A 576,716-nucleotide genomic window follows, 5' to 3' on the forward strand; every position below is an offset into this window, starting at 1 on the left:
AGTGATGGAAATATTCTGTATCTTGAGTAGGTGGGAGCTACACAGGTGTGTACATGTCCAAACACATGGAGCCTAAAGTGGTACATTTTACTGTAGGTAGATTATACCTCAATACACTTGAATTTAAAAGATGAAAAGAATGCACATTGAGATATTGACACACACCTGCTGGAATGGCTAAAATTAAATTTTAAAAAGCACTGACAATGCTAACTGCCAATAAGTATGGGAACAAGTGAACTCTCATCCATTGCTGATAAGTATGTAAATTGGTAAAATCATCCTGGATAACTACTTTGTATTGATCATATATGTAACCTTTGACACAGAAATTCCTTTTTAAATACATCTGACAGAAATGTGCACATATATGCTGCAAAAGAATGCTCATAGCAGTCATATCTTAAAACTGGAAACAATCTAATTGTCCATAAGTCATAGAATGGACTAAAAACTGGTGGTATATTCACGATAGAATACTATCCAGTAATGGAAATGATTGAGTTGCGTATCCACGCAAGAAACATGGGCGAATCTCATAAACCTTGTATTGAGAGAAAGAAGCCAGACACAAAAGACTGCATACTGTAAATTTTCATTTTTATAAAATTTTTTAATATGTAAAATTAATCCAGGATGTTGAAAGTCAAAAGAGTGATTTCCTTTGGCAAAAAAAGAAGGGAATATGAGACGAGCTTCTGAGAAAGTGGAAAGCTGTTTCATGAATCAGGTGATTCCTGGAGTGTATTTACTTTATGATGACTCACTGAATTATACACTGGTGATGTGTGTCCTTTTCATTGTGTATGTCATATGCATTTATACACAAAGCTTTTTAAAAGGGACTTATAAGTGAATGAGAACCAAGCAAGCAGAAGAAGAAATACAGACTTTGTCATTAAGTTCATAGTAATGAAAGGATGCAAAAAGGAAGAAGCTTGGGGTGCAGTACTATTGTGCTAAAAGGTGTTTTTTGGATTCGAAAAGAGTTGCTCATGCCTATATTCTGGTTTTTTTAAGCCAGTGAAAGGGAAGAATTAATGCTATAGGAAATAAATGATGAAGCATTGTTTTAAAACCTTTATGAAGCAGAAGTTCATGAGAAACAGTGGTTATATATAGAAGTGCAAATCTTGTACTTATAAATCTTGTAAAAGAGTGATTATTTTCCCTCCAAGTCTTAAAATAAAATAATTTAAATTAAAATGAAAAGATGGAGCCACACAGGGAACCCATAAAAGAGTGATGGGAAAATTGGGAAGCTGTTGGAACAAGGCTGAGGAAGTTTATATCTGACACAAGGCACACCACACGCTGAGAGGTTGGGGATCAGGGTCTGCATCCTAAGGAAACAGTGATGAAAGTGGGTACCTCCACTGCAGGAAAAGTGAAGAGTAACTGCTTAAGGATAAATGAAACCAAAACTGAGCTATATGGAGGGGTCAGCTTAATTTGGAAATTACACATTTCTTGTTGTTTAGTTGGTACACTTGTTCTCTTGGGTACTCAGGCAGGAAACCTTGACGTAACTGATTTATGACATTGTCTTCTCTTCCTTCGTTTCACAGTCATTTTACAATCCAGCACTCTTTCCCTTTCAGTTCAGTTCAGTCGATCAGTCGTGTCTGACTCTTTGTGACCCCATGAATCGCAGCACGCCAGGCCTCCCTATCCATCACCAACTCCCGGAGTTCACTCAAACTCAAGTCCATCAAGTCGGTGATGCCATCTAACCATCTCATCCTCTGTCATCCCCTTCTCCTCCTGCCCTCAATCCCTCCCAGCATCCGAGTCTTTTCCAATGAGTCAACTCTTTGCATGAGGTGGCCAAAGTACTGGAGTTTCAGCTTCAGCATCAGTCTTTCCAGTGAACGCCCAGGACTGATCTCCTTTAGGATGGACTGGTTGGATCTCCTTGCAGTCCAAGGGGCTCTCAAGAGTCTTCTCCAACACCACAGTTCAAAAGCATCAATTCTTCAGCACTCAGCTTTCTTCACAGTCCAACTCTCACATCCATACATGACTACTGGAAAAACCAGAGCTTTGGCTAGATGGGCCTTTGTTGGCAAAGTAATGTCTCTGCCTTTTATTTATTTATTTATGTATTTATTTATGTATTTATTTATGTATTTATTTATTTATTTATTTTCAGGTTTTTTTTTTCTTTTTCTCTCTTTTTTTTCCTTTCTTTTTTATTTTTATTTTTTTTTTATTTTTTTTTTTTAGTTTTTTATTTTTTAAATTTTAAAATCTTTAATTCTTACATGCATTCCCAAACATGAACCCCCCTCCCACCTCCCTCCCCACAACATCTTTCTGGGTCATCCCCATGCACCAGCCCCAAGCATGCTGTATCCTGCGTCAGACATAGACTGGCAATTCAATTCTTACATGATAGTATACATGTTAGAATTCCCATTCTCCCAAATCATCCCACCCTCTCCCTCTCCCTCGGAGTCCAAAAGTCCGTTATACACATCTGTGTCTTTTTTCCTGTCTTGCATACAGGGTCATCATTGCCATCTTCCTAAATTCCATATATATGTGTTAGTATACTGTATTGGTGTTTTTCTTTCTGGCTTACTTCACTCTGTATAATTGGCTCCAGTTTCATCCATCTCATCAGAACTGATTCAAATGAATTCTTCTGCCTTTTAATATGCTATCTAGATTGGTCATAACTTTCCTTCCAAGGAGTAAGCGTCTTTTAATTTCATGGCTGCAGTCACCATCTGCAGTGATTTTAGAGCCCCCCAAAATAAAGTCTGACACTGTTTCCACTGTTCCCCCAGCTATTTCCCATGAAGTGATGAGACCAGATGCCATGATCTTCGTTTTCTGAACGTTAAGCTTTAAGGCGACCTTTTCACTCTCCTCTTTCACTTTCTTCACTTCCCCTTTCAGTCTTTGGCAATCCACACCCAGCAGGGAAAACCTAAACCACTGTAACCTTTTCCCAGCAGAGTTTCTGCCTCCAGTCTCTCCCTTCAATACTTATTTTCCTAGTACAAATATTTAGATGTCTGCATGCCCAGAGAGATGGTTTCTAGCATTGGATGTCAGTTAAACTAAAAACTTAGCTGAATCCCAATTACATTTCAGACCGTGATAGAATCTGGGGCGCATGGCCCATCATGGACTGGACATTAGCCCAGCACAGCCAGCCCAGCACACAGTCAAGCCTTCACCCGGGTAAGTATAAACTAATGAGTACTGACATTTATTGAGTACGTATGATGTGGAAGATATGTTCAAAACTCCTAGCATAGACTAGTCTGTTTCATTCTCATAACAACTTCTGGGGGTGGTGATAGTTTTCTCATTTAATAGGCAGAGAACTGAAACATGGGAGGCCAAGTAAATTGCTCCACTTAGAGTTAGTAAATTTAAAGCCAGTTAGTTGGATCCAAAATTGTACATTTAATCCTTGCACTAAAAACAGGCATTTGTTTGGCTTCTAACACTGCTGTCTTTGGGTCTGCTGGGCCAAGTCAAAAATCTTGGTTCTGAGACCCACCTTCAGCATGGCCCTAGAGATTGTTGGTTTTCCTTCTGGTTTCAGGAGCCCCTACTCAGTAGTGAGAAATGGTCACTAATTTTTAAATGCTGGAAATAAATGTTAAAAAGTTTTAAAAGAAAGAAAAAGGAAAAGGATTGGAGGGTGAATTCCTATCCTTGTAGTAAGTAAGTGGTCCTCTTAAAAAAGATTATTTTCTGTAAATCAATTACATGCCAATAAAAATTAATTTAAAAAAAGAAACAAGCTACATAATAAACTTAGTTCAGAACCTGGCCAAAAAAAAAAAGTAATTTAAAAATAAACTATTTTTCATACAGAAATAAAAAGATTTCTTTCATCTCTCCCTTTGCCCCACCACCATGCACTGTCATAAGAATTTCAATGTAAAATTATCTTTAGCTATTTTAAGAACAGTTTACCCTATTCTGTTGGATTGATTCTTATAAGCAAAAAGACTCTTTTATTCCATGCTTTTCTTAATGAAATCATCATTTGAACAAAGAAATATTTCAAGAATTGGTTCACCTTCCCCCTCAAAGTTTGCTTCCACTTTCCAAACTAAATAGTAACCCCATTTTTCCTCAACCCAGAACATTTTTTTTCCAGGCTTCTTTAAGCAAGTTCGAGGTTAGGACAATCTTTGCTGAGACACTCTTAAGATTCCATTGTAGATATAATCCTTATCAGTTTGACTGTGATTACCAAGTCGCCTAGTTCTTATACAGAGTCAAAGATAAAGGCTTTATTCTACAGACTAAAATGCTGCAGGCTTTGCAAGTTAAGTTTTCCAGGCATAGCTTTGCCACTTAATGTACTTCTTTCTAACCACTCAAGACAGAGCGCAGGTTCTCTTCCTGAATAGCGGGAAACCTCTACCTTCCCACGCTCGCGTGTGAAAGCTCTACCGTAAAAACACGTTACATTATCCTTGAAAGAAATTTCTCTCTGACTTCAGTGACACTAAAATGCACTGCAAACAATGGTTCTGGCACAGTTCCAGTGTTTCTGGACACTGCTTCTTAACATGAAATGAGTTCGCAAAGGCTGGAGTTTCATTTCTGAGGATATCAGATACTTTAAATACTGTACACTTTTGTATTCACACATACAAAGTAAAGTAGTGAATCGGGGCAATTATCCTTGTAATTCAAATGCACTCTTTCCTCCCCACATACATATTTTGACTTTAATCATCTGAATGTTTCAAATGAACAGTGCCTTTTCCCCCCATGGATAATGGCTTCATATCTCTATTTTGTACATGTAATTTTAAAGTATTCTCTATTCTGTGTAGAGAGATGAGAGAAAGGTTAGCAAAGAAATCATTTCTGAAGCAATACTTTTCCTTTTTCTAATGGAGAGCCACATGCATACTCCTTCATGTCTAACTCTGCAACCCCTTGGACTGTAGCCTGCCAGGCTCCTCTGTCCATGGGATTTCCCAGGCAAGAATACTGGAGTGGGTTGCCATTTCCTTCTCCAGAGGATCTTCTCGATCAGTAGTGTCTCCTGCATTGGCAGGCGTACTCTTTACCACGGAGCCACCCGGGAAGTCTCAACTATGGTTCAACAGGCAATAGATAGTTGACCTGCGAAGTCAGAATCCCACCCAGGCAGGGACATCCTGTCCCTATCCTTTAGTCCCGAGGAGCAGAGAGGATAGTAGAGGCCCTGCCACCAGGGAGGTGACAGAAGCTGTCATCTAAGAGGCAGGAACACAGTTCACCTGTGGCCTGAGAATTATCATCAGACGTGTTGACAGGCATGGGGGCTAGAGAGGGGGGCGAGGTCTGTGCCAGCAGCTGGAAGGAAGGCCTGTCCCCCTCTTCTCTTCCAGCAGGTGTGAGATACTGCAGCCAGCATCACTGATGGTCTGAACCTTCTAAGGCATGGACGTAACATTCCTAGACACTTTGTGGAGATCCTGGTGGGGCCTGAGGGCAGGGGTAAGAGATCTGAAGGATGGGTTTGGAGCTTGTGCAGCATCTTCTATGCTGAAGCACACATATTGTGTGACTCGCTGGTGCCCCAAGGGCCCGGATGAATCACCCATCCTAATGCACTCACATTAATTTAAGGACAAAAACGCTGAGGTTCGGCAGGTGAGCCAAGTAGTCCTTGACTGCTGTTGTTTGTCCTTTTCACTCAGCTGTGAAGGGAATGTGTCACCTTCTTTCCAGATTGTGTAGACAGAGATCAGGACTTTGTCTCAGGAAACCTTAAGGGACTACAATTGAGTAAAAGGAACATACACTTTAAAATACATATTAAATTCATCCTCAGAATATTTAGAATAGGCCAAGATCTCTGAAAATGATGGATTTTTAGTATCATGAGACAGGGGGAGAGCCACCCTAAAAGACCTCGCATAACAGAAGGAGAAACTGTATGGTTTTTATTGTCTCATGGCTATGATTCCAAGAGACTCTAAAATGTTCTTGGTATTGAGCAAGAAATTTTGTGGATTTCAAATAAATGCAGAGTGAGTGAGCATGGGTGTGTTCTGCTCGGAAGTCAGTGCCTTTGTACAGCAGCAGATAATGGAAACAAGATGCTTTCTGGAAAGGGGGACCTATGAAGCCAGATAACCAGGAGACATCAAGAAGCTTGATTCATGAACATTGTGAGGGATGAGGTGACTGACTGGAGTCATTTAAGATGAATGGCCCAGAAAATGGTCAGTTTGCAAGTCAACCATTGATGAGATGTGGCCACAAGGATGAAGGCAAGATAATTTCCTAATACCATGATTTTCATTTTCTGGTCATAAATCAATATTTGTTCATGTCTGCTTACCTTAAAAGCAATGTCTTTAGCCTGGCCCTCAAGGTAGGTGGCTTCTCAGGTGGTACTAGTGGTAAAGAACCTGCCTGCCAGTGCAGGAGAAGTAAGAGACATGGCTTCAGCCTGGGTTGAGAAGATCCTCTGGAAGAGGAAATGGCAACCCACTCCGGTATTCTTGCCTGGAAAACCCGATGGACAGAGGAGGCTGGCGGGCTACAGTCCACAGAGTCACAGAGTCGGATACGACTGAAACGACTTAGCAGTCAAGGTAGAATCCCGTCCCCAGGTGGTCTGATTCCAACTACGTACTTCTCAACTCATGAGAGTCCCTTGTACAGCAAGGAGATCAAACCAGTTATTCCTTAAGGAAATCAACCTTGAATGTTCACTGGGAGGACTAATGCTGAAGCTGAAGCTCCAATACTTTGGCCATCTGATGCAAAGAGCCAACTCCTTGGAAAAGACCCTGATGCTGGGAAAGGTTGGGGGGAGAAGGGGGCAACAGAGGATGAGATGGTTGGAAGGCATCACTGACTCAATGGACATGATTTTGAGCAAACTCCAGGAGACAGTGAAGGACAGGGAAGCCTGGAGTGCTGCAGTCCATGGGGTCGCAAAGCGTCAGACACGACCTAATGACTAAACCACTACCATGCGGCACTAGGAAAGAACAGGCCTGCCGGTGCAGGAGACATAAGAGACCCAGGCTCCACCCCTAGGTCAGGAAGATCCCCTGGAGGAAGGCCTGGCAACCCACTCCAGTATTCTTGCCTGCAGAATCCCATGCACAGAGGAGCCAGGCAGGCTACAGTCCGTAGGGTCGCAAAGAATCAGATATGACAGAGGTGACTTAGCACGCACCGGGTTCATTCCCTGGAGGAATAAACTAATTTCTTAGGTACAATATCTGCACACCATACTCCAGAAAAAGGCACCCAATACAACTGTGAGCCCATCTCCCAACTCTGAAATCCACATAGCGGCCTCCTGCACTTCCAGCAGGTTTTTGTCAGAAAAGCTTTCTTAGTTGCCCTCTTTAAAATAACACTGCTCCCTTGTCCTGCTTTAATTTTTTTCTGGGGCTTCACACCACCTGGTATGTTATAGCTTCATTCTCTGTCCCTCCTGCACCTAGAATGCAAGATCAGTGAGAGCAAGGACTTTGTGTGTTTAATATACTCTTGGATCCCCAGCACCTAGAACTGTGGCTATGCACAGTGGACACTCAGTGACCATCTTTCATTTCAATCAATCAGTCATAATGAGGTTTCTTGTCATTTACCGCCTCCGCATTCTTATCCAGGCAGCTCTTTCTACCTGGAATTTGTGGAGTGTCCATTTTCCACCTGACCCTGCAAAAGAATCCAAAGTCACTCCACCTCAGTCCCACCCAATTCCTGGGCCAACTCTCGTCCTTCTTGCATGTCCCCAATCTCTCCATCTGCAACTGGGCTCACTGTCATCCACACCCCAATAGCAACATCCTTATGTCTCTTTTATACCACTCATTGCATCTTATCTGTGGATTGGATATTTGTGTGCGTGTCCCCATTGTCCATCCAGGCCAGGCCACATTCTTCCAAAAGCAGAGACTTTGTATCTATACCAGTTCCGGGTACTCACTTAGACACATATTATTTCTGTAAGTAGAATAGTATTTATAAATATTATATATTATGAAGGCTTCCCGTGTGGCTCAGACAGTACAGATTCCACCTGCAATGCGAGAGACCCAGGTTCCATCCTTGGGTCAGGAAGATCCCCTGGAGAAGGGAATGGCAACCCACTCCAACGTTCTTGCCTGGAGAATTCCATGGACAGAGGAGACAGAGGGGTTACAGTCTAGGGAGTCACAAAGAGTCAGACACAACTGAGAGACTAACATTTTCACTTTCACTTCATATGAGGGTATGATGGCATATTCAATTATATATATATATACATAAAAAAGTAAACATACATGAAAGATGATAGACAGGGTGTAAGATTATAAGTCACAGAGGGAAGAGAAAAATAGAGGGGGAGAAGATCAAGAGCAGCATACATTTGTGATTCTTCCCCAAAGTGTAAACGGTTTTTTGGGTTCAACCCTATGCTTGAGAAAATGATCTGAGGATGCGACTGGTTAATTTAAGATGCCTTTATATCTGGAAAAAAGTATAATTAAACACATGCACTCCTATATTCATAGCGGGAACCAAGACTTGGAAGCAACCTAAATGTTCAACAGTGTAATGGATGAAGAAGATGTAATACATGTATACAATGGAGTGCTCAGTTCAGTTCAGGCGCTCAGTCGTGTCCAACTCTGTGTGACCCCATGAACCGCAGCACACCAGGCTTCCCTGTCCATCACTACCTCCCGAAGTCCACCCAAACTCATGTCCATTGAGTTGGTGATGCCCTCCAACCATCTCACCCTCTGTTGTCCCCTTCTCCTCCTGCCCTTAATCTTTCCCAGCATCAGGGTCTTTTCCAATTAGTCATTTCTTTGCATCAGGTGGCCCAAGTATTGGAGTTTCAGCTTCAACATTCTAGTGAACACCCAAGACTGATCTCCTTTAGGATGGACTGTTTGGATCTCCTTGCAGTCCAGGGGACTCTCAGGAGTCTTCTCCAACACCACATTCTAAAGCATCAATTCTTCAGGGCTCAGCTTTCTTTCTAGTCCAACTCTCATATCCATACATGACCACGGGAAAAACCATTGCCTTGACTAGATGGACCATTGTTGGCAAAGTAATGTCTCTGCTTTTTAATATGCTGTCTAGGTTGGCATAACTTTCCTTCCAATGGAGTACTACTCAGCCATAAAAAGAATAGTGAAATATATGATACACTTACATGTGGAATCTAAAATACGGCACATAGGAACCTATCTGTGAAACAGAAAGAGACTCACAGACACAAAGAACAGACTTGTGGTTACCAAGGGGGAGGGGAAATGGGAGGAGGAGGGACAGGGAGTTAGGGGTTAGTAGATGCTTCCAAGGTGGTGCTAGTGGTAAAGAATCGCCTGCCAATGCAGGAGACATAAGAGATGCAGATTTGATCCCTGGGTCAGGAAGATCCCCTGGAGGAGGGTATGGCAACCCATTCCAGTATTCTTGCCTGGAGAATCCTATGGACAGAGAAGCCTAGCAGGCTGCTGTCCATAGGGTTGCAAAGAGTTGGACACAATTGAGATGACTTAGCACAGCACAGATGCAAACTACTACACACAGAATGGGTAATCAAAAGGTCCTACTGCATATAGCCCACGGAACTGTGTTCAATGTCTTAGGGAGGACCATAATGGAAAACAATATAAAAAAGAATGTATATATGCGTGTAATTGAGTCACTTTGCTATATAGCAGAAATTAATCCAACACTGTAAATCAACTATACTCCAATAAAAATTCCTCTTTTAAAAAAAGATACCTCAGCTTCAATTTGCTCATTCAAAGTCAATAGCCATCATGGAAGCTGAGATGTGGACAGATAGCCATCAGTCTCCCAGGCGAGGAACCTGCTTTGCCGATGCTCACAATTGTCAGCACTTCCCCACTGGCCTGTGGCATTGTTCTGACAACCTAGTCACGCCAGAAAGGTCACTGACCCTCAACAAGCTGAGACCCTGGGTCTGCTTCCCAGTGTCACCGGGGATCACTCCAGGCTGTGCACTGACCCAGCTCAGAGACCCGGGTCAGCGAGATCAGCCGGCAAGGGGAGGGCAGGGGACAGTCACCCAACCAGCATCTGGCACCTTCACTGCAGAGTCCTGCCTCAGAGGTGAAAAATCGGAGGCCTGAGGTGGGAGCAGCGGTGGAACATCTCCAAGTACTTAGGTAACAGCAGTTCTGGGCAGATGGGCTCGGAGGTAGGACCCATTGCGGGGAGCCGGCTGGAGCCTGGGCTGAAGGTGAACCGCGGGCGCTCAGGCAGGCCTGTCCAGGAGGCCTGTGGTAGTTGCGCCGGCTGTGCTGGCAGCCAGTCAGCACCTGTCCCGGCCTTGTCCCCTGCTGGCCCAATGCAGAAGTGAACCTTCTGCGTTCACTTCAAGCTCATCTGAAGCCTTCTTCTGTTCATCTTTACCCCTCCCTCCTTCCCATGAGAAGCAGAACCAGTGTGTGTGGCATCTGTAAAAATCCAAGGAGAGCCAGATTATATTCCCAGACCATCTGCAAAATGGGTAGGGTGTTGCATGGCTGCTCCACGTCTCGAATAAAATGCTTATGAACAATCACCTGGTAAACTCTTGTGGTTATGAGAGTTTCTCAAGTTTTAAGGGTGTGTAGATAGGTGCTGCAGAGGGGGCAGTGGCACCCTACTCCAGTACTCTTGCCTGGAAACTCCCATGGACGGAGGAGCCTGGTAGGCTGCAGTCCATGGGGTCGCTGAGAGTTGGACACGACTCAGTGACTTCACTTTCACTTTTCACTTTCATGCCTTGGAGAAGGAAATGGCAACCCACTCCATTGTTCTTGCCTGGAGAATCCCAGGGAAGGCGGAGCCTGGTGGGCAGCCGTCTATGGGGTCGCACAGAGTTGGACACGACTGAAGTGACTTAGCAGCAGCAGCAGCAGCAGCAGCAGCAGATAGGTGGTGTAATCAGGCTTTGTCTGGTGTGGACATCTTTAGATGGGGACCCAGGAGCAGGACTTACCTGATCAGTCGAGCAGACTACAGAGGGGCCTGGACACTCCAGACTGGTGAGATGCGGCTTCAGCTCAGAGAGGAAAAAGCACCACCAAGTCAGGGGGCATGCCACCTTGTCAGCGGCTGAATTTGAACAAACTAGATTAGAGGAAGGCAATTCGATAGCGTATTTATCATGTCCCACTCTCATAAAGACAGCCACCATTTTTTTTTTAATACTGACTCTGTGCCAAGTGCTTCTTTGCATGTAATCCTTTTTAGCAACTCTACTTACAGTTCCCATTTTACAGATGGAGAAACTGAAGACCAGAGCTGTTAAATCATCCACCGCAGGTCTCCCAGGCAGTAGGTGACAGAACCGGGCTTTGAATCTTGGCCCTTGGGCTCCAGGGAGTGCTCTCTCAGTCCATTGCCTGCCTACCCTGTACAAAAGCGTTTACCTGAGGCCAGTGGGAGCTTTCCCTCTCCTCAGGATGTGGACATGGCCAGAACTCCATCCATCCCATTCTTGCCCTCACCTGCCAGCTCCCTGGGGCACAACAGAGCTCCAGCTCTTTGCCCTTGCTTTCTTCTGGAGGCTCAATGTGTTTTCCAGAGTGCCAAACACAAGGAGATGGTCAGGGGAGGCTGCCTTCTCCATCTTGCCTCCATCCTAAGCTGGGGGCCAGTCCTTCAAGCCACAGGTAGGCAAGGACCCACAGGACCCAGAAGAGTCCTGTTTCTGTGGGCAGAGCCAGGTTCCTTCAGCCTTTCTAGCAAGGAAAGTGGGGAGAGGACCCAACAGCTATTGCTCCTTACACATGGACACCTGTGCATGCTGGGAGCAGCATATTTGTTGTGTTTAACCCTCTTCCCAGAGATGATACAGGTAGGTTACTGATTTCTGTCTGCATGGTCGAATTGTTCATCTCGGTGTTAACTTTCATTGCCTCTTCCCTCTCCAATGGAAAGGCAGACTCCCCTCTGGGGTTCTAGCCTGGCCCATAGGTCCTGTGCAGAGTGACTCTCCCTCCCAGCTTTGAGACACAGAGTTTGCAAAGAAGTCAGGCTCTCATGTTCCCAGAGCAGCTTAGTGCATGGAGACAGTCAGTATGGAAGCTGGATAATTACCAAACTTGTCAGGTAAAGACAATGGGCCCCAGGCTTCCACACCAACTGTCTCCACATGCTGAGCAGCTCTGGGAACACGAGAGCCTGACTTCTTTGCAAACTTTCAAATGATGGTGCTGGAGAAGACTCTTGAGAGTCCCTTGGACAATAAGGAAAAGACACTGAAGTTGGGAAAGATTGAGTGCAAGAGGGAAAAGGGGAGACAGAGGATGAAATGGTCAGATGGCATCATCAACTCAATGGACATGAGTTTGAGCAAACTCTGGGAGATAGTGAAGGATTGGGAAGCCTGGCGTGCTGCATATCACAGGTCACAAAGAGTTGGACACAATTGAGCAACTGAACAAGTAAATTATGAATTCCAGGAGCATAGGAACAAATCCTTGACCATTTTAATGTCTCCAGATTCTAGAATAAGGCCTAGCATGTGGGAAGAAAGGAGAGAAGACTTGTGTAACACACACCAGTTGCCTTCGAGGGCTCACACCTTCTCAGGGAGGATGCTAAATCTGTGTTTCTAACTAGACTTAGGGAGCCTTCAAACGATGGCAGGGGTCGGGGAAGGAAGAGATGGCATCTGGTTGGGTGAATTCAGCAAGACTAGATGAAGGCCCTGGCCTTGGAGTCGGGCCATGGAGGAGCGATAGGAGGCAGAGGAATCGGCGTGAACAAGGCAGGCTCCCGGAAAGCACGGGAATATTCAGGAAGCAAGGTGGTTTCCTTTGGCTGAAGCATGAGGTACATGGAACAGGGTGGTAGGAGCCAGAGGGAGGCTGGGGGATGGCCAGGCTGGGGAGGCCTGGGCACCGGCAGCAGCTCAGGCTGCTTCGGGAAGCAGGAAGGCCAAGGTGAAAGGGGCTGGCTGCCTTCCATGTTGTCCCGCCTCTATTTCTCATCTGGTTCCGAGAATCAATTGTTCAGCGTTAAGTGGATGAAGGGACTTTCCTAGCCTCCTATCTGTGTTCGTAACTAGACTCAGTGGAGCCTGTGACAATGGCTTTCTATTTAGAACCAGAAGTCGGGCTTTGTGATGGCCTTCTCCAAAGAGGCGGGAGAACGGACTGTGCTCTCCTTGCGGAGCGACCGCAGGGAGGATGCAACATTTCTATCAAACGCTGATAGGCCACATTCTTTTATTAACCACATAATCCGTTGGTCTAAAAGCACATCCTCAATGCCCCAAACCTGAGTTATTCAACTGGGCTCTTAAGTGGAAAATGCTGAAGTGTAAGCCTGCAGAGGGTTCTAGCAATAAGGCAAATGAACAAATAATATTCTCCCTGCTCATGTGCTCATTTGCTTCAGTCATGTCTTACTCTTTGAGACCCCATGGACTCTAGCCCTTCGGGCTCCTCTGTCCATGGGGATTCTCTAGGAAAGAATACTGGATCGGGTTGCCATGCCCTCCTCCAAGGGATCTTCCCAACCCAGGGATCGAACCTGTGCCTCTGAAGTCTCCTGCATTGGCAGGTGGGTTCTTACCACTAGCACCACCTGGGAAGCCCATGTGAAATATTAAAATGTTAGAACAAATTCGGCTAATATCTCCTTTAACCAGCCATTGCTCCAGTCTTGTCTATCACCTTTCCCATTCCCTCTCCTGAGTCAGCCATTACTATCATTCTGTTGAATACATTTTCAGAACTTTTTTGTATGTGTTTACATATTTAGAAAATGTATTCTTGTGTTTTGTGTCCCCCTACCTAGATGCATGACTTCGTGTGGCTTTGAGATTAGTTTTCTGAAAGCCCGAAGTAGCAAGTGACCAGAACTCTGAGTACATGCTGCAGCCTAAATAGGAAGCTCTTCATAGTCTCTAAATAAAGCGATTGTCCACTTGACTTTGGATTTTCCTTCCGTGTTCAGGAAGATGTGAAAGGACAAAGTTGATACTGCAATTCCCTGCTTGGATTCCTTACCTGCTTCTGAAAATCTCTGCTAGATTCCCCACCCCACACAATCCTTAGCACCTCTGACAGGGGTAAGCAGAGTAAGAAAGCCAAGGATGAACAGGGCTGTCATCCATTCCGCCCAAACAGAGGTGGAGAACCCTTCCCCAATAACTGCCAGAGAGATACTGGCTTCCAGAGTCTCTGGACACTTTTACTTACCATTTATTTCAATAAGGAAACTCCATCTCAGCCCAAGGATGTGAGAGCTGTCTCTGTGGTTTTCTTAGATCCCCCAGTTTAATAGTGAGATTGTACAAGTTCTCTTGCTTTAAAAAAAAAAAAAAAAACTCAAAATCCCCTTCTTACGCCAGGAAACACAGGATTTAAAAGCCTTGCAGATGGAGGCTTTCGTCGAGAAGGACAAGCAGGTTAGTTGGATAACTCATAGACTGGCAACATTTCGGTGAATTACTTATAAATTTAATAGTAAAGAAGATTTCTTTACTGAGAAGATAAAGCTCACTGCTGGAGCACTTTTGAGTTCTCTTGCACTTCCTGTGACCCTTAAGAGTGTTAACACTCATAACATAAAGCGTGGAAAGTCAGAATGCATTCTCACATCACCTTTGCCAAGGATCGGCTCTCCCTCTGGCTGAATTAACCACTGATTCTTAGTTTGCTCTCCTAAAGTCACAAGCTAATTTATCCTGTGATCATTTCATTAGAGGGCAACCTAAGGGCACATCACCCTCCTGCCTTTATTTCCACGTAATGCACAGGGTCCATGTTGGTTATTGTCAAATATAACAGCAGTTTCTCCTGCTCTCATTGCAAAGGCAAATGACAAATTGCTCTGGGGTCAGGTTTTATGAAGAAGATAAAATCCTCTAATGGGTTTCAGGTGCATCTTGAAGTCACTGTATGGACATTATCAGAGCTCAGTTATGTTGAGCCTGATGTTTTGCTTGTACATATCTTTTTTAGGATCTCCATTAAAATTTGCCAACAAAGGTCCGTATAGTCAAAGCTATGGTTTTTCCAGTAGTCGTGAATGGATGTCAGAGTTGGACCATAAAGAAAGCTGAGCACCAAAGAATTGAAGCTTTTGAGCTGTGGTGTTGGAAAAGACTCTTGAGAGTTCCTTGGACTACAAGAAGATCAAACCAGTTAATCCTAAAGGAAATCAGTCCTGAATTTTCATTTGGAAGGACTGATGCTAAAGCTGAAACTCCAATACTTTGGCCACCTGATGTGAAGAACCGACTCATTGGAAAAGACTTTGATGCTGGGAAAGATTGAAGGCAGGAGGAGAAAGGGACAACAGAGGATGAGATGGTTGGATGGCATCACTGACTCAATGGACATGAGTTTGAGCAAGATCCAGGTGTTGGTGATGGACAGGGAAGCCTGGAGAGCTGCAGTCCATGAAGTCACAGAGTCAGACACAACTGAGTGATTGAACTGAACTCATTGAAATTTGGAGGTCATTAGATGCTGAGACTTGCTGTACAAAGGGAAACTGACTTTACCTTCCTAACTTCCTCAAAGATTCCATTTCTGATGTGACCCTATCACCCTTAAGAGCAAATTTCTCCACCACCTCTCTTGTGCTATGAAGTGATGCTTCTCTGCTTAGCACCAAGCATGGTTCCTCATCAAAACCTGGATGATGCCTGATGACAGTATCCCAGTGGCCTGACAAAGGCAGCCTCGGCTTTGGGTACCAGACAGTCCTTTGAGCCCCTGGAGCCTCTCTCTGGCACATGAATGAGTTTTGAGACAAACTGCAGATTCTGGAATCTGAGGTCCAATCCAATATGACAACATCGGAAACCATATTTTAAAAGAGAGAGGAGTGTGCTATTCTGAAATAGCATTTTCCATGTGCCAGCTTTGTAAATGACAGTGTGTCCATTACATTCAGCAGTAACTTTTGCTTAATTTTTAAAGCTTCATACTAAAATGTTCAAGATTTATACTCAAATAGTTAATATCCAGGGGGATATAAGCCCAAAGAGTGAAGGAAACAGGCTCAGTGTTCACTTTATCATGCCTCAAGGTGACAACACACCCAAGGGATGCCTCACAAACATCTCAGAGACTGAAATGGTAGAACTCTACTAATCCTGGCATCACGCTCAGAGGACCGAGAAGGGGCGGTGTTGCAGTGCTCCTGGAAATCAGCCTGGGATTCTCCAACTCCTTCTGGGCAAAACCTTACTCTCATCCCCCATGCTAGCCCCCCTCCCACCCCACCTCCTGCCCAGGAGACTGAGCACCCTGTTCCCAGCAGCTTCCCCTACGTGGTTGCCTGGCAGCCCCCTCTGTGGCCTCTACAGCCAGAAAGGACAGGCCCCAGGTCACACCTCATCAAGAGCTGGGTCTCAAGCAAGCACAGCCAAAGGGTCTCCGGATAACGTCACTAGTCCGTCTGGTGTGGTTTCCTCTTCTGAAGAAAAGGCCTTTCAGTCTGTTTAGCCTGCCTTTAAACCACAATTTCCCCTCTATCAGAAGGCTATGACATGCCCTACATGTTATGTTATATACATCGCCTGAGTCACATCACCACAGCATCAGTGTCAAGTAGAACTGCTGTCAGCTGTGGCCCCAGGAAAATTCCGAACCTCTCTGGTGCTCCATTGCTTTATCAGCAAGAAGGTGATGGTGATAATAATAATGATGATGATGATGATGAGGTGATATGTTTCTTAAGGCTCTTTGTTGAGCTTCCCTGGTGGCTCAGATGGTAAAGAATCTGCCTGCAATGCAGGAGACCTGGGTTTGATCCCTCAGTCAGGAAGATCCCCTGGAGAAGGAAACGGCAACCCACTCCAGTATTCTTGCCTGGGTAATCCCATGGACAGAGGAGCCTGATGGGCTACAGTCCATGGAGTTGCGAAGAGTTGGACAACACAGAGCACCTGGGCACAATAGAGAGCTAATATATCTCTCAGTGTTCTCCACATATTGTTGCATTAAACGAAATAAAATAAGCACTTAGCAATACCTAGCAGTACAGACGGAGAAGGCAATGGCACCCCACTCCAGTACTCTTGCCTGGAAAATCCCATGGGCAGAGGAGCCTGGTAGGCTACAGTCCATGGGGTCGTGAAGAGTCTGACACGACTGAGTGACTTCACTTTCACTTTTCACTTTCATGCATTGGAGAAGGAAAAGGCAACCCACTCCAGTGTTCTTGCCTGGAGAATCCCAGGGACGGGGCAGCCTGGTAGGCTGCCATCTATGGGGTGACACAGAGTTGGATACGACTGAAGTGACTTAGCAGCAGCAGCAGCAGCAGTACAGAAACTCTCAGTACATAGTAACAGCTGTTAAACTTTCTTTTCCAACTCTTATGTTCTTTCATATAATACATAAGGAATATTTTTGCTCTTTTAAAAAAATTATTTTAAAAAAGACAACAGGACGATAGACCATTTATTCATCATCTAATATTAAATAAACCTGAGTTGGGCAGATTAATTGTAGGTGTTTTGTGAATGGAGAAAGCAGCAAACTAAGAGAAAATTGGAAAAGACCCTGATGCTGGGAAAGATTGAGGGCAGGAGGAGAAGGGGACGACAGAGGATGAGATGGCTGGATGGCATCACTGACTCAACGGACATGAGTCTGAGCAAACTCCTGGAGATGGTGAAGGACAGGGAAGCCTGGCGTGCTGCAGTCTGTGGAGTCACAAAGAGTAGGATAAGACTGAGGAACTGAACAACGAAAGAAAATATCCTGTCAGAGATGCAGGATATATTTCAATATAACTTCTATGATGAGGCCTGAGTATCGGTGCAGGCTCTTCTCAGCATGATCATCCTCAGTATCACACAATGAGAATTAACATTCAGAAAGGTAACCCTGCACTGGGCTTCCCAGATGGCTCATGGCAAAGAATCCTCTTGCCAATACAAGAGTCACAGAAGATGCCGGTTGGATCCCTGGGTAGGGAAGACTCCCTGGAGGAGGAAATGGCAACCCATTCCAGTTTTTTTGCCTGGTGAATCCCACAGACAGAGGAGCTTGGTGGGCTACAGTGCATGGGGTCACAAGAAGTCAGACACGGCTGAGCGACTGAGCATGCACACACACAACCCTGCACTACAAGGCGTGTGTCAGTGAGGAAAAGAGCCAATTATTTGAAGATGCTATTTTAAGACATCAATATCTGCAGATATCCTACATTATGTATTGCAAAGAAAAGGAGTTCTAGTGACCTCCAGATTCAATAAGGCATAGCACTCCATTTCCCAAGGTTTTATTTAATCCAGACTTTACTGAACTGAGTGAGTGGAAGACGTCTGTGGGTTGGAAGATTTCTGGCTGCATGTGGTTGAACGAGTGCACACCAAGACCATGTCATCAGTGATTATCTCTGGCTTAGGCCTTGGCGTAGGGCAGAAAATGCATAATCACTAGATAAGATTCCACTTAAAGCTTTTTCATGCTACCATATGAACCCTGCAAATACTCTCATGAGTATGCAGAAATTACTAATTAATGTGCAGAAATTACTAATTCTATTGCTGGAGAAATGAAGGATGGTAAGCAGTTGAAAGTCCACTTGAAATTCAAACTAGGAGCTCCTCTTCTCAAGCTATTTAATACCAGTATTTAGGCCTATAGATCCTCCCATCACCTACCACATTGCCTCTGAAGATTTGTGGACACTTGCAGCTCTGACTGCCCCTTAACCTCAATTTTGCTGATTTAGGGGAGACTGGCCATTTGGGGAGGGTCACACTCTGTCTCCTGGTTGGAAGCACAGTAGCCCATTCACTGTGCGGATCTTCGAGTGACTCATAAGGCAGCTGCCTAGATTTATGGTCAGTTGATTGATTTAAAGGCTGTTGGCTCTTTTGTTGAAATTCATATTAATAAAAAAGAGGGCTCTATAAATACTTACTGTTGCATGGAGGGAATGCAGGAAGCATCAGGAGCAAGGATTATGATGTCTTTACAACTCAAGAAGTAGGGTAGAACCATGCTTCCTTTCATCAGGTTTTGCAGTCTTAAAAGCAAGTAGGCTCTGAGGGAATTTACCATAAAATTGGCAGGAGAAACTAAACTCTAGCAATTATATATAAACTCCTATTTTCCTCTTACCACCAAGAAGTTACTTTTACTGCCAAGACATAACATGTTTTCTTCTTCTTCTTCTTCTTTTTTTTTTTTAATATCAGACATAAACACTCAAAGGTTGAATTCTGGCAAGTTAGTCTCTTGTCCAAGTTCTTAATTTACGCCAACATGTAGCATATACATCAGTTTTCAGCTACTTAAGAGAAAACAAAGGTTGGTTATGTAATATAATAGCATAAAACTCATCCAAACTTATAAAGGAGAGGACCTATTCCTCCCCTCCCCCAGGCGACCCACTGTTCCCCAGGCATGTCCTGGAAGCCTAATGGACCTTCTTCCCAGTGGCCACCCCTTCCTTCCTACCCCTTTGTACTGGCTGCACACTTTCCCTCTGCTGGGAACACTCTTTCTGCTTTGTCCTTTCTCCTTTGACATGTTAACTCCTACTCATTCTGATCTCAAAGGACAATTTTAAGGACATCACCCCTGAATTTCTAGAGTAGGTTATGGAAGGCTGTATATCCATCCTCAGATCCTTTACTTTCCACAGTGGGCAATTGATACTGATTTGGGCATTGAGTCATTGCCATGGATTCTCCCCATTATATGGCCATGAGAACTAGAGTGGCATCTCTTTTGCTCCTTTTTGCCCAGAATGGTCCTGGCACATACATGGGGCTCAGCAAATATCAGATGAGTTACTGAAGACACTTATGCATTTATGTATGAATGAAGTAATGTAGCTACCTTTCAGGTAGGCTGGCCATTCCATTAAGTCCCTCCAAGAGGTCAGCGAGTGAAGGGACTTTGACATTTTTAGACTACATCTTTCTATCTACAGTCTTCTCATGACAAGCCCAAGAAGTGAGTATAGGGCCTTTCCAATTAAACAACAAAAAATTACACTCCCACCTCTTAAAAATTAAATCCTTCTCAGTCCTCACTGGAAAGTACCCTGTACCCCCTGAGCATTTCCTCCTTTTCATGGGCTGTTGTGGATGGTATTTCTCATCTCCTCACAATGACAGTTTTACTGACAGATCCTCTGAGAAACAGCCATGCTCCCCTCCCCCAGGCGCCCCATTGCGCCGCAGGCACACCCCCCGGAAGCCGCTGTCTAGACCAGGAGTCTTATTTGACTGGTGCTATCTCTTCACGTGGCAGAATTCAGTTATAAAAACTACCCCGCACATTTAGTCATTCACACATAAATTGGCATTTTTATTTTATTTTCCTGACACGAGCTATTTGGGAAATGGATTAAAAGTCTGCACTAGGCTGCTCCTTTCCAGTTCTGAAGAAGCCTTTCAGTCTATGATTCACTAGTTTCACAATTCAGATGTAGCAGCCGTAGATTCACAGCATCATCTTATTCATTGACCAGGGCTTTCCGATTCCAGAAAGTTCTATGGGGATGTGGAGAATGCCTTGTTCTATGAAGAGGGGCATGAGTAACGGACTAAAGTTACTCCTCGCCTAGTGTGAGCTACTTAACTCCCATGTATCTACCAAATAGCTGTCTAGTAAAAAATATTTTAGTAGAGAGGTTCTGATCTTAAAGAACCCATCAGAGAATGATTTTATTAGATGAATAACTACCTTCAATTATATCAGTTTTGTTTGTCGAGGTTTTTTTTTTTAAATGCATGCATGCAAACCTGACCATTATGAAATCAACTGTCTCACCTGTCTTATCCTATCATTGTCAATAATCACATGTTGAGGACACACCCAAGAAAGTAACTTGGTCCTTGCTGCAGTTCAGGAGGAAGCAGGTGTAGGTAATGCATGGCTTGTATATTCTGAGTGGGGAACTTATCCCTGGGGTGTTTAGGAAAACCCAGTACAAAATGTGGAACTAAAACTTCTCCCGGAAGGAAGATCATGTCTCCTCAAAGAACACAAGAAAGCACATCCCATCCACAAACACAGAAACTTATGTGACATCATATAATATAGATATACTACTTATTGGTAGATTCGGTTAATTGAAAAATTGTGGTGGCATAAGAAGTAGAAGACAAGGACATCAAACAGGGGCTAGATTAATAGGTCTTAAATATTGGACTAAGAAATTTGAACTTGAGTCGAAACTAGGGAGGTATTGAAGGTTGGTTAAGGGGTGGCTGATGTGCGCATGAATATGTAAACAAACTGCAAATAGTATGCAGACATCCCAGTAAAATGTTTGAGCCTTTCTTACTAAGAAATTTGTAAAGCAAATAAGACTGATGTTGTGAGGCTTCATACCCATCATCATCTTTTCAGACAAATATCTTTGTCCTCGGACTGTCAAGCTCTTCTTTCTTCATTTTCCTGATTTAGGATAATTTGGTGATCTTGGTAGATACCTAACTGGGACACGTTCCATGATAATCCTCAATAGATTGATTATCTCCTTGCATGGGAGATAAAACTGAATATAATTCAGAGATCAATTCCCAGTTAAGTTTGCATCTTCTCCAAGTTAAATGTGTAAGCAGAGTCACTTCCTCAACTGTAAGCCTAAACTCCTTTTTTCCCCGCTTTACCCCTGTGCAAGCCTGGACAACGCTGACATTTAATGAGGCATGTTCTCCTTCAAAGTGAGCTCTTCAAAACCACTTCTCCCAGCTTTGAGTGACAGCTCAGGGAGTAACTTCCATTCTGGACAAAAATGCAGCATTTGGAAGGGGGCGAGTCTTAGATGCCTCATGACTTGGAAAGAGTGGTGATCAGGGGCTGGTGGGGCAGGGGAATGGTTAGTGCAGAGAGAGAAACACAGGTTGCAGCCTGTTGGGAAAGTCTCCCTGCTATTCAGAAGACTCTAGTCTTTGACTGCTGTCTGGGTCAACACTCAAAGTCCTTCCCAGTCACACAGCTTGGCTTTGCTTTTCACCCTTTGTGGGCCCTTTCTGTGTTGTTAGCTATGCAAACAGTGACCCTTTGAAAGCAGGCTTGGAACCTGCACTGTGCAGGGGGCATGCAAGCCTGTAAGTGGACTTGTCCCCATCAGGAAAGCACATGATGAGGACTCGAACTAAAACCAGAGGAAGAGGACTGGAAAGAAGAAATAGATGATGATATATGATATATACTATATATATATACACATAAACTTAAATTAAAATAAATTTTATTTTATTTTAATTTTTATTTATATTGGAGTATACTTGACTTACAATGTTGTATTACTTTCAAATGTAATGATGTATGGTATTTTTAATTATAAGATTACAAGAGTAGATGTTCATTAATTGAATTAGTCCACATCAAGGTTGTCTTTTTTTTTTTTACTTGCTGAATAGCTTTTAAAGACCCCTTCTGTTCTTGAAAGGTGAAAGGATACATTTCCTAAAAGAAATAGGAGCTCAAAACATCTTGCTAGGAATGTGGGAGTCAGCTCTCAGGAAACTATTCGGTTGCTGGAAAGTGATCATGAAACTGAGTTCTTCATAAACAAAGTCTTTCTGTAATTACAGAAAAACTTACTTTGAAGCCAGTATCCTAAACGTGCCTGGAGTTAATTGTATTACAAAGGACTCCGATCTACACTGGCAACCGCATCCATGTATGGTGAATGAGTTGAGGAAAATTATAAAAATGAAGAAACCAATTTTTAAAAGAATGATTTTTCAGATAACAAATTCAGACAAAGCATGCTGCTGCTTTGGCTTCTGGTTTAATTTGTTTCATCACAAAATTCTGAAGAAGAGTGCAACATCTCAGAATTCATAGGCAATATGTTGACACTATTTAATCAGATTTTGCTGAATCAAGCTGGAAAGAAAATGCTAATGGGAATAAGGATTTTGATAATATAAATAAAGTTGACTTTTTGAGGAAAAGGGGACTCAGAAATGAAAAGAAGAGAGAAAAATGAAGTCTAGAAGAACAGATCAGTACAAAGAGTAAGAAATAGACTTGCAAGTGTAATTTTGGTGGGAAGGTAGATTTCATTTCTGTTCTGAACAGAGTAATTCAGATAAACAGGAAATATCACCAGTCTTTAATGATACAACACATGATTCTAAATATTCAAGGTATGTGTGTGGGGGGGTGCTTAGTCACTCAGTTATTGTGCAACTGTTTGCGACTGCATGGACTATAACCCGCCAGGCTCCTCTGTCCATGGGGATTCTCCAGACAAGAGTACTAGAGTGGATTGTCATGCCCTCCTCCAAGGGATCTTCCCAACCCAGGTCTCCTGCATTGCAGGTGGATTCTCTACCAGCTGAGCTACCCGGGAAGCCCTATTCAGTGTACACTCACTGACAAGCATAAAGGCACTAAGGAAGGTGTTCCCAGAGATAAAAAATCTTTATCTTTCTCCAGCCACTGCTTAATTCACCTTTGTTCCCCTTATCATCACACTTTCTTCAAAGACTGCATTTTATAAGCCTGCTGATAACTGCTTCCTCCAGTATTCAACTCTGTTTAAATTTCAGGTGTTTGTATTTTCAAATATCAGTGTTCCCCATTCAAAATGAATTTTCCTTCTTTTGAGAATTTCATGGGGTTTAATTTTTAATATAAGTACTATTTAATTTATTCCTTTTCCATAAAGCATTTATCATTTAAAAGACCTGACTAGTTCATTACCAGTAATTTCAAGACAATACCCTCCAAAAGTCAAAACTTTGATGTTAAAATAAGTCAAGTCATAATACTTATACTCAGAGAACAGCATATACTACACGGAAAAAAATTTTAAAAAGAAGCCACTTGAACATAGAGTTCTGAAGAAGGGGCGCATACTTGGCTTGGGTTACTTTGGGCCCAGAATGTTGTCTATAAAGCAAGCTCAGCAAGTCCAGGCATGCGCGTGCAAACACACACACACACACATATAATATTTACATGTCCTTTTAATTAGGAACTTTATGAGAATGACTAAAGGATTGATTCATGACTAAACCCATATTCTATAACAATAGGTATTTATGTTTCTAATTTGTACTTCTATATAAACTAGTTATATAATATTTAGCATTCTGACATTTGTCTCCAGTTTCTCCTCACTGATAATCCTTATCTAGCGAAGGTCCAAAACTAGTCCTTGCCCCCTCCAGATCATCTTTTGAATGTCTTGTGTTGTTTTTAATTTTGCAGTTGTCTTACAGGATTGAGCTATTTTTAAAAGTTCATATTTTAAGACATTCACTATTTAATATGAAAATTCAATGCCAGATCATTTTATTCCTATTCCAAAACATTTTAAACAACATTTTGCAGGTGATACAAGGACAGTCGTGAAAGTTTGATTTCGTTGGGACTTTTCCTTCTATAATTTTTGCTTGAAATAGGGTATTTTTTTATTCTTTGAGAATCAGCCTGATACCATTTAAAATGAAAATTAAAAAAAAAAAAAAGAAGTACATTGTATTGAATAGCCAAAGTCTCCAAATTTGCCAACAGCTTCTAAAGAGTTGTTATAAACCTCAATACTGGCCCTGGATAATTATTTCTACGATGATGTGTCTGAAAGAGAATTGCCAATTTACAGTCTCAGCGACCATTTTTTGGCATTAATGAATAAGAATAATTATGGGGTTTCCCCCCTTTTCCGCTGATCATTTTGTTCTCTATAATTAGTTGCCGGGTTATTCCTTTCTACAGCATGTGCACTCAGATCTTGACTGTAAAATTCCTTTTCTTACCGGTAGTAGGGTTAAATATGAAGTTGTGTGGAAGAAATGAAAACTAGATAATCACTAAAGTCTATCTCAAGGCAGTATAGCACAGGATGTGGGTTTCAGTGGGCTAAAAATCTCCTACTCCCTAATCTGTGTTAGCTCATGTACTAACTGAGCCTCCCATGTGCTCTTCCTTTAATCCATGCACTCCGACTGGGAAATAAGGTCTAAACCACCTGCCCGGTTGGGTGAGAAGAGGGATGGGACCTGGAAATCCCTGGGGCCAGCACCACCCCAGGGGGTGCCAATCACTGGTCCTTTTTTCTGCCTCTGCCTAATGTTCTAGAGTCCCTGGGTTTCCAGTGGCCTTCAGTGAAACATCATTGCATGATAAAACCTTAACCTTACTATATCCCATGTCTTCCTTTAAGCCCTGAAAGAGCTTAAATTTGAGGTGCCCAGTCTGAAGGGACTCCTCCCAGTGCTCTTCAGGAAATGCTGTTGGTATTCAGGATGGAACTAACTTTTGTGGTGTAGGACTGTCCCAGATTGTAGAAAGTTTAGCCACCCTGGCGTCCAACACCAGCAGACTCCCCATTCCAAGGTGACACCCACACACTCCTCCCATTTCCAAACAATTATTCCTGCGGTGACCTCCTAAGCATAATTATTTTGAGAAATAAAGTTGAAAGTAATTCTTTCCTCTAACACACCTGACATAGAGAAAACAGCTCAAAGGATATACTGAATTTCAAGAACTTCCAAACATACGAATTTGAAAATAAAGCTAATCCTAAAGCAGAAACATAAATTGTCCAGTGTTGCTTTATTTAGATCTAACACGACCGAGAATGATCTCTGCTATGCAAATATTCAGGCCATCTGCATAAAATAATATTGGCTTTGGTTAACTTTTCTCTGCAAATATCAATATTTACAAAACATGTACACACACATCTTACTTTACTATGTTGATCAAAACTGAGAATGTTTAGGCAATGGGCTCCAAAATCCCTGCAGATGGTGATGGCAGCCATGAAATTAAAAGACGCTTACTCCTTGGAAGAAAAGCTATGACCAACCTAGACAGCATATTAAAAAGCAGAGATATTACTTTGCCAACAAAGGTCCATCTAGTCAAGGCTATGGTTTGTCCAGTAGTCATGTATGGATGTGAGAGTTAAACTATAAAGAAAGCTGAGCCCTGAAGAACTGATACTTTTGAACTGTGTTGTTGAAGAAGACTCTTCAGAGTCCCTTGGACTGCAAGGAAATCCAACCAGTCCATCCTAAAGGAGATCAGTCCTGGGTGTTCATTGTAAGGACTGATGCTGAAGCTGAAACTCCAATCCTTTGGCCACCTGATGCAAAGAGCTGAATCATTTGAAAAGACCCTGATGCTGGGAAAGATTGAAGGTGGGAGGAGAAGGGGATGACCAAGGATGAGATGGTTAGATGGCATCACTGACTCAATGGACATGAAAGTGAAAGTGAAGGTCACTAAGTCATGTTCGACTCTTTGCGACCCCATGGACCATACAGTCCATGGAATTTTCCAGGCAAGAATACTGGAGTGGGTAACCTTTCCCTTCTCCAGGGGAATTTCCCCAGCCCAGGGACTGAACCCAGGTCTCCCGCCTTGCAGGCAGATTCTTTACCAACTGAACTATAAGGGAAGCCCCAGTGGACATGAGTTTGAGTGAACTCTGGGAGTTGGTGATGGACAGGGAGGCCCAGGATGCTGCAATCCGTAGGGTCACAAAGAGTCAGACACGACTGAGCGACTGAACTGAACTGAACTGAGGCAATTGAAGGAACAGATAAAATTGTGACGGTGGCTGTGAGCTATTTACAGTTCTTATTATCACATGTGTCTGTTATCCTGGCACATTTCTGTCATGTTTTTTGCATCACTTGATGCTTCTTTGCTGTCTTCTTGCCATCGCTGATATCTGAGGTCTTCTTGCTCTCCAGGGGCCTCTTTAGCAGCAGGCAATCATGTTTAAGGAATCCAATGAGCTCACTATGCTAGTCCAATAGTGGGTGGGATAATTATACACTATATTTATTATTCCTAATAAGTAATGAATTTACACTTACCTCCTAGACACCAGATCTTAACCTGCTAGGCTACTAGTAAAGGGAAATTTGGGGCTTTTCTGGTGGTTCAGTGGTAAAGAATCTGCCTACAATACAGGAAATGCAGGTTTGATACCTGGGTCAGGAAGATTCCCCTGAGGAAAAAAAAAATGGCAACCCACTCCAGGATTCTTGCCTGGGAAATCCCATGGACAGAGGAGCCTGGAGGCTACAGTCCTCAGGGTTGCAAAAGAGTAGAATATGACTTAGCAACTAAGTAATCACAAGGGGAAATTTAGGCACTCTGTTGCAAACCAGCAATGGAGATATTCTGACATATCAGAATTTCTAGGGAATCTCAAATTCCTCTACCTACTTTTAAGCCCAACTGATGGCACCCCACACCAGTACTCTTGCCTGGAAAATCCCATGGACAGAGGAGCCTGGTAGGCTGCGGTCCATGGGGTCACTAAGAGTCAGACACGACTGAGCAACTTCACTTTCACTTTTCACTTTCATGCATTGGAGAAGGAAATGGCAACCCACTCCAGTGTTCTTGCCTGGAGAATCTCAGGGACGGGGGAGCCTGGTGGGCTGCCATCTATGGGGTCACACAGAGTCAGACACGACTGAATCGACTTAGCAGCAGCAGCAGCAAGCTAGGTACTAATGATTGTGAACATTTCTGATTTTCTCTTTCACTCTTTGAAGTCAGGATAGCACTTTGACTTTTAAGTTAGCTGATTGGAGGCTTGAGACAGGAGTGGCGGAACTGACTCCGATCGACACTCCTGGCTGGAGAGAACTTGAGGCACGTGTCACCCTGTGACACACTTGCTGATCTTCTTGGTTTGCTGTCTTCCCTACATGAGACTCTGCCATAAGTCCCTTCTCTTACCTCAAATGCTTTAACACTCTCAAAATGTTCTAGATCCTTTTCAAACCACATTTGAAATAGGAACAGCTTTAAAATTCAAAAAGAGTAAATGTTACCTGTGTTTGTTCCTGAGGTGCTCCTGCAACCCAGTGGATAGGATATTTCTGGTCTTGGGTGATCATAAATCCAGTGCAGCCATCATAAGCACCATAAAAGTTGTCACTCTAAGTCATAAAATGAAAGTGAGGCGTGATCCTGCCTTTTAACTCTATAAGCTTTGCAAACATTAACTCCCACATGTGTATGAATCAGTGACTCTGAAATGTGATTCTATAGGAGACTCTGGTCACACAGGTTTTCATTAGAAACAGCTGAGTTAGTGGGACAAATGGAGAACCAGAATGCAGAGCCCTGCCCATGTTTGTAAGCCGATCCACCATGTACAGTGCGTGGCCTTGAGCGAGTCACTGAAACTTCCTGAATGGCTGTGACCTTGTATATAATTTAGGGGTTATAGGGTTTATGGCCCTAGGTTTGTATGAGGGATGAATGAAATGCCATAAGAGACACTCAATGATCTGAAAAAGCAAAAACATTTCTTCTAGACTCGATCTTATTGGAGTGAGAAAAGGGTATGACTTGAGGGATCTACTAGGTCTCGGTTGGTTGCCTTCAGATTTTTCTTACCCTTTTCCTGCTCAATGTCACAGGGCTGCAGGGGTGGCCTTGGGAAAGTCCCTGCAAACTGATTGTCCCAAGTTGACAGTCAGTTGGATTCATCCAATGCAAGGTATTGGACTGGAGGGTGAAGGAAGGGAGAAGCCAGATATTTCCCCCCTCCCTGCCAGTGTGTAAGACAGTGGCTATTTCTCAGGCTCCCACAAAAAGTTTCCATCTGTAGAATATCCCCTCCCTGACCCTCCTGCCAGGGGTGATAGTGGCTTTTGGCTCTTGTGAATTTCTGGACTACCTCATGGTCTCCTGTTGAATTCTTGGTTCTTCCATCACTTATGGAGACAATCCCCTGCATAAAAGTCTCTCTTTATAAATACTTTAAGTGGTTTCTGTTTCCCTTCTTTGACCTAGACTGTTAGAAATAACGTTAGGAAGACCTTTCACAAAAAAAATTTTCCTAATACCGAATACATCATTAGAAAGCCATTCTTTGGATTCCATTGGATTCTTTTCCTCAAAGGGGGAGAATAGTATATTACAACATGGAATGTTACATTGTATAACAGCATTTTCACAACTCTTATGTTATCATTTCATCCATCCATCCACCCACTGAACATTTCATATCTACTGTGAATTAGGAACTAAGCTTAAGTGCTGGGCACATATGATAAACTAGATACACGAAATGTCAGACCAGGTGATTTCAAGGCCACTTGCTAATGACCTGAAGGGCAGAGTGTACTTACTTGGGAATCAGGCGTGATAATGTGGGTTAGGTGCCTAATGCTACGCTTGGCACTCAGTATCAACAAAAGAGATTTCACAATCCTGTTTCCAGGAGCCACCTCCCACCTCATTAATAAACTGAGGTGAAATGAAGAGGTCTGGACAGGAAATATAATAACCATTACGCAGATAAGGAACCAAAGTTCAAAATTGTTATCTGCAGCTAGCAGGTGGCAAAGTCTGCAGCTGATGGTCACGCCGCTTCACTAATAGCTTTGTTCAAAGTCATCTATGCTAAGAAAGCACGTGACTCTGTGGGCCAGGGAGAAGGTAGCAGAGAAAGCATTTGCAAGAACCAGGAAAACTTGCTTCTCCTTCCCTTCTTCTCCAAGCTGTCCCCAAACCCCATCTGTCAGGCACTAACATGGTCATCAGTCATGCTCTTTGAACCTAAGGTTGTTGAATGAAGGCCAGGACTAACTCAGAGGATTGATAGAGACCATGAGTGAGGTCCATGCTGTATGGTAAGGTGTTCCTGCTCACTTCATGGGAAGTAACAGCATAGAGAGACTGGCGAACAGGTGGGGTTTTGTGTGAGCTCCTGGTGCTAGAGAAGGTCGGATTCAGGCTGCCGAGTCTCCATATCCTGTGAAAGAACACTAGCCCCTGTCCTGACGACATCACAAGGGTACTGCAAGAGCAACTGAAACAGTGCTTTGAAGATGGCAAAAATCTGTTTGAGCTGCACTGCAAATCTTCCGTGGTAAATGCACCCGGAGCATAACCCAGCCTCATGGCTTGAGATAATACAAGTCAGTTGTGAAGACAAAATAAATTGTAAAACAGAATATAAAGTGCACGTTGTAGGGAGAGAACTGTGACACTGTGTGGCTCTGCTGCTCAAAACCTTATTTCATTTCAAATCTTTATGATAATTTCTATACATGCATCAGAGCAGATAAAAGGGGGATATCAACAATAATAGCTAACATTTATCCAACAAGTGTGCCAGGAACCTCCTAAACCTTTCCTGGAAATTGCCTTATTGAAATCACAGGAAACAACTCTGTGAAGTAGGCACTATCCTCATTACCCCCATTTTACAGATGAGGAGACTGAGGCACAGAGCGGTCACATGATTTTCTTAAGGCCACACAGCTCCTAACTGCTAAAACTGAAACTCTGTGAACAAATCATGTAAGAATGTATTCTTACAAATCTAATGGACTCAACAGGCAAATACATATGGGTGCCTTGGAAAGGAAATGAGTGTTGGAAAATCACTGCTTGCCTTTGACCGTCACCTTAGGCACCTTCAACTCATCATCACACTACACACACAGCCGGGGCCTTTTAACACCTCTCTCGATATTTCAAAGGGTAGTCTTGGCCTCCTTTTTTCACTTTTACTTTCTCGAAGCAAAGGTTAGTTGGTACATTAACTGAGGTGATTAGATTAATGACACCTGAAAAACAGCGAGCTTCCTCCCTCAGTCCATAAGATTACCCCAGAGCTTCTGTGTTAATACCAAAACGTCTAACTAAAAGAATTATTTAGGGTACTCTTTTTACAAAATCATATGCAAAGTATCACGTTCAAGAAAGCTAAACCTGAGGATCCCGGGAAATGAAGAAAAGTGATGTGTCTGCGAAAACAGTAGCAGGGATTTTTTTTTTTTTTTTTTTTGGTAATTTTTTCCCCCCAGGGGCTGTAATTTGACTGCTCTGTTTGGCAACCCTCCAGAGACAAGTCCAAGTGCTTAATCTCTTTCTCTTTCTCTCTCCCGCTGCTCCCCACCGTGCTCGCCCGGGCAGAGGGGAGGAGGGACCCAAGATCCGCTGCTCGCGGCGACGAGGCCCGCAACCCTGCGCCGGGAGGGGCGGGTCGGGGCGCGGCCGGCAAGCGGGGAGCGCGGCCGAGCGGCGGGGCCGAGCGCGAGGAAGAGGAAGTCCGAGCCTGGCGGCGGTGCAGGGCGCTCGGCTGGCGCCGCAGCCGGCGCAGCGCAGCCGCACCTTCCCCCGGCCGACCTGCGAGCGCGGCCCGCGCCGGGAGCCGGCCCTCCCCGGGTAAGTGTCCCCTTCGCTGGACACCGGGTCCTCTTCCAGGAATGGGAGAGGACGGGAACGCCGGGATGGGGGGGGGGGGGGGACGGGAACGCCGGGATGCGGGGGACGGGAAGGGGATCCCGAGGGGCGCCCCAGATCCGCAGGTGGAGGCGAGCGGACCGGGGTGCCGGGTTCCTGTTCCCCGCGCGCTCCCTCCCGGGTGGGGGCCAACGGGGCTGGGGGAGCGTCCTGTCGCCGCGACCCCGGCCCGCCGCTGCCCACCGCCGCCTGGAGGGGGCGACCCACGGCCGCCACCGCCCGGCTCCGGGGGCCCGGCCCCGAGTCTCCGTGCTCCCGGCCCTCCACCCGCAGCCGCGGGGTCCGGAGCGTTCGCTCCTCGGAGAAAGGATTCCTCAGTGCGCTCGGGACTGTTACCAAGTCAACCCTGCAACTCAAACGGGACAGTCCGAGATCGGGACCCGAGCGCCCGCCGCCCTCGGTCCGCTCCCGCCGCGGATCCCCGCTCCTGGCCCCGCAGACGGCGGACCGCGGCGGGAGTCGGAGGCCCCGGCTCTGAGACGCGTTTGGTTTGGAGGGTCCCAGCCTTTGTAGATGGAGCCTCGGTGTCCCAGCTCTGCAGATATTTCCTGGGGCTGGAGTCGGGGGAGGGGACGTGCCGGGGGGCTTGGGGTCGAAGCCGGTGGCCGGCCCGTCACGGCGATCAATGTAACCGTTGGTCCACGGGGACTTTGTCGACGGTCCTCGCCTCGGAGGACCGCCGGGGTTTGCGGTGATGCCCGCAGCCGGCTCTCCCAGCCTTTGTGTCCTCTAGTGAGAGTGTGGCTGTTAAACCAGAAGCCTAAGGAGGTTCTAATTGGGAAAAGTCGTTAAGCTGTGGCATTTCATTGCGTTTGGGAAACAATGAGGTGGATGACTTTTTTAACGCTCCAGTGGAGTCTTGCTTGTAGGGCCGGTATTTCATTAAGTTCTGGTCCTTAACCCTCCCTTTGTACCACCCTCAGGTGGCCACGGCTACTGCACATATTTTTGAAATTGTAGAGGGTGAGTCTGGGGGAAGGCTGTTTGCAGTCAGCATCACCCAAGACAAGGTCAGTCACAGAGCGAGAGTGGTTTGGGGGTTTTCCGAGGACTGGGTACAGAACTTCCTTGTGTTTCGTATTTAAACCAGGAGACCAGCATGTTGACTCTGGGTCAGATTCGCCTTCGAACAGAATCCCAGGCCTAGATAGATTGTGTAATGCCATAAAAACAGTTATCAAGTGTTAAAATCAGCGTCTTCGGGCTGCTCAGTTTCTGTGGCTGGCATACCTTTAAAGAATTTACAGGCTTTGGATTTCGATTAAACACTATTAAAACATTTCCAGGCCCGTCGTGTCTGGGAGTAAGAAACTCCATCCTAATTTCGTCTTTGCCAAGTCAGACCGGAGCAAGCGGCTCCACCTCGGGTGGCCTTGGCTTCCTCCCTTAAGAAATGATTTAGAGAAACCAGACAGTTTCTGAAATTTCAAGCTCACTCCTTGCTGCCCCTCCCCAGTAAGCAGTACTTATTTGGTCTACTATATTTAAGATTTAGATGCAAAAGGAATGATTTGGTATTATGGTCCTTTACCATCCTTGAGTCTGACTTTCCAGTTCCTCATGTTGCTCTTAGTCCTATTTGAAGCTTTGTGTCTGAGCCGCCAAGCCACCTGAAGAAACATTTCCCCAGAGTTCTCTCTCCTCTTTGGTCCCATCCTCACTAGGTCATCAACAGCTGTCACCTCGTGACCTTCCTTTTCCCTGGTGTAGCTGCTCCCTGAAGCTTTCTGCTGAAGGGCAAAGCACAGTGAGAAAGTTACCTGGCAGGCAGATCCATGATCCTGCTTCCCTTGATGGTTTTCTCCTGTTTATCTCCATCTTCACAATGGGCACCAGCTTCCTTCAGTGACTTTAATATGGATGATGGTACCAAATACAAACAAATATTTCCCTGGGAGACTCAGTCTGTGCTTCAAAAAGGTTAAATGGTCACCTTTTAACAAATCAAGAGGAAGTGGCAGTGTTAAGTTTTCAAAAGCAAGAATAACCAGTACTCTTTTGTTCTCCTCCTTTGAGGCTATGATTTTTTTTAAGTGACGTAATTAAGATTTAATGATTTGTAGTCTGACACATAAATGTGGGAAATGCTTGAGCAGCACTAAATCTTTAGAGCCTTTAGTAAACTGGAAGCAATTCCTGGATCTACACTCTGATTCTTCAAGGCTGCAGTCCACTTTTCACAGATTTCTCTTCCCTCCCACCTTTCCTTGTGGATAGCTGATCTTTCACACAGTTGCCATCCTTGAATCCTCCTGCAGGCAAATTATCTCCATGGAATAGTAAAACTAAAATGGCTCTTGGAAGATCTAGCCCAGCCCCTACATCTTAAAGATTTGGGGAAGCACTGGTGATTAAGAACAAGTGCTCAGAAACTAAGCTGACCTGTGTATCATTTGCTCAATAGCACTTTGACCTTGATTCCTCTAAGGAAATTCTATAGACATAGATTCTTTTATAGTTGAGAAAATGTAACAGTCATAGTTGATCATTCTCTCTGGATTGTCTCACCTTTGCTCATTCCTTCCTCTGTCAATTTAGGAAATGGTAAGCCTTCTTCCTTTTTAAGTGGTACTATAGTAAGTGTTGGACACATTGTACGCTTCCAAGATGACTGCTTTTGATAAACCAAGTCCCGCGAGTGAGTGATTTCCCTGGTGATTACACAACTCTCAACTGGAAGACCTGTGATTTAACTCATGTTCATGTCTCTTAGTTTGGAACAGTACTACCTAGAAATGGTGGTGGCATGGAGGCATATTTTAAATTAAATGTAATGATTCTTTGTTTCAGAAAAAAGAAAAAAGTCCCTTGCCTCTTTTGACCTACAAAGAACATGGATTCCAAATCAAAATATTCATTTTTTAAGTAGGAATGGGAATAGAAATATTTTCTAGACAAAGACCCTAAGCAAGCCAGTACTCATGTGTGGCAGGCTTCTCAAATATTAGTGTTTCATCACAATGTACATCAATCTTGCTTTATAAAATGAAGAGCTGACTCCAAACCATTTGGGCATTCAGGGCCATGGGCATCTGTGCCAAGGAGAACTTACTGACTGCAGGGCCCGGTTTCAAGTAATTATGAGAGGACTACAGGCTCTGCTTCGTGTTGCTTGTGCTGATGAAAAGCAACAGATGCTTTAGCAGAAATGATAGAAATATAGGCTGGCCATCCCAGTGAGGGGGCCTGGGTTTGCTGTCAGAGTAACTAGGCCCCAGATCATCCAGATGCTGTGGAACAACTTCATGGATGCCTGAGTGACCCCCATCCCAGGGATAAGGAGGTGCTGGGTGATCTAGCATAGTTTCCATATTCGAGTCATATCGGAGTATCTTTTCAATCTGTATGCACAAGAGTACCCAAAAATATTTCTCTGCTGAGATGCAAGGCTTGTAAAAATTTCCAACCCTAAACATCTCCTTTTGGTAAATATTGAATTACTGTTTGACGGAAAGCAAAAGTAGGCTGGATTCGTGGATACAAAATGTCCCTAATTCTTGTCTGCTGTTCCCCCTCCCATATAATCCCAGAGGAAGGGCAACTTGAGGAGTGTTAATGTTAGGCTAAGTTTTACAAAGGTTCCAGCTACGCCCACTGGATGTACTAAACCGATGTCTTTAATTAAGAAAGCTGTTTGGGTGAGCTTTAATGACCAGGGTGCTGCCGAGCCTGTAGAAACCGCTTATCACCAGCATTAGGAAGATCAAACCATTGCAGCATTTGGCCGAAAGCTAGCAAGCCCTTAAGTGTGAGAAGGACATCTTTTTAAAATATCAAAGTTGAAATGGGTGTGAGTGTAATAATAATTGAGAACATAGACAAAACACTCTCTGACATAAATCACAGCAGGATCCTCTATGACCCACCTCCCAGAATACTGGAAATAAAAGAAAAAAATAAACAAATGGGACTTAACTAAAATTAAAAGCTTTGCACAACAAAGAAAACTATAAGCAAGATGAAAAGACAGCCTTCAGAATGGAATAAAATAACAGAAAATGAAGCAACTGACAAACAACTAATCTGAAAAATATACAAGCAACACCTGCAGCTCAATTCCAGAAAAATAAACGACCCAATCAAAAAATGGGCCAAAGAACTAAACAGACATTTCTCCAAAGAAGACATACAGATGGCTAACAAACACATGAAAAGATGCTCAACATCACTCATTATCAGAGAAATGCAAATCAAAACCACAATGAGGTACCATTTCACGCCAGTCAGAATGGCTGCGATCCAAAAGTTTACAAGCAATAAATGCTGGAGAGGGTGTGGAGAAAAGGGAACCCTCTTACAGTGTTGGTGGGAATGCAAACTAGTACAGCCACTATGGAGAACAGTGTGGGCATTCCTTAAAAAACTGGAAATAGAACTGCCTTATGACCCAGCAATCCCACTGCTGGGCATACATACCAAGGAAACCAGAATTGAAAGAAACACGTGTACCCCAGTGTTCAATGCAGCACTGTTTATAATAGCCAGGACATGGAAGCAACCTAGATGTCCATCAGCAGATGAATGGATAAGAAAGCTGTGGTACATATATACAATGGAGTATTACTCAGCCATTAAAAAGAATACATTTGAATCAGTTCTAATGAGGTGGATGAAACTGGAGCCTATTATACAGAATGAAGTAAGACAGAAAGAAAAACACCAATACAGTATACTAATGCATATATATGGAATTTAGAAAGATGGTAACGATAACTGTATGCGAGACAGCAAAAGAGACACAGATGTATAGAACAGTCTTTTGGACTCTGTGGGAGAGGGAGAGGGTGGGATGATTTGGGAGAATGGCATTGAAACATGTGTAATATCATATATGAAACAAATCACCAGTCCAGGTTCAATGCATGATACTGGATGCTTGGGGCTGGTACACTGGGATGACCCAGAGGGATGGTACAGGGAGGGAGGAGGGAGGGGGGTTCAGGACAGGGAACACGTGTATACCTGTGGCAGATTCATGTTGATATATGGCAAAACCAATACCATATTGTAAAGTAATTAGCCTCCAATTAAAATAAATAAATTTAAAATTTAAAAACAATAAAAAATCAAAGTTGAAATGGATGTGAGTGTAATAATGATTTAGATTTAGAATTCTCATAAAAGGAATCAGTAAATCAATGTCATTACACCATTCAGCTGGCTCTAGTGTTTGAAGTGGCAAATAGATCTTACCACTGTCCACTCTGTGTCCAGTCACATTAAACACTGACTTAAATGACTTGAGTCTGAATAAAGAGGGATGAGGAAGAGGAAGAGGAGAAGTTCTAGATCATGAGGTGGTGGACCTTTTCTTGTAAAGAGCCAGATAGTGAGTGTTTCAGGCTTAGTGGTCCCTGTATATCCCCATTGTGTATTCTTTGATTTGTAGAAGGGGGACTGGTTGTTTACATAAGCCTTGTTGTTTAAATATGTAAAAACCAGCCATTGCTTGAAAGCCATACAGGGTAGGCTTTTTCACTGGGAACCTAAATAAATGTTAGTAAACCAAAAAAGGGGGGGAAAAAAAAAAAACCTATGGCAGCCATTGTTTTCCAGTTCTGTTCTAAGTGAAATATTCTGTTTGAACTATCATTCCCAAAATGACAAATCCCGTAGGCTCTGTCTAAGCTGTCTGGCTGTAGACTGGCTTATAATCAAATCTCCTATGTTAATTTTTTTTTTCCCAGTCACCCTTCTTTATTTGCTCTTTTCACTCGGCTTAGAAGTCTCTGTTAGACAGTGATCAGTCGACAGGATTCTCAGCACCAGATTTCAACATTCAGTCTTGAGTGAGGTACGGAACAGGCAGAGAAGTTCAGCTGGGATGTAATAAATTCCACAAAGAAACAGGTCATTGATGAAGCTCACTGATAACATGAAATAAAGTTCACACCCACTAGGATGGCAACCAAGGCCCTGGTGTTCTCTTTTCTGCTAGTACCTTCCCATGTACACTCTATGGCCCTCTCATCCAAGATGACTCACAGAGCCCTAGATGGGCTGTGCTGTCTCTCACCAAAGGTGGGATCCTTCCATACAAAGTTTAACTATATATCTCTTTCTGATCTTACTGGGGAGAAGCATGGGCTCCTGAATCTCTGTGCTAACACAGGACTTTATATGTGACTCAAGTAGGACAGAGAAATGTAGTGATCCCGAATGGACACACATTACCTTTCAAGGTTGCGGGGACCATTTTATTCCTCTCTGTAGCTTTGGAGATCTTGTCTTATGTCTGTGGACCAGTCACTGAATCAGAACTGTTTCCAGGCTTTATATGTGATACCGAGTATAGCAGGGCGCTGATGTGTCTGGATTTGAAGTCAGGCTGAGCTGACATCTAGTCCTGGTTTCCCTACTTCACCTGCTGCGCCATCTTTCAAGTCGAGAATAAGACCTCTCAACTGCTAGGAATACAGAGTCTGACATGTAGTAGTGGCTTAGTAAATGGCAACTTTTGTTCAATCCATAATCATTTATTGAGAACCTGCTGTACCTGGAATGATGTTCAGTCCTGCTCTAGGCATAGCAGGGAATACAAGAGCCATGGTTTGCACAGAGATGTGATCAGGAAGTGGGGAGAAGTCGGGGTGAGGGATGGGTCACCTTAGATTGGTGTTTCAGGAAGCCGGTCAGAGAAGGCAAGGTTTGAACGGCAACCTTAGTGATATTGGTGAGTCCCTGTTTCATCTAATCTAAGATACTTTTGAAAATACTTTTTTAATACACCATTAAGAAAAAATTCTGTCAATAAAATTGACAGTCTCCTATAAGATACATCCCTAAGTTGTGAAAAATGTGCATCTTAGCACCAATAAGAGGCATGAATATTAGTGCTCTATAAGTACCCACTGAATGTGGATGTGTGTGCTAAGTTGCTTTAGTCATGTCTGACTCTTTGTGACCCTATGGACTGTAGCCTGCCAGGCTCCTCTGTCCATGGGGTTCTCCAGGCGAGAATACTGGAGTGGGTTGCCGTGCCCTCCTGCAGGGGGTTTTCCCCACCCAGGGATCGAACCCACATCTCCTGTGTTGTAGGTGGATTCTTTGCCGCTGAGCCACCAGGGAAGCCCACCCATTGAATAAGTTAGTGTTCCTCCATGCTTGCATACAAGGTTCAGCTCTGATGGTTTACATTGTGAGTTTGTCTCTTCTGTTTCTTAGTTCTGAAAAGTTGGGTTGGAGTTAGCAAAGAGTAAAATATGGTAATTTATTGTGAGATATTCATGATCCACTGCACTTTAAAAATAGTTTAAAATATTTGCTCTGGTCATCTCAATGAGCAAAGTGTGTTGGTGATTCCTGCTGAAGTGAAATTGGTCTGCACATAACTTGAGGAGGAGCAAAGTTGAGCAGCTCCTGCAGCCGATAATATTTGGCAGCTATCCATAGAGTTGTGTGAATCCTTAATGCATAGCAATGCCATCCTAAGGGCTGTGAAGGCATTAGCTGGAGCTTGCTTCCTTCTGTTTCCCAGATTTAATTGAACATTAATACTCCCCTCCTCTGTATCCCAAGGGACCGATCATTCCTCTAACCAAGCAGGTCCTCTGTGATAATGAAATGGGGGGAAGGCTCCCTTTAGAGCCACCACCCTCCCCTCCTCTGGCAAGTCCCTGCACTTTCAAAGTCCGGGCAGTGTTCTCTTCTCTCCCTACTCCCTCCTTCCTGCTCAGAGCAAAAAGTACTGCTGAAGTCTTTGCTTCTGACCATCCTCTACACTCTGGTCCCCATCCAGATCTTTTTCTGAACCCAGTCCGGAGCCTGCCCTAGCTCTCCCCTGCTGTCCAAGGTCTCAGCTTCTGCACGGATGACTCAATGGGAGCTTTGACAATACTCGGCTATTTCTAGCTGTAATGAAGTGTGCTTTCATGCTGTTTTGATTTTAATTTCGACATGTCACTCAAGGCCTGCGTGCATGTCGCATGCAGGTCCCCCACATGTGGGGAGCGTGCCTTTCCTTCTGTCTGCCTGGAGTCTGTCAGCAACTTCCACCCTCTCCCTGCCCGGTGGGGAGGGGTCTGTCAGCCCTGGCCTGGGAGGAAGCAAGTGCAGACCTTACTCCCTTCCAGCCACGTCCTCCTCCATCTTCTCCTGGGACTGAAGCCCTCGTGCTCTAGGAGTTCTTCAGGACCCACCGCATCTCCAGCTGCAACAGGAGTCCTTGGAAACAAGCAGATGCAAAGGAAAGACCGTTTGGTTTGTAGGCGTTCCAGGGATGCATATTAACCACCATCTGGCCTCAGGGTGATTTCAGGCTGTCTCCAACCTGTGACTAGAAAGCTGGTTGAGGTGGGAGGGGTGTGTGAAGGTGTGAGGCCACGAGAAAGCAGGTGGGCACTGATCCGAGGCCATCACCGAGTTCCCCTTACTTCCCAGGGCCGTGTGATTACAGGCAGTCCTCAAACACTGACATCTGTGCTTCTCTGATGTGCTGGGAGAGAGGAAAAAACTGTAATCTGGGGCATAAATATACGATCCTGTGTTTGTTCCTTTTAGCCAAGTAAACCTGTTATTAGGTTAAGCATCTGTGTTGCACTAAAATATTATAGCTGCTTCAAAGGAGGATATGGTTGCTCGTCTGATATAGCTTACAGTTTAAACATTCAGCTGTCTCACACTGTTAAAAATTTGAATCAACTAAGAATATGAATTATGAAGCATAAGAATCAAAATCCAGAATATAGGATTACTGAGTAGGGGGCAGAGGAGGAAATTAGAGGAGACATAGACTTAATATTTTTTACTTTTTATCTTGTATTAGAGTCTAGCCAATTAACAATGTTGTGATAGTTTCAGGTGGACAGCGAAGGGACTCTGCCATGCAGATACATGTATCCTTTCTCCCCCAAACTGACTTAGACTTTAAAAGTGAATTTTTTTTTAAAGAAAACTCTTTGAACATTCGGGATTGACATGTACGCACTACTATATTTGAAATAGAAAACAAACAAGGACCTACTGCATAGTACAGGGAACTCTGATCAATATTTTGTAATAACCTAAATGGGAAAAGAATTTGAAAAAGAATAGATACACGTATATGCATAACTGAATCACTTTGCTGTACTCCTGAAACTAAGACAGCATTGTAAATCAACTGTGTAATCATACTCCAATATAAAATACAAATTAAAAGCAAAAAAAGAGGAGAATCCTTCCATCCCCTTATGCCCTTCCCATCGTAGATCAGTTTTAAGAGAATGACTTGCTAAGAATTAATGAGGGTGAGGCTGGAAGGGTGATGAGATGAGCAGGGAACAGGATGGGAAATGGGCGCCCAGATGGGCGGATGAGGATTGGCCGTGTCTAGGAAAGTGCTTTGAGAGATATTTGCAAGCTTTTGCAATATAGTTATGGAACAAAATCTTGGTGGTCTTGGCCTTTTTCCACTTTTCTTCAATGTCTATATGAGATAAATGCTTCTTTCCCCTTCTTTCCTTTAACAGTTGTTAAAACTCCAAGGAATTGGTGCTTAATCACAATATTTAATGGTATCTGATCTTGACACTAAAATGGCAAGGAAAACAACGTGCAAATTATGTTTTGCGGCCTGTGGACCCCCTTTGGCCCATGGGTGTACTAAGCACAAGGATGAATTACCTCGAGCAAGTTGGAATCCCTATGACTTCTTCAAACTGTCATTATTTGGAAACTCTGTTTCTTCCTTCCTCCTTTCTTTCTTCTTATCCTGTTAGGAAAGCAAATACTGAGAAGTTCTAAAAATTGAGTTGTGATGAGTGCTATAATAGCCATACCTCTCAGAATCCAGAATCTCCCTGAAGAGCAAAAAGAGACTTATTTCACTGAATGATCTAACACGTCAAGACATGAGACTAAATTTCCACATAGGAAGTTAACAGATGTTTGTTTTTACCTTCTTACCGGATGAAGAAGAGAGCACATCTCTGTACTAGCTAAAGACAGAATAGCTAGCAGCCACTATTCTAAAAAAAAAAAATGCCTTTGGCTTTGGTTACAAATATGAGCAGAAAACATACTTTACAAATGTTCAGAAATAAAACACTATGCTCTTAAGAGAGAAAATTCTTACTTGATGCTTCTATATGCATAACAGACATAGCAGTCAAATCTAATACTCTTCTGCTTTCTTTGCATGTGTGTGTGTGTGTGTGTGTGTGTGTGTGTGTGTGCACGCGCGCAAGCACGCGCTCAGTTGCTTAGTCATGTCAGATCCTTTGCGACCCCATGGACTGTGGCCCACCAGGCTCCTCTATCCATGGCATTTTCCAGGCAAGAATACTGGAGTGGGTTGACATTTCCTCCTCCAGAGGTTCTTCCCCGCTCAGGGTTTGAACCCGAGTCTCTTGTGTCTCCTGCATTAGCAGGTGGGTCCTTTACTACTGTACTACCTGGGAAGCCCGTTTCTTTGCTTACTTATTGTAATGCCAGTTCAAACACTGTTTCTGTGCCATTCATTATGGGAAAAATGGTGTGTAGAGGAGAGATAAGTTTGTTTTTCTAAGGTCTGAATATTGAGTTGAAATGTGGGAATAGTCTGAAATTAGGCAGTCTGTGTATGTCATTTGAATGTTATTTGAAAATGCCTGCTAACCTAGGGGTAAAACCATGCAATAAAGATACTGTGCGGCTTGAATGCGTAATGTATATATAGCACCCCATACATAATAAACCCTTGATAAATAGTGGCTCTTTTACTGTGTTTACTGGGTGTCACACTTCAGTTTTATTCCCTGCTACTAGACGTCTGGAACAATAAACCAACATGAAAATAACTGAGAAAAAACATCTCAGTGGTAGAAGACAGCCTTTGTCCTGAGGCAGGGGTAAGAGAGAGGGCTGAGGAACACTTTGTTCTGTTGGTTTTTACTATAGTAGAGATAGTACACATTGCACTTGGAAATTCAGATTAGAATGAGCATATCAACAAATATGGTTTCCTAAATTCTGGGGATACAGTGATAAACAGAACAGACCAAATCTGGAGTGAAGGGAAAAATACTATGTGACAAGCACGTTAAAGAAGAAAGGGAAATACGTGGCGGAGAGGGGAGGGCTAGTGGCTTGCCATTTGCTGGATGATCAGAAAGGCCTATCTGAGCTGGTCCTTGAAAAGTGGACCTTAAGATACGAGGGAAGAACATTCTAGGCAAACGGAGCGGGGGCGGGGGGAGGGGTGGGGAATAAGTATGGAGGCCCTAGGAGAGAAGTAAACTCTGTGAGCTCTTAGAAAAGAAAAGCAGGCTGTGTATATGCAGGGGGTGGGGGCAGAAGAAAGTGAGAAGTGAAGGTAAAGAGGGAGACGGAGCCCAGATCTCATAGCTCTTTATAACATTAAAGGTCTTTCAGTTCAGTTCAGTTCAGTTCAGTTGCTCAGTTGTGTCCAGCTCTTTGTGACACCATAAACTGCAGCATGCCAGGCCTCCCTGTCCATCACCAACTCCCGGAGTTCCCCCAAACTCACGTCCATCGAGTCCGTGATGCCATCCAGCCATCTCATCCTCTGTTGTCCCCTTCTCCTCCTGCCCCCAATCCCTCCCAGCATCAGGGTCTTTTCCAATGAGTCAGCTCTTTGCATGAGGTGGCCAAAGTACTAGAGTTTCAGCTTCAGCATCAGTCCAATGAATACCCAGGACTGATCTCCTTTAGGATGAACTGGTTGGATCTCCTTGCAGTCCAAGGGACTCTCAAGAGTCTTCTCCAACACCATAGTTTAAAAGCATCAATTCTTCGGCGCTCAGCTTTCAGTGGATACATGTATATCAGCTATAATCAACTATATGCATTTGTGTTAAGTCGCTTCAGTCATATTCGACTCCCTGCAACCCTGTGAACTGTAGCCTGCCAGGCTCTTCTGTCTATGGGAATTCTCTAGGCAAGAATACTGGAGTGGGTTGCCATGCCTTCCTCCAGGGGATCCTCCTGACCCAGGGATCAAACTGGAGTCTCTTATGACCCCTGCACTGGCAGGTGGGTTCCTTCTAGTGTTTGTTAACTGACTAGACCCCAATACAAAATAAAAAGGTGGGTTTTTGGTTTTTTTTTTTTTTGAAAGCATGATGCAAAGCCAGTGGAGGGCGTGGTGGAAGGGAGTGACAGAATCTGATTACTGATCATTCAGTTGGGAGCAGTGGTACCGAGAGGATGGTACAGAGGTGGGGGCGGGAGCTGCGGGTTGATTCAGAACTGGAACCTCGGCTAAGACGGTGCAGCTGAAGGAGAAGGAATTTATGGGACTCAGGGAGCAGCATGGCCTCTGTTATTTGTTTCACCCTACCTGCTTACCAGCCAGTCTCCGTCTCCTACCTCCACTGCCCTCTCTCCTTCGGCTCCCGTAAATAAAGTAACTAAAGTAGCACGTGGCCGTGAGGAATGCTTTCCCTGAAGCCATGACAGACCAGCTCATCTCCCCACAGCCCCCTCCCTTCTAGAACTCGGTGTTGCTGGTAACCATTAGTTGTCTGCATTTCCTCCACTGGCTCCTTGAAGGCAAGTGTCTGAACAAAACAAATTTCCCTTTTACTAGTTGAGATGAGCTTTTAAGAAGTCTAGACAAAAATCTCTATTTTTCACAGATGAGTTGAAGAAAAGAAATTTTGAGTAGGTGACTAAATAGTTGGAGAAGGACCAGGAAGAAGAGGAAGAGGAGGGAAGGAAAGAAGAGAACAAGAGAAGAAAAGGAAAGAAGAGAAAAGGCTAAGAGAAAGAGGAGGAGACCCATTGGGAAGATCCAGAGGAGCTCTCATGAACACTTCCAAAAGGTTTCTGCAGAAAGATGTTTTTGTTCCAAGGATTTTCTGTAAGAGGATTCTAGTAGCTACTGGTGTAAAACCTGTAGGGCCTGGGGTACGTGTGGTGCTTTATGAATATGTAGGCCCATGGTCTGCCTTGCCCTGGTTTGCAGGGCACTTGGAAACTCAGTGATGCTTATTCTGAAATAGAAACAACCGTAGAGAAATTGAGGTGCTCAGAATTCTTTCTGATGTTCCAAGTTGGGTGAGTGACTGATAATGCATTTCTAGACTGACTGACTCAGCCCTACTCCAACCCTATACCTATGCCTTCTTATGCATGGGGAGTGGGGTCACCCCAGACCCTTTGGTAGGTTTTGAGTCTCTAGGGGCATAGTTCAGTTCAGTTCAGTCACTCAGTCGTGTCTGACTTTTTGTGACCCCATGGACTGCAGCACGCCAGGCTTTCCCTGTCCATCACCAACTTCCGGAGCCTATTCAAACTCGTGTCCGTTGAGTTGGTGATGCCATCCAACCATCTCATCGTCTGTCATCCTCTTCTCCTCCTGCCTTCAGTCTTTCACAGCATCAGAGTCTTTTCAAATGAGTTAGTTCTTTGCATCAGGCGGCCAAAGTGTTGGCCACTTCAGTTTTGTGTTCCAGATGGGGAGCTTGGTCACTGACACACCCAACTATTTGACCTGAAATTGGGTCCAACTGTCTGTTTCCACTGCAAAATGCACATGAGAGGTTTGATGTTCAGTGCTAGTGTGGGGGTTTTGGAGGAAAACCTTAACTCTAGTTTACCATCTTAAAGCTTAGAAATGTAAAAACAAATTTGAGAAGTCTATATTTACTATTCTCATATTCTGAATTTAGCATTCTTACTGGAAAAAAAAAACAGATGAATATAGCTAAACCACATTGTTTACTGTTATTTTTAAATGGTACAGTAATTGCTCTGTTCTTTGTAAATTTAGTTGATTAAGACCAGTCTTTCACATCGCTTGGTATCAAAAGGAAATGGATTCTGGTAGCCTAGTTTTAGTTACTACTCTTATTAGAAAATAATCAAATGAAAAAGCTCTCAGAATATTCTGATTTAAATTTCCTAGCTCAGATAGTGAGGCCATATTGTGTTCCCAAATAAATTCAGAAAAAAATCTTGCAGCAGCCGTCTGAGCCTCCCACTCTTACTCACACTCCTTCTGGGATTTATCTATTGGCTTTTGCACAATTGATTCCAAGTCACCCACCCAGAGCTGGGCTCATAATCTCTATTTCCAGACCCACCTCTAACTTCCTGGGGTTGTTTTTCTTTTCCCTCCTTTTCCAGTTCTTAGTTAATAGTCCCACAATACTTTGGTCAGAATAAGTCATTTTCCTTCCTTTCGTGCCTTGTCCAATCTGTTAGCAGTGACTTCCTAAATAGTTCTCCATCCATGTTTACCTCTTCATGCCCCCTTTCCATCCTATGAGACACTTCTCTCTTATCTAGCCCATGAGCATGGCTGCTGAGCCAGCATGGATGGATGTATCTAGAAGACAAATCTGACCACTGAATACATTGTCACAGAGGCATCTCCTAATGGCTTAACCCAACAGAAAGGTTGAAGGTAGAGCTTTGAGGGGAGATAAAAGTCTCCGGAAGAGGGACTTCCCTGATGGTCTAGTGGTTAAGACCCCATACGTCCTCTGCAGGGAGCACAGGTTCCCTGGTAGGGGAACTAAGACCCTGCATGCTGTGTTGTGAAGCTAAAAGGTAAGAAATAAAGGGGAGGGGCTTCAGGTAGAGATCCTTTGGTGTTTCTGTGGTCACATTCCTCCTCTCATATCTCAGGTCCAATCCAGAGGCAGACTGGGCTCTTCCTCCAAAATATCCAGAATCCTAGGACTTGTCATGGTCTTCTCCACACTCACCTGGTCCAGCCCCTCTCCTCTGTCTCCCTGGTGCAGTAGGTTCCTAACTGGTCTCCTGGCTCAGCCTTGTTGCCCCCTACTCTAGCTTTCCCACACACCAGTCCAAAGGATCTGAATTCAAACATCTCCAATGATCCCCTGTTCCATTCAGAGTCAAAAGCCAATCCGTGGAACAGCCTCCAAGCCCCTCCCCAGTGGGGTCCCTGCCCATCCCCACGTAGTCACCCGGACCCAGCTCGCTGGCCTCTCCATTGGCCGCAGATACACCCAACAGGCCCCAGCCTTAGACTGTTATGCCCTCTGCCTGGAACGTTCCTGCCTGGGAATCAAAGCTTTACTGACTCACTTCTCTTTGTCCCCAACTCAAGTGTGCCCTTATCAAAGTCTTCCTGATGGTACTCCAGAAGACAGGAAGCCCGCACCTTGGAGGTTGTAGCCTTCATATCCCACTTCGTTCGTATGCCTAGCATTCATGAACACTTAACCAAGGATATATTTGTTTCTTGTCTATTCATCATGAGAAGAGAGGCCTTGTGCTGTTTACGCTGCATTTCCAGTGTTTTAGAACAGTGCCCAGTGTAGAGAGAAGCTTTATTTTTCAAACAGATCAGTATCACCTTGGCAGCTGCCATCTCTTGCCTCTGAGTCAGGTAAATTCTGATTGTCTGATATTGTACTATGTTCTAGAATGAGATCAGCACTTAAGGTGTTGAATGTGGACATGGATGCGAGGGTATGCGGGAATAGAAGTGGCGGAAAACCTGTCTTATGACTCCACCTCCCCCCTCCCTCCGTGCTCCATCACTGCCCTCATTCTCCTGGGCTTCAGAAGAAGCTTCCTTTGGAAGTTCATGTGGGCCTCTTACCTGCAGTGGTGTCTGCGCCATAGCACCATCCAGCCCGGAAAACCTGACTCTTGGCTGTTCTCTCGCATCTGCCTTATTCTTGCACAGTACCCACAGCATCACTCAGAAAATATCAAGGCAGTACTGGATATTCACCTTTCCTTTATCCAGATGCTACTTATCCATCAAGATAGCCAATGTCGGATGACACTTAAACATGCAAACTCTGGTCCTGGGCTACCTGGATTCAAACTGGGTAGTTTTCATGACCTTGGACAGACTTTTCACCTCCCTAAGCTTGGGGGCAGCTTCTTACAGATGAAGGAAACAGTACCAACTTCTGGGGTTGTAATGAGGATCAAAGCCAATCATTCTTTAATATGTTTGGAGAATCTAGTTCTAACATAGAGAGAAGTCATATTCATCATTGTTTTCATTAACATTTCTTTGAAATGGGCATCTTTCAGAAAACTCAAATTGCTCTTATCTTTCTCGGAAATTATCTTTAATTATCATTGTATTCAACTTCATGTGAACTTCATGTGTATGAAGGTCTTATCCTTATGTACTTATCAACTCATCCAAGTTTTATTAAATTATGTGTATAAAATAAATATTGCCTGTGTGTAGAAACACTATATTCATCCACCTTCCTCTTAGCATCTCCCTTCCCTGCTTTATTTTCCTGATTAGCACATGTATCTGCCTGATGGATGCACCATAAATTATTGTTTATCTTTAAAGCTCCATGGAGGGAGGAATGCATCTTCTAATTAAGAAAATTTCCAAATAAACACAAATAGAGAGAATAGCATAATGAACCCCCATGTACTCATCTTCCAAGTTCAAGAATTATAAACATTTTGCCAATCTTGTTTCACCTATTTCCCCATGTGTCCCCTCCCCCGCCTTGTTGTTCGGTCGCTTAGTTGTGTCCGACTCTTTGCAATCTCATGGATTGCAGCATGCCAGGCCCCTCTGTCCTTCACCATCTCCTGGAGTTTGCTCAGACTCATGTCCATTGAATCGGTGATGCTGTCCAACCATCTCATCTTTTGTCGCCCCCTTCTCCTCCTGCCTTCAATCTTTCCCAGCATCAGGGTCTTTTCTAACGAGTCAGTTCGCATCGGGTAGACAAAGTGTTGGAGCTTCAGCCCCAGTCCTTCTAATTAATATTTAGGATTGATTTCCTTTAGGATTGACTGGTTTGATCTCCTTGCTATAGAAGGGAATCTAAGGAGTCTTCTCCAACACCGCAGTTCAAAAGCATCAGTTCTTCAGCACTCAGATTTCTTTATGGCCCAGCTCTCACATACATACATGACTACTGGGAAAACCATAGCTTTAACTAGATGGACTTTTGTTGGCAAGGTAATGTTTCTGCTCTTTAATATGCTGTCTAGGTTGGTCATAACTTTTCTTCCAAGGAGCAAACGCCTTTTAATTTCAAGGCTGCTGTCACCATCTGCAGTGATTTTGGAGCCCAAGAAAATAAAATCTGTCACAGTTTCCATGTTTCCCCATCTATTTCCCATGAAGTGATGGGACTGGATGCCATGATCTTCATTTTTTGAATACTGAGTTTTAAGCCAGCCTTTTCACTCTTCGCTTTCACCTTCATCAAGATGTTCTTTAGTTCCTCTTCACTTTCTGCCATAAGGGTGGTGTCATCTGTATATCTGAGGTTATTGATATTTCTCCTGGCAGTCTTGTTTCCAGCTTGTGCTTCATCCAGCCTGGCAATTCGCATGATGTACTGAGCATATAAGTGAAATAAGCAGGGTGACAATATTCAACCTTGATGTATTCCTTTCCCAATATGATGCTCTTGACAACAGGTGACCAAAATATTGGAGCTTCAGCTTCAGCATCCAGTGAATATTCAGCTTCAGCTTCTAGTAAATATTCAGATTTGAGTTCCTTTAGGATTGACTGGTTTGATCTCCTTGCAGTCCAAGGGACTATTATTAGAAGTTGAAGCTCTTTAAATTGGCCCTCAAAAGGGCAGTAGGATTGTTCAGAAGTAAAACCAAAATACTGCTTTCCCACTGCACAGTGGACAAGAACAACAGTGAGAAAACCCAAAGCACCATCTGGACAGGAAGAGGGAGAGTATGGACACAAGGGCAGGGAGGCCTGGGGAGGGCTGACATCCACTTGGTAAGCCCTTGCCTCCATGCAACCTTTGAGGGTCTTCTAATGGTGACACAGACTCAATGGACATGAGTTTGAGCAAACTCAGGGAGATGGTAAAGGACAAGGGAGCCTGGTATGCTACAGTTCATGGGGTCGCAGAGAATTGGATGCGACTTAGCAACTGAACAACTTCTAATAAGGCCAAAAAAAACCAAACGCCCTCAAGTTCTACCTTCTCTTCTGAGTAAACACTAGACAAAAACAGTTCCATAAAAATCAGGTTTTGTGCCCTCCTGGCACTGTAGATGGTTGTGTCACATTTCCAGAATTAGATCTCTGTTTCTACCAACCTCTGAAAGAATGATGGGGTAACACTTTAGATGCCTGTCCCATTAAGATTACTGTCAGGCACATGGGGCACCCTCATACATTCTGAAGTAACAACCGGTCTTATCAGTAACACATTGGTAAATCACTTCTCATAGTAGTTTTAGTTGCAAGATTGGTCTTCCTCTCCATCATTGGTCTGACATATGGAAGCACCATCTCGACTTTATGATTTGAAGTAATTGCCTGTTTCCAAGGCCGCACCTTGCTCTGAGGCAGATTAGCCTGGAATTTGAGGTGAATAAAGCTTTGGATAACCTATAACCTCAAGCAAAGTTCAGTGCCTCTCCACAGCACGGAGGGTTCCAAAGTGTTAGCTCTAAATCTGATAGCTTTGTACCTGAACATACACCCTTGAGCCCTTTTCTCTGTGACATGTCTGGGTCCCCACCTGTCCAGCCAGCCCCCAAGTCCCTGCAGAGTTCTGTTTGCTCTGGCTTGGCCTCCTTCGCCCCTCTAAAAGCCGTCATCTGCTTTAAGCGTCCCCTCCTTCTTCTTTCCAGATCTCCTCACTGGAAGTCTGGTCATATGCACGTCCTTGCATGTATGCTCAGTCGCTTCAGTCGTGTCCAACTCTTTGTGACCTTATGGACGGTAGCCCTCCAGGCTCCTCTGTCCATGGAATTCTCCAGGCAAGAACGCTGGAGTGGGTTGCCATCTCCTATTCCAGGGGGATCTTCCCGACCCAGGGATCTAACCCCCATCTCTTATGTCTCCTGCATTGGCAGGTGGGTTCTTACCACTAGCACCACCTGGGAAGCCCTCTATTTGCATGCTCAAATTCTCACAATAGGAAAAATTATATAAATAGAAATTTATAGAGGCTAGAATTTTTTTTGTGAGAGGAAACAGATTGAAGAGGGGTTGCAGGGAGCAGTCTGCTATATGACTAGAGGGGAATTCTAAATAAGGACCAAGGAGACTGGAAGGGGCAGGGTATCTGGGATCAAGTATGGAGAGAATGAGAAGGCAAGGGTAATGGTTTTGAGGCTTTACCTCTGGTTCCCATTTGCCTCCTGTCTTATAGTTCCCTGTTGTATCAAGGAGTCCTGACTAGTTCAGGCAATGTTCTGGAGGCTTTGCATGTATTTATTCATTTTGTGCTCACAAGCACTTTGAATACATGCGGTCATTCCCGTTTCATAAATGAGGAAATGGCTGCACATTCACTCGTGTCTGACTCTTTGCAACCCTGTGGACTGTAGCCCACCAGGCTCCTCTGTCCGTGGGACTTCCCAGGCAAGAATACTGGAGTGGGTAGCCCTTTCCTCCTCCAGGGAATCTTCCTGACCCAGGGATCAAACCTGCATCTCCTGAGTCTTCGGCATTGGCAGGTAGAATCTTACCACTGAGTCAGCTGGGAAGCCCATAAAGAAGCTGAGGTGTAAAAACAGGTAAGGTGTCCAAAGACATTCAGCAGATCAATGGCAGCATTGGATCAGTGCCCAACAGACTGGCTTCAGATCTCATGCTCATAGTATACTTGGTGTATGAGTTAGGACTGGATTCCACTGCAAGTGAGGGGGAGAGGGGCACATGGGACTCACAGGTCTGAGGAGGTCCGAGGCTAGTAGGTATCTCTCTGCTCGTGGGTACCCAAGCTCCTTCTATCTCATTGCCCTGAGAAATGTCATCTTTATTATGGCTTCTGTATCCCCAGGTGTTGTATCTGCGGATCCACCCAACCAAGGATCGAGGTTGGCTGGTTAAATCTGAGGATGCAAAACCTATGGATTCAAAACATATGGATAGGGAGGAATGACAATATTAAATGTACTGCACTGTTTTATACAAGGGACTTGAGCATCTGGGAATTTGGGCATCTACAGGGACCTCCTGAAACCAGCCCTCCGAAGTTACTGAGGGACAAGTGTATCTAGTTAAGACTGAGGATTGCATTATTGAAGAAGACTCTTTTCTCCTAGTGGCTAGTTGGGGTGCAACTTTCTTGATAGGAGAAAAGGAAAATGGCAGAGGAAAGGAAAGTCAACAGCTGGGGTCTCTGAACTCTACTGCTTGAGTACCTTGCAAATCTTGGCCCATGACAGCCACCCAAGCATTCAAGCAACTATTGGGGCATCTTCTCTAAAGGGGAAAAAAGACAATGTTTAACATCTGGCGGGATGCTCCACTTCATTACAGATAAATTAGATGCTGGTGTTTGATTAACAACTGGGCATTTCCATCAAACAGTTCATCCTGGCAAGGGCTGTTTACTAACTTAAAGTCAGAAGCGGTCTCTTGTGAAGAGGAAACTGCTAAAGATGTTAATCGTCATGGGATGTCAGTCATTCGTGGTGATGTCAGGAAGCAGCTGAAAACTGATCTGGTCGACTTGCCTCCTTCAGCTTAGTGTCTTGTAAGAACTTGCATTTCTGTCAAAGAGGTGTCCTAGTCAGAGAATTGCTTGAAGGACTCCATATTTGCACTGAATTAAAATCCAAGAGATGATTGAAGTTGCAATATTCTCAAGCTACTATGATAGGAAAAAAAATGGTCAATGCAAAGTTCTAGAAGTAAGACCTAAATTGAGGGAGGAATGATTGAAACCTCAGTGAGAGGATTAGAAGGAAAATCAAGACATTGGATAACATTTTTTTTTTAACCAAGATTAAAAATTTGAAGAAGTGTAATTGGGTTAAATTATATATTTTTCAGAAATTTAGATTGAGTGAGTTTTCCTCTATTGCATGTTCCCAGAGAATTACAGGAAATCCTTTCTAACAGGGTATCCTGAGTCGGAGGGTTTGTTAAGTTTAAAAAAAACACGCATTTGGTGGTATGCTACTGGTGAAGATTATAGAATCCCTTATGCTTCACTGAGTTTGAAGAACTACAATCACTTTAATCACACTTGTTTTCACGGTGGCCCAGGGAAGAATTAAGAGACTTCCTTTTCAAAAAGTTTTTGCTAAGACAGCGCTTTTATTCTCCAGTTGAGTCAACGGAATTGTCTTCTATTGGAATTCCAAAATCAGACTTGATGTCGTAGTGAGGTTTAAAAGTAAATTGTTGAGAAGTAATTAACCAGTTAATTACTAGTGCGGCAATATAAGCTTGTGCTTCAGAAGTGTTTTAACTACTTAGATTGCTGGGGAATTTCAGAAGAAGCCTGTTGGTTAATAGGAAGCCTTGGTAATACAGAACTCTAAGTCTCCCTGGCAGCATTTCCCAAAGAACTCAGTTTGGGTCTAACTGGAGCTGCCCAAGAAAATTAAGAACGGTGATGCTGATGGTGAGTGGAGAATAAAGCTGCCAACTGGTGAGAGAGCCCTTGTGAGGCCAAGCAGCAGACCGCTCACCAGGGTTTATAAATGCAAAGGATTTCCTTCCATTCTCTGAGGACATTTGACAGACAAATGATTGCAGTTTATTGATGGGCATATCAGCAAGCATTGTTTTGAGAAGGGCCTGGGGTGTGGGAACAGGTTTGAAAGGGTGATAGAAAGTGAATATGGTGTGAGTTGGTGAATGTTTAACGACCTTTGAGGTTTGGTGGCTCTGTGTGGGTGTGTGTGTGTTCACACAGGAGACATACATATACACATACATGCATATAATTTAGATAAATTGTACTGTCATAAGGGATGTATAGCACACAATTTGCAAATAACAATAAAAACTGATTCTCATAGAATGTTTTTATTGATGTTTGCTGAGCCTCTTATATTCATAACCAACCTATTAATAAGTGAATTTAGCCTCAACATGAATATTGTTAGATATTTTCTTTGACATTAATATGACAAAAGTGAAACCATGAAGATGTATGTCAGAGCTTCTTGCTGTTTGTCAATGACATAATACTCCTCTGCTGAACTGAATGCTGGATGAATATTTCCTCACTTTTGGTGCCTTTTTTTTTTTTTTTTTTTAACGGTATAACAGCTCCAGATGTAACTCCCTTCTATGTTCTAGAGTATTTGCATTTTCTCCATCACTTTCTTAGACATAAAGAGAACAAATAAAAGCCCAGATTTGTAGTGTTTGCCAGCTTCCATGGTGTAAATATTCCTGCTGTGACTACTTTCAGAGTTGGAGAGAAATGTTTAATACCATGACATTTTTAGTCATTAATATGCTATTTCGATCATATAGGGAAAACAGATGTCAACAGCCTCAAGAGCATAGATGACAGTAAAATAAGAAGTGAAGAGTTTGAGCAATGTCTATTTTTGTTTCTAAGGCATTTTGTTTAATTTTGATTACATTATTTACATTTTAATGATGACTTTAACAACTGGCTCACGAAATTCCTGAAATTTAATAGCTGGCTCTTGTGAGATGCTAAGGAACGGAGCATTGAGTAGGAGAGCGTCAGGCCTCGCGATGCACAGAAGCATTGGGAGTGACCTGAGAGCGCACATCTGAGAGGTTTTTACCTGATGAAACATATTTTGAAAAGCAGTGGCGATTTCCCTCCATATATGGGCCAAATGCATTTAGGTACTGAGTACAGGGGGTCTCCAAGTTACTAAGGATAATTTCAGTCCAAAAGGTGGAGTAGCCCCTGCCCAGCCATTGCTGGAGATCTCTCTCTGGTTACCCCCTGGCTTTTTATGTACTTGGGGTGACGGGAGTAGCAGCAGAAAATGAGGAAAGAGGGGACTTCTCTGGTGGTTCAGTGGTTAAGACTCTGTGCTTTCACCGCTGAGGGTGTGGGTTCGATCCCTGGTCAGGGAACTAAAATCCCACAAGGCCTGGGGCATGGCCACAAAAAGAAAAAAAGGAAAGAAAAACAAGGGAAAAAACTGTGGAGAGTGAAAATAGTTTAGACTTGTTTTGGGGACAGAGCCTGGACCTTTTGACTCAAATGATGATTTCTCTCAAAATTCTATCTATTGAGAGATCCATGTTGGTTAAAGATATGATGGGAGGTGGTTCAAAGGTCATCTCTACTCTGTGCTCAGGGTCCCTCTGCATAGCCTTAGCACTTCTGTTCAGTGGTCTATCCCACCTGTCCTCTAACCCTGTTATTGTTCAGTAGCTAACTCAGACTCTTTGCAACCCCATGGACTGCAGCATGCCAGGCTTCCCTCTCCTTCACTATCTCCAACAGTTTGCTCATACTCACGTCCATTGAGCTGGTGATGCCAACCAACCATCTCATCCCCTGTTGCCCCCTTCTCCTCCTTCCCTCAATCTTTCCCAGCATCAGGGTCTTTCCCAATAAGTCAGCTCTTCGCATCAGGAAGAATGTGAAAGATTGGAGTTCCTTCAGAGCCAAAGGATTGGAGCTTCAGCTTCAGCTTCAGCATCAGTCCTTCCACTGAATATTCAGGGTTGGTTTCCTTTAGGATGGACTGGTTTGATCTCCTTGCAATCCATGGGACTCTCAAGAGTCTTCGCCATCAAGTGTGGTCATGTTCTTTCCCAGTCTCCCCTCTTCTGCCCTCACCAAGAGTTTTCCAGCTTTCTCCACCTTTGTACTTGCTCAGAGCCATCACACAGCTTAGCAAGCAGAAGACCTCAGAACCCATGCTCCCTGAGAGACTCATGGAGGATTGTAATGGTAGACCTATTCTTCCGACACATTTTCATTTGAATTAACTCAGTGTTAATTAATATTCATTACTATTAAACTAGTTCAGCTTTATTCCCAATATCCACCGAGACCCTCTCTACTAAGGGAGTGGATGATGAAGTAGAAAGGAAGTCAATTTGGGACAGGGAGCCTTTGAGGACCCAAGGGTGGCTTGTATGGAGCAGTGTTGTGTTAGTCGCTCAGTCATGTCCAACTCCTTGGAACCCTGTGGACTGTGGCCCACCAGGCTCCTCTGTCCATGGAGTTCTCCAGGGAAGAGTACTGGAGTGGGTTGCCATTTCCTTCTCCATGTATGGAGCAGGCAGAGAGGTAAAATACTTGCTTCTAGATGCTTTGTTGCATCAGACATGAAGGAAGAAATGTTCTTTTTTTTTCCTCCCTCCCACTTCACACTGCCCACAGCTCCAGAGACCCAAGGCTCAGAAAAACACCCATTTGCTGCTTGGACTGCTTGTAGTGTTTGGCGTAAATTGATTTCTTTTTCGAAAGATGTGTTTTGAGTTAAGGGGGTATTTCTGTTGTGTTAACACATGTAGACTGTCGTATTGAGATTAACACTGACATTTAGGCTGCTGAGTCTTCTGTATAAATTCCATGTTTATTTGGTCACAGTCACACAACCATCTTTATATTTTTAGTGTATTTATTTTTGCCTTTGTGTTTATTCTTGCTGTTTATTTTATTGTGTATATTTTGATCATTTTATTGCCTTTTTAAAAGGGATGTTCGCATGCATGAAGAGAAAGAAAAAGATAAATTCCAGTTGGTTCATTAGAAAGAGTTCTAAACCCGGACTCCTTAAAGCTGTAGCCTGGCCATGGAGAGGAAGCCCCAAATGCTAGGCAGCCTGTTCGTGTTCCTGCCGCAGGAAGACACCTTGACTCAGTGGCCTGCCCAGCTCTGCCTGTTCCCGGCCACACCTAGGCCAGATCTGGCAGGTCCCCATCCCTCAAGAGATTGCTGCAGCCTCCTGGCCTGTCCTTTGTCCCCCCAGACCCCTGCAGTATTTATGCAAGCGGGGCAGGGCTCTGTATAAACACTGTCACTCCCTCTCTGACCATCGGGCACTCCACACCCTCTTAATCCAAGTGAGGGTGAAAAGGGCCAATTGTGTGTTCTGTTTTGCTTATCTTTTAAATTGCCAGATCTTTTTGACTGACTAAGCTTTTTTTTTTTTTAAGTTGTCTAGACTTCTGCTGTAATGAGGAGTATGTGTGTGTGTGTGTGTGTGTGTGTGTTCATTCAGTAAATGTCTGTGCCTGCCTGTTCTATGCCAGGCATCCTTTATTTGCCATGTCGGCACTTAGGATACAAGGGTGAACAAAACAGAGGACCTGCCCTCCTTCAGTCTGCATTCTCTGCAGGCAATAGATATCAACAAGTAAAGTGAAATGTTATCAAGAATGACCAGTGCAATGAAGAAGAGTCAGGCCAGGGTTACAGGGTAGAGAAGGAACTTGGATTGGAAGGGTGGTCACTTTCTCTTACTGTTGCCCAGGCCCATCTCATCTGTGGATGTTAAAAGTGAGAGCCAGAAGGAGAAAATAAAACTCTGCTGTTTATTCTGTTCTCTGTAAGGAAGAAAAAATCCAGCTTCTCTTTCTTGGAATGAATCTCCAATGTCCCTGACTTCAGTTTCTGGGCTTTAGTTTGCCAATGTTAAGATGCATTTAATAATAGTAACTGGCTCCTAGAGTTGTTTCAAAGGGTGATGGAGTTAGTGCTTGTAATGGGCTTAGAACAATGCCTGGCAAATATGAGTCCTCAAATGGCAGCTCTAGTATGTACAGTAATGATATAAGTATCTAGCTTATATCTAGTAAGTATCTAGCAGTTATGCCAGGAGACTGTGTTCCAGAATGTCAGGACAGAGAGCTGCTCCTCTTCTGACCGCCCCCCTCCCCGCCCCCGCCCCAGGCCACAGTAAGAGAAGGACCTCAGCTTCCCCCTTTGTCAAATGAAATCCTCTTAGTACGCTAGCCTCACAGGGTTTTGTTGTGCAAATCAGTTTAAACAACATGAGATCCCAGTTTGAAAACTGGGAAATGCTGTTGGAAATACCACTACACAGGGTGGTATTGAGCACTAATAGGGCCCATAATAACCTACTTAAAGTCTCTAAATATGAGTGCTATCAAAATACACGTTGTAATCATTCATGCTGCACATCTTGTCCTCCTTCCCTTATGGTGGGTTCCCTCTGGCTGACATCTCACCCCTGGTACAACCTCCCATTCACTACGTGGTTGTGGGGGTGATGCCTTATCACCTTGCGCTTGAATCCAGTTGTGCCGTTAGTGCGGTTGATCTTGACTTTGAATGCAACTCATGTTTGAGCCTTTCTTTCCCTTACTGGTGCCTCACATGATTCTTTCCCCTGAGAACTCTGTCCATCTCTGGATCTGCTTGGTTGTGCCAGCCTGCACTTCACGTTATACCAGGTGGAAGGAAGCCAAAAGCCAGATGAGAATGGCATACTGTGACGCTGTCAGACGTGTATGTATATGTTGTGTGCACCTGCTCAGCCGCTCAGCTGTGTCTGACTCTGAGACCTCCCTGGACTATAGCCCACCAAGCTCCTCTGTCCATGGAATTTTCCAGGCAAGAAACTTCTGTCAAATGAATGAATCTCTTTAAAAGCAAAACTGTTATATGAACATTTATTATCTGTATATAAAGCACTATTCCATATGCTGAATGATGACTGGCTTTAGCCCCAAGACAGAGAATAATAGTTTGTTATTCTGTGTTCAGGGGCTTTCCAGGCGGCTTTAGTAGGAAAGAACACACCAGCCAAGGCAGAGGACGTGAGAGAGGCAGGTTCGCTCCCTGGGCTGGGAAGATCCCCTGGAAAAGGACGTGGCAATCCACTCCAGTATTCTTGCCTGGAGAATCCCATAGACAGAGGAGCCCAGCAGCCTACAGTCCATGGGGTCGCAAAGAGTCGAACACGACTGACGCGACTTAGCACAGCACAGCATTCTATGTACAGAGACAAACAGGAAGCATGCCCAGTGACAGACTTCTTTGGAAATGGCAAAACTTGAAGGAACTGAAGCCAGTTCTGCTGTGGGGGCAGCATGGTGGGGCAGCCATCCTGTGTCCTGTCGCCTCAGCTCACCCCACCTCCGTGGGGCAGTCTTTGGTACCAGAACATCTTAATTTCTCAGAAAGCATTGAGCTGTTTCAAGAATTCTTCCCCGACCCTGACCCTCCATCCCAGGCTTCTCTGGACCGCTGTTTTTGAACCAGGTAACTCAGTTGGACCCACCACAGAGACACTTGCCCCTCACTAGCTCGCCTCTCCCTGGAGTAGAGTCCACGAGACTCTCCCCTCTCACCCCGTCCGGACAGGTTTGTTACAGGAAGATGTGTCCAAAGGCTATGTTAGTGAAGCTTCACTGTCACAGACCTGCACATGGGGTTTTACCACCACAGGAAGTCAGAAGCTTTTCCCTTGAATTGAAAAAAGAAATCAACAATTGTTTGCTTCAGTCCCTCCGAAGTGCCTAAAAACCAGCGAATTGTATCGTAGCACCCTCCCCCTCCTAAGGATGAAGACCTTGTCAGCTGCATTGTTTCAGCCTCTCAACAAAGAGGAGGTGGCACTTCCTCTTGTGGCCAATAGATACGGAGTCTTAATTAGCATCTTTTGTTGTTTTTCTGTAGGAAATGAGTGATTCAGCTTGCTGAGGCCACTTCTGTCATTTGTTAGGTATCCTGTATGTCAGGGACATGTTCTTGAAGTTTCGCTTCTCTTTTCCTTGGCCTCGCCCTACCTAGTGTAATTCATCAAGTAGCCCTGAAGTCACATTTGATGTTATCATGCCTTAAACCACACAGGTGCAGCTGCAAAGAGGAAAACAGATGGGCAGGGTTTTTTTTTATTTTTTTTGCCTTTTTCCCCACTTTGCAAGTTAAATAACCTTGCAAGGGGGGAGAGCATTACATAGTTTTGTGAGAGCTCCTGCCCATGGGCCAACATCAATACCATCTTTGGTAGTACTCTGGGAGGATATAGGCACCAATTTAAACATTCTTCAGTAAAAAGAATGAGCAGGACTCATGGGGTTTCAGTCTTAGCTACATTTCCCCTATCCCCCTCTCTTTAAAAATTAGGATGGGGCTTCCCTGATGGCTCAGTGGTAAAGAATCCACCAGTGCAGGAGATGTGGGTTGAATCCCCGATCCAGGAAGATTCCCACATGCTGTGGAGCAGCTAAGACCATGCACCACATTAGCCTGTGCTATAAAGCCCGTGCTCCTCAACAAGAGAAGCCACCACAATGAGAAGCCCACGCACCGCAGCTAGAGAGTAACCCCTGCTCTCTGCATCTAGAGAAAAGCTCACACAGCAGCGAAGACCCAGCACAGTCAAAAATAAATACCCGAATAAAATTATAGCATCTTTCCCTGGAGTAGGAAAGGGCAACCTACTCCAGTATTCTTGCCTAGAGAATCCCATGGCCAGAGGAGTCTGGTGGATTACGACCCATGGGATGGCAAAGAGTTGGACATGACTGAGCGACTAAGCATAGCTTCCTTAGACTCTAGCACTCTTTCAAGTATGGTCCAGAGTGCCAGTATGGGTCCCGAAGACCCTTTCATGGGTCCATGAGGCCAAAACTATTTTTATAGGAATACTAAGACCCTGTTTGCCTTTTCCCTCACTTCTCTCCTGAGGCTGCAGCAGTGTTTTCCAAAGATGCCACGGCATATGAGAGCGCAAGAGACAGAGTGCAGAGGGAGATGTGAGAACCCAGCTGTCTTCAGTAAAGCCAGACATTCAAGAGACTTCAGTTCAGTTCAGTTCAGTCGCTCAGTCGTGTCTGACTCTTTGCGACCCCATGAATTGCAGCATGCCAGGCCTCCCTGTTCATCACCATCTCCCGGAGTTCACTCAGACTCATGTCCATCGAGTCTGTGATGCCATCCAGCCATCTCATCCTCGGTCGTCCCTTTCTCCTACTGCCCCCAATCCCTCCCAGCATCAGAGTCTTTTCCAATGAGTCAACTCTTTGCATGAGGTGGCCAAAGTACTGGACTTTCAGCTTCAGCATCATTCCCTCCAAAGAAATCACAGGGCTGATCTCCTTCACAATGGCCTGGTTGGATCTCCTTGCAGTCCAAGGGACTCTCAAGAGTCTTCTCCAACACCACAGTTCAAAAGCATCAATTCTTCAGCGCTCAGCCTTCTTCACAGTCCAACTCTCACATCCATACATGACCACAGGAAAAACCATAGCCTTGACTAAACGGACATTAGTCGGCAAAGTAATGTCCCTGCTTTTGAATATGCTATCTAGGTTGGTCATAACTTTTCTTCCAAGGAGTAAGCGTCTTTTAATTTCATGGCTGCAATCACCATCTGCAGTGATTTTGGAGCCCAAAAAAATAAAGTCTGACACTGTTTCCACTGTTTCCCCGTCTATTTCCCATGAAGTGATGGGACCGGAAGCCATGATCTTCGTTTTCTGAATGTTGAGCTTTAAGCCAACTTTTTCCCTCTCCTCTTTCACTTTCATCAAGAGGCTTTCTAGCTCCTCTTCACTTTCTGCCATAAGGGTGGTGTCATCTGCATATCTGAGGTTATTGATATTTCTCCCGGCAATCTTGATTCCAGCTTGTGTTTCTTATTTTTCATTAAAATGTGACATATGAACTTGCCATGGGTTTACAGTGTCTCTTTTATAATTACTACATATTTTGAACTTTTTAAAGTTTTAGTTTCTAATATGTTCAATATTAGAATTTATAACCATAAACTGAGGCATTTGGGGAGCCTCAGTCACGTTGAAGAAAGTAAAAGTAGCTTGAGAAGCACTGATGTCCCACGAGAGCCCTCTGTGGAGGAGTAGGAAGGTCTGGGTTTCCTTCCTCTTTAGGGAGGCAGCAGGCATTGCCCCAGAGAGTATGTCCCATGTGGAAACCCCAAGAAATTGCCCATGCTTAGAGAATTTACTGCAGATTCTCACTTGGCCCCTATGAGAAAACCCCAGCTTCTTCTTCCCACTCTTTCCCCCATTACTGTCCTGTTTGAAGTCCTATGTTGTGGTGCCTGGGACTTGGGACCATCCTGCTCCTTGTCTTTGGGGTCCTGTCCCCCACCCCATCCCAAGGGTCCCCTGCTCAAAACCCTGCCTCCCTCCCCATCCCCTGAATTTTACTCTTTGCTATGTTCTGTCAGGAGAAAACAGTCCCCACCTCACAGAGCTACTGTGGTGAATAAGTTCATCTCCAAAGTGCTCAGATGTTGCCTTCCATTGTGAATCAAATGATTTAATTCACTTCCATTTGGATTGCAACTCTCCATGGGTAAAGGTCTTCCATACTATGTAGGGCCTGGTGACATGACTACTGAGAGACAGTCTCTTTGAAAAAATTCAGCCAGGACAATTTTAGTTTGTGCAAAAAAAGCCAGAAGGTCTGTTATCATCCTCATCATTCTAACAGGTGTAGTCATCAGGGCTTCATCCTTACTTCACACAGAAATTGGGGAATTGGGAGGGACATTTACTGAAAGCTTTCTGTGCCCAGTCACTCTTCATAGTTTTGTTTTCTTTTTTGGCCATCACCACAAGCAGCCTAACTTCAACAGCATCAGACAAGGTTAGCTGTAGTCTCCATCCAGGAAATGGAAGCCCAGAAATAAGGAACTTGCTTACACCAAGGAGGAAATGCCTATATGAAATCAAGTTTGTCTGAAATAAAAGCCCATAATTTTTCCATAACAACCAAATATAGTGAGTGAGCCTTGACTGAGTTATATATCCCAAAAATGTAGCATAATCTTAGGAGAGTGTATCAGTTTGCTTGGGCTGCTATAGCAAAGCATCACAGACTAAGCGCCCTTAAACACAAGAAATTAATCTTCTCATGGAAGTCCAAGATCAAGATGTTGTTGGCGCCAGTTTCATCCTGAGGCCTTTCTCCTTGGTTTGTAGATGGTCATCTTTCCCCTGTAACTTCACATGCTGTTTCATCTGTGTATGTCTCTCCAAATTTCCTTATCTTACAAGGACAAGAGTCATATTGGATTAGGACCCACCCTAATGACCTCATTTTAATCTACTTGCCTCTTGAAAGCCCCTATCTCCAAATACAGTCCCCTTAGGTTTTTGGGGGTTCAGATTTCAACATATAAATTTGGGGGAGATATGATTGAGTCCATAAAAGACAACTAGTTAACTTTGAACTTGGACTGGGTATGAGATGGTGTTATGGAACTCTTAATTTTCATGGATTGTGAATGTATAGAAAGTGCCACTTTGGGCGGATGCATGATGAAACCCAGAGGGATGGGGAGAGATATCTGTGTCTTACTTTCAAACAATTCAACAACCACAAAAAAAGTTGCAAGAGTGATTTAAAACACTGCAAAAGATACCATGAAAGGGACAGATTGAGAGAAAGTACCTGCAGCATAAACCGTACATGGGTTTTATTGTCTAAAATATATATGAAAACGCTTGCAGTTCATTAAATAAAGACCAAAAAAAAGGCCCACATTGTATTTCCAGGAAGGAAGGGTGTATAGAAACACTGCACATTTTCCCAGAGACAGGGTGTTATCCTCTGCAGAGGTCTTCAGGCAAAGGTTCACGGTTCCATATCCTGGCTAAGTTTCAGTGTGGTCTTTCCTGAAGGCTAAGGCTTGAACATGCTGGCCTTGAAAGATCCGTCCAAGTCCTTGTGATCAGAAGTCGGTTTTGATCTCCCGTGTGTTTCCGTCTGTGAAGGACACTGGGAGGTCAGTTCTGTTCATTGCCTGGTGCTCTTGAGTGAAGGGAAAGCTCCCATAGCTGCTGTTCCTTCCTGGGTTACCTAACACCGCTTCAGACCTCCCGGGGCTCAGACATACTCTGTGGGCAAGTTTTTTTTTTTTTTTCGGAAGGGAAGCTATTTGTTTCTACGTTATTAAGATTCACCTATGACACCAGCCATGTATTATGGTATATATCTAAGGTAAATAAACCTTTGAATAGGTCGTTAAAAATTCCATTTCAAAAAGCTCAAAGGCACAACATCAAAGAAGTCAAGCCCTTTGGATAGTATGCTTGAGGAACAATATCCCATAAGTATTAGGAATAGTTCAAGTTTTATCCTGAAATCCTCTGTGTGTGTGTGTGTGTGTGTGTGTGTGTGTGTGTGGCATGTTTATCCTCAATTTACATCACAGCTATAAAAAATTATTTAAAGTTAAATGTCTTTGCCCTCAACTGTGAAACTCAGGAAAGCTTATGAATGAAAAGAAGCAAATAAGCCATGCTTTGTAGTGAATGGACACTTTGAGAGGCAGGGAAGATGGAAAACCACTGACTAGCCTCTGCAGTTCTCTCATCATAGATCAAGGAAAGAGTTTATCCGAAATCTTGTTTCCAGAGGTGTGACTATTGTTGTTCAGTCACTAAGTCAAATCTGACTCTGTGATCCCATGGACTGTAGCACGCCAGGCTTCTCTGTCTTTTACCATCTTCTGGAGCTTGCTCAAACTCATGTCCATTGAGTTGGTGATGCCATCCAGCCATCTCATCCTCTGTTGCCCCCTTCTCCTTCTGCCTTCAGTCTTTCCCAGCATCAAGGTCTTTTCCATCAAATCAGTTCTTGGAATCAGGTGGCCAAAGTGTTGGAGCTTCAGCTTCGGCATCAGTCCTTCCAGTCAATATTCAGAACTGATTTCCATTAGGATTGATGATTTGATCTCCTTGCTGTTCAAGGGATTCTCAAGAGTCTTCTCCAACATCACAGTTTGAAAGCAGAGATGTGATAGCACAAGTTAAATCAGGAAGTCCATGGACAGAAATGTTTGTTTATACCATGTCAAATTCTGGACAAAATATTTGTTTGAAGAATGAAAAACACATGTCTTGAAAGGCGTTGTTGAGACGGACAGTGATAGAAAGAAAATTTTTAATCATTTTTCTCCCTGAGCTGTATTAGAAGCTACAAAATTGGCTTTGAAATGACTCTCACTTATGAGAGAATGAAGGACATAGTTCTCACTACCCCTGAATCTTGCTAATGTGGCAACAATCTCTGATCCAAATTGAAATTTTTTCTTTGTTCAAAAGTAAGTTTACCATGATTTCTTCCATTAAGAAGAGTGAACATTTCAACAGATTATTGTGGTGCAAATTTCAGGAGTGAAGAGAAAGAAACTTGAACTTAAAAATAACGATAGTCTTAAAAAAAAAAAAAAAACCACTAACATCATTTTTGAGAAGAAAACTTAAACATCTGGTTTCCTTCTGGGAAACTGCACTTTTTTTCTTTTGGGGGGATCTTCATCTTTAAAAGGAAAAATCCCTACTAGTCTAGTCTGCAAGTATAAAGTTAAGAAAATTACTACATACCTGAAAAATCCAACATTGGCACATTGATTTTGTTTATTAGGATTACAGGGTTAACAAAATTGGATATACATGTGTCCTGCCTGGCAAACTGAATATAAATATCTGTGTCAACATACGCTTGCCACAGTCAGAGAAGATTTCATCGGCACTGTTGCCTTGAGCATTGCTGGAGAAATTTATAACCATCTGCCATCATCAGGAACTTAAATCCTAGATTACACAGATAATGACAAACAATCGCTGCTTTTTTGCCTTCCAGACATGTTGCTCTGCACCGTGCAGGGAGTTTAACGGAATGCAGGCTTTATTCCATGTTTTACGAACAGATATAGGCCTCCATTAATATTTATTTTAATGATATCCTTGTAACTACATGGTAAAGGGATTTTTAAATAGAACCTGTTCTGGTGTAGGATCACTCTTGCACATTTAACTAGTCTTATGTCCACCATATGGGAAACAGAGTGAACCCAAAGTAAATGTTTTCAAGATTTGGTAATATTGGAATGATTGTCTGAAGGGATGCTGTTTCTGTAGTATAGCTGAGTGATGAAGCCATGATTTAGGCATTTGAACTCCCACTTTCAGAGGTTTGAAATGTAATATGTTTCAGGTTGTTTTCTTCTCTGAGCAGGATTTTCTGTTTTACTGTAAATTGCCACTGCCATTTAATTTGTGTATATTTTTCTTGGTGTAAACTTCAAAAGGCATGTTGACCTAGCAGAAAACCCTTTGCCTGAAGAATAGCATAAAAGTAGCAGCTTTCACACATAGCACTTCAGTCCTGGTTTCTCTTTAGATTCCTTTGAGATCAACTTTCAAAGAGTCCTTAGCAAATGGACATTTGTTTTAGGGATGGTATGTAAGTAGGAAAACACACACACACACATACCTGTCCCTGCCCTGCTATGTTATACCCTCTCTACCTAGATTAGGTATTAACTTGATTCAGTCAGAGAGACTTGGGCTTGAATTCATCTAGATCGACAGAGTTGGTTAATATTCTGCCCCTACTACTCATGGCCCTATAATCTAGCAGAGAGGACAGGATGATTGTGTAACCATTGTATTATTCTGTAGAATAGCAGTCTTCGCTGTAACAATATCCCCGGTTGATTCACAGGCACATACAGTGAAGAAGTTCTGTCCAGTGGTGACAAGTGGTGATGGAACCACCACCCGTGTGCAGGTGATGAGGCCTCAGAGGGGCTGGAAAGCAATGGAAATGGAGAAGCCCCCCCAAGAGAAAGCGCATGTGTATGTGTGTGCACACGTGCATGTGCCCACATGCTGGGGGTGCAGGGAGACCTGCTGAGAGATTGATAGAGAGGGAAAAACTGAGGTTTCTAGCCTGGGAAACTGGACTGATGTGGGTCATGGTGGAGGAACTGGCCAGGGCGCTGGCTTGGACACAAGGGTAGGATTCCTCAGACCCGTTCCTGGCTTGTGACAATGTTAGTACATCCAGGTAGTACGAACTTGGCATAACTGGAGATAAAGGTTGAGCTCAGGGACATATTGCTGCTTGGAATGTAATGTGTGTTCCTGCCATTTGACCATGTGTATCAGGCCTCAAATGTTCATACCCTTTTACCTAGTAATTCTATTTTCAAGATTATACCCTAAAGAAATAAACCTTTCTGTACACCAGATTATGTGCAAGCTTTTATATTGCTGCAATAAACAACCTAAATTTGCAACAATGAAGAACTGAGTAATTGATGATATATTCATCCAAGGGACTACTGTATATAATTAAAATTTCCCAAGATATTATTGATGATAAATGTTTAAGACATGTAAGAAAGAGGAAGATCAAATCAGCATAGAATAATCTACTTTTTGAAAAATGTCGATACAGCATAGAATAGAAAGGCAGGAAATTAGATCAAAATAGTAATGCTAATAATAGTTATCTTTTGGCTCTTTGACACTTTGATTTTTATTGTATTTATACTTTCCTGGTTTTTTTTTTTTTTTCAGGATCTTTTGAGATGTCTGCAATCATAAAAAAAAATAATTTTATATAAGTAAAAATGAAGGATACTTATTCAGATAGCCTCTCCCCAGCCACAGTGGCTGGGGACATTGGAGAGGTTCCAGGCGAGACCATTCTTTATGTGAGACCAGTACTGCCCACTGGGTTGTCTTCAAAGCAGTCTCTCCCTTGTTCAGCTGGGAGGTGAATGGAGGAAAGGACCTCAGGACATAGGTCCCAATTAGGACCTTGGCTTTGCTCTGCATGTGATGGAAAGCCACTGGAGGGGTTTGAAGCTGGGAGTGCCATGATTTGCACAGGAACAGAACTGCTCTGGCTTCTGTTTGTAGAATCAGCACTGGAGAAGCATGGTTATGGGCAGAGAGATCAGTGAGTAGGAGGTTTGTCCAGATGAGAGATGATAGGGTGGGAGGTGCAGAATTGGTGGACCACAGTTGGATGTCTGCCGAGCGTGGGCCCACTGAGGTTTATGGACAGCTTACTTGTGGGGCATCGGAAAGAAAAGGGTAAATGATGGAGTCAAGAATATTAGCCTGAACATCCTAGTGCATTTGGCATTAAGGGAGAGAAGCAGATTAGCAAGGATGAGAAGTTAGGAGTCCATGGTCAGGCTGGATCTTGAAAAGGCATCGCAGCTTTCAGTGGTGATGCCAGGAACACATTGGGCATGTGAATCTAGTGTTTGGGACAGAGTTCTGGGGAGGAGCTGAACACCTGGAAACTCTCAGCAAGCCTGTGGCGTTTGCAATCTTGGGGCTAGGTAAGACTGCTTACAGAGAAAGTGTGGACAGAGAAAAGGCAGGAAGGTAGATCCTGGGGCATCCCAGCTTAAAGAATGGATGTGGGAAAGACCCAGCCCAGGATACTGGGAAGGAGCAGCCCATGGGGGGAGAAAAGCCAGGAGTCCTCTCTCTCAGCAGCCAAGTGGAGAAGGTGTACCACAATGGCTGGAAGGTCATTTGCACGTGAGCTACCATATACACCAAGAGTTACAGGGCATTATAAGCTCTAAGTGTGTATCTGAGAATACTTCTTGCCCTGCTTCAGTGGATTCAGGGCCTCCCTTTTCTCTTACCAGCAATCACTCCCCGCTTGGCTAGCAGGAAGATTACAGAAGCTTCTGAGCATGGCTGGAGGCTCCTGAAGGTGGGCATGCAGGGTTGAGCCAGGTTAGTCAGAAGAACAGGATCTGGGCTGGTGGAGGAGGTGTAATGGGGAACAGGGCTTCATAGGGGTCAGCTTCCTGCCAGAGTGAGCCTAGGGGCTGTCTGCTACTTTCTCTGCCACTGCCACCAGGCTGTCCACCGTGGTTCCCTGCTCTCTGCCCTACTTAGAATGGAAACAGTCTCCTAAGTATGCAACCTTTCTGACATTTTCTGAAGAGTTTTTGCTGCAAATAACAAACCATCCACAGTTTAAAGTTCTCTCCTAAGAAATGTCATTGTTATAATGCTTGGAGCAGGCGGGGAAGGTCAGAATACACTAAATTGTTTACCCTCCATTCTCTATTGTAAACAAATAAACTGGCCAGACTAGAAGGAAAGAACTACTGTTTCTGTACCATGGTTCTTTCTGAGTTACAGGAGATGCTTTTTTCTTGCTTTCCTTTATTTACTCTCTAGGTTTTTTTTACAATGGGCATCTATTATATTTATAATATAAAATAAATATAATAACTAAAAATATATATATTTAAGCATTTCTTCCAAAGTTCAGTACGTTTTAACGTCTGCCTTGGTGAGTTGGGTACCCAGAGGGCTGTGGTCAGTCTGGGGTACTGCAGTGGATGGTCAGACCTGCGGAAGGGGAGCCATAGACATACGAGGGTTAAGGTTCTACAACGTGTTTGGACATCCAGCCCGGCTTCCTTCCGCCAGCTCAGCAGGACAGGATTTATCTTTATGCCCCCACCACCCCTTCCCCCTGACTTGTCATTGGTCACAACTGTCCTCCCCACTCAACCACCAGCATCGTGTGTCTGGAATCTCAAGTGGGAGGCTGTGTTTGTGTGTGTGTCTATGCACACTTCGACTGTGGGCATCCTTGACACCATCTAATCTATTTTTATTGAGCTCCCAATGTGTGCTGAACCCTTTGCCTGTTCCAGCTTACTAAAGTGATCAGTCTTTAAACTCTCAAGTGACTCTGTGGCTCCCTGGCCTGTTTTCAGCAGAAAGTCCCCCCAGACACCCCATCTGTGAAGCGCCCAGCATGTTAATCATTGCCAGTGCTTTGGCCTAAGGCTGTATTAGCTGCTATGATCCCTAGTCTTGACGGTAGCCTCTCATGTCGAGCTCACTGCTGCTGCCTGGGTTCCCACAGGAGAGAGAACCCAACAGGCCTGCCAAAGGCCAAGTCCCTGGGGACCTCAGAGCCTGGGAGCCCAAGGGAGGAGGTCCAGGGCTGGGGCTGAGGCTGTGGGTGTCATACCTGCTGAGGAAGAAGGGAAAGCATCAGTGGACTTCCAGGAGCAGCTCTACAGAGAGTGCAAGGGAGGAGAGCTCCATGGCAGGCAGCGTGAAGGAGACAACTCTGGATTTCTAGAGAAGAGAGTAGATATTTGGGTGCACATGGCGGGATGCAGGTCTGCAAAGAAGGTTTGTTGGAGAATCTGCTTTGTCTCTAGAGGTCACAGATGATGCCCCGTCCTGTGTGGTAAAGTCTGGAGTAGCTTCTCTATTCTTCTCTGGGTAGGAATCACTTGCGGAGAAGGCAACGGCAACCCACTCCAGCACTCTTGCCTGGAAAATCCCATGGACAGAGGAGCCTGGTAGGCTGCAGTCCATGGGGTCGCGAAGAGTCGGACACGACTGAGCGACTTCACTTTCACTTTTCACTTTCATGCATTGGAGAAGGAAATGGCAACCCGCTCCAGTGTTCTTGCCTGGAGAATCCCAGGGACTGGGGACCCTGGTGGGCTGCCGTCTATGGGGTTGCACAGAGTCAGACGCAACTGAAGCGACTTAGCAGCAGTAGCAGTAGGAATCACTTGAGGCTCCGACAGCCTTTCCAGCAGTAGATGTCCTGCCTGGTGTCACACATTGAGTAGCAAGGCTGTGAGGGTGACCCAGGGTGAAGCTGAGGCCAGGGAGACCCTCAATCAGGCATATTTTAAGGTTCTCAGTAAGCCAGCTGGAGCTGTCAGGAGTGATGGCTGAAACGGAAGTAAAGAAAGACAGAAACCCGGATGCGGAAGATGGGTGGTGCCACTGAGAGCCCCTCAGTGGGGACACACATTCTGAACTGACCTGAGCACTGTGGGAACTCTTTAATGTTTGCGTTCTTCATCTTAGTCGTGATCCTTTCTTGACCAAGAGTCTCCCAGCAGAGTGTGTATGGCGCTGTATTATTTTAGGGACTAGCAATGCTTTGCTCAGAAGAGAGTCCGTTTGTGAGTATAAAGAACTTGTGATTTGCTAGAGAACAACTCATGCATACTGGCTATCAAATGTCCTGAATTTTAGATGGACCACTTGGCTGTGTGTCTGTACCATAGGCTTTGACTTCCAGAGCAATTATATATTTTTATACTTTATATGTGTATTTATACACTTAAATATATGTAATCTACGTAATTGTTATGCATATGTATACATAAAAATCAAAGTAATTAAATCCTAGAATCCTGGTGCCAAACGGTAAAGATTAGTTCAATCCTCTTCTTTTTTTATATGAATAATGACGATATAAGAAGAATAATTAATAAGTTGGGCATGTTCATGCAGTCCATGGGGTCACGAAGAGTAGGACACAACTGAGTGACTTCACTTTCATGCATTGGAGAAGGAAATGGCAACCCACTCCAGTGTTCTTGCCTGGAGAATCCTGGTGGGCTGCAGTCTATAGGGTCACACAGAGTCGGACACGACTGAAGTGACTTAGCAGCAGCAGTTCATGTTTAGAAGTCTTATTGGTTCTTTTGAAATTTAAAGTACTAAGCTAGACCACATTATCACATTCTATTCTGAATAGGATGAAGAGGGCTCCTTTCCTTTTGGGAAAAGAAAAGTGGCTTTGGGCTTAATAGTAAGGTCACATTTTGCATTTCATAGTCACCACCTGTCGATGGTATAGGCATCCAGTCTTTGGGAACAGTCATCCTTTGCATAAATAGTGTACTCAGGCTATGATATTGTAATTTTTAATATTAAAAAACTAACTATTCAGTCGTGTAAATACTTTTTCATAAAACCTCCCTTAAGTATTACAAAACAAAATCGTCCTTTACTTGTGTGCAGAATGGACATTTGAAAGCTATGAGGGTTCTGCTGGCCCTGGCTACTCTGAGGTTAGTGTCCACTCATGAGGGTCAGCTGCCTGGGGGACATGACTCAGAGAACAAGGTCTGTCTTTTGAATCATTTGCCTCTATTTACTTGCCTTTCAGTGATGGCAACAAAGCTTTTCATGTTTGCAAACACAATGTAAACTTGTTCTGATAAATACATGCAGTTCACTAAGTGAATAGTGAGAACCTCTGACTGTTTAGCTAGTGGAGATAAGGGGGGAGGTAAGGAAGGAGACCTCTCTAACAATAGATCTGCTAATACCAAGGTCCGGAGACCCGTGCAGGTCAATTCACTAAACCCTTAACAGGCAGCACAGGACTTATCATAGGAAAGCAGGAGTGATAGCCACCAGAGGCAGTACTTGCTCAGGTACTAAGCACCCCTTGACCCAGATGAGCCTGAAGTTGCATCCTTGACTAGAAAAATCACCCTGTCCACTGTTCTGTGCCCCACAGCTCCAGCACAGTTCTGTGTCTTCCATGTTAGGTGAGATTCTTGACAGACGTGAATCAATCCAACATGTTTGAGTACTACCCTATGGATGGCACTATGGAACTGCCCAGAATTAAAGTTATAGCACTGTTCTCTATGCTAGGATAAAGAACATAGCCTCATATCCATCTACAAAATAACATAAAGTTATGCAGGGTGCCATACACAATTTATTGTCAATATAGAAAGGGATCATTTACTTAACAGTAGGTGAAATCACTGTTGATCTGAACAGGAAAGATATATTCTTCCTCCCAGGGCCTCGATCTAAGAGGGACAAAGACAGAATAATGATAGTAAAGCTAGTGGAAGAGTTAGGCCAAGTGGGGAGAGTGGGGAAGTTTAGAGAGATGTGTGATCTTTGTCTAAACATACCATGTTTTTCCTGCCCCTGCCCTTGATCTCAGTGTTCCCCTTCTGAAAGTCTTGTCTTCTTTTTTTCTCTCAAAGTTCTGCATGAACTTCAACTTACAACTTCCTGCTGCCTTCTCTAGGCTATCCCTGTCTAACTAAAAGGCTTCTAGACATTTTTCAGGCCAGTTCATTGAATATTCTGTCCCCACTGCTTCTGGGAAGGCAGGATACTGAATGTACATCATGCAAAGCTGAGCACCTGATGTACCTGGGATGGAGCAGAGTACTCTCTATGGGTGGATTAATTCATTCTGTTGATGGTTGCTGAATGTCTGTTGCCTCGTCAGGCACTGTTCTCTTGCTACAGGTGATAAGCAAAGAAGGAAAGTGGCCACCCACTTGGAGCACAGAGTCCAGCTGGGAATACAGACAGGAAGATAGTATTACAATGCAGGGGAGAGGATGCAGAAGTGATAGACATGTGCAGAGTTCAAGAACAAATAGGAAGGCTTATAATCGAGTCTAAGTTTCTACTACTCAGTGAACAACAGGCCAATAAATCAAGAGGCAAGGTGTTGGAGCAAGAAATAGCCACTTTATTTGGAAAGCCAGCAGGCAGAAAAGATGGTGGACTGGTGCCCCAAAGAAGCATTTTACCCAAGCTAGAATTCTGGCTTCTTTTAAAAGGGGAGAGGGTATGGTTGACTGTTGCAAACTTCTTGATGCCAGAATCCTTTGTTCATGCTGGTCATTGTTCCTATAAACTTCCAACAAGACAATCACTGTATTCTGTTTTGCATCTTGTTATCTCTATATGAATAGTAAAGATCAGAGCTTCGAGAGTGGGCTATCATGTATATTTCAGGATATAGGAAACTCCTTTACAAAAGGTGCAGAGTCAGCGTGGCTAAGCATAGACAAGAGAGCACAAGGGTTAGAGCTAAAGGAATAGACCCAACATGGAGTCAGGTTATTCTTCTATTACAGGACCTCAGCCCAAATCATACCGATCAGGGAAGGATTCTCAGATGAGGTTACATATGAACAGAGTTCTGGAAGAATTGGGCACTAAGTATAGATGAGAAAAGAGGCCAAAATGCAGTACTTGGGTGCAATCTCAAAAAAACCAGAATGATCTCTGTTCATTTCCAAGGCAAACCATTCAATATCACAGTAATCCAAGTCTATGCCCTGACCACTAACGCTGAAGAAGCTGAAGTTGAACAGTTTTATGAAGACCTACAAGACCTCCTAGAACTAACACCAAAAAAGATGCCCTTTTCATCATAGGGGACTGGAATGCAAAAGTAGAAAGTCAAGAGATACCTGAAGTAACAGGCAAGTTTGGCCTTGAGGTACAAAATGAAGCAGGGCAAAGGCTAACAGAATTTTGCCAAGAGAACACACTAGTCATAGCAAACACCCTTTCCAACAACACAAGAGATGACTCTACACATGGACATCACCAGATGGTCAATACCAAAATCAGACTGATTATATTCTTTGTAGCCGAAGATGGAGAAGCTCTATACAGTCAGCAAAAACAAGACTGGGAACGGACTGTGGCTCAGTCATGGCTCAGATCATGAACTCCTTATTACAAAATTCAGACTTAAATTGAAGAAAGTAGGGAAAAACACTAAACCATTAAGGTATGATCTAAATCAAATCCCTTACAGTCATACAGTGGAAGTGATAAATAGATTCAAGAGATTAGATCTGATAGCGTGCCTGAAGAATTATGGACGGAGGTTCATAATATTGTACAGGAGGCTGTGATCAAAACCATCCCCAAGAAAAAGAAATGCAAAAAGGTGAAATGGCTGTCTGAGGAGGCTTTACAAATAGCTGAGAAAAGAAAAGAAGTGAAAGGCAAAGGAGAAAAAGAAAGACATATCCATCTGAATGCAGAGTTCCAGAGAATAGCAAGCAGAGATAAGAAAGCCTTCCTCAGTGATCAATGCAAAGAAATAGAGGAAAACAATAGAATGGGAAAGACTAGAGATCTCTTCAAGAAAATTAGAGATACCAAGGGAACATTTCATACAAAGATGGACTCAATAAAGGGCAAAAATGGTATGGACCTAAGAGAAGCAGAAGATACTAAGAAGAGGTGGCAAGAATACACAGAAGACCTGTACAAAAAAGACCTTCACGACCCAGATAACCACGATGGTGTAATCACTCACCTAGAGCCAGACATCCTGGAGTGCAAAGTCAAGTGGGCCTTAGGAAGCATCACTATGATCAAAGCTAGTGGAGGTGATGGAATTCCAGTTGAGCTGTTTCAAATCCTGAAAGATGATGCTGTGAAAGTGCTGCACTCAATATGCCAGCAAATTTGGAAAACTCAGCAGTGGCCACAGGACTGGAAAAGGTCAGTTTTCATTCGAATCCCAAAGAAAGGCAATGCCAAAGAATGTTCAAACTACCACACAAGTGCACTCATCTCACACACTAGCAAAGTAATGCTCAAAATTCTCCATGCCATGCTTCAACAGTATATGAACCAAGAACTTCCAGATGTTCAAGCTGGATTTATAAAAGGCAAAGGAACCAGAGATCAAATTGCCAACATCCATTGGATCATAGAAAAATCAAGGGAGTTCCAGAAAGACATCTACTTCTGCTTCATTGACTACGCTAAAGCTTTTGACTGTGTGGATCACAACAAACTGTGGAAAATTCTGAAAGAGATAGGAATACCAGACCACCTGACCTGCCTCCTGAGAAATCTGTATGCAGGTCTAGAACTGGACCTGGAACAATGGACTGGTTCAAAATTGAGAAAGGAATATGTCAAGGCCAAATATCATCACCCTGCTTATTTAACTTATATGCAGAGTACATTATGTGAAATGCTGGGCTGGATGAAGCATATGATTGCTGGGAGAAATATCAGTAACCTCAGATATGCAGATGACACCACCCTTATGGGATAAAGTGAAAAGGAACTAAAGAACCTCTTGATGAAAGTGAAAGAGGAGAGTGAAAAAGCTGACTTAAAAGTCAATGTTCAAAAAACAAAGATCATGGCATCCAATCCCATCACTTAGTGGCAAATAGATGGTGAAACAATGGAAACAGTGAGAGACTTTATTTTCTTGGGCTCCAAAATCACAGCACAGGAAGTGGCAAGCCATCCAGTATCCTTGGCTGGAGAATTTCATGGACAGAGAAGCCAGGCGAGCTGCAGTCCATGGGGTTGCAAACAGTCAGACACGACTGAGTGACTAACAAACAAAATCCCTGCAGATGGTGACTGCAGCCTTGAAATTAAAAGACGCTTGCTCCTTGGAAGAAAAGCTATGACCAACCTAGATAGCATATTAAAAAGCAGAGACATTACTTTGCCAATAAATGTCCATCTAGTCAAAGCTCTGGTTTTTCCAGTAGTCATGCATGGATGTAAGAGTTTGACCTTAAAGAAAGCTGAGTGCCAAAGAATGGATGCTTTTGATCTGTAGTGTTGGAGAACGCTCTTGAGAGTCCCTTGGACTACAAGGAGATCCAACCAGTCCTCAAGGAAATCCATTCAGAGTATTCATTAAAAGGGATTAATACTGAAGCTGAATCTCCAACACTTTGGCCACCTGATGTGAAGAACTGACTCATTAGAAAAGACCCTAATGCTTGGAAAAATTGAAGGCAGGAGGAGAAAGGGACTTCAGAGGATGAGATGGTTGGATGGCATGACCGACTTGATGGATGTGAGTTTGAGCAAGCTCCAGGGGTTGGTGATGGACAGGCAGGCCTGGGGTGTTGCAGTCCATGGGGCTGCAAAGAGTCAGACAGGACTGAGTGCTGAACTGAACTGAACTGAAAGAAGAAAAAGGCCTTTCCAGGTGGCTCAGTGGGTAAAGAATCCATCTGCAATGCGTGAGAGCAGGAGATGTGGGTTCAGTCCCTGGGTGAGGAAAATACCCTGGAGGAAGGCATGGCACTCCACTCCAGTATTCCTGCCTGGAAAATCCCATGGACAGAGGAGCCTGGCAGGCTGCAGTCTATAGGGTGGCACAGAGTCAAACATGACTGAAGCAACTAAGCATACACGTACACACACAGATGAAAAATATTCATTGAACATGTAAAATGCATTTAGAAAATCTTGTCAGGCACAAAAATGCAAATACCTGAGTTTCAGCACCTTTTCTGCATGATTATGTTAAGCCATCAGGCTCTCAGCAGCATTATCTTTGTTTTCTTAAGGATCTGGTTGGTCTCAGGGCTGAGCTCAGAGCTCAAGATGATGTCTCTGTGGTAAACAGTGTGAAGAAGACTTAGAGGGTATCACTGAGGTCTCTGACATGCTTCTCAGTTATTTATTATTTAAAGAGCTTTTTACAATAGGGTATGTAAGTGATACATGATAATTGGGGATGGGAAGAAAAATTAAAACTTCATAGACTTAAATTCTACCAGCCAGAGTGGCTACCACTTGTAACATTTTTATTTTACATCCTTCCAGATGTTTTCTTGACAGCTTGTCTTTTTTTATTCCTTCAAAAATAGGATCCTACTATCCTATACATCCTGGTTTACAGCCTACCATTTGCAGCCAATATTTTGTGACGATATTGAACGTTTACTGAAGTATAAGCTTTGGAGCAAAGTGATTCCAAGTGTCTCAAAATACCTACAGTTTGCTTTGTGAGTCCAATAGAGATACAGAAAATCAGGTCTCAAGTTTTTTATTCTTACCTAGCTGGTATTGGTTGTAAGGATACTGGTGATTAAAAGACAAGGAAGAGGGGAATGAAGAGGAGCTCTACCTCAAAGCGGTATTTTAAAGAACATTTTCTAAGACATTTTGCCATGAGATGGTACGTGTCACTAACCATTGGTTTTATTTACTAGAAAGTTCCTGGAGAAACTAGCTGACTTCAAGTTAGAGAATATCAAAGATTCAAATTTTCACGCCCTTCTAGGATGACTTCATTTGAATTTCCCTTTCTAACTTAGTTGATATTTTGCCAATGATGTAATTATTTATTTAGGCTTTTAAACTATTCTGTGCAAATACCTTATGCAATGCTTTCTTCTTTTCAAGCACCTTTTATTTATTTTTACTAAGCCAAAAAGCACACTTCACATCTGGGAACAACTAACGAATGGACTTGTTTTCCTTTGAAGACTCATAATTCACTTTCACATTTTTAACAAGTGACTCTGGGCCCGAGGTCCCATGGATGAGACAGGGTTGCTGCCCTTGAGGTCACAAGGGCATCTTCTAATGAAGAATCCAGGCCAGGGCATCACCTGGAAAAGCACTGTTCAGGGGCACCCTCCTGAAGGAGGTCATTGGCATTGGAGCTTGACCAGGTGACAAAGGGTGGGAGTGATGCACCAGGCAGCGGCGAGAACAGGATGGAATCCCAGGAGGCAGGAAGACGTGTATCCAGCAGAGGTGGTACAGGCGGGCAGCACCAGCCTGCCAGCGTGTGGAGTGCTCTGTGAGGCTCACAGGAGTTGGGGTAGAGCTGGTAGTGATAGCTTACAGTGAGCGATGTCAGATCCGTGATCTCCAAAGAGGAAGATATAGCTTTGGGACCAGGGACTAGGCTTGATCACTCAAGAGCTTTTGTGTAGCAGAGTTTATTAAAGTATAAAAATGTACAGAGAAAGCTTCTGACATAGACATCAGAAGGGGGATGGAGAGTGCCCCCCCTTGCTAGCTTTAGCAAGGCCTTATATACTTTTGTCAGATCCACTCCCACAACATACATCTTAAGATAACAGGGTTAGAACTAACAATAGAAAGATCTTAGCAGACACACTGCCACAGTATACAAGTTTTAAGATAACAAGATTAGTCAGAATGTTCTTGTTAAGAAGAAACATATCCTCAGGCGAGATACATTGTTATACTAAGACAAAGTAATGTAGGAAAAAAAAAAAAAAAAGAGTTTGTCCTTTTTTCCTCCTTGAGAGCCTCGGACCCCCTTTCTCCTTCTCAGGGACCCTGGACTTCTTTCTCCTTCTCGGGGACCCTGGACTTCTTATCAACCTTCCTAGGAATTGACTCTCTCAGTAGGATGAGAAATTAACCAAGAGACTATTCTGAGGTGTTCTCCAGGCAGTTGAAGATAAAGGTCTTAAAGGGAAAGGAAAGGAAAGTGAAGTCGTTCAGCCATGTCCGACTCTTTGCGACCCCATGGACTGTAGCCTACCAAACTCCTTTGTCCATGGGATTTTCCAGGCAATAGCACTGGGATGGATTGCCGTTTCCTTCTCCAGGGGATTTTCCCGACCCAGGGATCGAACCCAGGTCTCCCGCATTGTGGACAGATGCTTTACCGTCTGAGCCACCAGGGAAGTCTAAAGGTCTGAAGACTTTGCTTAAAGCTGTAAATAATGAATGATTCAGGAGCCTCTGAAGACCTGTGCCCTAGTCATCTCAGTGGCAGAACCAAAGAAGCACAGATGGAGTCAATGAGAGATGAGGAAATGAGTGGATCATAAACAATTACAGTGAAAAATATGGTCAAGTAAGGAAGCTGGGGAGGAGGGGGAGGCACAGAGTCCAAAGGGGAGGTTTAGCATGGTTGAGGACCGTCACAGGTCTAGGCGGAGAGAAAACAGCCAGTGGAGGGGGGAGCGTTCGGACATATGGGGGAGAGTGATGTATGGATGCTGTCAAGAATGGTGGTGATGAGATGTCCCTCCTCACTTCTGACCATCCTCTCCTCTGAACCTGCAGGAAGACAGCAAAGAAGAGAAGCCAGACATGGATTCAAAATGCAGGACTTAGGAAGTGGAGAGAGACGGAGAGTTCTGATGGCCTCGTTTTCCTTAACATAGCAGACTGCTTTCTGAGAACAGGGGTTGGGGTGAGTTAGAAGGTTTGTGGGGCAAAGTGAATGATAAACCTGCTGCAGAGAGGAACTATAGAAGGAGCGGATAAGGGTGAATGCAGGAACAGCTATCCCAGGACAGTCCCTGGCACACAGTAGGTGTTCAGGTAACATTCAATTAAAAACATCATGTCAAAAGATGGTTGAATAGCATCAAGAACCCAACTGAGGCTGGCAAACCACAGAATTGTTGTATCATGACGCGTATTGTGGTTTTTGCCTCACAGATATAGTAGAAAGATGGAAAGGAGAAAGATGGACACTAACCTTGTGTTGTTCTTTTCCTGGGCATCTGCAGAGTTCAAGAGTGGAAGAGAATGAAGGGTATCGTTAAGAGAGTGGTTAGTGGGTGAGCCAGGAGGATCTGATCTACTCCACCCCTCAGTTTGAGGGCTGAGGAGTGGAGGCAGTAGGGGTTACGAAAGTGAGACTTTCACTTTTTATTATGTGTCCATAATAAATGCCATATGTACAAAAGTTTGCTCATTTTTAAATGATGATATTCATATATCATTAAAGTTTTCTAAAATTTAAATGATGATATTCATGTTATTAATTGTAAGTTTTTCTAAAAATAAGAAGCCATCTAAACTTCCAATAACAAAATATACTTAGATATTCAAGGTGGTAATGAGAGAAACCCATGCATAATGTTCCCGGGAATTTGTATGAAATATCACATTTCAGTGGGGTAAATGTGGCTGTGAGAAGTCTCAATGTCCAACACAATATTAAAAATCCGATCTGGTCCTTTCTCCCCTCTGAGAATATAAAGGGCCATGCTGAATTCATACTGATAGTTACTACACACATTCACCCATTCAGGGACTAGCATCGTTCCTGTGTGGGTACCGCTTATGCACTGAGTGCCGTGAATAACTAGGAGACATGGAAGAGACTGCCTGATCATCAGACTGGTTTTCCCTTTCGTTTAGGAGGAAAGGTCAACTAACCTACATGCCTTTGGAAACAAAGTATGCCATCAAGTAGCTGCATGAATAGTAGAGAGTAGTAAATGTGAAAATGATTTTGCAGTGTAGGAAAAACACATGGCCTAGGGTAATCTAAGAGAGCTTGATGATCTGGTGAAATTGTAAACAGTAGTTGGAGAGAAAAAGTATGAAAAGCTCAAAAGGCAAATGGAATAAGTTCAAAAGGTTACCCGCTGCTGTCTTGACTTCTGCAATTGAACCACATTCAAGGCTAACCTGAAAACTGCAAAGAGGCCTGAAACATAGCTTTGGGGATACAGCTTTAATAAATAAATGGAGTAAATAGGTATAAATGTTTAAGATATTTTAGCTAAAGAGTAAATCAATTTCTCCAGGACTGGGTCAACTGGTTGACATTCAGACATATGGAGAAATTTAACTTTTAATTCCAGACTCTAAGCTTAATTCTGGGAGAAAATCCATTAAAGTAATGAAGTAAGGAAACAACTGAGCAATGATTCTTCATTTTGTAGAGAACCCAGTGAAGGATGGGAGGTACATCACCATTTTCGTGCATTTGGCTTATTATAAAAACCAACATCTTTGACCAAGAGTTGCCAGGTTGTGGTTTGTCACTGACTTCAGGGTAGGAGTGGGTAGGAATTTATAGGATGTTCTCCTTCCAAGAAGAGCTAGGAGAATTGTTTTTTGGATGCAGAAACTTAAAACTACCCAGGTTTTAAAATAATTGAGTGACTTTTCCTCTGGAAAAATAATTAGTACTCTATCCTTTTTAACTTGAATAGTCAATAGAGCTGTCATTGCGATCCAAAAGAAATGAAAATATAGGTGGATATGGTTCCTTCCCATAAAGGGCTTATAACAACAGAATATTTTGAATTTTCACAAATGTTTTGCATTATTTCGTTAAGCTTACTCCAGTACATTTCAATTAGTTTCCTGGAGTGCAAGCAAATTGCAGTTTTCACTGCTTTTTGAAAAAAACAATTGGGGTGATGGGGTGGGATTGTGGAGATTTACCTATGGCAAATTTCACTTTTAATAAGTGACTTCAAAATGTTTTCAATGCCCTGGAATAACTGAATGACAATTTGAAGAATCTTATAACTAAAATAAAAAATAGGGAAGCTATGGATGGACATTAGAGGAATCACAGTCCTGTTGTTTTTTTTTCTTTTGAAATTTGTGGATCCACTATGTCATTCGTTGTTCCAAAGAATTAAGAAATGTGTCTGTTTAGGTCTAATTTTGTCCTTTTAAATATTTCTAATCTCAGTTGTCTTCACTCAGAGGACAAACATCTCAGCTTATCTGGTGCTACATTTTTTTATATTCCTTTCAAACATGTTAGTCATCATTACACACATTTCCAGTGAGTTACGAATATGATATCTTTGGATTTCCTTAGTTTCTAGACTCTGGATTTTGAAGATACTCAATCGATTTAACATTTTTACAAGGAACCTAAATAAACAAGTTGTGTTAAATGTTCATGTTAATTGTCAGCTACATCCTGATTTCAGGTATGTTTGTATGTGTATCTTAAAATAAGGAAACTTGATAAGTATGCAGTAATTTGACAGCACCAATTAAAGCTGTCAGGCATATCAAGGGCCCTAGTTCCATGCACTGCACAGCACTCATGATGGATTTTGATTATGTGCCTTGCAGAAGGCAGCACTATGGGCTTTTCCTATTTAAAATTTTAAATTATATCATCATCTCTGGGGTGTTAACAGAGGGCGTTTTTAACTCAAAGGAAATAAAGCAATTATTATCTTTCACACTTGTGTTATCATTAGTAGATAAGTTAGTGGCTTCCTGTGCAAATAATTGAGGATTAGTATATCTAAGATTTGGGTTCTCTTGAAGACAAAAAAAAAAAATTATCTATAGATATGAATCCCTCTTCAGGGTCATTAGATAAATGTCAGAGTGTTAAAGTGCATGAAAATATGCCCTGTTTTGAGTTTTTATACATTGTGTGAATAATAATTTGGCATAAAACTCCTGGATCATGGTATGTCATTTATGGATTTGTTTTGAAAAGTTAAGGTGATATATAATATAGTACTCATAAATGTCATGCTGACAGACAGTGAGGGAACAGGGTCTTTTGAATGTCCATTACATGGAGAGAGCAGGGCCATCTGGTTTACCCGGCAGCAGCTGTGGGGACAGTATAGCATCTGTTATGTCAGGGGTCCCCAACTTCCGGGATCTAATTACTGATGATCTGATGGAACTGATGTAATAATAATAGAAATAAAGTATACAATAAATGTAATGTGCGTGAATCATCCCAAAGCCATCCCGCCCAGTCCATGGAAAAATTGTCTTCTATGAAACTGGTCCCTGGTGCCAAAAAGGTTGGGGCTTGCTGTGTTAAGTGATTAACTCTGTTCAGTTAGTCCCTTTTTTTGGTTCACTAAGGACTTCCTCCTGTTCCTTTCCTGTGACTATCCATTCTTCACAGACACTGCCTCCAGACAAGGGAACAGATCTTCCTGTCCTTGGTTTTGTTTATACTCTTGCTTTCAAAGCAGCATGTAGATAAAAATCCTTTGTTTAATCATTTTCAGTTAGCTTGCCGTGTCTGGAGCCCTAGGTTTTTCACACTTTGAAACATGCTCTTTGTTAGCAGTTAGATGCCTCCTGAATAAGACTTGGCTTATTCTACTCTAAATGGGTGTATTGTTTCAGAAATGTAAATCATTCGGAAGGGGCTGAACATAGAAACATAGAAACGTCATTCCTTAAGCGGCAGCCACTGCTAAGAGTTGCTGTGTTAGTGTTGGTGGTCACCAACTTATTCTTTTCTAAAGCATCTATCAAACTTCTGCTCCGCAAAGTGAGCACGTGAGCATCTCTTAGCCATCTCTTCTCCTCATGACTAATGTGACAAACTAGTTCTGGTTTACCCAGGACTTTCCCAGTTTTTTAGTACTGAAAGCTCCACATCCAAGAACACCCCTCGCTTCCGGGAGGGTCAGCCCTTACCTATTAGCTCCCAATGTGTTAGACCACAGTTGTTACAGGATCATGTTAATACTTGTTGTTAGAGCATAGCTATGAATACTTGTTTTGTTTATGTGCTTAGTCGCTTGGTTGTGTCCCACTCTTTGCGAACCCATGGACTGTAGCCAGCCAGGTTCTTCTGTCCATGGGATTCTCCAGGCAAGAATACTGGAATGGGTAGCCATTCCCTTCTCCAGGGTACCTTCCCAACCCAGGGATTAAACTCGGATCAACTGCATTGTGGACAGATACTTTATTGTCTGAGCCACCAGGATTGTTCCTAAAAATCAAAAGCTAATATGCAAACAGTATTCACTCCGAGGCCACAGAATACAATAAGATCCATAGAGAAAGAAATTCCATACTGAATCACTGAGTTTCGCTGCGTGAAGGAGTTTGTTCCAATGGTTTCTGTTCTTTATAGACACTCTTCTGTTTGGGGGTTATATTTGGCTCCTATTGTTTTTCTGCATCTGTGTTGGTCCCTTCCTTAGATTCCTGTTTTGTTTTCATTTGGTAGACTATTGCCTCTGAGTAACTTTTTATATATAATATGTATGGTTGGTGAGCTCTGTTACTGCATGTTTGAAAATGTCTGATTTTGCCTGCACACTTGATTGATAATTTCAGTCTAGATTCAAAATGATAGTTCCTCAACTTTGAAGGCATTGCCCTTCTGATACCTACAATCTAGTGTAGCCAGTACGTCTGCTGTTAGACTGATACTTCTTAGTTGACTGTGTATGTGTGTGTTTTTCTTCTTACCTCTTTGAAGCTTTGGGAAATTTTACTTTATTCTTAGTTCTGATGTTTTACCAGTGATCTTTTTTTCCCATTAATCCTTCTTTTTTTTTTTTTTTTTTTGCCTTTATGATCTGAAGTCTCCTATAGCTCTGAATATTTTCTCCCTGGTGGCTCAGATGGTAAAGCGTCTGCCTACAATATGGGAGACCTGGGTTTGACCCCTGGGTTGGGAAGATCTCCTAGAGAAGGAAATGGCAACCCACTCCAGTACTCTTGCCTGGAAAATCCTATGGACAGAGGAGCCTGGTAGGCTACCATCCATGGGGTCACAAAGAGTCGGACACGACTGAGTGACTTCACTCAATCCTTCTGCGCTCTTCACCTAGAACTCTGGGGGATGAACCAATCCCTCCTGGAATTGGTTCTCCCTATCTTTCAGATTTTTCTTTGTTTTTGCTGTATGTTCTGGAGATTTTCTTGGCTGCAATTTTCCCACCTGCTGGATGAGCCTTAAGCTATATAAATTCTATTATTTAGTCCATTGAGTTTTCTGTTTTGGCATTTATTTGTTTAATAATCTGAGGATATTCCCATTCTTGCTCTTTTTTTTTCCATGAGAGGAATGTGAATATCTATGAACATTGTGAGCCCATCACTTCATGGCAAATAGATGGGAAAACAGTTCAAACAGTGACAGACTTTATTTCTGGGGGCTCCAAAATCACTGCAGATGGCGACTGCAGCCATGAAATTAAAAGATGCTTGCTCCTTGGAAGAAAAGTTATGACCAACCTAGAAAGCGTATTAAAAAGCAGAGACATTACTTTGCCAACAAACGTCCATCTAGTCAAGGCTATGGTTTTTTCAGGCATGTATGGATGTGAGAGTTGGACTATAAAGAAAGCTGAGTGCCGAAGAATTGACACTTTGGAACTGTGCTGTTGGAGAAGACTCCTGAGAGTCCCTTGGACTGCAAGGAGATCCAACTAGTCCATCCTAAAGGAAATCTGTCCTGAATATTCACCGGAAGGACTGATGTTGAAGCTGAAACTCCAATACTTTGGCCACCTGATGTGAAGAACTGACTCACTGGAAAAGACCCTGATGCTGGGAAAGATTGAAGGCGGGAAGAGAAGGGGATGACAGAGGATGAGATGGTTGGATGGCATCACCAACTCAATGGACATGAGTTTGAGTAAACTCCAGGAGTTGGCGATGGACAGGGAGGCCTGGCATGCTGTGGTCCATGGAGTCACAAAGAGTTGGACATGACTGAGCAACTGAACTGAACTGAACTGATGAACATTGTTCTAGCCCTTAAGAAAGTGTTATTCTTGACAATGGTGATCTTGACAGATGATCTTCTTGGATTGCTTAAACGTTTTCTTTTCCAGCATCAAACTTTTCTTTAATTTGTTTATTTGTAGATAGAATGCATCGCTGTTTTCCACCAAAACTCCTGCTCCGACTAAGTTACCCATCTTAGTTCCTTGGAATAATTTAGGCTTTCTAGTTTCCTGTGCTGCTCTCCCATTGTTTTGGAACGGCTTTCCTTCCATCTCCTAACTCTTCTCCAAACGATATTGTGATTGCCCGCTTTGCACCTCATTTACGCAGAAGGTCTGAGACCTCCCCCTCCCACCACCCTCAACCAGAAGCAGTCTCTCCTTTCTCTTAACATTCATTGAGACTTGAGACTTCCCTGGTGGTCGAATGGTTAAGACTCCATGCTTCTACTGCAGGGGCCATTCAATCTCTGGCCAGGGAACTAAGACCCCACATGCCACGTGGTGTGGCCAAACCCTATCTGCAGGGAGGGAGTGGACACATACGGAGAGAATGCACTTGATGACATGGTGAGGGAAGCAGAGAATGGGGCAAGTGGAGAAAGTATTGTTGACATATCCTCACTATCATGTATAAAATAGATATCTGGGGAGAAGTTGCGGTGGAACACAGGGAGCCCAGCCTGGCACGCTGTGATGACCTAAAGGGTGGGATAGGGGGAGGCTCTAGAGGGAGGGGATATACATATAATTATGGCCAATCCACATTGTTGTACTGCAGAAACCAACACAATATTGTAAAGCAATTTTCCTCCATTTAAAGTCTTTTGGACTCTGTGGGAGAGGGCGAGGGTGGGATGATTTGGGAGAATGGCTTTGAAACATGTATAATATCATATATGAAATGAATCGCCAGTCCAGGTTCGATGCATGATACTGGATGCTTGGGGCTGGTACACTGAGACTACCCAGAGGGATGGTACGGGGAGGGAGAAGGGAGGGGGGTTCAGGATGGGGAACACGGGTATACCTGTGGCGGATTCATGTTGATGTATGGCAAAACCAATACAATATTGTAAAGTAATTAACCTCCAATTAAAATAAATAGATTTATATTTTTTAAAAAACTAAAAAAGATAAAAAAATTTTTTAAAAAGTAACTTAAAAACAAAAAAACATTCATGAGCTTTGATTAAAACTTTAAATCATTGCCCCTCTCTCACTCTTGTTGAGGGTCACTACTGCTAGAGCAGGATTCCTGAAATGAAGACAAATAAGAAGATAAGACAATTCCCAGACATGGAAGGGAGAACAGGGAGTTCTAGAGAGCAGGTGTAGGCTGCCCCTGCCAGGTACCTCATGTGAAAACCAGCTAGTCAGTGGCTAGGGGCACACGTGCCTACCTCTCAAGGTAGCTTGATTGAATGAAAACTTAATTTTTAAAATTACTTTTATGTTCCAAAAGTCTTTTAAGTAACAATTAGTTGATAGATGACCAAAATAGAAGCTGTTAAAATTCTCTTTCTGTAGCAGGAAATAGAATTACAGGACCTGGATGCATTCCTAAAATTTCTTTGTGGTTTGGCTGCAGTAAATTACTACTTTACATATAGCTTTTAAAATATATTTAGACTTAAGTTTAAAGGGTGAGAACCACTTGTATAAACATAGTTGAATACCATTCTTTTAATGAATGGAGTAATGTTATTTATATTCTTTCTTTACTTCCTCTGGAAAGCCCATGTCTTTAGGGGAGGGCTTTAACTTATATTCCCCCTGAAAAGTGAAAGGCATTCACCTTAATGTATTTTAATTCAGCCACAGAATTCTCACTATTGTTACTGAAAACTGCTTGGCCCAAATCTCTTAGTGTGATGATTTTTAATTGGACTGTCATAAAATAGTACATGACAGTGCATATATCCTAAAGTAGTAAATTTATATGCTTAAATAAATTTATATGTTTAAATTTATATAGAATAACTCTTACTTTATGTGTGCTTTTATATTGAAAATCCTCCCTTTCTCTCTCTCTCTTTTTTCTTTTTTTGAGAAATTTTGTAGTTAGTATTTCAGTGAAGCAGTGAAATGAGGCAGGAACTAGTGATGGAGGGCATGCTGGGGGGAAGTGAGGAGCCTGGGTTCATCAGTTAGCAGGGAGTGGGTGGGCTTTTGAAGGATTGAAGCAAGGAAGCCACGTGATCACATTTATCATATAGATGACCAGATGAAAGCAGGATTGGAGGCAGCCCAGAAGGAGGTCATAGTATAACCCATTTCAGAGAGCAATGAAGCCACGGACCACGACAAGAAAAGCGTTTCTGTCCCACTCTAAAATTTTGCACTATGTTAATTGTGCTGCCATTAGACTAATTTCCTGGTTATTTTGTTAAGATTTGGCCCTTTTAGAGCTAGAAGGGATCTTGGAGATTCTTATGCAGTCCTTTTATTTTAGAAATGTAAAACCTGAGGCCTGAAGAAATGAAGTGATTCCTCCAGGTCAGGCAACTCATTACGTGCAAAGCTTGGGCTCAGGCCCACGTCTTCTGATTCCAAAACCAAAGCTTTTTGGTAATGCTTCCCACCTGTCCTACCTGCTCTCGGCTAGGCACTTGCCCAAGCCAGCGTCCCACCGAAACATCTATCACCTGGTGCTTGATGACACAGTGCGCTATTGACAACTATCTTTCTCTAGTTAGCTCATACCCCGACTCTTCTAAATGACTTACTTCTAATCTTTCTCACTCTTCCCAAGTGCTCATTCTTGCCCATCACATTCAGAGGATGGTCTGTCTCCTATTTTCCAGAGGAAATAGAAGTTACCCAAGAACACACTGGGCTACTGCCTACCATCAAATCTACTCACCTCCATCTGCCTGCCCTTTGTTGTAACAGCAAAATTGTCCCGCCTTATTTAATGCCGGATCCTGGGTCCCAGGTTCTCCTATCTTTTCAAGGATATTTTTGATAATTTTCCCTGTTCTAGTGTTTTCAACCGTTTCTTCCCTAAAAGATGTATCCTGTCATCATTTACGTATCAAACTGGATTTTTTATTTTAAAATGCTGTATGAATACCCGTCCAGTGAGCACATCTCACTCAGTTTTTAGTAACTACTCATGAGTGACCTCTATGTGCTTGATGTTGGGTATCCTGTCATGCACAGAAGAAGTGGGGTCTCATGGTCTCATGGGAGAAACAGGTGCTAAACAAGTATCTGTACTTGCTGAACATTCAGATTGGACGGTGCAAGTCTAACCAATTTTATGGTAGTGGGCGCTATATTGCAGTTTTGCCATAAGCTGTTTCAGTTTCATAGTAAAATTTGCGGTCGTGAGTTCACTCTAGCACATCGTGCATTACCAGAGCCCTGGCCTTTGCTCTGGGTTTAATTTTAATATCACATGACCAAATGCCCATGCTGTTACAAGCTCATGCACACACCCAAATACGTTACCTGAATCTAACGAAATATTAATCTGCTCATGGAGTTGGAAACTTAAAAGCCACATATTTATCCTGAATAAAACTTATTCTCAAATAAATAAAAATACTTAATACAACCTAAACCTGAACGATAGGTTGAAAAAGATCTTAAAGGCTTTCCTTTTAAAATTAGCGAAATAACTGTGTAAGCACACACTAGGTATGCTAATGACAAGTTTAATCGAAAGAAAAAGACTTCTCAAGTACAGATGTAAAATGACATGGTTTCTTTCCATGTGTCAGTTACTACCCTCCAAGTTTCCTCAAGGGCTACATAACTCAGCTTTAGCATTTCCCCTCTTTTTAGAAGTAAAAGCAGTCCACACTAGCAAAACCAAAGATTTCCAGGAAGTACTAGTTGCTGTAATGGTGGGGAATGTGTAGATGAATAAATCACTGTTTGTTAGGAACTATAAAATATTTTATTGGAAGTCTGCCTTCTATATTCAGATTTCCTTGAACCTGAAAGCCTATTGAGATATCCTCAAGATAAATGTTAAATAAAAACGCCACGATATATTTGGTAGTTCATTTTTTTAAAAAACTGGTATGTCAAAGACTATTTTTCTTGACTGATGTGGAAAGGTTGGGGGAAAAAAAGGCCTTCAGTGAAAGGAAATTACCTTTCTAAATATAACATTCTAAAGTGATGTAACAGTTTTTTCCATATGTTGCTTGAATAAAAGTAGTGTTTTTACAGAAGTGTTTTATAGTACTCACCATTAAATAAACCGGCAACCACAAATTCAAATTTATAAAGCTATCTCCCAAAATATTAGTTTATTAAATAGCTAGTATAAAAAAGAAACATGATATCTTTGGTCTCCCTGTACCAAAATCTATTTTACTTTTGAGCCAGTCCAACTTTGAAAACCACAGCCATATGAATTCTATTCATTTTCGGGGATTATCCTGTGTAAACTAACATTGTGTATTTTTGTTCCTTGCTAACACATTCTGAATCACGTAAAGTTATTGGTCTAGGTTGAAAGAAGCTCTTGGACTAAAATCTATATTCCTCTAATCTATAAAAGGTGTTGCTTATAGAATGTTTCTGCTTAGAAATGCTTGTCAATTTCTACAGTTTCCTCCATTTTATTAAGTATAGAATCTGCCAAAACATTATTAACTTTCATAGTCACCTTCCATCTTTCTGTCTAGACTTGAGGATCTTTGGAAAGTCTTATCTTACTCATAATAATATTCCTCCACTCAGTTCAGTTCAGTTCAGTCGCTCAGTCGTGTCTGACTCTTTGCGACCCCATGAATCGCAGCACGCCAGGCCTCCCTGTCCATCACCAACTCCCGGAGTTCACTCAGACTCACGTCTATCGAGTCCGTGATGCCATCCAGCCATCTCATCCTCTGTCGTCCCCTTCTCCTCCTGCCCCCAATCCCTCCTAGCATCAGAGTCTTTTCCAATGAGTCAACTCTTCGCATTAGGTGGCCAAAGTACTGGAGTTTCAGCTTTAGCATCATTCCTTCCAAAGAAATCCCAGGGCTGATCTCTTTCAGAATGGACTGGTTGGATCTCCTTGCAGTCCAAGGGACTCTCAAGAGTCTCCTCCAACACTACAGTTCAAAAGCATCAATTCTTCGGCGCTCAGCCTTCTTCACAGTCCAACTCTCACATCCATACATGACCATGGAAAAACCATAGCTTTGACTAGACGGACCTTAGTCGGCAAAGTAATGTCTCTGCTTTTGAATATGCTATCTAGGTTGGTCATAACTTTTCTTCCAAGGAGTAAGCATCTTTTAATTTCATGGCTGCAATCACCATCTGCAGTGATTTTGGAGCCCCAAAAAATAAAGTCTGACACTGTTTCCACTCTTTCCCCATCTATTTCCCATGAAGTGATGGGACCGGATGCCATGATCTTCGTTTTCTGAATGTTGAGCTTTAGGCCAAATTTTTCACTCTCCTCTTTTACTTTCATCAAGAGGCTTTTTAGTTCCTCTTCACTTTCTGCCATAAGGGTGGTGCCATCTGCATATCTGAGGTTATTGATATTTCTCCCAGCAATCTTGATTCCAGCTTGTGTTTCTTCCAGCCCAGCATTTCTTGTGATGTACACTGCATAGAAGTTAAATAAGCAGGGTGACAATATACAGCCTTGACATACTCCTTTTCCTATTTGGAACCAGTCTATTGTTCCATGTCCAGTTCTAACTGCTGCTTCCTGACCTGCATACAGATTTCTCAAGAGGCAGGTCAGGTGGTCTGTATTCCCATCTCTTTCAGAATTTTCCACAGTTTATTATGATCCACACAGTCAAAGGCTTTGGCATAGTCAATAAAGCAGAAATAGATGTTTTTCTGGAACTCTCTTGCCTTTTCCATGATCCAGTGGATGTTGGCAATTTGATCTCTGGTTCCTCTGCCTTTTCTAAAACCAGCTTGAACATCAGGAAGTTCACGGTTCACATATTGCTGAAGCCTGGCTTGGAGAATTTTGAGCATTACTTTACTAGCATGTGAGATGAGTGCAATTGTGCAGTAGTTTGAGCATTCTTTTGCATTGCCTTTCTTTGGAATTGGAATGAAAACTGACCTTTTCCAGTCCTGTGGCCACTGCTGAGTTTTCCAAAGTTGCTGGCATATTGAGTGCAGCACTTTCACAGCATCATCTTTCAGGATTTGAAAGAGCTCAACTGGAATTCCATCACCTCCACTAGCTTTGTTCGTAGCGATTCCTCCACTAGGTACTACTAAGCCCCATATTTTAATATTAGAATTGTATTCTTTTTATGCTCTCAGGAACACACCAGGTAGCATGCTGCCCCTGGGCATCACTGCTAGCTAACTCTGACAGCCTATCCCACTGGCTGGAGATTCCCTGAGGGTAAGAAAGAGGTCTGTCCTAGTCCGGGCTGGGTTCCCTGACTAGGGGGTGCATCCTCGGTATTCAGATGTTGGGTGCCTGCGGGTCATTTAAAGTGTAACACAGAGGACTTCCCTGGTGGTCCAGTGGTTAAGAATCTGTCTTGCAAAGCAGGAGACTCAGGTTCAATCCCTGGTCGAGGCACTAAGATCCCACATGGCACAGAGCAACTGAAGCCCATGCAGCACAACGAGAGCGCTCGCGTGCCACAGAAAATCTGCACGAGGCAACAAAGATCTTGCGTGCGGCAACTGAGACTCACGGCTGAGACTCGACACAGCCAAAGAACAAATAAAGAGGAACACGGGTTGCCTGGGTGAGCAGCAAGTGAATTAGAAAAGTGTGGATAACTGTATTACAGCCCTTGGAGTATAGCCACCATGCAATCTGTTGACTTCAAAGCCTGCTTTCTTGGGTAGAGGCTCAGTAATTTCCTTTGTAATCTTGGTACCTTTAGTACCACTTGAATGAAGCTCATTCATTTAAAAAACATTCCTCCATTTTACCTTCTGGTCCAATATCCCCTCCAACACTGAAAAGTAAAGGAAAATAGTGTTGTAATCTCCAGTTCTGTTTGGCCAGCTTTTTTAATGAAGAGGTCCACTTTGCCCCAGGAATGATAAACAGAGGGACATAAGGGGAATGTAAGGAAGGAATCATCGAACTCCTAATCTCCAAATCAGTGTTAAAATTAAGGATTCTTTGTCAAGTCATTAAGCCAGCTCCTAGTCTGTTTGTATAAACAGGAAATGACAGAATCTGACCTCTGGGTCATCAGAATCTGGTGTGCAGAGTTTGTTGTCTAGCTTTTTTTTTTGTTTGTTGCTTTAAGCTTCCTTTCTAAAACATTCATAGCCAACTTACGTTAAATAAAGCCTAGCATTTCTTAATAATGTATGTGAAAGTGAAGTCGCTCAGTCGTGTCCGACTCTTTGCAACCCCGTGGACTGTAGACCACCAGGCTTCTCCACCCATGGGATTCTCCAGGCAAGAGTACTGGAGTGAGTTGCCGTTTCCTTCTGCAGGGGATCTTCCCCACCCAGGGATCGAACCCAGGTCTCCCGCATTGCGGGCAGACGCTTTAACCTCTGAGCCTCCAGGGAAGATCCCCTGGAGAAGGAAATGGCAACCCACTCCAATACTCTTGCCTGGAAAATTCCATGGACAGAGGATCCTGGTAGGATATAGTCCATGGGGTCGCGAAGAGTCGCACACGACTGAGCGACTTCACTTTCTCTTAATAATGTATAAAGAGCTTTTATCACACAACTGGTGTGTGATCTTTTGGAACCCAGGAATTGATACAAACTGAAGACTGAACTTGTCCTTTCATCATCTTCTTTCTGTGCAGTAGGTAGTGCCTGATGAGTCATGCAAACCTGATGTATAGCTTCAGAATTGAGTGGGTAGAACCTTCCCTTTGACAGTTGCATTTCAACGTATCTATTAAAGTGCCACTGAAAGCAATTCAGCTTATTAAGAACTGCTTTATGTATGTAGTGTTCCCAAGGATACACCCATTTTGTAATATGAGATGTTTGGAGACTTTGCTTTACTCAGTTTATAACCTCTGTGCCTGGCACACATCAGACGTTTACTATAGAATTTAATCCGACTTGGTTAAAATGAATATATTTACTGGCTAAGAAACCAAAAACAAATAGTTATCAAAAGACGTGCAACTATTCTCCGTAGATTCTACTTCCAAATTCAAGGGTATTGTTGCTTTTTAAGTGGTTGAGACCCACTGGACCTCTTAAGAAACGTGAAGGGGCCGATTGGAGATATCAAATTAGAAATAGAAATTGACTTGAGTTTGCAAGGAAAGCTACAGAGTGTCTGTCTTTGGAGGTCTCTATGAGAACAGAAGTGTGTGTCTCTGCATAATAGATCCTGAATACTTGTTGAATGGATAAATAAAAATTGAGTCTGAGGTATTTAAATAATTATCTGCTTGGATGAAACATTTCTGTGATTGCTTAACACTCTTATTCTAAAACATTTAAATAAGACATTTCTCACCCATTGGAATAACTGTAATTAAAATTTTATAGTATCAGATGTTGGCCATAGATAGTATGGAGTGAAAGGAACTCATATAAAGACACATGTCAGAGATGTTGCAGCTTCCCTTCCAGAGCATGGCAATAACGTTAGTATCACAATAAATCAAGTCACACAAATTGTTTGGTGTCCCAGTGCATGTTAGAGTTATGCTTATACTACACTGTAGCCTATTGAGCACATAGATAGCATTATGCCTAAAAAACAATGTATCTACCTTATATTAAAAATACCATAGTGCTAAAAAATGCTAACCATTATCTGACAACACAAAACTGCTAACCATTATTTGACCATTTGATACCACAAACCTTCAATTGGAAAAAAAAGGAAAATGCCATATGTCCAAGGTGCAATGAAGCAGAGCACAGTAAAATGAGGTATGCCTGTCCTGTGGGTGGAGTTTAAATTGGTACAATTTCTCTTGAAAAAAAAAATTTGGCATCACTCAGTAAAGCTCAACATGTGTCTGATGAATAACCCAACAGTTCAGATTCAGGTAAATACAATCCAGAACATGAATACAGAGCTATGTACAACACTGCTTGTAATAGAGAAGAAAAATAGAAATAGCTTAAAGGTGCGACAGTAGAGCATATAAATACACCATGAAGTATCCAGTGATATTCAAAGAAATACTGTCTCTCAGCACAGACAATAACACTGCAAAGCCACATGCAGGAGTCTCACATACTGTTGAGCTGGAAAAAGAAAGTCACCTTGGAGCATGTATAAGTCTGTTTTATAGTTCAAAAGCACACAGAATTGATCAGAATGGGATGTTGGCTCATTTTCAGCCCTTACATGTTTGCAGGATGGCTACATCACCTTGGGCCTCTAAATCCTGTCTTGTTCATGTCTAGCAGGAGCAAGAACAGTTCTGCTTCACTAGTAATTTTAACAAAATACCCCCAGTTAGGTCTCATTGGTCCTGATTGGCGTGACTTGGGCCACATGCCCATCTCTGCACCAATTACAGTAATCCAGGAGAGGCGATACTCTGAATGTTTAGCCTAATTGATATCATTCAGAGCACCTGGGCTGAGAGTAGGACAAAGGAGAGGAAAATATTGATGATTGCCAGAAGGAGGATAGATGGATGTTGAGCTTCTAAAACTATAGATGGTATTATTTCTCCCCCTTTCAGCAGCCAATTTAAGGTTTATATGTCAGTAACTATTGTGACTTGCTTATTCTCTACAAAGGAAATGAGGTGGCTCAAAGAAGGGCAAGTGGAAGGGAGAAAGTGGCTTTTATGTGGTGGTGGAGCTGAATCCCAGGTTACCTGCCTTTTGAAATCAGAATGTATGGATGTGAAGTGGCCCCCCATCATGGCAGGTGTGGGGCAGAGGCTGGACTCCGGTCTGAATACAGAGATTCTTTTTGGATTTACAAGATCAAACTGTATTCCCTCAAAACTACTTGCTTTGGTTTTTATCAACTTTATCAGTTTTGTCTGTGTTTCTTATCTAAGCAATACTTTCTAGATATTTAGGGCAGGAAAGTTGTCCTTTTTTGGCCTGATTACTTCTAAGTAGGTTAGTTGCACTGGCCTAAAGTTTTATGATTTCTGGGAGCCTCGTAAGTGGATTTTCACCCTCTGTTTCTGTGAAGTTTGTGTGTTTAACTCCAGAAATAAAGATTTCATGCTTATCAGCAGGGGCTTCCCTGGTGGCTCAGCTCGTAAGGAATCCGTCTGCAATGTGGGAGACCTGGGTTTGATCTTGGATTGGGAAGATCCCTTGGAGAAGAGAACACCTACCCACTCCAGCATTCAGGCCTAGGGAATTCCATGAACTGTATAGTCCATGCGGTTGCAAAGAGTCAGACTTGACAAGCAACTTTCGCTTATGAGCAGATCTTTGGGGCTCCTGTATCTCAAATGGGCTTCCCTGGTGGCTCAGACGGTAAAGCGTCTGCCTGCAATGCGGGAGACCTGGGTTCAATCCCTGGGTTGGGAAGATCCCCTGGAGAAGGAAATGGCAACCCACTCCAGTACTCTTGCCTGGAAAATTCCACGGACCAAATAGTTGACATTTTAGGGAAAATATGCTTTGGATATTTGCACAGTCATTATCATAAGGAGAAGTGTTTTTATTGGACATGACTTTAAATCATTTCTTGTTTAAACTATGCCTAACTTAGATCATTAAATCTGCTTTTACCTGTTACCTCAATATTCTCCTCCGAAGCTAACAGGCCTTTAACTTTGTCCTAATATAAAAAGTAAGTGTGGTCCCTTTTGTGGATAATTTTTATTAACATTCATTCTAAAATAACTAAAACTGATCCCCTAGTTTTTGTCAGAAACACCTGGCTTTCAGTTTCTCTCCTCGCCTGTTGTCTAAAATGAAAGGTAAGCTTATTTTAGACACTGCTAAAATGATATGGTGACATATTGGACTTCTGTCTCCTTTTTATGAAACCAACCCTGACATTTTATTTATTTTTAGTCTCAAACTCACATTAGTTGTGGCTTGCATATAGAACTTATTTTAAACATCACCTTGCATGTACTCCTGACTATAAACCAAGTTTCACATTGTTCTTTGGCCAAAAGCAATAAAATATGGCCTGTTTTATCACAGTGAAATGCAATTGGGATTTTCTTTTCAAAAATACAACATCAATGGCTATTTATAACATTGCTCCAACTTTTAAAAGCCTGGCAAAGTGTTGAGATGTCTTTATATGAAATTCTATTTGTATTTAATGCCATGGGTACAATCTATCAGTGCATTTTGCATTTAAGGCCGGATAATCAAATATTCTTAATGTGTTTCTTTTTTCTAAAAGTTCTATTGTGAGTTTATAGAACAGCCTCTGAGATCCCTAAGTATTCACCTATAAATAAGCCTCACTGATTGTTGAAGCCTCTTGCCATTCTCATATTCCATAATGGTACTTCAGTTTCTACAGACCAAAGATAGAAACTCATTAGTTTACCTCATGTTGAATTTCATGCCTTTTATTCTTTTTCTAAAAAAGTACATTTATACTACTCAACTTTTCTCATGAGGAAACCGTTGTCCTGAAGATTTCCTTAGACATTTTCTATATAGGTTCTTTAAGCATAATTTTTTTGAATATGATCTGTTTTTAAATCATCTCTGTTTTCATTTGTTTGTGACTGGCCATTGCTATCACTGGACAGAAAACATTGCTTTTCATGTATTTCAAATCAACTGATGCCACCTTTATTATATCCAACAGGGCATTTTTAAAAGATATTTTTCTTGTTATCAGCCTGTCATCTGCTGATGGTGGTATTTGGCCTTTTCATTTCCTTTCACTAATGCTTTGTGAGCATCTTTTTATTTTATTCCTGACTTTATAGCGAATGTTATCTGTCGGTTTTAGATCTTTTTAAAAATAACAGTAGGCAATCTGTTTCTAGATTATTGAGAGGTTATCAGGTATAAGCACTGTTTTGTCATCTTTGAAACTGGGAGTATGTGTTGATTTGACCTATTGATAGAGCATAAGAGATTTATTTATGTAATATTTATAGAATAAATCCAGTGTATAATGTTATTATTTTAATATACTAGAAATAGACTATTCTGAGCACTTTATTTAACATTCTTCCATCTTATTTATCTAAGTCATACAAGCCTCTTGCTTTTTTCCTTTTTTGTGTGTTATCAGGTTAGGTTATCTGATAAACTTCACCAAACAACCTGGAGTCTCATTTGTCGTATATCCTGAAACTTTTTTATATAGCCTGGGAACTGTCTAATCCTTGAAGTAAACTATATTTCTCTGGAAAAGGCAATGGCACCCCACTCCAGTACTCTTGCATAGAAAATCCCATGGATGGAGGAGCTTGGTAGGCTGCAGTCCATGGGGTCGCGAAGAGTCGGACATGACTGAGCGACTTCACTTTGACTTTTCACTTTCATACATTGGAGAAGGAAATGGCAACCCACTCCAGTGTTATTGCCTGGAGAATCCCAGGGATGGGGGAGCCTGGTGGGCTGCCGTCTATGGGGTCACACAGAGTCAGACATGACTGAAGCGACTTAGCAGCAAACTGTATTTCTTAGCTTTTCAGCTTTTATGTTTTTAGTTCAGTTTTTAATAATTAAATAGCACCTTATAAAACTGTTTCCACTGAAATGTTCAAATTTATTCACAAGGATCCTTTTGTATGGCATTCTTAAGTTTATCATCTGTTCCATGTCTGTGATATATTCTTCTAATAATTCAAGCTTCATGTTGGATTTTAAGACTAGATTTGCCTAAAATCTGTCTATGAGGTATTTCATTCTATATTGAACCAGTAACCGTTTTTTAAATATCAAAATCACAAATTCCTGCATTTTCCTCCGCCTTTCCTATACTACATTTATTGCTATTTTTGAGTTTAAGATTGAATATGTAGTTTGTTTCTTTGTTCTCTCCAATATAGGAAAATAATAAAGTTACTAGTATCACAAATAAAATTCCATTTCTTATTCTTCATACTAAATGAAATTAACTCACTTTTACCATTTATCCCCACTCATTTCCCTATTTTTCGTAATATGATCCAGGATTTCAGGAACTTCCCTGATGGTACCATGGTTAAGAATCCGCCTTCCAATGCAGAGGGAATGGGTTCAATCCCTGGTTGGGGAGCTAAGATCCCACATGCCATGATACAAAAAAATTTTTTAAAAATTGAAAATTGACTGACCCAGAATTTCAGACTTCGATGAACTTAATTATTATAGTAATGTTTTTATTAGACATTTTTTCAAAACTTTGAAGTTTGTACTCTGGACTGTTTTTTAGAGTAATTAGCATACTTTGTTCCCTATTTACTGCTTTTAATGCTTATCGCCAGTGCTACTACATGACTACTTTTTCACTCTTTTGTTTGGATTCATTCCTCAGTTCAGTTCAGTTCAGTCCCTCAATTGTGTCTGACTCTTTGCGACCCCATAGACTGCAACACCCTAGGATTCCCTGTCCATCACCAACTCCAGAGCTTACTCAAACTCAAGTGCATTGAGCCAGTGCTGCCATCCAACCATCTCATCCTCTGTCATCCACTTCTCCTCCCACCTTCAATCTTTCCCAGCATCAGGATCTTTTCTAGTGAGTCAGTTCTTTGCATCAGGTGGCCAAAGTCTTGGAGTTTCATTTTCAGTATCAGTCCTTCCAATGTATAATCAGGACTGATTTCCTTTAGGATGAACTGGTTGGATCTCCTTGCAGTCCAAGGGACTCTCAAGAGTCTTCTCCAACACCACAGTTCAAAAGCATCCATTCTTTGGCACTCAGCTTTCTTTATAGTCCAACTCTCACATCCATACATGACTACTGGAAAAACCATAGTTTTGACTAGATGGACCTTTGTTGGCAAAGTCATGCCTCTGCTTTTTAATATGCTATCTAGGTTGGTCATAACTTTCCTTCCAAGGAGCAAACGTCTTTTAATTTCAAGGCTGCAGTCACCATCTGCAGTGATTTTGGAGCCCAAAAAGATAAAGTCAGCCACTGTTTCCACTGTTTCCCCATCTATTTCCCATGAAGTGATGGGACCAGATGCCATGGTCTTAGTTTTCTGAATGTTGAGTTTTAAGTCAGTTTTTTCACTTTCCTCTTTCACTTTCATCAAGAGGCTCTTTAGTTCTTCTTTGCTTTCTGTCATAAAGGTGATGTCATCTGCATATCCGAGGTTATTGATATTTCTCCCAGCAGTTGTGATTCCAGCATTTCTCATGATGTACTCTGCACAGAAGTTAAATAAGCAGGGTGACAATATGCAGCCTTGACGTTCTCCTTTCCCTATTTGGAGCCAGTCTTTTGTTCCATGTCCAGTTCTAACTGTTGTTTCTTGACCTGCATACAGATTTCTCAGGAGGCAGATCAAGTGGTCTGGTATTCCCATCTATTGGAGAATTTTCCACAGTTTACTGTGATCCACACAGTCAAAGGCTTTGGCATAGTCAATAAAACAGAAGTAGATGTTTTTCTGGAACTCTCTGCCTTTTTGATGATCCAGTGAAGGTTGGCAATTTGATCTCTGGTTCCTTTGCCTTTTCTAAATCCAGCTTGAACATCTGGAAGTTCACAGTTCACATACCATCCCTCAGTCAACTGGAAATATTTTCAAGTAGCTTTTGTTCATGATGATACCTACCTGATACACTTATAGGCACATTTTGTTTATCTGTGGTTCTTTCTTTTTAAAAATAGTGACCAGAAGAAAGAAAAGCAATCCCCAATTTTATCCCATTCAAGCATCACCCCATGAACTTCTCCCTTCCTACCCAGGTACTTTGCAAAGATGGAAACAGAGGAATGATTGGTTACAGCCATAGAGAGGAATTCAAGGATAGAGTGACCATGGTCCTTAGGAGGTGGTTCCCATCCTGTGGAGGACTTGGGTTTCAGAGATAAGAGATCTTATTGAGGCTGAGAATACTATTTTACTGAGTTGAGACTGAGTGAAATCATCCATTCTCCTTCTGCTTCTTGGAGTTTCATCTGTCTTCCTGGTATGGGAAATGCTTCTTACTTCTGGAAAGTCAATGAATTAATTTAGTTTTTATTGCTATTGAAAATTCTAGTCTTTTAAAATTTTCTGAGTATTTCAAGGGAAAGGAAAAATCAAGGACTGGACATCAGTGCCTTTCTAACACCACACCCTCTGGGTTTTTTTTAAACTAAATAGTTGATTATTGCTATAGGTCCATTATAGACCAGTAGCATGCTGTGCTGTGCCCAGTCATGTCGAGCTCTTTGCAATCCCATGGACTGTAGCCCACTGGGCTCCTCTGTCAATCCATGGGATTTCCCAGGCAAGAATACTTAAACGGATTGTGATTTCCTCCCCTGGGATCTTCCCAACCCAGGATCCAACCCACATCTCCTGCGTCTCCTGCATTGGCAGGAGGATTTAAAAAAAAACCACTGCACCAACTGGGAAGCCCATAGATGTGGCATTTTCCTAGGAAAATTATGTGTGTTTTTTTTTAAATCCAGTCTTCTTTTTGGCCACTTAAAATTGACCCAGATATTTCTCCCATATTCCACTGAAATCATTCTGGAAAAGTAACATTTAAGTAAAAAGCAATTTATCTTTGCATTTCTCCTCCAGGTGGAGACAGATGTGAAGAGTTAGTGGATGAAGACATTGGAAAGGCTTCAACCGTAAGTGAGCTGTTTTCATTTTTTTGCCACTTGAGTATGAAATGCACTAAAAGATTAACAAATTCATGAGTTTGTTAGGTATTTTTATATAAGTACCCTCTGTGAGCAAAATTTTTCTTGTTTTTTTTTTTAACTGTTTTGTAAGATGGAATAACAACTATAAACAAAGGATGAGATACAAAAGATAATTCATATTTCGAAGTACATAGGTGAAGAATAAGATGGAGTCAGGAAAAGTAAACCATAGTGTGACCCAAATTGGAGTCATTTCTTCCCATTGGCTCTCTGCTGTTAATGAGTCACTCTTTAGGTAGCATTTTAAATACTTTTCATTGGACGGAAAAGTGCTTCCTGTTCTTTTTAAGTTCCTCTCTTTTCTTTAAGATTTAAAATCTCAATCTAATTTTGTGATGGCAGTACTTGAAAACCACACTGAATGATAAAAGGGAAGGGAAAGTTTATCACAGTCAGACCACATTATAAGCTATTTTCAAGACTTGAAAATGTTGAATTGACATTATTCATTTCCATATTAAATAATTACTAGAATGAAAGAAATATATAAAGACACCCAGTCCTGATAAGCATAGCATTATCATTTTTACTCTGGATTATTTTTTTCTTTTATACTTTCAGTTTTATACCAGGCCTTTTTTTTTAACCAAATAGTAAAATAAAAAGAAAATTAAAGCGTAAGTGCAGCAGCGGGTTAGAGTTTGCCTTTAGCCAGCAAAATGATCATGCTTTATTGGAATCATGAATATTTAATACATTGCATTATGCTTCTTGAGGTACTCAAATTATTACAAAGACAAATGATATTTTAATGGAATAAAGATGTCCTTGCGTGTGTTGTAGTTTAGAGTTCATTGGTGTTTTGTTAGCTGGTAAAACAATGGTTTTCTTACCACAGATCTTCATTCTTGGCAAGAAAGTCTTCATTCCTGGCAAGAAAGGAGTTTTTTTTGTTTAATGTATGATTAGAATTCTGAGTAGTTTAAAAATCAAGAGTCTGAGGTACAGAGTTGACTTATCTACTACATACAGATATCATGCCTGGGGCCATGATACTTTTAGTGGCCCATGAAAATGTTTTAATTTTAATTCTCCCCCCCGCCCCCAGATGAATAAAATAGCCTGCCAGGCTCCTTTGTCCATTGGATTTCCCAGGCAAGAATACTGGATTGGGTTGCCATTCCCTTCTCCAGGGGATCTTCCCAACTCAGGGATAGAACCCTGGTCTCCTACATTGCTGGTGAATTTGTTACCATCTAAGCTACCAAGGAAGGCTGGAATATATAATAACAAACCCAGCCTGGATTACATTTTTCTTTATACCAATGGAGTCATAAAATGCAATTTTTAGTACTCTCTTTTATGGAGGAAAAGGCCAGAGTGCCCCAGAACCCAAGAAAGTCATCACATGCACTTACCGAGGACGCAGTCAGGCACACTCTATATATGTGACCAGTTCAGTCTTCTGAATACTTTTTTTTTCTTTCTTTTAAGAGAAATAATCATTTCTTTTGCAGAAATGATTACCTTCTCTGTAAATGAGCTTATCATAGACTTGTGTGCTCATCAGAGAGAGATACATGGTTCTGTCTCCAAAGAAAGAAATGACATCTTGTGAGGTTAGGTAGCTGTGATTTTTTATGATGTTTGCCTAGAATAAAATAAGTATTTTCTCCTCTAAGAGATCCACTGATTTTCTGTTTGCTTTGTAATATGATATAGAAAATAAGGGAAGGGAAAGAGAGACTAGCTCAGGATTCTTGGGTCCCATCCTGCAAAATGTGTGTTCCATGAGAACATGTGATGACCCTGCCTCCTCTCTGCAGGAGGTGTCTAGAACGTAAGTTCTTGGATCTTCCATGATTACTGATGTGTATTACGGAGTATGTTTCATTCTCAGTTACTGTGACTGATCTGGTTTTGTTTCTGAAGCCATGATCTAATGTTGGAGAAAATATTAAGATCTTTGTCAGTCTTCAACTGCAGTGACCATGTAAGATTATCTTCTAAAAGTCACTTTGATTTAAAGTAAGTATGTTGAATGTCTGACGAACTTCTTTTGCAGAATTGGTACCCATTCAGACAAAAGCTCCCTGAGAGCCAGATCTTTGCATGTTTTGCTTGTTGCTGTAGATTCTAGAAAAAGCCAGACATCAGGGAAGCCCAAATATTTGCTGAAAGATTGAATGAGCTAATTTCCTTCTTTAGAAAAGTCATGTTTCCCCTTCTTGAGGACTAGGGCTCCAGATCTTCGGTTTGAGGTAACAACCGTGGTGATCAGATGCTGGAAGGGCCCCATCCTCAATGCCCAGAGAGATGGGTGATGCTGCATTGGCCATCCTCCATCTCCAGACTCAGTTTTGTTGTTGTTCAATAGCTAAGTCATGTCTGACTCTTTGTGACCCCATGGACTACAGCACACCAGGCTTCCCTGTCCTTCACCATCTCCTGGGGTTTGCTCAAATTCATGTCCATTGAGTCAGTGATGCCATCTAACAATCTCATCCTCTGTTGTCCTCTTCTCCTCTTGCCCTCAATCTTTCCCAGCATCAGGGTCTTTTCCAATGAGTTGTCTCTTTGAATCAGGTGGCCAAAGTATTGGCACTTCAGCATCAGTCCTTCCAATAAATATTCAAGATTGATTTCCTTTAGGATTGACTGGGTTGATCTCCTCACAGTCCAAGAGGCTCTCAAGAGTCTTCTCCAGCAATACAGTGTGAAAGCATCCATTCTTTGGCACTCAGCCTTCTCTATGGTCCAACTTTCACATCTGTACATGACTGCTGGATAAAACATAGCTCTGGCTATACAGACCTTTGTCGACAAAGTAATGTCCCTGCTTTTTGATACACTGTCTAGGTTTACCACAGTTTTTCTTCCAAGAAGCCAGTATCTTTTAATTTCACGGCTGCAGTTTCCATCTGCAATGATTTTGGAGGCCAAGAAAATAAAACCTGTCACTGTTTCCACTTCTTCCCCATTTATTTGCCATGAAGTGGTGGAACCGGATGCCATGGTCTTAGTTTTTTGAATGTTGAGTTTCAAGCCAGGTTTTTCACTCTCCTCTATCACCCTCATCAAGAGGCTCTTTAGTTCCTCACTTTCTGCCGTTAGAGTGGCATCATCTGCGTATCGGAGGTTGTTGATATTTCTCCCAGCAACCTTGATTTTAACTTGAGATTCATCCAACCCAGCATGGTTTAACCCTTTCACAAAAATAGTTGAGTTAGAAGGAACATTTTCACTTTTCTAGAATTTCTTAAAACAACAACAGAAAAGGTATTCCGATGGCCTCCTCCACTTTGGTGTCCCTCTAGAGTCCTCTTACCCCATGCTGGTCTCATGCTGGTCCAGGCTACTCCACACGCGCCTTTTCCTAGCCCTCCAAAAGGAAAAAGTACCCCTGTATTTGTAAAATAATTATTTATTTTAAATGTAAATATATATATATATTAAACTTGATAATGCCCTCCTCCCAAAAAGTCATGTTATATCTCTGAAGTGTTTTGAAATTGTTTGAGGTATGTAAGTAAACTGCAAAACCTCTGGTGCTTAGATTAGCAAGTATCTGGGCATGTGAACAAAAATGTATATAGTACATCACTATAATAATAATCTACCAGTCTGTTACCCATCAACTATAGATATGAGCTGTTCTCTCCAGGTAGCAAGACAGAGGCTGCCACTGGGTACCAACTGATCAGATTAAGCTAGGAAAGTGAGAGAAATCTAAGGAGAAGCTCTGCTGTCTCCAGCTGTTGAAAACATAGTCTGGAGGTGTAAACAGAAGGAATCAACTGATCTGAGTTAGTAGTATTTGGTTAGGTAATCCTGATTTACAGAAATTTTTAAAATATCAGAGGAATATAGGCCTATTTTGCAGTTTTTTGACCCTAAGTTTCTTCCCTTGGTATGACATGTGTATGTGTACATGTGTGTATCTGTTATTCTGCTTCAAGACTATGTCTTTGATGCCAGCTATTGTATATAGAAAGGATAAACAGCAAAGCCCTACTGTTTGGCACAGGAAGCTGTATTTAATATCCTGTGATAAACCATAACAGAAAAGAATATGAAAAAGCTTGTGTGTATATGCCTAACTGAATCACTTTACTATCCAGCAGAAATCAACACAACATTGTAAATCAACTATACATCAATAAAATAAATGTTAACAAAGACTACATTATCTTTGAAATACCACCAAGAAAATATGTGTGTACCGATACTCATATAAGCATATTTTTTTCCCTGAATAGACTTGCCCATACATTTTATTATTGGTGCCTTCTTGTCCAAGGTTTCACCTGCCCTATTCTTGATGAAAGGGTATCAGGGATGGAGGTAGGAGCTCACAGCAGAGAGCTGCTCAGGGAGCTGAGAGATGCCAATTAAATGTTCCAAGGCACACTCCAGGCACTGGGGTGCCCAGGACATCTGGATCTTTACAGTTCTTGCTAGCATTTTCTGAACCCAACTATGTGGTCACGTTCTTGTCTGAAGGGTGTAAACATCACTTTAGTTTCTTCCATCTCTATCTGGGGATTTTCACAGCCCTGGAAGTGACCTTACCAGTGGTTTCAGATCCCTGGAAGTGTTTTACTTAGAGCTGATAGATTTGTTGGAAGCCAGCTAATAGAAACATTATCGGGACTGCAGCATAAATGATTGACATTAAGAACAAATAACTCATTATATTGAGCGAGTCATTGCTAATAATATACCCATCCGGTGCAATTCTTGGCACAGTTTGAGAACAACAGCTAAATGCAGTGGGATCTTTAAAAAGTCACTGAGATGCCTTCCTTAAGTTTCTTCCATTGCAAACTACCCTGATTATCTCTTAATATGGAGGTGTCATGAAAATAATTTTTTAATGTATAATCAAAAATTAAAAGTGTTATAATAACCAATGTAGTGGTTACAAAAAATATACCATATGTAGCCCATATGGCACAAGATTACACATTCAGAAAGACATAGGGAAGGACTCTCTGACTTTGGACACCTCTTCCTCTATTAAAAAATATCTCCTTTGAAGAGTTGCAGGGATGGGTTGCATAACAGCATAAATGTACTTAATACTACTGAACTGTATGCTTAAAAATGGTTATGATGGTAAATTTTATATGCAATTGCTACAACTAAATTTTTTTTTTTAATTTAAAATATCTTCTATAAGTCTGCATACCTTAAGCTGGTATGGAGATCAGACACCCTTTTGTGGGGAGGAGGGTGAAGGAAGAAGACTTCCGCATTGTAGATCTTTCATTTTAGCTATGAAAAGTATAAAGGGAAATCCCCAACCATTTTTTAGAGAAAAATGATGTAAGTTAAAAAAAAAAAAAGTATTTGTTTTCTTGTGAAGGAATGACTTTTGGAATGAGGAACTAGTTCTCATTCTTGGCATTGAGCATAAGAGGATTCTCAGGATACTATGTGAAACTATGGTAATAGGTTTCTGTCAAAAACAGGGATGGGGAGGGGGGCTTCATGGTCAAGTAGGTTTGGGATTTAAGCAAGGTTTTGGTGCATCTTCAACAAAAAGGTGTTACAGACAAGGTTCCCAAACTTACTGAAACAGAATACCTCCTCCCTCCTCAAAGCCCCCTGCCCCACCTGCTAGTTTTTTGACCTATTACTGTGTTGTTCTGTGGAAGGTAGCGTGTGCATGTGTGTGTGCTGAGTGCTAAGTCGCTTCAGTGGTGTCTGACTCTGTGCGACCCTATGGACTATAGCCTGCCAGGCTCCTGATACTGAATGCCAATTTAGTTTGGAAAGAGGAAGTGACTAACAAACCCACAAATGGGTTATAGGGTTATAGGAAGAAATATAGATGAATTGAAGCCATAACTGCAACCTGTCCCAGTAGGAGGAGCCAAGGAGGATATTTGGAGCACAAAACTCTATACAATTACTCCAAAAGCTCCGCCTGGATAACCAGTAATGGAGGCAACCCTTGAGTTTGCTCATGAAGGGTTCCCTCCTCTTCTTCTCTCCCCTCAGACTGACCTGTATGTCCCATGCATACAACTTGTGAAGCATCTTGAGGCATTTAGCCAAGCCATTGGGCTTCCCCCATGGCTCAGTGATAAACAATCTGCCTGCAATGCAGGAGACACAAGAGACTCGGGTTCGATCCCTGAGTTGGAAAGATCTCCTGGAGGAAGAAATGGAAACACACTCCAGTATTCTTGCCTGAAAAATCCCATGGACCAAAGAGCTGGGCTACAGTCCAAAGGGTCTCAAAGAGTCAGATACAAGTATAAGCCATTAGCTCAGGGATCAGCAAAAGATGACATTCAGTATTCTGAAATTGTAATGTGGAAGAATGTTTCTTTAAATCTTTTGCTGTTGAGCTACTTCCAAGTTAATAACATTTGATAGATTCTGATGGACTCCTTATTGGAAGAGAAGTGGCATAAAATTATTTAGCATAGGTTGTTATTGATACATCATTAAAAGTGATCTGTTTTAGGATGATCATTTTATAAATGAATGCATACTTTGTGTAGAATGCTAAGTATTGAGAGGGATACAAAGGCAAGAAGACAAGGCTTCTATCCTTGGAAACATTGTAAAGTGAGTCAGAGAAGGTAAACACTTAAAAGAGTAACCTTTCTATGAAGCAGTATGTGATTAAAACGTAATAAGAGAAATTTAGAGTACCAAAACTCTTAGAAATGTGATCCGAAGAGATGTACTTCTCATGTGAATGTCTTTGAAAATAATGCTTATTTTCTATTGGATACAAAGATACCAATTAAATCAGAATGGTTTAATTGTTATTCAAATCATCAAAATCCTTACTGAACTTTTTCTCTATTTGACCTGTCATTTTCTGAGGGAGGTCTTTTGGAGCTTAATTATATGAGTGGATTGTTGACATTTTCTTTTAGTTCTATCAGTTTTTTCTTTGTGTGTTTCAAAGCTATACAAGTTATTCGCTCACTGTGAAGCTAGGTGCAAGATAATTGTTGTGTTTTAGAAACCAGATAGTATAGCCTGTCCCCATGAAGTGTGGGATCATAGAGGATTATTCAAAGTCTCATGTTTTTAGCATCTGCCACTGAGGATGATCCTTGGATAGGTAAGGGGCCGTCTAATAGGCACAGAAAGGCCGTCACGTAAAATGTCAATAGAACCAGATACATTCAGTGATGCCAGATCTGTTTTCGGCAGCTATAGATAATGAACCCAGTGTCTGGAGCAGACAGTTGTAATATCTGAGAAACTTGTAGAAGCACTGGGCCAGAGTCACCACGCTTAGGAATCCGTACAGCAGAACGATCCACCATAGCTTTAGGTGATCAAGGCCTATATTCATGTCGACTGAGTAAAGCCGACATCTCCTCTGCCTCTGTCTTGGCCCCTGGCTTCTTGTCCCATTCCAGATCCCAACCATCTCTGTTTCAGTTGTATTTTCCAAGGTATGCATACTTTTAGAAGTCTGTGTTTTATTGCGTTATAGCATTGTGCCTTTCCTGTGCCATGCAGAAAGCCCTATTCTGGAGAAAGATTACACTTGTGATAAAGACTTTTAAGAGTTAAGTCGGGTATTAAAGCAGTCATTGTATTTTCAATCGAAAGCCTGGCTGTTGCAATTGATCTTAAGTCCTGTATTAAGTAGAGTATTTTCTTTTAATATTCTCTGTCTTAAAAAGTGCGGGATTGGGTTTCTTAAAATATTGTAACTTCATATATATTCCTTTGATTTCTAAAGCATAGTCATTCAAAGAAAAACAGAGTTTAGCAATTTCACAAGTCCTCATAAATGGAACATTATAGCAACCAGGCTGTTCGACAAATGATCACCAAATCATTTTTCTTCGGTTCCCCTTCTCTCTCTAAGCCCTCTGTTTCATTTCTAACTCTTTACAGATTGTTTTCAATTAGGGATCTCCCAGTCACCTCTAAGGTCACTTATTCCTAAAACTATCTTTTAACTCCTATTTGAGGAAAATGAAGATATTTTTGTGCTGGCTTATCATTTCAAGTACATACCTGACATCTCTCTCCCTTCCTCCCCACCATCCCATATCTAAGTTGTCACCAGATCTCAGTAAACTTACTTCCCTACCTGTCTCATCCCTTCTTTTCCATTTCCACACCCTTGATAGAGGGGGAATAAAATGAACATCTGATTGCTTCCTACGTGCTACACACTACAGTTTTTTTATTTCATTCTTTTAGTTTTGTGCAGTTATCATCATGAATTGATCTTCACAGGTTAGGAAACTGAAGTTCTCAGAAATTTTAGTCATCAACCAAAGTTATGCAACCAGTGGTTTTAGATGTGGGATGAATTATAAATATCCAAGTTCAATTTCAAGTCCACTGTCTTCTCTGCTGCTCTGGAGTTCGAGATACTGCCCAGCCTAGCCATGCCATGTGCCTCCAGGGTAGACCTCTGGGCAGAGGAGCCAGATTCTCTTTCTCTCTTTTTTCCAAATTTATGAACCTCCAGTTCAGTCTCTCCTCCAGCCTGGTCCACTCCCAGGGCTAGATTAATTATGTCAGGGGTCTAGTCTGAAATTCACAATGATGCGTTGTTGCTTGCTCCAAAAGCTCTGACTTATTTTTTCATTCTGTCTTTAAGTCAACTGTTCCAGAAAAGTGTATTTTCTGCTACCCAAAATTGTCTCCACTCCTTGTAGTCGGTGTGAGGGGAACTCAGTGGGCTCTGGGGTCAGTTTGACCTGGGTGTGCGTCACTGCTCGTCTCCTTCCTGGGAGGCCGTGGGCAAATTTTTTGCCATCATCATCTGTAAAATCATGACAATAAACTCACTTCAGGCTAGCTATTGGGAGTGCATGTACAATGCCAGCTATAGTGAGAGTCTGGCAGGCTCTCAAATGGAGCTAGAGGGCAGTTGCTGTAATACTGTTATCAGGACCTTATCTTTCCTCTTAAACTTAGTTCAAATTCCTCTTTCTTTATAAATGACTCCGGCCTGATTTTATCTGCCTCCTCCTATATCAGTTAGCCTCCGAACAATTCATTTAGCAATTTTAATCATGTAGTGCCTCTGGACACTGCTTTGTGGTCTTAAAAATCCTTCTTGAAATGCCTCCTTGAGAGTTGTTAATTCCTGCTCTAATGGACTAAAGTAGTTCAAAAGCAGGGTGAGGTCTAATGCATGTGATATATTGCCTGGTGCCTGATATGTAACCAATTGCTCACACACTTTTTTGATTCAAAATTATAACTGTGTTTATTTTAAGTACAAAGATGCCCAGTGCTCAGTCACTTAGTTGTGTCTGACTCTTTGCAACCCCATGGACTGGAGCCCACCAGGCTCCTTGGTCCATGGTATTGCCAGGCAAGAATACTGGAGTGGGATGCTATTTCCTTCTCCAGGAGATCTTCCCGACTCAGGGATGGAACCCACGTCTCCTGCATTGGCAGACAGATTCTTGATCACTGAGCCACCAGGGTTCATAGTTCTGAATGTGAAATATATCGCAAAGTAAACTTTGATGCTCCAAAAAATCTTACTATCTAGCACTTGTAATAAACCTGTCTACTAAACAGTGAACAATCTTAAAACATGACTGTATATATATTCATGTTTTATTTTCTTAGAGTACCTCCAAGTTAGGAAATATTGTAATTTTCTTCATAACTATTATTTTCTAGGCCTAACTTTTTTTTTCTTGGGCAGATTTTCATTTCTCTTCATTGCCTCTTCAGTCTCAATAACTTTTTCTCCCCTCCTGGCCAGATTTTCCACTGAGAGTGTTTGGTGGGGAGAATGTCGCTGTAAAATAAGCCTGAGGAAGAGTCAGGGATCTGTTTCAGAGACAAAAATGTGGTGGCACTTTAAAACTGAAGGAAACATTCTGTTAATTATGGGTCTTTTAGCTTTATTTAGTCACCCCATATTCAGAGCCAGTTTTTAAAACTCTATACTTTAGCATTTTAACCAGAGGTTTGGGGACCTCCTCCTTCCAAAATATAAGTATTGGTGAAATAACCGTTTGAAACACATTGTAAGCAAGTTTCACCTGCCAAGGTGTGTGTTCCATCCTGAAGTCACATTTAAATGCATTTGTAAAGCTTATTTCCGAAAAAAAATGTGTGCTACTAATTTGGGCAATATTTTGCCTATATGGAAAAGTTATCTGTTAAAACATTTACTTAAGGAAAAAAAGGCTCCTTGGTCTGCAGGCTTAAAGTTGTAAAACTGAACTGCTTGAGATCCTTTGGAAGAAAGCTTCCCAGGGGAATGGCCTTATTCCTTCTTGGGTCAGGCGATGGGGTGAAGGGTTGCAAACCACATCCCCCAGCTGTGGAATGCCCCGCTCAGTGTGTTCATTCTCTGCCCTGTGCCCTCCTCTCCCTTGTGTGTCTGAGAGGTGATGCGAGATAAAACCCCAAAAAGTGTAGAGGTGCAGGCTGACTCTGCACGCACCTCTGTTGGGATCCAGCAAGATCCCTCTCTTAGCAAAATGAATTTTCCAAAGAAAATTTTTAAAATTCAAACATTTTCAAGACTATTTGAACATTCAAAACTAGAATTCTGTAGGGAAAACTGGGAACCAGTTAGGCTTCAGTCAGTAAAACCATGTGTATACACAGCATACGTGACATGCAGGCAATCTTCAATTTAAGCCAGGGTTGTTTTCCAAAAAGTTCACTTGAAAAATATTTCAGAGTGTATTTTTTCCTCATTAGACATAAAGCTATGCGTGGGAAGCCCTCTGGCAAACAGAGCCTGTTTAACCCGTATTATACCTGAAAAGCAGTTCAGGTCATTTGGGTGGCCAGTTGCCAATACTAATATTCTTCCCCACTGTTCACATAAACAATTGAAGTTCCAATGTTTGTAGAACTGCTTACAACTAGAAAATGTAGAAAATGTGGCATAAACATTTTTATGAGGCCATGTATCTTGATATCAGAGTTTAAAGAGACACATTCGCTATTAGTATAAAGCTATAATCATACAGACTTGAGTAATCGTGTATAAGATCGAGTCAGGAGAGCTTCATCAACATACCGAAGCAATAATAGAAGCACATTACAATTATATAACACTTTCAAGTCTGATATATTTATAATTTATGCGACTTTGAATTTTCAAACTCTAAGACCCAGGCATTTTCATTTACTTTGTGTAAGAGCTAAGGCGGAATGCTTTGAAATGAGCAGTAAGATGGGGCCTGGTACCCTGAGGGGAGAATGGAGAGACCATAGGAATGATGGCCTATGTGGCCCTCAGAGGGAGAAGAGAGACGAGTACAGAAGGATGGGCCAAGGACTTCCCGGTGGTCCAATGGTTAAGGCTCTGTACATCCACTGCAGGGGGGCGCAGGTTCGATTCCTGGTCAGGGAACTAAGACTCTGCATGTTGAGTGGTTATGCCAAAAAAAAAAAAGAATGATTTGTAGAAAGAAGGAACATGTATATCATGATAGTCCTCCTCCCAAGTACATCCCAAAGTGAAAATTGGCGGGTTTTGGTAATACTTGGTTGAAAGAGAGACAAAGGGGAGAGTAAGGAAATCTTTACCTTTCACGTTGCCACCTTCCCAATCAGGGTTACCTCTTGGTCTCTGAGACCTATTCTTCTGTAAAAACCCTGATAACCTATGATTAAATCCCACATTTGAGAATCATTATAACTTTAAAGATACTGATGTTGGGAAAGATTGAGGGCAGGAGGATAAGGAGGTATGACAGAGGATGAGATGGTTGGATGGCATCACTGACTCAATGGACATGAGTTTGAGCAAAGTCCAGGAAATAGTGAAGGACGGAGAAGCCTGGCATGCTGCAGCCAGTCCATGGGGTTGCAAAGAGTCAGACACGACTTAGAGACTGAACAACAAATGGCTAGAAAAGCTTTTACAGGCAAAGTTGGGAACCTTCTATACCATTAGAACCTGGAACACAGTTTCTTTTATGTAAGTAAACAACCATTTACCAGGACTTTTTTGGAACATGCTCTATTTTTAAATTGGTTCTGCTCATATGTGTAGAGTTGAGTGAGCCTGAGAAGCAAAGAGTCAACAGCCAGATTCTCATGGGTAGAGCTTCAGTAGTTTTCCTTTGGAACTCAGAGAGCTGTTGTACCTCTCATACACCTTGAGGTCAGTCTCAACTGTGTGTTTCTTAGACACAAAATAACATTGCTAATTTTTTAACATTTATGATTTTTATGAACATAGCTTTCCCATCTAAGAAACTTTAAACACTTATGAAAATAATTATGATGCTATTGGGGTCACTTTAGAATACAAAAAACAGATGGTTAGAGGTTCATTGACATGACCAACTGACCTGCCGTGAGATATTGAATGCTTTAATTTATTTTTCTCCCTTCATGATCATTCTTCTGAATATCCTGAAAGACATCCAAGAGAACTTTCTCTTCTAATTATTTCCAACTATTTCTCAGAAGTTCATTCAGACGTACAATTAAACAAATCATCCATACTTTGGGAGTGCCTATTTAAACATCAAATGTTTACATTTACATATAGAAAGAAGATTAATTATCTCTTCCCACCACCAGATTTTAATCTTAAAGGCAACTTATTAATTTTGCTCCCTCTTGTATGCTGAGCAGTTGCTCAGTAAATGGGTTAAATAATATGGTATCTTGATTCAGGAAAATGTGGTTCCCAAATGAACCATTTAGAGAAAACAGGATGTGACTGTGAGTAGAAGAGACAAGGAGGTAGATATCTCAACAAAGCAAGTTGTTGGAAAAGAAGAAGTAGAAGGTAGATTCTGGGTAAGCAACCAACAATGCCCATGAATCAGGCTATTACACTTAATTGTTGCACTCTTATTCCAAATGGAAGATTAGTGCATATATAATCTTTCCATCCCTGCCTCTTACCCCTGCATACAATTGCAGACTGTCTCTACTTCTACAAACTTCCTCAAGTTATTTTTTGGCCCCTTGGAGGCTGTGGTGTCTTCATCTTCTGATCTAAGGGGGCACAAATCTTATTATGAACAGCTGTGGTGTCTTCATCTTCTGATCTAAGTTGCTCAGCTCTCCATGACTGGGAGGTGCCCGAAATCCAGACAATACTGCTGTCCAGAATCACTCATGCACAGAGCCTACCCTGGGACAATTGGTGCTTTGTTCTTTGAAGCATGAGCCAGAGTCATACTATATTCTGTGCAGAATTGGGACAGATGTTTCTAATACCTTATGGAGTTTTAAGTGAAAATGACTTTCTGATCTTGATCTCTCTGTCTTTAGAACTCAAACATAAACTGTAGAGACAGGGCCTGAAGACAGTAGACCAATCATCGAAGGACGGCTTCTGCATTTCTACCTTGGATAGCTAGGTGGGACTAGGTCATAACCAGGAGGGCAGACTCCTTGCGATATTTAGCGTCCAAGCTACGTGTAGGCAATTTTGTGCCGTATTTATCCTTTATAATGTCGTATCCATGGAAAAATAAGTCCTCTTTCCACCCTGCAGCACTCTGGGTAAAAGAAGCAAGTTATATGAATATAATGCGAATGTGTCCCGTGGACAAAATGTATTAAGAGGGCCAGATGTTCCACTTTCTGCAGCCCAAAAGAGATGTAGTTGTCTGAACTAAGCTAATATATTCAGATTGGAATATTGCCAAGAGAAAAAAGTGTAAGAACAAGGGTAAACTTGGCCTTCCTCTCAATAAGCTGCAGTCAGTACAAGATAACACTGGCTTTCCCCTTCAGGGGCCTCTTTGGTCTGACTCTCTCATGCAGAATCTCTTGTTACTTCTCCATCCCATAACCTCTCTGCTACATTGGTCCATTCGCCGCTGACTTGGGTCTGTCATCTTTTCTCTTCATGAAATGCCCTTCCTCTCTGCTTGGGGTAGAATTCAACCCTCCAGACAACCAATAAGCCTAATGTCTCCACCACTCTCTGTGCTCACCTCAGCCATACCTAGGTGTTAATTTTAGACATCTGAAAGATCTAGTCCTAAGTATATCATGTTGCTTATGAGAAAATTGAGGCATGAAGAAAGTTGGCGTCACCACCAAATTTGGGCAGCAAGTTTATGTCAGAGACTGAACTAGAATCAAGAAGTCTTGTCTTCTAACCTGGTATAGCTACCATCATACCCACTGCATTTACAAAGTTCTTTAGTTTTTCTGCAAAGAGGTATGTATATAGATACACACACACACACACACACACACACACACACACACATTTTTTAAACTGATGAGCAATAAGAAAGATGGACTTTAAAAAATTGACTTGCTATATATTAGTCTATTTAGAGCTGAGAATGCCAACCATTTAAATCTTACAACATGAAAATTAAGCCTGTTTAAGCATATATTAACGCTGGGTTTGTATTACCTTTGGTCACCTAACTACTAAGATTTCAAGTTTCTAGCATCCCCAACTATGGGATCATCAGACTTTTAAAATCTTGCATTGCTGTAGACATGACTTTTAAAAAGAATTTCAACATGTCAACTTTATGGGTAGCAGGCAGGGATTGGCACTAAGAAGGCTGCTTGTTTCTATTATGTGTTCAATCAAGTCTTTGTGTTTTCAGCAAACTTATAAGAGACAGCATTATGGTGTCTTATCGTGGTACTAAAATGGGATTTGGGCAGAACGGGTGGGTGTCTGCTTGTAACACACAATCTAACATTATAGAGTGTCTTAGGAAAGGCTAGTTTGAAGCATAACTTCCAGTGACAGTCTCCCAGAGTATCATTAATTTTCCTTGTTTAAAGCAATCTAGTTTTTCCTATTTGCAACAGATGTGTCTGAACAATATATTTTATTCACTCAAGCAGTAATATTTTCCTGCTAAAATAACCTAATATCACGTGGTTTTCCTTGTGTGTAAGGAGCATATACAGCTTGGGAACATTTAGAGAAACCAAATTCAGATGTGTGGAAAGATAGGAAGTGGTGAAAAGCAGAACTGACCATCCTTTAGAGCTAAAGGTAACAAGTAAAAATTTTGTGCATTGTTGTCGAGTGCTACCTGTCCCTTGAAAAGATTTCTCAGTCAACGAGTATAAAGGGTTGCAAGATATCTTGGGTTTTTGTGAAATGTATATCTTAAGAGACATAGAGACCAAAGAAGTATTTGAAAGTTGACTTGTAGACAAGAGTGACTAAAATATTTATACACAAATAGGCTTCTTTCCAGGAATATGGAAGGGAAGATTGATTCAAAATGCTATTTTTTTTTTCAGCTGGTTTTTGAGGGCTTTTCTGTGTATTGGAGGAGGCTCAGGGTACCTAGGTACTGTTGTGCCCTGGTGCTTCCACAAGGGCTGAATGTGAACCTCATTGCTCTCTGTCCTGCCAAGAAAGCATGTAAAGCATTGGCTGCCCTTCCTGCAACTTTTCTGAAAACAAAACAAAAAGTTATCCTGGGAGCATTAAACACCAGAACACCTTCTAGACAAAGTGCAAAATGATTTGCTTCTTTACGGCTCCCTCAAATATTAGTCAACTCCCTGAAGTCTAGTTCCAAAGAAGGAATTATGGTTTTCTCTTAGAGCCAACAGTTCCCTTTGTAAATTTCTGGACTTCATGGGGGTGATATTTTTGAGTTCTTCTACAATAAAATTTAATGGTCCATTTGAGAAATTGTCCCCGTATTGAGCGTAGTTTCTATTTCAGGGTTGTTAGAGACAATTCTTGAGTGCTAACCTCCTCTTTGATCTGTGGAGACTCACTGGTTTCCATGGAGTCTCACTGGCTCACGACCAAGTGAGAGCTCAGCATTCCTGTCAGCTGGGGTGCAATGTTCCCAATCAGATCTGACCTGAACTACTTGGACAAAGGACTTTAAAATCAGACTGCTTCATACATCAGCCCAAAAATACGTTGATTATTTTGGGAGAAGAGTGCAGTAAAGGTTTAAAAATGTGTGTTTCTTTCATTTATTTAAATTTTTATGCATTTCTGGAAAACAGTTTTAGTCTTCTGATGACACAAAATCTTTCTCCAGTCCTCCTACTTTGTACAAAATAATACGAAGCAGAATATCTTATTTGACCTTAAATGTAAATACAATGAGAGCCAAGTTATTGTGACCAATGTATTTCACGCATCTGGCAATAATCTTTTTATTTTATGGCATTGATGACTCAAAGCAATTGTTGATCCTAATTTATTTTTAAACCTTTTAGCTTAAGCCTTCTTCTTGGGGCTTTTTTTCCCCTCCCCCACCTAGTGTTGTAGGATGGCTAAAATAAGATCACTGTAAACACCAACATTCATTTTTTTAAGTCAAACATTTGCAGGACTGCACTGTGGATTCAGGAGAGGTAGAGGGAGATTCCTGACTTAGAGCTTGCCTTCAAGTAGAGGAGGACGGGAGCCCACAAGGCTCATAATTGTAGACAGCTGGGATTGTCTTTAGTGTGCAAAATGAATAGGAGCAAAGAGAAAGAAAATATGACTTTGACTTGGGTTTGTGGGCGTTGAAGAGGCATTGATGGCATTTGTGCTCCTACAGAGAGCATTCTCTGACCTACTTTGATGCCTGGTTCCCTTGCAATTACCACTGCTCAAATCCACAAGGCTTCATTCTAGGGAAGAATTAACTCTTTAGCTAATGTGGAAAACCATGAGATGTTCTTTGAGGGAAATGTTTATCTAAATTACTTTCAACACTCTACTTGATGTCAGAGTTACCCAAACTGTTCGTGTAGATACTTTGGCAGAATCCTGTGAAGCAATTATAAAGAATGAGTCTTACACTCAGTCGGGTTCTTATCAAGGTGTTCTCCATGTTGAAATCATGCTAACTCAGATTTTGACCTTGAAATGTATTTCTAATTTCCTTTTGAAACCATGCCTGAGATTACTAAGGGATTTTTGTATTTAAGGAAAAACATGGCTTTATTAATTTTTATCCCTGCTCCGTCAATGAAATAGATGTTTATTTTTCTTCATAAACCCAATGGATTTTGATAGAAATATCAAGAAAAACCATCAAGAAAAAGATTTTATATAATATTTTCACATGTGCTTATGTTTTAAAAGTAAATAAACAATGAGGAATCAATTTTCAAATATCAGTGATGTTGGTTTTTTTTTAATAATTGGCTTAAATTAAGTAGCTTCACTTCTCATAGCTTCTCTCTGACTTTTATTTCATTAACTGTATAAGAAATATGATCCATTTAATCATATTTTTAAAGACATGGATAAGATAAATGTTGGATTTTTAACAAAGAATAAACCCAGGGCCAAAGCATAGAACTAGAAGAATAGTCCAAAAAGGCAACATTAAGGAAATGAGCAGGGCCACTACCTACAGCTACACAGACCCACTCTAATCTACATATACCCATGCTAATCATGGACCCACCAGGAACACAGTGCCCCCTGGAGTTGTGCCAACCTACCAGCCCTAGACCTAAGGGTTATTTTTTAAAGTTTTCACATTTGGGGGTTCATTTGGCAAACTTTTAGGCTCCCTAATTGTTGGAGAAACCCTGGGTCACACTACATTTTTAACCAAGGGACCTTTTTATTGTTGACTCTCAAGAGTAGACCATTTGGCCGAGGCAAATGGCCTAATGTTACAGCTCCTACATTGCTGCTTTTTCCTCATGCTAGAGAGTTCTCCTTTAAAGAGGAAATGGCAGAGCCATTAGGGGCAAAAAGGAACCAAAGCCCAAGACTTTTGAGGAACTGGTCGAGTCAAGAGTCCTCCATACCTCACTTAACTCAGGCTTTCATGCAGCCAACACTTATGGACAGGCTCCATATTCCAGGCCCTGGAGCAGATATTGAGTTTACAGTGGTTACCATGGAAGTGATATCTGCAGGAAGCCTAGAGCCTAGGGGAGCTGAAAGATAATTGTAAAGACCATCATTAAGTGTGTAATTCCACATTGGGTGAATGCTATGAATGAAAAGAACAGGGGACTCTTAAGAAAGTGGATTTCCATCGACAGGAAGGGCAATCCTAAAGTTGGGACATGAATGAATGAATGAAAGCCAGAGCGTGTAGAGGCTGGGGAGTGGTGAGGAGTGGTGCAGTGAGATAGGGCTGCGTAAGGTGATGAGGTGAGGGCTGTGCCATGCCCAGGGCTGCAGGCCATGTTGAGGAGTCTGGCTTTTACCCTAAACTCAGTGGGAGTATACTTAATAGATTTTAAGCAGGGGAGCTGATGTAATCCAGCTTAGTTTTTTGAAGGTCTGCTCTTTTGGGTAAAGAATGAATGAATTGCAGATAAGAGTGAGAAAGGGACAACCAGTTAGGAGCTTCTTCTTTTTCTTTTTTAATTGAAATATAGTTGATTTACAGTATTTATTAGTTTCAGAGGTACAACAAAGTGTTTTATTTTTTTTTCAGATTATTTTCCATTATAGGTTATTATAAGATATTGAATATATTAATAATTCCCTGGGCTATATAGTAAATCATTATTGCCTGTCTATTTTAGGTGTAGTAGTTTGTATCTGTTAATCCCATCCTTCTAATTTATCCCTCATTCTCTCCCTTCCCCCTTTAGTGGGCATAAGATTATTTTCCGTCTGTGAATCTATTACTGTTTTGTATATAGGTTCATTTGGTTCATTTGTATTTTTTTAAGATTCTAGATATAACTAACACTATATAATATATAACTAACACTATATAATATTTGTCTTTGTCTGTCCGACAGTTCCTTAGTATGATAATCTTGAGATCCATCTATGTTGCTATAAATAGCAATATTTATTTCATTCCTTTTTAATGGCTGTTGTTGTTCACTTGCTCGGTCATGTCCGACTCCTTGTGACCCCATGGACTGTAGCACACCAGGCTTCGCTGTCCTTCACCATCTCCCAGAGCTTGCTCAAACTCATGTCCACTGAGTCAGTGATGCCATGCAGCCATCTGGTCCTCTATTATCCCCTTCTCCTCCTGCCTTCAATCTTTCCCAGCATCAGGGTCTTTTCAAATGCTGAGTAATATCCAATCTTAAACCAATCATCTGTTGATGGGTATTTGGGTTGTTTCCATGTCTTGGCTATTGTAAATAGTAAGGAGGCTTTTCAAATATACTGATTATATAATTATGAACTGATTATATAGTATCAGTTATATGTGGAATCTAAAACATAATACAGCTAAACCAAATGAACCTATATACAAGTAAGAAATAATGGCTTAACTAATGGTAAGAAGTAGTGGCTCCTTGAATCAATGGGATCCCTGATATTAAAGAAATTGTGCTCTGGGGCGCACAAAAACTGTGCAGATGTTATCAAGCAGCTACTATTTAAATCGTGGAAAGAGTATGTGACCTTAACTACCTTCCCCCTTCTTCTTAGCTTTGCTACCTCCCCTTGATAATGACGCTGTCTGCCTGGGTTCTCTCTAAACCATGGAGAAGATTAGACCTGAATCCAGCACGCCCGCATGAGTCAATCAGGGTTACGAGGCACTTTGCAGTGCTGTACAAATTCTAGAAATTGACGCTGCCTCCTCTGCTTTCCCCTTTGTTCCTTGAAGTTCCTGGGGGAAGCCAGAGGGCTTTTATAGTGTTCATTCATGGAGATGAGTGAACTTCAAAATTAAAGATGATTTTGTAATTGTCTTAGAAGTTGAATCCTTTGAAAAGATCTAATTAGTTGCTCATTGTAACCATAAGCCTATATTAAGGCTCTATTTCACAAATAGTAACATTGAGGTGAAAAGAGAATACAGAAAATTTTAAGTCATTATTCCTTTGACACATGTGTAATAAAATTAGTATAAACTACTTACGATATAAATATATGAAGTAAATATACATAGTAAACATATACATGCGTTGTTTATTATAACGTATAAGACATATATGAAGAATGTTTGCAATTATTATTTTAAGTACTATTGAAGCATTGATGCATAAGATCTTCAGCTCTTTGTGAGTGTACTATGATTTCTTTCCTTTGCATCTTATGATAGACAGTCATATCTAGGACTTTAGAATCAGAAAAAAAAAAATTTAAGATTATTAAGAGGTGTAATGCTCTTTTTTTCTTAACAGAAGTAAATGACATAAAAGCACTTCATTATTATGGACTCAAAAAATCATTCTCTACCCCTTTCCAGAAGTGAAGTACAGGCACAGCCCAAAGTAACTACACTTTTAGTTGATAATTCAAAGAATGAAAGAGAAAAATAAGATGTTTCATTGTAGATGCTTAAGTTCATTTCCACACATAATTTTATAGTGAAAGGTGGGTGAGAACTCCACAGGTTTCTAGTTTGGGTGAGAGGAAAGAGAACACTGATGGATAAAAAGGAAGATCCTTCCTGCAACCCTCCTTTCTCTTTTAGTATTTCTGCAGGTAGACATACAGCATGAGTGTCTGCTTCTAACCAGCAGGGGGTAAATAACTCAGCATTTTCTGCTGCATATCAACTCTCTGCTTATTTTCCCCCTCAAATTACATATTTTGGCAAGGTTTCTCACTTATTAAAACATTTAATTATTATGTTTGGCAGTCATGGTTGGTTACATTATATAAACAGATGCCAACTTCAAACATCGAAACTGATTTTTTTCATAGTCTGCCAGAAAGTGAGACTATTTGATGTGCAGTTTGAATGCTCTACTTCTGATTATATAATTTAGGTCTGGGAATAGAATTTTGGCATTTGCCTGCAGTCTTTATGACATAGAAAATTAACCTTTAGCTTCCTCTTTAAAGGGCAAATCATCTTGGATAAAAGTTCCAAAACTACTATAAGGTGAGCTGCTGCTAAGTCGCTTCAGTCGTGTCCGACTCTGTGCGACCCCATAGACAGCAGCTCACGAGGCTCCCCCGTCCCTGGGATTCTCCAGGCAAGAACACTGGAGTGGGTTGCCATTTCCTTCTCCAATGCATGAAAGTGAAAAGTGAGAGTGAAGTCGTTCAGTCGTGTCCGACGCTGAGCGACCCCATGGACTGCGGCCCACCAAGCTCCTCTGTCCATGGGATTTTCCAGACAAGAGTGCTGGAGTGGGGTGCCATTGCCTTCTCCATAAGGTGAGCACCATTTTATTAAAAGATCCTTTTACCTTCAAGCATGTGCACATCTGTCTAGGACTACAATGTTTGTAAACACTCTGGGTAATCTGTGACCTCTATAAAGCTGTGGCTAACTCAGCTTCCCATCCTAGTCAGTGTTTAGATGAAGAGTCTGCTAGAAAAACTTGCTTTTCTTCTGCCTGTCTGTAGCCGCTGCTTGCAATTAGATGCTGAAATATACTTAAGAACACTTCCCAGGGCACTCGATTCTTATTTAAAGCATATATCCACCTGTAGTCAAATAAAATTTAGATATCCAAAGCCCTTAATGGACTGTTTTCCTTCTAAACTCAAGTTTCTAAAAGAAACCTTCCCTCCCCATCACAAACACAAACTAATTAGACATGAGGGATGTATTTAAAGAGAAAAGATAAACCTCCAGAAGTGTGTTACATGGTTAGTTCTCATCCAACCCTCTTTACCTTCTTCTCCTCCCAGAGTTTAGTCTATACAACTGGTAGAGTTGACCCTGAGGCAGAACAGAGTCTGACTCATCAGAGGGAGGCTAAATTATAGTTTGGACACCATGCTTACTTACTGAAGTGGAACCTGTATGACTTAGAAAAAAATTAGCAAGAGTTGAAAGAGTTTTTTATTGTTAACCCTAAAATGACCAGAAAGTTCAGTTAGATAGAACTTTTCATCTCTTGAGGAGTTTAGGTAATTGCTTAATAATGATGACAGAACTAATGACTTCAGAGGCTAAACCCTCTTCCCCTTGACTTCTCCAGAATCAGCTTGCTACTAGGAAATTACAAAAGCTCATGCGAGTGATATCCACTAAAATTTAGGAGCAGAGAGAAGGTTGGGTTCAATCTCTTGTTGCAAAACAGAAACAGACTCACAGACTTAGAAAGCAAACTTGTGGTCAGCAAAGGGGAAAGGCCATTGGAGGGGAGGAGCGGGAAAAATTAGGAGACTGGAGTTAATAGATACATGACTATAGATAAACATGGACCTACTGTGTAGCATAGGGAACTATATATAATACCTTGTGATAACTTATAATGGAAAAGAATATGGAGAAAAGTATATTTCATTTGTGTAGGTGTGCATGTGTGTGTGTGTAACTGAATCACTTTGCTGTATACCTGAAACTAACACATTTGATGTAAATCAGCTATTGTTGCTGTTTCGTCACCAAGTCCTGTGTGACTCTTGCGACCCCATGGACAGAGGAGCCTGGCGGGCTACAGTCCATGGGGTTTCCCAGGCAAGAATACCCAGGCAAAAATACTGGAGTGGGCTGCCATTTCCTCCTCCCAGAGATCTTCCCCACCCAGGAATCAAACCCACATCTCCTGTGTCTCCTGTACTGCAGGCGGATTCTTTACCGGCTGAGCCACTAGGGAAGCCTATGAATCAACTATATTTCAATTTTAAAAAGAAGAAAAAGAAAGAGGCTCTTATTACAGATTATTGTAGAGCTAGGTTTTTGGTGTCTGGATTTCACTTCTATTTAAATTACACAATGCCAGATTATTCATACCTCTCCTAGAAAAGGTACACGCGAACTGGGAACTGTTTTCTATTTGGAAATGGGAACCCGAAACTTTTGTTCGAGTTGATGACGTGGGGTAACTGACACATGTAACAGTCACGGGCAATATCTGAGCAGCAGGCAGTGTGGGTAGGGGCTTCACAAGCTTGTGATTTCCTGGGTACCACCCTGTCTGTGATAACAGCCCCTGGCAGCTCTTCTTGCTCATTCTTGCACGCTTCACTCCACATGCTTGGGGAACTTGGCTAAGGCCACACAGCTCCTAAGTGGCAGAAACGGGGCTCAGCCCCTGCCAGACACGTCTTTCACACCTTCCCTGTCTCCAGTGTGTGTTCTTGCACAGAGTCATGTGTTCTTGCCCCCTTCCTTCTTTCTCTCATGCTATCCAGGTGGGACAACCTCATCTTTCAGTTTTTTATATTTATAACCCATTCGAGGGTTTTTTATTCCCTTTCTTTTTCATGGCAAATTCATCTGTATTCTGTTGAACTTTGGTGACATTCTAGGACATCCTTGATGCATTTAACTAGGTTCTCAGCCACTTACCATATACTTGATCCTGTACAAACTGTTCAGCCCTTCTGAGCCCCAGTTTTCTCCTCTGTAATGTGAGTGTAATATTATTTTTCACAGTGGTTTTATGTAAAGCACCTGGCGTGGTGCTGGTGTACACCCTTTCTGAGATAATTTTGTTTTAGCCTCTTGTCTGTAATGATAAAATTTATTTCCCTTAGTGGAAGGTTAAGCAGAGGATAATTTCAATTTAAGACAATAAAATTAGATAGGAAAAATGAGCCCACATAAATATTTCTTACAGATATCATATAGATGAACTGAGTAAAAACGAGTAAAATTACTAACCACAGGCTATACCATGAAAGAAAAATTCTCTAAGATTCAGACCACATACCATAAAAAAGTATGTGTGCCTCAACAAACTCTCCGCAATTAAAGAATTATGGATTTGGAGTAGCACAATTTCAGCTACAAAGGGGAAATTTTTGTTGAAAGAAATGAGTGTTGAAAGGGAAAGGTGGGGAAATGTATATATATATATATATATATATATACACATAAAATTCAAAACGTTTAAAGATTAAAATAGAATGAAAGCCACAAAATGCAAAAATATGCATGGCAAACTTTAGAAACTTGATAACACAGACACATTTATGTCAATGTGAGCACGATATCAGACTGTAATTAAATGAGGAAGGGATCCAAGGAAGCTTTCAGCTGTTTCACTCAAAATAAAACAAATAGAAAATTAAATTTGTCTCTTCAACACATTTTAAAATGAATTTTACCCCTACCAAGTAAATGAAAGTCCAAGGCCAAATCTGGAAAGGTTGTAAGGAAAAGAAAAATAGCCTCATGCATTATTGCTGACAATGTAAATAGATGATCTTTTTGGATAAGACCTGGCAGCGTATAAATAGTAGGAATTATCAAAGTCTTCCTCTTTGAGCCAGCAGTGCTCTTCCTGGGAATTTATCCCAAGGGTATCATGAGATAAGCACTTATTAAGCCACTGCAGTGTGAGAAGCTGTGAGAAGCAGAGATGGAGGAGATAGACTCTCATTTGAAGGAACAACTAATGCAATTTAAAGGCACTAAAATAGTACATGTTCAAAAAAAGTTCTCAAAGCATTAATTATAATGGGGAAAAATGCAGGGTAGCCTAATTCTGAGAATGGGGAACTCATCGTTTCCCTGAATCACCTGCTGTCCCAAGACTAAAACTCCTCTCTTCTATGCGTACTCCTGTGAGCCCCATGGTGCCCCCACCGTAGGTCTAATCTACCCCTGGTTCCTCTCTCTGCTCACTCCCAACCCCATGGACTCAATTCCCAAGCCACATGCAACCCCACTCTAGCTGCCTTTATCCAGGCCACCATCATCCCTTTCCCATCTGGTCTTTATCTCCCTACTTGCATTCTTACTCCCTCCAATGTGTTTTCCAACTTCAGTTAGTGTCTTCTTTCCAAAATGCAGATCTGGTCATGGTGAAAGGGAAAGAAAGTGAAAGTGAAGTCGCTCAGTCATGCCCGACTCTTTGCGACCCTGCGGACTGCAGCCTATGAGGCTTCTGCGTCCATGGGATTCTCCAGGAAAGAATACTGGAGTGGGTTACCATTTCCTTCTCCAGGGTATCTTCCCAACCCAGGGATCGAACCCGAGTCTTCTGCATTGGAGGCAGACGCTTTCACCTCTGAGCCACCAGGGAAGCCCTCTGATCATGGTACTTAGCTTCAAACCTTTCAAAACTTTGTCACTGCTTTGGTATAAAATCAAACTCTGTTTAAGATATTCCTGGCCTGGTTCCTGCTTACCTCTATAGTCTTGTCTCTTATTTCTCCCCTTCTTTACACCACACACTCACACACACACACACATACACACACACACACACACACACACACCCCAGTTTCTACCTCACTACATTGCTTGCAGTTCCCCCAAACAGACACCTTGGGTCTTTGCAGGCGGCAGGCCCTATACCTGCTCCTCACCTCATTCTGAAATTCCAGGCTGTTCTATCTATTCCTGTTTGTTCCTCTGAATTCAATTCCTGTGTCATCCCCTCCAGGACATCTCCATGATATAGGCCACTTTCTGATACACATGCACACAAGATGCAGAGCCCACCCGTGTGCGCAGCCTCTGACTACCCCTTGTGTAGAATACTCTTTATTGGAAAAGAACTTCTGAATTCTGAAAACTCATATCCGAACACTGTTTTCCATTTAACTTGAGGCAAAATATATTATCCTATTTAATCTCTAATATGGTGAGTTGTAACACTATCTTTTATACTATTTTGTTGATAGTGGTAACTACAAACCATTTTAAATTATGTAAAAGAATTGTATTTAACTTGGGAGGTGAAAGGGAGGTCTCCCCAAGAAGGAGGTGATCCGGTTAAAGCTGTATCTCTCTGAGAGACTGCCCAAATCCTGTTAGTTAAAAAATTTATTAAGTCAACTGCTCATTAACTTAAAACTCTATTATCAAATGTTTCCAGTAAGAGTAAAGAGGGGAACCTTTTAAGGTTTTTTGAGTGTGTTCCCTTGTCTTTAATGTAAATAGTATTTGTGACTCCTTAAAGGTTGGTATCGGAGAAGGCAATGGCGTGCCACTCCAGTACTCTTGCCTGGAAAATCCCATGGACGGAGGAGCCTGGTGGGCTGCAGTCCATGGGGTCGCTAAGAGTCAGACATGACTGAGCGACTTCACTTTGACTTTTCACTTTCATGCATTGGAGAAGGAAATGGCAACCCACTCCAGTGTTCTTGCCTGGAGAATCCCAGGGATGGGGGAGCCTGGTGGGCTGCCGTCTATGGGGTCACACAGAGTCGGATACGACTGAAGCGACTTAGCAGTAGCAGCAGCAAAGGTTGGTATGAGTATTATCTGATACTTGGAGACCAAATGGGGCCCCCAAAAAGGTAAATATGTTTTCTTACTTTTTCTAGTCTAATATTTTAAAAACTGCTTCTAATGGATGTCTAAACTGAGCAGTGCCTGAAAAAACTTTAGTAATTCTATATAGTGAGCATGGAGACATCTAACTTATTATGCCATTAAGAACTCTTCACATGTAAACAAGAATTATTTCTTAACAGAAAAAGTCCATGCTAACTTCAGATGCCATAGTAAACAAAAGTTTTTTTGTATTAGGTTCAGCCTGAATTATCCACCTTGACCCAATCAAGCTGATGGAAGTAGCAGGAATTACTTTTGTGCAGACAGGGTTAAAAACTAACCCTGGTCAATCAGCACCTTGTAATTAATCCACATACTCGTTTTAAAAGAGAGAAATGTTGGCACTTCTCTGGTTTAAGGTTCTACACCAATCTCATATAGCATTCTACAACTATATAGGGTTTGATTTCAGGATAGAATTACATATAACAAAGGTTTTGCTGTAACAGATGGTTATTTCCAACTGCCAAGTACTGAGGCTTTCTTGGGAATCTTTTCTAACCATCCATGAGCAAATTTATGAGTAAATGAATTAAAGACAAAACATGGAGTTACCTTTTAAATTTGGCTTGAAAACCTGGGCTTTAACATACTAGCTTAACATTGATATTGTGGTTTTTAAAACATGAAATCTCTGAATACCAACTAATTGTAAATTGGAAGTCAGTCCAAACAATATCGCCTTTCATTTCTGAAAAACAGGTAATAAACCACTGAAAAAAAGTACAACAGTGTTAATAATTTTATAAACCAGTATATTAAACAAATTCTTTTAAAGTTGCCTATATAAATGAAGGTACTACGCTAAGGGATAGTAGCCTCACTTTACTTTGATGTAGAGGAAAAAATAAATGTAGAAATCACTTTTGCTGTATATTAAGTGTTTGACATGAGAAGGCTCCATTGCCTTTTCTTTATTCTAGTTGCTGTGTTTTTAATAAAATGCACATTTAGCAGTTTTTAATATATTTTCACCTAGGTTTTAATCTTGGAATGAATACTAAGCTGCAAGGAGATACTTAGTCATTTGTTAAACTTCTTGAGCCTTATGGCTATATTCAGCAGTATTGGTAGTATTTCTAGGGGCGCAGAAGATGTGAATCTTAAATCTAAATAGGAGATCAATACTAGGAGCCCACCTTTCACCACAGTGCTCTCTTTGAAGAATCCATATAATAAAGTAGGTATCATAAAGTAGATCATACTTTCCCCTGGGAATGTTTTTATAATCACTAGCTACTTTTTAAATCAGATCTTAGCATCTAATTATAACAGTAGCATGTTTTTAAACATTACAAAAACCGTGATAGAAGTATCATACACACTCATTATACCAAAGTCCCCAGTGTACTATAGTTGCTCATTCATTCATCCCACAGATGCTATTGAATATGTACTATGTTCCAGGCACTATTCCAGGCTCTGGGGATTTGATATGGGCAAAAAACACATGCCCCTTCCCCCATGAATATTACAGAATAAACTAGTGACAGAGATGACTATAAACCAAATATTCATTGCAAAATATAAACGCTGAAAAGGGAAAAATATACAGGCATTGCCTTGAGGAGGTGGTCCTTGAAGAGAGCTCTGACAGATCAGTAGTAGCTAGGGGGGAGATCGTTATGGCAGAAAGCAATGTGGAGAGAGCATGAACCCCTAGAGAAACTTAGAGAAGAGTAATGAGACTGGAGGGGTACAGAGGCCAGTAAGACGAGTAAGGAGGCAGAGACTGGGCTTTCGAGGTGTTGGAGGCCATGTCAAAGGCTTGCTCATTGTCCTTGAAGACAGGAAAGAGCTTGGGAGAGTTTTCAGTTGAAGGGATAAGGGTGGGGTGACGTCAGATTCACAATTTTAAAAGTTTGTAGTGCAACAGTGGAGAAGAAAATGGCAACCCACTGCAGTAGTCTTGCCTGGAGAATCTTGTGGATAGAGGAGCCTGGTGGGCTGCCGTCAATGGAGTCGCACAGAGTCGGACACAACTGAAGCGACTTAGCAGCAGCAGCAGCAGTGCAACAGCCCTACTCTCTCCATGAGGGACATTCTGTTAGTACAAATGATAGATGAGCAGGCTAAAGATAGCGGAAAGTAAGTGCTGTTTGAGAGAGAGTTGTGCATGCGTGCTCAGTTGCTTTGTTCGTGATCGACTCTTTGCAATCCTGTGGACTGTAGCCCACCAGGCTCCTCTGTCCATGGGATTCTCCAGGCAAGAATATTGGAGTGGGTTTCCATGCCCTCCTCCAGGGGATCTTTCCAACCCAGGGATCAAACCTGCATTTCCTATGACTCCTTCATTGCAGGCAAATTCTAAGAAAAAAAAGAAAAATGGAGGTAGTAATAGTTTGACTTTCTGGAGTAAAAGTGGAAAAGATGATTCCAGCATTTCTGGCTGGTATATCCCTGCAAATGGGAGTAACATTCACTTTACTGTGAAATTTCAAATCTCAGATATCAAATAGTCACTTAGATGTACTGGTCTATTGCTCAGGTGTTTGGGCCACAAGTAAAAATCAGTGATTGGATGGTCCTGCAAAGGAAACTGAGAAGGGTTGTCAGTATAGGTGGAAGGAAAAACAGGATTATAAGAAATTGAGGTCCCCAGGGGAATACAGAGCTTCAAGAAGAAAGGAGTGGCCAAAAGTGTCAGGTGTTGCCATCAAGTTATAGGAGAAAGAGACTAATAAATACTAGTGGGATTAAGAAGCATAATACTACACAGAGCTGTTCAGGTGGTTGGAGAGGGTGAGGGGAAAATTCGATTGGACTGAGTTGGGGAAGAAATGAAGAGAAGCACAGATAACCCATTTGTGATTTTATTTTATTTTTTACTAACCCTAACTGTTGAGGAGAACAGACCTATAGCTGAAGGAGGAGGACAGAGGGAGAGTCAAGGGAACAGCTTCTTGGATGGGCACGTCTGAGCAAGTCTTCCTACTCTTAGGGCGGATAGAGAAGAGATGCCTTGGACAGCTAATTAACATCTCTAAACAGCAAGACTTGCTTGTGTATATGAGAATCTAAATTCTATGTGAATTCACAAATACATTTTTGAAGGATTATCAGCATTAGCAGCTGATAATTAGCAACATGTGCTGAATATTTTTCCCCTGTGTGTGACCTCTATGATGCTGCAGACTGTATATATGGCACAGGGGATTTATATTGTATTGCTTGGTGGATTTGAGTACAGCATCAGTTCAGACCCATTCAGCCTAGCTTGTTGTTACCACTTAGAGATAAGAAATGAGGATAGAACATTGCCCATGAGATGAGGCTCAAATCTGCTCACCAGATCACCCAGAAGCCAATGGCATGCCCATAAGAGCTAACAGTGGCACAAAACAATTTGCCGTAAATTGCAGGTAAACACCAGTGGCCCATACTTCATACAGCATCTGCCAGAAGCGTCAATCTCCAGATGTTATTTTGTTTCCCAAATGCCACGTCCTAGAGCCAACCCCCTAGATGTTGGGACTTGGGGAAAAAGGGCAATTAAGACCTTCCCCTTCCATCCAAGTTCTGAACCAATTTGGAATTTGAAACAAAGGAGCAAGGCAGATAGAGTCTAAACCTCCACCTTTATTACCGATAAAACCAATGTTGGAGATTGTGTCTTACACCTTTGAGCAGGTGAGCATCCCGATACTGAACTCAGCATCAAAAGCCTTCCCGCCAGTGGGCTGAACAGGGACAACCCTCCCCACATAGAAGCGGAGCTTTCCTGCAAGTAAAGCAAAACCAGTGCCACCTGTGGGTAGGCAGCTCTCTGCCAAAAGAATTAAAATCTAATTCCTGCTTCCTGCCCCCAAGAGAAATGTGTGTGAGGAGTCAGAGAGACCAGCAGCTCTTGGAGCCCCGCTCAAATGGAAGAAATTCTCCACATAGCCAGCCCTCTGCCCAGCAGCTCCTCTTGAAAGAATAGTGAGAGGTAATATATTTGCTTGCAAAGAGTCGGACATGACTTAGCAGCTGAACAGCAACATATATTTGCTACAGAGATGGAAGCTATTCTTGGTTCTGGTCACTCAGTGCACATTTTAGTAGCTGACAGCCGTATCATCACAGCTTGTCATGCCTTTACACAATCAGCAGTTGCCAAGAGCCCTCTGTGTGACCAGAACCAGGTCCTGAGACCTTAGGAAGAAGCATGTGGCCTGTTCGGCCCTCACGCTCTTCAGAAGGCGGATGGGGATGGTACTGATGTTTCTGAAATTTAGAAAATAGTTGGTAACTCATGGACACCATAGGAAATTAGAAGCAAATATCCGTGAACTGAAGTTTATCATGAGACGTATATTGGCTTCTCCGGAGCCTTCAGCATGACTCTGGGTTTCTAGATCTGCTGTCTAAAGAAAAAGTGTGTTTCCTTCCCCAGTGTGCCCCTTTTCAGGAGTGGAGGGGGAGGGTGTCTTATAATAAGTCTGATGGGGGGAGATGACCTCATGGGCTCGCGTTGTCCTTCGCTTCCTGGCGGGTGCACGGTGGCCTCTGGCGGGTCTCTTTCAGGAAGTGGATGTGTAGGACCTGGGAAGGGTGGGGTTGCCCTCCACAGGCAGGACATTACTCTTCTTCCTCTTCCTGACCACATTTCCCACAGCCGTCCTGGTCATTGCTCAGCTTCCTGTCGGGGAAAACCTTGGCTACTGAGCGTCCACCTGCTACCACCAGCAAACTAAGGATGACAGAGAGTTCCGAGCTGTGTCGAAAGCTTGAGTCCACATAGACCCTTTGACAGTGGTACCCGGGGCCTCAGACATCTGAAGTGAAGATGGAGCCGGTTTTTTGTTTGGTTTTGTGGGGGGGAGGGGACAGTGAATGGGATAGGAAGCTGCCGCCTGGGCCAATCGTGTTCTGGGCATGGAGTGCGGGGATTCCGAGGGGCCCTGAGGTGGAGAAAAGACAAGGCAGTGTCATGGGACGGCTGCTGCAGCCAGGGTGGCCTTGGGAGCAGAAGCAGCAAGGGGGCTTCTCGGGAGGATGAGGGGGCCAGGCAGCCTGATGTGTGTGCAGATGAGGGGTGAGCGTTGGTTTACCATATCGAGCACACTATGAGCTGGCAACACACCTGGCTCCCCTGCTGTCACCAAGGTAATGAAGGTCCCAGACGTCAGGAAGCCTGCATTTACGACTTCCCTGGCAGTCCAGTGGGTAGGACTCTGTGCTTCCAATACCCAGGGCGTGGGTTTCATCCCTGGTTGAGGAACTGGATTCCACACGCTGCAGGACGTGGCCAAAGCAAATCAGTTGATTAATTTAAAAAAAAAGAAGAAGCAGCCCATGTTCAAGTAAGTTTATTTCTTCAGACCTTCCTTAATCCATCCAGGCTGCTAGGTCAAGTAAGTTTATTTCTTCGGACCTTCCTTCATCCATTTCAGGCTGGCAGGGAGAGCTAGGGAAAAGGCAGGCTCCCGGGCAGTTTTAGACCTGGGAGAGCAGTCATTTCAGGGTGAGCCCTGGGAATCTGTATTTTATAAAATGTTTCTGATACGCACTGGATTTGAGGCAGCTGGCTGAGTGGGACAGATGGATGCCCCAGAGGGGGACAAGTGCTATGGTTGTGAGCGTGAGGATTGTCTGAGAACAGGAGCTGTATACTGCCTTGAACGTGGAGGACTCAGGGCTGGCACACGGGGAGTGTTATTTCAGGTATCCACTGGCTCCGTGTACTGCCTTTCTCATAGGTCCCCGTCTCACCTCAGGGACTGACAGCAGCTGTGCAGGGACCAGGGCCTGAGGTGGAGCAGTTTGCTGTACTTCCGACCCTGGCCCCTGTGTCTCCCGCCCTGGACTTCTGATTGGCCTGCTGGGGACTGGTGGCTGCTATCTGCAGGGATCTCAGATACGTGGCAGCACTGATGATCGAGCCCCAGAGAAGAGCTCCGTTCGGGGCCATTAGTGGCCCTTCATAGAGCTGATCACTTGCTTTCAGCATCAATGTTATCTCTACCACCTCACCCTGAGGATGAGGCCGGGCAGCTTCTGCTCATCCTGATGGGTTCCTGGAATCCCTACCAGCCTGCATTCCCAGCCCACCCAGCCTCCTGCGACTGGGACAGCGTTCCACCAAGAGATGATCCAGAGTAAACACACTCTGTGCTCCTGCCTCCTGACTCTGTCCCCTGAGGAATTCCGAGTGACACTGGGCCATCCTCAAGACCCCTGTCTCTCGGCTAAGACCAGACCCCAGGCCTGAGCACCTGGCTCCCTGCTGTCCTTCCCTGAGGTCATCCCACTGCCAGGGGGCTGTCCCCAGAAAAAGGCAGGTTCAGCTGTCTTTGGGACTCTGGGGGTCACAGGAACTGAGAGACGGCTGAAGGCCTCTTTGCTCTTTTCCCTGAAGGGCAGGTAGTGTTTCCTGAGTGCCTCTCCCAGCAGAACCCGGCGGGGCCCTGGTGGCGGAGGGGAGGAAGCTGTCCAGGGCAGAGGGAGCCCCTGCTCCAGTGAGGAAGCGGGGAGGGCACAGGACTGGGCCCTCTCAGCAACCACTGTGCCTCCCCAGAGTGACCCCACCCCGTGCCTCAGATGTGTGTCTGAACTCCTCCTGAGGTCACGAGCAGAGATCAGAGATGACAGCTTCCTGCTCTCAGGCCATTTCACATCCCTATCCTTCGTTTCTACATTCCCTCCATCTGCCATGATACCATAGTTTTTCTACTGTTTGGGAAAGTCAAAATAATTAGCAAATGAGGGAAAGTTCAGCTAAATGAATACGTAAAATATGTATCCCCAAAGCGCTACTGCTTTTTAGTACACTGGAGGCTTTTTTTTTAAGTATTGGGATGATTGTGGAGGGATTTGGGGAATTTGCCTACTTCCTGCAAAAACAACCTTGATCTTATCAGATAAGGTGTAGCTGGGGAGGAGAAATAGAGCAAAGTCAGGGAATGGATCATTCCATCTCCATCTGTGTAATCCATAGCAGTCATAAGGACAGAAAATAATGTCAAAAGACCCAGCCTGCCTACAGTTAATTCAGGCTGAGTGAATATAGTGTACCAAGGGATTCTAGAATTTTCTACTGCCTGACACCCCCGCCCCTCCCCAGGTTTAAGGCAAGCATTGGTCTCTAACCAATGTGCACCTGGAATCTTGACCAGTAGGGGGCATAGGTGAGCAGTGTACTCTATGCCCAACACACAAGTCCCACCTTCTCAGTTTGAGGCAATTCCAACTAGCTCACCAGGAGATAGAAAAGAATTAGGTCATCGGGATCTATTCTTTTTTTTTTTTTTCTTTTTTAAAGTTATTGACCATTTACATAATTGTGAAATTTTATTAAATTCCCTTAATCAACTTTCCTCATCCTCAAAAGCTGATATAATTCTGTGGCGTGAACACTCAGACATTAGAAATACTTTTCACATTTTGTAAACAAATTCTGTTTATCTAGACGACTGGTTCTCTTTTGGAAAAACAATTGCCCAAAAGCTGTTCCAATTTAGGGGAGAAAATAAGCTGGGAAAAGAAAAATAGATAGACATGTTCATGCCCCCACCCCACAACTAGTCCCTTTTGTCTGTTTGCCTGTGGGTTTCGGTTTTTTGTTTTATTTTGTTTTAATTTTATGGAAGTGTAGCTGATTTACAATGCTGTGTTCACTTCTGCTGTGCCAACAGAGTGACTCAGTTATATATATGTATATATATTCTTTTTCATAATCTTTTCTATTATGCTTTATCTTGGCTACATTTAAATCAGTCATTTTTAGATGTTGAAAAAGTAGGCTTAATTTCTTTAAGTGAAAAATGAAGAGTCAAAAGAACAAAGCACTTCCCCGCAGGAGATCGGCGCTTCCGTCACACCGAGCATCCTCTCCTCTGGATGGGCTGTCTGCGTAGTGCCCATCTCTGTTTATTCTGTTTTCTGCCCTTGCTCGTCTCATCTCCCACTTTCCCTGGGCCTCCTGAAGGAGGATCCGCAACACAGGATGAGTGTGTGGGTGGAGGCCGAAGACGGGTGAACTGCCCGGACCTGTCTGTCTGGGGTGTAACTCCATCACAGGTGGACGGCGTTCTCCCGACGGTGGCAGCCAGACAGGGCTGTCCATCCCGTCCCGGGCACCTGGCAGGGCCGCGGCCACCTGCGGACATGCTGTCCACAACCATGGTGGGGGCTCTGGTCAGAGGGTGGAGAAATCGAAGCTCTCCTCGAAGGGCAGAATCCAAGCTTCTTATCCCTCAGAGCCAAGATGAAATTCAGACTCCAGGTAGGTTTGTGGCTTTGCTATGACTGCCTAGTTTTCTTTTTAAAGGGTTCAGGAAGGTGATAATGAGCTTAGGAGCTTCCCCACACACACCCCCCTTCAAAGAGAATTGATACATCTTTAGTCTGTTTCTCTTCTCAGGTTATTATAAATTATGGCTAACTCACTGGTGGAAGGTTTATTTTTGCTTTTCCAAGTCAAAGACACAGGGACCTTCAGTGGTTGCACAATGAAAGATCATCATCTCACCTATTTTCCTTCAAAAGCTTTTATTTTAACATGTGTCCTGGTTCTATGATATGTATATTCGACTAGTAGAACAGGAAAGGTTTACTGGCTTTTGGCAAATTCTGGTCCAAGTTGTATCATTTTGGTACTTCTGGTGTGGGAAATGGTAAAAGTAGTTAGCTTCTGGCTTTCCTCATTAATTATTTTTATTTTCTGTTACTCTCGTTTTGAGGCAACAATAGAACTCATGACCAAAATGTAGCTTGCCTGTTAACTTCACTCCAAAGGCTTTGGTGGCCTTCTTTGAAAGAAATTTCCTTTGGAATGAAACTCTTTGGAAACTCCTGATCTCGTTCTGTTCTGTCTGGACCTTGGACTTCTTAAGGATACTTAGAAGGGAACTCTTTGGGCTTGCTGATGTTTGACCTATGAGAGAAGCACAGAGCCGGCAGAGGAAGCAGAGATGAGCTCAGAAAAAATCGACTCCCGGGGGCTTTCGGGGCTGGCCCGCTACCCCTCAAAAGGCTTCTACCTGACTCAGAGCTCTGAGAGGTTCCAAGCAGTGATGGCTGACTATCCCTTCATTTCAACAAATGCGTATGCGCCTCATTTTTCTAGATACTGACTTTCTCTGGTCGCTAGCTAACCTACAGTTGAGAGGTATGAAGATTCAGGTTACAGTTTGTTTTGTTCTGATGGTGGTTTCCGACCATAATTTTCACACTGACGGTATTTAAAGTGAATCAAGTCAAGAGGCTACTGTGAACACGGTCTTACATGTTTATTCATAGCAAGATAGTCAATTCATTGTTTAACCGGATATGAAAAAGATAGAAGGCTCTGCTGTGTTCTAAAGTGCCAAAAGAGTCAGTGATCACTGGTGACATCTGGCAATCAGAAAGAAATGTGAACTGTAGCGTTTCAAATGTTGATCACCTTGTTGCACTCCGGGTACGTTTATTTAAGAATATTCAGAGCTTTACAAGATGACAAAGTAGTATGCTAACAAGTGAGGGATTTTTTTTTAACAGCTTAATTGAGATATAATTTACATGCCATACAATTCACTCATTAAAGGAGGCAATTCAATAATTTCTGGTACATTATATTATTCATTTTTTAAGCTATAGAAAATCTTATATTGCATAAAATTTGCTATTTTGACTATTTAGAAGAGTACAATTTAGTAGTATTAATTACATTCATAATTCTATACAGTCATGACCACTGTCTACTTGTAAAGCTTTCGTCACCCCAAACAGAAACTCTGTAACCATGAAGCAGTAACTCCCTATTCTCTCCTGCCCCCACCTTTGGTCACCTCTAAATTGGAAAAGACTCTGATGCTGGGAGGGATTGGGGGCAGGAGGAGAAGGGGATGACAGAGGATGAGAAGGTTGGATGGCATCACTGACTCGATGGATGTGAGTCTGAGTGAACTCCAGGAGTTGGTGATGGACAGGGAGGCCTGGCGTGCTGCGATTCATGGGGTCACAAAGAGTCAGACACGACTGAGCAACTGAACTGAACCTACTTCCTGCCTCTAGATATGTCCCTAGGTTAGATATTGCATATAAATGGAATCATACAATATTTTTCCTTTCACATCTGGCTTATTTCACTTAGAGTAATGTTTTCAACAGTCATCACAACACGTATCAGAACTTCATTCCTTTTTATGGCTGAAAGGATAGTATGTTTTAATTCTATTTTATTCTCCCTTCCTTAAATATATCTTAATTTCTAACCTGGTCATAGAAAAACCTTGAGACTTTTTTTTGGTCTACTGGTATTTTTATGTTTATTTAAAGTCTGAAAAGACTCTTAGAAAGGTATTTGTTTTCAGTTAGCTTTTTAAAGGCAGGGGCCATAGATTAATCTTTTAAAAATCCTTTTTATCCCCTCATGTCTAGTCCAAGAACTGGTCTACAGTATTCCACAAATTTATCTTGAGCTGGACAAGATGAATAGTTTATAAGGTTTTACTTTTACGTGAGTGAGGTCGCTCAGTTGTGCCCGACTCTTTGCGACCCCATGGACAGTAGCCTGCACCAAGCTCCTCCATCCATGGGATTTTCTAGGCAAGAGTACTGGAGTGGGTTGCTGTTTCCTTCTCCAGGGAATCTTCCCGACCCAGGGGTCGAACCCAGGTCTCCTGCATTGTAGACAGACGCTTTACCGTCTGAGCCACCAGGGAAGTAGGTACCAGCAAAGAGAATTTAAATAAAAAGTAATATAATCTTTATGCTTTAGTTCTTTCTTTACTGGAGAAATGGTATTTTCTTTTGATGTAAAAATTTCCAGCTGCAGTTATTTCACACACCTAGAATTTTATTTCACACGCCATAGAATCACCAAATACTGAGAGTAGAGTGTTAGTAGAGTAGCAAATATAATATGTTAAACTGTGACATGTCCAAAGTTAACTCAGGAAATCTGACAATGCCTAATTCATACTAGTTTAGAGCCTATTAGAGAAGGAAATGGCAACCCACTCCAGTATTCTTGCCTGGAGAATCCCATGGACGGAGGAGCTTGGTGGGCTACAGTCCACAGGTCGCAAAGAGTCAGACACGACTGAGCGACTTCACTTTCACTTTCAGAGCCTATTTGGTGATTTTTTTTTTTTTTTAAGGTGATTAGAGAGTATCCCAGCTGCTTAGTAGTGTGACGTTAAACAAATCTTTTCAGCTCAAAGGTGCTCTTGGTGCTGTTGGCCTCATTACTCGTTCTTGGTGCTGGGCTCAGGAATTAAGAGCAGTCAGACTGAAACAGAAACTCTTGCAAGTTGAAGAAGCCTTTTGACACCTCGCTGAAGTAGAGAAACTGGAGGCAAGGGTGGATTGGGGTGATTCACAGGGTTTATCTTTAAATACAAAATATACCTCTGTTTCTTCCAGTTCTGTCCAGATAACTAAGGATGTACATGTATGCATATGTGGCAGCCCACACTTAACTAAAATGTGCTCTTATTATGCTTTGACTGTTTCAAAAGTTGCAAAGGACATGAGAAGGAGGAGGGATGCGAAATGAAGCCCTTGATGAGGACTTGGAAATAAGTTATCAAAGGATACCTTTGCTGCAGATGATTCCCAGCCTACTTTCTCAACATCTAACCAAGAACAAACTTTTGCACATTCATTTTTTTCCCTAATTTTATTGCAGTATAGTTGATTTACAATGTTGTGTTAATTTCTACTGTACAGCAAAGTGATTCATTTATACACACAGACACACTTTTGCATATTCTTTTCATTATGGTTTATCCCAGGATATTGAATATAGTTTCCTGTACTATCCCGTAGGACCTTGTTATTTATCCATTCAATGTACTACGGTTTGCATCTGCTAATCCCCAAATCCCACTCCATCCCTCCCCCTCCCCTGGCAACCACAAGCCTGTTCTCTGTCTGTGAGTCTGTTTCTGTTTCAAAGATAAGTTTATTTGCATTTGCATATTTTAAAAATGCAACAAAGTGACTTGCACTGTTGAGTGAAATCATGTCCATTTTTGTGTATGTGCTATTTCAGAAATTCTGTTCCTCAATGAAGTGCCCATGAATGCCCGAAAAACTTGGCCATGTCACTCATTTCCAGCATAGCAGAGGCCACACCCACCATCCACTGGTCCTATGGGCCTCCGTTAGGTAATGAGCCCAGTTAGAGCCCTCTGGCTTGATACTCTAAATCCCCCATCGTCAGTGATCTATGACTGGCGCTCAGTGACTCTTTTTGATGGCAGGGCCTTCAGAAACATGAACCGCAAAATGTTATCAAGGCAGGAGCCTCGTTTTCGTGGCCAACCTGTATAATCTATCTTGATGCCTTATAAGTCATACCAGGTGCTTAAGTTATTATTGCTTTTCACATTTCAAAGGCGTACAGACTACCATTGGCCTCAATATAAAATAATAATTTCTGGCTGTAGGACTCGACACCCTATAGTCGAAGAGAAAGCCTTTCCTTCCTCATTTCTCAGTGACAGCCTGTAATCATCTTTGAGTAATTTTTAAGATTCTTTCTAAACCACCATTTCCCTCATCATGTCGGCTGGAGAACAGCTTCTCCGTGTATGAATGGAATGGTTCTCATTCCTTTCCAAGCTCAACCACCCAGCTAGTAAGAAAAGGTAGCTGTAAATCTCCGTCAACTTTCTTTTTTCAATAGTTCTGCTGGGAGCAGAGTCAGATGATAAAGTTAGCTCACCACCAGATACTGAGGACCTGCCAGGGGAAGTTTCAGGTAACCACTAAAGAAAATATGATTTTACCCACACCTTATCCCCTCATTCAGCTCCAGCCTATGCTCGAAGGAATGGGGACCAGGGGTGGATCTGGGCCTCTAGTTAGCTGGCCCATCTCCTTCTTTAGGCCTTGGACAAGTTTCAGGTAGTTTGTTTGGCTTCTTTCAATTCCAACTGGAATTCTTAATCATACCCCATGTGTTGTTATTGTTGTTCAGTCACTAAGTTGTGTCTGATTCTCTGTGACTCCATGGACTGCAGCATGCCAAGCTTGCTAGTCCTTCAGCATCTCCCAGAGTTTGCTCAAATTCATGTCCACTGAGTCAGTGATGCTATCTAACTGCTTCATCCTCAGCCACCCTCTTCTCTTTTTGCCTTCAATCTTTCCCAGCATCAAAATCTTTTCCAATGAGTCTACTCTTCACATCAGGTGGCCAAAGTATTGGAGCTTCAGCTGCAGTATCAGTCCTTCCAATGAATATTCAGGACTGATTTCCTTTAGGATTGACCGGTTTTATATCTTTGCAAAGGGACTGCTCTCATGAGTCTTCTCCAGCACCACAATTCAAAAGCATCATTTCTTCAGTACTCAGCCTTCTTTATGGTCTCACATCTGTACACAACCACTGGAAAAACCATAGCTTTGACTGTATGGACCTTTGTCAGCAAAGTGATGTGTATGCTTTCTAACACGTTGTCTAGATCTGTCTTAGCTTTCCTTCCAGGGAGCAAGCATCTTTTAATTTCTTGGCTGCAACATTAGGCAAGAGTAAAATGAACCCTGAGAAATCATAGCTTGGTGTATGTTTTACCTATAAGATGAAATTGTTTCATCTTTATAAACCAAAATTAAAATTAACTCCATTCTATAATGAATGGTAATGACTAAATATGACAGTAATGATTGAAAATAATTTACTATATCTGTGACTATTTTCTGATGGGATTTAATAGACTCTTATACTCTGAATTTTAGTACTAATTTTACTAGTTTAGACAAGCTATGCATCCCTTTCCCCATATTTCTCCATGATTAACTATCATTACCATTTGATAAGAGCCCCTTATTTTAATTAGAATAATCATAGGGCTTATGATTCAATAAATATTCACTGAACTGCTTATATGTAAGACTAATGGGCATGCTAGAAAGATTAAAGAATTATTAAAGAATTACTAAGGCTTCTCCTTTTTTAAAATTGAGGTATAATTGACATATATCATTGACAGACACCATAATGATTTGATTTTGGTATGTTATAAAATGATGACCACAATAAGTCTAGTTAACATTCAACACCACACGTAGTTACAGATTTTTTTTTCCTATGATGACAGCTTTTAAAATCTATCTAAGGCTTATCCTTGACCCCAAAAGAGCATTTGGGACCTAGAGAAAACAAAGATAAAGAAATGCAACAAATATAATATGAGTAAACAGAATTAAATACATGGTAAATGGATATTGGAGGAAGGAATGATTAATTTTAAGAGATAGTACAGTTTCCCAAGTAGATAAAACTTGAGTTGGGCCTTCCAAACCATTGAAGGTATTTTCAACTCTGAAATTAGGGCTAATAGAAAGTAAATATTTGCTCTTGTTACACTTCCAACCTTTTTTCACGCATGAAGTGTCGCCTAAGTCAAACCAAAGGCCTGAAATTAATTTGGTTATTTACTGTCGGGGCAATTATAGTATAGAAGCAAATTCACTCAGAGGCCACATGTGCCATACTTAGAGTGGGAAGAGCATCCCAAGGGCAGACACCAGCCTGAGCAAGGGCCCAGAGGCATGAAAAGCTGGTAGTACTCATGGGGAGCGCTGGGGAGTCTAATATGGCTGCAGTAACTGGCCAGACACCAGAAGGCTGACTACCAAGGTTAGGAGTGTGGGCTTGAGCTGCAGACCACATGAAACTATATCAAACTTTCTTGGCAGAGTGTAAACCTGCATTCTGAGTTTTAGAAGAGAGCTGTGTAAAGATATGGCTTGAGGAACCAAGAAATTGAATTTAACAAAATATATTAAGGAGGTCATTGTCATGACTCACCCCAAAACCCTGAAACTGACAGTAAGGAAAGGAAAGGTGGAAAGAAGATACATAGATGTAACATTATGTTTATGGCCTTTGTAAAAGTTTTATAGCAATCGCTTATAAGGTCCATCATCTCAATGACTGTGCTCATGGGACCTTAGTTTATGGAAGTGACTGAATGATAACGTGGAGGGATTAATGCCACTAAAAGATTCTTATTACTCACATTTCCCGAGGATGGGGGTGCTGGCATGCCATGTAAGGCCACATGGGGACACACCAGTTTTGTCCAAGAGGCAGAAAGAAATGAGAGGAAAGCCGAGATCAGACATTGCTGTGGGGTTGCCCATGCAGGGCAGGGTCCACAGCTTAGGACTGGCTAGTTTGAATAATTCTAGCTGGCCTTGGGACATACGGGCTCCCCCTGCTTGTCGGATACCTAACCCTGGGGTTTTGTGTGAGAGTTAGATAAAGGGGTGGTTCAGGGTATACTCTGGGTCACAGGGGAGATGTAAACAACTCTGGCTGTTTGTTTGGCCCTACGATTGTTGCTGTTCAGTCGCTAAAGTGAAAGTGAAAGTCGCTCAGTCATGTCTGACTCTTTGCGACCCCATGGACTATACAGTCCACGCAATTCTCCAGGCCAGAATACTAGAGTGGGTAGCCTTTCCCTTCTCCAGGGGATCTTCCCAACCCAGGGACCAAACCCAGGTCTCCCGCATTGCAGGCGGATTTTTTACCAGCTGAGCCACAAGGGAAGCCCAAGAATACTGGAGTGGGTAGCCTATGCCTTCTCCAGGGGATCTTCCCAACCCAATTCTTTGTGACCCCATGAACTGCAGCATGCCAGGCTCCTCTGTCCTCCACTGTTTCCTGGAGTTTGCTCAAATTCACGTCAACTGAGTCAGTGATGCTATCCATCTCATCTTCTGCCGCCCCCTTCTCCTCAATCTTTCCCAGCATCAGGGTCTTTTCCGATAAATTAATGGATACAAAATGGACAAATACAGAATCTAAGAAAACACAAGTATGAAGATCTTTACATGCATCCTGGTGGTTCAGATGGTAAAGAATCTGCCTTCAATGTAGGAGACCTGGGTTCGATCCCTGCATGGGGCAGATCCCCTGGAGAAGGGAATGGCTACCCACTCCAGAGGACAGAGGAGCCGGGCAGGCTACAGTCGATGGGGTCGCAAAGAGTCAGATATAACTGAGCGATATCTGGACATTTGGATATGTACTTTATTACTTAATCCTCTCAACCATGTGCAGTAAGTGCCAGATTGTCCCCATTTTGCACATGAAGCAACTGAGATCCAAAGGGGTTCAGCAATTTGCCCACGTTCACACTAGTGAATGATTTTTCCAGCCAGATTCAGTTCAGGTCGTGATCAGCTTCACCCCCTGCTACTAAGCTCTATCCCCACATGTACTTCTCTATTTGGTTATACTTCTCACTCTGGACTCAGCACGTGAGATTAGTTCTGTTGAAAAAGTGGTGGGAACTTTTTGAAGCTCCCTCAGAGCTGATTAGACTAGGGAACAGAAGTGGATGTATGTGCTCCACTATCTCTCTGTAATTCTTTATGCTTCTATTTGCTTCGTCAGAAGAGTGCGAAGATGTATTTTCATACTGGTGGCCTCCCATGCAGCACATTATAATAAGAAAATATTATTAAGTAAAACGTGTGACTTCAGCAGTGTCTCCTCCATTCCCAGAAACTGATTCTAGACTTTGACTTTTTTTTTCTGATCTCTTTGACTCTGGGACTTGGAAGCTCTCGTGTCAGCAAACAAAGCCCTTGGCAGACTCTTTTCCTCCCCTGTGTCATGAGCCAGTGATCCAAATTGGCTATGGAAGAGTCTCTGAATTCCCTGGGATAGACTCTGAGGTCCTGCATCAATAACTACCCCCATTTGGTCATTGTCCAGTACTTCCTTGGATCATCCCACCACTCCCCGTGAGGTCTGTCTCTTCCCAGCTGCCAAGGCTTTGTTCTCTAACATTTGGCTGCCTTCTCACCCCTTCTCTCCACACATCTTCATGCCTCACTTCCACGAAGAGCCAGCTTGGTGCTCAGCCTCTGTGGGAGGGTGGCCGCAGAACATGTAAATCACACAGCCACATCCATGAAGCATCTGCTTTGCAAAAAGCCATGAGGGGAATACAGGACCATGAATGGCCCAGGTCAAGATCTCAGGGAGCTTGGGACGGCTTGAGAGGCAGAGTGAAATGGTGAGTGAGGGAAGTCACTCAGTCACGTCCGACTCTTTGCAACCCCACGGACTGTAGCCCACGATGCTCCTCTGTCCATGGGATTTCCCAGGCAAGAATACTGGAGTGGGTTGCCATTTCCTTCTCCAGAGTATCTTCCCAACCCAGGGATTAAACCCAGGTTTCCTGCATTGTAGGCAGACGCTTTACCGTCTGAAATGGTAAAAGATGCAAATAACACTTTAAAAAATGAAGGCTATATCAAACAAGAGTTTAGAAGCCATTCCCCACCAAGTTAGTACCACTTTTTGCTTCACTCATCTTCACCTTTCCATGTGCTCCCCACAGTTTAGCTAGGAGCTTTCACTCTTGAACTGGGCTGTGAACCATCAGAGAGAGGTGTCACAAGTCTAGTCTATATAAGAGCCTTTGCAGAAGGAACATGGCAGCTATGTCTGTTCCCTACCCACTAATAGTCCAGTTACGTGGGGACAATCCCTGTCTTTACATGCAGAGCTCAGCTGCAGGGAATTAGTGAAGCAGAGGGAGTAAACGTTTCAGCCCCAGAGTTAGACTGTCTGGCTTATATACCAGTTACACCACTTCGTAGTTAGATGACTTTGAAATCTACTTCCCTCCTGTGCGCCTCATTTTTCTTAAGTGCAAAATAGGATAGCAATACCTACCTTTTAGAATTGTTATGAGAATTAAATGAGTTAATTTTTTTTTTTCGTTCATGGCAGCTTTATTCAGATTAGCTCCAAACTGGAAACTATTATATATAAATGTCCATCAGAAGGTGAATGGAAGCACAAATTGAGGTATATCCATACAGTGAAATACTAAAAGAACCACTGATACACACAGTACGAATGGCTTGTAAAAGAATTTTTCTGAATAAAACCAGACACAAAAGATTATATACAAATTCAAGAAAAGACTAATCTTTTAAAAAACTGTTTATTTTCTGTTGGTATATAGCTGGTTAACAGGGCTTCTCAGGTGGCTCCAATGGTAAAGAATCTGCCTGCAATGCTGGAGACCCAGGGTCAATCCCTGGGTCAGGAAGGTCCCCTGGAGGAGGAAATGGTGCAACCCACTCAAGTATTCTTGCCTGGAAAATCCCATGGAAAGAGGAGCCTGGCAGACTATAGTCCTTGGGGTCACAAGAGAGTCAGACACGACGTAGTGACTAAACAGTTAATAATGTTGTTTTAGTTTCAAGTGGACAGCAAAGGGACTCAGCCATACGTATACATGTATCCATTCTCCCCTAAAAAAAAAAATGAGTTACCTTTTTTAAAGCATAAAGATGGTACCTGGTACACAGTAAAAACCCATATTACTATGTGGTCCTCATGACCGAGTGATTCTCATCTTTTAGAGGTTTTCTAGTCCATTCCTGGAGCAGTCTTGTAAGTCATCAGTTCCATTAATCGTCTCTGTAAATTTTACAAAAACAAAGTTTAAAAGCTTGAGCATAAGCATTTTCCCTGGAATACCAGAATTGTTGGTATTTTATTACTTCTCCATGGACATTTGAATAGCCAACAATGGCTTTGAAAATAATTGGGAAGACGTGCAGCGTCTGTCGGTCTCCATATTGAAGTTTCTGTTGTGTTTTTGTTTCCATGTGAACTTTATTTTTTTTCTAAAGTTTATAAGCCTTTTGCTCCATGGTGAGATTCAGCAACAAGTTTCCGTTCCAAAGAACAATATTTGTCCTACTTGAAAAATCGACCTGGTTTCCATTTTCTTTACAAAGAAGTTGCTCAATGCTTTATGCTTCCAGACTTGGATTTAGCTTGATGTTTTCACAAACGTAATTTTTTCATCTTTGATCATTTTTGAAAAATGTTTTAAAAGCAGCCAATATAACACATTGTCCGCCTTTCGGTTTTGTTTTGTTTTCTTCTTTTTGATGTTTTTATTTTTTGTTTTGTTGATGCTAAGTTGCCTCTAGTTGACCTCAGTTTGAAATAAGGATGTTAGGTGTTGAAATGTTAGGAATTCATTAGAAATATAGCTCTGATCTATAGAGCAGGATCCTAGACTGCAGAAAGTATTTCTTCCTTGTAGAGAAAACTGTTGATTCTCCTTTCCTTGAAATGTTAAAGTATAAGGCAGTGGTTAAGAACACAAAATCCTGGTTCTTGGATTTCCACTTAAGTCACTTTGAACTTGTCACATAGCTTGCCTAAGCTTCAAATTGCTCAGCTTTGAAATGGGGACACTTCAGTTTTAGGGACCAGACGAGACCTTGTAATTCTTATAAGGACTAGCAAGTGTTCATTGTAATGCTGAACAAATACAAAGGCACCAAAATCCATGATTGCTATTTTGCAGATGTCCAACTTGAGAGTTTCCATGAGAAACTCTATCTGGCTATTGAAGTTTTTTTGAAAATACAATGTGATCCTCTTGAATGGAGGAGGTTTTGTGTGAGAATATCTATAAAGTGACCCAAGGTGCTTATTGAAGTCACTGTGATGTGGAAGAAAGTGGGGAAGAAACATTGAAATAAGAAGTCAGGGGACTTCCTTGGCAGCCTAATGGTTAAGATTCCTGATGTTGGGGGCACCCATCTGGTCCCTGGTCAGGGAACTAAGATCCCCACATGCCACACTATGGTGTAGCCAAAAAATAAAAATTAAAAAAAAGTAAGAATTCAAATATAGAACCTTCACCTTAAAAAAATGTTATTTTATCATTTTCTTGACCACTTTCACAGTCAGTCAAATGAATCTGGGATATGTTTATGTAAGTTATGCAAAGACTGCAGAAAACTAGTATTAGTCTAAAATAGTGTCCAGAGCCTCTGCTATATATCAAGGTTGTGATGAGGGAGAATTCAGATCACAGAGAATATTTTAGAATGTCTTTGCTCTGTAAATATTTTTAAAAGCCCATATATCTTTTTAATTATTTCTTTGCTAGCTTAAGTTGAAAGTCTAGGGAGTCTGGCAGTGGAATTCAGGCTAAAACCCAGAGACCGAAGGTGATGCCGCAGGCGGTGAGCACTCCGTGTGTGAAGTCTCTTCCCTCCTCTCCCCAAAGCCCTGAGCTGCTTTAAGCCCTGTGGTGATGGCAGGCTGCCAGCTCTGGGGGAAAATCTGCAGTTTTCATTTGAAATCAGAGGATGGAATTTAGACACTTCTTAATCTTGCACTAAACACTTTGACTATCTAGTTACACACACATCACACCAAGGCACACACATGTCTCTTTAATTCGAGCAGCACCAGTGCTGAGTCCAGGGTCTGTTTTTCCTCAGTTCCGTTGGATCTCTCTGTGTGGATTTGTTTCTGAACAACAGCATCTCTATGCAAAATGCACAAAAAGAGTCTTTAGCTAACCAGGATTTGAAAAATAAATCACCAATTCATGAGCATCATTTTACAAGTGCTTTTTAAGTCCCAGGGATATAAGAAATCATCTGTGCAGTACAAGGGACAAAGGTCTCAGGTGAGTGTTCTTTGTATGTTGAGATGGAGTATGTGGGTGATGTTTTAGAAATCAAACTTGGAAGCTGCTACAGAAGTGATTGTCTCTTTACTTGTGATCCATAAGACTGTTGTATTTCCAAGAATAAAGTTACTTTTGAGTTACCAAGAAAAGATGCAAAAATTATGCTATGGCCAATGAAAAAAATTTTTTAATTATTTTGGTAGGTTCCAATTTTATATGGGTGTGTGTATGTGTGTGTGTGTGTACATATAAACTGTGCTAAATTTTGCTAAAGATTGTTTGGGAACCATGCTAGTATCAGAAATCCTTTTAATATCCTAACAGTTTAAAGCATTTAAAAATTCCTCCAGGATGGGAGGGAGTTTGGGGAGAATGGATACATATAGGTGTGTGGCTCGTGTTCCTTCACTGTTCACCTAAAACTGTTACCGCATTGTTAATTGGCTACACCCCAATACAAAATAAAAAGCTCAACAAAATAAATGAATAAAAATTCCTCCAGGAGATGAAACAAAATGTATGTGATGATTTGATTCTGAAAGAATAAAGATCATTACAATTTGTCAATTCTCGAGCTTAAAAATATGAATAAAATAGTAAAATTTTAATCACTTAGGCCAGAGAACAATTTAATGTGCTGTAGGTAATGGAAAGAGCACCAAACTTGGAATCAGGCCTCCAGCTCTCTAGCTGTGTGCCTTGGGCAGGTTATTTGATCCATGTCTCGGCATCCTCAGAATCTTTGAGGGGGGCTGAGCTTAGGGCCCCAGCCCTTGAAGGAGGGAGTCCTGGGTGGGCAGGGTTGGACCAGGGAGTGGGGAGATTTCAGGACACTCAACTGGGATGTAAGTCAGGGTGCCTAGGGATGGGGAGATGGCCAGTGTGGTCCAGGACAAGCTTCCTCATATTTCAAAATCTTGTCCAAGGCTGGCCCTAGAAGGGAGGAGCCTTCTACAATAGTTCTGCTTGGTCATTTAGAATTCAGATGACCCCAGCAGGGGTTGTCAGCTCTTTGTGTACCAGTGGAGGCCAGTGTGACTTCTCCACCCACTGAAACATCTGTTTACTCTGGCTGGCCTCAGTGGGGGGAGATTGACACAGACAGCTCCGATCGTCAAAGGGAAAATGCTGTGGTTTGTTTTCTAATACCAAAGATGCTTTTTTAGGGTGAAGAATCTAAAATGTCATCACGTTGTTACCACTCAAGAAAGTAGTTCTCTGAACTTAGGGTTACCAAGGAGGAAGGATTGGGGAGGGGATAGTTGGGGAGCTGGGGATTGACAGGGCTGCACTGCTATGTTTAAAATGATTAACGAACAAGGACCCACTGAGTAGCACAGGGAACTCTGCTCAATGTTATGCGGCAGCTTGGATGGGGGTGGGGGGGAGCGGTGAGTTTGGAGGAAAACGGATACATGTATAAGTATCCCTTTGCTATCCACCTGAAATTATCACAGTATTGTTAACTGGGTATACCCCAATATAATATAAAAAGTTAAAAAAAAAAGTAGTTCTAGTCCTTTTTGACAGACCTGGAGAATCTGTTTCTTATGAAATATTGAAGACATTTTGTTCTTCTGGTGGGCTACTGATGCTTTTTCTCTTTTTAGTTATTTTTATTTTATTTTTTGTATTTCAGATAAAGAGCAAATGTTGGCAGGTCAATTGTGAACTACCTTGTGTTATTATCAATTTTTAAAGATAGTTGATAGTTAAGGAAGTTGTTGGCTTATTAATGGTTTGACTCCATAACCTGACTATATATTATTCAAATACCTTATTCCAGCTAATTGAAATATTCCATTTTAATAGTTCCAAATACATATATAAGAAAATAGAGTATGCTCAAGGAAAAAGAAGACTTATTTATAGTGAACACAATATGGAGAAATGTAACAAAATCCAATTATTCAAAGTCAGGCAATATAGAAAGTTCTAAAGCTTCTCATTTATCCTCTTAAAGCAGTTGTACAGATGATGTATGTTTGGGCAGGGTTAGGGTTTGTGTCCAAGTCTCGAGTTTACCTGTCACTTTAAAAGAGACTAAGTGGCTTCACCCATTGTCGTTTGTTGTTGTCATTTAATCACTAAGTGTTGTCTGACTATTTTGCGACCCCATGGACTGTAGCCTGACAGGCTCCTCTGTCCATGGGATTTCCCAGGCAAGAATACTGGAGTGGGTTGCCATTTCCTTCTCCAGGGGATCTTCCTGACCCAAAGATCAAACCTGAGTCTCCCCTGTCTCCTGCTTGGCAGGTGGAGTCTTAACTGCTGAGTCACCAGGGAAGCCCGTCACCCATAAATGCTCGTATCTAGAAATAATTTGGAAAACAGTTTAATCTGATTACAGTTGTTAAGCTCAGTCTCTGAAAAGAAATTTAAGTTTTTTTTTCAGGGAGAATCATAATTTATACAGTTTATGCGCTTAACATTTATCTTTTTCTCACAATTAGTACATGCAAAGGCAAATTTCAGAGTAACATCAGGTGAGAGTGACTGTGTTCATCACCTTCACACCTCTTTCTTTGCTCTTATGTCCTTCACAACTAAAGTGTAACTGTTCTCAAAACTGACGCCATTTGGGTGTGCTCCATGGACTGGCCTGATGTCAACATCCTGGTCTCGCTACCGGATGACAGTGATGCAAGTTGTTGGCGCTGGGGGCCCCTGGGTGAATGATACCGGAGAACTCCTTGTACTTTTTTTCAGGAACTTCTTATGGATTTATACATCTTTCAAAATTAAAAAAATTATTTAACCTAACTCTTCTGTAGAATATTTTCCTGAGGTCTCTAATGCCTAGGCAAGTATTCCAATTAGATGCTTTGGCTCCAGAAGTGACATTCTATAAGGTTTTGTGGGTAACAGATAATTACCTTGTAAAGGAAGATGCTCCATAAATGACTTTGAGGTCCACGGTCTCTAATCACCCTGCTAATGGGGAAGAGAGAGACTTGGTGATGAAGTCTGCTACTTACTCAGGCCATGCCCTTTGGCCCCATCTACTTGCCCAAGCAAATGGGCCAATCCCTGGGCCCTTTAAATACCGGGAGCAGTAATGTTGAGCGCTAGCTGACTCTATGAGCACCTAGTATGTGCCAGGCTCCATCAGGCCTTATACTCATTAAGTCGCTCAAACCTCAGAACACCCCAGGACAGCAGGAAAATGAAGCAGTTTTAAATGTAACAAGTTTAAACAGTCATTAGATAATGTCCCTACTTTCCAAAGAGTTCAGTCTATTAGGAATCTTAATGAAAGGCAATGGATCCTCTCAGCTAAACAAACAAACAGAAAAATTTCCTTTTGATTTATAATGCAAACAAAAGAAAACTTTGAAATTATCTAATCATCCTTCTCTTCTGAGAATAAATACTGGCAATTATCCATGACCCCTGCTTGTTGCTAATTCCTGCTATGTTTAGCATTGGAAGAGCCAAATTTTAGATCACAAGTTTTGGTAAATAGCTCAGGGTGAGAATAATATTTATTATTGGCAGTGAGAAGCTTTGTATTGTTTCAGATTGGTGATGTGTGGGGGTGGGTGCAGAAGGTAAGAAGGTAAGAAGTTCCAGTATCATGATGAATCATGGTGTCATGTGCCTGCCAGCAGGAACCTTCCAGATGTTTCAGCTACATTAAGAGGAGGACTGTATTCCCTATCTGTGCTCGGGGCTGCCCGAGCAAGCGGACCCACCACCCTCTGTCTCTCCCATTATAGGGCAGCTGGTACCCACTATTTATTGGGAAGATGTGAAGAGAGCGGAAGCCTCATTCTGGCTCAGCTACTAACTGGCTCATTGATTCTCTTTTAAAATGTTTTATTGATGTGTAGTTGACTTACAATGTTGTGTTAGTTTCTGGCATAGATCAATGATTCTTAAAACATGTTCCCAAGACCGGCAGCATCAACACCACCTGCTGACTTGTTAGATATTCTCAGGCCCTACCCCAGACGCAAGTCGGACACAGCTCAGCGACTAAGCAGACACACACCCCAGACGCACAGAATCAGAAACGCCGGCAGCAGGATCAGCGATCTATGCTTCACTGGTCTGGCAGTTGCTTTATCTTGGCACATCAGTGTTTTCATGTTCTTCAGATAATTCCTCAGAAGAGGAATTTCTGGGTCATATGGTAGTTCAGTGTTTAGTTATTTTGAGAAACCTCTGTATTGTTTTCTGCAATGCCTGTACCAATGTACAGCCCCAGCAACATTGTACAAGGGTTCCCTTCTCGCCACATTCTCACTATCATCTGTTATCTTTTTGAGGATAGCCATTCTGACATGTGTCAGGTGCTATCTTATTGTGGTTCTGATTTGCATTTCCCTAGCAATCATGCATTGGAGAAGGAAATGGCAACCCGCGCCAGTGTTCTTGCCTGGAGAATCCCAGGGACGGGGGAGCCTGGTGGGCTGCGGTCTATGGGATCACACAGAGTCAGACACAACTGAAGCAACTTAGCAGCAGTAGCAGCAGCAGCAATCTTGAGCATATTTTCATGTACCTGTTGGCCACCTATTGCCATTTCCAAAGCAAAACTTTTTTAATAAAATCATGGAAGAGGACTTATTGATGCAGAGGAGAAAAATAATCCTCTGCTCTACAGCACTTGTCATGGGGACTCCAGAGGAGCATCCCAGGAGACAGAGGTGGGTACGAGTCTGTCCTCTTTGGGGCTGAGTCTCAGTTTTCTAGGCCTTACTCTGCTCTGGTCTTCACCCCAAATGTCTAGGCTTACCTGTGCTGAAAGCATGTGGCCTCGTAAACACACCTCAAACCCATGAAGAGAAACATCAGCAAGTTAAGTAGCCTGAAGTTTGTTGGACTTGCTTGATCCACCTCAGTCTGGAGGAGCTTTTTCCCTCAGGGAAGCTTTTAGCTTTCTGCTTTTCTACCACATCAGGATTAAGGGAAAGTAGTTGCTTTTGTTTTTCTATCCCCCCTCACCCTTCTCTCCTCCAATCCCTCCTCCTCACATGTGAGGGAAGAGATCACATATCAGAGATGTTGCTTCTTCAAAAGGGTTTGGGTATGTTCGCAAATCCTTGTTGAGACCTTCTCTGTATTAAAATTTTTATCTCCAGGGTTCAGAAAGAAAGAAGCAGCGGGCTGGGGTACAGGATGAGTTTTTGCCCCTTTCTAGGAAAAATGCTGACGATTAACTAGTGCCTCTGGGCATCTTCTTAAACGCTCCTTGTCAAAATGAATAAATGCTCTTCCCAATGAGGGGGACTGCCTATGTCTCTTTTTTTTCTTGCTTATAAACAGCCCTTGTTTATTTTGATGGGACCAGGATCTCCAGTTTTGAATCTTAACTTCTGTCCTATTATTTTTTTAAAAAGTACAACAAAACCAGTATTTTATGAGCTTAAGATACAATATGTGAATTTTAACAATTGTAGTTGATCCTGGCTTTTCAGAAGTGATTCAAAAACCAATCCTGACTTCAAATCCTTGGATGAGGGTTTGGGTAAGGGACCCTCAAGAATTATCTGACAACTCAATGTGTCATTCTTCTGGGGCTGTGGTTTATGTCTAGCTGTCCCAGTATTTTTAAATGTCCAAAACTATGATACCGTGTTACCTGGGTGTTTGGTTTGGCAGAATTATCAAATCAACCGCTTTTCCACCGTAATTCTTCCATAGAGACCCTGAGGAAATTCTAACATTTATTGATATGTTAAAGGTTTATGAAAGTACTAGTAAAATAATGACTGTAATGATTAGTAAGAGTGGAAAACGAAACTAAAAGTTTGTGGAATTAAATGGTGGAGACAGTTCCAGGCAGTCCAATGATTACGACTCCACACTTTCACTGCTGAAGGCATGTGGTCAATATCTGGTTGGGGAACTAAGATCCTGCAAGCCACATGGCATGGCCAAAAAATATAGTAAAACAAATTTAACTCCATTATCTTAAAAAAAAAAGGAGAAGAAGACAGTTCCAATTTCCTGACCTGCAATTTTACTATTCTTCCCACCTGCTACTATAAACATTTTCCCCTTACTCACTACACTGAGTATTTCCATGATGGTTTTGGTTTTATGGTACTTTTTTTTTTGTCTAATCTTGTATAAAGTAACAAACAACTGGTGATATATTTAATCCTTCATGCTTCGTTTTTATGTGAGTTACAAATTGAAGAGAAATAAATTGTTCTTAAAACATCATTTCTAGTAATCTGGTTGTTCTAAGACCACTAACCTAGTACACAGTGTAGTGTCCAAGAGTCCATGAGTGTGACCCAGTGTCAAATGCTTTCAGGCTCCAGAGTCAGGCACGTCCTACAAAAGAGCGATTGGCGACGAGTGGGATGGGATGGGAGTGGTGGGGCCCGCGGCAAACGGGGACGTGCACAGTCAAGACGCAGGGAACAAGCTGAGCTCCAGCCATCGCTGCCAAGTGGGAATACAAGGCTAGTGGTAACCGAGGCTTCCTGTTTCTTTGGCATATCCTCCCCAAGAAGGAAAATCTGTATTTTTATGTGAAATATCCTGGTTTTTCCTTTTTCTATTTTTGAAATAGCTTGATTTTTAAAATGTGTTTTATCAGTTCAAACAATGTAAACCCAGCATTGACAAACAAGTCTTCAGGTTGCACTCTGCCTACTCAGCCTTATATCACAACTTCCTGGGGAGTCTTCAGCTCACATCAGGCCTCCATAGCCCAGTGGGTCTGGGTTCCGTCACACTAATAAGGGCTTCCCAGGTAGTGTAGTGGTAAAGAATCAGCCTACCAATGCAGGAGACACAGGAGATGTGGGTTCGATTCCTGGGTTGGGAAGATCCCCTAGAGTAGGAAATGGCAACCTGCTCCAGTATTCTTGTCGAGAAAATTCCATTGACAGAGGAGCCTGGTGGGCTCCTGGGGTCACAAAGAGTCAGACACCACTGAGTGGCTGAGCACTCACACACTAAAGACTAAACTTTACCAGCTCAGTGTCCCTTCCCATCAACACAGGGTCCAAACCTCACTCCCCTTCCCTCTATTCCCAGGTAGTCCCTCCCTGGCTCCCCAACTTCCCTGCCTGTACTGTCACTGCCCTTTGTTCAAGGATATGTACCCTCCCAGGGCCCCTGCCCTGAGATATTTGGGGTCTCCACACTCCCCTGGGAGTTCACCTGGGAACCACCCAACCCCACCCCCAAGCTGCTGATGTTCAGTTCTCTCTCTTTATGGGAAAAGGGGTGCCTTTCTTATTATGTTTTCTTCCCTCATAGCTAAGATGTTATAGCTATTCCCGCTCTCTCTCTCTCTCTCTCTCTCTCGTCTTTTTACCTCTCAATCTCTTCCTTCTCTATGATATTCATAGGCTGCCTGGTTGGCTGGGATGGTGTTACTGAATCCAAACTCATACTACTCACCAGACAACAGGCCAATAAATCAAGAGATAAGTTGTTGGGGCAAGGAATACCAATTTTATTCAGAGAGCTAGTATACTGAGAAGAGGGTGGACTGATGTCCCAAAGAACCATTCCATTGGAGTTAAAAATTGAGGCTTCTTTTATACTAAAAGGGGAGGGGTTGTGGTTGGTTGTTGCAAACTTCTTGGTGTCAGAATCCTCTGTTATCACAGTTGTTCACATAGGTCAGTCACAACACTCCTGGAAACCTCCAACAAGACATGCTATTCTCTGCTCTGCAACTTTTAATCTCCATATGAATGGAAACGTGTTATACCTTTAAAGCCTAGAGCCTTGAGAATGGGCACTTCTGTATATTTGAGGCTATATGTAACATTCTTAAGAACGTCGCAAAAGCAATAGAATACAAAGGTTAAAGTTCAAGAAACGGATCCAATATGGAGTCAGGTCTGCTCTTCCCTGTTACAGGGAGGCCAGCCTGTGTAGTTATTTATCAGGCCTCACTTCCTTCCCCACCTCTCCCAGGGCCACCAACTCTTTCATTTCCCTCAGATCTCTCACCTCCAGCCCCATCCTCTGCTTCCCACACAAAATCTGAGATGTTTACTTGAAAATAGAGCTGAATCCCAATTTCGGATATTGTTAGGATTCTTTCTTTAAGAATCAATTAAACAGACCCCTTGAAAATCAGTCAGTCAGTTCATTCATTAATTAAAACAAGTAAACTGGGTTGGGGACCACTATAAAGATTCTCCCAGTCTTCACCCAGTTTCCATGGAGGCTCAAGCAGGACACCCATTACAGTAAATTTGTTCTAATCCTCATCATTGCATGTGTCCTTAAAGTATAATGGGCCCCTAGGTAATTTAGAACGAGCCATTCTTCCCATTATCTGTGGGTTATAGGAGCATAATTTTTGCAGTTATTCAGTGATATCAACTTTTATGTTACCGCTATTCTGGGAGTATATTAGGACAGGTACTTGCCTGGAGTAAAGTGCAACCCCAAATTATATACCCTGTGGTAAAATGAGTATTCCATAATCTATGTTCTAACGTGGTTTCCAGAATGCAATTTTGCAGAAAGTGAAGATGATGTCAGTGAATAGGTAAAAAGCATGACCTTGACACTAGGCATTGGTCTACTGTCAGATAATATTGTTAAAATTTTTTGTAGGGAATCTTTCTGTTGATAGCAGATGAGTTAAGATGTCTTATCATAAGTTCTGCTGCATGAGAAATTATAGATAATTTAAAGCAGTTTCCCTTTATAAAAGCCATATGCTCCTGGTTTTTGTTTCAATTCATGGTTATCTGACTAAAATAGTGGGACCATATTTAAGAACCTCAAATTATATGAGAGCCTCAAGAAATACTGGACTTCTCTCGTAGCTCAGTTGGTAAAGAACCTGCCTGCAATTCAGGAGACCCAGCTTTGATTCCTGGGTCAGGAAGATACCCTGGAGAAGGAAATGGCAACCCACTCCAGTATTCTTGCCTGGAGAATCCCATAAACAGAAGAGCCCAGCAGGCTATAGTTCATGGGGTCACAAGAGTCAGAGATGACTTAGTGATTTAAACCACCAAGAAATATTGTGTAGTTCCAGAAATGGGTCATTGTGTCAATCCATCACCCCGAAGCATGGAAGCTTAGAGTTGAAGATTTGGAAATTGTTCTTTTTTAATTAATTAAAATTTTAATTAATTTTATTGAAGTGTAGTTGATTCATAACGTTGTGTTAATTTCTGCTGTATAGCAAAGCAATACACTTTGCTTTACAAATACACTCATACAGATATATTCTTTTTCATTTTGTTTCCATTATGATTTATCACAGGATATTGAATACAGTTCCTTATGCTATACAGTATGACCTTATTTATCCATTCTCTATACAATAGTTTGCAAAAGCATCCTTGAATGCTACAGGTTCCGGAATTGTCACTTTACTAATCCAGAAAGAAGCTGGAACCCAGAGAAGTGAGTAATTTGCCCAAGGTGACCCAGTTGTCTAGGAAAGCTTCACTTCTACACATCCCAGCTCCAGGTCTGTGCCCTTTCCATGCGTCATGTTACAAGTGGTGAATGATGGTTTGGATTGAACAAAGTTCAGCTTTGGAGCTGGTTTTCACTATGGCTTCACTAGGATGGTAACCGAGTCTTACGAAAATCTAACCCCTCAATATTCTCAGAGAAGCTTCATTTTCTTTTAATTGGAGTATAGTTGCTTTACAGTGTTGTTAGTTTCTGCTGTACAGTGAAGTGGATCAGCTATATGTATACATACATATATCCCCTCCCTCTCGGACCACCCTCCCACCCCACTTCCATCCCACCCATCTAGGCCATCCCAGAGTACCTAACGGAGCTCCCTGTGCTCTACAGCAGGTCCCCACTAGCTATCTGTTTTATGCATGGCAGTGTATCTGTGAAAGTCCTAATCTCCCAATTGGTCCTGCTCTCTTCTTCCCCTCCCGCGCTCACATGTCCGTTCTCTACATCAGAGCAGCTTATTTCACTGGGGGTTACATTTTGTTTTGTCCTAATATCCAAAATCACTGCGGATGATGACTGCGGCTATGAAATTAAAAGATGCTTGCTCCTTGAAAGCAATGACAAATATAGTTAAGGTTTTTCCAATAGTCATGTACAGATGAGAGAGTTGAACCATAAAGAAGGCCAAGTGCCGAAGAACTGATGCTTTGGAATTGTGGTGCTGGAGAAGACTTGTGAGAGTCCCTTGGACGGCAAGGATATCAAATAAGTCAATCCTAAAGGAAAGCAACACTGAATATTCATTGGAAGGACTGATGCTGAAGCTGAAGCTACAATACTTTGACCACCAGATGCAAAGAGTCAACTCACTGAAAAATTTTTCCTGATGCTGGGAAAGTTTGAAGGCAATAGGAGAAGAGGGTGGCAGAGGATGAGATGGTTAGATTACACCACCGACACAATGGACATGAATTGGGCCAAACTCTGGGAGATAGTGAAGGACAGGGAAGCCTGGTGTGCTGCAGTCCAGGGGATCTCAAAGCGTCAGACACCACTTAGCGACTGAACAGAACAGAACAAAAGAATGTGCAGATTCCTAAGCAGATGTCTTATGTTTGGAGCTACAGTGGTACCAAGAAGTCATCCCTGGCTTTGGGTGTCCCGGAATAGGTGAACAAGTGGTCCTGAGCTGTACTCAAGGCTCACCTGTGCAGGGTCAGTCCCTAAACCCCCTAGAAGTAGCACCGCAGTGGAGTGGGGTGGCCCCTCCTCCAAGCTGTCCTTTTGTGACCACTTCTCCCCTTTGGCCTCCTTTGATGTTCATTTTCATCTGAACAGGCAGGGACATTTAAGTTGTGATTTACTGTAACCACACCTTCTAAGGGGCCCCATCCAAGTGGTTGCACAAGAACAGTCATGGTTACTGCCCAAGTGGCTCTGCCCAGTGTGTGGAGGGAGTAAAGGAAAAGCCCTGAAGAGGGAGGCTGATGTGTGCAGATTAGAAGGTGGGTTACCCCAGAGTAGAGAAGGAAATAGAAGATTCTTTAATAAGGGGGCAGAGTTTCAGTAAACATAGTTATTAACTGTGGTATGCAGTAGGATATTTGCAAACAAGATCGCCCAGAGAAAAATCTAGGTCGAGTGGTCACCGTGGGCGTAATGCCAGGTACACCAGCCGTCTACGTTTAAGGGAAGTAAAATGACCAGGACAGTCTCGTCTGTTGGCTTGGCTTCCCCCAGCTTTCTTTCCTCTCAGCTTTCAAATGTCAATTCACACACTCCTCTCATGGGGAGCCTTCTCTGACCTCCCCCGCCAAACTAGGCTTGCTCCCCTTGGACCAAGCTACGTTTTCATAGCCGCTGCCCCTGTATACCTTCTCTGCAGAATCCAATCTCAGGTAGAAGGAACACTGGTCCGTGTGATGGCTCAGTGTCTGTCCCCCAGTCACACTCTGTGCTCAACAGAACAGAGCACTATTGCTGCATCTGATATAGAAGAACATTTCTTTCCCAAAAGGCTTTCTCTAAAAGTGGTGTCTTTGCAGGATTTTTTACAATGGTGAGTGGCATGAGGATTTTTCGAGATCCTGAAAACCTTTTGGTGGAAGCTGCCGGAAAGCAAGATCTTGAGACACCTGAAGCAGGTGTTCCTGGGGTTCAGCACTCTCCCATACTCCCCATGGCATGAGGGGCAACTCCCTACCCCTACCCCTTGAACCATGCCTCCAGGAATCACTTAGGGCAGTTATTCAATAAATATTTGAATGAAGGGGCAAGTATGAATGGGGGACCTGATGGCATCTCAAATAATTAACAAACTTCAAGATGGAAGTGAGGTGTGATCTAACTTGTTTTCCTGTAGTGGTCCTTGAAGAACTTCTCCATGGGAGAAAATACTTTGATGATTAGACAACTTTAATAAAGACTAGCTTGCCTAAAGTGTGATAGACTATCTGAGCAGGGGTCAGTGTCTAGTTACTAACAGTCTTCGAGCAGAGACTGGGCATACTTGGTGAGCTATTGTAAGTGATCATTCAAATACCAGATAAGGAGTTAGATTGCAAGTGAAAAGTGAAAGTTGCTCAGTCGTGTCTGACTCTTTGTGACTCCATGGGCTATACAGTCCATGGAATTCTCCAGGCCAAAATACTGGAGTAGGTAGCCTTTTCCTTCTCCAGGGGATCTGCCCAACCCAGGGATCGAACTCAAGTCTCCCACATTGCAGGCAGATTCTTTATTTACCAGCTGAGCCACAAGGGAAGCCCAAGAATACTGGAGTGGGTAGCCTATCCCTTCTCCAGGGGATCTTCCTGACCCAGGAGTCGAACCGGGATCTCCTGCATTGCAGGCAGATTCTTTACCAACTGAGCTATCCAAAAGCTCAAAGTACCTTTCCAGTATTGAAACACTGTTATCACGGGATTTTCGTCCAGCTAGCCCCTAATCACAAAGAAACTGCAGGAAGTTAGGGGTGATTACGCATTTTCTTCACTGTGTCTTTAGCGCTTATACAGGGCCTGACACATAGTAGCTGCTCAATAAATACCTGTTGAGTTAAATATATCAGTAAATATCAAATTCAGAATCTATTTCTAGCACAGAATAGATTCTAATTGTTTATTCCTTTGACCTCAATCAAGCAGCCAGTCAATCAAAAAAGGGCTGAAAATTGGGCAGTAAACCGCCTAGTGAAAAGCTGTGGTCAAACATGTGAACTAAGCATGTGAAATTGAACTGCTATCAGCTTTTCAGACCAGAGAGTCTGGGGTCAGTGTGAAACTGGATCAGCGGGGTCCTGGTAGGAAACTGGATTCACTCGGCTGGTTCAAATGAGAGGTTAATGAAGGGGCTGCTCCATGGACGGTGGTGTGGCCGTGGGAGCCAGCACGGAATGTGTGGCGCCCAGAGATCCCATCAACGGCAGGAAACCTGAGCCACTGTCCTCAGGGATAACCCACAGTGACTCCGATGGCTCAGGGAACAAGGAAGAGTTAGGAGAGCCCCATGAGAGCTGGAACCGTGGAGACCAGGGTGTCTTGGCTGCAGCCACTGCTAAACCCCAGATGCTTCATCAGCCAGGGCGTAGACAGAAAAGCGTCTCTTTCCTTCTCCTCCTGCTCATAATACTGGTGTCTACTGTCAGCCAAACCCAACTGGAAGCCAGCCAGCAGGGAGTAGGGCGGGTGGAAAAAAAATGGGAAAATGGGGGTGGGGGAGAGTCTGCCCACAGGGAATCACTTTCATATAAATTTTTATTTTATTTTTCAATTTTACTTTAAATTAAACCTATTCATTCATTTATTTATTTATTTAAATAAATACTTCTTTAAAGTAGAGTCTAGATCACAGTGGATAGTGAGGGAATTCCCCCCACCACCACCATTTCATCCCACCTCTTCTACAGCAGCTCATATAAATGTGCTGGCTTTTTCTCCTTTCTCTCTCTCTCTTTTTTTCTTTTTTCTTTCATCTAATACTGGTAAAGGACTTAAAATTTTTTATTCAGAATAAACCAAAGTAAATTTGGTGACACTTGTTTCTTGGCCTAATTAAGATTAACCCTGTAGCCTAACAGACAGGCCTATTTCCTTTCCTTTGTTCTATTAACATAAACAAGTTACTTCACGTACCTCTGTGGGAACTGGGAATTAGGCAAGTGTTTAGACGCATAAAAACTCTCAGCAAGTTTGGCACTCAGCTTGGATACCAAGTAATTAAATATAAGATGAAAGATGAGTCCAACGGCACTCGCTCTCTAAGATTGAAAGGGAAATATGAGTGCAGGCAGCCTCAATCAGCTTGATGTTGCTGTCAGTGTGAAGTTACTATCAGCTTTTCATATTACTTGAATGGCAGCTTGAAAACAGTGGGAGAGACCAGTTTAGGAAAATAGAGCAAATGTTATGGACACAGTTCTTGTTACATCTGAGCTGTTGCTTCATCATGCTCGTCACGCTTGTCATTGTTTATCTGATGCTTGTGCAGTCTTGCCAGACAGGAGCTTCCAGAAGGCAAAGCCACGTCCATTCACTGAGCTGAGTGTGGAACCTGGCATTAACTAGGTACCTGGTTAGCGAGGCTGAGTCAGTGGTGGCTGCTCTTAGTTAATGTAGAGAGAAGGTTTGAAGGGAGATGGTCAACAGGTCATTGCTATGTGTGCCGAAGTTCTGAAAGGCAAACGCCAGGACACACATCAACAAACGGGCGTTTTGAGACCATTGTAATACCATAACTAAGATGGCAGCCTCATTGCTTTCTTTGGTTTAAAACAAACAAATAAACAAATAAATAAAAACCTAGAGAGTAATAAGCCATCTCAACTCTGTTAACAGAGAGAAGTAAGTTCTGCCTTCCTGGAGTGGACTCTGTACTTGGCCTTTTACAAATTTCTGCCTGAATTAGGATTGTCCCTGAGAATTGGTTCAGGAGGCCAAAGAAATAGAAGCTCTAACCACTCCACTTCAGTTCTGGAAGTTAAATAGCCTTCCCCTGGACAAATCCGTTTGCTCTCGGATCATACACCTAGAGGTTCAGCTTTCAGCCACTGTGATGTTGAAGGTAGCCTCAAGATTAAAGAAGAAGACTGATGGTGGTGATTTTAAAGGGTGGCAGCTCCTGGGGCGCAGATTCAGAATGAGCTCAAAGATGATTCATAGCCACCGTGGGTGTCTTGTCCGTATCTCCTTGGCAAGCTTATGTCCTCGCCACTATTACTTTTGAGAAGTATCGCTCTGAACCCACTATCTTGGAGTCTGCAGGATGGGGGTGCAACTGGAGATGTCCAGCTGAGCCCTGCCCATCACTCCATCCTCTTGGAGCTGTCAGAGGAAGCCTGGCCAAGGGGGCTGCCTCTCTCTTCTCTGCCAGAATGTGAAATGGTTTTGCAAGCTCACATAAAGGTTATGAACCTCCATGGTTGTCACTCTGCAACTATAATAGAGTTTTGTTTTAATTATTATTTTGGAAAATACTGCTGCAGGATTTCAAAAGAGTCTCCAAGCCCCTTCTAGAAGTTCAAGTACATTTTTTGAAAGAGTATTTTCAAAAGTATAGATTGTGCTGAATGCCTTTCATTATGAATGGATTAGATGTGCGTTATCTCCCAGAGAAAAATGTGTCTGGAAACAGTCTGCATTCTTAGGGGGATAATTAGCTCATTGTGCTTAGCACAGCGAGTCCTCCCGTGGTGTCCTTAAAGATGGGACTGATTAGTATTGAAAGCAAAAGACCATTTGTAACATATTGCTTGCTTGATATCTAAAAATTGTTCAGTTCAGAAATAACCAAGCCTTGATTTCATCATCTCTGGACAGTAAAGACCAAAATATCCTAATAAAAGAACAGAGTGAAATACAGAGCTAATGATTATCACAGGGACAGAGAGAGCCCATGGAGGAACTCCTGAAACAACACGACTTTAGAGTCCCTGGGATGTGTGTCCTTCCAGGCCCCCTCGGTTGGTTTCCATGGCGAACTGGTATATGATGGAGAAGGTGAACTGCAACTTGATAGGCAAGGTAAGGGTGAGCCAGGACAAAGTGTTGTGAGTTTGTTGTTTGTTTGCTAAAGTTCTACCATTATGCCTCAGTAAGGACATTTTTGTGCAACAGAGGATGAGAAATTATATTTTCAGTTGTATAATTTGAGTACTGGTAACAATTGATTAGGCTTTTCAGGTGGAGCGAGTGGTAAAGAATCCACCTGCCAGTGCAGGAGATGCAGGTTCGATCCCTGGTCAGGAGGATCCCCTGGAGGAGGAAATGGCTAAACCACTCCAATATACTTGCCTGGAAAATTCCATGGACAGAGGAGCCTGGTGGGCTACAGTCTATGGGGTCACGAAGAGTCAGACATGACTGAGCACACATCTCTATCTGTAACTATTGATTATTTATAGTTAGATTCAATACTCCAGGATTAACAAAAAGTACTCCTTTCATTTAATATCCCCTTGACTTGAGGGCTTTCGTCTGCCTTAAACCTATGTCTTTTGCTGCGGGTAAACGCTTCTTAAATTTGTGAAGACAAAGTTGCTTATCATTAAAGTTATTTCACTGTTAAAATAGTCCTTGAAAAAGAAAAAACAGGTTAGCTCTTTTGTTTGTTTAACAGTTTGGTTTATATCACAGTAGCGAGGCAGTTTATAGCTGGTGACATTTTCTGGGTGGAGAGTAGCTTGAAATAGTGTGTATAGATATTTAATAAGCAAAGCCTGCAAGGTAGAAGGGTGTTAGTACATGATATCTCACTTTCATGAGGAAGGTCATCATCCTAAGGGACATCAGTGAGACACATGATACCTGTTGGCATGAAACTGACGTTAATGTTTAGCACATTTATTCTATGGCATGAGCCTAGAAAATGTAATTTCATGCCTTTTTCTTCCAAAGAAAAAAGTTCTAATAGACTAAAAATATATATTTATTTGGAGTAGGAAATGGCAGCCCACTCCAGTATTCTTGCCTGGAAAATTCCATGGACAGAGGAGCCTGCAAGCCTGACGGTCTGCGTCCATGAGGTCGCAGAGTTGGACATGACTGAGCACAAACACAGAGGTATATATTAAGGCTGTTTTGTCAGTGGCCTGAGCGTTAGTAAATGGTTGGTTTTACCATTTGTCTGGGGAAATGTCACAGTGGCGATATCATAAAATAAATAGGTCTCCTGGCATCCAGCTTTTAAACTGTTATGCTCAATATATAAAATATTAGTTGTGGTTTGAAATACTTCCTTATAACTTCTAGCACCTTTGTATCTGAAAATGTAAGATGATTGTTTAAACCTGCCTTACCCAGTATGGATGATATGAGGCAAAATCTTCCCTTGAATCTGAAGAATGTGTGCGTGTCTCTGCCCTTCCTTCTTTTTCCAGGCTGTTCTTTCATCCTTCATTGCTCAGCTTCTTGGAGCTGTTGCCTGGCTGCAAAGTCAGCAAAGCGTGTCCACTAGGTCAGACCCTATCGAGTCCCCAGAGCTGCGTGTTATCTGCACTTCCTTCCCGCAGTCTCCCAGCCCTGCCTCCCAACCCCCTTCCTGCCTCCTTCCTGAAAGACCTGCATGGATCCCAGAAGGAGGTTCAGGCTTGTGACGCCACTGTGGCACTGACTCAGTAACCCTTCCCAGGGAACATTAGAGTTTTAACAGACAACTTTTACCTGAAACCAAAAAGAATTTAAAAAAAATTTTTTTTTTTTAATATGGACGATTTTTACAGTTTTTGATGAATTTGTTACAATATTGTTTCCATTTTATGTTTTGGTTTCTTTTGGTTGCAACGTATATAGGATCTTAGCTCCCCGACCCAGGATTGAACCCACACTCCCTGCGTTGGAAGGTGAAGTCTTAACCACTGGACTGCCAGAGAGGTCCCAACCAAAAAGAACTGGTTTCTCTTAGTGGACTGGCAGACTGATTCTGGGAAAGGATGTTTTTAAGTAACAGGGCTTTCTGGTTCTCCTCCAGTTAGGCCACAAGACTGGCCTTTGCTTGGCTTGCTGGCTGGTGTGTGTCCTGCTGGCTGCAGGCATGCCCTGCTCTCCTACCCCTGGGTCTCCACTCCTGGCAAGGACACCGCGAATGGCTTCCGAGCTGCCCATAACCAGAGTTGCAAGGGAATTAATAAGAGCTGCATCCCAGTGAGAGTGTTTTTTCTACCTTGTTGTTCTTCAGTCACTAAGTTGTGTCCAACTCTTTGCAGTCCTGTGGACTGCAGCACACAAGGCTTCCCTGTCCTTCACCATCTCCCAGAGTTTGCTCAAACTCATATCAATTGAGTTGGTGATGCCATCCAACCATCTCATCCTCTGTCGCCCCCTTCTCCTCCTGCCCTCAATCTTCCCAGCATCAGGGTCTTTTTCCAATATTTCTTTGCAACAGGTGGCTAAAGTATTAGGACTTTAGCTTCAGCACCAGTCCTTCCAATGAATATTCAGGTTGATTTCCTTAAGGATTGACTAGTTTTTATCTCCTTGCTGTCCAAGGGATTCTCAAGAGTCTTCTCCACCACCACAGTTCTAGTATACTAGGATACTAGTATTTGTGCCTTTTACTTGTCTTGGGATTAATTTTGTTGCATGGACAAAAGTCTAGTGGCAAGACAATAGGGCAAGGACTTCGCCTGGTGGTCCAGTGGTTAAGAATCCATCTTCCAGTGTAAGGGACTAGGATTTGATCCCTGGTTAGGAAACTAAGATCCCACATGCTATATAGCATGGCCAAAAAGAAGAAGCCAAGAGCCTCTGCATATACCATCCCATCCCATCCCATGCCTGAGCGTAGATTTCTGTGTCTCCCACATGAATATCAAATCTACAGCATAGGAAGCTTCCTTTCTCTCTAAATTAATAATCCAGGGTAGGACAGAGATGATTAGAAAATAAACATAAGACCATGTGACTCTCTAAGTGTAATAAACAGTCATTTAACGGATGGAAAGAGCAGTGGACTGGAGTGGTTGTGGAAGGTGAGATGAGGCTCATAACATTTCAACTGACTCTTAATTAGGCAGAAAAAGAGAACTTGGACACAGGTAGGGTGGACATCATTTTGGAGGGCAACAGAGGTCACCGTGGAGGACAGACAGAGGGTTAAGAGAGTCCAAACAGCCCAGGGAGGGCCCTTCCTCTCAAACTGCTCTTTTAGCATCAGTGATTTCCATCAAACTGATAAATTTGGGGGGGAAGCGGATCATTCCAAGTTGTCTTCTGAACTGACTGATAAATTTCCATCAGAATGGCCCACTGAAGTAACCCTGTATATGTTCAGCTTTATTTGAGAGGAAACGGGCATTAAAACAAATTATCCTATTATGTTGTTAGTTTAAAATCACTTAATAGGTATGATAAAAATAGCTATATTAAAGATGATCAGCTAATGTTATTTTTCATAACCACAAATGAATGCTTTAAATGGAACTTCTATTTAAAGGATTTTGATGCTCTGAAGTAGTTTAGTTTTAGGTATCTATACATGGGCGTAATCCAAACCTTGAGTTTTAGCTCCACGGTGCAGTGGTATCAGTTTTCAAGAACATTTTTGTACTTCTGAAGACCTTCATCTAAAGAACTCAATATCTTTCTCAAATATGAACTTTTGAATCTTGATATAAAAATAGATGTAGCATTTTGAGAAAGATGGGTAGCCTTAGGGAAATGGAAACCCAAAATAATTAGAAGTTCTTTCCTACTGAAGTGTGCGAGTTAGATCCTTCTGTCTCTTCACTACTTAGTATTTATGAATATAAAATCACAGAACTGAACTGTTTGTCTAAGAAATGCCTGTAAGTTTACATTTTAGCTATTTGTCTTCAGATAGATTTCTCAGTACTGTTTTTAAAATACTCAAGCTTAAATGTATTCTTGTGTAACCTTGCTTACTTGACACTGTATTCATTCTCTCCTTAAGAGAAACTAAGGATTCAAACTTCTGCCAACCGTGTGTTATTCTCTGCCCCACCCCCACCACGAAACTTCACTTTAAAACTTATGGGAGATATGTGTCCACTTCCTTTGAAACAGACTTAAAAGTTGGGGGATGCACTTGAAAATAGCAGAGCTCCGAGGTCTTGATGCTTTTGTGGAGTTTAATGAGAACGGTGGCTGGAGCCAGGAAGGTAGAGCCTGAGCAGCTGTAGGCGAGTGTGGGTTGTATTTGATGTTCACAAAAGAATGTCAGTGGCAGGGTGTTGCTCAGCGAAGTGTGCATTTTCAAGTTACCCACAGTGGTGTCTATTGTCCTGTTTCTCAATTGAATGATGTCATGTTTCATTTAAGGCTCTTAGTGATGCTGAAGTCTGTGGTCTGCACACCAGGGGGAAAAAGGCAGGGAGAAAGTTGCCAATCAGGTTTTTGTAAAGCCTTTGTGTGTTGGGTTTTGAGAGATAAAAGCTGACTCATGCAATATTTCTGCGGAAGGAGCTGCACAGACTAGTAAAGGCTTCTGGTTTTACCTGACTGAGCTCCCAGTGAGGTCAGTGCATCAGCTGAAGTCAGACGATGTGGCTCCGCCTGGGCAGAGCCCAGGTAGGTGCAAACGTGGATGTGTCTGGGGAACCGATGCTCGACACCCTTGGTCCTTCCTGCTGGAGCAGCCGAGCCCAACCGCCTCGGTGAGAAACTGTCGTGGAGATTTTCTCCACCACACTGCGCAGGACCAACTGCTCGCTTGAACATATTACAAGTGTTCTGTTATTACTGCTATGGACTGAAAAGAGTTCTCCAATAATAAGAATTAATCTAGAAGGTGATTTTTTTTTTCCTCCCTCCGAACTGCAGTCTGCCTTCAAAGGTTTTTGTCTTGTTTTGGTTTGAATTTGATCTCCCCTTAAAGTTAGGTTGAAATAATCGAAAGAGCTTGATGTTGGTGACTCTGGGGAGAAAAGTAAAACCTAAGTGTTTCGTGCAGTGACTGCTGAGTATTTTCATGTGCTTTCTTTATGAGGTTCACGCAGGTTAAGCTGGGGAACAAAATAATGTTTGCAAGCTTTATACTTAGCAACTGTCGTGATGGAATCTAGTCTGAGTCTAGTGGTCACCAAAGTTGACGGAGTAAATGCAGTTTCCATGTTGAGTGCTTATTGGTAAGACATTCTTTTGTTAGGAGGAATAATTGGAGAGAAAAAGGCATGGATTGTAGTCAATGCTTTTGCACAGTTGAGTCTGACTTTTATTTTGTTTTTTTTTATTTTAATTTAGTGATACTAATATATTTGAGAGAAGATGTATATATTTGGCATTCCTTTTCATTAATCATATGAATGTAGAAATTAATTCTTTTAATTGAAAATACTTAAATATTTGTTACACTGATGTTGTGATTTTTAGTTTCTTTAAATAACTTTTGCAGATTATAAAAGTGGTACACATTGAGGAAAAGTAGTATTAGGAGGTAAATATCAGAGGAAAAACCATCCATTCTCCTACTTTATAAAACCAAGGTCAATATTGTATTCTGCATCTTTTGAATCATTTTTCTAATGTGGATAATAAATAAGTGGCATTTTTAATTCAAATTTAGGATCACTTTCTACTTATGTTTTATAAACCACCCATTTTACTCAACTGTCTAGTATGACCATTTTCTGCCCTTAAGGATTTGAAAGGGCATGACATTCAATAGTTTTATATGGTACTTTCTAGATGGATTTATTTACTCAGATCTCTATTGTTAGACGCTTTGAATTCTCTTCCTCCTCTTTTTTCCTCTGAGAACATGTTTAGTGTGCTTTATGGATGGTTTATTTTCTCAGAGTGCTATTGTTAGTTACTTGGGTTTCTCCTTCTCCTTCCTCCTCCTTTTTCTTTAAGAAATGTTATTTAACCTAATCCTGCCTCTCAAGTGAGCAGAGATGTTTTGGAAACTGAGCATGCTCAGTGCAGAGGGAACCTGTGCAAACAGCTATCATTGTTGCTTTACTGCCTTGAGACTGATATTTCCACAGAAACAAAAAAGAAGCCAGAGCATAGATTGTGATTTAGTCTAAGTGAAAAAAATAGACGTTTTTTAGCCTTTAACCAAGTCAGTGATATATATATTTCATTATTGAAGACCTGGCATTAGTAGAATGTAGAAGAAAATTGCTATTTTGTGGTTGCTGCTTGTCCTGTGATTCCAGCTAGGAATGGACCATGCAGGTGTGGTATCCATGCAACTTGGTGTTTATTTCAGGGCTGGGACTGCATCCCTGCAGTCGGATGGGACCTGGGGAAGTCAGCTAGTCCAGCCGCCCCATTAACAAGTGAGGAAACCACAGACTCAAAGGCTGCAATACAGTGACTTCTCTGGCGGTCCAGTGGTTATGATTCCATGCTTCCACTGCAGGGGTGAGGATTCAATCCCTGGTCAGGGAACTAAGATTCCAATGCCAAGCAGCAGTACAGCCAAAAAAAAAAAAATTGCAATACAAACCTCCATGGTACAGAGCCAGGGCACAAATGCAAATCCTCTATAGGAGAGACGCCTATAACTTGATTTTTGGCTGGTCCACTGAGCTCTTTCTGTACATGCAGTTGGGCATGTATTCATTCATTCCTACACACACACACACACACACACACACACACACTATTGGCACATTTGTATTGTGCACTTTATACAAGTAGCTTACATTTAGTGCATCATTTCCTGATCTCTAAGCTCTTTTTCTGCCCTACTCTGTGAATCTATGCTATGTGTGCGATACTTAGCAGCTCAATCGTCTGACTCTTTGTAACCCCATGACTGTAGCCTGCCAGGCTCCTCTGTCCATGGGGATTCTCCAGGCAAGAATATTGGAGTGGGTTGCCATGCCCTCCTCTAGGGGATCTTTCCAACCCAGGGATCAAACCCAGGTCTCCCACATTGCAGGCAGATTCTTTACTGTCTGAACCAAGTATCAGAACTAACGGGCCAGAAATAAGAAACCATAGTCTCTGATTCACAGTTCAACTTTGAGCATGATGTAACCTAACCTATCTTTGTTTCCCATCCATAAAATGTTCCAAAAGTAATGACACATGTGAATGAACTGTGAGGCTTTGTGTGTAGGGTCAAGGGGAGGGACATGTGTGTTTTGTTTTGTTTTTAAAGGATAATTGTCATAGAGTTAAAGACCTGGCATATATGGTAAGGCTGATCTGTTATAATAGAGGCTGTTCGGGTTATCTCTTGCTGCATTACAAATCACCCCAGAGCCTAGCGGTTTGGAACAACAACAATCATTTCTAATCTTTCAAGGTTTATGTGAGTCAGGAGTTCAGGAGAGGCTCTGCCAGGTGGTTCTGGCTCAGGGTCTCCTGATATTGCAGCCAGATATGACAGGGCTGGGGTCATCTCTAAGGCTGTTCTTTCATACCGTCTGGTGCCTGGGCCAGAAACACCCAGTCTCTAGGGGCCAGATCAGCCAGGGTCCCTTCAGCTTCTCTCTGCATATCCATGTGGTCTCATTCCATGATTTCTCCAGCACGTCAGCTTCAGGATAACCAGACTTTTTTTATATGGTGGCTCAGGGCATATCCAGACGCTCTTATTGCAAGGCCCTTCTGTCTTCATGCTCTGCCATACTCTAGGGCTTTGGGGTCATGTTCATGGCTTGGGCAGGGTCCCCTGCCACATCTGGGTCCCAGTGGGAAGGGGAAGGATGTGGAGGAATAATGTCTGATGCTGGAAAAATGGACCACCAGAGGGGCATGTGTCTTTTCCACTGGTGAGAACGTGACCACAAGACCACATCTAATGGCAGGGAGTCTGGAAAGTGTGCTCAGCAGAAACTTTGTTCACTAAGGAAGAAGGGGAGTGGGTTTTTGTGGACAACTGCCAGTCCCCCTGAAAGTGACAACGACATTTTAACCCTGCTTTAACCCTGTTGTCATCACCATCACCTCCCACACTAATTGATCTTCCAAAGCAGATAATAAAGATGAAAAAAAAAAAGCCTTAAGGTCCCCTAGGTCCTCTTTTTTTTTTAACTTTATGTTTTCTATTGGGGTAAGGCAAAATGGTTGTCTGAGGAGGACTTACAAATAGCTGAGAAAAGAAGAGAAGCGAAAGGCAAAGGAGAAAAGGAAAGATATACCCATTTGAATGCACAGAACAGCAAGGAGAAATAAGAAAGCATTCCTCAGTGACCAACGTAAAGAAATAGAGGAAAACAATAGAATGGGAAAAACTAGTGATCTCGTCAAGAAAATTAGAGATACCAAGGGAATATTCCATGCAAAGATGGGCACAATAAAGGACAGAAATGGTATGGACCTAACAGAAGGAGACGATATTAAGAAGAGGAGGCAAGAATACACAAAATAACTATACAAAAAAGATCTTCACGACCCATATAACCACGATGGTGTGATCACTACCTAGAGCCAGACATCCTGGAATGGGAAGTCAAGTGGGCCTTAGGGGAATCACTACGAACAAAGCTAGTGGAGATGATGGAATTCCAGTTGAGCTATTTCAAATCCTAAAAGATGATGCTGTTAAAGTGTTGCACTCAATATGCTAGCAAATTTGGAAAACTCAGCAGTGGCCACAGGACTGGAAAAGGTCAGTTTTCATTCCAATCCCAAAGAAAGGCAATGCCAAAGAATGTTCAAACTACCGAACAATTGCATTCATCTCACACGCTAGCAAAGTAGTGCTCAAAATTCTTCAAGCCAGGCTTTAACAGTACATGAACCATAAACTTCTAGATGTTCAAGCTGGATTTATCCCATCAGAGGAACCAGAGATCAGATTGCCAACATCTGCTGGATCATCAAAAAAGCAAGAGAGTTCCAGAAAGACATCTGCTGCTGCTGCTGCTAAGTCGCTTCAGTCGTGTCCAACTCTGTGCTACTTCTGCTTTATTGAATACGCCAAAGCATTTGACTGTGTGGATCACAACAAACTGTGGAAAATTCTTCAAGACCACCCTACCTCCCTCCTGAGAAATCTGTATGCAGGTCAAGAAGCAACAGTTAGAGCTGGATATGGAAAAACAGACTGGTTCCAAATCAGGAAAGAAGTACGTAGAGGCTGTATATTGTTACCCTGCTTATTTAGCTTACATGCAGAGTATATCACGCGAAATGTCAGGCTGGGAATCAAGATTGCTGGGAGAAATATCAATAACCTCAGATATGCAGATGACACCACCCTTATGGCAGAAAACGAAGAAGAACTAAAGAGTCTTGATGAAAGTGAAAGAAGAGAGTGAAAAAGCTGGCTTAAAACTCAGCATTCAGAAAAGTAAGATCATGGCATCCGGTCCCATCACTTCACGGCAAATAGATGGGGAAATGATGCAAACAGTGACAGACTTTATTTTCTTGGGCTCCAAAATCACTGCAAATGGTGACTTCTGCCGAGAAACCTAGACAGCATATTAAAAAGCAGAGACATTACCTTGCCAACAAAGGTCTGTCTAGTCAAAGTGATGGTTTTCCAATAGTCATGTATGGATGTGAGAGTTGGACTATAAAGAAAGCTAAAGTGAAGTGAAATCGCTCAGTCGTGTCCGACTCTTTGTGACCCCATGGACTGTAGCCTGCTGGGCTCCTCTGTCGATGGGATTTTCCGGGCAAAGGTACTGGAGTGGGTTGCCATTTCCTTCTCCAGAGGATCTTCCTGACCCTGGGATCAAACCCAGATCTACCTGCATTGAAGGCAGATGACTTACCCTCTGAGCCAAAGAAAGCTAAGTGCCAAAGAATTGATGCTTTTGAACTATGGTGTTGGAGAAGACTCTTGAGAGTCCCTTGGACTGCAATGAGATCCAACCAGTCCATTCTGAAGGAAATCAGTCCAGAATATTCATTGGAAGGACTGGTGCTGAAGCTGAAACTCCAATACTTTGGCCACCGGATGCAAAGAACTGACTCATTAGAAAAGACCCTGAAGCTGGGAAAGATTATGACAGAGGATGAGATGGTTGGATGGCAACACTGGCTCAATGCACTTGAGTTTGAGCAAGCTCCGGGAGTTGGTAATGGACAGGGAGGCCTGGCGTGCTGCCGTCCATGGCAGCAAAGAGTTGGACACGACTGGGCAACTGAACTGAGCTGAACTGATAGCCAGTTAACAAAGTTGTGACAGTTTCAGGTGGACAACAAAGGGGCTCAGCCTTACATATACATGTATCCATTCTTCCTCAAACTCCTCTCCCATCCAGGCTGCCATATGACATTGAGCTATACTGCATGGCCTTGTTGGTTATCCATTTTAAATATAGCAGTGTGTATCTGTTCAGCCAAAGCTCCCTAACTATCCCTTCTCCTCATTCTCCCTTAGGCCCTCATTTAACCAAACTGACATACCTGTGCCCTCAAATGTAGAAATTCTGGAGTCACCACTTAGCTAAGGCAATTTAGCCAATGTACTAGCTGCGTTAATTAAGAGTATCTATTACAACTCAATTCTTGCCTAACTGCAGGAGCCACTGTACTTCTCAGTTTTCGCTGACTAACACAGGAATCAATTAGTAAGTGATCTGAATATTTAGTAGCAGACTTTATAGTTCAAAGAATTTTTTGATCCTCTTTCAACCCCTCACCTCTTGTTTGAACAAGAACATTTTTGCAAAGCACCCCTTCCTATCCTTGACTTTCTTATCCAAACTTTGCTTTACTGACTCTTCAGCAGTAATAAGATCTTTTTTAATTATTTATTTTAGAAAACGTTTAAACTTACAGAAAATTTGCTAAGCTAGTTTGGAGTTTCTATACACCCTTCAACCAGCTTCCCCCAGTCCTCACATCTTGCATTACCAGAGTACATTGGTCAAAACAGAAATTAACATGGTAAGAAGATTTTTTTTTTTTTTTACCTCTTTATTACCAGACAGCTACAAATAAGAATGAAAACCATGTTCCCTGGATTGAACACTCAGAGCAGCAAAGAACAGGTTTAGTTGTAGTCCTGGATCTGCTATTATTAATAATACAGAATCATGTTATTTTAGAAAACCAAGAAGTAGAAATTCACATTGAGATCCAGTGGCTTTTATCTATTGAGCCCTCCACTATTATCTCAGAGATGGGTAAAGGAGGATTCCTCAAATACTTGGTACTATCTTTGAAACATATAAATGAGTACCTTTTATAACTTTGACTCTTAAAAATGTGTGTGTGTTTTGAATCATGAAATCAGTTTACAACTTTAGGCTCTACTGAAGACTCACTGGGTATTAAATGAATTTTTCTGGTTGATAGAGTAATTTCCTGCTTTATTCCCTCTGTTTCCTCCTCTTCACAGACGGTATCATAAGGAACATAATTTTATCATTGATCCTGAGCACTACACATCCTCTCGATGTCCATGACTGTCCTGCCAAGGAACTCCAATTAAGTATTTAAAGTCTAGAATAGCCATGAGCAGAATTTGAAAACCCTGATCACCCCTCCTCCCTCGCTGCGCATATAGCCCTCCCTTGCCTTGTAAAGCTCTCCTGGGGTCTGGTGACAGGGCGTGGTCGGTTATGACCCCATGGGTTCCCCATGTAGCATGAAAATATGGTCAGAGAAGCCTGGACTTTTCCTGCCAATGAAAGTTCTGCTTCCCCCTTAAATCAGCCTCAGAGGCAAGTTAGAGCCAAGAAGTACTACTTTTGATTCTGGCAGTGACATTCCAAAGGAGGGCAATTAAAATAATGGAGGTTTGAGGAGCAAACAAAGAAAGGCCAAGGAATTTGAGCTCTTTCTGCTAAAAAAAAATTAGAGATTTGCCATGAAGCAAAACATATGGGAGCCGGACAGCCATATTGTTCATTTTATTGAGGATGGCACAAGAAGGAATATTTTTATGTTGATGGCTTTAGACTACAGTACTGCTGGTTGTAAGCGTCAAGCCCCACCCCCACCCCTGCCCCCACCTCCATCTCCAGGTTTACCAAGGGTCAGATGAACCAAGGCCCTCGAGCTGGGAAAATCAGCTTATTTAGGGTTTTCATGGTCAAAAGAGCCACTGACATAGGCCATTAGCAACAACTGGCAAGTTCTCCTAAGTTGCTATTTTATTAGCCCTGCGTTTGAGATTTGGTAAGAAAAACAGGTTTTGAGAAGGAAAGCAAAGCAAAGCAACAAATTACCCAAGTGTTAACATAGGTGCTAACATCTTTCATGCACAGCAGAGGATAAAGCTTTCTTGCTCTTCAGTTTTCTCTTTGGGTGTTTCAGTTTATCATGGGAAACCAGCCACCCCAATATCTAGTACACAGCACTTGTCTCCAAATGCTGTTGCTGCGAACTCATAACAATATTGTCTATTAACGAACAGAGTAAAAAAAGATAAACTGCAAACTGTACATACCTTTTCATTCACTATTATTGGGACAAAGATTGATACGGAAGTTAAGTTTAAATATTTAATATATATAATATTTAAAATAGTGTTAGTTGCTCAGTCATGTCCCATTCTTTGCAACCCCATGGACTGTAGCCTGCCAGGCTCCTCTGTCCGTGGAATTCTCCAGGCAGGAATACTGGAGTGGGTTGCCATTCCTTTCTCCAGGGGATCTTTCCGACCCAAGGATGGAATCCAGGTCTCCTACATTGCAGGCAGATTCTTCATTGTCTGGAAGTGAGCGTGTATTTCACACTTGTAGCACATCTCAGTTTGGATGAGCTGCAATTCAAGCACTCAATAGTCACATGTGGCTACTGGCTACTATGTTGAACAATGTAGCTCTGGAGATAAATATTAATAATTGATTAATTGTATTAGGAAGAATAAGCCAGAGAGGGTGGAAATCTGAAATTATTTTGAAGGCAGTGAGAGCAAGACTAGACAATTTTTATGAAGAACATTTCCTTATGTGAGAAAACTATAATTATCTTCTAAGCAGTGAATCAGCATAAACATTGTTATCCACCTGCAGTCTCCTATTATATGCCATTAAATGACCTAGCTTTAAAGGTTTCACTTCTGTCATTAGTAATTTTGGAAGGTATTTAATTTGGGGCCGTAAGTTTGGCTAAATACTAGCACTCCAAATACCTCATATATTCTATTTTACAAAATGTCTGGTTGGCAGTCTGAATAGGCTGATTCAGTGTCCTAGAGAACGTGGCCTGGTATTGAAACAAATGAAGTCTTCCTTGCTAGGGTCCAGTTCATGTTGCCATGTAAGATTCATCCATGAAGTGAACCCTGTTGACTTGAGTTTCTTGTCCCACTTTCTCCTGCCTTTGAAAGTATGAAAGACACTAGCAGCCCTAGTAGGCCCAAAGTGGATTCTCAGTCCCAATACTGGCTGGCTAACTTCCAGTGGAAGTAAGTAAAACAAAACATGAGTCTCTCTGTTGTGTTCATTTATCACCATCCTGATAATGAATATTTCCCAAGAGTTATGTAACTATCAAATATGGTTTTCTCAAATGAGACTATGACTTAGGACCAAACAGAAGTTGGGGAGGAAGGTGGATACTACTCTATCTGAAAATCAGAGCATCTGGAAAGGGAGGATGAGATGGCTGGACGGCATCACTGATGCAATGAACATGAACCTGGGCAAACTCCAGGAGATGGTGAGGGGCAGGAAGGCCTGGCATGCTGCAGTCCATGGGGTTGCAAAGAGTCAAACAGGACTGGGCAACTGAACAACGACAACAACACGGTCTCATTGGCCTTTTGGGACCTTAAAGAATCCTTATGTACTTCCCAAGTCAGCACCCATTCCAGAAAGGGACATCAACCTTATGGTTTTGATAGATGCCAGTGTATGTCTGCTCCTAATCTTAACTACCCAGGACTTTCTTTTTTTAAAAAAAAAGTTATTTGTTTATTCATGGCTGTGCTGGTCTTTATTGCTGTGCACAGGATTTTCGCTAGTTGCACAGAACTGGAACTACTCTCTAGTCGCCACGCTTGGGCTTCTCATTGCAACGACTTCTCTTGAGCACAGGCTCTAGGGTGTGCAGGCTTCAATAGCTGTGGCTTGTGGGCTTAGCTGCCCAGCGGCATGTGGGATCTTCCCAGACCAGGAATCAAACCTGTGTCCCCTGCATTGGCAGGTGGATTCTTAAGCACTGACCCACCAGGAAAGCCCTGCCCAGGACTTTCTTAACACCAGTCCCAAACATGAGTAAGCATCCTTTGCTGCAAACACCCCTAAGTGCCTGGCTGTTTCTTGGATTTTCCAACATTCAAGTTGGCCCAGGATTTTTTACACAAGTACATTTTAACTACTATAACCAATCCCAATTTTATAGGCCATAAAGTTGTTACAGAGAAAGCAGAAAGAATATCGCAAAAGCTTTTAAAAAATTGTGGGAAATATACCATGTGGTAGTGGTTATACTGGTAATTTACTCATTTCCTACATGTTTCTTACCATGCCTTCTTGTTGATCCAAGTTAGTTCCTTTATTTTATATTCATAGTTTTACTATTTGCAGTCCACTCTTAACGCTAATATTTGCCGTGAATATAAACCACCAAGAGGACTTCCCTGGCGGCTCAGAAGATAAAGCGTCTGCCTACAATGCAAGAGATCTGGGTTTGATCCCTGGGTCGGAAAGATCCCCTGGAGAAGGAAATGGCAACCCACTCCAGTACTCTTGCCTGGAAAATCCCAAAGGACACAGGATCCTGGTGGGCTACAGTCCATGGGGTTGCAAAGAATTGGACATGACTGAGTGACTTCACTTTCCTAAACCACCAAGAAAAGTCTGAATGTTAAAGGATACAGACTTGATGGGTTCTTTTATATTCTAGAAATATTGGTACCAGCTGTTTGATGATCTTTATTATTGAGTCAAACCAAATTCACGTTCCTTTTGAAAAGACTGTCATTGATCTATATTCTTGTTATTGTGTTTGTCTTATTACAACCTTCCATACCTGAGTTTCACTCTCCTGTTTTTCTAACAAGGTCTGGAAACATGGATTTGGGGGTTTGAAATGAAGCAGATTTCTTTATCAGTCACACCTATTGCAAGGCATTTTGCTTCTATAAACTTGGGATCACATTACTAGGGGGATAAAGTGCAGATCCTGCCTTACAAATGAAGAAGACTGGAACTTTGTGTTTTGTCTGAATAGCTTCTGAAAGTTTAAATTCCATACGGGGCCTGTTTTGAACCCAAGATTTAAGTGCTACAGGCTTTAAATTTTCTCTTCTTATTCCCTTTTCTAAATACTAACAGCCCTATTTCTTTAGAAACAGTTCTGATGTTTATTATTTAATTGCATATGGTCACACTGTCATGTTATCTCCCTGGACACATGGAAAGTAGTAGTTCATCAGATATACGCTGTAACAGTGTAACCCCATGTACACAGCAAATGGAAAGCCCGCTTTCGAGAAGCGATTTAGAGAAATGTTGTGATAGGATGATTAAGTTTTAAAGAGGATGTGGGTCTCAATATTTTGAGTTTTCTTGTCCAGTACTGGAGAATTATTGTCCACGGAACACTTTCTTTAATGCTATATACAAGTAAAGTGTAAAATTGTCAGCATCATTAAGTAGTGGAGTTTCCAGGTTGGTAAAGTTTTGTGGAATTGTAGTAGAATACTCAAAATCTAGAACAGTGGTTCTCAAAATACTCTAATATTTCAATATTAATAAATATTTTATTAATCTAATAAAACATAGGATGTGGGGGGGGTTGTTTGTTTGTTTTTTAAATACATAAGCATCCCCTTGGTGCTTGTTGAAGCTGTAGATTCCTTGTGCCCTGAGCGCTGAGCCTTGATTTAGTAAATCTGGACTAATCGCTCTATCCTCAGGTGCTCATACTTTGAGGCCAGGCGCAGTGCTTTTCAAGTGTTAAAGCACTTGCACATGGCATTGTCGTCTTGGTAAAAAGCAGACTGAAAAAAAAAAAAAAAGTAGGTCTAAGGTAGCACCAAAGGCTTTTAGTGAAGTGAAGTCGCTCAGTCGTGTCCGACTCTTTGCGACCCCATGGACTGTAGTCTATCAGGCTCCTCCGTCCATGGGATTTTCCAAACAAGGATGCTGGAGTGGATTGCTTTTCCTTCTCCAGGGGACTTTCCCAACGCAGGAATCGAACCCGGGTCTCCCGCATTGCGAGCAGACGCTTTACTGAGGGAGCCATCAGGGAAGCCCAAAGGCTTTTAAGTCTGACGCAATTCCCGCAACGCTTTAAAAACTCCGCCTTTGCCATTCAACGTCCCATGGGTATCTTTGCATTTCCGTCTATACCTAGCGTGCTTTTTGCTTTTGACCGTGTCCCTTGAGCTAGGTTTTAAGCACCTTCAAACCTTTTCTGTTCGCTCTAATTTTAAATACTTGCCTATCTTGCTTATCTTGTCCGTTTCTTTATTTTTCTTCACGTGTATAGATGCGCACCAGTTGCGTCGTGAAGTGCGGTCAGCTGTAACACAAGCTCCATATCTCAGAACCACAGCCAGGCACTCCTGCTCCGGGGACCTCGGGGCCATGGAGCTCTCCGACAGTGACCGCCCGGTCAGCTTCGGCTCCACGTCGTCCTCGGCTTCCTCCCGGGACAGCCATGGTTCCTTCGGCAGCCGAATGACCTTAGTTTCAAGCAGCCACCTGGGCTTGTTTCCTCAGGATAAGGAAGCAGGGGCCATAAAACTGGAGCTGATGCCAGCCAGGCCGTTTTCCAGCAGCGAGCTGCAGACGGACCGTGCGGCCGGGCAGCAGAGCACAGACGAGGGCGGCGAGAGGCAGCCCCGGGCACAGCGCAGAGTGGAAGCCAACGGGGCGACCAAAACGGAGGCCGAATCGGCCACCAGCCCCAAGCTGCTCTATGTGGACAGAGTTGTACAGGAAATTCTGGAGACCGAACGGACTTACGTGCAAGATTTAAAGAGCATCGTAGAGGTAAGATGCACTGTGGGGGGGATGTTTAAAGTTTGTCCTGCAGGATCAATATCCTCTCGAAATAAAGGGCAAGGAAGGGCTTGCAACAAAGGGCTTCTTAGGAAGCCCGCTGTCTCCTGAGAGGCAGAGATGGTGTAAATGTTTAAACAGATCATCACTTAAGAGGAAGCCCTAGGGCTATTATCACTGGGTTAAGATCCTCAGTGTTTGCATTCGTGAATCCATTACGTGTTGGGAGTAAGCATGATGATAGCAGTGCCTACACTGGGTGTTGTGTTAGTGACTCCTGCCCCAAAGATCTGTGAGAGGGACAGACAGGATGCAAGCTTCCTGACTTGCAGGTGTCAGGGGTGTGTTGACTGACCTCCTTGGGTCATCTTCAGCTTAATCACAGTTGTCTCCTGATGTCTGGAGCTTCCAAAGCTGCCAGTACCTGTGTCTCACCTCCAGAGAAGGATTTCCTTGATTTGGGGTGTGGCCAGGAGGTGGGCGGAAGATCCCCAGGTGATTCTTCTGCGCAAACAAGCTTGGGAATTAGGTTTCAGGCTGTTTTCTGTGTTGGTTGCTGTTTAGGGGAAGGTGGTGAAAGGGAGAGAAGAACCCTGGACTTGGTCTTAGGTGTTTACCTTTTACTTTTATACTAAACAAATTCGTGTAAATTATTTGACTCTCTGCAAACTGAACTTAGCTCAGGTACCAGATCCAAGACTCTGGAAATTCAGTTATTAATTTGTTATCATTGTTGTTTCCCTGTATTATTTCTTTTTTAATTTTTATTTTATGCTGGAGTATAGTTGACTTATCCAGTTTCTAATTTGACTTTGATTATAGCTAGGTTTTTAAGAATAAAATGATAATTATCAGAACAGTTCAGATGCTAATTCATTCTCAATAATTTAAAATATTATCTTTCAAATTGATACATTATGAAGCTATACTCCCTACGCTGCCTGGTACTATCCCAGGTTCTTTCATGTGTTAGTGCTCATTTCCTGTTTTAGATTTTGAATCTAAAATGTGTTTCAGAATAAACTGGTGGAATATTTGCTGATGAGGACATTCTCCACCAAACACATACACTCTTATAGCTTTAGGGGAAAAAAAATTCTAGGACACAATTGTGTTTTCAGTTCCACAAATGATCAAACCAGACAGTCTTCTAAAAATAGTTATGACATAACTTCCCAGTAAAAATAGAAAAAAAATCAATTGATGCTCAACCAAAACAATATGTGATACCAAATGTAGAGTAAACCAGGCCAATTGTTTCTAGAATTTCAACAATGATGTCATTTGTACTTGAGAAGAAATACCTGTGAAACTGCCAAAATTTGTGAAACCTCTCAGGAAATTTATGGTTGTCAAAGCTTTCTCTGGCCTTTTTTTCTTTGTTTCTTGCTTGGAAACTTTACCACTTCATCGAAACTCACCATACCTAAAGAGAAACCTTTAGTGTCTGAGCTGGAATTCTATGAACACTTGTTTTTTTCTGAGGCCAGTTAACAAACTTTAAGTGAGAAGAAATACAATAAGAGATCTATGAAAGAAAATAGGTTAAAACAGGATTTTTTGCTTCAATAAAATACCTTAAAATTTTTTTATTTTCTAACAGTTTCAGCAGAAGTTTTATTCCAAACTGTACAAATATTCTTGCCTTATTTTTTCCCCTTATCAAGGAATTAGCCAATGTTTTGCACTATGGGTTGGTGGACTTTTGCTATAAAGGACCAGATGGTAACTCTTTTTGGCTTTCTGGGCCCTAAACTGTCAATCGTAAGTGTTCACTTGTGCCACTATAGCCCAAGAGCAGCCCCAGACTCTACGTCAGTGAATGGGTGTGGACGTTCAAGGAAAACTTTAGGGCCATTTTTGACCCAAGGGCCATGGTTTGCCAAACCCCGTATTTGCTTATAAATCTGTGCTTTCATTTCATCAACTGTGAAATGAGACTAATAAATGATACTTGCCTAATAAGGTTGGTGTTATGATAATTAGATAATATATTAAAAGCTCATGCAACAGTGCCTGGCACATGGTAAGCAATTAATAAATGGAAACACTTATCATCCCAGGCCTCTTCTGAATTTGCTGGCTGAGACTGAGCACCATTTATAGCTATCTTCTGTCTTATCTGAAGTCTTTTACAAAAATAAATAGATTTAGTCGTATACTACAGTAGAAATTTCATTAGGAAAGAGTAACTTTTAAGTGGGTGATTCCAACATTATTATTTTGAAGGCAATTGGATTATTTATAAAGAACCCAGGGAAAATCTAAGGTGACACATAATTAGGGAGAAGAAAGATGAAGAAGGGTGTTGGGAAGGAGGGTAGTTGGAAGAAAACGTCCCAAATAGAGAGGGAAGCACCTGGGCAGGAAGAAGATGCCGCTTTGTTCAGGAAGTCTCTGGAATGCTTTGAGTCACTTCCCCTCCCCACCTAGAAAAGTGCAGAATCTCTTCAGATCACGATTGGTCGCTGCAGCCTCTTCCTCACACACTTTTGTATGTGACCACCTCTGTTTCTCAAGATCACAGTTTTCACAGAATGGTTAGACTCGTTTTATGTAGTTCTTTGCCTTATGGAGGCTTCCCAGGTGGCGTCAGTGGTAAAACTCACCTGCCAATCAATGCAAGAGACTCGAGACATGAGTTCAATCCTGGGGTCAGGAAGATCCCTTGGAGTAGGAAAGGGCAACCCACTCCAGTATTCTTGCCTGGAAAATTCCATGGACAGAGAAGTCTGGCAGGATCCAGTCCATGGGGTCACAAAGAGTCAGACACGACTGAGCATGCACCCCTCCTTTATGGAGTATAACCAATTATTTTCCACCTTGCAGCAACTTTACCCAATAAGGACTGTTATGAGTGTTCTTTTAAAACACAAGATGTCAACTCCTTTAAAAAATCTGTTTTCCTTAATCTATTTCCAATCTGTTTTAAAAATTCTGTAGCTGATTGCTTTAGTATCTTTGATTTTTCAAGTGCAGAGTTAAATGGGGAAAAGGCAACTTAGTAACAACCTACCATCATAAGTTCTTACCACACAAAGAGAGTTTGTTAGTTGACTTTCTAAGCAAGAATTATTTCTGAAGAAAAACCACCTAGTTATTTATAGAGATAACTGGGAAGTTGTTTTCCACTTACACAGTAGCATAGTTTCAAACTGTCTGAGTGACTGAGTGATAATCTGTCAGTCGTGTCCAACTCTTTGCAACCCCATGGACTTACAGACTGCCAGGCTCCCCTCTCCATGGAATTCTCCAGGCAAGAGTACTGGAGTGGGGTGCCATTTCCTTTTCCAGGGTTCAGACTGTGCACTCTGCTTTACTGAGTTCCCACTAATGAATGGCCTTCAGTAGTCATTCTTGGTTGTGTTTATTTCCCTTAGTTGCATTTTATCTGTAGTGTATCTTATCCATACATATCCTAACCACTCAGGTTTATATTCTGTCCTTAGAATTTATAAACAAACATTTTTGTGAAAGGCCATTGATATATACACTGATTTAAAAGATGTTAACGGTTAGAACTGGACATGAAACAACAGACTGGTTCCAAATAGAAAAAGGAGTCCGTCAAGGCTGTACATTGTCACCCTGCTTATTTAACTTATATGCAGAGTACATCATGAGAAATGCTGGGATGGAAGAAACACATGCTGGAATCAAGATTGCTGGGAGAAATATCAATAACCTCAGATATGCAGATGACACCACCCTTATGGCAGAAAGTGAAGAGGAGCTAAAAAGCCTCTTGATGAAAGTGAAAGAGGAGAGTGAAAAAGTTGGTTTAAAGCTCAACATTCAGAAAACAAAGATCATGGCATCTGGTCCCATCACTTCATGGGAAATAGATGGGAAAACAGTAGAAACAGTGTCAGACTTTATTTTGGGGGGCTCCAAAATCACTGCAGATGATGACTGCAGCCATGAAATTAAAAGACGCTTACTCCTTGGAAGAAAAGTTATGACCAACCTAGATAGTATATTCAAAAGCAGAGACATTACTTTACCAACTAAGGTCTGTCTAGTCAAGGCTATGGTTTTTCCTGTGGTCATGTATGGATGTGAGAGTTACTCTGAAGAAGGCTGAGTGCCAAAGAATTGATGCTTTTGAACTGTGGTGTTGGAGAAGACTCCTGAGTCCCTTGGACTGCAAGGAGATCCAACCAGTCCATTCTGAAGGAGATCAACCCTGGGATTTCTTTGGAAGGAATGATGCTAAAGCTGAAACTCCAGTACTTTGGCCACCTGATGCGAAGAGTTGAGTCATTGGAAAAGACTCTGATGCTGGGAGAGATTGGGGGCAGGAGGAGAAGGGGACGACCCAGGATGATATGACTGGATGGCATCACGGACTCGATGGACTTGAGTCTGAGTGAACTCCGGGAGTTGGTGATGGACAGGGAGGCCTGGCGTGCTGCGATTCATGGGGTCGCAAAGAGTCGGACACAACTGAGCGACTGAACTGAACTGAACACAGTATGCCTTGGTAGCTCAATACGGTACCACATAGTATCTGAGTAGCTTATTTCTGAGAAGAGATCCTGCTCACACATTATCTGGGCAATAGGATTCTCAGCTGTTGGTGATAATGCAAAGAAGGATGTACGTCTTTCACTACATAACGACATTGTATTAAAATTTTTCCCAAATATATTGGATTTTGTTTTCTTTCCCATGCCATTTAGAAATTTAAAAATGAATTCTGAAGATTTAACTGAGAAATGTTATTGTTCTTGCTTCTGGTCTTCATCGCAGGCCCTTTTCTCTGTCCCCTCCATTCCCTCCCCGTGGCAACTCCCTCCTCTGCTCCTTTGCCTGACATCCTAGTCATTTGGTTTGTACACTTGACATTTTAGAGAGGTGAGGTCTTGACTATCGACCATACTGAGAGAAACAAGAGAGCTGTTATTTCCATTTCTATATATGGGTCCTACTAGCATTCACAGATAAAATGAGATAATAAGTATGAAAGCTAGTTTTAAAAGTTAAAAGTAAAATTGCCAGTGATACAATTTGTGGAGAGAGAGAAATTCATAGCTGGAAAGTAGGAAATAAGGGTTTCTTTCATGTTTAATAGGATCTTAGATTGACTGACCAGAGATTCTCATGGGCAGAGTGGGTTTCTTTAATCTTTATAAATGATCTATAAAAGAGCCTTTGACAGCCTCATGAGACTTGGCCCTGGATATAGTTCATGGCCTGTTTTAAACTTTTATGAAGGGTTTTAAATAGTTCATAACATTATCTAATACTGTGTAATTAGAAATTATATCCCTACTACAAAATAGGATCTTTGAAATATAAGAAATCCTAAATTAAATCATATTTGGGGATGTTGAGGACATGTACATTTAGTGAGGGGAAAGTAGATAAAATTCTAAAAAGTTAAAATCCTTTTTCAAGCACCTTTATCCATACAGTGTGCTAAAAGCTAAGAAGTTATTATTATAGCCTTGCTGTGTAAAATTTAAAGAACCAAAGCTTTAAGCCATCCTTGTTAAAAGCATTCAGCATTATTCAAAAGCTGTAGCTACACAAGGATTAGGCTGTTGATCTCCAACCTCCAGCTCTTGTATTTCTTGATTGGCATGAACTTTTTGTTTATCATGTGATAGTACAGATAGTTGGAGAAGGAAATGGCAACCCACTCCAGTAGTCTTGCCTAGAGAATCTCGTGGACAGGGGAGCCTGGTGGGCTGCTGTCCATGGGTCACACAGAGTTGGACACGACTGAAGCGACTTTGCATGCATGCATTGGAGAAGGAAATGGCAATCCACTCCAGTGTTCTTGCCTGGAGAATCCCAGGGACAGAGGAGCCTGGTGGGCTGCCATCTATGGGGTCACACAGAGTTGGACATGACAGAAGCGACTTAGCAGCAGCAGTACAGACAATGTTAGGATAAGGTGGATGAGAAGAGAGATACTTTTCACCCACTTAGTGTTTCCCTGGTGGCTCAGAGGTTAAAGCGTCTGCCTCCAATGCAGGAGACCCAGGTTCGATCCCTGAGTCAGGAAGATCTCCTGGAGAAGGAAATGGTAACCCACTCCAGTATTCTTGCCTGGAGAATCCCATGGACGGAAAAACCTGGTAGGCTACAGTCCATGGGGTCGCAGAGTCGGACACAACTGAGTGACTTCACTTTCACTTTACTGACATAAAACATATTGAACACAATTCTTCCTGTTGCCATAGCTTAGAGAAGAGGCTGCCCTTAGCACCAGACGTATCCACTAGCTGGAAGGTGAATTGTCTTACACTTGGGAAGTGAGCCTCTCCCAGATCTGTGCAGAGTGAATGAAGGAATCCAGTGATCAGGCCCAGGAAGTCGGTGCCGTGCTTAACTATGGACCCTGCCTAAAGACTTAGCTTTTAGGCTGGTGAGGTGGCTAAGACTTGGACAACATGGAATCTGAGTGGGTTTTTGTCCTGCGCCACCTCTCAGAGACAACACTATCGAACTTGGAGGTGTTTTCTCTTGAAGCTGAGTTTGATTCAGCTGGAGAGAGAAGATGGTTGGTGTGGAAAGGTCAGTTCATAGCTCTGCTGCTCCTCTCTTGGCCATGAAGGGATAGCTTTACATGGGTGTTCCCTGGACCAGCCACAGCTGCGTAGGATACTTGACAAGAAGAGAAAAGTTTTGAACCAAGGGAGGAGGCTGATGAGATGTCCTTGCTTTTATTGTCTTTTTATTTGCACATGTCCTCACTCAATACTTTCCCTCCAGTGTGACAACATTTATTAAACTGACAGTTTTTATGAGGTTCCTTCAGACTAACATTTCTTGAATACTGAGGGAATTATGTGTTCAATGCTAGAGTGTAGGACTTGGCAGGGATTGTTTTTAACGAAGGCTTGTTACGTGGGTGGATTTAATAAAGTGCTTACACTGTAGTACTTGGCACATTTTAATGTACTTTTTCTTTTACATGACATTTGAGCACTTTCATTTGAATGTGTCTCTTTATTTTTCCTTCCAGGGGCTTTTCTCATATTGGGTGAATGAGATCTTTGCTAAAACCGTTTGAGGTCTATGGTAATTTTGAAGCAAACCTGCTAAGTAGTTTTAGGCTTATGTATTGGATTGGCCAAAAAGTTTGTCTAGGTTTTTCTGTAACATAGGGAACCTGAATAAACTTTTTGGCCAAGCCAATAGGAGCTGTTCATCAAATAGCACATCTAACCACTGTATATGAGCCCCCCAAACTTCACTTTGACTCTTTGTTTCCATGCCTCTTTGTTGCTCTTATGCCCTCCCCTTCCTTGCTCTACCCCACTCTCACCTCTTGCCACCTTAACAATGACAGAAACTTAGAGGGTAAGAACATAGCGATTTTGAGTATTCGTCTCCTCTACTGGTTGCAGCCTAATATTGGGGGTGGAGAGGGGTGCCTGGCCTTTCATGTCTTTTAAAAGTCCATCCTGTTCATACCTTCTGATCAACTGCTGCTGCTGCTGACTCTCTTCAGTCATGTCTGACTCTGCTTGACCCAATAGACGGCAGCCCACCCAGCTCCCCTGTCCCTGGGATTCTCCAGGCAAGAATATTGGAGTAGGTTGCCATTTCCTTCTCCAATGTGTGCAAGTGAAAAGTGAAGGTGAAGTCTCCCAGTCGTGTCCTACTCAGCGACCCCATGGACTGCAGCCTACCAGGCTCCTCCATCCATGGGATTTTCCAGGCAAGAGTACTGGAGTGGGGTGCCATTGCCTTCTCTGGATTAACTGCTAGTGAACATCAAAACTAGCTCAACATGGGCAGCATTTACTAAAAGCAAAGTGAGTGGAGGTACGTAGGGTTGCTGTGCAAAGGTTGTTGTTGACTGTTCACAAGAGTTCATGTATACTTAATAAATGATGTCAGTTTATTCCCTCCAAATGGTTCTAGCCAGATTTTGAGTCAAAACCTAGGAAAATGATTCAAAATAATTATATTGGTCAGGTTCTCCTGGGAGCATGGTAGATAGAAACCATAAACCTGGTGACCACACCCACCACCTCAATGAATCCGAATAGCTATAAACATACTACGTGGCTACTACTTCTAAATTTTCTAGATATATACCTTAATAGCAACAAAAACACTAAAACATAACATTAACAGCAGCTTGTATTTGGGTGCTTACCAGATTTCAGGCACTGAATTAAGCAGTTACAGCCTCAGCCACAGCCCCACTATGTGGGTACTATTATAATTTTCTTATTTTTAGCACAAGACTATTGCATGTACTGAGAGTAAAGGAACTCGTCCAAGGTTTGTAAATGGTTAGTGTTGAAACAGGAACTGGAATGTTAGGTTTCACTCCAAAGGCCTCCTTTACTACTGCATTGCTGTTGCAAATCTCCCCTGAGAGTCTAGCAGAGAGCTCGAAGGTTTGGTCGTCTTCCTAAGCTCTCTGGAGCAGGGTGTTGCAACAGCAGCATGGTAGGCATTCGGGACTGGATAGTGCTTGGTTATCAGGGACAGTCGTTCTTGGTTATGGGGGATAGTCGTGTGTGTTGTAGGATGTTAGCATCAAACCCTGGCCTCTGCTCACTAGATGTCAGTAGAACCACTACCATGCCCACTCATGACAACCAAAACTGTTTCTAGATATTGCCATATAACCCCCAAGGGACAAAATTCCCTTGGCTGAGAAACACTGTTTTAAAAATTTGGAAGGCATAGTGTATAAGTGTAAGTAAAGCCACAGTAACAAATCGGCCCCCCAGTTGAGTGATGTAATACAACAGAAGTTTCTTCTTTTGCAGTCGTGTATGTGTGTGTTCAGGTTAGTGGATGCTGTGCCATTCCATGTATCAACTGATAGAAGGCAGGGGAAGGAGAGTTTTTGAGACAAGTGTAGAAACGGCTCACCTCTTCTCTCATTCCACATCAAGCTGTAAGTTTGGAGATATAGTCTGTGTGCCCAAAGAAAGAAGGAAACATTTTTGTGAACAACTGCCAGTGTCTACCATGTATTATATTGGATTGGCCAAAAAGTTCCTTCAAGTTTTTTCATAAGATGTTGTGGAAAAATCCAAATGAACTCTTTGGCCAACCCAATATGTAACTGCAATATTCTCTTTATAGAAACCTACACCTGGCATCCCACCACTAAAAGGTAAAAATAAAAATAAAAAATACATAAGGAAGAAAGCAGGAAAGATCTTGATGATGCTTACTGCCAAGTTTATAGTTAACTCTCTCTACTAAATAACCCTATAGAATGTTTTAAATGGAATTCTTCATTTAGTACTTAGACTAAGATGTACTTTCCCTTATTCCTCTCTCCCCCCTTACACATTTCCATCACCTCTACCTCCTCTCTCTCCCATTTTTCCTAACTCCCTCCCCTCTTTCGTTTTTGTAGGTTTTCCTATCCATATGACCTGTCAAAGGGCTCTTTGGAATTTTTGAACATAGGTGGTACTATCAATATTTCAGTTTAAGAAGAGGGCTGCTGGGTCTAGCATAGTTCAAAGGCAGAAATTCTGCCTCTTTGCTTGTCTTCTGGAAACATTTTTAGTAGACTGGAATCAATGAGAATAATGGACTAATGCCAGCATACCCTTAACAGAATGGTCATGCTCAGAAGCTTTAAGTTTATTGCCACACTGATAAAGTTTATAAGAAAATGGAATACCTTCCTTTTTACTGCCCTGCCTTTCTTTTTTTTTAACTTTTTATTTTTACTTTATTTTACTTTATAATACTGTATTGGTTTTGCCATACATTGACATGAATCCACTACGGGTGTACATGCGATCCCAAACATGAACCCCCCTCCCACCTCCCTCCCCACAACATCCCTCCGGGTCATCCCCATGCACCAACCCCAAGCATGCTGTATCCTGCATCGGACATAGACTGGTGATTCGATTCTTACATGATAGTATACATGTTTCAATGCCATTCTCCCAAATCATCCCACCCTCTCCCTCTCCCTCTGAGTCCAAAAGTCCGCTATACACATCTGTGTCTTTTTTGCTGTCTTGCATACAGGATCATCATTTAAACTCATTTCTGTAGTCTCTCTGAGAAGCCAAGATGAGAATTGTGAACACTTAAAGAACAAGTAAACAATATAAAACCTAATGGTTAAAACTGTTTTAATACATTTATACATACATAAGCCAATGGCAACCCCACTCCAGTACTCTTGCCTGGAAAATCCCATGGATGGAGGAGCCTGGTAGGCTGCAGTCCATGGGGTTGCTGAGGGTCAGAAATGACTGAGCAACTTAACTTTCACTTTTCACTTTCATGCATTGGAGAAGGAAATGGCAACCCACTCCAGTGTTCTTGCCTGGAGAATCCCAGGGACAGGGGAGCCTGGTGGGCTGCCATCTATGGGGTCGCACAGAGTCGGACACAAGTGAAGCGACTTAGCAGCAATAATCTTAGGCCTTGCACACTTGCACACTCTAAATCAGGTGACATCATTATGGATGGTTTCCATAAGAAAGGGAAAGTGAAAGTTGCTCAGTTGTGTCCAACTCTTTGCGACCCCATGGACTATACAGTCCATGGAATTCTCCAGGCCAGAATACTAGAGTGGATAGCCTTTCCCTTCTCCAGAGGATCTTCCCAACCTAGGAATCAAACCCAGGTCTCCTGCATTGCAGGTGGATTCTTTACCAGCTGAGCCACAGGGAAGCCTTGTAGAAGTCAACTTTCATCTTTCCAGAGGTGAACATGGAGAAAGTAAATTTGCCATTGATAAATAGTGGTCTATTTATGTCATTAACCTTTATGCTTTTCAAATTACTAAGAACTTTATACAATAGCATAATGAACATCAGTTGGTATAAGAGTAATAATTATGCATTTAGTGATGTTCTCATTGTCTCCTTGAGAAATAATAAACCTCAGGTAATAGTCACCCTTGAGTGCCTGACATTGTTGACTTATGACTTGCTTCCTTTTTTTTTCTTTTTAGACTCTTTTTGTGGCTTGCTTCTTGAAGCTTGGGTCTAGAATACTTCAGGTCAGTCTAAGGATTTCCAGGGTATTGGAGGCCCTGAGTCCAGCTTTGTAGGATATTCTTACCAGGTTTCAAGAGTTCATGATCAAAAACAAAAAAAAGTTCATGATCTCAGAATAGATTATAGTGATTTAATATAGTTAAATATATTATAGTTTTTAGCTTCCGTATCACATGTCTAAGACCCAAGAAAGAGAATACAGTTGCTATAGAAAAAGAGCAATATGAATTTCAAGTGCCTATGATCCATTTTGTTATAATTTGACATATGTGCTTTTAAAAATCACTGAACTTGCAAAATCATATGAGGGGAAAATGGGGGAAAATAGATTCCAAGTGCAACACTCAAAACACCATTGAAAAAGAAACAAATGGAGGCAGTTTTATACGCGTTAAATGGTTAAGAACTAAATACTTACTATAGTAAATATGATACTTCAACTTAAAAAAAAAAAAACATGAAATTTCTTGTGGGAGCCACCTGGTACCCACAGCTGCCACCCCCTGTAGGAGGAAGAGAACAAAGCGAAGCGGGGGACAGAGTGAGAAAAAGAACAATAAAGAGGAGAGAGAAGAGAGGGGGAAATATAAAATAGGCCAAGAAGGAGGAGAGACAAATTAAAGAGAAGTTGTGTGCAGGGTTGTAGTCTGAGTTATAAAGTAGGGTTCAGTTCAGTTCAGTTGCTCAGTTGTGTCCAACTCTTTGCGACCCCATGAATCGCAGCACACCAGGCCTCCTTATCCATCACCAACTCCCGGAGTTCACTCGAACTCATGTCCATCGAGTCAGTGATACCATCCAGCCATCTCACCCTCTGTCATCCCCCTGTCCTCCTGCCCCTAATCCCTCACAGCCTCAGAGTCTTTTCCAGTGAGTCAACTCTTCGCATGAGGTGGCCAAAGTACTGGAGTTTCAGCTTTAGCATCATTCCTTCCAAAGAAATCCCAGGGCTGATCTCCTTCAGAATGGACTGGTTGGATCTCCTTGCAGCCCAAGGGACTCTCAAGAGTCTTCTCCAACACCACAGTTCCTGACATCAATGCAAAATTGATACTCCTGGCGTGGATGGGTGTGGCTTTAATGAGGTATGCAGGTGGACTGAGGTAGCTGGTAGGTGTTTGAGCTGTATGTGAGTGTGTATTTGTATTCCTCTGATGCTCTCTGGAAGTGGCTGTGCTTTTCTGTGTTCACCTGGTTTTTTGTTTGTTTTGTTTTATTGTGAATGCAATCCTGCCTAAGCAAAATTCAGAACTTTGAATTAAGTTCAAGTTACTCCCTAGTGTATTAATCATGTGGGAACAAATTCCTGCTTTCAAAGCAAATGTTAAAGCAGAACTAACTGTACTTACCTCTTGAGTGTGATGACTTGTTACAAATAGGTCTCACCTCTCCCCCGTCCCCTTTGTTCAGAAGATTAAAGAACACCATACCTGTTGTCAAAAAACATGATTTTCCATCCCTAAAGCACTTTTTACTTCCGTCCTATAAGAAAAAAATGGTTCAAAAGAATTTCAAGCTGTCTTAACAATTTGAGAGTTTATTTCTGAAAACTAACAAGTAGATATTTTTTACCCAAATCTTGGACCAACAAATATGATTATTTGAAAAAGCAAATAGTTGTGGATTTTTCAAAACTTTCTGTCACCAGAAAGATTTGCACAATTTGGGTCAAATACTCTTATACAAGTGATAACCCTTGCTATCTCGTTGTTATTCAGTCACTAAGTCATGTCCAACTCTTTGTGACCCCATGGACTGCAGCACGCCAGGCTTCTCTGTCCTTCACTGGCTCCTGGAGTTTGCTCAAATTCATGTCCATTGAGTCAGTGATGCCATCCTACCATCTCATCCTCTATTGTCCCCTTCTCCTCTTGCCCTCAACCTTTCCCAGCATTAGGGTCTTTTCCAATATGCCAGCTCTTTGCATCAGCTGCCAGTGTATTGGAGCTTCAGCATCAGTCCTTCCAGTGAATATTCAGGGTTGATTTCCTTGAGGATTGAAACTTCTGTTACACCAAGGAGATTTAAGGGGTAAATATTTGTGTGTTTATGCCATTAAAATTAGAATATTTTCCATCTACACGTGCATATTCTGAGTTAGACAATGTATCAAAGGAAAGGATAGACTTACTTACAGACATAACTGAGGACATTCATTAGTTTTGTGAGATCAAGCTCTTAGCGAAATACCTGCAACTAAAAAGTCCCTTCCCATTCTTCCAGCTTTTCTTTTAAGGCAACATTTTGATTTCTAATGAAAAGGTATTTTAAAAACTTCAGTTAACTCAGGTGATTGAGTAGCTATTATTACCCGTCTGCTAAAGAACTGCTCATATATTTCAAAGACTGCCTGTGGGCAGAACTCTATTGAAGATTTGCTAGAACAGGTTGTGTTCATTTGGGGGTAGAATTATGCTGCCTTTTGGGTGTATGCCACCTTGAATATGCAGTTATACTGAGTGGGTAGAAAATTATAGAATTCAGGAAATTGTGTTCTAAACAAACCAACCTTCACTTGGGAGTAGTTTCCCATGGCTGGAAGTTTCTTCCAAAGAAAAATGTTGCTTCCACCTTGTGAAACTAAGCATCAAAGAATCAGCCTAGGTCATTTGATAAGCCTGAAGCAAGTTGATGTCAAACCAACCCTGTTCTGTAACACCAAAAAAAAGAGGCGGCTTGAGCTGATGCAAGGTTTACCAGCCTACATAGTTCAGTAGTTAACTATTTTCTGATCACTTATATTTGTAGTTTCTCCTCTGAGCACCAAGGCTACTCTGCCACTTAAGGCTGATAGCATTGTTCTCTACAGCAGTTCACATGGAAAATTTTATATCTTTTTAAACCTGGTCAAATATACATAACATGTATTAATTTTAACCATTTCAAGTATACAATTCAGTGGCATTAGGCACACTGACATTGTCATACACTGAACTACATAATCATTACCGCTATCCATCCTGAGAATGTCTGGCTCTTTGAGACCCCATGGACTGTAGCCCTGTCCGTGGGATTTCCCAGTTAAGAATACTGGAGTGGGTTGCCATTTCCTCCTCCAGGGGATCGTCCCCACCGAGTTATCAAAGCCAGGTCTCTCCCATTGCAGGCAGATTCTTTACTGCTGAACCACTAGGGAAGCCCAAGATATACATGACATGTATTATTTTAGCCATTTTAAGTGAGTGATTCAATGACATCAAGCACACTGACACTGTTGTACATTGAACTGTATAACCATCACCACCATCCATCTTGAGAACTTGAGAACTTTTTTACCCCCCCAAATTGAAACTGTGCACCCATGAAGCAATAACTCTTCATACCCTCTTCCCTCAAGCAGTTCTTTTTTGTTTTTAAAAATTGTAGAATACACATAATGTAAAATTTACTGTCTTAACGATTTTTAAAGGTACATTGTAGTGACATTAAGTACATTCACAGCATTGGGCAACCAGTGTCTAGAATTCTTTTTATCTTGTGGAACTGAAACTTTGTCCCCATTAAACAGTAACCCCCCTCCTCCTCCCCTTCGTTCAGCTGCTGGTAACCACCATTCTACTCTCTGCTCCTATAAATTTGACTCCTCTATACTTCACATGAGTGGAACCATACAATACTTGTCCTTTTGTGACTGCTTTTTTCACTGAGCAGTGTCTTCAACGTTCATCCTTCTCATAGCCCATGTCAGAATTTTCTTCCTTCTTAAGATTGAATAACATTCCATTGTATGTCTATATAATATTTTGTTTCTCCATCATCTATTGGTGAATGCTTAGATTGCTCCAAATAGCGCAGGATTTTTGACTGAGTAGAAATCACACAGAGTTTTGAACTGGAAAATAACTCAAAAGTCTTAACTGACTGTGGATTCTGAAAAGGGTGAAGTGTTTTGGTGAGTTTTCTACTTCTAGCAGTCAGCATTGCCTTTGACACTTAAGAGGCCATTAGTAAGTATTGGCTGAATGAATTACCAAGTTCTACACAATCGTTCTTACTGGTGAGGAAATGGAGATGCAGAGAACCAAGTGATTTCTCCAACCAAATCCAAATCTTAGTTCTGGCACCTACTACCTTTGATTTTGAACAATTGTTTAATTTCTGTAACCTTTAGTTTCTTCTTAAAATGAGATGAGAGCTATTGTGTACCTCATAGAATGTTGTGAGGACAAAAGGAAGTAATGCCTGTAAAACTAAGAAAGTCGCTCAGTCATATCCAACTCTTTGCGACCAGCCATGGAATCTCCAGGCCAGAATACTGAAGTGCATAGCCTTCCCTACTGCAGGGGATCTTCCCAACCCAGGAATCGAACCCAGTCTCACACATTGCAGATGAATTCCTTACCAGCTGAGCCACAGGAGAAGCCCAAGAATACTGGAGTGGGTAACCTATCCCTTCTCCAGAAGATCTTCCCAACTCAGGGATCAAACCAGGATCTCCTGCATTGCAGGAGGATTCTTTACCAGCTGAGCCACAGGAGAAGCCCAAGAATACTGGAGTAAAAGGTAACCTATCCCTTCTCCAGCAGATCTTCCCAACTCAGGGATCAAACCGGGATCTCCTGCATTGCAGGAGGATTCTTTACCAGCTGAGCTATCAGGGAAGCCCAAAGTGCTTTGCTGGGCTCGATGCCTGTAAAGTGCTTTCCATAGACCTGGCATAGCATAAGCTCTCAATGCAAGCTAGTCAAGCCCCAGACCCTGCAGCTACGTATTGGTAGTGCCAAGACTGTACCCATTATATTTAGAAACAATTGGAAAAAAAAAACATTTATTGGGTGCCCCTTACTGGGCCAAATAAGGAGAATTCTCATACATACTTGTTAATGAAAATTTCTGAAAACACATTCCTTTCTCTATTCAGTTTTCTACATCTCAGTCACTGATGAGGATGAAATTGACATGGACACATGTGAAGGGCAGAGCTTGTCTCTCTTGCATCCAGGCACCGCATAGTGTAGACAAAACCAGAGCAGTGGTACAGAGGGGAAGTGGAAACAATTAAGATCACTTCCTGAGCAATTGCTTGGGACATGTCTAAAGCAAACTGTGCAATCATCTGTTTTTCCTCTAGCACAGACATAGGTAGCTTTTTGAGGATGAGAAATTGTCTCCTGTAAAACCAGAGATTCAGGGCTAGTCCACTTATGATAAGTAAAAGACCAGCTGATGCTCTTGGACCCCTTCTTGTCAACTCCTGTTCTAAAGTTGGACCTGGCTCTGAAGTTCCAGGTCCTAGTTGGAAGGAAAGAAGGTAAAGAAAGTTACTGACAATTGTGTAAATTTACTTAATATTCAAAATTACCTGGAATATTCTAGGTACTAGTTTTGGCAAGAAAATTCACTAGAATAGAATCCCCACTTCAAAGACAGGACAGAGTAAAACATCATAAAGATCCTTTATGAGAAACACACAATTAACTGGTCATCAGTGAGATTTATACCAAGGATAGTAAGCCCCCATAAACAGGTTCAAAGGGGCAGATAATAATATAATACTTTGAGCAATTAAAAGCTATCACGTAAGAAATCTGGTTAGGAAGAGCAATTTAAAAGTAGAATTTTTTTCGAAAGAGGTGATATATTTATACATATAACTGCTTCACTTTGCTGTACAGCAGAAATTAACACAACACTGTAAAGCGACTATACTCCAATAAAAAATGTTTTTAATAAAGGAAAGAAAAAAATATATAAGTAATATTTTTCTAGGGAATTCCCTGAGGGTCCAGTGGGTAAAACTCTGTGCTTCCAATGCAGGGAGCATGGGTTCAATCCCTGATTGGGGAACTAAGATCCCACATGCCATGCAGCATGGCCAAAAGATTTTTTTTAAAAAAGGGGGTGCACCCTGGATTAATAAAATCTGTCTGAAACTCTAAAAGTAACATCACTTTTTATTAAAGCTCTGTATATCCCAATAAGCAATCAACATGGGCCCACTGTCCGAAAGGCATTTTTTTCCTTTGTTATAAAGAGAATAATAGACATTGAAAGGCAACACAAATTACCCCACCCATCCCATCCCCTGTGATGAAATAATGAAAATGAAGAAAATCTACAATCTGCTAGAACTGAATCTAAATCCTGACCCTGCCGTCTCCCTTTGTGAACTTGGATAAGGTACTAGACTTTTCTAAGTTTCAGGTTTTCACTTTAAAATGGGAATAATAGGATTGTTGCAAAATAAGACTATCCATGCAAAATGCTAGCACAGTGATAGGCATATAGTGAGCTCTCAAATGAGAATAATGATGATTATTGTTAATATACTTAGTATTATTTGGAAAGGCCAGTAATTTCTGGTACATTAAAATATCATGGTATTGTTCTTGCTAATCTGTGCTGAAACTGAAGCTCCAATATTTTGGCCACCTGATGCGAAGAACCAACTCATTGGAAAAGACCCTGATTCTAGGAAAGATTGAAGGCAAAAGGAGAAGCGGGCAGCAGAGGATGAGATGGTTAGATAGCATCCAGAATCAATGGACATGAATTTGAGCAAGCTCTAGGAGATAGTGAAGGACAGAGAAGCCTGGTGGGCTACAGTCCATGGGGTGGCAGAGTCAGACACGACTTAGCGACTAAACAACAGCAAAATCTATGTTAAGGTATTTCTGAAAATTATTTAAATTTTGCAATTTAAAAAGGGTATACCTTGTAATTTTTAGTTTATCGGATATGCTTCCGTGCAGTTGGAGTTCACAGGCCTGCTAGAGCTGCAATGGCAGAATGAAATTATTTTCAGAGTTTTGGTTCAGGGGAAGTTACACTGAGATTGATTTAATGGACAGAGCACTGGTCTCAGCTCGGTCTCATGGTCATAGGCAGCCATGTGCCCATGGACAACCAACCGGGCTGACCTCCGCTTCATCCTCAGTAAATGACTCTAGTTCAACAAGCCAAAATCTAGAGATGACTAGAAGTCTCATCTTCTCCAGCCTCAGCTCTCAAGAATCTAACTAGGAAATAAGTGAGTCCTTTGAGCGGCCAAAACAGATATTTCAAATGCCAAACAGTAAATCCTGTGTCTTGACCCAAAGAGAGGCCCCTCTCACTGTGAGCCTATTTACTCTACATGTTTAAAATAAGCTTAATGAGAGCATTTCCTGGCAGTCCAGTGGTTAGGACTCCAAGCTTTCACTGCTGAGGGCCCAGTTCAGTGCCTGGTTGGGAAACTAAGATCCCACAAGCCTCGCAGCCCAGCCAATAAATTCATTAATTAAATAAGCTTAATTATTTGGTTTCCTAACCCACAGCAAGAGGATGGAGGGGGCAGAAGGGGTGGATGTGATTGCACTGAGGAGCCAGAGGGAGAGCTCCTTAAAGTAAAGGAATTAACATAGGACCATTTACAGTGGTGCAAACCCACCTTATCCCCCTGGTGAATTTCACTTGCGAATTATGCCCCAGAGCATAACCAGAGTCCTCACTGATGAACCTGAGTAGCAAGAACTTTTTTATTATGTTTGTTATAGCATCTAAAATATATTGCCTGATTCCTGGTCTTCATAAGCAAAGTGATCTTTTAATTATGATAATTGACTTATTGAAATATAACTGATTTACAGTATTGTTTCAGGTATACAGCAAAGTGATTTAGATATATATTTTTTCCAGATTATTTTTCATTATAAAATATTGACTGTAGTCTGCTGTGCTGTACAGCAGACTGTGTTGTTTTTTTGTATATAGTAGTATGCATTATGTTAATCCCAAACTCCTCATTTATCCCTCCCTGACAGCTCCTCCTACCCCGCTTTCTCCTTCAGTAACCATAAATTTGTTTTCCATGTCTGTGAGTCTGTTTCTGTTTTGACTTAAATGTTTTCCACTGTTGTTAATTGTACATAACATAAAGTTTACCATGTGTAAATGTACAGTTCAGTGGCAGTAAACACATACACAGTGTTGTACAACCATCACCACTATCCACTTCATCCCAAAAAGAAACTCTGTGCCCAGTAAACAATAACTCCCCATGCCCGCTTCCCCAGCCCCTGGCAACCTCCAGTCTACTTTCTGCCTATGAATTTGCTAGAATCAAGCAATCGTTGTCCCCTGCGTCTGGGTTCTTCCACTTAGCGTAATGTTTCCAAGATACATCCATGTTATAGCATGTGTCAGAATTTCATTAATTATAATTGACTTTTAATTCTTAGAGGAAATTTTTGATAACTGATCCCTTAACAAATGTGAGATGACCCTTTATAAAAAGTGAGTCCTGTCCTTACTGTGTAAGGAGGGCCTGATGAGAAATTACAAGCATCTATCCAACCCAAAGCAAAATGGAGTACTTGTCCTAAATGTGAAGATTTTTGTTTCGTTACACTAATAGAAAGAATTCATAGTGATTTTTGTGCTTAAATCATGGGCACACACATCCACACACAACGCGAAGTAGGCCACAGAAAAACTGGAGCGAAGCCGCAGTCTAAGTCTTTGGTTTCAAATGGCATAATCACTTTGAGGCAAAATTATTCCTGTTTTCTCAGAATGCTGCTTGAGGACATTGGGGGTGTGTGTGTGTGTGTGTGTGTGTCTGTCTGTCTGTCTGTCTGTCTGTCTGTCTGTCTGTCTGTCTGTGTGTTTGGGGGAGGCAGAGTGAGTGTGTGTGTGTGTGTGTGTGTGTATCTGTCTGTCTGTCTGTCTGTCTGTTTGGGGGAGGCAGAGTGAGCCATTCTTTTAAAAGAACACTTTAAGATATTTTCTTCTGAAACAAGCCTTTTTTCTTCTCTTCGGACCAAGGAGAACTGCGACAAGTGTACCCTCAGTTTTATAATGGGGCTTAGAGTTAAGCTGTTAACCTTTAAGTGGGAGACGAGTTGAGGCGACCGCCACTCTGGCCACGGGGGCAGCCCACAATCAACACAGGATGGCTGAAAAGACTGCGCTTTTGTCCTGTTTTCCATAAAGCCCTGCATAAATCACTCAGTCCTGGGGGCTGTATACGGCCTTGCAAATGGGGTTCCCAATGCAAATGCATATAGAAAAAAGAGTGAGAGTTAATCTACTTTTGATGAAGAAGGTTTCGGGAGGTAGGTGGGCGGGAAGATAGTCAAAAAGGAATGCAAGAGTTTAGGATCCTTTGTCATCCTTGAGAGGCCCTGCTGTATAAAGGCTGTCCCTGAGATCGAGGGGAGGGGAGGGAGAGAAAGAGGAACTGGGTTGGGTTACATTCAGTACAACTTTTGCCACTTGGAGAGCTTGTGGGAGATCTGCCAGGGACTCGGTTAACCCTTTCTTTCCGAGCTCTGCTTTGCCCAAGTAGCAGATGGCCCAAGTTCATAGGAATTCACTCTGCAGCCATTTAGCTGGGAAAGCTTACAATGGAAACTCTGGCCATTGTTGACATCAGTTTTGTGGGACAGAAGGAGCTGCCAAGAGATTTTTAGAGCCCTCGGCATTGATTCCTCTGGCTTTCCTTTATTATGGAATTATAAATGTGAATGCTCTGGCGAGCACCTGACCCAGACTGGGGATGGGAGGATCAGAGAGAGATTCCTGGAAGGAGGAGCCAGCCAGGTTAGGACGGCAGGGGCCAGTCTTGGCAGTAAGAAAGGAATGCGTAATGACGGTGACCCATGAGAAGACAGGGCAGGTTGCCTCTCGCTCTCTCAGTTCTAAGTAACAAGACAGCCAGGGACATTGTGCTTGGATTGAAGAGAAGAGAAAAATTCGTTTTTTTTCCAAATCACACATCCCACTCTCTGGGCCCTGGAATCAGAAGCAGGGTTCTGATTTTTGAATTTACCCCATTCAAGAGGCCATGGTGGTTGAGAATCTGGCTGCAATGCAGGAGACCTGGGTTGGACGCCTGGGTCAGGGAGATCCCCTGGAGAAGGGAATGGCTACCCACTCTAGTATTCTGGCCTAGAGAATTTTATGGACAGAGGAGTCTATATTTAAGGATCTATATTTGGACTTCCCCAATGGCTAAGCGGTAAAAAATCCACCTGCAATATAGGAAACGAGGGTTTAATCCCTGGGTCAGGAAGATTCCCCTGGAGGAGGAAATGGCAATCCACTCCAGTATTCTTGCCTGGAAAATCCCATGGACAGAGGAGCCTAGCAGGCTTCAGGCCAAAGGGTCGCAAAGAGTCGGATACAACTGAGCAACTGAGCAAGAGGCCCAGAGCACTTCAGGAAAGTCAAATTTCTGGGGCACATCCCATCATGCTGGCCCACCTGCACCCCATTTTGCCCTCCACATAGCACCTCTTCCAGCTCCCCTGGAGGTCACCAAGCCCTTCGCTGTTTCTGTGTCAGTAAGTAACTGGTTAAGATAGTGCTGTGATGAGATCAGCAGCGGTGTAGTCAGAGAAGCAATAAGATGCATCCTGAGGGCTGCTCATTGTTTTGGGTACAATGAACAGAGCAGTTTCCCCTATGCATTTCCATATTTAGCAGTGAATTACCTAATGCTGCCAGGGTATAATCACAGTCATCCTCATAGAAGAACTACCCATAAAGAGGTCGGTCTTTGTGCGGGTTCATTACTTTAAAATATCCAGCCTCATTGTACTGCAGTTTTCAAGTAAAATAGCTTGACCTCCAGGGTCATCATCAAACTGTGTGACTCAGTAGTGGGAGGGAGAGTAATGTCTTCCAGCATTTTCTTCTTGCTATTAATAATGTCCAGGTACCCCTGTCTTGGGGGCTTGGTTGAATCTTTATTTTGTTCCAGGGTTCGAGTTCCAAGCAAATTAGCATAAATCTTACTAGGCTTCTGTGTCTAAGGCCTTGTTTTTTCTCCATCGAGTGAACGCTATTTGAACACCTACTGTATACAGACCAATTGCTATGGAAATTACCTATATCACAGTTCCTGTCTCAGTAAGAGACTGGAAAGTGCTCCAGCTCATTAAATAAGTCATCTGGTTAATTAGTGCCCTGCACATCATTAGGTCAAGCATACACTCGCTGGTCACGTGTTTGTGGCAAAACGGACTGTATCTGTTTTAATGGGCCATTCTTTGGTATCCTTATTTCCAAATGTCTGGTGCTCTAGAATTAAAAGTTCTCAGGGGAGGTATGGGTGATTTTTTGTTTTACTTGCAAACAGGAAATGTTTTGCTGACAAATCCATGGATGGCCACCTTTTGATATTTAGTGAAAACCTTTAAGCCATCGGTGTAGGAAGTGATGTGTAGAGTTCCATGGAGTTGGTCATAGCACCGAGGACAAATATCCAGACTGACTGTTGTCAAAGGCTTGTTACTCTAATAAGCTGACTATGGTACAGGCTCCCCTGTGAAGCAGTCAAACCCCTTCCAGGGTCACTTACCCACATTCGTGAGGAAGCTATGCCATGCGGATGCTGCACCTTGTTATCTATTTCCTGTCAGCACATCAACCCTTTCCTCTAAAGCCATGCTTTCAGAGCTGCTGTTTGTCTCTTCATTGCTGATTGATCTTCATTTTATAGTGATTTCTGACTCTGTAGCTTTTAAACTCTGCTTTCCAGGCTCTCTATTGTATACTTTTTTTTTTTTTTAAGGTACTTAAAAGTAGCATGGTGCTGGGAGAACAGGAAAAATTCATTAACAGCATTTCCACATGATTGACTTTGTAAAGGAGTGCGTTCCTAAGGGGAGAGCTAGCTGTGTAAAGTCATGCAAATAAAGAGGGCTGAAATGACCGACCCTGGGGGCGACTAGCAAGGGAAGCAGAATGCTTTGAAGGGGTAGAGAACCTTGCACTGAGGAGAGGAAGAGCACCTATGAGCAAGACAGGGAAGCATGAGGCAGTGTTGAAAGTAACATGGCACGTGGCTGAGAGCTGGTACGCTGGGCTGATGGAAGCGCAGGCCTGGGGTGTGGACTGATGAACATGTGAAGCAAGTGGGTTCATCCTGTGAATATGCTCAGGGCTCAGTCATGTCCAGCCCTTTTCCACCCTATGGACTGTAGCCTGCCAGGCTCCTCTGTCCACGGGATTGTTCAGGTGCAAATACTGGATTGGGCTGCCATTTTCCTCCTCCAGGGGATCTTCCCGACCTAGGGATCAAAGCTGCATCTCCTGTATCTCCTCTTGAGCCTATCCTGTGAACGGACTAATATTAATTCAGATACAGTACCTGAAAGTCCTGGTGCACAGCATTCAGTGAAAGTTGTCATTTTAGTAGGCTCCTAACTCATACCTAATAAAAACTGTATGTAGTCCTAAAGTCAACAGCAAACTTCTGCTTCTGGAGATACTGTGGGTACGTGCTCAGTTTTGTCTGACTCTTTGCAACCCCATGGACTGTTGCCCACCAGGCTTCTGTGTCCGTGGGTTCTCCAGGCAAGAATACTGGAGTGGGTTGCCATGCCCTCCTCCAGGCGATCTTCCTGACCCAGGGATCGAACCCAGGTCTCCTGTGTCTCCTTCACTGGGAGGTGGATTCTTTACCCTGAGCCACCTGTTTAAGAACTAAAACCTTTAAAGCAGTGGCATGGGATTTGGGGGCCAAGCTGTAGTCAACTGGTACTAGTTTGAAGGTTTGAATGCAGCTAAGTCACTCACTCTCTGGGGAGCAATTGAACACTTTTTTTAAAAAAATTACTTATCTGACTGCACCAGGTCTTAGTTGCAGCAATGGAACTCTTAGTGGGATCTAGTTCCCTGACCAGGAGTGGAACCTGGGCCCTCTGCATAGGGAGTGGAGTCTTAGCCACTGGACCCCAGGGAAATCCCAATTGAATCTTTCTAAGCATCCAGCAAAATGGGATTAACAATGGGGCTCACCTCCTGGGGTTGCTATGAAGACTAAATGAGATAATGCATATAAGGTAGTGAGCTCAGTACCCAGCCCCAAACCAGATAATAATAGTAATAATAATGATAATAATAGCAGGAGTAGTAAATAGCAGTGAGGAGGAGTTAAACCTCAGATGATCTAATAATGTACATTTATCTTACTGGTCTTTTATTTTCTTTCCCATACACAGAGCCCCTTGGGCTTTGTTTAATTTTTCTTAATTACCATGTTTCAAATTACAGCAGCAGTGCCAAGATTGTAATTGAGATGAATCAGGTTCTTATTTTCAGTACTTAAAGCTTTGCCAGGACACACATCCCTCTGTCACCTCATCAGCCTTTTCTTCATTTTTCCTCCTGAAGGGTTACAGTCACAGCTAATTGCATCTTTCAGCTTTCTTACGTGGAGACTGAAAGGGAGGAGGAGCATATTCTAAGGAAGGGGCTTCCAGGGGGCTCAGCAGTAAAGAACCCACCTGCCAATGCAGGAGACGTAAGAGACTCGGGTTTGATCCCTGGGTCGGGAAGATCTCCTGGAGTAGGAAACGGCAACCCACTCCGGTATTCTTGCCTGGGAAATCCCAAGGGCAGAGGAATCCGGTGGGCTACAGTCCATGGGGGTCACCAAGAGTTAGACATGACTTAGTGACTAAACAACAGTGGTATTCCCTGGTGGCTCAGACGGTAAAGCATCTGTCTACAATGCAGGAGACCCAGGTTCGATCCCCTGGAGAAGGAAATGGCAATCCACTCCAGTACTATTGCCTGGAAAATCCCATGGACAGAGGAGCCTGGTGGGCTACAGTCCACAGGGTCGCAAATAGTCGGACACGACTGAGCGACTTCACTTTCACTTTCACTTTAGTGACTAAACAACAGTGCTGCTACTACTACTACTACTCGCTTCAGTCGTGTCCGACTCTGTGTGACCCCATAGACGGCAGCCCACCAGGCTCCCCGATCCCTGGGATTCTCCAGGCAAGAATACTGGAGTGGGTTGCCATTTCCTTCTCCAGTGCTAAGTCAAGTTAACCCAGTGAGGAGGAAAGCATGACAAGAGTCAGAAGAAAAACAAAAAAATAGGGTGACCAGAGGACTCAAGGGAGTGGTTAATAAACTTTCTGCCCTGTCTTGTCAGCACCCACTAGGACCCTGGTGCCATGCCCTACTGCAGGCAGCCTGGCAAACTCTCTGGTTGCCCATTTTAAAGACTTTGAACATATTTTGTATTTACGCTCATTCGGTAAGCACATAGATTATACCAGAAATGCTTTGCTCCTTTTTTTGGTAGCTAGAAATGATGATCAAAGAGTACAGAGGGAAAAAAAAGGAATGGTAGGTTTCAAATAAGTATGGAAAGATATCTCAACATACAGCAGGACCTCTCCATGGGTGTGTGTCCATCTCTCTTGTTTTAAGAGCTTTAGCGTATGAGAACATTGTCAATGGAACTTGGAAACCCTAAGCACAACTTTTAGAATAAAGATTTAATGAAGCAATAGAAAATTAAAGAGTTTTTGTCTTTTGGGTTTTTTTAGCTGTGTTTATTACAGAAGGAACTCTTCTAAGAAATTTTCTTTTTTGTTATAACTAAAGGGTAATAGAAGAGATTAGTTTTAAATTTGTACCCTGCTTAATTGTAACATGTTTAGATTTGCTTACACTCATCAAATTCTTCATCCTGATAGCAATATGAAGTAAATAAAGACAATTGATTATTTTTAATTTTTTTTGTTTATTTGTTTTCAGCTGTGCTGGGTCTTCATGGCTGCACGGGCGTTTCTCTAGCTGCAGTGAACAGGGGCGCCTCTGTTGTTGCCGAGAATGGGCTCTAGGGCCCACAGGCATCAGTGGTTGCAGCTCGTGGACTCAGTCGTTGCGGCTTCCAGGCGCTGGAGCACGGGCTCGATAGTTGCGGCACACAGGCTTAGCTGCTGCGAGGCATGTGGGATCTTCCCAGATCAGGGATGTAAGCCGCATCTCCTGCATTGGCAGGCAGATTCTTTACCGCCGAGCCACCAAGGAGGCCCTGACAATTTTTATAATGGTTGTCAGAAGTGTAGCCAAAGATGGGCCGCTATGTGCTTTAAAGACTTTGATATGTAAAGGGGAATCCTGTTTGTTGATATCTTGCTTCTATCATTAGATTACTGTCGGCTGCCAGTTCATAAGTATTTTCTGCTTACAGTTCTAGAGGAAAACCAACCAAATATTCCCCAGTGCTGTATTCGCTCTTACTACTCAGTACTACTGTTTGTAACAGAACTCCTGCGTCCCCACCCCTCCCCCAAGTTTCTGTTCCTGGACAAACTGCCTGAGCCTCCCCCTTTGCAAGGCCAGCTGTCCTCCTCTCTTCTCTCCAGGGGCACCTCCTACTCCTCAGCTTCTTTCAGGAGGAAGAAGTGAAACAATAGAGGGGACTGAGCTGTCTCAGGTATCATTTGTCACCGCTTAGCATGAAGGCCATTCCTGACATATTTTACTGATGTCTTAGGTATTGAAACTATTATAGAAGGTAAATGAGGCTGAAAGTTCCATGGTTTTTTAAATTCTTCTTTTACTCAAATATCTCAGAGCATTAATACCGACTTCCACATATGGCCAATTAAGATCAGCCTCTATACCATCAATTAGGAAAACGAATGAAAACTGGTATCAGCGACAGAAGCTCCTTTTAACTGGAAACTCATTTGGGTTTCAGTCCTGCATGGGCCTGTGTGTTTCTCTCTCTTCTTTCTCTTTTTTCCTCCCCTTTCACACTTTCTTCCCTCTTTCTCTTCCTGCCTCATTTCTTTCCTCTTCTTTTTCTCTTCTCTTTCCCCCTGATCCTCTTCCTTTCTCTTCCCCTCCCCCGTTCTCTGCAACAAAGTTGGCAGAAAGATTTGTCCTGCTGATGATATATTGTATTTTCAGTACAGTTCTGTAGGGGGAGGGGAGTTCTATAGATTCAGGAACAACATTGTTCCCACAGTTGGAGCTTTTGTTCCCAGTCTAACGGGGTGGCCAGGGACATACCCCCCACCCCCGACTCCCGTTTCTTTAGCTATATCTTCCTCCCTCGTGGATATCAATAGAGAAAGAAAAGAGATTAGCGTGAAGATTAGCCTTCTGAAGCTTTATCTGTAGGCTACAGCAGGAACTTTTACTGTAAACCCCATTTGGTGGTTTATTTGGAAGAAAGATAAAAGGTTTCTTTCATTTGAAAATGTATTCTTCTATACTCTCACAGCCATTTGTAAATAATTCTAACACTTAAGTTGTTAGACTGAGATTTCTTTCTTTCTCTCTTCCTCTCCTCTGAGGCCCTGGAGGGACAGGGGTCCTATCTCACACAGTTACAACCGCATAGGTCTGTGCCTCTCCCAAATCTTTATTAACTAGGTACATTATAATAAAGCTATTGTGGAATACAATGCAGCTGTTATAAAGAATGAACAGGAACTATGTTTACGTATAGGAGTTATGTATGTTTACGTATGCTGAATGGAGAAACAAAGCTGTGAATCAAGCATAGCATTTTTTCCAGATATAATTTTTTCAGATATAATTATACCCCAGAACATAACCCAGAAGCATGCACACCACATCTTTAATCAGAGTTATCTCTGGAGAGAGACAGGGAGGCCCTTGAGAAGGAAGAAGGAACTTTTTATTTCCTCTGCTCTGACTTGTTAGAATTTTGTTTTCTACAGCGTAAAATAAAACTGAGCAGTGTTAGCTTGGTTAGATAGAGAGTGCCCCCTGCCCAGACTTCCTGGGAGAGGTGTTTATCTTCCTGTCCTCTGCCTTTCATCTCGTCCCTTCACCTTGGCTCTGGGATCACCTGCTATCTTCTCCTGTGCTCACCTTTGCCAGTTCTGCCCTCCTGTCATTCGAGGTTTCCTCCCTCTGTCTTCTCTTTCCCTGCACTTCCCACCAGCCTGTTCCTGGATGCACGCAGGGACAGATGATAGATGGCAGGGACAGATGGGTGGATATATGCGTGGCACTGGCAGTTTTATAGCTAATGTTCCATTTTCTGGTGCTGGAGTGACCTTTGGTCTCATGGCATCCTTCCTAGTTGCCTCTACCTACAGAGCATGGAAGGTTCTCCGTGATCAAGCCTGTCCTGACTCTAGCAGCTCTCACCTTGCAGCCCCACCTCCTGGGTCTGTGCATGTGTGCTGCTCATGCCCTGTTCGTCAGTCTGTGCTCCTTTCATTGATTTATTTATTTTTTTGCGGGGGAGTCGGGGGGGATTTCATGCAGCATAAAGGATCTTAGTTCCCTGACCAGGCCTCCAACCCCGCGCTGCCTGCAGTGGAAGCGCAGAGTTTTAACTCCTGGAATTCCAGGGAAGTCCCTCAGCTCCTCTTAGTGTCCTTGCTGCACGTGCATTTTGCTACCCTGTGCCCCTGTGCTCTATCTTTCTGGATATTGGGTCCGACTTTCTCTCCATTATAATTCTCAGTCATCCTTAAAGACTCAGCTCCACCATTATCACCTCCTCTAGAAAACTTCCTTGCCCTGGAACTGCCCACTTCCTCTTCTGCCCCCTGTCTCCCATGTGCTGAATATTTATCAGTCATGCTGCCTAAAACAGGGTATTGTATTTACTTGTTGACATTTGTCTTTCAACTACACAGGGAGCTCCTTGCGGGGAGGGATCATGTTTTATTCATTTTATTTAATTCCTAACTTGTAAAACAGAATTTGACATGCATTCTTATGACCTCAAAAAGAGGCAGGGGGTGGGGGGGGGGGTTGTATTTGTATGAATAAATATGAATGTGCTTTTAAACTGTAAATTGACATGCAAAAGTTATTGTCATATCAACATCATCCCAAAGTCATACATGAAACTTGCAGGCAGGTTTTCTATAAACAAATGATTACTTTCTAGAAAAGGTGGAGGTGTTGGAAAAACTGAAAAAGAAGCTTCCCCCAAAGTAAAGACCGATAATCTTACATAGCCATTGTATCAAAGGGCTTGGAATTTGGAAATGCTAACACAAAAACTAGACCAAAAAGAGTAAGCCAAAGAGATGAAATTTTGAAACCTGAGCAAAAGGATTTATGAACAGAACCTTTTCTTCATTTTATTTCTACAATATGACTATCTTCAGGAGAGAGAAATAGTAGAAAAATTAGATGCTGATCTAAATAAATTTTTTTCTTCTTGTGGTTTAACTTCATTTCCATGTTAAACAGTTTGTAATTTTTAAACATTTTAAGCATTATTTTAGAGAGAAAGTGGGGGGTGGTACTAGGTGCAGGGACATTAACTTAATTTTTTCAGGGCATCTTAAATAAAGCGAGCTTCCGAGGACATTGAGTTTGAATTCTGTCCCAGTTCTGGAAACATCCTTTCTCCAGCATCTCTGCTGGACTGTTGTCTAGACCAGACCTTCTCAAACTGTCTGAGAGAGAGAGAGAGAGAGAGAGAGAGAGAGGGTGTTTCTATCGGCCACACACTGAAATTTTTGTAAAACACTACAAAAAAAAAAAAAGAATTACTAGAAAAACAAAATAGAAGATATCAAATATGCAAAATATGCAAAAGCCTGAATTTTCATTAGATTCAAAAAACATCATTCTGTCAAAATGCTATAGAAGTCTACACAGGCTTAGTCTCAACATCTGCACTTACCTTGTTGTAGATCAGTAGTAGTTTGCAAACTGATTGCTCTCCCTTTCAGTTCAGTTCAGTTCAGTCACTCAGTCGTGTCCAACTCTTTGCGACCCCATGAATCGCAGCACGCCAGGCCTCCCTGTTCATCACCACCTCTCGGAGTGCACTCAAACTCACGTCCATCAAGTCGGTGATGCCATCCAGCCATCTCATCCTCTGTCATCCCCTTCTCCTCCTGCCCCCATCCCTCCCAGCATCACAGTCTTTTCCAATGAGTCAGCTCTTCGCATCAGGTGGCCAAAGTACTGGAGTTTCAGCTTTAGCATCATTCCTTCCAAAGAAATCCCAGGGCTGATCTCCTTCAGAATGGACTGGTTGGATCTCCTTGCAGTTCAAGGGACTCTCAAGAGTCTTCTCCAACACCACAGTTCAAAAGCATCAATTCTTTGGCACTCAGCTTTCTCCACAGTCCAACTCTCACATCCATACATGACCACTGGAAAACCATAGCCTTGACTAGATGGACCTTTGTTGGCAAAGTAATGCCTCTGCTTTTGAATATACTATCTAGGTTGGTCATAACTTTTCTTCCAAGTAGTAAGCGTCTTTTAATTCCATGGCTGCAGTCACCATCTGCAGTGATTTTGGAGCCCCCCAAAATAAAGTCTGACACTGTTTCCACTGTTTCCCATCTATTTCCCATGAAGTGATGGGACCGGATGCCATGATCTTCATTTTCTGAATGTTGAGCTTTAGGCAAACTTTTTCACTCTCCTCTTTCACTTTCATCAAGAGGCTTTTTAGTTCCTCTTCACTTTCTGCCATAAGGGTGGTGTTATCTGCATATCTGAGGTTATTGATATTTCTCCCGGCAATCTTGATTCCAGCTCGTGCTTCTTCCAGCCCAGCGTTTCTCATGATGTACTCTGCATGTAAGTCCCTTTACCACACTTCAAATAGCACTGAGTTCAACTTTACTTGGATATTTTCTATAACAGACATCACAGAAATGAAAAAGTTATCGAGAAGAGGACACACATGTACAAATCTTACAGTGGTGGAACTGTCAATTAGAGAAGAAATACTTTAGGCAAAATTCATAGTGCTATAATAAAACCTTTTTTGAATGGTGTAAAGCTGTTTTTTTGTGTGTGTATCTCTTCCTACCCTCCTCAGCATTGAGTGACTTCTTTGATCCTCTTGGAGAATAATTATTTTCAGTGCAAAAGTTTTAAATTGATCGTTGTTGACTGTAGGGTTACCATACGTGCTGACATCCAGCCAATAAAATTAATAAGCAGCGTGACAGGCTCTAATAAATTTCATTGGTGTCTCCACCCTGTCATTTGAGCACAGAATGAGCTATTATTATCACCGAGCTTCAAACCTCTCATTTTGGCTTCAGATGCTTACAGCTGCTAACGCAGTGCATGCTACAGTAGTTTCCAGTAACTGGTTTGGGGTTAAAGTATCACATTTAAAAGACTTAGTTATGATCAGTGGGGGAACATGTTGTGGCCCTATGGCTTTGATCTCTTTTCTGCAGTGGCCTGTGAAACTTTGGACTCCCTAACAATCTATTTCTCAATGAGTTCAGAAGGCAAGCAGCTTTTAAAATCTAGTTCCTCTACCAAGGACTCTGGGGTTTTGAAACTCTTGCATCTGGAGATGGGCCATCCCCTGTTTGAAGTGGGCCATGGTTCTTTGTCTCTCACCCCAGATGAAATTCTTCATCTCCCTCAACTTGGTCCTTCCTTGACATGAAGAATTTAGTATCAGGTTTCTGCACAATGAGCCAGCTTCACACTTGAAGTGAGGAAAAAGGATTCTTCCTTTTTTCTTTAAACCCCACTGCAGCCGTTCAGGTGAATCTGGCATCCCTGCATCATCTTTGTCCCAGCCTTTATGCTGCTGTTGGGTGTGAGTCATGCCTGCCAATATCTTCCATTTTACTTTTTTAATTTCATACTCATCTGCAATCTTCTGTTTTACCTTCTTAATTTTGCATATGTTGTATCTTTTTATTTATTTTTTAAGGCTCATTTATTTTTTTTAATATTTTGGCCACTCTGTGCAGTGTGTAGGATTCTAGTTCCCCAACCAGGGATGGAACCTTCACCGCCCCTACATTGGTGACACAAAGTCTTAACCACTGGACCACCTGATGTGCCCTTTTAAAATGTTAATCAAAGTATTAAGAAGCTATCAAATATAAGCATTCAATGCTATTAGCTATTAGCATCCCGTCTCTTTGGACCACATGTAACTTTATGGAAATGTCAAGAAACACACGTATTTGTTTTTCTGAGGACACCTCACTTTGATTCATACTTGCTCAAAATGCCCTCTTCCTTCAACTCTAGCCTTCTTTACAATTATTTATTTGGGCATTATCTCTGGAGCCTGTACAGGTACTGAAGCTCCCTATAATCGTTCCAGTCATAAAAGTAAGGAGGTCGGGTCTTGCTCTTGTGGGTTTTTAATGGCAATTACACACTTAAACCTTGTGAGTCTAATTTCTTATTGAGATGACCGCTTTCTGAAGAAGAAAAGATGTCACCATCAAGCTTGTTAAAACATAAAAAGACTTATGAACGTCAGTTCCTGCGTGACCATGATTTTAAGAACCAGAATGGTTAGTTGTCTGACGCAGCCTGTGAGCCGTGCTAGGGAGACAGTTCCTGGTGAAGCCCTGCCTGGCTTTCATTTGAGGAGCACCAGAGGGTGGCTGTGGCTTATTAAAAGACGAAAGCAACAATTATCTGACTCTTCTCACATTTCAGCTTCTCCTTTCACTACTTGCGCCTAAATATTTGTGAGTTTGTGACTGGACATTGGAATGCAGTCCAGGGCTGGGATTTTCAGGGTCTGGCTGACTCTTCCCCCCCCTGCCGAGACTTCCCCAGGAGCTGCAGAGCTCCGGGTGACGTCTGGTGGAGAACCATCCTGCATTGTTCAGGGTGGGGGACTATTTATTTTTGATTTTACGTTATTTCAGCTGTTTTCACTTTTTTCTTTATTGTTTTCTTGCCTCCTACAGAGTTCTCTTTTCAAGTCTGGCTGGGACAAGGGGGACACTCAGGGACTCAGCACACAGCATGCAGAACAGTTTTCCCCTCTCTCAGCAGTTCAAATAGCTTCTAAGCCACATCCATTTAACCCACTGTGGGCCTGAGCCCACGCCACGTTAGCTCAGTTGGGAGTTGTTGCCGTGTTAAAATGGATAAAAATCATTTCAGTGCAGTCCATAGCTCCTTAACATGGTCTATTAGATAGTATGAGTGAATTATATGTTTATTTTAAAAAACATATAATGTTTAGAAACCACTTTTTAAACTAGCATTTGAGGATGCATTTAGTTCTGTAGTTTCACAACAGCTTTCTGACTTAAAAAGGTGATGTTTAAAACAAATTCTTGGCATTTCACAATTTTATTCCTGACTTCCCACTGTATGAATTTTGTGGTCTCTTTTTATCATATATGAATAAATCAGTTGAGGGACAGCAGGCAATGTTGTTATGCCAGAAGTCTGACTTTATTGGTAACCATGGTTATTATGTTATCCATCTAGGGACGAGCTAATACATTTTAGGTGTAGATATGTTAATATAGGGCTTCCCTGGCGGCTCAGACAATAAAGACTCTGCCTGCAATGCAGGAGACCTGGGTTCGATCCCTAGGTCAGGAAGATCCCCTGGAGGAGGGCATGGCAGCCCACTCCAGTCTTCTTGCCTGGAGAATTCCATGGACAGAGGAGCCTGGCGGGCTACAGTCCATGGGGCTCACAAAGAGTCAGACACTACTGAGTGTGCGCGCACACACACACGTGCGCATTTTAATGTACGTACACCCTTTCTCCTTGCTCAAACTCCTGCTCTATAAATAGGGAAATATTATCATTATTAATAAAAGAGATTCTGTATTCTCATCGTAGAGTTAATGAGCACATTAGCATAATAATTACTTGAAACGGATATGAAAGATTCATCACACATAACTAAAGATGCCTTGGAAAAGAACAGGAGTGTTTATGACATCTTTCTTGTTGATTTCACAGGATTACCTTGACTGTATCAGGGACCAAACAAAACTTCCCCTGGGGACAGATGAAAGATCAGCCCTTTTTGGAAACATACAGGATATCTACCACTTTAATAGGTAAGTTAATACTCAGAAGATTGTTCTCACATAAGAACATTATGAGTTTTTCTCAAATGAATGTGGCCTCAGAAAACTTATCAGAAATCCCTGATTCCTTCATCAGTCTGTGAGCTATCATGCCATGAAGTTTTCTACTTAGAAACATCCTTGTTTGTGTATAAGTCTCAGATTAATTCAGAATCCCATCCCATTCTATCCTCCTGTCTCGGAGAAGAAACCTATTCGCCGTGACAGAACAGAGGCATCTTGGTTCCACAATGCAGGGTGATCAGGGCATCCAAAAATATATGCTGCCTCAGTCCCCAGTATCTCCACTCCCACCGGACTTTCTAAAAATTTTTCTCTGCCTAAGGAGTAGGCAAGAGAGTAAACACACGATAAATACTTTAATCATAACAGATATTAATACAAATTAATAATTAAAATTTATAGTACTTAATTTAATTCAGGCATCTATTGAGTATCTACTGTGTAGCAGGCACAGGGCTTAGAAAAGTACCATAGGAAACAAGACAGACAGGGAGCTGAAGGGGATGGAGTGAGCTTATCGGTTATTATATTCTTAGTACCTCTTGAAAGACCAGATAAAGAGCAGGTAAAGAGCACAGACTCTGGTTTCCAACATATCTGGGTTTGCATGCCAACTGGGTCATGCCTATATTCTTTGGGGAATTTTAGATAGGATACAGATGGTCCCCGACTCACAGTGTTTCAACTTGTGATTTTTTTTTTTTTTACTTTACATTGGTGCAAAAACAAGATCTGTTTAGTAGAAACTGTATTTCAAATTTTGAAGTTTTATTTCCCCCACCCCTCCCCAGGTAGTGAGCTACAGCTCTCAGGCAGACACACTATCACAGTGGTAAACAATCACTCTGTTTTCACTTTTAGTACAGTATTCAACACATTGCATGAGACAGTCAACATTTTATTACCAAAGAGGCTCTGTGTTGGATAGTTTTGCCCAGCTGGAGGCTAATGTAAGTGTTCTGAACACATTTAAGGTAGGTGAGGTGAGGCTCTTGTGTTCAGTTGATCAAGTGTATTTTTAAAGCATCTTTAAATTTGTTATTTATTTGGGATTGGCTGCTTCTTCATTGCTGCTTGCAGGCTTTTTCTAGTTGCAGGGACTTCTCTTGATGCTGAGCACAGCCTCTAGAGCATGGCTTGGTTGTTGTGGCACACAGGCTTAGCTTCCCCATGGCATGTGAAATCTTCCCAGACCAGGAATCAAAGCTGTGTCCCTTAAATTGGCAGGCGGATTCTTAACCACTGGACCACCAGGGAAATCATTAATGCATTTCTGAGTTCGGACATTTTCAACGTATAGTGGGTGTATTGGGACATAATGCCCTTCCTCATTTCAAGTCTCGCTCACATCTTCCCATCTCTCTAAGGTTCATTGCTTCATTGTGTGCTAAGTCGCTTCAGTCGTGTCTGAGTCTGTGCGACCCCATGGACTATAGCCCCCAGGCTCCTCTGGCCATGGGAGTTCTCCAGGCAAGAATACTGGAGTGGGTTGCCATGCCCTCCTTCAGGGGATCTTCCCAACCTAGGGATCAAACCTGTATCTCTTGTGTCCCCTGCATTGGCAGGCAGATTCTTTGCCACTGGTACCACCTGGGAAGTGCAGAGTTACAGTAAAACCTCCTTAGAGAGTTCTATAATGCCCCATCACGAGGTCACTCAACCGGAGTATAAATTATAATACCGAAGTTAGTATATGTGAGGTCCTTAAGGGTAGGATCCACATCTCCTTGGCTTTCCTTAATATCCATGTGGATCCCAAACACCTAGCCCAAGCCTGGCCTCTGGGAGACATGTTTAAATTATCAACCTATCCCTTAATTTTGAAAGCCTGGGATATGAAAAAAGCCAATGTTGCAACATCTCTTTCGTTGGACTCAGTAGACTTTGAAAACCAATTTGTAGGTTCCAAGACAGTGGTTCTAAACCCCGGCTACACATTGGAATCCCCTGGGAAGGATTGTGCTTTGTTTTTAATATGATGACTTCTGCCCCCAAAAGTTCTAATTAATGGGTCTGTGGTGGGACCAGGGCATCAAGATTTTTTAAAAGGTCTTCAGATGCCGGGAAAGATTGAAGACAAAAGGAGAAGGCGGCAACAGAGGATGAGATAGTTAGATAGCATCACCAACTCAATGGACATGAATTTGAGGAAACTGTGGGAGACAGTGGAGGACAGAGGAGCCAGGCATGCTACTGGAGTCCATGGGGTCACAAAGAGTTGGACAAGATTTAGCAGCTGAACAACAACAAGAGATGTGCAGCCATGGTTGAGAGCCACTGTCTAGATAAAATAAATACGGTAATAAGAAAATAGAAGAATGGCATTAGAAAATGGAATTAGGGGATTTGGAATCTGCATGTGCATTAGTAACGTGCTGATGTTGGAGCAGGCTTCATTTAGCAGCTCTGAGGGTAATAGTCCGAGGAACCGTGAGTGGTTTCTCCACGCAGAGCTCCCTGATGGTACAGTAACCCGGGAAGAGGAATCAGGCCTAGCGTTGGGAGGCCCTGGCCTCAGCTTTCTGGTGGTTTGGCTGTATGTCGACTATAATGACTGTTTATCTAGTGCTTGTCCATGCCAGAGGCCATAGAGCTTTATGTGCATTATTGCTTTATGTAAGTCTGGGCTTCTCTGACTCCAAGCCCCAGGCATTTAGCCACATTCCCTCCTGCCAGAACAGAGCCCTGCTTTTCAGGTCTTGATTTGTGGCATTGTGGCACAGTTCAGGCAGGCAGGGTTTTCTACTCCTTGGAGTTTAAACCTTCCTGTGTCTCCTAATTTAAAGGAAGATAAGACAGTAGTAGTCCCCAGTGTCAACAAGAAGGGACCTCAGCTGCAAAAGATGGAAGACAGGTCTTTATGTTAGGTAGGTAGAATAGGGAAAAGGAGTCCAAAATGGAGGTGGCTAAAAGACAAGGAAGGGAAAAGCCCACGAAAATAGAACAAAAGGAGGTCCGAGGACCAGAGTGAAGACTTCAGGTAGAACAAACAGCTCTCCTGGCTAAGCCCAATTTGCACAGGGCAGGCCCAGGTGGAGGAAAAAAACACATAAAAAGAGGAGCCAACGCGCTCTCTCTCTTTCTCTCCCGCATGCGTGCGCTCTTTCTCTCTCTCTCCCTCTCTCTCTCTCTCTCCTCCCCCACGCGCTCCTCCACTCTCTTCCCTTCAAGTCTTTGGGTTGGCATGCCCTCACGCTTCGAGGATGAATTCTCCTGCTGTCTTCTAAATAAGATAGAGCTGTGACACTGATTTGCCTAAGAGCTATGACACGGTTTGTCCAAGACCCGAGAGCTGTGATGCACCGAGGGCTTTAATGTCCGTTGCTCCAAATCTTTGTTGCGACGAGACAAAGAACCGAGGAACATACACTTGTGTGACATTTATATGCCTGAACTATTCTCTGTGCTTCTCTCTTTGGTGTTTGCTGAACAAGGAAATCAGACGTGACTAACGTAAACCTGAGGCAGGGTGATGATGACAGGTGAGCCATCAGAGGTGGCACGATTCTAGCTGCTGGTGCTCATGCCCGTCCCTTTGGTAGATCACGTTTGTAAATCTCCTGCACACACATTGTCTCCTTTCATCCTCTCAGCAGCCCTGAGGCAGATAAGATGCAAAATGTATACACATTGTTTGGACAGAGGAAACTGTAGAAAGCCCTTTGCTCAGGGACATAGAGCCAGAAAACCAACCTAGCCTATTTCGAGTTTTTTATTTTGTTTATTTTTAACTTTTTATTTTATACTGGAGTATAGTTGATTAACAATGTGGTGTTAGTTTCAGGTATACAACAAAGTGATTCAGTTTTATATGTATATATATGTATATACATATCTATATATTTATATACACACACATATGAATCTGTTCTTTTTCAAATTCTTTCCCCAGTTAGATTGTTACAGTATATTAAGCAGAGTTCCCAGTACTATACAGTAGATCCATGCTGGTTATCCATTTTAAATATAGCGGCCTGTACATGTCAATCCCAAACTGCCCAAATGCCCCTTCAGTTCAGTTCAGTTGAGTCGCTCAGTTGTGTCCGACTCTTTGCGACCCCATGAATCGCAGCACACCAGGCTTCCCTGTCCGTCACCAACTCCCGGAGTTCACTCAGACTCACGTCCATCGAGTCGGTGATGCCACCCAGCCATCTCATTCTCTGTCGTCCCCTTCTCCTCCTGCCCCCAATCCCTCCCAGCATCAGGGTCTTTTCCAATGAGTCAACTCTTCGCATGAGATGGCCAAAGTACTGCAGTTTCACACTCTAGTAAACATCAGTTTGTTCTCTAAGTCTGTGAGTCTGTTTCTGTTTTATAAATCAGTTCATTTGTTTCATTTGTTTTAGATCCCACTTATTCTGTGGATAAGTGGTATCATATGACATGTTCCTATCTCTATCTGACTTAATTCACTCAGGATGATAATCTCTGGGTTCCTCCATGTTGCTTCAAATGGCCTTATTATTCCTTTTAATGACTGAGTAATATTCCATAGTATATATGTACCACATCTTCTATTGATGGAAGTCTATTTTAAACACCTGGTTTTGTTGACTCTCAACTAATATTTCTTTTTTTTTATTTCCAAGAATATTTTTCTGTTTAATTTTTACAGTTAATTGTCTGTATTATATTGTCCCTATTTACTTTTCTTTCCTTTCTCTTAACTCTGGACTAAATTTAGAGCTTAAATGTCTTTACTATTATATTTCATTAAATAACAGATGTGACCTTTTATGTTAATGCCTCTTATGAACCCTCTCTTCTATACCCTACATCAATTGATTTCAAAGATACAACTATCTGGCAAAATGATTTTAAAGTTTTTACTAGTTCAGGTACAAATTTCTCAATATAATATAATACTATTGAACCCAACTCAGCAAGATTTAAATCTCTAAAACTAAAGAAGGCAAAAAGAAAATGGTTTTATGCTGTACTGAAAATTTTTCTCTGGTGGCTCAGACAGGAAAGAATCTGCCTGCAATCCAGGAGACCTGGGTTGGGAAAATCCCCTGGAGAAGAAAATGGCTGCCCACTCCAGTGTTCTTGCCTGGAGAATCCCATGGACAGATAAGCCTGGCGAGCTACAGTCCACAGGGTCCCAGAGAGTCGAACATGACTGAGCAACTAACACTTTGAAAATTTTAGCTGATTAGATTGTTTTTTCAGGAAGAATTTACAAAATACGGGAAAGCATGTGATAAACACTTATGAAGCACCCCTATTCCATCAGGGTCTTCCTTTATGCCATATTTGCTTTAGAAATGCTTGAAAGTGTAAAGCTTTTACCAGTAATGCTGAGCCCCCAATATGCCCCTCTGATTTGCCTTCCACGCTGTGGAGAATGGCACAGTGATGTGCTGGTGTGCCAGCTCTCCAGGGTGAGGACAAGGGAGGAGGGATCTGAGATTTGTGTCTGCCAATTTCTATGGTATAGACACACCTACAGCAGATTTCAGGCTACTAAGAAGACCTTACTGAACAGGGAATTAGGAAGAGATGTACAGAATTGGCTCAGAAAAGCCAGTATAATCTGGCTCAAAATACCACCATCACTGTAACTATCATCCAAGACTTGGTGTTTCACCCCCAAGTATGATCTTTTGTTGCCATGCTCTACATATATACACATAGTGTGCTTTAACTTACTTCAAACACGGCATGCACTGTCTCAGTCTTTTATAAGTTTTTTTCACACCACAGTGCTTTTGAGATTTATAGTTCTACTTTGCTTACTTTAACTGAATGTAATATTCCATTATGGGCTGTATTACCTTGCATTTTGCTGATTGCAATAAGACTAAGCCTCTTCTCTGGTTTTTTGGCCACTTTGATTTCTTCTCTGAATTTCTGGCTCCTACTCATTGTCCAGTTTTCTGTCAAGATGTTTCTTTTTCTTATGATTGTTTAGGAGTGCTTGATGAGTCTGTCTGGAGATCTTTATGGATTATGCAAATTGTAGTCCTCCGTTAGTATGAGATTTGTCTTTTAATTATGGCTTCTTTGAAAAGAAGTTATAAAATTCATGATTTTAACTACTCTAAGTAAATGTAATTTTTATAGGATGAGAATTTTGTGTCTGTTTAAAAACTTATCTCTCTAACAAGTATGCTCAGTTCATAAATATGCTCTATATTTTTTCCTAAAAGTCTTTCCTAAAAGCAAAAATTTTTGCTTTTCACTCACATCTCTAATCTAAAATTGATAGAAATGTGGTATGTGATAGGAAATCGAAATCCTTATTTTCAGGGACTTCCCCGAAAGTCCACTGGATTAGGACTGTGTGCTTTCACTGCTGAGGGTATGTTTTGTCTACGGTCATACCACCCTGAACATGCCCAGTCTCATCTGGGTGTGTTTTCAATCCCTGGTTGGGGAACTTATTAACATAAGATATGCGAGCCATGCAGTGCAGCCAAAAAAGAAAAGAAAAAAAAAAAAAACCCTCTTTTCATATAACCAGCCCATAGTCCCGTCACCACAGACTGAAAAATACATCTTTTCTGTGCTGATTTGTAGTTCTGCATTTCTCCGAGGTGAAGAGTACCTGTATGGATGCTTCTGTTTCTGGGCTCTGTTGTGCTGTGTTGGTCTCTTTGTCCATCCTTACCCCATACCACAGCACCTTAATTATTAAACCCCTGTTGCTCTTCTTCTACAGACTTAGGATTTCTTAACTCTGCACTGTCAAGCGATTTCTTCATTTCTTTTGGCTTTAGTTTGTCAAGTTCCATGAAGGGAGCTCTCTTTGGAATTTTATTGGAATTTGATTTAATTTTCAGATTAATTTCAGCAGCAGTGATATCTTTATAATAGTGGGTCATCCAACCCAATAATATCTCATTAATCAAGCTTTTTAAAAATACCCTATAATAACATTTTATAATTTCTCCATCACATTCATACATGTCACTTTTAAACACTTATTCTTTTTAATGTTATTTTTGACTAGAATATTTTCCTATTTTTTAATTCACCGTTATTGTCATGTAAGAATGCTTTCAATTTTTATATGTTGACACTATATTCAACCAACTTTTTAAACTGTCCCATCAGTTCTAATTGTTTATAGACCCTTTTAGGTTTTCTATGTAGACAATGGTATTTGAAAAGGAGAATTTTTTGCTTTCCTTTACAGTTCTTCTGCCCCTTATATATATATATATTTTTTTTTTTTTCCTTGTCTTACTGCTTGCAGTAAGTCTTCTCAAACAGTGCTAATTAGATTCTTGCATTCTTCTTTCTGACATTAGCAGGAATTCTTTAACAGTTTCACCATTAATTATGATGTTTGTTCTGAGATTTAGACACTTCTATTTTGCTGAGATTTTAGTGTGAATGAATATTGACTTTTATTGAATGTGTAATCATCCTTTAAGAAAATTAGTATATGATTTTTCTCCTATTCATAACATGGCAAATTATATTAATAGGCCTTCTGATTTGAATCATATGTATACTACTAGAATAATCTCTGGATTTCCCAGGTGGCAGTAGTGGTAATGAACCTGCCTGCCAGTCCAGGAGACATAAGAGATGTGGGTTCAATCCCTGGGTTGGGAAGATCCCCTGGAGAAGGGAATGGCAACCCACTCCAGTATTCTTACTTGGAGAATCCCATGGACAGAGGATCCTGGCAGGCTGCAGTCCGTGGGGTTACAAAGAGTTGGACACAACTGAAGCAACTGAGCCATATAGCACCAAGTGACTTAGCACACGTGCACTCGTAAGCCCTGCCTGGCCATGATGTTTCATATATTTGTGCACGATGAGTTTAATCTGTGTTTTTTAAAGAACTTTTTCATGCATGTTCATAAATGACAGTAATGTATAATTTATTTCCTTGTAATGTCTTTGTTCAGTTTTGGCATATTACTAGATTCAAATTGTTATCTCATGAAATCTTCCAACATGAACTGTTTTGAAATACAATTGAGATTTCATTTTTGTTGTCTTTTTTCTAGCCAAATCTTTCTCTCATAATCCCTATGATAGCCTAGAAATTTAAGACTCTGTTTTGGTGTCTGGAAGAAATTCCCAAATGGTCAGGAAACTAGCTCAGGCCAAAGAAACCACTTTCCCCAGTTTAACTTGTTACCTAAACTTCCAAAACTTTTTTTTTTCTCAACTGCATGTTAAAGAGATGTCATTTGTTTTTACACAGTGTCCCTCTCTTGAAATACAGAAGAGTTATCTAGACTGTAATTTGAATCTTTGAGGAAGTAGAGACCATTTCTCTGCGTCAGAATTTTATTTTTAAATTATTTTTTAGCAAGTTACTATCATCTGAGCTCTCTTCTTTCCTTAAAAGATGAGAGGAGAATTTTCCTATTGCCTTCAACTCTCTCTCTCTTTTTAAATTTAATTATTTGACTACAGTGCGTTACTGTGTGCAGACTTTCCCTAGTTGCGGCGAGTGGGGGACTACTCTTTAGTTGCAGTGCATGGGTTCCTCTTTGTGGCGACTTCTCTTGTTGCAGAGCCTGGGCTCTTGAGTGTGTGGGCTTCAGTAGCTGTGGTACATGAGCTTAGTTGCCCTGCAGCATATGGGATCTTCCCAGACCGGGATCTTCCCGAGATCAAACCTGTGTCCCTGCATGGCAGGTGGATTATTAACTACTGGACCACCAGGAAAGTACTACCCTTTCTTTTTATTTGGTATACCTAAACCCACTCCAGTGTTCTTGCCTAGAGAATCCCAGGGACGGGGGAGCCTGGTGGGCTGCCGTCTATGGGGTCACACAGAGTCGGACACGACTGAGGTGACTTAGCAGCATATTGAGTCACTGTTGCATGTCAGACACTAGGCTAAATCTATTAGTCTAGAGGTGAATGACATTGTTGTGTAGCAGAGGCAGTAAGTCATACACCCAAGGAATGAACAAAACTTTACTTCAAGAACTCTGAGGAGCAAGGAATTGATTTTATCTGAGGGATCAGTGAAAGCATCCCAGATCAAGTAACTTACGTCTTAAGAAAATATTTATTTGGGTCATGCTTCTTTTCTCCTTTGAAATGTTGTTTAGAAAGCAAATCATGGGGTCAGTTCAGTTCAGTTCATTTCAGTCACTCAGTCGTGTCTGACTCTTTGTGACCCAATGGACTGTAACACCTCAGGCCTCCCTGTCCATCTCCAACTCTCAGAGCTTACTCAAACTCATGTCCATTGAGTCAGTGATGCAATTCAACTGTCTCATCTCTGTCATCCCCTTCTCCTCCCACCCTCAGTCTTTCCCAGCATCAGGGTCGGTGCCAATGAGTCTGCTCTTCGCATTAGGTGGCCAGAGTATTGGAGCTTCAGCATCAGTCCTTCCAATGAATATTCAGGGCTGATCTCCTTTAGGATGGACTGGTTGGATCTCCTTGCAGTCCAAGGGACTCTTAAAAGTCTTCTCTAACACCACAGTTCAAAAACAACAAATCTTCAGCACTCAGACTTCTTTATAGTCCAACTCTTACATCCATGCATGACCACTGGAAAAATCATAGCTTTGACTAGACAGACTTTGGTTGGCAAAATCACGTCTCTGCTTCTTAATATGCTGTCTGGGTTGATCATAACTTTTCTTCCAAGGATCAAACATCTTTTAATTTCATGGCAGAAGTCACCATCTACAGTGATTTTGGAGCCCCGAAAATAAAGTTTGTTACTGTTTCCATTGTTTCCCCATCTGTTTGCCATGAAGTGATAGGACCAGATGCCGTGATCTTAGTTTTCTGAATGTTGAGTTTTAAGCCAGCTTTTTAATTCTCCTCTTTCACTTTCATCAAGAGGCTCTATAGTTCTTCACTTTCTGCCATAAGGGTGCTGTCTTCTGCATATCCGAGGTTATTGATATTTCTCCCAGCAATCTTGCTTCCAGTTTGTGCTTCCTTCAGCCCAGCATTTCTCATGATGTACTCTGCATATAAGTTAAATAATCAGGGTGACAATATACAGCCTTGATGTACTCCTTTCCTGATTTGGAACCAGTCTGTTGTTCCACGTCCAGTTCTAACTGTTGCTTCTTGACCTGCATACAGATTTCTCGGGAGGCAGATCAGGTGGTCTTGTATTCCCATCTCTTTCAGAATTTTCCGCAGTTTATTGTGATCCACACAGTCAAAGGCTTTGCCATAGTCAATAAGGCAGAAGTATATGTTCTTCGGGAACCCTTTGTGTTTTCCTATGAGCCAAAGAATGTTGGCAATTTGATCTCTGGTTCCTCTGCCTTTTCTAAATCCAGCTTGAACATTCCAAATCACGAGATACATACAACAATAAGTCAGAGCAAGGTGGGAGCAGTTATCTTTTATGTTAATGTATTTTCATACCATCAAAATGTCTTCAACTATTGCCCAGTGGTAGTAATATATTTTTACCCATAGACTTTTTTTAAGTAGACTTTTCAAGACCAGTGTTAGCATATCAGTGAATTTAATGGAGTGTTTGATACTATCAACCTCACTCCATTTCTGTTTCCTAATCCATATGTGCCTCTGTAAATACCAACTGACATGGAGCTTAGAGTCTATTGCAGACCAGAAGAGGAGAGGCCCCTTCGTGAATCTTGTTCAGTGGAAGGTAGTAGAATCTTCAAGGTCTTATTACAATTCCTGAATTCAAGTACACATCAGTGGTCAGAGAAAATCTTACATAGAATATGTTCTGTGAAAGAGAACTGTGTTTCCTTTAACTGTCCATCCAAACAAGGAATATGAACTCTAGTAAGAAATAATATTTTCTTTTCTCATAATGCTACACGAAAGGGAGGAAATATTTGGAACAATTGCTGCAGGAAAAGGGAAAATACCCCAAATCTGAAGGAAGAATGACTCTAATTTTAGCTCTGAGTACAAAACACAACCTATGAGTCACTTCTTCCTGCTAATATACTTGCAAAGCTGTTCATTAGTTTCACTGATGCATTGAAAAAGCTAGTCTCCACCCCACTAGGCTGTAACTCTAGAAGGACTCTTTATGGAGTCCTTGATATCCCTCTTTCCATGGCCCCATCTCTGTTCCCATAGTACATGGTGTACTATTTTCTAGTTAGTTGTCTTCCATATCTCCCACACTCCCTGTTGTTCACCAAACAGCAGCTGGTGGGTTCCTTTCTATACTACCCACAAAAACACACTATGTTCATTCTGTCCTTAGACTGGTGACCAATTTCTTAAATGTCTTTCTCTTCCAACCCTCCCCAAACTTAGATATCACCTCCTCAGAGAACATTCTGTGATTGCTCCAATGCTCCTTCACCCACCCACCCAGCCTCAGGCAGATTCTGCTACACTGTCTTTATTTCCTTCATAACACATTGTTGTTATTTAGTTGCTGAGTCATGTTTGACTCTTTTGTGACCCCATGGACTGTAGCCCACCAGGCTCCTCTGTCCATGGGATCCCAGGCAAGAATACTGGAGTGGGTTGCCGTTTCCTTCTCCAGGGATCTTGCTGACCCAGGGATCGAACCCACGTCTCCTGCACTGGGAGGCAGATTCTTTACCACTGAGCCACCAGCCCTTCATAACATGTAGTACAGTATTATATTCTGTTGTGTTTGTTTTACTTTTCAGTAAAACCAACCCTTTGCTATTTTTCACATAAGCATTCTTAGTAAGCAATATTGTACTATGGTGTATGAGTTTCTACTGGTAAAGGAATAAAATTTATTTTTCTTAATTTTTATTTTATTATAATAACAGCACTTAACATGAGACCTACCCTCTTAAATTTTTAAGTGTTCAGTACTTCCCTTGTGGCTCAGACAGTAAAGAATCTGCCTGAAATACAGGAGAGCTCGGTTCGATCCCTGGGTGGAGAAGATTCCCTGGAGAAAGGAATGGCTACACACCTCAATATTCTTGCCTGGAGAATCCCATGGTCAGAGGAGCCTGGAAGGCTATATAGTCCATGGGGTTTCAGAGAGTCAAACATGACTGAGCCACTTTCAGACACATGTTATTGTTAACTTAGATACTATGTTACAGCAGATCTCTAGAACCTATTCATCTGGTTTAGCTGAAACTTGATGCATCTTAGGTAATAGCTCAACCATTTACTCTTACCCCCAGGCCCTGGTAACCACCATTCTACTATCTGATGCTATGGGTGTGACTATTTTAGATTTCTAATATAAGTGGAATCATGCAGGATTTGTCCTTCTGTGACTTTTTTTTTATTTTTTCACTTGGCATCATGTCAAGGTTCATCCATGTTGTCACAGAATTCCTTCTTTTTTAAGACTGATACTTCACTGTATACATACACACACACACACACATGCACACACACACATATATATATATACACACAAATACATATACATACATACCACATTTTCCTTATTCATCTTCATCCATTCACAGACATTTAAGTTGTAGCCACATTTTGGCTGTTGTGAATACTTCTGCAACGAATGTGGCAGTGCTAACAGCTCTTCAAGATCCTGATTTCAATTTTTCATGCAAATACCCCAAGATTGGGCTTCCCCGGTGGCTCAGTTGGTAAAGAATCCTCCTGCAATGCAGGAGACCCAGGTTTGATGCCTGGGTGGGGATGATCCCCTGGAGAACGAAATGGCAACCCATTCCACTATTATTGCCTAGAAAATCCCATGTACAGAGGAGCCTGGTGGGCTACAGTCCACAGGGTCACAAAGAGTAGGACACAGCTGACCATCTGAGCATAGCATAGCATACCACAGGGCTGGATTGCTGGACCTATGTTAGTTCTACTCTTAATTTTTTTGGAGAACCTCCATTCTGCTTTCCATGGAGGCTGCACCATTTTGCACTCCTATCCGCAGTGTATGAGGGTTCCAGTTCTTCACATCCTTGCCGACACTTGCTGTCTTTTGTTTTGCATTGTGTTCTTTATTTCTTCAGTTGTTGACATTTATCACCCCTGATCAGAACATAAGTACCGTGGGACGGAGCTTTTGTCCATGCTCTTTATCCCATCCCCTCCTGCCTATAACAGTCCTGACAAATGAGGCTTTCAGTAATGACTGTGTTGAATGGAGAGCTAACAGGGTGGTCAGCCAGCTGTATCAGGATGGTTGCTCTGATGACAGGTGTGTGAAGGAAATCAGGCCTGACTCCTCACTGTTTCCATTATCTTATAAAAGGGTTGTAAAGGAAAGCTTCCCATGATGACTCACACAAGGCCTCCCAGGTAGGCGCTAGCAGATTGAAGACACCATGATGTGGAGACTAGCCCTCAGCTTTCTTGAGTCAATCTGAAGAATAAATTTTTCCATAGGTGTGTTTATAATAATGCGGGACTGGGATTCACAAGCCCTGATACTAAGCCCAGCTATGCCTATTAATTACTTACTGTGTGACCTAAGGTAAGCCACCTCCCTTTTATGAGCCTTGGTTTCCTCATCTTAAAATTTGGGAGTAGGACTGGAAGGCATCTGAGCTCCCTCCCAGTTCTGATTCTTGATCAATGAATGCAGTTCATTTACAGGTGAGCTATACTAGAGCCTGGGTGGGTCCTCAAGACACTTTGTCCTACCAGGAGATCCAAGCTGGAGTTGAAATTAAAGCTCTGAGAGAAGCTTGATGAGCGCAACACTGAAAACAGAGGGAGTTAAATATTGTCAAGGAGTATTTCTATTAAGCCTTGGAAGTATGAAAAATACAATGGATTCTGCTCAAAATTCTTATCTCCTTAGAAACAGAAGAATATTGAAAGACCTGGTTACATAACCTACATCCAGAGCACTCCATCCTCCAACAGTGGTGGGAAACACTGGTCCAGATATGTTGCCTTTTTAGCTATTCTTTTTGTTTGACCTTTTATTTTACTTCATCCAGTATTTAGATCCCAGTGATGAAATTTCAGCTATCTTTAATTTAATCACAGCCATCCTTCTATAAAGGGCTTCCCTGGTGGTTCAGGTGGTAAAGAATCTGCTTGCAATGCGGGAGACCTGGGTTCGATCCTTGGATTGGGAAGATCCCCTGGAGGAGGGCATGGCAACCCACTCCAGTATTCTTGTCTGGAGAATCCAGATGGACAGAGGAGCCTGATGGGCTACAGTCCATGGGGTCACAGAGTCAGACATGACTGAGCAACTAAGCACATCCTTCCATAAAGGCAATTGATAAAATGATCAGAACTATATATTCCAAACAAAAATAATCTTATAAATGGTATGTTTTGTGGAATAGTAGGGAAGAATATTTGAAATTGGGTCTGTCCTGAAATCATGCATTGGTAAAAGTTCTTTTCAAAATGCAAGCTAGATCAGTGGATTTCAATGTAGCAGGTATAGAATTATATGGTTTCAGCAAACCTCTAAGAAACTACCACTTGTTGAGTTTCAGTGTATTATCAAAGAAAGATATCCATAGAGGCTACTAAAATAGTTAAATATCCTACCTTTTCCAACGATATATTTGTGTGAGGGTGTTGAATGCCGAGCAGACATGAGCAGCCATCTATGTTCTATTAAGATAGGCATTAGAGATTTGAAAAGTATAAAACAATACTACTCTTCTCACTAAATTTTGTTTTATAAAATCTATTTTCACAAAAAAAGTTACTTATATTAGCTTTACTAAATATATAATTACATTAATCGATCTTTTAAAATTATATAGCAACCTTAATTTTGAGTAAGTATTGATATAATCCACGTAAAGAATTTTTAAAAGGTAAGCAGGTCTTCACACCAACATGTTTGAGAATGACTGGCTTGAGTAAGGAGCACGCTATGTAAAACTACACTTCTGTGCAGACCTTACGGCTGGCTGGTGGTATCTTACCTTCAAAACTAGACTCTTCCTTCATTGGCAGGCAACTTCTTTAACTGAGCCACCAGGGAAGCCCTACCTTCCAATAAGAAAGAACAAATGAAAATCCCCAGATATTTGGGGTGAACCACTAACATGAATGACAGAAGCCAGAATGATTAAAATGATTGTGGAGCAGAAAGCAAAGAGCAGGAAAGTTAAGTCCCAAATAACAACAGTCATCATTATCACCTCCTTATAAATATGAGAACATTTTTGCACCTATAAAATAATAATAGAAACGTAAGTACCCAAAGAACATGTAAACACACACACACACTTTGAAGCTGAAGATCAGATAGTGGAGATGAAAAAATTCAATAGAAGCAATAGAAAATAAAAGATGAAATCTGAGAACACTGAACAATAAACAAGAAGATGGAAAATAGAGAAAAAATGAGATAGTCTAGAGTATCTAATCTAATGGAGGGGAGGAAATATTAAAACTGTAATTCAAGAACAGAGGTTCCTTAGCTTTTTGGCCCCAGGATCTGACTTCCCTGGTGGCTCAGATGGTACAATATCTGCCTACAATGTGGGAGACCTGGGTTCTATCTCTGGGTTGAAAAGATCCTCTGGAGAAAGAAATGGCAACCCACTCCAGTACTCTTGCCTGGAAAATCCCATGAACGGAGGAGCCTGGTGAGCTATAGTCCGTGAGGTCGCAAAGAGTAGGATACAACTGAGTGACTAAACTTTCACTTTCAGGATCTATATATGCTTAAAAATTGCTGAGTGCCCCAAAGGCTTTTTTTGTTTATGATTTATGATGTTTTTATCTACCATAATAGAAATTAAAACTGTTGTTCAGTCGCTCAGTCATGTCTGACTCTTTGCTACCCCATGGACTGCAGCATGCCAGGCTTCCCTGTCCTTCACCATCTCTCAGAGCTTGCTCAAACTCATGTCCATTGAGTCAATGATGCCATCCAACCGTCTTGTCCTCTGTCGTGCCCTTCTCCCACCTTCAACCTTTCCCAGCATCAGGGTCTGTTCCAGTGAGTCAGCTCTTCACATCAGGTGGCCAAAGTATTGGAGCTTCAGCTTCAGCATCAGTCCTTCCAGTGAATATTCAGGACTGATTTCCTTTAGGATGGACTGGTTGGATCTCCTTGCAGTCCAATGGACTCTCAAGAGTCTTCTCCAACACCACAGTTCAAAAGCATCAATTCTTCAGCACTCAGACTTCTTTATAGTCCAACTCTCACATCCATACATAACTACTGGAAAAACCATAGCTCTGACTAGACAGACCTTTTTTGGCAAAGTAATGTCTCTGCTTTTGAATATGCTATCTAGGTTGATCATAGCTTTTCTTCCAAGGATCAAGCATCTTTTAATTTCATGGCTGCAATCACCATATGCAGTGATTTTTGAGCCCAAGAAAATAAAGTCTGTCACTGTTTCCTTTGTTTCCCCATCTATTTGCCATGAAGTGATGGGACTGGATGCCATGATCTTAGTTTTCTGAATGTTGAGTTTTAGCCTGTTTTTTCACTCTCCTCTTTCACCTTCATCAAGAGGTTCTTATATTAAAACTGTGAAGTTATTAAAATATCAATGTGTTCAATAATAATAATAAAGCCACAGATTTCTAGAAAAACTTACTACTCTTCCCATTAACATTTTTTGCATGTTGGAATTATTGTACATTTTTAAAAATCTCTTTACTGTTTGACTTACTGGAAGACAGCTGGATTCTCATATCTGCTTCTGCTTTCCATCTGTGATATCACAGGTCATGCAGCCTCTGGAAAGGCCACTGTACTCTCACAAGAGAATGAAGATAAAAAATCTGATACAGTCAAAGTATTTTTATAAAATATATTGGCCTTTTGGACTTCTGAAGGGATCTTAAGAACCCAGGCAGCATTTTGAGAACTGATGATCAAGAACACTTCCCAAATATTCAATTTGTTTCTGTGTATGAAAAAAAGACTCACCTCAAAACCAACCATCACAAAATTTCAGATCTAATTACCAAACAGAAAACTCTAAAAGCTTCCAGAATAGAAAAACAGGTCATTTGTAACCTGGATCATGAATCAGAATGATGTTGGACTTCTCAATAGTAGCATTAGAATCCATACTACAGCAGATGTCTCCCTGAATACTCAGAAAATAATTTCCAATCAAGAATTCTATATCCATTGATAATGATTGGTCAAGTGTGAAGGGATAACATTTTGAAGCAGAAAGAGTCTCAGAAAATTGGCTGCCTATTACCCCTACTCAGAAAGCTGCTGGAGGGTAGACTCTCCCAAAAAAGAGACTATAGTTTAAATGCTATCTAAGAAACAGGGCATCCAACACAAGAGCTAAGGGAAGGACATCATAAGGATGGTGTTGAAGAGAGGACCCAGCAGACCCAGAGAGCACCTGTGCAGATGGAACTGGAAGGACAGATGGCTCTAGGAAGGAGGTCACTAAGAGAGAATGCATTCCATAATGATCCAATGTTTGAACTTGGTGAGACATGAGTTATACTTCTGGCGCAAAGTTTGAAGGTGAATTAGTAGACTGTACTTAGGAATATCAACCCTGAATAGTCATTGGAGTGATTGATGCTGAAGCTCCAATACTTTGGCCACATGATGTGAAGAGCCAACTCATTGGAAGAGACCCAGATGCTGGGAAATGTTGAAGGCAAAAGGAGAAGAGGGCAGCAGAGGATGAGATGGTTAGAAAGCATCATCAACTCAGTGGACATGAATCTGAGCAAACTCTGGGAGATAGTGAAGGACAGGAACGCCTGGTGTGCTGCAGTCCATAGGGTCACAAGAAGTTGGACACAACTTAGCAACTGAACAATAACAACTTTGAAAACCTAATAAACAAACGGGGGAAAAAAAATGAGACCATTTCAACTCCAGGGAGAACATGGTTGTACAAGAAAGGCAGAGTAGCTAGAAAGCAGTATGGTATACTCCAAGGCTTAGCTGAGCATAATATTTACGTAGTCTTTAAAACGTAAGCTCTCACTTTTAATCTAACTAAATTTCCTAACAGAGTTTGTTGAGAAAGATGAGAAGAAAGGAAGCTAGGGGAAATTATGAAGTAAATACCTAAGACTGAAAAATAATGAAAGTTCGCTGCTGGCATGTTTGGAAACCCAGATACCTACAGCCGAAATGGCTAAAAGTTGAGAGTGTTTCCTGGGGGTGGTAGTCGAGAATGAGAAACAGAAAGCAAGGAACTGTTGTTGTAAAAATACGACTATTTTTATCATAATTCCTGAAGAACTAACTTTTTATTAACTATGTAATACACCGGTAATTAAAATAAACACTTAACATATTAAAATACACGTTAATACAACTTCCATGGAATATAATTTGGGAATGTATTAACGTTTGGAATGAGAATGCTCCATGACCCAGCAACCCCATTCATAGAACTGTGTGCGGCCATGGGTGATTAGTTACACTAATGATGCTACAGCCACACAGTGCAATGTCATTCAGTTAGTTACTTAATGAATCATTAAAAATAAATAATACAGATTTTCATCTGAGGAAAGAGATTTCCTCCCCTGGCATATTTTTCCTTTAGAGCACTTTCTCTGTTTATAATTTTCTGTTTATCAGTGTGATTTTTCACTGCATGTCTGACTCTTCAGTGGATTCCAAGCTCCAAGAGACCATAATCTCACTTGGCTCATTGGTGTATTTGTTCTTAGTGCTTTGTGTGCTGTCTGGTGCCTGGAAAGCTATGGGATGAATGAGTAAGTGTGTGTGAGCATGTGTGCAGATTTTCACTAATGTCAGGCAGACTGAAACGTTGAGAAGGACTTATCTCTGGGTGGGAAGTTGCAGGTCAGACCTATGTTTACCCCTTTGCTCCTCCATGACCTCAGGCAAGTCATGTATCTAAGCCTTGGATGTAATGACAAGACCTCAGATATCCAATTAAATGGTTCCTTATACGCCATGTAAATGTTTAAACTTCTAAGTTATTTAAGATGTCCTCAACTCTCAGACCACAGCCTAATACGTTCTTTTTTTTTTTCTTTTAGTGAACTTCTGCAAGACTTGGAAAACTGTGAAAATGATCCTGTGGCCATAGCAGAGTGCTTTGTGTCCAAGGTAAGCAGGGTTCATCTCTCTGAGCCAACCGAGACAGAGACACACTGTTTTCATTGTAAAGTTAAGATGACCGATGTGTTCTATATTGGATGAAGTTCACCACTGATCTCTCTCACTCTGAGGGGTTTTTCTCCCCACTAGCCAGGGGAAAAAAAATTCAGTTCTCAGTAAGTTGTATAGTCACTTCAGTTGTGTCCAACTCTTTGCAGCCCTGTGGACCGTAGGCCCTAGGCTCCTCTGTCCATGGGATTCTCCAGGCAAGAATACTGGAGTGGGTTGCCATTCCCCTCTCTAGAGGGTCTTCCCGACCCAGGGATGGAACCCACATCTCTTATGTCTCCTGCATTGGCAGGCGGGTTCTTTACCACTAGAGCCACCTGGGAAGCCCAATAACTTAGCAGTTGTTCTAGAACTTGTGTAATAAATATTTAAGTGATGCTACATATCTGTCCTAAGAAAGACTTTAAGCTTGGGAAGAGGAGAGTCCAGAATAGAAGAATGTTAGGAAAATAAGTACATATAAAATATGACTAGATCAGTTATAAAAATCTGTAAGAATAGAAATACTTTACACATATATAAATATATATATTTAAGATACTGCCATATACATATATATGTATACATATATATATAGATAAACATATATATATATATATGGCACTAGCTTACTCATTTAGTGGAAAAACAGACCAGAATTAATATCCTGCCTCTTAAATATGCCCTTTAATTCTCCTGCTTTCTTCTCAAGTTGCACTGGTGGCTTAGAAAAAATGCAAGGAGAGGATTTGAATTTTAAAGCTTAAATGACAGTCAGTTTATATTCTGTACCCAGGTAAGAGAATTCTGAAACATATAAGGGAATCCTTTACAACATTACTTTCTTGATGTCCTACTGTAAATAGAATCTTGTCTTACGTTTCTCTAAAAATTCAGCAGCTTTTGTTTGGAAAACCTCTAGCAGAAATTGTTTTTCCAGCAAAACTTCATGTGATTTTTACAGTTGTGGCTTCAAATGTACAAAGGTTGAGGCAAAGTTCATGATGGCGCTTTTGGGTCAACTGAGAGTTAGCACCTCATTTAGAGTCTCAGAGGCCAATGTGAACTTGGAGACGTCCTCCCAGCCTGACCGGGTTCCGGGGTTATTCCATAAGGTTATTTCTGATGATCCAATGGTTTTGAATCCAAACATAACACTCTTGGTTCTACTCAAGTGGGGCTCCTTAAAGGCAGTTGATGGACTTACATATAAAACACTCCTGACTTTGTGGGTGACAGTGTGTGTGTTAACATACAAAATGTTTGTGCCCACATACTTACACACACAATTCTTCTCACAAGTGGCCTGTGTCACCGGGAAGGGTAAGAATTTGGAAAAGAGAAGGAAAATGAAAGAGGGAGAAATGGGTAAAAGATAAGGCTGAGTATATCAAAGAAGCTGTGTTAGAATAACCACAGTGAATAAACAACATAGAAGCTTTCGGAAACATTGGGGCTTTTCTGGTAACTGTAATCACAAGTTGATTAAAGACGGTCCAGCATATGCTTAGCTCTGGCTTAATTATTCACATAAAAGTTTGTTTACGCACCAGGTTGCCAACTCCCAAATCTGATTTCTTGTTGCGATACTGCCAAGTTTAATTGGAAGACTGATTGCAGCACTCCACACTCCTGTGTGTGAGCAGGGACTAGCGAGGGGGTGTGTGTGGGTCTGGCACAGCCTGCTTCTCACTCAGCACCCTGAAATTTAGAAGATGTTACACTTTGTGAAACACAAGCAGCTGCTCACCTCTGGGGAGGAGTGGAAAATTGCTTTAATTGAGGGGCCTTTAATGAAAGAGGTGAAGCTGGCGGTTGCCGACTGCTTTTATCTGAGTCACTGGGGCTTACACGGAGAGTCAACTTTGACCTTGCTTTTCTGGTATGGCTAGGCGACCGAAATCCCTCCTGACAAGAGAACACAGCCCTTCTTACCTGCTGCCTAGAAAAGAACAACACAGCACTGCAGAAGCCACTCTCAGGAGGGGTGAGCGTCCCCGCCAGGCAGGCCAAGCTCTCGCCCCCCAAGCGTTCGCCTGCTCTTAGGGCTCTGGAAACACCTGGAGCGGGTTTCCGTGGCTTCCTGCCTTCACCTCCACTCTCATTTCCGTCACTCAGCTTGACTGTCAGCCAGGCTGACCCTGGGTGACATTTAGGAGGGAAGTTTGTCTTCGGAGGCCCAACTTCCCTTAACCACCTCCTTTCACCTGATGCGTGGCCCCCTCCTCATTGGAGCCTGTCTCCTTTCAGTGTCCAGCCGTGTGTGTGTGCACGCACGCACGCAAACACACACACATATGCACATACACACACACACACGAGCCACTTGTTGAAATTATCCTCAGGAAACTGCTGGTATCAGATTAATAATATGATTAATAATAATATGATTGGAGTCTATTCAAGTCAATGTTGTGGGCTTCACTAAATGGCACTAGGGATAAAGAACCCCCTACCAATGCAGGAGGCACAAGAGACACAGGTTCAATCCCTGGGTCTGGGAGATCCCCTGGAGGAGGGCATGGCAACCCACTCCAGTATTCTTGCCTAGAGAATCCCATGGACACAGGAGCCCAGTGGGCTATAGTCCATGGGGTCACAAAGAGTCAGACATGACTGAACGACTTAGCATGCACACACACAAATCAATGTCTCCTTACAGAGTAAGCCTTTCTCAGTAGTGTCCTGTAAAAACTGCTCAGTCATCAGTGAGTGAGTGTGTGAGTATGTGTGTGTGTGTGTGTGTGTGTGTGTGTGTGTGTGAAAAGTAGAGGGAGGGAGAAAGATGGAGTGGGGAGACATTAACATTATGGCAGAAGAAACCCTAAACTCATACAGATTTCTATTCTCTGATTATTCATTCAGGAAACATTCAAACACCCTTCATGTTCAGTTGGCCCTGATGGCTATATTTTGGTTCTTTCATAATTAAATGTCTTATTTTGACATCATCACTAATTGCAACTTGAAAATGTTAAATAACCAGAAGAAGATATCTGTTTTTATATAATTTTCTCTCATTGCCTTCTTTCTCCCTAAATACTTCTGAAAAGGATTTGAGTTCATATCTCATAAGAAATAGTTATTCAGGGATTAACTAAATAGGAGTTACTGACTTTTGCGTAAAGCCATTATTTGAACTGTCCACAGGGCTTATAAATTTAAGATCAAATATGCATTTGGTTCTATATTCAGAATATATCAGAGATTTACATCAAAACTGCCTAATTTAAGACAGAACAGAGTCATGATGTCACAGAATGCCCCAAATTCAGTTGTGCAGAGAAGCCTTGAGGTATTTTTAGGGTAGATGATATAATTTAGAATGTTTTTATTGAGGCCATTGTGTTTGGTATTTCATATGCTGCTGCTGCTGCTGCTAAGTCACTTCGGTCATGTCCAACTGTGTGACCCCGTAGACGGTAGCCCACCAGGCTCCCCCATCCCTGGGATTCTCCAGGCAAGAACACTGGAGTGGGTTGCCATTTCCTTCTCCAATGCATGAAAGTGAAAAGTGAAAGGAAAGTCGCTCAGTTATGTCTGACTCCTAGCGACCCCATGGACTGCAGCCCACCAGGCTCCTCCATCCATGGGATTTTCCAGACAAGAGTACTGGAGTGGGTTGCCATTGCCTTCTCCGTCATGATGCTAAGTTTAAGGAAATCAGCCAAATAGCTGTTCAACCCCATACTGAGTGCGGCAGGAGGCAGGAACAAAGCAAGAAAGTGTGAGAGTGTGAGTACACCCAGAGAAGGGCTCCAGGGACTTCCCAGGTGGTCCAGTGGTTAAGACTCTGCACTCTGTGTTTCCACGGTGGGGGAATACAGCTCAATCCCAGACCAAAGAATAGAGAGAGAGGGGCACTCCAGTCTGATGTTAATTTCCTGGGAGACCTTGGGCAAGTCACTGTGCCTTTCTTATCCCTGGGGAAAGTGGAACACTCCAGTGCCTTCAGGAGCTAAGCTGATGAACACAGTGCGTGAATGGGCCCAGGCAGAGGCCAGAGCGTCAAGGTACTTATTTCTTGGGGACAGAAGTGTTGTGAAACTGTAGGCCTAGGGCCTATGGATCTAATACTTTTTCAAGAGAAGCCAGAAATAAAAAAAATTTTTATCTTCTAATTTTTAGAATTTGGCAACTTAGTGTTTTTTTAAATATTATGCTTAAAACTTTGGCAGCATACTATGTTGGCAAGGCCATGGGGAAATACACACTCCTTTAACTGTGGGAAAACAAAATAGACCCTGTGGAGGGGAATTTGGCTATGTCTAGGAAAAGTACATTTGAATTCACCCTTCATTCCAGCAATCCGACTTCCAGAAATCTATCCTAAAGATATAGTGACAAAATCTCAACAAAGGTGATGTTATACTTTATAGTACTAATTGTTACAATTTATAAATCTAAGGTACATGCGTGTATGTGTGCGTGCCCAATTGTGTCTCACTCCTTGCAACCCCATGGACTGCAGCCCACCAGGCTGCTCAATGGGGTTTTCCAGGCAAGAATACTGGAGTGGGTTGCCATTTCCTTCTCCAGGCGACCTTCCTGACCCAGGATCAAACCTGCATCTCCTGCATTGGCAGGCGGATTCTTTACCACTGAGCCACCCACAGAAATATGCAATACATGGAAACAGCCCAAACATTCATGAACAAAACCTGGTTGAATAAACTGTGGCATATTCACATAATAGAGTAGTACAAAGCAGTAAAAGCAAATAAAGAATATTGCTATATACTACTAGAAAGGGGATGGGGTGGGGAGTCTAGCACTGTGGTTCCCAGAGTGTGGTCTCTGGGCCACATCATATAGGAACTTGTTAGAAAGCAGATTCTCAGGCCGTACCCAGACCTACCAAATCAGAAACTCTGGGGGTGCAACCCAGTAATCTGTGTTTTAATAAGCTCTCAAGTTAATTCTAATGCTTAAGTTTGAGAATCACTGACATAACTTGCTTTTATTTATCTAGAAATGGGGAAAGTTTTACTTATATTTCAATGTGTATGTTTAAAAAAAAATTTTTTTAAGATAAACTGTAAGATTAGAAGTTGGTTCCTGAGAGGAGAGGCAGGGAATGGACTAGAATGAGAAGACATAGAAGCCAGACTTCTCTGAGTGTGCGTTTCTTTGGAGAGTTGACTTTGAAACCATGTATTTATTTTACATAATTATAAGACAAAGTTAAAGTTTAAAACAGCCTTCAAAAAATGAAAGCAGGTTGAAACAATGAACCTAACTGTGAATCCAGTTTGTAGCTTGACCACACAGAGGAAAATGGCAATCAACCAAAAAATATGCTATGGGCAAAATACAGCAAATACATCCTTAACCGTTTTCAGTAATGATATCATATATGATGGTTTCAGTATTGTTATTCCAAAATTGTGTGTATTGTGGGATAAAGCAAATGAATATTCACAGTTGTGTCATTCAGAACTGGAATTGGCAAAAGAAAGAAAATACAGATTAAGAATGAGGCTAATTAGAAACACTCTAGTCCTGAATCTGAATTACAAGTATTAGCATGAACTAAGCATGTGTTTCTGTTAGGTCCATACCATTTCTGTCCTTTATTGAGCCCATCTTTGCATGAAATGTTCCCTTGGTATCTCTAATTTTCTTGAAGAGATCTCTAGTCTTTCCCATTCTATTCTTTTCCTCTATTTCTTTGCATTGATCTCTGAGGAAGGCTTTCTTATCTCTTCTTGCTATTCTTTGGAACTCTGCATTCAGATGCTTATATCTTTCCTTTTCTCCTTTGCTTTTCACTTCTCTTCTTTTCACAGCTATTTGTAAGGCCTCCTCAGACAGCCATTTTGCTTTTTTGCATTTCTTTTCCATGGGGATGGTCTTGATCCCTGTCTCCTGTACAATGTCACGAACCTCATTCCATAGTTCATCAGGCAGTCTATCTATCAGATCTAATCCCTTAAATCTATTCCTCACTTTCACTGTATAATCATAAGGGATTTGATTTAGGTCATACCTGAATGATCTAGTGGTTTTCCCTACTTTCTTCAATTTAAGTCTGAATTTGGCAATAAGGAGTTTGTGATCTGAGCCACAGTCAGCTCCCAGGCTTGTTTTTGCTGACTGTATAGAGCTTCTCCATCTTTGGCTGCAAAGAATATAATCAATCTGATTTCGGTGTTGACCATCTGGTGCTGTCCATGTGTAGAATCTTCTCTTGTGTTGTTGGAAGAGGGTGTTTGCAGAGACATTACTTTGCCAACAAAGATCTGTCTAGTCAAGGCTATGGTTTTTCCATTGGTCATGTATGGATGTGAGAGCTGGACTGTGAAGAAAGCTGAGTGCCGAAGAATTGATGCTTTTGAACTGTGGTGCTGGAGACGACTCTTGAGAGTCCCTTGGACTGCAAGGAGATCCAACCAGTCCATTCTAAAGGAGATCAGCCCTGGGTGTTCTTTTGGAAGGAATGATGCTAAAGCTGAAACTCCAATATTTTGGCCACCTCATGCGAAGAGTTGACTCATTGGAAAAAACTCTGATGCTGGGAGGCATTGGGGCAGGAGGAAAAGGGGACAACAGAGGATGAGATGGCTGGATGGCATGACTGACTCGATGGACGTGGGTTTGGGTGAACTCTGGGAGATGGTGATGGACAGGGAGGCCTGGCATGCTTCAATTAATGGGGTCGCAAAGAGTCGGACACGACTGAGCAACTGAACTGAAGCATGTGTTTTAGCTTTAGAAACACCATATTTCTAACTCTGTCCACTGAAAGGCCTAGAAATGATAATTAACCTGGTAGCAAGAGCATCGCTAACGCTCAGATTGTGATTCCCACATACTGTTGCCTACGTGAAGGAATCCGGGCTCCAGGAGAACAAGTGTGGGAGGGAAATGTGCAAGAGGATCTGAAACATCTTGTCACCCCAGAAAGCAAGGAGCTACTGGAGGCTCTAGGTCAGGTCACAGATACTCAAGAAGAGGCTCCTATTGGCCAAAGATGGGATTGTTTGAGCATCAATAAAAAGATAGCAAACTAAAAACAACTGAAAGTCATGAAATATGTTTATATTCATGAAAGTCACAGTGATGTTAAAAAACCCAAGTCCTTTACACGATATTAGAGAGCCGATGCACTATTTTGAAAATTAAGGAAAGGAATCAAGCATTTATCCTGTCTTTCCCATACAAACCACAAACTGCAGGGTAACTAATCTAAGGCAGTTCCTTTCTTGGAAAAAAAATCTGGCTAATGAATGAAGAAAGAATAGTAGAATTGGAAATATCACCATTTTGCAGCCCTTCATGAACTAAAAGACCTAAGCAGTAATTACCAATGATTATTAACATCATAGAAAGAAACAACCAGTTCCTATGCCTCTCAATTTAAGTACAATCCAGTCTATGATGTACTTGGGCCAAATTATGGAACCTAAATCCAGTCAAGCCTCTTCTAAACCACAAGGAGCGTGGAAGACAGAGAAACATAGTAAAGAAAGCCGTAGGGACATGATCAGCAAAACTGAGACTGCAGGGGAAATCATCTGGCTTCTTCAACTTAATTGCAGGGGGAAATAAGAGGGGGAATTTATAGATTAGAAGGGACTTAGATATCAACAATATCAAGTTGCTGTGTATGGATGTTATTTGGAATACAGAGCAAACGGAAAACTATAATTTTTAAAAAGAAAATAAAAAATAGGAATAGTGATAATGAACCTTTGTGATATTATGAAATTATTTATTTACATTTTCTTGAAGTAAAGTTGGTTTATAATGCATTTAGTTTCTGCTATATGGCAAAATGACTCAGTTTTTTTATACATATATATATATTATATATATATATATTTCTTTCCATGTTCTTTTCCATTATGGTACATCACAGGATATTGAATATAGTCCCCTGTGCTATACAGTAGATATATACTACTATATATATTGCTGTTTATCCATCTTATATGTATAATAGTTGGCATCTGCTAATGCCAACCTCCCAGTCCTTCCCATGGAATTATTTAAAGATGATAATAGCATTGTGGTAATGTTTCTCTTTTAGGGTTCTCTTGTTAAATATATATACTAAAGTATTTGCAAGTAAGTGAAATGATATTATGTCTAGAATTTGTTGATAAGGGAATCTGGAATCAATCTGCTGATAAGGGAACCATAGCAAAAGGCAAGAACCCCCCATTAGTTAGCCAAACATTTAATGTGTTTGAGGCATTGCTGCTGTGCTAGATGTACAAATGAGTAGACTTGGATCCTGCTTTCAAATAATTTTCAGCTTCATAGGAGAGAGGGGCATTCATTAGTTCAAAACACATTATGTGCCAGGCAAGCACACTATGGCCCCACTCCTGCAGAAACTCACGGTGTAGAGTGGCAGAAGATGCACAAAAAATGTCACGCTCATTTGGCAAATGCTCTAAGATAGGTTGGTACTGAGTGTTGTGGGACCCCAGAGTAGGAGCAACTGGCTCAGTCCAAGAACTCAAGAAAGTCCCCTGAGAAGAAATAAAGCCTCAGTTCAATGTCAAAAGGTGCCTAGTGGCTGTCCAGTGAAAAAGGTAGGAAAGACCGTGGGCAGAGGAAGCTGCACACACAGGGCTTGAAAGTATTCCCTTGCACATGCTTCCAACATGTTCTGACCACATAATATTTAAATTATCTGCTTATATTTCTCTCTCACCCTGCAAATGCCCCAGAGGACCATGAGCACCTGGGAACAAAAACCTTGCTGTCTTCCTCTTCCTATTTGCCTTCAGATTCATCTAACATAGCAGATGCTCAATAAGTATTTAATGATTGATCTCAAATGAGTTCAAGTGCATGTGGATTCTAGGTATAAATCAAGGTAGTTAAAATGGCACAAATGATTGCCACAGGGACTCAGAAGACAGGCCAAGGTGGTTAGAGAAACAACTTATAAAACAACACCTTTTAAAGGATGAATGATATATCTTTTATTTTTCATTGAATGTTGTTGTCTCTACTTTTTTTTTTTTTTTTTTTTTTAGCCTATTACATCTCTTTTGTTTCCTTGCAGAGTGAAGAGTTCCACATTTATACCCAGTATTGCACGAACTATCCAAGGTACGCCTGGTGAATTGTGGAAATACTTTTGCTTACCTTCATGTTGCTTGAGGTCGGTCAATGCAGTTTATGTGGTCAGTGGGCACTATGTGCCTGGCGCTGTGCAGAATACTGTGGGAAGACTGCAGAAATGCTGAGAACGGATCACAGGGGTATCCTGATCCTGATCCATTCAGGCCTAGGGACTACCCAGCAGAGCCAGCATGGGGGGAAAATTGTGAATGACCTTGGAGGAGACCAAAAAGATTGTTAGGTGTCCTCCACTGGACTCCTAGAAGTGTTTGGCTAGAAGAAGGCTTATCTGTCAACCCTTTGGTATGTGTGCTGTGTTTTTAAGAATGTGGGATGCCCTGCTAATGAGTTTATATAATCTATCTGGGGATAAAATAGGTTATATTTTTGCTATGTAAGTTTTAGAAGCTACGCAAGTTTTATGGAGCTCAGAGAAGGGAATGATCATGATAAGCTTCCTATCTGGACCATCAGTTCAGGTTCACTTACCCCAGAGGTGCTGGCAGGAGGGCCATTGAAGGAGTAGCCTCAGTGATCATTCAGTAAGAGAATCAGGTCTAAGACCATGACTCACTCTGCTGGAAATCTTTTTTTCTGCAAAAGACATTTATTGGGCACTTAGTAATTTCAAGTGCTACTCTTGGTGCTATAAATACAAAATGTGGTTGAATTTCATTTTCCCAGCAATCTAGAGATGTTAAGGGATTAAAGAAAGGCAGAATGCACAGACAACACAGGGCCTGGCCCTGATAAGCCCTCCAGAAGTGCTTGTTTATCACCATCCCTGCCCCATCCCCACTGCATGGATGAAATCATCGAGCCTCCAGTAGGTTTATTGAATTTACAGGAGTCACACAGCTGACATGTGAGCAAACCCAGCTGAGATTTAAACCAAGGTTGGTCTGGCCTCAGACCTCATGCTGCCACATCCTTGTAGAATTTCTGAAGCTTTGTGATTCCCTCTGCCCCGTACCTTTCTACTGTCTGTCTGCCCATGACTAGCAGGACTGGCATTGTTATGGTAGGCATGAACCAGGGAGAGAGCTCAGGGAACTTTTATCTGCTCTGTAGCCAGTCTTGGTATGGACGTGTCCATAAGGGTAAAGTGGGCGCTGGGGTCCACCTTGAAGAGAATCCAGCAGGCTGAGCCCCTCATGCCAGTGTGGTCAGGGAGAGCAAGTGGGTCATTCCTGCCTGGTGGTAGAAAGCCAGTGTGGATTAAAGGATGTGAAGCCAGAGGCTTGGGCTTACCGTGGCAAAACTCTTTCCATTGAATAATTTTCACATCCTCCTCTAAATACTGGTCTGCATATTGTGCTGTGGTGATTTATTTGGTTGGTGGCCAGGCATGTTTTTCCCAGGTTTCTCTGAAGACAAAACAAAACCCCACATGCAGATTAGTACATTTATCCATCTCCTTATCTGTAGACCCACCCACACTTTACAGTTTCACTTACACAATGCTGTCTCCTAAAACATTTGTTGCCACCTCTCTGCTAAAGATAATCAGGACATTGTAGGATGCCCCAACTAAATCTGTGGTCCTTATGCCAAAAGCCAGCATTATACCACACCCTGATGCAGAGAAATCACAGAATCAGGCCTCAACTTCTCCATAGACCTTCCTTCTGAGAGAAATGGAAAACCTTTCCAACTCTGAAGAATCAGCAGAGCCCTGGACCCAGTTATCAGGAGCCAGATGCTAGAGTGGCTTGTGTGGAGGATTATGTCTGTGTAAATTTCATTATAAACATGTCATTGGAAGAAATATCTTCTGAATATTTAGTTTTGGAGGTTTATATTAAGATTTTTCTAACTTCGTAATAAGAATGGAGAGTGCAAAATGAAAGCAACTTTTATAAACTAGGCTGCTTCAGGGTGCGGACAGGCACAGTCATTTGTGCAAGGACATATCTGAGGGCCTGTCCTTCATGGCTCACAAGTCCGCATTCTGTGTACACTGGTGGGAGATAGGAGCTAATATCCCATGCCTTCAAGCAGTTCATTTTCTTTTGAGGGTCAGAACTGAACCAAATGCAATAGTGGAACAGCCATTAGGAAAGAGCAAATCCGTGAAGATAAGTCAGCGCAGCACCACCTCAGTCATGTGTAACAGAGGCTAAAGATGTATGACATAAGGGAGGAGAAGTCAGGACAGTTTCCTGGAGGAAGTGTTTTGTATTTCAGATCTGACTTTAAAGAAGGAAAGAAACATGTTAGCAGGGAGATGCTCCCAGGCCCTCTCAGTGAAGTGGGTACATCCGAGTCTTGCCCAGTTGTGTGGTTTTCATGTTCATAGGAAAAGATTTTCTCTCATCTCCCTCCTAACCATTTGCTCTCTGAGGCCCGAGCTTTCCCTGCCCTCCCCTGTCTTCACAAGCCGTGAGCGCCAGGTGTTTCAGCCCATCTGACAATGTGTCTTCCCCCTTTGGACCTGGGCTGGTGATATTAAGTGTCTCCTGCACGCCTTGACAGGTGTCCTTCTTCATAGCAGTCACGCCCCAGTGACTTCCCTGGGAAGAGGCTCAAGCCCTCCCTCTTGTCCCCAGGGAGAGGGCCAGACCCAGTCAGGTCATTGTCCTCGAATGTCCCCACATGGCCTCAATCTGGAGTTCAGTGTGCTTAGCATCTCCTGCAGGTGTCTTATCCTTGTGCAAGAACTCAAGACTTCAGAGGGTTAGACAGCCAGTGAGCAGCTAATTCTGACTCTAAAGAGCCTTAGAAAAGTCCCTGGGTTCCATGGTAAAGAATTGTTTTGAAATCTTGACTTAAAGGGAAAAATAAATCTGTTTGAATAGATATTTCTCCAAGCAGTCAGACACAAAAGTGATTCTGATCATTTCGTCAGGAGACCACCGTCCATGTCACTTCCTTCCAAGAAGTTTTATTTTGTTGTTTGGCTCCAATTTTCTGAATTAATTCTGAAAACCTATTAAGACTTGGGGAGAAAGGGGCTGAAATCACTTCCACCTGCTTCTAACTTATGAGACCATGAGATTTTAATCTACGTGTGTGTGTGACCTCACAAGACCACCAGCTTACTTCATGGATAAGATGTGAGTGTTGTTTCAGCCATCTCTCTAGAATGTTTGGGGGCCATACTTCTTGCCTTTGGAGTAGAGAAGGAATCCTGAGCCATTTTTCTAATACACTCTGTAAAGCACGGTCCTTAAGGACCAAGGTTAACCAGCTGTTTCAAAAACTGAATTTAGAATGAGGAGAGAGATACCTGGAGGTGGACAGAAAGGTCTGTTCAGAGATTCTCAAAGGGAAGTTCCTGGGGGACGAGGTCTCCAAAGACCTGCGTGTAACATCACACACGTTGTGCACTTACACAAACACAACCAGCAAAGCAGGCAACAGATGTCTGGCAGGGGGCTGGGGCTGCTGGAAAGAAGCCACTCCTTTTTCTTAGTACGATGGTGACCGCTCCTTGCAGTGTAACTTGTGAAAACTGAATGCAGATGTGAAGTTGAACAGCGAACAAAGATGCTCATGTGTGTGCGCTCACTCGATCCACGTGTCCAACTCTTTGCAAGCCCATGGACCGTAGCCCACCAGGCTCCTCTGCCTATGGAATTTTCTAGGCAAGAATACTGGAATGAGTTGCCATTTCCTATTCCAGGGGATCTTCCCGACCCAGGGCTCAGACCCGCGCCTTTTGCGTTTCCTGTATTGGCAGGCAGATTCTTTAAATTGGGGTTCCATCCAATTTAAATCCCCTTTGGCAAGTCCTGTGTCCAGATAGGGGCTTCATCTCCCTGAAGGACAGAGCCGGCAGCTTAGATGTCATGTGTCCATGTTTCACCGCCCTCTTATAGTGTCTTTTTCTAATTCACCCAGAGGTGAATCGGGACCAGACTCACCCAGTTCAACCAGAGGGACGCTTTTTCCTCACCTGCCCAGAGGCCTTCTAGTCTACCTATTGCTCTATTGCCACTTTATCTGCTTTAAGGCCTTGATACACTGGCATTTAAAGGACTTGCCTGGCGGCTCAGATGGTAAAGAATCCAGCTGCAATGCAGGAGACCTAGGTTCGATCCCCGAGTCAGGAAGATTGCCCAAAGGCGGGCATCGCAACCCATGCCAGTATTCTTGCCTGGAGAATTCCATGGATAGACAGGCTACAGTCCATGGGGTCGCCAAGTTGGACATGAGTGAGCAACTAACATTTTCACTTTCACCGGCATTGATCTTAAAATATTCTTGCAGGTCTGTGGCCGTGCTAACAGAGTGTATGAGGAACAAGATGCTGGCCAAATTCTTCAGGGAACGGCAGGAAACTTTGAAACACTCACTGCCTCTGGGGTCCTATCTCTTGAAGCCAGTTCAGCGGATTCTCAAGTATCATCTCCTTTTGCATGTAAGTTTCTGCCTGCACTGGAAGGACTTTCTAGAGGCTAAGGGTTTTATGTGTATATATTAAGTTTAGGAGAAAAAAAAATCAAAAGTGGCTGTGGACATATGGAAACATTTTCCACACTCATACTTTACAACTGACTAATCTGCTTTGAGGAATTAGAGATATTTATATGGTAGCCCTGCAGCCTCATTGATAACAGCCAAGTAGAAAGATTCATTTTAGCTCTAATGGTGAAAGGGCTTACAAGTCCTTCACTCCAGGCAGTGACAGTTTCAAGCAAGGAGCTGTCGTCTTAATGAACAACAGATTTTTTTGTGTATGCTTTATTTTACTTCCATGAGCCCGGATTCGGTAGGCAGTTGGGAGTAAGAGCTGTTTGTCAAAGACTGGCTTTCGTAGGAGCAAAGAGAAAGGGCTGAAAGGAGAGAAGACAGATGAGCAGTGTGATAAATGTCTTTGAGCTGGGCTTCACCTCACTTTGGGTTCTGTTCTCTTTATATCATTTCCCATTATTTGTACAAAATTTAAGGAGGCTTTAGAAACAAAAGTAGACATAGCTCTCATACATTCTCATTTCTTATCCTCTAAGGAAGCTGATGAAAATGGAAAATAGTGTTCTCGAAAGTAATTTCATTCCGTAAGGAGGGTGAATTGCCTTGGCAATTTGACAAAGACGGGATAGCCCAGTGGTTAGGTTAGGAGCAGGGCTGTGGTCAAGACACTACCTGGGTTCCAGTTCTCTGCATTCCCCAGATTCGTGGTGCCTCACAGGCAGTCAATACAGAAAAACTGTTATTTTTATTCTGTCACTTTATTTTATCAATTGGAGTATAATTGCTTTCAATGGGGCTTCCCTGATGTAAAGAAACTGCCTACAATACAGGAGACCCAGGTTTGATCCCTGGGTTGGGAAGATCCCCTGGAGAAGAGAATGGCTGCCCACTCCAGTATTCTTGCCTGGAGAAGCCCACGGACAGAGGAGCCTGGTGGGCTGCGATGTTGTGTTAGTTTCTAGTGTATAGCAAAGTGAATCAGCTACATGTTTACAGACATACCCTTCCCTCTTGAGCCTTCCTCCCACACCCCTACTTTATTATTTTTAATGCTACATTAAAAATCTTTTCTTAAAAGATTGAAATACAGAGTTCCTATCTATATCAACATGCCTGCAGTATACATGTATCTCTTTTTAAATGATCCCAGGCTTCTAACTTGGTTAAGCATGCCAAGGTTGCCTAGTTCACACACATTTAAAACTGAAAGCACCCTTTATGGCCCATCTTTACCAAAAATTTCTCAGCTTTGTCTGTTTGCCTGTGTGGCCCATCTTGGGAGAGTCTTGTGTCCTATGAAACCACATTGTGGATATTACTTTTGTTGTTCGATTGGCTTTAATGACCCCTAAATTTAGTGGGATTAATTTACTAAATCAGTGCCAAATAATTCTTTAAAAAATACTGGCTTTCCCACGATAGATCTTTGCTGGACTCTGCTAATATGGTATAGATTGTAGCCTGCAAGGCTCCTCTGTCCATGGAATTCTGCAGGCAAGAATACTGGAGTGGGCTGCCATTCCCTTCTCCAGGGGATCTTCCTGACCCAGGGATCGAACTCAGGTCTCCTGCATCACAGGCAGATTCTTTACCATCTGAGCCACCAGGGAAACCCATCTGAGTCCAGTGTGTCCCAATAATATCTACCTAATGGCTTTCTAGACAGTAAGTCAATCAAAAGAAAAGTCTCAGATCTCTGTCACTTAAAGATTCCACTTGAGATTCTTACAAAGAGTTAACTGCTAGGGAGAACAGCCCTCACCCTCTAAATTAAAAGCTGGGATATTACTACATGCTACTATAACAAAATGCCATAGTCTGGGTGACTTGGACAGCAAACATTTATTTTTCAGTGTTGGAGGCTGCAAACCAAAGCCCAGGGGGCGAGCATGGCTGAGTTCTCGTTTGCAGCCGGCCTTCTCCTCTTCGCTTCCTCGCGTGGTAGAAAGAGGCAGGACTGCTCTCTGGGGTCTCTTTCATGAGAGCACTAACCCCTTTTATGATGGCGCTACTCTCGGGCCGCTTGTTTGGTCGCTAAGTCCTATTCGGTTCTCTGCAGTCCCTGGAAGGCAGCATACCAGGCTCCCCTGTCCTCCACTGTCTCCCGGAGTTTGCTCAAATTCACGTCCATTGGATTAGTGATGCCATCCAACCATCTCATACTCCACCACCCCTTTCTCCTTTGGGTTCAGTCTTTCCCAGCATCAGGGTCTTTTCCAATGAGTCGACTCTTCGCATGAGGTAGCCAAAGTATTGGCGCTTCAGGATCAGTCCTTCCAATGAATAGACAGTTGATTTCCTTTAGAACTGACTGGTTTAATCTCCTTGCAGTCCAAAGGACTCTCAAAAGTCTTCTCCAGCACCACAATTCAAAATCATGAATCCTTTGGTGCTCAGCCTTCTTTATGGTCCAACTCTCACATCCGTACATGACTACTGGAAAAACCATACGGACCTTTGTCAGCAAAGGGATGAATCTGCTTTTTACTGTACTGTCTAGGTTTGTCATAGCTTTCCTTCCAAGAAGCAAGCTTCTTCTAATTTCATGGCTGCAGTCACCGTTTGCATGGCCTGATACTGCTACTGCTAAGTCACTTCAGTCGTGTCCGACTCTTCGCGACCCCATGGACTGCAGCCTACCAGGCTCCTCTGTCCATGGGATTTTCCAGGCAAGAGTACTGGAGTGGGGTGCCATTGCCTTCTCCATTGCATGGCCTAGTCACCTCCAAAAGCCCCCATCCTAATCCCAGCACATTAAAGGAAAGGATTTCAACATACTAATTTGTGGAAGATACAACCACTAGGTCTGTAACAGCTGACAGTAAAAAAAAAAGGGACGAGCAGTAGTTAGATGAATTTAAAACTAACTTCCAGTTTCCTGGAGTATTTTTGCTTTCATACTTGATTTAAAGTGTTCCTTCTGTGTCTTTCATATCCCTTCAAAGTTGTGTAGTCACCCGTGAAGATCCCCACAGGAATACACTCTGTACTTCTGAGTCTGTTTATGATCAACAGGAGTGCCTCTCAGGCTAAAAGAAGAAATTATTACTTTTTAAAGTTTGCTCTTGATCTTGCTGCTGCTGCTAAGTCGCTTCAATCGTGTCCGACTCTGTACGACCCCATAGACGGCAGCCCACCAGGCTCCCCCATCCCTGGGATTCTCCAGGCAAGAACACTGGAGTGGGTTGCCATTTGCATGAAAGTGAAATCGCTCAGTCGTGTCCGACTCTTAGTGACCCCATGGACTGCAGCCCACCAGGCTCCTCCGCCCATGGGATTTTCCAGGCAGAAGTACTGGAGTGGGGTGCTGCCCTTGATCTTATCTGGAAGTTATTAGTGATATGGTTTCATAGGACCTTACTAATAGCTGAGTCTGAGTATAGAAAGAAAATGTAAATTCCTTGCCAGTTTCTAGCTGGATGGAAAGTTTGAGGATTCAGTAAAAGTGAACAAAGTGACTATAAAACAATGGAATTTTCATAATTTATACCATGAGATTCAACCTCTACCCTTGAGCTTAACATGTGTGCATGATAAGGATCATAGGAACAATCTAATTGATCATAATATCTTCTTACTGTTTTAGATATTTACATTGGAATTTAGATACCTGCAAGGTATTGCTGCTCTTTTAACAAGATACAGCTTCAATTAAATAAGCATTTACTTACCACCTAGTTCTCTCGTGGGCACTTTTGAGAAGATAAAGGATTAAAGGAACTATGCAATAGTCCCTATATCCTTAGACTCACAGAAGTCTAGGGACATGTGTCTTGTGTACCTGAAAGAACTGGAAAAGAACCCTGTCCCTTTCTCATCTGCCTGGGATTGTGGAATTCCAAAGCTTAGCTAAGTGCTGGTGTTACATTCTTCTGAGCATCAGAGAGTGAATACTTGAACTATAAGCTCTCTCTCAACACTCAGAAGGAGTATCTTTAGTGAATTTCATCTGGGCTTTAAAGCCTTGACTACATGAAAATACACTTTCTACAGAGGTTTTTTTTTTTTTTGAAACATAATGTCCACTATGTTCTTTTTCTTCTTTAGTTTGTTATGTACTAAGCCCTGTGTGTGATGTTTTGCTTCCTCTGGGAGAAAAAAAAAAAATCAGTATATTTTCTGTATTTTAACAGAGAGAACTATATACATTGGCCACCAGGAATTTCAGAAATCTCCAACTGCGATATCAACTCTCCTATCTCCTACAATCACCCTGATGTCTCTGTGAGACTTAATGGCCTATATACTTTTTTCATCATCCTTGTCAAATTCCTCCTTGTAAAATTCTAATCAACTTCTATCTTTCCTAACTCCACTTTTATTCATTCTTATCATTTCTTTGCAGGTTTTTCTGGTAGTTATCTCAAGATCTTAAGGAAAGATAGTAGTGTGTAAATAAATAAGCAAAAATAAAATGAGAAACTCATCTTAGAAGTACCATTTGTTTCAGTGAATATATGGAAAAAAAAAAAGAAAATAATTAGAGTGGTTTTTTGCTGTTTGTTTTTGTTTTAGGAAATAGAAAATCACCTTGACAAGGACACAGAGGGCTACGATGTGGTGCTTGACGCCATAGACACGATGCAGAGAGTAGCCTGGCACATCAATGACATGAAGCGGAAACATGAACACGCTGTCCGCCTGCAGGTGAGGCCTCGGGGTGGCCGTGTCTGGTGAGGCCATGGACCTATTGCTTGCTACCGTTTCCCAAATCAGATGTTAAGCCTGCTCAGTCTTGCAGGCCACCCAGGGTCTTCATCACAGATCTCGCTAAGAAACATCAGGATCAAAAAAAAAGAAAAGAGTAGGCCATCAATAATACTGATCATTGTTGAATGTAGTTATTATGACTCAGGGAACTCAAACTGGGGCTCTGTGACAACCTCAAGGGGTGGGATGGAGTGGGAGGTGGGAGGGAGGTTCAAGAGGGAGGGGTCATACGTACACCTATGGCTAATTCATGATGTATGGCAGAAACCAACACAGTGTTGCAAAGTTGTTATCCTTCAATTAAAAATAAATAAATCCCTGGGTCAGGAAGATGCCCTGGAGAATGGAATGGCAATCCACTCCAGTATTCTTGCCTGGAGAATTCCGTGGACAGTGGAGCCTGACGGGCTACAGTCCATGCGGTTGCAAAGAGTCAGACACGACTGAGTGTCCAAACTGTGTAAAAGGGTTTTAAGCCTCTGTTCCTCTGTCACTAGTTCGCAAAGTCATGAGATGGTGAACGTGTGGTGATGCGGCGGGGGACTCAGGAAGGAGGACTAAGTCCAGAACCAGGTCCTTGGCAGCTTTCCTGGGGAGGGGACGTACCGTGGCATTTTAGACCCCTCACTTTTAAAACAAGGCACGTTTGCTAATGTCCCTTCCATCGTCACCATATTTAGCTCCTGGGAACTTTGGATGGATGCTAGCTAAGTCAGTGACCATGTCCTAGGCACCTTAGAAGATGCTCTATTTAGAAACTGAAGGTCGTGTCTGCTCAGAGACTAGGCCGAGGCTCTTGGTTGTCCCCGGAGTAACAGAAAAGCCCAGTGTGACTCCATGCTATGCAGAGCACCTGTGTTCAGCTTGGGAGAAACCCATGTCCTTTGGCCCGTACCTTCGAACAGAGCTCTAGGTTTCATCTACGTGCACCCGGAGGATAGTAATTGGCTGTCAAAAATCAAAGGAAGAGGACATTCTAATCTTCCAGGCCATATCTGCTTTGTGTAAGCAATAATAAAGGTTTTAATGCTTCATCATTGAAGTGTTCTGTGGACATAATGTCAGCTAGATATTCAGAAATGGCTCAGTGACTGTTTTTTCATAGCTTAGGAGTCTGTCTGGCAGTCTGAAGACACCACTAAATCAGTCTCTGGCTCTGAATCACCTCCGTTTGTACCTTCAGCTTAAGAATTTTCGAGTGGTTTTGTGGGCTGCTTAACTCAGTGCTGTTTTTTAATATTTTCATTTTCACAAAATAACAAAATCCATTTTCTTTAAAAAGTTAATATGGATATACAATATATCCCAAAGAAACTTCAAAGTCCGGCTATCCATTTCTATTTATCAAGTTCCATTAAAAATGCAATGGGGGACTTCCCTGGTGGTCCAGTGGTTAAGAATCTGCCTTCCAATGCAGAGGACATGAGTTCGATCCCTGACCGGGAAACTAAGATCCCATATGCCAAGGGGCAACTAAGCCCACACATGGGAACCACTGAACCCGTGAGCCACAGCTAAGATCCGATACAGCCAAAAAACAAAAACACACTGGTGAAGAAACGTCCGTTTCCTTTCCCCCAATGAATGGGATTAATGTCAGAGAATTTCTGAGATGTATCTTGTGTGATCTTCTACCAGTTTTCATTATGGGTTACTTGTATCTGGTGTGACTTCAGTTTCTGGAAGAAGGATTTTAGGTCAGTAGCTCTGAAGGTTTTTGTCCAAGATAAGGGATGAGCATATCTTGGGAAGGATGGTGAGAAGGCCACACTGGCAGCCTCTGTTCCTGGCTTTTGAAAGACACCCTCACTGCCTTAGAGGGATTATTGCAGGAGGGGAAGAAGTAATTAGCAACCTGTCAAATAACACCTTGCTTAAGTTCTATTAACCCTGAAGTGACACCAGCCCTAAATGTCGTGGACATCAGACACCACTCAGGACCCTGAGACCCTGCTGCAGGTATTTGGACCCCATTCCTGAGGCTCAGTGGGCTTCCCAGGTGGTGCTAGTGGTGAAGAACCCACCTCCCAAAGCCCAAAACATAAGAGGCACTTTCGACCTCTGGGTCAGGAAGATCCCTGGAGGTGGGCATGGCAACCCACTCCAGTACTCTTGCCTGGAGAATCCTATGAACAGAGGAACCTGACAGGCTACCATCCATAGAGTTGTAGAGAGTCAGACATGATTGAAGGAACTCAGCATGCACGCACCCATCAAAGCTCAACAAACAGGTCCCTGGAACAGGACCTTCCCAAGGTCCTCCCCACCTTGCCCTCCCACCTCCTGTTTAATCACAGGGCATGTTCACTCTTTCAGGAGATACAGAGTTTGCTCACCAACTGGAAGGGGCCAGACCTGACCAGCTACGGGGAGCTAGTGCTCGAAGGGACCTTTCGCCTCCAGCGGGCCAAGAATGAACGGACACTCTTCCTCTTTGACAAGCTGCTGCTCATCACCAAGAAGAGAGATGACACGTTTACATACAAAGCCCACATCCTGGTAGGTCTGCGTGCGTGTCCTGGGTGGGGACTGGGGGCGCTGGTTCCACTCCCTCGCGAGCCTGCCTCACCCTCTCTGCTTGCCCCTCCAGTGCGGCAACCTCATGCTGGTGGAAGTGATCCCAAAGGAGCCTCTCAGCTTCAGCGTCTTCCACTACAAGAACCCCAAGCTGCAGCACACGGTTCAGGTATCAGCGTCCCTTTGCCTCCCTGTGAGGCTCACCCTCATGCATGGTGAGCGTCACGTGCCTGACGGCCTTTCCACGGCTTGCTGGCCACCCTGCATGTGTCCCGTCCGGTCAGAGGTCCTGGGGTGGCCGTGTCTTGTGAGAGGTAGGATTGCGTGACTGTCCACCTCTCCTCCTGGTAGGCGAAGTCGCAGCAAGACAAACGCCTGTGGGTTCTGCACCTGAAGAGGCTGATCCTGGAGAATCATGCAGCAAAGATTCCAGCTAAGGTAAGACCATGAGGGCAACGAACAATAAAATGGAAGAGAATTCAGGTCTCAGGAAGACAGCCTGATGGGAATAAATGTACACTTTCAAAATGAAGACTGTTGAAAGAGAAGCTGCATAAAGGAACAATTGCACCAGCCATTCATACTGAAAAGATTCATATTCAGCGAGACTCTGCAGAGAGTTTTTGGTTCATTAATGTCGTTGTTGTTTGAAGAAAAATAAGGGAAAGATTGTAAAAAAATTTTCTAGAGCACTAGTACAAAATAAGGGAGTTATGAGAATTATTCAATACTGTGCTAAGCACCTAGGGTAAATAAAGCTGGCTTAGGTTCTGTGGGAAGCAAGACCCAGACTTGGCTGCGAAGGAATCTGCAGACAAGGAGCTAGTCATATAAATGATGAACTGTTTGCTAAATATGATGAATTAATAGAGAGATAAGCCAAGTATTGTGGACGAGTAAAGTATTCAAGTTTATGGTCAAGTGAGGAGAGGAAAGAAAATGCCTTCTACCTCAGTCTTGGTGGAGGAGGAATATTTTTATTAAATGGGGAAAAGAACAAGGGAAACCAAGCTGAGAGAACAGCATAAACAAAAATCAAAGAGGTGTGAAAAGGGGCCCTGTGTTCAATAGCACACAGACTGTGCTCAAATGGAAGTCCTCAGATTGAATGGTCGAGTTCTTAGGAGATGGAGTAGGAGGTAAGATTAGAGAAGTGGAAAGCAGTCAGCTGACCTTTGAAGGCTTTGAACACACACACACACACACACACACACACACACACACAGACACACAGAGACACACACAGAGACACACACACACACACACACACACAGAGGAACCTGGATTATTGGAGGGGGAAGCTCCTGAAGCTTTTGGAGGGAGGGGATGGTCTGTGCTGTGTTCTGAGACTGTCATTTTGGGGGCAGCGTGATGGATAAGCTGGTAGAGCATCACTGGCAGCAGGAAAAGAATTGGCAGGTCTCCGTGGTGTGCTGGAAAGGAGAAGAGGGGCACTGCCGGGTGGCAGAAGAGGAGGAGGAGAGGCAGTGTAGAAGAGGGGAGGGAGAAGTAAGTCAGGATGAGTCAGGTGTTGGGCCAAGAGGCTGGTGTTAAGTTCCAAGACAGGCTTCCAGGGAGAGGAACCGGTTGGATGGGCCTGAGAGGGAGGCGTGGTGGCCCATGTGCAGGGGCAGTTCAGCTGCAGGAGAGATGCAGGCCTGTCCACCCTGGCAGTCATCAGAGCCCGGAGATTTGATAGGAGGGCCCACACAAATGCGTAACGGGAAGACAGACCCTTGGGAATCCAACATCTAAGTGCTCGGCAAGGGGCGGAGGATTTGGAGAAGAACCAAAGAAAAAGTGGCCAAATGAGGCAGTAAGAAAACCGAAAGAGAAAGTATGGTAAGGAAAGAAGGAAAGAACCTCCCTGGGAAAGAGTGGAGTAACTGTCTCAAAGGCCGAAGAGATGACAACAGATTCCAACAAAAGCAGATATTAGGTTTGGCAACTAAGAGATAAGGGAGAGAAAGAGCAGTGGGTTGAAGAGAAATAAGGAACAGACTGTGTGTGGCCTTCTTTTTTTAAGCAAAGTTCAGAAAGGACAAGCAGTAGTAGTTTGAGGAGAGATAAGAGCAAAGAAAGACACTTTGCCCTCATGAAGAATGTCGTGAGCATGTAAGCTGAGGGGATGAGGAAAGGAAACAGGAGACAGGAAAGATAAGAGGTGGGGTACTCCTTGGAATGTAACTCTGGGGAGACGGAAGGATAGGGGCATCCTTAATCCAAAATTTGGGGTGGGGGTGTGTACTGTAAATATAGTCTAATAAAAACATTAGATTGTGAATATAATGATGGGAACTCAAAACTTACTATTTACTGAAAAAATATGCAAGAACTGCTAATGCACACCTCCATATATAAAAACATGGCTTCTTCAAGCTTTTAAAATCTAGAACTAATTCCCTTGGTCTTAGGAACCAAAAATTGGTGCAACTGTATATAAAATTAAGAAATCCATTCACCTTCTCTATACTAATTACACTTTTTATATTAACTTTACCAGTAGGTGTAGGGGTTAGTCTTGTCAAGAGTCAGAAACATCTTCCCTGAGCTAGGGGAAGAAGAAAAATAAAGAGAGGATAAACTTTGAGGTGGACTTGAGAGAGCTTAAAGGGTGTGCCTTCACTAAAGTTGCTGGTAATAGCATCTGCTGGGTGAGTGGAAGCAAAGATGGGGCTAGGTGTCCAAGGGCAATTAGGGAGATTCAGAGCACGTGCTAAAGAACATAGACTAGGGACTTTCCTGGTAGTCCAGGGGCTAAGACTCTGTGCTCCCAATGCTGGGGGCCTGGGTTTGATCCCTGGTCAGGGAAATAGATCCCACATGCCGCAATTAAGAGTTCCCATGCCACAAGTAAAGATCTTGGATTCAGCAGTGGAGATCAGAGATACCATGTGCCATAGCTAAGACCTAGTACAACCAAATAAATAATTTTTATAAAACCATGGGCTAGAGAGTCAGTGGGGCTGACTACAGCCATCTGTGAAAGGAATCCTGGACCCCACTGAGGCTGACCACCACAAACCAATGTGATTACTCAGCAACTTTGAAACTAGTGTGAAGAACCCTGGCACACATGGGTTGCCCAAGGTTGGGGACCAGCAGAGCCGTGAGGGGAAAGGTCAACAGGGAAGGCAGAGTGCTAACCAGTATCCAACCTGCAGTGATTGAGCATAATTCCCAGGCTGAGTGGAGCGTGAAACCAACCAGGAAAACAGGTGCATGAAGGATGAGTCAGAGAACTGGTTCAGCAAGAGTCTGGGTGGAGAGATGGAAATACAGAGATCTGTCACTGAAGGAGGGACTTCTGGAGTCCTACCTGCAAGGGAGGGCACTTCTGGGTGATGACAGGCTCCGGGGGCGGCTGTGATTATGCGTTGCTTGCTGTTCTAGAGTGAAGGGAAAGGTTAGATGTCCTAAAGGATATGAGGATCCACATGTATGGGGAAGGGGTCTATGCTGGGGCAGAGAGGAGGCAAGTAGAGCGGTAAATGGGACGATGCTCATGAGAGTAGAACTGGGTGGGAAATGACGCTATCTGAGATTTCTGAGAAACAAAGTCTGTTTGCTCTTTGCATACTTTTTGAAAAGTCTTTGAAGCTTGTCCTCAGGGGCTGTCAGCAGCACTTCTGTGCCCAGGAAATGAATGTGCATGGGTGTGGGCTTTGACTGAGGCGTGAGTCTCAGCTCATCAGGGCCTTCCAAGGGGTCAGGTAACTCACGCAGAGAGGTGAATGCATTTTCTTCATACTTAATCATTTGTCTGCTGGCCTCGTCTCTTGGAATGCCCTTCTGAGCCATGGCAGGTGCCATTCATAAGCCCCACCTGTTGTTCACCTGTCCCTGGGAAAATCAAAACTGCCAAAGGGGTTCTGAAAGGCAGTTATTGGCCATTACAAAATGAAGCTAGCTTACGGAACTTCCTCTTTCTCCCACACTAGGGGGTGTATATTCCAAGCAGTGTTCCCTTTATATTTTATAAGGGTTAATAGAGTCACGGTAGAATTGTACTTTTTTGTCCCTGACCCTTTTAGGATGTAAAATCTATTTTTTCAGCTACAAATGCTTGAGCACCATACAGTGTGCTGAGTACTTTGTATGCTTATTTCTTCCTTTTAGCAAAATGCCTTCTGCTAAAGGTCTTGTTCTCCCCATTCTAGAGAAATAAAAACAGAGGCTCAGAGATGGAAAGTAAACTGCCCTAGTTTATGCAATTAGGACTAGTTTATGCAATCTGGACTGAGTCCAGATTCAAACCCAGTTCTGCCTGGCCCCAAAGATCGTCTTAACTACATTGTTCCCAGGGAAAATGAAAGCACTCTTATTTACTATATTATATCCACTATAAGGTTGTGATAATTTTCTATTTTATTTAAGCAGGATTATTACTAATTTGAATTTTTCACTTTCCTTAAGACTATTTCTTCAATTATTTTCTTAAAGCTTTCAAAAGATATTTACTCTTATTAAATGAAATACATAATGGGAAAAATATCAAAAAATGTATCATTGTTCTACTATTTAACACCTTAAGAAGTTAGGTTCCTCCTAAAGAGTCAACACAACTTAGCAACTAAACAAACGACAAAGAACAAAACCTCCTTCTGGTCCTTAAATTCTGTGATGGTCCTTGACTGACCTCTAGTGGAAAATGTGGGAATAGTACTTTTTGATATTAAATGTCAAGGCAATAAAAAAATACTGAGTTCTTAAAGTCAAGCTTACAAATATTAAGAAACTTCCTGGAAATTAGCCATATGGTCCATCTATATATGTGGTATATACACTAACTTTTGTCCAGATTAATTGGGAATAGGGTGCAGGTAGAAACTGTTGGATTTTCTATATACACATGGTTCTGCAAATGCCCTTCACAGAAATTGAGCTAACATTTGTGTCTAAAATTAACTTGACTAGTAACCTCAAACTCTAAATGTATGGTAAAAATATCAGTGTTATAAAAAAGAATAAACGCTTATTTTCTCAAAATTAAGGTGACTGCATCAAGGCTTTTGTTTTTTAATTGCCACTTAGCCTAGACATTTTTACTGTGATGTCACATACTGCAACAAAGTAAAATTATTTTGTAAGTTATTCTTAGCATAATATAGGCTCAGTCACACTGCCTTGAAAAATGAAAATGACATTTAAGATGCAAGAAAGCCTACCTTATTTTTTTTCTTCTTTGAATCCTTGGGCAAAATAATTCATGTTAAGGCCCTTAACTTATCTTTTTATAGTTCCCTAAACATTGATAACATATGACAACAATCATAACCAAAAGAAGCCTCAAAGCAATAAACTTCAGAAGCTCAGGTGGGGAGAAGGATGTATGTATAGGAAGCAAGAGTCAAGGTTATTGGGGTCAGTCCCCTGCCGGAGTAGATGGTAACTAACTGGGTTAAATGGCTGTCGTTTGCTACCAGTAGCAAGTATGAAAGGTGGATCCTATCTGACCATCTTCAGGTTGAGGGAACTTATGCAGAAATGTGAGAGCACTTGCCTAGTTAAGAGCTAGAGCCGAATCACGGACTGTGTCCTCCAGGGCCCATCTCCCACACTGCAGCTCTTTCTCCCCCTCGGGATATTCCAGGGCACACAAAAGAGATGGTGGTGCAGGCATGCTGCAGGGAGCTGGGAGAGTCAGCTGATAAGTGCATCATATTTGGAGGGAGGAAAACATAGGCACTATTTTGCATTCAGCTCAAAAGAGTTATCATGCCCCCGTGATAGGAGGAGGGCTGATGGTGTAGGCTCTGTTCCTTGAACCTTTGATTGCATAGATTGAGATTGGATTCAATAGAACAGGGTTGCATAGAAGGAATCTAGATTGTGTGATAAGCTGCTCAGCCAAGGTATGGATCCTTTGGTGAAAGTGTCTTTCTCTCTTTCCCTTTTCTTTTCCCTTCCTCCTCCTCCCTCTATCTTCTCCCCCCTACCCCCACCTTCCCTCCTTTCTTCCTTCCCTTTTTTCTTGCCTGGTGGAGGCTGTAAGCTTAGCCTCGGGGCACCAAAGGGACAGCATCTACCACCCACATGAGGATGCTCAACTGTTTGAATCCCTTGAAATTGGTATTAGTGCCTAAAAGAAAGGTGTTTTAGTTCTATAAAAACTTTCAAAAACCACTCATCCCAGTGGGATAAAACGTGTCTTGGGATCGGTAGTTTAAAATAGGAACAAACAAAACAGGTCTTTGTAATTATAACTACATCTTCTTTATTTCAGGCCAAGCAAGCAATACTTGAAATGGATGCCATTCGTAAGTTCTGTTTTCTTACACAATTTGAAATCTCATTGTCCACTTGTATCTATCACATTTTCTATCTTCAGGTTTACAGATGCCAGTTGTCAATTATGAGATGTCAAAACCCAATTGTAAGAAAGTAGCAGCTCTCTATTCACTGTTGTAACAGACAGAGCCAGTTGGATATCTCTTGTTAACCCATTGGCTTCTTTCTCCATTGATTTCTCCTGGTTCATCTGTGAGCCCGCCAATGGCTCATCACATGTCTCCACATCAACTCACAGCAAGCTATGCTTCCAGGATCACCTCTTACCCCACCTCCATCACCACCAAAACAATGAAGGTCTCACAATGCATTTCCCACATCACCCCATGAGCGAAAAATATATTGATTATCTGTAAGAATCACACTAACTCGATAGGTGTTGGTTCCTGATACAGCTCACATTTCAAGTTAAAACTGCCCCCGCACATGTGACTGTGTCTTACATTTCTCATAGCAGGCAGAGAATACATACAAGTGAGGTCTTTCCAATAAAATAAGACCTGTTCAAAGCACTTACCACATCCTTGTTACTGCCCAGGTTAAACAGACTTTAAAAAGAAGCAATAGCTTCAAAGACTTACAGCCAAGTCTAATAGAAACTTTTACTGAAAACTTCCTACTTTTGAGGAATCTTTCCCCAAGTACAAACATTAATTCACTTACACAACACCCTCTCTTCCTCCTAGCCTGCTGACTGATGGAGTCATCTTGCATCATTTCCTGGTGGGGGTCCTGCTGGAAAAGAAATGAAACGTTACTGAAATAAAGAAATGAGCACCAGCACTGAGATTCCCCATTGCATGCCCACAGGACCCCACCAGGAAATGATGCAAGATGACCCCATCAGAGAGCTAGACTGGGGCTCACTGCCCTGTGTGCTCTGAAGCCACTTATTCAGTAAAAATCTCTTTAAGATTCTTTTCTTTTTTTTTGGAGGTATAGTTGATTGGTGGCTTAGACAGTTAAGAATCTGCCTGCAGTGTGGGAGACCCAGGTTTGATCCCTGGCTTGGGAAGATCCCCTGGAGAAGGGAATGGCAACCCACTCCAGTATCCTTGCCTGGAGAATCCTATGGACAGAGGAGCTTGGCAGGCACAGTCCATGGAGTCACAAAGAGTCGGACACAGCTGAGCAACTAACACACTTCCATAGTTGAATTTCAGTATATCATTCCCAGGCATACAACAGTGATTCACAGTTTTAAAAGATTTTACTTTATTTGTAGTTATAAAATATTATCTGTATTCCCTGTGCTGTACAATATATTCATATAGCTGATTTATTTTATCAATATGTGTATAATACAGTGGGCACTCTGTAGAGAAGGTGAGGTCATGGATGGGTGTGTGAGAATGAGGAGGAAAGATGGAGAAATATGAAGACCCAGAGGGGTCAGCTGTTCAGTCCCAGTCTCTGTGTCGCCATTGGTTAGTGAGTTCAGCTGTTAATTGAAAAGCTGGTGGTTTGAGCCCATCCAGGAATGCTGTGTTTCGGCTTCCCAGGTGGTGCTAGTGGTTTAAAAAAAAAAAAAAAACCACCTACCAATGCAGGAGATAAGAGACCCAGGTTTGACCCCTGGCTCAGGAAGATCCCCTGGAGGAGGGTATGGCAACCCATGCCAGTATTCTTGCCTGGAGAATCCCATGGACAGAGGAGCCTGGCGGGCTACAGTCCATAGGGTCACAGAGTCAGACAGGACTGAAGTGACTTAGCACGCACAGCTGTTCAGCATGAGCCGCTACCTTTGACAACATTGTTTGTTTATTGCCAGGCTCTGGGTTAGCTCTTGGACACCCACAAGGGCACACGGCATAGCACAGGGAGCTCAGTGTTGTGTGGCAGCCTGGATGGGGATGGGGCTGGGGGGAAGGGATACGTGGGTGTGTAGACGAGCAGCTGTGCTGTGCACCTGAAACTATAGCATGGTTATACTCCAATCTAAAAAAAATTTAAAATAAATTACAGATAAATTATACAGAGAGTAATTACACATTCTTTAATTTTTAAAAATATGAGGCTTAAGATCTGAGTATAACTAACAAAGAAGAAATAAATAACACAGAAAAATAATAAAGATTCTCTGAGCACACAGATTGCTGGCAAGCCTCTAACTGGCATCCTGTGCCTCTCTTCCAGGCCAGGTCTATCCACAGCATCCCAGCCTAGGAAAATTACCCTGCTTGCTGTACCCTGACTTTGGTCTCAGCCGGCTGTGAACAGAATAGGCCAGTGCATTGGACCAAATGACCTCATTTGGATACCTTTGACTCTGACATTGAAGTCTCTGTGGTGTTTATAATCCTCAGACCTTTCTCACACTTCAGGCAGACCTCAAGATGTTTAACCTCAATTTGAAGAATACCCGTCTATAGCTACGTCCTAAAACTGTTTATCCTTAAGCTTCAGGGTGCAGATGGTCACTGAATATGCTGCAATACTTTAGGGTCAGACCAGATTTTCTTGATCCAAAGTCTGTGTACCCCTTAGATGAAATGAAATGAAAATCCCTTTTCTGAGAAGAGAACTTAAAACCATTTAAAGCATGTCTAGAAATACATGGAGGGCAGCTTCCACGGGGTCAGGAGGGCTTGGCACCCTCCACCACCATGCCAGGCAGAAATGCCTCTTGAAATTGCTCACCAGATGGAATTCTCCAGGCAGTTGTACCTTGACAGGGTCTCTGATGTGACCCTTTCCTGCAGTTTCTCAGGGGCCTTGTTTTTTTATTCTAATGGAATTGTCTGACCTCTGTGGGTCTCAGAGTTGCTGGTGAGTCTGAATGGGTGCCAGAAGTTACCACACCTTATACATTTGAACTAACTTTTTAAGAAGGGGAAAGCCAAAGGTTGTAGCTCTTTCTGCCAGAGTGAAAAAAGTAGTAGTTGGAATACTTGTGAGTGCCTGGGGGTGTGGGAGGGGGTGGAAGTGAAGAATGTTTACCTTGCTAACACATTCCTGCGGGTCCCACAGTAACCACAAAGTCTTGAGATGCATATTCAACCGCGGTTATGGAAGGAGGGATTCTACCATGTCTGATGAAAAAGAAATCTACAGATACCCAGGACGAGTCCTACCTGTTTTCTGAAAAGTCACAGAACACTGCACTCTTTTTTTTTTTTTTGATGTATTTATTTTAATTGGAGGCTAATTACTTTACAGTATTGTGGTGGGTTTTGCCATACATCGAAGTGAATCAGCATGGAACACTGCATTCTTACAGACATCTGTGGTTCTTTACAGATTACCCAGGCTTCTGTTACAGTCCCGAGGGACAGACTTGTGGCTCTCGAAATGGCTCTGCTCCGTATCGGCTGAGAAGGAAATCTGGTAAATAAAATATAATCAGATATAATAAAAATTAAATAATTTGGGGACACTAGTAATGAAAGTCCCTTTCGGTTAGACCAAAAAGTATTTTCTTTCTGGTTTTTGAACACATCGCCAGTTTGATTATCTTTGACGCTCTCAAGCTTTGGTTCTAAAAGTCATTCTACTTAACTCTCAATTTTTCAATTACTGTAAAACACGTCAATCAACTAAGTTCATTTTGTATAGCATTTTCCACTGGCATGCAGGTGTTTAAATCCTCCTTACTGGCGCTGGTGAAAACTTGTATCCTGTAAATGCCATATACCAAAGCTACTTCAAATCTAAAATTTTAATACACATCTGCTAAACAAGACTTCTTGTGGTATCCCCTTAGCCCTCAGATTTTTCTTCATTTAAGTCAGCATTTACTAAGTTCCTGATTTCCTACACTGTGCTAAGAAAATGTAAGAATAATGCCCATGATTTCTGCTTGCAAGGAGTTTGCAGCCTAGTGGGAGAGTCAAAAAAGGGTTGAACAAATAGCAGTTCATACAGTGGAGTTTGTAGAGGTTGAATGGAAGTTTTGAAAAGGAGGGAGACAGAGGTGAGCCCTCTAGGAAGGACAGAAGACCACACAGAGCAGAGGACCAGGACCCCAGGTAGAATCTGGAGAGCCTGATGATATGGGGCAACACACTGCAGAGGCCCTGAGACTTGAGCCAGCGCACCTTAGGTCAGACAGCTATTGCCACTTATCTGGCCTTGGCTGCAAGGTAGGCTGGAGGTGCAGGTGAGCAAGGTAAATGGGAGGAGATGTGACTAGACTTGCAAATCAGGGCCTGATCATGAAAGCCAAGTAGGTCAGGCAGAGGGTTTGAACCTGATCTGCAAGCTATGGAAGGATTTTAAGCAATGAGATGTTTTCCTGTTAAAAAGAGAATTCTGGCTCGAGGTTGAAAATGAAGTAGGCAGGGACACTGGGCAGGAGGCTGTTCCTCTTGTCTGGGTGAGAGATGCTAAAAGTTTGGAATAAAAGAGTGGTAACTGGGATAGAACATCAATAGGATCCAGCAAAATTGTGATGGATGAAAATGGGAAAAACTTAAAATGATGTCCTGGTCACTAAGTAGAGAAGATAATGTGAATGATAAATAAGATAAGAAATACAGATGGAGGAGCAGCTGTGGGGGAGACTGCTGAGCTGAGACGGGGATATGCTGAGTTTTCTGGGTCTGTGGGCATGCTGGGGACATATCAGATGGACAGTTGGCCTGTGAGGTCTGAGGCTTGGCATAGGGCTCTAGCAGAAGGAGATTGAACATAATCCTCTTATCAGTTCAGTTCAGTCGCTCAGTCGTGTCCAACTCTTTGTGACCCCATGAATTGCAGCACGCCAGGCCTCCCTCTCCGTCACCAACTCCCGGAGTTCACTCAAACTCATGTCCATCAAGTCAGTGATACCATCCAGCCATCTCATCCTCTGTTGCCTCTTTCCTCCTGCCCCCAATCCCTCCCAGCATCAGAGTCTTTTTCTGATGAGTCAATTCTTTGCATGAGGTGGCCAAAATATTGGAGTCAGCTTTAGCATCAGTCCTTCCAAAGAACACCCAGGACTGATCTCCTTTAGAATGAACTGGTTGGATCTCCTTGAAGCCCAAGGGACTCTCAAGAGTCTTCTCCAACACCACAGTTCAAAAGCATCAATTCTTTGGTGGTCACTTTCTTCACAGTCCAGTTCTCACATCCATACATGACTACTGGAAAAACCACAGCCTTGACTAGACGGACCTTTGTTGGCAAAGTAATGTCTCTGCTTTTGAATATGCTATCTAGGTTGGTCATAACTTTCCTTCCAAGGAGTAAGCGTCTTTTAATTTTATGGCTGCAGTCACCATCTGCAGTGATTTTGGAGCCCCGAAAAATAAAGTCTGACACTGTTTCCACTGTTTCCCCATCTATTTGCCATGAAGTGATGGGACCAGATGCCATGATCTTCATTTTCTGAAGGTTGAGCTTTAGGCCAGCTTTTTCACTTTCATCAAGAAGCTTTTTAGTTCCTCTTCAGTTTCTGCCATAAGGGTGGTGTCATCTGCATATCTGAAGTTATTGATATTGCTCCCTGCAATCTTGATTTCAGCTTGTGCTTCTTCCAGCCCAGCGTTTCTCATGATGTACTCTGCATATAAGTTAAATAAGCAGGGTGAAAATATACAGCCTTGACGTACTCCTTTTCCTATTTGGAACCAGTCTGTTGTTCCATGTCCAGTTCTAACTGTTGCTTCCTGACCTGCATACAGGTTTCTCAAGAGGCAGGTCAGGTGGTCTGGTATTCCTATCTCTTTCAGAATTTTCCACAGTTTATTGTGATCCACACAGTCAAAGGCTTTGACATAGTCAAGAAAGCAGAAGTAGATGTTTTTCTGGAACTCTCTTGCTTTTTCCATGATGCAGCGGATGTTGGCAATTTGATCTCTGGTTCCTCTGCCTTTTCTAAAACCAGCTTGAACATCTGGAAGTTCACGCTTCACATATTGCTAAAGCCTGGCTTGGAGAATTTTGAGCATTACTTTACTAGCGTGTGAGATGAGTGCAATTGTGTGGTAGTTTGAACATTCTTTGAGATTGGAATGAAAACTGACCTTTGGGATTGGAATGAAAACTGACTTTTTCCAGTCCTGTGGCCACTGCCGAGTTTTCCAAATTTGCTGGCATATTGAGTGCAGCACTTTCACAGCATCATCTTTCAGGATTTGAAAGAGCTCAACTGGAATTCCATCACCTCCACTAGCTTTGTTCATAGTGATGCTTTCTAAGGCCCACTTGACTTCACATTCCAGGATGTCTGGCTCTAGGTGAGTGATCACACCATCATGATTATCTTGGTCATGAAGATATTTTTTGTACAGTTCTTCTGTGTATTCTTGCCACCTCTTCTTAATATCTTCTGCTTCTATTAGGTCCAGACCATTTCTGTCCTTTATTGTGCCCATCTTTGCATGAAATGTTCCCTTGGTATCTCTAATTTTCTTGAAGAAATCTCTAGTCTTTCCCATTCTATTATTTTCCTCTATTTCTTTGCATTGATTGCTGAGGAAGGCTTTCTTATCTCTCCTTGCTATTCTTTGGAACTCTGCATTCAGATACTTATATCTTTCCTACTCTCCTTTGCTTTTCGCTTCTCTTCTTTTCACAGCTATTTGTAAGTCCTCCTCAGACAACCATTTTGCTTTTTTGCATTTCTTTTCCATGGGAATGGTCTTGATCCCCATCTCCTGTACAATGTCACGGACCTCCATCCATAGTTCATCAGGCACTCTATCTATCAGATCTAGTCCCTTAAATCTATTTCTCACTTCCACTGTATGATCATAAGGGATTTGATTTAGGTCATACCTGAATGGTCTAGTGGTTTTCCCCACTTTCTTCAACTTAAGTCTGAATTTGGCAATTAGGAGTTCATGATCTGAGCCACAGTCAGCTCCCGGTCTTGTTTTTGCTGACTGTATAGAGCTTTTCCATCTTTGGCTGCAAAGAATATAATCAGTCTGATTTCGGTGTTGACCATCTGTTGATGTCTGTGTGTAGAGTCTTCTCTTGTGTTGTTGGAAGAAGGTAGTACTTAAAGCTGAGAACATTGTGTTACTATGGGTTGGGTTGGTTTTCTGTTAGGTGACTCCAGATTTCATAGCTTAGTGTTCATCCTACAATTTTGATAGAGTGAATGTCTTGCCAAGTGTCTCTAAGCAATCACAATTTAGGTGAATTTGGGTGGCAGAGAATGAGATGGGTAGCCAACATCTCTGACTCAATGGACATGAATTTGAGCTAACTCCAGGAGATAGCGGAGGACAGAGGAACCTGGCATGCTGCAGTCTGTGGAGTCACAAAGAGTTGGATACGACTTAGTGACTGAACAAGAATAATTACTTATAAAGAAAAAAATCTTGATTTGTTTTGACAAATGATACTGGCCTTATTTTTCTTCCCAGAACCTTCCTCAAGATCACACAAAGTTTTGAAGACCAGCGGTAAGTCCTAGATCACTTTTTTTTTTCCATTCCTGTTGATATCCACAAAATCACACAATATACAAAAAATCAACACCAGATGAATTACAGATTAGCAGGTTTGATTAATGTCTGTAAGTAATACTGTCCCATTATAAAATGTAAAGCTGAATGACATAAAATGTTTGTAGTATAGATAACAGTGGACATAAAAAGATTAATGCTTGTGAACATTGATGTAAGAAATCCCATTAATAAGAAAGACAAAGGACTTCTATTCTGAAGGCAGATAATATAATCCGGCAGAAACACAAACTGCCAATAAAATTTACAAATGGTCACTCACATTAGTAATCAGAAAATCATACATATACATGAGATAAACAGAGGTGAGAGAACTGTGGGCTTGGCCAAAAGAAGAGAAAAACAGGCACTCTGAAGCTATTGGTGTATAAATTTCTGCAGGGATTCTGGAGCAAAATTTGCTAATGCCCACTTAAATTTTAAATGTGCGTTTTCCCTTGAACCAACAGTTTCATATTTTCCACTTGTATATGTTTCACAATGTACACTTCCTGTATAGACATACTCACCCAGGGTTCACACATTTATGAGTATTTGTGTTCTTTTGTTTTTAACAGATACCACGTAATAAATATATCCATCTAGTGGAAAACGATTTGAAAAGTTATAAATCCCAGAACACTACATGGAATATTCTGCAGCTGTTAAAAAGAATGACTTACACATCTGTCTACTGATAGGCTTGTGCACATGTATTTAGCAGGAAATGGGGGGCAGGGTGGGCACAGGACCTGGAAGGATGGACATCAGACTTTTTTGATTGGGGTTGCCTCTCTGGGGTAGAATTTGTGGAGAGGGTTCAATCGCTTTTTACTTTACATGCTTCTGTAACTAACATATAAAGATGAGACACAGATTATCAGGGTATCGTAAGGGTATCTATGAGGATGCAGCTAGTAATCTCCCCCGACAACTGCACCATCCTCAGCACAGAGCCAAGGTGACCCTTTTGATCAATGCTATACCTTTCTGTTACAACCGATAAAATGTTTAAAATTAACGAGTATAATCTTATGTTGAAATGATTTTCATGTGTATTTTTTTCAGGTTATATATATTTCGAGGGAAAGCTTTTGAAACTTAATATGAATTAGTCCATTGCTCTCTCAGGGATTAAGGAAGGTACTTAACACTCAGATGTATGTCAAGTTGTTATAGTACAGGATATGTAACTTGGGCAACTGAGTGGTATTTTCTGAAAATCAGGTTAAAAGAGCCTTGAAACTCTTGGGTTTCAGTGATTAACAATAAGTTTAAAAGTTCTATAAAATATCAGTGCTTAGCTATGTATGAGATACATTTTTAATCCTCAAACTTCAAAATGTTTTTTTCTTTTACATAGACATTCAAGATAGTATAGAATGTCATTCTAGAATACAGGGTCGTCATTGCCATCTTCCTAGTGCACTTCATATAATCGGCTCCTCAAAATGTTTTAAATCTTTTGTTTTTCAGAAACAGTACAAGACATTCAAAAGGTAAGTGTTACTATATTCCTTATTTTGAAATGTTTACTTTAGGCAGCCTTTATACCTACCTATCTTCTCCTTAAAAATCTAACCTCCAGTGTATCTTCCAAGTGTTAACAGTTACATGTTGAAGTAGATTTAAGTTAGGCCTCTTCCTTCTCAACCCTCCCCCCACCTCCCCACCCCCAGCTTCATCTCTCAGAACCAAGGCGATGATTTCTTCATCTTTCTGCCCTACCTCTCTGCTCAGAAGCTGTAAAGATACCTTAGGATGTAACACCAGCACAGGCTGTGGCCCACTCCATGTGGCTGTGTGCCTGTGTGCATGTAAGACCAAGGTTCTTGCATCCGAGTATTTGCTCCTTTTTCAAGGCATCAAGCTTCAATCACAAACATCCCCTTCTAAGAATGCAGTCCTGCTGCTGGTGTGAGAGGTGTGATCATATGTGGTATAATAACACTTCACTAGATCAAGTTTTGATTTTTCTTCCTCCAATGAAAGGTTAGGAGAAGGGCGAATAAACATGGCATGTTTTATTGGAAGATGTATATTCATATTTATTACCTATGAACAATAAATATTGTATCCTGACCAGAGTGAGCCATGTCCAAAATGCCTGCTGATAGATTGGCTTAACTAACAATCCTTAGAGAACTGATCTTGGCTTCTTGCTTTGTGTTCTGTAACGGTGTGGCAGTGAACATCTCCCCCACAGCTCCGCTTTGCTCTCTCCTTGGCACAGGGCCAGAGGGATCATGTTAATAAATGATGGATCTTCCAGTCAGGTTGTCTAAACATCTAAAAATCGATAGTTTTTATCTTTAAATGATTTGCTTAAAATTGGGGCAGGTGGGTTTTTTTCAGGTGGTGCATATTTCTGTTTGGAAACTTTTGAAAATTTATTAACATGAATTGAATCACTGTCCTGAAATACGACATAAGAGATTTTAATGTTTTTTAAATGTACTTTGTTTTCATAAGCAAACAGAAGGTGGCTTTGCGAGAGCAGCCAAACTATGATCACAGAGCAAGCCTGGCTTAGTACCAGGTGGAGGAATCGCTCGATTACTCCTAAGATACAATCTCAGGAGCTTCTTGGAAACTTTTCATGATAATGATCAAACCAAGTCTCCATATGGGAACTAACTAAACCTTATGAAACCTGAAGACGAGAAAGAAATAAAGCACCAATGTGCTTTTTTCTTAGTGGTAAAATTCCATCCCCTAACAAAAATGTATACTAAATGCAGAAAGAGACTCAAGAGATAAAGAGATTAACCTTTCTCCCAGAATATATACAGAATATGCATTCCAAAGCTCTGTGTGTGTGTGTGTGTGTGTGTAGAGAAGGAAAGAGATTTAGCTCATATGTAAACTAAGGATTAAAACATGGATACAAATCCATTTCTGCCACTTGTAAGCTGTGTGACTATAGGCAGGTTGTTAAACCTTACCAAGACTTCGTTTCCTAACTTACAGAATTGTTATAAAGATTAAATGTCGCATGTTTTTTTTAAAATGTGATTAGTACAGTACTGGACCCAAATCAAGTGCTCCCAAAATTATGGCTGTTATCTTATTGCTAAAAAGCTATAATGCTGAGAATGTGGAAAAATGGGAAGGGGAATACTCATCATGCAGGACCTACGCTACCTGCTTCTACGTTATGTCAAGTCCCTATACTGATTCTTCCTTTTTTGTGTGCTTTATTAATGAGTTATTTATTTTTTTAACTTGATGCTTATAGGTGTTTTTCTCATTCCCTAGCTTTTCAATTTTTACTGAAATATAGTTGATTTACAAAGTTTAGTTTCCAATGTAGAACAATGTGATTCAGTTATGCATATATATGTATATATACATACTCTCCTTTTAATTTTTATTTTATATTGTAGAATAGTATATGAACAATGTTTTGTTAGTTTCAGGTATATAACAAAGTGACTCAGTTATACATTTACATGTATCTGTTCTTTTTCAAATTCTTCATATATATTCTCTTTTTATCTTCTCTTCCATTGCAAGTTATGATAAGACACCGAGTATAGTTCCCTGTGCTATACAGTAGGTCCTGGATGGTTAGCTATTTTCTATATGGCAGTCTGTATGTTTTAATCCCAAACTACTAATTTATCCCTCCCCCTCTTCCCCCTTGGTAACCATAAGCTCGTTTTCTAAGTCCCTGAGTCTATTTCAGTTTTGTAAATAAGTTCTTCAGTATCATTTTTTTAAGATTCCACACATAAGTGATATCATATGATATTTGTCTTTCTATGATTATTTCTTAATCTAAGAGCTCCTTCCAGTCTCCTGATGATTTATTTGAAATAAAATTTCACATTCCACCATATTCCTAACTTCAAGCGTAGTTACCTTGAAAATATACTTTGATATTAACAATTCAGGTTTACTAATTTTCTAAAATTTCTGGAAATCTTTTTGGAATGAAAGACTTTAAGAAGGTATTACTTCTGGCTGTTCACAAAATTGTTTTGTTACAATTCCACAATATTTTGTCATGATTTAACTAGCTAATACTGACACTTTTTAAATAAAATATAGTTCCTGGGTACCTATATATTACCAGTGCTGTCTGAGTAAGAGGAGAAGAGAGAGAGATTAAAGGGCAAGGAAAAAAAAAAAACAGAAAAGGCATAAATATAACACGATTGATGTATTTGTGTATGTATACATATCCATGTGTGCTTGTATTTGTCTATTCCTAGTCCTCAAGTGGCCACAGTTTTACTATTTAAAAAACAAGTGAACAAAGGATTAAATGACTAATAAGACTTTTTATTGTTAAATCTTTAATAGAAAAATAACATTCAGGATAAAATTTTATTCTTGCCCTCCCTGATAGGCAGACAGGCAGGTCGGTAGGCAGACAGACATATTAGTACGTGAATACTCCAAGCTTCCATAGGCAGACAGAATATTAGTAGGTGGATACTCCAAGCTTCCATAGGCAGACAGAATATTAGTAGGTGGATACTCCAAGCTTCCATAGGCAGATAGAATATTAGTAGGTGGATACTCCAAGCTTCCATAAGCCTCTTATCCTTATCCATCAGAGGGCAGAAAGGATGAAAACCACAATCACCGAAAATTAACCAAACTGATCACATGGACCACAGCCTTGTCTAACTCAATGAAACTATAAGCCATGCCGTGTAGGGCCACGCAAGATGGACGGGTCATGGTGGACAATTCTGATAAAATGGGGTCCACTGGAGAAGGGAATGGCAAACCACATTAGTATTCTTGCCTTGAGAACTCCATGAACAGAATGAAAAGGCAAAAAGATAGGACACTGAAAGATGAAGTCCTCAGGTCAGTAGGTGCCCAATATGCTACTGGAGATCAGTGGAAAAATAACTCCAGAAAGAATGAAGAGATGGAGCCAAAGCGAAAAAAAAAAAAAAAAAACCACCCAGTTGTGGATGTGACTGGTGACGGAAGTAAAGTCCGATGCTGTAAAGTGCAGTATCGCATAGGAACCTAAAATGTTAGGTCCATGAATCAAGGCATATTCGAAATTGTCAAACAGGAGGTGGCAAAAGTGAATATCAACATTTTAGCAATCAGTGAACTAAAATGGACTGAAACAGATGAATTTAACTCAGAGGACCACTATGTCTACTACTGTGGGCAAAAATACCTTAGAAGAAATGGAGTAGCCATCATAGTCAACAAAAGAGTCCGAAATGAAGTATTTGGATGCAATCTCAAAAATGACAAAATGGTCTCTGTTCATTTCCAAGGCAAGTCATTCAATATCACAGTAATCCAAGTCTGTGTTCCAAGCAGTAATGCTGAAGAAGCTGAAGTTGAACAGTTCTATGAAGACCCACAAAACCTTCTAGAACTAACACCCAAAAAAGATGTCCTTTACATTATAGAGACTGGAATGCAAAAGTCGGAAGTCAAGATATACCTGGAGTAACAGGCAAATTTGGCCTTGGAGTACAAAACGAAGCACGTCAAAGGCCAACAGAGTTTTGCCAAGAGAACGCACTGGTCATAGTAAATACCCTCTTCCAACAACACAAAAGAAGACTCTGCACATAGACATCACCAGATGGTCAATACCGAAATCAGATTGATTTAATTCTTTGCAGCCAAAGATGGAGAAGCTCCATACAGTCAGCAAAAACAAGACTAGAAGCTGTCTGTGGCTCAGATCATGAACTCCGTATTACAAAATTCAGACTTAAATTGACGAAGGTAGGGAAAACCACTAAACCATTCAGGTATTACCTAAATCAAATCCATTACTATTATACAGTGAAAGTGACAAATAGATTCAAGGGATTAGATCTGGTAGACAGAGTGCCTGAAGAACTATGGATGGAGATTCATGACATTGTACAGGAGGCAGTGATAGAGACCATCCCCAAGAAAAAGAAATGCAAAAAGGCAAAGTGGTTGTCTGAGGAGGACTTACAAATAGCTGAGAAAAGAGAAGTGAAAAGACAAAGGAGAAAAGGAAAGATATAAGCATCTGAATGCAGAGTTCCAAAGAACAGCAAGGAGAGATAAGAAAGCCTTCCTCAGCAATCAATGCAAAGAAATAGAGGAAAACAATAGAATGGGAAAGACTAGAGATCTCTTCAAGAAAATTAGAGATACCAAGGGAACATTTCATGCAAAGATGGGCACAATAGAGGACAGAAATGGTATGGACCTAATAGAAGCAGAAGATACTAGAAGAGGTGGCAAGAATACACAGAATCATACAAAAAAGATCTTCATGACCCAGATAACCACGATGGTGTGATCACTCACCTAGAGCCAGACATCCTGGAATGCAAAGTCAAGTGGGCCTTAGGAAGCATCACTACTAACAAAGTTATTGGAGGTGATAGAATTCCAGTTGAGCTATCAAATCCTTAAAGATGATGTTGTGAAAGTGCTGCACTCAATATGCCAGCAAATTTGAAAAACTCAGCAGTGGCCACAGGACAGGAAAAGGTCAGTTTTCATTCCAATCCCAATGAAATTGCACTCATCTCACACGCTAGCAAAGTAATGCTCAAAATTCTTCAAGCCAGGCTTCAACAGTACATGAACTGTGAACTTCTAGATGTTCAGGCTGGATTTATCCCATCAGAGGAGCCAGAGATCAAATTGCCAGCATCCACTGGATCATCAAAAAAGCAAGAGAGTTCCAGAAAACATCTACTACTGCTTTATTGACTATGCCCAAGCCTGTGACTGTGTGGATCACAACAAACTGGAAAAGTCTTCAAGAGATGGGAATACCAGACCACCTGACTTGCCTCCTGAGAAATCTGTATGCAGGTTAAGAAGCAACAGCTGAATTGGACATAGAACAACAGAGTGGTTCCAGTCGGGAAAGGAGTACATCGAGGCTAGATATTGTCACCCTGCTATTTAACTTATATGCAGAGTACATCATGCAAAATGCCAGGCTGGATGAAGCACAAGCTGGAATCAAGATTTCCAGGAGAAATATCAATAACTTCAGATATGCAGATGACATCACCCTTATGGCAGAAAGCAAAGAAGAACTAAAGAGACTCTTGATGAAAGTAAAAGAAGGGAGTGAAAAAGTTGGCTTAAAACTCAACATTCAGAAAACTAAGATCATGGCATCTGGTCCCATCACTTCATGGCAAATAGATGGGGAAACAGTGACAGACTTTATTTGGGGGGGCTCCAAAATCACTGCAGATGGTGATGTCAGCCATGAAATTAAAAGACACTTGCTCTTTGGAAGAAAAGCTATGACCAACCTAAATGGCATATTAAAAAGCAGAGGCATGACTTTGTCAACAAAGGTCCGTCTACTCAAAGCTATGGTTTCCAGTAGTCATGTATGGATGTGATAGTTGGACTGGGAAGAAAGCTGAGCACCGAAGAATTGATGCTTTTGAACTGTGGTGTTGGAGAAGACTCTTGAGAGTCCCTTGGACAGCAAGGAGATCCAACCAGTCTATCCTAAAGGAAATCAGTCCTTAATGTTCATTGGAAGGACTGATGGTGAAGCTGAAGCTCCAATACTTTGGTCAACTGATGCGAAGAACTGACTCATTGGAAAAGACCCTGATGCTGGGAAAGATTGAGGGCAGGAAGAGAAGGGGATGACAGAGGATGAGATGGTTGGATGACATCACCAATTCAATGGACATGAGTTTGAGTAAGCTCCGAGAGTTGGTGAAGGACAGGGAAGCCTGGCGTGCTGCAGTCCATGGAGTTGCAAAGAGTCAGACACGACTGAGCAACTGAACTGAACTGAGTTCCAAAGTAATAGGTATCCCAGTTTCATTGATCAGTGATGAAAAGTTCTTGTTAATTTGACATTTCCAATAGGTTATGCTAGTGTTTTGACCAGAAAATATGTCCCTGGTAATAATTAGGTTGAACCTATCCTAACCCTTTCAACTCTTTGAAGCTAATCCCAATACCCACAGAGGATATCAGAGGGCAGTCCACTCCCTGCCTGCACAGTTGGGCTCCATCAGGAAGGGTTCCAAGTTATCAGAGACCCATTGTTCTCTCTAATTAAAAGTCACTAGTGTCACTTGTATTTACTTCCTAACAGGCATCTAAATATTAATTAAATGTATTCTGAAAGAAAGTAAGAATTTCATTAGTTCAACAGTGGATTAAATTAACTTCCTGAAACAAAGGCTCTTTTGCCTAGAATCTATAAACCAAGGCAGTGCAAGTCAGGGTCATGCAGTTTCAGAGATTTAAAAGAAACTCGCAGAGGGCATAGTCAGATCACTGACAGGGGTGTTTCTGGTACACCAGTAACCAGGATGAGACTGCTAAGGATCAAGCCCCAAAAATAAACCAGATACCGTGGCCCTTGACACCTATATATGTTCATTAGTATAATATTATTTTCTAAGAGCATATCAAAATGATTTGAAGTATCTGACAGCTTTCTGTATTTAGCTGATTCCCTGCAGTGGGGTGAGGTGACCTGGGTTTGCATCCTAGCCTTTCCACTGACGAGGGAGAGTTAAGTTACTGAACCCTAAGAGCCTAAATGTGCTTACTCTGAAAATGGTACACGCATGCCTGTTTGCTACATTGCTTCAGTCATGTCCAACTCTTTGCAGCGCTATAGACTGTAGCCCACAGGATCCTCGGTCCATGGGATCCTCCAGGCAAGAATACTGGAGTGGGTTGCCATGCCCTGCTCCAGAGAATCTTCCCGACCCAGGGATCAAACCTGCAACTCCTGCACTGCAGGCGGATTCTTTACCACTGAAACTGGTACAATCATATCCACTTCAAAGAGTGATTATGAACATGCAGTTTGGAGAACATCTTCAAATAGCTGAGCCTATTTCTCAGTAAACATCAGTTCCTGTCCTTTCTGCCCCTACTGCAAAATATCCGATATGCTTTCAATTCAGTTAAAAATCAACCAAGTGTCCTGATGATTTTCTTTAAGAGTATCACGTGTAGGGGGAAAGACAATGTGTAAATATAGGAGAATATTCTGAATTACGTGGCCTGTAGGGTGTAATTCATTCGGTTATGTTTCTCTTCTCCTCAGGTTTCCAGAGAGGAAGGGTCTCCACAGTTGACTTCAGCAGGGCCCTCTCCTGCCCAGCGGAACAGTCAGCCAAGCAGTTCTACCATCCTGAGTGTGCTTCGTGGAGGTGGGGCCGTCCGAAACATCTGGACCGACCACCAGATCCGCCAAGCCCTGTTTCCCAGCCGAAGGCCACAGAACGAGGAGGATGAAGATGACTACCAGATGTTCCTGCCATCCTTCTCCTCCTCGGATCTGAACTCAGCCCAGCTGTGTGAAGATGGCACTTCTAGTCGACCTTGCAGCTGGCACATGGGGCAAATCGAGTCCGCAGAGACCCCCAGCTCCGGCCACAGGATTGTGCGGCGGGCCAGCAGTGCTGGCGAGAGCAACACGTGTCCCCCTGACATAAGGACTAGGGACAGTGGTGGTTCTCAGTACAGCTCCCAAAGGGAACTGCAGGGTGACCCTAAAACAGAGGGGCAGGACGGGACAACTCCCTACGGGTCCTCTATAGAGTTGACTATAGATGACATAGACCATGTCTATGACAACATAAGTTATGAGGACTTGAAACTGATGGTTGCTAAACGCGAAGACGCGGAAGTCACTCCCCACAAACCAGTCAGGGACTCTGTTCGCCCCAAGAGCACCCCCGAGCTGGCCTTCTCCAAGAGGCCAGCGGGACCTGAGGAGGAGAGTGCATCGCACCCCAGGAGAGATGGAGCCTTCCCGGCCGGGGAGGCCTGGAATCAAAGCGTGCCCGACCTCCAAGTGATGGAGGAGAATGTCTATGACATCATTGCACTCCCGGAGGCGCCCTCCCGGGACTTCAGGGGCAGCAGCCCAAAGCGTCCTGCAAGGAGCACCTTCCTGGGCTTGGAGGCCGACTTGGGGTGCTGTGATAGTCTGCGGGCCTCTGCTTCCCAGGACAGCCTCCAGTTCAGCGAGGATGAGGCGCCCTACCCGCCAGGCCCCTCCGATAACGATTATCTGAGTTTGCTCTATAACTCCTTCGGCTGCAACTTGGCCCTAGCAGATCGGTCCATCTCCGATAAAATGTCTGAAGAAGTAGATGAAATCTGGAATGACTTGGAAAATTACATCAAGAAAAACGAAGTCAAAGCCAGAGACCGGCTCCTGGCCGCGTTTCCGGTTAGCAAAGATGACGTGCAGGAGCGGCCACTGGCGGGCAGCGCCCCGGAGCTGAGCGCCCGCTCACAGCTCTCGCTGCCTGCGGGCCAGGCTCTCCTCGCGCCTCCCGGAGACAGGCCCAGGCCGGCCCCCTGTGCCCTGGACCGAGCCCCGGCCGCCAAAGACAGCTCCTGCCTGAGTCTCCACCGGCTGTCGCTGGCCAGTGACCTGCCGCCCGCAGAGAGTCCCTATGATGTGGCCGGCGGCAGCCTGTCCCCAGTGGACCTAGAGAACCCTGAGCCCGGGATGGACAATGTAGACAAGACCAGGAGCAGGGTTTTCCTGATGGCCAGGCAGTACAGTCAGAAGATCAAGAAGGCAAATCAGCTGCTAAAGGTGAAAAGCCCGGAGCTGGAACAGACGCTCAGTAGCCAGCTGCAGAAGCCCACGCCCAAGGACCTGGCAGCCATCCTGGAAGAGAAGAGGCAGGGCGGGCCTGCCATCGGTAGGTGCCAAGCAGCCCTTCTCTTTCTGAGGACCGGCAGAGAGGCGCGCTCAGGTTCTAAATGCCCCTAGCGCTGTGAGGATGCTGCCACCCTAATGTTCATTCCCACAGCGAGACCACAGGCTCACTGACGCGCAGACAAGCACCCACCCCATCACACCAGTGGGTCTGGAGGGTTTCCTGGTGTCTGTGACGTCATCACTCCAGATATACTGTTTGAAGCGGCTTTCTCTAATTTAATCTAAGGTTGAAAAACAGCCTTCAGTTTCACTGGTGGCATCTAGAGCTTTTCCCCTGTGCGTCAGTGTGTTAGAAGGAGTAGCTGGGTAGCAGAGTGAAGAGTTTAAGGTTTGGACACACATGGAATAGGATTGCTATTTGCTCCAGAATCCCAACAATAATGCCTACTCATCCTAACAAAGACAAAAAGGAGTCCCTTCTGCAGTTGTTTTTTTTAACTGTTCATACTAACCCAGCTGTTTCCATGTGTTACTTTTTCTTTTTTTAATAGCTGCTATAATCCATTTGATACTATGTCATTTGGTATTCTCAGGTATGCTTCCAAGGAATTTAATTCTTTTAGTCAAGCCTCCTTTGGAGTCAGAACTAAACCAGGATCACAGGTGTGATATCGGTACCATTAGGGTTGAAAGAATGAGATAATCATGCTTGACTTTTTCTCTATTATAAAGAAGTACAGGGAATTCCCTGGTGGTCCTGTGATTAGGACTTGACACTCTTAACCACAGGGTCCCAAATTCAATCCCTGGTCGGGGAACTAAAATCCTGCACGCCTCAGGACATGGGAAAAAATATGCATATCCCCTGGCTAAATTACACAAGGTTCTCGGTGGAACCCAGGCATCTATGTGAATAAAGCACAGGATTGTCATGGAAAGAAAAAAACCTGAGGGTGCTGTCACCTGAGGAGTTTTTCCCCTCCAGATTCAGAGAGATTTCTGGGGTTAGGCTCAGGAATCTGAGTTTTGTAAACTGCAGACTTTCCATCCTATTTTAGGAATCCCTGCCCTAGATCTTCTGACTAAGAATTGCCTCTCTATCAAATGAGAGAAGACAGTTCTCCAATTAGAAGTAAAAACCAGATGGCTCATTATCTGGGCATGTCTTGTTAATTAGCTTGATGGAAACATGGCTCATCTGGCCAGCTTGATGCCACTGACTTCCTATCTTTGCGACTGCTTTCTCAGGTGGGAACCAGAGAATAAGAAGCAGGTATCAGAGTCCTAAGTGAACTCAACAAGTTGCATGACCAGAATCTGTAGGGAAAAAATTTTTTTAAGTTTGGGAATGTTTAAGAATTATCGCACAGTAAGATTTCTTAACATTTAGGGATGTTAGGCCCTGGAAATGTTATCTGAAGGATTTTACAAACTCTTTGACTTGTTCTTCCTTCTAAGTAAAAAAAAGGTTAAAAGTGATCTTTATACAAATATGATAAAGGCTGGATTGCATATATTTTTCTCTTTGCAATAACATGCTTGAATTAATTCACGTCCCTTTTCCAACTCCAGTGTTGCTACACTGGTTTGTTGTTACACGTAGAACAAGTGACTGAATTCCAGCTGCAGGCAGACTGTTTTAGAGGATAAGTGGTATATTGGCAATGCAACCACTGACTGAATCCAGGCTAGGGCACCTCAGAATGAGAGCAAATATACAATAGTGACGTTTCACTTGAGGATAGATTGATTAGGCCAGCACATTGTCCTTTAAAAAGAGGTAATTGCTTGAGGCACATTGTTTGGAATATGGACCATCCATTAACCATACAAAGTTCTAACCCTGGTAGCAGCCAGGTCTCAATACTGAATCATGAGGACTCAGGACAACTATGAATATTTCTTTTTACCCACCTTTGAGGGCTTCCCTGGTGGCTCAGAGGTTAAAGCATCTGCCTGGAATGCAGGAGACCCAGGTTTGATCCCTGGGTCGGGAAGATCCCCCTGGAGAAGGAAATGGCAACCCACTCCAGTACTCTTGCCTGGAGAATCCCATGGAGGGAGGAGCCTACAGGCTACAGTCCATGGGGCCACAAAGAGTGGGACACGACTGAGCACCTTCACTTTCACTTTCAACCACCTTTTAAATACTAAGTAGATTTCCCTTTGGGGTTTGCTTTTGCTTTTTGGGGGGTTTGTTCTTTTTGTTTTGCCTACTGGTGTCTTCCTGGGCTCCTGTAGGATCTTTTTATTTTTCAGCTCTGTGTCTGGGCCCTTTCTCCACGTGGTGGGCTACCATCAACGTTCTCTCTAAGAGATCTTTCCAGAGTCACCCTCTGAGAGTGATGTCTCCCCCTGCTGGCTGGCGGGAGTACGTCCCTAGGGCCGGCCTCCTCTCAGACCTGAGGACTCTTCCATCTGGGTGGATCGAGACCACTTCCTGTGCCCACCAGGCTTTCAATCAGTTGACATGATGACTCCTTTTCTCTCTCTTGTTTATCTGGGCACAGGGCATCGTAATCGAATGGACCGATTCTCCAGACTTCTCCGTATGGGCCTTGCCACTTTGCCAGGAGCTTGCTCTCGGTGTTGTGCGGAAGGAGGAACGCCCTATTCACCTGCTGAAACTCTCCAGCACCTTTATTGAACTCTCTACCCGGGGTCTAGAGGCCCCGGGCCGGGCCGCACTTCCGCCTATAAGTCACCCAACCAGGTCTAGTCCCTCCCACCTTTTGGAGCGTGTTGTAGCATGATGGCCATCTTGTCCCATCAGGCCTTCCTCCTGACAGTCTTAGAGACCAAAGCAGCTTTGGGTTCCCTCCCTGCCCCCCACACACACTTTTTTTTTTTTTAATGATATTTCACATGGGAGAAGATTCCATACAGGTTTGAGGAATTTGCCTCCTTGTATAAAGTAAGAAAAGCAAAATAACATTTTGTTCTCTATACCCAAGCAACATCAGAAGCATTTATTTTAATCCTGTCTTGAAAATATTCTATTTTATATTTCTATCAATAAGAATTACTTCAAATTTTTGTGTAGAATGACACAAATTTTCCCTTCTAAACTTACAAAAAAGAAATAAACCTGGGGCTGTAGAATAGTGATAATGTACTTGGTCTATAAGGACTCTTAATGCTAAGAAAGAGGAAGGATGTTGATCCTGCTGACTTCTAAGTTTTCTAGGCTAGAGGTGTCATCTTGAGCTGGCTATTTCCTATATATCTGACTAAGGGACTCTCTTTCATGACAGGCTATTGCTCTGAAAACTTGTCTCACATTCTTGTTAGCATCAGGCAAGTTATAGACTCTCTCAGAAAGTCAAACTGAGACCAAAAAGACACACACACTTAGACAGTCACAGAAAATTGTCTACTTATGAGATACTTTTTATTCCAAATTTATAAATGGTCAGCTTGCTATTATCTGAAGATAAATTGTGCCCATTATGAGTTGTATATATATGTTATGTAACATATATATTAGGTAGCATTTTACTAACACCTGTCTTTCTGCTTCTCCTTTTCCTGCTAAACCTGAATTCTTGGCTGCCTTTCCAGTCTTAGTGGTATAGTCTTAAGGAAGGCACCTTTATGTTTAACATATTTAGAATGAATGGAGGCTGTCCAAAAATTATCTGAGTAATTGAGGAGTTCTTGAGACCAATTTCTATCCAGAGCTATGCTTGGATTTCTGTGGGGATTGTTCTGTGGCAGAGTAGATGGAGTAATAAACCAGCTTAGATAAAACAGCTAGCAACACAAGATTGTGTTCATGAATGCATATATACATACACAAGCAACAGCTAAGTATTATGGTGCATACTAGTAAATAAGACTTCAGAGAAATAAGTTAGAAAAGGATCTATAGAAGTGATAGGGCTTATAGAGGGTCTTAAGAGGTAAATTGATTAAGGACTTGATTAAGCAAAGGAAGAAGAAGAAAGTGATAAAGAAGAAAAAAGCATAAGAAATACTGTGACTATTTTGAATAATACGTGGTTTGAGATTTTTCTGGGGTGTTTTTGAGATGTTCTACAACTCAAGAGCTAACAGTTCTTATAAGGCTTTGGAGTTAAATTTTGGTGCTGCAGCAGTTTAACTGAATTTTTTTAATTAGCCCTCACTGCTCTCTCCCAAATTGTCATTCTCTTGGAAGCTTGTGAAAGTACAGAGCCTTCCTGATTCAGCTGTGGCACCAGGCTCAGAACCATGGTGTAGGTGAGAATGGCTCAGAAAGAACCGTCTTAACTTTCAGATGGGACTGCTAACCAAAGACAGGCCTAAAGTTCCAGCTGACATTGGCTGGGTTTCGTAGTTGACTAAACGTTGTATATTCCAGGATGGCTAAGTCCATGTAGGTTTTCAGTCTCTAAAGGGGTTGCCAAATCTTAATTGGTATCAAGAGTCTTTACTATGCCCTTTAAGGAGTAATGGTTCAAGTTTTTGTTACTAGATATTCTAAGCTAATAATCTCTGTCCTTCAAAGGAATTTGGACTCAAAAGCCTAAAGGATCTGAATGAATGCAGGGTCTAGAATGAGAAGATAAACACTATTTATCCTGATTCTGGGGCCTAAGGGGCAAGTAGTTTTGAGGAAGACGCAGTTAAAGGGCACACTGAATATCAGCAGCTTGTTGTCTGTCCTCACGGAAGACAAACTTGAAAGAAATGGCAGGAACTCAACTAAATGTTTAATTTAACTTCAAGGAATGATTTACTAGAAATAGCAATAGTTTCAAGTAGGAGATATGCTCTCACTTGCTGGTCCTTATATGCAGGATAGAGAGCTTCCTTTCATGGAGACTTTCTAGATGTGGTCTGAGCGATTTATAGGATTCATGGAATTCTTGGATGCTACAGTGGTCATATGGGTACCTGGACCAGGAGGTGGGGGGAGACAACTTTTGAAATTGATGTCTCTGGGCTCTCCTAAATCATTCCTGGCCCAAGAGAATTCTCTATCCATATCTTGTTTCTGTTAATGTCTTTATAAATGTCTGTCCTCTGGGACTTCCCTGGTTAAGACTCTGGGCTTCTACTTCAGGGAACAGGGGTTTGGTCTCCAGGCTAGGGAACTAAGATCCCACAAGCCACCTGGCAGAGCCAAAAAGCAAAAATTGATAAATGGAAACGTCTGCACTCAGAAGTGGAGCAGAGAGGATAGTGGCCTCATAGCTTAATCTGAAATGGCAATAGCTTTCATGGAAATAGTGGTAAAATCCTGTCCTGTAACCAGTACTAGAGAGCATTAGATTATGGATTATATGTACAGGATGATTCATTCTTAATGTCTTGAAAGCCAAGACATTAAGACTTGGAAGACTTGTCTTGGAAAACTTCAGTGGCCTGCTTCTCGATGATGGGAAAGGAGACATGGGTCAGTCGGGATGTGTGGTCTTGGAAGTAAGTCCTGGAAGTAAGGACCTCCTGTCAACATACCCAGACAGTGGCAGTGGGGGGCTGCCTGGAAACAGAAAGTACAGAAACAGCTGCTAGAAGCATACTCTTTTGGGAGTAGTTGTCGGAGAGCAGCCAAGCCTGGTGAGGCAGGGTTAGTAGCCATTGCATGGCGGATGTGCTTCTTTTAATGACTACTTGAGTTATTTTTTGTTGACCAGGATTTAAGTGCTGACTTTCTTATTTTTATGATGCCTGTTTTTAGCACTGACACTATTCCATGCTTTTAAAAAACACTAGAAATTTTCATTGCAAACAGGGAACCCTTGCAGACATGTTGTTGAAATAAAATAATCCAGAATTAGGTCAAATTAAATGAAGTTTTAGGTGGCTTTTTTTTAATTAAACTGTGTTAGTTTAATTAATTTAATTTGTGTTGCTTAGCATTTGATGATTTCTCATCCTCAAACTTTAAAGTCCTGTCTACTGTTTAAATATTTTAAATATGTTATTAGAATGTTCTTAGTTTTTAAATCTTCACATGCAGAAATGATTCTGTGTATATTTATTGTTTTAATACTTGCCTTCCAGGTGCCAGGATTGCCGAGTATTCCCAACTGTATGACCAGATTGTATTCAGAGAGACCCCCTTTAAGACTCAGAAGGATGACTGGGCCAGCCCTCAAGACCCCTCCAACCTCAGTTCTGCATCACCTTCCCAGGCCCAGCAAGGTAGCGAGGACTGGCTTTTGCATTCAACCTATAGTAATGGAGAGTTAGCTGACTTCTGTCCCTGGCCAGAGCAAGACTTAAAGTCAAAATATCCCACCTTAGAGATCAATACAAGAAGTACCCCAAGACAACTGTCCGCAGCTTGCTCCGTGCCTTCTCTTCAAACCTCTGACCCTCTGCTGGGCTCCGTGCAGAGACACAGCGTGGTGGTCAGCCAGCCAAACAAGGAGAACTCCTTCCAGGACCATCTTTACAACTCTCTGGGTCGGAAAGGAATCAGTGCTAAATCTCAGCCTTATAACAGGTCCCAGTCATCTTCCTCCATCCTGATAAACAAGTCCGCAGACTCCATCAACTACCCTAGTGAAGTGGCAAAGAAGCAGCCTGTCTCTCTACACAGAAGTGCAAGGTGGGAGAGTCACCAGGACTTGCTGCCAAGTATTGCTGACTCAGGTCAACAGGGCCTTGAGAAACGCTCAGATCTCACACTCCAGGACTCGCAGAAAGTTCTAGTAGTGAATAGAAATTTACCTTTAAGTGCTCAAATAGCTACCCAGAACTATTTTTCCAATTTCAAAGAGACTGAAGGAGACGAAGATGACTATGTGGAGATCAAGTCAGAAGAAGATGAGTCAGAGTTAGACCTGTCTCGCAGTCGGAGGAGGAAATCTGACCCAAAGATTACAGACGCTGACTTTACGGATAACGTCTGCAGCCACACGACTTCTTACTCTTTGAATAGTCCATGCACTCCAAAAAAGCCAGTAAGTGGCAAACTTGGGATTTCGCCATATCTGACGCCATATAATGATCCCGACAAACTGAATGACTATCTCTGGAAGGGGCCATCTCCCAATCAGCAAAATATTGTCCAGTCTCTAAGGGAAAAATTCCAGTGTCTTAGCTCAAGCAGCTTTGCCTAAAGGTTCTTAAGAGTGGCTGTCTCAATTAACTTCTTACTATGATCATGAGTTGCAGATTCTGAGAGGTGTTGTGTATGCACCAGATTAAAACAACTTTGTAATAACCAGAGACGTGAAATGTACTTTCTTTAATAGCACAATTTTTTGAAACGGCTGGCGATCAGCCAGGATTGTACTGTAGCGAATGTCAGCACGTAAGGGTTTTCTGATGCTGATGATCTTCATGTTTCATGTAAGTCAATCTTCCTTGAAAATTTTTTAGACTTTTTTTTTTTTTAACATGATGGCCGTGCTATTTTTTTCTCCCCTCTCCTGACAATTAGTACTAAGACTTTAAGAAATGCAATAATCCTCTCCTATTATCTGGAAGCCACTAGTTAGCTTTATCCTAGGACTCAGAGGCGACAAGGAAGGAAAAAGAAAGGAAACTAAAGCTGTTTAAAGGATTATGCTTACCTGTGACATTTCTGTTAAATTCATGACAAGACCGTAGAAAACCTTAAATGAGGGATCTCTAATCAGAATATTGTCCAGATACCCATTTTAGGATGTCTATGCTGACTTCCTTACATCAGTTCATTATAGTACAGAAAGTGTGTAATTACTGGAAATTAGAATGTAATATGACCAATCTTCTATAAGCAAAAATTCTTACCTGTATTCTTGAACAAAGCCTGAAGAATGTGCTGCTCATCATGTATTTTATGTTCCATGGGGTTAAATGAATGATTCCCTTAATGGTTTAAAACCAAGTGCAAGAAAATGCAAATTGACTTTTTAGAAAAAATGGGTTGACATCTGGGTACAACTTGATTATCTCATCATGTGACGGTTGGGGATAGGGAGCAGCTAGAAACCTCCACTACTTTTTATGCCTGTTTGTAATCAACAGGAAGTAAACTATAAGCTAAAACAATGTTCTTTAAACCTAGTCTTCCCAGAGCAGTTGTGCAGATGTCCTTTCATGAGTTTTGTGCTCGTCCCGATAACCTGAACCCAGCCTTGCCGATTTTATTGATGGCCATGAAATTTATTTTCTAATCCAGACAAAATATGGCAGTCTTTTTCCATTGTTTGGGGGCATACAGAAGAGCAGAATCTTTGGTCTCTAAGTTCTGACTAGTCCTATCTTACTTTCATGTTGTAATTGCGGCCTTTAAATAGCAGTTCATTGTGATATTCTGTACTGATACTACTCTTTGCGGAAGGGAACAGATAAACAAAGTGAAACAAAAATTAAAGAAGCTGAAGAGAAAAATGATAGCGGATTTATTGCTGCTTTCTAAAAATATTTTATTGAAGACTCCAATCAATGAAAAAAGAAAGAATATTTTCTCACACAGTGGCCTTTGCATTCTCATTTTAGCTACATTCTGTGGTCCCTTCCCCACCCTCTGTTTTCATCTTAAAAGATATGATAATCTGTATAGGGAAATGGGATCTGGGCTTTTCATTTAAAGATAAACAATGATGTTGATTTGAATCAGTAATTTGAGTCATCTTAGCATAATTCTTTTTTTCTCTTTAAGTGCTATGCCTCTTGTACTTATAAAATGTGACCATCCTTATACACAGGTACCTAACGCATTCCTTTTCTAAGTAACAAAAAAATAACCCATTTCTTCTTTTTCCATACTGTACTTCTTGCAGCTTATAAAACAAAGTCCATATTGACGAACAGTTTTCTGGAAACATTTCTTTCATTGCCTTTCTTTAAAAATAACATGAGTTTTCAAGATGAAGCAGTATCAGAAAAGAGAAGCATTGTAACAGAGTGTGGATTCTCAGATTTGCTGAATATATTTGTAAATGTGTTTACAAAGCAAAGTTACCTGACTTTCTTGTCCCAGGAACAGTTTCCCAGTTCTGCTTTTTAGTTTGTAAGACCCAAATTCTGTATTATCCATATACTCTGGTGTCTTACTCTCAGAAATTATCAATTCTCCACACCAGTCCTGTTGCACGACTTTGATATTACTTATAGGAGTACACCCTGCTCTACGAAGGCTGCTGTCTTACTGTATAAAATGTCTGTATGGTTGTCTTTAGGTTCTAGGACAAATCTGTAGTTCTGTACACCCCTTCTGTCAGCCAGGATGCAGATTTTGAGATCTGTGTGTACATATATCATCAGGTTCATATTTTCCCTCAAAGTTATCCATTGAGTGCTCTTGTTTAAAATAGTTTCCAAAAAATAAAATAGTTTCTTTGGGAGGTGGGGTAGGGATGTATATAATTGCAGGGAAAGAGTTATATGTACTTAAGTGTATGTCAAGTTCTTATTAGGTCTCTATACTGAAGATTTAATTGTTTTTATAAGTTCACTTTTCACCTACTTTGTTCTTTGTGCAAAAAAAAAAAACAAAAAACAAAAAACACCAAACCCATGCATCTTGGAAAACAGTTTAAATACTGTATATAGATTATGAAAGTTAGTAATGCTCATTATTTAATAAAGTTTGTAAAGTACAAAGCAAAATACAGTGTGAATTAGTGTGTTGATTCTAGAAAGATCAAGATTTGTCTGAATTATACTACTGTACTAGTTTGCCTCATCTTAGGTACTGGGTAGAAAATAATTCAGGGTGGAATTTCCTGGTGAATCAGTGGCTAGGACTCCGTGCTTCTGCTGCACGTGGGGCACAGATCTGATCCCTGGTCGGAGAAATAAGATCACACATGCCTCTCAGTGTGGCCAAAAAAAAGAGAAGAAAAGAAGTATTATGATGATCTAACAGCAGCCTGCGACAGACCATTTTCTGTATCTTTTGATTACTTTTCTAATAGTAAATTTAACCTGAGATTATCATACCTTTCTCTGAAATTCCCCTTAGGCTAAGTGCCTTTTCTAATGACTGGCTTTCACGGTGAGAGAAGATCCTACAACAGCCTAGCAGGCAGCGGTGGGGTTGAAGGCAGGTGAGATAGAAGAGATGGGCCCAGAATGCTGAGATATTTTCAGTGCCAACAGGCAAACTTCCCTACTTTACTCCGGTGATGCAAGCCCATGGGCAAAGTCCACTTTGTGTATCTGTGATAAACAACAAAACTTGATTTTCCTGACCATGGCTTATTCACAATGCATCACACAATAGGAAAGGAAGAGAAGCAAGCAGTTTCATGTCATTATTTCTAAAACCCATGTTTATTCAGCTCAAATATAAGAGAACAGGGTGGGGATAAAAAGTAAACCATCCGCTGTATAGGGCAAACACAAGCCTTCAGGTATCTTACTGTTTGTATGGAAAGGTGTGCACGTGTGTTAAGTCACACTTCAGCTATGTCTGACTCTCTGTGACCCCGTGGACTGTAGCCCATCAAGTTCCTCTGTCCCTGAGATTCTCCAGGCAAGAATACTGGAGTGGGTTGCCATGCCCTCCTCCAGGGGATCTTCTCCCATGCCCTCCTCCAGGGGATCTTCTCCCACATTGGCAGCTGAATTCTTTACCACTAGCATACCTTGGGAAGCCCCAAGGCAAGGAATGGCTGTCCATACAAGCATCCCAAGACCACGGGTAAGCAAATTCCTTCTTGTATATACTAGTGAAATCAGAGGCTATAAACTGGTGACCCGGAGTCTGAAACTGGTTTTCACAATTTTAAAAAAGTTTTAACATAAAAATCCAAAGTTTCACCTTCTTTAAAATAAACAAACAATAGATCGAGTCTCTTTGGGCCTGGACTCTGATGAGGTGACTCTGAGATCTGAGGATGGAATTTAAAGGTGAGTATCATCCTAAAAGGGGGTGACATAAGCAGAAAAGGTAGCGTGTCCCCAGAGAAAGAGAAACAGATGTGGCTTTCTTGATATAAGAGAAGCCATTTTGGGCCTAAGCCATTTTGGGATCTGAGCCCAGCCAAACTGCTTGCCTTTTAGCAGGTCTCAGTAACTAATGCTCTCCAGGGAACAAACGCGGGGCTTTCCAAGTGGCACAGTGGTAAAGAATCCGCCCGCCAATGCAGAAGACAGGAAAGACTCTAGTTCGACCCCTGGGTTGAAAAGAACCCGTGGAGTAGGAAATAGCAGCCCACTCCAGTATTCTTGCCTGGAGAATCCCACGGACAGAGGAGCCTGGCAGGCTACAGTCCATAAGGTCACAAAGAGTCAGACACGACTGAGCAAACACACAACAGGGAACAAAAGTACAGATTGTTATTAGGCAGGAGAAGTAACACTATCAAAGACAGTATGTGAGTTGTGTAAGGACTGCCAGTTCTCTTTCCATAGTAAAGATCAGCCTGAAGCACTCAACCACCAAAGCAGATCAACCAGAACATAAGGGGGGGTGATGTTGGCCTAGCTTCTTATCAGATGGTCTTGCTAGTCTTCCTTATTTTCAGACTTGTTCACCTCTATCCTCCTAAGTCTTAGCCAGCATAATGCTTCTAAACACAGAACCAAATCTTGCACAAACGCCTCTAAATCGGTCTCAGCCTTTCCTTTTGCATGCATGGCCTTCCCACTACCATTCAGGACAGAACCTGCCCAGTCCTCAACATTCAGCTCAAAAATCACTATTAAGAACTGTGGAAGGTCTTGGATTTTACTCAGCTTGCACACTAACAAGTTAGCCTGCCTCTGCATCAGAGGTCATGACCACTTTCAGCAGGACAGGCAGCATGAGCTTTTCATTTGCATTGGTTCCCCTTGCTTCTCCAAGGCCCACAGGGGCCTGCAGAGAAGCTACGCTCTGCCCAGATACGCACGGTGGGGTGGTTTTGTTAGGTAGTTAGACATTAACAAGGAGGTGACAGAGGCAAAAAAGAAAAGCAAGAAGGGAATAATCAAGCTAAGCCCCAACAATCTGGGGACCGTCCCCAGACAGTAGTAGCAAAGAAGTGATGGTGGCTAAAGAAGGGAGCCAAGCAGTCCAGCTAGTCCCCACCTTGGAGACCCTCCCCCCTCACCCAGGACAATGGAAACTGTGATCAGCTGGTGGACAATTTATCCTGATAAAGACGGAGCACAGTAAAAGGAGAGAACGTCCCTGGGCTGCACATGCTGCGTGTGTGTGTGTTCTCAGTCATGATGTCTAACTCTTTGTGACTCCATGGACTGTAGCCTGCCAGGCTCCTCTGTCCATGGGATTTTCCAGGCAGAATACTGGAGCGGGTTGCCATTTCCTCCTCCGGGGAATCTTCCCAATCCAGGAATCGAACTTGCGTCTCTTGCATCTCCTGTGTTGGCAAGCAGATTCTTCAGCATTGCACTACCTGGATAGCCCCATATACACTCTGGATTGAGCCCAGATACCCCACATTGCAGGTGGATTCTTTACCAGGTGAGCCACAAGGGAAGTCCCATATGGTTTGGTGGTGGTTTTAGTCACTAAGTCGTGTCCGACTCTTGTGACCCCATGGACTGCAACCTCCCAGGCTCCTCTGTCCATGGGATTCTCTGGGCAAGAATACTGGAGTCCCATATAAACTCTAGTAAACACAAACTCATTATACCAACATCATAATAAAATCTACATGTGGTTTTGCCCTCCCTTAGGTGGGTTTCTCCTAGTGAATCAAGAGTAGGGGCATATGCAATAATGAACTTGTTACAGAACTTGGGACAGTCAATCAAACAGCAATCATCACCCATGATGGCAACCCACCTCCTCCCCCTGTCACTCACCCATAAGTGCCTTCTGCCTCCTGGCAGAATAACTCCTTATAAACATACTTAAGCCTGTATGGGAGGGCTGGTTTCACCTTGCAGAAACAGCCGGATCTCTCTCTGAGAGTGTATCTATGCTTCAATAAACTTTGCTTTGTGCTGAAGCCTGAAGAGGTAGTTTGCAAATTTTTGCTTGCTATCTCTAGGACTGAGATAGCTGCTCTGGGTCTCCCAGTGACTTCCTTGGTTAAAGCCCTCTGACACAATACATGCCTACCCATCTAACATCTCCACAGCTGAGAAATGCTGGATTGAGGAATCCTTTATCTTAAAGAGTTACTGGCCAACTTGTCCAAACTTTGACCTTGTTGGGAGGTATTATCTTAACTCTGGAGGCAGCAAACATATTTGCCTTCTGCCCTGGAGGGAGACACTATCTTCCAAGGTTGTTTACTCTATAAATATCCTTGCCGCAGTAGCCTAGAACAAGACTGACATAAGACAGAGATGCAAAATGCAGGAGATCCATAGAGACTGTCTCAGAGCAATCATACTGTTACCCCAAAATTGGTTTGCCTCTTGGTGACTGTCAAGTCCAAAGACACAACCAGGCCAAAAATGGGGAGAAGGATTTATTACTTGCAGCAAGTAAGGAGAACACTGGAGATGTTTCCCAAAGCAGTGTCTCCCCAGCAGCAAAGTTGGGGAACATTTTAAGGTAAGGGTACATGCCTATTTATGAAGGGGTTTGGGTGGGATAACTCAGCATAAAATTTGGGTAAAGGTTGACACAGTCCAAGCTTGAGTTGACTGAAGTCGGAAAAGTTTAACATCATCATCCTTTAGGTCCCAGTTGATCTAATGGAAGCTTCTTATGACTCTCCAGGTCTGGGAAGGTGCCTCTTCTTAACACTTATAACACTAAACCTTCCTGCTTTATAGCTTTCCATCAAATGCTTGTTTATTTTTGTTTTTGTTTTTTTGTGTGTGTGTGCCAGTTATGCACAGAAAACTGACACCTGAGCTTGTGTCTATCTTATTAAGTGTTGATTCCTTCACTCTAGGATAGAGGCTGGTATAGGAATATTCACTCTAGGAATACTGGATTTAGTCTTTAGTCTTAAAGACTTACTGGCCAACTTGCCCAATCTTTGACCCTGGAGGGAGGCGTTATATTAACTCCGGAAATAAACTTTGTTTGATCTATGTGCAAATGGTATTTATTGCAAAGTGTTACAGGAAAGAGTGGGGTGAGAAAAAGGATGGTCACATCCCAAATCATGTCTGAGTCCCTGGGACAGCCGCCAAAAGGGAGTTCTTGGCTTTGTGCAGAAAAGAATTCAAAATCAACCCATAGTAAAGTGAAAGAAGGTTTATTCAGGGAGGAAACATACTCTGGGGGTGGGCCATCTCAGAAGGCAAGAGAGGCCCCAGGCAATGGGCTTTGTCAATTTTTATGCATGCAGGCATTCTCAGCTGCTCAGTCACGTCCCACTCTTTGGGACCCCATGGACTGTAGCCTGCAAAACTCCTCTGCCCATGGAATTATGTAGGCAACAATACTGGAGTGGATTGCCATTTCCTTCTCCAGGGGATCTTCCTGCCCCAGTGATTGAGCTCGCATCTCCTGCATTGGCAGGTGGATTCTCTACCTCTGAGCCTCCTAGGAAGCCAGATTATGAGTATATAAGAACCCAAATAGCTCTCCTCTGAAAGGTAAGCACCTTATACTCAGGCCCTCCTGTTGACTTCAGGGTGGGGCTGGAGGAGAGTTAAAGGTGAGCAGAGGACAGAGGCCTCCATGGTCACCCGCAAGAGGATTTGAAGAGGTTGAGTAAAATACATTAACTAGCTTGATCAGCCCAGGCATTTGTTGTTCTAGACCTTAAAGTGATTTTTAAAAATTATATCTAAGATCACAGTTAATCATATTATGAGACCTGAGTACAGTGTCAAACACCTAAAATTTTTTAAGATTAGAAAGTATAACTTTAATACAGTTTAAAAAAAAAACAAAAAACATGGCATTGTAACATGTATACTATCATGTAAGAATCGAATCGCCAGTCTATGTCCAATGCAGGATACAGCATGCTTGGGGCTGGTGCACGGTGATGACCCAGAGAGATGTTATGGGGAGGCAGGTGGGAGGGGGATTCATGTTTTTTTTTTTTTAAAAAAAACAACAATGCCATGTTGAAAAATAGTGGTATGCAAATGGACCTGTGCAGTTCAAATCCTCATTGTTCAGGGGTCAGCTGTAATTTTGGGGGCAATGTAGTTATTCTGCATAAGAAAATGTTTACTACTGTATTTAAAAGATAAATTAATAAATGTTTGATTATTGGCTATAAAGTGATATAACCACACATACACAAAAAACACAAGGCCTCTAGGTAAACTTTACTATTATACTTTAACGTGAGATCTAATTTAAAGATAGAAAGTATCACTTTAAAGGTATGGATCATCGTATGGTTTTGGTGATGACTGAAAACATTCTCCAAAGTGCCTTCCTCAAGGTGGCTTTGTAGCACAATATATGGCCTGAGTTGTTTCCGTAATAGGGATTACAGTAACAAGTTAAGTTTTTTGGCTCACAGTTCCCAATCAGTTTAGCTTAGGAGTACTGGTTTTAACTTGTTCTTCTCTATTCAAATTTTTCTTCCATATAGAATATTTCATTAGGTGCTGGGAAGTTGTCTTTGGGACCTGCTGTGCAGTGCTGAACCAGGCAGTTCAAAAACTGCAATTCAACATGATCAGGAGGTTGCCTTTTTCTATGAAGATGTGGCTATGCTGTTTATCCTCCACTTCCCTGTGCTGTTTCTTTTCCACTTAACATTTTCAGCAGTTATAAATTTTCTGAGAACTGCATCTGCAAAGGAAGGTGGGTAAATATTGCCACCACAGGTGTGACTCCAATTCAGCTTCCCACCCCTCCCCTGACACATAGAAAGCCTTCAACGCACAGCTACAGAACAAGCAAATGAATGTTATTTTTCACATCAGAACTGGAAACAATACAAACAACGTGAGGAAAAGGTAAAATAAATTATGGTCTATCCACAAAATAGGTTATAATATATAACCATTAGAGGTCATGATTTCGAATATTATCCTTTCCCAATTTCATGAAAACAAATACAGCAAGTGAAGAAGAGGCCTATGGTTGCAATTTTATAAAACAATTTCAAATAAAATTAAGAGATTAAAATTAACAGTTATGACTTGGCCATAGTGTTGTGGGTGATTTTATTTTTTCCTTTAGGTTTTTCTATAAATATGTTATAAATAATAGTACATATATTGGAAAAACACATTCATTTCCAGCTTCAGATCCTCTGGTGTTTTCTCTTGATTCTCCTCCAGAAACAGGGATGAATTTCACTTTCATTATCTCAGAAAACAACCCTGTTCCATCAGCTCTCACCTCCAGTTCCTCCATTTCCCCTGCTCTCAGTTCAGTTCAGTTCAGTTCAGTTGCTCAGTCGTGTCCGACTCTTTGCGACCGCATCAATTGCAGCATGCCAGGCCTCCCTGTCCATCACCAACTCCCAGAGTTCACTCAGACTCACGTCCATTGAGTCAGTGATGCCATCCAGCCGTAAGCAAACCCTGGCATTTTATGTATCTATAGATTTGTCTATCCTGGACATTTCCTATAAACAAGATTGTACAATATGTGGTCTCACAAAGACAAAGACAGTTCACAGTCTTTGTAAATATCACAGTAGTCAGCACTCATCAGATGGACTAGCAAACTGTCACCACAGTTGTGGAGTTACTGTTGGAAACTCCTGAGGGTAGATTAGATAAGTTTCAAAAAAAATAAAAGGCTTTTTTCTTTTAAGGACAATTTGCTGCTCATAGCAAATTTAAGAGGAAGGTACAGAGATTTCCCACAAATTCCCTGTGAACTGGGTGATTTTCATTTTCATGGCCAGTAACCCACGTTCAGCAGCATCCAATGAATGTCCATTAAATGAAAGTGTTAAAGTCGTTCGGTCGTGTACAACTCTGTGACCCCATGGACTGTAGCCCACCAGGCTCCTCTACCCATGGGATTCTCCAGGCAAGAATACTGGAGTGGGTTGCCATTTCCTTCTCCAAGGGATCTTCCCCACCCAAGGATCAAACCCACATCTCCTGCACTGCAGGTGGATTTTTCACCTTCTGGTAAAGAATATGCCTGCAACGTGGGAGACCTGGGTTCAGTCCCTGAGTGGGGAAGATCCCCTGAAGAAGGGAACAGCTACCCACTCCAGTATTCTAGTCTGGAGAAGTCCACAGACTGCATAGTGCATGGAGTTGCAAAGAGTTGGACACAACTGAGTGACTTGTACTTTCATGCTTTACCATCGGAACCACCAGGGCAACCTGTGTTTCTATGGACAATGTGAGTTATGACGTGGTGACTTTGATTGTGTTTCTTCAGCTATAACAACAGCATTGTCTAGTGGTATTGTCAGTGTCTGGAGGACTTGTTCTGGTTTGCAGTATCCTGACAGGTTATTTGACCTTGCGTCATTCTTTGGTTGTTCTGGATCACAGTTGCCTCATCAATAAAATAAAGGACAGGATCATTTCCCAGGCTAACTTTGTGTGAATCTTTAAGCGGTGTTTTGGGGCACCTGATTAAAAAAAAACTACCACAGGTTCTTTCACTGCTATTCCCATTAAATGATTGGTCCACTATTTATAATGAGACACACTGTTATGCTCCGAGCCCATATCTCCGAACCGACCGAGAGAGCAAGTCCACCACGGTAATGCAAAAACAAGAAGGGAGTTTATCTCTAGTGCGCTAGGGCTCAAGTCTCATCCCACACAAGGAAATCTGACAAGAGCCCCAAACAAAGGAGTATGGCGGCTTATATACAGGCAGTTCTTTGTCTCAGTTACAGGAGTAGCTCGCGTTACATGATTGGCCAGGCAGGATGAGCGCATATCCTGTCTCTTTTTGGGAAACATGACTCAGGTCCTAGAGACCGTCATTTAGTCCCTAACATTTCCCCCTGTCCTTAGATCATATAGAGGAATCTTCCTCTTGGTCCTGAGACACAGTTTGATATTGTTGTCGAAGCACAAACAGCTGTACTGTATTTATGCGTTCCTTTACAAAGGCTACAAGTCTATTGATAATACATGGGCCAAAGGTAAGCATGAGAAGTATTAGCAGGGGTCCCAGCAAGGTGGAGATTAGGGTGGTCAACCAAGGGGATTGTTGAAACCAAGACTCAAACCATTTTTGTTAAGCCTCACGTTTTCATTTATGTTGGGCTAGTCCCTCTCTTACTTTGGCCATAGATTTTTTTTAACTATTTTTGTGTGATCAGCATAAAAACAACACTCTTTTTAGGGCAGCACAGAGTCTTTTTTGTATCTCCCCACAGATCTTTTAGTTATGCCTGGGCGCACCTGGACATGCCCAGAATGCATGATTTGGGAGCTTGCCCCTCTTCCAGGGTACATTTACCACCGGCTTAAGGTCAAAGTATAAGTCTGGCCACCAAGTATTTGGTGGATGTATTGTGGTGGTGGAGTTAAGCATCTCACGTGTTAGTCTATTTTGCAGCTTCCAGGTGATTTTGACGGGTTGATGCGGGTTCACGCTGGCAGCTCCGGAGCAGAGTAACTGGGTCATCCACCAGACGGCCCAGCCGAGCTGTCCTGGTCCTGTTGGCGCCTTTGAAGCTTTAGCCTCAGGGGGTTGGATGGGTGCAGAGACGCTTTCCATTTTTTTTAGCGTCTTTCTGCTCTGCTGAAGCAGCTGGGCGTACGTGGTTGCAATGCACCCAAGGCCCAATACTGTCGACCTTTAGGGCAGTTGGGGTGGTAAGAAGAACAACATAAGGACCCTTTATTTGGGTTCTAGTGCCTTGGTTTGGTGCCTTTTGACCCATACCCAATCTCCTGGGCCAATGTCATGTGAGGGAATAGTTCCCTTATTTTGACCCACATGTATTTTCTGGAGCAGTTTTTAGACACGAGAGTGCACCTTGCTTAAGGCCATCAAGGCCTCTTGGAGTTGTCCCAACATGGGAGGCGGTAGTTTTTTTTTTTTAATATTGGACATACAGGGGGAGGTCTCCCATACAGAATTTTAAATGCGGTCAGATTAAGTTGATAAGGAGTATTACGCACACAGAAGAGGGCGAAGGGAAGGAGGGTCACCCAGTCTCCGCCAGTCTCTACAGCCAATTTAGTTAAAGTTTTTTAGAGCCTGATTTATTTTTTTTTACTTGCCCTGAGCTCTGTGGACTGTATTTACAATGTAACTTTTATTTAGTCCCCAGGGCTAGGGCAAGGCTCTGAACTATTTGACTCACAAAAGCAGGTCTATTATCAGAGCCGATGGTCACTGGCAGGCCAAACCTGGGAACTATTTTTTTTTTTTTTAATCTTTTTTGCCACTATCATCGAGGTTTTTCTCCTTGTAGGAAAAGCCTCCACCCACCCTGAGAAGGTATCTACCAACACTAACAAGTACCGGTAACCATACTTGCCTGGCCTTACCTCAGTGAAATCTATTTCCCAGTGTTGCCCTGGTCCTTCTCCCCGATACCTCCGTCCTGCATGTTGTCTTTTTTCTGGCCTCATCTGTTGACACGCCTTACAAGCATGCGCTATGTTCTTTACAGTTGTCTGGTGCTGGTGAAATCGCAGGCACGCAGTCTGAAAGAGCATCAGAGTCTTTTTTTTTTTCAGATGAGTAGACAAGTGCAAATGCTCATATAGTTGTCATCCCAACTGAGCAGGGAGTATCAAGTAGCCGTCTGAGTCTCGGTACCATCTATCTTTATCTTTTTGAAGGTTGGTGTGTTTTTGGATCCAAGCAAAGTCTGTGGATGAACACTCAGGGGTTGAGGGCAGAGTTCCCATACCTGGAGGTGGAAGTCCGATCGCCAACACAGGGGTGACGAAATCTTCATCAGCTACTTTTTGAGCTGCCAGGTCTGCGGCATGATTCCCTCGTGCCGTGAGGCTGTCACCCTTCTGATGCCCAGGTACGTGTACTATTGACACAGCCTGAGGCATCTGTACAGCCTCTAAAAGTCTACGGATTTTAGGCAAGTTTTTATTATTTCTTTTTTTTAGCTGTCAAAAACCCCCGTTTCCGATATATTGGGCCCTGGATGTGTACCGTGCCAAAAGCATAGCGACTGTCAGTGAAAATAGTCTTTTTTTTCCTTTGGCTCTCTCTAATGCTTGAATCAGGGCAATTAACTCTGCCTTTTGTGCTGAGGTATCCGGGGGAAGGGCCTCTGCCCATATCGTCTGTCCAGAGTCATCTACTATTGCGGCTCCCGCCCGTCTCTGTCCATCTTTTACATAACTGCTGCCGTCTGTGAACCATTTTAGCTCACTGTTATCCAGTGGAGTATCGGTTAAGTCCTTTTGCATTACTGTTACCCTGGCCAGTATCTCATCACAATCATGGAGGGGGCTATTTTTTCCCGGATTGGGCAAAAGAGTGGCCGGATTTAGAGTGCATGGCGTTTGGAAATGAATCCGTGGGGTGTCAAGTAGCAAGGCCTGGTAGTGCGTCAAGCAGGCATTAGAAATCATTTACCTGGGGGTTGCTTTAAAACTCTCTCTATGGCATGAGGAGTGTAGACCAAGAGTCTCTGTCCATAAGTCAGTTTATCAGCATCGTGGACTAAGAGCGCGGTGGCCGCGATGATACGGAGGCAAGGTGGCCATCCGGCTGCCACTGGGTCCAGTCTCTTGGAAAGGTAAGCTACAGGTCGCTTTCATGGTCCCCATCTCTGTGTTAGTACCCCTTTTTTTATCCCCCGCTTTTCATCTACAAATAATTGGAAAGGCTTAGATGGATCAGGGAGGGCAAGGGCAGGAGCTTTTAGCAAGGCTCGCCTGAGCTCTTGGAAGGCCTCTTTTATTGGCTCAGCCCATTTTCAGTCCTTGTTTTTTTTTGGTCCCCTCATATAGGGGCCTGGCCTTTTCTGCAAACCCCAAAATCCATAACCGGCAATATCCCACCGTTCCCAGAAATTTTTTCACTTGTCTAGGGTTAGCCGGCTCAGGGATCTGGAGGATGGTTTTTTCCATAGCCTGTGTTAGCCACCTCTGGCCCTGTTTTATCTTATAACCGAGGTATGTAACCTCTTGCTTGGCAATCTGGGCCTTTTTGGCCCCGGCCTTGTAACCTAAAGTCCCCAAGGTTTGGAGAAGGTCACCTGTTGCCTCTTGGCACTCTTTTTCTATAGCCGCTGCCAGCATAAGGTCATCAACATATTGTAATAAAACAATGGTAGGGTGTTCAACCCGATACTCAAGGAGGTCTTCGTCCAGGGCCTCATTAAATAACGTGGGCGAATTTTTGAAACCCTGTGGTAAGCGAGTCCATGTCAGCTGCACAGGGGTCTGACCACCGTCTTCCTGCCATTTGAAGGCAAAGATCTCTTGGCTTGCGGGGGCAAGAGGCAAACTGAAAAAGGCATCTTTTAAATCTAAAACAGTGTACCAAATGTAGTTTGGAGGCAAGTTGCTTAGCCATGTATAAGGGTTAGGAACCATAGGATGAATATCACTCACCCGTTTGTTGACTTTTCGTAGATCTTGTACCAGTCTAAAATCAGTTTCCCCAGGCTTTTTTACAGGCAACAGGGGAGTGTTCCATGGGGACCGGCACCTTTTTAGGACCCCAGCGTCTATGAGGCGTTGTATATAAGGAGTAATTTTTTGTCGAGCCTCCTGACTCATGGGATACTGTCGTACCCTCACCGGGGAAGCACTGGCTTTTAGTTCCACAATGATGGGGGCCTCTGTTTGGCCAGTCCCATTTCTGCAGTTTCAGCCCAGGCCTGAGGGTATCTTTGAACCCATGGTTGTACTTTGGGGCTTATTGTCACTGGGGCCTCTGGCAAGTAGAGTCTGTATTCATCTTTTAATGCCAGAGACAAGACCTGAAGAGGATGCCCGGTCCCATCTAAAACCGACACTTGTCCGTGGTCGAAATGAATTTGGGCATTTACTTTAGACAGTAAATCCCTTCCCAACAAGGGTGCTGGACACTCAGGTATCACCAGAAAAGAATGGGTTACCTGGTGGGCCCCCAAGTTCACATGCCGTTTTGTAGTCCATCCATATCGTTTAGTCCCGGTTGCTCCCTGCACCCAGCTACTTTTTTAGACATGGGTCCATCTTTTTGGTTTAAGACTGAGTATTGGGCTCCTGTGTCCACCATGAAGCCAACCGGTTTCCCCTCATTTATAGTTACCCAGGACTCGGGGAGGGGCTTCGAACCCTGACCCCCCTAGTCGCTATCTTCACCCGCGTAGAGGATATGACTGTCTGGAAAGGGAGTCTCGTTCTTGGGGTTCTTGGGCCCCTCTTTTAGATTTTTCTTGGGGCATTTATCTTTTCAATGTCCAAACTCTTTACAAAACGCACGTTGGTTTTTTTCAAGCTTACGCCTTGTCATTTTTTCTTCAGTTTTTGAGTCCAATCTTTTTCCTTTTTGGAACCTGTTTTTGTTTTCAACCCCAGCAAAAAATATCTGGGCCAGCTCTTTTTGATTTTTACGGTTTTCTTCAGCTCTAAATTTTTTTTTTTTTTTCTAATGCGGTCCTCTCTCTCTTTTGGGGTCTATGATTAAAAACTCTCTCGGCTGCCCTCACTAGATCTTGCAAGGATTGTTTATTTAACCTCTCTATCTTTTGTAACTTTTTTTTAATATCGGGGGCTGCTTGATTTACAAATGCTAACATAACTGCTGCTCGTGACTCATCTGCCTGTGGGTCTATAGGGGTATACTGTCTAAAAGCTTTCATTATCCTTTCCAGGAAGGCTGCTGGGCTCTCATTTGGCTGTTGTCTCACTGGATTTATTTTGGCCAAATTAGTTGGCTTTCTGGCGGCCCCTCTAAGGCCAGCCATGAGAGTCTGACGGTACACTCGGAGACGCTCCTTACCTTCAGCGCGTTTGAAGTCCCAGTTGGGTCGCACCAAGGGGAACCCCTCCTCAATGAGGTTAGGCTGTATTGTGGGCCTCCCATCCACCCCTGGCACATTTTTCCGGGCTTTTGACAGGATCCGTTAGTGCTCCTCTGTAGTAAAAAGTACCTGTAACAGTTGCTGACAATCATCTCAAGTGGGATTGTGAGTAAACAGGATAGACTCTAAAAGATCAATAAGACCCTGCGGTTTTTCAGAGAAGGAGGGAGTCTGGGTTTTCCAATTGTACAAATCACTAGTGGAGAAGGGCCAATACTGATATGTCCATTTTCTACCCTATCTGGCTGCCCCTGCCCGGACCAGAAACGCATGAATGGTGGAGGGAACCTCTGGGTCTTCTTCTGCTATGCTGGCCTTTTTTTTTTTTTTTTTTTGCCTTTCTCCGAGTTCCCTAGGTGGGGCCCCTTTTTCTGGGAGGAGCTGAAGGCTTGGTTCTCTTTTTGGTTTCTCCCGATGAAACCTGTGGAACCTGTGGAAGCAAGGGCGGGGAAGAGGGAAGGGAAGTGAGGGGCTGAAAAACAAAAGGTTTTAGCCAGGCCAGGGGGTTTTTCACCAGGTCCTGTCAGACTAAAATGTATGGAGTTTGGTCTGACTGGGTGTCCTGAAGGGTAGAGGGTGAGCACCTTCTCTCTGACCGCTTGAATAGTAGGCAGGCTGAAGATGCCTTCCTGTGGCCAGCTGACATCAAAAGCAGGCCACTCGGCAGAACAAAAAGTTACTAACTTGCTTTTTTTCACCAGCAATGATAGATTCTGTGCTCTAGACTTGAAATCAGAGAAGTGGTTACTCATAAGAGATAAAGGAGTAGAAGTTGTTTGTCCCATGATCACAGAAAAGTACACTGGGAGCCAACAGAGCACACAAAGAGCAACGCAGACACCACAGATAACAAACGCAAGGTGGCCACCGACAATGCACTCAATCTTACCTGCAGGATGTTCACAGAGCCAGCCGCCTCCCCAGCACGAAACTAGGCCCAGGCCTTACGCTGGACTTAACCCAGTAACCAGAGCCAGCTGCCTCCCCAGCACGAAACCAGGCCCTGGCCTTACGCTGACTTGCCTCTGCACTTTACAGCCAGATGCCTCCCCAGTACGATACTGGGCCTCGGACTTAATCTGGGCTTCTGCAACGTTAGCACCGGTGCTCAGAGCTCTTATCTCCTAACGAGGTTACTCCCTTCTACCAGGAGAGTTGTCCTCCCCGGCGGGACGGAAATCCCGGACGAGCCCCCAAATGTTATGCTCCAAGCCCGTATCTCCGAACCGACCGAGAGAGCAAGTCCACCACAGTAATGCAAAAACAAGAAGGGAGTTTATCTCTAGCGCGCTAGGGCTCAAGTCTCATCCCACACAAGGAAATCCGACAAGAGCCCCAAACAAAGGAGTATGGCGGCTTATATACAGGCAGTTCTTTGTCTCAGTTGCAGGAGTAGCTGGCGTTACATGATTGGCCAGGCAGGATGAGCACATATCCTGTCTCTTTTTGGGAAACATGACTCAGGTCCTAGAGATCGTCGTTTGGTCCCTAACACACATAAGCCTCTGAGGGTTTTAAGACTTGCCCAAGATTATCAGGACAGTAGCTGAACAGGCCATTCAGGTCTCCTTTCTGATGTTTATATGTTTTCGTAACGGAGCAGGATGCTATGGTGCATTCCTGGAACAGATCACCCCCCGCCACCCCTATGTCCTCCATGTGCCTCGTTTGTAGAAAAACTTTAGCCTCCCAGACTTTCCCCAAGTTCCAAAGAATAAACTTAATCAGAGAAGTGAGAAAGTACAGAAACAAAGCAAAACAGCCAAGTAAGACCAAAATAATTATTCAGAGTTTAGTCCTTAGACAAAGTCAAGTACCTTTTGTTCCTCCTCAAAGGCTATAGATTATATTCTGAGACATACCCTTTGAGCTGTTCTATGGAGACTGAAACCCCCACTAGATCAAAGCAGTTAATTTATGTTGCCCATAAGAACATAGACCCAGGACCAGTTGAACCAGTTGGTTGATGATATTGACTCAGAATTACCTCACCACCAATCGATCAGAATGTCCATGAGCTGATCATGCATTTTGAAACCCTCTTCCTCACCCTATCTTTAAAAACCTTTCCCTGAAAACTACTGGGGAATTTGAATCTTTTGCACCATTAGCTGCCAGTTCTCCTTGTTTGGGACCTGCATAAACCCTTGCACTTTTCCTTCATCACAGCCTGATGTCAGTAGGTTGTCTTTAATGCACCCTTGCGAGTGGACCCAGGTTTCATTTGGTAATACTTGTACAAGACACAACTTCTATGATTTTGTTTCCGCTTGTGTTAAAAGGTGGTAATACCTACCTCATTGGTTTGTGAAATGTTAGCTATTGCTGTGGGCTTCCCAGGTAGCTCAGTGATAAACAATCTGTCCGTCACTGTGGGTTTGATCCCTGGTTCCAGAAGATGCCCTGGAGAAGGAAATGGCAACCCACTCTAGTATACTAGGTGGAAAATCCCATGGACAGAGGAGCCTGGTGTGCTACAGCCCATAGGGTTGCAGAGTTGACACTACTTAGCAACTAAACAAACAAAAAGCTATTGGTATACCCCTCACATGTCAGATGTGGCAATTAGCCTTGCAATAAAGAAAATATAGACAGCAGTATAAGATGAAGACATGATCACTGAAGGCCTGCAGACCAAACAGATCTTTCTGGATCCCAACTTGCTCCAGGTTGAAAATCAGAACAAAACACATTAACCTTTTTTTTTAGGACTAAATGCCGTGTCTCTCCAGCATCTCCTACAGATTTTAGCTGCTGGAAAAACCAGTGTCCATAACTTGTCCCTTTATTTCTCTTTTACCTGGGATTTATAAGATTTTAAATACAGTCTCATTTTTGAGGCAGTTAAACTTCTCAGAGGTTGTCACCTGCCTAAGGCTGCAAAGTCACCTTGTGAACTCCAAGGCCCACACACCCTTCATTGGTCTCCAGCCTGATAAATACCATCAGCATCTAAACCAACTGCCCTCCTAGGAAGCAAACTGCCACCCGCGGGCAGGATGTTATCAGCATCTTAGGCGGAGGAAGAACGTACGGTCTCCAGGCAGGGCTAGAGGCCCATCCTCACGCCCCGCCCTCCTCTGATTTTTATCCCTAATCAAATTTCGCCTGCGACTCAAAAGTGCCAGAAAGCCAGGCGTCCAGGCAGCTCGAACAGCAGCCCCGCGCCCCGCCGGCCCCCGCCTTCCCCACGTCACGGCCATCGAGCACAGTGCCCCCTAGGGGCCCCCGTTCGCAGAGGAAGGCAAGCCAAGTCCTTCCAGCCTCTGGCCCGCTACCGGCCCGCCCAGCCACCCCTGGCAGAGACGTGAGCCGCTGCCTCTCCGAGATCTGCAGCCGCATCTCCGCGTCGGGGGAGGACCCGCGCGACCTCCGGTTCTCGCAGCCGCCACCGCTCGCGCCTCGCCATGAGCGCGCTCCTGCCGCTCGTCCTGCGCCGGCTCGCGCGCCCGCAGCACCCCGGCCCGCCGCGCCGCCTCCCATCCCTTTGTCGCCCTAGCAGCAGCGGGGGCAGCGGATGTGGCAGCGGGGAGGGTCTCCTCGGGCAGCAGCGGTTGCCGGATACCCAGGCCGGGAGCAGCCGGGGCCCGAGCAGCCCGGCGCCCCCAGCGCGGGACTCGATCGTCCGGTGAGTGTCCGGCGCTAGCCGCCGCCCAGGTTCCTGGCAGTGGCGGGGTTTGGGGGAGGTTAGGAGGAATCCAGGAGGCGGGGCGGCCGCAGCGCTCGAGTCTCGGCCGACCCCCGGGAACCTCCGTGGAGGTTCGCTGAGCATGGGCTGTAGTATTTAGCGCCAACTTTTCGGGGTGATGGCGGCTAGTCGGGGTTTGGCTGGGGGTGGGGGGCGGGTAGCGCGGGCATCCGGAGAATGGGCTGGTCAAGCGCGAGAACGGAGATTCCCCAAGCCGGCCTAGGGCCGGGGGCGGGGGATCCGGAGGGCGTGAACCTCCACAGCCAGTGCTGCGTAGCCCACACCGCGTGCCGCGGTCCACGTGCGCCTCCGGCCGCCGGCTCTGATGCAACTGCGCGGGGCGCGGCCAGGGCAGGAAAGGGGCGGTGCGGCGAGGGTGGGCGCCTCCTCCACCTGCTCCGCCCTTCAGCTGGTCGATTCCGGGGTCGGGGGCTGGACCGTTGCGGGGCTAGGATGGGGGGAGTAGAGGGGTGCAGCCAGAGCCCGGCGATCCGCGCCCATCGGCGCAGCGGCTCCGCCTTCTGGACGCTATCTGGGCGCGGTGAACTGTGACTGCCGTTGAAGTCCGCGCTCATCACCGCAGCCTCCGGCGCCTGGGAGGACTGCGGCCCGGCGCACCCGTTGACTCACTGGAGGCGGCCGAAGTCGGGGCCGTCTGGTTCCAGGCGTCGCTGCACCGTGGGCACGGCATCCCCAGCGCAACTTGTTTCCAAAGTTATCTCTCGAGCCAGAGGCTAATTCTGGGAGCCCAGGGTCAGGCCTTCCGCTGTCCCCACCCGGAGATGTTCGCGGGTCCCCCTCCATCCACCCCCCCCCCCCCCGCCCCCGACCCCTCACACACATCCTAACCGCTCTTCTTCGCCCTTCGGCGGGAGAAAGGGGAAGTAGATTTCTGTCTGGAGAAGTCTGTTAGCTGGGGACCCAGACGGTGTAGAGCAAAGCGCTCCGGACGTTCCTGGGGGCCAGGATTCCAGTCAGCAAGCTGTTCACCTCCATCCATAGACATCCTCTTCTGTTTTCCTTCTGTCCTTTATTTTGAGAATGGATATGCCTGTTTCCAAAGCACTTCTTCCGAGAAGGCAATGGCACTCCACTCCAGTACTCTTGCCTGGAAAATCCCATGGACGGAGGAGCCTGGTAGGCTGCAGTCCATGGGGTCGCTAGGAGTCGGACACGACTGAGCGACTTCACTTTCACTTTTCACTTTCATGCATCGAAGAAGGAAATGGCAACTCACTCCAGTATTCTTGCCTGGAGAATCCCAGGGACGGGGGAGCCTAGTGGGCTGCGGTCTATGGGGTCGCACAGAGTCGGACACGACTGAAGCGACTTAGCAGCAGCAGCAAAGCACTTCTTGAGGTGGCCTGCGACTCCAAGGACACTTGTTTAGCTTACCCTGTCTCTCTGAAAGTTGAGGTTTCATCTCTTCCTGTCATTCGGTTTTAAGCAATGAGCTCACCTTAAGGGTTTGTTACCAAACCTAACTGGGAACGCTGGCCAAATGTGCAGCAAAGCCAATCTCCTGGACATGGGGTTGTGATGTAGGCAAGTACAAGGTTTGTTGTAGGTTACCAAGCAGGCGAGTCCTGGACAAGCCTCAGATCCACTCCAGCTTGGTCTCTGAGTTAGCCTTTTGTTTGTTTTTCTTTTTTTTTTTTTAAGGGGAAGAACTGAAAGGCTGGAATTAGTCATCTTGTGACGTTTCTGTGACATTTCATGTCTTAATTGTAGCTTTGGCATTTGGTCTTTGGTTTATGCTCCTCTGGCTGGCTGGTCCTTGAGTGGGAGTCTGTTAGCTCCTCTCCTGAGTGTATAGTTAATGAGATCTATGATAGCAATCTTATTTATTTTTATGATAGCAATTTTAACACATTAATGAGATTACCAATAACAATTTTAGTCATCTGGCTCTGGTTGATTGTTGTTTATTTAGCACAGAATTAAAGTCACAGGGCACAGGAAACTGGACAAAAATTTTAGATAGGTTAATCATAAGTTGAATAAGAGGTTTTAGGGGAATTTGGTTTCAAGGTAAGAGTCTGAAGACAGTATAGGAGGCAAAAATCTCCTTCCAACTCGAAGTTGACATGACAACTTTTCTCACCAGGGCAAAAAAAAATATCTTGATTAGAAACATTTATGCCACTTTTTAGACTTATTGAACCTGATAACTCCTCCTTTGCTTTGTTTGGCACTGTAGGAATAATGAGTAACCCCAAAGAATGATACATTACACATGTAACAAGTTGTGGGGGGTTTAGTCAAGGGTTGGTGACAGATCTGAGCTTCTGGAGTCATATGCCCTTCATTTATTGGAATGGTAGGAACTGCAGGTGTTTTCTGGGGAAAGTGCTTTTGGAAGGCATGTTTTCAGTGTTGAAGGGTAGCTTAGAGGTGCAGAAGAACATTTTACAATTATAAGAACAAAGGTAGAGTTCTGATAGTGCTCCCGCCCTACACTGAGAAAAGGGGTTTGTTACGGTTCAGGGAATTGTCCACTCTGGTCAACCAAAGGCTGAGCTTGGGTCCAAGGCTGTTTCCACTCAGAGCTTTAGAGCCACCCAGACACTCCTTTTTGAGACCATACATTCCAGGCCCCACCCAGACTTAGGGAGTCCAACTTGATGGACTGAGGCACAAAGCCTTTCTCTTTCCCAGGCTCTCTGGCTGATCCTTCTCATTGCCAAGAACCACTTGGGACCCACACTCCAGTGCCTTCCCACACTACGCAGAAATGAGGACCCAATACGGCCCAAATTCGTAGTCAAGAAAGGCGGGGAGGGACTTCCCTAGTGGCCCAGTGGTTAAGACTCAGCGTTTCCAGTGCAGGGTGCCTGGATCCCATCTAAGATCCTGTACACCAAGCAGTGTGGCCAAAATAATCATAAACATAAGAAAAGCGTGGAATCTGCATATAGCACATGGTCCTCAGCCACATCTTGCTGCAAAGAAGATTCTGGCTCATTTATAAGGTGATCTGTGAATTTTCATATATAGTTCAACAAAACAATACAATCATTTCACTGGGAATCCAGTTGCTTTATCCCAGGTAATTAAAAACAAACAAAAACTTGCCTTGTTTATAGACAGCTGTATGCTCATCTATTCCGTTTCTTTTGGCTCAGCTGACAGTGGAAAGGCTCATCTGGTTAAGTTTTGAAACCTTTAAACATTTTCCGAGGCCCCTTCTTTCCTCTTCCACCTAATAGGAGCTGTGCCCGCCAATTACGTTCGTCAGTTTCTTCTCTGAAAACTCGGAGGAGTTTTGTGTCGGGCCATTTTGCCCCGTCCGTTTGTCTGTGGCCACTTACTGCTGATGGGACCTGGCTGAGAGTTCACCCTGCAATTTTTGAAAACTGTTATGTGTGCAAGACTCTGGTGGAGATGGGAGGTAAAACTTAAAGGTGGTCTTAAGCCCTGAAGCTTGGGTACCGCCTCAGCTAAGCCTCTTGTTTATTACTGTGAGAGGAAAATGAGCCAACTTTTTTTTAAAAAATATTTTTAATTAAAAAATTTTAATTGAAACGTAATTGATTTACAGTGTTGTGTTAATTTCAGTTATACAGCAGTGACTCTGCTACATATATATGTCTGTGTATATATAGATATATATATGTGCTCAGTTGTGTCCGACTCTTTGCAACTCCACAGACCGTAACCTGCCAGGCACCTCTGTCCATGGGGATTCTCCAGGCAAGAATACTGTAGTTGGTTGCCATGCCCTCCTTAAGGGGATCTTCCCCACCCAGGGATCAAACCCAGGTCTCCTGCATTGCAGGCAGATTCTTTACTGTCTGAGCCACGAGGGAGGCCCAGATACATGTATAGATCTAACTTTTTTTTCAGATTCCTTAGTTATTTCAAGATATTGAATGTATTTCCCTGTGCTATATTGTAGGTCCTTGTTCTTTGTCTATTTCATATATAGAAAAGTCTGTTAATCCCAGGCTCCCGATTTATCCCTCCCCCTGCCCTTCTTCCCCTTTGGTAACCATAAGATTGTTTTCTATGTCTGAGGGTCTTTTTCTGTTCTGTAAATAAATTCATCCAAAAGAGCCGACTTTCTTGATTGTGTACAAGTAAGGAACATTTCATGTGGATGGTGGTGAAAAGTGGTCTCTGAAATGGCTCATCCCAGGAAACTACAGAAAGAGAGCCTGCCTTGTACCATGTTTATCTCGGTCTGCCCCTGTCCCTGGAAGCTGACACCTGGGGAATGCTAAGGGGAAGGTGGCCCCTGCTATTTTTCAGGAGGTTCCAGTGCAGACTTGAGGGGCCCAGAGGAGTGAGAGGCTCCTTCTGTGAGAGGCCTCAGGAGAATATCAGATCCCTGCACCTCCCTAGCGTTTCTGCAGCGTTTGCTTCCCATCCCTTCTGTAAACTCTGTAAAAAGAGCTTAAAGTGTATCCTGACCCATAACTTCTTACCTCCTCCACAATCCCCTGTGTTAGTACCCCGCTCCCCCCCAAGTTTGCTTTCCCTCTGGACCCAGACTCTTTTGGAGTGGAAGGATTATGGCAGAGAAAGGGATTATTAAACCAAGAAACCCAAACTTCTTACTACAGTAGTCTTAGAAAATGCAAGAGAAAAAGTCACCCCTAGAAAATTACTGTTCGCATCCAGCTCGTTTACCTCCGCTTATTTTGAAAATTAAGAGGTTGTCGCATTTTATGCCCGGTTAAGTGGTTCATGATTGCTCTCCTGGGCACCCCCTGACCCTGTGCATACCCGGAGGAGCACCTTTTGCTGTCTAATTAGATAGTAAGAGACCTTCTAAGAAAATGTGTGGTACCTACCCTTTCTTGTCAAACCTAGATCTGACTGTGTTGTTTCTCTTTGCCAATGTAGAGAAATCATTCAGAATTCGAAAGAAGTTCTGAATTTATTGCAAGAAAAGACCCCTACCTTTAAGCCGGTTCTTGCTGTTATTCAGGTAAGCTGAGAATGTGGTTCTGTCTTGCTATTTTATGGTGTCTTTTTTTTTTTTGGCCGTTTTGGGTGTTCGCTTCTACGCGTGGACCTTCTCTAGTTGGGTTGTGTGGGCCTCTCACTGTAGTGGCTTCTCTTGTTGTGGAGCACGGACTCTTGATGCATGTGTTCAATCAGTAACTGTGGCCCGTGGGCTTAGTTGCTCTGCGGCATGTGGAATCTTCCAGCCCAGGGATTCAACTTGCGTCCCCTGCATTGGCAGACAGACTCTTAACCACTGGACTACCAGGCAAGTCCTGGTATATTTCTATCTAGATTGTACACAGACAACCACCTGCATTTCTTGTCACAGACATCCCACTGGGGCTTAGGGGAGGAAGGAGAAGCCTCAGCTGGAAATGCTGTTGTTTCCCCCTTTATCTGGTCATTTTGCTACTTCAGGGTTACAGGTCAGGTACCACTGTTTGCGTCTTTTGGTGTGGATAACTTCCAGAGGTCGGGATGTAGATGCTCCCATAACTTGCATTATGCAGGATATACTGTGGCCAAGTATAAATTCTCATCAGATGTGATCTGAGGGGAAAGGGGAAAAACATGCCTCTTTGTTTCCAGGGAATACAGACGCTTGCTGAGACACAGTATTTGGTGATCTTGCTACTTAGTCTCTAAAGCCTGCCTTGAGTCTGAAGGGCCAAAAGCCATGGCATGTCAGAAGGACTTCAAGTTCCACGTCTGTCTTCTGACTTCGGACCCTTTGTTGCTAGCTGCGGTTGGCACTGTTTGCCACCTGTGTTGGCACACCCAGGTGATGCCAGGTGCGGGCAAGTGATGAGCTGAGTCAAGCCTGTAAGCTAACACAGCCCAACAGTGGAGCTGCCACTATTGTTCTTGGCATGTGTTTAGTGCATCAGAAGAGCTGCCTCATCAGCGCTGTGATTTCAAGACCAGAGAGCTATGCTCAAGTCACTTGCATTCTTTGGAGTCTGTTCCTGCAAAGATAGGCAGGTGAGATGAGTGGGAAGAGAAGTGAACCGAGGGCCTAGCCTCCTGGGATTCAGCTTACTTGATAGCTTTTCACTGAAGGGCAAGTCACCTAAATCTCCCTGTTTGGCATTCCTCACTTAGAAGTGGATTCTGGTTGTGGCTATATATGCCCTGTGAGGATTCTTATTTTAAAAAGAAACATAACTTGAAAGCCTGAGAAATCGCCATGTTAATGAAGACCAGCCATTAGCTCCCTTTTATGAGCAATGAGATTCTTGTTCTGCATTTCCCTTTGATCGTCTTTGTTGTTAGATAATGCACAATCACAGAATTAGCGTTTGGATTGTCCTGTGCCTATTCAGGATCTTTTTATGTTGATCTTTAATACAGTCTCCTGTCTCCCTTCTCCCAAGGCAGGTGATGATAACCTGATGCAGGAAGTAAACCAGAATTTGGCTGAGGAGGTAAGGATTCTTGATTTTCAAAAATGCATTTTAATTTTTGGGTGGTACATTCATCCCCTCTCAGTGACAAACTCACCCTGTGTACTCTTTGCAGGCTGGTCTGAACATCACCCACATCTGCCTTCCTGCGGAGAGCGGGGAAGATGAGGTAAGGCGGCAGGGCTCGTGACTCTTCTTTTGTGCTCCCCCCCCCTCGGTGCTAGTAGACCTCTTAGCATCTCTTGTTGTGGGCGCAACTGACCAAGCCTTTTCTCAGGGCTGAACTTTTGGAGGGAAGAATTCACTTTTCCCACGAGTGTAAATACTCTGATCTGTCCCTTACCATGTTTCTTTCTTTTTTCTTTAAAGTAGAGTTGATTTACAATGTTTTGTTAGTTTCTGGTGTATAGCAAAGTGATTTGGTTATACATATATGCTTGTATATTCTTTTTCATATTCTTTTCCATTATGGTTTATTACAGGCTATTGAATGTAGTTCCCTGTGCTATATAGTAGTACCTTTTTTTAAAAATATGTTTATTTATTTGACTGCACCAGGCCTCAAATGTGGCACGTCAGATCTTCGATCATAGTTGCAGCATTTGGGATATTTAGCTGTGACATACGAACTCTTATTTGTGGCATATGGGATCTAGTTCCCTGACCAGGGATCAAACCCAGACCTCCTGCATTGGGAGCTCGGAGTCTTAGCCACTAGACTATTAGGGAAGTCCCCAGTACCTTGTTTTTTATCTCCTTACCATATATTTCTGCTCAGTAAGGCCTCCCCTTGTGGGCACTAGTGGTAAAGAACCTGCCTGCCAATACAGGAGACTTAAGAGACGTGGGTTCGATCCCTGGGCCAGGAAGATCTACTAAAGAAGAAATTGGCAACCCACTCCAGTATTCTTGCCTGGAGAATCCCATGGACAGAGGAGCCTGGTGGGCCCCCATGGGGTCACAAAGGGTTGGACACGCCTGAAGTGACTGTCACATACCATATGTTTCTGTTGACAGCATGAACTATGACATGGTCACTTTGGTGGTGCTTCTTCAGCTGTTGCAACAGCATTGTCTCATGGAAATTGTCAGTGTCTGGAGGACTAGTTCTGGTTTGCGATGTCCTGACCTGAGTTGTTTGACCTTAGGCCACTCTTTGGTTCTTCTGGGTCACAGTTGCCTCATCAATAAAATAAAGGACAGGATCATTTTCCAGATGCTTTTCCAGGCTAACTTTGTGTGAATCTTTTAAGTGGCGTTTTGGGGCAGCTGATAAAAAACCATCATAGGTTCTTTCAGTGCTACTGTATGTGCTATAGGTGTTTCCACCTGCAGGGATACCAACCCTCCTGTGTGTCATCTCAAGCCTGGGAGAAGCTGCACTGCATTAATAGGGCCTCAGACACTAAACCAGGGGCCATCCTGGTATCTGACCCTTCTGTGTCTAGGTTTTCTTCAGACTGGCTATGGCAGTGATGAAAAATGTAAATAATCAGGAATAGCACTGAAGTCTTTTGTAGGTACATGAAGTTCAGAAGTAGGGAATCCCTGGCTAGTGTGGTAGCATCACAAAGTCCTTAGATACTCAGGTTCCCAGGATCTTGCTTTGCTGCCTCATATCCAGGATGGCCCATTCAACTCTACAGATCACACCCACATTCTATTGTGGTATTGTTCAGTTGCTCAGTCGTGTCCGACTTTTGGTGACCCGGTGGACTGCAGCACACCAGGCTTCCCTGTCCTTCACTATCTCCCTGAGCTTGCTCAAATTCATGTCCATTGAGTCAATGATGCTGTCTAACCATCTCATCCTCTATCACCCCCCTTTTCCTGCCCTCAATCTTTCCCAGCATCAGGGTCTTTTCCAGTGAGTCAGCTCTTTGCCTTAGGTGACTCAAGTATTAGAGCTTCAGCTTTAGCATCAGTCCTTCCAGTGAATATTCAGCATTGATTTCCTTTAGGATTGACTGGTTTGATCTCCTTGCAGTCCAAGGGACTCTCAAGAGTCCACATTCTAGCCAGCATCAGAAAGAAAATAAATCCAGACTCAGTGAGAAGTGATATAATCCGAAAGAATTACTGCAAGGTGGGGAAGGTACATTAAGGAAATGTACTCTGCCCATAACTTCTACATACCTTTGAGAGGTAGGCAGAAGGCTTGTCTTTTATAGGGAGGGGGAGAGAAGGCTTGAAAGAAGCCAGTGTAATGAAAGAAAGGGTGGCTTGATGAGATAGCAGATGAGAGAATGTTTTACCCTGAAGCCAGCCTGTTCTCACGAGTGGAGGGAGGAGAGTGCCGTCTGCCAGTCAGACTGAGGCTAGGTCAAAGTTTGGGCTTCCCTGGTGGCTCAGATGGTAAAGATGTGTCTACAGTGTGGGAGACCTGGGTTCAATCCCTGTGTTGGGAAGATCCCCTGGAGGGGAGCATAGCAACCTACTCCAGTATTCTTGCCTGGAGAGTCTCCATGGACAGAGGAGCCTAGCAGGCTACAGTCATGGGGTCACAAACAGTTGGACATAGCTGAGCGACTAAGCACAGCACAGCACAGGCCAAAGTTTAAGAACCAGCGGGAAGGAAAGAAGCTTACCTGAGTTCGATTTATAAGCAGTTTTTTTGATGGATCAGTGGGGACAAGCGGTTCAGCTAAATTACTCCTGGACAAAAAATGGGAATTTGGAGGGTCTGTATCTGGCCTTATTCCCAGGTAGGCAAGAAAGCATCAGATGAGCTCAAATCTGACTGTGGACAGGGAATTGTCTTTTACGGCTCTCATTTGTAGCATCTCATGTCTTTATTAATTGCTGAGCTTTGTTTTTGTTTTGTCCTGTTCTGGTAGAGAATAGTGATAAGAAAGACTTGAAGACACCAAAAATTCAGCCAAGCTTTTATACGTGGTGAGAAGGGGATATAGATTTCTTCTTTCTGCTTTACACCAGGTCTTCAACAAGGACAAAAAGAAACTAGAACACATACATTTTTATGAATCTATGTTTAATATAATATGTCTTTTGTTGGGTCTTATTTTTGCACAACTGACTGTAGTTTTCCCCTTAGATTATAGATGAGATCCTGAAGATTAATGAAGACAGCAGAGTACATGGCCTTGCGCTTCAGATCGCTGAGACCTCACTTAGCAGCAAAATCCTCAATGCTTTGAAACCAGAAAAAGATGTGGATGGGTAAGAACATATAAAAGAAAACAATCAACTCATTGCTAGTTTGTTTACAGTGAATTTTTGAAAACTCTGCTCTTTCAACTATGCCAGTAATTAGGACTTGAAAGGAATAATTTTAAATATTTCAGGAGTTGGAGGGTCTGTTAAATTCTGCATAAGAAAGTGCATGTTTGGGAAAATACATTTGCCCTTTTGTAGTGCTTGTGTGCCATTTTGGAATTAACCAGTGATATTCATTTGAGAAGTTCCTGTCTGACTTTCAGAGTCCTTAGCCAGCTCTCCTCTTCTAATAACTTTTCCTTGATAATTCTACCAGACTAGAGAAAAAGCCCAGACTCCTGTTTCACCAGCAATAGAGTATTCTTCCTCAGTTCCAGGCCAGTAGAGAAGAACAAAGCAAGCCCTTACATTCATAATGCAGGGTTTTGTTTGAAGGGGAAAACTGAATAGCAGGTGCTTTGATATTGGTCTTGGGTTTGTGTCACGTCATGATATACGCTTCAAGGGACAAGGAACACTACCCACGCATATGGAAGTTTCCAATGTTTCCTAAAAGTTGAAAACCTCATTTTCCGACATGGAAACAAGAGATTCATGTACTGTGACCTAAAAGGACATACTTAGCATTACAGGGTGGTAAGCAAATTTATCACATTATTCTTGTAGGGGCTGGATTGAGTGGATCACCACCTCATTGACACATTCAGATTCTGCCATTATCTTGGCCTTCTGTTGGGACTTAGGGCAGACTCAACAGGGAGGAAAGTTGTCATGAAAATCTCTGATCCTCTAGCAGACAAACCACAAAGAGAGAAGAAGCTCTAATTAGTTAGGAAACCTCCAGAACCTCAAGGTATCAAGGTGTAGTTTTCAACCTTTCATTAAAAGAGGAGTATGAACCCTTTCCCAAGTATCCTCATTTTGTTGCTAACCTGTATTGAGACCATCAGTTTAAGCTGAACAGTTAGGGACTATGTTGTCCTGGATTTGACAAGAAAGGACGCAAGGCATTGAAAGGACATGGTTCCTCCTTTTTCCCCTTGATTTCTGCAGGAGATGAGTACCAATATCAAGTGGGCATCAGACCTTGAATCCAGATCTTGTGAGGTCACTCCCCGATTTCTAGGATTGATTCTGGACTTTGATACTGATGGAGACGTAATTCCCTCAGGGTAAAGTGGGCTTGGCTTCAGGACCATGGTGATGTACACATCCAGGGCCACCCTTCTCCATAGGCCACTGAAATGAGCTTCCTGGAGCTGTGCAGTGAAGCCCTACATGGCTTCAAGCTGCAGACGTGCTGTACAAGCAAGATAAAACACTCATCACATTAGCATTGCCTGAAGGGCCGCTCTAAAAAGCTGATGGCCTCTATTCCTGCCCTCTCTTTATTTTATATTTGTTTTTCTTGCCCACTTGTTAACTTCTATTTAATTATTTAATATATCCTATCTGTCAACAAAAATTCAGTGAACTATCAAGTTAAAAAAGGAATAAAAGAGAATTTTATTTGAGCCAAATCAAGGATTATAACCCAGCAAACAGATTCTCAGGAAGCTCTGAGAACTGTTCCTCTGTTAGAAGTCAGAGATAGTCATGTAGTCATATAGATAGAAGTCAGATAGTCACAGGGATAGAAGTCACATAATCATACACATTGTTGAGAGAAAGGATAACACATCACAATGACACACTGATGCTTTACATAAAATTCGCTAAGGGTGCAGAGTCCCGATGAGAAGAAAGTGAAAGTGTTAGTTGTTCAGTTGTGTCTGACTCTTTGAGACCCCATGGACTGTAGCCCCCTACCAGGCTCCTCTGGCCCTGGAATTCTCCAGGCAAGAATACAGGAGTGGGTTGCCATGCCCTTCTCCAGAGGATCTTCCTGAGCCAAGGACTGAACCCGGGTCTCCTGCATTGCAGGCTGATTCTTTACATCTGAGCCACCAGGGAAGCCCCATAGTCCAGATGAACCCCAAGTCACCCTGGACCCCTACAGAGCTGGGAAACAACACTGTTCTTTTAAGAAGTTACATGGCTAGTGTCGGAATTTTAAAAAGTTATCTTTTTGGTTGAGCAGGCAGTCTTGTCTTTGAGGAGCTCTGGTTAACGTGTCATGCAGGTACACACTGCAGAGCTGGGAGGGAGGGAGGCCCAAACGAGTGCAGAGAGAGTTTTATAGTTAATTTTTTCTGACCTGCTTTACAAAATAAACTTCATTCTATCAAATATTGACTTGGCTGTTATTTGGGATTAATACGTGTGCTTTAGAGATGAGTGAGTTTGGGCCAAGTTTTAACTCACTTGTTCTCTTGCTTTTGGATTCAGATTAACGGATGTCAACCTGGGGAAGCTGGTCCGAGGAGACGCCCATGAGTGTTTTATTTCACCTGTGGCCAGAGCTGTAATCGAACTTCTTGAAAAGTCAGGTATAATGCTCCCTCAGAAACGTTTCTATTCTGTGTTTTTTGGTATTCACGTGAGTTTTAGTAAAGATTTGTTTCTGGAAGATTCTTATTGAAACACTGAAGTGATATTCCGTGTCAGCTATTTTTGTTTCTCATCAGATACATACGACTATGGAAGATTTTCTAATAAGACTATTATAATTTTAAAGAGAAATTGGTAAAGGTAAATGATTAACCTTGTTAAACATTAAATAACGCATTAACACATTACGTGTTAAACATTTTCTCAGTGTCTCTCATGAAACTCTCAAAATAACCACCGTGAAAGACGTTTCAAGTTTCAGCTCCTCAAATCTGTCAGTGTGTAGACCTAGATACAATTTATATTTAAAGCTTAAATGACTGTTAGATATAGACTGTTAGATATATAGTTTAAATGACTGTTAGATATGGTTTAGGGTATAGAAACCTAGATTAGGATTTATCAGTGAATAGTATCGCTTTCAGTATCAGTATTTAATTTCCATCTTTCTCTCCTTTCATGTCAGTGATATAGAAATGAATAATTTCTTAGTTATCACATTTAACAAGTAAATTATTACTGAGTCTTTCCTATATTTAAGGACTTTATAACTGAATACATAAAAATTTAATAAACTTAATGTTTCTTTGCACTAGCTTGAGTGAAAAAGAGACCAGTGTCCCTTCCCTATGCCCAAATGTGCAATGAGTAAACAAAAATTCTGAAATATATACCAGAGCTTTGTTAGAAGACTAAATTTCAAGATACACCTTTAGGACAATAGTCATTAACCTCAAATCTCTGAGAAAATCCGAATAGACAGTGTCTTTCCATCATATGAATAATTAGATGATGATTCTGTATCACCCCACCATAAAATTTGCACAGAAAGAATAAATTACGGCTTATAGTCATTGTAAGTCTGGTGCCCAGAGGGCCAAGTTTTAAAAGGCTATTTTTTTGCAGCCAATTAAGCAGACGATGCTATTTTCGATGGGGAGTCCTGGTGTGCAGTGGCTGCAAACAGCAGGCTCCTGGGTAGTCTATGAAGCCTGTTGCCTGCATGGGTTGCCCTAAGGGACCTTGAAGTGAAAGTGTCAGTCACTCAGTCGTGTCTGACTTCGTGACCCCATCGACTGTAGCCCGCTGGGCTCCTCTGTCCATAGAATTCTCCAGGCAAGAATACTGGAGTGAGTTTCCATTTGGAGACAGCCCTTTCCAGGGGACATTCATGTCTGGCATGCTGTCCCCAGTCTAGGCTCCAGACAGGTATGCATGGTGCCTTTGGAAAGCGCCTGGGCACAATGGCCAGAGTCCACATTGGCCAGGTCATAATGTCCATCCGCACCAAGCTGCAGAACACGGAGCAGGTGAAGTTCAAGTTCCCTGGCTGCGGGAAGATCCGCAGAAGTGGGGATTTACTAAGTTTAATGTGGATGAAGTTGAAAACTTAGCGGAAAAGCAGCTTGTCCCAGAGAGCTGTGAGGTTGGGCCCTGCGCTCCTGAGAGCCCAGACACTGTCCCCTCCTTAACACCCACCAGTAAATCCTACTTTAAAGGCTTTTTCCCCCCTTGCATTAAAGCTGTATGGGACAAAGACATTGATGTTTTGATTATAATACTGAATTTTCATTTGGTGGGTAGGTGTCAGCTTAGATGGAAAGAAGATCTTGGTAATAGGAGCCCATGGGTCTTTGGAAGCCACCCTACAATGTCTGTTCCAGAGAAAAGGGTCCATGACAATGAGCTCCCAGTGGAAAACACCTCAGCTTCAAGGCAAGGTAAGCATCTTTCATGTTGGAAACATATCTTCAAATGCTTATATTAGAAAAGGAGGACTGGAAATGCACAGACCAGGCATTTTAATATAAGAGATTAGAGAAAGAACAGCAGAAAAATCTCAAAGGATGAAAGCAAAGAACAGAGATTTCTATTGCAAAGCCATAATCAGTTCTTGGAAAAGTCTAATAATAGAGACACATCACTAGCCAATATGATTGATAGGAAAAGAGAACACCAGCAATGTCAGGAATGAACAAGGATACATAAACACAGAAGCAATAACTATTTTTTTAAAAAGGTGAGTATGAGCAACTTTATGCTGATAAATCTGAAAACTTGTAAAAATGGATTCGCATAAAATTGAATAGTATATAACGTTGAAGACATTGAATCAGTCTCACAGACAAAAATCAAACAAGCAGACAAAAAGACAATAGTTTTATAAATGAGCTACCACAGTCAAACAAGATAGGAGAAGACAGAACATTTTGTAACTCATGAGTTCCCAATGCAGATAGTGACAAGATGCTAATGGACAATTACAGGCCAATTTCACCTGTGAAGATAGATGACGTTACCACTAGAAAAATAGAAAATAAAATCCAGGGTGAGGTTATCATGAGATTGTAAAGAAGGTTAATATCGATCAAAATGTATTAATGTAATTCATTACATTATCAGATTAAAATCTATACATTTACCATAGTGGATACAGAAGAGTTATTAGATAAATTCTAATATCATTATGAGATTTTTCTAAAAAGTCATCTTAGACTAGGAATTTAAAGAAATTCCTTAATCAGATAAAATGTCTATAAAAACAGAGTGAAAATATCGTTTAACAGTGAAATACGAAAAACTTTTTGGGGGGACTGCACTGCACAGCTTCTTCTTATTAATAGTTCTTAGTTCTCTGACCAGAGATCAAAACCAGCAGTGGAAGCACCAAGTCCTAACAACTGAACCACCAGAGAATTCCCTAGAAACATTTTTTTTCAATTAGGAAAGACAAAGGTGTCTGTTATCAGTACTCCTAACTGGCACTGTGTGGGAATTCCTAGACAATGCAGTAATATGAAAAAAGAAAATGATGATGGGAAAGGAAAACACAAAATGTCTTCAATCCTGAGTAATAAACTTATGTAAAAGGTACAGAAGACTCTATCAAGGTATCAGAATTACTTCACACACCCAAAAAAATAGATATCAGAATTACTAAGAGTTCATCTGGGTTCTTGGATATAAGATCGACAGGCAAAAGCTGATTGCATTTCTACACACCACCCCCCACAGTTATAAAATTAATTTTTAAAGAAATACAACATATGATAACAATGAGAATATAAGGTACCTAGGAATATATTTCGGAGAAGGCAATGGCAGCCCACTCCAGTACTCTTGCCTGGAAAATCCCATGGATGGAGGAGCCTGGTGGGCTGCAGTCCACAGGGTCGCTGAGGGTGGGACACGACTGAGCAACTTCACTTTCCCTTTTCACTTTCATGCATTGGAGAAGGAAATGGCAACCCACTCCAGTGTTCTTGCCTGGAGAATCCCAGGGATGGGGGAGCCTGGTGGGCTGCCGTCTGTGGGCTCGCACAGAGTCGGACACGACTGAAGCGACTTAGCAGCAGCAGCAGGAATATATTTAACAAAGGCTATTTCTGACCTTTTGAAAGCAATTGTATAATTTTTATAAATGCCATTAAGAAGACTCAGTTAAAAGCAGAGATACCATTTCATGGATTAGAAGACTCACTCTCTTAAGGATATTGATACGATTCTCTCCTAAATTAATCTCTATATTTGAATCAAAATCCTGACATAATATTATTGTGTAGCATTTGCCAAATTGATTCTAAAATGTACATGGGAGATCAGGACAGAAACAAGACAATTTTGAAGAAGCATAGAGCTATAAATATCAATAAAGAATTTTTTAAAATTATTCGTTGGAATAAGGCAAGTTGCAGAAGGATGTATTTCATTTAACCCCATTTGCATAAGATTTAAAGTCAATACCGTGTATACCGGTTTAGAGCTGCATACATATAAAGGAAAAGAAGAAGGAAATGAGCAGAAACTGAACCAATTCAGGAAAACCACGGCAGGACAAACATGTGGATGTAGATGGAGAAGAGACTAGGGGACCTTCGCTTGTGTTGGTCGTACCTGTTCTTAAACCGGGCAATGGGCAGTGTGTCCAGGCGTAAAAGAATTGTAATTCTTTTACGATTTACTGTCTGAAATAGTTTCATAAAGTTCTTAATTTCAAAAACTGGCTACGAATTCCACAAATGTCAAGCGAAGTGAATTTACATTAAAAGTGCATTAGATAGCACATTAAATAACCAAAATCTGAAAATACATGTTCCTCGCTTTGCAACGTGAGGATGGAGACTAGCAAGTTGTAGTCCTGTCCTAGGGGCCAAGGCATCTGGACTGAGAGTTGTAATGTTTGAATGGCAAGTGTATGTATGTATGTATGTATGTATGTAATGTTTGAATGGCAAGTGGATCTGATATATCTTGTTCTTTCTTTTTCGAAAACAGTCCTGGAACATGATCTTGCAATTACTATGTGATTTTTCAGTGGTCACCACATGGTGGCAGGCTATTCAAGAAAATTCAGGGACAGTGTTTTGTACTTTAAAGCCCAGAATTCTGGGTTGGGACGCTTAGTGGAAGAGGACAGTAAACTTGCCCTGAACTGAACAGCTGTGACGAAAAAGAGAAAAATGCCTTCATTGGCAATTCAGTGTTTTCACAGCTGTCACAGATAGTTTTGCTAGTTGTATCTGTATTTTGGAAAAACAAAGATATCTTTCAAAGTACTTTTTTATTATGGAAATAAATCACCTTGACTATTTGGATAAAGCTCATTCTAACTTTGAGAACCGTGATTGCAAAGCTTTACTCTCTTGATAATCTAGAAATTGGGTAACATTCTGATTTTCCTGTATCTATGGAGGTTCTCTTTAAAAGCTGACATTGCACACACGTTTTTGTTTTTGTTGTTTTTTTTTAATTCCTTGGTACTTATAGCAGTACCACTGTGAATCTTAGAGACTGGCAACTTTCATTGCTTTTATTGCTTGGACTTTATAGCCAAAAATATGGCGAGAAAGATTCCAGGCTTTTCATTGTTTTTGTTCAGTTGATAAGTCTTGTCTCTTTGCGACCCCATGTACTATAGCAAGCCAGGCTTCCCTATATCATGGAGCTTGCTCAGACTCATATCCACTGAGTCGGTGATGCCATTCAACTGTCTCATCCTGTGTCACCCTCTTCTTTTGCCCTTAATCGTTCCCAGCATCAGGGTCTTTTCCAGTGAGTCACTTTTTCATATCAAGTGACCAAAGTATTGGAGCTTCAGCTTCAGCATCAGTCCTTCCAATGAATATTAAGGGTTGATTTCCTTTAGGATGGACTGGTTCTGTCTCCTGGCAGTCCTCAAGAGTCTTCTCCAGCGTCACAGTTCAACAGCATGCATTCTTTGGCGCTCAGCCTTCTTTATGGTCCAGCTGTCATAGCCCTATATGACTACTGGAACAACCATAATTTTAACTATACAGACCTTTGTTGACAAAGTAATGTCTCTGCTTTTTAATACTCTAAGTTTATCATAGCTTTTATTCTAAGGAGCAAGCGTCTTTTATTTTCATGGCTGCCGTTAACTGTCCGCAGTGCCTTTGGAGCCAAGAAAATAAACTCTGCCATTGTTACCACTTTTTCCCTTTCCATGTGCCATGAAATGGTGTGACTGGATGCCATGATCTTAGTTTTTTGAACGTTGAGTTCTCAGCTAGCATTTTCATTCTCCTCATCCAGAGGCTCTTTAGTTCCTCTTCACTTTCTACCATTAGGGTGATGTCATCTGCATATCTGAGATTGTTATTTCTCCTGGCTGTCTTGATTCCAGCTTGCGATTCATCCAGCCCAGCATTTCGCATGATGTACTCTGCATAGACGTTAAATAAGCAGGGTGACAACATACAGCCTCGATGTACTCTGTTCCCAATTTGGAACCAGTCCGTTGTTCCATGTCTGGTTCTAACTGTTACTTTTTGACCTACATACAGGTTTCTCAGGAGGCAGGTAAGTGGTCTGGTATTCCCATCTTTTGAAGAATTTTCCACAGTTTGTTGTGATCCACACAGTCAAAGGTTTTAGCAAAGCCAGAGAAGTCAGTGAAGGAGAAACAGAGGTTTTGCTGGCATTGTCTTGCTTTTTCTGTGATCCAGTGGATGTTGGCAATTTGATCTCTGCCAAAGCTTCCTCTGACTTTTCTAAATCCAGCTTCTGCATCTAGAAGTTCTTGGTTCATGTACTGCGAAAGCCTAGCTTGAAGGATTTTGAGCGTTACCTTGCTAGCATGTGAAATGAGCACAGTTGTATTGTAGTTTGAACATTCTTGGCATTGCCTTTCTTTGGGATTGGAATGAAAACTGACATTTTCCAGTCCTGTGACCACTGCTGAGCTTTCCCATAATTGTCCTTAAACTTTGTTTGGCCACCTCTACATGGTCCGCTTACACATAGCAGGCTCCCCTCCCACCACGGAATAAAGGCTGTTTCTTTCCTTTCTTTGCACTAGCAGCTAGCACTGCCCTTGTCTCTCACTTCCCGCTAGTGTACCTCCGTGCTTCTGCCTGACATCTGACTTTTCACTATTCCTATATTTTGGACTCCCCTGGTGGCTCAGATAGCAAAGAATCCACCTGCAGTGAGGGAGACCTGGGTTTCATCCCTAGATTGGGAGGATCCCCTGGAAAAGGGAATGGCTACCCACTCCAGTATTCTGGCCTGGAGGACTCCATGGACAGAGGAGCCTGACAGGCTACAGTCCACGGGGTAGCAAAGAGTCAGACACAACTGAGCGACTTTTATTTCACTTCATTCCTATATTTTATTTCTAAAACACAGACCATTGCCGGGCCTGGTTTCAGAGGGTCATCGGGCCCTCGGCAGACCATGGTGATAGCAACTGATAACGGTGCAAAGAATATCCAGACACAGATTAGTGCTGGGAGACCTGAATGGGGCAGGCTGTGTCCACCCTTATCGCACACCTCGAAAGCCTTCACTGAAAAACAGTGAAAGTATACATTTTACAGTAGATTGGTATTTGTTTTCTAATGCCATCAACAATGTATTTTAAGATTATAGTGCATTGTAAGTACATTTTAAGATGATGGCCCGTTTAACTTCTCATTATGAACAGTGACAAATATCAAGGGGAGAAAAGAACGAGCAAAGGAGTATAGCTGTGAGGTCACGCAATATTATCTTTGAAAAGCAATTATTTCCTGCCTGTTTGTACCTAACATGGGACAGGATGCCCTGTTGGCCGTCTGGTAGGGCATTTCGAGAAGCAGAGGGGTGAGGGTTTTAGGGATAAGGTGGTGACTGTAACACTGGAGCCCTATTTACCACTTCTGAAACTACATGTAGCCTTCCAAATTTGGGATGACCTCGAAGTAGTCATGACCTGCTGCAACCAGTAGGAACTGTCTTTGGAACGCTTGGATAACATTTGTGTTCTCGGGAAGCAATGTAACAGGCTTTGGTGCAAACAGCTCTGGATTCAAGCCTTCGTTGTTGTTTAACTTCTCTGAGCCTGTCTCTTCATGTGTCGAACAGGGATTTTAATACTCCAGGCCTCTCGGGGCTGCTATGAGAATTCAGTGATCCTGTCAGTTTGCTTAGCGCAGGACTTGGCACCTGTTAACATCCCCAGTAATAGCTTGGCTGCGGCGGATGGTGAGTCAGGAAGGACACTGGCGAGTTTCACCATACAGATGTGCAGTTGATCCTTGATGTGGAGATGGAAAGGCCAGTGGGTCAATCGCTTGTAAGGAGGTAATAAAAATGTAGGACCCAGGGTTCCTTATTTAAAGCCTAGCACACATGCTTCCAATGTATGGCTGGGTATAAGGAGAGAGTCAGTCTGTCTGTGAGGTCTCCCAACAATACGTGGAGGCCAAGGAAACCAAATGAAAAACAAAACTAAGAGAAAATGTCCCTGAGAGAGTGTGTCCAGCTTTGGCCAGTCCAGGCCTGCCATCTGGTCCTCAACTCTGCGGCTATGGACCTCTTCCTTCCCTGATGCCTGTGTCCCCTCAGAAGCCTCTTCACATCAGGTCACGTCCCCTGGGAATTCCTGGTTTACCAATCACTCTTTCTAGGAATAGTATGCCTTCCTGTGATTTTGAGGGATATTTACATCAAGTTAGTTAAATAGAAATGGATTTCATCTCTATCAACAACCTGACAATCTAAGGATACTCTTTGAATATTGTTGTTGTTCAGTTGCTCAGTCATGTCTGACTCTACAACCCCGTGGACTGCAGCACACCAGGCTTCCCCATCCTTCACTATCTCCTAGAGTTTGCTCAAACTCATGTCCACTGAATCAGTGATGCCATCCAACCATCTCATCCCCTATTGTCCCCTTCTCCTCTTGCCCTCCATCTTTCCTAGCATCAGGGTCTTTTTCAGTGAATCAGCTCTTCGCATCAGGTGGCCAGAGTATTGGAACTTCAGTTTCAGCATCAGTCATTCCAGTGAATATTCAGGGTGGATTTCCTTTAAGATTGACAGGTTTGATCTCCTTGCTTTGCATACTGATTACATATAAAACTTTTGTGGACCCAGAATGTGAGGGATTGAGATTTGCCTTTTTAGAGAACTGCACAAAACAGAGCGGACTTCTGTATTTGGAAGCTATCGTTTATAGCTTCCTTGCTATAGCTTCATTGCTAATTGTCAACGATGCACCTTCTGAGTGCATCATTGACAGTTAAGAATACATTTTCTGCTTCGTTCTGGAGCATCACTTTTGGGCTTTGAGATGCATTCTACATTTACATGATGGGAGGAGAGGAATGTCTGGGCATTGGTCCAGATTAGCCACACTCTGTAGAGTGTCAGCTGTTGGTAAGCTAAAGCATTGGATATGACATATTTGGTCTGAGCTAAGGAATCGCCCTCCTTCCTGCACCCAGACTTAGGCCCTTTACTCAGCTCCTCAGGACCCTGGAGTGGAATGACACCCTGATGTAGGAGGTGACAGCCATCTGCCTCGTGAGAATTGGCCTACATTTAGAGATGTCCTCTTTCTCACCCCAGAGAGTTCACCCTGATGCCAGAAAGAAATGTTCTGTAATGAGTATTTGTGAGACAGAGTGGTTCCTCTCTTCAGGATAGGGAGGCTGGCTGGCACCTCAGGGCTGTGCTCTCCACCCTCTACTCACACACACACACATGCACATAGAAACACACACCCATACGCTCTGCTGGCTGAAAAGCCTCTTCTGACACAGCTGGAGGAGGACGGCAAAACAGCCTCCAGCTGCAATGAATCCGGTCAGTCCCAGCTGCGTGTATAAGAAATAACCCAGAAAGAAGAGAGCCGTTTTATTTTGTTTTTTCTCAGAGGATCTTGTTTCTCCTTCTGAGCACAGAGATTGTCAAAACTAGCACTAACAGTAAAGGAAAAAATATAGGTCTTTCACACTTGAAGGATCAAAGTAGGCCAAGCTTTTTGAGCAAAAGTTAAATTATCAGAGTCATTTTCCACTATAAATTCAGTACATTGCATGCCTTACAAAAGGCTTTAAAAAGTGAATTGGGAAATTCTAAATATATGTGTATTATACATAGGAGAGCTTGAAAAAATACTCTTTTCCCAAGATTGGTGGGGAAACGTTAGCTTTTAAACTGGACTAGGTTAGCCATTTACATGAGTGCTTTTTCTTTTTTCTATACTTTTTTTTTTTAATACAACTTTTAATACATTTGTCTTAAATCAGGTAGGAAATTACAACTGTAGTTTCAAACCAAAAAAAAAGAATACTGACTTTTCTGGAAATCTGTATTTCCTCACATGGCTCGGAGTTAACTAACTAGTGTCTTTCCACTTCTTGTAGAGCAGGTCTAATGGCAAATGAACTCCTTCTACTGTTTTTAATATGCCAGTGTATTAAATTTTCCCTCTTTTTTTCCTTTTTTTGGCTACACTGCATGGCATGTGGGATCTTAATTCCCCAACCAGAAATGGAGCCCCTGCTCCCTGTGGTGGAATCGTAACCACTGGATCACCAGGGAAGTCTGTCCCCCTCTTTTTTTTTTTTTAAGTTCAGGTTTGCTGGTTATAGAATTCTCAGTTGACAGATCTTTTTTTCTTCCAGCTCTTTAAACCAGTAACATATGGTAATGGCAATAAGGACATCGAATAATCATTGAGTTCGGGGTTACAGTGAACCAGGATTGTCCTTCACTCATGTTACCTTGTTGATTCTGCAGCCATCCTATTAGGCTGGACTCTCACTCTTCCCATATCACAGATAGGAAACTGAGGCTCAGAGAAGTAAAGAGACTGAGCAAATAGATATATAATTTTAAAACATTAGCGGTGGCAGTACAACCAGTATTTTTAGCCATTGTCTCATGTCAGCTCTTATTCCAGATAGTCACAAAACCCAATCTTTAAAACGACCTTCCAAGTTTAACATTTTTTTAAATACCCCACAGCATAAGGGAACTTCATTCCCCAACCAGCAATCAGACCCGTGTGCCCTCTGCTTTGGAAGTACAGAGTTTTAACCACTGGACCACCAGAGAAATTTCTTAATGTTTGATAATCTCTGAAACCCCAAAGTATCCAACAGCTTGGGCTGGGGAACATCAGAGGGACCAAGGTCCAAGACACTTGACTTGGGTTGAGTTCACCATTTTTTTATCCCCACTCTTACTAATCCCACAGATAGCTTCCTAAGAAAAAGAAGCCATTTCTTCCCTGAGCTTTGAGCTTGTCACTACCCTTGCAGGCTCACTCTCCAGGAGGGATGTGTCTACCCTTTCGAGAGGGCAGGATGGGGGCCACCCTGGTCAGTTGTGTGGATTCACACTCCAGCCTATTGATGTGAGTCCCTCCCCTGACCCTAGCCCTGTGTAATGGGTGAGTGGAGGAGATACCACTGACTCCAGGGCGCTGCAGATCTTGTGCCAAGTAAATACTCAGGCTATTGAGCAACATGTGATGAAGTGACCTAGATAATGTAGGCCCCTGAATTTCTCTATTTTCACTGTTAATGGATTGAAAAACACCTTTGGATGTCAGCTCCCTTTCTTCTCACTCTTGCTTCTGCCTGATCATTGCGTTACTTATTAACACCAGAGAAGATGGTGAATAGAACTTTTGAAAAGCCGCCAAATCAGGCCATTTATATTTAGCAGTGTTGAGAAAAGGATCAGTGAATCTATTGAAACTTGGCATAAGATCCGGAGGGGGCATGTAAAGTCTCAGATGGTTCAAGGCGTGTGTTGCACAAAAGGACAAGGGCTCCAGGCTGTGTCTCTGCAGGGAACAGGCCGCTGGCATCACCTCCTGTCTGCCTGTGGATCGTCCTTGCTTGCCTGTCCACACCATCAGCAGAGCCTGACTCCATGTTTCACTCTTCCAGCATAAATGCTTCCTAAGGGTGTAGAATTAGAATACTCCAATGCGTAGGTCTTTGCATAGTCTATGAGTCTTCCCAAGTGGCCCTAGTGGTAACGAACCCGCCTGCCAATGCAGGAGATTTAAGAGACTTGGGTTCGATCCTTGGGTTGGGAAGACCCCCTGGAGGAGGACATGGCAACCCACTCCAGTATTCTTGCCTGCAGAATCGCATGGACAGAGGAGCCCCAGGGCCACAGTCCATAGAGTTGCAAAGAGTCGGACACAGCTGAGGCGACTTAGCACACACACACGCGGTTAGTCTGTAATGATAGAACACCTTACGCTTCTGTACAGATTTCATTTTTCAAAGCCTTTTCATGTATTTTCTTATTAGCGTTAAACCCTGAAAATAAGGTGTTAGGTGCAGTGCCTTGACCCTGGTCATCGATGACAAGAGCGCAGCCTGGACTTGAATCCAGGTCTTGAAACCCCCGCTGCTGGCTCTTCCCTCTGCACCTCAGTTCCTCTCTATCAAGTGCAGTTTCTTAACTTCTTAGAGGAGGCAGCTGAGGCCAGAGAGTTATTCCAGGGAGGTGGCATGCAGGAATCTGTTAATGTGCGTCCCAAGGTTCAGAATCAGAAAGCGCAAGTGTGGCAGGAAATGCAATGCTGAATTACCCACTGTTATGCGTCAGTTCACATTAATAACACAGAGTAAGCACAGATCACAAGGCTCTTCTGCTTCTGAATCGAGGCTCACTTCCTGTGGATCCAGGAACCATAACTTGATCTCTTACACAGTTTTGTGCTACATGCTTCTGTGTCTCTATCATGTTAGATTATCTCTCATCACAAATACACACACACAGGTGTGAGCACACACTCTCTCTTTCTCAGCCTTACTTTTTAGTTTTATTTCTTCCTAGGGTGTGAGAAAGGGAATTTTTCTGGATGAATCCTTCAGAGTATGCCCATTACTGGATTTGAGGTCCATTTTCCTTTCATCATCCATCGTAATTTATGTGAGAATCAAGTAAACTTGAAGAGGGATTAACTGTCTTTTCTATCATTTGGGACATAACTGACTGTCTTTGATACTCTCTTCATATGTTGAGCAGTAAGTATGTTAAATGATAAGGTAAGACATGAATTTTTGAGAAAAAGGAAGGTTATTTATTGACCCTTTGAGGTTTGACCCCAGGGTCGGGAAGATCCCTTGGAGGAGGAAATGGCAACCCACTCCAGTGTTCTTGCCAGGGAAATCCCATGGACAGATGGACAGAGGAGCCTGCCAGGCTACAGTCCCTGGGGTTGCAAAGGGCCGAAACCCTCAAGCACACCACTGCTCACTGGCTCAGTGAAATCTCCATAGGGAGGGAACACACTGGACTCAAAGGGCAGATTTTGCCCAGGCATGGTTGCCTATGCCCACTTCTATAATAAAGTCACTGAAGGGTTCCTAATTGCTTTTGGCTTGCTTAGCCATTGGGCATCATTTGGAACCGGTCGACAACACCCTTTCCTCCTGAGGCTGCTTGAGACAACCCAGTCCTCCTCCCCTGACTCCTGGGTCAGGAAGACCAGACGTGTCCAGTGTCACGTCACTTCTTCCTCTTCCTTTGTCATTTAAGATGAGTTCTGAGGGATGCCTTAGACACCTTTTTCTTCCCATTCTACCGGTTTCCCTCGGAGATCTTATCCAAGCCTCAGCGTTTAGCTACATCTCTGATGCTGGCGAATCCCACCCTGCATCCCCGTCCTCCTTTCCTTTCTCGGTTCCAGGCATCCAGCTTCCTACAGAGGTGTCCTCTGCCTGCTGCTTGTACCATGCTTTCCCTCTCACCTCCCCCAGCCCTTCTCAATCCAGCCTCCAGCGTCATCGTCCTAAAACACAGCGGATGCAGCGAGGGCAGCCAGGGTAGCCCAGTCTGACAGCTGCTTAGCTGTTGTCAGGAAAAGGCCAGCAAATTCAAGAATTAAGCCTTTATTGAAAGAAAGTGAGTTTTCATAAAAAAGAAAAACACCTCACTCTCGTTAGGACTTTGCCATGAGACAGCCATGGGGCCTCCAGGCCCCATGAGATTTCACAGACACCCAGTGTCATCACAGAGCACTGTGAAGACTCTTGGGCAGAACATAATGTGATCTATAAAGCCTCTTGGCGCCTCACACTAACCGCAGAGTGTCCCAGTTCATTGAAAGTGAAAGAACAAGGGCCAGATCACCTCCCATCCTCCCTCCCTGGGGACCCCTCCCTCCCTGGGGACCCCTCCTTCCATGGGGACCCCACCCTGTACTTAACTGTGACAGCTGCCAGGCCATTGCATGGGGGCTGCTGGATGTTAAACATGAGCCGGTTTTTTAAGTATTTTACCAACTGTGTGGGCAAAATACCTAGAAATAGAGTGTTTCTTTTCCACAGTTCAGTGGTTTGTCCTGCCCCTTCATCGGGAAGATCCTAGCTCTCAAATCTTGTAGTCTGGGATCTTTATTTTCTGATCCTCAGCAACCTCAGTGTCTGCCCCAAATGGAGTACCCAAGTGGAGATGGCAGGTGAATGAGTCCATTCACTGAAGAATCCTGGGTCTCTTTCATTCTCTCCAGTCAGTGTAAATTCAGACGCATGTCGTTGACTGGAGAGAGCACCAGCTGATTTTCTCAAAAGTGATGTTCTTCATTTTGAACTTTGTTTACAGAGCTCTGTCCATAACATTTGAAGGATGTAGAAGCAGGTTTGTTAGGTCTCAGGTAGTTCAATCACGATTCTTCTTTTAAAACCTATCCCAGCTTTCTGTGTGCATACAAAACCCGTACCTGAGGTTCATAAATGCCCTTATAAAATCACTGATAGCAGGAGATAAATTCCTCCCTTCTGGCCAGAAATGTGTGGCTGTCTTTCCTATAGTTTCCACTTTAAAAATGCATTTCCTTTGCTAAGTATGAAACTATGATGTTCCTTATAACATTGCGAGTCCTCTCTCTCCTACCCGTCCTCTCTCTCCCCCTCCATATTCTAAGACTTTTCACCCCCACTTCCACCCCCCCGAAAAGAAAAACTTCAAGAAAAATAGTTTTCACGGTATCTAAACCCTCCAGCATTCCCACGTGCTCCACACTAAATGCCTGCATATCTGTGTCTGGCGATTGTTTTAACATTTGGTCTTCCGCCTGGGGAGTGGGCGGTACACTCTAAGCTGCTTCCACTCAGGCCTCAGCAGAGTAGGCAATATTTTGTTATGAGTAAAGTTTCAAGCCAGGCTTTGGCCGAGGTCCTTCCCATTAGGGAGGAAGAAAGTAGAAACAGCCAGTGAGATGATAATTCTCCTTGAATTGTAGCTCATTAAAAAAAACCTTGCCTGGGCCTCTGTGGCTTATTTATTGATTTAAGCATCTAGCACTTTTCCTTTCCAGAAAGAATTAGCATCTCCATTGCAATCATGACTGGGAGGAGATTTTCCTCTTTTCTCTGGGGATTGACTGTCCTCCAGTTGCTTATTCGCACAGCCCGCTTTCGAGTTGAGTCTAGGTACGCAGTTAAGGGGTCGGAATGAGATTTCTGAGATTTATAGGTAATGAAAAGAACAGGTTGTACCGAAGATACCACGTGTAGGAAACTAAGCTCTCTTAGGGGACTCGAGTGAACCTGTGATCCTTGCTTTTTCGAAAATGAGCATTGCAGTCTTGTCCATATTAAGTCCTTTTCTGTAGATAGTTTAACATGTTCTGTGTTTGCCACCGTTGAATGTGGAAATGGTGTTTCTTGTCTACTGATCACTTACAACAGGTGTTAAACAATCTGCGTTACTCTCGAGTCTTACTGTGGTTGACTGTCTGCAGTGGTAAAGGAACTCATATATTTTCTTGCTGCTGCTTAGTCGCTCAGTTGTGTCCAACTCTCTGCGGCCCTGTGGACTGTAGCCCGCCAGGCTTCTTTGTCCATGAAATTTTCCAGGCAAGTATATTGGAGCAGGTTGCCATTTCCCACTCCAGAGGATCTTCCTGATCGAGGGATCAAGCCTGCGTCTCTTGGATCCCATATGTTTTCTTATCAGACATTTAAAATCCTCTTTCCATAAGGACACATTTTTCCCCTAAAAACAAAAGCACCTACAAGTCTAGCCGCTTTTCAGCTCCATCTGTTGAGAACCCACCCTTGTGACCATAACGCACTCGGTTCAGTTCAGTGGCTCAGTCGTGTGTGACTCTTGGCGACCCCGTGGACTGTAAACACGCCAGGCTTCCCTGTCCATCACCAACTCCCGGAGCTTGCTCGAACTCTTGTTCATCAAGTTGGTGATGCTACCTAACCATCTCATCCTCTGTCGTTTCCTTCTCCTCCTGCCTTCAATCTTTCCCAGCATCAGGGTATTTTCTGAGTCAGTTCTTTGCATCAGGTAGCCAAAGTATTGGAGCGTCAGCTTCAGCATCAGGCCTTCCAATGAATATTCAGTACTGATTTCTTTTAGGATTGATGGGTTTGATCTTCTTGCTGGTAATACTGCAGTAAGCCTCTTAATTTGTGTTCACACTGTTGTGATTTTTCCAGTAGGGACCTCTTTTTGGATGTGGTTAATACTGACGCATTGCTGTGCCTTAATAAAGGGTAATGCTGATAAACAGTCAGCACCTTAAAAACTGAGAAGCATTTGGGTCCTTAGTGGTACTCAGTCATTGCTGTGCCCTATTTGCGTGATCGGGCTTCCCCGATGGCTCAGTGGGTAAAGAATCCGCCTGCAATGCAGGAGACAGGAGATGCAGGTTCGACTCCTGGGTCAGGAAGATCCCCTGGAGAAAGAAATGGCAACCCTCTCCCGTCTTCTTGCCAGAAAAATCCCATGGACAGAGGAGTCTGGCGGGCTACAGTCAGTGGGGTCACAAAGAGTCAGACAGAGCTGAACAACTAAGCATGAGCACGATTTGCATGGTCGGATTGACAGGTGTTTCTGGGATGTTAATTTGTAAGGATTGGCTTTGTTGGCTCTTGACAAGATGTGCGTTTAAGTTTTCACCCTGCTTCTTTATCAAGGGAGCTCAGAGCTGCTCTAGGTCTTGGCTTTTTTGTTTGCAAGATTCCTAAGACTCTAGCTGAGGCAGCCTCTTGCCCAGCATTAAGAGTCCTTAGCCTAGTCTGTAGTGCTGTTTGGGCCCTGAAGCACTGTGACACTGGCCTGGTCCTGCCTGTACCTCTCAGCAATCCGCATGTCCAGGCTGAAAGTGGATGAGGGCCCCTGCAGCCGGCTCACTTCCTGGGCTTTCGGATGGATGTGTGAGGGTAGGAGCAGTGGGGGTGTTTTTGTGTTTTGTCTTCTGTTTCTGTCTGTTTGATTCTGAAGAGTCTGCCTTCAGTTGCAGGGTGTTGAAGTCTGGCAAAAGCAATGATGGAAGGGTTGTCATTACTGCAAAGTGGAGGGCAGTCAGCCTTCCTTTTTCTGCCTCAGCAGTATTGTGTATTCCAAGGCTGGGTCCACTGGGAAGATGGGATATACCACTGAGATTCTTGCACTCCTCAGTCTCAGTTTACTTGTCAATTAAATGGGCATAATGACACTCACCTCATGTATTTATGAGCTGACATGCGTAATAGTTACTATTTTCCCCACGGGCCTGGGATTCCTTCTTCAGCTCAGTCCCTCCACATATGGATCCAGTTTGAAGTTATCAGGTGCTTAGTTGGTACTGGGATAGGTGGTCATTCTTTTGTTGACACCAGAGCTAATGTTTCACCCTTCTTCTGAACTGTCCTATCAGACATGTTCCTCCAGCGCTGTGTTATCAAAATACAAATAGGGCAGATGCGTCTTTTGTAGAAGGGGTTGCATTCCAACCTTTTTCTTTAAGAAAACAAAGCAAAGCAGTTGGACAAGACACTATAACCAGGACCTCAGGAAAATGAGATTGTTTTTCCTAGACTAGCTCTCTCTCTCTCCTAAATCAGGATGCTGCGTGTGCTACCCTGCGCAGAGTACCATCTCCTCCTCCCAGCAGGGCAGTTTCCTTGACCTCAGCCTTTTTCTCAGTATTCCAGTTAGTGGTGAAAATGTGTTAGTGCTAAAAATACACACAGTATTTATGCTGGGGCTTCCCCGGTGGCTCAGTGGTGAAAGAATCCATTTGTAACTCGGGAGACACAGGTTTAATCCCTGGGTTGGGAAGATCCTCCAGAGAAATGAATGGCAGCCTACTCCAATATTCATGCCTGGAGAATCCCATGGACCGAGAAGCCTGGTGGGCTATAGTCCATGGGGTCGCAAAGAGTCAAACACAACTTAAGTGACTCAGCATATAGTTTATATGCTGGAGTGACTACCTGGAAGAAATTTTTAAAGCTTCCTTTCCAGGGTATGATAATCACGGTCAGTTTGCACTTAGTTCGTTTGTTAGTAAAGTGATTCTATCAGTACATCAGTGAGGAGCTGACCTCTGAAACTGCAGTTGTCATCTGTTACATGGAAGGCATTTGATGCTGATCGTCACATCTTTATGCTACAGTTAAAAACATGTGTGGTATTTCTTTTTTTCCTTCTAGCTACAGGAGGCTGACATTGTGGTCTTGGGCTCACCCAAGCCAGAAGAGATTCCCCTTTCTTGGATTCAACCGGGAACTACTGTTTTCAACTGTTCACATGACTTTCTATCAGGTAAATGGCTTCAGATTGGTGCCAGGCCACGATCAAAACAGGCGAGATTGCTGTGAGCAAGGTTAACCTTATTCAGAAAGAGTATGTTCCTGAAATGATGGTCACTGTCAACATAGGAACACAGTTAAGGTGACCGCCTTTTCAGTTACTTATATTGGAACCATATTGTCGGGCAAAGAGCAACCAAGATGCCAGTCGCAGTAGCAGCCACCTCCCTGCCTCCCCCCTCATTGAAATGTCCCCTGCTGTCCTCTAGCATCAAGCAGACAAGTCAGTTGTGACCTACAGCAGGCCAGTTTGTACATGTGTGAGGGAAACTAGGAATAGTATTTCTCAGTCTTTCTAAAACAGCAGAATGCTTTCTCCTAAAGCAATCTTAGGTGAACTTCAACACATAAAAGTAGATGAAAACACAGCTGCCAGAAGGAGGGGAGTGGAGACCAGCTCCCCTGTGTTCATAATTTCCCTTTGCAGTGACCCCTCAAGCACTTCTTGGAGCCCCAGAGTCAATTCAGAATGCTGGGAAAGTCACCCTTAGAAACAGAAGAGGTCTTGGGATGGGTGGCGATATTTGATGGTATTTGCTCAGGGATCCAGGAACGTCCTGGATCACATCAGGTCACTCTCAGAGTAGCTGAAGCTGTGTCAGAGCCAGGATGCCCACCCAGGGGGCCAGTAGGAGCTGATCCAGCGGGCGGACCTTTTTCTTATTCACAGGAAGACACTCAGGCTATGAAAGCTTTGGACCACACCCAGCCCACCCTCTCAAGTCCCATGACCTGTGTATGCAAGAGACAGTGGCAGAGGAAGACAGAACCTTCCTTCCTTGTTGCCTGTGGCTCCCAATTTCAACATGGGGTGGGAATGCGGGGCTGTACTGAGCTGTCCAAGAGGATGGTGTTTTGTTTTTTTTTTTTCTTTTCCCCCAAAGCGGGTCAAAGCTCGAACCAAAAGGAGTAGAAGTCTCTACAAGTATAGGCATTCTAGACCTTGAAACTTAGGCAGCCTCACAACACAGAGTGACATAGAGAATAGTATCAAGGAGAAAATAAATAGAACTTCTGATTCAGTCACCTTGGGATGACCATTTTACGTTTTTCCACAAAAAAAGCATTAAACTTAATTGTATTGGAACATAATAGAAAAGAAAGGAATATGCTAAAAGCTTTACTGAAATTCGTTTAACTATTTCTTCAAAAAGAGAAATAATGCACCTTCTTCTTTAGGAAAATGTAACTCCTCCCAGAATTGACCAATCAGATTAAAAGCCCCTTGGAGCTAAAGGGTACAAGATGGTTTGGGGTGTTTTGAAGGGAAGATGCTCAGGAATTTTTCAGAATGCTCATGTACTCAACTCACAAACACACACATGAATGAAGCAATTAGAGGTACAATATAATGTGAAATGGAATTAATGGCTTTTTTTTTAATAAATAGAAAGCATGCTCAATTCTTTACTCAGTTCTTTGAAATATATGTAGTTTGTGGATGTAACTTTTTTTCCTGAAAAGAAAAAAATGCTTAGCCCATTCACAGCGTACGTGCACTGTTTTGGAAGGCAACTCTGCTCACCACTGTACCACCAATGCCATGCCCTGTTTTAATTTGCTCAGAACCCTAGCGGGATCAGGAAAGTCAGTTATGACTTTACTGTTATTTTTTTTAAGGCATGCTTCCCTACTACAGTGTTTATTTGCTGTTTTTTATTAGAGTTTTTATGTTAGGGTGATTTGGGCACAACCCTGGTTGGAGATAGGAGTGTTGACTTCAGTGTTCTTTTGGAATCCTGTGAGCCCTATAATTACATGAAGGTTGACGTATGTTTCACGGTTGAAATGGTGCCCTATTTCTAATGTGTTTCTTTTTTTAAGATCATTATTTTTTTTTAAGTATTTTAAAAACATTAAATTTTGGTGTAACAATTCTCTTTAGGAAAAAAAAAAAAAAAGGATTCTGTATGTAGACAGATTGCAGTTTATTTTTACTTTCTCTGGTCCAATAGTAGAAGTTTTATTGATTTTTGAGTGCCCAGAATATTAGCTGACACATTGGTAGGGCTTAGTAAATACTATATTGAATGAGTGACTAAACATAGATTCAGAATTATCCTCTGGTTACAGTTTTAAGTTAGTTTCAGATATAAAGACATTTCCTTAAACTTGTTCTCCACTTAAAAAAACAGGGCTGACGAGGCAGAGGCAAAAATGAAAAACACTATGCTGATTAAACAGATGAACGTTTTCCAGTCGGCACTATTTATAATAGCATTTCATTTCTTAGTAGTCAGAAGTTTTTGTTTTAACAACTTTGATGAGTATGAGAATTTAATCTCTGAATAAATTGAAGAAAGGCTTTTTCCTCTTTTATATATAATTTTCCACTTGAAGCAAGTGAAGACCTTTTTCAAGCATTATTAAAAAGAAAGTTGCTTTTATTTCAACTTAAGAGGAAAAGAATGTTCAATATAATTGGGTGAAGGCAGGGCTTTATAATGAAATTTTCCTGGTCATCTTAATGGTACAGGGTTCCCCTTCTCCTCCTTGTAAAAATAGATGGGATGGGGTGATTTATGATGAGGTAATTCTATAGGGGCATTTTATTGAATATGTAATCCCCAGAGAGATTTTCATGATGGCTGATAGCCCAGAGGCAGTGCTTGGAAAACAATTATACCTAACTTGTTGGATTGGGTCCCTCTTCTGCAGCATAAGTCTCATGTTTAGATTGAAAACAGGGCCATAGCTAGGTTCAGTTGTCTAGGTACAAGAATTTTATTTTCTAAAACATTATTTCAAATGAAAGAAATGGGCTCTGATTTTGTAATGCTCTACACACTAAAGGTCAAAATTCATCCTCAGCAAAACCATTGTGTACCTAATATTCAGACTTAGTTTCTAATATACCAAATGAGATAAAGGAGATCCTGGTCTGGGGCCCAGAGAAGAGTGTCAAAATAGAAACTTAATGGGTCAGAGTAGTTCAGAGAGAGCATCATCTGAAGCAAACATGATTCTATAGAGTGGAGTCAGGGGGCTACATCCCAGGACTCAGGCTAATCAGAGTTGCTAAGAGTCCCAGGGTGGTCTCAAAGCAGCTCCTATTTGAAAAGGGCCCTTCTAATTTCCAGGGAAACTATTGTAACACCTTAGCCTTAAATTTTCTCATTGTGGCAAGTTTGGTTACTTTAAGAAAAATGATAAGTGAAAGGCCATCTTTTAAAGGGATTCATGACTTGTCCCTGGAGGAAGGAGCTGTGAGTTAATGGGGAGTGTTAGTGGGAAGTGAAAAAAGCCATTTGGTTTGGGAGCCTTGCTCAACTTACAGACGGAGTGTGGACAGCCCTCCGGGTGGGGCCTGGCCTCTACATAGGCAGCGGGGCTGGTGAGGCAATGATTTCCTTTTTTGGGTCTCCTTAGTCAAGAAATTTATTAACCATGTATTCTAGATTCCCTGAGTTACCATCTTAATTGCTTCAGTTTCTCCAGATTCAGAATTTTCCATTCCATTTTAAGATTGCACTGATTCCTGCTACAAAAAGCATCCCAGTGGTTATGACAGAAAAGGTTGGAAGTATACCATAGGGAAGAAAAAAATAGCTTCTGACTCAGTCAACTTGAGCTATCCATCTTAGATTTTTTCCTCATTTAAAAATTACACTTCATTTTATTGGCTGGAATGTAGTAGAAGGAAAAGCAAATAATATACTAAAGCATTACTGAAATTCAAATAACTTTCTTTAAAATGAGAAATGCTGGTTCCTACAAGAGTCTTCTAAAGTTTGAGATATGTGTCTTTTATGTTGTCTTTTAAAACTCTTACTTGAGTTTAGTTGTGTTCTATTGTATGCAAGACATAGCTAAGAGTGCGAAATTGTTCACTGTGTAATTCTATAGGTGAAGTAATCTTCATTCACATGGGTATTCCTAATTATACTCATGGAACATCCATTTATAAGTTGAATGCAACTTTTTCTTATTTCCCCATCATTTAAAGGTAGAGGTAAGAATGAGGGAAGCATATTTCTTTTCCATAGGGGTTGGATAAGACCTTTAGATCAGATCTCTAGTGGTTCCAACAAAACAGGTCTTTGTCATCCTCTAGACTCTTGGCTTTTGCCTAAATATGATGTATAAAACTGAAGCGTTGCTAATCTCTTTAAACAATACATGAGGGATATGATCTTCTAACACCTTTAGTACATTTGACAATAGAACATCACAAACACTTACTCTTAAGTGTTATATGCTCTTTTTTGCAAAGGACTGGCAGGAAAATGGATAAATTTAAGAGTAGAATGGTCCAAAAAAGAATAAGATAGTCTCTTACTTCAAAAAGTTTACTGTTAACAGCATAGGCTAAAGCATTTTTACATGTCTGTTTACATTTCACAAACTTCCTAAGTGCCAACCACAGTAGAATTCTTATAAACCGCTTCTCTGTATTTTGAAATCCAGGTAATCCTCAAACTTAATATCCTAAAATATAATTTCTCAGTTTTTTAAAAAATATTGTATTTGGTTGCAGCACTTGGGATCTTTTTAGTTGGGGCACTCAAACTCTTGGTTACGGCCTACGGGATCTAGTTCCCTGACCAGGGATTGAACCTGGGCCCGCTGCATTGGGAGCACAGAGTCTTAGCCACTGGATCATCGAAGGAAATCCTCATTTCTCAGCTTTGATGGAGAATTGGCTCTGTCATTTTTTTTTTTTAATAATTTCATTTATTTATTTCATTTGGGCTGTGCTGGGTTTTTGTTGCTACTCAGGCTTCCCTCTAATTGCAGCAAGTGGGAGCTACTCTGTAGTTGCAAAAAGCCAGCGCCTCATTGTGGTAGCTTCCCTTGTTGCACAGCGTGGGCTCTAGGGTGCATGGGCCGCAGCAGTTGCCATTCCAAGGCTCTGGAGCACAGGCTCGGTCGCTGTGGCGAATGGATTTAGTTGCTTCATGCACGGTGTGTGGGATCCTCTGGGACCACAGATCGAACCTGTGTCTCCTGCACTGGGCACAGAGATTCTTTACCTCTGAGCCCGGCTCTGTCACTTTTAGGACAAGGATTTTACAAAGCCTGATCTGTCACGCAACACTTGACCTGGGCTTATTCTGTAGGCATTTATATCTTCCTTTTTATACTTGACCAACCTAGATAGCATTAAAAAGCAGAGACATTACTTTGCCAACAAAGGTCCATCTAGTCAAGGCTATGGTTTTTCCCGTGGTCACATATGGATGTGAGAGTTGGACTGTGAAGAAAGCTAAGCATCAAAGAATTGACGCTTTTGAACTGTGGTGTTGGAGAAGACTCTTGAGAGTCCCTTGAACTGCAAGGAGATCCCTCAGTCCATCCTAAAGGAGATCAGTCCTGGGTGTTCATTGGAAGGACTGATACTAAAGCTGAAACTCCAGTACTTTGGCTACCTCATGCGAAGATGACTCATTGGGAAAGATCCTGGTGCTGGGAGGGAGTGGGGGCAGGAGGAGAAGAGGACAACAGAGGATGAGATGGCTGGATGGCATCACGACTCTATGGACATGAGTTTGAGTGAACTCCAGGAGTTGGTGATGGACAGGGAGACCTGGCGTGCTGCAATTCATGGGGTCACAAAGAGTCGGACACGACTGAGCGACTGAACTGAACTGAATCTACATGGAATTGCTTTGATTTTTATATGTGTTGTTTAAATATACATATAATATGCCAGGTACTTTACATACCATATCACATTCAGTTCTCACAAAACTCTGTAAGGTTGAACAACATTAATTAACAAGCCCAAAGTCACAGTTGCCGGTAAGAGGTAGAGGTGAGATTTGAATCCAGTCAAACTCTAAATCTGTGGCCCAATTGGGAGACCCAAGGCTATGCCAGGACCCAGCTGGTAACCTACTGCCTGTAGCTGTGCCATGACACACTCATTTCCTTGGTGAAAATGAGGACGTCATTCATCATCCTGGCATTTTACAGGGAAAAAACAGTAGGCTACAAATGACGATATGCTGAAAGTCTTTTTGTTTTCTTTCCCCAGGGAAGGCTGCATGCGTTTCTCCTGGCATCCACGGTATTAGTCCCATCGCCGAAGATGTGAGTCTCCTTGCTGCCGCTCTGCGGATTCAGGTTTGTCTGACCCAGTTATTTGAGAATTTTTGAGTTAATGAATACAAAGTTTTTAAAATAGTACTTGGATCTCACATTTTCTTTTCTTTTTTTTTTTTTTTTTAAGAAAAACCTACACATTTAATTACATGTGAGTAAAATTACTCCTGAGGCCCACTTGGATTATTTTGCAACTTTTGTTCCTTTCCATAACACAGTATCCCTGAATGGTGCTTGGTATTTTCACAGTTTAGATACGCAAGCCATCAGCTTTTACTTGTCTAACACCCTTTCCTTCCTACCCCTGTTATAGAACATGGTCAGCAGCGGAAGGAGATGGCTCCGTGAGCAGCAGCATCGCAGATGGAGACTTCACTGCTTGAAACTTCAGCCTCTGTCCCCTGTACCAAGGTATTCGGGTGATTCGTTTATGCTGACATCAGCTCACCTTAGATACCCAAAGTTATCCACTGGATGGGGGCAAAACTCATGGTCTTATGGCTTTGATGGTAGATAGCATTCTCTGATCAAATTGCTGCACTGTTTTTTCTGTCCTTTAATTCCTCCAAAATTAAATAATAGTGAGCATGTTTACCGTATTCTATCAATTCTAAGATGTAGATTTTTTTCATATCTCTGAGATCAGCATACACCTTCCTATCAAAGATGTCTCTTGTATTCAAGTAGTGTTTTTTCTTAAAATGATGGTACCTTAGATTTGACAAAATATGGTACTTTTTGGAATATGCTTTTCAGTGTCAGAGATGCCCAACACACACAGTCAGCTTGGTCTGAAGGGCCTTGTAGGTTTCTATGCTGGGGGTAAATGACCAACCAAACCAATCACTATTCCACCTGGGAGTGGAGCTCCGCTTTCTTCAGAACATAGTGGTATCTGCTTTCTGACGGGACGCTCTGGGACAGTCCAGATGGATATTTTCTTGAGTGATAGTTAATGAAGTGAAAGCTACATATTCCCTCTGTATGAATTTGGAAATACAAACTGTGGGACAGTCTCAGCATGTGATTTTAGAACAGTTCGTTAGATAAGCTGTCTCAGCCAGATAGATGACAGATGCAGTTTCCAGCCTCATAGTGAATCCCCTGTGGTTGCCCCTCTATTACTGAATTGGCCCAATCCCCTTCCTGAAGGAGGCACCCTAAAGGCCAGCGATTAAACAGGTGATCCTGCCTGCTGTCTTGGAATACACAGAATGTAGGCGGTAACACCACCAGGAACTGACTCATTTTTGACTTGATAACCAGTTGCTTTTCAGAACTGACCTGTTTCCTTGGGTCACAGCCAACCACTATGATTCGATTATACCCACCAGGCTGGTGAAACCCTCCAAGCTATGTTTTGCTCCTCAAATAGACTAAACATCTTAGTCATCTGGTTCGTTAATACATAAACTCCAAGGAATGTTCTTTGGCATAATCATCCCTATATTGGTGCTGTTTCATAAAATATTTTTTGATTACTTATTTTGTTATCTCACCTTCATTTTTAGAAGTCAATGAATAAATTCTGTTCTCAGAGAGCTTAGAAAAAAATTGAGAAGAACTCGGCCAAATTGTATACCAAAGTCTTTGTACAAATCCAAATAAATCCACTTGGAGGAGAAAAGCCCTTAAATTGCTTAAGCAAATCTGACTTCTAGAGCCGCTGGGGAAAGAAAGTCAGGCTGAGTAGTTTATAAATCACTCAGAAAATCAGAATGATGTCACCGTCACTCTTCAACTAGTGAAGAGAAAACCTGGGAGATATTCCAAGAGTAGCATATTCAATTTAGGAGGTTGTGGGAGGAGAGAGACAGAAAAAAAGGTGTAGCCAGGAGGGTAAAATGAAGTGGGACCATGGACAGTGAAGCAGGGGGGGAGAACCAGAAAGGAAAATGCTAGGGGATCTGGAGGAGAGGTTAGATGTGTGTGTAGTCGCTCAGTCATTCTTGGTGACCCCATGGACTGTAGCCCACCAGGCTCCTCGGTCCATGGAATTCTCCAGGCAAAAATACTGCAGTGGGTTGCCATACCCTTCTCCAGGAGATCTTCCCCACTCAGGGATCAAACCTGGTTCTCCTGTACTGTGGGCAGATTCTCTACTGTCTGAGCGACCTACCTTGCTGCAGTCACAGAGCTCCACCCACATCCGGGCCAAGACACCCTTCCCTGTCTCCAGCTCAGGTGTGTGTTGGAATTAGGTTTATTGTGACTTCTTGCACGAAGGTCAGGTTTCACGGGTCATAGAGGAGAACACAAGATAATATGAGGACTGAGAATAGATTGTCTGCAGTAGCAACAGATAAAAACAGAGCCTGCCAGTGGAGAGACCACTGTGCTCCAGAACTGGGGCTCCAGGCCCAATCAGGAGAGAGCTGCACCATCAGATGTCAGCCCCCCAGACTAAGTCACAGACAGGTGGATTGGACAAACTCCTGATAAGAGAAGCAGCTGAGCTCAGGAGCTTTCTGAGAAGCTGAGCACATATCAGTGACAACGTGTGCATCATCGTGTGCCCAGCGACACTCCGGAGTTCCTAAAATTTCCTGTCTGAAGTTGAGCTTCAGGGCACTAGCTCCATTTACCGACAGTTATGTAATTAATGAAATATTTTGAAATGCAGTTTTGGACTTGAATTAGGGAAGCGATAGGAAAAGTATGGACACAGATGAAACACACGAACATTTCCACATATTTGAATTGCCAAGAGACACATGTGGCTAGCCCAGTAGGAAAGCATTATGCAATAAGCCCTGTATTCCTGGTTGAAGAATTTAGCGGTGACCCATAGAAGACCTTGTGCTCTAATCATGGTATTATCTTTATAAGGGTGGCCTTTGGGCACATTGTAATATGCCGTCTCCTTTCCTATGACAGAGGTGTATCCTTATACCTGGGCAGAAGTTTAGAATTATGAGTTTTGGAGCTGTTTTTCTGTCTAAAAGGAATGTACTGTTTCCTCATGTACTTTAATTGTTAGCAGTTGCACATAATCCTGCTTGGCGAAGAGGACCACAAGGCATTTGACTTAATTGTTGGCGTGGTGGGTGGATGTTTTCTACACTAGCAGCGACCACCTAAGCTGAGCAGACTCTCTTACCTCTTCTGTTCCCCTCTCCCAGTGATATCGAGATTTCGAGAGCACAGACTCCAAAAGCTGTGGAGATCCTTGCCAAGGAGATAGGATTGTTTGCAGATGAAATTGAAATCTATGGTAAAAGCAAAGCCAAAGTACGTTTGTCCTTGCTGGAAAGGTTAAAGGATCAAGCAGATGGAAAATACGTCTTGGTTGCTGGGTAAGAGCTATTTTTTAAATCTCTTTTACTAAGAATTCACGTTTGTAAAACTCTGTACCCTATTTATATCGCCACACCCCTCCAATCCATCCTCTTCTCCAACTTGACATTATTTTGTCCATTTCACTTGGTTCTCCTTCATTTGATGTGAGATAAGTTTTTATTTTCAGTGCAAACCAAACGAGCCCCGTCCACCGAATGTAAAGTGTAACGAGTTCCTAATCCAGGGCTTGGCTTTCTGTTTCTCATACTGTGTTTTGATCACCCTGGTTCCGCCTTGAATTTTTCATTTTGCTTTTCATGATTAAAATCACAGTAAGAATTGAAAGTAAAAATATTTTGAGCTGAATAGTGTGCTTTTTTGGGTTCTCCTTAGAAATAACATTGAAAAATGAACAGATACTTGTGTGAGATGTGAGACTTTTCAATTAGTAACCTCAATATTTATGATTTTGCATTATAAAAACTCATTTCTCTTTCTTGCATTTCAGAATTAATGTTGGGTTGTTTACATTTATGTCACTCATTTTATAAAAGGCAAATGCATAGTTTTCTTGAGAAGGAGCATTGGCTTTATTTTGCCTCTTTAAAAAAAAAATTCACTAGCTGAAGAACGATAGAAAACAAGGGATTTCAAATATTTATTTAATGTGACCCGAGGGAACATCAGAAGACCATATAAATTCCTTTGTTGTCTTGAAATGTCATTGCATTGACTTACTAATGATATATAGACCAAGGCTTGGGGCACAAAACCTTATTTATTAACAGGAAGAGACATTTCTGTTATAACTGGACTTGACTCATAGCTGAGTTGTTTTTTACATATCTGATCATTCATGTAAGTGCTCTCTTTTTCTGGTTATAAAAATCATGCATGCTTGTAAGATTTGAAAAATACAGAAAGTTATAAACAAGAAAGTATAAACAGCTGTTGACATTTGAGACCATCTTGACACAGATGCAGTCCGTCATAAATGCAGTCATGCTGCACACACTGTTCTGTAAGCAAGCAGATTATTAACAGTATGTTGTATACCTATCTCCATGAGTCAGCGCAGAGCTATGTTATCATTTTGCATGACTGCATGACATGCTGCTGCTCACATCCAGGTTCTTCAGTGTGCTGGGGGATGGGACTGGGAGTGGTGGTAATACCTGGCATGAGGGTGGGTTCCATTTTACAATCTTCCCAGCATTGAGAAGCATAGCTGTGGCTCAGCCACTGATAATACAGCACATTTCTAATTCTTCGAGGGTGTTGAGGCAGAAAAAAAGGTCTGAAAATATCATAGAGATGTCCCATAATTTATTTAACCAGTTCTCTGTTGATGGGGTCTTCAATTGTTTCCCATTTTTTGCCATTATAAACAGTGCTGAAATTAACAACCATGAGCATGCATCTTTGTACTTTTATCCAATGATGTTCTTAGGAAAAAAAATCCCTAGGGATAAATTCAATCTTTCATTCCTGCAAATAGAGATAAAAGGACAAATAAAGCAAGATAGCATCCTTAGTATCACCTCTTTAATGGTAGAGTCATTTCTTTATTTTCTTCCTCTGCCTCCTTCACCCTCCCAGCTCCTTGTCCTCTTCTCAGTGTTCTTTGGTTGTTGCTTTCTTAAAGGGATGGAGGGCTAGAGTCGTTCAGTGACTGTTTGTTTTTAGGGATTCAAACCTTGCTGCAGCTCCTCCATTTTGTGGCTTAAACCTCTCTCAGGCTTCCAGACTCACGACGGCTATATTCCCAATCCTAGTGGGATCCTCTCCAACCTAGGAACCCCAACCCTGATGTCCCCATAACTGAGCTTCAGGAAACCTCTTCGAGAGCAGCTGTTGGCCCCATTGGAGGCACCCTCTGGAGGAGATATGTGGAAGGAGCCAGCTGACTCAGTGGGGGTGGGGTGGGGGGACTCCTGGGTCCAAGATTTTGGAGTAAATATCTAGTCATCGTTGCTTTTCTGGAAGTGTGCTTGATAAGAGTTTGTTTACAGTGAATACATTAACTCTTAGACATGAAAAGTGAAAGTCGCACAGTCGTGTTCAACTCTTTGAGATCCCAGGTACTGTAGCCTCTTCCATGGAATTCTCCAGGCAAGAATGCTGAAGTGGGTTGCCATTTCCTTCTCCAGGGGATCTTCCCAACTCAGGGATCAAACCCGGGTCTCCTGTACTGCAGGCAGATTCTTTACCAGCTGAGTCACTAGGGAAGCCCTATTAGCCATGAAGAACTTCCAGAACAAATTGAGCATCTTATCCACATACTTGTCATCTCTTCTCCCAGGCTGTAAGTGCTCTCGGTAGGCAGGTTTGCTGGTTTTTTCACCATGCTTATGAGAGGAGAGATTAAGAAAACTCAGGAGGGTACAGTCTCAGTTTATGAAAGAGGAATCAGGCAGCCATTTTCCACGTGGAGTGGCTCTGTGTTGAGCTTGTCGGTATTGGAAATGAAAGCACAAATCCAGACAAGACCCTGCCCTTCACTGGGAACACAGAATTGACATTTCTGAAACAAAGCCTCTGATGGTATCATTATCAGATTCCTAACTTGAAGTCATACCATCAAGGCCTGGCCTCCAGCCGCATGCCGGAGAGTCCCCACCAGCCTGGCCATCTAGGATTGTCGCTACATGTTGGCCCATACCTAGTAGAGTGTTGTTCCATGCTGGCTCTGCTGGCCTTTTTGTGTGTCACTGAGCTGAAGAAGACTGGCTGCTATGTTGTACATGGAAGTGAAAATTAAACCTGAATTCTCAAGTAGAAATTTAATCCCAAGAGATCAACAGTTCTTTTTCTGAAACAGTGATATAAATTCCCTTACAGACCTATGAAGGAACCAAAATCCAAATTGTATTCCTTTCACCTGCATTGGAAAAGAAGCCATGAGTGCAGGACTTTGAGATGTATGTATGCATCTGTCACAGAGTTTGATGATTTTTAGAAAATAAATACCTCACTACATTCTATAGGACAGGAAGGAATAAACTCCTCTCACCAACTCAACAAGGGATACCTTCTTAAGTGTGTAAACTGCCTTTGTTATCTAATCTTTTAATAGCTGCATGGTAGAAATCAGTTTAAAACAGCAAGACAGGAATTTTATTTGTAGTCTAAAATGAAAACTTCATTTGAAATAAAATCATCTTTAATTTTGGTCAGGTCAGTGATGGAAAAGTGACATTATCAAGCCATTATACACAAGGTTGCAGCTTCTTTAGAAATATAAATTACCCATCCATTAAATGGAGAATTTTTTTTCCTTTTCCTGAAAGGTTTTTTTTTTTTTAATCTGAAAATGACTTTGTTCCACTGACCAAAAATTTAGCATAAAGAAAAGTTAAAAGGAGAAGACAGTCTCTCATTACTCAGAAGTATTCAAAATTTTTCTATTTTCTTCCAGAATTTTATCTCTGCTTCTGTCCTTTTTTACACATTGAAATCATGTCATAAATACTGTCTTGTGTCCTGCTTTTATCCCTGAATACTGTAAGTCTTTTCTCATGCTTTAGAAAAATTCAAATACCCAAGTAATTTTTCAGTAGATCTAAATAACAAATATTTGTTATTGTACATTTGAATTCATGTGCAAATGTGATTTAAATATATCAACAGTGGGATTAAAATATAAAACCGTGGGATTAAAAAAGTCTTCTACTATTAATAACCCAAATGCAAAACAGATTAATTCGTTTTTAAAAGCTATCCTTCAAACTTCAGTATTTCTTATTCCATCAGAATCATCTGTATTTCATCAGCTACACTTCGCATGGTATTTACACCTACACATCACTTTATTTGCTCTGCCTGACAAAATGAAAAGTATTGGGAATTGTTCAGGGAAAAATGCCAAAAGAATCTTAGGGGCCCTTGAGTTTTACATATTTTCCCAGTTACACTAATGAAAAGGAATTTGTTTGAGAACTTGACTCAGAGTGCAGCTGCAGGGCATTGAAAGTATATGGGTCTCCATCCGTCCTTCACTGATTTCCATACAGAAGTTTTTAGAAATTCTCTGAATCGCATGGACTGAGCATGTCAAATCTGTGAATACGCTGAATTTCACATTAAAGAAAACTTTTCACATCACTGTTTTTTTCCTCTAGAGTGCTAAATAGCTGATTTGATTTTATTTATCTTTTAATGCTTCAAACAGTTTTGGTCAGTGTAAAAATAACTCGATTGACTTTTCTAAAGTCTCAGTGTTCTGCTTTGGGGAAGTATTTAAAGATCTGTGAGTTTTTCTTCTGTTCTCATGGCTTGGAGAGCAGAACAAAATATTTCGAAGCAACCAGGGACTTTGAACTGTTGGCCTCAGTCAAGTGTGATGGGAAGCACAACCAAGTGAACCACGGTTATCCATTTTTATCATTAGGTTTAAAAAGGTTTTTAAAAAACCTTCCAAATCCCGCAGATGCCTGGGATGAGCGATATGTATTCAAATCCTCTTTAAGCAAAGATCTTTGGAGTTCACGGTTCAACCCATGGCTAATGGCAATAATACTGTCCAACAGGATTCTAGATCTCAAGAAACGGATCAATTTTATGACTTCTTTCTGCATAAGCAATCTCTTTGACCTTTGAGTAAACGGTAAGTCCAAAATGTCACAAGGACTTTCCAGGTAACTCAGTGGTAAAAAGACTCTGCCTGCCAAGCAGAAGACGCAGTTTGATTCCCGGGTCAGGAGGATTCCCCTTGAGAAGGAAACGGCAACCCACTCTAGTATTCTTGCCTGGGAAATCCCATGGACAAAGGAACCTGGTGGCCTACGGTCCATTGGATCTCAGATTCGGACATGACTTAGCAACTAAACAACACCACCACATTGTCACAGAGTACTTTAGTTCATTGTTTACTGGTAGTTGACAATGAATAACAGTTTGCCTTAGGAAAGGTGTCCTTTCTTTTCCTAATGTGTTTTGCTCATCTGTGCTTGGACGCGTGAGAGAAGTGCAGTAGAAGTAGTCCTTCACTTGTGGTAATAATGCCCTCAGAAAAGTGAGAGAATAAGCGCAAAATGATTCCTGTGGGAGGGAGCAGGTGACCTCCTGGGAGGAGAGGAAGATAATGAAGCAGACCCACAGTTCCATCTCCATAAAGTTCTTACAGAAAAGGAAATTAGCTTAACATGGCGCTTGTTCTTTCCTAAGTCAGCTGAATCGTTGGGAACCTGAGCTAAAGATCGTGAGACAACAATTAAGCCAAATTTTGATGCCAAATGTAGGAATGAGGCAAAATAAAATTTTTATTGTAACCCTCTTTTGATTGCTCCCCATAAATACTTCCTACTTTCTGGTTTTCCTGAATTGTATTAGTTGGCAGAACACGAAGCAGTCCTGTGTTTCTAATTAAGAGTTGGATGGTTAGCTGAAGCTTTTGGGAGGTCATCTCTGGGCGTGTCTGCTTTTGGCTCTCTCCAGCAGCGATGTGAGTTATCCTTGGGGATGAAAATATAATCCTTCATGTGACATATTTAAGTCAAGCCTGTATTCAAGTAAAGCCAGTATTCCTTTGCAGGCCATCAAGGCCACTGGAGTACCTAACCCACCCTACGTGTGACCTGCATTTTCTTGAAGATCATGACCCCTGTGGCTTTTGGCTGGAGCTCTGCTTCTCCAAGCAGCATTCCAGTGGGCTCACAAGCTATGTTGTCACTAAATCGAGCGACTGATTATCACTGAACCACATTTGAGGATGTGGCCACTTCCTTGGTTCCCCTGTCCCACCTGTGTCTCCTGTCAAGGCTTCCCTATCATTCTTAATTTCCTTTTGCTCTTTTCTTCTAACTGTTCCCTTAGAGACAGTGTTCTTAACAATTCTGTCTTTATCCCTTTTGTGCTTTGTTCACTGAGTGGTCATCCCCATTCCCATGCTTTATATGACTCATTGTCAATAACAACTTCCATCCATAGAGATAACCTAGTGAAATCAGACCATTTGCCTGGATTTAATTTCCTGGTTTATTAATCCGTGTGGCCTTGAGCAGGTTGCTTAAAATTGCTCTGCCTCAGTGTCCTCATTTATAAAATGAAGATAAAAATTAGCCCAGTAAATATAAAGCACAGGACCTAAGATATGAATTAACCCAAACTGACTCTCACTTTTATCTGACTAATGCTTATTCATTTGTCAGGTCTCAGAGATCACTTCCTCCAGGAAGTCTTCCTTGATGTCCCCAATCTAATTAGATCATCCTTCCATGTACTCTCAAAATACAGTCTTATTGCCGTTTCCCCTGTCTCAGCATTTCTCAAATTCATTGTAATTGCCAGTTTAGCTCTTCATATCTCCCATCGGCTATGGGGCTTCCTGCTAGCTCAGACAGTAAAGAATCTGCCTGCAATGCAGGAGAACCAGGTTTGATCCCTGGGCTGGGGAAAATCCTCTGGAGAAGGGAATGGCAACTCACTCGAGTATTCCTGCCTGGAGAGTCCCACAGACAGCGGAGTCTAGTGGGCTACAGTTTGTGGGTTCACAAAGAGTCAGACATGACTGAGCAACTAACGCTGCACTGCCACTATCTCCCATTGGCTATAAGCTCTGTGAGGTCAGCAGTGGATCCAACATGGTTATCATTGTGTCCCCAGGGTCTAATAACCTGGACTTAGTGCTACTCAAGATATATTTGCTGAAGGAGTGATTGTATAGCCTTGGTAGTCTGAGATAGTTACGTTGCTTCTTTATGATCACATCATTGCATTTTGTGGGTCAGAAAACTCTGTCATCAGTTTTGCTGTGGTTGACTGTCCTAGACAGTTTGGCTCATACCCTCTAACTCATAGAAGACTAAACTGTAAGCCCAAAGAAGTTTTTTAAAAACTTGTAGCACTGATTAGTATATATGGTAAGGAACAATTTCATGGGTCTTTTCTTGGAAATGTAATACTCGCCTGTCCTGTTTCTTATACTGTGATGTTGTGACCATGTGATGTTTGGCTTTTTAGGGTGTGTGCTCAACGATGAGCACCCTAGAGCAGAGATGACTGCCTTAGTGTGTTTAGGGGCTGTGGACTTATTCCTCCTAAATGTTTGAGGGGTTGTTGTTTAGAAGGGGAGTAGGCTAAGTGTGTCTGTAGGAATCCTAACATCTCTGCTTTAGGACAAAGAACTTGTCTAATCGTAAAAGTTATCAGGAAATGAATGGGCCACTCTGGAGGTAACGAGCCTCCAACCTGGTTTGTGTTCAAACACGGCTAGAAAAGCCACGGACACTGATGGCAAGAAAGAGACAGATGAGTGGGGACATTAGAATCCCATCTAATGGACAAGTCTGGCTACACCTCACCATGTATGGACCATTGACTTAGGCTTGGTGCCCACATAACACCCTCAGTAAATGGCCCTGGAAGAACAAATGCCAAATTATCCATCAACAAGAAATGACATCAGCTTAATTATTAAATCACTTTGATAGATAAGTTTATGCCATTTCCTGAAGTTGATAATGTTATTGGCACTACTGCTAAATAACTTTTCTTAATTGGCTCTTTTCATACAGATGTATCTGTATCTTGACTTTTAAGTGTGGATTTTGTGATGTAAGTGAACCACAAAGGTCCAAGGAAGTTGAGTGACTGAGGGATTTTGGTGTGGCCTGGTCTCTACTGGTCTCCTTCGATTTGGTTCTTGTACCATAGATTGATTTTGCGTAGAGTGTCTAGAAAACATTATTAAAGTTACTGTTCTTTCCCCAAATCAGGATCACACCCACCCCTCTTGGAGAAGGAAAAAGTACAGTTACAATTGGGCTTGTACAGGCATTGACTGCGCACCTGAATGTCAACTCCTTTGCCTGCCTCAGGCAGCCTTCTCAAGGACCGACTTTCGGAGTTAAAGGTAATTTATTTAACAGCTAGTATATACATTGGAAAAGACCCTGATACTGGGAAAGATTGAGGGGAGAAGGAGGAGGGGACAGAGGATGAGCTGGTTGGATGGCATCATTGATTGAGTGGTCATGAGTTAGAGCAAACTCTGGGAGACATCGAAAGACAGGGAAGCCTGGCATGCCACAGTCCATGGGGTCACAGAGTCAGACACCGAGCAACTGAACAGCAACAAGAATAAATACTTTTCAGAGCAAAATTCATCACCAGCAAATGTGGAACTGGTACATTTCATCTCTACAAGCACGCCCCACTCCCCAACGCAGCACCCTGCACTTGGTAGGTGGAGGTCTCCTGGACTTGGTCCTCCCACCAAGACAGCTGCAGGGGGAAGGTCTGAGTGGAGCTCCCCAGGAAACCCATCCCCTTCCTTCCCCCAGACGGTGGTCCATCCAGCTTTTGCTCAGGATTCCAACCTTGAGCAGAAGCCCTCCATTTCAGCAGTTCCTTCTCTGCTGAGTGGTTTTCAAGTGCTACCATCTATACTGGTGTTTGATCATCCCCGCCAAGGTGAAAGGTCTTTCCATCGAAACAGTTAGAGACCCCTAGGTCAGCCCGCAAGCCTCATCTCATCAGAGCTGCCATGTGGGGCCGCAGGAGCTCCGGAAGCTGACTGTGGGCTGGGGCATGAGGTGAAATTCCTCTGTGGCTGTGGCTGTGCTGAGATCTGGCTCCTGCGTGTTCACTCATCTTTTTTCATCGATTTATCCTGAATCATTCTTCAGCTCACTGTGTAACAGCATTCATTGCCGCAATTCTTGTTCTCAGTACTTGTGGGTTTTAGCAGTATTTTATTTATATTCCTGTTATAAATATTAATAACTCCTAACTTTAAGTACTCTTAGAATGTCATATATTATGTAGTGCAGTGAACGCTTGGACAAGAAGGCTGGGGTTTTATTTGTGGCTATCTTCCTTACTGCTGTGTGACCTTTAGCCAATCATAACCTCTCTGAGCCACAGTTGTAAAAGGCATATAGTACTAGGCTTACCAATTTGTTGTGAGGACCAAATAGTATGTAAAAATAGGGTAAACTGTGAAATAATAATGGATGCAGAAGGTATTGTTTTAGGAAAGAGAAGTCTTTTTAATGTGATAACTTTACTATTTTGAGGGATAAGCATTATGATAAATCGTATATACTATTAACTAAAATAAACTGATAGAGCCTGTAATACGGAAATCTGTTTATCAGGTAGATTTTATTTAGGAAACATTTTTTGGTACTTAAATTCATGAGCATTTTATTTTAAAATTTTTTTTAAATTCTTATGGAATGCAGTTGCTTGATAATGCTGTGCTAGTTTCTACTGTACAGCAGAATGAATCAGCCATATATTTACATATATCCCCTCCCTGTTGGACTTCTTTCCCATCAGATCGCCACAGTGCATTGAGTAGAGTTCCCTGAGCTGTACAGAATGTTCTCAGTTAGAAAACTAACATCTATTTTCTACATAGTATCAATAGTGTATATGTGTCAATGCCAATCCCCCAATTCATCTCACCCCCCCCCCTTTCCCCCCTTGGTATCCATACATTTGTTCTCTATGTCTGTGTTTCTGTATCTGCTTTGCAAATAGGATCGTCTATACCACATGTGCATTTTAGATAAAGCATAGCCGCATCTAGTAATTATTGAAATAATCCCATATTTGGTGTAACAACATTTGCTACAGTATCCTTGTGTGTGCTGTGTGCTTAGTCGCTCAGTCGTGTCCGACTCTTTGTGACCCCATGGACTGTAGCCCACCAGGCTCCTGTGCATGGGATTCTCCAGGCAGGAATACTGGAGTGGGTCACCATGCCCTCCTCCAGGGGATCCTCCCAGCCCAGAGATCGAACCTTTGTCTCCTATATTGCAGGCATATTCTTTACTGTTTGAGCCACCACCATGGGAAGCCCATGGATACTGGAGTGGGTAGCCTATCCCTTCTCCAGGGGATCTTCCTGACCCAGGAATTGAACCGGGGTCTCCTGCATTGCAGGTGAATTCTTTACTAGCTCAACTACCAGGGAAGCTGGTATTATGCTTACCCTCTTCTGAACAGAGAGACCGAAGTCCTTCAGTTACAGAGTGGCACATAGGGTGAACATTCCCCCTTTCTGTTCTCCTTTGCCTTACCAGTAATGTTTCTCACTGCCTGTACTCCTTACATCTTGGGGATACATCCCTCCCTGTTGGGTTTGGGGAACCGTTTCCCTGGGGCCCCTGTGTAGCTGTACTTGGCAACTCATCTCAAATGCTACCTGCTCTGTTGTTTAGGAGGAGCCGCAGGTGGTGGATATGCCCAGGTCATCCCTATGGAGGAGGTAAGATTTCAAAGAGATATGTGTCTTATGTCACTGTTTTTCCCTCCTGGAACCTTTAGACCCATAGTACTTTATCCTCCAACCCAAAGTCATAAAGGCTTTGAAAATCAGAAATATTTGCATGACTCATTTGGGAGCAAAACCTGACATTTACTGTTAGGAGCTTCTTGTGGATTTTGTCTCTGCTGCTTGTTGTAAATATTCATATATTTTTCTGCAGAAATACTGTTTCTGATTCATGGATGCTGACTGAGACCTTGCTTGGAATGCTTTATAAATAGATTATGTACATCACACTACCTTTCTGCATTCCAAAAAATTCTGAGTCCCAAAACCCACCTCAGGGTTCTGGGTGAGAAGATGCAGGGCTGTATCTCCATCTGTTATTTTGCTGAATTCAGGAAGGCTGGACTCTTCACCTCTGTGGATTGAGACTGCAAAATCAAATCCAGCCAGCCGTCTATATCCCCAGGTTCCACATCCATGGTTTTTAACAGTTGCAGCTTGAAAATAGAAAAAAAAAATTTGTCCAGAAATTCCAAAAAGCAAAACTTGAATTTAATGTACTCTGGCAGCTATTTCCATAACATTTACTTGGTATTGGGTATTTATGATAAGTAGTCTCGTGATGATTTAGATTATAATGGAGGATGTGTGTATGTTTGTATACAAATATACCCTATTGCACATAAGGGACTTTGCAGGTCTGGTTTTTGGTATCTGCGGGGGTCCTGAAACCAATTTCCCATGGCGGGATGACCATAGTTCCAAGGAAGAATGGTCCAAAAGTGGCAATGGTGTCGATTCTGTTTTCTCCAAGATCACTTTCTTACACCCTGCATAACTCTTGCTGGTCCCCTGGATCTAACCCATGACCAGGTCCCATCAGTTCCACTCTTTGCATCAGCCTCTTGGGTCAGGTCCTAAGAAGCCTTCCTAAACCCATGTCTGAGCAGGTTACTTTCCTGCTGTGTTTGTCTCAACAGGGACTCCACTGACTGTCCAGCACAGCATAGCCCGTCCCCATGTGCTTATGTTCCCCAGCCACCCGCCGTCTCAACTTCCCACACACCACACTCTCTCTCTCCACCCTGTTAAGCTCCTTGGATTCCTGCTCTCCTGTCTCTTGGTTCCAAGTCTGGAAGGTTTTTCCCCTTCCTTTCCTGCCCTCCCTGCCCAGCTCACACATCCAGCTTCTATTCCATCCCTCCGACATATCTCTTCCTTCTCTGCATTTACTTCCCTGTGGTGCCCTAGCCATGGGGAGTTGGAGCCCACAGGCCTCAGCACTTAGCAGCATGCCCAGCACTAAGGAGTATTTGTTGTTTTTGCTGAAGGACAAAAATCTGTCTGTCTGTACTTAGTCACTGAGCTGTGTCTAGCTCTTTGTAACGCCATGGACTGTAGCCCACCAGGCTCCTCTGTCCATGGGGTTTCCCAGGCAAAAATACCAAAGGGGGTTGCCATTTCTTCCTCCAGGGATCTTCCCAACCCAGGAATCAAACTCATATCTCCTTCATCTCTTACATGGGCAGGTGGTTTCTTTACCACCAAACCACTTGGAAAGCCTTTTGTTGAAGGAATAGTTGGTTTGTTTTGTTAGTTTGTTTGTTTTAACCCATGGAGACATCAGCACCGTGGAAACTGGAGGGAAATTTTGGCTGGTCTCTAAATGTCGGGGGTGGGAATGAGAACGAATAGTCCGAGGTTTTGCAGAGAAGAAGAGCCCTGGGCCCCACATCTGCAGGGGCATGAGTAATATTCACAAGCCAGGCATCGTCAGAGCTGGGGCCAGGTTGGGGGTGCAGTGTAAGGAATGTGGCCTGGCGAGCAGCTGAGGATTTTGCTGTCGAGGATGGAAATAGCCTCGGTGTTCTCTGTCATGTGCCTATGCCAATGGAGGTGTAAGATAGTTAGGGCTATCTTATGACAGCTGAGTCGATGAAACACCGGTAGTTTGTTCTTGAATTCAAGGACCTCCAGTGTCTTCTCCATCTATCCATCCTCAGCTCTGAGCAGAGTGCCTGCTAGAGTACCTGTATTACTTGTTCAGAAATTAATTTCTTTTTTCGAAAGCTACTTGTATGTGTTTTCAAATGATTGCTGCTTTACAAAAGTGAAAATCTGGAAGCAACTTAAATAAAAAATTTTGTTATATATGCATGACTCTACAGCCCCTGTGAACAGTAGCCATACGTAAACAAGATGATTACACAATGCTTTTTTCTTTGCGTCTTTATTTTTTAAATTCTGAAAATATGATAGTGCATTTACAGGAGACTTGGAAAATATTACAGACTTGGAAAATATTACATACTTGGAACAAAGTTACATATAGTTCTACAATATAGTACAGTTATTTTTTAAGTAGATAAATTAAGGTTTTTAGTTGGAGTTTTAATATCAAACTCTCAAAAATTAATAGAATGAATATACAGAGAAGTAGACGGATATACTAGACCTGAAAAGCTATAAACCAGTTCAATGTAATTAAGATTTATACAATTTTCACACAACAGTAGGATACAAATTTTATTTAAGTTCCATAGACTGTAAACTAGGAGTTACTGGAACATATCCAGGGACATAACAGCAGGTGCAAAAATTTCATGGTGTGAAGGTATTGAAATCATACAAAGGTTCTCTTATCAACATAAAGAGATACTGTGTTGTAAAAAGAAATAATCAGGGAATTAACATGTGATGCAGTATTATTAACTAAAGTACAGATTTTGTTCAAATTTCACAAAATTTAATGCTGATGTTCATTATTTATTTTCATACCTCATTCAAGATTCCAGATCATATTTAATTGCATTGAGCAGCTATCAGTTCAGTTTGGTTCAGTCGCTCAGTCGTGTCCAACTCTTTGCGACCCCACGAATCGCAGCACGCCAGGCCTCCCTGTCCATCACCAACTCCCGGAGTTCACTTAAATGCAAGTCCATCGAGTCGGTTATGCCATCCAGCCATCTCATCCTCTGTCATCCCCTTCTCCTCCTGCCCCCAATCCCTCCCAGCATCAGAGTCTTTTCGAATGAGTCAGTTCTTCCCATGAGGTGGCCAAAGTACTGGAGTTTCAGCTTTAGCATCATTCCTTCCAAAGATATCCCAAGGTTGATCTCCTTCAGAATGGACTGGTTGGATCTCCTTACAGTCCAAGGGACTTTCAAGAGTCTTCTCCAACACCACAGTTCAAAAGCATCAATTCTTCGGCGCTCAGCTTTCTTCACAGTCCAACTCTTGCATCCATACATGACCACTGGAAAAACCATAGCCTTGACTAGATGGACCTTTGTTGGCAAAGTAATGTCTCTGCTTTTGAATATGCTATCTAGGTTGGTCATAACTTTCCTTCCTTCCAAGGAGTAAGCGTCTTTTAATTTCATGGCTGCAGTCACCATCTGCAGTGATTTTGGAGCCCCCAAAATAGCTGCATGCAACAAATTTTGATAAATTTTCTTTTCATTTTTCTACTGTGACAAATATTTTCTCATTTTCCTTGTTATGGCTTCTTAGATACACCCATTATTTAATAGTGGACATTTAATTTCCAAATACATGGGATTTTAAAAGTATCTTTGATATCAATTTCTCATTTTGATACTAATTTCTCATTTAAAAGCTTTGTTCTCTTCTATCACCCCCTGTATTTTTTCAGTTTTCTGACTTTATTGAAGGTTTCAATGGCTAAGTCAAAAATTTCTCTTCGTAAATGTCACATTACACTTGAAAATATGTGGGTTGTTTTCAAATACCTTTTGATATTGATCTCTACAATATGTTTTTAAAGAAAGAAGTTAACAAATTACAAATATGCTGATTCTACATGTAATCATGTGTGCACCTAAGATTAGAAGAAAAATAACAGAAATACGAAGTTACGACGGTGATACGTTTTTTTCTCTTTCTTTGGCTGTCTCATTTCGTATTTTTCTGTTTCTACTGTGTGTTTTCTTCCCTGCCATATTGCCAAGTACATTTGATATGATACTATTTTCCTAATTATAAAACAGTACATAAAAGTACGTGAAAAAAGAAAACCAAAATAAGGAAACCAATCATTAACTCCACCAGAATTGTTTCCCTCTTAACCTGAAAAAGGAAAGATTTCCAATAGAAAGTCTGTTCTTTGTTGTCAAGTGGAAAATCCCGACATTAGTTTTTCTGCTTTAGGCTTTGTAAAACATACCTAACCATTGTAGGGGTGTGTAATTCGCATATTATTTTGTTTATTCAGAAAGCCCTTCAATACTGTGGATGGTAGTTGGAAGCAAGTTAGATGTTTTCATTTCATTTTCTAGTTCAACCTTCATCTTACTGGGGACATCCACGCCATTACCGCTGCCAATAATTTGCTGGCTGCCGCTATCGACGCAAGGATTTTGCATGAAAACACTCAAACAGATAAGGTGAGACAGGCCCCTTACTGGCCATTTTGGGCATCTTACCCTGGGAGTTCCAGATTAAGGCGTTCATGGAAAAACTTTTGGAGTCTCCAAGTCATCTGAAATCCTATTCAAAATTTTGTGAATTTATGTGTCCATCCTTCTCAAGGAGAGAATCTCCTTCAGTCAGATTCTCAAATGAATTTCTGACCACTGCCAAGTTAATGGGAGAATTCTACCAGTTATACTTTTTAAGCCAAATTCTCTTCGTTTTGCCCATAGGTATAATCTCTGGTCTGTACTAAGGGAATTGGATTCTTTTTAAGATTCCCATGTTAGAGGCAGCTAGCCTCAATGCCCTGTTAAACATGTCAGACCTCCTTTTTGGATTAGGGTGTACAGTCTGAGATGTAGCTCACACAGGGGACACAGTACCAGATGCTAATTCCTTATAGATGCTAGTTCCTCATAGACATAGGATGTGGATAAAAGTGGGAATTTGGGGCATATTTCTCAAAAGTCCTGATCCTTCAATTAAACCCACTCCCTAGTGAGTTCTTGAAGTTGAAGGCAGCTACAGAGATAAATTTTAATTTGATAGTTAAAAGGCTGTAGATCAAGAAATATTTTCATGCAAGCTCTTTACAATGTGCATTATTTCAGATCTAGTTTAGATTTAGTAAAATGACAAAACTTAAGTCTAAATTGTTTACATTAGCCAAGAATTTTAATAGGGTCTCTAATCCAAACATTTTGGTTATAAATGTAATGAACTTTGTCATATTCTGTAAATTGTCCACATTCATGGTTGGCCCTTAAACTTGTGTGAGTTTTGTTTTTGTTTTGTGTTTTTAGGCCCTGTATAATCGACTGGTTCCGTCAGTGAATGGTGTTCGAGAATTTTCAAAAATTCAACTTGCTCGACTGAAAGTAAGTTTCCAGTGAATGGTTCACAAAAAAATACCCTGGAAACAAATAAAAAAATTGAAACCAGAAATCTTGAACTCGATTTGAGTTTTGGTTTTCAGATACCTTATATATATATGTGTATATATATATAATAGATTATATATATATATATATATATAAATAATAGGTTGTGTATATATATCTCTCTTAAAAAGCCAGAACAGTGTAGCAGAGATTGCATGGAGCTAGATGCCTGAGGCCTGGATCCTGCACCAAAAAGCTGGTGAACAAATTATTTCTCGCTTGTAGATGTCAGCTTCTTCATCTATAAAATGAGAGGACCACTTTGCTGAGAACTCTTGTCAACCAACAAATGAGGATGGCTAAGAGTCTTTTCTATAACATGTTTTAACTTTCTAGGGAAGCCTTTGAAAATTCATCTATTTCAGTTTTTATTGCAGGAAGATACTAAGATTGTATTTGTGGATGTGCTCTTAATTCTTATCCATTTTGCCATTTTCTACTTGCTTCTATTTGCTACTTAACATTCTACGAATCACATGAATTTTCCCCTTGCTTTTTTTCAGAAATGAAAAAATAACTTTAATTTACAACCATTAATTGGTGGAATTGGTTTTAAAAATTTATCCCCTAGCTTCTTACTAAACCAAGTTCAATTTCTTGAGAATACACAATATGCTATCCTCAGCACCTCCAACATTTATAGAGTTTCTGTTTCCTACATTCTTTTCTTATACTTTGTGGTTGTCTAATCGCTAAATCGTGTCAGACTCTTTGCAAACCCATAGACTGTAGCCCACCAGGCTGCTCTGTCCAGTGGGATTTCCCAGGCAAGAATACTTGAGTGAGTTTTCATTTGCTTCTCCAGGGGATCTTCCTGACCCAGGGATCAAACCTGCATCTCTGTATTGGCAGGCACGTTCTTAGCACTGAGCCACCAGGGCAGCCCTAAGAAAGGCTTATCACAATAAATAATAGAAAGACAGGCAGTCTTAGACTGTGTCCCTTAAGCGGAAGTCAAAATGTTCTTCAGCCTGGAACCAGTCTACTCAGGTTCTTTCCTTCTGGTTAGAGATTAAATTCCGCAGTCAGGACTGAGCTCCAAGTATTTCTTCTTAACTTAACCAGGGTGGCTGGCATGTGGTGGACTCTTATACACTATCAAAAAGCACTTTCTTAAAGTGTTTCCTTTGTAGAAAGAAATGCATTTAAAGTTTTCTAATGGAAATAGAAATAACTTGAAAACATAGACATAAAACTTAAATTTGGGGGATTTGTATCAGAAAAGAAGAATTAATGGACCCAAGCATTAATTAGATGGACAGTTTACGCCCCTTCTGAGCACAGCATGAGGTGACCACGTAACCTGAGGTCACAACGGGCAACACTTGTTCTTTGTATGTTGTCACCTGCACTGTCACCTCTTAAGAGTTTGAGCAATCTCCAGGAGATGGAGAAGGACAGGGAAGCCTGGCGTGCTGCAGTCCACGGGGTCACAAAGACTAGGACACGACTGAGCGACTAAACAACAATAACAATTACAAATATCCGTGTCTTCCATTTAGGGCGTGTTTGGATTCCGACATTTATTTATGAGTTGGCCTAACCTGCAATTTACTGGCTTCCATGGTAGCTCGGAGGTTAAAGCGTCTGCCAGGTTCAATCCCTGGGTTGGGAAGATCCCCTGGAGAAGGAAATGGCAACCCACTCCAGTATTCTTGCCTGGAGAATCCCATGGACAGAGGAGCCTGGTAGGCTACAGTCCATGGGGTCACAAAGATTTGGACAAGACTGAGCAACTTCACTTTCACTTTCAACCTGCAATTTACTTGAAGTTCAGCTTAGTTTTTAAAAAGGTTGTCCTAGTTATGGAGGAAGTAAAAGTAGAGACAATTTGATTACATCTTGCTTTCTCTTCCTTCTAAAACCCATCGAATTTTGTTCTTCTTAACCACTAGAGACTGGGAATAAATAAGACTGATCCGAGCGCACTGACGGAAGAGGAAATGAGGAAATTTGCCCGTCTTGACATCGACCCCTCCACCATCACGTGGCAGAGAGGTGGGTGCTGGTGGCCGGATGGGGAGGGTGACACGTCCTCCAGCGGGTGCCCCTCAGTTGATTTCACAAACGCATGATTGTATTTCTTCCACTGTCTTCCCAGCTTGCATTGCGCAATCACTCCATTAACTCAGTCACTGTTGTTTTACCAGCCTTTCTCATCCTCGCCTCCTAGTTGGGAGAAATATCTGTGCCCTTAGCTCATCCCAATCACCCCGCCTCTACCAGGTTTCCCAGGAAAAGTACTTTCTTCCTGTCTCTTCTCTGGACTCTTGTCTTCTGTTAGTGGGAGGACTGTCTGTGGCTCCCACTGCCTCTCGACCAGGGACCCTAATTTTAATTTCTTCCTTTCTCTTCCCTTACCAACCAGGTCTGAGCCTCTCAGAAATTTCTGTTTTCAGTGAGGAATTTTTTTCTCTGAGTATAATGCTTCCAGCCACTGATGAGAATCCTCTCTAACACTTGAAATGCGGCATGAAAGGACTTCCAGCCCTAGCCTCCCTGTTTCCCTCTTTGCTGTGACATCCCCTCTCCACTGCCACCCCCACCCCACCCTGCTGTCTGCAAGGGTGGGATGTGGGTGGGGTGGGCAGGAAGGCACCAAATGTGGAGTCAGGAGCCTTAAGGGGATGTCTCCCCCGCCACTAACTTAACTGCGTGACCCTGAGCAAAGCACATGCCTGTTCTGGCAAATGGAAATGGAGTTGGTAATATATGCTTCCAGGCATGTGGTACGCAGCACTTGATAAAACCTATAGAAGAGTCAGATAGTGTGTATTCCTGATCCTTCCTTTGTTGTTCTTCTCAGAGCTCCCCTCTCACCAACTTTCTCCATTTCTACACACTTTTTTTTTTTTTTTTACTTTATATTTTAATTGAGCCACCCTGGTGGCTCAGAGGGTAAAAGCATCTGCCTGCAACACAGGAGACCTGGGTTCGATCCTTGGGTAGGGAAGATGCCCTGGAGAAGGAAATGGCAACCCACTCCAGTATTCTTGCCTGGAGAATCCCATGGACAGAGGAGCCTGGTGGGCTACAGTCCATGGGGTCACAGAGTCGGACACGACTGAGCAACTTCACTTTCACTTTTTCACTTTCACTTTAATTGAAGGATAATTGCTTTATAGAATTTTGTTATTTTCTGTCAGACTTTAACATACATCAGACATAGATATACATGTCTCCTGTCCTTTTTGAACCTCCCTCCAATCTCCCCCATCCCGCCCCTCTAGGGTGATACAGAGCCCCTGTTTGAGTTTCCAAAGACACATAGCAGGAGAGGGTGAGATGTATGGAGAGAGTAACGTGGAAACTTATATTACCATATGTAAAATAGATAGCCAGCGGGAATTTGCTGTATGTCACATTTTCTTTTTAATTATGAGTAGATGCCTGATTTATTGCAGTTACCTTTTAATAGATTTTCTTACTTCCATTTCCTACCCCCGGCCGTGCCCCCACCTCTGCCCCACAACTCAGTGATTTCATAGTAGAGGGTGAGATGTCCCATCACCACCTTTCTGAGAGCCTCCATCCTGGGTGGTTGGTGGTCCACCCCATGGCCTGGCCTTCAGGAGACTCTGCCATGTGGCCACCTCCATACACATCTTTGCTTCCTGTTTGCCTCTTCCCTCTGCCCCGCCCTCCACTGGCCCATCCCACCGCATCTCCCATCTTGCCTTCCCAGACACAGCTCAGGACCACCCCACCTGCATGAAGCTCAACTCCCGGGAATCCATTCAACCTGTTCACTGCAAATTTAGCGAGATGGAAAAACAAAGACCAGAGAACCCGTCCTGACTCTGTCGTTTATGAGCCGTGTAACTCTGGACAACTGAATTACTCGCTTTCCTCATCTGTAAATGAGTCCTAATAGCACCCTTTCCCTTGGGCGGCTCTAGTGGGACATGAGAGTACTTTCCAAACCCTAAGGCACCATCCAGATGGTCGTTATGGTAATAGCTGTATGAGGTACTTTTTCTGTGTGTCTGTGTCTCCCAACTCCTAACAGAGAGTAAAATCTCTTCAGAAACTTCTAAATGTTTTTTTAAATTACCAAAGTAGTAACATTATACAGATTTTAGTACTGTCTAAAAAAATCAGAAACGTCTTACTGTGCAAATAAAACTACTATTCATGGTTTTTCTGTGCACCAACGTTTTGTGTATAATTAGAATGGCAACCCACTCCAGTGTAAATAATCTGCCTGCAATGCAGGAGACCCAGGTTTGATCCCTGGAGAAGGAAATGGCAATCCACTCCAGTATTCTTGCCTGGAGAATGGACAGAGGCGCCTACAGAGTGCGTAGGCTGGCAAAGAGTTGGACACACCCATGGACGGAGGAGCCTGGTAGGCTGCAGTCCATGGGGTCGCAAAGAGTCGGACACGACTGAGTGACTTCACTTTGACTTTTCACTTTCATGCATTGGAGAAGGAAATGGCAACCCACTCCAGTGTTCTTGCCTGGAGAATCCCAGGGACGAGGGAGCCTGGTGGGCTGCCGTCTCTGGGGTCGCACAGAGTCGGACACGACTGAGGCAACTTAGCAGCAGCAGCTGCAGCAGAGCTATAGAATTTGTATCCTACTAGTTTCATTTATATCATAATAAGATATCATTTATATCATGTTCTATTTTGTTAGTGACTGTTTGGTCATTTTAAATGGTTCCAGAAGTCTTCTGTGAATGAACTACAACCTCCTTAAACATGTATCTATTACTGAACAGACCAACATCATTTTTAGTTCATTTATTTATCTTTTTGGCTGTTCCGTGGGGCATACGGGATCTTAGTTCCCCAACCAGGGTTTGAACCCACACTCCCTGCAGTGGAACTGCACAGCCTTAACCACTGGACTGCCAAGGAAGTCCCACCATCATCATTTTTAATTCCTGGCATGAATATGTTTAGCATTTTATTGGGAATCTACTGGAAGGATTATTTATTCCAACACCATTGTATTCAAAAGGCATAGTCAACTTTTTCAAGGTATTTGTGAATTCATTTTATTCCTAAAACATATTTGGAGGTGTACTTATAAATGAAAAATTATGCAGGTGGAAATCAGTGTATTTGAAACCGGGCACGAGGGCATGCTAAAAAGAAGGGACAGTCTTCCACACCTGCGTTGTGGCTACAGCAGAGGAAGCCATCAGAAACAGGGCTGCGTTCTTGTTCTCTCTCTGAGAAGCATGAAAACACTGACGTGTACTGTGGTTGTGAACCATTTTCCATGGAAATGACATTAAAAAATTAGTCCTGATAAATGTTAGAATTGCATTATTGTTTAGGGCACTAAAGTCACAAAACCATCATTGCCACCTGGGTCCGAGGAGTTCAGAATGACATTTGACAGCTAGTTTGGCGCTTCCTCCCATGAATTAATATAAGAAAAAGGACTCTTCCATTAGATTGAGGTCATTTAATAGTTGGACTTAGAGCTTAAAAGAGTATAACCTTTATGATGAGATTAGATGCTTTTATAATTTGATAACTAGAAAGGAGACATTCAGGGACCACGTGGGACTAAGAACCTCCTCTCACACCATATGGATGTTGCCCATTTAGTGGTCACTTCTTTCCTTTCATCCTGTGTAAGGAATGTGACTCCTGGTGGTTTTATCCTATGCTTCCTATCAGAAGCTTGAAGGCCCCCTAATGCCTGGTGACAGGGAGGAACTGGGAGCTGATAAATTATTACAGAAACACATGATGTAAGCAGGAGAGACAGTGGACATTGGGTCATTTTATTGTTCCCTGGGATGTGAATCCCTGCCTTTCTGAGCATTCAGTCCTCCAGGGGCTCAAGGGCTGTTAGGCAAAGGACCCAAAGCCTCGGTCTCCAGGAAACTGATATCCAGTTACTGGTTGCCAGCACTGCCCTGCAGCTTTGCAGGGAATCAGTACCATTATTCTGCTGAATCCAAAATAATGGGCCCACCCCTGATGTCCTACCTTGTACCACCCAGTGCCTGAACCATAGCTGGTTGTTAATGAGCCTCAGGACACAGCAGTGTAGTCCTACAGGGACCATCTAGGGCAAAGAGTGAAAAGACAGATCTCTTCTCTCTGCAGGAGCTCTTCACCTTGTCCACACCTACCTGCACTCTCCATCTCTCCCTTTGGCCGCGAGTGCCTTCCATCAGAGAATGATGTCTTGTTCGTTTTTGTATCCCTGTACAGATGGCACAGGATCTGTCACAAAATTGACCCTAAGTAAAAATCTCTGAAATGAATAAATATGTTTCTCACTCTATCTTTAGCTCTATCACTTAGAGTCAAGGAATTCTGTATTACTAGTGTTACTTTCTGCTTTCCAGATGGCTCAGTAGTAAAGAATGCACCTGCCAAGCAGGGGATATGGGTTCAGTCCCTGGTTTGGGAAGATCTCTTGAAGAAAGAGATGGCAACCCACTGTAGTATTCTTGTCTAGGAAATCCCATGGACAGAGGAGCCTAGTGGGCTACAGTCCATGGCGTTGCAAAAAGAGTCGGACACACTTGACTTAGCGACTGAACAACAAAGCGTTACTATCTAGTATGCATCGTTCTTGTGTATCAGAACTTAATCTTCACATTTCTTGGCTTATGTATCACTGTCATTTCACTTGTGTCTTTCCACGGACATCAAAAGCTTGATGGACCGTGAGACGTCCTGCTCTACTAGGGCCATGCCAAACACACAGGGTTCTGATTCCCACTGATTATAGCTGATCATGTTAACTTGTTTTTTTTTTTTTTTTCCTGTTTCTTTTCTTTTCTTGGGTTATTTGTGTTCTCTTTGCTAAATAAATCCAGCTGAATTTCCAATAAAAAAGATCACGTTGTGTATGCTTCGCATGAGAGTAGGAAATCCTTTTACTTTATATGATTCTGCACCATTGGTCTTGGGAATACGTGCTAGCTAGTGGTGATATGGAGAGGCATTCCTTTCTGAGTATAGGGCTCTGTGCCTTAAAGTCATAGAGAGATTTCCTTGTACTTGATGAGTGTTGCTTGGATGTCCTTATGGGTCTGTGGTAATGAGTGTGTATGCATCAATGTGTGAGAGAGAGGAGGATTGTACATAGAGAAAGAGCCGACACGTAACAAGTCAGGGAACAATGGAGGCAGACGAGGTGAGCAGGTTGGCTCGTGCTTTGTGTATGAAAGGAAACGTTCACGTTGTTTATCCCACAGATGATATTAGTCCCCAGATATGCGATTCCCATCACCATTTTTGTCAGCGCCGTATTAAACATTCAGTAAGTTGGATCTAAGTTGTCAGTGTGGGCCGCCTGCTATTTGATGCCATATGAATTATTAGTAAAGTCTGTGTCCTTCTGTCTTTGATTCCTGGCATTGTACATTTGGTTTTCGCAAAACAAAGTGTGAACCAGTGCCATTCAGACAAGCCAGTGAAAAGTGTAAAGAGAATTGATACCTACTCTCACCATCATTGACTTCTCCCCCTAAATTCTACTTTATTTATTTTAGAGGTGTTTTTTTTTTTGGTGGTAAAATATAAAATTATCATTTTAATTACTCATAAGTGTGGTATTCATGGCATTAAGCATACAATATATAGTTATACCAACAACACTAACTATACCCAAAATCTTTTTATCATCCTCGACAAAAACTCATTTCCGAAATAGTAACTCCCCACCTCCCTTCAGCCCCTGTTGATCACCATTCTGTTCTGTCTCTATAAACAATTTGCCTGTTTTAAGAGACCCGTACAAGTGGAATCATACTGTATCCAGTTTATTTCATTTTGCATGTATTTTCCCTGTTCATCCATGTTGTAGCATGAGGTATCAGATATTCACTTATTTTATGGCTGTGTGGCATTCCATTGTCCATCTGTACCGCATGGTATGAGTGGATAAAACTGGATCAAATGGTTTAGTGGATAAAATTGGTTTATTCACTCATCTGTCAGTGGACACTTCTTGGCTGCTATGATCATGGGTGTGCAATACTTGCTTCCAGTTCTGTTGGAAGTGGTGGGTCGTATGGTCATGTAGTGTTCACCATTAGAGGGACTTAATTGTCTTCTTCTTTGGCCTCGTGCTTCATTTTGGAAAAAAAAAAAAAAAAAAAAAAGGACACTGCTTCAGAAATGCCTTCCCTTACTGCCTGGTAAAAATGGCACGCCACCCTGACCCCTGCCCCAACAACAGGCTCTCTTTTCCCCTCCTTGATTTGCTTAAGCTGGGAGACCGCTAGTTTCTTTGAGCCCTTTCTGTGTCCTCCCACAGGATCCTCTGCTCAAGAAGTCATACCATGTTTCTTGCTCTCTACTACCTCCCCAGCATCCAGAACCGCTCCAGATACACACTGGGCAGCCAGTTCCTACTTGTTTATCCTCTGTTCTCTTCTCTTTCAGTTGTGGATACCAATGACCGATTTCTACGGAAAATAACCGTTGGGCAGGCGAGCACAGAGAAGGGCTGTTCCCGGCAGGTAAGGTAGCGCTTTCTCTGTGGACGGCTCTGCTCTTGCATTTTCCCTGCTCCAGAGCTGGTTCTCTGCATTTCTCTTCTCATTCCTGCACCTGCAGGGGCCAGTGGGTCCCCCCACATGTTTCCAGTCCCTCAGCAAGACTGGGAAAGGATCAGGAGGCGGAAGCTCTTGAATATTATCTCACCACCCTTTTCCTGTGTGATTTTAGTTGTATTTCTGCTAGAAGCCATTCAGGGTGTCCCTTGAATATACTTTCTAACATGTTTTACTGTCAGCCTACCGAGTTAGTGCATAACAACTGAAAAATGGAAGTCTCAGACGTATTATTCATGTTTCATAAACCAAAGAACAAACACCCAGTTATTTGGCTTAATAGCCTGAGAAGTCGTTAAGAATAATGTCCTATTATCCAAACCCAGAAAATGGGGAAGATAAATTACAATGCTCATCCTCATTTTAATAGGACTCTGGTGTGAAGCAACGGTGCTTAGGGAATATAAATCCATTCCATGATTTTTCATCCAGGCACAGCAGGCCTCTAAATTATTATTTTTTGTAGTAAACTTTATACCTTAAGATAGCTTTAGATTTGTGGCTTTTCCATTATGTTGCACATTTTCTGTGCTTATTTTTGTACTGTATCTTGGCACTGGAGAGATGCAGGATAAACAATGGCTGTGATCTGATGCTCACTTGGTGCCTTGGATTGGTAAGCCCGTTACATGCATGATGAGCACATTTAGTTTGTAAGTGTAGTTTGCAGATGAGAAAAGTTGGCATATTGTATTAGGTAACTTGTCCAAGGTTGTATTCTATATTGCTTTATGTACACATATTTTTAAATTATAAAGGATTATATTTAAGAACTTTAACTGATTTTTTTTAACCTTAAGCTATTTTAACCTTGAAACATATTTTTATGTCAATAAAGGTAGATCTAGGTCATCATTTTTTAATGGCTATATAACATCACATTTTGTAGATGTACCATAACTGGATTCAACCAGTTCACTGTTAGTGTAACTTGGGGTGTTGGGCTAAAATAAATAAGCTGTAACATACATGTACACATATGTTACAGCTTATTTATTTTATCCCAACATAAAATACATGACCCCTTCATGGATCGTGGTGAAGGGACTTGCGTAACAATGAAACTATGAGCCATGCCATGCAGGGCCACCCAAGATAGATAGGTCATAGTGAAGAGTTCTAATAAAACATGGTCCCTTGGAGAGGGGAATGGCAAACCACTCCAATATTCTTGCCAGGAGAACCCCATAAACAGTATGAAAAAAGCAAAGAGATATGACACTGGAAGATGAGCCCCACAGGTCGAAAGGGGTCCAGTATGCTACTAGAGAAGAGCAGAGGGCAATTACGAATAGCTCCCGAAAGAATGAAGTGGCTGGGCCAAAGTGGAAACAACACTCAGTTGTGGATATGTCTGGTGGTGAAAGTAAAGCCTGGTGTTGTAAAGAACAATACTGTATAGGAACCTGGAATGTTAGGTCCATGAATCAAGGTAAATTGAAAGTGGTCAGGGAGGAGATGGCAAGAGTGAACATTGACATCTTAGGAATCAGTTAACTAAAATGGACAGGAATGGGTGAATTTAATTAAGATGACCATTATATCTAGTACTGTTGTGTCATCTCTTGTACAACATAATATCATTAAGGCCAGGATCTTGAGGATGTTGTTTGACAGCCCCTTGTTTTTTTGGTTACTTTGTGTATTGTATTTACTGCACTTCTTCCATTAAGATCAGATCTATTGTTAGTAAGTACTAAGGGTATATTCCCTGGAAGGAATGATTCTGAAGCTGATGCTCCAATACTTTGGCCACCTGATGTGAAGAGTTGACTCATTGGAAAAGACCTTGATTTTGGCTAGAGGAGAAGGGGGGCGACAGGATGAGATGTTTAGATAGCATCACTGAGTCAATGGACTTGAATCTGAGCAAACTCCAGGAGACAGTGAGGGACGGGAAGCCTGCTGGGCTGCAATCCATGGGGTCATAAAGAGTCAGACGTGACTTAGTGACTGAACAACAACATACACACATTTTTGTGTAACCCTGCCTGACGATATCCTTATGACAAATTTCCAGATCCATAACTGCAGAATCAGAGGATACAGATTTAAATGTTGGTGTGCATTTCCCCATCACATTCCAGGAAAGCTATGTCAGTTCACATCCTTGCCAACATGGCTTTTTGTCTTTTGTGTAAACATGTGATACACAATAAGGATATCTCATTTATACCTTAATGTGATTTGGAAATATTTTATTTGCAAAACAGAAACAAGTAGCCCTCTAATAGCTACACTATTTGGGCATAAAATGAGTAATTATTCTTATATTGATTCTTGCTTCGTTTTTGATTGTGCTTGAGATACAAAATTCTGAAATTGTAACAATTACAATTGAAGAACCTATAGGAGTGTTATATATTCCACTTATTACTTACACAGTTCATATTTTAAGGATATTTTGAACCTTGGTTTTTGTACAGAAAGTCTCATTATTTTCAGTCTTTTTTCATATGCACTGTTTTTAATAGAATGGAGGTATAGAAAATCCTAAATTTCATACAATGAAAAACCACTTATGTTTGGAATGGCTTATATTGAGAATGTAATAATTGAATATAGATCCATTTGACTCTCAGGTAATATGTTTTTGCTAAATCAATGACTACTGAAGTCTCAACCAGGAAGTAGCCAGAAAGCTCCTTCTTTCCTTCATTTCCTCTTCTGTTGGTGACTGAAATGGACAATAAAATATCTCCTCGGTGATCCTGCCAGGGTGCAGCTATTTTCTATGTAAGACTGAACTTGTCTGGCTCCCACGCCCCTGGGGACGGAGGGTAATGAAGTGGTTTTGTCCAGTGGCTGAATTAGGAGGAGGAAGAGGGCGATCATTCCTTGTGTTCTTGTTGGATTGTGTCCAGGGTGGAATCAGAGCCAGGGGAGGGAATAGGAAGGCCCAGGGGCATTTCTCAGAAAGTAACCACTCTCCACGTTTGTGGCTGAACGGTTCACCATTTGAGGTGGACAGCTCAGAATGGATTCCACATCACCTCGTGACTGGGGAGTGGGCGTGGAGAACATAAGTTGGGGGCCTCCTCGCTGCTGTGCCAAGCTACAAAACTGGCTTCAGACCATCTTCTTTCACAGTTTGCTGCTCATGTCTTAATGGGGCAAACACTTGCAGCCCCCTCGAAACACAGAAGTGACAGAGAGGGTAGTGGGCCAACTCTCTTTATTTTGCCAACACATTGAATCCTGCTTCATTTCACACTCAGTGCCCCAAGCTGGGGACTCAGGAACAAACCCTCCCCAAATGGTCCCTGTCTTTGTGGCCCTACAGTTCAGCGGTGGAGATCTGCATCCATCAGACCATCACATTAACAAGTACAAGCCTGAGACGTGCCTCAAAAGCACATCTCATTGTGCCGCGAGCTGGTGTTATGGAGGGGCTTGGCAAGCCCTGTTCTGCTCAGCAGAGCAAATAAAGAAAGAGCACTAAGCCTAGGACTGTACAATTGCTGGAAATTTGTGCATCTGAGAATGGACTTTCAAGGACTGAACCCCAGGCCTGCAAGACCTGAGTGCTGCAATATAGCACTCCATGGAAACGGTCCACTGACCAGGACCTCGACGTTTGTTGTTTCAGGCGCAGTTTGACATCGCAGTGGCCAGTGAAATCATGGCAGTGCTGGCTCTGACCGACAGCCTGGCGGACATGAAGGAGCGGCTGGGAAGAATGGTGGTGGCCAGTGACAAAAATGGGCAGCCTGTGACAGCAGACGACTTGGTATGTCCATCCCAGCTCGAGGTCCCTGACCTTCCCGACCCAGGGACCGAACCTGGGTCTCCCGAATTGCAGGCAAATTCATGACTTTCAGAGCCACCAGGAGCCACATGTAATCAGGAGAATGAGAGTCTTCTTCATGTCACTGGGTATAATTTCTGTTCACACCGTTTCCTACTAAAGGTCCCGATTGTCCTACAACCTAATGTGGTACTCACGGGCATTTGTAATGTGCTTATTATTCCTGGCTGCAATCAGAGTACCTGAAATCTATTTCATGTGCTTTTCACAATTCTTTCCAATCCTGATTTCTGCTGTACCTGGAGTGGAAGCCTGTAGCTTTTTTTTTTTTTTTTAAGGTAATCTTTGCCTGCTTTAAATTGAGGGCAAATCACCATTCCAAGGAATAAGAAGCAACGCCACCTTCATGAAAGGGAAGATTAAGTTAAAGAGGCACATTTTTGACTCCAGCCTGCTCCCTGGGCATGCTGGTGTGTTTGATTTTGTACCTTCGACTTGGGTTTCAGCTTATTTAAAAACAGATCTCCCCCGAACGATTCTTACTCATGTAGCTTTCTTTTGCATGGAGTGATGCTTTCTTACAAAACATTCATAGTAGCCTGGCACACCACCACCTTGCTTAGTGCTGGTTGTAATTTGCACACTAATCTTTTTCTCCTCTTCCCTTTAATAGCCACCTTTGCTGTTCACCCCCCACCCCACCCCCACCATCAGTGATGTAGCTATTTCATCTGCTTGTATGTGTTTATAAGCACACAACACTTGGTACAACATAGACAGCCATAGCTCTAAATTTAAGCTTACTTTCCCATGTATTTAGTCATGCACAATAATGAAATCTTAAATAAACACTGATGAGAAGCTATCTTATTAATTCCAAGGGCTTGGGATGTAATTCTAAACCTTTGCCAAAATGTCTTGATTACCTTTTGGCTTCTTCTTGAAGAGCTGAATCTGACTGACTCATAAGTCTTGTAAAGTAGGTTAAATAGATATATTTATATCGGCCACTCATGGAATGCTTAGTAGAAAGCTAAAAGAGAAAATCCAAGTGCAAGTTGCTATAAAGATATTGCTTTTTTAAAATTATCAAATCTCAACATTTCTTTCTAGAATAGTACATTATAGTTTCTGTATAAGTATTTCCTCTGTATTATCTTAATGTTAGGTATCAGTAATATGTCAGGAGTAATTTGAAAGGGCTTAATCCACAAATATTTCCCTAAACTTAACTTTTTTTTGGTTTGTGATGAAACTCTTGGATCTGGGACAAAAAAACTCAAGAGTTGACTCTTTGGTGTTTCTTGCTTGCGAAATGTACCTAATTTCTTCATATACCTGTAATAGGTAGGTTACCCTTCTTGTGACATTTATTTTGTCCAATAAAGTAGAAAGTAAATTTGATTTTTAAAGACATTTTAATGATTCCATGTTATAAAAGCACAAAAATAGAAATTGATTATATAAGAGAAACATTTAATATTGTTGGTGAAAGAGGTAGAGAGAAAGTAATAAACAAATCCTTAGATTCTACCACCTGATCCGTTAGGATTTGTTGCAGGCCACCTTCATTTTTTCAAGGCTACATTCAGATGCATTTGCTCATAATATGGCCTTCCAATAATTTGACTAGTTTGTTGAAAGATCATTCCCCAGGGTCTTTAGAAAAGGTGGAAAGGAATTTTTTTGTTTAATGCTTTCCCAGGACTTCCCTGGTGGTCCAGTGGCCAAGGCATCATGCTCTTAATGCAGGGGGTCTGGGTTTGGTCCCTGGTCAAGGAACTAGATCCAACATGCTACAAGTAAGACCTAGCCCAGCCAAATAAATAAATAGAACAATATTTTTTTTTTAATTCCCTCTGTGGGCTGCTTTAGCACACTTTCCCCAGTAGTTCTCGGACTTCATCCCTGTTTTATCTCTTCCTTGTCCTGTTCTTTTCCAGGAATGCAATAGGGAGCTGCAAGAGAGCCTAATTCAAGCTTCATAGGATTGAAAGGAAGCAACCACAGCCACAAGTAGCTTCAGCTTCATTCTAGGCAGATGTGGAGTGAGAGATAGAAAACAAGGTGCCTTTCCAGTGTCCTGAGTACCTTCCGCATCTGGGATGAGATGCGAGAGAGGATAGAAACCAGCATGGGTGCCTTTAGACATACCCCCTTCTCTCTCCAGTCTCTTTCTGTAACCAGCCTTGTTTTCATTCTTCATCTTATTTCTCAGGGCAGTAGTGTGATTTCTGGTGATGAAAAATAACGTGCATAATTGCCAGAAAAAAACTTAGGTGAATTGAAAGGTATGGTAAGCCCCTTATTTCAATCAAGGAAGGTCTTGAGAAAAAACGCAACGACTACTGCTTCCCCGTCACATCCTGGAAGGGTTGGCATCCATTCAGGTGAAGTGAGAGCACTGTCTTACCCATAGCTCAGAGTTGACGGCCGCCGGTGGGGTTACCCATGCACGAGGCAGGCTGGTGAGAAGCGGCTGAGAATTCACCCTCACGTGAATGATCTTTTGTCGATAATCTAAATAAGTGTATTTTTTTTCTTCTCTTTTCTTTAGGGGGTGACAGGCGCTTTGACTGTTCTGATGAAAGACGCGATAAAACCAAATCTGATGCAGACACTAGAAGTAAGTGATTTTGTTTCCATAGAAAGTGTTGACAGAGTTGCATTAAATAGACTGCTTTTGCATCTCTACATGTGAGCATTTCCAGCCAGTCTGAGCCTATGAGGAGCATCAGAATAACTGGTTGGTCATCCGGAAAGAAAAAGGTTCTTGATAGGATTCCTGTCTTGGCTAATGAAGTACTAATTGACCAGAGTAGAAACTTAGAAACTCAATGAATGTCTTACATCTCAGCAACTTGTGTAGCCTTGGGTTAACCACATGCAGTGTAGACGGGAAATACCTGCTTGCTGCAGTTCTGTCCAGTATGGTACCTGTGGGCCCCTCGTGGTTATTTCAGTCTGAATTAGTCTAAGTTTAAAATTCAGTTATGCAGTCATGCTAGTTACGTTTCATTTATTTTTATCAGCTACATTTTAAGTGCTCTATAGCCACATGTGGATGGTGGTTATCATATTGGACAGAGCAGATAGAGACTATTTTGAGCCCTGCAGAAAGTTCTCATGGCCAATGAATTGCTCTTTTAGGTCTCTGGTCAGCAAGGAACAGTTGAAGCGTCAATCTTATGAAATGGTTGAAAAGTCCATTATGGAGAATATTCATAGCTTTGTCATCATAGAAACCAAGATAGTTCCTGTTATTACTTTGCTAAGTGATCTGCGTATAAAATAAAATATTGAACTCAGGATAGATATTTTTATGTCTTTGGGTTAGTGATAGAATTTCTTAGACAAAGTGTTAACTCGGTATACTGTGTCATATAAGTTGAGTGTGTGAGTCTGTGCTTGAATGTCCAACAATGATGTTCTAAGAATTTTTATATCTATTTAAACCACATCCTAGGAGTTCAAAAACCAGGGCTCTCATACTTAATGCTGCTTTAGTGATGAATCTGCTGTGTAGATTAATCTAATTAAAATTAAATGCCGCCGATCTAGTCCTTAGAGTCATTATCCCAGGAACTGCAGTGTGTTGATGCTAATCCAGCCACACCCTGTCACCTGTCGACCTGGAGACTGGTGTCCAGTGCTTCTTAAACAGGTGGCCAGGGTGAGAGTTTTAGGGCAGAGAGGAGTGAAGCCTACTGCCTACCCAGGGGTAGAGCCTGTGGTCTTGTCTCTTTAAATTTTCCTCACTAGCTCCACTCGCTTACTACAGGGCTACATCCTAGAACTCCCAAGGCTAGGAGGTGATGGAGACATTAAGATCTTATAAACAGTGTTTTCTTCAGAGCACTTAAAAGGTTTCTCTGCATAGAAGTGAGAACTGAAGATGGATAGACAGATGGCGATCTAGGCAATAAACGTACATGTCTTCATTTCCATAAACACAGATCCCAGCATTATTTCACAGATATTTTTACTCTTCGCAATGAGTTTTCTTTTACTGCCTTTCTTCCTGCTTTTGTTCATTTTTCTCAACTTTGAAACATGTTCACTCACAGCCCATCCTGGTTCATGGGAACTTTCCATAGCCCCACCCCCTGCATCGCTCCCTGCCTCCCCCCATGTCAGTGGAAGGGCAGCCTGTATTTTCACAGGTGGAACCAAAGCTTCATACACACAGACCTCAGTGGCCCTGGCTGGCTCTGAATAAAACCTGAACATTTTACTGAATGTGCATAATTTTTTTAGATAGGACTGCAGTCTCTTCTGTTTGACAAAAGTATAGAAATGAAAGTAAAAGAAAAGTAATGTCATTTCATGACAAATTTTGTTTAAATCATTAAAATCTAAAGTTTTTGAGAATTCCCTAATTTTTTTCTTTTGTCTTTTGAGTAACTCTGACATTTTACTATGAGTGAAAATTTCTTTCATTGTCTTAATAGTTACCAGATTTTTAATAGGTAAGATAAACAATGAGAAAGATGAAATTTTCAAAAATCAAAAGATTATTCTGTAAATACAAAAATGGCCAGTAATAATATGTACTTGCCCTGCCATGATTCCCACACTTCATTTATTGTGCTGATTTTATGATTATATTTTTCTTGAATTAGTTGATTTCTTAATAGGGAATAAAACATTTAAACAAGCTTCTTAGCCCATCAGAGTTTAATTCCATTCTTTTTAAGAGTATAATGCAGAATACTATGACATAAGGTTTATTTCATGGTCACTGAGGCAGCTAGCACAGTGGCTTATCAAAATTTATAATAGGAAATAACTGGTTCTCATAGCTTTTTTTTTTTTTTAACTTTTTAGTTTGTATTGGGATGTAGCTGATTAACAATGTTGAAATAGTTTCAGGTAAACAGCAAAGGGACTCAGCCATACATATACACCTATCCATTCTCCCCTAAACTCCCGTCCGGCAAGACCGCTGCATAATGTTGAGCAGAGTTCCATGTGCTATACAGTAGGTCCTTGTTGGTTATCCGTTTTAAATATAGCAGCGTGTACATGTCCATCCCAAACTCCTTCACTGTCCCTTCCCCCACATCCTTCCTCCCAGCAACCATAAATTCATTCTGTGGGTCTCTTTGTGTTTTGTACATAAATTCATTTGCATCCTTTCTTTTTCGATTCCACATATAAGGGATCTCATAGCATATTTCTTCTCTGTCTGACTTCACTCAGTTTGATAATCTCAAGATCCATCCACATTGCTACAGATGGCATTGTGTCATTCTTTTTAACGGCTGAGTGATATTCCATTGTACCATATGTGTTGTGCCTTCCTTTGTTGATGGGCGTTTAGGTTGCGTCTGTGTCTTGGCTGTAAACAGTGCCACAGTAAACACTGGGGTGCACGTATCATTTCAGATCTTGTTTTTCTCTAGATATATGCCCAGTCAAGGGATTGCAGGGTCATGGCTTTATAAGATTTGTTCTTCTGCTTCCACAGGGGACGCCTGTATTTGTGCACGCTGGCCCCTTTGCCAACATCGCTCATGGCAACTCTTCGGTGCTGGCTGATAAAATTGCCCTGAAACTGGTTGGTGAAGGAGGATTTGTGGGTAAGTCACTTCTTTTCAACTTAGTTGTTGCCAGAATATGAAAGAAATCTAACCAATGATGGCTGGAACAGAGTGAGATCCATTCTGAATGAGATCTATTCTTGTATGTCCACCTTTCAGAGATGGCCTCGGTCCTGAAAAAGCCCTAACGTCTGGTCTGCACTAGTGGTGTGACACTGTGGTTGAGCCATAGATTTTGATGCCAGGTGCATGCAGTTTAGAATATAAGCTCTGATACTTGCTGGTTGTATGACCTTGGGTACAGTATAGTGACCTCTGAGCCTCAGCTTTCTCATCTGTAAAATGGTGATGACAATGTTGTATCAAACCTTCAATGGTTATTGTGACAACCAAATGAGATTATTTATTCATTCTGCAAATATTTATTGACAGCCTGCCACATACAACACGTGTGACTCAGCTGTGGCTATGCGGTAAGAGAAACAGACCTAGTCCTGCCCTCCTGGAGCATACTTTGTGTGTAGTTTAATAGGAGAAAGTGCTCTTTAAATGTCAGCTACTGTTAGCAGTAATAGCACTACTGATTACTTGAAATTAAATCAGTCTGCTCTTCCTCGAATGGAATGTGTGCTTTTGCAGCTTAATGGATGGGAGATGCCCAACCATCAGACTTGAACATTTTTGCTGGTAAGACTTTTTGCTGCTGTGAAGCTCTTTGTGGTACCTACTTTCTCTTTGGCTCTTGTTGGATATTCTAGCCAGAAAGAGGGGGAAACCACCATAGAGTTTGCTCAGTCCCTGCCAGCCCCAATCCTACCCCTAATACTGAGGCCATGAGGAAACAAAAGACAAAGATTCATGAAATTCCACTGTAATTTGACATTGGAAGTGTTCCACTGGCAGATTTTCACATGCCAAAAGGTAATTTCCGTTCACCATGTGAAAGCCTGTAATCATCAAGTCTAGCAGTTGCTTCTTTCTCACCAATCATCAGCCTCTTATCAAACTCAGAAGTGAATTATTTTACTAGAAAAGATTCTGCTGGACAAATGAGCTTAGCTCTGCACTTTTATACTTAGCCATTACAAAGTTCATCAGGGTCACTGAGACTGTTTTAAGAATTCCTTATAGACGTGCAGTCAGGATCAAATGAGGATTTATATGGTTCATGTCTCAAAGTTCTTATCATACAGCTCTCATGTACTTGCTGCTTCAGTACCGAATCCACTCTGAAAGTGGCTAGATGCGTTGTCTAAATGGATTTGCTAGATTGATCACAGCATAATTGGAGAGCTAATGGACAAGGAGATTGAGTAGGGCAGGCTCTGAAAGTTTAGACACTTACGTGAAGTGCAGGTTCCAGTGCATCAGCTCCACAAATAAAAGAACTTCTTGAAGAAAGCACTCTCTTTTATGCTGATAGGGCTCTCTGCCTCTGTACCAGCCCTTACTTTATAAACATGTATTTATAGAATATATGTTACTGTGGCGAAGGATCTTTAAAGGTATATGTTGATGATGTACCCTGAACGCAGTAGCTCTCTGTGTGTCCTTGGAGAAGCTATTAGTATCTTTGGGCATTTCTCTTAAAGACATTCTCATCTGGAAAATGGGAAGTTGGACCAGGCTAGGTGTTGGATCTGGATGGGTAGCTGTGGACCCAGAGTTAGAAGCTGTAGAATCAGAACCCCAACAGTTAATATGACTTGAAGCAATTTCCTTAATTTCTCTAGGACTTAGTGTCCTCCTTTGACAAAAGGAGCATACCTATGCTGCAGGTTTTAATGAGTAGTAACAAATGAGAAAGTGCTTCATAAACCTAACGTGCTTGCTAAGTCACGTCCGACTGTGCAACCCTATGGACTATAGCCAGCAAGGCTCCTCTGTCCATAGGATTCTCCAGACAAGATTACTGAAGTGGGTTGCCATGCCCTCCTCCAGGGGATCTTCCCAACCCAGGATCAAATCTGCTTTCTTAAATCTCCTGCATTGGCAGGCAGGTTCTTTACCACTAACACCGCCTGGGAAGCCCCTTGTAAACCAAAGTAACTACGTAAATATCAATAATTATGTGAATTATTTCTATGATCTCTTCTGAAAGGCCAAGTCCTGGAGTTGGAGAATCTTTCTCAACTCCTTTCAAGTTGTGTAGTTTTAGGCAAGGTAACCCATGTTTGCCTCAGTTTCCTTATCTATAAAGTAGGGATTTTAATAGGACTTGTCTCATAGGTTTGAAATAAGGATTAAGTGAGATGATGGATACATTCTGGCATGGTACCTGACACATGGTAAGACTAGATAATTTTTAGTCACTCCTCACTATTATTTTGGAGAAGGAAATGGCAGTCCACTCTAGTACTATTGCCTGGAAAATCCCATGGATAGAGGAGCCTAGTAGACTACAGTCCGTGGGGTCACAAAGAGTCAGACATGACTGAGCGACTTCACTTTCGCTTTCACTATTATTTACTGCATTTTTGATACATGACTAATGGAGGTTAATCTTCCTTTATTCAGGTTTTATTTTCAACTGTTTTAAGATGCTTCTAACATAAAATTGATCATTTTAGCCAGTTTTAAGTGTGCCACTCGGTGAAATACTTTCACGTTGTTCTGAAGACCGTCACCACCATTCATGTCCAGGACTCTTCATAGTGCAGAACTAAGGCTCTATACCCATTAAACAACAACTCCATGTCTCCAGTTCCTGAAACCACCCTTCTAGTTTCTGTCTCTGCACATGACTATTCCAGATGATTCATATCAGTGTTTTTCTGACTGGCTTATTTCACTTAGCATAATGTCCTCAGCGTTGACCCATGTTGTCATCATTTGTCAGAATTCCCTTACTAATTGACTTAGGCTGGACAGTACTCCACAGTATGTATGTATTGCATTTTGTTTATCCGTTCATCTGTCAATGGATACTTAGGCTGTTTCCATCTTTTGGCTGTTTTGAATAATGCTGCTGTGAATATGAGTGCAAATATCTCTCTTTATATTATTTTTAACGTAAGATCATAGTTCATTATATGTCCCTGGTGACTCAGACGGTAAAGAACTCACCTGCCAATGCAGGAGACATAGAGATGCAGATTCAATCCCTGGGTCAAGAAGATCTCCTGGAGGAGGGCATGGCAATCCACTCCAGTATTCTTATCTGTAGAATCCCATGGACAGAGGAGCCTGGCAGGCTATAGTCCATAACGTCGCACAGAGCTGGACACGACTGAAAGACTTAGCACACAGCACACATGTAACACTAGTGCCTTATATCAGTATACGCCACAGGACTCAAGATCTATGTTGTTAAACCTTCAGGAAGGTGGTAAATTGATGCTGTGGCTCCATGGAACTCTGGGAGCAAAGTCAGTGTCCCAAACAGAGGGAACAGGGACCATCATCACTCTTTCCCTGTTTCCTGATCGAGCTTGCTCTGTGGGCTGGTTCTTCCCTTGCATTTGGATGAAATTTGCAGTGTATTACTCTCACTTCCAGTTAATATCTGCATGTCCAGTCTCATGAAGATCAAAAACTAATTTGCATTCAAATGGAAGCTTCTCTCTAGCGTAAAAACTGGGTCTGTGTCTAGATGACAGTGGGAGTGGCGGGTGACTGCTTCTCTAACCCCCTCACCTTGTACTTGGGCTGCCTCTGGCCCCTCCAGGCTTGAAGCTTGGCCAGTTGATGATACCAGTCTGGCCTCTTCCACACTCTAGGCAGAAGACTGCTGGGTTATATATTTCCCTTTAAAAAAATTCAACTGCTGGTTCCATGCCTGGTCTCTGGGTACCATAGCCCTTGGACGTCTGACAACCATCAGTGGGAGTGCAGTTCCATCTCTCACACAACCCTGCTGTGCGCCGTTTCTTTTCAGCTCATAGATATTTTTCTGGCCCCCCATGGCAGTATCACTGTTGAGCCTTTGCAATGGTTCTGCTACAGCCTCACTCACTGGCTCCAGAAAAGAGGGAGCAGCTGGCAGGCCTGGAGTGAGACCCGCATGTCCATAACTTTCTTTGAATCAACCCTTGCCCAGCTTCTACCCTTGTTAACCCCTTTGAAAGGTATCTTTTGGACAAAGGGACACAAAATGTATCTTCAAGCAATTCCTGTGCATGCACTTCTAGGTTTAGCATCATTCTTTGGCATGGGAGCAGTTGACATGGTTTTGGGGCATCACTGAAATGCAAAAGACCCGCATTTTAACATCCTTCTACTGAAGCTAAATTTAGTAGTACAGATTTATTTGAAGTCTGAGAATGAATTTATGTCCATAGAAGTGTGGTTGTGTATAAGAGAGTGTCTCTCTTAAGATACAAAAAAGCTCAAGCTCGAAAGAGAAAGATTGATAACTTGGGTTATATTTTTAAAAATAAATTAGTTATGATAAAAGACACAAGACTGAAAAAGCACTTGACAGATTGGGAGGGGACATTTTCAAAGATAATAGGCAAATGACTGGCGTTCAGAATATATAAACCACCATGGACTACAGACTGATTTAAAAAAGAAAAAGGGAATAATCCAATAGAAAATCCAGCAAAGAATTTTTTTAAAAGGAAATTCACAGAAAAGCAGCAATTTGACAGAATTTCTGGTCCAAAGAAAATACATTTAAGTCCTTTGAAAGAACTTATTTTGGTACACATTTATTGAGCTTCCGCTCTGTGTCGAGTAATACAGGAAGGAGGTGGGAGTCAAAGGTCATTAAGATACGTCTCTTACCCCCAGTAATTTATAATGTGGGTGTGAGAGACAGGCCCATAAATGGAGTCTGAGAAGTGAGTACAATGGTTATGAGATTTAGTACTGTATTGATTAACAAGGAACCTTAAGAGATAATGGGTATCTTGCTAGTAAAATTTTCTTCATATGATTGGTTTTGCTAAGATACATTTAGTCTAGTTTTTTGTTCTGTCCCAACACTCACAAGGAAGGGATTGTTTTATCTACCCTAAAATGATTAGTCTAAGATAATGGAATCAACTTAGACTTAAAACAGAGTGGAGTTTAATTAGTTGCATGAATTCGCTAGACCAGAGCAAAAGGCTTCAGGACAGTTTAATGAAAGTGTTAGTTGCTCAGTCTTGTCTGACTCTTTTGCAACCCTGTAGACTGTAGCCCACCAGGCTCCTCTGTCCATGGAATTCTGTAAGCAAAGATACTGGAGTGGGTAGCCATTCCCTTTTCCAAGGGATCTTCCTCACCCAGGGATTGAACCTGGGTCGCCTGCATTGCAGGAGTATTCTTTACTGTCTGAGCCACCAGGGAATTTTTATTTCTCTTACTCCTTTAGTCAATACTCTTTGTGGGAGTCCCCTTGACTTAACAGTTATTGCTATAAAGGCAAATATTTTTTTGGCATCTAACCCCAATCGTGTTATTTCTAAAAAGTGAAAAGAAAGTAAAGGAAAACAGCGTTGAGTTTCTAGGTTTTTAGAAATGATCTCATATTTAAACTATTTGTAGGGATTTGTTTTCTCCTCTCTTAATTTGGTTTTGATTCCACTTTCGAATGAATACCTTGCCTTTTCTCTGGAATGCAGCGTCCACGTATACAGCTTCATAGCCAGCGGTGTTAGTTGCCAGTCACAGCCACCCCTCCCATAATTAAATACAGAATTATATATAGAAGTATATATACTTAAAAAAAAAAAGTCTCCACAATTCTCGTTAGATTTTCAAAGGAGTCTATGACTCAAAAAAGAGCCATCTTGTACCCTGATGAATGTTGTATGTGGTTTAAGTCTACTCACTTTTGTGATCCATGTGAAACTTTAGTGGCTTTTGATTTTCCAGCCGCATTTGGCAGTTCACAACCTCGTCCAGACTCCACAAAGTCAAGAAGTCACCTAATTAGTCAGTCTTCTTCTTGCTAGCTGCAGAACAACATGCAGACCCCGGCTGGGCATTCCAGGTGCTTCCGCGGAACATAAGCATAAGCAAACACTGCAGCAGAAGAGGAAGTCTAGACCAGTGCCCAGTTAAATCGCGCACTGGAGCTTGGCTGGCTGTGAACGTTTCAGGATTAGGATTTAGAGATCAGAACACGTAGCTGTGGCATTTCCAAGACAAACTGAGTGGGATTAGGAAACAAAGCCTTGGCAATATTTTCATTATAAATCCTCCCATTCTCTGAATTGTTCCCAAGCTCCAGACCTGTGCTAAAGCAGTCATGTACGTTCTCACTTAATCCTTAAACAGTTCCGATTATCCCCGTTTTACAGCGGATAGAACTAAAGCTTACCAAGATTATGAAACATGTCTGCCATCACTCAGCCAGTAAGTGGTGGAGGGTACAACTTTCCTCTCACTCAAACCTGTATAGGTGATCAGCCAGCTCTTCTGCCTATGGTGATAGTCTCATCTCTTTACCTGGTTCCCGTCCGCTCTCATTAAACCGGTCATCATTTGTTGCAGATGACCAGCCTATAGCGGATGGTCACATTTAAAATGAGTACCAATATAATTATTCTGATACAGGATAATGTGTGCACACAGTAGTGGAATAAATTTGGTTTTTTTTTAATTCTTCTCTTACTACTTTAAAAGATCTTTTCCCTGAATATATTGTTAATTAAAGGTTGTTTTATTGAGTCGCATTCTGATCTACTCACTGCTCCCCTCACCTGTGTCCATTGGCAGACATTCTTCCCAATATTTATGTGTGTGTGTATGTGTGTGTGTGTACATGCGTGCACTCAATAGTGTCAGACTGTAGCCAGCCAGGCTCCTCTGTCCATGGAGTTCTACAGGCAGGAATACTGGAGTGAGTTGCCTTGCCCTTCTCCCAGGGATCTTCCCCACCCAGGGATGGAACCCACATCTCTTATGCCTCCTGCATTGGCAGGAGGGTTCTTTACCTCAGGCACCACCTGGGAAGCCCTCCCAACATTTATATTGTATGGGCTTCCCTGGTGTCTCAGATGGTAAAGAATCTGCCTGCAATTCAGGAGACCCAGGTTCGATTTCTGGGTCAGGAAGATTCCCTGGAGAAGGGAATGGCTACCCACTCCAGTGTTCTTGCCTGGGAAATCCCATGAACAGAGAAGCCTGGCAGGATACAGTCCACAGGGTCACAAAGAGTTGGACACAGTTGAGTGACTAACACTTTATATTGTTAGACTGTTTTAAATCTTGCCAACCTAGTGGTAGTGAAATGGTAGTTCATTATAGATGTGAGTATAGACATATTTATGGGCATATCAATTTGTGAATTGCTTGTTTTCTTTGAGGCCATTTACCTCCTTCTTATTCATTTATAACATCCTTTACGTGTTCCAAATATGAATATTTTACCATCTTGTGCTACAAATGTATTCTCCCATGTGTGGCTTGTCTTTTCAACATGTTCCTTGTAGCTTTTCCTCTTCCATCCTTTCTGGTTTGGGCCACACTGCAGAGCATGTGGGTTCTTAATTCCCCCAACTATGGGTTGAACCAGTGCCCCTTCACTGGCAGCCTGGGGCCCTAACTGCACTGGACCACAAGGGAATTCCATCCATTCGCTTGAGTTTATAAAGATCACCTGTATTGGTTCATAAAATGTTGGTTCTTATACATAAACCTTTAATCATTTCAGAGCTTATGCTTGTATACATCATCCCCTTTTCATTAGTCATAAAATTTGTGAAACTTTTCTTCCTCTGCAATTCTTGCAGAGGTGCCTGTTCAGCTATGGCTCAAAAAAAAAAAAAAAAAAAAAAACAAATAGCCAAAAAGGCTCAACAAACCTAAGTCAGCACTCAAGGCCGTGCGTGTGCTGGTCAGCTGTTTGCTTTGCAATCTGCCTCTAGAGCTGCTTTTCAGTCCATTTATCCTGGCACTCTGTGTCCCCAAGGAAGAGGAGCCAAAGGATGGTTTCTCCAGCACTGCTTATCACTACAGAGCTTAGGGCTTTCTTCTAGAAGAGCTTCAAGCATTATCTCTTGCCAGCTCTTCATCTTTTGATGGTGAGCTTTACTCAGCAGTGGTACCTGGTCTTTTATTTTATTCTTTTTAGACTACACTGTGTGGCTTGCAGGGTCTTAGTTCCCCAACCAGAAATTGAACCCCGGGCGCTCAGCAATGCAAATGGGGAGTCCACATTTGGGCATTCTCGATACTTGGTCTTTTAGGAGCCTGGTTTCTGTTTGTTCGGGGAATTTTTAATTTGGGATGGGAAAGGTATTAGAAGTCATGTTCTGCACCCCTCACCCCAGGCCCATGTCCCTGCCTCTCCACTAGAAGTGACCACCATCCTGGACTTTAGGAATTGACACTCAGGTTTTTAGTTATTGCTGCTAACTTATATATATTCTTTGGTATATATCAAGTATTTGCATAAACTTTTTTAAAATTTAGAAGTAAAATATCTTAATTACAGGTCGCCAAATTTTACAGCCTGATCTTCCAATGCTTCAGCTAAATTCAGTTATAATATTAAGTTAGACTAATGGGGTCATTTTAATGTCAATATGATTTATTGATCGTTTTCTGCTCTCATACTGAAACTTCAGGTAATGGAGGTGATTTTCCTTGGAGCAGCCACACATGTTAGTTTGCTGCCCGGATTTGAGTTGCTCTTTGCTGTGTGCTGACTATGACCTTGGGTAGTTTGAGTAAGCCCCCGAATCTTGATTTTTCCTTACCTAACTCAAGGCTTGTTCTCAAGTGCCGTAATGCTGGAGAAGCCCAAACTGAATAGTGGTAACAGCTGCTGCTACCACCGTAAGATGCTAAGGATCCTTACTTTTAAGATAAACCTTCACAAATACTAACACTTTCTTTTTAAATATTTATTTGGCCGCACCAGGTGTAGTTGTGACGTGGGGGCTCCAGTTCCCCTGACCGGGGATGAAACCTGGGCCCCCTGCATTGGCAGGCAGGCTTTTAACCCCTGGACTACCAGGGAAGTCCCTAATGCATTCTTGCAAGTGAGGGATGAATGTGTTCTGACAATGGAAAGCACTCCTGCTTGTTCCCTTCTCAGACAGAAGCGTTCAGGACTGATGTCCATAGCAAGGATCTGAGGGGATGCAATGACTCTTTTAGGTTGGAAGAATCCTTCTAGATAGACTTGTTTACAGTGCTGTGTAGTGACCAGGGAGAAAGCAGGCTGCCCTGGAACTCTGCACTCACAGGCGAATGATCGCACGCCAATCCATTTCCTTCTTGACATCTGAAACTCTCGTTTGCTCACTACTGAAATAACAGGAAAAAATATTTTAGAATTTTCAACAATAACGTGGCAGTGTATTTTCTGTAACCTATTTCATCTGGCAACTGTGAATATACCACCTCTTAAGTTATCAGCAGGTATTCAGGTTATTTCCCGTGGCTGTGTTATTATCAGTACATATTCCTTCTCCCTGCTGCCTTCCACATCAGGTCCTGTGGACGGGCTCTCACTCTCCAAGCCCCCTCGTAACTACATGGTTTGCTCCCTTGCTTCACTCAGTCTTCGGCTTATGTGTCAGGGAGGCCCTCTGCACGCATTCCAACTAAAAGCAACCATCCCGTCGATAGCAGCCCTGGCCCCCCTCACGAGTACCCCCACCCCCTGTGTTGCTGCTAGCCATGCAGGCATCTGTGAGAACACCGTCTGTCTCTCCCCTGAAGATAAATCCTTTAGGGCACTGGGATTTGTCCCTTTTGTTCAGTGCTGTATCCTCAGCTTCTGAGTAGATGATTTAACAAATGATTTCCCAGGTCAAAGAACTCCAAAGAGGTCAGGAGCATCCTAAGTTTTCCACCGCAGAAGCAGAAGAACTGAGCAGATGCATCCTCGGGACAGCCCTGGCTCAGATACCAGCCCTGTGTCTTATCAGCTGTGACTTGAACAAGTTATGTAGCCCTGTGTTCTCAAACTCATCCCTTCCCTCTTTTTATACCAAACACTTGACAATCCTGAAGGAAAATTCAGGCACTATAACCTTCTACAGATAATTTCAAAAAATAACGTAATGTGTTAGTTGTGACATAAAAGTATTTTATGTATTTCAATATGTATTTTTAATTTATTTTTTTGGCTGTGTTGGGCCTTTGTTGCTGTGTGCTGACTGGTTGTGGAGAGCTGGGGCTACTCTCCGGGTGTGAGCTTCTCATTGTGGTGGCTTCTGTTGTTGTGGAACACTGGCTCTAGGGTGCTTGGACTGAGTAGTTATGGCACCTGGGCTTAGTTGCCCCATGACATGTGGATTCTTCCCAGACCAGGCATTGAATCTGTGTCCCCTGCACTGGCTGATTCTGAACCACTGGACCACCAGGGAAGCCCTTCAGAATGTATTAATTAAAAGAAATATTTTGACTACACTAGAGTGGTCAGATGCTTGCATATACACAGAATTCTTACGCGACCATCACGAGTGCAGAAGGATTAGGTGTGTTTTGGCAAGTCAGATGTCACAAGTGGTTATTGGCCCTGATGCCGTTTTCTGCAGAAGTGAATACCTCCTTTGCAAAGTTTCAAAGAAAACAAAGTTAACCTTCTCTCATTTTTGCACTCTTGTTTACATTCCTTAAAAATGGGGTACACATTGATAGCTTGGAGTTTTTATGTAAAGCAAATTGGGAGGAGGGCTCTAAGTTCATATAATCACGGTCAGGTTTTCCCAACACAGGAGTGATGGGACAGTGGACAAATCTTTGTGGGGCTGTCCTGCTCAACACAGCATCTCCTGTATCCTGGCCCTGCCCACAAGTTGAAGACCAGCTGTGTGCTGGGCATCTTGCTGGGGGCATTCTGTGTTACATGTATATCTTTAATGTCTTATACGAGCCCTCAACGTAAGTTGTCCTAATACTCCCGTTTTAAAGCTGAGGAAACTGGGCATCCCAGGGAGAGAGCAGGTACCCAAAGATAAACAGCTAATGCAAGCGAGGGGAGGGGAGGGGTGCGGCAGAGTCTAAGCCCCAGTCTAAAACTTTGGCTTTTATCACAGATCTTTAGGAAGCAGTAAAGCACAGTTTTCATTCCATATTGTCATCATCACATAGCCCTGTGCTTATTAGCACATAACCGGCACTGAATAAATGGTTTTTTATATAAACGATGAATAATAGACATCAGTTTACTGAATAGCTTTATCTACTGGCAAAAGTCTGAATTTTCTCTAGGCTTTTTCTGGTAAACTCTGATATTTCTTTGTGTGGTGGTGTTTTGAGGTAGGAAGAGTAATTAAGTAAAAAGAGTAAAGAGTTTGAAAAGGAGTTTGAACTTTAGGAATGTCTGACCTGACCTCGACTGTTTTTCTTTCTGTGCTGCAAAATACAAATTTATTTTTAATGCGTTATCTAGCCCATCCCTACTTAGGATTTATGTGTATGCTAAATAATGCGCTCCTAATGTAGTTCTGCCTACCATCATAAAATATGGAGTTAAAATAAGACCCCTGTCAAAACACTGTCTTGCAGGGATTAGTGCTATGAATGTTAACATAAAATGATTTTTAAATGCATAGACTTCATAAGGATTAAAAGTAAAAATATCCACTATGCAATAACATTTAAATTTATATGGCTGCTATCTTGCCCCATCTTGGCTGTGAACTTTCTGCCGAAAGATGCTGAAAAGAGTCCAGTTACCCTTACCTCATGTATAAATTTAGAAAATTGCAATTATATGAGGTTTTTCGTAAACTTTCATTCATACCAATGTTTGATATTATTACAACATTGTGCTGTTCTCATGCAAAGAAAACCGAATAGAATTTTGAGTAAGAAATAGAAGAAAACTGGCCCTCACTAAGTGAATAGTGTATTCTTATGTCCAATGTTTTATGTCTTTTGTGGGGAGGGGAGAGAAAATTGGATTATTAGGGCTTTCTAAAATTTTCAACCTCCCGTTAGCTTCAACCATAATTGTTCTTTTAGCCAATATTTTTTTTTAATTTATTTATTTGCTTGTCTGCTGGCTCTTAGTTGCAGCACATGGGATCTTAGTTGTGACATGCGAAATCTTTTCACTGTGGCATGCAAACTCTTAATTACAGCATGTGGGATTTAGTTCCCTGCACAGGGAATGAGCCTGGACCCCCTACATTGGCAGTGCAGAGGCTTAGCCACTGAACCACCAGGAAAGTCCCAGCCATTGATGTTTTCATACAAGTAATATCAATTTTAAAAACTCCCTGAGGTTTAAAAGAACCACGTCCAGTTACAAAGTGCTTGGGTATCCAATTCAAAATAAAGCAGAGTGAAGAAGTAACTCTTTACTTAAACACAGAGGTATCTCAATGGAATGATAAAGACCTCATGTGATAGAAGAATTTGAATATATTTGAAAGACAGAAACTAACAGCCTCATATTAAATAGTAAAGCCCTAAAGGTGCACACATGTATTAGGTCCATGACAAAAATATGATCACCGTCATTATTCATCATTATCCTGCAGGCGCTAGACAATGTAGTAAACAAGAACAATGTGAAAGCATTAACATTAGAAAGTGATACATTTCCCTCCGTTTATATACAGTGTGATTGTATAATAGAAAGTTCAAGAAATTTATTTTAAGTAATAAGAGTTTTAGTTGGTTATTTGGATGCAATGTAAATATGTGATAGTTCCCTTTCTATCAGCAATAAGGAGATACTATAAAAGGGGGAAATTTCTATTTATATGTGTGTCACCAAACTATAAAATTCCTGGAAATAAATTTAGCAAGAAATGAGAATATAGAAAGAAAATCATAAAATTTTACTGAAAGTCACAAAATAAGACTCTTGAGTCTGAATCATTGGTGAGACATACAACCATGTTCTTCAAAGAGAATAATCAGTATAAATCATCATTTCTCTGTCAAACTAGCATGTAAATTACTATAAAATTGCTACATATTGCCAAAGTATATAGTTATGTTGGGGAAAGAAAAAATTTCCCCCTACCCTTGTAGGTATTTCTGGCTGGCCTAATAGTTACAGTGACATCAGACAGATTAACACGGGAAAACCCAAATTTAATTATGTACACACAGAGAATCAGAATATGAGATTCCAAAGACAGTCAGGTAAAATGAGGTATATGTGCCATCCTGGACTAAGGATTAGGGACAAATACAGAATCTAAGAAAACATGAGTTTGAAGATCTCTTTATATATCTGAGGGCTTCCCTGGGGGCTCAGATGGTAAGGAATCTACCTGCAATGCAGGAAACCCGGATTTGATCCCTGGGTCAGGGGAGAAGGAAATGACAACCCTGTCCAGTATTCTTGCCAGAAAAATCCCATGGACAGAAGAGCTTGGTGCACTATGGGCTATAGTCCATAAGGTAGCAAAGAGTCAGACACATTGAAGCGACTTGGTATACAGAGGAAGATGAGCATCATAGTTAAATAGCAATGTTTGTCTGGATTCTAAAAGAGTAAATCATGAGAAAAGACAAAAAACTTTTAAAGAACAATGATGGATGATTTACCTAACTCTAGATATCAAAACAAGATAATACTGCCATAACAATAAAGAGGAATAAAACTGATATCAAAGGAGACCCCAGAGTGTCCTTAATTAGACTTATTCTACTATATTTAGAACTTTCAAATTAAAGTCTTGTATCAATTTATTCAGCCTAAAGACATACCAAATTTAATGTGAAAATTAAAACCTAAACCTTTCAGAAAAAAAGCAAAAAAGTATGGTATTTTTGGTGTAATGTCAATGTCATTTTAAAAAATAGATGTACATGGAACATAGAAAGAAGTTCACGGTAAAATAAATCAGGTTTCCAAACAGTATTCCTATTTCTTGTATTTTAAAAATTATAGAATATTTACATTCAGTGAAAAGGTAGAAATGAAGTATGTCAAGTGATTACTGTCATTGACATGTGGGAGATGGGGTCATGATGATGTTCATGTTATTCTTTACATATTTTGGTGGTGGTTTAGTCACTAAGGCATGTCTGACTCTTGCGACCCCATGGACTGTAGCCTGCCAGGCTCCTCTATGGGATTCTCCAGGCAAGAATACTGGAGTGGGCTGCCATTTCCTTCTCTCGGGGATCTTCCCAACCCAGGAATCAAACCCAGGTCTTCTGCATTGCAGGCAGAATACATATTATTCTGCAGGTAGAATACATATCTTAGTATTTTTGAAAGTTTTACAATTAGTGTGTGTTACTTTTGTAATTTTATTTTTAATAAAGGAAAATCTGATTTAAAATCTGAAGTTATTTCACATACAGAGTTATGGAGAAATAGTATCTAAGCAGAGTGCTTAGAACACTGAACCAACAAATGAATATGATAGGAAAGCATTAGTGGGTTCTGAGGATAGTTTAGCTGAGGTATAAGACATGGGGGAAGTGAATAACAGTCAGAAGAGGTAATTGGAGGGAATAAATGCTAGTCTGAAATATTACACTTTCAATGCTGGTGGAAATAAATGCACAATTCTTAAATAGTGGTTCCCTGTCCTTAAGACTCCCTGAGAAGATGGCATTTGGGGGTTGGTTGGAAGAAGAATTGAGATATAATCCAGTAAAACAAGACAGTGGGGAGAAAGGAGGGTGTGTATTCAAGGAATCACCATAGTTCAGGTAGCTCCAAGATAAGGCAGACAAAACAGGTTGGAAGTATATTTTCAACATCCTTAAATATGGAGAAGAGCATATAGTTTCTGATCCGTGCGAACTTCCGGAATGATTTTGTAGAATTATAGTTACAAGAATTCCACTTGAAGATGGGGTTCCTTTTCCACCACCCCTTCCCATCAGATAAGTCAGTATACCTTCCTGAAGAAAGTAAGTGAGGACGAGAGGTTGAAGCCTTATTTAATGGGGCTCCCTCCACAGGAAAGAACTCGTCAGCAGCTGTAGATATGAGTACCATGCAACCAGCAGCATTAATTCTGGGTATTTTTCACAGAAGGTAAGATCTCAGAAATAACAATGGTGAGTGGAAAAGTTGGTAGTAGAATTGTCAATACAGTCTAGCATATTTTTAAAAATGTACAAACAGCACTATATTTTGTTTATGCCTTTAGACATGTGTAAGAGAATGAAAACATGACCCAGGTTAATAAGAACTGCTGACTATGAGAAGACGGGAATGAGCTGAACTGGGTACCCGTGCATGAAGATAGCCTTCAGCTCTATCCGTGCTGTGTTACTTCTTTGTAAAAGGAAAATAAGCCGTTGTGGCAAAATGTTAGTTTGTTATTTATGCATTGGGAGTGAAGAGTGTGGATGAGGAAATACAGGTTAGAATTTAGGAGAGGCTGAGGCTAGAGGTTTGGCAGTTCTCATTAGTATATGGTCAAGTCTTTACTTTATTTGGAGCTAAGTCTGAAGGAGATCAGCCCTGGGATTTCTTTGGAAGGAATGATGTTAAAGCTGAAGCTCCAGTACTTTGGCCACCTCATGCGAAGAGTTGACTCATTGGAAAAGACTCTGATGCTGGGAGGGATTGGGGGCAGGAGGAGAAGGGGACGACCGAGGATGAGATGGCTGGATGGCATCACGGACTCAATGGGTGTGAGTCTGAGTGAACTCCGGGAGATGGTGATGGAGAGGGAGGCCTGGTGTACTGCGATTCATGGGGTCGCAAAGAGTCGGACACGACTGAGCGACTGAACTGAACTGAAGTCTGGATGTTGTTGTTGTTCAGCCGCTCAGTCGTGTCCGACTCTTTGTCATGCCATGGACTGCAGCACTCCAGGCTTCCCTGTCCATCACCAACTCTGGAAGCTTGCTCAAACTCATGTACATTGAGTCGGTGATGCCATCCAACCATCTCATCCTCTATCATCCCTTTCTCCTGCCTTCAATCTTTCCCAGCATCAGAGTCTTTTTTAATGAGTCGGCTCTTTGCATCAGGTGGCCAAAGTATTTATTGGAGCTTCAGCTTCAGCCATCAGCCCTTCCAGTGAATATTCAGGATTGATTTCCTTTAAGACCGACTGGTTTGTTCTCCTTGCAATCCAAGGGACTCTCAAGGGGCTTCTCCAACACCACAGTTCAAAAGTATCAATTCTTCGATGCTCAACCTTCTTTATAGTGGGTCGGGGGTTTTACTTACTTTCCAGCAGGACTGATGGTTATTTAGAGGCAGCCATGCTCTTCGTTTCTCTTGGTAACGGGAATGGCAGAGATGTGGGCAATAGCTGACCTGAGTGATCAGGCAGCCTGAACCCTGGCAAAACTTCGTCTCTACGGACTGAACAGAGAGAAATGACCCATTGTAGCCTGCTGTCCAGAGGCGTAAGGATGTCTTATTCATCCGCTAAAAACTCCTTCCCCACTGTAGTGTTCAGTTATATCCTAACAAATGAGGTAGGATTTTTTAATTTTCATATATTCAAGTATGTATGCATACAGACATTCTCAATTTTAGACACCAGTGATAGAAGTACATTCTTTTGATTGCCCTCCACCCTACCTGGCCCGAATCTTGTTTAGGTCTTTCTTGTTTGTTTTATAAAATTGCATGAATGTTTTGGTCTACTGGATTGTTTATATTTTTTAGGACCAAGCTGTAATTTAGTGATAAATTCTAAAAGTGTTTAAAGCAACTATAAAAACAGTGGTGCTTTGTTTTCCTTCTAAAAAACATTTCTTTGTTTAGTACATACACAGAGGAGATAGAATTTAGAGTCAGATGAACAGGAAACCTATGTATATATCCTTTTATACTGCACTGACATACTGGTTTCTGCTGTCTTGATTTAAATCTGTGTCTGGAAATTTCCGTTAGATCCTCTCTCACTTACCTTAAGTGGTGTAGCTCTGGGGTAACTATCAAAGAGTTATGGCCACTCTTAGCCTCCCAAATTGTAGCTTTTTCATCAAGAAACTCTGAACAAATCTCACATCTTTTCTAAATTAGAAATGTAACCTTGACTTTAGTCCCAGAGTTACTGTTGTGCAAAGAAAGAAAACACTGCATAATGTTCAAATTATGTGCAAACTGAAATGATAGAAATGAAAAATGCTATCATATTTCTAAGTAGGCTTTATTTTCACAAAAGAATTAGCTAGGATTAGGTTCACCCACGTATTTTTTTGTTGTTGTTTCTATGCATACGTCAGTTGCTCAGTTGTGTCCAACTCTTTGCAATCCCAGGGTCTAGAACCCACCAGGATCCTCTGTCCATGAGATTTGTCAGGCGGGAATACTGGAGTGGTTTGTTATTTCCTTCTCCAAGGGATCTTCCTGACCCAGGAACCTAACCTGCATTTCCTGTGTCTCCTGCATTGTCAGGAGCCATCAGGGAAGCCCTTGGTTCACCCACACATAGCAGCAATAGTGAAGAAAAGTGACCCAAAACAAATATGTCTATTTCTCTGCCATTTAAGAGAAATCCAGGGTAGGCAGTTTGGACTGGTATGTCATCTACTCAATCATTAGGGAGTGCCTAGTAGCCCAGTGTGGTTGCACAGGCCCCAGCCATCACATCTATATCCCAGCCAACCAGAAGAATGAAAGGCATATCACCATATCGCTGGTAAGGATCTTCCTAGAAGTCACATAGCACTTCTGTTTACGTCTCACTAAACAGCCTTGGTCTCATAGCCATACCTAGCTGCAAGAGGAGCTAAGACATTTTCTGGTTCTGTGTGGGCTCCTTTAAATGGAAAGGTGAGGTCAGCATGACATAGTTCAAGAGGTTTTCCTAGACTTGGAATTGAGTTAATGCCGAGTCATCCATGTAACCATCTGTCTCTTTCTCTCTTTCCCCAACATCTGCCTGGTGGCCAGCCGTGGTTTAGAGAAATGAGACCTTTCACTTCTCTACACAAACATACTTAAAATTATCTTCTGAATCAGCCAAACCAACTGGCTCACTTTCATTCTTAAGTGTATCAAAGATTCGTATTTTCCTGTATAATACAAATAATCATTTTTATTATTGGTACTTTACCCAAGTTGGACCCGCTTCAAGATATGAAGCCATACTTGGACCATACCAAGAATGAGAGAGAGAGAGATGGCAAAATGAGTTTTTTGTTTATACAAAGTAAAAATGACACGAGTCTTTACTTTCAGCTCGTTCTGCTGTGCGGGCAGGGTAGAGGTGAGAGGTGAGAACAGGAGTATTACTCTTAACACTTTGTTACCTTTCTTTTATAAACTGGGTTTACTTGGACCTCTCAAAGGGATGTTCTCTGTCAACAGTACAGAGAGATCCAAGAATGTAAATTACAGTGAAATGGTTAAAACACCAGATACGTTTCTCCTTCACATCGAATATTCCAACAATATATCAATAATATGTTTTTAATCATATATATTTCATACTGTCACTTTCACTTTGTACACAAAAGATCATTTTTAAAATAAGCCAAAGAAAAAATATGCTCAGCTCTCCTTTTCAGGGCAGTTAGCTTCAGTTTGAGTTTTTTAGACACAGAAAGGAATGCTGGCTTTTTCAGTGTGCCCTCGATTGCTCGGTTGTATCGAGTCCTTTTAAGATCTCACTGGACAGGCAGGGGGAGCTTAACTAGCACTAGTGACCAGAGCAGACACACTAAGGAAACACTGAAAGAAGGACCATGGAGAGAGGCTGTTCCTGCCTCCACACATCCAAAAAGACCTTTCCTCCCTACACGGCCCTGGATCAGTGAGAGTGACATCGCATATGTGCCTCTAAATATAATGATAATGGCTGATTACACTGAGGTCCACGTTGTCGTTCTTTTGAGCTGCCTGTTCTGTTTGTTCCAGTGCTGATTAGAGTGGGACCAGGCCTGGAAAATCATCACAGTGATCTTGGGAGAAACCAGTAGGCCTAGACAGGACTGTAGAACCAGCCAATCCGTCTCCCTTCCTAAATAAGAAATGTACAAAGTAGAGTCTGGACCAGGGGCTGTTGGATGTTTTCTGACTGAAAGCTAGAGCGTAAAGTATATTTTATGCACAAAATACATGTGCACATATGCACACACGTGTGCAAAAAAGGAATCAATGTCTTATGAATTAAGACTACTTCCTCTTATCCTATGTAGTGTATCCTAACATTTCTAGTATTTCCTATCCTATTTCTTTGTTTTTAGAAAAAGTTCTGTTTGCAACCCAATAATTTGATTATGTAAAACACTAATGGATTTCTACCCTCAGTTCACAAATTCCTGCCCAACCTACTTTTATTTAGTTGAACACATTGTAGAATCTTCCAACTTTCAAGTTTGAAATGTTTTCCTTCTGTCTTCGTTTCTTTTTCTATAATAAAAATTGTTATAATAGGAATGTTGGTAGATTTAATTTGTTTTCAAGCTCAGGAATCTTGGTTTCTCTTGCTGGGTTTCTTGTACTTGCAGAAGAAGCCAGTAGAGGTTTGGGGGTGTTCTTTTTTCCTTGGAACCCTCAAGACGAAGTATATTTACCTTTTGACATTTATAGTTTTTTTCCTCCTTGGGTTGATTTTCATAAACTGCTTGATGCAAAATGTTCTATTTCATCTTTTCATTATTTTAGATTAAAGCATGGTGTTGGCACAGACTTTTAGAATTTGTTTCAAGTTAGTTTCCTAGTGTCCATTTCTCAGGAGCTGCAAGAAAAGAGCTCTGCCCCAAGCAATCATCCAGAAGTCCAGAACTTTGGGATACCACAGTTTGCTAAAAACAGAAGGGTTAAAACCCTGGTCAAAACAGTGACCTTGTACAAACGCTCCTGATCCCTACAAGAAGATGACATCTATTTCAATAATGAATTTATAAATTTAATTCAGTTGGATTTTTATAAGGGAGGTAAAAATATAGCATGTATAATTTAATTTTCATCTAAACTTTTTTTTTTCCCCAAAAATCAAATTATACTTTGGTCAGAATCATTTTATAAAACAGGATGATTAATGATAATGATGAGTTCAAATAATTGAACCAGAGTCTATGCTTAATTAATTCTCTAGAGGAAGGAAATTCTGGGTCCAGATAACAGAGTACATCTAAGTTGCATTACTGGTATTTTCAGAGTTTTTATTTTTGAAGTAGATTATTCATGGGGACCTATATCCTTTCTAGGACTTCCCTGGTGGCTCAGATGGTAAAGCGTCTGCCTACAATGTGGGAGACCAGGGTTCGATCCCTGGGTCAGGAAGATCCCCTGGAGAAGGAAATGGCAATCCACTCCAGTACTCTTGCCTGGAAAATCCCATGGACGGAGGAGGATGGTTCGCTACAGTCCATGGGGTTGCAAAGAGTCGGACACGGCTGAGTGACTTCACTTTATGTCCTTTCTGTACTTCCCATGTCTTTTCTTTCCCTTTTCCCTGATAAATCGCCTGTAACCTTCTCATGCATTCCATACAACTACCAGACTTCTCCTCACGTGTAAGTGCTGCCATCACCAAAAGGTAAGAAAGAAAAAAGCACAAGTTAATATTAATATTGGACTCCCTAGGTGGCTCAGTGGGTAAAAGAATCTGCCTGCAATGGAGGAGATGCGGGTTTGATCCCTGGGTAGGGAAGATCCATCCCTTGGAGGAGGACATGGCAACCCACTCCAGTATTCTTGTCTGGAGACTCCCATGGACAGAGGAGCCTGGCAGACTGCAGTCCTTGGGGTTGCAGAGTCGGACACGACTGAAGCGACTGAACACACACACAATATTAATCTTGGATTCTCCCCGCCGCCACCTTTTTAGCTTTTTTTTTTTTTCCCCTGTAAGTCTCCTAATATGTGCCTAGTTGAATCTGTACAGCTGAAGGAAATTTGACTCTAAGACATTTAAAAAACCCAAGAGCAAAGACAAATCCAAGAAGGCAGAAGTGATTTAATTGTTTGTAAAACTTCAAAGACTTAAGATGAGTTGGATCCTTTATGTTTAATAAGTTCTAAGCAAGTTCCTCCTTTTTTTCCCCCAGCTGTAGTCATAATACAGAGCTTTCTCTGTCATTTACTGATTCATCCTGGTTCACTTAGTCTCCTTCTAATCATTGAAAAAGTAATTAAAATCCTCGAGGGCCAGCCTATCTTGAGCTCCAGTTCAGAATTTATGTGCTTCTGTGACTCTGAACTCCACTTTCCCTATTCAGCTACAGCTAAATAGACCTGCTTGCACATGGCAGAAAAGGGCAATTTGAAGAGTCCAGTTTCCATTTCCTTTAGCTTTGTTCAGGAATTAGAGCCCACAGTGCTTCAGAATGAAGCCTAATCCGGCATATACCTTACTTCTTCCTGTGCAAAGGGTTTGTTTATTTTCTGATTTGTCATGAGAAAGTCAAGTGCCGACTGAATGAAAGTTACGGTTTGATTTCTCCCTCTGTTTTAGAAGAAATTCTTTTTAGGATTAAGTTAGGAAAATCTGTGCTGTGCCGATGTATTTCTTATCTCAACCTGTTTTGAGCTAAACTCATTGCAAAGGCTAGGTTTTCTGAGAGACCTGTAACAGTCCGTAAATTCAAGTTCATGTCCCAGAGTAATGGGGACTCACTTTGTTGTATATTTGATATACATGTCAGTTGCATGTATCATGGAGAGAAAAATTATTACCATTATAAAGTGGCTGCGAAATCTGAAAATTCTAATCTTCTGAGCACATGCAGAATAAAGAGCCCTTAGTGACACAGCAAGGTGGAAATTCAATTTTGCTATGATGGTGATAACATTCAAGCATATCAAGAAGCCAGAAACTCTGGGACAACTTTTGGTGCCTCGATTTTAACTCTTTATCTGAGTGTAAGGAGGGTTTTCCTCAGAGTGAAAGTAGAAAGGAGAATTTCAGATCTAAAATGTTTGCTGCTTTTTTTCTCCCACCGTGGTGTACGGTTTGGAAAAGAAAACCCAAGCTAGAGAATTGTGGTTACTCATTTCCCCAGCTGGAGGGTAGATGCCTGGCTGAATGAGGCTGGGAAGACAAGTCTTGGGACCTAACTCATCCAGTGAGAGGTGGTGACTCCCTGGTCCCCAGATTTCCATTAGGTTCCCAAGAGGCTAGCGTGCAGAGTGAGTATTCTCTGCCTGTGGCCCATTTCAACCCCAGATGGAGCTGGTCCTTGCAGCTTGCTCTCTGGGGCGTCTTTGTTTTTCACCAGTAACACTGCCTGCTGCTTGCTGCCCGGGACTCAGCACTGTAGGCTGAGAACTAAGAGAGGACGTGATTCCCTATCCCTAAATGAACTGCTCTAAGACAGAAAATAACTTTCTGCATAAAGAGAGAGAAAGAGGATGGAAGGAAAGAGGGCAAGAGGAGGAAGGGAGGAAATACCATAATGGAGGGGAGGAGACTGCAGGTGACTTGCTTTCTTTTATCATAGAGGGACCACATTGCAATTAGAAAACAAGTCTGGACTTCAGGAGAAGAATCTAGAGCTACGTCTTAGATATCAGATTATTACTGAAGTACAAGGTGTTGAGATTTTCATCTTGTTGCACAACTTGCTAAGCAGCTGAGTTAGAGAAATGCTGCAGAATCAGTTATACACGGACAAGGCAGGATGGGGTGGGGCGTAGCCTGCAGTCAGATGGACCATAGTTTTCCATCCAAGCTCTATTGCCTTACTGTGTGACTTTGGAAAAAAAACTATTTAAATCTTTAACTTCATAATCTATAAGCAGTGGATAAAGGTGATGAAAAATGGAATGAGATGGAGGATGTCTAATGCATTGGCGGGCACACAGACGTGTCAGTAAATAGTAACACCTGTGCCTCTCTTGAGCCCCAGTCTCTGAACAGCTTTTCCCCACCATATATATTTCTTCTTAGTAGTAAGACGGATCATGGCCATCACCTGTGTTGTTCTGTATTCCCTGCTTTCTTATGAAGTTGGTGCATCCGTCATCAGTGAGACACTACTTTTCATCACTAGGAACTGCTGTGTTGTAGTAAACACATCATTGACACAGAACATCAGACTTTGCTTAGCGAACTTTTTATTCATATTTCCATGTCTTATGGTATATAAGGTTATTGTTAGCATAATCTTGTACAAGCTTTTGTTTTATCACAGGAAACACATTTGTAACATTCTCAGAAAGAGTGTCTAGAAAATACAAGGCTTCTTTGTTATGCTTGAACTAGAGCAGAATGTCTACCTCTGGGCATTTGGGATGAATAATTCTGGGTGGTTGGTTTTTTGTATTTTTGGTTTTTTTTCAAGGGGGTGAGTGTCTGTCCTCTGAATTCTATGGTGTTTAGCAGCATCCCTGGCTCCCACTTACTCAATGCCAGTTAGAGTAACCAAAAATGATTTCAGATACTGTGAAATGTTCCCAGTTGAGAAGCGCTGAGCCACACTTAAGATTGTGATTTGACAGAAATGGGTTCAGTGAATGTACTAACCCATGAGGTCATCCAGAATTAAACATAGAGGAGAGTTGATTCAAATTTACCTACATGTTCGTAAATGATTAAACATTTTAAAAGTACCGAAGGGAATTCAAACAGGGAAAAAAGAATGAAAAGAAAGATCAGAAAGATGCTCCTTTGCCATTAGGTAATGAATGAATGAATCTTTCTCATCTTTGTCACGTTGAATATGTGCAGACAGCCCTGTTTCCTCACTAAGTGAAGACAAGGGCATGTTGATAAATGTTTAGATGCCTGGCAGGGTGATAGAAGTTCATTAATTATTGAATGAGAAGAAACAAAGATTGTTTCTAGTTCTGGGGTGTGTATGTTTAGTCGAGTGTGTTTGTGCAGAATGACAGAGAGCACATAACACAGAAAGGCGAACTCTGCCCCACGCATCAGAGTGACCTCAGATACCATCGTAGCTTCTGTGTTGTTCTCTCAAGAAAAGAGCTTACCTGGCACATAGGAGGCCCAAGGAGGTCAGTGTGTGTGATCCCTAACAGACCCTCATAAACCTAGAATTTTTATGAGACCATAGCTTAGATAGAGCTTCCCTGGTGGCTCAGCTGGTAAAGAATCTGCCTGCAATGCGGGAGACCTGGGTTCGATCCCTGGATTGAGAAGATCCCCTGGAGAAAGAAAACTGTGCCCTCTCCAGTATCCTGGCCTGGAGAATTCCATGGACCGTATAGTCCGTGGGGTCGCAAAGAGTCGGACACAACTGAGCAAGTTTCGCTTTTCATAGTTTATAGGGCCTACCTATGATGTCATGATCGTAGCAGGGTTTTTGTGTGTTTTTTTTTTTAAGATAGCAGATCAGTGATTACTATAAAATATGAGTCCTAATTGTCCCTGCAACTTCTGTGTACAGAGCAAGTAGGGACGTGATAAAATAAGTTACGTATAAGCATCATCTCTCTGCCTCACTGAATAATTTCATCGATAGCAAGCGTGCCTGCCAATAGTGGCTTTTTTGTTGCTGTTTTTCTATTCCATTTGTACCATGTGACTCACAATGTCCTAGCAGATAAGAACAGAGAGACCTGGTTGTCCAGTATTGGCTTTTGTGCAGAGCTCTTGTTTCCTGTGAGGTTACTAACGGTGTTTGTCCACATAGTGAGTCCTTTCCCAAAGCAGACCCACCGACAGTTCCTTTCTGAGAAGATTATGGGTTTCAAAGTTCAAATCAAACCAGGCTACAAAATGGCTATCTACTAGCTTCTGTGCTCACACAATCAGAGTATCAGTGTTTCCTGTTTCCATTCATGCTGTAAGTTGAATAGCTGTAAAGTCCTCCCCACTCTGCCTCCCAAAGAAAAGGGATTGCCAAGACAAATAATTCTTGTGACATGGGCAATTTCTCGCAAACCTTTTTAAAACATGCAGCTTTCAGAAGCCTACATTGTGTGCTTTTCAGGAATGCTAAATCATAGTAAATGTATTTGCTTCATGACTGAAGACCAAGTCTGAGCTACAGTCCACATTAAATAATTCCTTCACCTGTATCTGTTTTTAAAATTATAGAGAGGACTTTTACAGGAAGGGAATATATGGCTTATTTCAGATCACTAACGTTTTCTTCAGATCACTAAGAAAATGTTACTTACAGGTTTTCGATGTTGACAAGTCCCAGGAATTGGCTAGGAAAAGGAACTTGCCCCACCTACAGCCAGATAACGTGCCCCCTCCCCAAGGGCCGAAGACGCAGATATACAGCACGGCACGGTGAAACATCCGAGTTAGTGCTTGTTGATGACAGCTTATGAAGTGGTCCTTAATTTTAGAATTACGCATCAGCATACCTTCCATTTTCTTACAGCAGTCTGATATTTGAAAACAAAAGCACAGTATTTCAGACGTTTTCAGCAGATGAGAATCTGGCACTTCCTCCTTGCTTGGGTTTTCTTCACATTCTTTGCCTCCATATTTCCTTTGCATTTGGAAGCCACAGTCCTGAAACTTTACCGTGGCATCCTGTTTCCTTCCTGAGCCAAAGTTCTTTTTGTTACGATTCCCCATACCTCCGTATGTATCTATCTACCATGTCCACTGAATGATAGCATTTACTTTAGATCATCACTGGCTCTTTCTCTGATAGCTTCTTTTCTTTGTTAATTAATTCTTCTTGTTTCTTTTTTTGCACTGGGTGTTACGTTGGTTACTAGTGATACAAAGATGATTAAGATATGGTCCCTTCCTCCGCTCAGGCTAATAAGGATGCTACATGCAGAAATAGGTGTGGGTCTGTGGGGCAGCAAACCAGAAGGCTAGGAGGGGCAGAGAGCAGCTTCCTCTTCCTGAGATGATCAGAGGTGCCTACTTGGAGAGCATGGCAATCCACTCCAGTATTCTTGCCTGGAGAATCCCATAGACAGAAGAGCCTGGCAAGCTACAGTCCATAGGGTCGCAAAGAGTCAGACACAACTGAAGCAACTTGGCACGCACACATGTGCCTTGCAGTGTTCATCTCTCCTACAGACATGGTCCCTATCCTTATGGAGTTTATAGTCTTAATAGGGGAGCTTCATGTGGAAACGTGCACCCAACTAGAAAGACCTTAGAGATCATTTGATCAAACTGTGTTAGGTGAATAATAGTCTACTTCTGACAATAGGATAACATTAACCAGTTTTTAAAATACCTTAGCATTTAAAAATAAAACCTGTAAAACTTTGGTTACTTGAATCCCTATACCAGGGGTGCCACTGAGATAGGGATTTTTGCTGTCAACAATCTCCTCTGGTTTTGACCTTTAACTACAATCAGCCCTTTGCATCCGCAGATACGGAAGGCTGACTACATTCAATGTACCGCTCCATTTTATATAAAGAGCTTTATAAAAGCATCCTCAGATTATGGTGTTCGCAGGGGCTGCTGGAACTAATCCCCTGTGAATGCCGAGGGTCAGCTACAGTGATCAAATCACCAAAATTGTCCTAAATTCTGTATTAAAAGGAATGTATTTTATTTCTTCAAACTGTCCTGCTATGTCTCTTGTTCAAAGGAAGTATAGTAAAGGGGAAGAAAATGACTTGTAGCTATGTTCATTCCAAATTGAATACTTTCAAAGGAATATTTTTCAATATGTCAAAAGCATATCAACAGTCATAAAAAATTTTATATCCTCTGGCACCATACTCTTACCCTTGGGAATTTATTCCAAGAATATAATTTGAAACAAGTTAAACTCATATGCACAGATACTTTGCAGCATTCTTTATATTGGAAACAACTCAAACATCGAATAACAGGCGGAAGAATTTTGCAAATCTTGGTACATCAGCGTAACAAAATTATAAGCTGCCACTTATAATCATACCTTTTGAAAGTTTGTAGTACAGTAAGAAAACTGTGATAACTTTAAAAGAGCAGGCTACAAAATTCTACCTATTCTAAAAAATTTCATAGTCATATGAGGCACTAAAAGGAAACCATAAATAATTAGGATACCTGGTTGACTAAAGAAAGGTCAGAAAGCGTCTGGAAAAAAAAGGATCTGAAATTATTGGTGTTTTATTTTTATTAATTTTTTGAAAATATGTGTATTCAGTGAATGCTGGGCACAAATATCCTCATTTGTTCACAGGTTAAATAGTTTTTATTTTATCTTAGTAAATTCTTTTACTGTCTATTCCTATCTCTGCCATAAATTATGGCTTTGGTTGTACTGTGAGTACATAGTACATATTCCATAAATATTTACCTTCTATTTACATTGATAGTATTTCTTTCCTAGAGCAGTGTGCTTCTCAAATCTTAATAAGCATTCATCTCACCAGAGGATCTTGTCAGAATGCTGGTTCTGGTTCAGTAGTTCTGGGATAGAACCCATGAGTCTGTGTTTCTAAGCCCCCAGGGGCTGCTCGTGTGTCTGGTCCAGCTCTCTGCTCTGTGTATGAAGATGCTGCTGCTGACCCAGAGTCAGGGGTTATCCTCTTGGAAGGCAGTGTTGGGATAGCCTCCCTGGTATAGCCATAACTGCCTCAGTAACATTTCTAGCAGTCTGGAGGCAGGGAAAGAATGGTTACAGATGACTGTCTTCTGTGGTTATGAAATAAAGATGCTATCTTATCGAGCCTGATGATCAACCTTAAGCCACTCAACTAATATCAACTTTGTCCCCTAATAGAAATGGCATTAATATAAGTGATTCTGTGTGTGTCTTATAAAGAGTAAGAAAAGATTTTCTATGGTAATCATGCTAGCAGTGTTGTTTGACACTGATTAACTATTTGGAACCTGATTAAAAACTTGAAAATCCCGTCTGGGCTAAGAAAAACTTTGCCTTGACATTCTACCCTGGAAGAAAAATCTTGGCCAGGGCAGTGAATCCTTAAGGAGCAGTGGTGTGAAGCCGAGTCAGGAGTCATATTTTTACAATTCTGAACATTGTAAACATAAGGAACATAAAGAAGCAGAACATTTTCTAAAACCAGGGGAGCATCTTTTTACCTTTGTGTAAGGCAATGGCACCCCACTCCAGTGCTCTTGCCTGGAAAATCCCATGGACAGAGGAGCCTGGTAGGCTGCAGTCCATGGGGTCGCCAAGAGTCGGACACGACTGAGCGACTTCACTTTCACTTTTCACTTTCATACATTGGAGAAGGAAATGGCAGCCCACTCCAGTGTTCTTGCTTGGAGAATCCCAGGGACGGGGGAGCCTGGTGGGCTGCCGTCTATGGGGTAGCACAGAGTCGGACACGACTGAAGCGACTTAGCAGTAGCATGAACAGGATACCATGGTGTATAGTAGCCTTGAACGTGGAGAGGAATTTGTCATCCTTTGAATTTGAACCACACCAATGACTGTCAAAACTTACTGTTGTTTTAGAAGATCATAGCAGGTTTCCAACTCAATTCTCCACAGTGACTGAAGCTGGCTTTGGTGCTGATATTGGCATGGAGAAATTCTTCAACATTAAGTGCAGAGCTTCTGGTTTGGTGCCCAACGTTGTGGTTCTGGTGGCGACCGTGAGGGCTCTGAAGATGCACGGAGGTGGACCAAGCGTAAGTTCCATGCTTCCTTTCTAATAAAACAGAATGAAGCCTAATTGAGTCTTCAAAACACTCAGACCTGCTTCATCACTATGGTTTTCTAAAATGTCTCCTTTTTCACAAATCACCATTTCAGGGCACTTAGAGTTCAGTAAGATCAAGTAATTAGTAACACCCACAAAGTTATTTCTAAGCAGTATTTTGGAAAGGAGCATAATGTAACCTCTAAGAGGCTAAACTGAAGCTTGTGTCAACATTTTATAACCCCATGGTAATGGGAGGATAGAGGCTCTGTTTCCTGAATGAAGAACAGAAGGGTAAGAGTGATGGCTTTTGTGGGTGGGTAGTTCAGTGTTGGTATGGATCATTTTTTGGTTCACTGATGCTACATCTCATCAGATTTCATCTAGCACTATTTTCCTCCTGTTTCTGTTTATTATGGTTTCACTTTATAACTAACTCTGTTAGAGCACTGGCTTATTTCTGAGAGAGCTTTGCTTAGAAATCTCAAATTCTGTTTTAACATTTTAAAAGACTTTATCAAAAGTCTCACATGTAGAATTCACACACAACTGAAAGGGAAATTTGTCTTTTCCATAGCAAAGGTGCTTTGTTTGTTTGTTTGTTTGTTTGTTTTAGGTATTTCCAAAGGGAGAATGAGAAATCTTGTGCTCGTTCATCATTTTTGAAATAAAATGATTTGGCGTTTCATTATCACTTAAATCTTGATATACAACACAAACTGCCAAATCTGATTTCTTAACTGGCATGCTCTGTATGCAAACATCACACAATAATCAATTACATAGCATAAAGAAATGTTTGCCATGATGAAACACCATAATATGTAGTATTTAACTGTCTTAGCAATTCTTTGTCCTAGGAGGGGCAGATGTTATTTTATACCATTTTACAGATGAGGGTTTAGGGGATGTGAGCAGTATCACCAGATCTGAAGTCTGTGGCTGAGATCCAGATCCTCCACTTTTGTCCAGCAGACAGAGCTGAATATGAATAGAGGGGAAGCTTTTTTGAATCCTTAATCCATTCATTGATACCAGAAGTAAGTTTGAAATTCCCCCTCCCTATTTTACAACCTAAAAATTATAAAATCAAAGGGCTTTAATACTCAAAGGGCTTAGACACTGTCTAGTCTGGTTCAGATAAAATTACAGAGCTGCAGGAGGATTCCAGGTCTTGCTTAGTAATCTGTTTAGGGGACTAATCAAACATGAAACCAAGGTCTCTTGACTTTAATTCCACACTCCAGTCTCGTCTTTGTCCTATAAAAATTCACTACATGATTTATAATCCTATTTCAGTTCATCTTAATGCGTGTGCTCTGTTTTACAATGATTGCATTTTCTGCTCACCTTAATCCTTGGTACCTCGTCTACTTCTACTTAATGTCATGGTTCCATGCTAGTGATGATTGTAACAGGACTCGAGAATAATAGACGCAGATACAGTTGGAAAATGATAAAGGGGAGGATCAGGAAGCCAAATGAAGTTTAGCTTTCCTCTTCTCTAGTGCTTCTGCTTTATATTATTTTATGAGTGTCTATAGGTCTGTCTCCCTCTTTAACTCTGAATTCCTTGAAATTAAGGACTGTGTCTTATTAATTTGTGTATTCCTCATGCCTGGCATAGTCTGTATCAAGGAAATGTTTTCAGTAATTGAATAATAAATGAACTTTAATCTTCTTAATCCTGTATTCTCTGTTATCCACCTCATTCCTTCGTACTTGAATCAACTCTGTTACTAATGTTTTTGATCCTTTATCATTTCTACTTCCTTTTGATATTGTTACACAGATAACCACAGCTGCCTCTTATGTTTATTCAGCTTGTTTTTTTCCCATAATTTTTACAGTGGAAAACACTATGACCCTTGAACTTGCCCATTTGAGCCCCAGTCATATCTCATCTTCCAAAATGCTGATCATTCTTGAAACAGTAAAAGAACGAACACTTTTGCACCCAAATATTTCTTTCATAATTAGTTTTTTACACATGGTGTCATAAGGAGGGTTCTCCACAACCAATAAGATGTGTATTTATATTAAAAAGTTATTGTAAGGAATTACTAACACCCAATTATGGAGGCTGACAAGTCCAAAAATCTACAGAGTGGGCAACTGCTGGAGACTTAGAAAAGCCAATATTCCAGTCCCAGTCTGCTGGAGAATTTTGCACAGATTTTTTGTTCTAGCAGGTCTTCAGCTGCTTGGATGTGTCCTACCTACACTGTGTCATTCAAAAACACCCTCATAGAAATACCTGGAATAATCATGTTCCTTCACAATTAAAAAAAAAAATTCCTTTGTTAGAGGTAACTTTTCAAAGGATTTCTGATATCTTCAAGACCTCTTTGCAGAGAGGAGAGTAGATCGCCACATCCTTGGTGAGTTAAAATGGCTAGGGTTTCTCACTGAAACCAGTTGCAGGGTATAGATCCCCCCAAAAAAAGAAAAAAAAAATGTGGAACTGTGAAAAGTCCCTAAATTGGGGTTTCAGAAGCCAGTTATAACAATTCATGCTCCTGTTCTGCCTCTCATTTGTTGTGTAACCGTGAGCAAGACACCTGCCTTCTCTCAACTTCAGTTTCCTTATCTTTAAGCTGCCAACCCCATTGGTTTCTGTGAGAAATTAGGCTCAAAAGGGAAAAACTAATGGCAATTGTTTTAAAATGGTTTATAATTTATTTAGAATGATGATGCACTCTGTATAAATCATATTGTGGGTTCCCTTTTTTGCTAGGATAATGGGCAACAGTATGAAATTAGAATTGCCTGAGGAGTTTTTTAACTGTTGCTGACCATGGGTCCCACTCTCAGAAATCCTGGTTTAATTGGTCAGGGTGGAGCTCAGGCTTCAGTGATTTTTTTAAAAGCACCCAGAAGACTTTATGTTCCTCCAGGGCCACCAATGATTGGTTTAAAGCACAAAATGTGCTTTTCAAGTGAACCTTCCCAGAAAGGGACCATGATTTGTTTTTCTTTCAGATCTTTAATCAGAGTTAACAGTGTGACAGGACTATTCTTAATTTTTATCTTTTCTTGTCTCAGGTAACTGCTGGGGTACCTCTTAAAAAGGAATATACGGAAGAGGTAAGAGTGAAGAATTATTCAAATCCAGTTAACCATTGGCTAGCAGCTGAGTCTCAGTCAGGAAACTGGTTCTCTGCCAGTGGCCTCTTAGAAAAGTGCTTCTTTAATAATCTAGTGGGTGGAGGAAGGGATAAAAATCCATTCAGTTAACTCTCCAATCTTAAGAAAAGAGGGGTGTAGGCTTTCTGTCTGGGCAGTCATCAGAGCAGGCTTCATGGTCTCCAGCACATAAAGGTATATGAAGCTTGTGGATTTAGTCGCTAAGTCGTGCCCGACTCTTTGCAACCCTGTGGTCTGTAACCCACCAGGCTCCTCTTTCCCTGGGGATTCTCCCGGCAAAAACACTGGAGTGGGTCGCCATACCCTCCTCGAGGGGATCTTCTCAACCCAGGGATTGAACGCAGGTCTCCCGCATTGCAGGTGGATTCTTTACCATCTGAGCCATCAAGGAAGCCTATATGAAGCTTATACCCATGTATTCTTTTGATGACTTGCAGATTTTGATTGACGGGCAGCAGTACTTCTTAGCTCCTACAGGTGGCACCATGAATTTGAGCAGAGAGTAGCTGGACAAGGCTGTCACCCTCCAGGGACCTTATGCCTTCTTGTCCACCAGCCCACAGAGCGTGGGCATGTTGCTGATGTGTTGGCTGCCAGTCAGCAGCAGAAATAGCTGCCTGGCTGGAGACCCAAATATGCCATTGGATCTAGAATAATTTTAGACTTTATTTGGAAAATGAGCCTCCTCCTTCTGCAGCCATCTTTTCTTGGGGAAAAAAAAAAGACTTAGGCTTTCTTGCATAGCTTCCCGGACAATAAAGTAAGCATGTGCTGTGCTTAGTTGCTCAGTCATATCTGACTCTTTGCGACCCCGTGGTCTGCTGCCCACCAGGCTCCTCTGTCCAAGAGGATTCTACAGGCAGGAATACTGGAGTGGGTTGCCATGCCCTCCTCCAGGGGATCTTCCCAACCCAGGGATCAAACCCAGGTCTCCTGCATTGCAGGCAGATTTCTTTACCGACTTAGCCACCAGGAAAGCTAAAGTGAGCATAGATGGAACAAAACTTGCCAGAGTGGGCCTGCTGTTGTCATTTGGCAGGTTTAATGGGAGGTGATACTATGCAGGGGTCTGGTTTTCTTACAGAATCTCCAGCTGGTGGCAGACGGCTGCTGTAACCTGGAGAAGCAAATTCAGATCGCTCAGCTCTTTGGGGTCCCTGTTGTCGTGGCCCTGAATGTCTTCAAGTAAGTCAAGCGTCCTACTTTAAATGTGGGCGTATCACTGGGCCACCCTGTGAAGTGCATTTGTGTTTTGAGGATGTTTGGGCTTTTCTGTGCTTCATCTAAAGTATAGAGAAATACTCTACTCATTCTATTTGTTTGGTTGGTTTTCTTTGGATTGGTTTTACTTTAGCAGATGTGTTCTCAAATATTAGCAGGGAAATGAAATCTGTAAAGTAAGTTACCATTTCTTTTGCTTTTATTATTATTATTATTATTAATTCTGACCAGCATTTCTTACTGAAAGACAGTGGATGATCAAAGGGATATGCTATGGAATTTTCTCAATAAAACCTTTAACAACTTGAAATATTTGAGACAATAGTTGGAGAAGATTTTTCCCCCCATGCTTTGCTTAAGATCTGATTTATTTAAGCACAATGTAACCACTTTTGATGTTTAGAATATATTCAGTGTTTGGGAGCAAAGTTCTGTATAAGCAGTTAGTCTTTCTTTGAAAACATCGCTAAATGAATACAGATGCAAAACCACAAACATTTTCATCACCAGGACCGACACCCGCGCAGAGATTGACTTGGTGTGTGAGCTTGCGAAGCGGGCCGGCGCCTTTAATGCAGTCCCCTGCTATCACTGGTCGATTGGTGGGAAAGGGTCAGTGGACCTGGCTTGGGCTGTGAGAGAAGCTGCAAGCAAAGAAAGTCGTTTCCAGTTCCTGTATGATGTGCAGGTAAGATCCAGCACAATGATGATGATATGCCAGGCGAGTGCTAAGAGCTTCACACAGGTTGTCATGACAGCTCTGCAGATAAGGATCAACAAAAGGTTGAAGAGGCTGAACCATCTGTAAGGTCCAGCTCCTTGGGACCCCAACTCTTTGGCCCCTAATGCAGAGGGGCTTTGGAGTATAGGGTTCAACAGGGTTGGCACAGGAACAAGACTTTTGAGCAACTTCATTGTTGTTCAGTCGCTCAGTCATGTCCAACTCTTTGCAACCCCATGGACTGCAGCACACCAGGCTTCCCTGTCCTTCATCATCTCCTGGAGCTTGCTCAAACTCATGTCCATTGAGTCGGTGATGCCATCCAACCATCTCATCCTCTGTCCCCCCCTTCTCCTCCTGCCTTCAGTCTTTGCCAGCATCAGGATCTTTTCCAGTGAGTCGGCTCTTTGCATCAGGTACCCAAAGTATTGGAGCTTCAGCTTCGGCATCAGTCCTTCCAGTGAATATTCAGGATTGATTTCCTTTAGGATGGACTGGTTTGATCTCCTTGCAGTTCAAGGGACTCTCGAGAGTCTTCTCCAGCACTGCAGTTCAAAAGCATCAATTCTTCGGCTTTCATCAGTTCGGTTTAGTTCAGTCGCTCAGTTGTGTCCGACTCTTTGCAACCCCATGAAATTCCAGTCTCATAATGCTTGGGAAATCATGGGCAGTTTTTTCCTTATCTGTTACTGTTAAAGCCCCTTTGCATCGTGGTTTTCTTGAGCTATTAAATATGTCTAATATATATATATTTTTTAATTTTTGAATTGTGGTAAAACACATATAACATAAAACTGGCCACCTTTTCCATTTTTAGGTGAATGGTTCACTAGTGTTAAGTAGCTTCACATTGTTGTACAGCCACCATCTCTCTCCATAAGTCTTTTCGTCTTGCAAAACTCTGTACCCTTCAAACACTAACATTTCGTTTTTCCTTCCCCTTTATTCCTGGCTGTCTCATGCCAGTGAAGCCATAGAATATATCCCTTTTTTGACTGGCTTATTCACTGTCTCAGTCCTTTCAGGCTGCTATGAGGAATATCATAGTATTGGGTGGACATGTAAACAGCAGAGATTTATCACTGATAACTTTTGGAAGCTGGGATGTCTGAGATCAAGGCATAAGTGAGGGTCTTCTTGTTGTTTCTTAGATGACAGTCTCCTCGCTGTATCCCCATTGGTGAAAATGGGGAGGGATCTTGTCTTTTATAAGAGCACTAATCCCTTGCATGAGGGGTGCACCCATATGCCCTAATCACTCCAGGGCCTAACCTTCTAGTAACATCAACCCAATCACTCCCCAAAGGCCTCACATCTTAATACACCATCCCGCTGAGAATTAGGCTTCAACATACCAATTTTGGGAGGACAGAAACATTCAGTCTATAGCCCTTACTTAGCATAATGTCCTCACGGTTTATCCATGTTATTGTGTATGTCAGAACTTCCTTCCTTACGGCTGAACAACAGCCCATTGTGTGTTTATGCCCTTGTGTCTGTCAGTGGCCAGTTGGGTTTCTTCCACCTCTTGGCTGTTGTAAATAATGCTGCTTGCTGCTGCGGACATGCATGTCAAACTGTGCTTCCAGTTCTTTTGGGTATATATGCTGAAAAGGAGTTCCTGGATTGTCTAGTAATTATTTAAAAACAGCTTCATAATGAGCATCAGTCAGCATATCTGAACTCCCCAGGATCTCAAGTCTTCTCCATTCATCTTTGTTCCTACCCAACATCTCCATTCTGAATATGCTGGCTCCAGCTCTGGCTGTTGGACTTGTCCTCTTAGGTAGTCCTTGATTGCTGGAGTCCTCAGCCTTAACTGGTGGCTTCTCCCATCCCTTCATTCCTCACAAATTCTATTGGTCTTGAGTCTAGAGTTAAATCATCAACAGTATGATGATAATTCAATGTCTGCGGAGGGCTTGTCGTGTGCCAGGCCTATGGGCACTTTGTACTTGTTAACTTTTTTAGTCCTTGCTTTCCCCTCATTTTACATATAAGGAAACAAACAGTTGTCAGGAAACAGACCATCTCCCAACTCTGATCGAGAACCACACTGAGTGGCAATGGCAGATTTTAATGATTTCACAAACGGGCTCCTTCAGGAAAACCATCCAAGGTGAAAAAAAAGGTCAATAAATAGAAGCAGTATTTTGTGAGTTACGCTGTCTTCAACATGCACTAACCCTAAGATGAACCCTTTTCCTTCCCACCAGTATTAACAATTTTTGTTCTAAATTCCCATTCATTGTGAAGATGATGTGGTTAAAATGTCTGCTTTTCTGTGAAAAGCGGATTAATTTGATAACAATGTTGCCTCAATATTTGATAGGACTCTTGCCTCCTTTGCCCACATACTTTATAACACAGAAATGAGATCTGAGCTGCATAATTGCTTCTTGTGCAGTTCAGCCTTTTATCGCTTCATGACAATTTATGAAAAGAGACTGTCTCCCTAATAGTTCTGTCCCTCATGCTGGTGAGTCCATTTTAGATCATAGAAGACCATTTACAATCTTGTAACAGTGTAGAAATCTGAGGTCACCATTGCAGGTAGTAACAGAATTTACTTTCCCCGCCCGCCTTCCACCAGATTTCTTGCATAATCAGTGTTGGTGAACCTTTATGGACTAAGTAATGCTTTTCTTTTTTAAGTTTTATTTAAGTAATAGTTTTTTTGAAACCCTTTTAATTCCTTTCTTTTTTTTCCCCCCATAACTAACCCTTTTGATGCTTGATAGCTCCATAGGGAGGTATAAGACTGCCCTACAGGAAAAAAGGAAGTGATAAAATACTTTTGGATAAAACAGCCTGATAAAAGAAACACCCGGCTGCCTTTGCTTCTTTGTACAAATGGAGTTTCTGTGTATCACCTCAGACTCTATTCCACCCAGAATGTACTGGGTGCAGGATTGATGGCATATCATTTCCTGCTCCAGTCCCGCCCCTGTCTTGTGCTACGGAAGAAAGACAGCTGAGCTGATTGACGAATCAGAAATAGTGTAGGAGCGCAAGGCATGACTGCTTTTGTGGGGAGAGTAGAAATCATCTCAAAACCCCAAGTGGAAAGAGGAACAGCTCGAAAGAAAAAGAAACACCCGGTCTCAGAGACACCGTGAAGCCAGACAGCTCCCTGAGTCTGTGGCTTTCTGATGACCTGTCCATTAGTTAAAGCAAGAATCAAGCTGCTCTTCGGACTGGAGTCTGTGCCAACCTGTCGAAAATTGAGAGATGCAACCACTGTTCTTTACAGAACAATTCTGCATGTCTTTCACCGGAGTAACTTCTAATTCAAAAGCAGGCAACAGTTGTTCACGTTACAGAGGAAGCTGTTGATTAATTCAAAATTATAATTTTTTTAAATATAGAATAAGGGGCAGTGGCCTAATTGCTCAAAGTTTATCATGTAAGAATTAACATATTTAATATACTGCATCATTCCTTTTCACCCCTTAAGGATGATCACAGTATCCCGTCCTTTTAAGAAGCTGTTAGAAATCCCCACCAAAACCCATCTTCTCTTGGACTTTTTCTTTTCTATTATTGCTTTTGATAGTTTATCTTTACAGTTTACAGTATAATGTCTCTATATCTGTAAGCACCCAGGGAAATGCTATAGCAGATGAAAAAAGGAATCTGTATTTAACACTTTATAAGCTAACAAATTTCTCTGCCATGCATTATTTCAGGTATATCTAATCCATTTCTGTGGGATGTGTGAGCTCAATTCTACTTTTTAAATGGGCAAACGAGATCTTAGAGAAGGTGAAGGACTTGCCCCATGACAAAATGGACACTTGATGAAACACGTAACATTATAGTTAAAGGGGTAAGACTTTGAGTACATTAGGACTGAGTTTAAATCTTGGCAGTGCCTTACCGTGGATGTAAACGTGGGCAGTTCAAGTCTCAGCTTCCTTATCTATAAAATAGTGTCTAATATTGACATCAACTTCACCCAGTTGCTGTGAGAACAAAATGAAATATCCCAGAGTAAAGTGCTGGGACATGGGAGGCTGGGGATCTAAGTTAGCTCTTCCTTCTGTCTGTTTCACTTCAGAGGGCATTTCCTGAATTGACTTTCAGGACTTGTCTTGTAACTCAGGTAACTTTGTCAAACTCCAGGGATGGTGTCCTTTCCAAGTGGTTTAAACCCAGCAGTTAGAAGCTCCCAGGGCACCAGGAAAAAAGGCCTCCCCTAATTAAAGCCAGACATTTAGCCATCTCTCTCCATTAGAATTGGGAACTGTTAGTGATTTAATAAAATCTCAGTCGCTTTTGCAAAGGATGCATGGCACCGAAAGTCTGTCTGAATCTTGTTTGTTACATCAGGAGTGAGGGTTGAAAACTGTCTCCACATCCCTTCGCCTCCTTCCTCTAACCTCACAAACACTGTGAGGTGCAGCCTTGACACCAAGAGAGGATGGTGTTTGTTTTTGTTTAAAGGTCTTTCCTGTTCCTTGTGTGAAGCCATGCTCTTGATCACAGCGGGGCTGGAATCAGGGGAGATCAAAACAGACCAGGAAGACTGTCTAGGGCCATGCCAGCACCAGGGATTTCCGCCCTGCTGCACTTTCACTGCCTGTGTGTTTATGAGTGTTTTCTTCCCTGCTGGCATGCATTTGGGGGTAGAAGAATTGGTTGGTAATTGAGGAATTATGTATTTTCTATTTCTTAAAGATTCAGATCAGTTTGGGGGTAGGTATTTGACAGGTATCGTTGGACACTGGGCATTTGCAGCCAGAACCTCAAATTTTAAGGAAATGAATAAAAATACATGTGTATAAGTACTTGTATATATGTGTATAGAATGTATGTGCATATGGTAGTGGCGTTTTTTTTTTTAATATGGTAAAAAATAAAATATTCCTAATGTGAAGTTCCTGTTTTTATCATTTTTAAATGTACCATTCTGTGTATTTAGAATATATAAAAATGTATACATTCATACTATATAGAGAGTTTTAATTCATAAAATTTTAAAATTTAGAATGATCGTTATGTACATCCCTCTGTGCCTTTTGTATGTCACAGTAATTGCTCAACAAGTTTTAAGGAGACAGGATGACCTTTCTTTTTATGTCCTTGTTTGTCCCTGTACTCTTATCTCCTTGTCAAGCCCTTGGCCTCCCTTGGCTCTCTCCCCTGTGTCCTCAGACCTGCCCTTGGTCTGCCGCTTTCCACCAGACCTTTTTTCAGCTCTCTCCTTTGTATCCCTTATGTGCAACTGAATATTTGGCACAGTTTACAGGAAGCTGCCCCTTGTATTTCCAGCCCCATGAGCATCTCCTTCAGAGTCCATATCTCTCCCTGTGCTCTCATGTTCTGCTTTCTTATTTATGGTGAAGCTCTGGTTCTCCAGCCTGAACTGCTTCTAGCCCCTCCCTCGTCAGCCTCTTCTCCGCTTACCTCTTCTTCATGATTCAGCTCCAAATTGCCACACCACCTCATGCCACACCCTTTTGCAGACACACCTCAGATCTCTATCAGAGCTAGATTCTTGCCCAGCACTGGCCTCTAGGTTCCCTGTCCAGTCTCCCTTGGCCTCACTCACCTCCTTGGCCTACCGGCTGCCACACCCATCTTTGTTTGACATGTCTCTTCAGATCTGAATCTGTTGTTAGATACAGGCCAACTTTTCTCGATGCGCCCTACTCCGGGCTTTGTGATTCTGCTAGGCATCTCCCAGCTTAATCCCCTTGAGGCTAGAAATAGCACCTGATGAGAAAGAGTGGTCTATCCCCGTTTCACTTGTGCATGTCACAAGGATTCCTCTAATTTCACCTAAGTGCTTTCTTGTAACCCGAAAAATGGAATGTCACTGCGGTGGCAGCTTCTAGATTTGCATTATATCATCCAGAACTATGGGCCAAGCAAGAAAGACAGGGGTGTAAAATGGAACATCAGTGTCCCCCCTCCAGTTAGCCAGTCACTTTCTGCCGCACTCCATCCATCCCCTGCATTTTCTGACCTAAATTCAGATGGCCTGAGACCACTCAACAGAGGTGTGTGATCATTTGCTGAGTCGTGTCCAACTCTGTGGGCCCATGGGCTATAGCCCGCCGGGCTCCTCTGTCTATGGGATTTCCCAGGCAAGAATACTGAAGTGGGTTGCCATTTCCTACTCCAAGGGGTCTTCCCGACCCAGGTAGTGAACCCACTTCTCTCGTGTCTCCTACATTGGCAAGTGCTTCTTTATCTGTGCACCACCTGGGAAGCCCAGTAGGTACAGAATCCATTTTCTCAGCCTGAAAAGCTAGCAACATTATTTAAACGTCATCACAAGTGTATTAAAGACCACTTCAAGATTTGAGGAGGAAATCACTCAAAACTGCACAGGCTTCCAATCGCCTAGAATCTGAGAGGTTTCAGAAAATGATTTCTTTTTCTTTTCATGAAAGTAGTTCACTCCCCCCTTGAGTGAAACTTTTAATCTTAGACTAGAAGATTTCTCTTTGGCATCCCAGCTCCAGTAGATGAATTAGGGAGATATAACTCCTTCCCATGAAAATGGAGCTGAAGCTTCGCCTCATGTCCGTTCGTATGAGTCTCTCAACACACTGAGGTCTGTGAGTAACTTTGTGCAAGGAGGAACATCAAGTGTGTCATAAAAATACATGAATATCATTGGGCCGAGCAAGTGCTCAGGCCACTACCAGCCCTTCCTCCTCCTGTGGCTGAGATCATTAAAATCATATGTTCCTCTGTTTTCCTTTGATGTTACTGTTATGTTCTACATAAGACTATATAAGCCCAGGAGACTACTCAATAACCTAGAAAGAATGGAAATATGTATATGTATAATTGAATCACTTCGCTGTACACTTGAAACCAGCACAGCAGTGTAAATAAGCTTATGGGCCTTCCCAGATGGTGCTAGCGGTGCTTTACCTAGAGGTTCTTTGCCATGCAGGAGACGTGGGTTCGATCCCTGGATTGGGAAGATCCCCTGGAGAAGGGAATGGCAACCCACTCGAGTATTCTTGCCAGGAGAATCCCATGGACGCGGGAGCTTGGTGAACTATGGTCCATGGAGTCACAGAGTTGGACATTAAAAATTGAAAAGCCAAACAAAACCACAATAATGAAATAAGCACTTTATTTTTAAATTTTTTAATTGTTCAAATACAAGTAAATTAAGGACTAATAAAAGAGAACCATAGTGAGGAAAAAATCCTCAACTAGTGGTAAAAATATAAAATTTTCCACTAGATGAAAGAAAATTCAAATCAGTGTTCAGTTAGCATATTTTAAAACAAGACGCTGTATTAATATCACTTGAGTTTGCGCTGTTAGACACTGTTGACTCCTTTGCATATTTAGTTTTATGAAATATCGTCCTCAAGATGTACATCTGCAGGAAATTGGACAGTCAGAATTCCTGTGACCTGAGATAAATCAGAACTGAAGGCAAAACAAACAAATAAGAAAGAGTATACAAAGTCACTCTTGTGATGTGAATGTGAATTCCTTATCATCATGATTTCCTATGGACAAATGTGGGCTTTCTGGCGATGAGCCTCTCTTCATTTCTCAGACCCCAGCTATCTCTACCTTGCATCCTGGTTTTCTTAGGAGAGTGAGTTTCCTCTGGGATTCTTCTGGACTGACCTGTTGCTCAGGACCAACAAGCCAGCAAGGCTAGCCACTTGGGGAGCTGGCTCATGGCAGTCAGCACGTACACCTTGGGTAGCTCAGATGTGCTGGTTTCCATCCAAGGACATGCTTTGTGTTGAAGATAAAAAGCTCTGTTGTTCTCAGTCACAACGCAGAGCTGCTCCCATGACACTAGGGGGAGTGTTGTAATGAAGCTCCTGGTGTAAGGTGGGTTCATGTTATTTACTTCTGTTGAAGTACAGGAAAGGCCATGTAGCAAGCTACACTTTATTTTCCCCAAGTTTAGCAGATTCATGTGTTTGTTTTTTTCAATTGAAGTACAGTTGATTTACAATGTTAGGTTAGTTTCTGGTATACAGTGGAGTGATTCAAATATATACACATGTGTGTGTGTGTGTGTATATATTCTTTTCAGAATTTTTCCTATCATAGGTTATTATACAATGCTGAGGGTTTCCCAGGTGGTACAATGGTAAAGAGTCCTCCTGCCAAGGCAAAAGATGCAGGTTCGATCCCTGGGTCGGGAGGATCCCCTGGAGAAGGGCATGGCAATCCACTCCAGTAGTCTTGGGTGGGAAATCCTATGGACAGAGGAGCCTGGCGGGCTACAGTCCATGGGGTTGCAAAGAGTCGACACGACTGAGCGACTTAGCATGATTAAGTACATGCATGTGAAGGAACTCTCTGAAACCAGAGGAGGGATTAGCTGAGAGGATTAGAGAAAACAATACTTTAATTAGGATTGAGAATCATTTCTCTGGGGTCACAAAGAGTCGGGTACGACTGAGCAACTGAATACACACACACTTATGATGTTGAATATAGTTCCTTGTGCTATACAGTAGAACCTTGCTATTTATCCATTTTATAAATAGTAGTGTGTGTGTGTGTGTGTGTGTGTTTATCCCAAACTCTTAATTTATTCCCTCCCTCCTTCCCTTCCCGTGCCTGTAAATTTGTCTTCTTTGTCTCTGCCTCTTTTCTGTTTTGTACATGAGTTCATTTGTATCAGTTTTTTTAGATTCCACATCTGCGATGTATGGTTTTTTGTCTTCCTGTCTGAATTACCGCACTTAGTACAATAGTCTCTAGGTCCATCCGTATTGCTGCAAATGGCATTATTTCAGTCATTCTGTGGCTGAGTGAGATTCCATTGTGGGTCTGTGACATCTTTATCCATTCGTCTTTGGATGGGCCTTTAGGTGATTTCCCTGTCCTGCCTGTTGTCAGTAGTGCGACAGTGATCACTAGGGTGCACTTAATCTTTTCAAATTAGCGTTTTTGCAGGATATACGGCCAGGAGTGGGTTTCCTGGCTCATACGGTAGTTCTCTTGTTAGTTGCTTAAGGAATCTCCATTCTGTTCTCCACAGTGGCCAGCAGCTTCATTTTTAACTTTTTGTCCATTTCACTTTTTGTCCATTTTCTTCTCACCAAAAATAACAATAAAAGAAAATTAAAATTTAAGCCACTGCTTTTCTGGAGTTCATACCACTAAAAAGCAGGTTTTAAACAAGGTAGTGATTCCAGAGGTCTTTTCAAGAAAGATAATGTCATCTATCTTTGAGTAGCTCAGCTTCTATGAGCCTGAATCATTCCACCAACACTATGAATGTGGTGAAGGGTGAAGCCTCCAGCCTTCCTTCCCGATGTCACTCAGCCAGGGTTCCAGGTGGGCAGACTCTGAACGAAAAACTATAGACATCATGACCCCTAGTCAGGGTTTCTTTCTAAAGCTCTGCTGCCCAAGCCATAGCCACTGGTCACAGGAAGCTATTGAAATTTGAATTAACTGAAATTAAGAGCTCATTTCCTCATTTCAGCTACTTAATAGTTAGATGAGGCAGGTGGCTTCCGGCCTGGAAAGCGTGGTTGTAGACCATTGCCATCCTTATAGAAATTTCCATCAGAATACTCTGTTCTAGAGTATTTCAGCTATTTTTATACATTTTAGAGGTTTGGGAGGAAATTAATGTAGAATATGTTCAGAGTTATATTCTTGGTGAAGATAGAGATTTAACATAGTCTTAGTTTCAAAATGATCCAAGATCGTGGTATAGACGCCAGACTTTGTGAAGTAGCTTATGAAGATATTGAGACATTGTGCGTAATAGAATGGTCACTCTTTCCAGAAAAAGCCTTGGGTTTGCCACCATTCCCACCTTGAGGTGTGCCTTTCAGCTTGTGTGAAATGATCTTTCCTTTTATTGCTTATTAAAATCTTTCACATCCTTTAAGCACCACTGAAGTTCCTGCCAGCCTTATGCTGATCTCCACGCCTTCCCCTGCAGTCTATGATCTTCTGACTTTCCTAGTAACATATAAGCAGAGCCTTATCACTCGCTCCAATCTGTCATATTTTACTGTGTCATCGTCCCCACCCCAACAGGCATTCTTTGTACACAAAACCCCTGAAGCTCTTTGTGCACCATGATATCTTGAAAGTACTTCGCGTAGCTGGCTATTCATTTGGCAGATGTTTGTGGAGTGGCTGTGATTGCAGGTCACTATTTTAGACATCAGGGATATGAAGAGGGAAGAGGTGATGAACAGATAAACGTTTAGGTATTTAGGGAGTTGGAGGAATGCTAGGGATGATGAATACATGTCCATGTATTATTTATTTTACGATTTTATTTATTTTATAAAAGCTATCACTGAAAACAGAGCCGTACAAGTGAATATCAAGTTCAGATCAAGATCATTGGACTAAACTTGACTTTCTTTTATCTTTAAAGATTACACTCCCCGCCGCCCCCCAAGTCAAGCAGAGAGACAGCAGGAAGTTCCTTGCCTGCTGAAACAACATAAATAGATTATATGCAATGGAGCTGCCTTATTGGTGCAGTTTTTAGTTTGTTAAATGCAAAAGTTGTGTTAACAGAGACACAGGTTTCATCTCTGAGTTGGGAAGATCCCCTGGAGGAGGAAATGGCAACGCACTCCAGTATTCTTGCCTGGAGAATCGCATGGACAGAGGAGCCTGGCAGGCTACAGTCCATGGCATCACAGAGTGAGACATGACTGAGCTACTAAACACACACACACACACACACACACACACACACACACACACAATCTTTTATAACTGTTGCACCACCTGGAATCCTTGCTTCATCAACAGGAAGTTCAGAAAATATTTACTCATTTATTCAACTGTATATTGAGACCCTTCCCCAGGGGCTCAATCCCACCTTTAGGTGAACAGGAGGTGGTCCTTGACCTCAAAGAGTTTATAGGCTATTCTCAATTCTTCAGCTAATAAATGTGAAATCTTTTAAAAATTACCCTCGCGTTTTCTCTAACCCAATCTCAACTTGACACTCTTGCGGTCATTCTTTTGCAACAAGCCTGGAGCCATCCCAGGCTTACCCTGAACTCAGACTGAGGAAGGCAGCTCTGGTTATTATAGCTTTTCCCATTTCCCTTAATCATTTCTGTCCTTTCCTTGCCTTCTGCCATCCTGGCAAATAATTATCATTTCTTTCTAGATTTGTCCCATTTAGAGGTGAATATTTCTTTTCTCATTTCTCTTATGACACGGTTTACAAAAGGCCCTTTGCCATCCAGTAGATTGGGTGAGCTTGATCCTGGCACTGTTACCATTTGAGGTCCGTCGGTATACCCCAAAAGACTGTGGACATTGCTAGTGGCTATTTGCTGCCAGGCCCTGCTGAATTTCTGGTTCTGTATGACACCTAGATCAGTGTGTTACACGGCCATCACATGGCAAAGAAGAGAGCACCCACGTGTGCTTGAGGAAGGTCAGTGTAGGTTTCCTGGAGATGTTGGTCTTTGAGATAGATCTTAGAGTGAGCCCTCAGGGAATTTTAGCAGAAGGTTAGACTTACTGTAGAGGGTAATATTAAGAGTGAAGAGGCCAGTAATGAAGCTTTCATGGTAGGCGAGACCATTAACATCCCAACCAAGAACTCTGGAAGGATCGTCTTCCCCACAGCCTCCCCTACACTTCACTTGATAGTCACAGACTTTCAGTTTCATTCATCTCATGGGTATGAATTGTTTTTTTATCATTTTAATTTGCTTTTCCTTGAATACTAATGAGATTGGGATTTTTCATATTGCTATTGGTTACTCTGTCAACCAATATTGTGTATGTCTGTCTTTTCCTGAATTTGCGGAAGTTTTATGCATTCTAATAACCAGTCTTTTAAGTATTTGCATGTATCTCCTCCTACACTGTTCTTTATGCTTTGTTCTTATTCCTGATGTCTTTCTTAATACAAGAAATTTAAAATTTTGATGTCAAATCTATAAGTCATTTACTTTAAGGTATATTCTGTGATTACCTTATTGAAGAAATCCTTCCCTCCTTTAGGATCATAAAGTTCCCCAGGTTTTTCCCCTTAGTATGTAAAGTTTTCATTTAGAAGGCTTTGCCTTTGTCCCATATTGGACTCACCTGGGGGCCTGATGTGAGGTAAGGATTTCATTGTATTTCTCTCCAGCCAGACATCAGTTGCAGGGTCAGCCCTTGCCCTGTTTTGTTCCATGTCTACTATATGCTGTCCCACACCTGCTGAGGTGTCCTCCTGTGTTCTTTCTTATCTCAGCTTGATTAACCATCCTGTCCTGTGCCAATACCACATGGAATCCATTAGCATAGTTTCGTAGTGTGATCGATACCTGGTATGGCAGCTCCCGTACCTTCGTTCTTTTGGTTTTATTTATTTATGAAGTTATCTTACCTATTTATGCCATTACTCTTCATTAGCAATTTTAAAATCGGTTGGCCAAGTAACGCAAGTGCTTTTGGGATTTTTATTGGAATTGGATTGAGCTAATAGATTGTTTGAGAGACCCGACTCTATTCAGTGTTGCAGCTCCTCATCCATGAAGGAAGTTTCTCGCGTTTGATTCATTTCCTCTTTTATGTCCTTCACTGAAAGATTACAATGACCTGCACCTTAATTTCTTTATTCATAGAAACATTCAATATTTCAGCTCCAGACCACAGAGCACCTCTACAGTAATAAAAACTGTGGTTATGAAAAGCACATTTTAAAGCAGTTTGGGATTCTGTCCTATTGAGAAAGTAGAACAAGCTTTTATTTTCTCCTGTTAGGTAACTCTCCCTCCTGTGTATATCAACAGTGATTCATGCAGATGTACCATTTGCCCCTGTACAGCAAAGTCCTGGAGGTGGCCCACAAGAGGCTTCTGCCCCTTGGCTGGTGTCCATTCAGTCAGCACTTGGTCCAGCAGCACTTTACCAAACAGTAATCCACCAACGACATCCATTATGCCTATGCATTTCCTACCCACAGTAAAATTAGGAGCAGTTTCGTCAGATGCTTTGCTTGAATTAGGAATCACTTCATCTATGGAACATTCCTTTCCTAATGATTTATCCTGGTTTCTTTTTCAAGTCTATTTTTGGCCGTGCTGGGTCTTCGTTGCCGCACAGACTTTTCCCTGGCCGCAGAGCATGGGCTTCTCATTGCTGGGCCTTCTCTTGCGTAGCACAGGCTCTAGGACACATGGGCTCGGTGGTCGCGGCTCGCGGGATCTGGAGCACAGGCTCAGTAGTGGTGGCGTGCAGGCTTAGCTGCTCCAAGGCGTGTGGAATTGTTCAGCCAGGAATTGAACCTGTGTCTCCTGCACTGACGGGCAGATTCTTTACCACTGAGCCCCCAGGGAAGCCCTCTTGTTTCTTAAGAACACTTTTAGTATTTTACCAGCAACCTATATCCAGCATTATGGAAAATCTTTCCATTTCCTCCCCACACACTTATTTGCCCATACCTAGTCTCGGATTTCCCCCCTTCTCCTGATGTCTCATCATTTGCTAAAGTGACACTAGGTTCAACCTCTAGTTTTCCAATAAAATGTTTAATCACTCCAGCATTTATATTAAAATCTCAACCCATTCTCACTCATAAAAAACATATTTATTCCTTAGTATTATTACATTTAACTACCATATAACCCAAGTTGAGACCTACTTAAACATCAGCATTTAGTCAGGAGACTCATTCTGACATAAAAACCATCAAAAAACATAGTAAAGGTACATTTTTTAATAAAGATGTAATGGATAAAAGTGGTTTAAGCAGGTAAGTAGCCTCTGGACTGGCTGAATACCTAAGGCTTGTTATTTGTGAGTTAATCTCTGATTTCAGTACATTAAGGATGAAAGAAGAGAAAGAGGTTGCTTCAAATACTACAGCTGATGAGAAGGGAATCTGGTAGTGAATTTTAAGCAATTACAGAAAATCTCACTAAGCTTTCTATTAACTTTTTAAGCAGATGAAACGTAACATTTTTGTTGTCATTTGTGTTTCTCCAGCTTCCAATTGTGGAAAAGATAAGAACCATTGCTCAGTCTGTCTATGGAGCCAAAGATATTGAACTCTCTCCTGAAGCACAGTCCAAAATAGATCGTTATACAGAACAGGTAAAAGTTGTACTCTTAGGGAAAAAAATCCAGGTTAAGCTTTTGAAATTATTCACCCTGAATTGAGAGCTGGCATATGTTCCACCAGCTGAATTTGGCTTAATCTACTGTGTGGTCTACAAAAATTAAGTTAATATCCTTGGATAGGATATTGACTGTAATTATGTTGAGAGGATATACCCTCTGACATACACATCATTGACTTTTGTGGTTATAAATGTGTCTAATACAGGTTGTAGCCACATTTATCTGTAGTGTGTGATCCTTAGCCCCTACTTATCAGCCAGAAACACTGAAACTGTTCTTGGCTGTGCCGCTATGGAGTCAGAGTTAAATGATCTGTAGTGCTTCCTCTTACTGTCTTAAGAATGTTAGCACAGTGCCAGGTTAGTCAAATAAGACTGCCGTGCATAAAGATGGGGGGTGCTTGGTGTCCTTTTTTATACAAGTGCTTCCTTGGCTTGGTGCTGAGATTGTCACCATGGGGGAAGGCTCTCTTCCCTTCTGCTGTGGAGGTGACCAAGACACAGCAGGATGAGTCTAGCCCCTTAATGATCATGTCGGAAAGGCTCTGCAGAGTGTGTTCAGCCACCCTGACCAAAGGGGCCGTGCGCCTCAAACATCCCCTCCTGTTTACTATGATCAGTAGAGCTCGGAGCACTTCAAGAGTTTGCTGGCAAAAGAGCTTCATGAGGAGTATCACTGATCTATTTTTTCATCCCCCCAGCTCCTAAATTCTATTTTTAATGCATATTTAATATTTTGTCCTATGCTACCAACTCTAACCAGAGTATTCTCTCAGATTTGGTAAGATAGTCAGCAATTCATTTCTTCTTAGAATTTTCCGCTCTTGACTTTTTTTTTTTTAATAAATGATTCCTAAAATTTGCTGTACACACTGACATTGTTCTGCAGTGAAATTTTCAGTAAAATAAGGTCATTGTCATGAGGGTTTTTTTTTTTCCCCATGAGTTTTTAATAATGCTATTTAAGGACTATTGTTAATTCTAATATTAGATCCTTCCTGACTTTTTTCTCAGGCTTAAAAACTTAGAAAGTAATAGGGTGATAGCACATAGCATGCTGGGTTTTTTTTAAATATATTCTTAACTGGCAAACTTAAATTGGCAAACCCTTATCAGTTCACAAAAATTGTTTCAATTGTTGATTGATCTCTGAAATGCCAAATTCTGGGCACTGTTTCTGCAGAGCAATCTTGATTAACCCCAGCAGAATTTTGATCAACATCTAATAAGAGAATAGGGAACAGCCCCACCCCACCCCTCAGTTGATACTTTGATAAAATTTTCCAAATAGTCCTAGATTGAATCATAAGAAATTCTGTGTGGGTTACCTCTGGAGATTTCATTCCTTTTATCTGTCTGTCCACCCAGAGAATGTTCCTTAAAAGTTACGCATCAAGTGTGTGGTTGAAATTAATCAGCCAAGTCTCTGAGGAGACACTGTGTACCCTTAATCGGGACCAGACTGCAAGGACACTGTCCTTTTTGTGAGACCCCACATGTGACTTCCTGCCCTTTCACCTCTGAAAACTCTGGGTCAGGCATCGCCTTTGGTCCTTAAAAATAAGAGGCTTAAATAGTGACCTCATCTCAGTTCATATAATGTAATCGCAGATCAAATAGCTGTGATTCATAAAGCAACACAAAGCGGCCCTTTGCTTGCTGACAGCCGCCAAGAATGAGTGAACAGTGGGACTAAAAACCTCATTACGGAGCCTTTCTCCAGATTACCTTTCTGAGTCCCGGATATTAATATTCTTGGAAAGTGGTTTCTACAGCTGCTGCTGCCTTGCCAGCAAGGAGCCACCCTCCCTTCAGACACACACATAATAATGTCTTTCTGTAAAAAGAATTATCCAAAATAAGTAATAGACACCCTCAGCCTGCCAGGTGATGATCAGGTGTAGCTGAGTTTCGTTTCCATCTTCTTGCTCAGTGAACAAGCAATAATAAGCACTACTGTGTGTGTGGATCTGAGCCGTGGGGGTTCTGGGGGGGGTGGTGCAGGTCAAACAAGTACAAAGAACATTTTTGCTCAAGGAACACTTTTTCTTGCCTTTCTTACAGGGGTTTGGAAATTTGCCCATCTGCATGGCAAAGACCCACCTCTCCCTGTCTCACCAACCTGACAAGAAAGGCGTACCCAAGGGTTTCATCCTACCCATTAGTGATGTCCGGGCCAGCATAGGCGCTGGATTCATTTACCCATTGGTTGGAACGGTGAGTGTGTAACATCCTCCCAGAACCTTCCCCAGTCTGTGTTGTTATAACTCCTAAAATCCTCAGGCTGTGTGAATGCCTTACAGACCAGATATTGGAAAGTAATTAATAGGATTTGCTATTTTCCTAAGTACTGTCTTCCACAATGAAAGGACGCACCTGCCACTGTGGTTTGGATTTTTATTTTCCTTAGATCATGTGTTCAGGACTCCTTGAGTCATAAAATTGATTCTCCCCTTATAGAACACAGAAGAGAATAACTGGGGAGACTACAGTCTGCTGTTGAGATGGGGGCGGGGGGTGGCTTAGTATAGGACTGCTGGTTCTTCATGTCATTGTGCTCAGAATAATAAGACTTCACTGCAGTGGGATAAATGGAGGCCACCACCAAGTTCAAGAGACAGGACCAGCCTCCTTCCCCAGGAATGGGAGATCAGTCTCTCACCCTCAACCTCTTTGTCAGGGCTGCCTTAGAAAATGAATGAATCACATGAGTTCTTGGTTTTGACCTTATTCTGAGGAGACATTGTTGCTATGGGATGGTTATTGTTATTTCAAAGCTTCTCTTTGGACAGAAGGGAGATGGAGATAGTGCAGAAGTGAAAGCTCATCAAAGTACTTAAAACCCACGATGATGGCCTTAATACATAAAATGCCTCATTAGAGCTACTCAGTGATGTGGTGGCTTCCCTTGGTAACCGTCAGTGACTGAAGTTTATTTTCTCATTGTGGGATGCTCTTGGATTAGATTGAGCAGAAAAATTCTCAGTTGTCTCTATTGTCGTCATTGTTGTTGTTACAAGCTGATCCAAGTCCAAGCAGGAAACGTAACAATTTTTTAAAATAAGCCAGGTGGCTCTGTTGTTTAAGCAATGGATGGGTAAAATATGCGTAATGAGGACAGAGTTGCTTGCCTTCATATTTGCGTGTTTCATCTGATATTGGGCAAAGTGTTTTCAATAAGTGTTCCTTGAATTCTTAATGCCTGTGAGGCACAGAGATACTACACGGAGTAAATGTGAGATGCGTAGGGTTGAACAGCACAGAGGTGTGTAGAAAGTGTGATGATGATGTTGTTAAGTTGCTCAGTCATGTCTGACTCTTTGTGACTCCATGGACTGCAGCACGCCAGGCTTCCCTGTCCTTCACTGTCTCCTAGAGTTTGCTCAAACTCATGTCCGTTGAGTCTGTGATACCATCCAACCATTTCATCCTCTGCTGCCCCCTTCTCCTCCTGCCTTCAGTCTTTCCCAGCATCAGGGTCTTTTCCAGTGAATTGGCCCTTCACATCTGGTGGCTTAAGTATTGGAGCTTCAGACCTGGTGTTAGCATCTTAATTTCCTTAGGGCATAGGAGAGACAACAGCTGTTTCTTACTGGTTGTAGGCAGGGTGTGTAAGGGAGAAAAAGAATCAACCTCCAACAGCTGTGGAAACAGAATTTTGAGTCAAAGGCACAGAGATGCATGGTAGCCTTCGTGGGTTAATCCAGTATGCCTGGAGTTGGACAGGAGTTGAGAGGTTGAGAAATGAGATTAGAGTAGCAAGATCAATTTAAACTGTTAAGGATCTGAACTGCCATCTGAAAGACCTTGGATTTTATCTCATGCACACTGGAGAGCTGCAGTAAGGTGGGTTTTGCACCTGGTCTTTATTCTTTTTCTTTCTTTCTTTGTCATATTTATGTATTTATTTAATTGGCTATGCTGTTTGGTTTTCAGGATCTTATTTCCCCAACCAGGAATTGAACCCTGGGGGCCCCAGCCACGAATGCACCAATTCCTAGCCACTGGACTGCCAGGAAATTCCCCTGGTTTTTATTCTTATAAGAAGGAAAAGGAAAATGTCCGATTCGTATTTTAGAGAAATAGCTCTGGTAACAGTGGGAGAGTGTTGAGAGGGAAGAGAAGCAGACCGAGGGAGACATGGGCCGAGTAAAGAGGTGCTCCAGGTTAGCTCAGCAGCCACAGAAGAGGAGCAGTGAATTCCAGACATATTGTGAAGGTGGCCACCTGCACGTGGGCTTGGGAGTCGGGTCACTTCCAGCCTGACCACAGATGGTGATGCTGTTGGGTGTGGAAGGAACGGTCAAGAAGTCAGGTTGACAGGGCCAGAAATGCATCTGGCCCGGAGACAGAGAGCTGGAAGGGCTCATAGGGTCTATGTAACATGATCTGTGAATCCATTGGAAACACAGACACAGCGACCAGGAGAAAGGAACAGGCAGGAAGAAAGCCCTGAGAACTGTACGAATGTACATGAGGGCGGATACTGGGGAGAAGCAAAGACCAGCACGAGAGAAATGAGAAGAGGAAAGGACGGTACTCTGAAAATATCCAAGTTCACGGAGCTGACTGGATGGCAGGAGCTCCCGGGAGTCTGGGAAGACCCCTGGTAGGTGGCACAGGGAGGCCACGGGGTACATAGGCGCTGGTGATGGAGTCTCTCATTGAAGGAGGGATAACACCAGTACTGGAAGAGGGAGAAGGGGTAAGGAACACAGGTTCTGAATGGTATCCTGGAAAAGGCTCAGCTGATGGTAAAAAGTAATCAGATCAGTGGTCCGGGGGGAGAGAGGAGGAGGGGACAGACTGCAGAAGGACACCAAGGACTTTTTAGCAGGTGATAGAAATGTTCTATATTTTAATTGTGGTTCCACGACACGTGTAGATGTGTCAAAACTCATAGGGCGCCATGTTTTTTAAGGGTGAATGTTATTGAGTGTAATTTAATCATACTACGACTTCCCTGGTGGCTCAGATGGTGAAGCGTCTGCCTACAATGCCGGAGACCTGGGTTCAATCCCTGGGTCAGGAAGATTTGGAGAAGGCAGCGGCAACTCAATCCAGTATTCTTGCCTGGAAAATCCCACAGACAGAGGAGCGTGGTGGGCTATAGTCCATGGGGTCACAAAGAGTCGGACACGGCTGAGTGACTTCACTTTCTTTAATCATACTTCACTTAACGTAACTACCAGGAGAGCTTGCTTTGTATTCCTTAAAATGGCCTCAGTGATAGAAGCCACTTCACCTTCAGTTGGTGAAGGCCTTTGCTTAGGAGAAGAGCACCCCTGGGTGGTCCAGGCTTAGACCAGGGAGCCGGGGCCATGAGGGTCCCAAAGAGCATGGAACAGTGGGTACCACCAAGGAGAGAATTAGCCAAGTCCATGACCTGTCCTGTCTTTTGCTGCACAGATCTGGGATCCCATAGTAGTTCTCCCAACTGTTTCGTTCATTCATTCAGGAAGTTTGCACATGACTCTGTGGTCCCTGTTATGGGAAGCCCCAAAATAAAGCATTTTTCTCCACCTCAGGCAGCTTACTGCCCCTAGTAGATAGACGTGAAATTAACAAAGGAAATGGTTTGTTGTAAAAATTGTGACTCAGAAGATGACATCTTCACTTGTTTCTGAGTATTTAATAGTCATTAAATATGGATCGTAATTTTAAATCTTTGGAGTCACTAAGCAAATAGATGCTATGAATCTCTTTGCACCTCAACTCATACCCCCACAGCCACAGCCTTGTAAGGTCATTTCTGGAAAGTCAGGTTCCGTCAGCTTGTGTGGGTGGATGACCACAAGTCCATCCCTCTTCCCCTGCTCCTGCTTGACGCCTGACCAGTTAGAAGATGAAGGTGTGACCAGTCCTTGAGAGTGACCTCAGGCTGGCTGGGTTCCCTGAGGAGGTCCCTGTGCCTCCACCCGGGGCAGAGCAGTGAGCATGGGCCCCTGGGGTAAAATCCTCCAAAACAATCACGAGGAGCGAGGAAGGAAGTGGTGCATGAGGAAAGAAGTTCCTGAAGGTCAGGAAGCATCGCATGGAGGCGGTGGCCTGGGGTCTGCTTTCTGTGACCGAGCCAGAAGCTGCTGTGTCCAGGGCAAATGCACCGCAGGAGGCCAGGATCGCCTAATAAGGGCAGGTATTTACTTTTACTTGACCCGGTCCTGGGCCCTGCCACAGTCTGCAAGAATGCTTCTAATAGTCACCATCCGTGTGGGAGACATAGTGTAGTAATTTCCTGCTGAGATGACTTGGGGGGGAAGGGGGATGAGGACACTGGGGGGACTGGCTCCTGCAGGTGGGAAAATTCTAGTGTAATTAATCACCCTGACCCATGATCACTCCACACGTGCTTATGTGAGTGCCTTTGAAACAGGCGTCCAACTCTCCTTTCCAGGAAAAACCCCGGTCGGAAAGATCCTCAGTTTTTCTGCATTGTACATTCATTCATTCTTACTTGTGAGGTGCGCGGTGTCGTAAATCGCATGGAGATGAATATGCTCCAGTCCTCTTCATGCCTCCTTATGCTGGGCACTAGTAAGTAAAATCACACAGGTGCAGAATGCTGTGGGCTTTATAACAAAGGAGAAATCCTTTCGGTGTGTCCTCGAGGAAGGCACGTCCCCCTGGCTACCTAGTAGGTCTAAAAGTGGAGAATCCCCACGCAAGCACGTCCCTCCTCAAACAATAAGTATCTTCAGTGTTGCTGACTCTGGGACATCACAGGGTTAAGTGCTAGAGAGTTCAGTTTTTTCCCCCCAGATTTAGTTTTCTAAGTATTTACTTTCACTCTTCACCCTGGTTTATAAGCCAGAGTTTTCTGCCACTGAATGATTTCATCGTATTTTATTTAGTTACTGCTTTAGTTGGAGCTGATCACCAATTAATGATCTCCAGTACGGGCAGCCACTTCGTTAGTACATTTCACTTTATAGGAGCACCTAGTGGTTCAAGAGTTCCTCAGCTAAGGTCATCTAAGACTTTTTGCCCCATCCTTGCGTGCTCTGGCCGAGTTTTCCATCTCTCTGTAAATAATTTTCCCTTCCTGAAATATCTTCATTCCTGCTAAGCTCCATGTGTATCCTTGCCTCTCTTTAATGACATTATCCTTATATATTCTTTCCATCATATTTTAAAAGTAATTTTATTTATCTGGCTGTGCTGGGTCTTAGTCATGGCATGCAGGAGCTTCTCATTGTGATGTTCAGGCTCTCTAGTTGTGACTTAGTTGCCCCACGGCATGGAGAATCTTAGTTCTCTGACCAGGGATCAACCTCGTGTCCTCTGCATTCGAAGGCAGATTCTTAATCAGTGGACCACCAGGAAAGTTCCTCCATCGTATTATTGAAAGCTACAAAAACGTATAATATCCTAGACTAACACAGTCACCAGTTAGCACATCTCCTTATAAGAAATAGTTTAGCAATACAGATCTTTGGTGTGGAGAGAGAAGAGCAGATTTTCCAACACTCTATTGTACAGATTAGCTTCTTATGTTTCCAAAAATTCTTTCAAAGCTTATGGTTTATAGTGTTCAATAAACCTTGGTAGCTTATAAAACTTCTCTAAAACAATCTCATGCACACCCTTCCCACCCCGTCCCCCCAAAGTTTAGTAGGTGGTCTTTGTCTGGTGGTCCCATTGCTTTGATATGGTTTTTAAGTTTTTATAATAATTTTTCAGAGTTGTTTAATCATTTGACATAAATGTCATGGCATAAAAACATTAATATGTAAGCAAAGTTTATGAAATTATATTATTCGGATGTAAATTACATTCCATATAGAAGAGATTAGAAAGACACCAAAATGTCAACATGGGGCTGACATTATGAGCAGCTGCTTTTCTTTACATTTCTGCTTACTTCGGATTACTGCATCAAGCATATGTCACTCTCATAACATGAAAATACAATAAATAGAGAAATGATAAACTGAAAGGATTTGGGAAAATGTTTTGTGAGGGCCAGTTAGTTGCACGGGAGTCAGAACACATGTATGGCGCCTGGACTTAGGTGGGTAGAGTCATCTTGTCCTTCCTGGCTGCCTCATAGTGTTTTAACACCTGGACTCTTTCGGACACCAAAGAGAGGCCCAAAGAGCCAGAATGTTCCTATAAGAAATCCACTCCTGAGTGTTGTTTGTTGACTGATGTTTGCTGGCCCCAGATTCAGCTAAGGGAACGCAGGATCGTTTTGTCCTTGTTAATTTGTTTCCTCACTCCTGCCATGGGTTGGAGAGAGGCTGACCACTTCCTTTCATCTTACGAGGCTTCCTCACACAAGGACATGTTGTCAGAACAGTTGGTTTGGAGAGGTATCCAACCAAGTGTGAATTCCTAGCACATGCCCATTTGAAGTTAGTTTTTGGTGTATCGGACTGTTTTCTTTTGATATCACATGAGGCAATGAGGTTGGCTCCTGAAGAACTAGGAAATCTCTTAAACATGAAGTCCTCTTTATTGACAAACTTAGGACATAAAATTAGGACATATTGGCTATTGAAGACAAGAATATGGACTAGAATCTTGGGCTTAAGCCATCCTGCAGAAGGGATTAAGAATTCCTGCAGCGTTCATATGGTGTTTGGTGCCAGTTAGAGCAGCGGTCCCCAACCTTTTTGGCACCAGGGACTGGTTTCACGGAAGACAATTTTTTGACGGATGGTGGGGTGGTGGTTTCAGGATGATTCAAGCACGTTACATTTAGGCTTTATTTCTATTATTATTACATTGTGATATATAATGAAATAATTGTACAATTCACCATAATATGGAATCAGATCATCAGGTTATTAGATTCTCATAAGGAGTATGCAGCCTATGTCCTTTGCATGCACAGTTGACAGTAGGCTTCGAGCTCCTCTGAGCTCTGAGAATCTAAGGCTGCTGTTGACCTGACAGAGGGTGGAGCTTAGGCAGTCACGTGGGAGACGGGGAGTGGCTGTAGATCCAGATGAAGCCCGCCTCTCACCTCCTGCCTTGCAGCCTGGTTCCTAACAGGCCATGGACCAGTACCAGTCCACGGCCTGAGGTCTGAGGAACCCTGAGTTAGAGCATTTCTGGAGCACAGAGTGGCCACTTGAAACTGTAGAGAGGCTGCCAGTGCCTTGGCCTCACAGACTGGTGAGGGGAGAAAAGCACCTTGGCTGGAGGGCTGGGGTGGGCTGTAGGATGCAGTGGGTCAGAGTTCCGGGTCAGTTCAGGGCAGCTCCCCGAGCAGCTTCCCTCTCCCTTCCTATACCCTTCACTTTTGGTCTCTGTGCTCTCTTTGGAGCAGAGGATGTGATCCTGGGTAGGGCATGTGTGTCCATGCCATGAGCAGTCTGGATCATAACCCTGACAGCGTGGACAGTGGACATCTGTCCAAGGAAAGGGGATTGAAAACTCAGCAGTAAAACACATGGCAGATTATGGAACGAGTAAAGGGCCCTGGTGTGGCCTTTGTGTCCGCTCTGTGACCCGACCTGGCCTCATCTCTGCCCAGGTGCCCCACTGACGGCCTCAGTCGGCCTTTCTCTGGAAAGCAGGAAATTCCCGGAGCGTGTTTGCGAAACCAGTGATGTCATCCACAGCAAATGCTGGGTGGAGGGCTACTGGTCTGGAAGGAAAGGGGGCCCGTGAAAGAGTGAGCCTGGGCCCCACCCAGCCAAGTCACTGCCGCTTTCTTTCTCACATTTCAGTTAAGCTCACTTTGTTTTCCGTTCTACTCCCTCTCCTGTAAAAAGTATGTGCTGGATGTCTCGTTTCCGCTGGACCGGATTCAGGTCAGTGAAGTTATTTTGCAGCTCACCGGGGAAACGTTTTCTTCTTCGGGGATGCATGGTTATAAACCTGGTCCATTCACTTAGGCATGAATTCAATTCAGACCTTGTAGGTTTCAGCCCAATACACTGCTCCCCGCTTTTTCCAGAGACTCGTGGCCCAGTACACCCACTTCCTCCCCAAGCTGCCTTTCAATGACGTGGGTAAGCAGTCGTGTTCTACAGAGCTCCCATCACCCAAGATCACTCAGAAGGTTGCCTCTGCACGTGTCCTTCCTAGTTCCAGGGCTCCTTGACCCCAGTGAACCTGACACCTAAAATCTCTCTGATTAGCTTGAAGTGATCCAGACCCGCCTCACACACTGCCCGAAGCCTCCCCTCCCCACCTGGCTTCACTTTCTTTGTATGGCTGTGTCCTTTTGCCCCATTCCTGGGGACCTGGTCTGTTTCCTCTCTCCCACCCAGCTTGGGTCTCTCCCACTGCTCTTCCTCATCCTGACATCACAATTTCCTGCTTTCTCCCAAACATGCCCTTCCTCTGGCCCAGACGTCACTCACTTCCTCTTATCCCAGGGCGGCTGCAGCAAGCTGTCCCCTTCCGGGTGTTCAGAGGACAGGTACACGTGCGTCTGTCCCGTCAGGAGAGAGTACGTCCCTGCCTTTTCACTACAACATGTTTCCAGCAAAGGAAGGTGACCAGCAGCATTCTCGATTTCCAGAAACTGTTTTTCAGATTGGTGAGCCAGAGGAAGCTTCGTGACTCAGGAGAATGATATTTGCCCCTCGACCACATAAGGTTATCTAAGGTCCAGTCCATTAGTTTCAGGGATCTTGTCTCCCTGAGTTTGATGCTAATTTATTTTTAGCATAAATATAAAATGACTTCAAATGAAATCAGCCTGAGCTGGGGAAACATGCTGAGTAATAGCATTACCAGATATTTCTATTATTGAGTTAACCTTTTAAAATTGGGTTAAATTTTTAGCCCATTGCTATTAATCCTACACGTAGGCTCTGTCTTTCTTTCTACAAACCTAGAAAAAAAGGTGCTTGTCATGCTGAGGTATCCACCCCATCATCAATATATAGATCTTTTGTTTTCTTAGGAATTGATGAGATACTGATCTGTTCTTCTTCCTCTTCCATCTATACCTTGTTTTCTTCCACATTGAGTAGTTTGGATTCAGAGCATAAAATTGCCAATCAACATATACACAAGTCAGAAAGCCATCCATAAAATTATCTAGTACTCATGGCACTTCTCTTTACTCTGTGTCCCCTTGTTGCTTTCATTTACTTTGTAATCCTAGTCTTTACCAAGAAGCATATAGTCCAAAGCAGCTAAGCAGTTTAAGCAAGGGAAATAAATCAATATAGACCAAAATGTGTGCTCAGTTGCCTATTGTGCCCGACTGCAGTTCACCAGGCTCCTCTGTCCATGGGATTTTCCAGGCAAGAATACTGGAGTGGGTTGCCATTTGCTGCTCCGGGGGATCTTCTTGACCCAGGAATCAAACCTGCATCTCTTGTGTCTCCTGCATTGGCAAAGTAGCTTTCCGATTAAAGAGCCAGGTCACCCTCTGAGGCAGTTTGAAAAAGTTTGGTAGTGTAGCCTGCTGTTTCTGGATATCATTGAAAATTCAGAACATTTTATACCACTGAGTATAAGCAGATCTTCTTAAATCAGGCAATAAATATAAAGTAGGTATTAGATAAATAATTTGTGTTGGGTTATGTGATCAAACGGAGGTATTTATGCAGACCCTGGAAGGCTCAGAATGAACGTTCATCGTCACATTGCCACCACTATGTAGGATTTCCAAGGGTGTCTGCATGAAGTATGTGTCCCAGGCCATTAGTAATAAAGGTACCACAGTCTGCTGCAGAGAAAACCTAGGGCCAGGAGTACAAGTTGCTGAATCCTTTGTGGACATCAGTCTCTTGTTTGAGACTCAGCCCCACCTCAAGAATCAGCTCTGAGGAGTGGAAGACTTGAAAAGTTACTTTCCATGCTTCCTTGCACCTTCCAAAATCCGTCATACAGTTCCCAAATTTACCTGCATTTCTCCTCATAAGACTTAGTTACTCAACTTTCAGAACTTGCCCCCCAGGACTGAGTGGTAGCCCCTACTCACCTCCAAACAGTGTTCATACTGCCAGCTCCACCCAGCTAAGATCTATTGCGCTTACGTCCTCTGGGGGTCCTATCCCTTTACCAAGCCGCCTTGCCTGGTGTCTCCTATTAATCCAGACCTCCCTAGGGTAGGGACCTGGGCTTCGGTTCCCCTGATCTGTCCACAGTTGGGAGTTCAGTGCAGACCATACTGCTACATACATACAATGTGGAACCCAGTGCAGTAGGGGCCGGCCAGCCGCGCAGAAGACACAGGGTTCCTTACAGAGACCTCTTCCAGTGTGACCTCACAGAATTAGGATCCCACTCAAGTCCCAGCCTGGAAAAGCACATCGTATAAGACACTGAGAGGACAGGGCTCAAATGCCCACCTTTCTTATTTGCGTGTAACTCCAGCCTTCACGGGTCAGTGTTCTGACCCAACCAGTTACTGACCAGCAAGGCTATAAAACCAGGTCTAAATTCATTTTTCTTGGAACGTATTTAGATGTGCACTTACAGATCAAATATCCCACCAGGCTGTATCACTTGATACTATAGTAGTTGTTCTTAGTACATGTCAGACACTCTTTCTAATGCTTCATATAGACTAACACATCGTTTACTCTTTGTATCAGCCCTGTGAGCTGATAACGTGATGAATGGCCTCAGGGAGTTCTAGTGGTCCATGAGTATTAAGGCTTATGAGATCTTTGCTCGACATTAATTTAGATCTTCAACATCTTGACATTTTCTTTCAGTAGCTCAGGCAGCGTGTATTTCTGGGTCATTCTTACTGCCACCGAGGCAGAAAAGCAAAACTTCCAGCAGTTTCCCTCGCCCAGGCTGGTAAGCCCTGTTTCAGGATGGAGCTTGTACTAGGTAACCAGGAAAGCTGGAAGTGTTGAGTTGGGCTGCTCCACGCTATATCAGGGGACAAATGTGTTGTTTCTGTACTGTATGTGGTCACCTATAGTGAAATACTCTTTCTATGTCCATTTAGTCATTAAGCCTCAATAATTTAGTTTCTGAATGGACTGTGATTTGCTGCAGCTCAAAGCTTTTAAAGTTATTTCAAGCTACATTAACCAATTAAAGAGAATTGTCCTAAAAATAAAGGAAGTGATCTCTTCTTATTTTGAGTCGCCATGCATTATTTGTCGGACTTGCGCAAATGTTTCCAGCACATTAACATCGTCTATTGTCAGCGTGTTCGCTTCTCTGTCACAGTTATTATAAGTCCCTGGGGACCAGCAACCTGAGTTTCTGTTATCTTTGCTCTATTTTACGGTGAGGTTCAGGTTGCTTCCCAGTGGCAAAGAGTTAACTTGTCATCCACACTATAAAATCACAGGGATATGTGAAAAGTTCTCCCTGATGTGTAAATCCTGAGTATTTGCTCACATTAAGAGACAGTCTTTTGTTTGGGCCTGAAAATAATTTAACTATAACAAAGACTCTCCTGCAAAAGTTCGGTTCTCTACGTCGAATGTGGTCTGTCCAGCTCCCAGATCCATGATATGGTTCACATTCCCTCCATAGTTCATAAAATAATGAATTTAGTAAATGGCTCATTTGTAGTCCTTTATGCCATCTAAAGACAATTTATTTAAAGAAATATTTTTTGTGTGGGTAAAAATCATTGCATAGGTAGCTATAATTTCTTTTATTATTTACAATAACCACAACTAGCTTTCTTTTTTTTTAAAGCTGTTTTGGCAGCTGGAGTTTGTTATTTTAATTTTGATAAGTTTGTCACAAAGAATGGAATGTGCTCCCTTTTGAAGATGGGAAAGTTTGGGCGGGGAGAGAGCAGAGAGACACCACCTAACAATCAAATTCCAAAAGCAGATCTATTTGACTTCTTTGAAGTGTTTTCAGATTTCATTTAAGGCATAAATTGGAACCTGCTATCTTTCTTGGGAATAGAACACATTACAGAGGGAAAAAAACAAAAGATTGCTGCAACCACAGCCCTGGAAAAAGAACGGAAGAAGAAGGATATTAAGTGTATGGATTAGAATTGCAGTGATTCTTCCTGTCTTTGGACAGGACGTTAATGGTTAACTTAAAGTTAAATGGTTAATGGAATATGGAAACCGTGATGGGGACTCTTCTGCGGTACTTCAAAAACAATGCCCATAAATCCCTCTTTAGCACTTCCGTGTGCTCGCACGTTCAAGCGGAGGACAAGGATGGAATGTCCAGTTCATCTCAAGTGCACCGGCTACTCTGCTTCTTACTCTGACATCCTGTTCTCCTTCCTGTGTTATCAACATGCAGGCACTGCTCTCTATGTATTATTAAGCACAAACAAGCCAGAACTCTGCCTTCAGTAGTTTACTATGTTTTCACAGATCTCCTATTCTGATCTTATTTCTGCAGTATCTTCTCTATTGAGTACATAGACTGACATCTTTCTAGCACCCCCCACCCCCTTTGCAAATAGTCTGTTCTTTTTCCCTAGAGGTAATATGTGATGCGAAAAGGATTCATTGAAAGGAGGGTTAAAGATACTAATGTCTGGATACTTTCAGGACTGGAATGATTGTCTCTATATACAATCTCTCTATATATACTGTCTCTGTATACAGTAGCTATATGTTTATAATGTTTAATGACTTGGAGGAATAACTCATTTGTTTAGTGGGAGAAATAAGTGAAATGCATAGAGCATAATGTCAGCAATGTAAAAGCGCATAGAACAAGCAAGTAGAAACAAAGAGATGTTTGTTAAATTATAATGATAAAAATTAAAACTGTAATCAGTTTTACTCGAATTAGTTTAATTAGCCATCAGTTTAATGGTTGTAGCATCAGAGCCCTTCTGAGCAGTTCGTATATATTAATTAATTTAATGCTCACAGCCTCCTTCTGGGTAGGTAACATCAATGCCCTTGTTTATACAAAGGGAAACCAAGGGCAGAGAGATTAAAGGAATTGCCCTGATCATGGAGCCGGTAAATAGTAGAACCAGGATTCAACCCCGACATTGCCTCATTAGAGATATTATATAATCTTTCTGCTGATTATATGGTCTTATTTTTAATCCTACCCATTACTGGATGTGAGCCTTGATTCTGGTAACTATCCAATTAGAAATGGTGGCTTCAAATGATTTATTCCAAAACTAATCCCATTACATGAGCTGATGGTATCCAAAACATTATTTGCTTGATAGCTGTTAATCCCATTATAGCTTTAAAATTACAGTAACTTAGGATAAACTTTCTAAATTTTTTCTTGGCTGTTTGAGTAGAAAGCTGTGTTGCTCAAAAGGTAAACTTTTCATTGTGATGTGATGAGATTTTTCTATAGCTTTCCTGGTTGAAACTCTTATTTTGGATATCTTTCTAAACCAGAATAATGTTATCCACTTTTTTTTTTTTCTTTTTGGTGTGAATCTTGGTGTTTCTGTCACCAGTTAATGTGCTTGAAAGAGGTTCAGGATTCTTTTCTACTGGGTTCTCTCTCTTCCTTTGAGATAGGTTGGTCATCTCTTTAGGTGAGAGACTTGATTTGGTTCCTTAATTTCACAAAATTATTATCAAGCCTATGAGCCAAATGACTACTCTGCTAGGCATAGGAACCTGTTGGCCAGCATAATAGAATAAATGCAACTCCTGCCATCACTGGAGATTACAACCCTGACCCGTCAGCTGCCTGACTTTCTATCAGTTGCCCAGCACTTGGCACATAGGAGCTTCTAGTTATTGAATGAACTTCTTCCAATCTTAAGTAACAGTAATGTCTTGGAGTTACTGACTTTGTCTTCTGTGCTGCTTTTCCTGGAGAATAAAATACCTTCTGAGGCGCATCCTTGACCTGAATGTCGTCCCCTTTTCGCTTTGGCTCTCAGGAAGCTCTATAACAAATCACAGCCTAGCTGTCATGATCGTAGGGTGCCTAGACCACGCACCTACTTTCTAACTGGATCTTAACATTCATTTGGTATATATATTCCACAATTTTGATTTCTGTCCATCTAATCCTTCAGTTCAGTTCAGTTCAGTTGCTCAGTCATGTCCGACTCTTTGCGACCCCATGAATCGCAGCACGCCAGGCCTCCCTGTCTATCACCAACTCCCAGAGTTCACTCAGACTCATGTCCATTGAGTCCGTGATGCCATCCAGCCATCTCATCCTCTGTTGTCCCCTTCTCCTCCTGCCCTCAATCCCTCCCAGCATCAGAGTCTTTTTCAATGAGTCAACTCTTCGCATGAGGTGGTCAAAGTACGGGAGTTTCAGCTTTAGCATCATTCCTTCTAAAGAAATCCCAGGGCTGATCTCCTTCAGAATGGACTGGGTGGATCTCCTTGCAGTCCAAGAGACTCTCAAGAGTCTTCTCCAACACCACAGTTCAAAAGCATCGATTCTTCAGTGCTCAGCGTTCTTCACAGTCCAACTCTCACATCCATACAGGACCACTGGAAAAACCATAGCCTTGACTAGACGGACTTTAGCCGGCAAAGAAATGTCTCTGCTTTTGAATATGCTGTCTAGGTTGGTCATAACTTCTCTTCCAAGGAGTACGTGTCTTCTAATTTCATGGCTGCACTCACCATCTGCAGTGATTTTGGAAAACTTTCTTAAAAAGTAAGCCTCCTTAAGTTGTTTGCTGAAAACCTCCACCATCTGAAACAGATGTACAGAAGATTAGGGAGCAAAATATAAAGAAAGATACCACCCTGAATGCTCCAAGGCCAGAAAGATCTAGACTTTCCAAAACATACACATGCACACGCACACACACGTACACAATAAAATGTATACCTACCATATATTTCTCAATGAAAACTGCACAGAATAGTCTTACCTTCGAGAAAAGCAGTATACTGAATCCTTGTTTTCCTTGCCATTCAGGAACAACCCACAGTTTATAGATTAGTGGTTTCGATTTCTTCTTCTCTCGTTTCATTTCCGTACCCAGTACTAGCTTGAGCTGATTTACCACACTGACATTTTAATGAAATATGAATAGCTTCACAAAGAGACAAGAAAGTTGTATCTAGTGCAGCTCAGCACTCTGGAAGGGTCAGGACCTTGCTGGGGTCTATAAGGAATAGGTAGAGGGGGTGCAGCCTGATTTTCAGGGTCTATCAGGAGGAGATAGAGGGGGTGCAGTCTGATTTTCAGGGTCTGTCACATCTGTATTTAGCCTTTGTCCTCGTGGTAGAGGCTGATTTTCTGATCCTATGGAAAGCTTGCTGTTACTCTTTGCAGAAATGTGCTATTTGCTCACTTTTAAGGATGGCCAACCAACTGACAGCCAGTGAAAATCATGAACTCCACTTACATTTGCACATTCTTCAGTGAGATAGGTGATAATTAGCTTACAGAAGCCCATTTAACCCTTGAGGTAGAGCTGTACCATTATGTGTGCTATGGATTGTGGGGTACATGTAATTTGCCCGCCCCCACTCTCAGAAGGAAGAGCCATGGCTCTCGAACACCCCCAAACCCATGCTTGTAACACAGGCCTGGTCCCTTCCCTTCCCCTGTCTCCACCTGCATGGCTAAGTTGGCCTGGCCAAGTGAGTTGTTCAGTTCAGTAGTTCAGTCATGTCCAACTCTTTGCAACCACATGGACCGCAGCACGCCAGGCTTCCCTGTCCATCACCAACTCCCAGAGCTTGCTCAAACTCATGTCCATCGAGTCAGTGATGCCATCCAACGATCTCATCCTCTGTCGCCCGCTTCTTCTCCTGCCTTCACTCTTTCCTAGCTTCAGGGTCTTTTCCAGTGAGTCAGTTCTTCACATCAGGTGGCCAAAGTATTGGAGTTTCAGCTTCAGCATCAGTCCTTCCAATGAGTATTCAGGACTGATTTCCTTTATGATTGACTGGTTTGATCTCTTTGCAGTCCAAGGGACTCTCAAGAGTCTTCTCCAACACCACAGTTCAAAAGCATCAATTCTTTGAGGCTGAGCTTTCTTTATGGTCCAGCCCTCACATCCATACATGACTACTGGAAAAACCATAGCTTTGACTAGATAGATCTTTGTTGGCAAAGTAATGTCTCTGCTTTATAATATGCTGTCTAGGTTGGTCATAGCTTTTCTTCCAAGGAGCAAGCATCTTTTAATTTCATAGCTGCAGTCACCATCTGCAGTGATTTGGAGGCCCCCCAAAATAAAATCTCTCACTGTTTCCATTGTTTGCCCATCTATTCGCCATGATCTTTGTTGTTTGAATGTTAAGTTTTAAGCCAAATTTTTCAATCTCCTCTTTCACTTCCATCAAGAGGCTCTTTAGTTCCTCTTTGCTTTCTGCCGTATGGGTGGTGTCATCTGCATAGCTGAGGTTATTGATATTTCTCCCGGCAATCTTGATTCCAGCTTGTGCTTCCTCCAGTCCGCATTTCACATGATGTACTCTGCATAGAAGTTAAATAAGCAAGGTGACAATATACAGCCTTGACGTACTCCTTTCCCAGTCCATTGTTCCATGTCAAGTTCTAACTGTTGCTTCTTGACCTGCATGTAGACTTCTCAGGAGGCAGATAAGGTGGTCTGGTATTCCCATCTCTTTAAGAATTTTCCACAGTTTGTTATGACCTACACAGTCAAAGGCTTAGGTGTAATCAGTAAAGCAGAAGTTGATGTTTTTCTGGAACTCTCTTGCTTTTTTGTGATCCAGTGGATGTTGGCAATTTGACCTCTAGTTCCTCTGCCTTTTCTAAATTAGGCTAGAACATCTGGAAGGTCTCAGTTCATGTGCTATTGAAACCTCAGAGAATTTTGAGCATTACTTTGCTAGCGTGTGAGATGAGTGCAATTGTGCAGTAGTTTGAACGTTTCTTTAGCATTGCCATTCTTTGGGATTGGAATGAATACTTACCTTTTCAAGTCCTGTGACCATTGCTGAGTTTTCCAAATTGGCTGGCATATTGAGTGCAACACTTTCACAGCATCCTCATTTAAGATTTGAAATAACTTAGCTGAAATTCCATCACTTCCACTAGCTTTGTTTGTAGTGATGCTTCCTAAGGTCCACTTGACTTCGCATTCCAGGATGTCTGGCTCTAGGGGTATGATCACACTATCATGGTTATCTGGGTCATTAAGATTTTTGTATAGTTTGAACATGTCCTTCTCTTTTATGAAAAATGACAACTATTAAATGATGCAAATGTTATAAAAGTTATCAGGTACTTCCCAAAGTATTAAGGCCCTTTTCTTACTATTTTGGTAAATAATTTTTATTCCTGAACACTAATCAAGATATTAAATGTTCTTAATAATCAAAGCGCATAGATTAGAATTTCTCAGAGTAGTTTCTCAAGTGTACCTGACCTTACATTTCAGACTCTCAGCCTGGAAGTTAGCTCTGTTCTCTGTCCTGTGGGCATGTGTATATTAATAGATCCACGACAAGATGGAATGGAAGGGCTTTTCTTCCATATGCCACGTAATGCACCAGAGAGTCATCAGTTTCCTTCAGGGGTATGTCAGTGTTTCCAATGAAATTTGGTTTTGCTTGGTTCCAGACTCAGATCCTTCCTGTACTGTAGGAAGGGAACAGGAGAGACTTGAAGAAGGACGTTAGGATTTAAGTGAGGGGCAAGGCAGATGAAGGTCATTGAGCAGACATCTCTAAGATAAACAGCATTGAGTTTGTGGGAAGCAATTTGGCAAAATTCTGTTGGAAACACTTTAGTCAGTATTTATATAGTAAAGAATCAAATGCATTGCTCCAGGGTGGGGTGTGGACAGAAGGTAGAGACCACATGGGTTTGAGAACAGGAGCTCTGGAGATGATTTTGTCATAACCAGGAGAGCCCAGGGGAGAGAGTTCTGTCCTTGGCAGTGACTAATCTTCCTTTAGATGCACTTCAGATACTCAAGCTAACAGTGATGACTCATCAGGCAATTCAGGCTTAATGAACACATCGCTGTACGACCACACAAATGCCTTATTTCTGATTCACTCATTCAATATTTATTGAAGAGCACTGTGCACTGGGCCATGAGAAAAAACAAATAAAACAGCAACAAATGCCTTGCCCTCAAGGAGTTCACAGGCTAGTGAGGGGCAGCAGTTAACTATATTAACACCTCAAAGAGCCTAGGGCTCTACCCTTCTGAGAGACAGAGGGATGCAATGGTGCTCCAGAGCCCGTGGGAGGAGATGGCACTGGGACTTGGCAGGACTGGGGCGCTCAGGCTGAGCCTGCGGTTGTGAAGGATGAGAAGAGATTAGCCATGTGACATGGGATAGGAAAACAGCAACACATCTCTCATCACAGTGAGAGAGAGGCATGTGGGCTAACAAGAGATTTGGAAGGAGCGTGAGCAGTGACATTGGGCAGGAAGTTCAGACCCAGGACAAGCGAGGCCTAGAAGGTCAAGCTTAGGAATCAGAACTGATTCTCCAGGACCTGTGGATTTAAGCAGAGCAATGTCATCATTGTGTTCACAGTTCAGAGCCATCAATCACGTAGCAGGATGGAGAGGAGGGAGACTAGAGGCATAAACACCCAGCCTAGGTGCTAGCTAGGAAGGCAAGAGGAACACCCCTGGGGGTCCAGTAGTTAAGGCTTCGAGCTTCCGCTGCAGCAGGTGAGGGTTCAGTTCCTGGTCATGAAACTAAGATCCTGCATGTCGTGTTGGACAGCCAGAAATTTAGGAATGCAAGAAGCGCCCAGACTAGACTATGGCAGAGGCAGTGGAGGTTGAGGAGGACATGGGTACTAGAGAGATTATGGGCACAGAATGAGCTGGACTCAATAAGCAGGAGAGTTGTTGTTGTTTGGTTGTGAAGTCGTGTCCCACTCTTTGTGACCCCACGGACTGTAGCCCATCAGGCTCTGCTGTCTGTGGAATTCTCCAAGCAAGAATACTGGAGTGGATTGCCATTTCCTTCTCCAGAGGATCTTCCTGACCCAGGGATTGAACTCGTGTCTCCTTCATTGGTAGGTAAATTCTTTACCACTGAGCCAGCAGCGAAGCCAAGCAGGAGAGGGGAGGAGACAATTTGAAAATGGGTCCAAGGTCTGACTTGTTGCCCTGGTGGGTCAGATTGTCATTTACTTAGATAAGCAATAAAGGAGGAAAAACCAATTTAGGAGGGAAGTAATTGTGAGGGGGGAACCCAAACCATCCCCGGGTTCAAGGTTCACTAGAGGGACTCAGCATATATAGTCCTACTCACAGTTATGATGTATTATAGCAAAAAGATACAAAGCAAAACCAGCCAGGGGGATAAGCACATAAGTCCAGAGTTACGTAGGCACCCTCTGCCTGGAACTCACAGACCTCCTAGAACAAAGCAGGTGTATCATATAAACCCTTCCCAAAGCCAGGCTCCTGGTCACCAGCCTTGTAAACAATTCTAAAGGTAGCATTCTCAGATCTGCTGTGTTAGCTCTCCTCTGCATGACAGTACATTCCATTTTGTACATGCTGAATAGTCTGAGGCATTTGTTACAAGCATTTGTCAGGTGGAGTTGTCTACTGTGCAGTTGGGTATTGTGTCTGAAAAAGTAGTGAAAGTGTTAGTCGCTCAGTTGTGTCTTTGTGACTTCAGGGACTATAGCCCCCCAGGCTCCTCTGTCCTTGGCATTTTGCAGGCGAGAAGACTGGAGTGGGTTGCCATTCAATTCTCTGGGGATCTTCCCCACCCAGGGATTGAACCCGGGTCTCCCACATTGCGAACATCTGTACAGTAAATTAGAGGGTCTGGAATCATTAGCACCACTTCTGTTTCAAGTCTGTGGCTCTTTCCATCATTCTGCACTGCCTTCTCAAAAATGGCGAAGTCATACCTTACCCAAAATGAGTAAAATGAGATTTAAATTATAAAACAGATTTTGTAAGTTTGCTTAATGCAACTTATTTCACAATGAATCCTTGGATCCTAAAAAGTCGAGCTGATCACATCGAGGCCTCCACACAGAAGAGATTTCCAAGCAGCCTCTAAGCCAACCATTCATGGTCAATCAATGTGGATTATCAGAGGGCAATAAATTATTAGGAGATTTCCCATCTCTTTACTCTTGTGTCCATTCAGCAAAGTTTTATCTTACCCACTTTGTTTATCACTAGGAGTAAAAACATAAATATGGCAGAGTCTTTGCTTTATTCTCTAGAGTCAGGAAAATCACAATATATTAGGAGTGTGTTAGGGCAAGAGTAGCTGGGGTGACCCCTTGGATGTGGGAAATGAAGTCAAACTCAAAACATGTTAATTTTTTGCTTGAAGCTCTGATAAAGGATAAAGTAGAATTTGGAAACTGTCAAATGAGGTTGCTGCATATTTTCTTAGTTTGGGATTTCATTCCTGGGTGGCCTTAAACTTGGATAGGCAAGTACTAGAAAGCAATATGACTGTAGTTCTATAAGACCTCCATTTAGCTCAACATATGTAAGTTAGCTTTGGTCTTAGAGGTAAACTTCAGTGCCTAAAGAGGTACCTGCGCTGATGCCCACTGGGGTCCTTTTATGGCTGGATTGAAAGCGTGCACATGTGCTTGCTGCTCTTTTGTGTGATTATCAATAGTCAATTTTGCATTATTCTAAGTTGTCTCAAGAGATATCATGAAATATGTACAGAGTCGAACTTGATGGTAGAATGTCGATTTTAAAATAAGTTGCAGGTCATTTGTATAGTCTCAAAATAAATATTAAAAAAGAAACAATATTTCCCTCTCGAATCTTTATTCCTATCTCAGCTTCATTTACTGCCTCATTTATCATCTAAACAGTCTTTGTTCTTTCAGCTTTCAAACATGATTAATTGATGGTGTGCAGTGTAGCATAAGGAAAAGGCTGAATATGTTGTAAGATGAGTAATCAAGTCAAATGCCCATCTTTTCTTTTATACCTTACCAACAAATATATCTTATGTAGATGTAAGGGCAGTTTGCTATTTCCCTGTTCAGAATTTTTGAGCTTTTAGCATAACATGTTTCCTTTCCATTAACTTAGCCAAAAATAATATTGACAAATTCATGAAGCCTTCCATCTGATACTGTTGTAAACTTATGCAAATATGTTTAGACAGTTAAGTGAATAGAATAATTAAACAGCCAAATGTCAAGAATGGGAAGGGAGAAGTAGCATCAACTGTCACAGCACATTATCTGGACTCAAGTTGGAAGTTACCGAAGTGTTTGGAAATATACCTTCAAAACCAATGATTTTGTGCTGCATTTTTTTTTTCAAGAGGGCAATAATTTAAATAAAGCACAGTGTAATATTATAGTTACTACAGGGAGTTATGAGTATTTCTGGGAGTGCTCATTTTCAGCGCATGCTATTTAGAATTTGAAAAGATACTCAGTGTTTCTTTGTCATGAATCTTTCCACTGGGACCAGGCCACTCCTGGATGAACTCACAGATTGAGAGTTTCTCAAAATACATAATCAAATTGTTGGTCTTAAAAATATACTAAAGTCTTAAAAAACTGAAGTGAAAGTAAGGTTAATATTTGGCAAAAATAGTCCATTTGAGGAGTTGTCTCTTAAAACTCTGATTTCACTTACAGAGTTTGCTTCCAAAGAAATTCACGTCGCATGTCATTAATTAAAATCTTTCCTCTTTATGCCATTTCTTTAATTCCTGATACATTTCCTTGAAGTGTTAAATTGCTTTTAACTTACTAGAGAGCAAAATTTGGTTGGTTTGGGATTTTTTAATAATGACTGTTGTTCCAAACAAAAACCTTAAAGTATTAAACAAAATCATACCTTGTAACATTTCAAGGTAGCAGATGTTTGCTAATCTTGAAAAACATGTTAATATTCTTAAATGACCGCCTGCACATTTCTTTATACTTTTATACCATGGGTGTGACTTAATTTAGAATGTCTGCAATGCCACTCCCATCTCACAGCAGTGGTCGGGGAGGGAGGCAAGCTAAAGAAGAGCTTTGGGGGCAGGGGGCAAGCAAAGGAAGAGCTTTTCAGGCAAGTGAATGGACACAGACATGCCTCCCCTCTTTTCTGTAAGAAGAGCCAGCCCACCAGACTCAACCACCATGGTTCCACCTCCCAAACAGATTCTCACTGCTCTCCCCCAACTCCCTCTGCCCCCACCAGTACAGCCCCTTCTCCAGACTGAGAGCCTGGGCAAGGTCTCCTAGCCAGTGAGCTCTAATACACACTGTGCTTGTCAAAACTTGCTTTTGTTGCAAGTAAGAGAAATAGAGTACTAGAGATTCAGCTTCAGCATCAGTCCTTCGAATATTCATTGGAAGGACTGTTACTGAAGCTAAGGCTCCTGTTCTTTGCCTACCTGATGCAAAGAGCTGAATCATTAGAGAAGAACCCTGGATGCTGGGAAAGATTGAGGACAGGACTCGAAGGGGGCGACAGAAGATGACATGGTTGGATGGCATCACTGACTCAATGGACCTGAGTTTGAGCAAGCTCCAGGAGTTGGTGATGGACAGGGAGGCCTGGCGTCCTGCGGTCCATGGGGTCGAAAAGAGTCGGACATGACTGAGCAACTGAACAATAGACAGAGAAACTGAACTACAGTCATGCAAAAGGAAGGACTGACCCAGATGACAAAGTTCCACGGTTGTCTGGCTTTAGCCACCTCTGCCTTCTGGCTTCTGCTTTCCATTTCTCAGCTCCACCTCCCTGGAAGGGATGCCCTCCGTATCACTTACTTCAAGCAAAACCCACTATCCCAGAGGAAAAAGAACCTTATTTCTTTCACCAGCTGTCTATCAGTACAGTTTGACCTTTGATCCTTGAACAACACCAGGCTTAGGGCCACCAGCCTTAACGCAGTGGCAAATTCGTGTATAATTGTAATGGGCCCTCTGTATCCATGGTTTCACATCCACAGCTTTGGCCAACCACAGATTGAAAAACATCCCTGGACCTGCTGCAGTTCAGACCCATGTTGTTCGGGGAACAGCTGTCTCCAGGACATGATGGCCCTATTTGCCCCATGTCCCCGTCCTGATGCATCAGTGTGTCCTGACAAGGGGTAACTGTCATGCCCATTCTGTGGGCAACTCGGGGGCAGACCCACCTGCGTCACCTGGGACAGCCCTCGTGGTTACTGAGGAGCCAGCACAAAAATGCTGATCTACTCAGAGTACCATCTGTAAAGTGAATAAATCGAGTGTCTCTCACAGGCCAGAACTACTGTTTGTTTAGTTATAGATAAAGGTTAGCATGAATGAAATACGAAGTTGTTTAAAAGCAGAACACTCAATTTATAGTTGCTCCATCTCATGCATTTTCATGTTGAATATCAGATTCTGTCCCATGGGAACTAATTGTCTACTTTGGAAAGAGGTCTCCATACCCATAATGATTAGGTAGCATCGGGTTTTTTTTTTTTTTTTCCTTTCTTTCTTCTTTTTTTATAATGCTTTGGCTTGAAAATAACCTCAGAAAAAGTGGGTTGGTCCTTAGTCTATTGCTGGCCCCTCCCCAAAGTGCATCCTTTCTGTGGTTCTTGAGTCTGCCATCCTCAGCCCCACCCCTCACCCCCAACCCTGTTCTCTAAGGTTTCTCATTTTAGTCTTCCAGAATTTCCTTAGTTACTCATCTCATTCCTATTCAGCTCATTAAAGCAGGATATGTCGGTTTTGGTAGTCCATATTTAGAATTAAAAGCATATTAATTTCCTTATGATAAAATCAAATTATATTGACCATTTAAAAATATCAATAATTATTGAAGCAGTTCTTTAAGTCATAATTTTTGTTACGTTTCTAAATAATAGATACCAGCTCATTGCCTGAGGACACCGGAAGTAAGGTTGCATGTTAATATTTAAGTTTAAGGTGGAAAACATATATATGGGCTTTTCTGGTGGCGCAGACAGTAAAGAATCCGCCTGCAATGCGGGAGACCTGGGTTCAATTCCTGGGTTGGGAAGATCCCCTGGAGGAGGGTATGGCAACCCATTCCAGTATTCTTGCCTGGAGAATCCCCATGGACAGAGGTGCCTGGTGGGCTACAATCCATGGAATCACAAAGAGTTGGACACAACTGAGCAACTAAGCACACACACACACACACACACACACACACACACACATAAATACACACACATATCTCCATGGACTGGTGCAGTGAAGCCTCTCTAACTTCTCTCCAGGAACTGGAACATGGTGGCTGCTTGCCAGCTTGGCATCACCGCTGATACCTTTTCTTTCTGCCAGTTTTGTTCAGACACCAGCCAAATGAATTCTCCCATCACTTGTGTATTGCATGTGAAATTCTAGTGCATGTAAACAGTGGGCACTTATTCTTGACTGCACGTCTGTAACTCCATGAGACTCTAAGTGGGACCCAGGAGAACTTGAAAGGAGCATTTGAGTAACAAGTATATTTCTCAGGCATGACGGCATAAAAGAGATGAGTAATGCTAATAAACTCAGAACACAATTACAATTAACTCCATTGGCAAGAGAGGCAGCTTTGGGGCAAATAAACCAAAATAATAGCTGGAGTTCAGATCTGATAGCTGTGTTTTGATTAAATCAAAAGATTTCTTGCCAGTCCTCTTGCAGCAACAGAGTCACGCCTCCCTGACTGCATGAAAGTAGAAATGCCTCACTGGGATTCTTTTGGTCCCTGATGCCTTTTGTCTGGTGTCCCTTTAAGAGGAACTTGAGCCAAGATCTTATCAGTGATGGAAATGGAGACACCTCAGGATTTTCCAGTATCAGTTTTCACTGTTTCTTCTTGGACATGGTTATTAATGCTACCAGATCTCTCAAATCTTGAGGCATTTCCTCGTGGCTCCAAGTTGCTGCTGCAGGTCAGGTTCTTTAACTGAGCGTCTGGTTTCAACATCCATATGCTTCCCAGCCCACTCTCTGACCTTCAGTTCTTTTCTGTTCTTTTCAGACTTTTAACATTTCCATCTACTGATCCCAGGTGACTCGGTATTCTGAATACTCGGGTCTAATCTTTTTTTTCAAAAGTTAAATAGAAATTAAGGTTGATATGGGTTGCACACATTTTTTAGCTTAAAGATCCTTTGTTCACAACCTAAGACAGTTAATCTTGACAGCATATAAATGCTAAACATTTAGGGACTTTCTTAGGTAGACCAGAAGCTTACCACTTCCCCCGACACTTCACGTTGTCAACAGTGATGCATTTGCAGGGGGAATCATCAAAATCCTTACGACTAATACCAATACGTGTCCACAGCCTTATTTCTTTTGAACTCAGCTCCGTTTCTTTGAAGCACTGATCACAGTATCCAGCTTTGATTCCTTTCCTGTGGACTTATGCCAGCTTGCCTGATTTCATTAAGTTTTTGGAAAGGGCTAAGACATGGTATCGTTTTATGGCAATCCTCACATCAATCATAATTTAGGGCAGTCTTGGTGAAAGATGAGGCATTCAGGCGGGGAGGTTGAAGAAGGCTGGTCTAGTGGTGAGGGGGCTGGAGTGCATTCAGGGAGTAACAATTTCATATCCAACTTCAGCCACCTCTACCTCAGGGTTTTTTAGCTGTGGGTTCATTCTAGAGTAATTGCAGTTATAAGGTCCATACCCAGGTATATGGAAACCATGCAATTTTTAGACATTTTATTAAAGTATAATTGATTTACAATTTCATGTTAGTTTCAGGTATGTAGCTCAATGATTGTATATGTACTATATATTTTTTTCAGATTCTTTTCCCTTATATATTAATACAAAATACTGACATTTTGTAATAACATGTGCTATTTAGTAGGCCCTAGTTGGTTATGTGTTTTGCCATGGGGCAGCCGAAAAAAAAAAGAGAGAGAGAAAATTAGACTCTAAGTAAAGCATTTATCTAGACTCTACAAACTAGGTGTTAACGAATTTGATTCTGCCAACAAGAACTCTGTGAATTAAAAAACTGAAGCAGATTCTAATTTTAAAAAATACTATGAAGTCCTACCACTTATATTTAAATGACTTTTAAGCTGAGAATAACTCTCTCCTAGCAGTCTCCCAAAACACTGAGAATATGCCAGCCAGGTTAGTGCCCTCAATCTTTCACTTTTTTAAAAATGTGTGTTCTGTTGAACCAGTAATATCCATTCAATCATCAGCACCAGCTTTTCCTTTCAGTTGACACCTGCGCTTTACTAGTCACAAAATGTTTTTGGCATCTTTGGGGGAAGTTAAAGAATTCATTCACTCATTCATTTCAGTTGCTCAGTCGTGTCCAACTCTTTGCAACCCCATGAATCGCAGCATGCCAGGCCTCCCTGTCCATCACCAACTCCCGGAGTTCACCCAAACTCACGTCCATCAAGTCAGTGATGCCATCCAGCCATCTCATCCTCTGTCGTCCCCTTCTCCTCCTGCCCCCAATCCCTCCCAGCATCAGAGTCTTTTCCAATAAGTCAACTCTTCGCATGAAGTGGCCAAAGTACTGGAGCTTCAGCTTTAGCATCATTCCTTCCAAAGAACACCCAGGACTGATCTCCTTTAGAATGGACTGGTTGGATCTCCTTGCAGTCCAAGGGACTCTCAAGAGTCCTCTCCAACACCACAGTTCAATACCCACAACCAAATTCTTTGTCTTCTTATTTCTTATTAAATCCTTTTGTCTGTGAAATTGTCTTTTAGAACAAAGATCAACAAACATTTCCTGCAAAGGGTCAGGTAGTAAGTATTTTAAGTGTTGTGGCCCATTCAGTCTCTGTCCTCACTACTCAGCTCTGCTGTTACAGTGCAAAAGGAACCACAGACAATATATAAACCAGTGTTGCTATGTTCTAATAAAACTTTATTTATAAAATAGATAATGGTCTGATGCGTGATGTCTGGACCATAGTTTTCCAACTTGTGATTTAGAAGAAAGAAGAGGTCTGTGAAATTTCATGTTGGAGTAATAAGCACATAAAACTGTCCCAGGACCCCCTAACATCTTTCCCACTGGGAACTGTGTTTGGTTTCCCAATTTCCCTCAGTACTGGTAAGAATGAAATGAAAAGAGCCAAGATGAAGTTCCCTGAGGCAGGTAGCCCTATTCCTTTCCCCCATGGAAATCTCCATGGGCTTCAGGAAGAGAAAGCAGCTGGTCTGGGAGCCCCCAAGACAGCCCAGATTTAGGGAGGGAATTCAAAGCTGTGCTTTAGGTCACTTTACCCCTACCCTAAAATACAACAACACATGAAATAAATGTTGTGTGTAGATGTGCCAGGTCTTGTAGACATACGTACTTGAAATTAAATGTTTGCATAAGCACCAGATTTGCTTTTGGCTTACAGCAAATTTCATGATGAGTAGAATGGTTGTGTAGGTGGGAAGAGAAGGTGGAGGAAGTAAAACTGAAAAGTGAGACTGTAGTCAACGGGAGACGCCACACCAAGCTGGGAGGTGGGGGCTCGGGGACAGAACTCTTTGTGAGTGTAAAGTGTATCCTCAATGATACTTCATGGTATTTATATGAAAAATTCAGGCTTTTTCTGTGGGAAAATAGCTCATAGGCTGATGGTATCACTCTCCTTCAACATGTTAGAGATTTACTCAAACACTTGTCAGATGCCTGGGCCACATATTTATTTGAAAGTGTGCCATCATGGGAAGCTTTCATTCACCAAGGTCACTGAGAGGGCAGAAGAGGGAGGCACACTGAACTTCAAATGGTTCTGGCCGCTTGTGTCAGTAGCAAAGCAGTGAAGGAAGGAGCTGACTTGCCAAAAGGAGAAAGTTCAAGAAAACTGACTTTGTTTTGATTGAGAAAAGCAGATAGCTGAGCGGTAAGTAAAGAATTCTCATTATCCCCATTTTTCAGTTTATAAACATAAAATGTATATTACCTTATTCCTAGTCATTGCTACAATTATCTGGGTTTTTTTTCCTATTAATAGAGTTTTATTCTTGGATTACTTAACATCAAATTCTGTGATTATATGTATGTTTCCACTAACCTTGCTCTTTAATTAAGTAGTGAGTAGTATAGTCTTTAAAAGCTCCATCAGCCTATGAAATTCACACCTAAATTTATTACGTGATTATATCTTATCCAGTGGTATATAGCATTCTTTGTAAGTGGCAGTCTACTGAAGATGGTGTAATAGGGACCAGATTTACCCTCCTATTTTAAACAGTCAAGGAAACTGCACAAAGTATATGGGAAAAAATCACTCAAGACATTGGACAGTCAGTTCAGTTGCTCAGTCGTGTCCAACTCTTTGCGACCCCATGGACTACAGCACACTAGGCTCCCTGTTCATCACCAACTCCCGGAGCTTGCTCAAACTCATGTCCATCGAGTCTGTGGTGCCATCCAACCATCTTATCCTCTCTCGTCCCCTTCTCCTCCTCCATAGAAGTTAAATAAGCAGAACGACAATATACAGCTTTGACGTAATCCTTTCCCAGTTAGGAAGCAGTCTGTTGTTCCATGTCCAGTTCTAACTGTTGCTTCTTGACCTGCATACAGATTTCTCAATAGGCAGGTGAGGTGGTCTGGTATTCCCATCTCTTGAGGAATTTTCTACAATTTATCGTGATCCACACAGTCAAAGGCTTTGGCATAGTCAATAAAGCAGAAATAGGTGTTTTTCTGAAATTCTCTAGCTCTTTTCTGTGATCCAATGGACACTGGCAATTTGATCTCTGGTTCCTCTGCCTTTTCTAAAACCAGCTTGAACATCTGGAAGTTCATGGTTCACGTACTATTTAAGCCTGGCTTGGAGAATTTTGAGCATTACTTTGCTAGCGTGTAAGATGAATGCAATTGTGCGGTAGTTTGAACATTCTTTGGCGTTGCCTTTCTTTGGGATTGGAATGAAAACTGAGCTTTTCCAGTCCTGTGGCCACTGCTGAGTTTTCCAAATTTGCTGGCATATTAAGTGCAGCACTTTCACAGCATCATCTTTCAGGATTTGAAATAGCTCAGCTGGAATTCCATCACTTCCACTAGCTTTGTTCATAGTGATGCTTCCTAAGGCCCACTTGACTTCACATTCCACAATATCTGGCTCTAGGTGAGTGATCACACCATTGTGGTTATCTGGTTCGTGAAGATCTTTTTTTGTATAGCTCTTCTGTGTATTCTTTCCACCTCTTCATAATATCTTCTGCTTCTATTAGGTCCATACCATTTCTGTCCTTTATTGTGCCCATCTTCACATGAAATATTCCCTTGGTGTATCTAATTTTCTTGAAGAGATCTCTAGTCTTTCCCATTCTATTGTTTTCCTCTATTTCTGTGCATTGATCACTTAGGAAGGCTTTCTTATCTCTCCTCGCTATCTTTGGAACTCTGCATTCAGACTGATATAGTCTTTCCTTTTCTCTTTTGCCTTTTGCTTCTCTTCTTTTCTCAGCTATTTGTAAGGCCTCCTCAGACAGCCATTATGTCTTTTAGGATTTCTTTTTGGGGAGATGGTCTTGATCCCTGCCTCCTGTACATTGTCATGACCTTCCGTCCATAATTCTTCAGGTACCCTAGCAGATCTAATCCCTTGAATCTATTTGTCACTTCCACTGTATAATCGTAATTGATTTGATTGAGGTCATACCTGAATGATCTAGTAGTTTTTCCTACTGTCTTCATTTGAAGTCTGAATTTGGCAGTAAGGAGTTCATGATCTGAGCCACAATCACTCCTGGTCTTGTTTTTGCTGACTGTATAGAGCTTCTCCATCTTTGGCTGCAAAGAATATAATCAGTCTGATTTCGGTGTTGACCATCTGGTGATGTCCATGTGTAGAGCCTTCCCTTGTGTTGTTGGTAGAGGGTGTTTGCTATGACCAGTGCATTCTCTTGGCAAAACTCTGTTAGCCTTTTCCCTGCTTCATTTGTACTCCTAGGCCAAATTTTCCTGTTACTCCAGGTATCTCTTGACTTCCTACTGAAAAGGCAGAAAGATATGGCACTGAAAGATGAACTCCTCAGGTTGGTAGGTGCCCGATATGCTACTCGAGAAGAGTGGAGAAATAACTCCAGAAAGAGTGAAGCGATGGAGCCAAAGCAAAAACAACGCCCAGTTGTGGATGTGACTGGTGATGCAAGTAAAGTCCAATGCCATAAAGAACAGTATTGCATAGGAACCTGGAATGTTAAGTCCATGAATCAAGGTATATTGGAAATGGTCAAATAGGAGATGGCAAGAATAAACATTGACCTTTTAGGAAAAATGGACTGGGATGGGTGAATTTAACTCAGATGATCATTATATCTACTACTGTAAGCAAGAATCCCTTAGAAGAAATGGAGTAGCCCTCATAGTCAACAAAAGAGTCCAAAATGTAGTTCTTGGGTATACTCTCACAAACGACAGAATGATCTCCGTTTATTTCCAAGGCAAAGCGTTCAATATCACAGTAATACAAGTCTATGCCCCAACCAGTAATGCTCAAGAAGCTGAAGTTGAATGGTTCTACAAGACCTTCTATAGAAGACCTACAAGACCTAGAACTAACACCTAAAAAAAGATGTCCTTTTCATTATAGGGGACTGGAATGCGAAAGACATTGGACGTCAGGCAATAAAGGACATTGTTCTCTGAGAAACAGGAAACAAAGTGAGCCCTCCAGTTGCCCTGCTCTACCATTCAGCCTAGAGAATGTCTCTAGACTGCCATGTATGGAGAGGGATCCCTGTAGGGAACAGTGCTTAGCTGTCACACAGGGCCAGGCGGTCTTACTTCAGTAGTAAGGGAAAAATTAATCCTAGACTAAACACAGTTCTGATCCTACCCAACAAAGTTTTTAAAAGAAAAAAAAAAAAGCTCCAAAATCAAGTTGTTTCCAAGTAACTAAACTATATCCCAGGGCGAAGTATAAAAACATTTATAAATACAAAAAAATACAGTACACAGAAAAATGTCTGACATTCAATTCAAAATTAGCAGGCATGTAAACAAGTGGGAAAATACAACCTATAGTGACATAAATCAACCAAAATTAACACTTAAATGACATAGATGATAGAATTACGAGATGGGCACATTAAAACAGTTATGACAGGTTTTTTTCTTAATGTTCAAGAAACTAGAGGGAAGAAAATAAAGAAAAAAAGATTAGTTAACTTGAAGTCATAACAATAGAAACTATCTAAAATGAACCAGGAAATGGCTGGGAAAAAAATGAATGAAAAGAACAGTCATTGAGCTAGAATCCGTAGGAGACAGAGGAGAGGATTACAAGTATTTTAAGACATAATGGGCAGATCTTTTTCTAATTTTATAGAAACTGTAAGCCCACAAAGTCATGAAACTTCAGGAGATCCCAGGTACAAGAAATGTGAATAAAGTTAGGGCAAGGCACATCTTAATCAAATTGCTTAAAACCAATGATAAAGAGAAAGAGAAAATCTTAAAGGATAAAAGATAATGTGTACAGAGGAACAAAGATAAACTGACAGCTGATTTCTTATCAGAAACAATGCAAACTGGAAGACAGTGAGGCAACATCTCTAAAGTACTGAAAGATCATTTTAAACTTAGCGTTCTCCAGCAATTTAAAAATATCTTTCAAAAGCTAAGATGGAATAAGGAATCTTTTAGACAATTAAAAGCTGAAAGAATTTATCATTAGCCAAACCTGAAGTATAAGAAATTATAAAAGAAGTCCTTCTGCAGAATGAAAAGTATACCAGACAGAAACCTGGGTCTACTCAAAGGAATGAAGAGCACCATGAAATAGTACCTACAGGGGTAAACTTTTGAAGACTCTTTGAAAGATAAAAAACTATGGACAAAAATAATAGAAATACAGTGATGGGTTTATACCACACATGGAAACAAAATATATTACAGCAATAGCTCAAAGTTCAAGAGGAAAGAAATGGCCCTTTACTTTTTTTTTTTTTAGATTCTTACACTTTATGTGAGGGAGTATAACATCACTTGAAGGTAGACTAAAAAGTTAAATGTGTATCATAAAAACTGAGGACACCACTAAAATAACACCAGGAGTTATAGTTAATAAAGCAACAATTAAATCATTAAAAATACTCTATCCAAAGAAAGATGAAAAAGAGAAGAAAAAGAACAAAGAATAGATAGAACAGAGAGCAAAAGAATAGCAATAGCAAAAGATAGTAGATTTAAACCCAGCCATATCAGTAATCACATTAAATGCAAATGGTCTAAATATGCAAATTGAAAGACAAAGACTATCAGATTGGCTAAAAATTCAAGATCCAGGTGTATGCTGCCATCAAGAAATCCACTTTAAAGACATTAGTAGGTTAAAGAAAACAGGCCAGGAAAATGCTAATGCCAATCAAAAGAAAGCTGGATTGGTGTCCAAATAGACCTAGAGCAAATAATACAGAGATAAAGAGGGTTATTTCATATTTGTAAAGGGGCCATTTCATCAACAGGAGATAACAATCCTACATGGTTATACATCTAATAACCTTGAACGTAGATGAAAGAAAACTACAAGGAAAAATAGACAAAGCCAAAAATATAGTAAGGGATTTTAAAACACCTCTCAGAACAAATAGACAGAAATGGAATAAAGATAATGGAAGACTTGAACAGCACTTTAATCCAGCTTGATCTACCTAACTGGATTAAACACGCTACTTAACAACATTAGAATACACATCCATTTCAAATGCAAACAGAATATTTGCCAAATAGAGCATATTCTGGGCCACAAATTAATTCTCAGTAAATGTTGAAAGATTCAGATCATACAAAAATATCTTCCTTAACCACTGTGGAATTAAATTAGAGATCAACAATGAAAGACATAGGGAAAAGCCCCAAATATTTGGAAATTAAATAAGCCACAGAGGAGGAGAAAACATTTGCAGGTCATCTATCTCATGAGGACCTGTATATGGGTAATAAATACATGAAAATATGCTTATCATCATTAGTCATTAGAGAAATGCGAATTAAGATCATAATGGGATACAACTACATAGCTCTTAGAATACCTGAAATTAAAAAGACTGACCATGCCAAGTATTAGTGAGGATGTGAAAACAATTGGAACTCTCATACAGTCCTGGTAGGAATGTAATAGTACAACACCTTTACAAAACAAGGTCCTGTCTTTAAAGGCTAAATATGCACCAACCATATGATCAAGTCATTCCATTCCTTACTCAAGAGAAATGAAATATATATCCATATAAAGGCCTGTACATGAGTGTTCACAGCAGTTTGTTTTGTGTACATGCTAAGTCGCTTCAGTCATGTCTGACTCTTTGAGACTTCATAGACTGTAGCCTACCAGACTCCTCTGTCCATGGGATGCTCCAGGCAAGAATACTGGAATGGGCTGCCATATCTCCTCCAGGGGATCTTCCTGACTCAGGGATTGAACCCAGGTCTCTTTAAGTCTCCTGCTATGGCAGGCAAATTCTTTACTACTACACCACCTGAAAAGTCCTTCTCTTGTGTACTCTTACAATAAATTTTACACTTGAACATGTGCAGTTTATTGTATACCACACTGCTAAATAATGCAATCTGTTTTTTAAAATAAAATTGCTCAAAGTACAGAAACATGAGGAAAAAATTTTAAAACAGAAAGATAAATGCATTCATTTTAATTTTCTATGCTACATAACAACTTACCACAAATTTAGCCCTTTTAAAACAACAGATGTTTGTTATCTCACAGCTAACCGTGAGTCCAAACCCAACTTAGCTAAGTTGCCTGCTTCAGGCTAGAGTAAGGGCTGTGTGAGGCTAGGGATTCTCTTCCAAGCTTGCAGGGTGGTTAGCAGATTTCAGTTCCTTGCAATTATAAGGCTGAGGGCTCAGCCTCTTGCTGGCTGTCACCTGGAGGCAACACTTCAGTCTCAGTGGCTACCTATGGTTTTTACCATCTGGCCTTTTATGCCCCCTCATACCATGGGCTTCCTTGGTGGCTCAGTGATAAAGAATCAGCCTGCAATGCAGGAGACCCGGGTTCAATCCCTGGGTCGAGAAGATCCCCTGGAGAAGGAAATGGCAACCCACTCCAATATTATTGCAAAGAGAATGGACAGAGGAGCCTGGTGGGGTACAGTCCGTGGAGTCTCACTTGGACATAACTTACCCACTAAACAACAACATGATAGTTTATCAAAAGCCAGCATGGGGTAAAGTTGAGTCTGCTGAGATAGAGGAACCCTATCACCTTTGCTGTGTGCTTCTGGTTAGAAGTAAGTCACAAGTCTCACCTGCCCTCAGGGAGAGGCAGCTACTGGGAGTCACCCAGTATTGTGAGTGAGGTATATCCACAGCTATTGTTGTTTAGTTGTTAAATCGTGTCTGACTCTTTGCGACCCCATGGACTGTAGCCCACCAGGCTCCTCTGTCCATGGGATTCTCCTGGCAAGAATACTGGAGTGGGTTGCCACTTCCTTCTCCAGGGGAATCTTCCCAACCCAGGGATTGAACCCACATCTCACATCTCCTGCATTGACAGGTGGGTTCTTTACCGCTAACACCACCTGGAAAACCCATGTCCACAATGTGGCATAGCAAATGGAAATGGAAGCAATAGAAAGGAATCCCCAGGATCATGGCAAAGGGAGATCCCACCATCAGCTGTTTAGTAGGTCTACAGGAGGAAGGGCTCCAGCAGAATGGCTGTAAGGAAAACTAACCTCATACATCGGCAATGTGAAGGGATGATCAAGGCTGTCAGAGTGCATTAGTGCATGAATGATAGGTCTATAGAAAGCTAACCTAATAAAGATACACTGATTAACTTTAGGAGAAACAGGGGTTGTACAAGAATGAGAATGTAATCAGAATATGCATGGTGGCTCTCCTATGAGTAATATTTACATTGTCCTAATAAATCCTGATCTGACCAAAAGTAACAATAGCTCTATATTTGTGAGATAAAAAGTGGAGGTGGGGAGAGAACAGGTAGCAAGATGTAAAAGAGCGTTCTGCTGATATCTGGTCTGAACCACCTAAAGGGAAAAAAAAAATAACAGTAGCAGAACAATGTAGGCCTCTAGGATTTAAAATGGTTAAACTAGGTAGTCCCTTGGACAGCACGGAGCTCAAATCAGTCAATCCTAAAGGAAACCAACCCTGAATATTCATTGGAAGGACTGTTGCTGAAGCTGTAGCCTTTGGCCACCTGATTCGAAGAGATGACTCATTAGAAAAAACCTTGATGCTGGGAAAGATTGAAGGGAAAAGGAGAAGAGGGCAGCAGAGGATGAAATGGTTGGATGGCACCACCAACACAATGGACATGAGTTTGAGCAAACTCCAGGAGACTCCAGGAGATAGTGACGGACAGTGAAGCCTGGCGTGCTGCAGTCCATGAGGTCAGACACGACTTAGTGACTGAACAGCAACAAAAACCAAATTAGACGGCAAGGTGGTCATGAATTGTTTCCTAATTCAGTTTCCTGGTCAAGCCTCGGCCAGTCAGGTGTCCAGTTGGTAAACAGTAGAGAAGACAACTCCTTTGCTTAAAATAATGGATACAGTTTGCCCCCATCTTACTGTTTTCCTGGTGCAGCAGCTTATTATCTCTGGGGAGGAGCTTTGCCAGGGTCAAGGGGAAGGGAGTTGAAAAGAAAAGGGAAATTATGTGGGCAGCTATGTCTTCAATACCAAGCTCCTTGAAGAAAAGACCAGCTCAACTAAGTAAAGGAAGGTTTCGTGATCCCCCACGCCTTCCCCCTCCTCCTCTTTCCTTCTCCTTTATCTTCTCCCTTCTTACAAGAGTTCCAGAATAATTTAATTGCCAGTAGGACCTTGGGATAAAACAGATGTCCAGAACAGCACAGTTCGTTTTCAGAAGCTGAGGTTCTCAGAAACCAGAATTTGATTACTTAATAGTGAGTTCCCAAACGATGAAACGTTATTAAATTGATTTGTTTTGCCAAAGCTGGCGGAGGTTCTCCTGGCCTGCCACCTGCCCGTCGGAGGGCTGGTAAATGAATATACTGCAGAATTTCCAGCAGAGAGGAGCAGTGTGGGAAGAATTGAATTCATTCACGTCGTCGTCTTTGGCTTGCACAGAGAGAGAAATCCTCTTTTAATTTTCATGAAGACTGAACTCATTTTAAAATCATACCTGTTTTTAGTTTTTCATCACACTTCTGAAGGTTTCTCTCTTAATATTTGTCATCAAAGACCCTTGTTTGCTTGGTACGCTGTTGTTGTTGTATAGTCAACTAAGTCACTTCCGACTCTTCATGACCCCACGGACTGTAGCCCACCAGGGCTCCTCTGTCCTCAACTCTCTCCCGGAGTTTACTCAGACTCATGTCCATTGAGTCAGTGATGCCATCCAACCACCTCATCCTCTGTCGCCCCCTTCTCCCACCTTCAGTCTTTCCCAGCATCAGGGTCTTTTCCAATGGGTCTGCTCTTCACATCAAGTGGCCAAAGTATTGGAGCTTCAGCTTCAGCAACAGTCCTTACAATGAATATTCAGGGTTGGTTTCCTTTAGGATGGACTGGTTTGATCTCCTTGCTGTCCAAGGTGCTGTCAAGAGTCTTCTCTCTTAGGTCTCAGTTAATGGGTCTAGTGCTAGAGCTGATTGTCATTAGTAGGATTGACAGAAAGGGGCCTGTTTTAAAATTGCTTATAGAGCCAGAAAAATTAGGAGGAAATCTAATGAACCCTTTTTTCTTACCTGAGAAACGTATAATTAACATATAAAGAGCCAGTCCATGAAGATGACATTCTTTCTTGTCCTGGATGTCACACGGTATGGCTTTGTGGCCCAGAGCCGCCCATGCAGGAAGCCTGGGGATAAACCCAGGACAATAGAGAAGCCCGCAGGTGGCACATTCCACTGCCACCTCTGGTCTTCCAGGCACGGGGACAGGAAGGACAGTGTCTTACTGAGCAAGCCAGCATGGAGCTTTCCTGTCAACCACAATTGAAAACTGATTAAGGGTTCCATACTTGAAATCAAAGCCAAAAAAGGAAAATAAATTCTTTAGTGTATGTGTGTGGGGGCGGGGCAGGGGGAGACATCTCAAGTGCAGAGTGGTCTTTGAACTTAAAAAGCTGTAGTATTTGAGTTCTTTAGCTTATGCATGAAAGCTGCCCAATTTCTTCATTTCCTTTGTTGACATTCGGTCGGTCAGACCCTTCTGCTTCATATTTATTTTCTCTTTCTTCTAAAGCACTCTCCCTAATCCCTCATTTTCCGAAAGGCAGGGCCCATTGACTTTACATTATGCAGTTGATCCTTGAACAACAGGGGCTGAACAGGGCGGGTCCACTTCTGCACAGATTCTTTTTTTCAGTTAAATACGACAGTACTACACAATCCAAGATCTGCATTGGTTGAATCCGAGGATAGGGAGGAACGGTGGATACTGAGGGCCAACTACAAATGATCCGTGGATTTTCAACCTTCCTGGACATCCGTGCCTCTAACGCCCACATGATTCAAGGGTCAAATTTAGAGTGTGTTGGCAACCACTCTCCTCGAGTCTCCTCTCTCTAGCCACATTCCTTTGTTTAGAAATTACCCTAGTTACCTCTTCTAAGTTTTCATCTTCCTGAGAATCAGATTTCAGAATTGTACATGTGGAATTATCCAAGTCCTGTATTTAACTATATACATACATGTAATATAATCACATGGCTTATATAAGAATAGAAAATTACCTGGGAGTTTCCATAAGAAATTGTTTACATGGGTCACCTCTGGGAAGCAGTATTAGGGGAGCAAGACTTGGGTTTTTACTTTTATTATTTTTTACTTCTTGATTGAAAGTACTTTCTTTTTGAAAGTATTTTGTTGAAAGTAAGGTTTTTTAAACTAATGGAAAAGTTAGTTTGGAACAGGCTTCTTAGCCCTAAGAATTATAGTTTCCTTTACAAAAGAAGAGAGAAATAACTGTGCTTGCTCGGTCTTTTATTCAAGGCCACTGAAATAAGTTGGAATCATCTGAGCTCTGTAATACTGGCCCAATACCTGGGCACAGTAGGGTCATCTTTACAGCCATTGAACTTGACTTCTGTCTTTGAAAGTCAGACGTTAAGCGTTTATTGTGTTCATTCTTTTTATATAAAAAGCGAAGAATGAAAAGATATTTTTTGAGGGTTTTTTTTTTTTTTTTTTTTTTTTTTTTTACCAAGAAATAGAAAGTGACTTAACCCAAATGATCCACTTTAATCGTCTCTTCCTCTGGAAGCAGGGACCAGGTCGTGGTCACCTTGGTGTCCCCATAGTGAGTGATCAGCAAAGGACTGTGGGTTGAATGAAGGCTCACTGTCCTTTCGCGTAGGAACAGGCATTCACTGGCCACCAGGAGAGGTAAATGCGCTCTGAAAACGCGCCAAGCACCCAGAACATCCCTGGCAGTCACGGGCTGTGCAGGAGGTTCTTACCTAACCCAGAAAGCAATCCCAGAGCATCCATCGCCACCAAGTCAAGCAGGTGGAATTCCTCTTCATTGCCATGACTTGAAATACCTCTCTTCTTTCCTTTAACTCAATATTTATACTGGCTATTTTTCCTCGTGTATCATCATAGAGTAGCTTGTCTAATTATCCACATGACCATGAGATATATACAGTTCTGCCCCTCACATCCAAAGACACTGGGGGGAGTAACAAAGAAAGAGCCTAGCCCTCGAGAAGTTTTCTTTCTGCTTGTTACGTAACTCTGTAATCATCCTCCATGTTACTCATCTGTTTTAAAATATATTTTTTACAGGCCTAATACTGTCAGACATTGTATTTACAATTCAGCAGATACTTTTGCTCAATAGTTTAAATTTTTGACTTATTGTTTCATCAAAAAGAATATTTTTGTTTAGATTATATCATCATGTAATTAATCATTGCAGTCATTTTTGTTGTTTTTAAATTTTTGAAATGAGATGATATGTGTGTTCAGTCATCAATTTGGTGGAGGAAAGATATAGAAGGGATTCCATTTCGGGTCATGAACTGAAGGAACAAAATAGGTGTGAATTAAAATGCTTATTTCTTTTTTTGAATTAAAATAAACTTGGATGGCTTATCCAGTAGGAAAAAGTAGTAGATTTAAGGAGAAGGCAGAAAAGAAATTATTTCACAAGCGCAACAAAATTAACTATGATAACATTTTGGCTAAGTGGTTGGTATATATGATTCTATCATTTTATGAAACAGATTTTTGGGTAATTTTTCTACTGATCTAAGAGTGTTCTACATTTACTTCTGAATGACAAGTTTTAAGTGTATGAATATTTTCTCTTCACTGGTTTTAATGAACCTTCATAAAGGCTATTCCTACAGCTCATCATTTCTCTCAAATAAGCTTAACTCGAAATCAAAGATTTGGAAGATTCATTGTGGCTAAAATTAGGGGCGTGAAGGGCAAAAACGCATGTTTTTCAGCCTTTGTAAAAGAATCCATTAATGCAGCGTGACAAGTAAGTACAATTTAGTGGCCCCTGGTTATTTTAAGCAGGAGGCCTTCTTAGAGGGCACACAAATAAAGTCAACATAGATCACCACTGACCCCAGGCATGGGGCCAGAGGTCAACTCCCAAGGGCTGTCCACATTCTTTCCTGTCTTTCTGTGCTGACTCTTGTCTGGGGGCTCCAATCCTTTGGTAACAGACTTTGCTCAGCAGGACTTTTTCTTTTTTTAGTAGTCTTTTTTTTTTTTTTTTTTTTAATTATTTTTGTCTGTGCTGGGTCTTGGATGCTGTGTCTGGGCTTTCTCTACTTGTGGCGAGCAGAGGCTACTTGACGTTGCAGCGATCAGACTTCTCATCACGGTGGCTTTAGGGGTTGCAGTGCACGGGCTTAGCTGTTCACAGCAGGTGGGATCTTCCCAGATCGGGGATTGAACCCATGTCCCCTGAGCTGGCAGGCAGATTCTTAGCCACTGTACCATCAGGGAAGTCCTCAGCGGGAATTTTATTTTAAAAATCTCTGGACTGGAGGTGGTTTTGTCCCCAGGGCTGGGAGTAACCCCAGCTCTGCATGCTCCACACGCTTCCTTGTCTGTTGTTCATCCCGAATAAACTGGATTCTTGATTCTTGGAAGTGACTATTGCATCATTGGAAAGAAACCCGGGAGTCTTCTGAGAATTCATTTTTCCTCCCATTTGAGTAAAATAAGTTGAAAATAGAGAAAAGACATTTTATACTTCCTGGCATGTAATATCTTGGCTACTCTGAAAAGCTCCCAGTTTTGTGACAGCATCAGAATGACCTAAAGACATGTGCGTTGATTCAGTGCAGCCGGCGGTTCAGCTCCAGGAAGCACACAAATCACACTGTCTTTGTCGATCTTGGTCTGGCACCAGCTAAACGTGAATGGTGGAGAGTTGAAGTTTCCCATCTGTAAAAATAGCATGTGAACAAGCAGACAGTGCAATTGTGTTGTCCATGATAGAAGATTCCGTTGTCACTTTGGCCCCAGATGCATTGCCTTTGGGGTTCTTCATGGGCTTTCTCACCTCTTGTGGATTTAGATCTGATCTGCCTCATACTGAATTCTGCCCTGGAGTGAATAGCATTGCTGCCTTAGAAGCAGCAGCCATCACGTATGGGTCGGGATCCTCACCCGGATCCCTTCAACCTAGAGAGTGAATTAAATTAGAGGTGGAGCAGATTCACTGTGGCTGACTATGACTGCTCATTTCTTCTTCTTCTTCTTCTTTTATTAATGTTTTCAACTTTCTATTTTATAAAATTGGAGTATAACCAATTTTATAATTGGTTGTAGCAGTAACAGTGTTCCAATAGTTTCAAGGGAACAGCAAAGGGACTCAGCCACACATATACATGTATCCACGTGTGCATGCGTGTTCAGTCACGCAGTCGTGTCTGACTCTTTGCAACCCCATGGACTGCTGTAGCCCACCAGGCTCTTCTGTCCATGGGATTCTCCAGACAGCAATACTGGAGCAGGTTGCCATTTCTTTCTCCAAGGGATCTTCCCAAGCCAGGGATTGAACCTGCATCTCCTATGACTCCTGCATCAGCAAGTGGATTCTATACCACTGAGCCACCTGGGAAACCCATATATGTATCCATTTTCCCCAAACTCCCCTCCCATCCAGGCTGCCATATAATATTGAGTGGAGTTCCGTGTGCTATACGGCAGGTCCTTGTTGGTTATCCATTTTAAATATAGCAATGTGTACATGTCCATCCCAAACTGTAAAACGTTGATTCCTTTTTCCAAATCCATATCCCCACACAGATCATAAAGGCATCTTCAAATATTCATGTCAGAATGCAATTAGGTAGGAAAACTGCTGTGGAGTAACTGGTATGACTTTGTAGCCCAGGCAACTGAAAAAAATATGGACCGTTCTCACCAGCGTCCTTTGTGTTTGATGTCTCAGTGCTAAAACATTAAGCGTGGGTTTCTTTCTGGGTTCTCCTAGGAGAAGCCACTGTAGTAACCAGAGAAAAATGTTACCCCTTTGCTAGGAACAGAAACCTCAGGAGGATAAGTAGCCATCCGGATACCAGAAGCTTTAAAGTACGGGAAGTCCCCACCTACGAGCAGGTTGCATGCCAGAAATTGTTTGTAGTTCATTGCTTGAAACCCAGAGCACATTTTCCTGGAGACAGGCTATCAGTGGTGGCTCAGAAGCCTGTTTAGCCCATAATATACTGAAGAGCAGTTCTGTGCAGTCAGCAGGACAGGAGCCGGCCTCTGTATCACGGTGTTTTACATCTGGCCATGTAGACTCCTGTCATTCACTCACACAGTCCCAGAGGTTATGAGACCACAGGTGCGCAGGTTTCCTCCCTGACCTGCAGCTCACGCCAGGAAGAACTAACAGCCTTTTATCAAGGCTGAAAGGGCTTTCCTCACCGCTCCTCCTCAGCCCCTTCCCCTCGAGCTCCCTGTCCCAGGGCTAGGGGGAATGGTGGGAGAGACATCCTAGGCCACACTGACTAAGCCAATGCTGCTCGGATGGTCATGTGCACACGAATCTCCTGGAGATGAGCCGAAATTGCAGGTTCTGATTCAGCTGGCCGAGGGTGGGCCCTGAGAGACTGAATTTCCCACAAGCTCCTGGGTGATAGCGATGCTACTGTCTACAGTCCCCCCAGGTTTGAGTAGCAAGAACCTGTCAGCATCGTAGGAGGAAAGAGTGGGTGGCGGATAGGGAATCCTGCCACTGCAGAAAGGACCTTAAGAGTGAGAGAGCTGAGATCTGAGACAGAGGCTTTATCTGGGTTCCCTTCGTGTTGAGAACTTTGGGCCAGGTGGGGAAGAAGTGGGTAATGTTGAAGTCGATAGGGAGCACTCTCCAGGAGCCTCACTCTGGCTCTTGGGTGCGTATTCAGTGTGTGAGCATCACCAGAGGGAACTGGGCCACTTCCCCTGCTCACCAAGGGTCCCTGGTGCAGGTGGACAGAGAGTGCACTTTGCAAAACCGATCTGGACACAGTGCAGCAAAGCGGTGAGGAGCACGGGCCTGGTTTTAATTCTGTCTCCACCACTGATGGGCCCTTGAGCACATCCTTTGTGCCTAAGTATCCTGAATTCAGGCTTCCCAGGTGGCACTAGTGGTAAAAAAATCTGCCTGCCACTGCAGGAGACATAAGAGACGTGGGTTTGATCCCTGGATCAGGAAGATCCCCTGGAGGAGGAAATGGTAACCTACTCCAGTATTCTTGCCTGGAGAATCCCATGGACACAGCATCTTAGCAGGTTACAGTCCATGGGGTCACAAAGAGTCAGACACAACTGAAACAGCATGCACACATCCTCTGTCTCATCAGTAAAAGTGAGGTTAAAATTAGTGCCTACTGCTAACGGTAACATAAGACTATGAAGTGCCCATACAGTGGTGGTAGTGGTGTTTAAATGAGTAATTTGAGATTACAGGTATGGAATTCAATTTCTCGTTTTACTGTTTATTACTTGTGTGGTGGTGGGTTAGTCACTCAGTCGGGTCCAACTCTTTGTGACCCTGTGGACTGTAGCCTGCCAGGCTCCTCTGTCTATGGGATTTTCCCAGCAGGAATAGTGGAGTGGGCTGCCATTTCCTTCTCCAAGGGATCTTCCTGACCCAGGGATTAAACCTGGGTCTCCTGCATGGCCGGCGGATTCTTTACCAACTGAGCTGCCAGGGAAGCCCCTATTACCTTTGCAGCCTTGGGCAAGTGACTTCACACCTCTGACCTTCCATTATGTTCCTTATAACATGGAAATTATAAAAGTGCCTACTTCATAGGGTTTGGGAAATGATGGAAAAAAGTAAATCATTGGGAATTCCCCTTCAGTCCAGCGGTTAGGACTCCACACGTGCACTGCAGCAGGCACAGATTCTCTCCCTGGTTGGGCAGCTAAGTGCAGCCAAAAAGGAAAAAAAAAAAAAAAAGTAATAAAAAAGTAAAGTGCTTGTACAATGCCTGGCACATAGTAAGTTCTCAATAAACAACAGTTCTAGCTGGTAAAGTAGACCAGTTGGAGAACAGGAGTTTTCAAACTATGCTCCAAGAGTTAACGATTTTACCAAAATGTGTCTTGGGGGTGGTCAGCAGGCTGTCATTGGTCCCATCCACAGCCACTGTCCCCTTCAGCCAGAAGGGCTCATCTTTGTTAGGCTTCATCATCGAGATTTGACTTAGAAAAAAAGGTTCACAGGTCACTGTTTGGGAGTTATGTTGTCTTGTGGGACCATGGGGGGATTTCCTTTCCTTGAACAAAGATTGAAATAGCAGATGGTGGCTATAAAACGATACTTGTATGTATAACCCGAAGTTACATGGGACTGCACTGAATTATAGAGTTAATTTCTGTCGTTGGATGGACATTGTCTGGAGTGATCACAGTGCAGCATGGCTAATGATGTAATCTCCCGTTCTCTCCCCCAGATGAGCACCATGCCAGGACTGCCGACTCGGCCCTGCTTCTACGACATAGATCTCGATACAGAAACAGAGCAGGTTAAAGGCTTGTTCTGAGTGAGCGAGATTTTCACAGGACCCGATTCAGGTAGGCTCTTGGGCTTTTTCTTTTTCCTTTCTTTCTTTGCTTTCTTTTTCCCTAGTTCAGATCTCTTTTTGTTTTATTTTTCTTATATTTCTTACACAAATGGTCTGATATTTAATTTCCTCACTTGGTTACTGTGAACCCCTACCTAGCTATAGTCATGACCAGGGTCACTCCTGAGTATGGATATGTTTTTAGATGGGCAGCTCCTTGGTTGGCCTGGATTCGATTCCAATGAAAGTCAATCACGCTATCTCTGAGTATAGATTTGTTTACGACGTCTCTTGCCCTGTCAGAGGAGTCCTGTAAACTCATTACTCTTTTTCTAGAATTAGAACTAATATCTGCTGTCATCAACTCCACCAACTGTACCTTCTACCGCACATCTCTTAGTCCAGAGTTAGAAGCATGTGGTCAAGGACTCCCGGTGTGTTTCTCTCCAGGGTTGCCATAACAGTGTCAGAACTGGGCGACTCAAACAACAGATGTTTATGCTCCCACAGTTCTGGAGGTGAGAGGTCCAAAGTCAAGGTGTCATCCAAAGGCCATGCATTCAGATTCTGGCAAAATCCTTGCTGGCCTCTTCCTAGCTTCTGGAGGTGGCCATCCATCCTCGTCATCCCTCTGTCTCCTCCCTGTCTCTTCCTAAAAAGACACCAGGCACATTGAATGGCAACCCACCTTACTGACCTCATCTTAACTTGATTTTATCTGCTAAGACCCTATTTCCAGTTAAAGTCACTGTCATAGGTACTATGTCAGGACTTCCACGTACCTTTGGAGGATACAGTGTAACTCATAGCGCTCTCACACAGCAGGTGGTTGGGCTCTTATAACACTGGAAAGATTCAGAGATGGGACAGATCGAGCTCAAAGGGTCCTGTGAGTCACAGGAAAGGACAGGGCAGCAGAAATGAGAGCCCTTGATGACTCAGCAGCCACACAGGGTGGAGGGTTGGGCTTGCCTTGGAACTGGCTTAGGCAGCCCAAGCAGGAGGGAGTGTGGGGCTTTGGTCTCATTTATGTCTGCCCCTCTGTCCTACGACCATACCTGCTGACTTCTGCCCTGGCTTCCCATCAAGAAGAACACCCTCCTAACTCTCCTCCCTGGAAAACTCTCCATCAGAAGTTGAGAGACCTGGAGCTGCTCTTCCCCACCCATATATCAAACACATCCTCAGCGTATTCTCAAGATGCTTTCCTTCCCCCCAAACACCCCATTCCTTCTCCCACTCTCTCCAGTTCCTGGTCCTTAGCCCAGTACCCTTCCCTCTTGCCAGCATATTCTGAGCCTTCCAGATGAGCTTGTTTGACCTGAAGACCCTTCTTTCCAGTTGTCCCTGAGTTATGCCCTAAGCCAGTCACACAGGACTCTCAACTTTTGTTTGTTTCACCTATTGTTGTGTTTGTCGTGTCCTCTCTTAGTCGTGTCCGACTCTTTTGAGATCCCATGGACTATAGCCCGCCAGGCTCCTCTGTCCATGGAATTCTCTGAGCAAGAATACTGGAGTGGGAAGCCAGTCCCTTCTCCAGGGGATCTTCCTGACCCAGGGATTGAACCTGTGTCTCCTGCTTAACAGATGGATTCTTTACCACTGAGCCACATGAGAAGCCTCGTTGTTTCACTGTCAGTAGTCAACATGGGGAATTTGTTTTTGGTTTTTGTTAAGCCTCTGTTACTGTTACACTGAAGACTTAGGCTAGGATGAGCAAGGTAAAAGACAAATTAATACGAGGTCTGGAATTTGGGTTGTGTGTGTGGTGTTCGGGGTTGTCCATGTGTGTTTTTTGCTGAGGAGTGAGAGCTGTATTTAGTTTTAACCACAACCACACTTTATATCCTTGTCATTACTGATGAAGAAAACTGCAGAAAATGAACGAAGGGAGGCTGATTTAACAGAGAAACCCAAAAACTTGAGCTTTGATGACAACAGTTCTTTTGGTCTTTTGATACAACAGTGCATGTGTGTGTGTGTGTGTGAAGGCCTGGGGTTTCCCAGCCAGGCCTTGGGGAAAATCACAGTATCATTTCTCTTAAACTTTGTGCTGACCCTGTCCAGACTAATCTCTCTTGTCATGTCAACCCATCATACCACATTTCTGCCACTTAATTGTTTTTCTCCAGAACAAGAATGTGCAGTTCTTTTCTCTCTCTGGGACAGTTCTGTTTCAGTCTCTTGGTCCATTTTTATTTGTTCTCCACATAGGTCATGTAAACGTAATTATTCCGTAATTATTGCAGTTAAGACTCAGGTAATGCCAGACAGCACGTGCTCAGCTTCGCCTGCACCTACACCAAAACCCTGGTGTCCTCGTTCCCTTGACAAGTGTCCCTTTGAACTTTAAGGAAGGACTGAGCAGAGGTTTGGGGTCAGGACACTGGCCTGTGGGGATTCCCTCCAATGGGCCAGGCATTGTGCTAAGTACCCCTTGCAGGCAGGTGGTGTCCCTAGAAGTTAGATCCTTCCTGTGGTCACTGAGGGGGGAAGCCAAGGGATGACCCTGATTCACTAGACGGCAGGGGGATCGTATTGCCTTTCCACTCTCAGCCCCACCTCTTGCTCCACAGCTGTGGGAATTGCTTCACCATCCCCGGCCACGTGGCACGCTGGCCCCAACACCATGCAATGGGTAGTAGTGTTAAGTCAGAGTTACGGAAACTCTGGCCCAGAAACGTCAGCCACTTGCTCAGGTCACACAGCTGACCAAAGCCAAGACTCAACCTAGATCCTCTTACTCTTGGTCTCACCCCATCATTTCTGCCCCAAAACAAACCATTTTCATGGGATAAATGAATTTTGGCCCATTCTGGAAGATGATAACCAGTTCTTTGAACAGACTGGTGATTTGGGGATAACCGGGTGAATTTTTTTTAATAACAAAAGATAATTATTTGAATATTAAAAGCTATGACTTTGTCAAAATTCTTTTCAGTCAAAGTTATACTAGAGCTACCTCTTAACTCTCTCTTTGAATGGCTTTTCCCACTCACTTATCCAAGACTTCTTTCTTCGGTGTGAATTGCCAAACCCTGTTGTCGGCTTGGTGGGCAGTAGTTCAAAACCCGTCACTTGACCTTGCCTGAATAATTGCAGACTATCCAGTAAGAGAAAACCACTGTTCAAAGCAAACATTCCCTCTCGGGGTCTCCTTAGAACAATGAACCCACAGACTAACAGTCAGAGGTCTTTGGCTATTAAAATGCATAAAATAAAAATGTTAAAGCTTGAATGATAACTCAGATTTGGGCATATTTTGGGAGAGGAAATGTTCAGTGGGTTACTTTGCCCACACGGTGTTCAGACTCCAGATCTTTCTGTGGACTCAGCTGCAGAGCATAGCTCTTCTTACTCTTTGCAAAATGTGCTTCAGTCGTGACATATCCCATATGGAAGAAGCTTCTCCTTTCTTCCCTTCCACTTTTTCTCCTTCCCTGTTCATCTCACCTTCCAGGAAAAGGTGAGACTTCCTGCAATCAAGAGGTGTCAAGAAACCACCACAATTTGAGTTCTTGCTTCTCCTTTCCAAACTTTCCCTGTCTTGCTTTTGCCATTGTCAGAATAAGGGCATCATTCATTCTTTTGGATGTTACCAAATGGAACTAATTAAAATAAGTTGTTTGTCCCAGTGAAACTGATCCTGTGACATTACTGGTCAGTCTTTTGTTAGATGATGACTGACTTTGAGGGTTTGACTACCCACCTCCTTTGAATTTCTTGTTTTGAATCTTTATCATATTTCTGAGTCTTGGCAGGATTCAAATGAATTCAAGAAAGCCTGGCAGATTTCCTGAAGGATTCAGACACTCCCTTACCTCATTCTGATGTGCAAAGTTATGATTAGTATGGAATCAAATTGACTCTGGTCCTGCTCTCATTGTTTTTCTTAAATTATACATGCAGAAAGGAGTATAATATTAATACCAGTTCATTTTCTTCCCCAAACTCTCTTCGGAGCAGAAAGTTTCAGTGATATTTAATAATCATAAATTAATCTTGATTGGCTGCTGCCTGCAAGCCTTCTGTGGACAGAGTCTCTTATCCCCAGACTGTAAACCATAGAGTTTTGGGGTTTCTTAGGGTTGCTCCTGAACTTTATGATTTTAATCCTGAAACTGTCTTTTCAAGAAGCAGCTCAAAAATTGTTCCTCATCATTGTGTTTCGAGAAAAAGGTCTTCAGTTCCTCACGCGAAGCCATCCTTTCTGGAGTAGAGTGAGCCCCTGTTTTCCACTCCCAGGCAGGCGCCAAAACAGGCTGGAAGCCCAAGCTACTTAAATAAAAGATTGTGATAATTAAATCTAAGATGACATCTGTAACATCTCTGAAAAATGGTGATAATTAACTCTCCCCCCTCTAACTGAAGGGGAGTGTTTTGAAGCTTGACAGCTGTGAGATTCTTAATTAATTCGCTTTTAAAGGAAACTTTTCCTGGGGAGCAGGGGGTCTAATAATCTTTTTTTTTTTTAATAAGGCACGGAAAATAGTATTTCTGAAAACTCTGGAGACATGATTTTTGTAATAACTTTAAATCTATATGTGGCGGCTGCTGCTGCTGCTAAGTCACTTCAGTCATGTCCGACTGTGTGACCCCATAGACGGCAGCCCACCAGGCCCCCCATCCCTGGGATTCTCCAGGCAAGAACACTGGAGTGGGTTGCCATTTCCTTCTCCAATGCATGAAAGTGAAAAGTGAAAGTAAAGTCGCTCAGTGGTGTCCAACCCTCAGTGACCCCATGGACTGCAGCCTTCCAGGCTCCTCCATCCATGGGATTTTCCAGGCAAAAGTACTGGAGTGGGGTGCCATTGCCTTCTCCGTCTATATATGGATAATATATGAGAAATTCCTGGTCAATGAAAAGAAAAGTTTCAGTTATGACGTTAGTTATAATTGACTACTTGATTTAAAAGGGTTAGAACTTGTAAAGTAGAGGAAAAGTTTTAACTAAATGCTGTGAACCTGAAATTCTCTTCATTTCACTGAAGCCATTTTTTAATCAGACATTCAGACTGGTTAATAAGCACCCAGTGACTGTTAGACACCTTAACTAATAAGAGATGCGGAGTTAATTCTCCTCAATTCAAAAGCAAATCTCAAACAAATCATGATACAAAAGATTCTAAATTTGTCACCCTCAGCTTTTAAAAATTGTCAAAATATGTCAGCATCAACTTTACAAATACTATTGAGGCTGAATTTTCATTTTTATTTTAAAGTCACGTTGGTAGCATATTTAAATTTAACCTCTATCATTCAACAATGGGAACCAATAAAAGATAGTTTTCAGCAAAGAAAAGCCAAGAGCCAAGTGTTATTACCAGTAATTGATATAAGGGTGTGTGCTTAGCACTTGGTCATGTCCGACTCTTTGCAACCCCACGGACTGTAGCCCACCAGGCTCCTCTGTCCATGGGGATTCTCCAGGCAAGACTACTGGAGTGGATTGCCATTCCCTTCTCCAGGGGATCTTCCCAAACTCAGGGATCGAACCCAGGTCTCCCACATTGCAGGCGGATTCTTTACCGTCTGAAATTTTCTTAGTTAAATAAAGAAGAGAGAGCAACTCGTTTCCTCTATGAGATGTGTGTGTGTGCCTGCGCGTGCGTCTTTTATCGCCAAGACTGCTATAGCAGATACTTGGTGGTTTAAAATACCAGAAACATATCCTTTTGTGGTTCTAGAGACTAGAAGTCTGAAATCAGTATTAGTGGGCTGAAATCTGGAGCTTCCTGGTTGACACAAGTCAGTAACCCACCTGCCAGTGCAAGAGATGTAAGAGATGATGATTCCATCCCTGGGTCAGGAAGTTCCCCTGGAGAAAGAAATGGCCACCCACGCCAGTATTCTTGCCTAGGAAATTCCATGGACAGAGGAGACTGGCGGGCTACAGTCCATAGGGTTGCGCAGAGTCAGGCACGACTGAAGCAACTTAGCACACACTCACAGGCCGAAATCAAGGTGCCAACAAGGCCACCCTCCATCCAGCAGAGGCGCTGGGAAAGACTCTGTTTCTTGCCTCCTGCATATTCCTGCGGCAGCCAGCAGTCTGTGTCTTATGGCCACATCACTCCAAGTTCTATTTTCCGAAAGATGTCTCATTAAATAAACTTCTAGAATTCTTTTTTCCCCCACTGAATAAACACCAAACAACTGATTCATTTGCACCTTCACTCTTGCATTTCTGATTTTTTGTCATGCATAATCAGACTTTCTATACCCACCCTTTGAGTTTTCTGAAAATATGGAACCACAGATTCTAAGCCCCTTTAAATACTAAGTCATTGGTATAGAGGTCACATGGTTAATCCAAGGGTCTTCCACCAAGCCCACCCTTATCCCCGCCACCCCCACAGCACAGCACGCCTCTTCCCTCCCTAGGAGTCACTATGCCTCCCGTCTGGGGTCTCCAGAGCCATCGATGTGAGGCTGGCGTGGCACTGAGCAGAGAGGCAAAGTCTGCACCAGGGAAACTTCCCTTCCTAACATCAAAAATATTTTCATTTTGATAATGTTTGTTATGCTTGCGTTTCTCCTGTTTTCTGTTTACTTCCCTGACTTGAATCAGGCGTTAGGGGAGTATTTGGAATTCCTCGTCCCCTGCCTTCATCACGGTCCTCTGTTCTGAAGCTAATCAAGCATCCTTCTGGCTGCAGACCCTGCACTCAGCCGTGGGAGGCCAGCTCGCTGTATTCCAGCCGAGTTTGAACTCTTGGCCCAGTAGATAAATTCCTCCATGTATAAATTCAGATCAAAGGCCAAGTGCTTGTATTTACATTTCTCCTGGTGAACACTTTTTTTTTAAAAAGCCTAGATGTTTTCTTTGTTCTTTTTAAAATGTGGTTTGATCACTTCTTTTCCTGAAAGACTGCAGGATTTACAGCGGCAGAGAGTCTTAGCATCCTTTGTGAGAAAACAGCAAAGCTTTAACAGTAGTAAGAAATTCCAGATCCACTCATTTCCATTCTTGTCCTAGAGGAATTTTTCAGACTGTGCTTTCTGAGCCTAAGATACAAGCGAAACTGAAACCTAAGGCAACAGGCTTCCTAATCTAAAATCCTGGGATGTTCCCATTCAGCAGGATCCTAGAAACTTGTATGTAGATCCCAAATTTAGAAGTTAGAGGATTTCAGCCATGGCTCCCAAGCAGAATCTTTTTGGAAATTCAGAACTGCAACCTGCCATGTTCATGCTGGCTTGATCCTAAGTGATGCAGACTCAGATTCTCCACTGCTCCTAAGTAAGAAGACTCCAAGTGATCCCAGCCTTGTCTTGTGAATAGAATCACTTATCTGCTCTCAAATTTTCTTGGGTTCTTCAGCTTTAGAGCTATAACATATGAACAGTTTGACACCAGAGGAAAAGGCCATCCTCACTGAAATTTTTTTTTTCTGTCTTTCAGGCTCCACAAATGCAAACTACTCCTTGCCTTTTTGCTGCAGTTGGAGAAGAAAGTGAATTTGAAATATGCTGTTACGCAATGCTGGGGAAATGGTGAAATAGGCCAAAGATTTATTCTTCGTTCAAGACAGATTCTGTTTGCAACAGAGTCTAGCATTCAGGAAAAGGACCTCCCCCAAGTCTTGAAAGAAACTAATTTATTTTCTATTTCTGCAGAGTTTACATGATTTCCCACTGCTTACACTTTAGAACGTTTATTTTATGGGGGCTGAGGGATTAAAAAAGTGTGAATGAACAGGTAACATTTTCCACGATGGAGTTTTCTATTTGGTCTTTGAACTGAAAATAAACATGTACGTAGAAAACCAACCAGCATGTTTTCAGTGCCAGATAAAACTCCCTGCTCTCTAGAGGTAGCTATTCATGGTGGGGTTGTTACCTGACACCAATTTCCTGGAAAATTGTCAGTGCAACCAGAGCTTTATAAACATAACAAGGGGAAAATAACAGACAGAGAAATATCAGGTCAATTATGAAATCTGACCGCTGGCAGGTCAGATATCCTTTGGAACACAGTGCATTTTATATCCAGAATGACTTTTGAGTGTCAGTGAAGTTTACGTCACTTACCTAAAAACTAATGGGTTTATGCTAGTTTCTTCCACCGTTGAGTGAATCTCAATGGCCGTTAAGCTCCCAAAGGCCTATAGGGCAAGAGAAGTGACTCTTTAAGGTTGGGTGGTTGGCAAATGTTTTTCCATTTGTCTCACCCTTAAATTGGGCTAAAGAATGTTCTATGGCCTGTTTCTCCCCTCCCGGGAGTTCCTGACCCTTTCCTGTTTCCATTTTTTTTCCTACAATAATATAAAATTATATAAAAGTTAAGACAAAACCAAGGATTCAGGAATAAACAAGCAGTGATTGTCCTCTAAGCAATATAAGTAAAATAGTAACCATAAATATCTTACATGTCCCCCAGGCACATCCTGCAAAAGTCTTTTTGCCATCAGATCCTGTACGTTCTTGCACTGTACCCTCAGTGACCCTGCTTGTTAGCTGCTCTGCCCATAGAGTATCTTTATGTGCAGTTTGATTTGTTCCAAAACACTGTTGAATAACTAAAAAGCCTCCCCATGCAAAGACTGCCCTGAGAATAATTTTGCTTCGTGTTTCTAAAGGGTCACAGTCCCATTGTCATCCTCCCCACCCACCTCTCTGTCCCGTTGTTTATTTGAGTGTCTGCTTCTCCAGATAGCCAATGAACTGGTATCTCTGGTATATAAACCTATTTCAAGATGATGAGGATTCACAGTCAGCTCATTCTCTGTATGAATGTTCCCAGTAAACAGCCTTTCTTTCAAAGTGAAGCCTTTCTTTCTTTTTCTTTTTTTGAGGTTTATTTATTTATTTTTAAGTCTTCGATGCTGCTCACAGGCTTTCTGTAGTGGTGGCAAGCGGGGGCTGCTCTTCGTGGCTGCTCTCCATTGCGGTGCTCGGGCTTCTCATTGCTGTGGCTTCTCCTGTTGCAGAGCTGAGGCCTCAGTAGCTGTGGTGCATGGGCTTAGCCGCTCCACATCATGTGGGATCTTCCCCGACCAGGGATCGAACCCACGTCCCCTGCAATTGGCAGGTGGCTTCTCAACCGCTTGGCCCACCAGGGAAGCCATTTTCAAAGTGATTTTTAAGCAGTTCCCTTCTGCTTATTCTTTTCCTCTGCCATTCAAAGTTTCCATTTCTGTTTTTGAAAATGTTTTAGAAAACAAAAATCTTACAAACCTATATTCCAGGGACTGTAGGCCTGAGACTTCTTTCCTTACCCACTTTCACTAGGCAAGTCACCAATCCATTAAAAAAAAAAAAAGGTGGGACAAAAGCATCCTGAGCACAGATGTGGGGGAGCTTCACTCCCACTGAAGGATGTGTGCTCCAGGTGTTGCTAGGAATGCGGCAGTTCTCCCCTCATATGGGCTTACCTCCTCGAGATGCCATAACTCATGTCCCGATGGATTGTTTTCTTTTGTGTACCCTACTAGGATACACTCCTGCTGAGTGATAAGCAGTCTCCACTGAGAAGAAAGGTCTTTGTCAGGTTAATTAATGGGCTTATCATATCATGGTGACTCAAAGCATCCACGGGCAGGAGAAGATGTTATTTTAGAAAAGAGCTAGTTAGTTACCTACTAACTCTTCTGAGGCCAAGGCATGACAGAAAATTTTAAAAAATCACATGACCTTTGGCATAGTGGCATTTAGAAACCTTCACAAGAAGGGCAGACCCTGACTTCCCTCTGCCTCTGTAACTGAAATATAAGAAACTGTTAACAGACCAGAAATGTGAGAGCCCTCATGACCCACTGTGGCACAGACATGTGGTCTTGCTCCCTCTCCGCTCAGCATCCTGAAGTAACACCTGCAAAGGTTAAGACCCCGACCAGAAGGATCCTCTGAAAGCTGACAGAGGAACACACTACAGAGATTAACAAAAAGCAGGGGAGAGGTGACTGGGCAGTCAGAAATGTAGCAGCAAGGTAATTAGCCAGCCCGTTCATTTAGTCACTGCAGGCTTTTCTTTACCATCTGAGCCACCTGGGAAGTCCCTAGGAAAGGCCACATCCACATATTTGCATGTTACTTTTGTGGCTCAGATGGTAAATGCATCGCAGGAAGCCCGGGTTCGATCCCTGGGTCAGGAAAATCCCCTGGAGATGGGAATGGCAACACACTCCAGTATTCTTGCCATGGACAGAGGAGCCTGGCAGGCTACTATCACAGAGTTGGACATGACTGAGTGACTTCACACTTTCACTTTTGTATAAATGTATATGTACAAGGGAGTAAAAAGTAAGTACAAACCTATAATCCACATTCACCAAAAAAGTCAAGCATTGCTGTGGGATAGTTTATCAGTGATCAGATCTTCACTGATTGCTTGAAATCTAACATAGCCATGGATAGAGAGTCAAAAAGGCTCAGTGGGCGTGTGAAGACGCTTCAGTCATCTCCAACTCTTTGCAACCCTATGGACTGTAGCCCACCAGGCTACTCTGTCCATGAGATTCTCCAGGCAAGAATACTGGAGTGGGTTGCTACACCATCCTCAGGGCATCAAACCCACGTCTCTTACATTCCTGCATTAGCAAGCAGGCTATTTACCCCTAGTACTACCTGGGAAACCCAAAAAAGCCCTGATAGCTACACTTGAAACAAAGCAGAGTGCTGAAATTCAGGAGTCTGTGAGCTTGGACGGGGAGAACATACATGTTTGTATTCATTAACCTCTAACTGTACTGCAGCATTTCCTTCGATTGTGAATGTCAGCAGCAAACCACAGCTGCGTTCATAGTCCTGGTGACTGTCTCAGTAGAAATCACTAATGTTCTACTATTATAGTTTCTGCAGATATTCACAGTAGCATTTAGACGCATCACAGCAGCACATTATCGAACAACATGACTGTGGTTAATTGTGCCACTATCCTGTTATTTCACGTGTAAAGAATTACATCTATTGCTGTAATCAAATTTGATTACCATTTCAATATTTTAATAACTGCCTTTCTATTGTGTGGTCTGCATTCTAATCATGTGGCATTTAAACATATTCTGAGACGAGATACACAGACTTCATCTGACTATTTAAGGGATCCATGGCACCAAAAAGCTGATGACTCCCAGGGACTGGATGAAATTCTGGGGCCCGCTCTGCCGCTCTGGGATGTGACCTCGTCTGCATCTGTGCTCCAGGCCGTCCCTAGGCGTCCCTGCTCCAAGGCTCCTGGTCTGCTGAGATTCTTGTTCAGGGAGTAGCCCAGCAGCACCTGTCACTGGATCCCTCCCCAGTGTAACTCGGGCGAGACCCACGAAGCTCTGGAAACTGTAGAGTGCTGTGTCAGTGTACAGCCTGGTTAGCAACCCCACCCCCTGGGCCAGCTCCTGAGCGTCTACCCTTGCCCTTCTTTGGGATCAAAGTCCCCTACGTGGCTTTAGATGCTGCCCCTGATAGCCAAGGCTCCCCCTGACCTGGTCCTCCCACAGTGCACATGGCCTCAGCTTGTGGCGTAGTTCTGGGGACTAGTGACTAACAGCAGCCATTAATGCCACTTCCATGAAATTAACAGGTTTTTCTGTATGGTTTTCCTAAAACATTGGTAATGGTAAGTGGTGTTACTCAACTCATTGGTAAGTGACCAAACTTCATTCATGTATCACCGTTGTGCCTAGCTGGTGCTTAACACCTGGAAGGTGCTAAGCCAGGACTTGCTGAAAGGATATTAGACAGTCTCCTGGCCTGTGGTGGCGCCACCTGTGTGTTTTGCATCACCCTGACAGCCCTCTCAATTCCTGATACCCCTTTAGAGCCAAGGAGTTAGTTTTGTTTTTTTCGTGGCACTTCTCTCCTCCGTTCCTCAGTTGTGGCTTCTCTAGGTTTCTAAGCTCCCCCACGTCTAATCCTTAAACCATCTCGGGAACCACAGATCTCTTAGGAAGATTCAGTGGACAATGAAGAAATATCTGAAGCTGATCAAATTCAGGATCTTTCATCCCAGACTCATGTCTAATAATCCAGGATAGATTGATTGCCTACCCAGGTGAGGCCTCACACTAGACTCCTGGATTAACAAGGATGATCCAAGTGGGAGGGGTGCCATCGAAATGGTGCCAGAAGCTATTAGAAGGATCCCGGAGGGAGGGGCCAACTATGGGGGATGGCTTTCCACCATCTGCCAAGGGGAGTTTATACTCATGCTTTTGAGTTTGTTTTTATAAAATCTCGCTCAATGGCTAGACTTCCTTACTCTTTAGCACCCCAGGTCTGTATTTAAGCCTCCTGAAATGCCTTTAAAAATACAAACTTTCAGATACATTGTCAATCACATTTCCTCCCAAGGTTAGAAGGAGATTCAACCCTTGCCTCCTCTGTTTTGGCAAGGCAGAGCTCAGAGGAGAGCAGTGTAATTGCCCAGACTGAGTTTGAGGTTAGAGTGTTTATGTAACAAATCCGCTAAACTTAAATATTTCTCATGGTGTGGTCAGGGCCGCAAACCTTTGCCCGGGCTCACCACGGTGAATGTCATCTGTTTACTCAAGCCTGTGTGGGCATCTCTGTTTATGTGAAAGGACCCTGCTAGTTTAAAGCCAGTTAATATGTTCAATCATACATCATGTTGCTTACGTATTTTACAATAAAGATTGCAAAGACAATTTTTCAAAGCAATCAGACCGGTTAACATTTGTGTGTGCAGTGATGAGCTGACATATTGAATAAATGTTCGCTTGGCAAAGTCTTACAATTAAGGAATTTTTCTTCCCCAGATAATTACATGAGCCCTGACAGTGTTCCTCCAAGCCAGCCTCCCCATTACCTTCCCCCTTAATAGAGACAACATGTACCAGACAAACAGCTGAGACAGACACCCCGAAGGGACTGGAAAGGCTCTCCTGGGGCAGAACTAGCCAACTGCATGAGAAGTGATGCTTTCCAACTTCATCACGGAGCCGGGAGCCAAAAGATGTTTCAGGGGCCAGGGGAAAAGATGCTGAAGGACGCCCTCACTCCTTCCAAGGCGTTTTATACTGTGGCTTCATTACTGAGTTTGAGATGTGAATTCTCAGAATATCAGACATCCCCAAACTCAAATGTGAATACAGAAAGGCATTCCAAAGCCAAATGTGAATTATCTTTCAATTATTCATACCACCTAGATTGCCATTAGAACAGATAATTGAGCTAACTGTAAATACGTATAAACAGAAGTGACAGAAAGAGAAACATCGACAACAAACTGCAGATGAACAGAAAAATCTACTCAAGTGCTAAATAATTAGGGAGGAGGGAAGCCAAGGGAGGTGGGAGGCCACAGTTGTGGAGTGATGAGTGATTTGGGACTCAACTGGAGAGAGCCAGTGAGATGGGAGCTGGCTTGAAGCAGAGGGTTGGGACTTGGCAGAGAGGAAGCGGGGAGTGGTGAGGGCTGAGGAGCTAACCTTGTGCAGGGAAAGACAAGTCTGTGCTGGGTTCTGGTTTCTGACAAACCTGAGCTCAGCAAGGCAAACGTGACAGATGGAGCCCCAGCCAACAGGGAAAAAAGAAAGTATTCTGTGAGATGTTTGAGGTCCTCCTGGAACCTCTGGACTCAGCACATGGAAATAACATTCCATCTGCAGCATTCCACCCCAGGACTGGCCCCTTTCTCTGCAGAGAGAGCTGGGGGTAAAAATGCTCTTAAAAGCAGTACTCTGCTGTAGCGAGTTGCAGTTGATTTGGCAGTCAGAATGTGTTACCTGGCAAATGGTTTGAGGCTCCCTATTCTTAAAAATTCAGAGGGTTCAGAAATACCCTGGTGGTCCAGTGGTTAGGACTGTGCACTTTGATTGCTGAAGATGTGGTTTCAATCCCTCGTCAGGGAATTATCAGCCTGCAATCCGTGCAGCATCAAAACTAAATAGGGATTTCCATGGTGGTCCAGTGGTTAAGAATCCACCTTTCCAATGCAGGGAAGGCAGGTTCGATCTCTGGTCAAGGAACTAAGATCGAGTATCCAGCCAGGCAATTAAGGCCTCACCTCAACCACTGAGCCCAGGCGCCTCAACTAGAAAGAAGCCCAGGCACTGCAAAGAAAAGTCCTACATGCCACAACTAAGAACTAACACAGACAGACAAATAAATAAAATATTTTTAAAACTAAATAAATAATAATATTTTTTAAACTTATAGAAGGAGGCTTGTAGAATTGGTCAATCAAAATACTCAAAAATTCAGGGGATTCAAAGCAGCTAGAGAGAACACACAGGTTTTAAGGATAAAGAAATGTGATGCTGTCCCCCTAAAAGGCCCCCATTCACTGCCCTGAGGTGTCCCAGTGCACACACAAGAAGGTAAACCAGAGAGAAACTGTTCAAACCCTAATGAAGTCAGCAAACTGCCTGAGAAGGAAAGCTCAGAATTAGCTGGCGATATTGATCATCTCTAAAGGAGGAATCAAGCAAGAAAAATTCTGTTCTAGCAGATTCTGAAACAGGAGCAGAGACCTGAGCAAATGTCCTTCTTCCATTGCTGGCAAGTCCCAGGTCCCAGGCTAAACCAGGTCAATCAACTGTCCCATGAGTACTGAGAGTGAGGAGACCAGTCCTGTATGGAGGGTAAGGGACAGTCTAGAAGAAGGGTCACAGCAACCTGGATAACAACAGGCACAGGAAATAAAAGAGCAAAGGCCAAGTCTATCTAAGTGCCAGAGAGGCTGTCTCCAATGTGTGTAAGAAGACAGTAACTTTAGCATGGAGCTTGTCACTAGCTCACACAGCCACCAACCCCTCCACACTAGGGCTTTCCCCTCAATGTCCCCAAAGAGGACAATTGTCCTAGAAGGCAAAGCTTTCTTTCTACCCTGTAATCAGCCCCCCCCACACGGAGGTTCCAAGTGCAGGGGATCCTTGTTTGTGCAAACTCACCAATTCCACATGAACTCCAAATAGACATCACAGGTGCTAACACTGGTCCTCGACCTGAGTGATGGGATCAAAACAGAGAAATTAATGGCAAAACTGGTGCTATTTCTTCCCAGATATTTTTAGGAGAATCTTGTTTAAAATTCTGTAGTCTTACAGAATTGTCTCTGAATTTCTGTACCTTGAGATGAACAGCATCTTTTATCAGATATTCAATTAAACTTGTGTGTTAAGTACTTACCTGTGCTCAATACCAAACCAGGCTCTAGGCAAATGCAGCCAGGATGGATAAGGACTTTACACAGCACAGGTAGGCAAGTCCACGGCAGAAACTGCATGCACAACAAAAGGATTCCTGATCATTATTACTGTTAGTATTGTTTCTATTTCTGCTGTTAAAAATCCAGAAGCAGCTAAATTCAAACCATCAGATCGATAAATAGACTGTAGTCCACCAGACTCCTCTGGTCATGGAATTCTCCAGGCAAAAATATTGAAATGGATTGTCGTTCCCTCCTCCAGGAGATCTTCCCAACCTGGGAATCAAACCTGAGTCTCTTGCATCGCAGGCAGATTCTTTACCATCTGAGCCACCAGGGAAGCCTCAAAATAGTAATTAGTAAGAGTTTATTGTGCATTTAAGAGCAGTTCACGAGCTGGGAGCTTTCAAACCAACAGTGGAATGAAGATCAGAGGTATGTGTTACACAGCACAGCTCATGAGGTGAATATTTGGAGGCTGTTTAATTTTTTACAATGGTTGGTTATAGCACTGAAGTTTTTCCTAATGTTTCAGGGTTGGTTAAAAGCGATTATCTTATGTCAATTTTGGAAAATAGTTTAAGTTTCACTTAGGATTTTCAAAGGCATTTACGAGAAATGACCCAAACTAATGTCAGTTGTGTTACAGGAAAAGCTTAATTATTTCATTTATATGGCTTAACTGGTTTTATCTGCTCAGGAAATTTTCAAGTCTAGTCTCTGTTTCATATTTTACTTTATCACTGCTCAGGAGGCAATAGGAGTAGCTGCTCGAAATTCTTTTCCATTGGATGAATGAATGAACCAATTCATTTTCAACATGAGCATGAATAAGAAACAGGACAGAGAGAAAAACCCCAAGTCAGCTTCACTGGGAAAATTGCAGACTTGCCCTGGAAGTCGGTAGAAAATGGCAGTGAAGTTTGGACACATTCGCCTCACCGTGGCTGAGGCATGTCCAGGGGTCAACAGTAATGCGAAGTAAATAATTCACAAAGTAAGACGAAAAAGACTTTTCCTTAAAGACCTCTCGTATCTGCTTAAATACAGCAGACCTTTGAACCACATGGGTTTGAACTGTATGGGTCCACTTACATGTGGATTATTTTTCAATAGTAAATACTACAGTACTGCCTGCTCAGAGGCTGGTTGAATCCAAAGATGCAGAAGAATGTATCTGAAGGGTGAATTGCTGCCCGGGAGGTTCGTTCTTACCCTGAGCCCCTGTTCCATTGTTCAGGGTCAACTGTACTGTATGTAGGTTGAGATTTGCAAGCCTGAGGGACAGAATCCAGTACTGTGCTGGGGTCTGAATAATGGGAAAAAGGAGCTGGAGCAAACCCTGCAAAGGGTCTGCCTGTTCTGGGGTCCCCACAGAGGTTGCCAGGAGCTATGCGTGCCGGTGTCACCGGGACCTACTAGGGCTACAAAACTCCCACACATGAAGCCAGCCCCTGAGGAAAGAGTCCTACCGGCTCCCTCAGAGGCCTCATATTTTTAAAACACATTTTTTTAAATTAATTAATTTGTCACACTGAGTGGCTTGTGGGATCTTAGTTCCCTGGCAAGAGATCGAACCTATGCCCCCTGCAGTGCAAGAGCGTAGTACTAACCACCGGATGGCCAGGGAATTCCCTGAGGTCTCATCTTTTAAATGTGAAGCCCACAGACTTGGACCAATGGGAAGGCCAGGCCTGGACTTCCAGGAAAGCAGGTGATGCCCTCCCCTGCGGCAGCCACTCTACAACGATCTCGTCCTCATCAGTCATCCATGGCTCCCTTAGAAAAGGAATGGAGAGAAACGCACTCCCTGGTGAGCTTTATGAATGAATTTAATCCGGTGTCACTTTGTTACCCATCTGCTGAGGGGGTTTCCGTTTTCACTGGTTAGGGCTACACAGGTTGATAGTGATGCCTCGGCACGGCCAGAGTTACAGCTGTGTCCCCAGAGACTCAGCCCCCCACCCACACACTGAGTCATTGCAGGCAGAAAAAGTGCTTTGAACTGAGCCCAAGAACAAAGCTCTGCCGTGACATTTCCGAGGCAACAGAGGAATTTGAGGAGCCATCAGCCTTCAGAGTTTGGCCAGGATTGCTCTTAGGTGCCTTCAGCAATGAAAGCCAGGGTTTCCTAACAACTCTGATCTGTATAGTCAAAGCTATGGTTTTTCCAGTAGTCATGTATGGATGTGCTAATTGGACTATAAAGAAGGCTGAGCACCGAACAATTGATCCAGTTGAACTGTGGTGCTGGAGAAGACTCTCGAGAGTCCCTTGGGCTGCAAGGAGATCAAACCAGTCAATCCTGAAGGAAATCAACCCTGAATATTCACTGGAAGGACTGATGCTCCGATACTTTGGCCACCTGATGCAAAGAACCAACTCATTGGAAAGGACCCTGATGCTGGGAAGGATTGAAGGCAGGAGAAGGGGGCGACAGAGGATGAGATGGTTGGATGGCATCATCAACTCAAAGAACATGAGTTTGAGCAAACTCCAGGAGACAGTGAAGGACAGGGAAGCCTGGTATGCTGCAGTCCATGGATGGCAGAATCAGACACGATTTAGTGATTGGACAACAACAGCTGCTTTTCCTGGATTCCAGATCACCTGCTGCTCTGAACTATCATCTTTAATTCACTCGCACCCTTTGGGTGGCCAAGCAGTAACTAAGTCAGTGTTTTTGCTCCCCACCAGCCTCCACCAGAGTCAGGGTCTTAAAGTGTCCATTCCTTCCACCTTCTCAGAATAGTGCCATCAGTATGGCCCCAGTCTCCTAGGCTCAAAGCTCCTCTCCAGACTCAGCATCTTCTACAAAACTTCTAGGTAAGCCGGATGGGTTCTTCCAGCCTGTCTTTCAAACATCACTCAAGAACAGAGAGACTCTACACTTGGAATACAACCCAGGTTCATTCTAATAATGCTGAATTTTAAATACAGTTTTTCACAACAATCCAGTTACTTCTTAACGTTGTGTTATCAAATGAAAAATATATTGTAAAGAATACCCTTGCCATTCTAAACTACAAATGGAATTGTTTGGTTTGGTTTTTAATCATAGCAATGAAATTTACTCGATGCATTTGCAGTGTGTCTCCTTTTTAAAATCTACTTATTTCCATAACAAAATGAATCTGTCGTAAATTTAAGTATAGAATTACCATATGACTCAGAGACTCCACCCCTAGGTTTAGGTATATGCCCAAAGAATTGAAAACAGGGACTCAAACATGTACACCACATTCATAGCAAATAGGTTGAAACAACCCAACAAATAAATGGATAAACAAAGTGCAGAATATACAGACAAATGGACAAAATTCTGAAACATGCTACTATATGGATGGATCTTAAAAACATGCAAAGGGAAATAAGCCAGATATAATAGAATAATAGTGCATGATTCCACTTGTATGAAATACACAGGATAGGCAAAAGTGGGTTGGAGACTAACAGGAAGTGAATGTTGCTCAGTAATGTCCAACCCCATGGACTACAGCCTGCCAGGCTCCTCTGTCCATGGACTTCTCCAGGCCAGAATACTAGAGTGGGTTGCCATTCCCTTCTCCAGGGGATCTTCCCAACCCAGGGATTGAACCCAGGTTTCCTGCATTGAAGGCAGATTCTTTACCATCTGAGCCACCAGGAAACCCCAGGAATACTTGAGTGGGTAGCTTCTCTCTTCTCCAGGGGATCTTCCCAACCCAGGAATTGAACTGGGGTCTCCTGCATTGCAGGCGGATTCTTTACCAGCTGAGCTACCAAGGAAGCCCATTAACTTCATTGGTTCAGAGTTTCTGTTTGACTGATGAGAATTAGATAGTGATAATGATGACCCAACACTGGGCATGTAATGAATACTGTTCAATTGTACACTTTAACATTGATAAAGTAATAAATATGTGTATTTTAGCACAAAAATTTTTTTTAATCAGGCTTTTTTTTATTAGTATGACAGTTGTTGGCTTCTAGAGCAATTATACATCTTAGTTTTCAGTGACTTCAGAACTTTGCCAACATGACCAGTATAACCAGTACACACTAGAAATGCACTTCTCAGTTACGTGGGTCCGGAAGGAGTGGCAGAGCTGGAGAAGCCTGGCCTTGCATCCAGCTCTCTGCTTCCTGCCTCTGTGACCTTGCAAGTCACTTATGCCTGTTCCCACATAGTTGCCCCGTGGCGTGTGGGATCTCACATGAAAGTGAAAGTGTTATTTGCTCAGTCCCATCCGACTCTTTAAAGTGTACAATGGTATGGAATGGAGAGGCAGGAGGAGACCAGGCTGGGTCATTCTCAGGGACCCCTTGGCCCGAGGCCCTGGAAGCCTCTGCGAATCACAGCTGTGGACAAATGGACCGAGAGTCCCTTTTGTTTCGAGAATTCTGTTTGCTCTGATCACTGGCACTCTGTCAGTTTATGCGCCTGGGACTAGTCTCCAGTTCTGCCAGTTCAAGCAGCTTAAACTTCTGTTTCCTTCAGCTCTCAGCCTCCTAGCAACCTTCTCACTCCAGACCCCAGCGACATACAGGGAGGTGTCTGAAATGGCCACTGGGATACTCTTGGTCTGGATCAACATCCACTTTGAAGGTGTCGGGCCTGATATGAAACTTTTCCAGGGCGGAAGGGAGCCTGTGAGCAAGGGAACCACACATCTCACATAAACAGACCCTTCAGCCTCGGCAGCTTTGGATTCCCAGGGGCTCAGCAGGTGGCAGGAGTTTGGTTACGAGATGTAAAGAGTTAGCTTGAACAGTTGGGCGGCCACTGAGTCCTGGCTACTTTCCTCTGTGTGAGTTGCCATTGCTGGTTGGGGGCTTCTATTTTTTTCTGTGTGTCGTGGAGGATTCAGCCCTTTTCTGGAAAGAGACAGCACATTCCTTGTTTCCCTTGATCATTACTTTGGCCTCACAAGGCGGGGCACTCCAGATGGGGGCCCAGAGTGCTGGAAGCATCCTGGAGAGAAGGGGGTAGTGGCTGTAAAGACCGGACTCCTCAAGAGTTTGGGGCTCCCTGCTAGCCCCCAGAGCAGAGCAAGTGTAACCCAGGGACAGGGAGCAGAAAGCATCTGCAGCCTGAAAATGAATGACATGTTATTAAGTAAAGATGACCCCAAATAATGCGATCCTCCACTAATAGCTGAAGGGGAAGAGAACATGTGAGGGAGGGGCTTTTTAAAACAAAAAATTTATGGGAGTATAGTTGCTTTACAAGGTTATTTTAGTTTCTACTGTACAACAAAGTAATTCAGCTATAGGTATACATATATCCCTTCTTTTTTGGATTTCCTTTCCATTTAGGTCACCACAGAACACCGAGTAGAATTCCCTGTATATAGTAGGCTCTAATTAATTATCAATTTTATATACAATAGTGTATATACATGTCAATCCCAATCTCCCAATTCATCCCACCACCCCCTTCTCCCTTGGTATCCATACGTTTGTACTCTATTTCTGTGTCTCTATTTCTGCTTTGCAAATAAGATCATCTATACCACTTTTTCTAGATTCCATATATACGCGTTAACAGATGATATTCATTTTTCTCTTTCTTACTTCACCTTCTAGTATATCTAGTATGACAATCTCTAGGTCCATCCACCTCCCTGCAAATGGTACAATTTCAGAGAAATTGTGAGATTTTTTTAAAACCATAACTCTATGCTAGGAACCCTGAAAGTTTATCTCCCCAATTCAAAATATTTTTTTCTGATTCAAAAGTATGTTAACGAACCTTACGTGAATGAGTAGAGCTGATGTGCTATGAAATGAGAATCTGATACAGCTGGAGTGAAGAAGCAAACAAACAACAACAGAAAAACCCCGTAGAACTTAATTTTTTTAAATATGTATATAATTTTTTCAATGGAAATTAATGATTGTTTAATGGGTGCAGAATTTCAGTTTGGGAAGAGGAAAAAATCTATGGAGATGGAGGGTGGTGGTGGTTGCAAAGCAGTATAATTGTACTTAATGCCACAGAACTCTATACCTCAGTTCAGTTCAGTTCAGTTCAGTTCATTTCAGTCGCTCAGTCGTGTCCGACTCTTTGCGACCCCATGAACTGCAGCACACCAGGCCTCCCTGTCCATCACCAACTTCCAGAGTCCACCCAAACCCATGTCCATTAAGTCGATGATGCCATCCGACCATCTCATCCTCTGTCATCCCCTTCTCCTCCTGCCCCCAATCTTTCCCAACATCAGGGTCTTTTCCAATGAGTCAGTTCTTCGCATGAGGTGGCCAAAGTATTGGAGTTTCAGCTTCAACATCAGTCCTTCCAATGAATATTCAGGACTGATCTCCTTTAGAATGGGCTGGTTGGATCTCCTTGCAGTCCAAGGGACTCTCAAGAGTCTTCTCCAACACCACAGTTCAAAAGCATCAATTCTTCAGCGCTCAGCTCTCTTTATAGTCCAACTCTCACATCCATACATAACCACTGGAAAAACCATAGCCTTTAGACTCTATACCTATAAAAGGTTAAAATGGTAAATTTCATGTTATATATATTCTGCTATGGGCTTCCCAAGTGGCTCAGTCATAAAGAATCCATCTGCCAATGCAGGAGACACTGGAGACTCGGGTTCGATTCCTGGGTTGGGAAGGTCCCTTGGAGAAGGAAATAGCAACCTATTCCAGTATTCTTGCCTGGGAAATCCCCTTGACAGAAGAGCCTGGTGGGCTATAATCCACAAGGACACAAAAGAGTTAGACTCGACTTAGCAACTAAACAACCACAACAAATACTTTGCCACACTGAAAACAATTACAATGTACTTTCATTTATTTGGTACATATGTGTCTTCTCGCTTGCATCCATTTAATCTCTGGGGTTTAGGTAAGCTCTGGTTATGATTACCACTCTTAACTACTTACGTGACCTCAAACAAGTCCTCTCACCTTTCTGGTCTTCGGCTGCCTCACATGTAATAGGAGAAATTTGCAAAGAGTTGCCTGTTACAGCTCTGATAGCCGAGGATTAGTATTTCTTGAGGGTGTGCCATGTACCAGGCTCTCTGCTACACATTTTATCAGCATTACCTCATTTAATCCTCACAAGGATCCCTTGAGACTAGTATAATTAGCCTCATGAGAGAGAGAGGACTCAGAGGTTTAGAAGCTTTGGTGACTTGTCCACATAGAGCAAGCGAGTGGGTGGAGTGGGATTTGGGCTTAGGCCTGTGGGACCCCTGAGCAGGCTCTCAGCTGCTATTCAGTCCTGCAACAGGGAAGAATGTCAGAGCCAAATCACCACGGAGCTTTCTCCCTGGAAAAACGATTAGCTTGGAAAATAAGCTGTCCATGTCTAGCCAGGTTCTGCAGTGCTTTCTTACTCCACTGGTGATGATGTCGCAGCCCCCTCAAGACTGGAAGCTGCAGGACAGGCAAGCTGGTCAGCCTGCTGGCTCCTACAAAGTCAGGTCATCACAGTTAAGTTTCATTATTTTTCCCTGAAGTAATTAAATCTGCGCAAATTAGATGCAAATTATTCCAACATAATTAAAATACTTATGAGAAAATAGGACTTATTTTTAGATTACCCTCCACCACTGATACAATCAAGAGTTGGTCATAGACTTGCCTGGTGGTCCAGTGGTTGAGACCTGCTAGTGCAGGGGATTCATCCTTAGTCTGGGAAGATTTGGCACCACGGAGAAATTAAGCCCAATGTGCCACAGCTACTGAAGCCCACGTGCCCCGTGCTCTGCCACAAGAGAAGCCATCTCAATGAGAAACTCGTGAACCACAACTAGAGAAAGACAGCGTGCAGCAACAAAGATCTAGGGCAGCCAATAAAATAAAAGACGTAAGTAATTTAAAAAAAAAAAAAAAAAGAGAGTTGGTTGCCTACGAATCAGGGCCCTGAAGCAAACACCAGCTAACTCTCAGCTGGGCAATGAGAGTCACTGGCCTTCAAATATTCTCTAAGTCTGTTTTAACCATCATCTTTTCTGTCCCTTTTACCACAGCGCTGATTAGTGCTCTTAGCAAGAAGCACAGGGGGCATGTCTATGTGTTACCAGTGACCCTCGGACAGAGGAACAGAAAAAAAAAGCAAGAAAATCCAGCAAAAGTACAACTGAACATTGGCTGTCCATGGGGTATTGCCCAACCATGGCATATTTGCATTTGTTGACTAAAATCGTTGCAAATCAACCTAGGGATTATATAAAAACAACAACAACAAATCACAGGAACATCCGTATGATGACACTGTGTAGACACTGAGTCAGATCTCTAGCAGAGCAAATCACTATCCAAATTAATGGATGAAGCTTTGGAAGTTGAAGCCAAGTTGAGCAATCATCCTTGTGGACATGGAGACAGATCTGAAAACAGTCACGAGATCCTTAAACAAGAAGCAACCAAAAACTCAACAAACAGCCTGCGGAAAGAGTCACAAGGATACAGTACAGAAGCAGCTCAGGTGCAAATGGCAGGAATCTAAACCCAAGCATCCCTTTCTCCGCAACACCACAGGGACTGGAGCTCCTTATCAGAGCTCAGTGACAGCTTCCCCAGTGGCTCAGTTGTAAAGAATCCACCTGCAATGCCTGAGATGTGCAGGAGACATGGGTTCGATCCCTGGGTCGGGAAGATCCCCTGGAGAAGGGAATGGCAACCCACTCCAGTATTCTTGCCTGGTACATCTCATGGACAGAGGAGCCTGAGAGGCTACAGACTCAGAGCTTGGAAAGAGTTGGATACGACTAAGCAGCTTGATAGTAATGAAGGCCTCAGTGAAGAGGAACTGAAGGCTGTAATTAGAACTCCACTGATCAGCATTTGTTCTGTTTATTTGTGATTCAGACACTAAACATACACACGCATCCTTCCCATTGCTTAGTATTCAAATATTCTCTTTTTTTTTCTATAAAGTCCATAATTCTAGGCCCGTTGGTATATTTTTATATAGAAATTTCTACACTGGATTGGATACCAATTATCAATAACCAAAATCTGTTACTTGGTGTAGGTAGAACCCAGTAAGCAGCACTGTATTGGTTATGGTCACATAAATTAATCCAAACCCTTGTGACTTAAAGCAACAATTATGTATTATCTCTCACAGTTTCTGTGTGTCAGCCATGTGCGTCATTGGAGGAATACAGACTTATCTTGCTCTGCAAGGACTCGGGCCTCAGCTGGAAGGATTTTGGGTGAGAGCTGGAGTCATCTGAGGGTTTGTTCACTCGCATATGTGATAATTAATGCTGGCTGCCAGCTGAGGGCCTGAAGCTGGGGCTGTTGGTTAGAACCTCCCCACGTGGTCTCTCCATGTGGACTGGACTTCCTCACAATATAGCAGCTGGGATTCAGACAAGCATCCAACAAGAAAGAAACAAACAGGAGCTGTGTCTGTGTTAAGCCTAGCCTGGAAGTCAAACAGCTTTGCTTCCCCTGTATTCTATTGACCAAGGTGGTCACAAGCTTTCAGCCAAACTCAAGAGTAAAGAACACAAACACACATCTCAATGGGATGGATGTCAGCCACACACTAAGAGGAGCATACAGATGAGATGCATGCTTAGGGGTGGCCATCTCTGGAAGATACAATCTGCCCGTACAGAATTCTGTTTAAAGTTAACTTCTGTAGGACAATACAGTATAAGCATGTGATTTCATGAACAAGAGAGTCTTAGGTGGGTTCTAACAGATAACTGGGGAATACTTGGTGTTTGGTGACATAGTAGGTGATAGGATTAGAAAGGTATGTTAGGGTCAAATTTCAGAAAGTCCTAAATGACATATTAAAAGTGTGGTCTTGGGACTTCCCTGGTTGTCCAGGGATTGAGAATCTACCTTCTAATGCCGGGGCCATGGGTTCAATCTCTGGTCAGGGAACTAAGATCCCACATGCCTCGGTGCACCTAAGCCCCCACCACAACTGGAAAGCCTGGGCCTCGCAACTAGAGAGAAGCCCCAGGCCACAGTGAAGAGCCTGAGCATCACAGAGAAGGATCTATGTGCTGTAACGGAGACCCGGGGCCTGCTGCTCAGTCATAAGCCATGTCTAGCTCTCTGCAACCCCTGGCAGGACTGTAGCCTGCCATGCTCCTCTGTCCATGGGGAGTCTCCAGGTGAGAATACTGAAGTGGGTTGCCATGCCCTTCTCCAGGGGATCTTCCCAACCCAGGGATCAATCCCATGTCTCTCACACTGGCAGGTAGATTCTTTACCACTGAGTCACCAGGGAAGCCAAACTGAGACCCAACACACCCAAAAATAATAAATATTTTAAAAATAAATGAATAAAATTAAAGCGTGGTCTTTATTGTAGGGTCTCCAGGGAGACACAGAAGTATTTTCAGCAAAGATTTCCCTTAAGGCCCTGGAGAGAATGGATTAGAGAACAGGAAAGGCAAGACCCATTGGGAGCTAATTAAAGTGGTCCAAGTGAGGTATGTCAGGAGGCTGGACAATGACATTTACCTGCATCTTTGAGCCACCAGCCTGTACCATCTGTCCATTTCACTCCTCTTCAATTACACATTCAGGGAGGACCTCAAAGAGTTTCAGCATCTATAAGAATTTTAATAGATTATAGGTCTTAAAGACATACATTTGATATATTTGTAAACATTCACATACAGCACAAAGCAGGTTGCCTTAAAATTACATTCCACTTCTTACATGGCTGTGAAGTAGTATAAAGCATTGATTTTGCTAATAAACCCCCACAAACTTCCTCCTACACTTTCTTCCTGGACTTATTTTTACTGTCTTACTTAAATATATTACTCTGGTCCCTCTGTCCTCCTTTCCTGGCTTTGCTTAACCCTTAGCACAAACCAAAATCACTGAGCAAACCATAGTTCTCTTTGTTGTTGTTCAGTCACTTAGTCAAGTCTGACTCTTTGTGACCCTGTGGGCTGCAGCATGCCAGGCTTCCCGGTCCTTCACCATCTCCCGGAGCTTGCAAAAACTCATATCCATTGAGTCAATGTTGCCATCCAACCATCTCATCCTCTGTCACCCCATTCTCCTCCTGCCCTCAATCTTTCCCAGCATCAGGGTCTTTTCCAATGAGTTGGCTCTTTGAATCAGGTGGCTTAAGGAATTGAAGCTTCAGCCTAAGCATCAGTCCCTCCAGTGAATATTTAGGATTGACTGGTTTGATTGAAACCTTCAGTTCAGTTCAGTTCAATCGTTCAGTTGTGTCCAACTCTTTGCAACCACGTGAACTGCAGCACACCAGGCCTCCCTGTCCATCACCATCTCCCAGAGTTCACCCAAACTCATGTCATTGAGTCAGTGATGCCATCCAACCATCTCATTCTCTATCATCCCCTTATCCTCCTGCCTTCAATCTTTCCCAACATCAGGGTCTTTTCAAATGAGTCAGCTCTTCGCATCAGGTGGCCAAAGTATTGGAGTTTCAGCTTCAACATCAGTCCCTCCAATGAATATTCAGGACTGATCTCCTTTAGGATGGACTGGTTGGATCTCCTTGCAGTCCAAGGGACTCTCAAGCGTCTTCTCCAACATCACAGTTCAAAAGTATCAATTCTTCTGTGCTCAGCTTTCTCTACAGTCCAACTCTCACATCCATACATGACTATTGGAAAAACCGTAGCCTTGACTAGACGGACCTTTGTTGACAAAGTAATATCCCTGCTTTTTAATATGCTGTCTAGGTTGGTCAGAGCTTTCCTTCCAAGGAGTAAACGTCTTTTAATTTCATGGCTGCAATCACCATCTGCAGTGATTTTGGAGTCCATAAAAATAAAGTCCACCACTTTTTCCACGGTTTCCCCATCTATTTGCCATGAAGTGATGGGACCAGATGCCATGATCCTAGTTTTCTGAATGTTGAGCTTTAAGCCAACTTTTTCACTCTCCTCTTTCACTTTCACCAAGAGGCTCGCTCCTTAGTTCTTCACTTTCTGGCATAAGGGTGGTGTCATCTGCATATCTGAGGTGATTGATATTTCTCCTGGCAATCTTGATTCCAGCTTGTGCTTATTCCAGCCCAGTGTTTCTCATGATATATTCTGCATATAAGTTAAATAAACAGGGTGACAATATACAGCCTTGATGTATTCTTTTTCCTATTTGGAACCAGTCTGTTGTTCCATGTCCAGTTCTAACTGTTGCTTCCTGACCTGCATACAGGTTTCTCGAGAGGCAGTCAGGTGGTCTGGTATTCCCATCTCTTTCAGAATTTTCCACAGATTATTGTGATCCACACAGTCAAAGGCATTGGCATAGTCAATAAAGCAGAAATCGATGTTTTTCTGGAACTGTGTTGCTTTTTTGATGACCCAGTGGATGTTGGCAATTTGATTTCTAGTTCCTCTGCCTTTTCTAAAACCAGCTTGAACATCTGGAAGTTCACAGTTCACATATTGCTGAAGCCTGGCTTGGAGAATTTTGAGCATTACTTTACTAGTGTGAGATGGGTGTAGTTGTGTGGTAGTGTGAACATTCTTTGGCATTGCCTTTCTTTGGGATTGGAATGAAAACTGACCTTTTCCAGTCCTGTGGCCACTGCTGAGTTTTCCAAATTTGCTGGCATATTGAATGCAGCACTTTCACAGCAACATCTTTCAGGATTTGAAATAGCTCAGCTGGAATTCCGTCACCTCCACTAGCTTTGTTCATAGTGATGCTTCCTAAGGCCCACTTGACTTCACATTCCAGGAAGTCTGGCTCTAGATGAGTGATCACACCATCGTGATTATCTTGGTCATGAAGATCTTTTTTGTACAGTTCTTCTGTGTATTCTTGCCACCTCTTCTTAATATCTTCTGCTTCTGTTAGGTCCCTACAATTTCTGTCCTTTATAGAGCTCATCTTCGCATGAAATGTTCCCTTGGTATCTCTAATTTTCTTGAAGTGATGTCTAGTCTTTCCCATTCTATTGTTTTCCTCTATTTCTTTGCATTGATTGCTGAGGAAGGCTTTTTTATCTCTCCTTGCTATTCTTTGCGTCTCTGCATTCAAATGGGTATACCGTTCCTTTTCTCCTTTGCTTTTCACTTCTCTTCTTTTCACAGCTATTTGTAATGCCTCCTAGACAGCCATTTTGCTTTTTTGCATTTCTTTTCCATGGAGATGGTCTTGATCCCTGTCTCCTGTACAATGTCACGAACCTCCGTCCATAGCTCTTCAGGCACTCTATCAGATCTAGTCCTTTAAATCTATTCCTCACTTCCATTGTATAATCATAAGGGATTTTATTTAGGTCATACCTGAATGGTTTAGTGGTTTTCTCCACTTTCTTCAACTTAAGTCTGAATTTGGCAATAAGGAGTTCACCATATGAGCCACAGTCCATTCCTGGTCTTGTTTTAGCTGACTGTCTTAATAATGGCTGAACTATGATCAGGACTCCTAGGTAATCTGTGGGATATGGGAGGGACAGGAGCATCCCACAGCCATCTCTAGAAATTTGATGAAAATTCACAGGGAGTAGGGGCATTCCCAAGTGAACTTGTCAACGTGAAGTAGCTTTAGCGTACTGGTCTGAATCAACAGGCGCCTGTGAATCAGCTGGCAGTCACCACCTGGATGAGGTCAGAGTGCTCATGGGAACTCTGGCCCCTGAAATGAGGGCTCTGTCTGACTTGAGACTGTTCCTCATCTCTTTGAACTTTGGTGTCTCCAGATGAAAATGGTAATGAAGACACTTACCCCCTGGAAGCAGTGTCCTGACATGCTGACCATCTGCTTGGAAATCTGTGTTCGCTTATGAGCACCATCAGGGCAAATATAACCTGTCCCCTCAGCCAGCTCTGCCAAGGTTGCTTGTACAATGATGACTGGTAGTTTGGTTTACTGTTCAATTGCTTTATTTAAACTTGAATCTAGTTATATAAACACACCTCAGCGCAATTTATAGGCTGGCGATTCTTCCTAGCATAGCTGGCTTGTTTTTCTTCTTGAAACAAACTCTTGAGTCTAGACTTTGTCAGGTTGATCCATGAGTGTGGGGACTGTTTATACCAAAACTGTATACACATTCCAGACACGTGCCTTGTTCCTGATCTGACATAAAGACGATGAGCCTTTGACTTGTATAGAGACACTCAAGATATCGTTTGAAGTGCAAACTCTTATCTGTTACTAAAAAGAGACATAAAGAGTTCCTCAAAACTTGCTTTGCTGCATTAGAAGAGGCAGGCGTTAGGGAGACAGTAAACTCAGATCAACATGGGAGATGACTTTCTCATGATACAGACTCTTCCACAATAACAGGGGCAGAGAATCTCTAAGAAGAGACTTTCTTTATAGGGAAAATGCTTAAACACAACTGATCGGGACTTCCCTGGTGGTCCAGTGGTTAGGAATCCACCTGCCAGTGCAGGGGGCACGAGTCCATCCCTGATCAAGGAACTAAGATCCCACATGTCACAGGGCAATTAAGCCTGTGCGTCGAAGTACTGAGCCCAACTATGAGCTGCAGCTATGGAAGCCCACACACCCTAGAGCCTTTGCTCACCTGAAAAGAACCCGCTACAGCTAGAGAGTAGGCCCCACTCACTGTAACCAGAGAAAGTTCACACACAGCAACAAAGACCCTGTGCACTGCATCAAAGACCCAGCATAGACAAAAATAAATAAATAACTCATTGACTTTACTGCAGTCCATGGGGTCTCAGAGTTGGACATGACTGAGCAGCTGAACTGAACTGGATTGACTATCTTCAAGAAATGATAGGAAAGGGTTCAATCAACTAGATGGATTTGAAGGTATCTTTCCATTCAAATATCCAATTTAAGATTTCTCCATAAGCTTAAAAGGATGAGGAGAGGATTGTGCTAATGACTCAGTCCTACAAACAGATCTTTGCAGATAGTGCATATGGAGATCTTGCTGTGGGCAACATGTTGGGGTGAGGATATGTGTGCGTGTGTGCAGCGCAATGCTGGGTGTTCTAGGCCAAGGCTAGTCAAGGCTATGGTTTTTCCAGGGGTCACACATGGATGTGAGAGTTGGACTGTGAAGAAAGCTGAGAGCCGAAGAATTGATGCTTTTGAACTGCGGTGTTGGCGAAGACTCTTGAGAGTCCCTTGGACTGCAAGGAGATCCAACCAGTCCATTCTGAAGGAGATCAACCCTGGGATTTCTTTTGGAAGGAATGATGCTAAAGCTGAAGCTCCAGTACTTTGGCCACCTCATGCGAAGAGTTGACTCATTGGAAAAGACTCTGATGCTGGGAGGGATTGGGGGCAGGAGGAGAAGGGGACAACAGAGGATGAGATGGCTGGATGGCATCACGGACTCAATGGATGTGAGTCTGAGTGAACTCCGGGAGTTGGTGATGGACAGGGAGGCCTGGCGTGCTACGATTCATGGGGTCACAGAGTTGGACGCAACTGAGCGACTGAACTGAACTGAACTGAACTGATAGCCCAAAGCTCACATTTCTAAGCTTTCAAAATACAGATAAGTTGTGTTCAGTAAGTCAGTGTCTGATGGCTTCTCCTTTCTAGGGCTGAAAAAACAAACCTAGAAATAGCAGTTTACTTTGTCAGCCTGTCAGAGACATCAGATTGTAGGGAGGGCAATTCCAGTGAAGGCCAGACCTCATACAGTGAGGTGGAGAAGAAAGGTCTTGGTCCTTCAGAAGTGAAGAGCTTCACTGCATGCTGACTGTCTGACTAGCGCTAAGGTGCATGAGATGGAAGTCAGTCCCTGAAGCTCAGTGGTGATGGTACAGATTCATGACAGATAAGCCTGAAGGTCATTAGTTGGTCTCTTTAGAACCTCCTGTGGATCAGCATGTGAAGACTGATAAAGTTCAGAATCTGTGTCTTCTCATATAAAGGGCAACACACGCATATATGTGTATATATATGAATATGTATATATAAATATATGTGCATGCATATATGAGTGAGTATAAATGTACATGTGTGAATGTGTACATATATATGAATAGGTATCATATAATGTATATATATTTACATTAAAATTAATTTCTTCTCCTTGCACTACCAGAGAGTAAAAGCACAGAGATGGAATTATGTTCTCATTACTTCCTTCTATTTATTGTCAACTCACCTCCTAGTACATGGTGGAGAGATTTTGCTTTTGCCTGCCCAGTATCCAATCCCTTATTTCTAGAAACAATACCTTCTTTTCCTTTAAGAAACCATATATCTCTACTCTTGGTTAATTCTGGAGGGACAAACCCTATCTACAGGTCCAAGTATGAGCTAGTGACCCAAGTCTGCTAGTTACTAGGATTGGAAATGTGACTTAAATTAGGCTTTTGATGGCCAATTCTAAGACTTTGGGAAGTGGGGTCTCTGAAGGAAAAAAATAAAGTATTAGTTTTTCCGCTGAGCTTACCGGGTTGGTAGGAAGTAAGCCTGGAGCTGCCAGGGTACCACCTAGAGACTGACATCTTGAGAATGAAGCCAACAGAAAAGAAAGGAGAGTGAAAGAGACGGAAAGCACTTCTTGGTGGCATCCTGGATTCAAGCATGACTAAAAGAAAGTGAAAGTGAAGTTGCTCAGTCGTATCTGACTCTTTGCAAACCCATGGACTGTAGCCCACCAGGCTCCTCCATCCATGGGATTCTCCAGGCAAGAGTACTTGATTGGGCTGCCATTTCCTTCTCCAGGGGATCTTCCCAACCCAGGGATCAAAGCCCGGTCTCCCACATTGTAGGCAGACGTTTTACCCTCTGAGCCACCAGGGAAGTCCATCATGACTAAAGCTGTTCAGTTACTGAGCCAATAAAAACACTCTTTACATCACACCAATGTGAGTTAAATTTCTATCACTTGCCATCTCAAGAAACTTAATAAATCAGAGTGAAAGTCAAGCTGCAATGGTACCCTATGAGGAGTTCAACTCTACCCCCCACACACACCCCACCCTTAGTGGTATGTGCTGTGGTGTCTGGTTGGGCTGCCTTGAACAGGCCTAATGAGAAAGGTTCAACTTGGTGATAACGTTGAAACTTTTCAATTCATGTCTTAAACCTTTATTGTCTGAGCTTCAGAAATAATATTGCATTTTTTAAAAGTATTATTTGCTTTCCCATAAGGAAAGCTCATGAATCACTGGGACTTGGGTCTGTGTGATGACTGTGGAAATATAAGTGGTTCAGCAAGTGACTCCCAATGCATCCTTGAGGATTAACATTTTATAAGGAGCATTGAGATATAGTCATCTTTAAAAATATGCTCCTTTTAACTTGAGTTTTTGCATTTGCTGAAGCAAAGCAGGTTTGTGTGATTTCACATGAATGGTTTGGGGGCCTAGGCTATCCATTTCTTTATCCTGTGCTAGCTCATGTTCTTTGTTCTCAATTTATGAATAAGTGTGGAAAACAAGAAAATCATCTCATGCTAAGGTCTAAGGGAAGCAATTGGCTATACTGAACACTTTGAAGTCGGTTTCCTCTGAGTAATTGTGGAGTTTCCAAGTTCACTTTACTAAATATAACCATTTAATTTGCATCCAATTAGAGGAAAGAGCTGGGTAGAACCTGGAGCTTGGGATATTATTTCATTAATGCAGAGATCTGAGTGGGAGGTTATGCACAGCCATCACCCAGATGAATGCATTTAAACTGCTTTAATCTGCAAATTGGAGCCAGTGCTCTGTAGTTTGCTCTGAAAGTTTGCAAATGTTTCCTTTACAACATATTTCCTGCAACACTCAGGATGACAGGCTAATGCAGTCCCATTTTGTAGAAGCATGCTTTTTTTTTTTTTTTCTTTTGCCACATCACGCAGCTTGTGGGATCTTAGTTTCCTGACCAGGGATTGAACCCTCGGCAGTGAGAGCGCAGTCTTATCCACTGGTCCACCAAGCAGTTCCCTAGACATATTCTTTTTAAGCAGGTATTCTTTTTAAGTGATATGATTGGTTTTCTGTTTCTGAAAGATTGCTTTGATGCTGCTCAGAGGATGAGCTAGAGGAGAGCAGCTGGGGGAAGAAGGGCAGTTTTAGGACAGCACAGTCAGAACAAGACAGCCAGGTGGCCCAGGAGAGTTGGAAACTTCACTTAGTAGAGTGCTGTTAGGGGTTTGAATAGCACCCCTCCTCCCCAAAAAAGATATGTCTACCTAGACCTGTGAAAGTGACCTTATTCTGAGAAAAGGTCTTTGCAGATGGATTAAGGATCTCAAATGACATCTGGATTAGCCAGTTGTATCTGTCTATTTGGCATCTGTTCATCACAAGGCAAATGACATTAATATATTTTCTTATTTTCTGCTTTCTTGATGGTCTGGTATTTGGAGGCCTCTAGGAGGTCTGGTATTTGGAGGCCTCTGGGAGAGACTGCCCTCCCTCCGAGACAAAGATGTTGATTACCTGCTCAGGACAGACCTTTCACAGGCAAACCAACCAATCCTGGTCTATAGCCCCAACCACCTCCTTATTTGACTTTCACACACCAACCCATATTTCCACTGCCCTGCATCATCCCAGTGCCAGGTACCAGGCAACTGGAGACCATCTCTATAGCTCAAAGCCTATAGGAATTCTTCAAACTAGACCATCTTTTTATTGTTTATTTATTTACCTGCATGTGGGACTTTCTATCTTCACTGTGGCACGTGGAATCTTTTGTTGCGGCATGCAAACTCTTAGATGTGGCATGAGGGATCTAGTTTCCCGACCAGGGATTGAACCCAGGCCCCCTGAGTTGAGAGCATGGGGTTTAGCCACTGGACCACCAAGGAAGTGCCTAAACTAGCCAGTCATAACATTCACCCTGCCTTGCTTGGCCTTTGCCACAGAAACTGGGACATCACTGATGAGCATATTTGCAGGGCAGCAAAGGAGATGCAGACATAAAGGATAAACTTTTGGACACAGTTAGGGAAGGAGAAGGATGGGGAGATTTGAGAGAGTAGCATTGAAACATATACATTCAGTTCAGTTCAGTTGCTCAGTCATGTCCGACTCTTTGCGACCCCATGAACCGCAGCACGCCAGGCCTCCCTGTCCATCACCAACTGCCGGAGTCTACCCAAACCCATGTCCATTAAGTTGGTGATGCCATCCAACCATCTCATTCTCTGTCATCCCCTTCTCCTCCTGCCTTCAATCTTTCCCAGCATTAGGGTATTTTCAAATGAGTCAGCTGTTTGCATCAAGTGGCCAAAGTATTGGAGTTTCAGCTTCAACATCAGTCCCTCCAATGAATATTCAGGACTGATCTCCTTTAGGTTGGACTGGTTGGATCTCCTTGCAGTCCAAGGGACTCTCAAGAGTCTTCTCCAACACTACAGTTCAAAAGCATCAATTCTTCTGTACTCAGCTTTCTCTATAGTCCAACTCTCGCATCCATACGTAACTACTGGAAAAAACGTAGCCTTGACTAGACAGACCTTTGTTGACAAAGTAATGTCTCTGCTTTTTAATATGCTGTCTAGGTTGGTCATAACTTTCTTTCCAAGGAGTAAGCGTGTTTTAATTTCATGGCTGCAGTCGCCATCTGCAGTGATTTTGGAGCCCCAAAAAATAAAGTCAGCCACTGTTTCCACTGTTTCCCCATCTATTTGCCATGAAGTGATGGGACCGGATGCCATGATCCTAGTTTTCTGAATGTTGAGCTTTAAGCCAACTTTTTCACCCTCCTCTTTCACTTTCATTCAGTTCAATTCAGTCACTCAGTCGTGTCCAACTCTGCAACCCCACGAGTCGCAGCATGCCCGGCCTCCCTGTCCATCACCAACTCCCGGAGTTCACTCAGACTCATGTCCATCAAGTCAGTGATGCCATCCAGCCATCTCATCCTCTGTCGTCCCCTTCTCCTCCTACCCCCAATCCCTCCCAGCATCAGAGTCTTTTCCAATGAGTCAACTCTTCGCATGAGGTGGCCAAAGTACTGGAGTTTCAGCTTCAGCATCATTCCTTCCAAAGAAATCCCAGGGCTGATCTCCTTCAGAATGGACTGGTTGGATCTCCTTGCCGTTCAAGGGACTCTCAAGAGTTTTCTCCAACACCACAGTTCAAAAGCATCAATTGTTCGGCGCTCAGCCTTCTTCACAGTCCAACTCTCACATCCATACATGACTGCTGGAAAACCCATAGCCTTGACTAGATGGACTTTAGTCGGCAAAGTAATGTCTCTGCTTTTGAATATGCTATCTAGGTTGGTCATAACTTTTCTTCCAAGGAGTAAGCGTTTTTTAATTTCACGGCTACAGTCACCATCTGCAGCGATTTTGGAGCCCCCAAAAATAAAGTCTGACACTGTTTCCACTGTTTCCCATCTATTTCCCATGAAGTGATGGGACCGGATGCCATGATCTTCGTTTTCTGAATGTTGAGCTTTAGGCCAACTTTTTCACTCTCCTCTTTCACTTTCCTCAAGAGGCTTTTTAGTTCCTCTTCACTTTCTGCCATAAGGGTGATGTCATCTGCATATCTGTGGTTATTGATATTTCTCCTGGCAATCTTGATTCCAGCTTGTGCTTCTTCCAGTCTAGCATTTCTCATGATGTACTCTGCATAGAAGTTAAATAAGCAGGGTGACAATATACAGCCTTGACGGACTCCTTTTCCTATTTGGAAGCAGTCTATTGTTCCATGTCCAGTTCTAACTGTTGCTTCCTGACCTGCATACAGATTTCTCATGAGGCAGGTCAGGTGGTCTGGTATTCCCATCTCTTTCAGAATTTTCCACAGTTTATTGTGATCCACACAGTCAAAGGCTTTGGCATAGTCAATAAAGCAGAAATAGATGTTTTTCTGGAACTCTCTTGCTTTTTCCATGATCCAGCGGATGTTGGCTATTTGATCTCTGGTTTCTCTGCCTTTTCTAAAACCAGCTTGTACATCAGGAAGTTCACGGTTCACATATTGCTGAAGCCTGGCTTGGAGAATTTTGAGCATTACTTTACTAGCATGTGAGATGAGTGCAATTGTGTGGTAGTTTGAGCATTCTTTGGCATTGGTTTTCTTTGGGATTGGAATGAAAACTGACCTTTTCCAGTCCTGTGGCCACTGCTGAGTTTTCCAAATTTGCTGGCATATTGAGTGCAGCACTTTCACAGCAACATCTTTCAGGATTTGAAATAGCTCAACTGAATTTCCACCACCTCCACTAGCTTCGTTCGTAGTGATGCTTTCTAAGGCTCACTTGATGCTCATTACCACATGTTAAATAGATAGCCAGTAGGAGTTTTCTGTGTAATCCAAAGCTCAACCCAGTGCTTTGTGACAACCTAAAGGGGTAGGAGGGGGATTCAGGGAGGAAGGAGGTTCATATGTATACCTATGGCTGATCATGTTGATGTATGGCACAATATTGTAAAGAATTTCTCCTCCGATTAAAAATAGAATAAAAATCTTTTTTTAAGTTTTAAAAACAACAGCAAAAAAAAACTGAGGCCTAGGATCTCCTCTCCGGCTTCCTTCTACCTCCTGACCAAATCTCGTTCTTTCCATATGACCCCTTCTCCTCGAAAATGTAAGTAATAAAATTTTCATCAGTGCTTCTGACCAATCTCTCATCACTCGGTCTCCTAAATAAAAATACTACAAGTACAAACGAGAGTTGTCCTTAAATCCAAAGAAGAGTGTCCTCTCTGCTGTAATAGAAATGTTCTAGAATTCTCACTGCTCTGCCCAGTGGTCATTAGCCACCTCTGCTATCATGCACTTGAGATGTGGTTAGCACAACTAAGAGACTGAATTTTAAACTTCATTTAAATTTAAGTAACTATACGTGTCTCATGGCTACTGTGTTGAACAGCATATATCTGTGGCATGCTAGAAAAGAAACAGCTAGCAGGGAATAAGAGAAGGGAACAAGACACACTGTGGGGTCAGGGGCACGTGAAGGAGGCAGAAACTGTGGTTACATTGCCACAACCAACTTTCTGGGATCCACCAAAAGCAGGAAGAACCTTTAGAGGGAGTACCTCGAAAGGAACACCTCGAGTTCAGACTTCTGCTCTCCAGAACTATAAGACAATAAACTTCTGTTTTCTTAAGCTACCAAGTGTATAGTGATTTGTTACAACGGCCACAGTAAACTAACACAGCATCCTATCCAGAGGCGTTTCTAAAAATTTTATCTTGTTTTTTCTTGTCTTAAAAGAGGGTTGCTATCACCAGTTTTAGAGACTAAAAATCACCAGTGTACAGCAGTTCGATCTTGTTCTATGCGGAATTACTACAAAGAAAAGTTTCTCCCACTGAGCTAGAAGAAGATATAATAAAACTTCTTTCCCTGGCGGGGTTGGGTGGGGGAGAGAAATAGCTTTAAAAATCACTCTCTTCAGGGCTTCCCTGGTGGCCCAGTGGTAAAGAGCCCGGCCTGCCAATGCAGGAGACGTGGCTGCGATCCCTGGTTTGGGGGCTTCCATAAGCTGGGGAACAACTAAGCCTGCGTGCCACAACCGTGGAGCTTGTGCTCTAGAGCCTGGGAACTTAATTTCGTTGAGCCCTGGGCTCAACTACTGAGCCCATGGGCCATAGCTACTGAAGCTCATGCTCAGTAAATCCTGTGCTCTGCAACAAGAAAAGCCACCGCAGAGAGAGCCCGGGCACCACAGCTAGGAAGTAGCCCCTGCTCACCGCAGCTAGAAAAAGCCTGCACAGCGATGAAGACCCCCAGAGCCAAAAGTAAGCAAATAAATACAAATTTTAAAGCGACTCTTCTTTAGGATTAGAAAGGGGTGGGGCACAGTTATTAGGAAAAATAGGAGGGTTGGGGGTGGTGGGCAATGTGCAGGTCCAGCTGAGGCTTAAAAATCTTTTTTAGCAGTAATAATACCTAAAATTCATTGAGCTGCTACTACATGCTAAACATTATGCTAATCACTTTTTGGCATTATCTCATTCCATCCTTCCAGTAATGTTATGAGTCCTATTACTGTCATTGTGTTACAGATGAGAAGCGTGAGGGGATACCTGAACACCCTGTTGAATCGATTTTCCAGCTGTGTGGCTCAGGCAGGCGTATAAATGAAAACAGGTAGAAGGTAGGATTGATTTCATAGTTGTGCCACTGCTGGTTGGGAGAAAGGAAAGGACCAGGAAGTAAAAAAAACCTTAAAGGTTTTCATTTCATTTACTCAACAAATTGCATAAACTTGTTGAAAATTGAAAAAAACAATTCAAAGGACATCTCAGGAGATCTAGAATGGTGCTGTCCATCCATCTTTCAGCTGTGATGCAAATATTCTAGAATTTGCACTGTTTAATCCAGTAGCCATTAGCCACCTGTGCTATTGTGCACTTGAGATGTGGTTAGCATGACTAAGAAACTGAATTTTAAACTTTATTGAAATTTGAATAACCATATGTGACTCATGGCTACAGCATTGAATAGCATAGATCTGTGGCGTCCTGGAAAAGAAACAGCTAGTAGGGAGCTGGAGAGATGGGTGGAGGGAGGGACCAGAGGGGTTGTCAGCAGATTTGATGGGCATGTGAAGTGAGGGAGCTGAAAGGACCTGGGAGGGTGGTGTCAGAGAGGGAGATACCAGCTTTTGAGATTTCAGAGGGGCATCGAGATTTCGTGTGGTTGCCAAACTCCAAACTGCATCCAGGGGGACAGATCACAGAGCTAAAGAGACTCAGAGGTGATGATCTTGCCTTTAGAGGGTGTCAAAGATGTGATGGGTTTGGGTGTGGAATAAGCTGTCCACACTCCATGGAAATAATCCAGTATGATCCAAATGGACATGGAGAGGAAATCTGAGGAGGACTGTCAAAGCCCGGTGTATAGGAGGCAATGATCCCAGTAGACAGAGCGAGAGGAGAAGAGCTGATGGCAGGGGTAGGGAGACAAAGAAGACATAGCAGAATTAGAAAACTCAGCAAGTGGATGGTGGGATGTAGGGTATGTTTTGGGTAGAATCGTGTCCCCCAGCATTCACATGTTGAAGCACTAACAGCCGCTCCCCTACACTTCAGAATGTGACCCTATTTGAAGACGAGCCTTCAGAGAGGTAATCAAGTTAAAACGTGGTCCTAAGGGTGGACTCTAATTCAATAAGACTAGTGTCCCTATGAAATGGGATTATTTGGAGACACATGTATGCAAAGGAAACCAACGTGAAGAGACGCAGGAAGAAGACACCTATCCCCAAGCCCAGGAGAGGCGCCTGAAACAGATCCTTCCCTCCCAGCCTCAGAAGGGGCCAGACCTGCCAACAGGTTCGTCTCAGGCTTCCAGCCTCCAGAACTGTGAGACCATACATTTCTGCTGCTAAAGTTACCCGTTTATGACAATTTGCCAAGATAGCCCCAGCAAACTAATACAGAGAGCCACCGAGCACTCTTCTGTCTAACTGGGATGCTCCCAGAAGCTTGGGGCTCCTACCAGGGTTAAAAGAATTAGCTTGATCTCCCAATTGGAGATTGGGATTGACATATACACACTACTCTATATAAAACACAAAACTAATAAGAACCTACTGCTGAGCACAGAGAACTCTATTCAATCCTCTGTAGTGGCTTATATGGGAAAAGAATCTTAAAAAGAGTGGATATATGTATATGTATACCTGATTCATTTTGCTGTCCACCTGAAACTGACCCAAAACTGTAAATCCACTACACAAATTTTAAAAAACAGAGAATTAGTTTGAGGGGAGAAATTGATCTGGTTCTCACACTGAGATCTTTTCCTCTTTTACTCCTCCTGGGAAATAAAGGCTTGTTTGCAACCAGCCAGCCTTTCAGCAATGAAGGGAGTGGGGAGAGGAGACATCAAAGTAGAAAACCGCACGCTATCTTATTTGCGCGACAAGCTGTGTACATCAATCCTACCCTCCCGAGGGCCAGAGAAGTAAATGGCCCCCAGTTGTCTTTGGAGAGTATGTAACTTGGAGAGGATTTATCCATTTGGTCAAGGAACACCCTGAATACCAGTGTCTAGGCAGATACCTCTGGAGTTTTTATTGCTGTAACTTCAACTGCTTCACCAGGTTTCAAGCATGTGGATTTCCTCCCACTCTTTGCTCCCTCCACTTTCTCCCACCACCATAGCCTACCCCAAGTCAGCCATGCTTTGTCTGGATTGTGGGCAAAGCAAATGAAGAAGGCCCAGATCTGGGGCAAAACTCTTCTTTTCTGTTTGCCTTTCCTCACTCCCTCCCAGCCCTGCACTTCTCTCTTCCAGCCTTTTGCATCTCCTCTTTAAGGGAGGGCTCCTGAGAGCTTAGAGACCACTTTCAGATCCCAGAGGAGGACATCATAACAGTGAAGGATATTAGAACTCAATTCAATCACCTCTCAGAGAAAACTGGAAGATTTAAAATCTGCATCAATGTGGCACCAGAAAACAGATTTTAGATGAACAGATCAGTGCTTAGCATCTTAGACCATTATTTTTTCATTGATTTTTCTGTAGTTAACATAACAGACCTCAAGGAGTTATTGGAAAATTGATAAAGGGGATTAAAATGCACTTGGAAAATACAAAGTTCTATATAAATTACAATCATCCTTCTTAGCTGAGGTTACTCTTCCATATCGGCTTTTATCCTCCCTGTCTTTCATCATTTCTCATTATCTTTCACTGAATGCAGCTGACTATTCAATTCTGTGTTCTCTCTATCAACTTTTAAAGCATGGATACAATGACTATACAGCTGAGTGAGTTTGTTTTGCAAAAGATTTACAGAACCTTTGGGAGTTCCTCTGCTTCCTTAGAATCCTCTGTGGGATGAGGGAGGGAATAGATAGATATAAATATGATGATGAGTAGTTGCTCATCGTGTTCTACTCTTGGCGACCCCATGGACTATAGCCGATGGGATTTTCCAGGCAAGAATACTGGAGTAGGTTGCCATTCCCTTCTCCAGGGGATCTTCCTGACCCAAGAATCAAATCTAGGTCTCCAGCATTGCAGGCAGATACTTTACCATCTGAGCCATCAGGGAAGCCCAGATATGGATATATGGCCCAATAATTTTTTTTATTTATGGAGACCTTGATTAAATAGTCAGGAGACCAGAAGGGAGTACTCTCACATTCTGTGACAGTAGCAGAGCCCAGTGGGAAGAAGAAATATTCCTTTACTTTCCTAGCAAGGACTCACGCAATGAAGAGCCATGGGTCTTTGTTTACTCCAGCCCTCTCAACTTCCTGTCCCCTCTATAAAAGTTTTCTCCTTCCCTTACCTTCGGTGGCTTGTCCGTGGCTTACCATGGCTACAGACCCTGAATTGCAGTTCTCTTGCTGAACCTGCACAGACCCACTTCTGCTGGAGAAATACCTGGCAGTATTTGTTTTGGGTCAACAATATAAAAATATCAATATAGACAAAGGCTCAGCAAACTTTTTCTCTAGATGTAAGCTTTGCAAGCCACATCCTCTGTCACATATTTTTGTTCTTATTAAAACTCTCATAAATGTAGTAACCATTCTGAGCTCTCAGCCCAAAATAGTTTATAGGCCATAGTGTGCCAATCCTTGAACTAGGACACCCAGATTAAAAAATTTCCCTGTATTTGGGGTTTCATAGAAAATGTTACCAATGGTAAACATGTGTCGTGAGTGAGAAACAGGAAAATAGAAATGTTTAAAATGTGATGCATAATAATAATCATGAATAATCTGATCTGAACATCTTAGGGCCAATTTTTTTTAAAAGCAAATGCTTTAAATATTAAATGTTTAATATTTAGATATTCCAAAGTTCACTTTTAGCCTAGGGGGGAAACCCCTTACTTGGCTTTTCTCATGTCAAATTGGAATTTTGCTTTCTTGTTTTCAAATGTATCTTTCTGTCATTTTCAAAGATAAAAATGGTCTTCATTGAAATTTCTTTCATGATTGACTGAGTTGAATCAATGAAGGACTATGATTCATCAAAACTTGTTTATTCAAAGTGGAAAGACTCAAAGCCCAGAATCCCATGGACGGAGGAGCCTGGTGGGCTACAGTCCACAGGGTCCCAAAGAGTTGGACACGACTGAGTGACTAAATAAGGTCGATACTCATCAAATAGGCATGGAGTGACTACTGAGTGGCTAGTAATTCATTTAATAAGCAACATTCAAAGGATACAAAAGAAGCACAGATAACTATATTCAATATCTTGTTATAAGCCATAATGGAAAAGATTATGAAAAAGAATGTGTATAACTGAATCACTGCTGTACAGCAGAAATTAACACATTGTAAATCAACTATACTTTAATAAAAAATTTTTTGAAAAAAAAAAAAGATATGAAAGAATCAGCAATCAAAAGGCACAGTGCTGGGTCACAACAGTCGAAAGTCAAATAGGGTCCCCCTGGCCCAGATTCATGTCCACCTGGAACACAGTTGTGTGACTTTATTTGGAAATAGGGTCTTTGCTGATGCAATCGAGCTAAAATGAGACTATGCTGATGAGAGGGGTCTTTAATCCGATACGACTGGTGTGCAAACACACAGGGAGAATACCTCATGACAGCAAAGACAAAGACTGGATTGGAGTAATGCATCTGCAGGCCAAGGAATGCTAAGGACTGCCAGCTAGGAGAGGCAAAGAAGGATCCTCCCCTAAAACCTTCAGAGAGATGCTGGCCCCACTGACACACTGATATCCGGAGGCTGGAAGTCTGGAACCAAGGTGTGGCAAGTCACGCTGTCTCTCCTTCTCTCCCAGACTCTGGGGTGGAAGTGGGGGATTCCCTCCAGCTTCTGGGTTGTCAGCCATTAATGTCCCTGGGCTTGAAGCCACACAACTGCAATCTCTACCTTCACTGTCATGTAATGTTCTCCCTGTATGTCTGTCTCTCCTCCCTCTTATAAGCACCCGTACTACTCCTGTGTGATGTCATCTTAACTAATTAAAGCAACAACAACCCTCTTTCCAAATAAGGCTCCATCTTGAGGTTGCAGGAAAGAGTGACTTCAGGGGCGACACTCTTCCACCCAGTACAGGTGGCAAATGTTACATGCAAGGAGAGTTCTGCAAAGGAGAGTGCGGAGAGTGAGAACCAGTGTACACACAGAACTGTGGGAAACTCTTCCGTGGAAGGGGAGAAAGGAGGATGTGGAGCCTACCCAGAGACCCGAGGAAGGGCGATCAGAGAGGCAGGAGGAGAAACAGAAGAGAGGGGTGTTCTGGAAACCAGAGATATGGAGGGACAGGGAAGGGTTGACATCAGTGAGAGCAGCTCTGTCAAGTGATGGGGCCAGAAATCAGCACAGTGGGTTGAAAAGCAAATAAAAGGTCTTCTAGCTCCAATTGTGTTCGTGTTGTTGATATCCTGTCATCTGTTTTTCTTTGTATGAAATTTTTCCTATAATATGGTGCTAATAGTACTCACAGGGGCGATTTAAGAGCTGTCCAGGATGTGTTCTCCCACATCACTGGCTGAGAGGTTAAGTGAACCTGGTCCCTCCTCTTCCCTGCACTCCATTCCCATAAAGCAACCTGACTCTTAATGCCTTGGGTATCACAAACACCAGGCCTATAAATGTGACCCGGGCAGAAAACACTAAAAGTAAGAAAAAATGAATCTGGCCAGAACTTCTATGTGGCAGGTGGAACTTCTACCCCTGAGCTACCACTTCGATTTACAAAAGTTTTAATCAAGTTCTTTTAACTCTATACTCAGATACCAAAAAATTTTTTGCAATTTATAACACATGCTGAATTTTTATAGCTATTTTACAAATATCTTGTTTGACCCTCAACACACATATTTTAATCCCTAGTATTATCTTCATCTAAAAGCTGAAAAATTGAAACTCCAGAGATAATGTGAAATTGCTCAGAGTGAAATGGCAGATCACTGGGGGAACTGAGATAAAAGCCTAGATCTTTGAAGCCAACCTGTGTTCTTGAAAGAGCCAGGGCTGTTCAATGGTAGCTCTATGATTATGTGTAAAGTAAATGGAGTCCTAGTTCCATCTCTTATCTTTAGTCCTTACCTCTTCTTCTTCCTCCTTTCCATGGAATATACCATGCTGTGCAGCATGTGGAATCTTACTTCCCAAGCAGGGATTGAACCTGGGCCCCTTGCATTGGAAGCACAGAGTCTTAATCAGTGGACTGCCAGGGAAGTCCTCATGGAACTGGTATTTGATGAGTGACTGTAATAGAAATATTTGATGAGTGACTGTAAGGGAGTCCCTGGTGGCTCAGATGGTAAAGAATCTGCCTGCAATGCAGAAGACCCGAGTTCGATCCCCAGGTCAGGAAGATCCCCTGCAGAAGAAAATGGCAACCCACTCCAGTATTCTTGCCTGGAGAATCCCATGGACAGAGGAGCCTTGTGGGCTACAGTCCATGGGGTTGCGAAAAGTAAGACATGACTGAGCAACTTCACTTTCTTTCACTTTCCTGTAATACGGAAGGCCTGTGTTAATCTGGAGATACAGTGGTGACCGTGCCAGGCACTCTTTCCTGCCTCATGGATGTCAGGATGCCTGCAGATGGGCAGGAAGCTGGCAGAGCACGGTGTGCTCAGGACTGCATGGGGTGGGGGCGAGCACGGGGGACCAAGAAGGCATCAGATGGGCATGCAGCCAACCCAGACCTGGATGGGCTGAAAAGGCTTCCATATGTAGTCACATCTGGGCTGAAAGGTAAACAGTGAGGTGTGTCAGCCCCAGACACACACACACACTCCTGGGCCCCACACCCTCCAAGTCAGGAGGGGCGGACAGAATCCCTGTGAGTGGTGCACTGGCCTCTTCTGCTGGCAGCTCCCTTCTTCCAGGAGAAACAGAAGCCAGGTCGGCAATACCTGTGTGGCTGTTATTTAATCCTCATCTCTCCCTGACTCAGAAGGGGAGGAACAAGAAGGCTGGGAGAGGCCTCGCCTTGTTCAGAGCTGTACCCCCGATGCCCAGTACAGGGCCTGGCAGAGATGGCATTCAAACCCTCCAGAGGGAAAAACTAATCGGACCGCTGCCCCTCCATTCAAAATCGACTGCTTTGTTCATGGCAAGGAGGCCAGGGTAAGAGAAGTTCCCATATCACAGGAACTGAAAAGTCAGAACTATACCTGGGACTTCCCTAGTGGTCCAGTGGTTAAGAATCCACCTGTCAATGCCAGGAATACAGGTTCAATCCCTGGTCCAGCCAGGAAGATCCCAAATGACAAAGAGCAGAGCCCGGGCTCTGCAACAGAGAAGCGATGAGAAGCTCGCATACTGCAATGAAGAGTAGGTGCTTTTAATCAATTAGAGAAAGCCCAGGCGCAGCAATGAAGACCCAGAGCAACCAAAAACTTTATTAATTCATCATTTTAAAAGTAATACACCCTGTGACTGCTCGGGGTCTGCTGTCTGTGTTTGATCACCAGTCCTCTTCTGGTGATACCAGGTGAACGTGCCTTCCAGACTGGCCAGTTCCTCCCCAGTAGAAGAGATTGCGTTAAACCCAGCTGACAGTAAATTGGGGCATTTGGTGAAATTCAACTCCAACAGCAATTTTCTGTTTTGCTCATCCACTAAATGGAGCTCCTCTTGTCAAAGTTATTCTTGCTCTACCCTCTTAGGCTGATTAGAGCAGAAAGTGGGCTGGGGCCCCAGCACAGACTGGGGGTACACACACACTGGGCACTCCCCTGATGCCAAGTGCAGTCTAGAACAGTCGGCTAGGACCTTACACTTTTTCTCTTCTGCTCTTCCTACCCTCTCTATAGTTTGTGGCCCCTGCCCACTGGGTGAGCCAGGCTTTGTGTTATGTGGGTGTGTGTTAGTCGCTCAGTTGTGTCCAGCTCTTTGCAACCCCATGGGCCATAGCCCGCCAGGCTCTGCTGTCCATGAGATTCTCCAGGCAAGAAAACTGGAGTAGGTATCCAGTCCCCTCTCCAGGGGATCTTTCCTACCCAGGGATCAAACCCAGGTCTCCTGCACTGCAGGTGGATTCTTTACCATCTGAGCCAGCATGTGTATGCTTTTTCTCATTATGGCCTAGGAGTGGGAGGGGGTGGATTTCCATTGACAAGGGGGAGATGCCTATGGCTTCCTTGATGTGGAACCATTCGCTATGATCCTGAATGTCGGTTATTGAATAATCACAGATTGGTACCATTCCCCAGAAGTTATCTTTGCTCTGTGCACCAAGCACTATTAACCGACCAGTCTGACACTAGTCAGTTAGTCTGACACTAGTCACTAGTCTTGACTGACAGTGACAGGCAGGTGATATCAAGAGCCCTAAAGGAACTTTGAATCAGGAGTCCTTTCATCTTCAGGACGATCTCACGTGGAGAGGGTCCCCTGTGCTCCTTACTCCCCCCACGATGCCCAGCTGCTCCTGCTGCATTTACATTTATCTTGTCCCAGGTTGAGTGCCAAGATTGCTCTGGCTGAAACAGAACTTGAGAGTGGCTGATGTCCAAGCCTAAAGCTGTTTCCAGCTGGCCCTGACCCTCCAGATGTTCTCTACAACAGCTGAGCAGAGATGGGGAGTGGCCGGCCTGCTGAGTAGCTGCTTCCTGATGACCCTGACTGTCCTGTTCACATGTTTATGACCCTACTGTGTGCGTCCTTGGTTAGAGATGCAGCCCTTGGACCACACCATCTATTGGCAGTGATATTTAAGGAGCACTTATTATGTGCCTGCTGCTGCTACTGCTGCTAAGTCACTTTAGTCGTATCCGACTCTGTGCGACCCCACAGACAGCAGCCCACCAGGCTCCCCCGTCCCTGGGATTCTCCAGGCAAGAACACTGGAGTGGGTTGCCACTTCCTTCTCCAATGCATGAAAGTGAAAGTGAAGTCGCTCAGTCGCGTCCGACTCTTAGCGACCCCATGGACTGCAGCCTACCAGGCTCCCCCGTCCCTAGGATTTTCCAGGCAAGAGTACTGGAGTGGGGTGCCATTGCCTTCTCCGTACTATGTGCCAGGCACAGTTATTCATCCCCATTTTACTGATGTGGAAACTGAAACACGGAAAGTGTGAGTAACTCATCCAGAAGGTTCAGGGCCCAGCCTTGGCAGCCCTCAGGGAGCAGCAACACCGTGCTTATCTTTTCTATTGTGTCCATTTTGTTTGGCCAGCATGGAAAAAAAAATGATGCACACTTAAAAAGGGTCTAAAGTGACTCTGTTACAGTAAGTCCCCTACATGCAAACAAGTGTCATTCCAAGAGAGTATTCATCTAAGTCCAATTTGTTTGTAAGTCCAACAAACTTAGCCTAGGGACCCAGCTAACACAATCGGCTATATAATACTGTCCTGTAATAGACTTTCAAACTGTGGTGCTGGAGAAGTCTCTTGAGAGTTCCTTGGACAGCAAGAAGGTCAACCAGTCGATCCTAAAGGAAATTATCCCTCAACACTCATTGGAAGGACTGATGCTGAAGCTGAAGCTCCAATAACTTTGGCTTCCTGATGTGAAGAGCCTACTCATTGGAAAAGACTGCGATGCTGGGAAAGATGGAAGGCAGAAGAAGAGGGTGATTGAAGATGAAATGGTTGGATGGCATCATCGGTTCAATGGACATGAACTTGGACAAATTCGAAGAGATGGTGAGCGACAGGCAGGACTAGCGTGCTGCAATCCATGGAGTTGCAAAGAGTCATGCAAGACATGACTTGGCAACTGAACAGCAACAACAACTGGGTTTATAATACTTTCCACACAAATAATACATTAAAAAAACATGAAAAATAAAATATTTTAAATCTTACAGTACAGTATCTCAAAAAGTACAACAGCTGGTATACAGGGGCTGGGATCAAGTGAACAGGAAGAAGAGTTACTGCCTGGGGGGAGAGGAGGCGGGGGATGGTAGACCTGAAGGCTCATCTGCAATAGGAGATGGAGAGCAAGCTGCAATGCCACTCACGCATGATGTTGATAGAACAAGTTTGCTGGAACCAGATGCACATTTTTATCATTGAAAGCTCCCATTATGAAGGTTCATATGTAGGAGGTTCATATGTAAGGGGTTCATATGTAGGGGACTTACTACACTCCCTTTAATTTAGAAATTAAAGATGGAGAAATTCTGATGAAGACAGAAGCTGCACAGAAACTCCTTTAAAATGCCAATGTGTTTGAGAGGAATGACTCTGGCTGGAGAGGGAGCTAGATGAGAACAGGGAGCTTCTTTATCTGCATGCCCAGCACTCAGCAGGATACCCAGTACTGTGTGCCCGGTAAGTGCTGATTGAATCCGGAGGAGAAATAAGTGGTATTGTGTACTTTGTTTTCTGGGGCAAACTTCTTGAGTAATTGTCTTGGCCTCCTACTAGACAAGCAGTGTCCAGTGCATGCCTGCTCAGTCTGACTCTTTGTAACTTCACAAACTGTAGCCCTCCAGGCTCCTCTGTCCATGGGATTCTGTAGGCAAGAAGACTGGAATGGGTTGCCATTTCCTCCTCTAGGAGATCTTCCCAACTCAGGGATCAAACCTGTGTCTCTCATCTCTGGCATCAGCAGGCGAGTTCTTTACCACTGAGTCACCTGGGAAGCCCCCTACTAGACAAGCTAAGCCTTACACGCAGTAAAGAACAAAATCTAGTCCCTGCCTTAAAGGAGCTTCCAGCCTTCTAGGAGGATAGATAGACAGGTACAGACAATTATGGAAAATAGGGCCACAGAGTGCAGAGCATCACACTATGGGGTAGTGGGTGCTCTAACCCAAGCTTGGGGAACAGGGCAGTGGTCAGGGAAGATTTCACAAGGATTTAATGACTAAGCTAAGGCCTGAAGGAGGGGACCTGGCCATGTGAAGATGGCAGAAAGCAGCCTGATCAAGGCCCTGGAGGTAAGAGAGCAAGCAGAAAAGGCACATTAAGGAATTTCGAGTAGCACAGGGAGCCTGCTGTCCATGGCAGTGGAGCAAGCTGGGGGCCCAGGAGGGGAGTCTTCAGAGGAGGCCAGAGAGGGGCCAGATCACGGAGGGCCTGCCTGCGTCCAGCTTGGTCTTGCCTGTTTCTCAGCGTAATTATCAGTAGTGTCCCCCTCACTCACTAAAGTATTCTTGTTTGGACAGTCAATTATTCAGACATCCTGTTACTTCCTATAGACTAAGGATTTGGCCTCTATCCATCCAGTTGCATTGGAAATGAAGAGAAGAGGACATACTTGAGAAACATTAAGTAAATGATAATATAAATAGGATTTCGATTAGACCTAGGGGGAGGGGAAGAATGAAGAGTCCAGCTGTGCCCATGTGAAGCTGATGACCTGCTGTCGGTGGATCTCCGTCAGAAATCACTTGGGCTTTGTTTTGTTTTAATAAATACAGATGCACTTTAACCTGGACCCCCCTCCATCACAGTCTCTGGGGGAGGAGCCAGGAAACTTCAGGGTTAACAAGCTGCCCAGGGACTTCCCTGGTGGTCCAGTGGCTAAGACTGCACACTTGCAAGGCAGGGGGCCCAGGGTTCGATCCCTGGTCAGGGAACTAGATCCCACATACCGCAACTAAGAGTTTGCAGGTCCACAGCTAAAGATGCTGCAGGCTGCAATGAAGACCTGGAGCAGTCAAATAAATAAAAATAAATATTTTTAAAAATCTGCCCACGTAGTCTTCCTGCAAGAGCCTTGAATGAGGTGGGAGTGGGAAGGGCGCAGGGATGTTCTGGGCCGGGGGCTGTGCTGGGTTTCTGAGCAGCAGTGGGCCTCAGCCCCCAGGGAGGATGGAGAGAACAAGAATTAAGAGCCATAAAGAGCCAAACACCACCTGCACGAGGCACCTCAGCCGCCCTCAAGCTGATGATTTGTATCAGGCGGAGGGAAGGACAACAGGAAGGAGACCAGCAACAGCAGCCAGGCCTCTGCGGGGAGCGGAGCGGCAGGAAGTGAGAACCCAGCGGTGTCATCCGACGCAGGATGCCCCCTCGCACCCCGTGGGTCCCAGGCTCCCGCATCCGGTACAGGCCAGGGCTGAGCACCCGGCCCCCGCTGCCCTTTGTCCCCAGCAGCCTGAGATGGGCTTGCAAATATAGCTCATGCCTTTGGGTTCCTAAAGGCTCATTTTGCAGGGAAAAGAAAAAAAGTGTAGAGAAAGAAAAACCAAACTCAGAACGACAGGCAGGCCTCAGATTTCAAGTCAGCTTCCAGACCACCGAAAGAAAGTAAATACTGCACTAAAGAGAGTCAGGTGAGTTTTTTGGTTTCCTGGTATATATACAAGTGATGCTTAGGCTGTACTGTTGTCTATTAAGAGTGCAATAACATTATGTCTAAAAAAACTATATGTGTGCCTTTATTAAAAAGCACTTTATTGCTTAAAAAATGTTAACATCATCTGAGCCTTCAGGGAGTTGTAGTTGTGACGTTAAAGATCACTGATCACAGATCACCATGAAAGTGAACGTGTCAAGTCGTGTCCGACTCTTTTCGACCCTATGGACTGTATGTAGCCTGCCAGGCTCCCCTGTCCACAGGATTCTCCAGGCAAGAAGACTGGAGTGAGTTGCCGTTCTGTTCATAGGGTATCTTCCCAACCCAGGGATTGTATCTGGGTCCCTGCCCTGCAGGAAGCTTCTTTACTGTCTGAGCCACCAAGCTTGCCACACGTAATTAGGAAAAGGTTGAAATATTTCAAGAATTACCAACATGTGACACAGAGACACGAAATGAACAAATGCCATTGGAGAAATAGCTAGAATAGACTCACTCGACATGGGGCTACCACAGAACTTCCATTTGCACAAAACGCAGCAAAACCAAGTGCGGTGAGGTGAGGTGCGTGTGTGTGGTCGACTCGGGCAGAAAGGGGAGGCCAGGTAAGTCAGCCTGATGGGGAGGCAGTATGGGAGCTACAGCTCCTCCATGCAGAGCCAAACACGTTCCTCCCTTTTCAGGAAGGGCTGGCTGTCTCCCCAGCAGTCAGCACCAGGAAGGCAGCTGCCGGCGGGCTTCTTTTTCTGTGTGCTAACACTTGGACTCAGATCACATTGGGCTGAGGCCTGTCGATGCTTTCATTCCTTTTGGCTCATCCCTCACATAACATAATCGCCTGCTGTTTAAGGTTCTTAGGATCCTCCAAAATGTCCACATTCCTTCTCAAATGCAGAGTCCAAGCCGCCATCCACAGCCAGTCCACTCCAGACTTCTCACCCTCATTTGTCAGACTTTTAATTCTGCCTTAGGACACTGCTTGTGTTCAGCTGATGGCTTTCAGGGAACAATCTGCCTTTCTCAGCAGTCTAGGAACTGAAACCTTTCTACCGCCTTTCTTATCTGGGTGGATTTTTCTCCTCACTTAATTAAACTGGTGTATGTCAGATAGTGTTCCCAAATTTCCCCAGCTGTGCTTCTCAGAGCAGGGGTACTATTATATGCTCCTGGCTCAGTGATCAAATAAGGCAAGAGGGGAATTATAACCTCATCATTCTCTTGGAGATGTACAGAGTGTGAGCATGCAGAAGGTTCTGAGAAGTCCAACATTTGTCTGACTTAGCATCTTCTACTGATTAGCTTACTCCTGACACTCTTCAGTTCAGTTCAGTCCCTCAGTCGTGCCCAACTCTTTGCGACCCCATGAATCACAGCACGCCAGGCCTCCCTGTCTATCACCAACTCCCGGAGTTCACTCAGACTCACGTCCATCGAGTCAGTGATGCCATCCAGCCATCTCATCCTCTGTCGTCCCCTTCTCCTCCTGCCCCCAATCCCTCCCAGCATCAGGGTCTTTTCCAATGAGTCAACTCTTCACATGAGGTGGCCAAAGTACTGGAGTTTCAGCTTTAGCATCATGCCTTCCAAAGAAATCCCAGGGTTGATCTCCTTTAGAATGGACTCGGTGGATCTCCTTGCAGTCCAAGGGACTCTCAAGAGTCTTGTCCAACACCACATTTCAAAAGCATCAATTCTTCGGCACTCAGCTTTCTTCACAGTCCAACTCTCACATCCATACATGACCACTGGAAAAACCATAGCCTTGACTAGACGGACCTTTGTTGGCAAAAGTAATGTCTCTGCTTTTCCATATGCTACCTAGGTTGGTCATAACTTTTCTTCCAAGGAGTCAGCGTCTTTTAATTTCATGGCTGCAGTCACCATCTGCAGTGATTTTGGAGCCCCAAAAAATAAAGCCTGACACTGTTCCACTGTTTCCCCATCTATTTCCCACGAAGTGATGGGACCAGATGCCATGATCTTCGTTTTCTGAATGTTGAGCTTTAAGCCAACTTTTTCACTCTCCACTTTCAGTTTCATCAAGAGGCTTTTTAGTTCCTCTTCACTTATTTAACAGCCAACATCAAGTTCTGACCTCCCAAGAGTGAGGGCTCTCCTGGTGGTAGATTAACCCTTTCACATGTGCATCTTCCTAAATCCCCAACATGGCAAAATAACAACCTCCCACCCATGTGACTGATAACAAGTGTCAGGCTTTTTTCTTCCCCTAAATGAAATGTCTTTAATTGCTTTTTATGAGTATTGCTATTATTACAAATACTTTTCACTCTTATTATAAATTACATATTAATTACAGACAACATAAAGAAAAGAACCTAAAACACCTGCTTCCTCAAGGAAAACCACTGTTGACATTTCCTTCTAGATTTTTCTGTGTATTGGTATATATATATAATATCAACACACGCACTTCTGTGTTTTTTAATGATATCATATCATAATGTATTTTTATACACACAAATTGGTAACATCTTTCCACATCAATAGTTACATTTCTGTAATGTTATTTTAATAGCCACATAGGATTCTTTTGTATGGCTGCACCACAATTTATTTAATTAATCCCCTATGGTAAGACATTCATATTGTTTCCAGCTTTCGTTTATTCCAAACAGCACTGTGGTAAATATATTTAGCATCAAATCCTTGCATGTTTTCTTAGTTATTTCCTTAGAATAGATTTCCAGAAGTAGAATCATAGTGTTCCTTTTAACATGGGGCTAAAATCACTGGTGTACGCCAAGAATGGATAGGTCTCAGGGTTAGTAACCTGCAGGATTCACCACTCCCGTCTTTTAGGTATGCTCAAATGCCCCGTGATGGTTCTAGCTAGTTTCCTGTGACTGCTGCAACAAACCTGGAGGCTTGTACGCAACAGAAATTTACCCTCTCAATTCTGGAGGGCAGAGGTCCAAAATCAAGGGGTCAGCAGGGCCAGGTTCCCTCTGAAGTCTCCAGGGGAGAGAATCATTGATTCCTTGTCTCTTCCAGCTTCTGGAGGTCAGGCATCCCTTAGCTTGTGGCTGCATCACTCCTATCTCTGCCTCTGTCTTTTCATGGTTTCTCTTCTGCTCTCTGCATCTGTCGTCTCTTCTGTCTTTTGTAAGGATAGTTGTCCTTGGATTTAGAGTCCACCCAGACAATCCAAGATAATCTCAGCTCCAGATTCTTAATTATATCTCCTAAGACGCTTTACCAAATAAGTTCACATCATAGGATCCAGGGGTTAAGGCAAGGGCATAGGTTTTTTGAGGGGTCATCATTCAATCCATTGCAATGTTCTTCCAGACCATAAGGACTGGTCTCCAAATTGGCAAACACATTCAATTAGCATTGAACTATTATCCTCCTAACCCTGTTGGTGGCAAGGTAAGTTGGTGCATCACTGTGGAAAACAGAATGGAAGTTTCTCAGAAAACTACAAGCAGAGCTACCATAGGATCCAGCAACCCACTCCTGGGCATAAATCCAGACAAAACTCCAATTTAAAAAGATACATGCACCCCTACATTCATAGCAAAACTATTGGCAATAGCCAAGACGTGCAACAACCTAAATATCCCAGGACAGATGAATGGGTAAAGAAGATGTGATGCATACATGGAACGGAATACTACTCAGCCATAAAAAAACAATAAAGCCATTTGCAGCAATATGGAGGAGGCTAGAGATGACCATACTAAGTGAAGTATGTCAGAAAGAGAGCAAACACTATATGGTATCACTTACCTGCGGGATCTAAAATATGACACTAATGAACCTGCCTGTGAAACAAAAGCAGAATCATGGACACAGACAAGAAACTGGTGATTGCCTGTTGGGAAGGAGTAAGGGGAGGGATGGCGTGGGAGACCGGGGTTAGCAAACGTCAGCTCTTGTGTATAGAATGTATAAACAACAAGGTCTTACTGTATAGCACAGAGAACTATATTCAATGACCTATCTGACCCCATCCTTATGGCAGAAAGTGAAGAGGAACTAAAAAGCCTCTTGATGAAAGTGAAAGAGGAGAGTGAAAAAGTTGGCTTAAAGCTCAACATTCAGAAAACAAAGATCATGGCATCTAGTCCCATCACTTCATGAGAAATAGATGGGGAAACAGTGGAAACAGTGTCAGACTTCATTTTTGGGGGCTCCAAAATCACTGCAGATGGTGACTGCAGCCATGAAGTTAAAAGATGCTTACTCCTTGGAAGAAAAGTTATGACCAACCTAGATAGCATATTCAAAAGCAGAGACATTACTTTGCCAACAAAGGTCCGTCTAGTCAAGGCTATAGTTTTTCCAGTGGTCACATATGGATGTGAGAGTTGGACTGTGAAGAAAGCTGAGAGCCGAAGAATTGATGGTTTTGAACTGTGATGTTGGAAAAGACTCTTGAGAGTCTCTTGGACTGCAAGGAGATCCAACCAGTCCATTCTGAAGGAGATCAGCCCTGGGATTTCTTGGGAAGGCATGATGCTAAAGCTGAAACTCCAGTACTTTGGCCACCTCATGCAAAGAGTTGACTCATTGGAAAAGACCCTGATGCTGGGAGGGATTGAGGGCAGGAGGAGAAGGGGACAACAGAGGATAAGATGGCTGGATGGCATCACTGACTTGGTGGACGTGAGTCTGAGTGAACTCCGGGAGTTGGTGATGGACAGGGAGGCTGGGCGTGCTGCGATTCATGGGGTCGCAAAGAGTTGGACACGACTGAGCGACTGAACGAACTGATGATAAACCATAATGGGAAAGAATATTTTTTTAAAAAATAATGTACATATGCATGTCTAAGTCAATATGCTGTAGAGTATAAATTAATACAACATTGTAAATCAACTGTGCTTCAATTAAAAATTGATTTAAAAATGCAATCTTATGTGGAACCTCAATATGTAATGTTCATTGGAAGGACTGATGCTGAAGCTGAAGCCCCAATATTTCGACCATTTAATGCAAAGAGGTGACTCATTGGAAAAGACCCTGATGCTGGGAAAGATTGACAGCAGGAGGAGAAGGGGACGACAGAAGATGAGATGGTTCAGTGACATCACTGACTCAATGCACATGAATTTGAGCAAACTCAGGGAGATAATGAAGGACAGGGAAGCCTGGCGTGCTGCAGTTCAAGGGGGCGGGACAAAGTCGGACACAATTTAGCGACTGAACAACAATAATATGTAAAGCAACGAAGTTGAGCTGTGGGGCCAAGGTGGGTGCAGGGAGGTGAACTGCAAGGACGCACGCTGCATCAGGAACGCAGTGGGCTGTAGGTTCAAGAACTCAAGCTCCTGCTGTCTCTTCAAGGAGGTCAGAGAGAGCACCAAGTCATACTTGCTTTTCTAGGGGAAGCCTCTTCACACCCTCCCTCTCTGGGTCTGGGTCCTAACCTATGCAGGCCCTGTCTGCTTCTCCCCTACCGAAGGAGACTCAGGCCCCAGAGAACCCCTGCGCATGATGAGCTGCTCTTGTGCGAGAATCACATGGAGGTCCTGATTTACAGTTCTTTGAAAAGCAAATCTTTCACTATCTCAGCAAAAGTCCTCCAAGGACATTCCTGAGTTTCAGTGGGAGGAAAAATGAGTTGCTTTATGAGCTCTTTCAGCATGTTTCTGAGCTGTTGAATGTTACAATATGCTGCAATGTTATAGCCTTATCTATAAATTGGGCCTGAGAGTCAAAGACAGGCTGTTCCTAAACTCACAAATGATCGTGTTCCCAAAGTTCACTTGCAGGTGAGTTATTAGCAATTCAGGATGCCTTTTATCCATATAGGCTGGGCTAGAGCTCCCAAAGCATATTGACTCTTACCATAAGCAAGACAGAACTCTGGCCGCTTCCTAAACTTGACCCCGGACCTCAGAGACCTCCCAAACTCTGAGTCCTGAGCTGTACTGGGCCTGAGAGCAGGACTGGAAGGAGAGGAAGAAACCTGGCATAGAGTCTCCCAGGGGTTCAGCAGCCATGGGCAATGCTGGGGGTGTGGGGCCACCAAGGACCAGAGCATCTGGGAATGAGATTGTCACTATATGGGTGGCTGCAGAGGGCCACAGATACCAACTGGCCAGACACAGCCTGTAAGGCAGGCCTATCTATATTATTGCTATCTGACTAGTGATGATTCAGAGACAATAAACAATTCAGAGGCCACGAATTTTTGAAAGGTATATTAAACACCCAGGCCTGCCGTAACAAGTACGCAAACTAGGTGGCTTAACACAACAGAATTTTATTTTTATTTTTTGACCACACCATGTGACATGTCGGACCTTAATTCCCTGACCAGGGATCAAACCCTTGCCCTCTGCATTGAAAGGTGGAGTGCTAAGTCCCAAAACAACAGAACTGTGTTCTCTTACAGCTCTCAAGGCTAGAAGTTTGAGACCAAGATATTGGCAGAACTGACTGTTGCCTGTAATCTTGGCCTTTCTTGGCTTGTAGCTGCATAACCCCCATTTCTGCTTCAGCTGTCATTTAGCCCTCTTCCCGCTAAGCATCTGTGTCTTCACACAGCCTTCTCAGTCTCTGCTGCTGTCTCTTCTTTATAAACCATAAAGTGATTGAAACCATTAGATTATGGTTCACCCTAATGACCTCATCTTAATTTTCTAAATTTTCATTTATTAATTTAATTTCATTTTGGCTGCACTGGGCCTTCATTGCTCTATGACAGCTTTCTCTAGTTTCAGAGAGCATGGGCTTCAGCGGTTATGGTGCACAGACTTAGCTGCCTCACAGCATGTGGGATCTTCATGGACCAGGGATCAAATCCACATCCCCTGAGTTGGCAGGCAGATTCGTAACCACTAGACCACCGAGGAAGTCCCTCATCTTAATTTGATTACATCTGCAAAGAGCTTACTTCCAAATAAGGACATATTTACAGGTACCAGCAGTTAAGACTTCAACACATCTTAAAAAAAGAAAAGACATCAACATATCTTTGCGGGGGGAGCGCATAATTCAACCTATACTAAAAGGCATATACTCTATCATTCCATCCCCCCCAAAATTTCCTCTCCACTGTGCAGGATACATAACATAAAGCCTCTGCTTAAATTCTGCCACTGACAGACAGGCAATCCATTCTATTTTCAGGTAACTTCATTCCTTAATATGATCCAAAATTTCTTCCAGACTTTCACCTATTGATTCCAGTTTTCCCTTAGGAAACTACATAGAATAAATCCAATCACTCTTGACAGAATCCTTTTATATCTACTAAGCCCTGCCAGTTGGCCTCCATTTATTCTTAAGACTAAATTCTCCAGATCTTCACATAACATGGGTTTAGGCTGTTCTTAGCATCATAGCCATGGAACTCTGTACCTGGTCATTGGTCTCAGCCCATCTTACAGGCTTTCAAATGGACTTCCCTGGTGGTCCAGTGGAGAAGGCAATGGCACCCCACTCCAGTACTCTTGCCTGGAAAATCCCATGGATGGAGGAGCCTGGTAGGCTGCAGTCCATGGGGCCGCTACAAGTCGGACACGACTGAGCGACTTCCTTTTCACTTTTCACTTTCATACATTGGAGAAGGAAATGGCAACCCTGCTCCAGTGTTCTTGCCTGGAGAATCCCAGGGATGGGGGAGCCTGGCGGGCTGCCGTCTATGGGGTCACACAGAGTCAGACATGACTGAAGTGACTTAGCAGCAGCAGCAGGTGGTCCAGTGATTAGGATTCCACACTCTTACTGCTAAGGGCTCAGGTTCAATTCCTGGTCAGGGAATTAAGATCCCACAAGCCATGATGTCTGGCCAAAAAGAAAGAAAGAATAGGCTTTCCTGACCAAAAGCGCATAATACAGGTATAGGAGCCAATGGGTTCATTTACCCTCCAAGATCTGAGTATTACACATCTGTTGTTGTTGTTTAGTTGCTAAGTTGTATCTGATTCTTTTGTGACCCCCATGGACTGTAGTCCACCAAGCTCCTCTGCCCATGGGGTTTCCCAGGCAAGAATACTGACATGGGTTGCCATTTCTTTCTCCAGGGGATCTTCCCAACCAAGCAATCGAATTCATCTCTCCTGCACTGCAGGCAGATTCTTTATCACTGAGCCACCAGGAAAGCCCATTACATGTCTAGTGAAACTCAGAATTGTGTTGAGATTTCTGTTTTGTCCTAGCTGGTTTGGATTTTATTTGCTTATTTGTTTTGCAGAAGGACACAGAGCTTAGGGACCAAGTTAGACTATTGACTCAGATCAAGTTTGCAGTCAGCTGAACCCTCTGAGCTTTTTCATAACAGCACATTTCTCACTCATTACTGCATTGCTTCCTTCTGAACATCCTGCATATTGATTCCTGTTAACTTTCCTCTTAATTCTCTTGTTTCTTCAACACAGCACATTTAGACCTTTGCAAATTTTGATCTGTTTTTCCCACATTAACTACCCAACCCAGCTCTGGGTTGTCTGCCCTCCAGCAGAAAAAGAGAAAAAGGAAAGGCAACTAATATTTATAATATTTATCAAGACCTTACTAAGCTGGACTAGACAGTTGTTTCTTTTTCATTGACGTCAACACACACATAGAAAAGCACAAAAACATAAATACACAGCTCAGTGAATTATCACAAAGCAAATGCCTGTGTAACCACCCATGTCAAGAAGGAGAGCATTAAGCTGGAAATGTTTTAAGAAGCATTTTTCTCTTTAAATCCTCAGACCTATTTGCTAATTTTTAGTAAACCTGGTTTACAAATGATAAAACAGACTCAGAAAGGTGAAGCAGCATGCCAGCATCCCACGGCTGGGAAGTAATGAAGCCCAGAATGGCTCCCCACAATTGCTCTTCCCACAGTAGGTGGGACTTGAAGAACAAGAGATGTGACCAAACACTCACACAGGGCAGGCAGAGGAGCATCTCAGGCAGGAGAAACCAGGAGACAAAGACGGGTGGGAGGAGACATGCCCTGGGTCAGACAGTGCAACGTTCCCGGAGCACAGGCTCCTTCATGGTGGGAGAGCAGTGGCTGGAGATGAGGCGTGTTGGTTGATAGGCTCACAAATCTGGATGCTGTTTTGCATCAGTGAAAAAACCACTAAAACTATTCAGAACTCTGCTTTAGGATAAAATAGTTCATTTTGCAGAGCTTTGTCAGGTTGGCAGCCTATATTGCTCAATCAGATTTCTTGAAGTCTTGAAAAGCTGAGATTCAAATTTTAGGGGATCCCATATTTAAGGGTTAAAGACAGCAGAAAGAAGCAACAGGACAAGCCCTTAGGAGACTGGCCAAAAAGGGCTGCCTAAGGGTCTATAGAAGGTGCCCGTAGAATTTTTGCCTCCTTCCTGGAAGAACAGAGCTGTGACAAAATGGACTAGAAGATCCCTTTAGTGATCTGGGGCAGCTGACCATTTATCTATAGGCTGGTTTGAAGATTAGTCATTTTCTGTGTAGGCTGGGGAACTGATTTTTGAAAGGAAAGAAATAAAAAGGCATTTCTTTGAATATACTAAAAATAGGGACCAGTGATACAATCGTGTATTTGTAAGTGTTTAACAATTTCACAAATTGTGGAAGTAGCCAATCAAATGATAAAAGTGGGCACTTCTCTGGTGGTCCAGTGGTTAAGACTCTGAACTTCCAATGCAGCGGGTGCAGGTTTGATTCCTGGTGACGGAACTAGGATCTCACATGCTGTATGATATGGCAAAAAAAAAAAAAAAAAAGAATGAGTAAATAAGAAAAGCAAAAGAAAGCAAAGACTATTTATTAAGAGCTTCCTATGCCAAAAGAATCGGCCACCATCACTTACATTTGGCAGAGACTCAAAGGCAGGCAGAAGAGGAGGAAGGCTTCAGTTGTGCCCTGGTGGAAACTTTTGTTCCAAAGAAGTTGTAGGTGGCTAACTAGAGCCAGGTATCCGTGTGGTCAGCTAGGAGTACATATTTGGCTGTTTCTAGTAGATCCTAAGCCGGAAGTGGAACAAAAGTTAAAGATGCTATCAATCATCAGTGAAGTCCTGGCCACTCGGGGTCCATTGTTAAGAAGTTATTGTTCAGCTCCCTGAATTGTCACTAGAGATGACACTTGAGTTTCCTACAAGTCTGACTTACAGCAGGGTGGCTTCCTGGCCAAGCTGTTGAGACAAAGTGTTGGTTTCCTGAGCAGGTTGCTACAGGTGCTGGGTCAGGGTTCTCGTTGTAGACTCTAATCTGGCCGTTGTGCATTTGTCTCTTGAAATGAAAGGTGAAGAAACGAACTATTAAAAATGAGAGTGGGCAAAGCAATAAAGGCAGAAGAATAGGACAAAGGAAAACTGAGGAAGGAGGGGTGGGAACCGTCTTGGAGAAATGAGATCACAGCTTTTTAAAAGAAAAGCCCATCATCCACTGTGATCAGAGTACAGGAAGGGAGGAGAGGTGATGAGGATAAAGACAGGCTGAATCACCAAGGACCTTGAACAGAAGACCGCGGAGTTAGGAGCTGATGTCCAAGACAGTGGAGAACCACCCAGAGCTTTCAAACAGGGCTGGCAGAGGTTCTGAAGTGTGGTTCCAAAAGAAAGTCTGGTAATAAATCTAAAACACCACTCTATTTGTTTTATTCCCCTGCTTACGTTGTCTAGAATATCCTCTCTCTTCTTCCCTCTCTGACAAACTCATCTTAATCCTAAATTCAGCTTCACTTTCTCTGGGAAGCTTTCCGAGTCCATCTAAGGTTGAGTCAACCAGTCTCACTTTGGGGTCCTCAGGGTACTTCCTATTCTCCTGGTTAGAGCACCAATCTCACAAACAGAACATGATTTCCTGGATCAGTTCCTGCACTAAAGAGTTGTCCTGAGAGGAGAGATGTGTTTGATTCATCTTTGAGCTTCCGCTGATTGGCAGAGTGTCTGGGAAAAGTAGGCATTTAAATGCATGCGTTGTCATGGATGACTGGGTTAGACGGTGGACCTACATGGGCTTGTGGGACTAGAGCAGTGGGGGCTAAAAGAGGGTAGTAGCAGTGTGAATGGAGCTATTTAGGACTAAATCCTGGCAGCCACCTGATCACCTAGGAAACGTACTTTATTTATTTACTTTTATTTCGGCTGGACCGGATCTCCATTGCGGTACCCGGGTTCTTCACTGCAGCATGTCGGTTTTCTCTGCTTGAGGCACGTGCAAGCTCTCTAGTTGTGGCTTCTCCTGTTTCAGAGCATCATGTGGGATCTTAGACCCCCAACCAGGGATCGAACCCTCGTCACCTGCATTGCAAGGTGGATTCTTAACCACTGGAGCCCCAGGGAAGTCCCAGGAAATGTACTTTAAAAGCAGATCTTCGGTCCACTTCTAGATCTACTGACTCAGAGTCTCCAGAAATAGGACTTCAAATCTAAATTCATTTAACACTCAACCAAGTTTGGGAACCACTGATACAGGCAGTACCATGGACCAAATTCCGGCGACTCACAGAAGACAGGGGGAGGGAAAAGAGTTGTCTTGGCCCTGGACTTGATCTTCAAGGAAGACAATAAACCCACATGAGAGAAGGATTCCTGGAGAAGGCAGAGAGTTATGTTGCTTTTGTGCAAGTTGGGTGTGGGGTGCCCACTTGGATCCAGATGTAAATGTCCCTTCAGCAGCTGGGATTCAGGTATGGTGCTTGCTGGAGATATCTGTCACTTATGATCTTGAGAGTTTGACTTTGGCAGGGAAACAATCATGCTGCCATAATCACTGGTCTCGGTTGTTTAGCAGAAGCAGGTTAAACTTGCTTTTCAGTTCAGTTCAGTTGAGTCGCTCAGTCGTGTCCAGCTTTTTGCAACCCCATGAATCACAGCACACCCGGCCTCCCTGTCCATCACCAACTCCCGGAGTTCACTCAGACTCATGTCCATCAAGTCAGTGATGCCATCCAGCCATCTCATCCTCTGTCGTCCCCTTCTCCTCCTGCCCCCAATCCCTCCCAGCATCAGAGTCTTTTCCAGTGAATCAACTCTTCACATGAGGTGGCCAAAGTACGGGAGTTTCAGCTTTAGCATCATTCCTTCCAAAGAAATCCCAGGGTTGATCTCCTTCAGAATGGACTGGGTGGATCTCCTTGCAGTCCAAGGGACTCTCAAGAGTCTTCTCCAACACCACAGTTCAAAAGCATCAAACTTGCTTTTACCTTTTATAACTGATTTAGCAAAAAAACCAGTATTGATAATCTAGGAGGAAGCAATACATTCAGTGTGCTCTCTATAGTCCAGGAGTGAATTGGCATTTGCATAGCTGCTTATTTCTCACAGTTTAAAGCTTTAAAAGAAATTAAAGGAAAGATATCTTTGCTAAAATAGACTTTGAAAGAGATTGCTTTAAAACTCTAGTGAGTGTTACTAATTGACTTGAAACTCTATTTTTACAAATAAATCTTGGATGCATAAATTGATATTAAAACTCCACCTAGACCGCAAAAGGACAAAAACCATGTATGCAAAGACATGTGACCTAATCAATTTTCAAATTAACCTGAAATTATTATTTGAATTCAGATTTTGTAAATGTCATGGGTCCTTGCCCTGGGGCACAGATAGAAATCTGATCTACTGAATGACATGAAATAGATAATGGAGTCATTTTTCTGGTGAATCTGAACCAGCATTGGGACCCATCTGGATAATTTACATAAAAATTGGACTGTCCTGTCTTGAATTATCTTTTACAGTGGACATCTGTAATACCTCTGCTTGGTCCCATTCTCCACTTGTCCATATCTACATGGCTACCACAGGAACTACCTTATTTTTATCGAGACTCCATCCCACGGATCAAAGTTCATTGGTCCACGGCAAGGCACCCCCGTCCCCATGGGCAGTTGGCTCTCTCCTGCAGGGTGTCTGACCCTGACATCCAGCCCTGAAGGCAGTTCTTTCTAGTGCTAAAAAGTTGAAGGGTAAAGCTTAAAAACAGACAGCAGCCATGTTACCTACCATGGGAGCAATACTTTTAATGGAAAGAATGAAACCCAAAGTGGAGAAGAAAAGAAATCCCCATGCATTCTAGCCCCTTCTTCCAGTAGCTTCTGAGATGGAACTGGAGCTCTGACCTCTCACAGTCTGGTTGGTTCAGTCTTCTTTCATCCCTATAAGCCAAGAATTTCCTTCAGCCTAATCTAGAGGAAGATGGGTTTCAAGAGTAGAATATAATACAAACTTCCTGCAAGTTTACTCCCCAGCTCAACATCAGAGACGCTAACTTCCTTTGGAAACAAACAGCTGTAAAAGTTGGTGAGAAGATATGGCCTCTGTTATGGGTTGAATTGTATCCCCCAAAAGATGCGAGCTCAGCTGTGTCCAACTCTCTGCGACCCTAAGGGTTGCAGCCCTCCAGGCTCCTCTGTCCATGGGATTTTCCAGGCAAGAATCCTCAAGTAGGTAGCTATTTCCCCCTTCAGGGGTATTCCTGGCCCAGAGATCAAAACCATGTCTGACTTCTGCATTGCAGGCAGATTCTTCACCTCTGAGCCACTGAGGAATCCCCCAAAGATGTCAAGTCCTAACACACAGTGTCTCAAAATTTGACCTTCTTTGGAAATAAGATCTTTGCAAATGTAATGAGTTAAGATGAGGTTATTATGGAGGAATAGCAGACCCTTAATCCAACACAATTCAAGTATTTGGGCTTCCCAGGCAACACTAGTGGTAGAGAACCCACCTGTCAATGCAGGAGACCCAGGAGAAACAGGTTCAATTCTTGGGTCAGGAAGATCCCTCGAGAAAGAAATAGCAACCCACACCAGTATTCTTGCCCAGAGAATCCCACAGATAGAGGAGCCTGGTGGGTTACAGTCCATGGGGCAGACACGACTAAAGCGGCTGAGCACAAGCGTGAGCCAGAGACACACAAGAGGAGATAGCACGTGATCACAGGGGCAGAGAGCAGAGCAAGATACGCACAAGTCAAAGGACGCCGAGGGTTGCTGTTGTCCCAGAAGGCAGAGGAGCGGCAAGGAAGGATGCTCCCCTGCAGGTTTCAGAGAGAATATACCCAGAAGTGTAATTTCAGATTTCTAACTTCAAGAACTATGAAACAAAAATTTCTGTTAAATCATCCAGTTTGTTTGGCAGCCCTAGGAAAGTTGTAGTCTCTGAGATACTTTCTGTCTAAGTTCCACTGCGTCTGTGCTACTATGAGGTTGAGAAGGGGCAAAAGGTACCAAGTTCTTTCCTTTTCCACTTTCAGGAACTGAAGACCTAAATCAATAGGGCTGGACAGGAGCAATGTTGGGGGCGGGGAAGCAAGGCTGTGGGATTATAGACTTTTCTTATAATGCTTTATACCTGGGAGGTGCCAAATAGAGCTTGTGTACTAACACCTAGCTAGGGGGTACTTCTTGAAGAGATCTCTAGTCTTTCCCATTCTGTTGTTTTCCTCTACTTCTTTGCACTGATCGCTGAAGAAGGCTTTCTTATCTCTTCTTGCTATTCTTTTGGAACTCTGCATTCAGATGCTTATATCTTTCCTTTTCTCCTTTGCTTTTCACCTCTCTTCTTTTCACAGCTATTGGTAAGGCCTCCCCAGACAGCCATTTTGCTTTTTTGCATTTCTTTTCCATGGGGATGGTCTTGATCCCTGTCTCCTGTACAATGTCATGAACCTCATTCCATAGTTCATCAGGCACTCTGTCTATCAGATCTAGGCCCTTAAATCTATTTCTCACTTCCACTGTATAATCATAAGGGATTTGATTTAGGTCATACCTGAATGGTCTATTGGTTTTCCCTACTTTCTTCAATTTCAGTCTGAATTTGGCAATAAGGAATTCATGATCTGAGCCACAGTCAGCTCCTGGTCTTGTTTTTGTTGACTGTATAGAGCTTCTCCATCTTTGGCTGCAAAGACTATAATCAATCTGATTTCGGTGTTGACCATCTGGTGATGTCCATGTGTAGAGTTTTCTCTTGTATTGTTGGAAGAGGGTGTTTGCTATGACCAGTGCATTTTGTTGGCAAAACTCTATTAGTCTTTGCCCTGCTTCATTCTGTATTCCAAGGCCAAATTTGCCTGTTACTCCAGGTGTTTCTTGACTCCCTACTTTTGCATTCCAGTCCCCTATAATGAAAAGGACATCTTTTTTGGGTGTTAGTTCTAAAAGGTCTTGTAGGTCTTCATAAAACCGTTCAACTTCAGTTTCTTCAGCATTACTGGTTGGGGCATAGACTTGGATTACTGTGACATTGGATGGTTTGCCTTGGAGACGAACAGAGATCATTCTGTCGTTTTTGAGATTGCATCCAAGTACTGCATTTCAGACTCTTTTGTTGACCATGATGGCTACTCCATTTCTTCTGAGGAATTCCTGCCCTCAGTAGTAGATATAATGGTCATCTGAGTTAAATTCACCCATTCCAGTCCATTTTAGTTCGCTGATTCCTAGAATGTCGATGTCCACCCTTGCCATCTCTTGTTTGACCACTTCCAATTTGCCTTGATTCATGGACTTGACATTCCAGGTTCCTATGCAATATTGCTCTTTACAGCATCGGATCTTGCTTCTATCACCAGTCACATCCACATCTGGGTATTGCTTTTGCTTTGCCTCCATCCCTTCATTCTTTCTGGAGTTATTTCTCCACTGATCTCCAGTAACATATTGGGCACCTAATGACCTGGGGAGTTCCTCTTTGGTATCCTATCATTTTGCCTTTTCACACTGTTCATGGGGTTCTCCAGGCAAGAATACTGAAGTGGCTTGCCATTCCCTTCTCCAGTGGACCACATTCTGTCAGACCTCTCCACCATGACCCACCCATCTTGGGTTGCCCTGCAGGCATGGCTTGATTTCATTGAGTTAGACAAGGCTGTGGTCCTTTTCATGTGGTCCATTTCATGCAAAGATGGGCTCGATAAAGGACAGAAATGGTATGGACCTAACAGAAGCAGAAAATATTAAGAAGAGGTGGCAAGAATACATGGAAGAACTGTAGAAAAAAGATCTTCACGACCCAGATAATCATGATGATGTGATCATTAATCTAGAGCCAGACATCTTGGAATGTGAAGTCAAGTGGGCCTTAGAAAGCATCACTACGAACAAAGCTAGTGGAGGTGATGGAACTCCAGTTGAGCTGTTTCAAATCCTGAAAGATGATGCTGTGAAAGTGCTGCATTCAATATGCCAGCAAATTTGGAAAACTCAGCAGTGGCCACAGGGCTGGAAAAGGTCAGTTTTCATTCCAATCCCAAAGAAAGGAAATGCCAAAGAATGCTCAAACTACCGCACAATTGCACTCATCTCACACGCTAGTAAATTAATGCTCAAAATTCTCCAAGCCAGGCTTCAGCAATACATGAACTGTGAACTCCCTGATGTTCAAGTTGGTTTTAGAAAAGGCAGAGAAACCAGAGATCAAATTGCCAACATCCTCTGGATCATGGAAAAAGCAAGAGAGTTCCAGAAAAACATCTATTTCTGCTTTTTGACTATGCCAAAGCCTTTGACTGTGTGGATCACAATAAACTGTGGAAAATTCTGAAAGAGATGGGAATATCAGACCACCTGGCTTGCCTCTTGAGAAACCTGTATGCAGGTCAGGAAGCAATAGTTAGAACTGGACATGGAACAACAGACTGGTTCCAAATAGGAAAAGGAGTACGTCAAGGCTGTATATTGTCACCCTGCTTATTTAACTTCTATGCAGAGTACATCATGAGGAACGCTGGACTGGAAGAAACACAAGCTGGAATCAAGATTGCCAGGAGAAACATCAATCACCTCAGATATGCAGATGACACCACCCTTATGGCAGAAAGTGAAGAGGAGCTAAAAAGCCTCTTGATGAAAGTGAAAGAGGAGAGTGAAAAAGTTGGCTTAAAGCTTAACATTCAGAAAACGAAGATCATGGCATCTGGTCCCATCATTTCATGGGAAATAGACGGGGAAACAGTAGAAACAGTGTCAGACTTTATTTTTTGGGGCTCCAAAATCACTGCAGATGGTGACTGCAGCCATGAAATTAAAAGACGCTGACTCCTTGGAAGAAAAGTTATGACCAACCTAGATAGGTTATGATCAACCTTTTCGACCTAGATCGAAAAACAGAGACATTACTTTGCCGACTAAGGTCCATCTAGTCAAGGCTATGGTTTTTCCTGTGGTCATGTTTGGATGTGAGAGTTGGACTGTGAAGAAGGCTGAACACCGAAGAATTGATGCTTTTGAACTGTGGTGTTGGAGAAGACTCTTGAGAGTCCCTTGGACTGCAAGGAGATCCAACCAGTCCATTCTGAAGGAGATCAACCCTGGGATTTCTTTGGAAGGAATTATGCTAAAGCTGAAACTCCAGTACTTTGGCCACCTCATGTGAAGAGCTGACTCATTGGAAAAGACTCTGATGCTGGGAGGGATTGGTGGCAGGAGGAGAAGGGGATGACAGAGGATGAGATGGCTGGATGGCATCACTGACTCGATGGACATGAGTCTGAGTGAACTCCAGGAGATGGTGATGGACAGGGAGCCCTGGCATGCAGCAATTCATGGGGTCGCAAAGAGTCGGACATGACTGAGTGACTGAATTGAACTGAACTGAACTGAGAGGGTACTTCACACAGTACCCAACATGGAACAGACCCTCAAAAAAGATTATTCTCCTAGATACATATACTATACCAGGAATAGAAAAAGTACATTCAAACGATTTCTATGAGCTTTACCTCCAACCCCATCTCACTCCCCAGCCCCAAGGATTCCACTTCTTTTTTGGATTTTTGGCCAAAGTTTCAGGATACTGAGGCCTCCTCCTTAAGAAACATTTATTCAGAATATCTCACTTTATCCCCAAACACAAATCCTTCTTTCTGTCTTAATCAGAAGCAAAATTAATTGGCAATAAATGAATAGATAGATAAAATCCTCTTTGGCCTCTATAGCTGCCACACTGCCCCACAAAGGGGCAATTCTTCACACGTTTTCCAGTGTTGAGAGACTGTGTGTGCTTGCAAGTAGGTTTTCACACAGCTATAAGGTGAGAGTGCAGTGGTTTATCTTCCTGTGAGCAATTTCTCAAATTCATGCCTTGTCATTCACTCTAATGTAAAAAGTCAATTGTATTTATACAGGATAAATCTGTGTGTTTCAGAAAACTTTAAATTGTTCATTCCAGTTGAAAGTGGGTATGTCAGAAATATAGATCTCCAAAAAAATGGGGGAATAGATGAGTAAAGGTGCTAAAAGTTTTAAAATATTTTAAAATAAAATATAAAAATATTTCAAAAATTTTCATTGAGATATGGAGTTTTACTTATATCAGAAAACTAACAAATGCTTTAGCTGTATTTTAATAGCATCAAAACAAACAAGCAAATAAATGCACTTCTTGTTCTATGCTTGTTATTTGTTATAAATTTGTTCATTTAATAAATATTTAAAGGACATATACAATATATAATAGTGAAGTTGAGCTCCTCTGTCCATGGGATTTTCCAGGCAATAGTACTGGAGTGGATTGCTATTTCCTTCTCCAGGGGATCTTTCCGACCCAAGGATCAAACCCAGGTCTCCCGCATTGTAGACAGACGCTTTACCATCTGAGTCACCAGGGAAGTCTATATAAAACACTATGTTGTAATAGATATAAATTTAAGGTTCTTGCTCTCAAAGTGCTTATAATCTAATTTGAAATTTCAAGGCAAGACTTGGGTAGTTAGAGACAATACAGAGCTTATTAGACTTACAGTGGGGTTACATTACCATAAGCCCACCATAATGTGACAATACCATTAAGTTGAAAATGTATTTAATACATTTAACCTACCGAACAGGGCTTCCCTAGTGGTTCAGTGGTAAAGAATCTACCTGCAATACAGGAGACAGGGTTTGACCCTTGGATCAGGAAGATCCCCTGGAGAAGGAAATGGCAACCTACTCCAGTACTCTCGCCTGGAGAATCCTATGGACAGAAGAGCCTGGCGGGCTGCAGTCTATGGGGTCACACAAGAGTCAGACACAACGGTAGTGGCTAAACAACAACAAACACTGAATATCATAGCTTAGCCTCATCCACTTTAAACGTGCTCAGAGCACTTCCATTAGCCTATAGTTGGACAAAATCATCTAACACAAAGCCTATGTGTTAAAACATCCATGCAATTTATGGAATGCTGTCCTGCAAGGAAAAAGCAGCATGGCTGAATGAATACAGGATGGTTCCAAGTGTGTTGGCTGTTTCCCTTCGTGATCACCTGGCTGACAGCTGTGGCCGCCACTGCCCAGCAACGCAGAAGGGGATGTATCACACGTCTCTAGATCAGGAAAAGATGCAAATTCAAAATTCAAAGTACAGTTTCTACTAAAGGCATATTGCTTTTGCATCCCTGTAAAGCTGAAAAATGGTAAGTAGAGCCAGGATAAGTTGGGAACTGTCTATCACTAGGTGCCAAAGCAAGGGAGGGCCTACCAGCAGCTCTGGAGAGGCTGGGTGAGGAGCAACAGAGGGGCATGAGCGGGACTGGGGGGACAGGCTCGGCTCACATCTGGAGGGACGCCCTCTTCAGGCCAGAAGAACACTCCTAGCAAAGGCAGAGGCAAGATGGCTCCGAGCTTTTACGAAATGGCAGAAGCAAGACTTTTGCGATCTTAACATATTGACTGGATCAGTAATTCTTCAAATAGTGTTAAACCACAGGATCCTTTATTTAACTGAAAGAGTATCTGCTTAGTCGTTAAGTCATGTCTGACTATTTTGCGACCCCATGGACTGTAGCCCACCAGGTTCCTCTGCCCACGGGGTTCTCCAGGCAAGAATACTGGAGTGGGTTGCCATTTCCGTCTCCTTGTTATCAGATTAATGTATAGCTTTCATGCCATTTCAACTCAAATCTCAATGGAAGTTTTGTACAACTTTATCTTTTCTTTTTTCTTCTTTTTTTTTTTTCAGAAAGAAGAGTATAAAATTAGGGGAATAACTCTAACACTTAAAATATATTGTAAAGCTGTAATAATTCTCATTCTATAGACTTTATAACACTCCAATGCTTTATAATACAAAGCTATTAGCTTTTATAACCTAGAAAGTATGATAATGGCATTCAACTGAACAGACAGACTAAAAGAATATTACATAAAGTCCCATGATAAATGTTATAAGAAATTTAAATATATGGTAAAAAAAAAATTGTCACAAAAATCAATGGGAAAGAGAAAGATAGGGTTTTCTTTGGGAGTAACTGGTAAGTCATTTGGGAAAAAAATTATATTAGCCATGGTATATACAAGTTTGCTCAAAAATAAATTCCAGATGATTTATGAGTTTAACATATTTAAAATATAAAATATAATAAAATAGAATTAATTAGTAAACATCTGGATCGAAAAATGACATTCCATACTGAGAAGCAGTTTTTAAAAAATCAGAAGATGAACAGATTTTACAAGATGTAACGTTAAATTGCACTGAAAAGTGAAAAAATGAAAGTCGCTCAGTCATGTCTGACTCTTTGCAACTGTTTAGTCCATGGAATTCTCCAGGCCAAAATACTGGAGTGGGTAGCCATTGCCTTCTCCAGGGGATCTTTCCAACTCAGGGATGGAACCCAGGTCTCCCGCACTGCAGGTGGATTCTTTACCAGCTAAGCCACAAGGAAAGCCCCATAAATAGGTCAAAAATAAAACACCAACAGGCTGGAAAACATAAATAACAAATGTGACACAAAGTTAATAGCTGTTTTATACAAGTTCATAAATAGATAAGAAAAATCACTAACACATTACCACTAAAAATAAATGGGCAATTTAGAAAATAAAATTAGTAAGCACATATGTGAAAAGATAATCAAACATATTAGAAGTCAACACACATAAACTTAATCTTTTTCTTTCTAGTCAATTAACCTTTTTATAAAAATTAATATGAAGCTCCATCTACATGAAAATTAAAATCAATAATGCTAAAACTTAAGAATAGCTTGATGCACAAATTCAGACTTAAATTGAAGAAAGTTGGGGAAACCACTAGACCATTCAGGTATAAACTAAATCAAATCCCTTATGATTATACAATGGAAGTGAGGAATAGATTTAAGGGACTAGATCTGATAGAGTGCCTGATGAACTATGGATGGAGGTTCGTGACACTGTACAGGAGACAGCGATCAAGATCATCCCCATGGAAAAGAAATGCAAAAAAGCAAAATGGCTGTCTGAGGAGGCCTTACAAATAGCTGTGAAAAGAAGAGAAATGAAAAGCAAAGGAGAAAAGGAAAGATATACCCATTTGAATGCAGAGTTCCAAAGAATAACAAGGAGAGATAAGAAAGCCTTCCTTAGCAATCAATGCGAAGAAATAGAGGAAAAGAATAGAATGGGAAAGACTAGAGATCTCTTCAGGAAAACTAGAGATACCAAGGGAATATTTCATGAAAAGATCAGCTCGATAAAGGACAGAAATGGTATGGACCTAACAGAAGCAGAAGATATTAAGAAGAGGTGGCAAGAATACACAGAAGAACTGTACAAAAAGATCTTCATGACCCAGATAACCATGATGGTGTGATCACTCACCTAGAGCCAGACATCCTGGAATGGGAAGTCAACTGGGCCTCAGGTACCATCACTATGAACAAAGCTAGTGGAGGTGATAGAATTCTAGTTCAGCTATTTCAAATCCTAAAAGATGATGCTGTGAAAGTGCTGCACTCACTATGCCAGCAAATTTGGAAAACTCAGCAGGGCTGGAAAAGGTCAGTTTTCATTCCAATCCCAAAGAAAGGCAATGCAAAAGAATGCTCAAACTACCTCAAAATTGCACTCATCTCACACGCTAGTAAAGTAATGCTCGAAATTCTCCAAGCCAGGCTTCAGCAATACATGAACCGTGAACTTCCAGATGTTCAAGCTGGTTTTAGAAAAGGCAGAGGAACCAGAGATCAAATTGCCAACATCCGCTGGATCATGGAAAAAGCAAGAGAGTTCCAGAAAAACATCTATTTCTGCTTTATTGATTATGCCAAAGCTTTTGACTGTGGAAAATTCTGACAGAGATGGGAATATCAGACCACCTGGCTTGCCTCTTGAGAAACCTGTATGCAGGTCAGGAAGCAATAGTTAGAACTGGACATGGAACAACAGACTGGTTCCAAATAGGAAAAGGAGTCCGTCAAGGCTGTACATTGTCACCCTGCTTATTTAACTTCTATGCAGACTATTGGGCTGGAAGAAGCACAAGCTGGAATCAAGATTGCCAGGAGAAATATCAATAACCTCAGATATGCAGATGACACTACCCTTATGGCAGAAAGTGAAGAGGAACTAAAAAGCCTCTTGAGGAAAGTGAAAGAGGAGAGTGAAAAAGTTGGCTTAAAGAAAAGTTAGCATTCAGAAAACTAAGATCATGGCATCTGGTCTCATCACTTCATGGCAAATAGATGGGGAAACAGTGGAAACAGACTTTATTTTTGGGGCTCCAAGATCACTGCAGATGGTGACTGCAGCCATGAAATTAAAAGACGCTTACTCCTTGGAAGAAAAATTATAACCAACCTAGACAGCATATTAAAAAGCAGAGACATTACTTTGTCAACAAAGGCCTATCTACTCAAGGCTATGGTTTTTCCAGTGGTCATGTATGGATGTGAGAGTTGGACTGTGAAGAAAGCTGAGTGCAAAAGAATCGATGCTTTTGAACTGAGGTGTTGGAGAAAATTCTTGAGAGTCCCTTGGACTGCAAGGAGATCCAACTAGTCCATCCTAAAGGAGATTAGTCCTGGGTGTTCATTGGAGGGACTAATGTTGAAGCTGAATCTCCAATACTTTGGCCACCTGATGCGAAGAGCTGACTCCTTTGAAAAGACCCTGATGCTGGGAAAGATTGAGGACAGGAGGAGAAGGGGACAACAGAGGATGAGATGGTTGGATGGCATCAGTTTGGGTAGGCTCCAGGAGTTGGTGATGGACAGGGAGGCCTGGCGTGCTGTGGTACATGGGGTCACAAAGAGTCAGAGACAACTGAGTGACTGAACTGAACTGAACTGATGCACAAAGACATTCAAGGCAATATTATTTACAATAGCAAAAAAGTCAAATATGTAAATAAATGAATAAATTAACTCAGAATAGAAGATTGATTAAGTAAAATGGAATATGCCAACTTGATGCAGATCATGCATTCATTTAAACTGTTAAATTAAATTAAATTAATATACATTATATAAATTTAAATTTATATAATGTGCAAAACTAGACTGTAAAGAAGGCAGAATGCCAAAGAATTGATACCTTCAAACTGTGGTGCTGGAGAAGGCTCCTGAAAGTCCCTTGCACAGCAAGAAGATCAAACCAGTCAATCTTAAGGGAGATCAACCCTGAATATTCACTGGAAGGACTGATTCTAAACTTTCAGTATTTTGGTCATCTGATGTGAGCAGATGGCTCATTGGAAAAGACCCTGATGCTGGGAAAGACTGAGGGCAGAAGGAGAAAATAGCATCAGAGGGTGAGATGAGTGGACAGCACCACCGATCCAATGAACATGAACTTGGGCAAACTCCAGGAGATGGTGAGGGACGGGGAAGCCTGGTGTGCTGCAGTCCATGGGGTTGCAAAAAGTTGGACAGGACTGGCAGACAGAACATATAATGTAATAAAAATGTGGTAAGCTCCTTTTGGGCTTCCCAGGTGGCTCAGTGGTAAAGAATCTACCCATCAATACGGAAGACACAGGTTTGATCCCTGGGTCAGGAAGATCCCCTGGAGAAGGAAATGGCAACCCATTCCAATATTCTTGCCGGGGAAATCCCATGGCCAGAGGACCCTGGTGGGCTACAGTCCACGGGGTCACAAAAGAGGCAACATGACTCAGTGACTAAACAATACAACATAAAAATGCAGTAAATAATGATTTTATATTTAATGTCAGCAAAGTTAATGATGTATGTTCCTAGCATATTCCTTAACACAGTGCCTAATCCACAGTAGGAATTCAACCCAAATTTGATAAATGAAGGAAAACTGTACACGGTATGATTTCTGGCTATGTGAAATAAAAACCTACTTAGAAAAATAAGAAAGAAAAGCAATATAAATAATGGTAGGAGCATTGCCTCTTTTCTCTATAAAAAAGAGAACAGGTGATATCTCCAAACTGCATGAGATACGCTTACATTGTTTATCAAATTTCAGATTTAACTGAATATCCTGCATTTCAATTTGCTATATCTGGCAACCCTAGGAGACATCATATTTCATATCTTTAGTTACTTTTTTTAGAGTTAATTTTTAAAGTCTGTTGAACAGAGCAGTCCTTTTGATGAACACTTAATTGAAAGTAGGTGGGTATTCTTTTCTCATATATCATAGGTGTATATGCACATTTTTCTGCATAGAAGAGTATAAAGAGAGAAAAAAATCACCCCAAGTTTCACAATGTAGTGATAATCTCCACTTACATTCTATACATAGACGGTCATACAGATCTACATATGTAATTTTACATACATATGGAATGATACTATATATGCTTTCCTATTATCCTGCTTTCTTGAAGCTTATGCTTTTCTGGACTGCCAATTTCACTGCCTATCCAAAGGTCTGACTTCCATAAATTCTCATTTATTTACCATCCCCAGGAGGCCAATGTATATGGGCTGCATATGCAGATGATTAACTAGTAGTTTGTTATCTTTATGGCAAGCCACACAGTGCAGGCTCATAGAGAGGCCCCAGTAGAGAGGGCAAGTCCAGAACCTATTATCTAAGCCCTCGAGGAGTCATGAAAAAAGACACAGTTTTGTGAGAAACACATTCACAGTGATCGGCATTTACTAAGCTTTACTTCATCTCTCTTTACTAATTTTAATCTAAAACTTACTAAATAGCTATGAAAACATGAGACAATGAAGATGGATATTTGGGAGAGTTGTTTATGACCCAGTGGGATCCTAACAGCTGAGTTCAATAGTTATTGAATAGCTATGACCAGCAAGGCCCAAGGGTTAGTCACTCAAAGATTATAAAGGCCAAGAAAGTTCACTCCTGTCCAGGAGGAAGCTTAAAATTACCCAACAGGAAATGAAATAGACATCCATCCATGATTCTACTGCTCAGAAATACTACTGTTCACATTTTAGTGTATGTCTTTCCAGATGCAATAGTTACAATAGTTAACTCTACTGAAGCACTTATTGTGTGCTGGCTTTGTGCTAAGAGTTTTGCTATTCGCTCATTTAATTCTCCTTTTTTTTTTTTCTTTGCTATGCCGTGTCTTCATTGCTGAGCACAGGCTTTTCTGTAGTTGCAGCGAGTGGAGGCTACTCTCTAATCGAGGTGCGCGGGCGGGCTTCTCATTGCAGCAGCGTGTGAAGCACAGGCTCTGGATTGCAGTTCAGTTCAGTTTCAGTTCAGTCACTCAGTGGTGTCTGACTCTTTGTGACCCCATGGACTGCAGCACGCCAGGCCTCCCTGTCCATTGCCAACTCCTGGAGCTTACTCAAACTCATGTCCATTGAGCCAATGGTGCCATCCAGCCATCTCATCCTCTGTCATCCCCTTCTCCTCTCACCTTCAATCTTTCATCAGGGTCTTTTCAAATGAGTCAGTTTTTCACATCAGGTGGCCAAAGTATTGGAGTTTCAGCTTCAGCATCAGTCCTTCCAATGAACACCCAGGACTGATCTCCTTATAGGAGGGACTGATTGGATCTCCTTGCAGTCCAAGGGACTCTCAAGAGTCTTCTCCAACACCACAGTTCAAAAGCATCAATTCTCTGGTGCTCAGCTTTCTTTATAGTCCAACTCTCACATCCATACATGCTACTGGAAAAACCATAGCTTTGACTAGATGGACCTTTGTTGGCAAATAATGTCTCTGCTTTTTAATATGCTGTCTAGGGTGCACAGGCTTCAGTAGTTTTGGCGTCTGGGCTTAGTTGCCCCAAGGCGTGTGGAATCTTCCCAGACCAGGGGTGGAGCCACTGTCCCCTGCACTATAAGGTGGATTCTTAACCTCTGGACCATCAGGGAAGCCCTTCACTCATTTACTCTCAAGACAGTATTCTGAGGCTGCAAATGAAGACACCAACAGCACAGATTGTTTAACCTGCCTGAAATTACATGGCTAGAAAGTGGCAGGACCAGGATTCAAATCCAGTGTCTCTCAATAGATCATGATAGATAAATAGGTCAGATCATGTTGTTTTGGAAAACAGATTTTGAAACAAATTGTGTATAACATTTATTATGTGCCAGTCTGCCAGCAATGTGGGACACCTGGATTCAATCCCAGGGAACATTAGCTGGAGAAGGGAAAGGCTATCCACTCCAGTACAGCCTGGAGAATTCCATGGGCTATATGTAGTCCATGGGGTCGCAAAGAGTCGGACACGACTGAGTGACTTTCACTTCACTTCATTTCAATCATGCTTCTACATATATTGATCCTACATGTGTTGACACATTTTGTATATAATGGTTCCCATATGTTGATTTATTTTATCCATCAAGTCAGCACATTTTCTTCATGCAGACATTTTGAGGGATGGCAAGTGACAGAATGCCAAGAAAACCTGGGGCTGCCCTGCATTTCATTAGAGCTTCTATCAGTAGGTTCAGAGAGTTCTGCCTCACCTGAAAAGCAAAGCTGCTTCAATAAAGCTATTTGAGTCTGCTTTCTCAAGCTAGAATTTCATGATCATATCTCAGTTCAGTTCAGTTCAGTTCAGTCGCTCAGTCGTGTCCGACTCTTTGCGACGCCATGAATCACAGCACACCAGGCCTCCCTGTCCATCACCAACTCCCGGAGTTCACTCAGACTCACGGCCATCGAGTCAGTGATGCCATCCAGCCATCTAATCCTCGGTCGTCCCCTTCTCCTCCTGCCCTCAATCCCTCCCAGCATCAGAGTCTTTTCCAGTGAGTCAACTCTTCTCATGAGGTGGCCAAAGTACTGAAGTTTCAGCTTCATCATCATTCCCTCCAAAGAAATCCCAGGGCTGATCTCCTCTGAGTGAGTTTATTTCTGAACCCATCTCCAAGAAGGCTCCGGCACAACTGATAAATGCCCACAGCTCAGGTGAGTGATAGTCCCAGACCTTTAGATATAGTGTTTCATCCAGAGATCTGAAAAATGTGAAAAATTTTGCTCCAAGCCATGAGATAGTTTCATATTAGCCGACTCTCAGTTGTTGATGAGCCAAGAACCTTTGAAAATAAGATCATCAGCCTCCGGAGAAATGAGCACACTCTCAGAGAAGAACTGACCAGTGAGGGGGCGCTGTGTTGACCACAGGAATCCAAGTACATCAGCAGTCTTGACTGAGGCTCCACCGCACGGTCCATTGTGCCAGGGCACAACTTTAATTTCCTCTCATCCTTTTCCTTCCTCTTGGGCAAAATGAATCATAAAGTTTATATTCACTGTAGTATATACATTTTAAATACACTCCATAAAGCCATAGGCATAATGAATTCAAGATGCCCACATCATAGAAATTCTGCATACAAGCTGTGTTTTATGATTTTGACCCAGGCTTCCTAGGATTTTCAATAGGGGCAGACTTCAGACTCCCAGGAACAGGAACAACAATGATAGGGAGCTTCAAATGACTGCTAAGTTCAAACACCAGTGTCCCTGTGCCCTGGGCATTGTGACTGGTCCCCGGAGTGTGTGGCCCTGTGCATATTTCTTAGCTTCTGGGAAAGCCTCATCCTGCAGGTGCCAGAGAAACATTCTTCAGAGAGGACGGACTGGCCAGAAGTCCTGCTCATTATTGAAGAAAGAGAAGTGCCTTTGGGAAGAATTCCAGTGTGCAAAGGTGCTTTCAAAACACGGTGAGCTCAGGTTGCTTACCACCACTTACCATCTCGACCCCCACCCATGCCCCAATTCTTCCTCTGGGAAAATTCACTGTGAACCCAGAGCACCAGCCCTCAGAACTTCTTTGCTCGCACCAAAGTGGGGTTCACTTATTCCGTTTCAAGCAGCAGAACCATCTCCAGTCTAGGGGAGCCTTTAAGAAGCGGGGGCAGGGTGGGGTCACATTTTCAGCCTGGCTCTGGCTCTGCAGCTTTCTCATGAATGCAGACCAATTGTGCACAAATGTGGCCAGGACACATGCAGAATATTCACATGAAATGTAAGGATCTCTTGTTCTCTGTAACATTAGCCGAGGTTTCAAAACAGAGAATCCAGGCTGGAACCGCCAGGCCAGCAGCGGGAGGCAGGCTCTCTTAGAAGCAGATGGAACAAAAGATTGGGTTCCCGAGTTCCTAGGGTGAGGCAAAGGGCAAGATGTCAACCCAGGACCACCCAGGCAAAATTAAATACAGATCAACCCTTGATGGCTTATGTTAACAGAGGGGAGATGAAGTTTTGATTTGGGGAAAAGCAACATGGTAAGCTGTACCCGGAATTGCTGTTTACAGCACGCCTGCTCCACTGCAAAGAAGCCACAAACGCACAAGTGGATGGAGGCTTCTGTCTCTTCCTTCCAGCATCCAGCCTGTCCTCCGAGGGCTGGAGAACAAAGTGTAACACCAAAAGGAGGAGCCTCGGGATTTCCCAGCCTTTGGACAAACAGGAGAGAATGGGTCCTACGGGGGTCAGCTCCTCCTTCTCAGCTTCAGGTTGGGGCCAGAGGCCACCCTAACTCAGTCTAGGAATGGGGGCAGCCCACCCACCTCCATCAGATGCCCTCCCAACCCAACCTACCTGCTGCCACAGCCATGTCACCCTGGGCTCTTATTTACCTGGTATTGCAGATGGAATCAACCTTTCAAACTCTACTCTTAACCCCAATCTTTTGTCAGCTGTTATTTTTTAAAATTTAGATATTATGAAAAATGTCAAACCTACTCAGTAGAGAGTGCATTGCAACAAACCCCAGATTAGCAGTTATCAAGATCTGTACATTTCCTCATCTAGTCCGTTTTTCCTGGGTTTTTTTTGCTTTTGTTTTGTTTTGTTTTGTTTTTTACATCAAATCCTTTTGGCTCTTCATACTCCAGGAAATATCTTTCAAAATACAGACATTCTGTACATAACTACACCATTGTCACTCTTAAAAAAAATAACATTAATTCCTCAGTATCATCAAAATCACAGTTCATGTAGTTTTTCCTTGTTCCACAAAACTGTCTTTTCTGTTACTTTGTTTGAGTCAGTAGCCAAAAAAAGAGCCAAATGGTTCATCTGATTGTTATGCCTCTTAAGACTCTTTTGATCTATAGCAGCTCCTCTTGCCTTTTTCTTTCTTTTTAAATATGTATTTATTTTTCTGGCTGTGCCGAGTCTTAGTTGTACCTTAGTTCCCTGACCAAAGATCAAACCCACATCCCTTGCATTGGAAGGCAGATTCTTAACCACTGGACCACCAGGGAAGTCCCATCCCTTGATTTTTCCTTAAATGCCATTGCTGCAGAAATCAGGAGAGCTGGCCCTCAGCCTGAATCCTTTGGTCTATCTCTGTGATCTCCACCCCTAACTTCTACCTCTGACAGGTGGTCAGACTTAAACAAGAAGATGTTTTTAGCACTGGGTGCAGACACAGCTTCTCCAGTTGAGAAACTTGGCAAATCTGGCCCTAACTTACCTTTTCCAATATATGTCCCAAAATAACCTATATGTAGACCTTCCAATTTAACCAAGTAGGATTATTTAACATTTCTCGCCCACCCTTTACACTTTTCCACCTCTTTTCCTCTGCTTTTCCCATTTCCCTTACTTGAGAGCTACTTAGCACTTGCTTATGTGAATATATGATGGTTTTTTATGGCAAGGCCTTAACATTTCACACTTTTGGAACTCACCCTTGGACCAGAAGCAGAATTTCATTTCACTCTGCTCTCCCACCACCCATACTCTTAAATCAAATCCAGAGCTCTTGTTGTTCATTGCCTGAGTTTCCTCCCTTACCTGGCTGCTCCAGGTCTTGCTCTCTTCTCCTCCTAGCACTGTTTTGCTTGTTGCTGTCTAGCCCTCAGCTCCAGAGCCTCTAGTCCATCTGTTCCACACAGTATACAAATCCAGAATCTATTCACCCATCTGTCTTCTCTGCTCCTACTACAGGCTGCTTCGAGAGAAGAGACAAGCATACAGATGGCTGCCACTGGAACTTCATAGTTGCTGGTCCCAGCTAGGCCTCGTTATTCCCCATCGATCCTATGACTTGTCCCTGGTCAGCTCTTTTTGTCCCTTCTCTCATTAGCTCCTCCTTAGAAATATACAGAGAGGTTGTTGTTGTTGTTCAGTCACTACATCGTGTCCAACTCTTTGCCACCCCATGGACTGCAGCACGCCAGGCTTCCCTGTGCTTCACTATCTCCTAGAGCTTGCTCGAACTCATGTCCATTGAGTCGGTGATGCCATCCAACCATCTCATCCTCTGTCACCCCCTTCTCCTTTGGCCTTCAATCTTTCCTAGCATCAGAGTCTTTTCCAATGAGCCACCTCTTTGCATCAGATGGCCAGAGTATTGGAGCATCAGCTTCAGCTTCAGTCCTTACAATAAATATTCAGGGTACTGGTCAGGTACTCATAGAAAGTCCCCCAATTGGAATTTGTCTGATGTTTTTCTTATGATTAAACTGGAGTTATGTGTCTTGGGGGAGGAAGATCACAGCAATAAAATGGCGTTTTTTTTTGTTTTTTTTTTTTTATCACATCCTAGCAAGAGTACATACTATCAACATAACTTACTGCTGTTGATGTTGACCTTGATCATTCAGCTGCAGTGGTACGTGTCAGGTTTCTCTAAAACCACTCCCCACCCCTTTACTCTTGGGAGGAAGCCATGATCATGCAGCCAGCGGTGAAAGTTACATCCTACCTCCTTGAAGGCAGAATTTCTGTATAAATTACTTGGAATTTTTCTGCAGTGGAAATTTGTCTCTTCTTCCTATTTATTTATTGACTTACTTATATCAGTATGGACTCATGGATATTTATGTCGTACTCTATGTTATAATTCCAACAGTATTTTATTTATTTTATAACTCAGATTGTTCAAGCTTTGGAAACTCTTTCCAATGGCTCTTTTGTCCCTTTGATGTTAAGTGTTGAATACCATCAAATTATCTTCCATAAATGTTTTACTCATGTATATTCCCACCAGTAATACATGTGATAGTGTCTTTTTCCTGATCCCTTGCCAACACAATGGTTGCCAGATTTTATACTTCTGTCAGTTGAAGGTAAGCCATGCCATCTCATTTTAGTTTCCCATGTATATCTCACATTATGAATCAGGTAAAGCATAGTTTCACGGTTTAGAATCCTGTGCATTTCCTTTCCTGAGGCTTGTCTCTTAATAGCCCTTGCAACCTTTTCACTGGGAGGTTAGTATTTTGCATTGATTTATAGAGATTCTTTATACGTGAAGGAAATTGTGCCCTTGCCTATCTGCTTCCCCTACTCAAGTATTGGAGTCAAGAACTGTTCCACACATGTTTTTGGTCTCAGCCAAAGCAAAGAGCTTGGCAGGTGATCTCTGGTCAAGAAATATTCCTCTTTCAAAAGCTCTCATGTATCTTGGGTTTTCATCATAAGGAAAACAAAGCTGTACGCACTTTCCCATTTGGACACCAAAAGAATAGGAAATATTGGGCCTTGGGCTTCTGAGGAGAGCAGAAGGCAGAACTCATGCCTATACTCTAGGGTGGTTATTGGTTCTTGGTGGGAGTGTAATTTTAAAAAGCATCTTCGACATACCACTTGCTTTCCTTTTTCCTTATACACACTAAAGAAGGAAAGTGCAAATAAAGGTTGTTTTCTTGGTGAATAGAAAAGTTTTAGGGGCTTCCCTGGTGGTTCAGACAGTAAAGAATCCGCCTGCAATTCGGTAGACCTAGGTTTGATCCCTGGGTCTGGAAGATTCCCTGGAGGAGGGCATGGCAACCCACTTCAGTATTCTTGCCTGGAGAATCCCCATGGACAGAGGAGCCCGGAGGGCTGCAGTCCATGGAGTCGCAAAGAGTCAGACACGACTGAGTGACTAAGCACAGCACATTTAAGTTTTAGGCAAAACAAAGTATAGAAACTGCTCTAGGCCAAATTTTAATCCTTTCCTCTTTTTGTTTTAGATTTGCTTATATGTGGACCATTTTTAAAGTCTTTACTGAGTTTGTTACAATATTGTTTCTGCTTTATGCTTTGGTTTTTTGGCCACGAGGTATGTGGGATCTCACCTCCCTGACCAGGTATCAAACCTACATCCTCTGCAATGGAAGGCAAAATCTTAACCACTGGACCACCAAGAAAGTCCTTTTTTCCCCTTTCTTAGTGCTTCTTAATCTTTTGTGGTTATAACCCCTTAGAAAATTTGATGAGAATTGTACACTCTCTCTCCAGAAATGTTTGCATGAGTTGAAAAACTTCACACGAAATTTCATGGAGTTTGCAGGAACTCTGAAGCCCACCCATAGATCATCTGAATAGGGATTCCTAATTTGAGAAAATGGACAGTTTGTGGAAAGGCTGCTGCTCACTTCCTGTACAGCTTCGGGTGAGTTTTGTATCAATAATAAGATTGATAGCAATAATGTTATGGTTTCATAGGACTGTTGTGAGAATCAAATGAGACCATACACACAAACTCCTAGTCCAGTGCCTGGTCAGGAGGCCACTAACTTCATGACTGTCATCTGTGAATTTCTAGGTCAGCAAGAAAAGAGATGATTAGAGTTCACAAGCGCATCTTCAAAGAATCTTAGTCTAGGAAAATCATCATGATCCAAGTGGACCACACTCACCAACTACTGCAAATTGCCTGTCATATTTAGCCCGTGGGGATTTATCTCCTCTTTACTCTTTGGCAGGACCCAGGCAGACATGATCAGTCTTTACCAGGGCCATATTTCAGATTCCAGTATTCACTGTTCATCTTTTCTCTCCCAAATTCATCAAACAAATCAGTTTGCAGTCAAGTTTCCTTGAAAAAGAGACCTTTCCAAGCCAGTCCTGAGATGATTTTCTTCACCAGCTTCCTAAACAGGTTGGTGAGACACAACCAGACAAGATGATTTCAAATTCCTTTGACACCACCCAGCTGACAGAGGATCTGAAAATGGGGTTTTTGAGCCAGAATGCTATAGAATAATATTGCTTTGGGGCATCATTAGGGAGAACATTCTAGACACAGAGGGTTCAGCAGACCATCCATGCTGCCTGCTCTACTTCACCAAGGCAAAGTATGCATAAACTCAAAGGCCATTGCATAAATATTAATATATATTCTATCTACTGTAGGTCTGCCCCTCCAAGACCCTGAGACATTCTGCTTCCCTGGGTGGTTGAATCCAACAGAGACGTGGGGGTCAGCACAGTGCCAGATTACCAACATTTAGAGCAATCAGTCATGCACTGCCTTCTTAAAATTATTGTATTTATTTATTTATTTTAACTGTGCCTGATCTTAGTTGTAGCAAATGAGATCTGGTTCCTGGACCAGAGATTGAACCTGGGCCCTCTGCATTGGGAGTTCAGAGTCTTAACTGCCGGTCCACCAGGGAAGTCCCTATCAGCTATGCATTTGTTAAAGTGAGAATTATTCATTCATTTATGTCCACATTTTTATTAAGCCCCTCAGATTCCAGGCAGGCTCTTGTTACCCAGTAAACGAGACAGATGACATTCTCTGTCTCATGGAACTTACATTCTAACTGGAGAAAACAGAAAATCTAAACAACCAAACAAAAAATACTCAAAATAATGGCAAATAATGATGAATTCTGAAAGAGGGGGCTACAACAATAATGGTGGGAAAAGCATCACTTTAGATGAGAAGGTAAAGCAAATCTCCTCTAAGGGAATATAATCTGAGCAGACACTTAAATGACAAGAAAGAATCAGCTGGGAATTCCCCGGTTGCCTAGTGGTTAGGACTCCATTGTCTCACTGCCGAGAGCCTGGGTTCAATCCCTGGTTGGGAAACTGAGGATTCCACAAATCATACAGAGAAGCCAAAGGAAAAAAATCAGCTGAATCTGTATCTGAGGAGAGGGCCTTCCAGGCAGGCAAACAGCTGGCACAAATGCAGGACTGAGCTCAATGTGTCCTGGGAACAGAAGACTCAACACGTAGTACCCTGAGAGAAAGAGAGGGTGTGCCGAATGATGTCACGGGTGGGCAGGGCCTGCTCATCTCAGCCTGATGGACTTTGTCTAGAGTGCCATTCATTCTGAGCGCAGTAGGAAGCCATCGCAGGCTTTCAGCAGGGTTCAGGTCTGTAGGGTTTGAGCTGTAGGTGGTAGTTATATTGGTCAAGATGGGGAAGATGAAGAAAAAGCTTGTTTGTGAATGGGGCGGTTAAGATGGGGAAAAAGTTCTTTTTTTAGATCTCTTAAATTCGAGATGCCTATCAAACGGTCTTGGAGAAGTTCAGTCGGCCACTGAATTTATGAGTCTGGTGTTCAAGAGAAAGGTCAAGACTAGAGTTATAAATTTGAAGTCATCAGCTTATGAATGGCATTTACAGCCGTGACGCAGGATGAGATCATTAAGGGCAAAAATATAGAATAGAAAATGAGCTTCAAACTTTAGAATACCAGAGAAGCAGTCAGCAAAGGAGATCGAGAGAGAATGTCCAAGCCAGGAGAAGACACCAAAGGAGCCAAGAAAAGATGGTGCATCAGGAGGAAGTGGTCACCACTAGATGCCAGAGTGAGGCCAAGGAAGGTGGGCACTGACCCTTGGTTTGGGCAAAGGGGGAATCACTAGACCTCTTGACACCAGTCATTTCAGCTGTGCGGTGGTGAGGGAGGCCAGATGGCAGTGGTCAAGGACAGAGCTGAGTAGAAACAGGACAGGCAGTTCTGAGTTGGGGCAGTTTCTGGAGGAAAATACGGCTTCAAGGTTTTTTGTTTGTTTGGTTGGTTGGTTGGTTTTCTTAATGATGAGGTCTTCATGGGTCTGTGGTTGGGAAAATAGAGAGGGGGACCCTGATGACAACAGAGACAGAAAGGAAACTCTTGGAATTGAGTCTCACTTTGCAACCTCTTTCAAGGATGTTTAAGAACAACTTTCTCCAAAGCAAGAATAAATTAAATATATGGAGGTGTCCTGGAGCATCAGTTATTACCTAAGAGCCAAGAGCGAGGAATGTGGGGGGTTGAGAGGGTGGGGTTAGAGAAGGAAGAGAAACTAGCATTTATTGAGAGAATCACTGTGTCAGGCAGACAAGGGAAATTTGTGGCAATTTTAAGTTTTGAGTATTACATTGCATTTTATTTTGGTTTTGGTTTTGATTGTGGCAAAATATACATAACACAAAATTTGCCATTTTAGCTACTTTAAGTGTACAGTTTGGAGGCAATAAGTACTTCACAATGCTGTACAGATATCACAACTAAATAAAGTTTTTTTCATTTTCATCACACTAAACAAAAGTTCTGAAACAGTTTTTTTCAAAGCAAAAGCACTAGCATAGCCATCTCAATTCTTTTTTTTTCTAAATATTTATTTTATTTAGGATCCCAAGGACCTCAGAATGGATTATCAGTCATCAGGTTTTTTTTTTTAACAATATGTCTTCAAAGTTTTTGTCTCAGCGACTAGAAAAGAATTCATTTTCTTATTTCAAACTGGTTAAATATTCTGGGTGAAACGAGTCACTGATTTGCCTATGACCTTTTAGAAAAGTTCTTGTTTTGTTAAAATACTGTACTATTATTAATCTGAATTTGCATTGACTATGTTTTTAGTGTATTTATAAATGGTGAACTCAGTTTCTGAAATTAAACTTTTTATTTGCAATTTTCAAAAAAATAAATAAATAAATAAATATTTATTTATTTTTATTGATGTATTTGGCTGCCCCTGGTCTTAGTTGCGGCATGCAGTGTCTTTTAATTGCAGCATTCAAGATCTCGTTTTTAGTTGCTGCATGCAAAATTTTAGCTGCAGCCTTTGAACTCTTAGTTGTGGCATATGTGATCTAGTTCCCCAACTAGGGATCAAACCCAGGCCCCCTCCATTGGGAGCATGGAGCCTTAGCCACTGGACCACCAGGTTAGTCCCAGCTTTGTACATTAAACAGTAATGCCCCATTATGCACTCCTCACAGTCCTTTCTCTACCTTTTGCTATGAATCTGCTTCTTCTAGGTACCTCATATGGGCTTCCCTTGTGGCTCAGACAGTAAAGAGTCTGCCCACAGTGCAGGAGACTCAGGTTTGATCCCTGGGTTGGGAAGATCCCCTGGAGAAGGAAATGGCAACCCACTCCAGTACTCTTGCCTGGAAAAATCCTCAGACAGAGGAACCTGGCAGCCTGGTGGGCTGCAGTCCATGGGGTCGCAATGGAATCATAGTCATCCTTTTGCATTTGGCTTATTTCGCTTAGCATGTTTCCAAGGTTCACCCACAACAACAGTTAGATCAGAATTTCACTCTCTTTGGATGGCGCGATGACACTCCATGTGCACATCTACCATGATTTGTGTATTCACGTGTCTGTTGACAGACATTTAGACTGTTTCCACTGTTTGGCCCTCGGGAAGAGCCCAGCTATGAACACGGGTGTTCAAGTGTCTGCTTGAGTCCCTGCTTTCAGTTCTTTGGGGCCTAGATCTAGAAGTAGTCCCACTGATTATTTTGTTTAAGACTTACAGTAACCCATAGAGAGAGAGACTGGGGCTGATTTCCTTCTTGAGAACCCTCAGTGGGGATCTGTGTGCTCCCAGCTCCTGTGACAATCCTCCAAACTGAACACTGGCCAGTGCTTTTGCTCAGTCAGGCTCAGCTTCCAGGTAAACTCTCGTCCTCTGTCCCCATCTCTTAAGCTCTATTTCTGCAGAAGAGAATCCATTCAACACATTCTGGTGGAGAAAGACAGGGAGGCAGGCCATCTCTCTCCATCTTCCCATAGGGACCGCAGTGAGGGCTGGGGTGTAGACTTACTGCTCTGGGGTGGTTTGGTATAAATTCTCAATGCACATGCTTGTAAATGACCTTCTGTCTCCTTCTTCAGACCCTTTTAAATTGGAAAGAGCATTCTCTCTTAAAATTGTGCTCCTTTCTTTCTTCTTCTTTCTTTCTTTTTTTTTTTTTCTTTTTTTTGCCACACAGTATGACTTGCAGGATCTTAGTTCCCTAGTCAGGGTTTGAACCCAGGAACCAGCAGTGGAAGTGCCTAGTTCTGACCACTGGACCATCAGGGAATGCCCCTGGGCTCCTTCTTTAAAAAGCTAAAAGCTGACTCTTCCAAGGAAAAAACAAGTCCTCTGATAGCAAGCAAGTCACAATACTATAGCCATTGGTATATTTTAGACATGTTAAAGATTAACACTTTATCCACCAGAAGATAAATTAGCATAGTATCATGATAATAGACTGAGCTGAGAAAATTATTTGTAGAAAATAAGTAAAACAATAGAATTGCAACAATTTTTAATAGCTAGTATTTCCCGTCAGGGGCTATACAGGAAACAGAATAGTCTCTCCTTAAAGATATGAAAGTATTTTGTGATCCAAAAATAGCTGGTCTCTGCATTGTTTCAGCAAGTTTCCCTTAAAATAGAATTTCACTTTCCTTTTAAAATGTTATGATCTGCTTGATTCTACAGAGCTTAGTTCTGTCCAAACAAATCGTCCTGGAGGGAAGGGCAGCTTAGTGGCCCAAGGGGTGGGGATGGTGAGGGGAGTTTACGTTTTTTGTTAATGGTTCTGGCTCCCTTCTGGATTGCAACACGCTAGTGAGGACCCTGGGGAAAGTCCCAGTGCTGGGGAAGAGGAGGAGGGGTCAGCAGTTGGGACTTGAATCTGAGACCGGACACCCCAGCATCGCTTTCTCACACATGGGCAGGTGTGGTACACTCGGATACACAATTCCTTTTTTTTTGTTAGGGGCTTGGTAGAGTGGCTTTCTCTTCTTTATTTTCTCTATATTTATTTCAATCTTTTCTCATAAACTTCAAACTGATCCTAAGTGTATCTTTCTTTCCTAAAACAGTTTTGATATGCTCTGTTTCTTTAATATACTCTGTTTGATATACACCTGTTTATCTTTTACAGGTGAGATATTTTCCCCATAGTTTTGTGGGGTTTTGTATATTTTGGTTATTGTTTGTTTGGTAACTCTTGTTGGACTCTGTCTATAGCTTTTTCTGACTCTGATTTTTTTTTTTTTTTTTTGGCAGGTTTCCCAATGATCTTTCTAAAGTACTCTATTGAAGGTATATTTTTACTTTTTCTCCCATTCCTTTTAAATATTTTAGCTTTCATGTTATATATACATATTTTTTTTTCAGGTTGTATTTTCTTGAAATTACTGCTGGATTGAACCCACATCTACTGTGTCTCCTGCATTGCAGGCAGATTCTTTATCCACTGAGCTATTCTTAAGACCATCCATTTACTTGGAAAGATCTTTTATTAATTCTGTAAATGTCTTCTTTGTTTTGGGGGGGAACCCAAATTACATAAGAAAAAGGGTAGAAAAGATTCATTTTATAACATTTTGAAAATGTTTAAGTAGAAGAGCTTCTTGGATTTCCCTGGTGGTACAGTGGATAAGCATCTACCTGCCACTGCAGGGGACATAGTTTTGATCCCTGGCCCGTGAAGATTCCACACGCCAGGGAGTGACTATGCCCATGGGCCACAACTACTGAAGCCCGTGTGGGCCAAGAGTCTATGCTCTGCAACAGGGGAAGCCGCTGCAGTGAGAAGCCCCGCACCAGTGAGCCCCAGCGCATTGCACTAGAGAAAGCCTTCACAAAGAAATGAAGCCCCCGCTCAGTGGAAAAGCAAATAAATAAACAAGCTTAACTTTTAAAAAAAGAAGAGCTTCTTAATATTACGCGGATAAAGTTCTTATAGTTAGTTAAGTCACTCAGTCGTGTCCGACTCTTTGCAACCCCGTGGACTGTAGCCCACCAGGCTCCTCCGTCCATGGGATTCTCCAGGCAAGAACACTGGAGTGGGCTGCCATTTCCTTCTCCAGAGGATCTTCCCGACCCAGGGATCGAACCCGGGTCTCCCACATTAGAGGCAGACGCTTTAACCTCTGAGCCACCAGGGAAGCCTAAAAGTTCTTATAATCCCCTAGAAATTAGAATCATTAGTATTTACATTTTTACAGCCACAAGTTAATAGGTACATAGACGTACGCAAAATGACCTCTTTTCTCTAGATGCTACTGTCATAAATTAGCACAACACACCCCTAATATGTTCTTTCCTGCTGGAGTCAGGACTAAAGCAAGAATGGTCCCTGCCACTTATTACTCAAAACTCTTGTAATCCTGGAAAATGAAATCAGACCGAGGAAGCAAAGGCGCCTAAATATTCGAAAGTAAGAGTGATGAGGGACAGATAATAGGGACACAGACCCTGATGCCCAATTCTAAACCCTCAGAAGTTCCAAAATACAAAATTATTTAAAGACTCACTTTTTGGCAAACCTTGACCCATAATAATATGAGGTTATTCAGTCTTCATTTACTCCCATCAGTGTTAATGTCACATGCAAATATATCACTGCATTTAGTCACAAGAAACTTCCTGAGACCCCTTGGGGACTTTGATGCCCTGTGTCACCTTTCTAAAATTGAAAATACTCTGAATTCTAAAACACAAATGACCCCCAAGACTTTGGGTAAGGGATTTTGTATCTGCAATATACTGGGCAGTGTCCAGGGACACCAAAAAGATAGAAACATTCATGTTGTGATTCAAGAGCTCCCAGTCAAAACGGAGATGGCAAGATACATGCATAAGAAAAGCTTTAAAACTTTCAAATTGGACTTGAAACAAATACATGGTCCTAGACTGGCTCATGGAGAAGGCAATGGCACCCCACTCCAGTACTCTTGCCTGGAATATCCCATGGATGGAGGAGCCTGGTAGGCTGCAGTGCATGGGGTCGCTAAGAGTCGGATACGACTGAGCGACTTCCCTTTCACTTTTCATTTTCATGCATTGGAGAAGGAAATGGCAACCCACTCCAATGTTCTTGCCTGGAGAATCCCAGGGACAGGGGAGCCTGGTGGGCTGCCGTCTATGGGGTCACACAGAGTCAAACATGACTGAAGCGACTTAGCAGCAGCAGCAGTCTGGCTCAGGGGTTGGTTGAAGTGAAGAGATACACAAGACTGCTTGTGAATATTTGTTCATTATTTCAGTGCCCCAGCGTTGTACCAGCCTGTGTTTGATGGATAAAGCCTTGGCCCCAAATATGGAAGAGATGTGCTTAACAAGGAGGGGAAAGATGATTTTAAGCCGTATGTTTTAGAGTTTTCCTGTCATAAACATCAGAAACTTTGCTTAAAGTCCAGGCTTGGGTGAACCTCCTGCTGGTCACTGAGCTCTCTCCTGCCTCTCTGAGCTGGCTTCCTTCTCCATTACTTCACTCTCAGGCAGGCTGTTTCTGCACAGTGGGAAAGATGGCCACTGGAGGTGTTCCATTTGTGATCCCCCCAGACTGCAATCCCAAAAGAGAAGAGAGTGTCATTCCTCCTGCATCTGTCTCAGTCCCTCGTAATGATCTAACCTAATCATGTTGGCATTTCGACCCAGACACTTTTCTCCTGGCCTGGAGTTACCCTGAGCTGCTGACTTAAACACTCACAAAGCTGGATAGCGTCCAGCTGTAGCGAACCCTCAAGCTGGTATCACTTGCTGAAGATTAAAGAGCAGAGTGAATGAAACCCATCATGTGCTGGGCATTTAATATAAATCATCTTTGGAATTCTCACAACACTGAAAGGGAGGTATCACAGTTCCCACTTTAATAGATAGGCAAAATAAGCTTTTCCATAATCTTCCAGCTCACGAGGACACTGACCAGCTTGAATCACATCTTAGGCTTTGTAATTGACAACCACACTATAGTCATGAGCCTGTCCAGTCTCCCTGGATGACCCCTCCCAGCCCCTGTAGCAGTGGACGCAGACGGCAGACCTGACTGCCTGGGTGGGGGTGGGGGGTGATGCTGCAGACCAGCCATGGTGGTCATATGCCAGCTGGCCCACCTGCCCACCATGGTGCCCAACCCCTGCCCAGAAGTGCTGAAGGGCTCAGCCCCTTTAGACCCCGAGGCATGTCCTTTCACAACTCCCGTCTTTCTATCTGGAGCCTGTGTTCTACCCAAAGCCATGGAAGGTATGTCTGTACACCACACTCCAAAATGTTGTTTGTTTTTTTTTAAATAAAGGAAAGAAACATTTAAAAAAAGAAAACTACATTACACAGTAGTATAGGCTTAAGCAATTACAAAAGCAAGGGATGCATGCTGCTTGAAACCACTGAAGATGAAATATACTAAAACTTAAAACTCCAGAAGAATACAGAGCCAAGACAATGGCTACTGTTCCATTCATACCAAATACATTTCTTCCTATTAAAAATGCAAAAAAACAGCAAGGAGTGCTGGGGCAGATTAATGTCTTAAAAAGGAATAGATGTGTGCAGTCACCCTAGAGTCTTCCTCCTAAACAGGACTCCTTTGCTTTGCTGAGGAGGATAGGCAGGCAGTAAGGGGGGCCTGACCTGGAGCAGGGGTCACAGCATGACAACAGAGGAGGAAGGGTGTCAAGGAGCCTGCTCACTCTCTGGTCACAGGTGTTGATGTCTGTGTATCTAAAATAGGGACAGTATTCACCGGTGGATGTCAGACAGGAAGCTTAGGATGCAAGCTCGGGAAGGAGCTTTAAAAGTGAGTGCTTCATGCTAAGTTAACAGACGCTTAAGATGTTTAAGATGGGCTTCCCTGGTGGCTCAGACAGTAAAGAATCCGCCTGCAATGCAGAAGACCTGGGCTCAATCCCTGGGTAGGAAAGATCCCCTGGAGAAGGGAATGGCAACCCACTCCAGTATTCTTGCCTGAAGAATTCCTCGGACAGAGGGACCTGGCGGGCTACAGCCCATGGGGTCGCAAAGAGTCGGACACAACTGAGCAGCTAACACACACAGGTGTTTAAAGGAAAGAAGAGAAGTGCCTTGCTAAAAAGAATGAAACAGAGTATTATAGGTAGAAGCTGTAACATTTGGATAAAGTATTTTGCTCCTGCTGAGTCTGGGTTGGAACATCCTTCCCATCAGTAGTTGCTTGCTTTTTCCTTCTAAATATAAGAAATGTCTGGGTCCCTTCTGAACTGAGGTAAGTGTGTGAGGACAGGCTTACGCTTGATGGCTATGTGTTAGTCATTCAGTCATGTCCTACTATTTGTGACCCCATGGACTGTAGCCCACCAGGCTCCTCTGTCCATGGGATTCTCCAGGCAAGAATACTGGAGTGGGTAGCCATTCCGTTCTCCAGGGGATCTTCCCCACCCAAGGATCCATCTCCACATTCCAGGCAGATTCTTTACCATCTGAGCCTCCAGGGAAGCCCTTAAAGGCTATGGTCCTGCCCTAAAATACAGGAGAGATGTAGGTGAAAAGGGGGAAAATATCATTTATAATTCTTATGTATCAAACTCTTACAGTTGCAAACCTCAGAAACTGAACTTAATATGAGAGGGAAAAAAAAAAAAAACCTGGACTTAATATAAGCAAAAAATTGACCTATTGCCTCATTTAGAGAAATATTTAAAAGAAGCAGACTATAGGCATTTTCTGATCAGGAGTTGATCCTTTAGCAAATATGATATTTTGGGACCAAGTATCCTATATCCAAGTTGGAATAACCTTCTAAATAACTTGCTGAAAGTCGCCCAAGGATTGATTTGTCAGTGTTCCAGGAGAGGGAAGTACAAAGGCAAAGGAGCTGTGCCTGGAACTTCTCTGAATAATTAAGTTACAGTTGCTATTTGCAAGTCACTGCAGAGAAAATCTTCCAAAAGATGCTATTTATTCAGTCATGTGTGCAAGCCTAGATACTTCTTATATTAACATTGTAATTATATTTTGAATCTTCTTTGTTGTGCTCTTCAAGGACAAAGATTGAATCTTAAATGCAGAAGTCAGAGAAAGAAAAGTCTCTTTTCTCCTGGAGGGGAGTAATCTTGAGCTGCTGACTTAGACATATACAAAGCTGGATAGCCTCCAGCTGTAACCAACCCCCAAGCCATTATCACTTACTGAAGATTAAAGAGAGGAGTGAATGAAACCCATAATGTGCTGGGTATTTTACATAAATCATCTTGGAATTCTCGCAACACTGAAGGGAAGGTGTCACAATTCCTATTTTAATAAATAAGCAAAATAAGACTCGGAGACCTTTACTCGCTTTTCCATGAACTTCAGCTTGAAGGAAGTAAAGCCAGGATTCTAGAACTGAACTGTCTGATTTCAAAGCCTGGGCAAGACTGTAGACTTGACTTCTTGCTGGGTGATGTCTTTGAGGAATAATTAAGCTGTATAACACCTAGCTTTTTGTTTCCTGTTAACAAATCTTTCTTTCCTTACAATATATCTATGAATCATGCTGCTGCTGCTGCTGCTGCTGCTGCGAAGTCGCTTCAGTCGTATCCGACTCTGTGCGACCCCATAGACGGCAGCCCACCAGTCTCCCCCTTCCCTGGGGTTCTCCAGACAAGAACACTGGAGTGGGTCGCCATTTCCTTCTCCAATGCATGAGAGTGAAAAGTGAAAGTGAATTCGCTCAGTCGTGTCCGACTCTTCGAGACCCCAAGCGCTGCAGCCTACCAGGCTCCTCTGTCCATGGAATTTTCCAGGCAAGAGTACTGGAGTGGGGTGCCATTGCCTTCTCCGACGATCATCACGATACACTATAAAAAGCTCAATCCTAGGAGCCAGAGATGCAAAGAATTGAATACAACTTTAGCCCATGGAGAGCTCACAAACTATCTGGGGAAATGGAACCCAAACATGAAGCAGTAAACAACAACCTGGGGGTGGGACTGGGCTGAACAACCAGTGAGCAGAAAAGACTTAGAGGACCTGACCGAGGCTGGAATTACCCCTCAGTGTCCATTTCCCCTTGCTTGGTAAGACAGCTCTGCCCTCTACTAGCTGGGACTACAGCCATCCAGTATGTAGACTGCATTTCCCAGTCTCTCTTGCAGCTTAGTGTGACTAAATTCTGTCCAATGGGACGAAAGCAGAAATGACAAATGCAGCTTCTGCCAGGGATTCTTAAAGGGAAAAACAACATCCTCTCCTTTTCCCTGCCTGCAGGCGCTTCAGCAGCCATCTGGCATCATGAAGCAGGTTTCGGAGGAAGTCACTGGTGGCAGAGCTACAAGCGGGGAGAAGCAGAGGTCTGGCTCTCCTAGCGGTGCCTCTGCTCCAGACGGCCAGCCTTCACTCTTTCACGCAAAAGAGAAGGAAACTCCTGTCTCATTTATGCCACAGTTATTTGATTTAGGTCATACCTGAATGGTCTAGTGGTTTTCCCTACTTTCTTTAATTTCAATCTGAATTTGGCAATAAGGAGTTCATGATCTGAGCCACAGTCAACTCCTGGTCTTGTTTCTGTGGCTGTATAGAGCTTCTCCATCTTTGGCTGCAAAGAATATAATTATCTGATTTCGGTGTTGACAATTTGGTGATGTCCATGTGTAGAGTCTTCTCTTGTGTTGTTGGAAGAGGGTGTTTGCTATGACCAGTGAATTTTCTTGGCAAAACTCTATTAGTCTTTGCCCTGCTTCATTCCGCATTCCAAGGCCAAATTTTCCTGTTACTCCAGGTGTTTCTTGACTTCCTACTTTTGCATTCCAGTCCCCTATAATGAAAAGGAAGTCTCTTTTGGGTGTTAGTTCTAAAAGGCCTTGTAGGTTTTCATAGAACCGTTCAACCTTAGCTTCTTCAGTCTTACTGGTTGGGGCAGAGATCATTCTGTCGTTTTTGAGATTGCATCCAAGCATTTCGGACTCTTTTGTTGACCATGATGGCTACTGCATTTCTTCTGAGGGATTCCTGCCCATAGTAGTAGATATAATGGTCATCTGAGTCAAATTCACCCATTCCAGTCCATTTTAGTTCGCTGATTCCAAGAATGTCAATGTTCACTCTTGCCATCTCTTGTTTGACCACTTAAATTGAAGAAAGTAGGGAAAACCACTTGACAATTCAGGTATGAACTAAATCAAATCCCTTATGATTATACAGTGGAAGTGAGAAATAGATTTAAGGGCCTAGATCTGATAGATAGAGTGCCTCATGACTATGGACTGTGGTTCGTGACATTGTACAGGAGACAGGGATCAAGACCATCCCCATGGAAAAGAAATGCAAAAAAGCAAAATGGTTATCTGGGGAGGGCTTACAAATAGCTGTGAAAAGAAGAGAAGTGAAAAGCAAAGGAGAAAAGGAAAGATATAAGCATCTGAATGCAGAGTTCCAAAGAATAGCAAGAAGAGATAAGAAAGCCTTCCTCAGTGATCAATGCAAAGAAATAGAGGAAAACAACAGAATGGGAAAGACTAGAGATTTCTTCAAGAAAATTAGAGATACCAACATTTCATGCAAAGATGGGCTCGATAAAGGACAGAAATGGTATGGACCTAACAGAAGCAGAAGATATTAAGAAGAGGTGGCGAGAATACACAGAAGAACTGTACAAAAAAGATCTTCACGACCCAGATAATCACGATGGTGTGATCACTCACCTAGAGCCAGATATTCTGGAATGTGAAGTCAAGTGGGCCTTAGAAAGCATCACTACGAACAAAGCTAGTGGAGGTGATGGCATTCCAGTTGAGCTATTTCAAATCCTGAAAGATGATGCTGTGAAAGTGCTGCACTCAATATGCCAGCAAATTTGGAAAACTCAGCAGTGGCCACAGGGCTGGAAAAGGTCAGTTTTCATCCCAATCCCAAAGAAAGGTAAAGCCAAAGAATGCTCAAACTACAGCGCAATTGCACTCATCTCACACGCTAGTAAAGTAATGCTCAAAATTCTCCAAGCCAGGCTTCAGCAACACGTGAACCATGAACTTCCAGATGTTCAAGCTGGTGTTAGAAAAGGCAGAGGAACCAGAGATCAAATTGCCAACATCCGCTGGATCATGGAAAAAGCAAGAGAGTTCCAGAAAAACATTTCTGCTTTTTTGACTATGCCAAAGCCTTTGACTGTGTGGATCACAATAAACTGTGGAAAATTCTGAAAGAGATGGGAATACCAGACCACTTGACCTGCCTCTTGAGAAATTTGTATGCAGGTCAGGAAGCAACAGTTAGAACTGGACATGGAACAACAGACTGGTTCCAAATAGGAAAAGGAGTTCGTCAAGGCTGTATATTGTCACCCTGCTTATTTAAATTCTATGCAGTTACATCATGAGAAACGCTGGACTGGATGAAGCACAAGCTGGAATCAAGATTGCTGGGAGAAATATCAATCGCCTTAGATATGCAGATGACACCACCCTTATGGCAGAAAGTGAAGAGGAGCTAAAAAGCCTCTTGATGAAAGTGAAAGAGGAGAGTGAAAAAGTTGGCTTAAAGCTCAACATTCAGAAAATGAAGATCATGACATCTGGTCTCATCACTTCATGGGAAATAGATGGGGAAACAGTGGAAACAGTGTCAGACTTTATCTTTTGGGGCTCCAAGATCACTGCAGATGGTGACTGCAGCCATGAAATTCAAAAACGCTTACTCCTTGGAAGAAAAGTTATGACCAACCTAGATAGCATATTCAAAAGCAGAGACATTACTTTGCCAACAAAGGTCCATGTAGTCAAGGCTATGGTTTTTCCAGTAGTCATGTATAGATGTGAGAGTTGGACTGTGAAGAAAGCTGAGTGCTGAAGAATTGATGCTTTTGAACTGTGGTGTTGGAGAAGACTCTTGAGAGTCCCTTGGACTGCAAGGAGATCCAACCAGTCCATTCTGAAGGAGATCAGCCCTGGGATTTCTTTGGAAGGAATAATGCTAAAGCTGAAACTCCAATACTTTGGCCACCTCATGCGAAGAGTTGACTCACTGGAAAAGACTCTGATGCTGGGAGGGATTGGGGGCAGGAGGAGAAGGGGACGACAGAGGATGAGATGGCTGGATGGCATCACTGACTCGATGGACGTGAGCCTGAGTGACTCCAGGAGTTGGTGATGGACAGGGAGGCCTGGCGTGCTGTGAATCATGGGGTCGAAAAAAGTCGGACACGACTGAGCAACTGAACTCACTGAACTAACAGTTATTTGGGGCTTTTGTCATTGTAGGCAAATTTAATTCTTATTGCTAAAAGAGCACAGTGGGCAGCCACAGTCACCAACACCCCCCAAATCCTACTATGTAACCTTTAGCAAGTTACTTCCTTTCCCGGGGGGCCTGGGAGAATCCAAAGAGAATAACCAATAAGAGAGTAGGAGAAAGCACTTGGGGGTTTTTAGAGGATCTGTTGTGATACAATACGGCTGGGTAGGGAGGGATGAGGCTGCGGTCCATAGGGTTGCAAAGAGTTGGATACAACTGAAGCGACTTAGCATGCACATACACCACTAATCACCTCACTATTTTCCTGAGTCTTTTTTTTTTTTTTTGGCTGCACCACACAAAATGTGGGATCTTTGGATGGATGGAACCTGCACCCCTTGCAGTGGAAGCATGGAGTCTTAACCATTGGACTGCCGGGGGCAGTCCAAGAATTAGTCCAGTTTAGTTTGTAAGTCTTGACTCTCTTAGCTACAAGTTAAAAAAATTCAACCCTGCTTTAAAAAAAAAAAAAAAAAGTGGGCAGGGTGAGCTTTCGTGGTTGGTTCATGTAATTAAAGAGGCAAGAAATAAGCTCGAGGAAGTCTGGATCAGGATCAGATGATGTCATTAGGATGTGGTCTCAGCTCTGCTTCCCTGAGCTCACTGCATTGTCATAAAGCTGCTGCTGCTGCTGCTGCTGCTGCTGCTGCTGCTGCTGCTGCGTCGATTCAATCATAAGGCAAGTGGTGACCTCTGGCAGAATGAATTCTCAGCCTAGTCACTTCACAGCCCAGGTGGAAAACATCTCTCTTAGGGCTGCAGAGAATCCCTCAACCTACCTGCCTCCCTGTGACTCTGCTTCTGCAGATCTGTATGTCCCCATCTCTGGACTGGGTGGGGCATCCACCCCAAACTGCGTGGATTGAGAGTTTGGGAAGGGTGGTTGTTTTGGTTTTTGGTTTGGGGTTTTTTTTTGTTTTTTGTTTTTTGCAATGTCATTCAGCATATGGAATTTTAGTTTCCTGACCAGGGTCCAAACTCATGCCCCCTGCATTGGAAGCACACAGTCTTAACCACCCAATTCCCAGGGAAATCCCAAGAAGGGTAATTGTTTAAAGAAAAAGTGAGGTGCAACTGTCAGTAGGAGATAAATGGATGCTGGGGGAAAGTGTTCACATTTTAGGGCAGAGAAGAGGAATGGCAAAGATGTGAAGTCTGAAATGAGTGAGACAGGATGGACTGAATAGAAAAGTCCTGTAGGCAGGAAATGTGTTGCAAGGGCCTCTGTTCATTTTCGCTGTATTAGTTCGCTGTACTATGTTGTGCTTAGTCACTCAGTTGTGTCTGACTCTGTCAACCCCACGGACTGTAGCCCACCAAGCTCCTCTGTCCATGGAATTTCCCAGATAAGAATACTGGAGGGGGTTGCCATGCCCTCCGGGGGATCTTCCCAACCCAGGGATTGAACCCAGGTCTCCCGCATTGCAGGCAGATTCTTTACCAGCTGAGCTAGCCTTAACAAAGCAGATGGCTTAAATAACAGAACTTGATTTTCTCACAGGTCTGGAGGCTGGAAGTCCAAAATCAAGAGCTGGCAGAGCCCGCTTCTCCCAAGGCTCTCTCCTTGGCCTGGCGGTGGCTGTGTTCCTCCTGCCATCTTTGCCCATGGCCATCCCCCTGTTCACTGACCCCCACCGTGCTGAAGCCAGATCCCCACTGTGACTGTATTGAGAGATGAGGCTTTAGAGCGGTACTTCATTCTGCCCTCATGAATGGGATTATTGCTCTTATGAGAGAGGCCCCAGAGAGCACCTTTGCCCGCCTGCCAGGTAAGCACACAGCAAGAAGATGGCCATCTGTGATCCAAGAAGCAGGCTCTCACCAGACACTGAATCTACTGATGCCTTGATCTTGGACTTCCCAGGCTTTAGAGCTGTGAGGTGTAAACTTCTGTTGTTTATAAGCCCCTGGGTCTATGGGCTTCCCTGGTGGTACAGATGGTAAAGAATCCACTTGCAATGCAGGAGACTTGGTTTCAATCCCTGGGTCTAGACAGTCCCTGGAGAAAGAAATGGCACCCACTCCAGTATTCTTGCCTGGGATAATCCCATGGACAGAGAAGCCTGGCAGGCTATGGTGCATGGGGTTGCGAAGAGTCAGCCACAACTGAGCGACTAACACTTTCAGGCTATGGGGAGTCTATTATAAAGCCAGAGCAGACTAAGATAGGCCAGTACATAGCCAAAACCAAGCAAGTAAACAGAAGAATCCAACCAAGAGGCTCACAAATCTAGGTGCAATAGCACAAATTATTTGCAACTAGATGGTTACCTGTGGGGAAGGACCGTGATACTCCAAGCCTTACTAGGAAATGCCAGATGTGTAGAGTAGGGTGGAATGGAAGACCCAGCACCTAATAAAGTGTTCTGTCCAGAGAAGACACACAGGTAGTAATGGCTAGACTGAAGTACAAAAAAGAACAGGAAGAGAAAGAACATTTATGATTTGGATGAGTTGCCTTTATTATAACTACAGCCTTAGAACAAAAAAACCCTCAACATCTATGGCAGTTATATGGGAGAGAAGGGGCAAAAGCTACTTTCAACTTCATTCAGAAGCCCTTGAAGCTCTAGGCATGAAATAAGATAACCCCAGAGAGGAGTAGACGTGGGAGGAGGAGCAGGCAATGGATTATATTCATTGGTTATCAATCAAAACTAGTTTTCCCCCAGGCCTCATCTATGTACCTATGATCTCCCCAACCTATTTAGTTTTTCTTAGTACTCATCACTATACGAAATTGTCTTATATAATTGTTCGATTACTTTTTTTAATAGTCTACCAACACCACCTCCAGAATATAAGCTCTAAAACAGAAGGAGCTTTTTGTGGTCCTTGCTGTGTCTTCAGTACCCAAGAAAGTACCTAGCACATACTAGGTGTTCAAAAAACATTGTTGCATGACTAAAGGAGAAAGAGTAAAGGATCTGAGGGTTTTAAATAAAATAAAGATATCAGAGATTTAAAAATAAAAGTGACATCAGTTCAGTTCAGTTGCTTAGTCATGTCCAACTCTTTGCGACTCCATGAACCACAGCACGCCAGGCCTCCCTGTCCATCACCAACTCCCGGAGTCCGCCCAAACCCACGTCCATCGAGTCAGTGATGCCATCCAACATCTCATCCTCTGTCATCCCCTTCTCCTCCTGCCCTCAATCTCTCCCAGAATCAGGGTCTTTTCCAATGAGTCAGCTCTTTGCATCAGGTGGCCAAAGTATTGGAGTTTCAGCTTCAACATTAGGCCTTCCAATGAACACCAAGGACTGATCTCCTTTAGGATGGACTTGTTGGATCTCCTTGCAGTCCAAGGGACTCTCAAAGTGACTACAGCCAAGGTAATAACTTCATAGAAGCTGGGCAATTCAGAATGCTTCATTCCATAAAGATTATGCACAATCATGGGACTTTCCTTGTGGTCCAGTGGTTAAGACTTTGTACTCCCAATGCAGGGGTCATGGGTTTGGTCCTCGGTCAGGAACTAGCTCCCACATGCCGCAAGTAAGAATGTGCAGGCCGCAACTAAAGCTCTTATGTTCCACAACTAAGACCCAATTTTTTTCTAAGAAAAAAATTATGCTTTTAGGTCAGAAAATCTGGTTGCATCATGAAAAATCAGCTTTAGTTGTTTCTCTGTTCTTTTGCAAAAGCAACAGTAAAAGCATAATCTCTTAAGTGACTTTATTTTTAGTGTATACTATATACTAACCATGGTTTTAATTTCCATGTGCTGATGTTTTGACATCTGGGGCCTTGCTGATCCTGGAGGGACTGCCCCTTCAGGGTGAAGCAGTTCCTGGAGACAGTAAACAGCTTACTTGTAAGTGTGCTTTTTAAATGCAAACCAACCAATCCAGAATTCACACCCCAATACCTCCTTATCAGGCCCTCACACTCCAGGTCACAATCTCCTGCCATGATCACCTCAGGTCCAAGTAACCAACACCTACAGACAGCTGCTGTGCTCCAGGGCCCCCTGAAACTATTCACACTAACCACACTGACCTACGTAAGCTCGTGTGCTGTTTGAGGGGCTGACCATGCCTCACCTGTTCCTCCCACAGACACCATGATGAAGGCCCCTGTTCACCCCTCCCTCTCTGGTCCTGACCAATCCTGGTGCTTCCCCATGTGGACCCTCCAGGGGCGGCATGCCCCTTTCTCTTGGGAATTGTGAGTAATAAATTATATGTTCATGGCCATCACTTGATCTCCCAATCTTACTAACACTCAGATTTTCTATGACTGTATTGTATTTAAAACAATATCTCAGTAAAGATGCTTTCATCTGTAACAGAAAAGCCAATTCAAACTATGCCTTCAGTCTTAAAGGAGATGCGCTGTGAGTGGAAAGTCAGAACAGCCTCCAGTAGCCTCTGGGTTGGTTTTATTTCAGTCTCTGATGATGTCCGAGGGCTCACTGTCCTCCAGTCTCTCACCCGTGCTCTGCAGCACCAGGTTCATCCATCTGTAGTCAGTCCCACAGGCTTCCTAGTTTAAGCAGAGGGGAAGGGACCAGGTCTCTTCTGGAATCTTTCTCAGGAGAATGGGGCAGCTTTATCCCCAAGAGTCCCTGCAAACCTCTTTGCAAAATTGGGGCGTGTGTCTCTCCCTGGCAGAGAATGAGATTCTGTAGATGAGTTTGGACCTGAGCCTCTTCTGCTTCCTAGATTCAGGAGGGCTCAGGGTCCAGGAAGCACAGGAACCGTATGGGGGAGAGGTGGACCCTGAGCAGTGTCGTTACAGGAAACAGGGAGTGAATGCCGAGTGGTTCCACCAAGTCCAGTGCAGTAATCTGATAGCAATACAAACATGGAAAATAAAGAAGTAACTTAAGATGACAATCTGCGTGGGGGTCAGTGGTGGTTTAAGAAGACGGAATACAACTGAACACATCTGCTGTAAGTCACACATTTGCAAGAAAAACCTCCTATCCTTGGTGGCTTTTACTGAGACAAGAAGAGAACTTCACTTCTTATGAGATATGATTCTGATTCTGAGATGGCCGTATAAAGAAAAAAGTCATTAAATTTCTATGTTTCATTTCATTCTTACATTGGCCTATCTTATCTTGTAGGCTGCAAACTTGATGGGGAAAGAGATTATATATTTTATAGCACAGTGGTATTTAAAATGTCAAGAAACGGGAAAAAAAAAAAAAAACAGGGTACATTTTAGCCTGAGAATTTTAATGCCTGCTCAGTGCTTTTCTTCAACCGATTCTCTCATTTTACACATGCGCACAGATATTGCTGCCCCTGCACGCCCTGCCCCCAGACACTCACAGTCTGAGAAAGATGTGACATCAAAACAGAAGCACAATTCTTTATAAGAGCATCAGGGTTAGAGAGCTAATTTAATTAGTGTCTAGTCTGGAATGAAAAAAAAAAAAAGGCATCTGTAATGTAGAAAGGTTATTTGTGATCTGCTTCTTGAAAAAATGTCTGCCTGATTTGTGTCTTTCAGCAGCTTGCAACAATGGAGGTTTGCTCCCAGTCTCTCCAACAGACACATTTCCAATCACCAGGCTGCGGTGGATTTATGCCCTCTTCCTGACTTAAACAGCAGCTCTCAGAAAGCAATAGCTTTCTGCATTGAGAGCTGGAGGGTTTGTTAGACATTCTGCAAGCATATATCAGATGTATCACCAAATTAGAGATAATTGTGAGCAAAGAAGGAAAATTCTCAAATTCACAAATTATGCAACTGATTACCCCAACGACAATTATTTTTAATACATGCATTTTGCCTTGATTTTTGCATTTGGGGGAAGTAATATATAGTATGAAAACAAGACTAGCAAGCAACATTTCATTTGTTCCTTCTTATGAAGCAGAATGAGGAAATGCATCCGAAACCACTTTGTGAGTCCTAATGCATGTGCAGATGTGAGTTTCTGTTGCTGATTTCATTATACTAATAGGTTAAACTTTACTTAAGGGAAAAAAGCAAAATGTTCTTTTGAACGGCATAAGGTACTTTTACTGGATGAAATTCTAAATGCATTCAAATGATCTATTTTACTTTCTGAGCATTTTAACACCATTCAGATGGAAAATCCCACTCTAATGAATGTTTTCACAGTTCAAAGAGCGATCTGCTTGCAATTCAGTTCCTTAAATGGGCAAAAGGCTTGAACAGGCATTTCACAAAAGAAATCAAGCAGGGATTTCCCTGGTGGTCCAGTGGCTAAGACTCTATGCTTCCAATTCAGGGGGCACAGGTTCAATCCTTGGTCAGGAAACTAGATCCCACATGCCACAACCAAGTGTGAGCCTGCCCAGCTAGAGGCTCCCACGTGCTGCAACTAAGCTCAGGTGCAAGCTGATAAATACATAAGTATTTAAAACTAGACAAACAAACAAGCCTCAGGATATGTCATTTGACCTCTAGCCTCAGTTTATAAAGGAAAAAAGAAAAAAAAATACAAACTACTATGTATAATGTTGTAGTGCACAGCACATGGAACGTAAGCAAAAAAATATATATATATACCATTCTCTTTCCCCAGAGATGTCTCCTAATCTTGGGAACCCAAGACAATATTACCTTACACAGTAAAAGGTAAACTGCAGATATGATTAAGGTTACAGACCTTGAGATGGGAAGACTGAAAAAACAAAATGTGAAGGCGATAATCCCTCAGTTGTGTCCAACTCTTTGGGACCCCGTTGACTGTAGCCCACCAGGCTCCTCCATCTATGGAATTCTCCAGGTAGGAATACTGGAGTGGGTAGCCATTCCCTTCTCTAAGGGATCTTCCCAACCCAGGGATTGAACCCAGGTCTCCTGCATTGGAGGAGGATTCTTTACCATCTGAGCCCCCAGGGAAGCCAATGGTAAGATTAACCTGTATTATTAAATGGGTGGAACTAATCTAATCATGTCAATCCTTAAAAGCCAGAAACCTTTCCCATTGTGGTTGGAGAGAGCTGCCTGACAGAGACACGGAACAGGAGAAGGGTCAGAAGCCACCGCTGTGGTTTTTGAAGATGGAGAGTCATGAGGCAAGGCAGGCAGAGGCGTCTAGATGCTGGGAATGACTCAGCTGAAAGCCAGCAAGAAAATGGGGACCTCAGTCCTCCAGCAGCAAGAAACTGAGCTCGGCCTACAGCCCGAATGAGCAAGATAATGGATCCCCACCTCCATAAAAGAAGAAGTCCTGCTGACATCTTGATTTGAGCCTGGTGAGGTCCACACCAGACTTGTGACCTCCAGAGCTGAAGGATAATAAATGTGTGTTGCTCAGTGCTGAGCACTTTGTGGTAATATGTTCCAGCAGCGATAAAAACAAATTCAATACCCAATGGAAATGTGTCTGTCTGTGCAGCGGTATATGTGTACAATGATGTTCACATCAAGATCACTTGTAAGAGCCCCAGTGTGGAAGTAGCCCATGCGGCCTTTAACAGGATAGATGAATAAATTGGCCTGGGTGTACGGTGGGCGTGGGGAGCAGTGGAGATGAGATGGTGATGGTCTCACAGCATGAGGGGTGTCGAGTGTGGGTGGAGACAGGCTTCATGGTTCCATGGATGGCAAGTTCACAACCGGGGAGAACAGTATTCCCCTTACAGAGATCAGAAGAGTGGTTGTCTTTGCAGAGGGGGAAAGGACTGAGATACCTTATCTCAGTTTGGGGAGTGCTGGAACATTCCATGTCTTGATCTAGGTGCTGTTTACAGGGTGTGTTTACTTAGATGATGAGTGAGTTTTTCTTTATGCATTTTGAACTTCAGTTAAAAAGTTCACATAGTAAGAAGTGGTCTGTTTGGATTAGTAAATGTTTACAAAGTTTATGCTGAAGACCACTTTGTAATGGTTATCTTTTTTCTATCATTTACTTTTTGGCTTCCCTCTGATTTTTCATCACAGAATATTTTCCTTAGTCCATGAGAGTAGAAATATCCAGTGAAATGCTGCTAAACCTCATGGCATACTTGGATGAATTTAAACATACATACCTTCACACACTCTGAAATTTCATTTATTTATTAGTTATTTGTTCATTATTTAATTGAAGATCATCAGTTTCTTCTCCCTGGAAGCAAATATTGTAATTTTATTCTATTTCTTTTCAGAAATTTTTTATCACATTGTGTGTATTTGAGTTCATGTGTATGTGTAAAGTTTCTTTTTTTTTCATGAATGACAGCAAACTATACGCATGAGTCTGTCCTTGCTTTCCTCAAACATGGACCAAAGTTATAATTTTTAATAGCTGAGTAGAGATTTGGACTTCCCCGGTGGCTCAGACAGTAAAGAATCCTCCTGCAATGCAGGAGACCTGGGTTTGATCTCTGGGTTGGGAAGATTACCTGGAGAAGGAAATGGCAACCTACTCCAGTATGCTTGCCTGGAGAATTCCATGGACAGAGGAGCCTGGCAGGTTATAGTTCGTGGGGTCGCAAAGAGTTGGATGCAACTGAGCGACTAAGCACAGCACAGATACAGAATGATCAGTCATTTGACTAATTCCCCTGTTAATGGACATATAGGTTATTGCCAGTCTTTTGCTATTGTAACAGTGCTGCAATAAATCTCTCTAAATGCCCGTCATTTTGCACTATCACAGTTTACTTTTCAGTAATTTACTTCAAATCAGTAAGTATTGATGGTTACTTATAGATTTGAGATGATGGCAGATGTTAACATTTTTTTACTGAGAATACTTAGTTCAGTTCAGTTCAGTTCAGTCACTCAGTCGTGTCCGACTCTTTGCGACCCCATGAATCGCAGCACGCCAGGCCTCCCTGTCCATCACCAACTCCCGGAGTTCACTCAGACTCATGTCCATCGAGTCAGTGATGCCATCCAGCCATCTCATCCTCAGTCGTCCCCTTCTCCTCCTGCCCCCAATCCCTCCCAGCATCAGTCTTTTCCAATGAGTCAACTCTTTGCATGAGGTGGCCAAAGTACTGGAGTTTCAGCTTTAGCATCATTCCTTCCAAAGAAATCCCAGGGCTGATCTCCTTCAGAATGGACTGGGTGGATCTCCTTGCAGTCCAAGGGACTGTCAAGAGTCTCCTCCAACGCCACAGTTCAAAAGCATCAATTCTTCGGTGCTCAGCCTTCTTCACAGTCCAACTCTCACATCCATACATAGCTACTGGAAAAACCATAGCCTTGACTAGATGGACCTTAGTCGGCAAAGCAATATCTCTGCTTTTGAATATACTGTCTAGGTTGTTTTCTTCCAAGGAGTAAGCGTCTTTTAATTTCATGGCTGCAATCACCATCTGCAGTGATTTTGGAGCCCAGAAAAATAAAGTCTGACACTGTTTCCACTGTTTCCCCATCTATTTCCCATGAAGTGATGGGACTGGAAGAATACTCAGGGCTCAGTAATTGCAGCTCCAGGGTTCTAGAGCGCAGGCTAAGCAATTGTTGTGCATGGGCTTAGTTGCCCATGGAATACTCCCAGACCAGGGATCTACCTCGTGTCTCCTACATTGGCAGGTAGATTCTTTACCACTGAGTTACCAGGGAAGCCCCAAGGATGTATTTTTTTCTTAATGGTTTTTGTTTCCTAGGGCTGCTATAACAGTACCATGGACTAGGTAGCTTCAAACAGCCTAAAATTTTCATCTGATAGTTCTGGAGGTTAGAAGTCCAAAATTAGAATGTTGTCAGAGCCATGGTCTCTCTCCAAAGGCTCTAAGGACACATCTTTTTATGTTGCATCTTCCTGCTTCTGGTGGTGCCCAGCAATCCTGGCATTACTTGGCTTATAGACACATCACTACAATCTCTGCCTCCATCTTCACATGGCTATCTCCCTGTGTCTCTGTGTTTTCATGTGTCTATCTTCTCATAAGAACACCAGTCATATTGGATTAAGGGACCACCCTTCTCCCGCATATAACATCTTCTCTCTCTCTCTCTCTCTTTTTTTTTTTTTTGACTGCATTATGTGGCATGTGGGATCTTAGTTCTCCCAACCAGGAATCGAACTCATGACCCCTATAGTGAAAGCATGTAACCTTAACCACTGAACGCCAGAGAAGTCCCAGAGGCAACTATTAAAGAGCTGAATGCAGGTACCGAGAAGGCAAGCAGGAGTCTGGAATCCAGGGCAGCCAGTCTGGCTAGAGATACACACTTTGAAGTCATTAGGCTTCTGAAGAGAATTTAAAGCCACAGACTGTAGAAATCATGGAGGCAGTGAGCACAGGTTAAAAAAGGAAAGTGCATCTGGTTCCTGAGTTTGAGAAACTCATGACGCATCCAGGTGGAGACTTAAAATACTTGGAAGAGCAATCTGCCTGAAAATATAGATTTGGAAGACATCAGCAAATAGGCAGCCGTTGAAACAACGAAGTGAACGGTCAGAATAGTGAGTAGAGAGCTCATGTCGTGGGTAGAGAGCCAGAAAGTGCAGACTCGGGAGTGGATGGGGAAGGAAGGGAGATGAGGGGCCAGAGAAAGTTTCAAGAAGGAGAAAAGTATAATTCTTCAGAAAGGTAAGTGGGATGCAAACTGAATGGGGACCCCTGACTTTGGTAAGGAGGAGGTTTTGTTGACTTTAGAAGTCCGATTGCAGTGGATGGAGGAATGGATGGGAAGTGAGCAGGGTAATATTATCTGAAAGGAAAATAAACTTCATCTTCTGGCTTAATAATACGTTTCAGGTTGATAAATCATGGTGCTGACCTCTTTTCCCCTCCTGCTGTTTGGAGACGTCTGGGCCCTCATTTAGTGCTTCCTTTCGGAGGACGCTGGGCCTTCCAGGACTGTGTGACCCGCACAGCATGGATGCTGATCTGCGCTCCTGAAATGACCTTATCCTTCACAGGTTTAAACATGGCTCAGGTCCCAGCTAATCCCCTCCTGAAAGTCTTCCCCAGTCTCCCCAGCTGCAAATTATCTTCTGTTCCTCAGAATCTCTACAATGTTTATCTGATCATCTCTCTCTCTTTTTAAAAAAAATAATTTATTTTGTTTTATTTTTGGCTGCACTGAGTCTCCGTTGCTGTGTGCACTTTTCTCTAGTTGTGGTGAGCAGAGGCCCCTCTTCCTTGGGGTGAGCAGGCTTCTCATCGCAGTGGCTTCTCTTGTAGAGCACAGATTCTAGGGTGAATGGGTTTCAGTAGTTGCATCATTTGGGCTCAGGAGTTACAGATCCCGGGCTGTAGAGCACAGGCTCAATAGTCATAGCTCAGTTGGTAGAGAATCTGCCTGCAATGCAGGAGACCCCAGTTCAATTCCTGGGTCAGGCAGATCTGCTGAAGAAGGGATAGGCTACCCACTCCAGTATTGCTGAGCTTCCCTTGTGGCTCTGCTGGTAAAAAATCTGCCTGTGTTGTGGGAGACCTGGATTGGGAAGATCCCCTGGAGAAGGGAAAGGCTACCCACTCCAGTATTCCAGCCCGGAGAATGCCATGGACTGTATAGTCCATGGGGTTGCAAAGAGTCAGACATGACTGAGTGACTTTCACCTCAATAATTGAGGCTTGAGCTTAGTTGTGAGACTGTATAGGGGATCTTCCCAGATCAGGGATTGAACCTGTGTCTCCTGCAGTGGCAGGTGGATTCTTTACCACTGAGTCACCAGGGAAGCCCTATCTGTATATCTCTTAAAGTACAGAGAAATATTCCCAGGTGGCTCAGTGGTGAAGAATCCATCTGCAATGTACGAAACGTGGGTTTGATCTCTGGTCTGGAAAGATCCCCTGGAGAAGGAAATGGCAACCCACTCTAGTATCCTTGCCTGGGAAATCCCATGGACAGAGTAGCCTGGCAGAGTACAGTCCATGGGGTCGCAAGAGTCAGACACAATTTAGCAACTAACAACAACTCTTAAAGTTCACTTTGCTTTAACTTTTATTCCTCTTATTATAACTATTGGGTTATAGTTTCTTCACTAGATGAAAAGTTTTCATCTAGTGATGAAAAGTTTCTCATGGTTCTCAAGATCAAGGTGTCAAGAGACTGGATTCCTCTGAGACCTCTGGCTTGTGTGTGGCCACATTCTCACTAGATGAAAAGCGTCAGACAGGATCCATAGCTGATTCACCTTGATATTTCCAAGAATATCATGCTTCTTCATTTTTACACTA

At 42.6% G+C, this 576,716-nt stretch overlaps 3 protein-coding genes, 1 long non-coding RNA gene and 4 other non-coding genes across 10 annotated transcripts; 5 read left to right on the forward strand and 3 right to left on the reverse strand.

Moving 5' to 3' along the window:
- Positions 1 to 24,454: 24,454 nt before the first annotated feature.
- LOC121820185 (basic proline-rich protein-like) lies at positions 24,455 to 46,674 on the reverse strand. The gene is made up of 4 exons (XM_042253486.1): positions 46,654 to 46,674; positions 32,816 to 32,884; positions 30,808 to 31,883; positions 24,455 to 24,494 (listed from the first exon to the last, which is right to left on the reverse strand). Exons 1-4 carry the CDS (start codon positions 46,672 to 46,674, stop codon positions 24,455 to 24,457), a joined length of 1,206 nt encoding a protein of 401 aa, XP_042109420.1.
- PLEKHG1 (pleckstrin homology and RhoGEF domain containing G1) lies at positions 30,892 to 285,100 on the forward strand. 3 transcript variants are annotated; one of them, XM_042253622.2, is made up of 17 exons: positions 30,892 to 31,076; positions 99,566 to 133,827; positions 177,634 to 178,139; positions 211,517 to 211,617; positions 230,458 to 230,527; positions 239,589 to 239,635; positions 243,860 to 244,010; positions 248,579 to 248,710; positions 251,090 to 251,272; positions 251,364 to 251,459; positions 251,642 to 251,728; positions 257,517 to 257,550; positions 260,822 to 260,908; positions 264,880 to 264,918; positions 266,437 to 266,459; positions 273,989 to 275,606; positions 281,558 to 285,100. In XM_042253622.2, the coding sequence occupies exons 2-17, from the start codon at positions 133,443 to 133,445 to the stop codon at positions 282,619 to 282,621; spliced, it is 4,623 nt and encodes a 1,540-aa protein (XP_042109556.2). In that variant the 5' UTR covers positions 30,892 to 31,076; positions 99,566 to 133,442; the 3' UTR covers positions 282,622 to 285,100. The 3 variants fall into 3 exon arrangements, with proteins under 3 accessions (XP_042109556.2, XP_027828357.1, XP_042109557.1); XM_027972556.3 differs by having other exon boundaries at positions 99,566 to 99,618; XM_042253623.1 differs by lacking the exons at positions 30,892 to 31,076; positions 99,566 to 133,827 and adding an exon at positions 165,839 to 165,983.
- On the reverse strand, positions 124,291 to 124,362 carry TRNAW-CCA (transfer RNA tryptophan (anticodon CCA)). The gene has a single exon. It is a non-coding gene; the product is annotated as a tRNA-Trp (tRNA).
- On the forward strand, positions 184,090 to 184,162 carry TRNAW-CCA (transfer RNA tryptophan (anticodon CCA)). Its single transcript has one exon. It is a non-coding gene; the product is annotated as a tRNA-Trp (tRNA).
- Positions 277,492 to 277,563, forward strand: TRNAS-GGA (transfer RNA serine (anticodon GGA)). Its single transcript has one exon. It is a non-coding gene; the product is annotated as a tRNA-Ser (tRNA).
- A 6,104-nt stretch (positions 285,101 to 291,204) lies between the features above and the next one.
- Positions 291,205 to 298,672, reverse strand: LOC132660210 (uncharacterized). The gene is made up of 2 exons (XR_009601536.1): positions 298,167 to 298,672; positions 291,205 to 296,632 (listed from the first exon to the last, which is right to left on the reverse strand). It is a non-coding gene; the product is annotated as an uncharacterized LOC132660210 (long non-coding RNA).
- Positions 298,673 to 301,468: 2,796 nt separating this feature from the next.
- Positions 301,469 to 476,343, forward strand: MTHFD1L (methylenetetrahydrofolate dehydrogenase (NADP+ dependent) 1 like). Its single transcript, XM_004011411.5, has 28 exons — positions 301,469 to 301,876; positions 306,785 to 306,869; positions 308,263 to 308,313; positions 308,408 to 308,461; positions 311,348 to 311,472; positions 313,798 to 313,898; positions 315,544 to 315,680; positions 331,653 to 331,764; positions 337,789 to 337,877; positions 338,170 to 338,267; positions 340,979 to 341,152; positions 348,851 to 348,987; positions 351,305 to 351,351; positions 355,656 to 355,763; positions 356,595 to 356,669; positions 358,628 to 358,730; positions 365,101 to 365,177; positions 368,860 to 369,000; positions 371,576 to 371,644; positions 374,489 to 374,600; positions 402,639 to 402,778; positions 405,835 to 405,876; positions 407,021 to 407,121; positions 407,668 to 407,845; positions 421,805 to 421,912; positions 424,003 to 424,155; positions 467,467 to 467,587; positions 474,983 to 476,343. Exons 1-27 carry the CDS (start codon positions 301,656 to 301,658, stop codon positions 467,554 to 467,556), a joined length of 2,928 nt encoding a protein of 975 aa, XP_004011460.3. The 5' UTR covers positions 301,469 to 301,655; the 3' UTR covers positions 467,557 to 467,587; positions 474,983 to 476,343.
- LOC114116282 (small nucleolar RNA SNORA70) lies at positions 314,860 to 314,994 on the forward strand. The gene has a single exon (XR_003590264.1). It is a non-coding gene; the product is annotated as a small nucleolar RNA SNORA70 (small nucleolar RNA).
- Positions 476,344 to 576,716: the final 100,373 nt, after the last annotated feature.

This window comes from Ovis aries, chromosome 8, assembly GCF_016772045.2.
Source record: "Ovis aries strain OAR_USU_Benz2616 breed Rambouillet chromosome 8, ARS-UI_Ramb_v3.0, whole genome shotgun sequence".
Taxonomy (NCBI): domain Eukaryota; kingdom Metazoa; phylum Chordata; class Mammalia; order Artiodactyla; family Bovidae; genus Ovis; species Ovis aries.

Bases quoted from the DNA above. Each gene is read 5' to 3' on its own strand.
- PLEKHG1 (XM_042253622.2), top strand. From the start codon at position 133,443: ATGGGCTGTCTGCGTAGTGCCCATCTCTGTTTATTCTGTTTTCTGCCC. The intron at 244,011-248,578 runs GTAAGTTTCTGC...TTTTTGTTTTAG, and splicing joins AGTATCATCTCCTTTTGCAT to GAAATAGAAAATCACCTTGA. The intron at 251,273-251,363 runs GTAGGTCTGCGT...TTGCCCCTCCAG, and splicing joins CATACAAAGCCCACATCCTG to TGCGGCAACCTCATGCTGGT.
- LOC121820185 (XM_042253486.1), bottom strand. From the start codon at position 46,674: ATGGCGCAGACACCACTGCAG. The intron at 32,885-46,653 runs GTAAGAGGCCCA...TTTGCCCTTCAG, and splicing joins TGGCGCAGACACCACTGCAG to CAGAAAGCTTCAGGGAGCAG. The intron at 24,495-30,807 runs GTGGGGAGCAGC...ATTCTCTTTCAG, and splicing joins CCTCTGCCCGGGCGAGCACG to ACACATCATCGTAGAAATAA.
- MTHFD1L (XM_004011411.5), top strand. From the start codon at position 301,656: ATGAGCGCGCTCCTGCCGCTCGTCCTGCGCCGGCTCGCGCGCCCGCAG. The intron at 338,268-340,978 runs GTATTCGGGTGA...CCCCTCTCCCAG, and splicing joins CCTCTGTCCCCTGTACCAAG to TGATATCGAGATTTCGAGAG. The intron at 355,764-356,594 runs GTGAGACAGGCC...TTGTGTTTTTAG, and splicing joins AAAACACTCAAACAGATAAG to GCCCTGTATAATCGACTGGT.